Here is a 576,716-nt window from a genome sequence, read left to right on the forward strand (position 1 = left end):
CCTATCCATAGATACCCCACACGTATGGGTTTGATGAAAAAAAAAATTTTGAGTTTCAGTTCGAAGTATGGGGAACCCCAAAAATTAATTGTTTTTTTTCTATTTTTGTGTGAAAATCTTAATGCGGTTCACAGAATACATCTACTTACCAAGTTTCAACAGTATAGTTCTTATAGTTTCGGAGAAAAGTGGCTGTGACATACGGACGGACAGACAGACGGACAGACAGACGGACAGACAGACGGACAGACAGACATGACGAATCTATAAGGCTTCCGTTTTTTGCCATTTGGCTACGGAACCCTAATAAAAATGACGTGTTATTGTAAAATTTAAGATAAAATACATATAAATGAAAATTATTAAATTATAAAGAAATAAATTAACTTATTAACCATAGATATAATGTACCCATGTAACATGTTATGTTGAAATAAAGTGGCAATGTTATTGTGACGTAGGCAAGTGACACTCTGGGAAGAGAAGACCATGTTTTATTAGACCATGATTGTTGCAGGGTCTGAAAGTGACTTACGATATATAGTTTGTCAAAGGACTGTCTCATTTCAAACATAGACAGAGAGAATCATACTATCTTTGTCTTACACTAGTACTAGCACCCAAAAGAAAAGGATGAGTATGGTTTTCCTGGTTGTTACTGACTAACAAATTGGTTTGACCAACTATATCATGCCAAGTCATGTGATTAGGGCGACCATTTTACCCTGGTTACGTGTGAGATGATTACTCCACCATGTATAAGTATTCGGGCATCGATATTTCATGGAATAGGTATTTTCTATTGATATTCATCGCAGTCTATTCATTGGTGGCGCTTTATTTACTCAATAGAGTATGTGCGGAAAAAGAAGAGTCGTGGAATGTATGAAGCCCAATACATTCCACGACTCTTCTCTTTCCGAACAGACTCTAGTCTGCTTTCATCGAGATTAAAAGAGTATATAAATAAGGATGGATATAAAGTTCCTTTTATAAGAAAGTCGTTTCTGTTGGCATTGTTCGCTTGAATTAACTTCTTTACGAGTATATATCTTAGAATAAATTTAAAAGTGGAAAAATGACTGTCTTGTTTGAGACTTGAACGGTTTTTGGATATTTTAGAGATAAAACTAAAACAACTTATCAAATATATTTAAATGGGTTATATTAGTACATCCCGGCGTATTTTGAGGACTTTCACCTGGACTGATCAAATTTGACAAAATATTTTCATTCAAATCTTTTCAGCAGTTTTTGCGTCATGGAGCTTTCTTATAATATCGGTGACGTATAACTTTTTATCAGTAGATAAATAAATATGTAAAATTACACCCTCAATACTCTATAAGGCACATACGTCAGTTTAAAACGCGTTGTATCAATAAAATCCAACCCCACCAAAAGCCTCTTGACTAAAATTTCGTCACGAATAGTCCATAGCTTTTCAAAGCGTAATTAAGGGCTCCTAAAGGTCCACGTAGGGCTCATAAATTCAATAACTGACCTAAATCCGTAATCGACCATCATTAAGGCTGCACGGGACGTAACGAAGCGGCTAATTAAAACAGAAATACCTAAAGCGTAGATACCTACTATGTATCAATCCAGAGGGTAGATCTAACTTAAGGAGAGAAGACAAAATACATATCAAACACCGCAATTTGACATCACATTGTCATGTAACAACAACCTATAGTTGATTTTGCTTACCTACTTACTCAATTATACTTGATAGGTAATTTAATAAAAATAAATAAAAAGGGGATGAATGAAACAGCGCGAGGCCCTGGTATGATATACACTCTATACACTATATTTTATATTACAATGTTTTGTTCCTACTGTCCTTAGTATTTTTAGAAACGCACTGACCGAACACAACCACACATCGCTTCGCGGGGCTCCTATTTCTGAGCGGTTTGCCCTTCGGGCATCTGAAGCTACCTAACGAACCTAACCTACCTACCTATTGATTTAGTGAGACGTCCGGTAAAACATTACACTTTGGGGAAAGAAGCGTAGGTAGGTAAGTAGGTTAGGTTCGTTAGGTAGATGTAGTGCGGTGGGACCATGGTAAAAATAAATTAAATTGCAAACATTGTCAAACTCCGGTTACGTAGACGACCGAAAGAACTGGTCACTCTACAATCTAAATAGTAGATACGATGCGGCTAAACGTAGGCCGCCTTATTGAAGAACGTATCGCAATGACAATCCGGCTAATCGTCGAACCGCCGCATTTCAAAACGCCCCTGTTTTGTAAAACGGCTAGCCGTAATGTAATACGGCGGATTATACGATCTGACTACGACATATATACAGAATGCTCCAACGGTGATCTAATTCTATATAGTTGTAGGTTGATGATTCTGATGATTATAATTATCAAATCCTTTAATTGGTTGCAAAGACTATATATTGCCTTTTGACGCTTCGTAAGAGTAAGAAAAGGTTTAAAACCCGCGAAATTATTACAAACGTACGATATTAAAAAAACTTTTCAATATAAGTTGATTGAATTATGCACCTGCAGTAAGAAGTGATCATACGGATGCACTCGTCGCTTTTGTGACCCAATAAAATGGGCATTTAACGGCAAAGTACTCGTTCTTTGGTAATGCCGGTACAAGCTGGCGAAAGTCGGCTACGTGGGCTAATATTTTATTTGTATATTTGTTTATATACCTGAAAGAATGTTCTCATAAATATCTCTTAAAATTACGGTAACAATTACAAGATAGACTCTTAGCGTTATTCGTAAACGCCCTACAACCCTCAAACAGCTATTAATTTTTTTGACTTATGAATTTGTAAGAAAAGTAAAGTTTTATGAATGAGGGGGTTAATAATTACCTGTATGACAATTGGTTTTGCGTTTTCAGACAGAAACTGAAATGCCTTTAAGTACCTAAATATTAGTATGTGCGTTTATAATATAATATGTTGTGGCAATTCGATATCTGAATACCTATTGGATTTAAATATAATTGAAAAGTTATAAAACAAATAGTCTGAACGAAAAAAAAAGCGCTGGTGGCCTAGCGGTAAGAGCGTGCGACTTGCAATCCGGAGGTCGCGGGTTCGAACTCCGGCTCGTACCAATGAGTTTTTCGAACTTATGTACGAAATATCATTTGATATTTACCAGTCGCTTTTCGGTGAAGGAAAACATCGTGAGGAAACCGGACTAATCCCAATACGGGCCTAGTTTACCCTCTGGGTTGGAAGGTCAGATGGCAGTCGCTTTCGTAAAAACTAGTGCCCACGCCAATTACTGGGATTAGTTGCCAAGCGGACCCCAGGCTCCCGTGAGCCGTGGCAAAATGCCGGGACAACGCGAGGAAGATGATGAGTCTGAACGAAAAAGACAGTACCTATTTTTTATCAAGTAACAAACTTTTTACACATAAATAAAGGTTTCAATGAAATTCTAGGATTGTTCACCCTACGCCCATAAATCAATTAAAAGTTAGTTAGTTAAACGGAAAAAATATATGTGCACAGTAAACTCAATTCCTATCGGAATTTTTTAGACGCACGCATAACGAGGAAGTTCGAACGGTTTTTAACTCTATGCTCAAAATACACCATCGTATATCGTGGGAAAGTATGTCAAGTTCAGGGCTACCAATGCACCGATTGTGCCCTATGAAAGCTTTCATCTACAATCAGGGGTGTGCAAAACCGGTTCCAGTGTGAATTGGACCGCAAATTACCTACTACATTTTTATAGTAATTTCTTTATGAATGAGAGTCTAGTTATGCAAAAGTAGGGAATTTTAGGGCTAGCCCTTTGTTGGAGAGTGTATTGTGTACTACTTGTACTAGTTTGTTGACAGGGTAAGCGCACCCTTTTTCTATTTAAAACAAGTTTTGACAACTAGTTACTTAAGAAAAGACTTGTCTATAAATAAGTACTATAATTGGTGCTGAACTCTTATAAAGAATTATGCTTCTCTACATATAAATAAAAATATTTTTAATAAGAATACAATTTATACTTAACTAAGTTTGGGGATGGGTTTGGGTGGGCAGCAGCGCACTACTACATCAAGCAGTAATTAAGTACCTTAAAAAAAAGGCTGTCAAAAATTATGTATGTCAAGAAAAATAGTTACTGTTTAAAAACATAAAATGCCATCTCATGTAGTCAAAACCATAACTCCTGCAGACTTTACAAATACGTACTCTACTTGACTCAACTAAAATATTGCGGTAATCATTCTCAACCAACGTGTCCACAAAAGAAAATATTTACAGTAGCTTTTATACAAAATAAGGGTAACATTCCATTTCTGACCGCAGCTGCACTACTGGTACTGAACGCGTCGGTGTTACTCTGGTGTTACTGTCAATTTCCATAGTAAAATGAACAGTAGTGCAGCTGCGGTTGGAAATGGACTGTCACCTTTAGTTTCATGGCACCTGCCAGCCACATAAAGCTTTTATTGAGCTTTTCACCTTGTATCCTAATGCGTATCGGACTCTCAAAATAAATAACACTCACAGTAATAGGGAACCTCTTAATTGATCATAAAAGCTGTTTACAGCTTGCCACTTCAATAATTTGAAGGATACGATTTAAAAATAAAAATTCTGTCTTTAAATTATGATAGCAGGTGAAAATTAATTATATTACAAAAATACAATAAATGGACGATTATCGTGAAAAAAATACAGAAATTTGTGAGTAAGAGACCCTTGTAATTTTGCTGCTAAACAATGTTGAAGAAGCAAACCTTATAAAAAGTTATATTATACTACAAGCGAAATACCGTAAACTGATTTACGAGTATGATTATATTCGTATATTCGAACATAGGCACAATTTGTAACTTATCGAAACTTGTATTAAACAATAAATAACCTATAAACTTATTTATGGTTTCTTGATTTGAATTGTTGATATTTGTAAACCTCCTGTTTACAGCGACAAGTTTTCGTTTTGGGTGTTGTGTTTGTTCATTATTTTATTGAACAAATAATAAAATAAACAGGTAACTGGAGTAGTTTTGCACGATATTGAAATAAATTATCATATTATTTATAATATAAATACATAAACATAATCACAAGCAGCGTTTTTATTTTATTAAATATTCCAATAGGTATAAACAACTAGTCTGAATGTTCGTGTAAACCACACTTGCGTGAACTTCATTAGCATATCAGCAATTAAGTTGCTTTTTTTTTTTTTTTTTTTAGTTTATTTAGACATAGACATAGACATAGAAAATTTTTATTTAACACCACATTGAAAAATGTTTACAGGCAATGCTACAAAATATTACAAGCCTTAGAATTAAACTTAAATAGGCACAAATTAATTTGTTTACATGTAGATATAAGTTTTTTTTAAATTATGATGCTAAAAAGGAGCGAACCTCAGCATGTGTTGCAGCAGGCTTACCTACTACAACGCTGGTTTTCAGGCCGACCCTTCGTACAATACGAATTTGCTTGCTGTTTGTCGGAAACTCTACGGCTAAGACTATTTTAGTTTGTGTAGAAAATAATATAGGTATGTATATATATATATATGTTTATGTTTGTGTATGTATTTATAAGATTATACTATATGATAATATGACATATGTGAAGATAGGTTTAATGTTTAGGCTAAATAAATACTTGGGTAATAAAGTATATATTGAGGAAATAAATAACATGAATGTAATAATTTTACTATAAGTAGGTACTGAGATTAACAAAGTTGAACGGCGCATAAGTACGATTTCGACCACTACAGATACGACGGTTTTACTCTAGTACCAGGAGGTAGCGTGCTTTGAAATTCCAGAAGTTGTTGTTTGAGTTTTAAATTAAAAGTACCAATTGTATTTAAGTTTTTGATAGGTGGCGGTATGTTATTCCAGCATTTTGTTGCTGAGTATTTAAAGCTACCTTTGAAAACGGCAAAGTGACAACGAGACAGTAACAAATCATTGCAAACCGATCTGATTCCATACAAGCTTGACCTGCTACCGCGAAATGTAAACTTATTAAACAGATACTCTGGTTTAGACGTTTTAAAAACACCAAACAACAGAGATGAAAGATGCAATTCTCTGCGTAGTGACATTTTAAGAATACGTGCCGAGTTCAAATATGGCGTCACGTGCTCTCGTGGGGCGACTCCAAAGCAGTAACGTGTGCAGGCGTTTAGAACACAAACAGTCACATAATGCAAATGGATTTTTAGTACAATGTAGTGTACTTAACATACTTAAGAAACAGACCTGGAGGTTCATTAATGAGTACATAATGTTAACATACATAATAACCGCAGAAAGAAAAAGAAATTTGAAATTATGAGCCATACCTACTTAAATTACATTTACCAGTCTTCAAAACAAACAATATTGTGTGAAATTATATAGAGGGTAGGTACGTAGAAGATTGGTAAATAGGTTTAACATCATTATCCAATAGTGTTATCGGATAAGTAGTCATCAATTTATTTTACTATTTGGTAGGTAGGACAATCGGAAAGTTACGTTTATACGTTCTTTTATTTAATCATAGATCCATTATACGCATTTTATATGTATATATATATATGTAACTTATCTCCACAAATTACTTTTGTTAAGAATTTGACGATATTAATACATAAATAAACGAGCTTTTGAATTTATAATATTAATACGGATAATACAAAGGCTCCAGAAACAATAGGAAACCTCATAAATTAGTGGGAAATACACAGAAAGGAATATTATTGGATTCAAGTCCCGGTGGTATTGTTTTAGTTGTTAATTTATTAAGTTAAATTTTTGTACTTACTCTACGTTTTTTCTCTCTTTTCAGCAAAACTATCAGTTTGCATACAAATGTGTATAGGTATTTATTGCTAACTGCACCTACTAATAGTTAACTTAAAATATTGCTGGCTGAGTCGCTGCGGCTTTCATTTAAAACTTGTCAGTATTTGAACGAATGAAATTGATTGACTCTTACGATTTAAACGAGCAATTCTTGTATATATATTTCTATCTATATTTATATATTTCCCCAGAATATATATTTTGGGGATCTCGGAAACGGCTCTAACGATTTCGATAAAATTTGCTATAGGTATAGGGGTTTTCGGGGGCGAAAAATCGACCTAGGTCTTATCTTATCTCTGGGAAAACGCGCATTTTTTGAGTTTTTATATGAGCACTGCTCGGTCTCTCAGATATTACAAGTAAAATGTAAACGCTTCAATTATGATGAAACCTGTTTAAAAAAAATGCAGGCGGATTTGTACCAAGCACATTTGAATACAAATAACCAGTGCGTGGGATTGTTGGTCATAAAAATAACCCTACATAAGAGCTGGACATAATACCGATGACTACCACTCAGGAATATAAATATGATTAATAAACCCTTTTATCTCCCATGTTTGATGAAAATAATCTCAACAATAAAGTAATAAGAGGAGAATTCAGAATTTCTAATATACAAATTCAATTTCAATATCTACGATCATGCTGGCTAAAAATAAAACCGTACTTTTTATTGGCAATCGTTTTCCGTTTCGTTGCACTAATTAAAAGTCCATGGCTATCGAGCAGAAATGTTTTATAATTATATTCTTATACTTATTTGTCGTGCGTAAGATATTTCATTTCTGTAGCTATGTTTGATTCTAGAAAAACTAGTTTTGATATTGTTAAAATCTAAAAATGCAATCCAATCATCAGTTGAATCGATCTATCATAGGTATAATATAACGCATTGAAAATGTCCGAAATCCAGATATAATATACTAAGATCGATCGATTGTACTACGCGCCCACGTTTATTGCCATAGCGGTTAACACATGGGCCTAATAAAGGCGCCAATTAATATCGGTGACGAATGACACCAATATACCGGTCTATCAATCTCTCCAGTATAAACTAATTGAATTCCGTGGACCCGTGTCTGGACCCTTGACGCACCTTTTGTTTTCAGAGTTGTTTTGGGCTCTACTCTTCTTCCTCGTGTTATCCCGGCATTTGCCACGGCTCATGGGAGCCTGGGGTCCGCTTGATAACTAATCCCAAGAATTGACGTAGGCTCTAGTTTTTACGAAAGCGACTGCCATCTGACCTTCCAAGCCAGAGGGGAAACTAGACCTTATTGGGATTAGTCCGGTTTCCTCACGATGTTTTCCTTCACTGAAAAGCAACTGGTAAATATCAAATGATATTTCGTACCGAAGAACTCATTGGTACGAGCCGGGGTTTGAACCGGCGACCTCCGAATTGAAAATCGCACGTTCTTACCGCTAGGCCACCAGCGCTTCTTGTTGTGGGCTCTACTAAAATAATAGAATGGTGTAGAGTTCAAGAGTCATTCCTGAGAGGAAAGTGAAAGACCATTTCACCACACGAATGCAGTCCCCATTTTCCTTTCTGAATATTGACATTGCGACAAAAATATTTTTAGCCGGGCTACGAAGCTGGAGATGCCGGGTTCGACAAAAACTTTTTTTTTTGTATTCAAAATACATCTAAATACCGTCGCAAATGTATTTTACAGTACATATGGTCTTATTTTCCCGCACTAATGCGTAAAATAGCACTTTTCGTGCGATGTCAAAAGTTCAAAGGTAATGTAATGTACTGTAAAACGTTGTACGATACACGTGCGAATAGGTAATTCGCAACTCCCTTCAGTCGTGTTTTAATTTATCGCCACTCGTTTAAAATTTCCTCTTTTCCGCACTTGTATCGTAATAGTTATTTTCGATACAAGTGCGAAAAAAAGGAAATTCGAAACGAGTGGCGATAAATTAAAACACGACCGAAGGGAGTGATTTAAATTGACACGAGTTGCGAATTACCTATTCGCACGTGTATCGACAACGTTTTACAGTACATATGGCACTTTAAAGTTCCGACATACGCACGAAAAGTGCTATTTTACGCACTAGTGCAGAAAAGTAGCCCCATATGTACTGTAAATAACTATTTTGATGGTTTCCGAATATTCAACTTTTTAAATTAAATTTTTAAATTATGCCTTTTATCTGGCTGTGAGCTGTGATCGAAAAGTATTCCCTATTATTTTAAATTTATCAATATATTGTTTGTTCTTTCCCGGTCCAACTAATACCACTACCCGTTCAGTGTGGGAATGCCGATGCCGCCAGTTATTTTTGGCACGTTTGGCCTAGGTGAATATCAAAGTACGAGGTTTTTTTAAGGTTAGGTTAGGTTAGGTAGACAATTGACGAAAATTGTTATGGGTGTCTCAATAAGTTTCTCCCCAACTGGAGTAAAGCGTGCGTGAATATCAAATTCCTTAACAGCTAAATGTGGAACCGCGGCGTCACGCATGGTCGATAAAATATTCAATATCGCGTGTACCGGGAGTCAAGTTACAATCGCGGGCTTAATTATGGAGCACGTGTATGATGTAAACATCGATGTGTGCAACAACGACAACTAATATCTGGGGGCAGGGCAGTGCCCCGCCAAGTCGAGAGGTCATATCATGTGGTCCGATCGGTAGGACGAAGCAGAATAACAAATCCTGGTAGTCCGATTAATCGAACCAAGTGGAAAAAAACATCATGTGGTCCGATCGGTAGGTCGAAGCGGAAACAAATCCTGGTAGTCCGATTAATCGGACCAGTCGGAAAAAAAGTTCATGTGGTCCGATCGGTAGGACAAGGGCAGTAGGACCACGTATCCAGAGGGAACAAAGAGGCACGGCCGTACCCCCAGATAATATTAGTTGTCTATAATGTCGTTGTTGCACACATTGTTATTTTATATTATTTTTTGTGTTTATTTGCATGCCAGTTGCTGGTAAAATGTGTGATTCCTGTGTTTCATGTATATATCCAACTTATGCACCACATTTTAGGCAGAATAAATGATTTACTTGCTTACTATCGATTAATTCGATTACATAACACCCTCACCATAGATTTAGCTTAGCGCATATTACCACTGAGATTACGCAGTCGCTGGCGTATAAAGCAACGTAAAACTCATGGTAGGGGATTTGGTAAAAACGTAGTCTGATGTTCAGGCGTAATCAAATTTTAATTATTCGAGAGAGAATAACTAAAAATGTGAATACGCCTGATAGTCATGTTTAAATTAGAGGAAAATTCAGTTTGGCAAGGCTGCGCTATAAAAAACAGACTTTAGAGTCTTCTTCAGAAAGTTGTAGTTTCTAAAGAAGACTTAAAGTCCTAGAAACTTAAAAATAATTCGACTCTTAGTCAAGTCAGAGTTGAGGAATCCCAATATTTAGATATTAGTAATTTTATTTTAATTTTATTTTTTATCAGGGGTGCCTTGTGGAAAAGGCTTATAATGGAAAGCTAATTTAGTTATATTTCGCATTAGAAGTCTAGAATAGAGAGTAATATGTTGATACTGTTTAGACGACAACGGTTTCACTCACTTGATTTTTTAGTCGCTATTGGCGACATGTTTCGGGCCCTTCGGGGGTCCTTCTTCAGGCTCGAAGGCTTCTTCAGGGCGCAGTTTAAAATATGTCTCACGAAAGTTTAATATCGAATATCTTAAATACATAGGTATTTATATCTGCCTCAGTAGCTACATAGTAACAATAAGCATCAATCATTACATATTATGCAAATGAACTGCCTTCTGCTTCTTACTTCCAGTTCAAGGTTGTTGTACAATCTAAAAGCGGCCAAGTGCGAGTCGGACTCGCCCATGAAGGGTTCCGTATTTAGGCGATTTATGACGTATAAAAAAAACTACTTACTAGATCTCGTTCAAACCAATTTTCGGTGGAAGTTTACATGGTAATGTACATCATATATTTTTTTTAGTTTTATCATTCTCTTATTTTAGAAGTTACAGGGGGGGGGACACACATTTTACCACTTTGGAAGTGTCTCTCGCGCAAACTATTCAGTTTAGAAAAAAAAAATATTAGAAACCTCAATATCATTTTTGAAGACCTATCCATAGATACCCCACACGTATGGGTTTGATGAAAAAAAAAATTTTGAGTTTCAGTTCGAAGTATGGGGAACCCCAAAAATTTATTGTTTTTTTTCTACTTTTGTGTGAAAATCTTAATGCGGTTTACAGAATACATCTACTTACCAAGTTTCAACAGTATAGTTCTTATAGTTTCGGAGAAAAGTGTCTGTGACATACGGACGGACAGACAGACAGACATGACGAATCTATAAGGGTTCCGTTTTTTGCCATTTGGCTACGGAACCCTAAAAATGCCATTGTATGATAAACCACAAAAATAAACAAGTCCTTTTTGACACAAAACGTTTGATGTTTTGTTTAGTACATGGAATTCAATAGCGGGGTGTAAATAGTTGAACTTGACACGAACAAAATATTTAAAAATACACGTATACATATATACCTACTACACTTCTTGAAATGAAATAGTTATTATTATCTGATTATCGCGTCCTTGTCCGTCATTTTGACACTTGAGTTTGTGAGAAAAGGACGAAATTTAACAGAGGTTTGCTAAGTTTTATGAATAAGGGGGCAATTATAACCTACGAAATACTGTTGAAACGCGTCAAACGTTTAGTGGTCGATTGGCGTTCTAAATTCTAATCTAATCATGGAAGCAATATGGCAACGCCATTAAAGCAGCTGCAGTAATGTTGCAAAAGTAATGCTGCTGAGCGTAGTCATCCAAATGCTCACTTAATATTACATGTTAATGTTTCCCATGAAATACCTGTAAGTACTCTACGAACCTGACCTGTCCTAAAACATGTTATGTATTAATTTCAGCGCTGTACAGGATCCGGAATATTCGAGCGTGTCCTCCGGCAAACGTTATTCGCAAATTGTTAACATTCATGCCACTTGAATAGAATAGAATAGAATAGAAAAACGTTTATTGCAAAAGCCATCTACATACAGCACCACACATATAAATTTAAGAAAAAAGATCTTATACACTAAACAGTTAAAACTATTAGTAGCTTAAACTAACATGCAATAATAATCGTAGTATTGATGCTGCTATAGAGGCTACAAATGGACACCACTCAGCATTATGCTCTAACATAATATATATGCTATAGCGCTGGTCTTCCGTGGAGCCTAGGGCAAGAAGATAGCTCAGAACAGTAAAGGCAGTGTCAAAATGTGATTCAGTACCTAATTAATATTTAACACAAATTACAAACTTATACATGAAGACAAAGAAAAAGAAAAAAAAGTGAAATTTGATATGGAAGTGAGTGGGTTGGGAATATGTAAATATATATAGTCAGGCAAAGCATGTATTTAGTATAATATTAAATATAGTGGAGCATATATACAAAAAAAAATCGAATAAATAAAGAATTATAATATAAAATAGGTGAGTTGGTAGTTGTAAATAGGTTTACAGAAAAGGCAACGATCGACGGCTTTAACCAACAAAAAAAAACTTGACACTATGTATAGATCGTTTTGCTGCCGTGGGAGATAATTAAACGATGTTAAGTCTACAGTCAAATGTTATCGCCACGCTCTTGCAAAGATCTCAACTACTAGTATATTGGTACTATTAAAATTAATGTACTGTTAAATGTCAGCTACCTTTGTAAGTAAATATTGGGGAAGTGCGAAGTGACTGGTTAACGTTACCCACAATAAGCGACGACAACGCTAGCAGTGGTTAGTAGCGGTGTCTATCGTGGGCTTACATTTTCATACTATTTCTATCTCTTTACAACCCCCGGTGCCAAAAATCTGCACCAGCAACAACGCTGCAGTAACGCTGCTGCAATAGCAATCCGAATGTCACCTAGACTGAATGGGTCCAGGCCGTTACAATACAATACAATACAATACATAAACTCTTTATTGCACACCTCAATACAGAAAAAAATACAATGAATACAGCAACTCAAGAAGAGGTAAACAACAGTCGGTCTTATTGCTAAAAAGCGATCTCCTGACAATTATTGTTATTGTCGTATATGCAGTTTTCGTTCCGAATTTCTAGTCGAGCACTAGGTTTTACTAAGTGTTACTGCGCTCTTTACTACGGTTTACGGTTATAGTACTTTAATCAATAGAAAGTCGAAAAAATACACCTACGTATTATAGTTCGAGGCACACAAACGAATCTATTGACATCTCATTCATCCAGCCCCGATTAGAGTCTAGCGGATCGTCAACAAATTTTAGGCTTCTACTTAGAAGGTAAGAACCTAACTCAGGCAGAGTTAGGACGTAGACGTCGAAAAAACGCCGACGACGTGAGGCCTAAGCACGCCATTTTTTCTCCTTCTAACACTGGTTCGCACTTTGTAAATTACAGGGGTGATATTCCGATTGCTTAGACGAGTCGAATGCTTAGGCGAATTACATAGTCTATTGCTTATGGGAAATATTTCAAAAGGTAGTTCAGATCAAGGGATATTATATTGTTACCTTTAAGTTTTTAAAAGGTTGTTGAACATGCTCTGCTAATTTCTTTCCTTTGCAAGCAAGAATGGCCCATACTTTACAACGAGGTAATCCATGAAGTAAACTGTTATCATTAGAACGCCTGCAGTCGTGCAAACAATCCGAACATTACCCGAGGACATTATCTCGTGGTTGTATATTCGATCTGTCACACATTGTTAAGCGGGCGGAGCCGTCGACCGCGCACTAATGTATTCCTTTCAAACCCAGCACCATTGTGCGGATATTATGTATCGACGCAAAAAGATTTTGGCAAAAAATAAAACCAACTTGTCCTTCGATTTGCCTTCAAGGTGAAGTTTCGAGTTAAGGCTAAAACAATGCGAGCAGAACGTGCGGCGCGTATTACTTCGATTTTTTTAACTTAGGAAGACTAATTGTTTTTAACCTTTAGAGGTGAACTGTTTAACTACTATGTCCAAAGAATTCGTTAAGAATATTTCAATGTATTTTTTTAATTCTAGCTCGGCATGTTTATACCGTCGTTTGACGGTGGTGAATCGTTCGGGTTCGCAAAACCGGAAGTATTATGTTCGATTCCAAGCTCATCTCAATCAAATATTCGGAATTTACGTAGTCCCAGATATTATTAAATCTTGCTAGTACCTATATAGCAGGATGGTATAAAAAAAAACAGTCGTATTTTCCTCTGTATCAAGCAAGATATATTTGTATTCCTTATGTAGTCGACGAATATACCTTAACCGTTCCCAAAATCGGGTAAAAATATGACCTGCATGAAAAAAAGGTTATTAGGTAAGGTCAAGGACGCACGTAAGGAAAAAAAACTTCCCTGTTAAAATAAAAGTTTTTCTTCAAAGCAACTAAGTCCTTGGGCGATTAAGGAAGATTAAACGATGTAAAGTCATTTTATTTTAGATGCCATTTCTTGTCCCTAACGGTTAGTGAAAAATGCAGCGCAAACACTTTCGTTAGCGATGCTAGGCTATGATTACAATGACTTAGGTAGCAATGCCTCAAGGGAACTAGTAATTATGTGAACTCCGCATACTTATAGTTGTTAGGAACCTTCAGGCCAGAATATACTGGTCCCATTAGACGAAAGTTGGAAATAACATACTTACTACCTAGACTGCATAGCATAGTTCCTCGCAAATTACCCCGCATTTTTGTAAAATTGTTTCATTACGTGTGTCGGCACGGAGATAATTGTAATTTATAAAGAAAAAGTGGGTATTTAAGAATTTATACGACTAATTCTAGTTCTTTTAGTTACACTGTAGTTGCAATTGCTGTTTAATGAAACTTGCAGTATGGTATGGGCGAACGGCATTCGGAAGATTGCGGGTTCTGGTTTAGATTGCACCGACCGCGTCAAGTGGCGTACTCGATGCTGTAGTAAGCGATAAGAGGCTGAAATAATAATGATGATGATGATGATTAGAATTTAAAGTCCGCTCCGGTACCGACTGATGTCCGACACTGAGTTTGATCAGTTACTCATTACAGTAAACATAAGCGAATCGGAAAACAATTAATAATAATGTTACAAATAAATAAGACATTTTCATCACGAAGGCAAAAAGTTAGGCCGACGTTCCCACAGGCTGAAGCAGCCGATGTCTTGATTCGAGCTGAAGTGTCACGCTCACGCGAGGCCGAGACGATATTGGCGTTTGGCAAAAACTGATAAATTCCGAACAGAATGTGTTCAGGTGTGATATAATATAAGTTTGTATTTTCGATTCGATTACAACAGAAACTCGAACCAAACCACAATACATATATCACCAAAAGACCGGTCATAAAGGAAAAGCTTGCCTTAAAGGAAAAAATTGCACTGACAGTGATTTCTTCTTATTGCCCGCCGTTTAGATGTCCTTTTTTTTGCTGGTTTTCTGCGATCCAAAGGTCTGAGAGTAATCGTTTTTAGGGTTCCGTCCAAAGGGTAAAAAACGGGACCCTATTACTAAGACTTCGCTGTCCGTGCATCCGTCCGTTCGTCCGTCTGTCACCAGGCTGTATCTCATAAACCGCGATAGCTAGACAGTTGAAATTTTCACAAATGATGTATCTCTGTTGCCGCTTTAACAACAAATACTAAAAATAAAATAAAATAAATATTTAAGGGGGGCTCCCATACAACAAACACGATTTTTTTGCTCTATTTTTTGTTGATGGTGCGAGTCCGACTCGCACTTGGCCGGTTTTTAAGCTATATGTCTACCTTTTTCAGCCTCTAACTTTAATAAATGTCTCGTATTGTTTGATAATAAAGTCACGGCACGGTAGGTATCTCTGTTAAATATCTGTGACACTTGTTTAAATAAATGCAGATTTGTTTTTACAAAAACAGCAGTTTCAAATATGAAGAGGCACGGTAGAGTCAACAGATTAAGTTTTTTAAAATATGGAACACAGCTATCTAATTGATGCAGACCACACATTGATCTTATACATCGTTTTTGTGCTTTGAATACGATCTCCCTGTTGGTCGAATTCCCCCAATATATAAGGCCATAGCGGAGGGTTGACCCAACGTAACCATGATATGCGGCAATTACTGCTTCAATGTTTACTATCTTCGATAATCTGTAAAGAGCGTATGCATATTTACTTAGCTTTGTACACATTTCCTCCGTATGTGGTTTCCAAGACAACTTGCTATCAATAGTTAGTCCTAAAAATTTTGTTTCTTCAACCGGTTCAATAGTAAATCCTTGATAATTACAATTTATAGGCAACATGGGTGTGTTTTGTCGAAAGTGCATTATTTTAGTTTTATTAATATTTATAGTCAGATTATTTACATTAAGCCATTTTATTATATCATTTATAGTATCATTAATTTCCATTTCATAATTATTAATATCTTTACATTCAATTATAACTGTACTGTCGTCTGCAAATAAGACCATAGGGTGCTTGACATGTTTAGGGAGATCGTTGATGTAGAGTAGAAATAACAGTGGCCCTAATACGCTACCTTGAGGCACACCATATCTCAACATACGCACATCCGATTTGTATGACCTTTCCTCTTTCGTATTCAAACATATTTGAGTCAGTTCCGTAGTCTGCTCTCTGTTACTTAAATATGATTGTAAAAGATCCCAAACATTTCCGCGGATACCATATGCGTCTAGCTTTTTTAGAAGTAACGAATGGTTCACATAGTCAAACGCTTTACTTAAATCCATAAAAATGGCGCATATATGCTGTCGTTTGTCAATTTTCGAAATTACAGGGTAGACCAAATCGTATATAGCCATATTAATAGTTTTCTTTTTACGAAAACCCTTTTGTTCAGTAGCTAGCAGGTTATACTTTTCCAGATAGTTATATAAAGCTTCATATATAACTTTCTCAAAAATCTTTGAAAATACCGAGGCTAAGGCAATTGGTCTGTAATTAGATATATTGTATTTGTCTCCCTTCTTAAACAGAGGTTTAACAATCACAGGTTTCAGTTGAACAGGATAAATACCACTTGAAATGGATAAGTTCATTACATGACTAATTGGGAATGCTATGATATGGGATACCTGTTTAATAGCTTTAGTACATATATCATCATGTCCGACACTGTGCTTGTTTTTAAGATTTTTTATGATCGACACGATGTCACAAGGAACAGTCGGCCTCATATATAAAGACCCCGGGACGTTCGTCGTAATATTGAGATGTTCAGCCATTGCTATATCGTTACCTTTAATTTCGTCAATGAAAAAATTATTAAATGCATTCGCCATGTCTGATGGATTAGTTATAGTTATTCCATCCCGAACAATTTTTAAAATCGGTTCTTTAGGCATATTTTCACTAGTATTTTTAATGACTTGCCACGTCGCTTTGGACTTGTTAGTAGCATTTTTTATAAAATGAGTATTCTGAGAACGTTGAGTGAGGTTGATGATTTTTTTAAATTTAGCACTGTATGTTTTAAATTTATTTTTATTTAGTATGCTAGGTTGGGTTCTGTATTTCCAGAGCAGTGACATTTGAGGAAGTTGAACTGCTGCTGATGATCAGAATGGAACTCTTCAACGATGCATAGTTCACGTTTGGCGATTTGTCCTCTTCGTTATGTTTGTTAAGCATGTTAAGTTTTTAAGCCACATTTTTGTCAAGCTTGAGTTCTGATAATAGTAGATAGTTAGAGAAGTCGGTTTTTTTCTTTTAAAGATTATTTTAGAAATGCTTGTCTATCTTGAGCAGCTAAGTAAGACTTTCTAGTTGATCAACCCAGAAAATAAATGAAAGGGTTTTTTCCACTAGCTATCAAGAGCTGACCGGCATGACCTACTTGGCTAGTTCCAAGACAACGCTGAAAGTCGGTGACAAATAGTTTTACCCTAAAATATGGCGACCTGTCTGTTATGTAGGGCGACTCTGTCTCCTATCTCTGAACTTAAACTAGAAACGAATTGGATCAGACTACGACTTAATTCAGTGACCGATATACCGATATCAACAACCTATTTTTTTATCTGATTTGTATTTTAACGATTGTTAAACTACCGATATTTTCTTTCAAAGATCATTTCAGAATAAACAAGAATCATGAAACCTAAATTCCCATTAGCAATAAGGTGTACTTCAATCAAAATAATAGTAATTTCCATATATATGTATATAACATAATAATACGTATGACCTGCCAACAAAACTAGCCAAATAAACCAGCGAGACGAGACGAAAGAGACCAAAGATGTAGCTCATTAATTCAGCAATAGCATATACGTTTTTAACATTGCATTGAAAACACCTGATTCGTATCACTCGATGTCAACTATATATACCAACCTACAGTCCTACATATAAAGAAAATTATAAATAAAAAAAACATTTTTCAGCCGGAGAAAGCGAATCATCAGTCTTCTTTCATTGTTTTAATAAACGTTTATATTTCCAAAACGAATTAATAACGAAACTCGTGAGTCTCGTGACGCGAAAAATATTTACCGCCAGCGAGCAAAAGCAATCTAAACGATGTGCCCAATCAATTTGGCTTCCGTTGCCAAGCCCAGTCCAAATTTCCAATTTGTGGATCCATCATCTTATTTACGCGGACGTGAATAAATTATTCTTTTATTGCGTCGGCGTGGCAGACGCCGATCATTGGTTTGACATTCAAACAGTCTAGCTAACTCATTGCAGCGGTGCATTCGCTTGGCAACGAAATGCAATACAGCTGCACAGATATTGAACAAATTTCAACGTAAGTACGAAAAGAAGAGAGCTTATTTTTGCTCGCTTTTCTAAGATCGCACCGGATACTGGTTCTTTTTGTAGGTATAGTATATGTGGAATGAAATGACCGTACGTTTCGTTTCCAAGGACAAGGGTACAACGCGAATTTGTTGACCGATTCATCTCAACATGGCGCGAGTTTAGTTATATTCGCGGTCAACCATTGTTCTGAACGATTCTTTTGAAAAATATGTTTCAAGCGTGCACGAAACGTATTTAGTTGATTAGAAAAAACCGCAGAACAGACGGTCGTTATTTTCAATGAGAAGTTTATTTTTAAGTGTGTCATTCTTCTTTTAGTTTTTTTACAAATGTCAAACGCCAGCTTGCTTGGGTTGCACGCTACACGCTACGTAATTGGGATTGGTCAGTTTTTAGTAGTGATTTAAGAACAATGAACTAAAGCCTTACAAGGTATAACTCCTGATTTGTCTTTGAAGTGACAGTACTTGAGTAGGAAGAAAATATAGGTACTTAGTAGGCATGGTTTTTGTCGCTCTTTAATATTGAAGATACAAGGTAACATCGAAACAGACACTTAGTGTAAGGCCTGAGTGGACGCTCGAGTTGGGCGTGCAACGGGGCGGGGCGTGCGGTGTGCATGTTAAACAAATGCAAACGTATAGTAGCGGCCTTAGTGCACGCTGCTCAAATCCCTTGGGAGCTCGACGCCACGCTGCACGGCCCGCCGAACACTCCGCTTCGAGCGTCCACTCAGGCCTTAGACTTAAACGTCCGTAGAAAATACCGTTAGTACATTAATCGTATCATGGATTTTGCAGACAGCTGTCAATCTATATTATAAGTCCGTAGATCTCTAAAGTTACTCACCGATGAGTCATGCTAATTAATAAGAATGTGCCTGTTTTGAGATCTTAAGAAGATAGCTGTTGTCTGTGGTATATATTTATAGAAAAAACTTTGATTTATTACAAGATTCTCCCGGCAAAGTAAAGGCAAAAACTGTTGTCCGTCCAGGCTAACTTTGCACAGACTTGAATATAACATAGTGAGGGAGTGCAATTCGAAACGTCATATTTTATTGGACATTTGACATTAATGATGACATTTACACACTTTGTCATTGCAAATGCCATGAAGGCTTACCTTGGTCCGATTCTAGTTGACTTATATCTATGCCCTCGATGTAGGTGAGGGCGCCACAGTACGTTTGTCTACACAGAAGACTAGAATTTCTGAAAATATTATAAAAATATATATTAAACGCTTTATTACACATGACTGAGTAAGTAGTAAGAGCATGCATTGCAGTATTAACATTTTCTTCCTTTGTTTCAGATACACAATCAACGTTGCTTGTGAATCAAACTAAACGCAATAACTAAGTTTATTATTAAACGCCTTATTAACAATATAAACACGTCGATAGTGTTCATTTAAAGTGGCCGGGATAGTCGGAAAAGTGGAGAACTTCACCCCCAACAGGACCGCCGGGTTTACCCCGGTAACAGACAGGTTAGTGCACAATTGCCATTTTTTTAACCACGGAATATGCTATTGATAGGCTATAGATACAAAAATCGAGCATACGTGATAGGCTGTATGTTTATACAAACAAAAAGCGGCCAAGTGCGAGTCGGACTCGTCCATGAAGGGTTCCGTAGCAGCAAGTAACATAATACATATAAAAGTTCTTGTAATTGCTGTAATGAAAGGTAAATTGCGGTTTACGATTTATGACGTATTAAAAAAAACTACTTACTAATAGATCTCGTTCAAACCAATTTAAGATTTTCACACAAAAATAGAAAAAAAAACAATAAATTTTGGGGGTTCCCCATACTTAGAACTGAAACTCAAAAATATTTTTTTTCATCAAACCCATACGTGTGGGGTATCTATGGAAGTATGGATAGTATGGATAGATCTTCAAAATTGATATTGAGGTTTCTAATAACATTTTTTTCTAAACTGAATAGTTTACGCGAGAGACACTTCCAAAGTGGTAAAATGTGTGTGTGTGTGTGTGTGTGTGTCCGCCCCCCCCGTAACTTCTAAAATAAGAGAATGATAAAATTAAAAAAATATATATGATGTACATTACCACGCAACTTCCACCGAAAATTGGTTTGAACGAGATCTAGTAAGTCGTTTTTTTACTACGTCATAAATCCCCTAAATACGGAACCCTCGCACTTGGCCGCTTTTTTTCTTATTTTTGCAAACACAAAGGGCTCTGAAGAGTTTATTTGTCTTATGTGTACTGTTTAAGTATTAACTCTCAACACATTGTTAAACTCTTCTAGCCAAACTAGTATGCAAATTTCGTTTTTTCCGTCGGCCAGATCTACAAAATCGTGCGCACCCCGACTAGATAATGAAGCTGATAGCGCCGAGCCACCAGTTAATTGACCACACTGTTTCAGCGAGTTATTCCTATCGTATCGACCAGGTTGGCGCTTTTGGTCTCACATGAACTACAAAATGACGCCGAGACGATCCAACGCGCTTGAAGTGCGATTGCTGCAATTTCAAACGATGCGCCAATATTTCTCTCAATATCTGTAAAATTGAGAGAAGATAAATTGAAACAATAAGAAGAAATAATAATTAGCGCGTCAATATTATTTCGATCTCATATTTAACTGGTTACTGCCGCTACTGGTATGATAAGAGAGATAAAGATAAAAGATAGTTTATTCAAGTAGGTATATTACAATGCGCTTATGAACGTCAAATAAAAAAAATGTGTGTTCCATCCTTGTCAAGGGGAGTGCTATAACCGTTTCTCCTTTCAATAGACACAATGATGAACCCAGCAAACGTTGCTTGCGAGCAGCGATGCGAATATCAGGAAAATCTCTCTTAGATACCTAGTTAAAGTAATACTTTGTTTCTTTCGTGATACTGGAGATAGTGACTTAAAAAGCTATCGCTAAGGGACCATCAGCACGAGAATTGCGTTTTTTTTGCGCCGCAGAGACGGCTTATATAAATGTCACGAGCACGAAGCAATAAGGAGTATGGGAATTTTCTTCTCCATTATTTACTGCCAGTTTCCTGAAGTTACAGATCCTTTCCACGTATGTATCTTGAGGCCTAGAGAGACCACGAAGCCCCAGGGCCTTGAGGGCAATGCCGTGATTTTATCGAGACCCAGGCCCTTAATTTACATGTTTTTAATAAAAATACTGAATGGCATGTATAGTTTTATAGCCTGAACATAATCAAAAGTAATAATAAATGTGCCACTTAGTTGGTAGATCGGTATTTACAAAGTTTAAAGATATCAAATAATAAAATCACTACTCGTGCGCATGCAAATTTCAATCCCCGCGGTTAAACTGACATCACTGACATAATTTCAATCAACTCACCGTCTGAATCAAATGCAAATGACGATGCAATCTGTCAGATAAATTCATTCATCACGCCACGAACAATAGTTGCAAGAAGACATGCTAATGAACAAACTACCACGAACATTGTGCATACGAGATTGACTTTTAACATACAAATGTACTAAATATCCTATGGAAAGAGGACACTTTTTTATTTTTGCTACAGCAAGAGATAAGTTTGTAGCAATTTACAATGCACTAAATCCACAAGGTGATTGACATTAACAAACAGAGTGACATCAACTTTACGATGATTATTAAAAGCTGTGTATGTTTTTGAAGTGTGCATGTGGTCAACTGCAATAGGCAATTCAAATACCACGCAAACATAACAAGAGAAGCAGACAGAGTCGCCCGACAAGGGATCTTAATGATATGATTCCTTACAATATAGGTATGTAGTTAAATTTCAATATTGTATGGGAGATATTTAGATTGAAACACCGTCGTAGAAATTATTGTGAGTCTAAGTAATCATAATAGGTACCTACACATACAAAATATTAAATAAAATAAGTAGTCATAATACAGATAAAAAGTTAGTGGCCAAATAGTCTTTACCAATTTTACACCATCGCTGAGAAATATTTGCTTGCGAAAACTAAAACTGAACACTTTTGTTTTTGCAAGTGACCTGGGGCCCGATTCGGATTTTGAAAAAGACATCCATAAGATACGATAACGATATGTTTAAGATCTAACCTGTCAAATTTGACATTTGCGCGATTCTGGACATACTCTTGAACGATTTCCACAAGATATGGCTTAGAGATCCAATTCACATCTATTAGATGTCTAATTCTATCTAACGTAAAAGTGACATTGGTTGCCCGAATTGCGCTGCAAAAGAGAACTAGTTTAAATCTAAACTATAACGTATCTAGAATAGATCTAGTACGTGTCGTCTCTTGTGAATATCTTGAAGTTCGAATACGGCAGCTGTTCAGATGTTTTTAACAGCTAGAGACGATTCAAGGTTGACTGTAAAACGGTTTTAACATGAAAGTGGCAAGAATCATGTCGAGGTCCGCGAACGAACGATTAAAATTTAAAATGTGGAACGACCGAAGACCGTATAATTGTGCTATGAATAATTCTGAGACTGTTTTTCTCGTCCAGTATAAAATTACCTACAATGGTTCAGGCTACTAACCGATCTAGTGAAAAAATTGAATAAAGAAAAAAGAAGGCTATGATTATATATATTTGATTTAGAATATGTATCTATATACTAGTTAACTAGATTTTGCCCTGTGCGCGGGGCCCGAGGGCCCCGCGGTGTGCGTGTTGTTTGTTGTGTGGTTGGTTGTTTTTGGTGCTGTTGTTCTGGTGTTGTTGTTGGTGCTGTTGTTTCTGCTGTTAGTGGTGCTGTAATTTTGTTTTCCAAAGGGAAAAAGAAATAAAGTCGTACTTTTGCTAGAAAGAAAAGATCCGCATGCGAGCACTTCATTCCCGCAGCTCGGCCTTCGGCCTCGCGTGCTTGGGAAAACGTAAGGGACGCTCCGGGCCTTCGGCCCTACGCGGAGCTCGGCCTTCGGCCTTCGCTGGGTTTCGAAGCTCAGCGTCGGGCCTTCGGCCCGCCGCTTCGCTTATTAAAACACTTGGGGAGGGTTGGTTTTGCTTGGGAGCGTAAGCGAGAAGTTGAAGCTTAAACACGACCCAATAGTAAAAGTGTCTTGACAAGCTCACGTCGGGCCTACGGCCTTCGGCCTTCGGCCCGCCGTTTCGCTTGTCTAAGCCACTTTTACTATTGGGTCGTGTTTAAGCTCCAACTTCCCCCTCTCGTGTGACGCTTCGGGCCTTCGGCCCTACGCGGAGCTCGGCCTTCGGCCTTCGCGAGCCTCGACGCTTCGCCGCCGGGCCTTCGGCCCGACGGCTCGCTTATCAAGACAGTTGACTTGGTAGAACGCTTGGAAGCACTGCATTCACGCAGCTCGGCCTTCGGCCTCGCTTTAAATTACTGGGGGTTGCACGCTTGGGAGTCGGGGTGAAGGCTCCGGGCCTTCGGCCCTCCGCCGGGGTCGGCCTTCGGCCTCCCAGCCTGAAGCTCGCCCTTCGGGCTCGCTTAACCTACTTGGAAATTTGACTTTTTCCCCTGTCCGCGCCGTTTTGGATTTTTTCCAAAAAATTTTTTTTACATAGTAATCTTGGGCCCCCAGGCTCTCCTCATGCCAAATCTTAGCGCTCTCAGCCCAACTTGAAAAAAAAAAAAAAAAAGTCGGCCATTTTGAAAAATTTTAAATGCAGTTTGTTTTGTCTCGGGGCCCTCTATGACATTTGGTCGAGCACCCCCCACCCTTCTCGCACCGTTTAAAAGCTGCCATACAAAATTAAAATTGCCATTTTTTCCGCCATCTTTGGCATTTTCGAAAAAAATTTTTTTTCATAGGAATCTAGAGGTCTCTATCTCCCGCCGTGCCAAATCTCGGCGCGCTCGGACCAACTTCAAAAAATTAAGAAAAAAAAGTCGGCCATTTTGAATTTTTTTAAATGCAGTTTGTTTTGTTTCGGGGCCCTCTATGACATTTGGTCGAGCACCCCCCACCTATCTGGCACCGTTTAAAAGTTGCCATACAAAATAAAAGTGGCCAGATTTTCCGCAATTGAAACATTTTTCAAAATTTTTTTATTTCATAGGAATCTAGGGGACCCCGAGCTTCCGTGACCAAAATTTGAGCGCGCTAGGACAAACTTGAAAAAATTAAAAAAAAAAGTCGGCCCATTTGAAAAAAAATGGCGGCTTCAAAAACTGACCAGGGTTCTCTATGACATTTGGTCGAGCACCCCCCACCTAGGTCTCACCGTTTAGCGAGGCCGTCAAACATTTTTCTGACCGAGAGCGGTAGACCAAAAGTCGGATTTTTCTGGAGGTCATCAGACCGACGTCTATACGACAGTACCAAAGTCAAACACCCCACAAACCTCCTTCTGGGAGAACAATCATGTCAATCAGTCAGTCGGGTTGCGGCTTTATATAATAATCATAGTAATTAGTTGAGTAAAATGTGGAACAAATATACATAATAAGTATATATCATTTGAAAATTATAAAACAAAAAAAAATAAGTAGAGAATCAACAGTCAATTAACTAATTAGTTTAATTTGCTTGCAGACTTAGATTTCTTCCCTAAATTTGCATTCGAAGATTTACTACTTACTTTACGATTTTCAATGAAAAAGTTTTGTAATTCCATTAGTTAAAAGCAAAGGAGTTTTCCATAAGTAAAGTAGGGGCAAAATTGGAAAACTATAATAATTTATTCACGTGAAACTTTATTTATAGACCTCTCCATGTATTGTAACTTGTGGCGTCATTAGGAGGTAGGATAGAGTACGCAATATCACATAGCTCAGAGTCTAGTTTCAAAAACGTTATACAAAGTGAAGGCAATATACATTATATTTAGCACTAGCGATCCGCCCCGGCTTCGCACGGGTTAACAAATTATACATAAACCTTCCTCTTGAATCACTCTATCTATTAAAAAAACCGCATCAAGATCCGTTGCGTAGTTTTAAAGATATAAGCATACATACAGACAGACAGACAGCGGGAAGCGACTTTGTTTTATACCATGTAGTGATGACGACAATGTCACAATTGCACTATCAAGTTATGTAAGATAAATAAAATACTATAAAGAAATAAGTCGCAATATTTTACACTTTGCATTTCACGCCACTTTATTATCATAGCGCTTAGTGTAAAACCTGAGTGGACGCTCGAAGCCGAGCGTTCGGCGGGGCGGGCAGCGTGGCGTCGGGCTCACAAGTGATTTGAGCAGCATGCACTAAGGCCGCTCCTATACGTTTGCATTTGTTTATCATGCACGCCGCACGCCCCGCTCCGCTGCACGCCCAACTCGAGCGTCCACTCAGGCCTTACACTTAGTCATATGACAGCAATGTCACCTTTTGACACTTTGTCGAGTTTTTAAATAGGAGCCTCGTAACAATCTTGCCAAAATTATATCCGTACCTGTATGTATAATCGAAGTTCTGCACCATAATCCATTGATCAGTTTTATAACTCGTCGCAGTAATATATCAAACATACTCGATACGTTCATGTTACCTACTGCATGTATAAAAGCTGAAAGAATGTAATAAAATGGCTTATGTACTAGCCATTGTTACTAGCTCTGATTGTAAGTACCAAGATATTAAGTACGTCGTTCGTGTCCTGAGAACATTTGGTTAGCCAATTAATAACATGGTTATTACTTAGGTACTTTATTTACTGCTGTGTCAAGTGGCGCGACGACCCGAAGTGGATCTTGGCCTCCAACACTGAAGAACGCCATGTTTTTCTGTTCAAAGCTGTTTCTATACCATTGGCGGCGCAGATTTCGCTAAGGTATTTTTGCACTTCGACTCTCCAGCTCTTCGCTTTCATTTCAACACAAAATTTTCTATTATAAAAACATATTTTTAAACGAACGCGTTAAAGATATAAAGGTGAGTTTGACCGTGTAGTTAAACTTACAGTCTAACCCCCTTATTCATAAACGTCTGCTAAGTTAATCAGCTGATGATCGTCGTTTCGCCCTCTATGGCATAACGACAGATAGGGACAAACGACGATCATCAACTGATTAAGTTTGCAGCCGTTTATGAATAACGCCATTACTATTTAAGTAAGACGGTTCGACTGAGGTAGTTATGCGGTATTTTTTGTAGGAAGGTAATTTAATTTAGGATTAAGTCACACATGATGCTAAATATCCATAATAGCCTTCCATGAAACGTCAAAGTTAAACGATTACATATTTAATATTATTTGAAGCATAACACCTTTGACAAAAGATCAAGTCTTCAGGAGTTTGAAGACAAGAGATCAATGTCACAAAGAAGAAATATTTTTACTTCTTGTGCTTATACTCATAGTGACTTTGCACATTTGACGTTTCTCAAATTCTTAGTATATAAAAGCTCTGAACGAATTACGCCACGTAATGATAGGTTTTGACTGATGAAAGCCGTGATATTGATCTTTATTAAATAAGCACCTAATGGTAACATATTACACGCGACGCCCGCAATTATTGGTCGTGATTTAAGCAATAAATCAAAATATTGAGGACGGTCGTAAAGGACAATCGTAACTTGCCGCAATCAGTGTCACTTATATCAATCTGTTTATTACATTAAATTATATAATACTAAGAAGACATGTTTCTTAGTAAGCGTGGCCAACATGAAAGATTTATTTAGAGAAATAAATTCAGTTCAACGGACTAGACATTATTTATAGTACTAATGATTTAAAGTGTTTAGAGTGACATAATTTTTTAAGCGTCATTATTAAAATAACTGTAATTTGGCATGAAGTCAGATTAAATTAAGGTCAGTTCAGCAAATGATTCGAATATTATTCGATTGTCTGAAAATTTGTCCACCATTTGTATCTTAATTTTCAGTAGTATATTACTTGTTTTTCTTGAGAATAACTTTGGCAATATGCCTCGATTTTTTTTGTTTGGCGTACTTCCGCCGCATTTTCATGATAATTAAGAGTTCATACGTTGAAGCCACAGACAAGACATCCTCTAGACTGAGCATAGTAGCGCTACCACAAATACCCCTCTGCCACAAATATACGGTAGTTTTACTCCATTTTCGAGTTAAAGTGTCTTTGTGTGACCTCCGTGTCTTTGAACGGACCAATCACGGTACGGGACTCGCTCACGTCGTCCCCCGCACCCCAGTATTTTTGGCAGCATCGGTTTCATGAAATAATTGCTCTAAACTCCGTCTAGAGGATTCCTAGTCTATGGTTGAAGCTTAAAGTGCGTCCATTCTGCACTCAAGAACAGAACCAAGTAAATATAAGTGACTAAGAATCTTCATTCCTTTCATTATTGTAGATGAGGCCCCTTCACGTCTCAATCCTAAAAAAGACTTTAGGTACACAGGTATAGTGTGTCTGCCCTAAATTATCAAAGAGCTAACTAAAGTCACCTAAAGTATAATTCAGAACCAGAAATAAAAATGTGCACTCTAAAAATTATAGTAGACATTTCATTTGAAACTTAGTTGACTATATATATTTTAAAACTCAAATAACTAAGTTGCTCAAACGGCCAACTTAAACTTATCCATCATTTTACTACGTATAAATGCTAATAGCGCATTGTTCCGCAGCGAGACCAAGTACCTAATAAATGTGTGTGGGAGTTGTAGGGTGATCATTCACAGCCCCTGGCAAGGAAGCACTGTAGGTGCACCACATAAATCATTGCATAACCTGATAGCGATGCCAGCCTTGCTGTTATCATTTCCCGGGCCGATATGTTGGGCGACCTTTGCATTCGCCGCTTGGAAACTAGGTCGTCGGCTTCTGACCTTTTTGTTTGTATCACAGCGGATTAAAATAGACAAACGATCTAGCCCGAACGCAGTCGGAAACTGGCGAGCGGCTGCGCTATTTCGGAAGCAGTTGCATGCGAGGCCTAGGGTTTAGCTTTATACCCACCTACATTAGAGGTCATTGTATATAGGAGTGTCACCTTCGTACGCAAGTAATATATCTTCACAAGAGACATTGAACACTGTATTTTTTACCCAGAGTCCCCATACTGACCGGCTTACTAAAATGCAGTATTTGGCAATCAGTGACACAGCCAGCATCAATAGTAGCGTATGAAACAACGCCCCAAAAATATCTGCCACCGTCGAATACTTATCCGTAAAAATATATATGCATATATGCATCACTTTTGTATCATTGCTATCAGAGTATGGTAGATACTTTTGACGCATAGTCTGATACGCTACTTTTGACGCCGACTGTATGAACACACAAATAATTATCACCCCTTCTAGAAAGTACCTACATTATTTTCCTGTAAGAGAGTTTCCGATCGCGCTGCTCTTATAAGAAACAATATTGAGTCGTAATTCCCTCTATCACATAAGAAGAGCCTATTAACGATGACATTTGCTGTTAGAGCCCTCAGAGATTGTATCTCTCTGAATGATTCTCTTGATTACCCATATCGCCGTTCTAAGAAACTACTGTCATTACGGTCCACAGACAAGACATCCTCTAGACTGAGCATAGTAACGCTACCCCCTCTGCCACTTATACTGTAGTTTTACTCCATCTTCGAGTCAATCCCGTGCCGTGATTGGTCCGTGTCTTTGAACGGACCAATCACAGCACGGGATTCGCTCACCTCGTCCCCCCCGCACTCCCGTATTTTTGGCAGCATCGGTTTCATGAAATAATTGCTCTAAACTCAGTCTAGAGGATTCCTAGTCTATGTTACGGCCGATACCAGTCCGTCTATCTAAGCTTGTGCGATTGAAAGACAGCTTATTTACCAATGTTCCAGATATCTGTTCAGTTCATCTTGATTTGTGGCTAACTTTACTGTAAGTAGTTTAAAGATTTTAAATGTACATATGCAAAATTAAGGACCACTAATAGCTTCGTAGAACAACTTAGGTTACAGAGTTGAATCTATTTCAATAGGAACAACAGATAACTATCTGCCTACTTGAAATAGATCAGATTAACATTTGTTTTGTTACCATCCCTGTTTCTATTACAAACTTGTATTACCCCAGAGAGTTGATTACCATACAGAACCTACCACAATGCCCGTACGCCATAGCCCGGAGCCATGTGTCGTATTGATGCTAAATCGGGCCGTGAATTCTTATTGTTATCTCGTACAATCCGCATTCCTAACCGAACCAATGTTACCTGACCTCAACTAGCTAAGTGACAATATATTTAAGAAAATCCCAATATGTATAGAAATGTTGCCGTGACGTTACATCTAAAAGGCGGAATCGTCATTTATCGGTGCTTCACATCACTACCATAACCGGGAATGCGGCAACACTAGTGACGTCGTCCATTTTGTAGATCGGTTTTGCGCGTGAACTGCGTCGCGTATTACCTAAGACCTAAACTCTCATATTTGTGATTCCCTAATAAATATTGTTTTAAATGGTGCTCTGGTGTTTTTCTCTTACACGTCGCATCTATTCTCGATCGATAAATTTTTAATTTTCTATTGGAGTTTATCGATAAACGGTTGTGATCTTGGTTACGGCCTGTTAAGTCCTGAATTTTCCCTTGAAGCTCGGTAAGCGATGGAAACAGGAACCCAGGCATAGCGGGGGATGTGACCCACTTCCCTGACCTAGCCACGACGCAACCTGCAATTAAAAACTGAAACACAACTACGACAATGACAGTTTCAATTTACAATTGTTCTGAAGCGTTATTGGCTAAAATTTCAGCGTCTATTTGGCGAAATTAATTGTATTTTCAGTATCGAAAGCTTAACAATGACTATTGGATTTGGTGAGCAGTGATTACTTTATGAATTAGCGCGGTAAGTTCTTTAATATTGTTTTAAATATAGGGTAGAATCAACTTCCGTTAAAAAAAGAGTTCCTTTCTTTTATTGTATTTTATTTTGTTTAGGTAAGGTAAATAAAGGTTTATGCGTGAGTACTGAGTACTCGTAGAGTTTACCCCAAATATTAAACAGGTAGACCTTTGTAATTTAAATGCTGAAACCCGTTTACAGTAACTGATAAATATTAATACTTAAGTACTAATTTATACAAAACATGAATACTTACTATATTTAATTTAAAATGTTATATGAATACTTACTTGCTCATTTCTATCTGGTCCTTTACAGCTTAACGCAGTCCCTAACCTATTTACGTTAAAACTGTAGGAACCTATACTTTTTTAGAATTATTAAACAAGTAACGTAAACATTTTCTATAATCTGATACCTACCTACTAATTCTCTCCCTCCAGCATATCAAAGCTTCGTGTAAACTCAAAATTTATCATCTAGCTCCAGCTATTGACCGCAGAAGTTCAAAGTTAATGGCAAACCGTTCGCGTATCAAATTACTGGCAGCCATACCTGGCGGAAAATGGGAAAATGAGGACGTGTTGATGCTCGCTCAAGTAATGAGATTAATACCGCAGTAAAGCGAGACACAGTTTTTCAACGGGTGAATATTTGAGGACATTTTTGTTGGCGTCCTCTTCGAAGATTAAACGAATGATTAAATTTTGTTTTGCTAATAAATCAAAAAGGACTTTAGCTGCGCCTTCTTTTTTAACCTAAGTACATTTTTTTAAATGCAGAAACAGGGGACAAATACTTTTTTATGATAAGCGATAAGCAGTCCTTACACAGTTTTATTATTGTAATAACACGTCAAACTTATTCCTTGTTTGAAAATAAAAGTCGAAAGAGAGAATAAGGACTGATTTAGACGGCGTGCGAACTCGCATGCTATTTTAGTTACATTGCGGACTGTTGGTTACGTCCAATTCAACCGACCCATCAAAACCCGCAATGTAATGAAACTCGCATGCGAGTTCTCGCATTGTCTAAATGAGCCCTAAGATAATAAATATTAACCAATATATTTTAATAATTTTATGTTCTCCACAAATAAGAAAAAGATCATCTTTATTGTTGCTAAATTTAATATCATTTGCATTTTGCTTTGATCAATTTTGCTTCCCTACTGTTCATTACAGGATGCGTCAATATCAACTTCTCACGTAAGGAACGTTTGAATCGTCATTTTCTCCATTACGATCCAAAAGGTTTTCGCAAACATTCACGCTCGTTGTATTTAAATGTAACCCTTAATAAAGTAGTTCTTGGTAATCTGTCTCTGTACTAACACCGACGCTGTAATAAACGCTTTAAATTCCGGGCTTTTATCTCTAGATTCATTTTGTTACTTACACAACACACACACACACACATTATTTACTTCATGATTTTGTAAGTGAGTAGTTCGTTAAAATCGAGCTAGTATTACCTACACAACAAGCCGTTTTATCTAAGCAATTGGAAGTCTGTGATCTTTAGCCTAGCCCTCCGGAATTGTATGCATCTATACTATCTATGTATTAAGGCGAGGTTATGCATTATTTACGACCATAACACCTCAAGTCATTGATTATTCTCAACTACTTTAAAATCTGTTTATTATCTTTAAGTTCTGCAGTAAAATAATATTCAAAATCTCTTCCCACCACCCCCCATTCACAGCGGTGGATCCAGAGGCGTATTTACAAATTTGGCGCCCCGGGCCATTTTGATTTGCCGCCCCCCTTCATCAGTGACGATAAAGTATTTTATTTAGGAAAAAACCTGCAACAAGTACCTTTGGGGTGTGAAATAAAAAAAAACTAAACATTTACTCACATAGGCATTTACATTGTTTTCCTATGTACAAATTGGTTGATGAAATCATCAATGACGCTGTCGTAATTTAAAACGTTTGTCAGCTCAGCTTCTATATTAAGAAGAGCTAAGCTATTCAGGCGCTCTTCGCTGATGGGCCCGGCCACATGTCAGCGGTGCGACATCAGCGGCGCCGCAAACCGCTCTGCGGCGTCGCCCGCCGCACCGCAAAATTTAGCAGTGCCGCCCGGCGGCGCCACGGTGCCGCCGAGCGGCGTGCGTCGCCACGTGCGATGCCGCGCTGCATAGTAAAGAATAAAAATTCGACTAGGTACCAGTTGTTTGATCAGACATGAATCCCTTCACACGTGTTCTGCTCTTGCTGTTGTCGAGGTGATATTTTGCTTAAAAGTTCTTCAAAACACGGCACAGACATTCGAAAATATCTAGTTATAAAATTTATTTTCAGTCATCTTCAACGCCTCGTATTTTCTTTTGAAATGATTTCCATCTTCATTCATTATACGAAGATATGGGTTCACCCAATTTTTTCTTTTCAATTGTTTTTTTATTTCTTCGCCTTCTTAACAGCAGCAAGAGCAGAACACATGTGATAGCGCTGGCAGTACACCGAGAAATTCAGTAAAATGCTGCAAATGATGTTAAATGTATGAAAATCGGTACGATTGATCTTTAGGACATTTGAAACAATTTGACCCGAAGCACCAACAAATAAAAAAACGAGATAAGGACGTCAACTATTTTTTGTATGGAATTTTAAAAAAATGTTTAGAAACCTATCGTGTGTGCTATTAATCGAAAGGGCTTTCTGAGCCGATTCTAAAAATATATCATATCATTACACTTCAGTCATTTTTTTTTATTATAATAAAAATAATTTTCAAAACATACCAATAAGTTTGGGCTTCTCCAGATACAATACCATTCAATATTTTTTTGTAAAATATACCTCAAATTATACCTAATATGAGGATATTTAAAAATTAAAAAAAAAAAAACTAAATGTAAATATTTTCAAAATTGCTTTATTAGGATTAGACATGTGGATATTAGGTATAATTTGAAGTATATTTTACAAAACAATTTTAACGGTATTGTATCTGGAGAAGCTCAAACTTGGTATGTCTTGAAAATTAGTTTTATTATAATTAAAAAAAATATATGTACTCAAATGTAATGATGTGATATATTTTTGGAATCGGCTCAGAAAGACCTTTCGTGTAATACCACACACGATAGGTTTCTAAACAATTTTTTTTTATTCTATACAAAACAAGATGACGTCATAAATCCTCTCGTTTTTTTTATTTGTTGGTGCTTCGGGTCAAATTGTTTCAAATGTCCTAAAGATCAATCGTACCGATTTTCATACCTTTAACACCATTTGCAGCGTTTTTTGGCGAACCGCTATCGCTATGAAGGGATCCATGTCTGATCAAACAACTGGTAGTCGAATTTTATATTTTACTATGCAGCGCGGCATCGCACGCGTCGCCGCACGCCGCTCGGCACCGCAAAGTTTTGCGTGCGGCGGGCGACGCCGCGCGGCGGCGGCGGCGTCGCACCGCTGACATGTGGCCGGGCCCTGGAGCGTAGATAATTTTTTTATTCTTTTGAGTGCAGAAAATGATCGTTCTGCACTGTAATTAGTCACTGCGGTGCAAAGAAAAATGCGCAATGCAATTTCTACATATGGGAATGCTTCTTTAAGGCCCTTATTTTTTATGAGTAAGCTTAGTTGCCTCAAGCTCATTTTATTTTCGTAGGCGGTGATCACGCCCTACATGCGCCGTACTAATACTTCTTGAACGAAAATGTTGCTTAATTTAGGTACTTGTTGGTAGATATTTTAAGCAATTGGTGGGGTTTGATGCGTTCGTTTGTTTATTAATTTAAATGTCAATTAAAATATAATAAAAAATATAGCTAAGTTTGATTATAAAAGGCGCCCAGAAAAAGCCGCGAGGAGGCGGTTTCGCCGCCCCCCGCGGTCTGCCGCCCCGGGCCATGGCCCCCTTGGCCCTAGGGTAAATACGCCCCTGGGTGGATCCCTGTCCATTCATAACTTTCCCAGAATTTCCAATAAAAGCTGTTAGCAGTCAAACTATAAATATACTACAGGCTATTATAATCCCAGGGCTTGTTGACTTTATGTTTCAGAACGGGCATATTGAAAGGATACTATTAAAGTGGGAAGGATATATAGCTGTAATAAGCTTTGAAGTTTTAAATGCAAAATTCAGTCGTGTTCAGTTGTATTTAATAATTTTATTGAGTATTGAATCTTCGCCATTATTCTTCGATTATTGGCTTCTTTGGTAACCTTAACAAAACGATGCATCTCAATACGAAGAATATGTCGCGTACGACTTTTTGCCAAAGTAAAACCCTGGTTCATCGGGTTGGATAGTGGAATAGCGGATATTCGGATCAAACCTTGCCGGTTACTCCCATCGCATTACCTCAAAAGTCCTGGTATGAGAATGATCCCCGATCAAGCACAGAAATAATGGCCCTCAAGCTCACATTATACTGGTTTCCCGATTACCAGATGCTCTTTCTCGCGCAATATTCGGAACCGGCCTCATCGAAGCGAATTCGACATAGGCACTCATCCGTGAATGTCGCAAATCTGACTGTCATGTCTCATGTCACATGTCCGCTCGGATGGCGACCGGGACAATCATTTATAACGAGACTCTTCATCCCTTTTTGGTCAGCTAGTTATTATCGCCGTTATTTTTTTGCTTTTCCTAGCCAAAAGACCCTCTGAAGTCCCAGGTTTTCAACAACGAACCGTCGTGAACTCCTCTTATCCTGGGCCAAGGTCCACGTTCAAACTCATCGCACCTTCTCCATCTGCTAGTACGATATTATAATTTTGCTTTGGGTAATTTAATCAATAGTAAGTTTATGATACAGAAATTATGTATTTGATCAATTGACCATGCACATAAGTCACATAGCCCGCCAATATTAAATCCATGAATATGCACGTAATGTAGGTAGCAATTTTAAACAGTAGCATGACGTGACTTTAGTTTTTTGTTATTTTTGGGTACGTATGAACATTTTAACACATTCGGAATAATCTCATACGAAATTAAACATGCATATGCAAATGCTGCATGTGTTTATTTTTACGACTCGGTTAGAACAATTAGCTTGTGTGTTTGTTTTAAAATAACGTCGGTAGATGCCACTAGTATTTAACTACCTACTAACTAAAAGTCCTTGACTAAAGACGCCTGACTCACAGTGCTATTTCGTATTATCTAAGAATACATCGAAAACTGCACATTATTGCTACCGTATGATGCTTAAAGGGCGATGACCCGTTGATCTTGTAAATAACAAATGACGGATGGGAACAAAGGAAGTGATATGTCACTGACGACAAAAACAAACTTGAGAGCGCTTGACAAAAAAGTGAATACTGATTGTTTGTGAAAATTTTGGAATTGGAATGTAAAATACCTAAAGTACTACAAGAAGTTAATGAGGGCGCCACTTCCTATACGTACTTAACTGTCACATTTTTGACGTAAAATGCTTAACATGGCAACAATTTAGTATAGATTATTTTTAGTTCCATTTTATTTAATATCTACTACCTATTTTATGTCGTACTCTACCTATTGTAAGAAGAAGAAAAAGAAAAACTGTATTTTACAATTTAGTTAAGGGAAATTTTCCGTTGTAAAATATTCATATCAATTTACCAGAACTTTTTGGGGTCCATATGAGTATTTTTTAGCTAGGCGTTTCCGGGATGACGCCGAGATGAGAAAGCGTTATTAATGACTGGAAGCTCTCTGTTAGAAAAATCTTTTCAAATATGTTTCAACAAAGTTATCCTAAGAACACGTAGTAACAAAAAGTAAAATAAAAGGCTAATTACTTACATAGCGTTCCAGAAGCAACTTTGAAACTATCGTGGCAGCAGAACATCTACATTATCCCACTTCTTAATTACATACCGGCGAGGTTCCAGCCAACTATCCAACTTGTATTAAACTAGTCTGCATCTGCTGAGATTTCCCGTCGAACCAAGGTTAACTTTATCCGATTAACGGGTACGAAGGTTGGATTGTGTAAAGCTGATTATACTCGTACACGTATTGAAAGTTTTTAATACCTTATCGCTGACAAACAGGCATATCCATTTTTATACTACCTACCTAAAGATAAAAAGAAAAAAGAAAACTAAACTACCGGTCCGATCGCAATTAACCAACGAAGCTACCGAAGCTTACCAGAAGCGTGCTAATCTTGCCGTATTTCCCGTTCATAGACTATTTGGACGCTTGAAACTGAAGCCACGCGGAGGAGGCTTGAGTTTTAAGCGTAGCAAGAGGAGCAGACTAGACTTGTGCGAAACTTGAGCGAACTAAATTAGAAAAATTAAAATAGGATTTTTTTGCCAAGCCGTAACTTTTCGTATTATTCTTCCTCAGACTTACATTTCGCACACAACTGTAGTACAGGCCCACGCATGCTACGTCATTCATAAGGATAATTGGATAACCTGCATCACGTCTTGGGTAAACCGTACCGTGTATGGCCAGCTTAAGTTTTTCTGTATCTTTAGACACGTACGTGTGTATTCATTACCATAACGTAGTACGACGCAGAGTAAATAGAATAACGAAATTTGACTGGTTCTTAGGATTTCTAAACCGAGCACGTACACATCGTTATTGTTCTAATCGTCGTATTTAGTCATCTTTATACCTGGAATTAACATTTCGCTATGCAGAATGAAACACCATTAAATATTAATTAAGTCAAGACTTTCCACAAATAATTGTGTGAAACCCTTTCAGCGCGGATTTTTCTTTCCCGCGATATTTTCCTTTTTTACATAAAGCATTGCATCTTCATCATTGTTTGCAAAGCCCTCGATATCTGGCAAAAACTTGCTTTTCACAATGCGATCTTAAATCCAATTAGACTTGACAGTGATGCAAATATTAGACAAGCGAATGACATTGTTTACTTGACTTTGAGTATTTTAAGTTGTGGTATGAAGACAGGTATGAATGTGACAGAAAACGTGCATTATGGGAACCATCCAGTTTTCTATTAAGTAGATGGGTTTATTTCCTTGGGCTTTTAGTGGACTGCGTAAAAACCATTATTTTCCTTTACACGTGCTTTCTCAAAAACAAACGGAAAGGTCCACAGAAATTTCCACCTATAGGTTTATTTTAAACTTTACGTGTTTACTTTCTGTTTAGATTTTAAAATGTCTTGACTTTTTCTCATTAAGGTATTATCTGATGTTCAAACTAATAGCATCGCAATGTCTATTGTCTTACTTAAACTTATCTTCACCTTTCCCACAATCTCCTTCTAAACTAATACGTGCATAACATGCAAAGCGGTCAAACTTTCAAGGATCATAGTTAAATTAACTAGTTCAAAGATACCGCGACCGACATTATAAATATTTAATCTTTTAATACAGTCTTAGCTACTTCAATTTAAAAACTACACTTTACCCGAGGAGTTTAACGAGTCTGTGTGCGAGAACACGCTCGGATCCGAGATATGATTTAATTAAATCTATATACATTAGTTAGGTTCCTATTAACAGTAAAGCGTCCGGTACATGGGTCTATTACATCCGGTGTCGCTAACGAATGAAGTCTAGCAATCTAGCTCTAATCTAGGGAATATTATCCCCGCCACTTCCAGTGGAAGTTAATTTAATTCTTCGAATATACATTCGGCTGCAAGCTGCTCAGAGCATTAGTTCAATCTGCAATAGAATGAGCATTCACAATAATTATTTGAGGATACGTAGTTAAGGGGCTGCGATTCCAATAAGCTACGCTGTGAAACATTATTATCGTATGTTATGATGTGTGAGAAAACTTACTTGCTTTATGCAAATACTTATTGAACACAGAGAGCTAAGAGAGGTGTTTTTAGTAATAGAGGAATCATGACTCATGACCTACACAAAAAGCGCCGGTTGTCAACGATATGCTGGGACTACTCACAAACTTCAGACACCAGATACACGTCGCTACCCGGATAGTCTGGAGTCTGGAGATAATTATAATGACAGGCAAAGTTGAAGGCACGAGACCTCAGCGCTCTCCCCCTACAAGATGGTGTGCGCAAATTACTATACATATGCAATTAAAACTGCACGAGGCCATGCGCTTGGCGAGGAATATAAACTTGATAGTAGCCTTTCTGTATTACGATGATACTGTAATCTGGTCTTCTCTAATCAGGGCAATCTTCATGCAACTGCTGACAGTCTCGGTGTTTCATACGTTGCGATTCGTATTATCATAAACCGGGACTGGTGCAAGTTGCGCTGGATTATTTTAATGAATAGCCCGCCTTTGTTCTGTCTGAAGGTTTATTTGAATAAGAAAGTGGAACTTTCGCTGCATAGCTGCTATTTTCTTTTGTAATTGAATTAGATGGGTGAACAGTTTCATTTAAAGTTTCCGTGGAGTCGTTAAATTAATTAATTTTATCATTATACATCATTACAATCCAGGGTAGCAGGATGTCTTAAGGCATTACTAGTGAACCATTTAGATTATAGTGGCAAGATCTAATAAGCCGCATGCCATAGGATTATTGCTATTAAAATAAATAAATTAGTAAGTAATTCCTGTTCACCGCAAAATTGAAGATGCCAATACGAGTAGGTATTACCCGTATAATGCGGGTAATATAATGATTGTATTTAATACTGTCGGAAATGACTAAGTATCTATACGTAGGTACAGTCAAGGTAGGTAATGTATTAAATATCAATACGTACAATGGGCCAAAATATGTATACACGATCCCATCGTACATTATGGTATTGTGCACATCTTTTTGGCACTTTGTCCGTGTCTATATTTAATCCCTTGACTGTGCCTTTTATTAAGATTAAATATTTTGGACTTAAAACGCGCGAAGCTACTGAAAATCAGACATTTTTAAGATAATTGGCCTTTCCGAGATATGATATATCTAACAGCAACTTTACTGTTAAGATGAAACTGCTTTAATTAGATTGAGATCAATTCACGTAAACCGTAAACATTTATTTGTTTAGGTACTTCTCGAAACTGAACATCCCGAAACCTTCACCCGAGCGTAAGTGGAAATCTCAATACATTTGGCATCCTAATACCCCCGGAGAGTTCGGGATTTGCGCCCTTGTCCGCGAAACTTGCCCTTAGATGAGATAAGCGCCTGATTTCCCTAGCGAGGGGGCTAAATGGTGGTGAAGGGTGTCTATTGACACGCAACGTGATGTGTCCTTCGGCCTTGATCACAGTTTGTGCTATGGAGCTTATACCTAGACAGCAGAAAATTTACGGAGTGCTTGATACCGTATAATGTGCTTAGTTACTTGGCTCCCCACTGGGCAATTGTACTTCAACAGTTTTTATTTATGCACTAGACTAGAGCTTAAAAAGCGACTTTATGTCGTCTATGCACGACTTAAAATCAAACTTTACGAGAATTGGAAGTGAAAAATATATTTAATTATTGAACCTGCTCACTAAATTTCACGAGAATCGGTTGAGAAATGCGACCTGTAGAGGAGAACATTCGGACAGACGACAGCATTTTTGCATAAGTTGAAACGGAGACCTCCGCTAACACTCCGCTGAGTTTAACTTCCGACTTATTTTGTAAAAGGCATGGCTCGGCCATCATGACGTCACGTCTATCTACCCCGCTGTTTACTTATCCTACTTATTTTACGGGTCAATGAAAAGCGGTAGTCGGCAAATGTTTACCTGGGGCTGCTAGGCAACCTGGACGTTGTTCCTAATGCTTTCAGGCGAGTAAAACGATAGGGCGAACCAGTACCTATCACTTTTAGAGCTTTTTAGGGTTCCGTACCCAAAGGGTAAAAAGCGGCCAAGTGCGAGTCGGACTCGCCCATGAAGGGTTCCGTATTTAGGCGATTAATGACGTATAAAAAAAACTACTTACTAGATCTCGTTCAAACCAATTTTCGGTGGAAGTTTACATGGTAATGTACATCATATATTTTTTTTAGTTTTATCATTCTCTTATTTTAGAAGTTACAGGGGGGGGGGGGACACACATTTTACCACTTTGGAAGTGTCTCTCGCGCAAACTATTCAGTTTAGAAAAAAATGATATTAGAAACCTCAATATCATTTTTGAATACCTATCCATAGATACCCCACACGTATGGGTTTGATGAAAAAAAAATTTTTGAGTTTCAGTTCGAAGTATGGGGAACCCCAAAAATTTATTGTTTTTTTTCTATTTTTGTGTGAAAATCTTAATGCGGTTCACAGAATACATCTACTTACCAAGTTTCAACAGTATAGTTCTTATAGTTTCGGAGAAAAGTGGCTGTGACATACGGACGGACAGACAGACGGACAGACGGACAGATGGACAGACGGACAGACAGACAGACAGACAGACATGACGAATCTATAAGGGTTCCGTTTTTTGCCATTTGGCTACGGAACCCTAAAAACGGGACCCTATTACTAAGACACCGCTGTCCGTCCGTCCGTCTGTCACCAGGCTGTATCTCACGAACCGTGATAGCTAGACAGTTGAAATTTTCACAGATGATGTATTTCTGTTGCCGCTATAGCAACAAATAGGTACTAAAAACAGAATAAAATAAAGATTTAAGTGGGGCTCCCATACAACAAACGTGATTTTTGACCGAAGTTAAGCAACGTCGGGCGGGGTCAGTACTTGGATGGGTGACCGTTTTTTTGCTTGTTTTGCTCTATTTTTTGTTGATGGTGCGGAACCCTCCGCGCGCGAGTCCGACTCGCACTTGGCCGGTTTTTGACGATACAGTAGATTTATTTATTTGTCACTTACCTGCTAGATGGATTGTATAAGATTGCAAGTCGTCAACAATATTAGTAACGTAGTGTATTTTGAGAGCTGCTACTTAGTTTAAAAATAAAAAAATTACTTAAGGTAAGGTAAAGGTTATAGTTGGTTTTAGTTATTGTTAACGTCACAACATAATTTTATTAAGTAATTAAGTTATATTATTTTAGTCCGACCAACCTATCTTACCTTTTCTCGAAGCGCTTCGTCGTTTTTTTGAACCCTCATAACTTGGGTTTGGATTATACCAGATAAACAAAATTCTCGGGATATGATGTCAATAGTGGACTTATTAAGCATAAACAATTTCAATTGCATAGCTCTTATACTTAAGATTTTATTCATATCTAAAAAACCCCGATTTCGTCACTGACTCACTCACTCACTGTTGATCATCAAAACCTCTAGGGTACTTCCTGAAGTCCTAGGAAGCTGAAATTTGGTATGTAAGATAGTATTAGTACACAAACAACAAAAAAATTCAAAAACTTGAAATTTTTTGCCCCTAAGGGGGTGGAATTTTGTATGGGAAATCAATAACCGCTGAACCGATTTAGTTGAAATTTGGTATGTAGATAGTTTTTGTAATGGGGAATGGCATAGAATAGGTTTCAACCCCAAAATCATCCCGTAAGGGTGAAAAGGGGGTGAAAAAGGGCGTTAGGGGAAAAAGAGGGTTGAAGTTTGTATGGGGAATCAGTAAAAAACAGATTGTATAAAAGATGCCCCGAGGTACGTATTTCAGGATTTTTAATAGTAGGTCCTTAAATCACACGCGCAACACTTTAAATTAGGGGATGGAAGCAACTTACAAAAAGAAGTGAAATCCCACCAAAAACATTTTCATGTAAAATGTTGCCAAGACGAAACCATAAGGCTCGCACTGACAAAAAGTTATCAAATCTCTTGTAGAGCCAAGCTTCTAACTCTACAAGCCCTAACTTCACAAACTCTACACCTTAGTCAAAATATGTGGCTTGGCCGTTTCGTTACTCCAAGAACTATTGTATTATAAAAAATAATGAATAGTGAATACATTTTTCACCTTACGTCCATGTGACAGTAGCGAAACGATCAAGCCACATATTTTGACTAAGGTGTAGAGTTTGTGGAGTTAGGGCTTGTAGAGTTAGAAGCTTGGCTCTACAAGAGTTTTGATAACTTTTTGTCAGTGCGAGCCTTATGGTTTCGTCTTGGCAACATTTTACATGAAAATGTTTTTGGTGGGATTAATTTATTTAGATATTCTTTCAAATGATCAATTCGAAGTGTTACTACAATTATTTCTATAAAAATGTTTGTTTCCATAGATGCTTCCAATAGAATCCTATCTTGCAGCACGTTCCAAGAAGGACAAAGGATGCTTGAGCCCGCGGCGAGTAATCCGTCTGAGATAGATAAAAGCCATGTTTCGCCCAAACTAGAGACTAGTAATAGTGAAGACTGGTCATCTTGTAACAAAATAGTTTTTGTTTCTCATAATTTTTACCTATTTAAAGGCGTATGCACACGATTTAATGTTCTTTGTAAGGTACATAATTATCTTGATATTCTCCATGATTCTTAAGATGAGATAAGATAAGATAATATTTTTTTTCATTTCAATCTTAGTTGGTAAATACATAGTGGTCGAGTCCTCCTATTAGGTATAAAGTACCTGTATTACGAGACCTCGCTTTTCCAGATTACAATTTTAAAAATCTATCCTAAGAGATGTTAATAAGTTTAACATTATAAATTCTATAATGAATTAACAAATTGGTCAATTGTACAAAGTTGAAAATGTTTACATTATTTGATTTTGTAATTAATAAATATCGACGGTGGAAAGGAAGAACCCCTTAAGCGACATTTAGTGAATTGTACAGGAGAGTGTTTCAAAGTTTTCTTTTTGAGAAAAAAAATCATAACTTTTTTCCTATTTGAAATAGGTAAATGAGTTCTTAAGACGATAATCTTATTTAATTTTTCTCTATTTTATGAAATAAACATTTACCCCAAAATCTTACAGGATCCTGAAAATGTTGTCGCTTAATTGAAAAGGTCCTCAAAATATTCCCGGAAGAACCATTTAAGCGACATCATCATAGTACTATAAAACTCACTGAAGCCACTTACCTTCTTTAACTTGTCTCTAAGATATTCAATTAAGCAACAGTCGTATGGACAGTTATTACGTGCCAATTTGAAGTGGTATACCAGAAATTTGAAACTAAATCGACACTTTTTTGTGAATTATAAGTATTATAACGCTAGCTTTAATATTTTTTTAAACTATTTCATATTATTGAAAAATTTAGAATATATTTGCGGTTAAAAAACGCTATATTGTGCGTTTTTTAAGGAGAAAAATAAAATACTGATACGAAATTAACGTGTATTTTTATTTTAATAAAATAAATCTACTTCTAACAAATAACTCTTAATTAAGTATGCACTTTTTTGAGATCACAGAACAGAACATAATAAACACAACACATTACTTGTGTGGTAATTATTGTACATAAGCATAATATCATGAACAATTTATAAGGTATACTTCGGACTTGAAAACAAATATCGTCGCCTAAGAATACGTTTGTGCTGTAATCCACCTTAATCGCACACAAAATGTATAATATATGCACAAAACCATCCTCATACGTCGTTTTTATTTCAATTATACTTCAAAGAAAGGTATACATAATGGAACTTTAGTCTCATATAATCACTACGATAATTAAAACACAGCTAAAACTTAATAATAAAACAAATTTTACGTTAGATGTCGTACATACCTAGTCGAATCAGGCAGCGATCGGCGACACAACCGCCGCACTCCGGTGTTCGTCGCTGACTGAAGCGACCCACTGCATTCCATTGTATAAGTAAAGCACCATTCGCGTGAAATTCGCGCCAAAAATTGTTCACTGTACCGACATCAAATAGATTAGAGCAACACTTTAACCGTTATCATACCATCTCCACTTAACCGACGTATCACATTTATAAAGTATACTTTAAGCGACAGGTTCGGCCGCGGTAAGGAGTGTCGCTTAAAGCAATTAAATAACAACGTAATTCTTCGTAACATTCATTTAACCGACAATCGTTTTATTAAGCAGTTTTGAAGAACCACTTAAGTACAGAATTCAAGATATATGTGCCCGGAATAATCAATTAAGGGACATTACATCGGAAACGAACTCTTTTTAAAAATAATTTATACGACTGTGGTAATATTGGAGTAGGTTTTAAGTGACACAGATAATATTTTATTCAAATTGTGTGTCGCATAAGGGGTGGTTTTTCAAATCCAGACCTCATTCGTGAATTACTTTAAGCGACATATAAGTCATCGGATCGCCGTGAAACCCAATTCAAACGACGCAGAAAAAAACGCTGATTCCAATGATATTTATAACTCATTTTCGACCAAAATGTCGCTTAAGTGGTTCTTCCTTTCCACCGTCGAATATAATTATTTATTAATTTTTACATAGCTACTTATTCTTAAAATTATTTTACATTTATCTATTTAGGCAGCATGTATATGAGTACGTGTGTGTGCGTGTGTGTGTGTGTGTGTGTGTGTGTGTGTGTTTTATAATTAAGATTGTTATATTTTGTGTTTATTTTGTAAAATAATTTGACCTCTAATTAAATCTGTAATAAATTGTATTTCTACTCTGTAACCTTCAGCCGCCCAGAGACCTATAAAAAGGCATTCCATTTCATTGTATCATGAATATTTCTTTGACAAATCAAAATTGCATTTATCTTGGCCAATTTTTATTTGTGAGCGGTTGAAGGATACTTATTTAATCCTTTCATTCTTCGCTCATGTTATCATCGACCCGTTATATGGGTTTCATTGTGCCTTTGACAAGTTTACCTCAACAATAAACACGATCTTGCGGAAATTTACTATCTTTATTATTTACTTGTTTCTATCCGAACCATCCTTTTGCTTTTGTTTCTGTGTGCGAAATCCAATTCTCTAGTGAAACGAGTATTCAGCGTCGGTATCCTTATTGAAACATTGTTGCTAACGGAAAGGAAATTTGTAAGAAACCTCATATAACTTCTGTAAGATATGCATATTATTTTCATTTTAAAGCTTATCAAAAGCTATAGGTGCATTGACTAATAGATATTCAATTATTCCGTAATAAACATCAAATTTTTCATATCTTAATTTGATCCACTGTTTTTAAATATAAATTACATACCTAAAATAAAAAGAGGGTACAACTGTGTGAAACCTAAGCAGTAGTGTTTTTTTCTTCATTTGAAAGCTATTTGGGGGCCCCAAGTAGATATTTCTGTGTTCCTGTACTCTCAATTTTATGCCATAACATATTTTGTTTAATGGAAAAAACATTCATTTTACAATAAACAGCGCAGCATAGGTATGTAAAAGAGGACAACGCATCACATCAACATATTACATAAATGCAAAATATTTAATTTCGCATGATGAATGAGAGCTGCGCAGGACCATAAAGCGCATATATTACGTACACTGAACAATTTTCAGCTCTCGTGTAGTAAATGAAAAGCATCAATCATCCTCTGTGTTTAAAACTGATATTGGTATTTTAATGTGTGCAATGATTTAATAGTACGTAGTTTGTGTTACAAGGGATCAAAATGATATATTTCCCAATGTATGTTAACGCCCAAGACGAAATAATTTTGATACCGTGTGACATACTGCTTTTCACATCAACTATGAGGAAAATAAAATATCTTAGTGTTGACACAATCTGATGCTTAAACAGATTATTTAAGCTAAAAAAAATAATGTGCAAAAAATTTAAAAATAGTGTGCTAGAACAGAAAAGTGTTACTTTGATCCCTTCTAGCAGGGAGGAAAAGTGCCACTTTGATCCCGCCTAGCAGGGAAGAAAAAGCTCTTTTCCGAATAGGTGGTGTGAAAAGGGCATTTTGCGTACATGTTGATAGTTGTAAAGTTTTCAACATTCATCTTACTGAGTTTTGTGTGTTAATGTTACAATCTTGGAAAATCTCTCTGACCTTTATCGTTATCGTACCGCAGGGATCTCTTGGAAACATTACACGAATACGGCCATGTTTCGACACTTTCGAGTCTCCATCAGTACATAAGAGCTTCTATGGACTTTTATATGCTAAATAATGGAATGTTCGTTTTGATCGAAACCTTTGCAACTGGACTTTAGACCAGGGCTTTAAATACCGTTAAAAAGTTGGTATCGTTACCACAAGGTGACAGATTTAACGTTAAGTTCTAACTAACGTTAGACCAGGTACCGTTAGTTATACTACTCTTTACCGGTAACAAAATGGTAACGTTAGCAGCTGTCAATTTGAGCTAACGTTAAGTCAAAGGTATCGATACACCATTATTAACGTTAGTAGGTAACGTTAACAGCTGCTTATTTACCGTTTGATTCACAGATAGATGCCATCATCGTTGACAATCGAGCGAATGTTCATTCACTCTCAAGCAGAGCTGGGCATTTCGTAATTGATTCCTGGTTCCACGATTACTCGAAATTACTTTGTAATCTGATTACCGATTCCCAGATTACTTTGTAATTTAACAATACCGAATTACTAAGTACACTTCCATTTAAGATAAGATAAGATAAGATAAGATAAAAGATAGTTTATTCAAGTAGGCATAATTACAATGCGCTTATGAACGTCAAATAAAGCTAGGTAGACCGGCTCCAACCCTACACCTCTGCCCCGAGAAGATTTAAATCCCCCCTCAATTGGAGGAGGGTATCCCAATATGGGACCGGCAACAAACTCGGCGGGACACATCTTTTCAAAAATAATTACATCTTATAATTAACATGCATTACGAGAAAATAAGGGAAAAAATACAATTTAAATTACTAAAGAATTCATGCAATTATACACATAAGGTGTAATAGAAATTTGATTTAGAAAATATACATATGTACATGGAATCATACAAAATCGTAGCTCTTTCAGAAAACATATCAAATTCTTACAAAAGGAAAAGAAAATAAAGTTATTAAAAGAAATGGGAAAACATATTATATAAATCTGATTGATTATTATTAATTACCAACATATAATATTTGATGTGCTTTCCTGCTTACCTGAGCTGTGTCACCTATAACTCTATACATAATACAATGTTTTTAATTGCTACTACTTTTTATTAGTTAGTTTCTGGTTTGGACCATGCATGTTTGTCTGTCAAGTAGTCCTCGACTCTGTAATAAGCTTTTAACATCAATGACTTTTTTAAGTAATTCTTAAGAGCTGGAAAGGGTAATCTTAAAGCATTCTCAGGTAACTTGTTATAAAAATGAATGCATTGCCCAACGAATGACTTTTGTACTTTACGGACACGAAACTTTCTGATAGCAAGCTTATTTCTATTTCTAGTGTTAAAGTTATGGACATCAGAATTCTTAGTGAAGGAGTCTAGATTCTTAATAACATAAATAATACTATCATATATGTATTGGGAAGCTACACTTAAAATATTAATTTCTTTGAAAAGTTCTCTTAATGATTCACGCGCTCTTAAGTTATATATAGAACGAATGGCTCTCTTTTGTAAGACAAATATAGTCTGTATGTCAGCTGCTTTGCCCCAAACCAGAATACCATATGACATTACACTATGAAAATAACTATAATAAACAAGGCGAGCTGTTTCAACATTAGTCAGTTGTCTAATTCTCCTCACGGCGTAAGCGGCCGAACTTAATTTGTTAGCTAGTGTTCCGATATGAGGACTCCATTGTAGATTTTTGTCCAATGTTAAACCAAGAAACAGAGCTTTATCTACCATCTCTAAGCATTCATTATTCAAAAGTATTTTAGTATCGACTGGTTTAACATTCGGCAAAGAAAATCTAATACATTTGGTTTTCTTAGCATTAAGAAGCAAATTGTTCATAGTAAACCAGTTAAGTACATTAACGAGTGTGCTGTTAATTACACTATAATCGGTAGATTTCCGATCAACCTTAAAAAGTAATGATGTGTCATCAGCAAAAAGAACTATTTCACAAAGATTTTCTACTATACATGGCAAATCATTTATATAAACCAAAAACAGGAATGGACCCAAAATAGAGCCTTGCGGCACTCCTAATTGGACTACAGCTCCGCTAGACTGGGTTTTGTTTACAACAACTGTTTGTGTTCTATTGCTAAGGTAAGAAGACATAAAGTTTAGGGCATTTTCTGACAGACCATAGTGTTCTAATTTCAAAATGAGCGTTCCATGATCCACACAATCAAAGGAATCAGGAATCACCTTTTCTAATATTACAATTACTAGTAATTGGAATCAATGTCGATTCCTCATTACAGGAATGTATTACTTGATTCCTTTCAGATTACATTTCGTACTACTACTATCAAAAGTACATTTCGATAGTAGATATGTTGTTGATGTTGGCTTAATAGATATAGATGCACCTTATTTGAATCAGGTGTGCAGATTTCGAAAATGACCATTTTGGAATCCAAGATGGCGACCATGCAGTATGTCATAAAAGTCGTCATGGATGTCGTTTTATACGTTTCAGGGAGTGATACGATAGGTTGTTCAGTGCGTGTGGTTCTGAAGAGGAACGAAAATTTTATTATTGTTGCGCTACGGGGCACTGTTTAGGAGATCCAGCCCTATAAAGATTTTTCTGTCTTTTTCTTCTTTTTTTTATTCGTTTTTAGGGTTCCGTAGCCAAATGGCAAAAAACTAACCCTTATGGATTCGTCATGTCTGTCTGTCCGTCCGTACGTCACAGCCACTTTTTTCCGAAACTATAAGAACTATACGGTTGAAACTTGGTAAGTAGATGTATTCTGAGAACCGCATTAAGATTTTCACACAAAAATAGAAAAAAAAAACAATAAATTTTGGGGGTTCTCCATAATTAGAAGTCTTAGAACTGCACTCAAATTTTTTTTTCATCAAACCCATGTACGTGTGCGGTATCTATGAATAGGTCTTCAAAAATGATAATGAGGTTTCTAATATCATTTTTTTTCTAAACTAAATAGTTTGCGCGAGAGACACTTCCAAAGTGGTAAAATGTGTGTCCCCCCTCCCCCCCTGTAACTTCTAAAATAAAAGAATGTTAAAAGTAAAAAAAATTACATTACCATGCAAACTTCCACCGAAAATTGGTTTGAACGAGATCTAGTAAGTAGTATTTTTTAATACGTCATAAATCGTAAACCGCAATTTTATTATGTTACTTGCTGTTACGGAACTCTTCATGGGCGAGTCCGACTCGCACTTGGCTGCTTTTTTTTAATTTCCATTTCACAGATATTTGTGACACACCTTCGTGGCATTCAGCCATTAAAGTGATAACACACTGTCGCACCGCGCCGCGGCCTCGGAGCGTCGCACCCATGGGTGAGATCGAGAAAGAGATATCTGTTTCTCTTTCTCGCTCTCACCTATGGGTGCGACGCTCTAGGGTCGCGGTGCGGTGCGATGGTGTGTTACCACTTTAAAAAAAATATAGGCAGTATTTGGTTTATGGTACGATTTATTTATTTTTTTCATCTTTATAGGGCTGTATATCCTAAACCGTACGTCGTAGCGCAAAAATAATCAAATATTCATTCCCCATTATAAAACTCCTAAGTCATATTTAAAAAACACAAAAAAAGAAAAAAAAAGAAAGAAAAATATTGATAGGGCTGTATCTCCTAAACTTTGCGTCGTTGCGCAAAAATAATAAAATGTTCGTTCCTCTGTACGAAACCCCTAATTAATATTAAAAAAAAGAAGAAAAAAAAAACTTTATAATGCTGTATCTCCTAAAGTGTCCTAAACCGTATGTCGTAGCGCAAAAGTAATCAAACTTTCGTTCCCCTTTAGGAAACCCCTTAATAACATTTAAAAAACACAAGAAAAGAAAAAAACTAATAAATAGAAGAAAAAAAAGGAAAGAAAAATCTTTATAGGGCTGGATTTCCTAAACCGTGCGTCGTAGCGCAAAAATAATAAAAATTTCGTTCCTCTTCAGAATCACACGCAGAACAACCTATCACATTAAATTAGGACATTATTATTATTTCACATTGCATGTAATAATGTCTAAAATAAGAATTTAAGTTTCACCATTCTAGATTAACATAAAGAATAATGACATAAGACTATGAACTCTAACTACTAGAATTAAAGTTTAGTTTTACTAACGTACCTACATAATTATCTTTTATCGAATCGAATTTAATTGAATCATTTTTACAAGCAAGCAGTAACATCAATAAATAGGAGTCTCATTTAATATAATCCGACTAAATTACATTTCAGCAACACCTCCATATTTCACAAAATAAATCAAGACATTATCCAACCTATATAATCTTCGACGTATATTATATCAAAGACGCCTCTACCTAATACAAACCGACCGAGTAACGAATTAGCTATACCATCATATTTAAAAACTAATTTATGACGTTTTGCAACCTTCTTATTTTGGCAAATATATTCCGACACAGCCGGGTGGTATTCTGTCTGTCCAATCTCGGTCCAATGTGTATTTGCGTCTCACATTTTGCTTAATGAGAGAGTGAGACGCGATGCATATTGGACAAAGATCTTAAACACGTAGAATACCACCTCTTTCATTTGATAAACATAAAGAATTATGGCAAAAGACTATGAACTCTAACTACTAGAATTAAAGTTGAGTTTTACTAACGTACATAATTATCTTTAATGTATTTTGACTGATTCTATTTCAATTTGACAGAAGCCCTGCCGTATTTATGGTCAATAAGGTCTACTGGCCTTAAAATTGTGTATGAAATTACAAGCAAATATCAGCTTAAAGAATGATAGTGTTAACGTTAGTTTGGTAACGTTAGTTTATAATGTGAATTGGGTAACGTTAACAAGCCCTGCAATAAAAAGTAAAATTACCGGTAAAATTAACGTTAACTAGCTAACGTTATAATAATGTTAAGTTATCAAGTATCGTTACCATTTACTACCGGTAATAAGGTATTTTTATGATTTTAACGTTAAGTAACGTTACTTTATAATGTGAATTGGTAACGTTAACAAGCCCTGCTTTAGACATATTACGCTTATCATAAAGACTCGTTCTAAGTAAAACTAAAAAGTCTAGTTCGAAACAATTTCGAATTTAACTAGCAGTTGCTTTACACGACCTACCTTTCGATCGAGTCAGGTCATCAGACTAATCTAACAACAAATCCTACAGTATAACGACCTCATGACCTCAATGACCCTGCAACAGCTGTTTCATATCAATAAAGTACTTTCAGTCATTTACTAAACTACCACGCCTACGACTCACTTTTGTATAATATAGCCAGCCTAAAAAATATAGGTAAGTAGGTATAATAAAAAAAAACATTAAACGCTTTTAAATTCGAAGTAGTGATGGGTAGGACATCAATTTCGAATGAGTTTGTATGAGTACCTCATTTTCTAAAATGAGGTGTTACAATGTCTTACTTCAAATGAGGTGAGGTACTAGCATATTTTCAGCGTCGACTATTCCATTAATTCCAACGGCGACAAAAATATTTAATGTATATACATATTGATGTATTCATCACTTCCTTTATAAATAAATAAATAGTAACATTTAATTGGAGTGCAATTCTGGAGGTTAAGAATAGAACTTTTAGGAGAAAGATAATTTTAGAATTAAGTAAAATGAATAGAGGAGTGAAGTAAGACATTTTTGCGGTACGAAGTACTGCGACAAATTAACAAAATGAGTGGTACAAATGAGGTGCCTCACGAGTGAGCGACTCAACACTAATTCGAAGTACCATAAACCCAAATATAATTATTCACGTGCTGCGCAAAAAAAATTAAGTACTTGCCTACAAAGTATTTTAATGTCTTTACATGCAAAATTATGTTAATTATTCATTAATCACTACATAAAATACTAGAAGGACTTGACTTCATAAATTTTACCTGTCTAATTTTGGCCGCGGGACCATAAAAATGTCTTTAATTGTCATAAAATTTAATTTAAAAAAAAGTACGCAATTTGTTTATTTAACTGCGATTTAAATGCTGACGTCGAGAATTTCGATCTGAGTAGATTTATAATTTAATATGTCTGTCTCGTCTCTTCTAATTTATGTTTAAGCGTCGTTCTATATAATAAACTAGCGACCCGCCCCGGCTTCGCACGGGTTAACAAATTATACAGAAACCTTCCTCTTTAATCACTATATCTATTAAAAAACCGCATCAAAATCTGTTGCGTAGTTTTAAAGATCTAAAAGCATACAGACAGACAGACAGACAGGAAAGCGACTTTGTTTTATACTATGTTAGTGATTACCTCGGGAAATGGGACAAATTTGCAGTTCGTTGGTGGTCATGCTGTAGGTATGCACTTTTTATTTAGTGTCGTACTTACTTTTTTTTATTAAGAAGCTAAGTAAAAACAATACACTCCTTTTTTTGGGCAGTCGTGTAAAAAGAAGACTAATTTATTTTATGACTGAACGTACGGTAGATAGACTCTGTGCGGAAAGAGAAGAGTCGTGGAATGTATGGGGCCCAATGATATTATATAACCATAGATAGGTTATACTCATACTTGAGGAGCACAAAAAATACTTCCATATTTATTTCTGTGCCTACGAAGAAATCTGTTATTTTTGATTAATTTTCTCATTCCATCCATCTTTGTCACACTCGTTGTTAAAAATAAGGTCGTCTCTTTCTCTTTCGGTGTGCGGGAGCTCGTTAGCACGTGCACATTTCTCGCTTGTCCAGCCGCGACTAAAGGCAACTTGTCCAATTTGTCACAAGGTAAGCGCTTCAATTTTGGAACGCCTATAACCTATCTTAAGTTATAAATCATTGATGGGGCCCAATACATTCCACGGCTCTTCTCTTTCCGCACTGACTATACGGAGGCTAACCTCAAATTCCAAACCGAAAACGAGTGATGCAATTTTTCTAGAGCGGCAGTCAAAAGGGTGCCAAACAAAACGTAGGTATGTAGCGAATATAACGAAATCAGAAGCGTTATCTGATTTCTTTTGATGTTTTCATAACGGATGGTTTACATCTTGTAGTAAAGTGAAGAGTTATTTATTTTTGATTTTTTGATTTGTGACTCAAAATGTTCGCATGTCATGCCGAATATTCGGTCGCCGCATATTCGGCGCTTCGGCCGAGTGAGGGGCCGAATATTAGGTATTCGGTATTCGGCCAAAACCACTATTCGGAGCATCTCTAATGCATATCTTATGATGACTCGTATTCGCATAACGCAACTTTGTGTTTCTAAGTTAAAAGTATCGTGAATGACGTCACACCGGACGTTGTAACCGGCCGCGCCAGCGCGTGCCCAATGGGAACGGCAAACAAATAAACGATGTCATATTATTATTAGTGTATGTATATACTTTATTGCACATGGAAATAAAAACACGAGAAACATAGTGTACAATCACTAAAATTAAATTAAATGCAAGTTTTGAATACACATTGCTACAAATAATATATATAAACATAAATAGAAATACTTAATTAAATAAAAATAAAGCGTACATATATAAATATAACCTAAAATAAATAAATACTCAATATATATCATAAATTATTATTATTAGTGCATCTCACTCGCGCTTATATGTTGAAAATTATGATATTGTCGAGTTAAGAATGTATGTGTTTTAGTACCATAAAATAACCAAGACCTGAATGACATACATAATATATTAATTAAATTATACAAACGAAATAAAATATGAAGAACCGAATATGTCGTTCCGTATATGTATATGTAATCATATTAACTTACAAGTTTACCAACAAGAACACAGCAAGCAGAAAAGTGCAAAGCCGGTAAAGTACCAAGTACAAAACAATAAAGACGCGAAGAAACTTGTTCTGTTCTAGGAAATAAAAAGAAAACCCGCGCGCGCGTCGTACGCTTTTCACATTTCGCAGCAGATGTTTCTATTATCAGAGATCAGCTACGAAGAAATACTATCAATCTTTATGTAGAGTAGCTTTTCACATTTCGAGGCAGACGTTCATATTATCAGAGATTAGCTAATAAGACAGAATATCAATCTTTATGTACCTAGAGTCTCACCTAAACCTGAGAAAGGTTGTTCGTTAAAGTTAAGGACTTATATTATAATTATATTTATATTAATAAATAAATAATTAAATATATTATATATTATAAATGCCAAAGTAACCGTGCATGTCTGTCTGTTACTTTTTAACGCTTACCGTTGATCCGATTTAGATGGAAGACCGAGGTAGGACATATAATTGTTTTTATCATTCATCATCATTATCCTTTCATGAGAAAAAGTCGCAGGAAGCTATTAATATATCGTATTAACAACACTAAGTTACATAATTATGTATATAGGTACAATATGTTTTATTCAGTGAAGCGCTGGTGGCCTAGCGGTAAGAGCGTGCGACTTGCAATCCGGAGGTCGCGGGTTCGAACCCCGGCTCGTACCAATGAGTTTTTCGGAACTTATGGACGAAATATCGTTTGATAATTACCAGCAGTCGCTTTTCCGTGAAGGAAAACATCGTGAGGAAACTGGACCTATCCCAATACGGGCCTAGTTTACCCTCTGGGTTGGAAGGTCAGATGGCAGTCGCTTTCGTAAAAACTAGTGCCCACGCCAATTACTGGGATTAGTTGCCAAGCGGACCCCAGGGTCCCATGAGCCGTGGCAAAATGCTGTGCCGGGACAACCCGAGGAAGATGATGATGATGTTTTATTTAGTGCACTTTCCTCGCATCATATTCTTCACCACACGATGCCACCTTCTTCGATGTAATTCTCACCGAACTTCCTGTTGGCACACATATCATTGGTGATGGCTCCCCGCAGGTTCCGATGGGAGAATCAATTTAAAAAAATATGGTGCTACGGTTACAGAGGTCATACGCTTTATATGATGATGGTGATTATTGTTTTTTTTTTAAATCTTTATTTAACGAGCTTAGTCTAAAAGACGATGCCGCTCAATAATATGTATACACATCAAGAAATGCTCTTACAATAAACCTTTTAAAAGCTAAACAGATCCTTGGTGATCGATAAGGGACATTTTGATGACTGCCTATCTTTATTTAATACATTGTCCCTGTTATTAATTTATTATATTTAGATCTGAGTCATCTGAATTCATACTTATTTCATATGAAAAATATGTTTTGTCTTTAATAAATTGGTACAATTTAAGGGCCGCAATACCTTATTTTATTTTATGTAATTATGTATTACAATAAAATCTAAATAAATAGGTACCTATTGACCAGCATTTAAAGATAAAGGATCATTAAATTGGCGTAAGGGTCTTTTCCACATCCTTTCTCAATTAAACGACTACTGAGAAGTGTGACCCATGGCGCCTAGCAACTAAATAACATAAGGATTAAAGAGAAACTATTTTATCATTTTATTACTAAGTAAGTACTTAATTAAATTCTTTAACAACAGCAATGCCCTACCTTGACATTTAACTCGAAGGAGTCGTATCTACTACTTTAGACATACTCTTCTTAACGTCTTTCTAAGTAAGGCGACACTCGGCTCTCTGCTGGGGTTTACTCGTATTATTTATTTAATTCTATAAAATACAAGGCACTAAAAGAAAATTGTTGACATAACTTCTTGCTAGTTAGAAGATAGCGATCTTATAATGATAAAATCTGTTTAAAAGGAGTAGAATTACTCGGATTCCCGTAGTACGAATAAATGTTGTCTCGGAACAGGGACCTATAGTCTCTATTAAAGCGACGATAGGCGGCTTTTGTTTGAAAAACAATTATGTAATCAAGAAACAATTTTCCGGTAATGCCGCGTTGATGCCAAACTGAAATTGAGAGGCACGTTCGTCATTAGCATAATAAAGTCTGAGTGTCTTTATTTTCGTCAATCTTATGCCAATTATGGTTTGACGTTGAGCAAGAAATTATGATAGGTCAGCGGAGTACGGATCTATATCTGAATCCCTAAAGTCTTTTTTCCTATCTTTGCATTCCCTAATATTGTTTGTCATAATGATCAGTTGATCTAACACTAAAAACCCTAATTTTGGTTTCCCTAATTATTGATTACTTATCCTAATGTTATTAAGCATATTTTATTTTTTGCGAGGGTCGCAGTTCTAACCCTAACCTAATCCACTTTTGTGGCAGCAAGTTCTAAAACCTAACCAATTTTCAGAACCTTACATTCTGGAAAATAATCGTTATGACAATTGATCCTTAGGGCATGTGCCCATTAGGACATACCAGTTAGGGCAAGTGACTTTAGGACAAACGTTGTTAGGGATTGAGAATGACACCCGCGGAGTACTAACGCAGGAATATTATCAAATTTGTAACCCTTTGAACGTCACGCCTATCGTGTGTGTCATCGTGAACCTTGTCCTTTGATTTGTTTCCTAGCTGAATATGGGGTGGTTTAGTTATAAGGCTTTGTTCTGTGAATGTGTATTTATCAGCACCATGGCTCGGAAAACGCCCGTCATTTTGAAAACGTACAACACAGACTTCTTTATACCAATGTCAACGATTAAATATGCCCCAATGACATCCGTAGACCGTAAACGAACATTTTCGACTCGTAAATGGATCATAAATTATGATTTGTTTTCAAAATGACGGGCGTTTTTCCGAGCCTTGATCAGAACCGAACAGTAAGGCGCCAGGCACGCCTTTCAAACCGTTTTAATATGAAAATATCGTAAGGAACAAGATCTTAATCCGATTCTGTATTCACAATTTGTTATTGTTTTGATAAGACTTTGAAGATAACTCACACTGATTGATTCACGCATAATGTCGTACGTGATATGCGATCACCAAGACGATAGTCAAGGTCGTGTCAAAACAAGATCGAAGCCGCGACAAACTGTTACATCAGAATCGGCCTCCTGGTCGCTATATAATTTTATCTAATATATGTATCCGATTGTTTTATGCGCTGATATCCTTTGATCTCCATTTTCCTTTCAGCAATAAATTACCGTGCAAATACGCGTCTTTGAGCCTCTCATTCAGGTAAACATGTTTGTTCCAGATACAGTGTTATCCTGACGATATCAACCAACGCTTCCGACGGATTCGCCTTAATAAACGGTGAGTTTACATGTTATATTTAACTTTTAATTAACATATTATGTAAAAGACTCGTGAATTATACAATATATGATAAAAAATTTGGGTTTTAAAGTAGGTATATTCCTACCTACTTAATGGTTTACAGTGTCATTGGCAATCAAGCATAATGCCTGGATGACGCATGCAGTTATTTTAGAAGAACCATAATACTGCAGTCTTGAAGAAACTTCGGAAGGCCGGTCAATTCACAGTCAGAGTCACACTCAGAGAGATTATGAGTCCCTTTTAAACCGCGCCAGATCCTGGTTATGAACGCCCTACCGACGGCGAGTGGTGCAATCATAGAAAACAGCAGTGGGTACAGGATGTAGTGCATAATTATTTTCCATCGTATTTTCACGGAAACGTACGAACGTGTCTTGCTATTTCAGTCAATCTTGGTACAAAAAGTACTGAGGTTGACTGAAGTAGCATGGGAAATATACGAACGTTTCCGAGAAAGTACGATGGAATACAATTCTGCACTACATCTGTATACCTATGTGTCTTAAGCACCCATTATACAAGCAAGCACATGACTTACTTACTTACTTAATAAACATTCGTTTACTTACCACTATGTGATTGTATTAAGTCAGCACGCTCACGCATACAGCGCATTTACTGAGATAGGTGTCGATATTATCGCTATTGGCGGGAGAACGAGGCTGGGGAAAGCCGAAAGCGATATCCGGCGCTGACGGCGAGCTACTATTAGTAATATCAGACTTACTAATATTATTAGTAATATTTGTACTGAATATAAAGTACAAACTAATAATAACTATAAAACCGATACTAGATTCTGTCCGCAAATTCGTCTGCGTGGGTTGATGATGATGATTTATCAAAACTATCCTATGCCCTTCCTCGGGCCTCAAGCTATCTCCAAATTTCATTTAAAACGGTTCAGCGATTTAAGCATGAAGAGGTAACAGACATTACAGACAGACAAAGTTAGGTTCGCATTTATAATAGTTACTAGCGACCAGCCCCGGCTTCGCACGGGTTAACAAATTATACATAAACCTTCCTCTTGAATCACTCTATCTATTGAAAAAATCCGCATCAAAATCCGTTGCGTACATTGACGTATAATATCTAAGGACGGGCTAATGGGGCCCTAAAAATCGTACTAGTTCAGCGGTGCTACTCACGAATTCCAGCCAATCGTGCAGTCTAACGCAACTAGTTGCGATCAATAGCGCGCGTAATGCGAACTCGTCAACCAATCGCGCGCGTGATGCGAACTCATCAACCAATCGCGTTGTAGCGATTTCACACCGCTGTACTGGCCCCTGTCATGCCTCATTTTTATTGCCCGTAAAGCCAGTCCCTAGATATCTATGTAAATGGTTGCGTAGTTTTAAAGATCTAAGCATACATAGGGACAGACAGCAGGAAGCGACTTTGTTTTATACTATGTAGTGATTACATAGTAGGTATACGAGTATTCTTAAAGCTACACTTAAGCTCGCAATGTCATTTTGAATTGTCCAAATACAGTCCGTAATACATTTAAGGTCGAAGTTCATACAAATTCGACTACATCTATAACAAGGATGTTGCGAATATCCGCATCCGCATCCGCAACCACGGAACTTCCGCATTATTTTCAACATCCGCATCCGCATCCGCATCCGCATCCGCATAAAATCGATGCGGATTTAATGCGGATGCGGATGTGGAACAGGTCGGTACAGGAACGTCTTAGCATCGGCGTAAGTGCTAGACTGCTAGGTAATTTAGTCATAGTCAAAACCTATTAGAAATGAGCAGTCAAGCGTGAGTGGGACTTAATGTACGGAGCCCTTGGAACGCGAGTCCGACTCGCACTTGGCTGGTTTTTTGAAATAAAAATTACTAAAATGTAATATTTATTTATATATATTTGTCGTTTTTTATGGTACTATCTTGACATCCGCATCCGCATCCGCATCCGCGGATGTGAGCCTTTAAAAATCCGCATCCGCATCCGCGGATGTCAAAAAATCGGCATCCGCAACATCCCTGATCTATAACATACTTTTTCGTCGAATCTAACTTTAACAAATCTTAACCATAATTTAAACAAACGCTCAAAATGTTTACTGGTGGTTTAAAGGCGCCGCTTTTATATATAAAACGCTTACGCTCCGCTCACGCCCCGCCCGGAAAATGCGCCTCTGTGACGCACGGAAACCTTTACTCGTATGTAGGCGTTTCAAAGACAAGATTATCAAACGTTGAAACTTACTCAATCTCACTGCTCGATTACCCCTGACTTCCTGAATTCAAACGAGATATTAAGGGGTTCTTGGTAATTCGTTCGAGTTCAGTACATAATAAACATAAACACGTTCAGTCAACGATACAGAAGTAATCCCGGCGTACTCGTGTGTAATGCGAGACTAGTGATATGATGAGTGGCTTGTGAATTTCCAATGTGCGATTTGTAAGTATTTCATTTTCATGCGAGTTTTTAGGGTTCCGTACCCAAAGGGTAAAAATGGGACCCTATTACTAAGACTCCGCTGTCCGTCCGTCCGTCCGTCCGTCCGTCCGTCCGTCCGTCCGTCCGTCCGTCCGTCCGTCCGTCCGTCCGTCCTTCCGTCCGTCTGTCACCAGGCTGTATCTCACGAACCGTGATAGACAGTTGAAATTTTCACAGATGATGTATTTGTGGTTAAAGAAACTTTATTTTCTCAAAAAGAAATTTAACATTTCACTTAAATAGAGAGAATAATTTCTGTTGCCGCTATAACAACAAATACTAAAAACAGAATGAAATAAAGATTTAAGTGGGGCTTCCATACAACAAACGTGATTTTTGACCGAAGTTAAGCAACGTCGGGCGGGGTCAGTACTTGGATGGGTGACCGTTTTTTTGCTTGTTTTGCTCTATTTTTTGTTGATGGTGCGGAACCCTCCGTGCGCGAGTTCGACTCGCACTTGGCCGGTTTTTTAGATGTGCTCACAGCTACCTATAGTTTTGTGTCCGAGGCGTTAAGGATAGAATTTAAAAAAACCTTTTCACACCACCTATTCGGCAAAAGAGCTTTTTCTTCCCTGCTAGGAGGGATCAAAGTAGCACTTTTCCTCCCTGCTAGGAGGGATGAAAGTAACACTTTTCTGTTCGAGCACACTATTTTTAATTTTTTTTGCACATTATTTTTTTAGCTTAAATAATCTGTTTAAGCATCAGATTGTGTCAACACTAAGATTTTTTTATTTTCTGAACAAAACAATCCACTTATTTATCATTGATGCGATGTTTGGAGAGGATGATGTGCGAATTAGAGTGCTATAAAAGTTGGAGATGGAGACCAATCGAACTCGTCAAACAAAACCGTACAAGTAGAGGTCAAATAATAAAGAACAGTACAATTACCCCTAAAAATATAGCACTTCAATAAAATAAATATACCGGTACTAACTTTCCTTTTACGATATTTTTTTTGTCTCATCATAAAGATGATGGTGTAGCTATTATCACAATTCAGTCATAAAGTGTAAGAAAAATCACGCTTCCGAGTTTGACAGCTGAAATAGTTGATGCCCAACGGCGCCATATATTTTTTGGTAACTGAACTTAAAATGTTGATACCCAGATTTATCGAATAAAGAAGGGAGCCGTAGAGCGCCATCTATGTAAATATTTAGCTGTCTAATTCAAAGGATGTTTTTTTAGACTTATCATATCTCATACAATTGTTGAATCTTTGCTATTACCTACTAATTACAGCATCTTCAAATGTTTAAGGTACCAAGATTCTGCCGGTGTATAACACAACAGCGGAGACACGGTGTATAAAATCAACAGATTGAAATATTTTAATTATTCGACTTGACCATATTGGTGCTGTTTGTATGTTTTGATTATGAAAATCTTACCTATGATAAACCTTTATGATCGCCGTAAAAGCATATTATTGGGCTGATTGGGGACGACTTTCGCGTTTTATGACATGTGATTCAAAAAAATGTAAAGCCACTACCTTCTAAAGGGGCAATTAGGTCAAAAACGGGATAAGCGTTTGCGACAGATCATTAGAAGAATAATGAATGAGCCAAATGTGGTACCTACCTACTTGACCGCTTGTATGTAACGTACGGTAAAGGTGGAGTCGTTGTTAAGCGGAGCGAGTAGACTACAAAAATGGGATAATCGTTTTCAACAGATCATTGGAGATGTATAATGACCGCTTGACGTCCTGCAGGCTGCAGGGCGCTCCTGCAGAACAACACAAGGGCCTCAAATATTTGACGGATCTGGGCTATAACCGCGAAAATCTAAGTTCGATAATTGCGGGCATTTTTTTCTGCCACTCTAATTACGCCTTCATTAGAGTAAAAGAGAAAGATCCCAGCAATTTGCGAATTTCGGTTTTCGCGGTAGCCCCTCTGCTGTTCGATGGACTCACTGACTGCCTGCATTCGCCCGCAAATCATCGCTTTATGTATGACTTCAGCCTTGCCCAAGCCTGGAGGACAGCGCAAGGGCGGCCATCAGACGGTTGAGTCACCCGCTTACGAGCGACTCACTGACTGCCCGCATTCGCCCGCAAATCCGTTTACGGTTACACACGCACCCTACTTCTGTTCAAACACACGTTTTTATCATAACATATGAATTCGCCGAAATTGTATATAAGTAGCACAATCGAACTAGGTCTCTAAATCTCTAGAACAGTCCTGAATTTTGGTATATAATAGATCCCTTTTTCATGTCCACACTATTTGACATATGGGGACCTCAAGGAACCGCCGCCATCATGGAAAATGTATATTTTACACTGACTTTTACACTGACTCTACAAATTTCAGGACTGTTCTAAATATTTCGAGCTTTATCCTATGTAGATTGTGCTAATTTAAGTCGGTGTTAAACCGAAAATAGGATCGGTGAAGTTAGTTTTTAGGGTTCCGTACCTCAAAAGGAAAAAACGGAACCCTAATAGGATCACTCGTGCGTCTGTCTGTTCGTCCGTCTGTCACAGCCTATTTTCTCCGAAACTACTGGACCAATTAAGTTGAAATTTGGTACACATATGTAAATTTGTGACCCAAAGACGGACATGTAACGCAAACAAATTAATTTTAAACATGGCGGCCACTTTTCTAATTTACAAATTGTTGTGCAAATAATTGTATCGTGTTTCATATCAAATGAAAGAGCTCATTGTAAGAATCTCAAATATATATTTTTTTATAATTTTAGGATAAATAGTTTAGCAGTTATTCAAGAAAATAGGCAAAAAATTACCATCCCCCCCCTTATCTCCGAAACTACTGGGTCTAAAATTATGAAAAAAACACACAAAACTAGTTCTTTACCTATAGATTACAGGAAAACCTATTAGAAATGTGCAGTCAAGCGTGAGTCGGATTTAATGTACGGAACCCTTGGAACGCGAGTCCAACTCGCACTTGGCCGGTTTTTAATTTTTTATTTAGCAAATATATTTAAGATACTGTTTTCTTAGGTAACACTTCAGACGTTTTATAATTATACCATAGACAACCCTAGCAGGTAGCAGGTAGGAAATCGAGGCGTGCAACTCCGCGAGCAACAGTTAGTAGTGAAGTGAAAATAATTAATAAGTAAGTAGGTAACTAATTAACCCAGCTGTGTGCAACTGACTTACCGAACAAAAACTCGACTTCAAACGATAAATAACTGCCGTATTCGAACTTCAAGATATTCACAACAGACGACACGACGTTTAGATTTCAACTAGTTCTCTTTTGCAACGCAATTCGGGCAACCAATGTCACTTTTACGTTAGATAGAGTTAGATATCTAATAGATGTAAATTAGATTTCTAAGCCATATCTTGTGGAAATCGTTCAAGAGTACCTCCAGAATCGCGCAAATGTCAAATTTGACAGGTTAGATCTTAAACATATCGTTATCGTATCTTGGTGATGACTAAAAGATATCTTATAGATGTCTATTTCAAAATCCGAATCGGGCCCTTACTTATACTTATGCAGCTTTAGTACCTGTCTCACTGAATTAACGACATAATCAAAGAAGCAAGCGGAAAAAGTAGTGAAGCATAAATAAATAAAAAACGCCGGTAATTAAGTAAACACCAAATGTCAATTGTAAAACTCAAAAATAAAGAAAAAAATAGTTAATTTTGATTTTGTCAACCAATAACAGAACCGTAAATAAAATCTTCACAGTAAATAGAGTAAAAGAGAATGTCTATTGTCTAGGCTAGGAAATATGGTCGTGTATGTACTTACACATATTTTAGGCACTTTTCGTGTCGATATTTTATACCTTGACTAGACATAAGTATACCGCGGCCGGGTCCCTGATACTGCGGGGTTATGAACTGCATCGCAGCCATAATTGTGTGTGTTTAGTTGAATAAGACAGGGATCGGATACCGGTATTTTTTGTATGGGAACGGAAACGGTATTTTTTCGTTCTTTGCTAATTACTTCAATTCTAATTGGGCAATCTAATAATACGAAGTCATTACCTAAACACACAACTGAGTCCTACATTTCGAGTATAAAATAATTCTAAAAATATGGTTATTTCTAAGTTTTTTCAAAAAACCGGTTCCGATCCCTGGAATAAGATATGTTTTATAATAATATGTATGCTAGTTTTAAGGTACATATTTATCTATGGGCCGATAGTTGCCTGAAAATAAAGTTTTTCATTCATTTAATTTCATATCGGTACGAACTATAGTGCACAATATTGTAATGGCAATAATGTTTTAATAATGTGTCAATCAAAACTACCTGCCAAGTTGCGAATTTTTCTCGTGACAGAAATGGTTGGCAAGTTTCAGAATCTTCTAGACAGAAAAATACTGGCAGCTCAAAAAATAAACGGTTTTAAAAATGCAAAAGGCATAGTAAAAACTTACGCGTACTGGCACATTGACGGCGCCATTTTTCACGTGCAACGAGAGGCGTCAAGGTCGCGCGTGACGTCTCGGCGGCGCACAACGACCTCCCGAAACGGCCGGTGCTGCGTTCGACTGATTTTTTAGGTTCGATAGCTTCAGCTCATGTGGTAACGCTGCAAACAGAAGAGAACGTTTTTCATTTTATTATTATTTTCTACTTTTTGGGGGTGGATTACCTATGAAGGGTCCACGGAAAGAACATGTCTAGTCACACTAGTGACATTTTGAATAATCGCGGTTTTAAAATTTGGAACATTGTCAAAACGTATGGTAATTCCGTGACCAGGTATTATTTAACTAAAAATAAAGTTGTGTTACATTTATTATACAGTGGTAGTAAAAGATATAACGAATAGTTCATTAAGAGCTCTTCATTTTGAGATAAAAATCTCATTTTCCGAAAAATGTGACTAGACATGTTCTTTCCGTGGCCCCTTCCTATGAAATACCTTATGTGGAGTTTAGTCGAAGTAGTGAGTTCAATTTACTCTCCTGTGGTCTCTGTAGTCTGTACCCCTCCGGGAAATAGGCGTGATTATATTTGTATGTGGCAGGCAGCCACTGTAACTTTCGAGATTGTTATTCATTTGCGACATAATTATTCCATTAGAATTTAGAATATTATTTATTAGGCAGTAATACAGAAATATTACCAAATATATACATTTCTTGTTACCTCTCTTTTCCTTATGAAACATTCCGATTATAAATATTATAAATTGCTAATCGAGTAAAATCGCAAATCTGAATAGGTAGGTTACATTGCTTACTTACTGGTATGTCTTTTAGTAAATCATGTATGGTACCTATGTAAATTACTAGTCAACTTGTTCTTTTTTTTGTGTTTGCTTTATGTAGTTAGTTGGTCTAGCCGGTAGAGCTAGGCTTTATGCCAATATTTGAGTATCAAAAATTCCAAATTTACGTACAATATTTGAGATGTGTAAGTAGTGAGCGTGTTTGCCTTTTTTGCAATCCAGTAATATTTTGTTAAACAGATACCTAATGCAAATAATAAACTAAGATCGGACCTATGAGCTTAGTGTAGGTTTTCGTAAACTTATTCGCAATGTATCTGGAGAAGTGACTATTTACTATTTAGAAGCAAACAATTAGTATTTTAAAGTTCGGACGTCACAATGATATGATAACGTGCATACATATATGTATACGAAAATACCTTTTTTTTATTTACTAATTAGTTACTTACTTTAGGTAGGTACTTACTGATTATTAACCTACAACATCCTTCTTAAACTAAGATCTATTTTTACTCTTCTTTACATTTTAAATAAAAACGTGGACATTTATAAAGTAACACCAAAATATTTAGTCATTATACAATTTGGCACTTGTGGGCTGCGTAGGCGCCCGTCTGTCATGCGCGTCTGTCAAGTGTCATGTGGACGGATTCGTTTATTGGGACTTGGGGCCGTTCGAGATAATGCAACGCCAAAAATGTCAAATAAATACGCAAACTATTTCAACACGCGGCTCGGTTTGACATTGATAACCAACCTATTACTGAGAATGTCAGATTTAGCTCGTGAAAATTAAATTTATCTAGACAGACAAACATGACAACATTACCAGCCAAGTTCAAAGAAATATCAGTGTGTATAACTAACCTATTCCATAGTCCTTTTATATTAACTTGTAATACAAATAAAAAGTTAAGCATGGCGAGTAAATCTAGGCGTATCTGTTTCTAAAGTACCATATTTCCTAAAATTTCAAGAAAATAAACATTTTTTTCTCTTATCTTTTTGACAAACTTTAATTTTGACATATTTTTTACCAAAAATAATATCAAATCCGTAGAAAATAAAGTAGTATCAATCCTATTATTCCACAGGCAATTGAACTCATTTCAAACACAAATCGTTTCACACATAAATCATTGTAAGTTAACTTGGCATGCTTGACCATGGTTGGTTGTTATGTTGTATAGGAATCGGTAGGTACCATCTATGTACCTACCTATCAAGAGCTATCAATCAATACACCTTATAAAACAAAGTCCCCCGCCGCGTCTGTCTGTTTGTATGTTCGCGATAAAGTCAAAAACTACTGAACGGATTTTCATGCGGCTTTCACATATCAATAGAGTGATTCTTGAGGAAGGTTTAGGTGTATAATTTGTTAACCCGTGCGAAGCCGGGGCGGGTCGCTAGTATTATATAAAACGGATAGTTGAATGAAGTTAACTTTAAGACTTTGTGTCCTTTTCACTTTAAGTAGGCATTTTATATGAAGCTGATATTCATAAGTAACAATAAATCTACCTCGTAGCATTGCCGGAAATATCTCCTTAAAACGTCATGCTTCACAGAAGTCTTCTGGGAGAGCAATATGCGTTTGCAACATTGGAAATCTAAACCCTTGAGAATACAATATTCAGCCTGCAGACGTATTATTGTCCTTATTGCGGATGGTATTACTCGTACATGATATACTTAGCGCTCATTTATAAGAGTCATACAATCGAATGGACGAAAACCTGACTGGTCTGAAATTGAAAAAATGAGCAAAGATATAAACAGCGGCCAAACCTAATTTATTAACGCAATTATGCGCAAAATAAGTGAAATTAGAGGAAGGTATGCCTTCGATAACATGATTTTATAAACAGCATACCTACGTCACTTTTTGATCATTAGTAGGTAGGTATGTTTAGTTATCTGTTTCTGCTTATGCCTGTTTTCTTCAGTTTTGCTTGTCAAACCTGTCAAGTTTTTAACTCTTATTTTTTCAATAATCTACTACACAACGTTGCCTAACAACGGAAAAACAAGGCTCTGAATAATAAATTTAGTTTTTATTCTAAGTTGAGCCGTTTTACGAATATCTACGTATCAATCGCTCGATTTCTAGATGCTTACACTGAGAAAAGACTAAGAAATAGCAAGCGAATACTTTGTGGAAGCCCGAACGCATATCTTGGGGCCCTACACGGACGTGACAGCCGCCGTCAATCAATGAAATCAAGAAATGTTTTTATTTACGTTTTAAAAATTATGTGATTTTTTACTCCTGTGCACCTTTTTCCGAGTGATCCAGTGCACCGTTCAAGTGATCTATATTTTATCTCTATTAACGGTCAAAGCAACAGCAGTTTCGCCTTAGTACCTACTTATATGCATGACTTCGTGTTAGTGAAATTTGCAGTTTTGAAAACATTTTTATATGTATTTTGTTTATATTTGTTCTAAGTATTCTGTTAGATAAGTTTTCTATGTCGTGTACAGCAAATACTTTAAATGCCGCCCCCTCTACCTCACATGCGGAACCTTTAATGCAGTGCCCACAATGCCCACAAGGCCGTGTTTTCAAAGGGCAACGAGGTCTCAACATACACATCGGCAAAACCCATAATATCCAGGTAGCCGGGTGCACGCCAACCGATTCTCTCCCAGCAGCATCACCTAGTTCGTCCCACATTAGCAAACCACCCTTTTCCGAAACCCTAGGTAACTTAAAAAATTCTATTCCCATTATAAAACGTATTCCCCGTAGCGCGCGTATCATTGTTGCTCAAAAACTCACCTCAGATGTGAAAGCTGCCGTGAGTCAGAACTCTCCAGAATCCTGGGAGCACCTTCTTACTTTCCCATACAGAGTTCTACATGTGAAAGCAGACCCACAAAAGGGTATTTCACTGACATCAAGGATAAAAGAAAATTGTTCAAATCCACATAACATTGCCAACTTATCTAGACCCGCTTTTAAACAAAGCCTGTCATTTCGTCGTCACGTCGAAACGAAAATTGGAGAAGGAAATATTAAAGGCGCCGCAAGCCTCCTATTTTCAAGTGACGCGATCGCCCCGGACACACCCGAAACTTTGGCAGCCCTACTATCCAAGCACCCGAACCCCGATAATAACACCATCCTACCCGATCCTCCCGGCCCTTCTGACCCATGCCTCCAAGTAACGCCCGAGGAGGTTCTCGCCGCGATTTTCTCCTTTCCCAATGGCTCCGCAGGGGGTCTTGACGGTCTGTCGCCCCAACATTTAAAGGACCTACTTGGCTACTGTTGCGGCGAAGCCGGTGAGGCCCTTTTAAAAGGTCTGACATCCTTGATTAATCATATGTTACAGGGCAAAGTTAACCCAGATGTCATTGAAATTTTATATGGAGCCAACCTGTGTGCGCTGGCAAAGAAGGATGGGGGAATCAGGCCAATTGCGGTAGGTACGACTTACCGCCGCCTGGCGGCCAAAACCTGCTGCAAAGCCGTATCAGACACACTAAGGAATTACTTCCAACCGCTTCAATTAGGTTTCGGCTCTAAAGGTGGGTGTGAAGCAGCGGTACACTCCCTACGTGCCTTTACTATAAGAAAGGAAGGCGAGGTCTTACTAAAGGTAGATGTACGTAATGCATTTAACTCGGTCGATCGAGGCGCCTTGCTGACACAAGTCAAAGAGAAAATCCCTGAACTTTATAATTTTATTTGGCAATGCTACAGCAACCCCTCCAAATTACTTTTCAAAAATAACCTCTTATTCTCTTCCGTCGGATGTCAGCAAGGCGACCCTCTGGGACCAGCTCTTTTTAGTCTGGTTATCCACCCGATTATTAAGCGCCTCAATTCAAAATTTAATGTTTGGTATCTTGACGATGGTACTCTGGGTGGCAAAGTCGACGAAGTTGTCCAAGACCTAGAAAGTCTCACCACAGAATTCTCACAAATAGGTTTGACTTTAAATTTTTCAAAATGTGAGCTATATTTTTTAGACAATTCCCAAAAAGACACAGCAATTCCTAAATTCGAAAATTTCGCTCCAGATATCAAAATTTTAGATTCTAGCTCACTTTTTCTATTAGGTTCACCCATCTTGGACGAAGCCTTCCCAGGGTATATCAACGACAAACACCAGAATTTTAGTTATTTTTCGGACCGCTTACTCCAAATTAACCCGCACATGGCTTACACGATCATTAAATTCTGCTTGTTTGTACCCAAATTTACGTATGCCCTTCGATGCAGTCACTTTTGGAAATATCCTCAACTTTTGGCCAAACTAGACGAACTTATAAAAAATACAGTTTTTTCAATCATGAACATTCATTTGGACAACCGTCAATGGACCCAAGCCACCTTGCCCATCAGACACGGTGGTATTGGGATCCGTCAAATTTCTAGTATCGCATTACCTGCCTTCCTTTCTTCGGTTCATAGTATTCAAAGTTTATTTATCAAAATTCTAAAAATCAACGAAGTCAACATTTTGGACTTACCTTTTTTGTCAGAAGCAGTGGATAGCTGGAAGGCTGCCTGCCCCAACAAGGACCTGCCCGAGATGCGTCATTCGCAGCATCAATGGGACGAGCCGCTCTGCGTGCTGGTACGTGATAATCTTTACGAAACGGCCACCAGCCCGGTAGAGCGAGCTCGTCTTCTTGCTGGAACGAAATGGGAATCCGGCGCATGGCTGCAGGCACTCCCTTCCACTAATCTCGGCACTCTCCTAACGAGCAGTACTTTTAGGCTCGCAATATCGCTGCGCTTGGGGGCGGCATGCGTGGCCCCACACCGTTGCCACTGCGGCACTGACGTGTCAAAGTTTGGCACTCACGGCCTCTCTTGCACCAAGAGCGCCGGCCGCATGGCACGCCACGCCAGTCTTAATGACATACTGCGCCGGGCCTTCGTCTCTGCCGGAGCGCCGTCGGTTCTAGAACCGACGGGGCTAGCGCGTGACGACGGGAAGAGACCAGATGGCATGACGCTGGTTCCCTGGAGGCTGGGTCGACCACTCGTCTGGGACGCCACGTGCGTGGATACCCTCGCGCCGTCCCATCTTCCAGGGACCTCTTCTAGGGCTGGCGCTGCTGCCGATGCGGCAGAGCATCTCAAGCGGCGCAAATATGCAGCCATAGACAGCGGCTGCATGTTTGAGCCGTTTGCGGTGGAGACGCTTGGGCCGTGGGGTCAAGGCGCGCACAGCGTTTACAGGGAGTTGGCCAAGCGCCTTATCGACGCAACGGGTGACCGGAAGGCTGGAGCATACCTCGTCCAACGCATTGGCGTTGCCGTTCAGCGCGGCAACGCCGCCAGCCTTCTGGGCACCCTACCGGTCGGCACAGACTTGGGGCCAATTTTTTATTTGTAGGTTTTTACTTTTTAGGTAGTTTTAGTTTAGTATATATTTAGTTATTAGTTTATTTTATTTTTGTTAGTTGTAATTAATTTTACGTGATATATTGTGTATTTCTTGAATAAACTCTGTCATAATCAACAAAATGTTATTAGTAAGATGGATTAAATTATGATCGCCCACAGATATATGTATGTCATAGACAGTTGTTTAATGCCATAGTCACGTCAATCGGAGGTGGGCAGTTAATCTGCGCGAGCCGCGGCGAATATTGATGCGCGATTAATCATACCTTACTCTTACGCATAGGCCGACTTTTTACTTACTGTATTAGGATCCTTTTAACTTTTTTTCACAGAAAAAATAATTTAGTTTTTTCTTTAGCATTTTGGAGATTTTTCGTTTTCTTCACCAATCTGAAATATCAGAATACTACAATCAGAGATTATATTCGTATTTATTTCTGGATAATTAACAATGTAGTACATCTCGCTCGCTTGCCAATGTACGCGAATTTAGAGCCGCCATAAAAGAAAAAATCACCAACTGTCACGATGACACTTCATATATATTTTGCGCGCGCCGTCACGCATCTGTCGCATAGTTATTAAAAATTAAGTTTTATCGGGTAATTACTAGTTTTTCCCATGCAGTTACGCCAAAGATTGGTCATGAACATATATTTTTTCCTGAAAACGTAGATTTATAATAGGTAGATATTTTCATAATACATAATTCTATGGCCGCAATGTATGTTTGCGCCATCTTGAAGTAACTGAAGATGATAGTCGGAACTGAAGGCGTATTTATGTTTGTTAAATATGAAATAATATCAAGTGCGTCACATCAAAATATAACAGTACAACATTACAAATAGGTTACGACATTTTTACTTTTTTTTTCAAATCACAACCTCTATCGATCCTAATAGGAAGAACAAAGTATGTACTTGTCCCCAAAATTTCCATAAATTTTTCGTTTCTTCCATTCCATTACCGTCACACGAAGTCTATGAAAAATGGTAACAGGATGGAAATAAAATATTGGGACACTTTTTTTTCTCCTATTAGGATTCTGAGTAGAAGTAACATAAACATGTCCAAATAACTAAAAAATGTGTCCATTTTTAGGGTTCCGTACCCAAAGGGTAAAAACGGGACCCTATTACTAAGACTCCGCTGTCCGTCCGTCCGTCCGTCTGTCACCAGGCTGTATCTCACGAACCGTGATAGCTAGACAGTTGAAATTTTCACAGATGATGTATTTCTGTTGCCGCTATAACAACAAATACTAAAAACAGAATAAAATAAAGATTTAAGTGGGGCTCCCATACAACAAACGTGATTTTTGACCGAAGTTAAGCAACGTCGGGCGGGGTCAGTACTTGGATGGGTGACCGTTTTTTTGCTTGTTTTTTTGCTTGTTTTGCTCTATTTTTTGTTGATGGTGCGGAACCCTCCGTGCGCGAGTCCGACTCGCACTTGGCCGGTTTTTTAAATAATAGGTATGACCCAGACAAACGGATCCCTAGTTAAAGGCGTTCATAGGAAACTTGTTTTGATCATTGACTTCACGCCTTAGCGCACGCGACATCAATGTAATATTTATTTAAGCAGCCTCATGTCATTGTACTCATCCTTGTCGATGATTTACGAGTGTTTTCAATCATTCGTTCATGGTGGGTGGTGGAAAAAAACGTTTATGGTATGCGGCACCTTATAATACTTTATACAATAAAACACAATAGGATATTTAATTATTTATGCAAATAAAAAACACAAATATAGGTGCCTTATTACCATTTGTAACAACTCAGTTTTTGTAAGATCTAAATAGTTTCATCTTATATGTAATTTCAGCGCTTATCGTTTTTATGACATTTTATTCAGATTCGGAGAACAATATTTCGTTAGATTTTATATAATTTCCATTAATTAAATTTATTCTAATAACATTTATTTACAAATAAAAGTAAGTCATGAGTAAGTATTCCAAATTCATCTTGAAAGTGTTGAATTTTATTACTCCATAGAATCTAACTATGGGCCCGATTCGGATTTTGAACTAGACATCTATTAGATGTCTATTAGACATCACCAAGATACGGCAACGATATTTTTAAGACCTGTCAAATTTGACATTTCCGCGATTCTGGAGATACTCTTGAACGATTTCCCCAATGTCTAAAGCGTCTCGTTATCTATTTTTAGATCTCATAACGATTTTGAAACGAAGTTAATACGATAATTTAACGTAAAAGTGACATTGAGTGCCCGAAATGAGCTGCAAAAGATATCTAGTTGAAATCTAAACTACCAGGTATCTAGTACATATCGTATCGTTCTCTTCTCTAGGGGCCCGATTCGGATTTTGAAATAGACATCTGTTAGATATCTTATAGACATCGCCAAGACACGATAACGATATGTTTAAGATCTAACCTGTCACTAGGGTTTGCACGACGGATCCGAAATGTATGGGAAGATCCGCGGATCCGGATCCAGATCCGGATAATTTCATACATTTTGGATCCGGATTGCAAACCCTACCTGTCACATTTGACATTTGCGCGATTCTGGAGATACTCTTGAACGATTTCCACAAGATATGACTTAGAGATCCAATTCACATCTAATAAATATCTAACTCTGTCTAACGTAAAAGTGACATTGGTTGCCCGAATTGCGCTCCAAAAGAGAACTAGTTGAAATCTAAAGTATAACGTATCTTCTTCTTCTTCCAGTGCCATCTCCTACCGGAGGTTGGCTATCATGAGGGCTATACGAACTTTAGACACAGCTGCGCGGAATAATGAGCGTGTGCTCTGTTTGAACCATGTACGGAGATAACGTATCTAGAATGTATCTAGTACGTGTCGTCTCTTGTGAATATTTTGAAGTTCGAATACGGCAGTAGAACGGATCTTGTTTTCCGAATACCGCGGTATGTGCGGCGGATTAGTGATGGCAGCTGTCGATTTACGGCCTCGTTCTAGCCGCAGCCTGTTTCAAATTGATTACTTTGTTTATGATAAAAGATTGCCAGCGCGCTAGTCTAGAGCTACCGTATGAAAAATTGATCGTTTTTCAATTTAGAAAATTCGTGTGACTATTACCGCGAATTTAACATACCTATCATAATAATATAATTTGCAAGCCAGTTTGTCAGTATAAATGGGCGGGAAAGCGCGCTAGCCAGACTGTTGGTACCTACACATATGTAAATCAGTAAAACTATTCGATCCTATTTCGGTTATGTAAATGACGCTCGTGTATCACGTTCCACGGCAGTGTGTGTACACCTTTAGTCCTTCAGACAGCTCGACTTTACTAGTAAATGCACGTACTAGATGACCGATAAAGAGGTCGTACACACGTTAATTCCTCAATGTCGCGGGTTAGTGGCATCAACAAAGTCTAAATCTAATAGACTCCGCATTATAAGTGTTATAAGAAGAGCAGCGTTCACTATACATAGGTGGTTCTGTTTATAAAGTACTACGGCGCACTCACACCATTTTAAACTGCAACAATGCATCAAGAGTTCCGTTTTAAATTTTAAGCTCTGATTTAAATTCATATCCAATAATTGCGCGCAAAGGTTGTAAATATTGTAACTAAAACGTGCTACTGAATTAGTGACTCTTTTTATTTTACACATATTATGCTTCATCTACTAGTAATCGTGTCGGTAATTAACTTCAATAACATAAAGACAACATAATTATATATCACAGTTCGTTCATAATTCACGGGGTTTCGAATGGTGTTTCTATGGGGTTAACGGCCGACCTTGCGTTGAATTGGACCAAACGTTTTTAGTTAATTATGGTCCATATTACACCGATTGGTCACGCAAACCTAATATTGCTTCTGTTATTTAGTTGCCTTGAATGTTGCTGCATAACAAAGTGCCTAATTAGGTCGTTAACTTATGGGAATTATAAGTATAACCAGTAAAACCACATTATGTGTACACCATTCATAAAAACGTAAAGTAATCTACCGCTTTTGTGGAAAACCGCTTTAAACTTTGTACACTCGCTTGTACAGTCAGCATCAACAGTAGCGTATTTTTTTTATTATTATTAAAAGAGAAGCTACATAATTGTTGAGATATTCGACAGTTTTCGTTGATATGACATGACACTTATTGCTCGAGATGCCCCGAATAGTGGTTTTGGCCGAATACCGAATACCGAATATTCGGCCCCTCTCTCGACCGAATACCGAATATTCGGCGTGACATGCGAACATTTTGAGTCACAATTATTATGAAAACTGATCGCTAATAAAGCTCAACGTTAGATGAGGTTAGCTAAGATATATTTTTGTTGAACAGCATTAATGAATAGAGTCAAACAAAACAGACTCATGATAAAAATAAAATGTTCTATAATCAACAAATACTCAACTATAAGGGTTCCGTTTTTTGCCATTTGGCTACGGAACCCTAAAAAGGGTCTTCGTATTTAACAACTTTCTAAGAATACATTCTAAATATTCCTACAAAGTTTTTGGTTATTTTCATCGTGCAATTTTTCTTTTTAAGTAGGTGCAACAGATATTCGGTATTCGGCCGAATACTAGGCAACATTCGGCCGAATACCGAATATTCGGCAAAGTGGCCGAATAGGCCGAATATTCGTGGCATCTCTACTTATTGCTGTACATCAATCTAACATCACACGGTGCGAGAAATCACATAGCAACGCAATGAATTGTTCGGATTAATCCCTGCCGGTGCCGCTTCTTTTCGCCATCGCCCTACGCGACAACATTATCATCTTCACCACTTAGATGGTTGGCAGTCCTCAACTGTGCATTTCTCCAGAAACTTCCTGCCTCGCACAGCTAAACAGTGGAATGAACGGTCGCCTGCGGTATTTCCGGACCGATACGACCTTCAAACCTTCAAGAAAAGAGCGTACTCCCATCTTAAATGCCGGCAACGCACTTACAACGCCTCTGGTGTTGCGGGTGTCCATGGGCGGCGGTAATCGCTTACCATCAGATGATCCGTCTGCTCGTTTGCCTCCTTTATCATAAAAAAAAGCGGCCAAGTGCGAGTCGGACTCGCCCATGAAGGGTTCCGTATTTAGGCGATTTATGACGTATAAAAAAAAACTACTTACTAGATCTCGTTCAAACCAATTTTCGGTGGAAGTTTACATGGTAATGTACAACATATATTTTTTTTAGTTTTATCATTCTCTTATTTTAGAAGTTACAGGGGGGGGGGACACATTTTACCACTTTGGAAGTGTCTCTCGCGCAAACTATTCAGTTTAGAAAAAAATTATATTAGAAACCTCAATATCATTTTTGAAGACCTATCCATAAATACCCGACACGTATGGGTTTGATGAAAAAATTTTTTTTGAGTTTCAGTTCGAAATATGGGGAACACTGACAATCCAACCTCTAGACTGAGCTTAGGCCAATTCTTTCATGAAACCGATGCTGCCAAAAATACGGGGGTGCGGGGGGACGAGGTGAGCGAATCCCGTGCCGTGATTGGTCCGTTCAAAGACACGGACCAATCACGGCACGGGATTGACTCCAAGATGGAGTAACGCTACCGTATGTGTGGCAGAGGGGGTAGCGCGACTATGCTATGTCTAGAGGTTGGATTGTCTGTGATGGGGAACCCCAAAAATTTATTGTTTTTTTTTTCTATTTTTGTGTGAAAATCTTAATGCGGTTCACAGAATACATCTACTTACCAAGTTTCAACAGTATAGTTCTTATAGTTTCGGAGAAAAGTGGCTGTGACATACGGACGGACAGACAGACGGACAGACGGACAGACGGACAGACGGACAGACAGACAGACAGACATGACGAATCTATAAGGGTTCCGTTTTTTGCCATTTGGCTACGGAACCCTAAAAACGCATAAATCTCAAACAAAGCACGAGTTTATAAAGAAGCCCTGAATCCATTTGACCTGAGGAGTGTTATTTATGGTCACGATAATCGCGAATGAAATGAATGACATGATTCAGCCGTCACGTCGTTACTAAAAGACGAGTTGTTTTAGAAAGTAACGTATTATGTCATGTGTGATAAGTGGCCATAACACATCGCTTGTACATTTTACTTTTACTGTGTAGTGGTAACAAAAAGGTATGACGTACCTATAATATAACTAAATATTCAGAGTTACTAAACTATAATAATATATGTATTTAATTTAAGCGGGTTGAGTCTAAAATTGTTCAAACGCAGTAAATGCTGAGATACTAAAGATTTCTCGAAATTTTCATACGGTCGTAAAAACGGACAGTCTGACATAAAATATTCTTTAGGTACGAGTACTTAGGTACGATGGAAATTTTTCTTCCCAAACTTTCATTAATCGTGCCCATACTATGTGACACGTGGCATATGCACGTGTAAAATGTGTGTATGTATGTCAAGGAAAAAATCCACCAAATAATATCTAAATGTACTTATATAGTTTTTTAACCTACATAGGAAATTGTGATAGCACTAGGCAACTCAAATTTGACCTAAATGCCCGTCTGTTTTCAACCAGTAGCGTTCACTCACAGCGGTCACTCCGCGCCTGTTAATTCTTTCGCTGGCGCCATCGCCATTAGCCTAGGAAATACCAAAATAAGTGTGACCTCAAGATCAGTTATAACTGTGCGTTATCGGAGACCTGCTTATACTGGTTCATAGGTTCATGCGAGTATAGGCGGTACGATGCGTCAGCCTAAATGTCAAAGAGAGCGAAAAATGCACAGCGGTCAATGCCAGCCGATGTGGTCATCTCTAGTGCCATTAAACTTTATAGAATAATATACTAGTACTGTTTGTTTGTTTATAAATGAATTAGAGTGTTATCTTGTTTTTGCAGTAGGTAGGTAGGTACGTAGGTAGTGAAACCAAAGTAGAACTTGCGAAAAACAGTCGAATTAACAAAACAGAATTTCAATTCCCTTGTCGTAAGATTTATATTAGCACGAATTGAGCGGCTTACAACTTGCCAGTAGTGTTTATAGATTTAAGATACAATAACACTTAGAAATTTAAGCCGCTAATATCACATGCATCTTGAGAATTTATAAGAATGTTTCGAATTTGCATCAGAACAAGGTATGTAATGGAATAACTTTTTTTTCACATGCACATATCGCGATTAAGCCAGAAACATGTTAAAAAGTGATTTCCAATTAGTGAACTCGCAATGTCTTATTCTCAATGTACCCGTGTTACATTAGAAAGTAAATGATTATTCCTGGGGCCTATTTCTCGTAACTATTATTTTATGAGTTTATTAGTTACTAGTGTAAAAATTACAAGTATTAATATTTTCTGTTTCTCAAATAATTTTACTATTTCTGGCAAATGAACCCTTTGACTTGATTAAGAACCTTCCTCTTGCTGAAGGCAGCTATGAGGAGGCTCTTAAGCTTTTAGAGGAAAGGTATAATCATAAGTTTAAAATTGTAAATGAGCACATTAATTCCTTGCTTGATATAAATGCCTTCACATTTTTACACCTCTACGAACCAGCTACAACCACCGCACCGCTGAACAGACTAGTCACTAATAGTAGTGGACTAATAATATTATTGGTGTTATTTGGCTTAATGCACCACCTTCCTTGCCATTTAGCTAATTAAAAAAAAAACTTCGTATTGTTGCTGTGGTAAGGTTCCAGTGCCCATCCAATTTTTAGTAACAAGAATCTTTGACTTGGACGACAAAACTTAATTTCTCGCTGTAAGTCTTTCTAAACTAGGCGCGATGGCTAAAACAAGCGGAGCCTTTCTTTTAATTCCAAGCTGTCCCTTGAACTAGGTATTTCGTAGTTATTCCTCGGAGTTATCGGAAGGAAATTTTGATTTTATTTTGATTTCATTTTATTATTTATTATTGTTGGGCTTTTATGATGATTTTATGAACTAAATATATAAAATAAGTAATAATGCAATATGAATGACATTTAATTAAAATTTTGTTTATAATTATAATTTGTTTTGCAATTCTTAACTATAATAATGTATAATTTTGTAAATAGTTACCATTAAGTAGTATTAATTAAGATTATTGCAATGCCCTAACGGGGTACATGTACCTACTACATAATGTTGTATACCATCCTCTGTAATGAACATGATCGCAATAAAATATATGAATATGAATATGACAACTCTTCCTTGGCTAATAATTATTATTTCATCGTCCAAACTTTCAGAATCTAAGTACATTTCCGAAAATTTGTTTCTAATAAATTTAGCTAATATTTTTTATAAGCCTTTTGAGATTAATAGCTTTACGCGTGTAATTTACAAGTGTAATTATTAGCGTACTCTTTTGTGAAACAAGACTGTATTTACTCGTGTTATTATTAGCAAATATTTATTAGTTCGTGACTATTAACAAATAATTTACAAGAGTAGCTTCAAGAAACGCAAACTTGTAAACTTGTAAAAATATTAGCTCATGGACTAATATTATTAGTCTAATAACGTACGAGAAATATGCCCCTGTACTGGATTTACTACCCTGAAGGTGAAACGAGTACTGCCTGACAGAACGCTTGGTTACATTTTATCTCAATCACACTCTAATGCAGGAAACCTTGCAAGCCTAGATAAGAATCTATCCCTGACACAACATAAATACGGACGTTAACACTCGTTTAGAAACACAATATACAGTACTAAAACTAGATAAATGATAAAATAACATTTAATGTCACGTGATAACTTTTACAAACGCGCAGCGGTCATGTTCTTTCATGGTTACATTCAGCAGCAAAAGTTGCTAAGCGGGCCATGTGTTCAAAATTATCTTGGCGCGACTTTATTGCTAAGAGAATAAGAGCGTGTCAACGTAATTTTGAACACCACGCCCGCTTAGCAACTTCTGCTGCTGACTGAAAGAACATGAAGATAGTCATCTGCTCTCTGAATGAGTCACAGAACACATTATTATTATTGAGTCTGAAAACACATAGCAGCAAATGAGTAGGTATGAGTGCATGGCTTACATATATCCCCGTGAAGGCCATGACGCCCATGACTATATTTAAGGTCGTTTATGTTGTATATTCCTTCTGTGTAACTTTTATTTTATTTTATTTTATTTTACTATCCGTTCACTGTATGTTATTTGATGTCTTTTTCTTCAATTGTCTGTTACCCTCCGTGATTCTTCTCACTTGATGGTCTCATCGGAAGACCAGCGCTGGAAGCCACCAGCAACATGCTGAGATGAGGCCATTTCGTGGCACTTTAATCTTATTTTGTGGATTTCTTTCATATTATGTATTGTCTGTGCTTACGAATAAATTATATTCTATTCTATTCTATTCTATTTATCTATGAATGCTATTTCTCCGCTTGACAGATAGTCTTTTGCTTTGCGTGATGGAAAATTCATATAAACTTTGACATTTTAGGCTTGGCCTCACCTTAACTGCAGGCGTATGATACATGATAAAATAAGCGTCACTTTACATCACCGCGCGATTGAAAGAGAAAGATTGTCCTTATCACGCTATCACGTAGACAAGAAAAACTTTCATAATCGTGCTGAGGTTGTTTGTGACGATAGGCGCGGTTGTTATCTAAGTACCTACTCGTATTAACTTAATTTGGGTTTACCTATGTCGAATCTAGTTTAAATGACCACCGATTCACGTGTCGGTCAATGGAGGTCGCAATTTATCATCTGATTTACCTATATTGATAATTATAGTCATTGTAACACAGTCACATGACAGTCAGACAAATTATAGTATTTCCTACTAAAGTGACAGTGTCAAATAGAACACGGCAACATAGGTCACTTACAGTGACGATGAAGTCATATCTGCAGCCCCGCTCTTAGTCCAACCAATGGGGGTTTTTGGTGGAATATCACACAAATATTTTACTAACTAATGCCAGTGATTAGAAATTCTGTTAATATTACTGGCCAAAAATTTGTGAGCATGTGAATATCTTAACTCAGTCCAATTGGAAATACAGATTACGTTCTGACGTTCAGATTACGTTTCCAGATTACGTTCTCTGACGTTCAGATTACAGACGTACAGATTAGAGAATCTAATCAGGAATAAAAGTAAGAATTACCAAAATATAAGCTATTTATAAATAATGATCCTTACAATAGGCAGCTAGGGTCACTACCGACAAGGCTAGACAGGTCGTCAAAATCAATGGCCTTTTTGACTGGGCTATCGGCTGCAACCGTGACCGATGGGTGCGCAGGCGCAATTGGCGCGACAGACGGCGCGTCGGATGCTGCAATTGTGCCGACACCCAAACAACTTTAATACAATATAATAGGCCGAAACAGCCGTGCCCTACCTACTGATAGGCATCAGGCATTAGGTAGGTAGGTAGGCACCTACTACCTAATCCCTACGGTTGCTAATGAATATCAGCATTTTTAGAAGTATAGTTAGTACAGTCGCCATCAGATATATCGGAGCGGTCGAGGTGGTCACAAATATCTGAACACGTACACTAACGCCTTGACAATAGACGCGTGTTTAAATATTTGTGACCACCTTGGCCGCTCCGATATATCGGCGCTATTTCTTCAGGTAAAAATTTGATGCTGCAAGTGTGGCAACAGTGACACCCCAAACACTATAACTTTTAATAAAATATAATATGCATGTGGTACGTACGTAGGTATAGGTAGGTAACTGAGCACCAGTGTGTCTACCACCAGTTTGGCACTGACATAAACGCTATCGATAACGTATGTAACTTACTTTCTATGTATCTTTCAAAGTAAGTTACGTATACGTTAGCGTCTATTTCAGTTGACTTATGGTACGGGCTCTAACTAAACACGATTGAAAAAAAAATCTAAATAGATTATTATGTTACTAGGATACAAGGGTGATGTTTTTTCAAGTTAAAAATTTATAGGGTAGGTATGGCTTCTAATTTCAACGTCCCGGTATGCAGAAATCTCGCGCTATTCCCTTAAATATACCTACATCACTACATAGTATAAAACAGTCGCTTCCCGCTGTCTGTTTGTTCCTATGTATACTTAGATCTTTAAAACTACGCAACGGATTTCGATGCGGTTTTTTTAAATAGAGTGATTCAAGAGGAAGGTTTTTGTATAATTTGTTGAACCGTGCGAAGCCGGGGCGGTCGCTAGTATTACATTAGATTGTCCAGTTCTTTACAAGTACGCCTTAAACTATAGTCGGATTATTCCTCGCAACGTCATTTTCCATAGCGCTGACCAGACGCCGACGCTCGAAAGACGCTAGATGTGGGGTGGCCCTAAAATGTCTTGCACATCGTAATCACAAGGAAGACAATTGCACTGCGAACGTTTACGTTCTACGTTTTTTTTTTAATGTAGTGTTGGCCGGACACCACCGTTATGAATCGGTAGTCGTCTAAGTAAATCAATATAAATTTTTCATTTTAGGTCGCAACAAAGCATTATTAAATTTATTATATTTTCTTATTATTATTAACCATATAATTCTAGCTTTATTTAAATCTCAAATAAAAATTCATTAAACGTCACAATTCGATACCTCAGTCTAGGTGCCATCCAATCGTAATCGCGTGCTGTGACAATCGATTTGGGTTAGTTACATCTCTATAAACGTCAGTCATAATGTGTCAAATAATGCAAATAGGTAGGAATAATCCGGCTAGCTCGTAGAAACGAGTAGGTTTAAGCCAATGATTTATAACTCAAGATAGGTTATAGGCGTTCCAAAATTGAAGCGCTTAATTTGTGACAAATTGGACAAGTTGCCTTTAGACGCGCCTGGACAAGCGCGAAATGTGCACGTGCTAACGAGCTCCGGCACACCAAAGGAGAAAAATACGACCTTATGTTTAACAACGAGTGTGACAAAGATGGATGGAATGAGAAAATTAATCAAAAATAACAGATTTCTTCGTAGGCACAGAAATAAATATGGAAGTATTTTTTGTGCTCCTCAAGTATGAGTATGAGTATGGTTATACATGTATAATATCATTGGTTTAAGCGAGCTAGTTTTTCAGATATCCAATGGAAATTGGCACGCAGCCTTGGGGAGATGCGGGCGCGACCTCGCCGGCCGTACGTCACATTATTCCGGTGGGTTCGCTACACAGACAAGACATCCTCCAGACTGAGCAAGTGAGCATAGTAGCGCTACCCTCTGCCACAAATATACGGTAGTTTTACTCAATTTGCGAGACAAAGTGTTTTTGTGTGACGTCCGTGTCTTTGAACGGACCAATCACGGCACGGGACTCGCTCGCTCACCTCGTCACCCGCACCCCAGTATTTTTGGCAGCATCGGTTTCATGAAATAATTTCTCTCAACTCCGTCTAGAGGATTCCTAGTCTATGGTTCGCTATGAAACACTGCAGCTGGACCACAGAATAGATAACAGCGGACCTACTCGGAAAATAAACGCTTGATCAGTTATATTGTATGTTCTTCCACGAAGGATACGGGCCAAATCAGCTACAAGTAAGGTGAGTTCGGGTAAGTTTCGGACGTTTTTAGGTGGGTTGAGATGATGTTGGATTTGATTTTTTTTCTCAGTTTGTCGATAGGGTATGGACATGATTCAATTACAGAATTGAAAATAATGAAATGCTCTATATAATAGAATTTTATTATCTTTCTAGACGTCGTAATGAGCGTGTATTGAGTGTTTAAATATAGGAAACAAAATAAATTGACAGCATTCTTTTTTTACCTGGTGGTGTAAGAACGGACGGGCCTATAAGTTCGGTGCAAGCGCTGGTGGCCTAGCGGTAAGAGCGTGCGACTTGCAATCCGGAGGTCGCGGGTTCGAACCCCGGCTCGTACCAATGAGTTTTTCGGAACTTATGTACGAAATATCATTTGATATTTACCAGTCGCTTTTCGGTGAAGGAAAACATCGTGAGGAAACCGGACTAATCCCAATACGGGCCTAGTTTACCCTCTGGGTTGGAAGGTCAGATGGCAGTCGCTTTCGTAAAAACTAGTGCCCACGCCAATTACTGGGATTAGTTGCCAAGCGGACCCCAGGCTCCTATGAGCCGTGGCAAAATGCCGGGACAAACGCGAGGAAGATGATGACCCACTGATTAATATATAGAAGAATTGGCCTAGGAGTAATTCGGGCTATCATATCCGACCCGATTTTTATTTTTTTGCATTTTTTCTGTCCGATCTTACACCATGCGCTAAATTTTCAAGAAATTATGGTTGCCAAACTTTAGATGTGGAGTCAATGAACCCGTGTAGAGTCAATGAACCACGTGGGTTCATTGACACCATAAGCGCGTTAGGTTGAAAAAAGGTGATGAAAGAGGATTTAAGGATAAAATAATATGAAAGTGGAGGAATGAATACGACCATTTTTAATCAGTCTGCGTTATTACTATTTATAATAATGGAAACATATTTGTTTAAGAATAAGAAATCAATTAAGTATGTGGCGTTACTTAGTTAAGTGTAGCGATCAATACAAGATGATTTGGGAGCTTTATTGTGATTTAATATCTTCTATTCATCATATTTACCTAATACCTAATTTAATCAGATATAATGGTGACACGAATAAAGTTTGAGCATCCCTGAGAAAATAAGATCGGATGATTAGCATCCGATCTTTTACCACTTAGGATAAGACCGGATCTCGGCCTACAGGCATCGTATCAAAATTCCAAATATACAGATTTGTTACAAATTTAATAAAAATAACATGCAATCTGTAAAAGAAACAAATAACGCTTCAACATGCTAGTTATTCAAGAAAAACTGGCGAAGGGTAATTCCGGACACAAAAAAAATCTCATTTTTTAGACGTTTGCACTTAACCGTATATATCTTGCGACTTGTTAGTCGGAGCGATAAAGTGCGTCCTAAAGGGGGGTGCGGGACAAAACAGCGCATTGCATCACCTTGCCAGCATTAAAAAAAAGCCCCGCAACAGGCCGAAATTTGAATCATACGATCTTACCCGGTGTCCGATCTTAGTCGAACTCACCTTAATTTAAGCTATTAAACTAAAAAGCTTAATATTTAAGCTTAGACTAGTTTTGGAATGATTCTCAATGTAAAATAAGTAGGTATATATAGGATTCGTATAGTCTTATGATTTGAAGTCATTTTTGAAACTATTGCGAAGCCGGTAATACGTCAGTTTCATAAAATAAAATGGTCATTAGCATAAGATATTTTTAACACTTTTCCCAACATTAACTTTAGATATTCATTAAAGTACAACATCACTCACCACTGTGCCTTGGCACTTGCCCAATGGAATTTTGTGGATATGTATTAGGTTATATAAAATAAATGTTTGTATTTGTAGGTGTTTTCCTACATAACTAGATACCTACTGTGGAATATTAAGCACACGCTCGAAGTTAATAGTCGAATAGTCGAAATTCATCGCAATGAATAAGTAGTCGAATTGTCTGACATATGACCACTAACCAAAAACAATATTGGAGGCAATAGGTTATTTGTAATTTTTTTATGAATGGTATCAGTCGATCAGGTTTGTTTTGAGGATCAAATGTATTGTATGTATGTATGTATATATGTATATATGACCTGTTGTCTTAAATCAATACAAAAGTCACAAATGATGGTCAAAGTCTGGCACCCGCACTTCACTGCCGAAACGCTTGTAAGAAAATGGCAATACATCGTGACGTCACCATGTAACGTTAGAAGCCGTTTCAATTTCAATGTATGGAAAACAAGGAAATTGCGATTTTGTCGCTGAAATATTTCGTTTATGTATATTGTTGCCATAAAATATTTTTTTTAATAAATTGTAAGGAATCGAATGGTTTTTTTTTCCCACTTGGAAGTAACAAAAATATTTTTTTTAACTTATAGTCTTGTATTTTTTTATTATTCCCATATATTTTTAAAATTTTCATGTATTGTGTGTATTGTGATAAATTGCTCATTTTCTATCTATTTAACTAGATTTAGTTATAAACTTCAACATGTGTCAACAACCCTATGCTTTACAAACTACGTAGGTATTTCTGTTTCCAGGTCACTTTCAAGACTATTTTTAAACTGTATCACAAGGCTTTGTAAATTCAACTCCGTCTGGGTAACTTTTATGAACAGCAAAGAAAAAGTTTTTTTGTTACCTATATACTTAGCCTCGTAAGACTAGAGGCAGTTTTTTTTTAGCTTTTGTATTTGAACTTTTTTATTTTTATAAGAGTTCAAAACTCGAACTTAATCTAATACCTTTAAACGAGCAATTCTTGTATATTTATTTATTTATTAATATATTTATATGTATATATATTTCGGGGACCTCGGGAACGGCTCTTTCGATGAAATTTGCTATATAAAAAAAAAGATATTTATTTACCGACAGAAAAAAAACACAACGAATTGCAAGTACATTGAAAAAAAAACAGGTAGAATTTACATATATTTGTGCAGTAAAATGGATGAGACTCAGCGAGACCGCTGATTTTTAGTCCCCAACCAGAAAAAAACCTAAAGCTAATTCTTAACTAAGTTATTAAATCTAACCTAACTAACTTACTAACTAACCAGACGAATAGTTCGCTGCCAAGGCGATGTTATGGGGCGATATATGGGGGTTTTCGGGGGTGAAAAATCGATCTAGCTAGGTTTTATCTTTATCTAAGAGAAAACGCGCATTTTTGAGTTTTTATATGTTATATTTTGTACTTATGCGAGGCCTCGGAGGTAAGTCAATTATGGCTTATAAAAATAGGTTAAGTTAGTAGTAGCAGAACCTCCAATTATTTCATTCGAATAAGATTGAAAAAAGTGTGGGTAAAAGTATGTGCTAGGAATATTTTATTTTAGGTACCTACCTGATTATACAGATGTTTTTATTTTATTTAAAACAAATGTTTAGTATTTTTAAATATTGCGTTCCTTAATTGAACACCACTGTTCTAATCTGTGCACTTACGTCTCGTACAGTCAGGCACAAAAGTGGCTTATAATTAATGCCCAACAACAGGCATGCATCTTCATAGCCGCGGGGCTTGCAAGCACAGTACCAACTTACCTGTTATTTCAATCAAACAAATATGAGCTCTCGGCTTAAGTCATAAGGATCTTTACAACTTACACATAACTTGGTATTGCAGTTAGACCACAAAGTTATCTGTAAAATGAATCGAGTGAATATGGACCGTTTGTGTATGTAGTTAAGGCGTTGCTGATTCAGATATAAGTTGGTAGGTAGACCTGTAATGATGATAAATCACTATTTGACCGCCACTAAATTACCTCACTGATTACATTTGCTCTCATGCACTTGTCTGACTTTCTCGTACAGGAATCTTAGTTTATGTACTTGCATGTGTACGTACGAGGGGCGTTCAAAATATTCTCGGTATTGATATCTTACAACCTCTTCTAAAATTTCTTTCGTTACTGGCCGCTAAGGTTTATTCATTGACATTAAAAAAAAGTATAATTCGAACCGAGATGTTCTTTTGTTTTTCTGCAATTGCTGAACAAACATGAACATCATGTGGGAATTGACAATGTTAACTAAATTAGAACATCGATGCGTGATAAAATTCTTGACAAAACAGGGTAAAAATCAAAAAACCATAAAAGAGGAAATGGATTGTGTTTACCGTGAGTCTGCTCCTTCTTTATCTACCATTCAAAAGTGGTCAAGCGAGTTTAAACGTGGAAGGGAGAGTGTTGAAGACGACCCTAGACCTGGCCGGCCTGTAGTAGCTACTTCACAAGAAAATATTGATAAAGTGGAAAAACTTATATTGGAAGATGGTCGAGTGAAGGTAAAATCTATAGCACAAGTAACCAATCTCTCTATTGGTACCGTACATGATATTATCCATGACCATCTTAATATGTCAAAAGTAAGTGCAAGATGGGTTCCGCGAATGCTGACTCGGCTTCAAAAAGACATGCGTGTAGCTTGTTGTTCCGATTTTATTGACCTGTGCGGTGAAAATCCTGATGAGGTGCTGCAAAGAATAGTTACTGGAGATGAAACCTGGGTTCATCATTATGACCCAGAGAGTAAACAAGAGTCCATGCAGTGGCACATTAAGGGTTCAGCTCATCCCAAAAAGTTCAAGGTCATCCCTTCAGCTGGCAAGGTCATGGCCACGATATTTTGGGATTGTGAAGGAGTATTACTGATCGATTATAAAGAAAAAGGTGTAAATATCACAGGACAGTACTACGCTAACATTCTACGTCAATTAAAGGATGCAATCAAAGAAAAGAGGCGAGGAAAGTTAACCAAAGGTGTTATGCTTCTGCATGACAACGCCCCCGTCCATACTGCTCATATTGCCAAGGCAGCTATTGTTGAATGTGGGTTTGAAACTGTTACTCACCCACCGTATAGTCCGGACTTAGCCCCCAGCGACTTCTTTTTGTTCCCCAATCTTAAAAAGGATCTGCGTGGAAATAAATTTTCCGATGATGAAGCATTGAAGGCGGCAGTGGAGGAGCATTTTTACACCAAAGATAAAAAATATTTTTATGCAGGATTAAAAAAAATAATTGATCGATCTTTTAAGTGTATGAACATAGGGGAGGAGTATATTGAAAAATAAAAATATCAAACTTTTCGTACTTGTTTGTTTTCATTCTCATACCGAGAATATTTTGAACACCCCTCGTAAATTGTACTAAATAATGTGCAGTACATTGCACATCACGGTTATACCCACCCTTTAGGCAAATAGTGCCTAACCGTTTGTCCACGTAGGACGACGTTGATTATATTTTTGTTAACTATATGAACCGAAACTCTGAAGCTGAGGATACGCAGTAAAAATGTGTCTATAATTTAGCGTTACCCATGGCTATTTAGTATGACCAAATCCTATACCTACCGCCGAAATATCACCACAGTTAAATTAAAATGATACCTAAACCATATTTGTTTCATTTAGTCATCGGATATTGTCATTAGGTATTCAAAAACTAGTTAGTAGTCAAATTATAACAGACCTCACGGCGGCTTACACAGTCGTAAACTGGTTTCAAAAAGGGCTGGACATAGGCATCTCCTAATCGGTTGTTGGCTCACTTGCATTGCTGCCCTGTTCAGTGCCTTGCCCAAACCAGCAACTGTGGCTGCATTCCCAACAGTACCATGCACAGGTGGCCAACCTGCCTACCTACAACCAGTGTAGTGAATCTACACATGTGCAAGTTGCGGAAAGTTTTCAAAAAGTTGGCAAAGTTCTCGAAAATTTTAGGACAATTTTACAGGAAACAAAGGAAACTTGGAAAAGAATCCCATACAAAAATATAAGAAGTAACCGATTTTTTTTCCATCTGGATATGAAATTAAGTAACTTTGGATGGGTGGACCCGATATCCGTAACCACTAGATTTTGGGAGGATCTTATGCATCTAAATAAGAAAAAGCTGACTCAGAAAAACCCGACTGCGTTTAAAAGACTCCAGAACTGCGAGTTGATCCTTATTAGTTCAATAGGCTCAAGTTTTTAACAAATTGATAAAACAAGTCAAGTTTAGACATAATTACTAGAGTTTGAGAAATTAGTTGAGTCCTTAAGGACCGCAAAGCCTAAATTCTTTATGTGAATAGTAGTAGGGCGCAGCCAAGCATAATCTGGAACACCTGAGCATTTAACAATTAACTCGTCTGTCCTCGGTAAGCGCTTGGAAGAACAGACCTTGTACATTTTTTACCGCATTAAGAGCTACTTGTTTACCGCATCGAAAGGAGATTGGCCCTTCATCGGTCATCGACCCCCATCCACCTTGAGATAAACGAAGCGTTTATGCTGATGTCAATTTGTTCCGAAAAACGGATAACTGCCTAACGTTTGACGAGATCATCTATAACGATGCTGCTGTCGCCTTATCATCTATTGAACGAGGACTTAATTCACATAATAAAATACAGTTTATTGAACCTGAAGGTTTACTATCTGGCCAATAAAAAGTCCTTAAAGGTATCAGCCGGTACAGAGGCAACAGTTATAAAGATTGCTTTATATGGTCAGGCCAGGTAACTATTTCACATGAATGCCAAAATAAAAACGCTTTCAGACATTCGAATTTAAACTGTTGTGAGACATACTATTAACATTGAATAATTTTACGGTTTAGACTCACTTGTTTCGTTTTTAGAACTGTTTTTAGACGATACACTCGCGCGTTTTTAGACCTACTCTCCGAAACATGTCGCGCGGCGCGAGTGACTAAAAACATTGTGAGTCTAAGGGTAACATTCCATTTCTGACCGCAGCTGCACTACTGGTACTGAACGCATCGGTGTTACTGTCAATTTCCATAGTAAAATGAACAGTAGTGCAGCTGTCGTTGGAAATGGACTGTGACCTTAAACCGTAAAATTATTCAATGCTTTCAGACATTGGTCTGCAGGGACGGTGTGAAATCATTGACATACTGTAGAGTCCGATTAGTACGACTTCGCATATAACAACCAACCGCTTATAGCGACGTAAGTATAGGCACTTGTTTGGTTTTAGTATGAGCTACTATGAAAGTACAACCGTTTATTACGACTCCGCTTATAACGACCGATCGCTTTTAACGACGGAAATTTACTCAAAATCCGTCCCTCGAGTCCGGTTACAACGACGAGCGACGTAGTTTTTACAAACAAATAGGTAGTTGGTAAGAAGCTTACTCCGTCCCGCGCACCTAACTCCCCTCCCCCTTTTGCGTATACGCAGCAGATGAAATAGTCATGTGATGGCCAGGAAGATGAGAGGCACAGGAGATGGCCATAGGAACTGTGTGATAAAACAATGTCAGATCCCCAAGAATTACGACTTTTTATTTTACGGGATTCGAGTAATTTGCGGATGACGAGTGAGTTGACTACTGTGTGACACGAGTGAGTACCTTGAAAAGTGTGGCTTCTTCTAAACACACAAGTCTCTCCATTTAAGACAAAGTGTTGTAATACTAACGTAAATAAATATTTTAAAGGAAATGTTTTTTTTTCTTTGATTGTTGCACAAGTATTAATAAATACAAAATAACGTAATTATTTTGATTAAAAAATATATTTAAATTGGCAGTTCGTTTTGTACGACGTCCGGTTAGTACGACGTAATATCAGCGGTCCCTTGGGCGTCGTTATAACCGGACTGTACTGTAGATATCTAGGGACTGGCTTTACGGGCAATAATAATGAGGCATGACAGGGGCCAGTACAGCGGTGTGAAATCGCTACAACGCGATTGGTTGATGAGTTCGCATCACGGACGCGATTGGTTGACGAGTTCGCATTACGCGCGCTATTGGTCGCAACTAGTCGCGTTAGACTGCACGATTGGCTGGAATTCGTGGGTAGCACCGCTTAACTAGTACGATGTTTAGTGCCCCATTAGCCCGTCCTTAGATATTAGTCCGTCAATGTGTGAAATATTTTGTTATAGAACAGGCTTTTATTGCCAATATACTTTTCTATCCCTGGTAACAAACCTATTCTGCTACATTAAAGTATAAAGTACTCATCAATTTCATCTAGACAATTTTGACAAGCTTAAACTCAATGCCGTTGCACTGTTTTGCGACGGTGTCCATTATAATTTATTTATTTCTTCTTCAGTCTCCATCATAATAATTATCATCGGACTACCTAGCATAAACATTTAATAAAATTACAACATAAATACGTAGGAAAACTTTACGTTAAAAATAAGCGTATATAATATTGTGACATGAAATTAGCTGTAACAATTCACTCATGTGCTCACGAAAATGTTATATGCTAGCTAGATTTCCAGTGACTGCCGTGAGTGCCGTGCCACAACATGCGATGAGCGAGTACTCTAAGCTGTCACGTTGTCGTCACTGCAGGATTTAATCTGGGCGGAACCCTTAAAGCTCTGACCACTCACACTAATTGCTTTTTATGTAGAAATGAAGCAGAATGAAAAAGGAAAATTTAATCTTCATTGTGTATCTCTTTCCGTAACTAGTAGACAAAACTCGATGGAGACATTTATGCACTTATATTTTAATCACGATCCACGGCCATGAGACGACGATCAGAGAGACGAATACCTATTCCATTGTGAAATATCAAAGCTTGCAAGGCTAAAGAATGAAAACATTAATTTAACCCAGTTCTTCATTATTTGCATTCATTTAGCTCAATAAATTCCAGTGCAAATGTAATAGATTCTGCTACAGAAGCCCTGCAACCCATTTTCAGCGCCGCGGTTAACTAACGAAATTCGCGTTGGAGCGAACATTGGATACTTGTGGTAAACCAAGTTCGCTTCTCTAATTATGCCCACTATCCTGCTCTACAGGTTTTACACGTCTTTCTATAAATAGTGGTCCTTCACTGCACTCAAACGGTTGACGCACCCTATTGATTCAAACAAATTTGCATTTTATTTCAAGTATCATAGAGCTTAATTGTCCAAAGTTCGTGGTCAGCGGTTAAACCTTTTTGAAACTACCGAGATGGTGGCACAGTCGCATGTGGTAGGAATGAATTTCGTAGACGGCTTGCACTTTCAATACAACCTGTTACTGATCAAATATTTATTCAGTCTGAATAACTTGCAATTCGTGAGTGAGTAAATTAAACGCATGACAATAATAATTTAAACCAGGCGGAAGTAAAGTTAATAAGTTATGACGTCATGTTGACATGGTTTCTATTGGTTGCATTGCATCTACCAAAAACACTAAATCAATAAAAAGTGACCTGTTTTCTTTGTTTTAAGTGTATTACTTATTGGCTGATACTGGACTTTTTTATATCGGTATATCAAAAGTTACTTCTATTAGGCAGGTATATTTGAGTTAGCTTGTTCATTAATTTCATTTGGATTATAGCCTTCGTAACATATGAACAACCTACCTAAATTCTAACAAAAGGAACAATTGAAAACGTGGCTTGTTAATGTATTTGTCGACACACGTTATCGTTATAATTAGAAGGTTTCTCTAATGTAAGTGAAAAGTTGCTAACAAGTTGATTGTATAAATGGCTTTCCATGTCCTTTGGCGTAACAAGAGTCGTACCTTTCCATTGCTTCGTAATTAGTAATCAAACTTGGAGTGAACATGGGTAGGGCTATTGATTATGACCGATGAAGATGGCCGACAAATCTAGTTGCCGAGTGGCCATGGAAAGTAACCAGTTACTTATCACTATGTTGATGTTTAGTTTCTTCTATATAGCAATTCTTAATAGCTTTTGAATTACCTCAGGGTTCGGACTTGTTTAAAGCAAAAGTTATGTTCATATACTCAATGAACTTTTTCTTTCTTTACAGGTAAGCAAGCTTTTTTAGACTGAAAGCCCGTTTTCCGACTATGTAAGTATTTGAAAACACCGAAATGTTACCGAATTTTTTTTAGTTATACTCTTACTCGACTTTTTATTTGCCGCGCTGTTTATAAAACATTAATAAAAAATACCAAACTAGTAATCCTTATAAATAGGTGTCTACTCACGTTCTACCGAATAAGAAATGCCTCCAAAGCCACAGCTAAAATAACAAAAGATACGTTAATAATTCATTATAGGCAGATAATAAGACATTTCATAGGAAAACTATTTACCAAATCAGCAGTTACGGCAAAGTTTGACGTTGCGCCGCACGTAATGAGCTAGGCACGAATATATTACCGAAGTTTGGTGAATACGAAATTTTCCAACCTCCAGCCAGATATTATAAAACAAATGAACTATGAGGTAGGTATTAACGCGAACGCTTAATGCTTTTGGCTGTGTCATATTTGTAAATGATGATGATATAAATAGCTACTGAAAATTGTAGATAGATGTGCGTCGTGTGCGTAACATACAAACCAACTTAAAGCCGCAATGTTTGATTTATTCATTTTTATATTATACCCTTGATAGCTTCTATTGTTTATTAATAATTGCTCAAAGGGTCTGGCCGCAATCCTATAGTGAAACTGCCCCTGGCTGAAGTGTATACCTTTCTTAGGTGATATCTTATAATAAGACAAATAAAAGCACCTAAGAAAGGTATACACTTCAGCCAGGGGCAGTTTCACTATAGGATTCTTTTTTATTTTTGGATTTCATACAACGTTGAAAATTTTCAAAGTGGTTGAGCACCCCCTTGTACTTGAGATAAAGTTACAAAACTTGGTGTACTTTATCAGCATAATAAGTGTAACCAAATAAGGGGGTGTCGCTTCTTCTAGCTAGAGTTTAATTTTTTCCCATACAAACGTGAACCACCCTAAAGTACGTAAGAAGGACGGCCTGTATGCATTAGTAAGACATTTTTACCTTGTTACCACAAATAGATTTTTTTTTACAAAAAATATATTTTATGCAATAGTATATTCTGCATTAAATAACAAAAAAATGAGGTTGTCGCTATCTCACAAGAATTAAAAAAATATATAAAAAATGTTTTTAAGCCTTTATAAACAAGTTATAACCTCGATTTTTTTTAGAAAATGAACTAATATTAGGTGCAATTAACATCCAAATTTCAAAACAATCGAACCACTAGTTTAGCTACAAATAAATAAAAACGATGAAAAAGAATATTTTTTTTAGCCAAACCAAGGGGATTCTAGCCTTGAAATTTGATAAAACGATATCTTATAATAAGACAAATAAACGCACCTAAGAAAGGTACCTATACACTTCAGCCAGCAGCAGTTTCACTATAGGATTGCGGCTAGACCCTTTAGAGATAAGTAATTAGTGAATCGCACGTTAGGGACGGCAATTGACGGTTCTCCATTGGATCAAAACAAATATTCTACTTGCTTACTCGTAAGTATAAAATGAATTCTTTCAGGTGATGTTTCTTCTTGTGCTTTGTTTTGGTGCAATGAATAACTAATAAAATATAACTTAATAATACATCTATTTTATTTTATTTGTGGTATTTATGTTGAATGATTCTTCTACAAGAAGTCATTTTCAGCGCAACAAGTTATAAAAAATAGTTATAAATACTTATTCTAAAATTCCACCGTATTTTCCTTCCACCGTAGAGGTATTTTTATTCGTCGTTTATAAGAAGTCTTACTCAAAACATTCCACTATCCAATCTGATACAAGATAAAGAAGATTAAACTAGCTATAATCGAATAAAAGTCATGGATTGTCTCCGCTTAAGCATTAATTATTAGTTAAGTTATGGTTTGTACCATTACTGGTATCAAGGATCGCTACATCGCTGGGCTCTAGCTTAAGCCAAGTCCCCATTTGAGCTGCCTATATTTAATTATGAGTATTGCAGACAGTGCCCGAAAACTGGGGTTAAAATAGAGTTACAGAGGCAAACTAATATTTGACGTATCTTAAAGTTCGAACATGGCTGAAACTTACGTAAATATTAAGAAAACCTGAAATAATATTAACGAGCGACTAATGGAGTCAATAATGGAATTGGGTTCAATCAATTTTATTCAGTATTTCCGTATTAAATGTCATGTCTTATTATGATCGAGTAAGAGTGATCCGCGGCCACTATCATTCAACTGTTGCGAGTTATTATGCTTAGATCTCATTATGCAGATTTTCACAGTCGATCCGTGATCTCCATTCGAAAACAGGACTAACCCGACCAGTTAAAATATCTGTTCTGCTAGTAATATACACGATATCGACACGTCCATTGCTACTTCAGCTTCAGCAATCCAATGCGTTATGAATAATGGTAAATACTTACATTTCGGAGTAAGTATATATTACGCGCTACGCATCTTTGGTTGGTCGTTCATAGATTTTCCCTTAATCCTGACGTTTTCTAATCCTAGCAGTTTTATCTAGCAGTTTACCGAGTGATGACTGTAAAATATTCCTTAGCAAAAACTCATTTTTTACTATGTAGGTATGTATAACCCTTTTCATACGACATTTCATAGACACTTAGGTATTCTGGCTAATGGGGGTAGTTCTCGGTGAATTGTCCGATATTGGTCAGTGACAGTAGTGACTCAACACTGGGGTTTTTCAATCCCGCAGTGAATCTTCTGTCCTCATTTCTTTGATGGAGACATACCATAGCCAAGCCTGCGCTAGTGCCCGCGGCGCCTTTGCGTATCCATAAACAAACCAGAGGCACCGACGCCGCCTTAAGAGTGCCTGTACGATGCTCTTGGATTAAGTACCGTGCTCCATTGTAGCGCCTTATTGATCAGCTATGTTGGACCCGGCCCGATAGTTAAAGTTATCTTTGCATTTACATTTTACGAATGACTGTCTGGAATTGTATAAATAAAATACAGATCAGAGACATCACACCTAGTTAATGTTTGATTTCATTCACTTTCATAACATTTTAAATACAATCTTATTACAGGTTTGTAGTAGAAATTTATTTAGAATAAGTTAAAAGCTTTCGACAAAAAATAATTATAGGCAGTGCCCTCGTTCCATAACTATCTCACGCTTGTATCAAAATCGACTGTAGATAACCGCAAAACCGATCAAACCCTTTTGGATATAAGTAAAAATAACATTTTGTTTTTGCACACACTAACAAATAATCACTCGCAAAATCTTCTGTCTTTTGTGTTTTAGTTATCGTGTATTTATGACTGACGTGGGCAACTCCGCATACCACAGGAACAAATGGGGATGGTGTGAGTCGGCGGCATGCGGATGTGGAAAACCGGAACAAACAATCCGTCACATGGTGCTAGAATGCCCCAACACCAAATTCGGTGGCAACATTGAAGAGCTCAAGACCTTGACTGGGAAAGCCGTGGATTATTTTAAGAACTCTAGCTTTAAATTTTAATTTTATAACGCAGTGACATGTATATACATGCATACGATAAATAAATAAATCGTGTATTTGTGTATTATCATCTACATTTCGGTAGGATTTAAATAACAGTACTCGTTTAGAGGGAAATAGGTACAGTTTTACAGTTTAACTTCACAGTAGATTATCATTGCCCTTACCAAATACAATTCGTTAATTTCCCCTGGTCATGGATGTTAGTGACGAGACTCCGCAGAAACGATTAATATTTTATAAAAAAATCTAACAAACATACGCCCTTTTAGATAGACTTTACCCTAATAGAGGAAGGTCCCGTTATGACGAGAAACGCAAGGAAGCTCGAAATCGGTCAAGCGCGACTCCCCTCGAAATGGACGCCATATTATAATGCAACTAAATATAAATTATAAAAATCATGTTGTTATCTAGTCACGCTTTAAAAACACGAGCTTTCGGTCTTTAAGTTGTCTTTTTCCCATGTGTGGATATATCGGGAGTGTGGGTGCTTTGTTGTTAGTTTTTATTACTTAGGATGTATGTATAAAAGTACCTATGATAGTACCTTCCTGTATGTACGGAATACTTTCCGATTACTATTTACAATTACAATAAAATAGTACTTGTCTTAAATATTGATCTATTTAATTCCCAGTTTGTGGCGCTTAAGTATACGAAAAAGGAAAATAAAATAAACACAGTTATTTTCTTTTTTACAAAGTTGGATTCGTAATTAACTTTTATAGTTAACCAATTTTCAAAAAAGTCTTTACAGACTGAATGAACTATATACATCTCTAAGAAAATTTAAAACGGTAAAAAATATTTTTGTAAATTTCTAGAGTCAGATCGAGAAGTCTGCACCGATTTTGATAGCCCACGCAGTGCAAGTGTCATTTTAAACGTCAAACTTCTATGAATTTATGACGTGTAAATAACTATCAAAATCGCTGCAGACTTTTCTTGGTCTAACTCTAGACGATCATGAGTTAGTTATTATTTAATAGCAGCATATGTAGGTAAAGTTGCCAAAAACTAAGGAAAAAACCTAAGCCAAAATAACGCTTGAGTAATCAGCTACCACTTTTCGGCTAGGTACTACCAAATCAATCATTTAATTTATTCCCATCACAGAGTATTTACCCATTGTACCCATTAGCCCCTCGATAAGCATTCTCCATCACCTAACTTGTCCGATACTCCGATTGAATCGGAAATATTCCAAACAATAGGCAGCTCTGGAGTCCCACGTTGTCCACGGAACCCTAGAAAGGCTAGAAACTGGCTCCCATGCATTCCGCGTTTTGTGAGTCTAACTCGTAGACTCTCATAGACCTTGCAATATGTAAATAGTAAACTCAAGCTTCCTCACACTTAAGGTGGTTCGACTAGGTTACTCAAAGCTTAATCCTCGCTAGATGGTGCCACTTTCGCAAAATTTCATATTTTATTTTTTTATGGAATGGTCTTGGTATTTGTATACTTAAAAGTATGTATAGCGAACTCTTTAAGTAAATATTGAACTATTAAAATAAACATTGAATACTTCATTGTGCAAAAACCACCCTTTAAAGTCGACGGAGTGTTGCTGTCATGCTTTTTCCTACTATAACTCACACATGCAAACAGTGTTTCCGTGATGCTTATAGTAGACAATTTCACACAACGTAAGTATACTGCAATAGCGTTACGGTATGTTCGTGGAAATACGTGCAAGAGGATTGGGGTTCAAGACTGGCGCGAGTAGGTAATTTCTTTTTGTTTATTTTTGTCCTTTTTGTGTTATCTTACCTTTAAACGAGCAATTATTATATATATATTTATTTATATATTTGGATGATATCAGAAACGGCTCTAACGATTTCGATGACATTTGCTATAAGGGGTTTGATCTCTTAGCTAGGTCTGATATGTGAGAAAACGCGCATTTTTGCGCGATATTCAATCTCTTCTTCCTCGCGCGCGTCCGGTTTCCTCACATTGGTTTCTTTCACCGAAAAATAGGTATCGGTATATAAATAGGTTCCGGTAAATAGGCGTGATGGGCTCCTTTGCGTCTGGAGGGGCGCGGGGCGAGTTTGGTGGATAGGTTTAGTACTTGTTAGTTGTTAGTTTAGATTAATATTTAGTAGTAGTATTTAGTTTTAAGAGTAGGTACCTATAGTTGATTTTAATGTAATAAATAAATAAATATTTATTATTTATTCATCAAATTGATTAAATGATTACAATTTATTACTGATTTCAACTGAATAACATATTTTTCAATTTGTTTATAAATTTGTAATGATATTTCTTACATCTCGGACACGTGTTACTTTGACATAGTTCACGGGTTAATTATTATTTGACATTATTGGGATTTATAGGCGTAATATTCATAACTCTTTCCTTATATGCGAAAAGGATTTTGGTTACTATTAGCGGTTACGACTAAGAGTTCTACGTAAATAGGTATCAAATGATATTTCGTACAAAAGTTCCGAAAAATCATTGGTACGACGGTACGAGCCGGGGTTAGAACCCGCGACCTCCGGATTGCAAGTCGCACGCTCTTTCCGCTAGGCCACCAGCGCTTCCCCCAGATATTCAGTATCATCATCATCACTATCACTACATAGTATAAAACAAAGTCGCTTTTCTGTCTGTCTGTCTGTATGCTTAGATCTTTAAAACTACGCAACGGATTTTGATGCGGTTTTTTTAATAGATAGAGTGATTCAAGAGGAAGGTTTATGTATAATTTGTTAACCCGTGCGAAGTCGGGGCGGGTAGCTATTATCAATAAATTACATTATCAACGTTTTCAAAAAAAAAACAATACCTGATTTTCACAGATTATGATCTTTTTGGGTTCTTCCAACTCAGAATCACTAGCATATTCTTGTTGAATCCTGAAGCGGCTGAAGCTAATATAAAAACTATGTCCCAAATATTTGTATAGAAGTTTTAGTTTCCGCTACGTCACGCAGGCTGGGAAACATTTTTGATACTAAAACCTGACGTGATGACCGACATTTTAGGATATCTTTTTATGCTAGGATGGAGAATACCTACTGACGATTCTTAGTAGAATAAGCCCAAGGAAGTCCAGTTTGTAAGTGTCAGGTATCAGTTTTTTTTAAAGCGCTAATAGTTTGTTCTACAAGTAAAGCAATCCCTTACTGCCCAGCCTCTAATAAAGTAGTAGGTAATTGTAGAATAAAATAAAAGGAAAACATTTTTTTTTTAATTCTAGTACCTACAGTACATTTTTTCATATTTGTTATCCGTAGTAGTCCCTGTACCTGAAAGAAATATAATATCATGAATCATGATAGAAAAAAATATTTAATGTAATAGGAAGAAAGATGATGCAACAATATGGATTCTAATAAAGTTATAATCAAGTTATAATTTACATACCTGGTAGTAACTAGTAATAATTGTGTTTTTCATTCATAGACAAAATTCCATTATTTTCAACCACAGGAAATTTTATACATTTCTTTTTTTTGCTGTGAGGATGTCCTGATTGTAAAAATCAAAGAGATTAGGTAGAGTATAATTTCTAATTATCTTTGTAAAAATTAAACGAATACGCTTAGCCCATATTTAATCCATCGATTTTTGAAAATAAGAAAAATTAAATAAAAATAAAAAACAACACGAAATTTAGGTGTAAAAAAAATACAAAAAGTTATGTCCCAGCATACAATGACTGGGGTTTGAACCGGGAACCTTCCGTTTGTAAGCAAAAAAGCGACTGTTTACAAAACGCGCCATGATAGTTCTTAGCTAAGCTGACGAACTTCGGGTACTTATTCAACAAAATCGGGTAGGTCAACAAAATTGCACTAAACATGACGGCACTTCAAATTCACGCCGTGGTCAGCCCGGCAACGTCGGAAATGGTATGGCAACGTCGCAAATGTATCCGTACACGACATTTGTGACGCACACATACGTAAAATTGATGAAAAGTTAACTATGATTTTTGCATGATTTCTGTATGAAACATTGTTTTCCTATTCATTTAGCGAAAATGAATATTCGAAAGAAAATAAATGCGGAAATATTTATGTAGTAATAGTGTGTAGTTACTTAATGAAAGTCGATTGAATTTTGTATGAAAATCGAACCACCTTAAGCGCTCTGATATTTTGTAAAGTAGGTAGGTATACAATGGTACCTATAAATAATATTGTAATCGAGACCGACCTCAGGTCAACTGTTTTCACTCCATCAGTCCAACCCGAAAAGTTGCAGTCCAGAGAAAAAATGTGGGACTACGTTTGTATAGAGAAGCGGTCGTCCCCTTTTCCTCTTATTGCATGAACGCGGATACTATACGAACTGAACTAAGCAGCTTCATCTACTCGTACTATGCGCGATCACCGTGAGTTGTCTAACATGTTCTAGGTTCTAGGTGTCTAACAGGCAAATTATCGGCGGTCTAAGTGTAAGGCCTGAGTGGACGCTCGAGTTGGGCGTGCAGCGGGGCGGGGCGTGCGGCGTGCATGTTAAACAAATGTAAGCGTATAGGTACTAAGGTACACGCTGCTCAAATTACTTGTGAGCCCGACGCCACGCTGCACGCCCCGCCGAACGCTCCGCTTCGAGCGTCCACTCAGGCCTTACACTAACCTGAGTTACATCAAGCGGTCGTTCGCTGCTCGCTCGCAATGTTTTTACATCGAATCGGGTCAAAAATGTAGGTTGATCCATGTTGAACCCAAATATCGGTCGTTTGTTCACCTCTCTAGGTCATGATCTCGTTTGGTTCGCTTTAAACCCGCTGTTAAATATGTGGACTAGTTTTTAAATATAAACATCGGCGCCTGGCCTTCGCTAACACGGCTAGCGCGAGGTCTTTTGATTTTGCTGCCATATTCGTATATTGAAGATCATCTGTCGTTTCACAAACTTGTCGCCGATAGTTTTATTAAACATTCAACTGCCACATGCCGCTTTGCACCATGACCAGTATGACCACTCCCTCGTCATAACTACCTTTATTTTAAGTTTTTACACTGCCATTTTATAGTTCGGAAAATATTATGCACTAAATTAGCAATGTCTTGAAATATAGTATAAATAAACATGCTTCCCTATTTTAAATATAGGATAAGAATTGCACTAAAGGTGTACCTGTGATTCAAATCAACATACAATAAATAGAACAAAATATTTATAAGTAAAAGCTGTGTAACAATGTGAAATGGACCTAACTCAGCACAGCATAATGCTAGCTTAAAAGCCTGCGCTGGTCACTAAACATCACCTAATCACCCGAAATATGAACACGCTAAAGCATTCTCATACAAAATCTACCCATTTTCAGTGCCCTCGAGTGTATCTTTAGAGCGGGTGTATTTAATTTAAATGAGTGTAATCGTAAATGCGCGCTAGACTCGCGTATCGGTTGGGCGGCGCAAGTAGGATTTCCTTTTTAGACTACTCGTCCATCATTGGGTCAGTGTGCGAGCGACGGGGCTGGAAGGAAACACATAATACTTAGTTATTTTCGATACAAATGCGAAAAAGAGGAAATTCGAAACGAGTGGCGATTTCGTGCGTATGTCGAAACTTTAAAGTGCCCTATGTACTGTAAAACGTTGTTCGATACACGTGCGAATAGGTAATTCGCAACTCGTGTCGATTTAAAACACTCCCTTCGGTCGTGTTTTAATTTATCGCCACTCGTTTCGAATATCCTCTTTTTCGCACTTGTATCGAAAATAACTATACTGGTTACTGTTTCAACCCGAACCGATGGCGCAAAAGGGTTTTTAACAGTGGCGTAGCGTGAACTAATCTAGCCGTGGGCGAAATAGCTTCTGCGAGGCCCTTTTCTTTCACTGTGCCCGAAGGGACCTCGCGCGAGGCTCCTCTTGGGGCGCGAGGCCGTGGGCGACGCGACGGCCCACTTCGCCCACGCCTAGCTACGCCACTGGTTTTTAAGCAGAGAACAGTATGAAACGTAACGTCGGATGGTCAAGGTTGAGCACATGGTTAAGATTGCAGGAAACCAGCAGCGTACATTGTAAGGCATTAAGCTTTTTTACAGTCCAGATTTAAAAAAAACAGTTAAACTGGCCAATTAACTACCCGACTGCCATTTTACTAGTCTAGTAGTTATCTAGTAGTTTTAGTAGGTATCTAGGATATTAAAAATATAGTTTAATCGTGTGTTATACGAGGGTAATTTGAGAAGTAACTTGTTTCGCCTATGTATAGATTGCGTTGGCGTCAACTCTGTATGTATTGATTTAGTTTAGTAATTAAAAATATTTAATATCTGGCGTCATCTCATTTTTGGCAGGAATTTTTGGTCTGAGTTACGCGGGAAAATGGAGAAAATTGTAATTCGTGGAGTTCTTCAGTTCTTTTTTTTTGGAAGGCAAAACTGTGAAACAAACCCATGAAAGGATTTTACCTACGTTGGGTAGTTCGTGTCCTTCCTAGGGAACGGTTTGACTTTGGGTAAATGAGTTTAAGCGAGGCAGGACACGCATTAAAGATGCACCTCGCCCTGGAGCCCCGAAAACAGCACTTTTACCCGAAATCATCGATAAAATCCATGATTTGGTTTTAGCCGACTGAAGATTGAAAATACGCGAATTAGCTGAAGCCACAAACATCTCTTCTGAGCGGGTGCATTTTATTTTACACGACGATTTGCACAAGAAAAAGCTTTGTTTAAGGTAAGTGCCGCGATTACTGACTCCAGAACAAATGCGTATTCGCATGTGAACATCTGGTGAAGATTTGCAGGTGTTTAAAAAAAATCCAACAGATTTTATTCGCCGTTTTGTCACTATGGATGAAACCTGGATCCATCACTACATCCCGGAGACGAAACATCAGTCGAAACAATGGGTTGGTCATGGTGAGCCAACTCCAAAGAAAGCCATATGCATTCCGTCTGCTGGAAAGGTGACGGCGTCTGCGTTTTGGGACGCAAAGGGATAGTTTTAATTGCCTACCTGGCCAAGGGAAAATCTATAACTGTAGCATACTACGCATCACTTTTGGATCAGTTACAGGCGGCAATAGCTGAAAAACGTCCAGTTTTGGAAAAAAATAGTGTGATTTGTCACTATGACAACGCTCCGGTGCATTCGTGTCGCTGCACAAAAATTGTCGTAGTTACAATTGGAACTTCTTCCACACCCTGCTTATTCACAAGATTTGGCTTCGTCGGACTATCACCTCTTCCCGAAACTGAAAACATTTCTCTTAGGGCGAAATTTTAAGTCCGATGAGGAGGTTATACGGGGGGTCTATGCGTATTTCGAGGCCCTTGAAGAGACGCACTTCCGTGAAGGCATAGAGATGTTGCAGACTCGTTGGGACAAGTGCGTAGAACTTCAGGGGGATTACGCAGAGAAATAAAATAAATACATTTGCAATATTATTATTTTTTGATATAAAATAAAACCAAGTTACTTCTCAAACAACCCTCGTATGCGTAGGTACGTAAGACGATAATAAAGGATGTCTTATATTTCCGGAGTGTTTCCCGCCCGTTCCAGAAGCAAAACATGTGTTCTCAATTAAGTATCACATAATTATTACATCCGCAATTGAAATAGGTACCTATATTTGGATTAAATTACTCATATTTATAGAACAAAACGCAGCACATGCGAATAAAAAAATCCGCCACTATCTCATTGTAATTGGAATGCATCCGTTTTGCCAATTGAGAATAGAATAGAAAAGAAATAGTTTATTCGTGGCAATAAAGATATAACAGATAAAACAGGGGAACAAATTGAGATAATTCTGCCACATTCAATTTGATTTTAGCAACGCGTTGCCTCGTAGCAATCTGACATACTTTATTTTTGACTTATTAAAAACTCATAGATACCTACTTACCTTAATTTAATATTCGATAGTGGAATTGATATAGTCGGTCCAACCAATTTCTCAGTAAATAGGGCACAAAAAAAACTATACTCATCCTTTTCTTTTGGGTGCTATTTAGTACTAGTGTAAGACAAAGATAATCTTCTTTTTTCTCTCTCTGTCTATGTTTGAAATGAGACGGTCCTTTGACACACTATAGATTTTGTTTATTCAGTTTAACATCTGAATGCTGAAGGAGGTGTTAAAAACAAAAGATATATGCAACTACCTACCTACCTAATTCCTTAATTGTTATTGATTCGTTTTTATTAAGTACTGCATGGGGGTAAGGCGTAAAAGCTTTTTTCTACTCCCGCACTTTTATTTGTCATTTAAAGGGTCGTGCACACACCTTTAAAGCCCTATCTTATAGTTGTCAAGACTAGTCTTTAGTCTATTCCCCAAAAAAGAATTCGTGCATACACGTAGTATCTTTTTGGCACTTTTACAATACTTTGTGTAATGGCCACTTAAAAAATACATTGTTGCCAACCTTATAGTCCTAACACACTGTCGCACCGCAACGCGACCTTGGTTCGTCGCACCCATAAGTGAGAGCGAGAAAGAAATATAAGATATCTCGCTCTCACTTACGGGTGTGAATGTCATATCTGACAAATAAGTGAACCATGGACATGTTTTTTTTTTAATTTCATTTATTCTTTTCCCGCTCGTACCCTCCATTTTTTGCTACTTCTTGAATATTGTGAATCTTGAATATGAATACTATTGTGCCTGTCGAATGAAAACTTAACTTTTGTGTCTTTCAAGTTAAAATGGATGAAGACAAAAACTTAGTGTCTACGCCTGAAGAAATATCAGTAATAGCACAAGAATCACTAAAAACAGGTAGATACCGTAGGTAGAAGTCCACTAGATGACAAAATACTTGTTAAATTTACAATTTTATTTCAAAGTAAGTAAGTGTTTGGCCGTAGAAAAAGTATTGTATGCAACGTTGTTTAACTGAGTCAAAAAATACTCGTGGCGTCTTTATTAACAATTTTCGGCTTCGCCTCAAATTGTTACTCGCGCCACTCGCCTTTTTTGACCCCTCTTAAACAACGGTTGCATAAAATACTATAAAATACCTCCTGTTATAAGTAATACAACTCTAAAGTAATCGTGGGACTGCAAGGTAGGCGTATAAACCCTAACACAGGCCCCTATTTTACCACGGTGACAGGTGCGACAATAGGTACATGACTAATTTTCATTTATGGTATCAATCGAACGGGTCTGTTTTTAGGATCAAATGTCTATATGGGGCCCATTGCATTAAATTAACACAAAAGTCAGAAATTGTAGTCAAAGGCCGACAGTCGCACTTCACTCGCGAAACGCCCTATACAAAACGGCCAGAGGCCGTGACGTCAAGGTCTCTGGGAGCCCATCTTGTAGTTAATATGGACAAAACAGGAAAATTGCGTTTTTGTCGGTGAAATATTGCGTTTATGTATATAGTTGCTATACAATATTTTTTTGGACGAAATGTAAGGAATCGAATGGTACCCTTACTTTTATCGTTTTTGGAAGTTAAAAAAAAAAATTTTTTTTGAAACTTTCAGGTCCTGTATTTTTGTAATTTTTCAATATTTTATTTTAATATCCACATTATTGTGATAAATTGCTCGTTCGCTATCTATTTTACTAGATTTTGTTATAAAATTCAACATGTGTCATCATCCCTATTGTCGACATCACTGTTACTGACGTCACAGGCCTCCATAGACTACGGTAACCGCTTACCATCGAACGGGCGGTGTGCTTGTTTGCCACCAACATATTAATTTAAAAAAAAACTCCATTATATCGCCAATAAATAAGTACTTATTTTGCGAAGCTAATGACAATTGTTACAAGAAACACGACAATTGTCACGAAATTCCGACACAGAACTCATTTCCTGTCAAGAATTACCGAAAGTTCTATTAAATCGTGCGACAGTTGTCATCATCATCATCATAAACTTCGAAAGAGAAATACCTGTTTTTTATTTAATTACACAAACAGGTCTACCGCGATTTGATATAATTTAATTGTTTTTACCTTTAATTCCGACGTTTACCTCGTGTAGACCCGTTTGTGTTATTAAATATGAGTACAAAACGCGAGAGTTTAAAGTGTTACCTATACCTGTTTTTTGCCGATATAATAAAGTTTTTATAAATAATACAATGATGCTGGCAAACAGGAATACGGCCCGCCCGATGGTAAGCGGTAACCGTAGCCCATGGATGCCTGTGACGTCAGCAACAGTGATATTTGTCGAATTGTCGCACCTGTCGCCGTGGTGAAATAGGGGCCTGGATCGTGCATTCGATTTATCATTTCGCCAGATACCGAAACGTCGAACGTCTGAATATCTCGAGTCCGATCGATCACACCCAAATATGGCCGGCTGATCCCGAAACGCGAGTTTTATTGTTAAGGCCTGCTGTGAAATTAATACCAGGATATAAATCAAATGGGCTAATAATTATAGAATGACGAGCGTACATATTCATTTAGGTGTATTGATTTATCTGATTTTAGCGAGTGACATTGGGCGCGCGTGGGCCGAGCGTAGGCGCAGGCGCCGCGGGATGTTCGTTAGAGGAAGCGACCTCTGCAGGTGTTAATTGCAAACCTTGTAAAACAGAACAAAGATAACCTAGCAATGACCATAGGCTTTAACACGTTGGTACAAGGTTTAGTATTCACTAACTAAATGCTTATTTATCAAAGTTCAGGACCAACCTGCCACTAACGCGACTTGTGCAGTGTGAACTGAAGGAAAGATAAAATCTGTTGAATTACCACCTGCCTAGCTGTCACTGTCAGTTAACAACTTACAGGGTTAATTTATGGCAATTTTATTGCTAATTTCAAAATATGTACCTACCTACCTTTGTCCCGATAAAATTAATTGGAAAATATTAAAGAAATATCGTTTCTTCACAATAAGTAAGTTTGTTTGCCTTTACTATCAACTATTTTTAGTATATCCGACCTCCGTAGAAACATCATATATTTAGATAAATTATTATGGGTGATGGGCACCTTTGCGTCAGGGACAGCCCGGGACGGGTTTTAGTAAGTAGTTATTTTTTATATTTTTAGTTTGTATTTATATTTAAGTTTTTGCTATAAATCTTTAGTCATTATTTGAACGTATCCGTTATATGATGAAAACACGCACAAAAGTTGCATAAAAAGCTAATTTTATGTTATAAAATAATGACTCAGGAACGAAAAAGTTGCTAACGTTGGCCGGCCACGTTTATGGAAATCTTTATGCCAAATAACTTCGATCGTTGACTGAGTTGACTCACCGTCACCACTATTATCAGGAGATTGACCATAATAACTGAGCTCTGAGATTTTTGCGCTCACTGACGAATTACTTTTAATTTTACCGTGAACAAAGTTTGAAACGAAACGTAGCCTTCTATAGGTAAGTCTAGCTACCTACTTTACTGTAAGTAATGCCTAGATACACCTACTAGTAACGTTTAACGACAACAATGAACGCTTAAGTGGGCCCTTGTCGAAACTTATAAATGATAGCCTTATTAAAAGTTGAAAGTCAAATGGTCAATGAAATATCAATTCAGTAATTTTCCATAACTTTTAAGCTGTTCGAAATAATTTATATCAGCATGCTAAATAGTGACATTCATTTGTTTAAGCAATATTAGCATAAAACGGTCAGTAGGTAGCGTAGGTTCAAACATGTTTGGAAATGATTGTTTAGAATGGTAATATGAAACTGTTGCTATACAGAATGGTTTAATATCGTTGTTGATGAAATGATAGAGCTCAATATTATAAGTAGGTACGCGTAGGTAAGTACCAACCTACCAACCAACTTTTTGCTGCACTCGACGTACATGTGAAACATTGTTGATGTCAATCGGTATTACATGTCGATTCGAATGTTTCACAAAGATGCAATCCTCCCCTGGGTTATAATAACATTTATAACCGCGAAAATCGAAGTTCGTTAATTGCGGGCATTTTTCTCTGTCACTCTAATTACGTCTTAATAAGAGTAAAAGAGAAAGATCCCCGCAATTTGCGGTTTTCGCGGTAGACCCCTGGTATAGGTATACGAGTATTACAAACTGTCTTGTATGTATATTACACAATGGAAATAATTCTTTGTCGTCAAGTGGGAACCATACAACTAATAAGTATGTACTCTGTATGTAATCTTCTTTACTGAACTGCAAAGTATTCGGCAATAAATCTGAATTTCATGTCGATAGTTACCTTCACTGTAAACCTACTACCAAGTACCACGAAAAAGAATATCTTCAAGCTAAATCGTGTGAAGTCTTCCTATTACAGGTCCAACTCATAGTAATGGCTTGTTTGTACCCAGTTACGACTATTTGTTAGCAACTTTATGTATGAACAAATCGCGAAAACGCTACTTTGACGCTCAACAGAAATATCGGAACGTTTATGTCGCATTGTCTGTTGTGGACACACATTACTAGCCAATCGGTAGGTACCTTGCGGCGGCTAGTACAAAGGATAGATCAATAATAATGTGTAAATTGTGTAAAATAAATTTGTTACCACGTATCCGCATGCAGTTTAAAGGAATTTAGTTGGTAACTATGTAGAACGTAGGTATAAACATAGGCATTAGTTACAAGAGTCCTGAAATTTACGTACCTACGTAGGTAGGTAGGTAGTTTTTTTTTTGTGGACGAAGCATTTACGCCAGAATTTGTGATCCTGCCTTTGAAAGTACCCAGTATGATTCAAATCCCAGCAGTAGGTAAATACGAATATTCGTGTGACAAACTCATGTTTTGTTGAAGTGGTTACGATATATAATCATAGATTATTAAGAGTTAATACTGTCATAGAATTAATTAAGTAGGTAAACGCTTACAAGTTTCACAAATTAATATACCTACTTATATACAAACCAGATATTCCTAGAATTGGGCAGAGCAACAGAAGAAACTCAAAACGAAGATACCCATTTATCTTGTGAACCTGTGTAACTAATTATCCACTAAACGAGCAATAATTCTATCAATAAATAAGCCAAATAGGATTCTCGCCGTCGCCTTGGGGCTGTTATTTGCATTTTGTCGTAAAAATTATTTGTACATTCGAAGCGATTGTGCGTCACAGTTCGCAGTGGACAAGAAAGATTTCATTAGCTTTTCGCACTTACAGTCAACGTCAAATATTTACAATTTACACTTGTGGACCCTATTCCTTTATAACAGGGCAAAACATGTAAGCCTACATATTTTAAAAGCCCATTGTAAACTGTCAGTGCGAAAAGATAATGAATTCCACGCTGCGCCAACGCTTTCGCTACTGAAAGTTTCATGAACGTCACTTGTTTTTTGACACACTATATTTATCTTACTCACTTTTGGCGGTTTATTTGCCTAATTGTAATTTTCTTCTTTTTATTTAAGAGCTGAATTTATTCCTCTACACAATGTCTTTGCGGTGTTGGTACATTCGGTGCCATTCATATACATCTAGTTTGGCGATGTGGGTACGTTTGGGCACTTTAACTTATTACTTACATGCTGTGCTACACCGCACACACAATACAATACAATACAAAATATACTCTTATCGCACGCATATTTTTATAAATTTTATCATTAATCCACTTCATTATGGTTTTTTTCGTTTAGTTAATTCCTTTACCCCATTATTACCCTTCCTTTAACATTAGTTACATACATACGAAGTTGCCTTACCCTCTGAAGTAGTTTTACAAATTTATTAAATTAGGAGGGAAAAAATTACATAGGCGATTTCTAATTTAATTTGCTACAGGAGTTTAATAAAATTAGCATCTGATTGCGTGTATTAAAAAAGACATAAAACTAAAAAAATATGTTAAAGTAGCAATTATATCGGATTTGTTAGAACTAAACAGCAAACATATATCATGATATGAAACAATATATTATTTACAGCACACACAACATGCAAACTATTTAAATCGCACAGTCATTCTAATACAACCCACGCGAAGCCATTATCAATTAAAAAAATACAAATTCTTCCACTGATAACGATCTTGACTTCTTGCATGCTACTGTTTTCAGCCTCTTAAGATCTATATAGCTTTAAGTCCGATCTTAAAATTTGACGAGAGAAGAAAGTTTGTTAAATATTGTTCGTTCATGTCACTGAGCGTTTTGAAGTGTTCGTTTTTCCCTTAAGTGTTTCTGGCAATGATCCGACGCCGGCGGAAGTCCCGATTGGCATGCCGGGCGACCACCTTCCTCGAACAGACCATGCTTGTCTGCACTCAGCCAATCCTTTACATAGTTTCAGAGGTTGGGAATTCGTTTAAGTTAAAACAGAATGATATAAAAACATCGTTTTCTGGAAATTGCGCCTCCAAAATTGTACCTTGACGAATAGTGAAAAAACATAGCAAAATATATACACCTCTTACTGCAAAATTACACACCTCATCAACCAAAGCGCGCACTATAAAATCAGGATTACTACCTATTTTATACAAATCCTATTTTTATTTCTTCCGTCTGCTCGGTCGTTATAAAATTGTACTAAGTGCCTAGCTTGATTTATAATACTTGTTTAGCTTGTTATATATTCATACTTTTGGTCTGATACTGTAAATTATTATGCAAATAAATGATTATTAATTACTGCGTGTAGGCGTATTAAGTCAAAATAACCTGATGGTTGAGTTAGCGTTTTGCGTTGTTGTATTAAATTGTTGTTTTGTTTCGTTGGAGAACAGTTGGCTTCGTAATTTAAAAGCCGTTGTTCAACCGTAATTTGTCGTCTCCTCGAGTTGTCCCAAACCACGTCCTTGCCTTGATGAGACGAGCTTTTCATTTGGTAATATCTACAACATTCATCACGCGACGCTTCATTTTAATATATCAAAGTGATGTTGTGATCTTTATCACAACAATATTTTTAGAGCCGTTCGAGCAAACTTTATTGCTGTATCAATCGCAATTAGGAACACCTTATCGGATAACGTCATCCTCATTCAAGAACCCGCGTAGCTGCGTTTTTTGCTAGCGTTCAGAGTCGGTGTACGTATCCCGGCACAATTTACGACTTTTGCTACGAGTCGAGTATTGAGTAGTCTTTCTAGCCGACATTACTTCCTACGCTAGTATCTTCAGTGACGCCCGCGCTACGCCCGCTATTATTAAACGAGTTCATTGGAATATTAGAACATCAATTTGCGCAATTCGTAGCATAGCAGCTATAGTTCTGCACTGACCTTCTCTGCCTCCGCACGACTCGCGGTGCATCGCTACCACTATCATAACATGGGCAGTCTCACAATCTGTCAACATTACATAATCTACTAATGACGTCATTTTTACCAAGACATGCAATATGTCGAAGCCACATGAAACTGAAAACAGATCGGTCGGTCAGTATGTACCTGTCTTACAATTAGGCTTATTTTGCACGTCCCATTTTGGTCTCGCATCTAGACACAAGTGTTCGAATTTCTAGTACTAGTAGACGGCTGTTGGCGTGTGTGCGTGGCGCATGCGCTCTCGTCGTTTCTACACGCGCCGTTCATTCAATGCGCAACTAATTAAATCTGTCCTGTGTTGTTGCTTCGATTTCTGTAAATATTCCTGTCCACATGCCCACGTCTTGAGGCGTATCTGATATGATTTTAAAGTCAAATTTGGTTTAAAATATCACCGAATCTCCAAGTCCGGAGAGACGTGGAGTGACGGCGGTGGTGGCGTTGTGACGGCGGCGTGGTCGCGGGGAGGAGAGAGGAGGCGAACGAGGTGGCAGCGGGCGCGAGTGTGCGCGAGTGCGCGTGTGTTGGTGCGGCCTAGGCTCGTCGCGGCGCGCCCCGTCAGTCGACGGCGGCGAGTCGCGCGCGGCGTCTCGTCCAACTCTTTCGTTTGGTTGCACGCACACCTGCCGCCAGGCTTTGACGGCTCTCGAGCGTGGAGGCCGGCTTCGCGACGTGCTTTCAGTGCGCGGCGATTTTACCCGAGCGTGGACTGATGCTCTCGCCAATCCTTACGTATACTTACTGTCAAAACAACTAGTGCCGTGACTCCGGCGGGCCGGTTGGCCGCGTGCTGTGACAGTGAAATCGTGGGTCTAGCCGTATCGTGCGGATGTGCAGTGATGGATGAATAGACAGGGGCGCGTTTATACCAGACCGCCCGCGCCGAGTCGTCTGTATTTCTGGCTGAGTGCAAGAGTGGGCCGTCAAAATTGAGCCCAAACTGTATCTAGGTGGGTATCGGTAGTAGCAGCGTCGGTGAGAGCGGTATGCAGAGTGGACGTTGAATATTTATAGCTGGCAAGTTGAAAAGTGTCTCTTGTCGACGAGTATGGGGCCCGGACCGCTTGCTGACTCGACACAGCTGATTGTCAACAAACGATCAATCCAAACATATTCCATTCAGTATGCAATGAAAGGAAAAATGCGTAACACTTCGACGTCTATTGCCTACTTACTGATTCTATTGCCTTGTAAGTAGGTAAAATGTGTAAATGTGTTTAGGAGCAAAGTAAAATATTCGTCTACTCAACGCCACGATCTTGTTACAAATAGGCACACACAATGTATCAAATAGGTAGGTAATCCACACGCATCCGAACAAACTAATTTAACTTTAAAAATTTGGTGGTCCTGCTTACCCAAAGGTTTGCTGTGCCTTCATTACGACGTTGTATGGAAATATAATGAGACGTTTTAGATTTAAAAATTTATGTAAGGTTTGGTTAGTGTTTCTCTTTACACTTAGAAATAAGTTCATTCAAAATCTTCTTAAGTAAGTAGTGGTTAATTGATTCCAATTGGAATCCTATTAGCTTCAAGATAAAAGACAACTGGAAAACGCCCAACTATTGCTACAATAATTTAAAAATTTGCAGGTTGAATACTTTCGTAATTCAGTAGGTTAGGTACCTAAATAACCTCATAATCCAGGTATACTTAAGGGGTAAGAGGGTCCAAGTAAACATTTGGACAATTGCGCTTAAGTTCATCAACCGATGCCTATCTAGTTCAGTGTACACCAGCTTAGTTTAGCTTTGCTAAATTGAATTAGTAACAGCTATCTTCAATAGTATTAAACCAGTAGGTACTTAATGGAATAAGCGGATCAAACGACTTCAATACATCGACCATTATTATAGACAACTGAAATGATGATGACTATCGACAAACAAGTGTCTTTACCAATGGGCCGCTTGACCCCTGTTGTTTAACCATGCTGACAATTGTCGCCTGACAAAAGGAGGATGGGCAGATTTGTATGGACACTGGCCTATGAACCAATAAGACTAAGCGACATACCATTGGAAAGGTTTTTTTATATACTCCATTTTTTGTATGACGGAACTTATCAAATGTCTGTTTAAAAAATGACAAAAAAACATAAGAAAACGAATAAAAAACTAAAATATCGTGACACCAAATCACCCACAATAACAAAACCTTAATGATCTGCGACACAGGAACTTAGTACCTATCGAAAAAAAAACTATACAGTCACGTTTAAACTCACACTACTTTTTGCGGTGATAACTTTTTTTTTCACACAAAGATTTGGGACTATCTGCCATAGTAAAAGTATTAGAACTTAGAACAAGCTATCCAACTGAATATTAATTGCTGCGTTGTAACAGAGCTTGAACTGTGTAAAACGGTTTTGAACCCAGAATATACATTTAAACTGCTAGCTTTTAATATTAGAAGAATTCAAAGAAACTTTGACTTTTTTATAGCAAGTTTACAAAGATTAAATCTTTCGATTGACGTCATTCTGCTTTCAGAGTGCTGGTTGTGCGAATCTTTTATTGTTCCGAAAATTCCGGGATATACAGAATATAATACCAAAAAACACATCAACCAAAACGGTGGCGTGGTTATGTACATTAAAGAGTCATGGAATGCTTCGGTGGTAGAACCCGATTTTGAGGAAGCAAACTGTCTTTTAGCAAAAATACCTAATGTTATATCTATATTTAGAATATATAGATCTCCTTCTTTAAAAAAAAACGGATAAGTTTTTAGCTTCTTTGGATTTTTACTTGGACCAGGCCGATGAAAATGAGTCAATCATAGTTGCAGGTGATATTAACATAGACACTATTGTAAGCAATGATTGCCAGGATTACTTATGTCTTACGGCAGAGTACGGGTTTTTACCAGCCATTACTCTGCCTAACTAGAGGGAAAGCATGTCTTGACCACATATTCATTCGGTCTAAGAAACAAAGCGTAGGATTGGTATGTAAATCGGACATTACGGACCATGATATGGTGATGACTGGGATAAATCTGAAACAAAAACAAAGCAGCCGCCATAAACGTACAGCTCTAAAAAGAGACATTGAAGCTATAAAAGTTGAACTGGAATCGACAGATTGGCCAGACTCATCCTTTAGTAACGTAAATGATGCAGCATCAAATTTCATGAGTCACCTACAAAATATAATTCACAAACACACACGGAAAGTTAAATTAAGTTTAATTCGAAACCATGGATTGCTACAGGTCTACTACGCTGCATGAGACACCATGATCGCCTCTATCTGGCAGCAAAAGCTGAGCCATTAAACGAGGTTGCGCAGATCACCTATAAAAGATACAGAAATTTCTGTAACAACTTGTTCCGCAAAGTCAAACAGGAATATGAGAAAAAAGAAATTGAGGATAGCAAGGGCAAACCAAAAAGACTCTGGAAGACCATAAAAAAAATCTGTCATCATTCCTCATCTAAAAAAGGAAAAGAATCTCTTAACATATGCAACAAATAGTTCTCTAGTATAGGACAGTCCTTAGCAGATGATATTCTGGCAGAAATTAACACCAGCGAAGAAGACCTAGCTAACTCATATAATGCTTCAAACGGTGACAAACCCGGTTCCTTCTTCATGTACCCCACCGATGCTAACGAAGTCAAGTCTATAATTATGCAGCTTGATAATAACAAAGCACCAGTCCTAGATACAATCACCAATACCCTCATTAAACAGATCAAAGACACCATATGCAACCCATTAGCGAACATATATAATCTAAGCTTCTCTACTGGAATATTCCCTGACATCTGGAAACCTGCAGCTGTGAATCCAATATTTAAAGGAGGCACTAGATATGATCCGGGAAACTATCGCCCAATATAGTGATATTCAATATAGTGATTTTTTGAGGTGCTGGGAAGTGTCTCAGCACCTCAAAAATCTTAGAAAAACTTGTGAATAGTAGACTCGTTACTTACCTAAAAAGTCATGACTTGCTCTCTCCCAGGCAACTAGGTTTCAGAAAGGTAAAGTCTACGGAAGGGGCTGTGATTTTCCTGACCACAACAGTAGCAAGCTACCTGGATAACAACGAAGCTTGCATTGGGGTATTTCTGGACTTGGCTAAAGCCTTTGATACGGCATCCATTCCGATACTTCTTAAAAAACTAAACGCGTGTGGTATCAGAGGCCTACCCCTTCAGTGGTTTAAAAGCTACCTGACGGAGAGGCTGTGAAAGTTGGCCAATACGAAAGCAGCCCTATGGAAGTGCGTTATGGAGTACCTCAAGGTAGTATATTTGGCCCAACTTTGTTCATTCTATAAATGAATGACCTCCACAACCTAACACTGAAAGATGCAGAAATCGTCTGTTATGCAGATGACACTGCAATTGTTTTTCGTGGACAAAGTTGGAAAGAGGCATTAGAAAATACTGAGCGTGGCATGTCTTTGGCCGCAAAGTGGCTCCAAACAAACTTGCTAACACTCAACACCAAGGAGACAAATTTCCTATGCTTCCACAAACCTATAACATCAGCTCCACCGGCTCCTGTGCACGACATAAAGATTCACAATTGCAGAGGAAATTACGTTGTATGCTCCTGTAGGTCAATCTGTCAAGTCGAGGTACTAAAATACTTGGGTGTTATGCTAGATCATAATTTGAGTTTTAAGCCACAAATAGCTGTGCTTTCAAATCGAGTGAGGCGTATCGTTTATGTTATGAGAAACTTAAGAAGGGTGGCAGATGTCAAAACGCTAAAATTAGTATACCACGCTTTATGTGAATCACTCCTGACATACTGCATATGCTGCTGGGGTAGTACTAACAAAACTACTATCATCGAGGCTGAAAGAGCTCAGCGTGCCGTCCTCAAGACAATGCTTAAAAAACCTTTTAGGCACAGTTTAAGACATTTATTATCTCATTAAGAATTTAGAAAATTCACTTACATGAGATACACTTATAAAACAATATTGTTAAGGCTAGCGTGCACTAATTAATTTACATGTAAACAATATTATATACATACTATAATTTTTGTTATACATGGTTAAGTTACTTCGACCGTCCTGTTCAGATGCGTTGCAGCGTAGATAACGAACTAGTATGAATGTTCTCTACTCAACATTTTTGTTATACAGAAATTGTGAAGTGCTCATCGTTCGTAAACTGTATCTGCTTAAAATAATTGTTGATAAGCACAAGCAACTTCTTGGGACTAATGAGCACAAAGATATGCTTGAAAGAAGAGTCTTCAGAATTCAGATCCCGATGGTGCGCACTGTTTTTGCTAAACGTTTCGAGCCTTACATATCAAGGTATAATTACAATGTCGCCATAAGACACTGATATCAAACATAAGTCCGTTTATGACGCTAAAGTACTGGTTAAAAAATGGCTCGCAAGTTTAACCTATGATGAGACAGAGAAAATTTTACAAATTAGAATTTCTAAAATTTGAGTTGCAAACAAACTGAATTTAAATTGTTTATAGTTTACTTCCCATAGTTTATAAATCTGTGTAGGTAGTTTTAGAATTTTACAACTAACATTTAAGTAAAATTGTCAACCGGTTATAACACTTTTGTTACAACTACCTACTACTGGTATTGGCCCCGCGATACAAGCGTGCCTAGTGCGGGTACCAAAGTTAATCCTTAAGTAATTGTAAACTTTTAGTTAATAATTATTTTTTTATTTTCATTTCCAAGTTCGCTTGAAGTTTTAATTAATTGCGTTGCTTTCAAATTCTTTGTTTAAATTACTGTCGGCTTCATTGTACGCGGCCTAGTTAACAGAGTGTTGAAAATATTGTCAACGCTTTTATTAAATTATGTATAATATTCATAATACAAATCACAATCCACATCAATCAATCACAATCTTACAATCCACAGTCTACACCCAGTTTTACTTCATTCAAAACATTTTTCACTTTTCTTCATTCATAATCATAAATTTCATAATCTCTATTTTATGTTCATTTTATTAGTCGTTTCCGGTAAACCTATTTGAGAGTCAGAATCAGAGGCCACTAGCCTAGGTCAATATCATTTATTTGATGCTTTTCGTTAGTAACTCAATTCATTCCTAATCAGAATCTTCGTTTTATGTGAAAGCCATAGAATTTTAATGTGAAGTCATAAGGAAGAAAACTATTTGACTTCACGATTTTTGCCAAGTAGCAATGTCGGAGTCTGAGCTTAAACACCCTATTAGTAAGGAATGGAAGTAATCGTTGTTATCGACAATTGCAACTTGCTTAGCCAGTTAGACTAGTGTTTTTGCACTATAGCAGTTGCAACATCTAGATGCATGGTTCGTACAAATTATTACAGGCAGACTCTTTGTTTTGGTACCTTCATTGAAATTAATGGAAATTTAACCACACCAGTTAGGAAAGCATGCAACATATCTGTAGGTTTTCTTGAATAAAAAAAAATGAAAATGAAAAATGACTTACCTACTAGTTATTACACTAAATCGACATATTTCTACAGCACACACCGATTTCTACAACATACAACATTATGAGACAAAACTTTTAGATTACTTGTTAGGCCGGCAGGAAGATCTAGCCTTACGTAATAGTTATATGAAATATATTTCATAGTCACGTGATATCAACATTATATTTATGGATATGGACTATAATAACATAGGTAGAGTCTGGCTAGCCAAAAAATTTTGACAGATATTTCGTTATCACCAATTGTATAGACAATTGGTGATACAATAATGAAATATCTTTTTTTTAATCATAGGATTAAAAAAAAAGCTAAAAGTCAATTTATGTCATTCATTAAATTTTTTTGCAGTTTATAAGGGGTTTATTTTAAATAATATTAATAATGTCTAGTATCAAAACTATAATTCCTACTACACAAAATGTGACCAGCCCAAGATTTTTTGAATTTCCTGCCAAAAATTTGCGTAATATTTCAGTAGCCAGACTCTAGTGATCATAATTAGACCTCATATCAAGAACTATCTGTTAACAGACAGTGTAGAACTGTAGACCAAGCTCAAATGAATATGTAACCGCTTTAAAAGATTTAGACTTACAACAAAAACATGGTTATGTTTTTCGTATTCATAATCCTAATTCACCATAGCTTTTTTCAATTTAAACCCACAAAACCTTAGATATTCATGGGGAAAATTGGGATATGTACATATGTCTTCTAGTCCTTCTACCAAAAACTTACAATACAAAATGTTCATATCAGCGTATATTCCTTGAGGGATCGGAAATTCGGAAACTACCATCAATCAATCAAAAACCCCAGTCCGATTTGGACGTACATATTTCAAAGAGCAAATAAAAAGTGCCAATCTTGAGAAATGGGACAAGGCCGTGCCCCCGATCCCAGGCGGGACCAACTCTAATGAACTACTTGTCTACGTAATTTGAAACACTGGCTTTTCATTAAGTTTTTAAAACGTTGTTCGTCTGGGTAGGTTCCTATATTTGAGTCTGTAAAAAGGGATCTTTTCATTAAATGGGTAGCTATTTTCTCTTTTATAGTTTATATATATATATGTAATACCCAATATAATATCAAACATGTTATTAAATAACATTTCAATATTTACACATTATTGTTGACCTTAGGGTTTGCACGACGGATCCGTAATGTATGGGAAGATCCGCGGATCCGGATCCAGATCCGGATAATTTCATACATTTCGGATCCGGATTGCAAACCCTAGTTGACCTGTATCACAAAATCTAAATTAATCTTAAATAAAACTCGCTATAACATTGAGTCTTGAGCTTGAGATATAGGTACAAATAGGTACAAAGGCAAAGATGAAAATATACCTAATCTACAATCTAATCGTTCATTCGTAAGGATAAGCATAATATAAATCACATAATCCCCCAATAATCGTAAATAGAACGCTAATCATAATCATTTTTCGTGTCCTAATTCCTGCTTGCTTCAAAATAACCAGCCCCATAAATAACGAATATAAAATACAAAGCGGCACGTACGGTGCACCGGCAGCCATTATCACTTGAGAACTACGCGTGTCAGTTGGTTGTGTCAACAGCGACGCGATTGCAGGTGCCTGCGAACTGAGGTCATTCACCCACACCGATATTTGGCTACACTGTACACCCCAAGTTTCCACACCATAGCTGCTTCTATAACTTCTATTAGGCCCGACGGATGAATCGACACGTGCCGGCTTCAAACTATCATTATGTCTGTCCATGTGGGTACGCGCATTCATTAGGGAATTAGGCGGGCCATTGTCAACTTGGGCCCTTCTGATATTTATCATTAGGGCTATTTCTATTTTATCTTTCTTGTTTTGCGTCGTATTTGCCTTCGTATTTATCTAGTGAATTATTAATACATATTGTCTCCTCATTGTTCTCATCGGTGATATCGCTTATGTTGCCATTATTACTTAAAGAGTCCGTTGTTTTCATTGTCAATTTCACGTGGCGTCGGGTCAAATTTAACTTGCGTTTCTAGAGGGCGTCCGCGGGAAGGACGGATCTGGGGCAGACCGTGGGTTATTTCGGGGACGAATTGGGGCGTCCCGTTAACATCGGGGTTTCCGAGCCGCGACGATGATAACAAATAGCTAGCTCACCTGAGTGGGCGTTGAACCGAGAAAACTAGATTTGACGTTATAACATGTTGCACCTTTAATATACCTTCTTTAAATTTTACGTTCTCAACATAGTAAGGTTAGTTTATTTAGTTTAATTACTTAGAGTTAAAAAAATCTATGGCAAATTCGACCACGAACTCGACACGACTATTTATTCGTTATATATTGATTATAGCCAAACTATATTTAACTATTGGACTGGAAAATTGAATCGAGAATACTCGGCAGGTAAATTGGATCGTTGGTTTAGAATTATATTCGTATTTATTTCTGGATAATTAACAATGTAGTACATCTCGCTCGCTTGCCAATGTACGCGAATTTAGAGCCGCCATAAAAGAAAAAATCACTAACTGTCACGATGACACTTCATATATTTTGCGCGCGCCGTAACGCATCTGTCGCATAGTTATTAAAAATTAAGTTTTATCGAGTAATTACTAGTTTTTCCCATGCAGTTATACCTAAAAGGTCTATATACAGTGCAATGTGTACATGGAAAATGAAATTTGTAAATATCGCAACGTAAGTACCACGGACTGTGGTAAGTACATTGTACAGCCTTGTACATCTTTACGGACAGCATTTGTCAGCTAGTAAACAAAAGTAGTTTTCATTTTCTAAATTCTTGCAGCTAGAAGGTGCTAAGAGTGCTCCCGTGGGGAAACTTGGACTTCTGATACAAGTCATGTACTTAACCTCACTTTATTATAGAGTACCTATACAAAGTTTTTATACATTCTCGTGTGACGAGCTTGTCTATGTCCGTGGGACATTGTTGGAGGTGTTGACTTAAAGATATTCACATATCGCGTAGCGACATTTTGTGCTTCGTTCTATAGAGAACATAGACTTAGGTCCGTGGGACATTGTTTGAAATGTTGGCTTGAAAATATCCACATGTTGCGTGGCAACATTGTGCTTTGTTCGTGGAACGAAGGTCAGATCTTTTTCAACTCTGACTATAATATAATGCTTATTGCATAGCAAGGAGCCCTTCGTCCGTGGGACGAGCACGAGTATCACTATTCAATAATAAAATGGATTAAATGTGAAGAAACACCTCATCCGTGGGATGATAATTTGTGAATGGGAAAAGTTTTTTATTACAATAATATAAATACGTACATACAAAACTTAAGAACTAAAACCTGTTCTGAGCCATGCCGGGTCCAAAGGCCCCAATCACACTTGCAGCGTTACATTTGTGAATTGTTTTGTATTACCTAATAATTTCTTATAATGACATTAGCACTTGAAATTCAGTGCATGAATTTCGTCACACTCATGGATGTGATCCTGTATCATTTACAAGCATATTCTGATATAGATGATATTCTGTCATTAGCAAGCCCGCTAGCGGCATTAAACAAATTGTATGCTAATTAAGCATCTACTTACTGTTTACAAATAATAACAATATTCTGGATGCTGTTGGAATAATGCCTCTGGATTAATGTATATGCTAAGCATTTATAATATATGCTGAACCCTTTTAAGGCTTAAGAATGGCCTACCATTTTTATTATTTCTTTGCTAATCAAAACTTCTGTAACCTGCACTAATACAATAAAATAAATAAGTGCCGTGGCAGTGTACAGCACACACATACTAGTGTACAAAAGAATGCTATTTAACAGAAATGGTTAGGTTGGTATGTAATATAATATAAGTAGGTAGGTAGGTAGATAATTAGTTAGGTTTATAGGTAAGTATGTAATAGCTATATTACATTTCCCAACTTTTGAACAGTAGTGTAGTAACAAATCTCTATAGCAGAATCCTTGACTTTTTAAAACAGTAACGGGCTTAGCCAAATTAAGCCCAAAACATAAAATGAAGATAATATAATTACTTACGTATTTATTTATATTTGTGTTAGAATGTTTGATACCTCTTGGTACTGTAAATTTACTTTGAACGGTTGGGGGGCTAATGATAATGGGTCAGGTCCATCGGAGACAATTATCAATAGTAGAGCTGAAATGAAAGAAGGATTGGATTCCGAAAGTAAAATTATGCTTTATGCCCATTTTATGCCATAATGAGCAATAGATATTTTTCTTTTATCTGTAATGATCTAATTAATCAATTATAAATGTATAAATAATCAGTAGTGAATTGAAACAATTTCAAAAGTATAATAAAATGTACAACAGATCATTTTGTTGCATTTATATGCTTTTCTTTATACTCTCTGTACGAATATGATCAGAAAGATCCAACAGAAAGTGGATAGATAGTTACACCTCTCAGCAGTCTTACGACTGTTCAAGCTGATCTATGAAGATATTTTTGGGCACTTAACAGAGCATTATAGACAAACTGTCGATCCATAATAACTCATGACTATGTTATATAAATAGTCATTTTCTGTTTTTCTTAGTACCTATTTAGAATTCTCGAGGTGTATGCATATGTACAACATACGAAGTACGAACATATGTCACTTACAAGTGATTTGCGGTTTTTATTATGGGATAATACACGAAACGTCACAGACCGATCCACATACATATGTGTGGTTTTATAATTCACACAGTCCCTAAATAAATGTTTTACATTATTTTACCTAATTACATGTTGTTTTGGTTTAAACTGCTTATTTTGTTAGATTCTGTAGTGGTGAGAAATACTAGAACAAATAATTGAAAGAATGTTACCCAACAGGATCATCTTTTTATATAAGTACCTCTAGATATTTATAATAAGTACTTAAATAAAATATTCCCTATGCCCATGTCCAGCAGTGGACGTCCTCTGGCTGATAGGATGATGATGATGAGGAAATAAATTATTAAAATATAATACAAAGTGAAACTTGTTGTAGCTAGGAAAGCAATTTATCGTATTTTAAGTGTAGGCTATATAATTGGTAATACCCCGTTTAGCATAATTAGCAAGTAAGCAAGTGAATACTTACTTAGCTTAGTTAAGTACTTAACAATATTTTAAATAAGGGTACTTAATCCCTTCTAACGTAAACTATCTGGTGTTAAGTCACCATGTAGTAACAAATTTACTATATTTAGTTTAAACAGCTCCAAACATGTCTCAAGATTCTCCAAACGGGGAAAGAAGAGTTTATTCGGATTAGAATATGGACATGCAATCAATTACGCTTAATTGCATGCATGAGAAGCAATGCGAGTATATTTAAGGGTGTATGACACGAATAATAAATCAACTTGAGAATTTGAAACTAAGATTACAGGGTTAGTTACTTCATGTTTCAACAAATAGCTAGTACATTTATTTTTATGTTTACTTAGAATAGCAAAACTCTTTGAAGACCTTAGCTAAGAAAAATTAATAGTGTCAAGATTTTACTTACTGGGTGATGCCCAGAACCTATGACTATTGACACAATTTTAATAAAATGAAATTATGTATTTATTGGAATAAACGAATACAATATAAGAGAAAAATATGGCATCATAATGTCTTAAAACCTTGTCTTACGTATCTTAGACAAGTAACAAGAAAGTACAAGGTATTTTAGTAGCCATTCACATGTCTTCTTTCTTTTATGGAGGCTTTATATTTATATATCATACATTACTTAGATGCTATTTAGTACTAAAAGAGGGGGTAATAATATTTCTATATTTTCTTTACATATGACAATTATCATGCCTCACATTGGATAAGGTAAAGATCATAAGGGCAGGTCTCACCAGTGAATTTAATGTTTTAATATAATGGAGGGATGCTTCAGATAACTAGTCTGCTACTTTTGTTAGATACTTATTTATTAGATATATTTACATGTTCAAAATTTTGTATACAGTAAATCTTTGATTCTCAAAGTATTTACCTATTAAAATAGCAGACTCTAATTTTATTATTGATAATTCCCATGTCATAGGAAGGAGAATTTTTATTTTAACATTGATCTACTTTAAGATGTCTCATAGCAACTTATGTTTAGTTTACCTTTGATGATATATAGAGATAGGTATCCATTATAGATATATAGATATATATGTATATTCTTATCAAAAAGACAAGTGCTTGTTTTTGGGTAGATTTTTGAGATATTTGGTTTTTACAAATTATTTAATTCTCTTCTCTAAACATCTACATTGTTAATTATCCAGAAATAAATACGAATATAATTATAGGATTAAACGAACTTACCTGAAGTGAAGTTCAATCCTGATTATATGAAGTATTTATTTCTGGATAAGGGATATCCCCACCCTCCTCGAGTAACCATGGATCCATGGTTACTTCCCAATTAGTGTATGAATACTCTAAACTATATGAAGTGTCATCGTGACAGTTGGTGATTTTTTCTTTTATGGCGGCTCTAAATTCGCGTACATTGGCAAGCGAGCGAGATGTACTACATTGTTAATTATCCAGAAATAAATACTTCATATAATCAGGATTGAACTTCACTTCAGGTAAGTTCGTTTAATCCTATAAATATCTATAGAATGCATGTGAATGAATCATAAGTGACTTTTCAATTCAAAAGGAAACATACAAGAACCGTATAGAAATATTTAGTGCGCCACGTGATAATTTTATTATTGTAAATGTCCTCGTTGAGTAGTTTGATTCTAAAAGCAATCTTACTCAAAGCTGTATAAAGTTTAAATTTAATACCAACACAAAAGCTATATATGCGTTTAGGAAAGCAACCAGTTGTCTTATATACAAAGATATTATTCAGTGTCGGTAAGAAATACGCTTGCAAAGCAGGTTATTAATACTGCCGATATCTAAACAAGATACCTTTACAAAGCAAATCCACGATGAATGTAGGTGATTGTTTATAACATTATATTGCTTCTTCTACACGGCTGACTCGGCTATTTCGCAAATAGAAGTTTCATTTCTTTCGCTTTAATATATTTCATTTTTAGGGGTTCGCCTTTAACTATCGACTAATTTTACTTTCTAATTTGGTTTGCAACCAATTTGAATACGTTTACATAACGTATTCATTAATTCATAAAAAATATAGCGCTAAATAGACGCTATCGCTAGCTGCGCAAGGCACATTTGTAATATACCTAACTTAAATTACACATTTAAGTAGGTGCTACATTCAGCACTTTTACAAACATAAAAGTCGTCCACCGAAACTGCATCGTTAGATTCTAATTGACCATGAAATTATTGTTTAAAAGAAACCTACACGTGTCTTTAATAGAAGCTCAAGTACTTCCTCGTCATTATTTGGAAGGTATTTAATAATCACTACAACTTACAACTCGGCACATATATGTTAATGAACTTTAACTTTATGATTACGACTGGATGATGAATTAGTCATTAGAATTTAGTATTTAAGGCATAGTAAATAAGGTTTCTACTGATTGTTTCGCGACGGTACTCGCACAAGGTCCCTGGTGTGGTGTGCCACCTAGTTATGACATTTAACACGTTACCTCTTCAATATTTATTTTTCTCGAGGCAATAGTCTTAACCAATGACTCATCAATTTGAGATTATGTACCTATTCGAAAGGCGGTAAGACTAGCAGTAGCCTAAACAGCTAAACACGTAAGTTGACATCAAAATACTTCTTAGAAGGAAGGTGCACAAAACCGCAAAGATGATGCAACCCATTTTAATTTTAATTCAAAATTAGATGTGGTCGAAAAGCAGATTGTAAGGGTTTACCAGAAATATTTCGAAGTCAGTGACCCGACAAAAACGAGCTCACTACGGCACGCGGCCCAAGGAACACCAGTTAGCGATCAAATCGAATGTGGCATTGAATTACGAGGAACCAGTAGGTAAAACATTGAAGAACTGAGTTTTAATGCGCAGATTTAAAACGTTATCTTGTATGGGAACTGTATAAGTACAACAATCATTGATTAATTATTTTATAACCGCTTGCGGTACATTTTATTTCTAATCCGAAATAATGACATGCTTGATCTTTTTACACACAATATACATATATGATAATTTTACTATGTCTACACACCGTAATGATAATACAGAACCACCTAACCCATTATAATGGGGCACGACCATAAAAATTACAGCGTACCTATGATTACAGGAACTAATTTTGAATTACCAAACAATTGCTGGTTCAAAATTGAATGTGCAAAAAGTAGAACCCACGCTCAGGTAATTATTGCAAACGCAGAATTATTTAAATGGTCTCGAAACATAGAATTAGATGGTAGGCAAACAGTTAAAACGTACTGTTATAAAAAGGATCGAATGGGTTCTCGAATTGATAACCGAAAATGCTGCACAGTTTCGAATCATGCCGGTCCGTCCCATGCATTCCACAACTTGCTCACCCACAACCGAATGGACCGGTCTTGAGCATTGTACGAAACGTGAATACGCGACCACTGCAGATACGTCTGTTACAGTGTATACGTGTGAAGCTAGACGGCGTTACTTTTCTCGGTAGGGTTATAGGAGGCGATACTGGTTAGCGAGGCGCGGTCTCAAGGTGAATCGCCCGGTCAACACACGATCGAATGCCTAGACCAAACACCGCGTGCTATTAACGATTTGGGTAATACTGGCAGCAAAGAAACATTGTGCGCTTAAAACCTTTGTTTCTGAATGCGAGTATTAAATATGGAAATATTTATGGCGGTCGTGATTTATGCTGTTTGTGTTGAGTCCACGTCGTTTACTTATTTCATCACTTGAAGGCATGTCTTGATTCGAGTCCTTCATTATATTAATTGTTAATTTATTTCCTTATTCTTATCCTTTATCGTTGTAATTATTGACAATAGGAATTCATGTTGATTTTATTTGAGTAGCTTTGACACGTTTCTGTATTAAAAACACGTGGTGGGGTTATATATGTCAAGTAAGTACCTAGTTCAAATTTGTTTACATTTGCCCATGTCCATCGGCACCAATAACGCAGTAGTTAGAATAGTTTTTAGCAAATGTTTAATATTTCCTTGAAGTACAAACTTTATTTAGTACGACTAGCACTCGATTACTTGCATCGATCAATTTCTTAACAACCAGTTTCCTCGCAATTACTTCACAAACTATGTACTACAGAATAAATCTAACGTCAACTCCTTTTAGTGGGACCCTTTTCATCACGCTCCGTTGACGTAATTGTGTACAACGGGTAATTGTACAGCATATTAAAATTAAATATAACTCATTGAAACGCCACGAGACCCTAACCAGTTTCGCGATTTCCAGAGCCTTTATTCCTAAACCCTTTGCACGTGTAGATTGAATACTTTGAATAGACAAAGAAGTCATTCGTCTAAGTCCTATTTAGTTCGGGTAGGTCTAAAGCCAAGGATCGATGTCAGTGGAGCGCTCAATAGGCACGGCCGTTGACTGATATAAAAATAAACATAAAAGGCAGTCACTACAAGGAATAGGAAACTGGAACGCTCCGCGTAATTGTCCGTACTTTGATCCAAATTTGTAACGGATAAAGCGTAGATTCTTAAGTTCTTATATAGTATTCGAAACCAGTACTCTATAATTTATACAGACATATATATTTAGTTAAGAAACGTGACTGATAATTTTGTAGACTAACGTTGGCACACAGAATTAGGTTAAACTATTAAACGTTTAGAGCAACAATACAATACAATACAAATACTCTTTATTGCACACCTCATTACAGAAAACAATACAGACAACAACAAGCAACAATTTATTAGATTAACATTCTTAAGTAACTCATATACTTAATGATATTAACGTGGGCATAATACACATGTGTAATTACTAAATTGATCTGACTGTTTAATTTGTATTTGTAACCGTCTTACCTATAACAAAATCTAACTGGAATCAGAATTGATTTGATGACCTTATATCTTATGATGGGAATCAGAAAATGATTGAATTAAATAGCAGCAGTAACTTAGTCACTTTCTATTTTTAATCGATAGATAACTAATTTAAACTTTCACAATTTTTACTCATTATTATTTATCAGAACGGGACTTAATAATTAAAAAATAATCAATAGGTACCTGGTTTAACATCATTGTCGCCATTGAAATAAGAACTACATATTGTATAAACCTACGTAAGTAGTGTATTTCAAATATGTAAGAATAGAAAATATCACCTACCTACCGTACCATCACAATCATACACTGAAGTTAGCACGATATAGAAATCCTCAATACAGCGACATCTAGCGACCAACTTAGCTAACTTGAAGTCTGTCAACAATAGAAGAAACAAAAGTATAGTAGGTATAGCGACATCTACCGACCAACTTAGACAGTCTTGTTTACAATACAAGAAACAGAACTGTAGCAGAATGCGGTGTTTGACAATGGGCAGTCGTTCCGTTCCACTTGCCCGGCGAACCAGCACGGGCAGATGTGAAAACCGGCCAAGGTGATTTTAGGTTATAAATGCCCGCGATCTATTCTCATGTTCTTGCTACAATGTCAATAGGTAGGACGACTTCACGACGAAGATATTTATAATGTTGCGTTGTTTCTATCTTGTGTGAAAAAGCCGGTAGAAGCCATTTGGAAATCTTGTTGTATTATTTTTTAAATTAGTAGACAAATGAAAAAAAAAATCTATGTTAGATTTCACTTAACTTTAATTGGTAGACAGAAAATGCGAAACACCGTGTAAATAATAATTTCTGTCCCTTCCGTCGTAATATAGATAGGTACTTAATCTATAATCTAGACAAGACTGAAAAATAACATCCTGCACATTCCGGTATACGCTCCGCCTTCATTCACAAATTGATTATTTTGAAGTTGTCAAGTATGCAACAAATTTAAAATATCATAAATGTTCAGAATATGCTTAAACGCTATTCATATCCATATTGCCCATATCCCAAGCGTATTGTTCATCCATAGCAACTGAACGACGCCACCGTAGTAACTGTAGTAAACTATTGATCGCTGACCATTGGAAGGATTACCCCACGTTTATAAAATACTACTACACGTTACGTAACTCACAATATAACACACGACAAGTTCGCGTGACATGGCACCCTTTAAACAGAATTGAAACAACGGAAATAGTTTTTTTCTAGTCGTAAACAAATGCAAAAAGAACACAATCAAACTTGGGATCAAGCAAAAACAGACCGTATGAAGACGACGGACGAACTTTGACCGGTGATAATGTGTAAAAGTTAAATTAGCAATGTGGTCATTCGGATAAATAGCATATTTTTTAACGCCACCTTGGTATCTATCTGTTGACAGTTTTCGTAAAAATACAATTTTAGTTGAAGTAGGTTAATTAATACCGATTCTAGTGTACGACCCCGAAAGGTGAAATGAAGACAACACCGCGCAAATATGTTTTAGTAGTAGACGAGTACTTACTGTTTGTGGAGTAGTTGATCTTGATGATGCAAATGACATGAGAAATCAATGTATTTGAGTGCATTGTGCATCAAGCACCCTAAGTTAACACGTGCATGATAAAGGGGTTAGTTTATAATCCGTTGCAAAAATCAGCGAGACATGCTAACCCCTCTTAAGCCCGATCGATAGACGTATGCTTTTGATAGGGTTATGATCGCATATTATAAATTCGTAATATATTAAAGCGTATTACAGGAAAATCTATTCGGTCTTGCTCTTTTCGATGAGTCACACATACACTAGAGTCTGTGCGGAAAGAGAAGAGTCGTGGGATTTGAGGGCGCGCCAGTGCTATTTTATGGTTTTTGCTATGCTGACAACACTGGTCACGTGATTATAGTACGACACTAGAGGTCGTGATACTTGAATCCCTTTTGTTCCGGTTTTTTGCCACGGCTTTCTAAACGGAGCCTTGTGGTTGTGTCGGCTCGTCAACTCAATCCTTTAATTTAGCGCAGGCACTAGTTTTCGTTTTAATACACACTCTTGTTTTTATGTCTCTGATACTAAAAAGTGACAGTGCGATTGACAAAACTGCTAAAACTAGTTAAGAATCTGCCCAATACAACTGTCATTTTAGTACCAAACAAGATAGAGTCTCATTTATGTACTGCCTAATCTGTGCAGTCAAACAGTTATTTTAATACAAAACCGGGTAGATCGGGTAGAAATTAGGCAATAGAACTGTAATTTTACTATCTGGGATATAAAAATAGAGCATAAGTAGGTAGGTAGGCCTTATTGGGGTATGTCCGGTTCTCTCATCTCACGATATTTTACTTCGCCGAAAAGTCACTGCTAAATATGAAATATAATTTCGTAACCACAAACTTTCGTAACTAACAGAACCTAGTAAACGAACTTACAAATAAAGAAATATTTTATTACAAAACGTTTTATTTTTTGTAATCGAAGTCTGAATTAAAATGTCACTTATGTTTGAGCTAGCTTCGGTCTTTTATTCGAGATACCGTAGATACTTTTACTCAATCCTGAAAAAAAAATTACATATAAATATGCATAAAATGGCAAGTATCAAGACTATTTGCCAGTTATTTTAAAAATCATGAATGACCTGCATATTTATAAAAATGAATATATTTTCAATGAATATACTTACTGATTATGTACCGGAGACAAGTTACTTAGGCGGCTTATTAAATAGGTAATTATTGAATATTAAATACAACATCAATACCCGTGAATAGCGGAAACACGTTCCGCGAATTTTTGTAAGTCGATAGTCGGCTTTTAGCCGATTCTTCCCGCTGACAAAACCGAACAATGTTAAATATAATTTTCTTTGTGGCTTTATATACGGTTTTATCGTGTTTTGAAAATATATTATACATAAAACTTGCGGTTTTTGTTAATAAAAATATACAATGACAGAAGTTTGTTTACTTTTTACAAGATAGGTGTCATAGGTTTGATTGCCATATAAAATTGAAAATGTTAGTTCCCGTTTCTGCCACGACTCTTCTCTTTCCGCACAGACTCTATACATACCTATAGATAGACGGATAGGATGTATACACAGCCTCTCAGATCTGCCTTAACCTTTCGTATGCTCCTGTCAAAAATGTGTCATTTATATATCATACGTTTAAGTTGAATAAAAATGGAGCAGATCTGCTCCTAAGCATACCAAAGGTTAACTACATACTGACACTACTGAAAGTAATTTAAGTGTACTAATTGCTACATACATTTTAATATGCATATTTTGCGTATCAAAGTTGTTATGAACTTCTGTATGATGTCAAATTATAACATGTTATACGCTTAATCAAAGTAATATTAAATTTGATCCAGTTTCGCTTCGACGAAAACATCTCAACTCTCTCAAAATAACTCGGCATCTGTGAATCACAAATTTTCGAAAGACGTTAACTCGGAAAAGCTTCGGAATCTCAAACTTCCAGGGAGGTAAAGTTCGCAAACACATATCCAAAAACTAGAACAAATGTAAAGCCTCGAAGTCCTCTTTATCTGACGGATAAGCTGGAGAAAAATTGTCTTTTGTTTACAGGTTAAAATGGTAAGACTTAAAAAAGCAATTTTGAAATGACTTGGGTTAGAGGCGCGTAGTCTCTTATGCCCTTGATATTAAAGTTCTGATGATCTGATCTGACCCAGTCACAATTTTACGCGACACATACACGGTGTCCCAAACGAAACTAGAGCAAACCGCAGGGTCAGCCGTACCCTTATAAATTTTTCGTAAAATCTTCAAAACTGCTTCCTCTCGAACCATGTCAGCCAACGTCGGCAAAAATAGGCACGTGTAAGCCGGAAACTGTGTAAGTAGGAAGCTAATATTGATCACGGGGAAGTAGGGTAGGGGGGAGGGGTTAGGGTTGCCGACTGGCCGCGACAAAGCCAAGCAGGCCCCTTTGCCACTTAAGATTGAGAATTCCATTCTTTCAAAATGTTTAGAGAATTTTTAAAACGGTGCTTGGGAGTGAAAGCGATACGTTCTATCGTTTTCTTTTGATGTTCAGAGATCACTTATTTCGTTTTGTTTTTGAGATTAAACTAAACAGTGTTAATCAAAATGAAAAAGTTAAGTCATCGTCATTGGCCTTAAAGTCTATTACAGACTGTAAAAACAGTGTCAGGACTGTCAGGTAGGGTGACAACGTTTTTCGTGGCTGTGTAAGACTGTAGGTAGCCGTTAATAAGAACGAGCTCAAAACGACTAACTATTTACGCAAAATACTCTCAACTACTTTCAATACCACGATAGCTCTTCAACGCTAAAACAGCCTTTTTTAATCCGTGTCCTCGTATTTGCTCTCTTTTTTCCCTAGGGCAGATGTTCATGACATTGTGTGAATGCTTTTTGTGAAGTGACCATAAGTAAAAGTAAACAACAAAAATGGTAAATATATAAATCGCACGTTCTCTTTACATATTTTCACATTACCGTCACGCTAAGCGACTTACGCGTTTGATAAACAAGTTTTTGCCTAACCCGGGAAAGCCCGCAACCCTGGGCCGTTTGGGCGGTGCGTGGCGTGCGTTCCCCTCGAGTTCAAGGGCAAGGCCTGCCCCCATTCAGCTAGAAACACGTGCCCGAAGGTAAATATAGTATTTCCCGTTACGCCATCGTTGTAATACGCCAGCCAAATTCGCAGTCGCACGTCACTCCGTTTTCTTAAATCACAGCGTAATGGCGACTGAGTCACGTTATCAGCGCGCGGCGTCTAGCGTGCGCTGCCTTTGTGAACTTAAACTCAGAAATACTTACTAAGTACCTTTAACTCTCAATCTCCTTTAAATAGATGTCATCGCTTTGTGACCTCTTTAATTACTTCGATTTTCAATCTTCCGTATAGACATACGCCGACCGATTCCCGAATTCCGACACAGACTTATTTGCGCTCGTCCGGTGCCTGCCTTTGTTCACTTATACAGTCAGTAATATAAAATGTAGAGTATAATGTACTTTATCCTTTTTTGATAAGGTTTAAATTTATGAATTTATCTTTGACTACTTTTCTACGGAGCATCCGATTGAAGTCTTATTCGGTTTGCGGGCGTTGTGTTGAGGGTTTTCGGCAATGCGAAAATTTCCTTTTTAGACTTCCTTCTGATCTTCATATTTATTTCTGTCTGAAAGGTTTTTTCGTACTTCACGAAGCGTCCGGTTTTCATCTATCTTCTGTATCGAACATATCGATAGAGAGACTATTATCAAAAAGTGCAAAACCGTTTGTAAAAGTATGTCGCTGATAACGCTGTTGTCGCTTGATTTGATCCTATATAAACATAGACTCCGTGTTATGATGTAATAGGACTATGATAGATTTGAGTGGCCTTTTATTGACGTCCGGTGCATTGAAAGCAGTGGCACCTCAATAGTTGAGCGTCCTCTCAAGTACTCGGGTCACCGTTAATTGAATCAATAATAGTACCCATAGGCATCACTTATATAATATACGGAATATACCTAGTATTCGTAGCCTAAAATGTGTCTACATATGTACAATCACCTATTTTTAATTTCTGTGCCGCTTGTTACTATTGACATCATTACCTATGGGAAAACTATGTAGTCTTCTAGTTCTAGCTCGTCCACAGTGGACTAGAATTATAGAATTCAAATTGGTATACTATATGCCAACAAGATTTAATGTAGATAATTTAAAACTCATAAATTTAATACGAAACTATACTCATATGTTTCCACTGTTCCCATAATACGAATCACAATCTGGTAGCAAATGACTGATGTTAATCGTAAAAAAAAATATCTAAATATTGTTGTGTAAACATGTAATAATTGTAATGATGAATAAACTGTGTTTGTTGTTTAGAAAACAATAGGTACATGAGGTCTTACGAAGAAGTTTACATCAATCGACCCGCATATAGTATTAATAAAACGACAGAATTTCGTTTTCCAAATATAAAAGCAAAATATACGGGTTCATCAAAGTTAGTGAAACTGAATAGGAAGTTTAAGTAAACTCCCAGATACCGTTCTTGTTCAGCCCCCGTTGTTCAAGGTTCTAATAAAAATAACTTCACTAACTGCTGAAACTTCCCTATGCTTTCACAAAATCGACTCGGAATAGGTAAAAACTTAAAAGAGAATTAGATTCCTGATTTACCTTTTGGAAAATAGTTGATTGTAGTATTATTTCTCTTTATTAATATTTAGTTTAAGCTGATGTTTAACCTAAATTATATCATAATAAAACGTCGACCAAGTGATGATGCATCAATTACGAGTATGTATCCTCCTGATATTAAGTTGAACACTTTATGTAAATGAAGTAAAAATTGAGGTCAAAAACAAAAATGCACCAAATTTAAACCAAATAAACATCTTTGCTCTCCAGACCGTCTTGATTTTAGAATTATTTGGCTTAACAAAACTGCTCAGATTATTTAAACCGAGATATAACAAATTGTGAAACAATATTTACAGAGCGGCAGTGCTGACTGAGGCTATTTATCTTGGACTGACGTTGGCAACTTGGCACGCTGTTATTTTACGAGTATTGCGATGGCCCATTTAGGAAATACCGAGCGAAATATTTTTGGAGAAATTTTACTGGACTCCGACTAAATTTGGCCGCGCAGAAAACTTTTCGACGTGTAATCTAAAAACACTTTCATATCGCGCTCGATGCTGCATTCCTCGGTAATAGCAACATCGCGGAGTAGGTACCGTGATTATAATTCTGCGACGATGCACCTCTTTCAGACTGTAGCAACCGGCATTCAAAGCAACCCTTGTACGTGTTCTCCTATAAACATAAACATGGAAAACGCACAAAAGCCTCTGGGCGTCGCTGTCGGATAAAGTCGTAGAGTTTCTTTTGCTAGACAAGCTAGACTGGCGGCGACTGGCTGCGTGTGCGAGCGAGACGGGGAAAGCACGCCGATCGTTAGCCCTGATCTTCAGCGCGCCACAAACACACAGCCCGACCGAGAGCGAAATTGCAGCGAGAATGCACCTAGCTGTGTTATTATGCTGCCACTCCATTTATAAACAGCCTACAACGGGCAACCCGCCAGTTTAGTTTCAGACTTAAAGCGAGGGCTATTAGATTGAGTATGGCTTGAGTCTGAATCGTAACCGGTTATTTTCTCTGAACAAGCAATTGTAGACGTTGTCGTTGCGCCATAAGTTCCGTTCGGCGCGGCGCAGGCAGGAACGCGGCGGATTCTGTACACTTTTATATATAGCCCGCATTGCATGCGGCGCGGCGGCGTGTAGTAGGTGTATAGGTCGCTCGCACGCACTGCTGAACTAGTCTGAGGGCTTCCTATTATCGATTTACTGGTGTGCGCTTGTTGCAATATCCTCTACATCAACTCCACGTACAAGTTTTTCTTGATTTTCCGCCGCGTCGTCCGGTTTCTCTTTCGCAGAAAGCTTATCTGCAGTGAAACTTCTCATTTGAAAGTATGATGTACGTTTCACTCGTTATTGTTTTGTAGATGCTTTAGAATTTTAGAACTCATTATCAAGACTTTTGTCACATTAACTAGTACTGTAAAATCTTTTTTTTATTTTAGTTATTTATTACATTTATATTTCATAGTGAAACAAATTAAAAGGAATGCTAAAATCTTCTTCGTCTCCTTTTTCATGTATTTTACTGTATGATTTAGCGTATTATGTGACTTATTTCGTAATTTAAATAATCCTGAACACGGCACCAATTGTAAAATCAGACATACTTTTTGGTGGATAAAATCATTGCATTATTCATACTCACATTGTAACGCAAATCATGTATCGATTGCCACAAGCTTCCCGTACAAAAATATTTGTATGTAGGCAAGAGCCAAGGGGGTGAAGGGATAGGGCTGCGGTTACGCCTACAAACGATGACACCTTCATACACTTGGTTACATAAACTTGAACATATATCCTAAGTAAATAACTTGGGTATCGATCAGTTTGCAACTAAGCGAAAGTACTTATAGCTTAAGTTGTTAGGGTTGAAAGTCTATAATATAGCGTATTTTCAAATGCTATCAAACTGGAATGAAACAATATTGGTTTTCAAATAACACGGCAAGTAGACTCCCCAAGGAAATAAACGTATAGTTATTCTCACAGTTCAATGTCACCATTTCCTACTCCAATACAATGTTGGCACAACAATGGCGTAATAACATACAAGTGTATTTTTCCCTGGCGTTTATGATGTAAAGGCAGCAAAGTCTTTTGATATAACCTACCATCTAACAAAGAACATCAAAATAACAGTTTAATTTGATTACTAAATGATATTCCATTTCACGGTTAAGGCGCGTTCGTCAAACGTTTTTATGAACGAAAACATGTGTAAGATCATTGTAAGAACTAGTTCTCTTACACCCTTTTGAATTAGCACAGTAGAATGGGTCTCATTGCGTGTTCAAAGAAAATAACATAAAAATATTTACACGGACAACCTGTAATCAGAATAGGGTACTTGTCCGCGGCTCGTTTTCAATGGCATGTTATTTAGTGAAATTATGCTTTGGATAGTTGCGCATGGTCAAATAAGGGTTCCATGGGAAACTCAATAGAAAGCTTTATCTCTTCATTCTCTTAGATATTTAACTATAAGGCATGTAAACAAGCTAGGAGTAGAATTAACTATGTGTTTGTAAAGTAAATAGGTACATATATAAATAAATTCGCTTAGTTTCTCCTATTATTTTCTACAAGTCTAATTCGGTTTGTATCTAATGTTTGTCATTGTTTCCGCCGGGACCAAAATCTGTGTATGTAGTTACTCCTATGAAAATTGAAAAGGTATCAGAAAGAAAGTAAATTAACCTGTATTGTACCAAAATCCCCACATTTTCGAGATCTAGTCTAAAATTCCGCGGCCTTATGACAAACTGCCATAAATCGTAAACCCTCGCCGCCGTTCAATACTGCATTTCTCCGCGCTAAATATAGCGTCGCGCAGGGACGCGTTGTGCGTGGTCAGGACTCCCTCCCTCCTCCCCTGGGGAGGGGGAACAGGGTTGCCAGGGTACCTAGGTCACAAGGTGCGCGAATGTTGAGGCAGTCTTTAACGAGTGCGCGTGCATTCTAGGGGAAGGTTAGTTTAGCATTATCGATTTCTTTGTATGGGGAGATTCTGTTGTGACGGGAATGGATTTAGAGGGAAAGGTCAGGCAACATGCAATGGCATTTTTCTAAAAGAAGATTCATTCAGAAAAGTGTTTCCTTGATTAAGAGGCATGCATGATAAAAATCGAATGCAAAGTTAGGCAACATCTAGCGTTTAATTTTCATCTTTACTTGTTGTAGGCATCTTATGAAAATCTACACCTCAAAGTAAATACTACGCAACCGATCTAAAACAAAGAAATTCGTTGAGAAGTATCAAGAAAATTTCATTCTAGACATCAATTTATGTTTTTAAATGATTATAATTGATAACTGGGAAATATTGTTTCACTCTCAGGGAGCTGCTGAAAACAAGCGATTGGGAATGGCCCAGTTATTCACAATTAAGCTCTTTATTAGTCTCAATTCCAAGTGGTTTATCGAGTTTGAGACGCTTTATCAATTTCACGCCCGTCAACACGTTGTTGTCGTCGTGTGGCTTGCGCCAACCCTAGCTCCTTACATAAAGAGGGAGAGTACCTAAGGGAGCTTGCGTGCGGCTATTATGCACATAATATGCATGCGTAATATGCACACAGACGTATGCGAGGCCTGCAGTTCGGTCACTCGGGCATTTCTGCTTGCCGTAGGTCAAGAATAACAAAATGCGAATGCGTACGTACTTCCTTCCAGACTTAGGTTGAGAATTGTTTCTTATTAAGTTTCAGGATATTATGGCACGAATTAATGATAAGTAAAGTAGGCACTTAGATTAGTTATAAACGAAATTAGTACGTTTAGGTACCTACGTAGGTACATGTACTCGTTGCTACTCTAATCTAAGGCAATTATTTTTGTAGTCAAGAATGTTATTTAATTGTAACCGTGCTTTGAATTATTGAACAGTAATTATGATCTAAAATCTGTTTATTTATTAAGTACTGTTATGATTCATTGTAATTAGTTTATAAATAAAACCAGGAACATAATATGAAGTGTTTGACCTTTAATTAGAATAAGCAGTAGGTATAGGCATTTATCAGGATTGATACCATTTTGTTTTGGTCTGTGCAAATAAACCAGACAAACTATTCGCGTCGTGTACTAAAAGTAGATATCAAAATATGTATCCTTCATATTACACTGCGTAACATGCATCTCTGTAAAAGTGTAAACTGACTGTGGAAAGTCTTTGTCGGGCCAGACAGACAAAATTCGAGCCAACAAGTCAAAGGTTATCAAAGAGACAGGTTTTATGGCCTAGTTATCAGGTTATCACACTATCATCCATAACTGGCTTTTAAAGGGTCGACAAGCATTTTAAAAATGCAATCAACTTTTATTTATTGCACTCGTATTGTGGTAATACGAATGGCAACAACATTAAGTTTAAGATCCGAAAGCAAATTGACAGATCCCTTAACGTAGTAATGGGTTGGCTGAGATCCAAAATTATGATTTCAATAATCCGAGCCACCAGCATGTGTATCCGTGGGACACGGCACAAATTCAAACACATCCAACATTTCTTCGGTCTCAATGACGGTGCAGCCATACCTAGCCCGTCTACCTCCACCCTGCACTAGCGCCATGTTTTTGTTGTTGCTTATTCTGTTTTTTTTTTTAATTTTACATTTTTGATAATTAAACGTGATTCACAAAACATTAAGTTTAGTATATTTTGATTCGGTACGGTTTTGATTTCATGGAATTAAATGGAAATAATTATTTTGCTGTTGTGGGCATAAGTTCAGTCATAAATCATATTTATAACACGTACCTAAATATGATCGGAAAGTATAAGTAACCAAGACTAGGAAGTCCGGTCTGACAAATGCGTAAAGAATACATTAATGTTGTAAGGATAATTTCTCTTGGTTTTAGATACAAATCCCTTAAAAGATTGTTTACTCGTTGCTTGAATAATTTACTAGCTTAATTGGCTTTACGTTTACGCAGAAACGCTTTTCTTCTCCAATATATTTTGCGAACATTTCCGGGAGCAGGGGCAAGAATAATGAATACAGGCTCAGAGCACTTCTTATGTAATTGTATTTGCAAAATACTGAGATGTTATTTCCATTATTGTTTTTTACCCCTTTTGTATGCCTCAATCTATCTAAACCTACTGTTTCAGGCGGTCTCGCACGCGAGTCCATACTTGAAGTCGCGCTAAAGTCTATTTTTTTATTCGGTAGACTAAAATGACATTTCATAGTATGAAATGACATTTTATGTTCATACTATGAACTGTCATTTCAGTCTACCGAATAAAAAAATAGACTTTAGATGTATGGAGTCGCGCGCGAGAACGCAACTCGTGCTAGACCGCCAGAAATCCGAGACAATAACATTAGGAAATTCCAACAAAAACTGTTACTAACGCCGAGAATAACTCGTCTACATACATCGTTTAGAGCTAAGTTTGTAGGCATGTAAAGAGGCCGCGAACCCACACGTGTATAATGTTTCGTTGTGTGAGTGTAAATAATTTATGCCCACAGTCATATGTGCGCGCTTGGCTGTGTGTGTAGACGGGAATCTGCATGCAGTGAGTGTTGCCAGCATTATCGTAGACGATTCACTGAATACCCGATCAGTGTGTCAGTCTGACACTTCGTAACAAAATGGTAATGTTGAAAGTAGACAGCGTGAAGTTACTTTGAGTTTGGACTTTGGACAGTTGAATAAAAGCAATATAATTAGTTATGGAGTTGGCCAAGCGCCTTATAGACGCAACCGGTGACCGGCTGGAGCTTACCTCGTCCAACGCATTGGCGTTGCCGTTCAGCGCGGCAACGCCGCCAGCCTTCTGGGCACCCTACCGGACGGCACAGACAGACCTGGGGCCAACTGGGGCCAATTTTCTATTTGTAGGCTTTTACTTTTTAGGTAGGTAGTTTTAGTTTATTTTGTTTAGTTCTTAGTTTAATTGATTTTTGTTAGATTTGTTTAATTTGAATAAAAACAATTCCGTTTAGTCCCAGACGAAAATTAGTAGGTATTCAGTTAAAAAAATACATAAGTATGCCAGAAAGATGAGATGTTACTATTTCATGGCACTTTCTTCTTTCTACGTTTTGCTTTGATACATATATGTATATTTTCTCGTTAGTATGTATAGTATCTTTCATATTATATAAATATGTAAATACATAAAATGAATACAAAATTGAATAGGTATGTGAAAAATTTAATGGTGCATATTGTTTCGGATCGATATTTGTAATCAACATTATAATTACCGCATTTTTGTTGTTTGATGTTTTATAAGGAGGTGGGGTTTTCATATAAAATTTTACTACTCAAATCGAATTTCTGTGCGTCCCTCATGAACATGAATGGCAAAACAAAAACAAAACCATTTTGTCATTCATTCGTTACGAACCATCGCACACGACGGACGGACGTTCGTAGGGCTTGCCCTAATCCGCGTAGGCGACGCAGCTTAATCTCGTAACAATAGACAGTCACTGTTACAAACATGTATACAGTTTTAGCCTTATCCCAATGACAGAAAGAAAGGTACTTAAAGGTTCAACTAGATTGCGTAATGTTTGTTATGATTATTTTAACCCTTAAATGCATAGTGTTGCCAAATGTAAAGCATTAGACAGCTCACAGATTAAGGGTTAAACAAATTCTATTTGTTCCTGTATATTATTTCAATAGTAAAACTAATATTTTTTTCGAATTATTACATAAATTTACGCAGAAGGTATTTTAATTTATAAAAATTACATTTGTTTATAGACGAAATGTCGGAAAACTTGGAAAAACCTGGAACTTGATGATTTTTAGTATGTGATTTTGGGCAAATTTTTCGGGGTTTGTAATTATTTTATAAGTATTTACAAACTTTATCATAGGAACATCATAAATAGTGTACCTACGTGTACCTTTCTGATGGCCGTTAAGATTTTTCCTATAAGTATCCCTTTACTAATAGCTATATATTTCCAAAAATATGATTTAGCCTATGCAACTTTTAACACTGATTTCGCAGTGAAAATCGATGATATATTTTTTTTTACTATTTTTCCTAGAAACGGCAAACAATTATGTGATACATACATATATTAATTTCGGGCAAAAAGAAAAAATCATGCATTTAACGGTTAAAGAAGTTTACCTACAAGTAGATGTTACAAAACCTATAGACCAGTGGTTCCTAACCTTTTCAGTCCGGTCACCCCTATGACTAACTAGGGAACCTGATTTTACCCCTCCTCCCAATGGTAATAAAAAAATAAAACGTGTACGTTTGTTGTATTGTTATATTAGGTTAGCTTATTAACCCCGTAAAATACCAGTTTTACCCCCAGGTTAGGAACCACTGCTATAGACAATGAAGATAATGGTAAACGAAATTAACGCTTTGCACGTCACTCCGCTACTATCTAAACATCTTCGTGCCATGGCACGGACGTGAAGGTGGCAATTAACGATGCGAAAAGTTTTATATCCTGGGCGCGTTCGAGCATAAACAACTGATCATTAGCCATGGTTAATAGTTATATGGCGAACATTTTTCGATTACAAAGGTCATATCCATTATTAATTTTCCAAAACATTGCATTTAATTCTGGACAGTTTTCTTAAATTTTCGGAAGAACAGCATTGGAAGTCGCTAGCATCATGCTGAAATTCCGTGACACTTTGTCCTTCCTATGTGTTTCTCTTTTGCTTTATTTTCACTTCTGTATTTGTGCTTACGAATAAATTACCTATTTCTATTCTCTTACTTAAAAAAAGCCAGCAAACGCAAATAATTGTACACGTACCGTCGCACTTTTTCAGCAAAAGTAGTCGTACCGCTAATAATCAGCAAATTTGCTTAACCTTCACAAGATCGCCAGTCAACCTTTTGCGCGGTATGCTTGGGTGTTTCGGAAGTAAGTAAGTACCTACAAAACACAATCTATACGACCGTTACTGCCTCCTCGAAGCCTAGACGTGACAGCGACATTATACGTTTTCATAGATCTAACCGTCAAGAGTGTATTCCCATCTTAACGGCCGGCAACACAATTGCAACCCCTCTAGTGTTGCAGGTGTCCATGGGCGATGATAATTGCTTACAATCAGGTGATTCGTCTGCTCGTTTGCTCCTATATCATTAAAAGATCTGACATGATGGTGTCCTATAAATATATAGCTGACAGACGAGAACTCCGCAGATGCTCCCTTAGCGAGAGCAGTGTCATGTACCCTGTGCCGAGTTAGACCTATCACCGTCTACCAGTTTTCGAAACCTAGACCTCTAGGCCAATGAGGCCATGTTATAGGTTACAGTTTACACGCAGCGTTGCGTAAGCGCAGTGTCGTTTACCTCGCGGCCTTCGCCACGCTTCCCGCTCTACGCGACGCCATCCGTTCCACTTTGAAACGTGACGAGACTCGGTGGAAACCTTATCGGCCATTAGTTCGATAGATTGCATTTACTACCGTGATCGAGTAGCGAATAAAAACTAGGTATTCGAATTTCCGGCTTCTTTAAGTTCCTTGGTGTTCGGAAATACGATGGATAACCGTTTATTTTTGCTGGAAAGTAAATTGTGCATGATTTTTTGGGGAACTTCATTCAATTTCTAGCGAGTGCCATAGATGAACTGAGCAAGTAGCACTACAGTATAGTGGTGGGTGGGGAAATGAAACAACGTTGATGTCGTCAACTAGTTGAAAAAGTGATTGAGTCAGGTGACTAGTTGAATTCGTTAACTTACTTAAACTAGGAGTGCAAACGTTGACTCGTTTAAACGTTGATTTCGTCATCTAGTTTCTTACTTCAACTGTGTTTCGCGCACTGTTGTCCGTCTCGTTTTCTCTTAGCTACAGGCGCTACAGCCTAATAATTGTATCGCGCTTACTCGAAAATTCAACGCAATGCTCAATATATCGATCGCGATTTCCCATTATTAGTACATAATTAGGGATAGACATTTTTATGGCAGGCAATATTGGGCATGTTAGGCATTGGTGAGGAAATTGACGGTTTGTATTAGGTACCTTACCTACAGCTATCATCAATACCAAACTAAGATCAGATTTTAAATGCTGAATGTCGATTCTGTTTTCGTTTTGAACTATTTTCAAAGCAAAAGGTTTATTGGGTACGTGTAATGTATACCGATTTTACAACTTGGTATTTTCTTTTCAGATTACAACGCCGCCCCGCTGTTCGCCTCGGAAAACGCCTCCAGTGGTGAGTTAACTTTGAAAAAACGCTCCCATAAATCCACCACAGATACCAATCAAGGTGTAAATTGTTAGAGCTGGCCAATCGCGTGTTTCGAGCACGTTAAGGGGCAGTTATTTATTTAAACTTCTTAGAGCAATCAAGTAGAACTGATGTGGGAATTAACATGAATGGGTAATACTTTGTGATGCAAGGTTTGGAGTACGTAGACACCTAATTAAACTAACTCAGTCGCTCGTAGAATGATCATAGCAGTATTTCCAATTACAATTTAACAAGAATTACTAATGGCTTTAATACAGCAGCACCGCTTCGTCAGCCATAAATCTAGCATCTAGTCTAGTCTTTAATGTTATTAGGAAGAATTATGCACAAAACCTTATTGTTACTATGCAGGGAACAATCGTTTATGTAGAATCATGCACGTAGTGCTACAATAGAAATAAAATATATAAGAATAGAACTTTAACTGCACTGCGATTGTGTCATGAGTAGTAGTGTGCCAACTACCGGTTACCTTTATTTTACGACCGTCTCGGTAGGATTAATTAAAAACACTAAAATCACCAGGCAACAGATAATTTAACGAGATACTAAACGATGTTCGCGGCATGAAACGAAAGAAAGTGATTAAAGTGGAACAGTCGCCATCAGAGGGCCTACCGCGAACCACGTTCGACGTCTTACCTCCCTGTCACACTTACGTACGAATTTACAAGTGCGACAGAGAGGCAACATATCGAACGTGTTTCGCGGTAGACGCTCAGATATATCAGAGCGGCCGATATATCTGATGGCGACTATACGAAATTGAGTATTTAATAAAGGTAATATCCGTTTGTAAATAACCGCGATGCCCATGAAATAATTTTTAAATTAAACTGGTGGGATAACAAATGAGATGATGTTGAGTTGAGGCGGTGAATGATACGGCATTCTATCAGAGAAGTACTGAAACAAATGAAGTAATGATGGTTTGTTCTATTAATATTTTAGATATCGCTGTTTCATTCATTAAATTAGTAACCGAGTACTTGTGATAAAATGAATATCAGGAATTGTATGCTTTAATCTAGACCCTTGTAGAGTAAACACATTTTGTACAGATTTTGTACTCATTTTACAAGTCTCTTAGTAGGTAAATGTTGATTAGGTATTACCTGTTCTATTGTAATGTAAGGGTAAAAACACCAGAGCACCATTTATAACAATATTTATTAGAGAATCACAATATATGAGAGTTAGGGACTTAGGTAATACGCGACGCCGTTTTGGCGCAAAAACCGATCTCTAGATGACAGACGTCATAGTGTTGCTCTATCCCCGGTTCTCGTAGTGATGTCAAGACCGCTGTTTGACGATGCCGCCTTTTAGCTCGGCCATCGCCTGACCCGACCAGCGCCCCGCAGGTCACTGTCATCAGTGCAGCCACTGAAGTCTGCCACAGCCAACGCAGTCGCAGCAAGCTGGGTCTTCACCAGGTGGATGTAGCCTCCACCAGTTCAATATTCTGCGAATTGAACAAGCACCTTTTACGCTCAGCCGATATACAAGCCTTGGTCCTTTTGAGTAATTCGACTCGAGTTCCGTTGAAACGGTCTATTTCGTTATTGTCAACTTACACCAAGATATTTAGTTCTATTTCAGTCGAATTGGAGTAAGGGCTTAAGCCGACTGAACCAAATGTAAGAAAGCATGACCAGGCTAGGTACCAAATAATCCGTGGTATGAGAGGTGTTAGGATATGCAAGTCTGCTCAGCACTTGCTTGAAATACACAAAAGGCTTAATTCACGTGCATATGACACCAAGAGGATATCCTCTTATTTATATAAATACCAATTAATTAATTATGCAAAATAATAAAATATTGCGATGAGCGTGACATCTAGCGGCAGGTAGATAAACCACCCCCTTTTTTTGTAACACCATCTAACATAAATTATTTTCTTGTGAATAACGTCATATAACTTTGAAGGATTTATTAGATTTTGATAAATTTCTAGCATGTATACCCATGCAGCTAACCCAAACCTTCCATTGAGCGGTGCGTTCATACTGACCGCTTAACGTAACAATGACTATTTGTGTCGTTTTAAAAACAAAGACTTGGAACAAACTCACAATTGGCTTCTCCGTTGTAGGATGTAAGACTCCCTCGCATGCACGCACAAAAATGCGTACAACTCGTGAGAGGCTAACATGGGACACGTCTCATGCATGTGCGGGGCTGCCTAGGCTAGGACACCACTGCCCTTGTAGGCGCAACGACCGTAGAAGTCGGCCCTTCACGATAAGGTTGTCACGGAGCCCGGTGCACGCACTCGCTCCAACTGGGTATTTCGAACAGGCACTCCCTCCAACTCTACTGGATCCGGTACTTCGCCAGCGATCCCTAGAAGGTATAAGTGCAAGCAACCCTTTCAAGGTAACCTTGAGATCATCAGTCTTAAGGTCATTAAAATATCCTTTTGTAAACAAGGTCTCAAGCCAACCTCTCAAGGTCAACAACAAATAGTACGATACGATATAGATAAAACATTCATCGGTAGTAGAAATAATGGTCCTCTTAAGGATAATATCATATCACATGCAATGGTCCGCCTCTTAAAGCCTGCACTGCAGATACCAGGAACAAACTAGCCTGTTAAAGATAGTCTTGTATCACATGCAATGGTCCGCCTCTTAAGGCCTGCACTGCAGATATACCAGTAACAAAATTAGCCTATTAAGGATAATCTAAGCTCACATGCAACGGTCCGCCTTTTAAGGCCTGCATTGCAGCAAATACCAGTAAAAACCATCCTCTTAAGGATAGTCTTATATCACATGCAATGGTCCACCTCTTAAGGCCTACACTGCAAACACCAGTAACAACCATCCTCTTAAAGATAGTCTTATATGACATGCAATGGTCCGCCTCTTAAAGCCTACACTGCAAACACCAGTAACAACCATCCTCTTAAAGATAGTCTTATATGACATGCAATGGTCCGCCTCTTAAAGCCTACACTGCAAATACCAGTAAACAACCATCCTCTTAAGGATAGTCTTATATCACATGCAATGGTCCGCCTCTTAAAGCCTACACTGCAAATACCAGTAACAACCATCCTCCCAAGGATAGTCTATATCACATGCAATGGTCCGCCTCTTAAGGCCTACACTGCAAATACCTGTAACAACCATCCTCTGAAGGATAGTCTTATATCACATGCAATGGTCCGCTTCTTAAAGCCTACACTGCAAATACCAGTAAACAACCATCCTCTTAAGGATAGTCTTATATCACATGCAATGGTCCGCCTCTTAAAGCCTACACTGCAAATACCAGTAAACAACCATCCTCTTAAGGATAGTCTTATATCACATGCAATGGTCCGCTTCTTAAAGCCTACACTGCAAATACCTGTAACAACCATCCTCTGAAGGATAGTCTTATATCACATGCAATGGTCCGCTTCTTAAAGCCTACACTGCAAATATCAGCAACAACCACCCTCTCAAGGATAGTGACAAGCAACAGGCCGCTCCTTAAAGCCTCTGTTGCGATTACCGGCGCCAGGAAGTAGCCTATTAAGGATAGCATCCCTTGCCAAGACTTAAGTAACAGCCCTTCTTAAAGAGCACATAATAATTAAAGCTCTATAGCAGACATTGAAGAGAGTAATATAAATAAAATAATCACTCAGTTCTCAATCCGAGTGTCTAATAAAATTAATCAAGCACAATGTGTTTATTTTAGTCGGCAAACCCGTTAACAAAACACATAAGTATGACAACAGTAACCCAGTTCTAAATCTGGGATAAAACAAAATCACAACTCGATTCCAAACTCGAGAGTAAGTAATATAAATAAAATAATCACTCAGTTCTCAATCCGAGTGTCTAATAAAATTAATCAAGCACAACGTGTTTATTTTAGTCGCCAAACCTGTTAACAAAACACATAAGTATGACAACAGTAACCCAGTTCTAAATCTGGGATAAAACAAAATCACAACTCGATTCCAAACTCGAGAGTAAGTAATATAAATAAAATAATCACTCAGTTCTCAATCCGAGCGTCTAATAAAATTAATCAAGCACAATGTGTTTATTTTAGTCGGCAAACCTGTTAACAAAACACATAAGTATGACAACAGTAACCCAGTTCTAACTCTGGGATAAAACAAAATCACAACTCGATTCCGAACTCGAGAGTAAGTAATATAAATAAAATAATCACTCCGTTCTCAATCCGAGTGTCTCATAAAATTATATCTCAGTTCCTAATCTGAGAATATACTCGTAGTCAGTTCTTAATCTGAAAACGGTACCTGAAATAACAGCATTTGCCCTTAACATGGGAAATATAAAATAATAAGCAGTTGCTACTATGCAACCAATTGTAAATGATCATGTGCAACTTGGCTTGCCTCTTCCGTGCCCCTAAATAAAGGCAACACTCTTACTATACCAACATTGAACTACAGTAGAGCCTGAACAGAAGTTCATGTTATCGAGGTTCCTCTCTTACCCAGGTTCGCCTTATCGAGGTTTCACAAATTGTATTTTTCAACCATCATGAAGTGTATATTGATAATGATCAATGAGTCAAATCATGGCACATATGCTTAAACCATAAAGCTTCCAATCCCAAGACACACATGGTTGATTTTCTCCAGCTGTGCATGTGCATTTTATGTGTAGATAACTCAACACATCATCATCCAGGTTAACTTATACCTGCACAAAACTAAATAATTTTGTTAAATGCCATGCAAGCACACATTGTAAGATAAATGAGTTCATAACATAATAAACCACAATTTATGCAATTTTCAAAACAATGAAATACATACTTAGTGAACCCACAAAATTTGTGAAACATATTATTATTTATAACTTCTGATTTATGAAACCCAGAAGTAATAAAAGTGTACTGTTTATTAATGCAAACGGTACCATAACACACTACAAGTTCAGACAAAAACCGTCAATAACTTCAAACAGTAGCTCATGACATGATATTCTTCGGTCAATGTTCATTAGCAGTGAATGGGTTAAAATAGTTATTTGGAAAGCTTTAACCAAGCTATTTACCTTCGTTTAATATTCACCCATAAAACACTTATCGGACTGGAACGTTTAGAGTCCAGTCGCACTTGTATGTAAAAGACATGTATCATGTAGACCGTCAATATCCATATTGACTCCTGAAAGTATTTACCTCGCTTACCATTAGCAACAACCTGCTTTACCAGTGTCATACTCAGCTCAGTAAATATCTTGTTCAATATGTCCATCTCTTTGACAAGATTTTAACCTTGGAAATTCATCAAACTTCATCAGTAATAAAGTTTTGTTATAATGAAATGCATCTGAAACATACTGTTAGAACACAAATGATTATCATTGTCAATAACTCAAACACTTGACAATGTCATGCCAATAAAACTTTCATTAGTTTGGTAAGTCTGTTTAAATATATGTCTTTGGTTCATTTTATAATATGACATTTTGTGAAAAATATTTGCAATGCAAACTTTAACCAACATCCCAATGAACAAAACAACAACCACAACATACTATAAGCTGTATGCAATTAATTTGTATGAACATTCATAAGATTTTTCATACATAGAACCAATCAATAATATGTACAGACAGAAATTTTCTCAACATTTCAAATGATTTACTGCCTTATTTATCAGTATGTCTGCAACTTAATGTTAATTGCGAGAATGCATGAGGTTATATGTGATATGGACTGTCTTTTAAAATATTCAGCCCGAGGAGGCTCCGGAAACATGGAGTGACTACTTTTGTCACAGACAATACTAACCAGCTACAAATAACTGTCACCTTTCGCTTATTCACAAAGCGCACTTTACCAACCCACAGTCAACGTAACACATACTAACCGTCAGTATACATGTACAACATGAACAAGCATTTTATTTCTAAATAAATACCTCATTCTCCATGACATCAGAGATTAAGTATCAACATATTTTCTCCATATAATGAATTAGTTGAACACTTGGACATATTATATCTGGCATCCATAACCAACTAACTTTGAAATATTATCCATGTCCATCCAGGCACATTATAGAGGCCTGACCTGATAGCCACTCTAGTACCTTCAACGACGGTATGGTCGTTCAATTCAAGAATCATTGCTGTTAAATTTCTGGAAATTACACAAACCAAAAACACACCAACAAAGCATTATTTCAGTTGCAATAAGCATGTGTAATATCACACACACACATACATATGAAACAACAAGTAATTTCTCCTTATCGTTTTTATAACCAATATTCCAGTGTTTTTGAAAACTTGTAATCTATTTTATTTTGACTGAAAGGATAAAGTATTAAATAGCACTCATTGTTAATCATGAAAGCATAATACCACCATACATATAGCATCAATCAAGGCTAAATTTACATTACCAAACTTGTTTTATATGCTTTTTACTTGAATGTAAATTTCACCACGACACAAACTTTAGAAAATGTTTATAGCATTTTGTTGTTATGTCATGTAGACATACTTAATCACATTATGTTATGTATCTGAAAGCACATGGATTACCAAAATAACACAACATATAAGTGAGGCAGTGAATATTTACCACTTTGGCCCCGGAGCACTGTTAGGTGTTGGATCAACAGACTTCTTACCTGAGTTAACTTTTACCTGAGTTACTCTGTAATCCCAAGGATTTATTTTATTCATACCAATATCAAAATTCAATTGTACCTAATGGTATCTGTCAACTTATGTCTTGTGATCTTTTGCTGTGAATATTGTAATACATACATGCCAGCAGCTTTATTACACAGTCAATATGTATTATTTTTGACAGTCATGATCACGGAGGTACATAAACTGAAATAGTGAAATAGGTATCTGAAATCAAACACAAAACAAGGGCAAAGGCACGATAGGTACGCCAGCAGCCAATAGCCGGCATAGGTTAGTTTTGTAGGTTATTCTTGTAGGTATGATTTTGACACCAATCTTGGACTTTATATATTTAAGTCCCTAACTGATGAGTGGTGTTGGTGCATTTACTCATTACAATCAGATTAATTCTTTATTAACGTTCACAACAATGAAACGAGGAAGGACTACGCGCGGTTAATTTCGTAATGGCTATTTCCGAGAAATTATATCGTAGTAGGCGAGGAATCACTATCGCACTTCTGAAGCTGTAAGGGTAAAAACACCAGAGCACCATTTATAACAATATTTATTAGAGAATCACAATATATGAGAGTTAGGGACTTAGGTAATACGCGACGCCGTTTTGGCGCAAAAACCGATCTCTAGATGACAGACGTCATAGTGTTGCTCTATCCCCGGTTCTCGTAGTGATGTCAAGACCGCTGTTTGACGATGCCGCCTTTTAGTAAGTAGACTACCAAACTTTACTTGTTATTCTTAAGTATACGTAATAACATAAGAGCTACACAAAACCACCTTATATTACGCTCAATAGTCTCAAATGTCTCAATACCCTCAATAATTAGGGCTATTTGTGATTAATCGAAATCTGGGAGCCAATCGTCTGTAGAGAGCGATAGCAGTGATTGCAGTGATACTCGGCTATAGGTTGTTAACCTAATAAGATAACGTATCGTGCCCCCGACGCAAGCGTCCTACATACTTCCGCGCGTTCGAAAACAACATACTTATATACATCGTTTATATATATGCATGTTTATAGCTTGTGCTAGATTTTTTAATACTAAAAGTAACTACTTCTAACAAATACCTACAACATGCAATTGGCGAGCTACGCGATGTTTTACGCAAGCAACACCTCCGGCGGATTCGATTTGATTTTGCGTCTAAGCGTGTTAGTACTAAGAGTAACCTTGCGGATTAGTATAAGAACTGCAAGGTATTTTATACAATTACTAGCGACCCGCCCCGGCTTCGCACGGGTTAAAAAATTATCCATAAAACTTTCTCTTGAATAGTGATTCAAGAGAAAGTTTAGCAGAGTGCTGTCTATTAAAAAACCGCATCAAAATCCGTTGCGTAGTTTTAATCTAAGCATACATACAGACAGACAGACAGATAGACAGACAGCGGGAAGCGACTTTGTTTTATACTATGTAGTGATATAAAGCTGGTCAAGTAGATCATGTCAGTAGAAAAAGGCGGCAAATTTGAAAAATGTAGGCGCAAAGGGATATCGTCCCATGAATTTCGCGCCTTTTTTACTGACATAATTTGGTTGACCAGCTATACTTATATTTTTCAATGTGATTAATTGATCATTCTTGTACGCTAGCCGTATGTAACTCTCTTAACGTACAAATTGTTATATGGCGGTTCTTGTTCCACAGAAATTAACATTTAGACTACTTTAATTAAACAGACCAAATTAACGTTCGTGGCTCTTTCTCTTTGAAGGTCTTCCGGAACCGGAACCTCGGCTTTCTCTTTTTCTGAAAAGTATAACGACCCTTGTTCTTAGTGATTGAAAACCCGTGCAAGACTTCTAGCGAAAAATGAATCGTTCACCTTACAATACGTATCCAAATATCGATAGGTAATAATCCTCCTTATTCATAATATGTAGTATTTTATGCAACCGTTGTTTAAGAGGGGTCAAAAAAGGCGAGTGGCGTGAGTAACAATTTGAGGCGAAGCCGAAAATTGTTAATAAAGACGCCACGAGTATTTTTTGACTCAGTTAAACAACGTTGCATACAATACTTTTTCTACGACCAAGCACTTACTTTGATATAAAATTGAAAATTTAACAAATATTTTTCATTCAAGAAGTAGGGCGGGCGGGAAAAGAATGAATGAAATAAAAAAAACATATCTATGGTTCACTCATCTGTCAGAGATGACAATTAGAATTAGGTTGGCAACAATGTATTTCATACAATATTTCTTAAGTGGTGATTACACGAAGTATCGTAAAAGTGCCAAAAAGATACTGCGTGTATGCAGATATACTTTTTTGGGGAATAGACTAAAGACTTGTCTTAACAACTATAAGATAGGGGTTTAAAGGTGTGTGCACGACACGACCCTTTAAATGACAAATAAAAGTACGGGAGTAGGAAAAACTTATAACCGCTATTGTAATATTTTGTCTCTTTGTAACAAAAAGAAAATGACTGAGCGACAAACGATTAACAACGGTTAAAAGACTTAAAAGCCTTTACTAGTACACAGTGTTATAGTATACAGTGTACAAGTGACACATTTTTCGAGTACCGTGACTCACTAAAACACAGTTTACAAAAGTCGATCTGAAAACGTATATCGATAACACTTATCGGTTACCGGCCGTGGCATCACCGCAGTGCAGTGGGATTGTAGGCCGGTTTCACCTTCGTGCGTGCGTTGCACATACCTACCAGACGTAAACACAACAAAGCAAAAACAAACCTTGAGTCAACAGAGTAAGGTACAAATATAGCTGGCAGATACGACTATCGCGTGTACGGTCGACATATACGTACGTACATTTTTCGCCTTATTACAATGGAGTAAGGTATAAAGAGATCGTTGTACTACACTTTGGTATCGAATGGAGAATTGGAATTGGAACGAATTGTCGGTAGATTAATAGAAATTCGTGATGTTTAAATAAGGTTCGTGTTTTGTTTTTATTTTCAAATATTTTATTTAAGGGAATGATTAAGTCGTTACAAAAAATAATTAACTTTTTTTATAAGTAGGTCCATTTCGATACTTTACAAGTTTACAGATTCAATTTATTATTGTTTTTTTTTATAGAAATTGATATTGTGAGGTGATCGTAAAATGATATACAAAATACATAGTAGGTAGTTAATATTTAAAGGCAGTAGATAGGTAAGACGAAAGGCGGGCGGGGTAGGCACACCGCACGCGCAAGTTTCTAGCTAGAGAAATCTTCAACTGGTTTTATAGGTACATAATTTAAGTACCTACTCTCTGTACTCTGCTAAAGTTCTGAGTGGACGGAATAAGTACTGTAATCGCATGGCTGTTATCTCTTAGTATACAGTGATATATTTGTCCTCCCTGCAAACTAAATGATGGCGCTATTAATATGAAAGTGGAGTATTCAGCCATCTGTTGGACTGTATTTTAAAACAATATTTATGTAGAGTAATATGTAGTTTTTATTGTATTCCACAAAATGTTGTGTCTTTGAGTTTCCAGGGTAAAACTTCAATACGTTTCGCGTTAAACAATGATTTCGTTTTTCTATATAAATAAAAATATGCCGACAAAATCGGGGAGGTTGACGTCATCTATCTCGTCTCGTGGAACATGCGAATGACAAAGGAACCCTGTCGGAGGTTTGGCTGATTTGGCACTTTATTTTGTGTTGTTATACTTGACTTGGGTGTCATTCACTACCCTGTAGTATAAACTATAAAGCGATGTAGTAGGGCGTTTTTTTTTTGTTGTCCCCTACACTTTTTTTCCAAATTTGGGATTTTTTTATGTTATTTCTACTCAGAATCACGAGCTCTTTCTATCCTAATAGGAGAAAAAAAGTGTCCCAAAATTACCATACATTTTTCGATCTTTCCATTCCGCGACCGCCATACAAAGTCTATGAAAAATGGTGACGTAATGGAAATGAAAACCTTAGGACACTTTTTTTCTCCTATTAAGATAGAAAGAGCTCGTGATTCTGAGTAGAAATAACATAAAAAATCCCAAATTTGAAAAAAAAAGTGTAGGGGACAAAAAAAACGCCCAGTACAGTACGTGCCATAGCGTGCTCCTAACTTTGTCCAAGTAAAGGAATTTTTGCATAATTAACGTGTAATTTTATACCTATGCGGATCCCCTAATATAAAACTTGTTTTAAAAGTGATAAAAACCAGCTACTATATTATGTTTTTGACGGGAATGTACGACTCTTAGTGGCGTTTATATTTAACCTAACCCTTTCATTTCACATTCAGTGTAACTAAGCGATCTATTTTTACGACACTGTCGACACGGTTCAACTTAGTTCAATCCTGATAAACCCAACAGTTTTACAGTTACCACATATGTACATCGTACCACCCAGAATAAACATCAGTTACATGCTTATCGCTTCTACATCCTTTATTTTCAATAATTCATCCAAATTTGACTTTGAAAACGGTCCAGGTGTCCCAACACTCCTGAGCACAAAATGCATCCAGATAGAAGAAAGCATGTTAGTTGCGGCTGACCATCTAAGTGTTAACTTATTTCTTGTTTGGTCGGTGCGGGCGCGTTAAATAAAGATTAGTCTGGTCTGGCATGAATGTATTTATTGAATACATTATAATAACATGAACTTGCGTCAATGGGTCTGTAAGACGGAATGATCTTGAACACTCGACGTGGACGTGCGAGGATGATTAACCATTTATTCCGAACCATTACACTTTAAAGGGTGTTGGCAGCGTTTACGTCGCAGGAACGAGTTGAATTTATCAGAGGTGCCTGTACAAATTTGAATATGATATAAATAGCTGTTCTATTCTCAAACACGGAATACACTTATCTTTCAACATGTAGATATCTCGATAAATTTGTTTACAGGCTATTTAACTTAAGGTTTAACATATACGAAATATTCACGTTGATAGGATAGATAATCAGTAATTTTAAAATTATAAATAAACGTATGTATTCTTCTATACTACAAAAACATTTTATCAAAATCTGATTAAATACATACAATTGTTTGTATAGGAGAAACATACTCGTACATGTTAAATATGTAATTTATCTATGTGCGATTGCACAATCATATAAGAGAAATTGTAAGATTAATGTGGTTCAAGCAGCATCACAGACCGTGATCAATATTATATACCATGACCATTATACACTAACGCCTTCGGCTATCATTTTTAATGACTGTTTAACATATACACTTATACATCTCGACTATTATCACCTTCCAACCAATAAGCGTACCTATATCAAATTACAGATAGTTATGTACAGTCAGCAGCAGAAATTGCTAAGCGGGCGAGGTGCACGCTCGCACACGCTCTTATTCTCTTAACAATAAAGTCGCGTCAAGATCATTTTGAACACCTCGCCCGCTTAGCAACTTCTGCTGCTGACTGTACCTACCTATAAGATTTCCTATGACCAGGCCAGACCTTAACTAATAGATATCTGGGACGTTATGTAGGTTTTTTTACTTAATTAAACTTGCTCTCGTAAGTTTCTTTGTTAGATACCTATCTATAATATCTGGGAGACCGAGCTTTGCTCGGAAAACATATAAAATCTCAAAAATTAGCGTTTTCCCAGAGATAAGACCTAGCTAGATCGATTTTTCGCCCCCGAAAACCCCCATATACCAAATTTCATCGAAATCGTTAGAGCCGTTTCCGAGATCCCCGAAATATATATATATAAATAAATAAGCAAGAATTGCTCGTTTAAAGGTATTAAAGGTATAAGATTAGATAGATATGCTATTTAGTATTTACCTGTCACCAGAAATTCTTACGCAATGACTTTATTAAAGAGGCAGAGGCAGACCAAAAAAGAGATGGCGGGATGACCTTGACGCTTTTTGCAGCGACTGGCGGGAACATGCAACAAACCGTGATGAGTGGCGGAAGAAAGGGGAGGCCTTTGCCCAGCAGTGGGACACGAAATAGGCTATATATAAAAAAAAATACTTTATTTATGCGGGAAAACCAGCTAACTTCCCTAAGTTGCCCTCTTCTTGTCGTCTACATTTTATTTAAGTCTCAAGGAACTTTGAACCCTGCGTTGAATTTTTTGTAAGAATTCATCCTTAGAAGACAAGCTATATTTATACCAATGTAATTAAATATTTAAATTGTTTTTTTTATGATATAGGAGGCAAACAAGCAGACGGATCACCTGATGGTAAGCGATTACCGCCGCCCATGGAACACCAAAGGGTGGTTAGTGCGTTGCCATCAAAATTTAAACGTGTTGTACTTAGTTAAATACCTAAAAAATGCCGCATCTCGTTCTTTTTTTAATTTAGAGAATTTATTTATACGGAGACAGTCATTGCTAAACATACAACTTTAATTACATAATAGTTATTTGTACAACAAGAGATCAAAGTTTGATATTTCTTCGAGTGCTTATTTTGAGTCCCGTGCAAGCGAAAGATTCTATATTAGATTCACGAGCGTAGCGAGTGAATCTAATTTAGAATCTTGAGCGTAGTAAGGGACTCAAAAGCGCACGAGATGTAAATAACTTTGATCTCGTGTAGTTCACAAAACTTTTCACCTCAGCAGTGAGAACATATTAGAGAACCCGAAAAATGAATTCCTTCTTCATCACTTACCTCTATTCACTCATGTTTTCTTAAGATATACCAACAATTAAGTTTTCACCTCAGCAGCTCGAACAAGGGTACTTTGCTACTTAAAAACAGTGAGCAAAATCGAATTTTGCTCACTGAGTGAGCAAAATCGCATTTTGCTCATTTTGTCTCACTCAGTGAGCAAAATGCGATTTTGCTCACTGTTTTTAAGTAGCAAAGTACTCTTGTTCGAGCTGCTGAGGTGAAAATATATATTTTAGATACATACCTATTTTTGGTATTCCTGTTTATTAGGTAATATGACATATGTATTTTTGACATGTAAAGTTTGTAATTTTATGAATAAAGGAATATGAATATGATGAAAAGGAATAACGAAAGTTATAATATTTTCTTCGCCATGCGTCAATTATCAGGTATCTAAAAATATTTCGACAAAGACGAATAGTCAACGGTGTGTCGTTTCAGATTGACATGATAATGGTGCGGAAAAAGGATAGTACAGTGTGGGTTTCGAAACGAGAGACGGTCTCATCAAAGGGTTATTGAACCCAGTAAGATTATACATGTTTTTCGCACTAATGGATGAAGGTTGCAGAGGTTTAGGTAATATGAGATACTTATTTTGGTAACTCTGAGGTTTGGCATGATGGCGATGGAAATTAAAATACATAGGTACACTTTTTAAGACGACAGGCACAAAAATAATAATGAAAGGAGTGTTATTTATTGTATTTTTTGTAATAATCACCCTTGAAATATGGGCTTAAAGTTAAAACGTAATTTTGCTAGATATCGACAGCGGTTTGGTAAAGAGTCACTCTTTTCAAATTAGGCAATATTTGGGATTAAGGATCGGCAATATTTAGCATTTACGAGTATAGGTACATTATGGCTTGTCCTGGTTAACTTCGAAAGGGGGAAATTTTCAGAGAGGCAAATATCTACAAAACTAGAAGGACTTTCTACTGTAGCAACAGTAAGCAAGCTGCCTTCGTAAGCGTTGCGATACGTAAGTGCAGCTGCTAAAGTACATCCTTTGTATGTCTGTCACAGTAAATTCTGCCCCCTTTTTCACCCCTTAAGGGCGTCCGCTAGCTGGCGCGGTTGCACGGAGCGTGTGAGCGGGTTAACGAAAAATAGTATGAGCAACGCCATGGACTAACCTATAGGACCCGCAATCGCCATTTTGAGTAGCGTGACTTTATATTTAGTTCCCAAAAGTATAGCAGATGTCTCTAGTAGTGTCAAATGTTGCAATAAGTGTGATTCTGTATCAATGCCATGTGACGGGTTGGAATGACAACTATCGTCATGCTCTCGTCTTGCCTCAATGTTGATAATATATTTCGTGAGATGGCGCTTCGACCATACCCCGTACTGAATTCGTTTCATTTGACGCATTTTTTTTGGATGTTTGATATTAAAAAAATATAAATATATTCATTCATATAAAATATAAATATAATAGCATTAGCGATGTCTTACTAATTTTAATAACTCGTAATACATTTTTCTGTCACATAATATTAATGTTACCGACGCGCGGTAACACGATACATTACATTTATAGTACATTATTGCAGAGGCCGGGAAAGAGCAATTCGTGGATGAGTTTCGATTTTGTCGGACGACGCGAAGCTGCTATTCCTGCCGAGAAAGATGCTATTCCTGCCGAGGCATATATAGTGCTTTTCTCCAAACATGCGAGGAAATAAGCTCAAATAATAATTATTTAAGCATCAAGCATCACTCAAATCGAACCTTCACATCAAGAATGTCAAAAACAATTCCCCTCTAATTAATTTTTAAAAGTTAAAGGCACAAACTTATTCGGCCATTCAGTACCATTCAATATTCGTTCATTCAATATAGTTGGTCAAACCAATTTGTCAGTTAGTAAGAACCAGGAAAACTATACCCATCCTATTCTTTTGGGTGCTAGTACTAGAGTAAGACAAAGATAGTATGATTCTCTCTGTCTATGTTTGAAATGAGATAGTCCTTTGACAAACTATAAAAGCTTTAATATTAACACGGATTTAGATCCTTAAAAAATATATAAAAATAATCTTTGATTTTATTAAGCAGTATTCGCACGATCAGACACGAGCACAACGGTCTTGTAAGAACGAGACATGAAAGGCTTACTATCTCACTCTATCCTATAGCTTGAAATGATAGCTGATCGGGTCGTGTAGACGCGGCTCGCGGCTATAATAATTGGCTGTTTACGTTTTTTATTTTTAAAAAGTAAAAAACACTACAGTAATAAGTTATTACTGTAGTGTTTTTTTACTTCCCGTCCGCTAGAAAAGGACAGCGATAGTTTGATTTTTTTAAATTAGAGTTTGACAATAACGAAGATCTTCCCGTACTATTTTTGCTACAATAAGGTGAACATTTCCGAGCATATTGGAGAAAAGTATTTTTACCTATTTGTAATATATTTGATAAAGTTCTATTTTTTTATTGACATATTTATTTACACTGGGTACCATGACAACCTCAAATATTATACTCAACATATGTAACAAGTGCGAGTTGGACTCGCGCACGGAGGGTTCCGCACCATCAACGCGGCCAAGTGCGAGTCGGACTCGCCCATGAAGGGTTCCGTATTTAGGCGATTTATGACGTATTAAAAAAAAAACTACTTGCTAGATCTCGTTCAAACCAATTTTCGGTGGAAGTTTACATGGTAATGTACATCATATATTTTTTTTAGTTTTATCATTCTCTTATTTTAGAAGTTAGGGGGGGGGGGGGGACACACATTTTACCACTTTGGAAGTGTCTCTCGCGCAAACTATTCAGTTTAGAAAAAAATGATATTAGGAACCTCAATATCATTTTTGAAGACCTATCCATAGATACCCCATACGTATGGGTTTGATGAAAAAAAAATTTTTGAGTTTCAGTTCGAAGTATGGGGAACCCCAAAAATTAATTGTTTTTTTTCTATTTTTGTGTGAAAATCTTAATGCGGTTCACAGAATACATCTACTTACCAAGTTTCAACAGTATAGTTCTTATAGTTTCGGAGAAAAGTGGCTGTGACATACGGACGGACAGACAGACGGACAGACAGACAGACATGACGAATCTATAAGGGTTCCGTTTTTTGCCATTTGGCTAAGGAACCCTAAAAATAGAGCAAAACAAGCAAAAAACGGTCACCCATCCAAGTACTGACCCCGCCCGACGTTGCTTAACTTCGGTCAAAAATCACGTTTGTTGTATGGGAGCCCCACTTAAATCTTTATTTTATTCTGTTTTTAGTATTTGTTGTTATAGCGGCAACAGAAATACATCATCTGTGAAAATTTCAACTGTCTAGCTATCACGGTTCGTGAGATACAGCCTGGTGACAGACGGACGGACGGACAGCGGAGTCTTAGTAATAGGGTCCCGTTTTTACCCTTTGGGTACGGAACCCTAAAAAGGTAAGTAATGCATAAAGGCGTATCCAGACTAGTCAATTTTTCGCCAGTCTGATAAAATTCTCCGATCGAATCAGGCCGAGCGGACGCAAATACCAATTTGATTCCCCGATCAAATAAGCAGGTGCGGACACAAAAATGCCAATTTTCATAGTAATTATCTATGGAATGCAAATTGGTGATTTAATTTGTGTACCTACGTGTGGATGCTAAATGAGATTGGCCAATTAGTGGGTATCCAGACGGGACTGATCAAATCAGTCGATTTGTTCAGGAAAATATTTGGCCAATCTTATCTTGCCTAGCGTCCACACGTACAGAAATTAAATCACCAATTTGCATTCTACTATGAAATTTGTCATTTTTGTGTCCGCACCTGCTGATGTGATCGGGGAATCAAATTGGTATTTGCGTCCGCACGGCCTGATTCGACACGAGAATTTGATCAGATTGTAAAAAGTACGTACAGATCCTAGCATTCCATAGATACTAGCTTCGAAAATTGGCATTTTTGTGTCCGCACCTCCTGATTTGATCGGGCAATCGAATCAGTGAGCCAAATTGCCGTTTGCGTCCGCACCTCCTGATTCGATTCCCTTCCCTTCCAGATTGGTGAAAAATTGACTAATCTGGATACGCCTTTACGTATTTGACGTATCAAAGATATCTTTGAAAAATCGAATATAGGTATAGATCAGTAAATAGGAACAAAAAAAACTATACTCATCCTTTTCTTTTGGGTGATAGTACTAGTGTAAGACAAAGATAGTATGACTCTCTGTCCTAGCGAGCGCAACTTTGAGATATTCTGTCAGAAAACTTTCAAACGTGAAGTAAGTAAACATCGTAATAATTTCAATGAAATCTAATGATATTACAGTATAATTATTCGACATATTTGGACGACGGCTGTATTGACAATTACATTAGCATTGTGGTTTTCAGTTAAAATGAACGTGCTTCTGACGGGAACAGGGTTTTTCGTGCCATAACCCATGAAATTTGGTCGTTACCGGCACGTACTGGAGGTGCAAGACATCTGGCAAGGCGACAGGAGCTACATAATCAAAGCCCGAGTGGTTCGTCAAGCCTCTGTGACGGCGACAGCGTATAAGACAGCCTTAATTCGTAATATCAATCGTCATGTTACTAGAGTAACATGCGATTGTTTATAACAAAAGTGGCAAATTCAAGCAGCATTGCAGCACTAATTTACTACATCAATCATGAAGAGAGTTCCACCTAAACCAGCCAGGAACAAAAATGGGGCAAGCCAAGTGTTCGACAATTTACGAACGAAAAGTATTCCAAAGGGAGATACTTCCACGAAATGTATCCTACATCAAAGAAACACAAGTGTGAACCTTTTCAGTTCGATGTCACAGATTTAAAGGAAGATTGTGCCTTGAAACGTGTACTGGAAGTTGCTGAAATAAATTGTACAGAAGATATTGAAATTTCTGTTAGCAAGGTTGTCGGAAAATTTAGTAGAACAGACTGATATTAATATTCAAAAAGAAGAATGTGTTACATGTCTTGAAAACTTTAGTATTTTTAGAAAAGAGTTTGATGTGTACAAAAGTGAAGCTAGACTAAAAAGTCATAGAAAAATTTTTTTTAGTCATAGAAAAAACATTAGAAAAACTTTTATGAAGCAAATGTTGCGTTGGCAGATAAAGACATTTTTAAATTCTGTAGTGACACAATAGAACAATCAATGTCTGAAGAGTGGTACTCGGCGAGGAGACTAAGAATTTCTTGTGTCGGAGTGATTGTTAGCAAAGATCAGCCTTGGTTGTGCACTAGTGTAGATGGTGTTGTTATATGCGATGAATGTGTCAGTGTTAGTAGAAGTTAAATGTCCTGTATGTTGTAAAAACCACCTATTGCAGATTTTGATAAACAAAAATGTAATGTCATAATGTGCAATATTCGCAGTTTGTGAATGATCAACCAGAATTAAAAAGAAGCAAACCATATTAACTTATACCCAAATCCAAGTGCAAATGTATGTCACTGGTATGACTATGTATGATCTCTTTATATATTCACCAAAAGGTAGTTGTATAGTAAGAGTAGACAGAGACAAAGACTTTATTAAAGCAGCAATTTTAATAAGTGAATAATTTTACTTCGCTCATTATCTACGGCTCTTGTATTCTACAAGAACAAACCAAACTTTGAGTGAGAAAAACCAGCCAAAGCGTAGTTTTACAGAAAAAATATAATCAATACAATGTTAGGTAATTAACTTTTCAAATAGTAGTATGTAGTAGTAGTATTAAGTAAAATAATATGTTTAAATGTTGTTAACTCAAAATGTTTATTACTGTTTTTTTTATATGTATAGTAAAGCTGAATATTGCAGTATCACGCTTTGTGAAAATTTGCAATACGCATACCTAGCTGGAAGGCCTGTAAGTAAGGAACTCAACATTTTTATATCTTAGAATCCTAGCATACCTAAATATTAACCTGACCTTATTTGATTGTTTTTGTTTTGTTTTAATAATCTTTAGCTTTAGACTATGTTTGATTCTGATGTATGTATTGTCCCTACCACATAAGCGTTTTGGCATCCTTAGCTGTAAGTTTATGCATGTGACTGAAATAAAGGAATATGACTAATGGTATGTACAGTAGAGTTCATAAATATGTATGCATTTCTTAACCTTAATCCATTGTACTTGACTTGACTGTACATTAGACTTATAAAAATGTTGATCAGTCCAGTGCTTGGACATATTAAACCCTAACCTGACTGACACATTTTCATAGGTCCACGGGCCCATGTTATAAATATGTGGTGGTCAATGCCTGTGGTTCCTTATGCTCCATGTGCATAAGGGTCCTTCAGGCATGAAAAGTCACATAATATTTACAGGTTTTATGTGTGAAATAAAAACAAATTTAAATAAAAATGCAATGTTTTAATAGCTTTTTAAATAATGTAAATATTGTAAAAATAACTGTTGTTTTATTTGTTTGAAAATATAGGTGGTTGCAGGTTTACTAGTACCCAACAATTAACCTTTTAACCGTCAGCAATTTTTGATCGAGCGTGCTCGTGTCACCACCGACAGTAATTGTACCACGCAGAGTAAGGTTGGCATAGTTACGGGAGTTATAAATGTGCTGTAAAAACCAAATCAGATCTTTATCTTATTCATCAGACTGTGGCGAGATGAGCTGGATATGTAATGTCTTATATATCAGACTCTGGCGGTTAAAGGGTTAAACATGTAATATATCATCAATATGATAAAATAACATACTAGAACAAATTAAATTATTTTTAGAAAATATTTTAATTTGTTATTATTTTGAGTAGTCACACTACTATATAAATTATAAACTGAAATAAATGTCATATACTCAGAAAAAGTGACCCTAGCCTCTAGTGCCCCAGGCTGGAATCGAACCAGCGTCCTCTGCTATCGCGGCAGGTGCCTGTTACCTCTCGATCTCGGTCGGTGGTCTCTGTTTTTTTCTGAGTATATGACATTTATTTCAGTTTATGATAAAATACATTTACAGGAATTTTATGTAGTATCTGATAAATTATTAAGTGCTGCATTATTCTTTCGACATGAATTCTGACTCGAGCTATTTTATAAGTTGCATCGGTCACTTCCCTTGTAAATTCACCTTTATTCTGGAGAAAAGGTGGCATAATAATAGTCTATAGGTAAATTAAACAAAAGTCGTCTCCTTCACGATTTTCGTCGACATCTCTTCTAAATACCTAAAACTGGTATGGATGTGTTCCTCGTGGTCTGTAGAATACGAATTGACCGGTTTTAGTTTATGGAGGGGGGGACGTGTCGAAAAAAAGGGGGGATAGTGGGCGGCCGACCAGCATTGATATGTTCACATCTTGAGTCCTAGGGAGCGTTCAAGTATTACGTAACGAATTTGGGGGTGGGGGGGTTCTTGTAAAACGTTACGATGCGTTACAAAGGCGGGAGGGGGGGTTTAAACTACGCGTTACGTAACATTGTTTTTTAACCCTTCAGAACTTTTCGCCACTTTACGGTACTTTACGCAACATAATTGTGGCCTTTAGGGGGGTTACAGAAAAACGTTACGGCGCGTTACATGGGGGGGAGGGGGGGTCAAAAATGTCCAAAAATTGCGTTACGTAATACTTGAACGCTCTCCTATGGGACCGATCGGTTCGTGTGAGATGTCGTTTGAAAGAGTATTAAACGTGGTATTATTGTTTCATAATAACCGTAGTCATAACTGTAGTCGTTTACAAAATATTGTAAAATATATGATTTTTTACCGTGCATGGATGGCATAAGTACTGACAAAACATGCGTCTAACTCAATAAATTATAACTTTACCGCAATTTTTTTTACATGTTTCGGTGGCTGCCATTCCTCAACCCACCAACGGAGCGGCAGCTGACGTCCACGAGGATTCATCATACGTAGCCGTTAATTGGTCATGGAAACCTGTTCGTGGCTCGCGGTCTATAAGTTTTAATGGTGTATGATATTATATAACCAAGTCATAACGTAGCGGCAGCTGACGTCCACGAGGGCTCATCATATATGGCCGTTAACCAGTATACAAGTTTTCACCCGGGAGGCGATGACTGACGAAATTTGCGCCTGGCTCGGGGTCTATTATGTTTTTGGTAAGCTAATGAAATGTCTCGTATATTTTGTAATAAAATAATTGCGGTATAGTTGTAATTTATTGAGTTAGACGCATAGTTAATCATTTCATTACTTATGCCATCCATGCACGGTAAAAACTCAAATATTTTAAAATATTTTGTAATTGACTACAGTTATTATGAAACAATAATAGCACATTTAATACTCTTTCAAACGACACCTCACACGAACCGATCGGTCGCATAGGACTCAAGATGTGAACAAATGTGCTATTATCTATGAAAAGGGACTTTATTGCCGATGGCGCTTACGACACTGACATCGATAAGCAAAAAACGTAGTAGTTTAAAATTGGGGATTCTGGCACATGTTTAGTTGTTTTGATTCCCAATTTAGCAATTAAGTTTCTTTGAATACTGGAACATTCAATGTTGCTGTCTATCCAATGCGGAGGTAAATTTATGTTATGTGACGCTGATGAACTGATGAAGTCATGTTGTGTTAGAAAACTTAAATTGGATTTAAAGGTCCCTTTGTAGTTTTTTATAATTAACTCTTAAACGGTGGCCTGTAGCAAAAATGTTCTGATACATAAGTAATCTTCATAAAATTTTCTACATTAAATATTCTATACGCTTTTTCGCTAGGATCAATATTTAAAAAAATATTTAAGGGAGAAAGTTAATTATAATCAATTGTTAAAATTTTTTGTAAATAACTCGTAAACGGTGGCCTGTAGCGAAAAATGTTCTGATACATAAGTAATCTACATAAAATTTTCTACATTAAATATTCTGTACACTTTTTCGCTGGGATCAATATTTAAAAAAATATAAAAGGGAGAAAGTTAATTATAATCAATTGTTAATATTTTTTGTTAATAACTCTTAAACGGTGGCCTGTAGTAAAAAATGTTTTGAAACATAAGTAATCTACATCCAATTTTCTACATTAAATATTCTATAAAAAATTCGGTAGGTTCAATATTTAAAAAAATATTTAAGGGAGAAAGTTAATGGGGAAGTTAGTGCACTGAGTTGTCCCTTTTGTCCCAGGCGATGCCGCTTGACACAATTGTTCCTTGGATCATACTTAATTGATCTGAAGTCTTAACCTGGATATTAACTTTTGGCTTCCCCCCAAAAAGGGAGAGGAGAAAAGTGGTTCCGGCTGTACACTGCGCTCTGTTTGATATAAAACCGCAATCCGATGATTGATTGACATAATTGTTCTCCCAGAAGCAGGTTCGTGGGGTATTTGTCTTTGGTACGGTCGTATAGAGGGCGGCTGGGTCACCTCCATAAAATTCCGACTGTTGGTCTACCGCTTCCGGTCAGAAAAATGTTTGACGGCCCGGCCAAACGGTCGGATTTAGGTGGGAGGTGCTCGACCAAATGTCATATTTTACCCTGGCAGATTTTGACGCCGCCATTTTTTTTTTCAAAATGGCCGACTTTATTTTTTTATTTTTTCAAGTTTGTCCTAGCGCGCCGAAATTTTGGTCACGAAAAGTCGGGGTCCCCTAGATTCCTATGAAAAATTTTTTTTTGTAAAATGTTTATTTGCGGAAAAACTGGGCACTTTTATTTTGTATGGTAACTTTTAAACGATGGATGATAGGTGGGGGGTGCTCGACCAAATGACATAGAGGGCCTCGAGGGAAATAAAACTGCATTGAAAAAAAATCAAACTGGCCGACTTTTTTTTTTTTAAATTTCAAGTTGCTCCGAGCGCACCGAGATTTGGCATGGCAGGAGGCCTACGGCCTTCGGCCCGCCGTTTCGCTTGTCTAAGCCACTTTTACTATTGGGTCGTGTTTAAGCTCCAACTTCCCCCTCTCGTGTAACGCTTCGGGTCTTCGGCCCTACGCGGAGCTCGGCCTTCGGCCTTCGCGAACCTCGACGCTTCGCCAACGCTCGCTTATCAAGACAGTTGACTTGGTAGAACGCTTGGAAGCGCTGCATTCACGCAGCTCGGTTTTCGGCCTCGCTTTAAATTACTGGGGGTTGTACGCTTGGGAGTCGGTGTGAAGGCTCCGGGCCTTTGGCCCTCCGCCGGGGTCGGCCTTCGGCCTCCCAGCCTGAAGCTCGCCCTTCGGGCTCGCTTAACACAGTTTTTGTATAGGATTTTGCTTGGTTCGTCATTCCCGCAGCTTGGCCTTCGGCCTCGCCTAAAATTACTGGGGGTAGGCCACGCTTGGACACTCGGGGTGAAGCTCCAGGCCTAACGGCCCTCCGCGGGGTCGGCCTTCGGCCTCCCAGCCTGAAGCTCGCCCTACGGGCTCGCTTAACCTACTTGGAAATTTGACTTTTGCCCGTGTCCGCCGCCATGTTGGACTTTTCCAAATAAATTTTTCACATAGTATTCTTGGGCCCCCAGGCTTGTCGCATCCAAATCTCAGCGCGCTCGGACTAACTTAAAAAAAAAAGGCCATTTTGAAAAATTTTAAATGCAGTTCCATTTTTCTCGAGGCCCTCTATGACATTTGGTCGAGCACCCCCCACCCATCTCGCACCGTTTAAAAGCTGCCATACAAAATAAAAATTACCATTTTTTCCGTCATCTTGGGTTTTATAAAAAAAAAAAAATTTTATAGGAATCTAGAGGCCTCTATCTCCTGCCATGCCAAATCTCGGAGCGCTCGGACCAACTTGAAAAAATTAAAAAAAAGTCGGCCATTTTGAATTTTTTTCAATGCAGTTTTATTTCCCTCGAGGCCCTCTATGACATTTGGTCGAGCACCCCCCACCTATCACGCACCGTTTAAAAGTTACCATACAAAATAAAAGTGCCCAGTTTTTCCGCAATTAAAACATTTTACAAATAATCTAGGGGACCCCAAGTTTCCGTGACCAAAATTTCAGCGCGCTAGGACAAACTTGAAAAAATAAAAGTCTGCCATTTTGACAAAAAAATGGCGGCGTCAAAAACTGCCAGGGTACCTCTATGACATTTGGTCGAGCACCCCCCCCACCTAGGTCCGACCGTTTGGCCGGGCCGTCAAACATTTTTCTGACCGGAAGCGGTAGACCAAAAGTCGGAATTTTCTGGAGGTCACCCAGCCGCTCTCTATACGACCGTACCAAAGACAAATACCCCACGAACCTCCTGGGAGAACAATTATGTCAATCAATCATCGGATTGCGGCTTTATATCAAACAGAGCGCAGTGTACAGCCGGAACCACTTTTCTCCTCTCCCTTTTTGGGGGTAAGCCAAAAGTTAATATCCAAGTTAAGGCTTCACATCAATTAAGTATGATCAAAGGAACAATTGTGTCAAGCGGCATCGCCTGGGACAAAAGGGACAACTCAGTGCACTAACTTCCCCATTAACTTTCTCCCTTAAATATTTTTTTTAAACATTGAACCTACCGAATTTTTTTATAGAATATTTAATGTAGAAAATTGGATGTAGATTACTTATGTTTCGGAACATTTTTTGCTACAGGCCACCGTTTACGAGTTATTAACAAAAAATATTAACAATTGATTATAATTAACTTTCTCACTTACATATTTTTTTAAATACTGATCCCACCGAAAAAGTGTACAGAATATTTAATGTAGAAAATTTTATGTAGATTACTTATGTATCAGAACAGTTTTTGCTACAGGCCACCGTTTACGAGTTATTTACAAAAAATATTAACAATTGATTATAATTAACTTTCTCCCTTAAATATTTTTTTAAATATTGATCCCAGCGAAAAAGTGTACAGAATATTTAATGTAGAAAATTTTATGTAGATTACTTATGTATCAGAACATTTTTTGCTACAGGCCATCGTTTACGAGTTATTTACAAAAAATATTAACAATTGATTATAATTAACTTTCTCCCATAAATATTTTTTTAAATATTGATCCCAGCGAAAAAGTGTACAGAATATTTAATGTAGAAAATTTTATGTAGATTACTTATGTATCAGAACATGTTTTGCTACAGGCCACCGTTTACGAGTTATTTACAAAATTATTAACAATTGATTATAATTGACTTTCTCCCATAAATATTTTTTTAAATATTGAACCTACCGAATTTTTTTATAGAATATTTAATGTAGAAAATTGGATGTAGATTACTTATGTTTCAAACCATTTTTTGCTACAGGCCACCGTTTACGAGTTATTAACAAAAAATTGATTGATTAATTGTTTGATTATAATTAAGTTTCTCCCTTTTATATTTTTTTAAATATTGATCCCAGCGAAAAAGTGTACAGAATATTTAATGTAGAAAATTTTATGTAGATTACTTATGTATCAGAACATTTTTTGCTACAGGCCACCGTTTACAAAAAATATTAACAATTGATTATAATTAACTTTTTCCCTTAAATATTTTTTTAAATATTGATCCTAGCGAAAAAGCGTATAGAATATTTAATGTAGAAAATTTTATGAAGATTACTTATGTATCAGATCATTTTTGCTACAGGTCACCGTTTAAGCGTGCAACTTCATGTGATGTTGAATAAAACTTTTCTATGTCTATGTCTAAGAGTTATTTATAAAAAACTACAAAGGGACCTTTAAATCCGATTTAAGTTTTCTAACACAACATGACTGATCAGTCCATCAGCGTCACATAACATAAATTGACCTCCGCATTGGATAGACAGCAACATTGAATGTTCCAGTATTCAAAGAAACTTAATTGCTAAATTGGGAATCAAAACAACTAAACATGTGCCAGAATCCCCAATTTTAAACTACTACGTTTTTTGCTTATCGATGTCAGTGTCGTAAGCGCCATCGGCAATAAGCTCCCTTTTCATAGATAATAGCACAAATATCAATGATGGTCGGCCGACATCTTTGCCCCCCCCCTTTTTTCGACCCGTCCCCCCCTCCATAAACCAAAACCGGTCAATTCGTATTCTAGAGATCACGAGGAACACATCCATACCAGTTTTAGGTATTTAGAAGAGATGTCGACGACTTTTCTCAAAACAGGCCGGTTTCCTCCAGTCTAAAAAAACAATTTCTTTTCCACTTTCATCAATTACATTCTTTATTGCCGGAAATCCCTTATCAGCCAAGACAATATCCCAATTTTTTAAGTAGTCTACTAATCCTGACTCGTTATTTGGGAGACACTTTTTCTTCCACCACATTCTTTTGACTTGAACGATATGAAGCCTCCCTGGAGTAATACCAATAAGCACTTTTGAGGTAAAACCCTTTTTATAGTGTGAGTAGCAATACACACGATTAGCAAAACTTGATGGTACTTCTATACTTGCTCTGTAGGTACTATAGGCAACTCTGTACTCTAGTGTTACTATACTCCGGACGGAAGCATTCTAGCCAAAAAACCAAATTTGATGTAACAGCTGCTACTTCTTCAACATACGGGCAGAATATTCTTGACACTGTTGTTCTATGAATACCGAACAAAACACTGAGTGCTGAAAATGTGACACCAAGTTTTATTTTCATCAAGAAAAGTAGAAGTCTATCTTTTTCGCTCACCATATAATTTATTTGTGTAGTTTTTAATAAAAAGTTGAAGTTGTTAAGAGTAACACCTGCAAGATCTACAAGCTGCGGCCGATTGCATAACAAATTACAACTTGCTACAACTAATATTACAAGCGGAACTCCTTTTCTAATTTAACTTATTAAATAAGGAGTTCCGGTTGTATTATTAGTTGTAGTTTGTTATGCAATCGGCCCCTGTTCGTTGGTTTTAATAAATTAAAATCCAGCAAAATATTTACTGTCAGTTATGGTGGCTAGATCCAGAGAAATACTTTTAGCAGTATTACAGACTTCGAGTTTTGTTATTTTAAAATGCTTAATAATCTTCGTACACTGGTACTGATATCTACATATTTCTGTTTGAACTTCGGCATCACGTTTTTTTACCATAAAATATGTACCTGTTGCACGTAAACGTCTTTCCTGGATTTTGTACACCTGTATACAGGTCCACTTGACATTCACTATCAATATTTTGAAGTCACACTAACACTATTTTCCAGCAATTCAAAGTCACTTGTATTAGTTGTATTAATAGCACTAACAGCTTCTATTTTTTTCGCGTTTCTTCGTTCCATATAACGTTGGAACCTCGATATTGCCGCATTTTCGTCAATCCGTCTTGATTTGTCTCGATTCTTGGAACATAGCTGGGACTGGCTTGTTCATCACTTTAATCAGCCTTTCTACCAACAATAAAGTAAGCACTGCAAATTCTGTCGTCCGGTTTTGAGTGCCATCGGGACTATAACAAAATAATTCACCGTTAAAACTTGATACGTTTACAACATAAATCAAATTTTTGCGTATTTAAGGAAGGTATGATTTTAGAGGTTAGGTTAGGTGACTTACTTTTTTTCTCCTTACGGCAATTATCCATTTATTGCGCTGTTCTTGTTTCCACACTACTTTTGGAAATCTATAAAATTTGCAGTCACTATTTCTGCTAGTGTTTACACAATTAACGACAACACATCTTGCTGTGAAGACCATTTTTATCTAAAACATATACATTTGATTGCTATCTGTGACAAAAAACGAAAGTCAGCCCTAATTATAATAATAACAACTAACTCACACAATGACACGTGTACAGATGCGCTGTTCACACATAGAAACGCAAATGATGCGGTAGTATACTCGGTCAACCAGATCTTGACAGTAGAAAAAGGCGGCAAATTTGAAAAATGTAGTCCCATAGAAAATTTGAATTTCGCGCCTTTTTTTACTGACAAGATTTGGTTGACCAGCTACCTAATATTAAAATTATTGCGCCATCTATCCATTCGTTTAAGAAAAACTAAGAACTACACCTAACAACTACAACGTCTACAACTCTTCTAGTGGCAGCGCCCTCTTGCGGAATGGGCTACACAACCTACAGCCCGCTGAATGACCGACGCCATCTAAGTCTAATACAAAAAAAATGTTTTCTTCCGGGGTACGCTACTCAAAATGGCGATTGCGAGTCCTAATAGGTTAGTCCATGGCAACGCGGACGCGTGCGATTTTAAAACCTACAATGGCACCGAATTAGGCGTGGCTCACTCAGCGATTTCGTCGCGTCGCTACAAGTACATGCAGCCCACACCAATTTTGGTGTCTATAGTAGTTGCCGCGCACCGCTACGGAACGGACGCCGGATCGCGCTTGCGCCACCTAGAGGTCATATCTGTCGTAATAAACGCGTTTTGTTAGAGAGTGAATCTTCTGTAGGTACCTAGTACTATTATTTATTCTGTGACAGGAGTGCATGAGCCAGCTCCGTACACCCGCGCCAGCTAGCTTAGCGGACGCGGGCTAAAGAGATGATTTCCGTGATAAAAACTTCCCGGGTTTCAAACATCTGCATACCTAATCTTAAAAATATGTGTAACATTCGATAACTCAACATTGCATAAAAATCGGCTTTCACAGCTAAAACTATAAGTCACGCATGAAAATATTTTCATTTCGTGTCTGTCCCCATTATAGCGTGACCGTAATCTAACAATTTATTTTTATAGGCGTCTCCTTGAGAAGGTGAAGCGGGTAGACTATTTACGCGAGGCTGCGCGACCTACCCGCGACCTTTGACCCCGGTGACCTAGTTACCCCGGTAGGTACTTACGCAACGGGCCCAATTGAATTTTATATACCTACGATCATTCAGTTTGTCGCTGTGAATTTACGATAAAGTTTAGAGTAATTAATGATAAGGCGTTAATTAAGTGTTTTGTTTAACGAGTTTTTGATTATAGTTCGTTTTTTTAGCATTAGAAAGAACTTGAAAGAAGGTACGCGATCTTGTCATGTCTTTTAATTGAAAAACGCTTTTTAAAAATCGGTAACTATTACTTATGAAAGCAGAAGAATATAAATGATCGTATTAGATTCATAATTGTTACATATTTGCCGTAACTTATTTTTAAAATGTGTTTTTCAATTAAAAGACACATCAAGATTGTTTACCTTATTTCTAATGCTAAAAAAACGAAGTATAGTGTTAAAACGCTACTTTAGAGGTAGTAAATAGTTAATCGACTCAATAGCTAAATGTACCTAATTTCATGATGAATATTGTTTGTGAAGATTGTCCAGATATTGTTCGTTACATGTTGTTCGTTTGGCAAATGCAATTTAATATGTATAATACTTAGAAACAAAAGATCGACAGTAAATGTATGTAAACATATTAAACACGCATACACAAACACAATATGAACGACAGAAAACACTTCTTGTTTACTAAAACAAGCTATCCTTGAAATACAGGGTTAGCTTTAGGTTGTCGCGACATCGACATTTTTTATCCTTTCCCATACTCAATATGCCACACAGTATAAAACCATAATTTACACAGATAGAGTTTAAAGTCGTGTGACAGCGGTCGCCCGGGCGAGGCTGTGCCGCGACCGGGTCACGGTGCACTTGAACTGATTCCCGTGCTTTCGGTTTCTCTAGCCCGGGACAGCCTGACCTACCCGAAGATGCCCGCACGGGTTGATCTGCGCATTACGCGTGAACTTGCTTTTATGGATTTGCGACGGGTGACGCGCGCCTTATCTCATTTTATACTTTGAATACTTTCATACTTTGATCCACAGATTAGCGTAAGACAACAAGCTTGGGTTTCAGATTTTCTGCATAATATATGAAGTTACAGGGAAATTCGAGTTTTAGATCTGTTTCCAATATAATAATAATAAAAACATTTATTTCAGGCAGGGCACATACAATTTTGTTAGTAAATCTTAAAAAACTAAGTACTTATTAATTTATGATACTAGCATTACAACTAAAGAAGTTAAAAATAAGTAAAAATAATAATCACAACATAAAGTCAACTGATACTGATCTAAGAACTAAAACTCGAATTGGCCTTCTAGTTTTTTTAAGACTGACGATTGTTACAAATCCATGTGTTCGTTGCTGATTTTGTAAAGCTAGTTTAGTCACAACCGAATCCGAATTGATTTATTATAACTATAGTCAAACAATGAATGAATGAATCCTCATAGCCAATATATGAACTTATCTCGAGCTTTGGGCGAGAAATATTTCGCAGATGAAAAAAGTTTGACGTATGAAAACTCTGAAAGCGTCATCGTGTATCGTCAGAAGTGGAATTCGAGGGCTTATTATGTACACAGAAGCAAGTAAAATGGGTCACATTATAAATAAATTTCCATAATAATGGTGGTTAAGTGTATGTTCGTTTAGCATTTAATTTGTATGTACATATTGATATGAAGCATGTATAGAAAACAAAAAAACTAGGTAAGAAAAAAAAAACCGGCCAAGTGCGAGTCGGACTCGCGTTCCTATAAGGGCCCCGTTTTTTCCTTTTGAGATACGGAACCCTAATAATTTGCGAATCCAATATATCGCACCGGTCTTTTTGAATTCAATTTGGAAAAGGTTGCGTTCATTTACGTTAGGAATTTATTTGTTTCTGCGATCACGGGTGCGATATAAAAGGTAAAAATGATTTATTTTTTTATGAAAACGTTTGTTATTGAACCTTTAATCTAGGGAGAGACTTTGCTTGCTGGTAAGTACATGTTCTCCCGCTTGTACAGTCGCCATCAGATATATCGGAGCGGCCAAGGTGTTCACAATATCTGAACACGCACTCTAACGCTCTGACAATAGAAGCGTGTTCAGTTATTTGTAAGCGCCTCAGCCGCTCCGATATATCTGATGGCAACTGTACAGTGTACAAGGGCATGTGCTCGGAAGAATTGTTTGAAATGATTTCTTGATTTCTATCACCGCACCGCTCCCCGTGGCGCAAGGTGTTCATCCTCAGATCCTCACACACTAGATGTAACAGCCGTACACTATAAGAGGAATTGCTCCCGCGCGCGCTCCGACTGTGGAATGAGCTCCATACCGAAAATGAGTGTACCAGGGATCGGATACCGGTATTTTTTATATGGGAACGGAAACGGTATTTTTTCGTTCTTTGCTAATTACTTCATTTCTAATTGGGCAATCTAATAATACGAAGTCGTAACCTAAAAACACAACTGTCCTACATTTCGAGTACTTACTTATAAAATAATTCGAAAAATATGGTTATTTCTAAGTTTTTGCAAAAAACCGGTTCCGATCCCTGGAGTGTACAGGTTTTTAAAGGGTCAGCAATAGAATTAGATATATATTTATGATTTAATCTAAAAAGCGTACCTGTTTGAAAAGTTTCACAATAGAGGTTGCATATTTTCCATCAAGCGATCGTATATGCCTGTAACGAATAATTAAAGTTCATACGTACATTTTATTCATGCGATTGACTCATCCAAGGAACAAGAAATATGTAATCAACAAGAGTAATCGACTACTTTTGTAGTGATTTTAGATTTAAAAAAAAATTGTATACCTATACATACTTTGAGGGACGGACATGTAGGTCATACTTAACAACTTTTATTATGACATGACACACTGACATGTAATTCGCCGAAAGGTATGAACAAACAGATTTTTTTGCGTTTTCGGTGTACCTACCTAACAAAATGACCTTATATTAAAGGTATAATAACATGAAAATGCTTTAAAAAATACCCGGAACCCTCGCTTGTTACAGTATGCGGCAAACAGCCAAGTTAATGCGTCATTACACCGGTTGTTTATGCTCCGAACTACTGACCCCTTAATAGCACTGTCACAAACAAAGAAAGGTTTACTTATTTAGGACAACCTATGTATCCTATTACCCAACTTGCGACGTCAAGGCGTTTCAGCACCATTTGCCGCAATGTCAGGCTTTCGGTATACCTATGTTAGCGTTATATCGGTCTATTCTGCCACCAAAAACGGTGTCTACCGGAGTTACATCATATTATAAATCATATAGGTACAACAGGCGAAAGGGACAAAAATGATGATTGCCCAGTTGAGTACAAAGTCAGTGCTAAACAGCACAGATTATTAACAAATTAAAGTTTAGTTATTATTTTTAAACAAAAACAAATATGCATTTGCAAATGTCATTCTTGAAACTAAAAGCAATGTAACCTAAAAATACTATAATAAATCTGTATAGTCTTAATTAATAAACTAATGGATAGTCATTCCCATAATATCCAAGTATCCCATAATATGTACAAAACATTCTAGAAAATTAGATACCTGAATAAATAGAATAATTCAACATCAAAACAAAGCATTAAGCTATTCGCTTCAAACCTTTATTGGCAGACATACGACTCTTCGACACTGAACTCCAGTCACACCCAGGCTACCTAGGTAGCAACTACTCAAAGATGCGAGGCTCAGGCATATGATTATGTAAATCGGTGAACAATAGCCTCACAAAATGAAATTGTCCATCACGACTGAGCTACAAGTTTGAACTGACATTATGGCTGCAAATTGTTTGTTAAGTTTTGTTTCAGTAGCTAAAGTATTGTTGAGAAAATCGAAAGGAATGTTTAATTTTGTGACCTTAATTATTTTTCTAACAGATTTTCAGAAAATGTATTTCTTAAGTTGTTAAGTACCCAAACATTTTTAAATGTATACTTATTAGAGCTATAAACAATTAAATCGAAATACAAGTCTACTTAACTCTTTTTTTACACTTTTGCATCATCCTTTTTATTTGTAATAAATAAATAATTTAAATTTTAATTCATTATAAAATTACGTAGACCTAACTACTTATTATTACTTACTTAATTATTTATTTATTACAAATAAAAAGGATGATGTACTGATTGCTCTTCTTACGTTTATAACAAACCAACTTAACCTTGTATGAAAGGTGCAGGGGGACAATTTCGACTGCGGTGAAATTTCAACTAATTGAAATATCTTCTATGTATTTAACATTATTAGAGGGCGAGAACCAGATAGTGAAAAAATGTTTTTCGCTCCATGTATGTATATGAGTCGTGTTTACATAATTTGATTCATTCCTTAAATCTGTCTATTAGTGATGAATTTCCGCGTGAGTATAACGAACGCGAAATCGTGAAATTTGACGTCAAACTAATTTACAAGACAATTTAGCTATCCATATTGGATGATATAGGTAAGCCAGCGCTCGCCTTACCGACTGCACCTAAACTTATGCACTTTCTCACGCTCGCCCCGCATTGAATGCAACCAATTTTCCACAACGGCAAAAACAACACAAATTCAATTAGGGAAATGGTTTCTGTTTTGCACAGTACAAAGGAGAAATTTATGACTGTAACGTAAATAGTGGTGCTGAGAACTAATCAGCAGATGGCGCTGGAAATAGAACAGAAGCAGTGGGGATGTGGTGCATTGTTGTTTATACAGAAGACTAACTAAAAAGTAGTGAAAGAAGCGATGTACCCACACTTAAGTAGCCGCGGATATATTGAACAATCTAAATTGGTAGCACAGTGCCTATTTATTATTACTTTACGCTCAGTAATTTAATCAGTAATCTATATATTTACGATTAAGGGCCTAAGAAGTGGCACGAAGCTTAATATTAAAACTGAGTAAAATTCGACCACGAAAAACAACTGCACAACTGAAAGATCATGAAAACTCTGCAATAACCATTGTCATAGAATTATTTGACAAATGTAACCTCATTTATATAACAGGTTATTTGCATATGTGTATACATAGAGTCAACTACTCGTACCATTTCAAGCTAATAAAGTCTGTTTTCTTTCTAAAGCAGTTAACAAGTACTCACAAGATACTTGGAGCCAAACTGCTTAAAGTAAAAGTGCCTCGCGGATACTTGTTTATGTTTTTGAATAATTAGCTAAGTGGCGAGCAGCTAACGAGATTAACTTGGAGCTACTAAGCCACCGACATTCTCCAGAAACCGGTTGAGCGATAAATTATTTAGTAACCCTCTATTTTACTGAAAGTACTTAACTTAAACTGAGCAAATGCAGATATACTCGTATGTATATGCAGGAAAAATAATAACTAAATTGTCTACGTCATTGCTAATTCACTAAACATAATTATCTAATAATTTATACACCACACGCAAATAACTAAAACGTAAAAATCCATCTGCAACAATGAAAATAAAATTCTCGCGGCGTTGTATAAGGGTTGTCAGTCTTTTTTTAGGGTTCCGTACCCAAAGGGTAAAAACGGGACCCTATTACTAACCGTCCGTCGGTCCGTCGGTCCGTCCGTCCGTCCGTCCGTCCGTCCGTCCGTCCGTCCGTCTGTCACCAGGCTGTATCTCACGAACCGTGATAGCATGACAGTTGAAATTTTCACAGATGATGTATTTCTGTTGCCGCTATAACAACAAATACTAAAGACAGAATAAAATAAAGATTTAAGTGGGGCTCCCATACAACAAACGTGATTTTTGACCGAAGTTAAGCAACGTCGGGCGGGGTCAGTACTTGGATGGGTGACGGGTGACCGTTTTATTGCTTGTTTTGCTCTATTTTTTGTTGATGGTGCGGAACCCTCCGTGCGCGAGTCCGACTCGCACTTGGCCGGTTTTTTATTGACTATTAGACTCTGAAGTGCTTAGTTAACTTAGTACATTATTCGTTTAGAAATTGTGTACTTAAGTACAAATATTGGCGGAAATTGGATACCATTCGAGATTGGAATTTAAAGGAAATCGAAATCGGAGGAAGTCTGGAGCGTCCTCAAACTAACAAGAAGTACAAGGAACAAAGGCACCCACGAGAAAATAAAATACTTATATTGAACTTTGTCCTTGTCTATGAAATACTATAAATATCTGACTGTGGAATGAACTATCGCCTGCGGTATTTCCGGAACGATACTTAGGTCATACTGAAAATTTCTGGACTGGCCACTTAGAAAAAATAAGTTTTCTCATATATATCAGAATCCAGAAACTTTCAGTATGACCCACGTACGAATACGACCTTTAAACCTTCAGGAAAAGAGCGTACTCCCATATCAAAAGCCGGCAACGCAATCCCTCTGGTATTACAGGTGTCCATGGACGACGGTTATCGCTTACCATAAGTAGCGTCTGCCTCCTACCTGTAATCATTGACTGTTCTCAATTGTTTAGATTGGATCATCCATTTTCAAAAATAATATTTCATAACTTAATTGCACACAAGAAATATTAAAGTTAAAATCATAACATAATAAACACAATGTACAAAGGCGAAAGTACGAGTATCCCTTATATATTTATTTGAGCACTTGAAATAAAAATACAAGACAAAGGAGACCCTTATAACGAGATATACTTGTAGGTTTTTGCAAATTAATAATATTTTAGTTATAACGGAATTAATCAAATAAAAAAGACAGATAAAGAGAAAGATACTAGTACCTAATTACCTACATAACATTGCGTAACGTAACAGCAACGTATCATATATTCTTTCAGAAATATTGGAGGTACCTAACTTACCGCTCACATATAACACTGACGTGCCAAGTCGACTACCTGATATAGATATTCAGAGATTACATGGATAAGACATGAAATACGAGCTGTAATTTAGAGAACAGAAAGCAAAGAGAAATATCCCAGGAATATTAGATAAAACAATGTGAGCTAGAGGTTAAAAGGGTGAAAAGGATAATATTACGTGAAAGGTCTTGCTTTGGCTAATGTATTTTCGGCCGAATTTGACCTTCCCATACAAACGGAGTTTCGTTCTCATTTTAAAACTACGTGTTGGATTGTAATAAAACTTTGCACGTACAATGATAGATAGATAGATAGATAAAGTCAAAGTCATGTAATTTAACTAGATGTACCTACCTCATGACTCTATAGCTCTAGTTTATAAAACAAACGAAATAGAGCATATCGAGTTTAGTATGAAAAACTTAAATTCGTTGTAATTTTTTAACTATGGTACTTATGTAAGCTTCTTAAATGCATATATTTAAGTGCCTTTTTCAGCTCCAGCCTAAATAAATATCTTACTCGTAAGACTAAAAGTGGTAAGTATACGTTTTATAAAGGCACAGAATTTCATAGGCCTTTCTGAATAGTGCAGTAAACCCAACTGAAAAAGCCGATGACTGCGCCCGGTAGATAGCTTATAGGCCGTTTTGTTGTGCTGTCGGCCGAAGCCTGAATCGAGGGCGCCCGATCGATAGCTCCAGACGGCAGACAACACGCGCACTGCGGGCAGATTCATTCACGTCTGGATTGGTGCGCCTAAAGCACAAAATACAGGATGGTTTTGTTATGTCTGACCATACGGTGAGGGGTGATTATGTATGTCATTCGAAACGATTCTAAATATGGAGTCGTTCCCCGAAAATGCGTAAACAATCTGCTGTCTCATACGTAATACATTGTTCAGAAGCCTCACTGTCTATTAAGAAGAACAGACAGCTAAAGCTCATCAAGGTCACGTATCACTGTTTCTTTCTGTCGCGTAGCACGTTTTGTTTCAGCATATGCAATACACCGCGTACAGAGTAGTTTCGATTCCTAGCAATGCTAGAGCTAAATAAATTTTTGTAATCAGTGATATACGGCAATGGGTGACCCTGTTCGAAGTTCCAGCGACGTCACGTTTTTATGTGGAAAGGCAGAAACAAAACGCGCACTGCGGAGAGTGCGGACAGATCACATTTGGATTGGCACGCCTAAAGCACAAAATAGATAATACTTTGTTTAAAAGTCTCACTGTCGAATACCCTAGAAGCAATAAGTAACGTATCACGCTCTAAAACCTTGTTTCAATAATGGTTTACAGTTAAACATGTTCGAAGCACCAGCCGTTATGATTTCGTGACGCCACATTCAGGTAAGTAACATTCCCAAAAAAATGGTTTTTATATGCAGAGGCAGACACAACACACGCTCTGCGGCAGATTCATTCATGTCCGGATTAAAGCCTAAAGCCCTGTCTTGTCACGAGCTTACAGTGAGGCAAGACCCGGTTCGAAACACCACAAAGCTTTTGATGACATCACACAATAAAACTAATAACAACAATACGTGGAGCACTATTTATAGCCTCCTGAGACCCAGAAGCATTTGTTTTGTTTTTAAATTTGAAACCCTTAAGTTACTCAATGAAAGTTCAAAATATTTTTTGGAATATGTACAAAAAATTGTACGCAGGGACTTAGGAGGTTAAAGGTTAATTCGATCGTATGGAAACTGCAACAGCAGCGTTACTGTTGCATAGTAGCTGCTGCAACGTTTGCGTGGGAAATATCACTGTCAATCTCCTTAATACAATGACAGACGGATTGTATATTGAAAAATTTGAAAGTTTTTATTTAGCATAATTATGTATTAGTAGGGCGTTTTTTTTTTTTAAGTAGTCCCCTACACTTTTTTTTTTCAAATTTGGGATTTTTTATATTATTTAATTCTACTCAGAATCACGAGCTCTTTCTATCCTAATAGGAGAAAAAAAGTGTCCTAAGGTTTTTATTTCCATTCCATCACCATTTTTAATAGACTTTGTATGGCGGTCGCGGAATGGAAAGACCGAAAAATGTATGGAAATTTTGGGGACAACTTAAAAAAAAACGCCCAGTAACATTTACATTTTTAGATCCGCTGTTGGTACTTTCATCAATATCACTAGATCTACTTAATTTAGACAGACCTTTGTTATTATACTCCTAACCTTTTCTTTGTGTTATTTTCTACTTGATGGGTAATTTCCCGTCATCTACAGGTTTTCGAAACAAAGAAAATGTTAAAGGTCGGAAAGCATTTTCTCCGGAACGTCTAACCGTTGATTTACTTTATTCTAGAAAATCTCGGTGAGATCAGATAATTTTCGCTTAGGTATCGAAAAATAACCCCGAGGCCGACATAATAAAAATGACTGCTCCATTGGTTACGTATCGCGTCATAGAGCATACCTATTGATGTAAAAAAATTATGTATATTAAGAAATACTACTTTTAGTTTTATATTTAGAGAAAAAGTTAATGTCTCAAGCTTAATACGTTTGTTCTGGTTTACTCAGATTTAAATTCTAGACAATGTGAAGTCGGATTTATTTAAAAGCTTTTTGGTATTTTCGAAGTTATTCCAGTGCACCTTACGAAGGAGATGAAGAGAACGAGATAGAATAACAAGAGAACGAGATAGAATAACAAGAGAACGAGATATTAAATCATTTGAAATTACTAAGTTCGAATGCCGCTCCGGGAACGAAGTGCTCTCGCAAATTTAGTGCTTCCGGTATCCCACTGTAGGTAATAAACTGTGTATGGAACGCTGAGGAAAATGATCCTTTGTTAGTTTTATCGTTTTATGTTAGATTCATTCCTTTATTTGTTTTACGAGTACGTTCGCTTTACGGGTCGTATGTGGAGTAATATATCGGTGGTGTGAGACTGTTTAAAGGATGGCACGGAAACGCGCGGTTTGGTGAAATTGTTACCTATTAGTATTTTACTACCTATTAGCTTAATTTTATAACTAGTTATACAATACACACAAGGCAAAGTCTAATTAAATATATCCTGTCACATTTTATTCGTCCATAAATCTTTTACTACCAGCTATAAATCCTAATCGTAAAAATTCTACATTAAATACCTACCTAAAGAGCACTAGAGAGGTGTTTGCGGTTTAAGGACCTCAATTCTATTTATTTAAATTAGAAGATATTTCGCTAGCCAGCCTTCAATGAAAACAAATTTAAAATTACTAATCCACTTCTAAGCAGCTAATCTAAAAAAAGGAAGACGAAACGACGGAAGGAAGGGAGTCTACCACTTTTCTACACAAAAATCGCTTAGATCTTTAAAACTACTCAAAGGATTTTGATGCGGTTTTTTTAAATAGATAGAGTGATTCAAGAGGAAGGTTTATGTATAATTTGTTAACCCGTGCGAAGCCGGGGCGGGGCGGGTCGCTAGTATTGTATAAAAGGGCATAGTATAAAATTATTATCCATAATATCAATATCGGGGTCTACGTTTGTATGTAGAAGCTGTAGTCCACTATTCTCTTAATAACCGATCTCAAGTCTCAGGGTTTGAAAATCCTCGCTCACCACTATCATTTCGTCACATCTTGATTGCTGCCATTGGATTTTATCACTCTCAATGTGGCAGTAGTCTAGCGTCGTCGCTGGAGCCATCGTGGCACTGGCGTAGTGTAACTATGTCTAGGCACTTAGCCGGGACCATTGATCTATGATCACTAGAGGGAACGTAAGGAGGGAACTCATGCTCCTAATACGAATGGCTATGATTAATGACTAAGCTTCAAACTTAACTTTGCAGTTGTACCCATACACATATCTACCAGCTGCAAATATATTATAATTTTGTAATCGAAGAATATACATTGTACCTACAGTTTTCGTGAAATCACCTAGAAGCACCCTTTACGTTTTTTAAATGTTTGGTTTTAGGGTTTCGTAGCCAAATATCAACGTCATTCAAAATAAGTTTAATTAAGGGTTTTAATGCAAAAGTATAAACGGTAATTTTGAATATTTGCACATCCTAAAAAGTTCGGGAGAATTGATGTGTCAATGGATACTTTTCAAAAAAAGCTCGTTCTAATCGCGCAATCTATGGGAGGTAGTCTAGCAATAATTTGCATGTAAACTGCAGCCAGGCGACGCTCGTGTGAGTCGTGCGCTATAAGAATCACTCCCGTGATTACGGACATCGATTCCTTAGCGCCATCCTGGAACTTGGCAAGCGACGGGTTAGGTAACGATGGTTTTTAGGGTTCCGTAGCCAAATGGCAAAAAACGGAACCCTTATAGATTCGTCATGTCTGTCTGTCTGTCCGTCTGTCCGTCCGTATGTCACAGCCACTTTTCTCCGAAACTATAAGAACTATACTGTTGAAACTTGGTAAGTAGATGTATTCTGTGAACCGCATTAAGATTTTCACACAAAAATAGAAAAAAAAACAATAAATTTTTGGGGTTCCCCATACTTCGAACTGAAACTCAAACATTTTTTTTTCATCAAACCCATACGTGTGGATCTATGGATAGGTCTTCAAAAATGATATTGAGGTTTCTAATATCATTTTTTTCTAAACTGAATAGTTTGCGCGAGAGACACTTCCAAAGTGGTAAAATGTGTGTGTCCCCCCCCTGTAACTTCTAAAATAAGAGAATAATAAAACTAAAAAAAATATATGATGTACATTACCATGTAAACTTCCACCGAAAATTGGTTTGAACGAGATCTAGTAAGTAGTTTTTTTTTATACGTCATAAATCGCCTAAATACGGAACCCTTCATGGGCGAGTCCGACTCGCACTTGGCCGCTTTTTAATTTCACGAAACACACACAAAATGTCCATTCCATTACGTCACGTTTTATAATAAGAAAAATTTTCACTTGTATGGACGTGATCACGTGACGTAGTGGAATGTACAATTTTCATACAAATTTTTGGGACAAGTTTTTTTATCATCAGGATTGAATATGCTAGTGATTCTGAGTTGAAAGAACCCAAAAACACCAGGATCTGTGAGAATCGGGTTTTCAATATTTATTTTAGAAAACGCCCACACACACACACACACATAGTGGTACAAAACTAACGAGGTATTTGGGCGTTTTTTTTTGTTGTCCCCTACACTTTTTTTTCAAATTTGGAATTTTATATGTTATTTCTAATCAGAATCACGAGCTCTTTCTATCCTAATAGGAGAAAAAAAGTGTCCTAAGGTTTTTATTTCCATTGCGTCACCATTTTTCATAGACTTTGTATGGCGGTCGCGAAATGGAAAGATCGAAAAATTTATGGAAATTCTGGGATACTTTTTTTCTCCTATTAGGATAGAAAGAGCTCGTGATTCTGAGTAGAAATAAAATAAAAAATCCCAAATTTAAAAAAAAATGTAGGGGACAACAAAAAAAACGCCCATTTCCCATGTATTTGGGTTTTCTCATCTCATTTTTATCCCCAGGTTTAATACTTTTGAATGTATTTAGGTCAAGCTACTTATCAATGAATAATGCATTTATTGAAAATTGTTATTGTTAATTAAATTCCTTTTATCTTTGCGTTTTATTATTATAACAATGTGCACCTGTTGTGATTGTACGTGGGTGCCTTCAATTCCTGCATAATATTTTGATGTATTCTTTCGCAATTGCTATAAAGTATAAGGGAAGTGGGCGGTGATGTATAGGCTATAAAACCTTTTCAATGTTCTGTTCTATTTATTGATTAGGAAGTAAATATCTTAAAGCCACGTTGACTCTAATAAGCTATTGATAATCGGTAAATACTTATCAGGTATTGTAAATGTGCCTTTCTGCCACAGAGAGTATAAACACAGTAAACACGGAAGTGAAAACTCAATGACATCTTACGTCTTACGCTCTCGGGAGTTTAACATTTTTTCCCCATCACATTTGTTGGGACATCTTACGTCTTACGCTCTCGGGAGTTTAACACTTTTTCCCCATCACAAAAAGTACACAGCGCCGCTAAAGAAGTTTTCACTTCAAAAATAATTGTAAATGTCAGTGTCTCGATCACCGATTAAACATGTTCGTTATCTTAAAAGTTTACCGGTAAAACCATGACACATTCTGTTTTGTATGCTTGAAACTCACCCGATTTGCATATTGCAAGAAGCGCGAAAGCGCAGCTATTCCTTGAAAACAAAGAGAATAAAATCTATAGTCTAGTTCCTTATAACGGAAGATAGTATGCAATCTAAGTAATATTTTCCATTTTAAAATTTGCATCCTTCCCAGGTGGGTTTCAGGTGAACGCAGCATCCCATAAAAATGTATTGGAACATGAAATAACAATAAAACTATTACACAAACAGTCTTCGGGAGTTGGAACAATCGCAACTTCGCTTTATGTGGGAACTTCTGAAATATCTCGCGCTCTCGAGGAAAATTACAGAATTTACCGACACCGGGGGTGTCGTCTTTTCATAAATTTCAAAATTCTGTTTCAAATTTACAAGTGGAAACTTGACATCTTATAAGTAACTGTTATAAATCATTTAAAAAGAGTTTCTTTCTATGATCTTGCCAACTAATAGTATCATTAATCGCGTTGTGACCGCTGCAAATCAAATCGTACACTCATGCGTTGTTTATGTTTTGAAATAAACAACGTTCATAGAAACATAGAGAAAAAAATACATAGAGTGCTCACTCCATACATCAGTTCAGACTATTAATTTCAGTGTCTACATCTAGCATCGAGTAGCGGAACTATCAGTACTGCTACTTGACAATAGATGTTGCAGTACTGATAGTTCCGCTACTCGATGCTAGATGCTAATAGTCTTTTTGGTACTAAAACTGATGTATGGAGTGAGCACTCTATGTATTTTTTTCTCTATGATAGAAAAGAGGGTAACGTTTCGTTTCACGGCAAACCCAAACAACTCAACGACAGCGCTAGTAGGTATGCATAGATTTTGTGCCCGCAGCGGCGTTGCCATGGAAACCCCACAATAGCGCCTATTTGTTGAGCTTGATTACGTACAACACGTGATCCAAAGTTCTCTTTTAGAAAAATACCTGCTGATTTTGTCGATCATGTTTGTGACGTAATTTTTGAACCGTTATAACATTTATTAACCGAGTATGGTTTCCCTGGCGTTGTTCTTTCGTATTTGAATTACCACTGTAAATAATTTTTAAGCTAAGCCATTATAAATATCAGTACTCCAGATTTCGGCTAGGCAACATTTTTAAAAGCATAAGATAAAAGACCTATTATAGATCGAGAAAAGCATCACTCGTATTTTTCTTTTTCTTTTTGTATTATTTTTGTCAGATAGTTGTAGTAAATATGTATACCTACTGGCTGTAAATGTAAATACAATAGGACATACAATAAGAGCAAACGATGATCTATATTCGTCACGTTATGACCAAGACGAATCGAGCTAGCTCTTAATGGTTATTACAAGCCGAGACATGAAGTCGATTTTCAAGACATTCGACAACACCCAGTACCCACGCGGGAGAACTTCAGTAATGCGATTTCCAGACATGTGCTGAATGTAAAATCGGTTCTGCGAGATGACAGCCTGTGGGTTTACTGCTCAGACCTGGCTATGTGTTCTCATTGCATGCGCGATGCATGGCCGAGTCGAACTCATGAACATACCACTGTAACGTGACCTCGAGATCCGTAATAAGCAACTAAGCGTGATCCGAAAACGCTCTTCTGCTGGTTTTCGCTGTGGAGACCGAGCGGTTGGAATGGTTCTGGTCTAGCAGGGATAGATGAAAAGATTGCTCAAATAGAATCGGTTCAGGGACATCACGTAGACATTTTATCGGCAAAGGAAGTCTGATGGTCTGCCAATGCAGGGATTTCTTTTAATCAAATATATCGTCGCATCTACGGACTTCAGAAGGACGAATAAAAGTATTTACGTCAAGTTTACTACTCGTATTGAAATAAATGCAACTAACTAGCATTTTCAGCAGCTGCGCGTGAGTTCGATAAAACAAAACAAGGAACAACTTAATAATAGTTTTTAAAATAGGTGTAGGTTAACAGGTCTCGCGCATTTTTATATCCTTGAGCACCTATTCGTTGTTATTTCTGTATTAATCATCGCATTATTTAAGTCACAATTTACATAGGTACACACAATGTCCAATGTTGTTACACTCCATACAAACATTAAGACACCTCAGAACTCAGAATTTGACTTGACATTAAATAAAAATAACAATGAATTTAAGTCATGACAAAGACCATAGCCCGCATCAAACGAAGGGCATGATGCGCAGCCGGTCGATATGGCTGATTGCGTTGCGCCATAGCAAATTGCTCAACTTAAATTGTATACAATTCTTTATGAGAGCACAATAACAAATATGGGCACGATTTGTTAATATAAGGCGCGGACCGGTTTGATTTTGTTTGACACTTCGCTTCATTTGCATTTGCGAAAGTGGCTACGGGCTACGAATCAAGATCTGTGGTCGATTGTAATAATCATACTCCTTCCTCAGTCGTTCCCTCAATACAATGGATCGTGACATCATTGTCCTTCTTTTGAGGACAAGGTTCCTCCATAGGCGTCTGTTCCACGCCAACCGCATGGCTTCGTGCAATTTTAATTGCATATAGGTGCAGTAATTTGGGTACAGAACACCATCTAGCATCAGGGGGACTGGAGTATTAGGTCTTCAACTCCAGACTCCAACTCCACTTCAACTTTGCCCGTCATTATAACATCCAGACTGTCCGAGGAGCGACGTCATAATGATACTAGCGAACAGTTACAGTCGAAAGTTTTAATTTATGACCCATTTTGTATCTCATCACAGTGACAATAGTATGAGGTCTCTAGCGACTTTCATATTGATTGTCACTGTAACAAGGTACGAAATCAAAAAAAAAAAAAAAAAAGAATTTATTGCGAAGCGAAATGAAATTCATAACAAAGCAAATCATACAGAAAGCTCATCCACCTCAGGCTTCGTCAAATTAAAATGCATTTTGTCACATATGTCATCCGCAACACGCATCGTCAAATTATAAAGGAAATTGGTCATTACAAAATACATAATAATAAGCCATAAACCTATATCCTAATCCGGTAAGTACCCGGCACAAATGTCCCCAAAATACCAGCGGCGTTCCCGCGCTGAATAGCCAACGATATACGCTGGACCAGGTACGAACCAGACCTAGGATCGCAACCCCTATCCCGCAAGCGTTTTCCCAGGTCCCTCACAAAAACCTTCGCCTCGGAACACCAAGGACCAGCCGACTCAACAGCGAGAGGGACAAAATCGTAAACCGGCTTCAAGTTTGAGTACTTGGCATGTTTCTGTCTCGCGGCGTTCTCCGCAGCCCCCCCAGCCGCACGTATTGTCTGTGCAAGATGCGATGCGGCAAAGGTGCTCACACATGTAGCATCCCACAACAGACTCCGACCTTTAGCCCAAGGAACAAGAGTGAGACCGTCTGGCCTCTTCCCGTCCGTCCGACTAAGACCCTGGGGTTCCAACACGCACGGCAGGTTAGCCAACACCATCGCTCTGCGCACAATATCATTAATCGCATGATGTCGAGGAAACCTACCAGCACACCGCGCACAACTCAATCCATGGTGCCCGTTTGCCTCCACCATCACCCCACAGACGCACACATGAGGCTCGCACACAGTACACCCGAGCCTTAAAGCAGCACCAATCCTTGGGGAATCGTTATCTAACAACGTCCCCAAGTGCGAAGACGGCAAGGCGTGTAGCCAGGCCCCAGACTCAGGTGCAACCACCGCTTTTAACCGAGCCAGCTCTACCCCCGCCGCGCCTCTCAGCAACTGCTCGTACATCTGACGGCATAAAACGTCATCCCAAGACCTCTGAGCCCCAAGGTCGTCCGGACGCGCGTCGTCAGAACAGCGAACAGACCACTCATCCAATGCAGCACCCAGAAAAGGCATGTGAACATCACCCTCACTGATGGATAAAATGCGCGCCACCAGACCCCGCGACGCGTGCGAGAAAGCAAGAAATGCTACAAGCCCCACGTCCTGCATGCGACGTACTCCCAAACCGCCATGTCGAATGGGAAGAGCAGCCTGACACCACTGAGATCCCTCAAACCTGACATTAAGGATGGACTCTAAACCGCCTTGGAGTACCTGATCGAACTGCAACACAACCTGCATATGCATCCACGTCGGCGCCGCTCTCAAAGTGTATGTCACGCGTGGAATCGACAAACAGTTACGCAACAACACCAGAGACACGTGCGCCGTTAAATGCTGCAAGTGTTTCATAGATTCCGAAAGCGCCACGGTCTTCTCCTGGACCACCTGACTAACCCCTTCCGGAAAAATTGGCGCCCCAAGAAGCGACAGCGATGACCTCTCCACCAACCTCAAGCCGGGCAAAGCCGCTTCAAAATCTGCTATTGACCCCCCCCTATCCGGGCTGCAAAGAAACAATTCGCACTTCTCAGCATTTATTTGTAAACCAACGGCGGCCAAAGCCTCCACAAGCTTCCTCACATCATCCAACACAACATCCGGCGCTCCACCTAACGTTCCATCATCCAAATACCAGATGTTTAAAGGAGAGACTAATGATCTTATAACACCCTGTACGGCCAGGCAAAAAAGAAGAGGCCCCAACGGGTCCCCCTGCTGAGCACCCACCCGTGACGCAATCGGATTAGTGCCATAGAAGAGATTACTCGGTGAGGAATAACATTGATGAAGGAAGGGATATAACGAAGGTACACGATCCTTAACCTCTCTCAAAATTACATCCCTCTCCACAGTATTGAAAGCGTTCCTAATATCTACTTTCAGAAGCACAGAAGAAACATTTTCCTGAGCCATAGCAAAAGATCGCACCGCATGAATGGCCGCCTCACACCCCAAAGGCGTACCAAAGCCAACCTGAAATGGCTGAAGATATTTCGCCATTTCTTCCTTGACTGCACGACAAGCAAGCTTTGAAACAAGGCGTCGCAACGTGTTCCCAACAGCAATAGGCCTAATCCCACCATCCCTCTTCGCTAGAGCACACAACGATGCCCCATACAGATATGGACAAGCTTGGGGATTAACCATACCACGCAAAAGGAAGTTGCAGAGCCTTGTAAGAGATTCTAATAGCTTACTCCCATTGTCACCTGCTGACAAAGAAGTTAGTTCTTTTAAATGCTGAGGGCGCAAACCATCCAGCCCAGAAGCAGACCCATTATAAAAGGACCCCAAAGCGCCCACAACCTCCTCCTGCGTCACCGTCAGGAATGGACTAGACAGATCAGGGTCAGGGGGGAAATCCAACTGCCTCGAAGGTGATGGGTGCTTTCCGACCAAAGCCTCCAACGTATCTGCATTAGCCGGAGCGAGGGTGGAATCAGAGAACAAAAGACGGACTGCCCCTCTCAAGTCCCCATCATGCACTTTCGCCTCAATAGTACGGTAAACCGAACTTGTCTTAAGACCAATTTCAGGTGGAAAGTACAGACAACAACTGTCAATATTCTCCTTAACCTTCGAAGTTAAAGACCCGTGATTAGCGCCCTCCGGAACCCTCAAAGCCGTAAATGAAAAGGTGAGCAGCGCAAACCAATCTTTCAACTCATTATTGCTCAAACAATCTTGAATTATCCCACACAACTTTCCTGCGGCCAGATTCCTCGCCCCCTTCGGAACGTGCCGCAACACCCTAACATTCTTCTTCAGCTCGGCCAACTTTGCAATCTCAACATCGTTCCCCACTCCTAGCCCAAGCTCCTCACCAGCCCCAGGTGCCTGCACACCAATCACATCCCTATGCACACGACTAATATGTACATTTAGGCCCCTAGGTACCACGTATGAAATGGGTCATAAATTAATATATTCGACCGTACTATTATTAAGTAACGAACACGTCTGTAAAAAGATAGCCTCTGTATAATGTGGATACATATCTACAACTAGCTAAACCTATCGTTATGGAGTTCCTTACCACTGAAGCTTGCTGATGGCTTCCCAATTTATCCAACTGTGAACGTTTAGTGAGTATGTTAACTAAACTTGACATTTCGAAGACATAATATGCAAATGAATACCATTAAAACCTGATTAGATAAAATAAACCAAGCGATAAAATTCTTCCTTTTTTGTAACATGCCAAAGAGCACTAAAAAAATAGCACAAAGAATACACCAAATACCTAGTTAACAACGCAAACAACCAATTGATAATATTGCAGAAAAATAACATAGTATTCATTCCCCTTTGAAAGGTCTCGGATGCAATTTTAACTTAAGCGAAGACTTGCCATTTCATAAAAATGCCAATTCCAGCGACAACAGGAAAATAATACAGAAGTCAATGTGGAAAGAATTGCAAATAAGACGATATCGAATGCTTACCTACGATATTAGTTATTCAGAATGACTCTGTTTTCTTCAAGAAACCCCTTCTACCAATAACGCAGCATAAAATTTTACCTACATCGTTGCATACTTCAAAAGGTATCAAGTTATCAACTGAACTATTTTATCTCGATTGTAACGTTTGCGTTCAATTGTTTGAATTGCAAATATTGGTAGTTTATGGTTTTGCTATTGTATTTTGCGTACCAATATAATACAATCTAGTCATTTATCATGGTTTATTTATTTTACTAAGTACTGGTTGTACAAAACCTTCTGTAAATGTAACAATAGTTCGTTTTACTTTTATTGCAAGCAGTTTGCAGTTGTATCTTTAAGGAATATTAGTCATGTATCTGGTTTATCACTGGACAAGTGGACACTACTAAATAAAAAATATAACGCTCATCCTGCCCTGCGAGTATAGTATTTTTCACATAGCATGGGGTACGGTGACCGGTACCGAACCCAACGTACAGTTGTCAAGCTGTCATCTCAATATAATTATATTTTGCGTTTTATGGTTATAAATTGTATGGTCATCTTTACAGCCAAGTATTTTTTACAGAGCTTGGGATCGGAAACACCGTACCCGAGCTTTTAAGCCTAAGTATAACATTAAAGGATATCCTAATAATCGCCTAATGTGCATCGCTGCAGTTAAATAAATGCAAATATCCATTCAAACATGCCAACAGATGTTGATAAATGCGTCTAGTCTATAATATGACACGTCGTTCTGAAACCGCTCGTTACTTTTATAAAATATACGATGAAACGACCGGTCGCGGTCACCTTGCGGATTGAGCTCTTCCTTTATACGGCCAACATTTTGCCCAAATGTGTCATTGACTCGACGGAGCTGTGACATTAGTGAACTGTTTGCATCAATTGTTTATTTTTTCAGTGACTGAAATAAATATGACTAATTAAAATACGATCTCTTTGTGACTGCGAAAATGATGATAACTAGACGGCAATTGGGCGTTGTTTTGTTTGTTGTCCCCTACACTTTTATTTCAAATTTGGGATTTTTTATGTTATTTCTACTCAGAATCACGAGCAAAGAGCTCGTGATTCTATCCTAATAGGAGAAAAAAAGTGTCCTAAGGTTTTTATTTCCATTACGTCACCATTTCTCATAGACTTTGTATGGCGGTCGCGGAATGGAAAGATCGAAAAATGTATGGAAATTTTGGGACACTTTTTTCTCCTATTAGGGTAGAAAGAGCTCGTGATTCTGAGTAGAAATAACATAAAAAATCCCAAATTTGAATAAAAAAGCGTAGGGGACAACAAAAAAATGCCCAATTAAGCACAGTACACGACCTACGGACGCTTGCAACTCTGGGACTCGCGTGTTCTTTGCCGAATTAGTTAGTGGATACCGTAGAAATAGGAAACGGAGTAATACTAAGATGGTAGAAGTAAAGAATCCATCAACTTCTTGTTCGTATATAGCCGTTCCAATTCTATTAAATTCAAAATCCAAAAAACTAAGACTAAATATAATGAAATGGTGATGTCGCTTGGTCTTTTATTATACTTGGCAGTATGGTTATATGTTGCGTGGTGATTGGCCGTGTGGTGGCCGGCTTTAGAATAGCGCCAACCCTTACATGGGATAAGGGTGCCGTACGAGGCGACTAAGTCCACAAACGAAGCAAAAAGCTGTTTCGTCGCAGGGGAGATGGACCTCTTAGCATTGGCTTGCAATCCATCTAGGAGAAGGATACTCCTAAATTAAATCCCGGAATGGAGTTACCGTAAGGCGCGAGTAGGATCCAACCTAAAATAAGCAGCAGATTCCTGCAGCCGACCTGCCTCCACATGTATTGGCTCGCCTTTCCTGTGGGTTAAGACAGTGAAGCCGAGAGGGTAATGCAGGTGCTGGGCATCCCTGCGTTTCCTTAATTCCGTCCCAGGCGGTGTTAAGTTTGGAGAGGTCATTGTCTCTCCGATTTGCACCATAAATCGTCTGCAATAGACACAAAGGCCAATGGAATGGTATTAGATAAATAGATAGATAGATAGAAACTGCCTACGATCGGTAGATAGTTGAAGTAATAACCCGACGAAGGGTAAGCCTCCGCGAAGGTGAAGGCGAGGCAATAAGGGCACCGTGTCGTCCCCACGCAGCCGTTAACGTTTATTTCTATATTGACGACTACTGTAAAAGTAAGTTGGCTATATTAAGGCTGGCGTCCACTAGACTCGCCCGAGGCGAATCGAATCGCAATAATTCGCCTCCTATATTTTCTGTGCAACTGCGTCCATTGGCGCGCCGATTCGACTCTCCGCGCGTATTGCTCGTCAGGCGAATTTCTGTGGCTACGCGTTTCGACTCGACTCGGCGAGTCTAGTGGACGCCAGGCTTTATTATGCGCTGAAATAATGTAATTTTCCTGTGGTAGGTTATGGAAAACGACAGCGTGAAAGCTGTTAGCTACGTCTTTGTTGTTACGGTACACCTAATAATCTAAAACAACAAATTTACGGAGAACCCTTGCACGTGCCTTTTCGTAGCATCTGTCATCCCCATACATTTATTCTTCGATATATGGTTGTCATTTTGGCTAGGCTCCCTGGTCGCCCTAAAATTTTAATCCAATGCCAACATGCCAATCGCTAAAACATTTCGTAGCGAACGATACGCAACTGTCACTCTAACATGGAAGAGTGATAGAGAGACACAAAGCAATTCGATGGCGAAGCGATAACGATTGTCCCCTTGGCTAATCATAATCATAATCATTTATTTGCGTTAAAAAAGGTTATATACAAGTTCTTTCTTTAAAATATACATTTTCAACTTCCATCTTTCTTAACTGACTAGGCTAGGCCGCCAGAATCGATAGTAAAAAGTATTTCGTACTCATACTACCAACGAAGATTTAAGATTTCCACATGAGACAAAGTTCTTTAAAATATGATCAATGTGATATTGTTCAATAATGTCACGTAAGTGTAACCTATCTTGCATAATATTACAATATAGTTAATCCTAAATCCTAAATGTGAACAACTTTAACAGTTATGTAGATCCCGATAGATTATGATAACTATAGCTACTTGGAGTAAGTAGGTAAGCTCCGTGAGAACACACAAGTGTCGGCAATCACATTTGAGCCGTATATGCTACTTTCAATTTGCTCGATGCTTAATAACTTAGAAGCCTCGCACCGGCTCTCTAATTACAGACAACACACTGTTTCTACCTTACGCCCGGTTATCGAACCCAGGCCTACGATATCTACGAAAATGTATTCAAAACATGGTCCGATGACGCAATGGTGCGCAAAACGCGCTGACCTCGCTTAATTTATCGAGTGAACAGTGCACTCGGGGTCGCGTCAATCGTAAATTCTATTTCCGCGTCATCGACGTCTCGTAATGGCGCTGCGAGAGAGCACCGTAGTTTTGCATTTAGATTACGAATGTGCAACGTCCAGATACTTATGGCGCGCCACGCAGGCTGCAACACATCACAACTTCACGAGCCAGCGCTCAATGCATTCCAGAACATTCCCAGGACGCTGCCACCAATATCCGGCGCTCCTACGTACTCATTCCTTCCCGATAAATCTCTTTATTCGATCTAAGCGAATATCCGCTGACCGATCCAAGGATTCTTAACGTCCGCGCTGGCGAACCATACCTGATTTATTTCGAGTACTGAATATTTTCTGAGCGCGAACAGAGAATAAAATCGCGCATAAATCTGGCGATCGCAATCGGGGAGACTAGCGACTGCGGTGTATAAATTTCTGGAAACAGAATACACTGCACTTAGATTCTTCCGATTGTGCTTGTCGTATTTTATACCAACGTTATTGTAATGTGTAATAAAACTTTATCGGGTGAGTCATAAAAGAGAATCATCTAGTTTAACAGGACTACGAAGACGAGAGCCAATGTGCAATGTCACGTATGAAGTTGAACATTGGGACGTCGGCGTCGCGAAGGCAGAGGGCCTACCGCGAACCACGTTCGACGTGTTGCCTCCCTGTCACACTTACGTACGAATTTACAAGTGCGACAGAGAGGCAACACGTCGAACGTGGTTCGCGGTAGGCCCTCAGACTCGGCGCCGCAACCCGCCAAGCGATCCGTGAAAATCGAAGTAGGACATGCGACAGCCATTTAAGAAATCGCTTTCTTACAATGAATGGTGGAATTTAAAGGTCACATGAAACGGGAAGTGTCAGGTACTACGAGAAAAATAACGAACCGTCGCCGTCAGTTTGTAAGCTTTAACGTCAAGTCGTAATATCTAATGTTATGATTACGATCTACATTAACTACGAGATTATGAGTTCCATCATAGTAAAATGGTTTAAGTTTTAAGTGGTCGCTACTCCTTGTTACTTTTCATAGCTTCAACTGGGTGTCGCGACTCGCGATCGTAGTACCGTTTGTCCAACTCGATTGCCGGAACTCTTTAACAAAGTGCCGAGTTACTTAAGTTTTAATGACCCAATTGTTACACAAGTGTAGTTAAGACACTTTTCTACTTTAAACGCCCTTGAAGAAGATCAATAGAGTTAAATGCTATTGTTAAGCCCGAATAAAAGTGTATGTACTACAATACGTGACAATACTGTTCATTCTTCTGTGCTGTGATAATTATAAACGTGGCGTTTAGTAATGGAACTGTATCATAGCATAGCCTATGTTCTAATGTCGTAATTGGAAATGACAATACTGAGCGCACTAGACAACCCAACTTACTCAAGTTGATCTAAAAACTGATAATCAATCAATCAATCTTTGGGTAATATGGCTCCATCGATACTATCGATGATTTCGCAAACGTCAAAGTGGATCCCACGTGGGATCAAATTAATATTATTTGTAATAAACTTCAGCCAGTGTACGGTATAAAAGTATAAAATTATGGCCTCTAGGGCTCTAGCCAGCCACGGTTAGAGGTAGAAATACAGAAATAAATGATACTCTAGAACACGACGTTGTCCGGTAGTTGGGTTAGGAGTTCTTGTAAGGCGATAGCTGTACTTTACAAGAACCCGCGTGGGCTACCCGGCGTTGACGCCAGAATGGTGGTTAAACGCGTTTCATGATTCTTCTTTCTCCGTGCCTCTTCCCATTTCATTTGAGGTCGGCCCCGCGCGCTTCTCATGATTAATTATTCATTATCTGCACACTTCCACATTAGTTTACTGCATAATATGCTATCAATATTACACTTTAAACAGCATTAATAAGCAAAAACAAAGAAATGAATCACGAGGCGATGTTACCAAAATTACCAACCAAACCAACCAAAAAAACTGATGGGCTGCTACGTTTGATTTGACGCACCATCGATTTTGTCAAGGAATTTCACTATCTGGATCCAAGATGAGAGATTGGGTTGATTGACTTGATTGGCGTATGTGAGGGCACGGAGAAAGCTCCGGTACGACATTGAGTTGGCGCTGGTGGGGGTGGTGGGGCGCAAGTAGGTGAGCGTGTCGAGGTCGTGACGTCACGCGCTTTCTCTGCGCCGGCGCGGGTTGTGCAACGCGTACTTGCACTATGCCCCGTGCACCGGCTCATTATTTTGGTGGATACCAGTTCTACAGAACAGATGAGCTAATTAAGTTTATAATGAGATGCCAAACGGCCATGACCTTCGACAATGGAGACAGTGACTAATAAAATATACCAATTACCGCTACTAATTAGCTCCATGAACCAAATACATGGAAATACTTATATCAAACTTAGTAAATGTAGCGGCAATAGAAATGTAAAAATGAAAAGTTTCTTGAAAGAAACATTTAAGAAGGTCTTTTCACTAACTTTCAAACCCTTATAAAGTTATGAAACTTGGCTATTCTGTCTGGCAGGATCCGAAGGTAAAAATAAAACGATAACTAGGGAAAATATTTATAATATTAAAGACTCAAAGACAATAAATATATATCACACTGGTACGCAATTTTTCTAAAAAGTGACCCGTTTTTATTATTCTTGAGTGTATACTCTGCAAACCGACCCTTGTTAGAACAATTTTGTTTGCATGATTTGCATATATTTTATGTTCCGTCGTAACATCTTTAAGACTTTACTGTGTGTGTAGCTCATAAAATTCTTCGAGCAGCTTAATACTACACATACTTATGTACACTTTTACTAATTAAGTAGATGCCTAGTAGTTTCTTTCTAAAAATAGTTGCAAATAAAAATAAATGTTCAGTATGATAACATCTGTGTAAGTATACGCTAGGATAGGAACCTAAGTAGCCCGTAGCCTTGTTTGCACAAGTTCGTTATGTGTTAGCACAGTCGTGTTATAAAAAACTATCGACTTTGGCATTACTGGCACTGTTTGCTAATAAATTGACAAGTAAGTCAGCTACATCTATATTAATAGTAGGATTCTACTCACGTATTTATAGTCTCACTGGCTGACATGTTTCTGACTTCTCAGGGATTCCGTTTCAAGCTGAACAAACGATGCGGTTAGGTTGTGTACTGCAAATAATTATGTTGTAATGAATGTACATTAGAAGTAGTAATAAACACTTCGTTATGCACAACGTAGTAGATAAATATTAGTAAAAATGTCAAGTGCAAAGGCGAATGTATCCATTTATAGCACTGGAAAATTGAGTAGATAGGCGTAAAGAGAAATAATGTAGACATGTGCTACAACATGTACCATAAATTTTTTTTTTTTTAAATTAAGTTGGTAACTTATTAAAATGTAGAGATCGTGACATTTTATAGACTCAAACGCATCGTAACCTCTTATAAATGTGGCGATCCATGCCTAAAAGGTCCCTTATGCTCCATGTGCATAAGGACTCTTTAGACATGGAACGTTACAAATTATCTCGGTCCAGTGTGCGTACGCCTCAATATTGCAAATATCTCGCCATATTTTACAGAGTTATTTTATTACGCCCAACAATAAACGACAAACGATTCTTTTATGTAAATTTCCGTGTCTGCAATTGCAAAGCTGCGATGCAAAACGCGAAAGGACGTGAATGCAATACTAATTAAGTTGATGCCTTGTGGAATGACAGGATGCTTGACATTTTCATCCATCAGTGTGTCAGTCCTTGATAGCTTTTTATTTTAAAATAAATACATCATAAAAAGTAAATATACTGTGACTTTTTAACCCTTCGAACGCCATGTCTATCGTGTGCGCGTCATCGTGAAACTTATCGGAATGCATGAAGGTAGATATTGGGCTGGAGCCGCAGCCGTCACGTCGCGTCTTTGGTTTTAAAGGATGGATTGTCAGTGTGTCAAGTTTTATTAATAATAAATATATACATTTTAATAAACCAAATGAGGTTCTGGTAATACATATTTACTTGTATATTTTATTTGTATGATATTTAAGTCTGTCACTTTTGACATACTTTGCACTGCAGCCCTGCGCTCTAAGTAGGTACTTGACATGAATTGTTGGAGTGGTATTTTAAACATTACTTCTTTCTAGAAAATAATAATAATTTAACAATAAACAACTTCCTACCTACCTAAAATCCCAAGATGAGTGTACTAATGCAGTCTTGTAAAAATAAAATAGATGTTATATACTCAAAATTAGGTCTCCTCTATCTACTCTTTTAAATTGGGACATCTGGGTCTTGAATAATGTCGTAGCTAATATCCATGTATCTCCTTTTACGATGGGCGAACAATGTAGCCAATTGCCAACGTCTTATCCGGGTATTGTTGAATGCCGGGGTATACCCGGGGAACCCGGGCATATTAGTCCGGATAAATGGGCTAGTCCCGCGACGCTGCTTTACGAGGTGATTACAGATAGCTGCTAGATTTAAGATGCTTGTGGAGTTTACTTGGCGTGCTAGTAGGTACCTAATATCGTACAACAAAACTTTAAAGATAAGAAAGAAAGTGGAACGCTAGGAGTTTTTCCAAATAATACGGGTTTTTTAGGTTTGAATTATAATGTTAATATGACCGCGCCCTAACATAGTTCCATCGTTGTCCAGGATATTTTTGCTTAGTCGACCTGTTTTATTTTACATTGTATTAAATACAGCGTGTAATGTAACATTAAATATATTCTTTTTTTTTTTATTAAAAACCTAACTATCATTAGCTTAACTACTCAGGATCAATATAAAAGGGGGAACTGTAATTTGCTACAGGCACTTAGTTTGTATTTCTAACACGTGAAGTAATAGCTGCGTCTGCAGTCACGGTATAAGAACATTGTATGGAAGTCCAACTTAGATTAAATTAATAGCAATTCTCAATATTTTGCTTAGCTTTTACCTTCGATCAACACGGGCTTCCGACACGTCGGACGGGATAGGCCCAAGCATAGAATTAATATGACTAGAACAACTGTCAATCTTCAAAAGTGCGACCAAAAATGAAATGCAAGTGTGTGCGTAAATTGTCTATGTGAGATCGAAAATAGTGATGTCATGTTACAACATATTAATAATCTGTCGATGTTTGATTGCTTTATCGACTACTTTTTCAAATGTGTTATTTTAAACGTTAAAATTCTACGACATTATGACGTATAAATAACACTTGCACTGCGTGTACTATCAAAATAGTTGCAGACTTATCTTAATGTAACTCTTACTGTGTTGGAAAGTGAAGTTTAAATTTACCGCTAAACATGAGCACCTTCAAAAAGGTATAACAATCGTTATTATTTGAAGTCGGTTATAAAAGCTAATATCTTAATGATGTCTTGTGAAGAAATAATTACATAGCTATTAATATACCGACAAGTTATCGATACTGTCATATGAACATTTTGTCAAGCCCTATCGTAAAGTAACAGGTTATGTTTTTACACAAAATATTTTAAATTATAGACTAATATGATAAAATATTAGCACACAAAGGAAGAAAAACTTATAATGAACTTTATAAACCGGCTTCTTACACTTTTTACGCTGTTAATTTGACAAAATATCGTTATGAAAATTTCGCTAGGAATATCATAAATCCTCTGAAATTAGTGTTTGCTTGGATTATTTGGCACTGTAACACTGAAATCCGGCACACTACAAGACACAATATTCACTGAATTACTTTATTTAATACTTTTCGTCCTAATCCGTGTATATTTTTCAATTTGAAAATTACTGTGATACGCTCTTGGCCGTCCGCGGCCGTCGTCAAAGTCAAAAGTGGTCACGTTTTCTCATTGGTAGTCTGATTCTTTCGCACTCATGGTATGTTCATATACGTGATGGCTTCCCTTTCGCACACTTCAGCTGTCTGTCAAGCGCGAGCGCGAAAATGACAAGTCTGTGGGCCCAAGCGATATCTTGACATTAAAATCATTCTGCCATTTTTCGCGGGGGGGGGGAACGTGCACACAGTCGCACTTCTCACACACTTACGTACAAAATCCAATCTGTAATGACGACACAAATACATAGAAAATGACACCCTACACAGACAAATCTTGCACACCTCGATCTGTTTTTGTGTACGGACGAGTCACAAGTGTCACAACACGCACACTAACTCAATTTCGTCAAGAGATGAGAAGTCGGATTTGTCACTCGACCGATCCGCAATTTGTATTGGGCGAGAAAAATCGATAAATCCAGCAATTACATGAGACTAAAATAATAAGTAATTAAACGTATGACATGTAGAAAAAATATTACATGTGAAATGTAACACCTTCTTTTTGTAAATTTGATGTCCCCGTCCTCTTTTTACAACAAAAAACCGAGCGATTAGGCATTTTTTCTGCTGCTGTGTTCACTCGCGCGTCTGGACTCGGTCTAGTTAAAAATCCGAGCGCAACTAGTTTTATTACCCGCGCTAGATCAGTTGATCTTGTACCTAGGCAGAGGGGAAATAGTGCGAATGCCGCATCCCTTCCGTGTTGATCGAAGGCTTTTACACAAAACTTCAAAGCAAAAATATGATTAGGTATATTTATATTTAGAAAACCTGTAACCGAAAACAAAGCGTTGCCCATTCATGAGTAAAATATGTTGCTAAGAAAAATCTAGTAAATTTGTACCTTTTAAGCACTTTTTCCTTGGCTTCAGCCTTCACAACTGGTCTTTGTTCTTTCTTCAAAGCCATCTAACTGTACTTCAATGTTTATGTTTCTTATCTAAGATGAGATCAAAGATTAAAAAATACAATGATTTGGTATTGTTCTTTGTTAGAGATATGAGTAAACGAAATAAAACACTTAAAAGAAAATATAGCTAATTACTACGATGTTTACTGAAACCACTTGAAATATGTCATTTCATTGCGTTTTGTTTTTGGTCAAAAAAAAATGAAAACTGAGTTTCTGGATATTTAAGAAAATTCTTCATAGTCATAGACCATCCTAAATGACGTGATATGTCAGTAGTTGAAGATATAAACAATTTCGAATTCATTAACAGGTTAGCACATACTTTAATTGTTAGTTACATCGCACTAATGGTTTATTTACCTCAAATCTCATTCATACGCATACCAACACCTACACTAGGCCTCCCACAAGGCTGACAATCTCATGAAGGTTGAGTCTGTTAGATGAGAGCGGAAAGGGACCGATAATTATAGCCATTACGAGTAACGGAGGCTTATTTACAAAAGTGGGAATTGTTTGGCGATGAGATGGCATGATGATAATTATTTGTAAAGGCCGTCTAAAATAACTTTGCACCGACACCGACTTAAATGATTAAAATCAGAGTGTGATTGACATTCAGGATGACATTGCCGCTCGTTGTCATTGCAAATAACGTGCAGAGTTAGCTTGGTCCGAGTCTAGCATGCCTGTGCTCTTCATGTATTTATCCGTGTTGTCTTAAGAGTGACACATTCATGTCTTCCGATAAAAGTAAGCTATACCCAACGACCATACTACGGATACCCAACGATTTAACTTTTCATGTCATCCGATTGTGGTCTTCTTCTTTCCAACGGATCCTTCCTTAAAAAAGACACTTTCCCAATCGCTTATCCACCAGCTCCATGCTTTCTTGGCCAAATCATTGGTCCATCCATCCCCAAGATGCTACAGATGAAATCTAGAAAGCTTACTTTACACTTCTCTCCTTTACAGAAGTGTGGAGTGCGGGCGGCGGGGCCGGCGCCGGCGCATCATGCGGTAGCAGCGGCATGGACCTCAAGCACGAGGTGGCGTACCGCGGGCTTGCAGGCGCGGTGAAGGCCGAGCCGGGCGTGAGCCACAACGGCGCGGCGAACGGGCACGTGAGGGACTGGATGGCGGGCGGCGCGGGCGCCAACTCACCGTCGCCGGCGCCGCAGCCGAACAACGGGTATTCGTCGCCACTGTCCTCGGGCAGCTACGGCCCGTACAGCCCCAATGGGAAAATAGGTGAGTACATTGTATAGGCTACCACGGACACCTGACGGTCTAGCATGAGTTGCGTTCTCGCGCGTGACTCCATACTTGAAGTCGCGCAAGATGTATGGACTCACGGGAGAACGCAACTCCTGCTAGACCACCTGAAAGCTCAAGATGGCGTTCTTATTAACAATCAATTTAATGACTCGGTCGAAACCCGGTTAGGATAGATTATGAATTGATGGTAATGACGGTACGACGTAGGTTTTTATGATAATTTCTGAACGAACTTGACGAACGACGTTTTGACCACAGAACAAGAAACTCTTTAATATGTTCTGTGGTTTTGACGAACTAAAAGAACAATAATAATATGTAAAGTAAGTCCATAGTTGTGTAGTAATATGCCTTCACGTAACCTTTATACTATATTAAAAATAGAAGTTTTTGTTGTCCGGTTTATGTGTTTTTTTATGAGATTACCTCGTCTTAGAGTATAATTTATAGTCCTGAAGGCAACATTGTAAGAAACATGACAGGTAGTAAATTATGACATATTTCAAACAGTAGCGTTTTTGCTAAGCAGTTTGCTCGGATATAATATACGCTCATAAAATTGTCTTACTAAAACTATAATATTGAATTTATTGGCAATTTCATCCAAGATACAATGTATTTTTAATGATTTTACATAATGTTACAAATTTGTAGGTACCTAAGGGTACAATTAAATAAACTTATATGTTCAATTATCGTCAGGTGACAAGCAAAAGTCACTAAGTACCACCACAAGTTCATAGTACTTCATAGCCATAGTGAACTGTAAGTAAACTGGGGTAAATTTGAAAAGGTACCTATCAAAAATCAGCAGAAGTACTTCTGTACTTTGGACTTTGGACGCTGTTGCTAAGCGACTTTACCAGCCATAACCTGGGCGTTTAGATAAGTAATATCTGGGTGACCGAGCTTCGCTCGGAAAACATATAAAAACTCGAAAATGCGCGTTTTCCTAGAGATAAGACCTGGCTAGATCGATTTTTCGCCCCCAAAAACCCCCGTATAGCAAATTTCATCGAAATCGTTAGAGCCGTTTTCGAGATCCCCGAAATATATATATATATAAATAAATAAATAAATAAATAAACAAGAATTGCTCGTTTAAAGGTATTAGATTTGTAGCAGTATAAAGTAACGGAAATTCAAATACATATCAACCAATTTATCAGTAAATAAGAACAAAAAAAACTATACTCATCTTTTTCTTTTGGGTGCTAGTACTAGTGTAAGACAAAGATAGTATGATCCTCTCCGTCTATGTTTGAAATGAGACAGATCTTTGACAAACTATATGTACAAAAACTTTGTTAACATAACCCTATTTGCATTGTTCGTGAATATGGTTTAGCAGTAATTTGTGAGTTCAGAATTTGCCTCATTTTGCCAAAATAATATTGTCGCTTTAATATTAGCATTTACATATAAAACGCTCACGCCCCGCCCGCCTGTGTGACGAAGCCTTAAAGGTTGGTCGGATATATCTATTTTAAAATGACCTTTAAAGTGGCATAATTAAGCACGTACTTCCTTGCTACTTGATAACCGCAAAGAGGCAGTAACATAACAGTATAGGGAGCTTAGAAATGAACCGCTATTGTACACGTCCCATATCGTTGACAAAGAAACTGCGATAGTCCATTTCCTAGCCTTCATTAATGACACCCCATGGGGCATAGTTGATGATGTTTAACTATAGCCTGCTAACCGATACAAATAACAATAGCCAAGGTCATGCTATTGTGTTTAATGCCAGCAAAGATATCCTCTAGGGTTATATCACAGAATACTAGCTACTAACGTGCAGAATGTTCATTGCGAGGCAGAAGCCATGTTTCATAATGGTAACCATTATGGCAGGCGTGGCTCACTTCGCGATTTCGTCGCTTTGCTACAGGTAGCTAAAAGTACATCCGTTCGGCCCCAATTTTGGGGAAAGCCATAAGCCGCGCGTGGCGCTGTCGCCACCTAGCGGCCATATCTGCGCTGATCGTAACAGACGCGTTTTGCTAGAGTGAGTCTTCTGTAATTATTTATTCTGTCTTCCATAGTAACACGTAACAAAATTTATCTTTTACGCTTAGAAGTCAATTTTTAACCTCTTAAGCAAGGGCTTTTTTTCATTATTCACGTTCTCCACTGGTTTACCTTTCAACTGTGCCTAATGTTGAATTACTTAGTCATATATATTATATTTTGAATATATGCTATACATGTAATGTTCAGTGATCGGGGATTTCTATGCCCCTTGGGGTGAATGACCTCAATCATTATGCTAGTATGGATATGCCGCGGGATTCCGGGATTCGTGTGCGATATAGGAGAGTGTTTTGGCATGTTACTGTTAATCAATTAATCATGCATTGCATATATTATTAATATTAATAATTGAAAATTTGATTACAGATCAATTGAATATATCAATAAAACCACTAAGCTCGCATTGCCTTATCAGTTTTGCATTGCCTTTCAACGACCGAGTCGAGACCCATGTTTTTTACAGTCCTTTATTTTATAAACGAATTACCAACACCGAAATAGCGTTTACTTTTCGAACAGTTTTGTTCCTATCGCGGGCCAAGTGGCGTATCCATATTACCATTTCGACTTGATATCCCGCGGTGTGGCATAGAAATCCCCGATCACTGAATGTTACTGCAATGTAAACGCTAAAATGTCTTGCAAATATGTTAGAAAACGTTTTAACGAAATGAGTAGGTACAGTCCACGTCAAAAATATGTTTACATTTTTCGCCTTATTACGAAGGACTAAGGTGCAAAAGTGTAAACATATCTATGACGTCGACTGTACATACTTATTTAATTATTCATTGCAATTTCAAAATAACAACTAAATTTTTCTATTTGCTTTAAAATAGCAATTTGTTGGCATTTCAGAATAACCAAATAATTTTTGCTATTAATTTGCATTGAAAAATATAATTCGTTTATTACGTTACTTGCGCAGCTTTATCCACTGTTCATAGTGCATTCCGTCTTTTTAAATATTATTATTTTTTTATGTTTAGTAATAGAGAAAAAAATACATAGATTGCTCACTCCATATATCAGTTTTAGTACCAAAAAGACTATTAGCATCTAGCATCGAGTAGCGGAACTATCAGTACTGCTACTTGACAATAGATGTAGCACCGACCGGAAAGTCTTATGCTGTTGAGATAAGACTTTCCAGTCGGTGCTACATCTATTGTCAAGTAGCAGTACTGATAGTTCCGCTACTCGATGCTAGATGTAGACACTGAAATTAATAGTCTAACTGATGTATGGAGTGAGCACTCTTGTCTTACTATATTTCTCTATGGTTTAGTTAAACACGACAGGAAATTCAAGTAGTTCCAATATTTACAGTAGCGACCTCTCGAGACGACCTCTGTTTGGCGTCCACACCCAAGGACATGTACGGCATATTTACACTATCGTTAACGCATCTTGTCCAACATTACTAGACCCCCGACATTCTGTTCTTTCTATAAATAGAGCTTAAAACATTTGCCTGGAGGGATGCGCGGAGGATCTACTGAAACTGGCTGATAATTTTATCTGTAGCCATATTGAGGACGGATTTTTTCCGTGTAAGTGTTATCGTCCAAAGCGATAGCCGGGGGTCAATGACCTTAATATTGCGTGATTTAGATATCGTAATGAAACACACTGCCGTATTCGAACTTCAAGATATTCACAAGAGACGACACGTACTAGATCCATTCTAGATACGTTATAGTTTAAATTTCAACTAGTTCTCTTTTGCAGCGCAATTCGGGCAACCAATGTCACTTTTACGTTAGATAGTGATTACGATAGATATCTGTTAGATGTGAATTGGATCTCTAAGTCATATCTTGTGGAAATCGTTCAAGAGTATCTCCAGAATCGCGGAACTGTCAAATTTGACAGGTTAGATCCTAAAAATATCGTTATCGTATCTTGGTGATGTCTAAAAGATATCCAATAGATGTCTACTTATTTCAAAATCCGAATCGGGCACACATTCGTAAAGTGTTATCTTAGCTATCGCGGATAGTGAGAGTGACAATTTAGAACGACGAAAAACCTGTTTAAATATTTTTATACCTATTTGTTGATTAGATACTCTTAAAGAGACAAAAATAATTTATTTAGAGTGCGATGTGCAGATTTCATCATTGAATATTACGTCACATTAGCCACATTTTAGTTCCCTTAATTCTTAATATCTGGGAAACCGAGCTTTGCTCGGAAAACATAATAGGTATATAAAAACTCAAAAATGCGCGTTTTCCCAGAGATTAAGACCTAGCTAGATCGATTTTTCGCCCCCAAAAACCCCTATTTAGTAAATTTCATCGAAATCGTTAGAGCCGTTTCCGAGATCCCCGAAATATATATACATATAAATAAATAAATATACAAGAATTGCTCGTTTAAAGGTATTAGATAGATAGATGTGTTTTGCTGAGGTTTTGCTCTTTCGTTAATATTGTAACGCCAGTTATTTTAATTGAACACTTATGCATTAATGACAAAGTGCTATACCTACATATAAAATACGCAATTTAGGTACGTTACTTGTTAAAATAATTATGAAGATGTATTTCATTATTGCATTTTTTACAATAAAAAAACTTCTTGGAGCAAAGCAGAAAAGATTCTAGGTTGTGCATCTAATTACCAAGAATGAAATCATAATTAAAAAACCGGGCAAGTGCGCTTTGGACTCGCCCACCGAGGGTTCCGTACTTGTTAGTACTTGTTGTTATAGTGGCAACAGAAATACATCATCTGTGAAAATGTCAACTAAAAGTGAGTTAAAGTGTCTAGCTATCACGGTTCATGAGATACAGCCTGGTGACAGACAGACGAACAATGGAGATTTAGTAATAGGGTCCCGTTTTTACCCTTTGAGTACGAAATCCTAAAAACAAAATCATAAAAAAGAATGATTAAAAAAATTGCCAGTTTAAATCAATTACTTGTATCGGATCCCGTCACTTGTGGAATAAATGATTTGATTGTCTAAACATAGCATAGCAACTTGACGCGCAAGTTGGCAGATTTTCCATTTCCTGGCAGTTGGAGTCAAATGAACCACGAGGTCAGCCCGAGTTCGCTAGCTAACAACACTGAGAAAACAGGTAATTTGAAAGTCTATACGTCAACTAAAGCTTAGTGAATACATAGAATAATAGCGTAGAAGGTAAACGTAGTGAAGCCAATTTTACTATGCCATTCTAACATCCTCTCGGTTTCCCAATGTGCATTGTGCATTAGAAATGTACACTCGATTTACTATAAAACATACAAAGTGGCATTTCTTTTATCTGCCGGGCTAGCGGCTAGCACATGATTGGCGCGACAATATCTCGCGGCGATATAGACTACCTGTCCCTCTTTTATTAACACAGTTAGAAAAAGACGGGTAGTCTATCTCGCCGCGAGATACTGTCGCGCCAATCATGTGCTAGGGGTGTGTATTTTTTTTTTAACAAATGAAATAATAATAATAATAATTCAGCCTTTATACGTCCCACTGCTGGGCACAGGCCTCCTCTCATGCGCGAGAGACAACACAACAACCCGACAACAACAAATACACACAACACAAACACAAATACGACACGACAACGACGACAATAACAAATGAAACCCGATTAAAAGTACTTAACTAGATTCAAAATTCTTTAATTAAAATTTTGTATGGTAGGCGGCACGATGATACTTATACTGTATTGTTCTTTCACCCGAATGTAGAAATAGCGAAAGAGATGGAGATTTTATATTGAATTCATTGGTAACAGTTCCGCTGTATGAAACTAAGTTCTAGGCTTAAATATTCTTAGTCAGAAATGTCAGAATATATAGAAACCTGTTCAAGCACCGTGGTATCTTTAGAACGATCGTCTCGCGATAGCATTTCTGTTTTGTTTGCGTTTTTATTTCTTTTAAATAGCGGTGACACGTTCGTGTGATGACCAACATTCGAACAGATTTAATTGGAAATTCCCATCGGAATGGCAAATGAAAACGAGGCCAAGTTCCAAGACTCAATTAAGAAAAAGAACAACCGAATGTGTTTTAGTCTGAAGCGTGCATAACAGATATTTGAAGTAATACCCTCATTAATAACTCGTTAAGAGTATACTCGACGTCGTTTATTGCAGTTTTTTTGCTAATAGGTACAAAAAGTGCACGAACGATAGCTTTGACCTTACGCTACAGTGAGAACGTTGGCAAAAAAACTAGATGTCATTTATTCTGCACTAGCACCGCGGTCGGTATTGTCAACTTGAAAATAAAAGGTGCTGCACGGCTAAGTTGCTATACTCTGGCAAGCCAACTCTGTCAGTAGAAAATGGCGCAAATTTTAAAAACGCAAGGTGCGAAGGATATACTCTCCCACATACATTTTAGTTTAATGCCTGACAGATGGTTTTCCAGACTATATACGACTAGGTATATACTGCAGATGGCATTATACGAGTAAATAGGCCCTTTGGCAGATTAGTTAATGATTTTAGTGCCTTGTAAATCCTTTTTACCATCAATGATGGTAGGTAGATAACCAATACGTAATCATTATGGAAATATGTATTACTTTTATGCAACATTAGCTTTGCAAATTAAATATCTTTCCAAAGATGAGGTGTGATATGTATTACTTATTTGTATGTGTTTACCCATAACGGAACTAAGGTGTTTCGGACATTTGGTCGGCGTGTGCGGATCCGAAACCAACACTTAGAGGCTCGCCACTAGCTGCTGTCTTACATTGTGCCCTATACTTAATTATCATTGGCTTGAACTGAATACTACTTCTAAGTAGATTTTAAAAGTATATATTTAATTACTTGTTCAATTTGAAACGCGGTAAGCAAAAGATTAACTTCGAATACAAATAGCGACTCATTCAAATATCGATTAATCGTGCGATAAATTAACAGATTACGACATTTACGACCATAATAAACTGTGAGGAACTTTTTGATTCTTGTTGGAAATCTCGCAGCCGGTCAGGTAAAACAAGAGAAAAATGAATGATGCATCTTACAAGCCATTTGAGCGGAATCACGATAGGTACGTAAATAATTCTAATTTCATTTGAAGAACGAGTAATTTAGCATACAGGCCGTGCCAGTATGACGCAAGAAGTATTGCTGGCGTGAGTAATTTGCCGAATAGATACGGTTAGTGTATACAGTAGGTACCTAAATATTTTAAGAAACACGATATTCGGCAAATTGAAAAGCTGAATCGAGAAATATTTATTATTGTCCTTTCAATTTTCCTGGCAACAATTGAATTTTCTTAGTAGCAATAAGAGCAACGAGAACAATAAAGCTACCGAAGACAATATTTTAAATGAGCAATTTAGCAATCTGCTTCATCGTAAAATCTTTCCTGCGCGGAATAAGACCAATTTCCAATAGCTATAACTTTCACGAAGTTTATGCTCAGTCGATAAAATATTTCAGTGGTGTTATTTTACAGCGTCATAGCTTTGGGCTCCTACGAAGCAGATGTAATAAGCTGGCCGTTTTATGCCCCGCCGATATTTCTGCAATGTTTACGTGAGTCTGTTCAGTGAACCTGACGTTTGAGTGACGTGGACGAGGATTTTGTAGGAGGGATAATTACACTTAGAAGATGTATCCCAATCCCAACTGAAGAGTCAGGGTCGGCAAGGATATTCTTATCTTTTTATTATTTACAACGGTTGTACGTAACAACTTACCTGATGGAAAGTGACGACGGGACGAAATATGCTACTACACCTTGTTAAGCAAGAGCCTTGCGCTTGCGTTTAAATGTGCAGATCGTATTAGTTTGAGAAAATAGACAAAGCTGTTGAACTCCACACGGCAGCAGGCACCAATAAATAGAATAGAAAGTATCATTCAATAGAACTTGCTAACTATGTAAACAAAAGTTACTAGTAAATTGACATTCAGTGTCAATTTTAGTATGGCGGTTAGTTTACATAGTTAGCAAGTTCTATTGAATGACACTTTAGAATATAATTTTTATTCGTAAACACAGATAATACATAATATGAAAGAAAACACAAAATAAGATTAAAGTGCCACGAAATGGCCTCATCTCAGCATGTTGCTGGTGGCTTCCAGCGTTGGTCTTCCGATGAGACCATCAAGTGAGAAGAATCACGGAGGGTAATGGACAAGCAAATGATGCATATATATGAATACAAATAACATTGACACCATTAATAATCGCTCCCCACATTCTGATGAGACATTTTAATGTGTCTGTATATCTACTTGGGTCCTAACTCCAATCCAAAGAACTCGAATTACTTTGCAACTTAACTGTATACAGTGCTCTATAGAGTAAATTGATACTTCAGTAAAATGCGTCACTTCTTCGTCATTATACTCGTTCCTTTAGTATTTAAAGTACTATTCCTTGCAATCTGCAACGTAACAAGATCTCGATAGTTCCCATACGTCGATACATCATTACTTTCAGATCTCGAAGTGGATTCTAACGTTTCTGTTTGTTATTGCATGTAGTGATGGGTAGGACATCAATTTAAAATGAGTTTGTATGAGTACCTCATTTTCTAAAATGAGGTGTTACAATGTCTTACTTCAAATGAGGTGAGGTACTAGCATATTTTCAGCGTCAACTATTTCATTAATTCCAACAGCGACAATTTTTTAAAGATGTATGAAAGCTTGCAGCGCTTACGCTTGTTGTCTTTTGTGTTTAATTGTTAACGTATTTTCGGCGGCGACGCGAAGCGATATTGAAGTACGTCGCGTGTCGGTCTCACTCCCTCTTTGGGTATTTCTAATTCATTGTTACATTTTGAAAAGATTTTTGAGGGGTTCATGTCACAGAGAAGCGGTGAGTGGTACAAACTCAACGCATTTCTCGGTGGACCTTTTGTCGTTGCAATAAGGTTTGTAGTTCGGCAGTTGACAGTGTGGATCATTACTCGTTTCTTCATTTGAGACATTTTCGCCTAGCGCCTCGCGCGATCCAGGGACTCTGTTGCGAGTTGTGAGGACTGTATGAGTTTTGTGGGTCGCGAGACTCGCGAGTGAATTTGAACGGATAAGAGTTTTTTTGAAATTTGAATTGTGTGAATGATTTGTGTGGCAAGAGGTGTTTGTGATGCGCGCGAGTAAATGAGTAAAATGAATAGAGGAGTGAAGTAAGACATTTTTGCGGTACGAAGTACTGCGACAAATTAACAAAATGAGTGGTACAAATGAGGTGCCTCACGAGTGAGCGACTCAACACTAATTGCATGCTCCATTAGCAACGTCGAGAACTCTCTCGAAACTTATTCAAAACTCAAAAGGGCCCTTAGAGAAATCTGTTAATGTGACTTGATATTACATTCATTAGATATTCAAGGAAATTGCTTTAGTTATAAAGTAAACGTCCCTGCTAGGGTTTGCACGACGGATCTGAAATGTATGGGAAGATCCGCGGATCCGGATCCAGAACCGGATAATTTCACACATTTCGGATCCGGATTGCAAACCCTGCCTCTATTGATAATGAGGATGTCATGTTCATATTTACGTTTTAATATAGGAAAAATTGTTAGAAAATATTGAAGTCAAACTATACCTAAAGTGAAATTTTGTAGAAAATTTACTAAGAACGTAGACGGAACTTTCCGCCAATTATGTGTGTGGTCAGAATTGCACGTAACCGATAAAACCATAAATACCTAAAAGACAGTTTCAAACAAGATAGCAACATAAATAACTTTCGGACAATATGGCGTAGAATTAACTAAACGTTCCGCAAAATACCGTATTCTGTATTATTCAAACACCTTTATCTTAATTTATGTTTCGACTTTTGAACCTATTAATTAGTCGGGCGATTTATCGCGGGTATTAAATCGCGTGACGGTTTTGAATTATAGCTATAAAGAATAATCTTCGTATTGTTGGTCGATGGTTCTAGAGAATTATAATAAAAACGCGACTACACACCATTATATTATAGGTAGAGCATGGAGGTCAAGTGTCGCGAATATTATTTTTAAATTTTTAAAAAGTTTATGAATTAAAAATGCCAGGAATAAGGTACCTGCGCTAAATGAGGCCAGTACGGCTACCATCAGTTTGGCAGTTTGGCACTGACATAATAAACGCCATCGAGAACGTAATTTACTTTCTATACATCTCGCTCGTACTCGCATATAAGTGCAAACGAGATGTTTAGAAAGTAAATTACGTTCTCGATAGCGTATATGTCAGTTTTGACACTGTTAGTGACTCATGGTACGGGCTCTCAAAAAAAAATCAAAATCAAAAAATCAAAAATGTTTTATTTATAAACAGTGCTTATCACATATTACAACTGAATATGACTTATTATATTTATATACATGATTACTGACACTGCACAATACAAAAAATGGAACACAAAAATTACCTGTGACCCCTACACTAGGCTAGGCCTGTATCGTAGGCTGACACAATAACGATTATCAAAATATCTCAGTCGCTAAAGAATTAGGGAATTAAACTAAGTAAGTATAAGAATCATTAACAGATAAGCAATTTGTAGGATAAGAAAAGCGAGTTTTAACATATATTTAAAAGATTTATGGAACGGTACTCATAGTTATAGTTATAGGTGTGTGAATGAGTGTCTAAGTGTAAATATGTGAGTTAAGAATGTAGGCCGGGATTTATTTATTTGATTATTGTTTCTGTTTCGTAATAGTTTAAAGTGCTTAACCAATTGTAGGTAATAATTTTAACTTCTCTAGCAGTGCAGGTTTTAATGTTGCAAGCGTCATTAACTTGTCTATATATATGCATGTACATGAATGTGCCGAGTCTCTTTGCAAATTTTGAGACGACTACAGGTACAGGGACCACAAAGATACGTTTTTGTAATCGAGAATTGTAGTCCGGGAGTTTTAGAACTATATTATGAGCGATAACAGTGCACCGCAAAATGTATAGTTGACGTACGCTTAAAACTTCACACTCTCTATAAAGCTGGTATGTCGGATATCTACGAGGTTTCGAGTGCATAACTTTTAGAAGCGAACGCTGGGCTCTCTCGAGAAGTATTAAGAAGGAACTCGCAGCACCTCCCCACGCTGGAATGCAGTAAGTTATTATGGACTGACACAGTGCTAGGTATGTGGACTTTAGGAGATGTTTGCTCATGACTCTGCGCAGTTTTTTAAAGACATATATTAGCTTTCTGACTCGATTTGCTGTGGCTAAGATGTGATCTCTGAAAGACAGTTTTTCATCAAGTATAACCCCTAAGTACTTAGTAGATGACGATCTTTCAATAATGTCACAGTCGTTATCAACTGAATCAGTAACTGTGGAGTAGTGGATCATTAATTTGTCTAAGGATTTAGGGGCGGAGACAGCAGTCTTGTGAAAGCATACAAATTTTGTCTTAGCTGCGTTAAGTGTTAGGAGATTTTCTTGTAACCAATTTGCTATAAGGGACATGCCATTTTCAGCGGTTGTTTTCAATGAGGCCCACGAAGTGTCATGAAATATAACCGCAGTATCATCAGCGTAGCAAATAATGTCGGCCTTAGCAAGCTTTAAGGAGGACAAGTCGTTTATGTAAAGTAGGAACAGAATGGGGCCCAGAATGCTGCCCTGAGGGACACCGAAACTGATTGAACTTGAGTCGCTTACTCTACCGTCAATTTGGACACATTGCTTACGGTCCGACATGTAACTTTGTATCCACTTTAATGCAATTCCTCGGATACCCGACAGTTCCAGTTTCCTAATTAGTATTGGCACAGAAACCGTGTCAAACGCCTTGGCATGGTCGAGAAACACTCCAGCGCATGCTTTGTTTTGGTCTAGGTGAGTTGAAATAGTTTTTGTGATAAGAGTGACGGCGTCCTCAGTGGACCTACCATGCCTAAAACCGAATTGAGTGTCTGAGAGTAAATTGTTTTTATTTAAGAAATTTATCAGTCGATTGCTAACCAGTTTTTCTAATATTTTTGATAATGACCCCAATAGGGAAATTGGTCTGTAATTGCTGCAGTCCGTTTTATCGCCACTTTTGAAAACTGGAATAACCGCCGCCACTTTCCAAGCATCCGGAAAAACACTCTGGTTCTTAAGCTTGCCTACTTTCAAAGTGGGTTTGAATTTTGCGTCAATATTTGCTAGTACATATCATAGACAAAACTGCAAGCCCATATTTACAAACATTAAGTACTTTCTCTTCTTCTTTGGGTATGAGCCGGGCAAATATCACTATCCTTTGTTATGTTTTCATTTTTACACTTAATCTAATTCTTTGAAGAAAGAGACTGTAAAATGGATCATCATCATCAATCATTTATTTTAGATTATTATTCAAGTAATGATCATTTACTTCAATTTAATTAATTTATGTTTGATTTAAGTAGTCTCTAGTTGAGCTTAATAACCCATTACATATTCTTATTCAATTATCTGCCTATTATACTCGTATTACCTATTCAACTATCTGCCATTTATTATAAATCCCCAAAAAAAAACTGTGCTATGGACTATAGCCACTGGTGGACACGAAATAGTACAGTCAGTACCCTAAAGCTAGCCATACACACTAGGGTATGCCTGCGCAGTTTTGCCTGTACAATTCAACTGCGCAGTTAAAAAGGAGCGTGTATGGCATTCGACTGTGCAGTTTTCTACGACTGCACAGTTGACCTGCGCAAATATGAAAATAGATATTTTTGACCTGCGAGCTCTTGAACTGTACAGGTTTAACTGAGCGTGTGTGTTCGCCTGCGCAGGTCTCAGTTGTCTAGCGATGACGGAGATTGGAGATCGCGGGTAGATTTCAACAACACCTATCCATTTTTAACATAAGTACCTATCCATTTTTCTATAAAGCTGAGGGGCTGCCGCAAAAACCGAAATTCGCAAATTGCGGGGATTTTTCTGTTTCACTCCAATGAAGGCGTAATTAGAGTAACAGAGAAAAATGCTCGCGATTTGCGAACTTCGATTTTCGCGGTTATAGCCCTGACCACTGACGTTGTTGCGCGTGACTCCATACTAGAAGTCGCTTGATATACGGAATCGCACGCGGCGACGCTGTTCATGCTATAAGAGCTCTGGCCCCGTAGCCAACATGCCAATCGTTAACGCTACGTAGCGAACGAGACGCAACTGGCACTGTCACACTAATGTGGAAGAATGATAGAGAGACACAAAGCGGTTAGATAGCGAAGCGCAAGCGAGTGTCACCTTGGCTAGGCCGCCTGGTATAGCGACGTGGGTACCTGGGTACATATGTTGGAGCACTTACTATATATTTAAAGCATGTAAGTGACAGAATACACCTTTTGAACTTTCCGTTAATTGGTTAATCAAACACTGAGATTCTGTCAATCTGTAGACGATCTGCTGCCACGGGGCGAGGCAATTGCATGGGAGGCAGGGTGGAGCGAGTCCGTTCTGTATGAAATAAGTACTATTGCTTATTTTGTGTTATAGCTTCACAAGATGTTTTTTTTGTTAGCCTGGTTTAGTGTCCCACTGCTGGGCAAAGGCCTCCCCTCCCTTCCTCCACTCAACCCTGTCGTTTGCATTTTCCCGCCATATTAATTTTTTGGGAAATCTCCGCCCGGGGATTCTTAGCACCCCTTTTGCCGGGCACTCGGGGCCGTAACGGGGAGTTGTACTTCATGAGGGGGATTTGGACCGTAAGCCCACCACGCTGGTCCAGTGCGGGTTGGTGGGTCGCCAGAGCCTCGTTCGATATTTAGCAGGGTGACCACGAGCAGGGGAGGTTGGCTTGGGATCCGTGAGATGGAATTTGGACCCCTTACACCCACTTATTCACAAGAATAATAATAGTATTTTATATTTCATCCAACCCACGCTTCTATTATAGAAGGTAGCTTTTCAATAAGAATTATATATGTGATATAAATATGCGTGTGTACTTTGTGAATGATATAACATCGTGACAGATTTAATATAAGCTTCAGTATCGAGGTGTGTGGGCGTCGCACAGATCACTAAGTACCCACTAGATGGAGATTATTTATTTTAAATCTTATGGTACGTTTAACGGCCGATAGTAGCCTAACCTGATGGTCGGTGAGGAAAGTCTCTAACAGATATTAAATTCATGATAAAGCGATTCTTAATTGCATTTACATGATTGAAGACGGTTGACTATCTTAATGTTTCGGTTTTGTATACTATCAAATTCGCAGGCTTAATAAAACCAAAAAAATAATTAACGCTTAGATTGCATCAATCACTTCTGTCAATCACTAAATAGTATAAAACAAAGTCGCTTCCCGCTGTCTGTCTGTCTGTCTCTCTGTATGTTTGCTTAGATCTCTAAAACTACGCAACGGATTTTGATGCGGTTTTTTTTAATAGATAGAGTGATTCAAGAGGAAGGTTTATGTATAATTTGTTAACCCGTGCGAAGCCGGGGCGGGTCGCTAGTACTTAATTTATAAAATGTTCCTACATCTGTTTCACAATCGCGATTAATTGTCTCGTAAGCTTGTACATCTTAGAAAGTAAGTCAATACCTACGTCTTAGCTCTTAGTCGACTTACTGCCGTATTCGAACTTCAAGATAATCACAAGAGACGTCACGTACTAGATCCATTCTAGATACGTTATAGTTTAGATTTCAACTAGTTCTCTTTTGCAGCGCAATTCGAGCAACCAATGTCACTTTTACGTTAGATAGAGTTATATATCTATTAGTTGTGAATTGGATCTCTAAGCCATATCTTGTGGAAATCGTTCAAGAGCATCTCCAGAATCGCGCAAATGTCAAATTTGACAGGTTAGATCTTAAACATATCGTTATCGTATCTTGGCGATGTCTAAAAGATATCTAACAGATGTCTATTTCAAAATCCGAATCGGGCCCTATGTCTCCTTATATTATTAAGCTTAGACTCTTCGTGCATTTGACAGATTAAATTTAAGCTGGTGAATTTTGAAACCTAGTTTTCAGGAGGTTAGAAATAAATGTGAATGCGAGTTTATGAACATCACGGCTTATGTATAATCATGCGGCATCTTTGCGAGGTAATCTGGCGGCGTCGTAGTCAAGTCATTATGTTGTTCACGTAATTTCATTGACAACAGACCATAATATGCTCGTTGAATTGTGTCAATGCGGCTTTTCTGCTCAAGTATCGGTTTTCTAGATAAAAATAACTTATATATACATATATATGAAGTGGCTATTGCCAAATAGCTATTGTTTATTTTAAACTATGAACGTTTTGTCATTATAGAACTAGGTCACATACGTATAATAGCATTTAAAAAATACCTGTTTACTACAAAGTAATGATATACTACATTTTTTTTACAAATATGCAAAAGGAACTTACCTACCTACCTACTAAAATGCAAATTTGCCCTAAACTAGTACAGGCAACAGGCAACCAATTTTATGCCAATTTACATACATCCATATTTGTATGCAGGGGTGCTAAATTAATAGCTTTGCTGACTGTATTTGTAGTACCTAATAAAAATATAGGTACCTAGATCCATTACGCTATGAGAACATAAAATAATCCATACAAAACCGATGTCTTAGCCATGAGCATATTAGCGTGCAGTTCCCATACAAATTGCAATCGGGTTGCAGTCCGTCTGTATCGGCCCTTGGTTTCTGCCATAGAAGGTTTCCTATAGAAGTGGTTTACGCGTGCCTCCGTGAGGGACAAAACATAGGCAATGCGACACTATGATTGGTTGAATTTATTTGTTGCCCACCATAATACATACTAAATTTACGATAGGGAATAAAAAAAATGTGAGACTGTGACAAGGACAAACAATAATAGCGCTTACGCTGCTACTCCTACTGAAAGATACATAAGACTATCCCGTTCGGTCATTTCCCCCACCCGTCATGCCAGATCCAGTAAAAATACTAGATTCATGGTTTCTGCGCAAACCGCCCGTCATTTGTCATTGTTGACAAATGCTCAAAGTCCAGGTCAAAGACCTTCAAAAATGTAAACTATCCAACATCAGTGCATATTGACACATAAATAGCTGTAGGTCACAGCTAGGAACAGTATGTGTGCCAACTTGGCACGGTACGCTCATTGAGTTAGAGCAGAAGTAAATAACAGGGCTGCCTAATTCTAGTACTTACTTGCTGCGGTATTTGCTAGACTTATGGCTTAGCGCTGTAATAGCAATGCCAAGTTCCTTTATTTGTAGAATTACTTTTGTAAAAAGTAAAAAGTCGACTGCACACTTTTGTAAAAAGAAAATATGTAGGTATTATTTTTCGGCTGGGTAATGTAAATGTAATGTAAAACAATCGCTATACAAAAACAGGTTAATTATACTAACAAAATTTCATGAAAAATTCGCCTTTTCATCTATAGTAAGTATGTTCAGTCTTTTTTTTGTACGAAGAAACTTTTAAAGTTAATATTTTAGTGGAAAAGGTCAAAACAAAATACATATTTCTAAATGTGGTATATTTATGTGGATGTAACGAAGCGTGCTAATATTATCTCTAAGAGTTTTTGTTTTATGTTATAGTACGGCTCTTCTGAGGTGAACTTTTCGCTTCGAACCTTAATCTTTCAAACAAAGGCCATTGTCTCTATTATCGCAAAACCGCCTGCTCCCGACTTAGCACGTGCCAGTACAACATTGATATTGAAAAACAACCGGTATCGTCATAGTATTAAGGTTCAAATTTTATGTCACTGATATTCTAGATATTACGTTTTGGTAGTGTAGGACGATAAACCGCCCCGAAGCGATACGGCGCTCATATTATTTTGATACTTAGTGTGGTGTTAAAAATGAAATGTGGTTATTTATTATATTGTTTTATTTAAATTATTAGCTTGCGGTGGTAAATGTAATAATTTACAAAGGTGCAGCTGCAAGCATTGTTATTTTTTCTTATCTTTAAAATAACGATACTGTGAAATTAGCACCTCTGATGTGATGCCGACGCATAGTGACAATAAAAACACTGATAAGGCAAACGTGGAGCTTTGAAGCGTACAGCTTTTCTAACAAAACGTCACGTGTCAACGGTCAGAAGAAAGGTCGGTTATAATATAAGAAAGAAATTGATTATATCTGATTTTTTATGACACGATTTTATCTAGTAGTACGTACGTAGTACTGTTTATATACCTACACGGAAAAATGTTGATTATACCTATGTTAAACTTATTAATCTTAAATTTACATTGTTACCTTAGATTTTGGTATATTTATAACAAATATACAACGCTTTATCATAAATAACCGGGTTTCATTTTAACACCACACTAAGTATCAAAATAATATGAGTGCCGTATCGCTTCGGGGCGGTCTATCGTCCTACACTACCAAAACGTAATATCTAGAATATCGGTGACATTAAATTTGACCCTAAATACTATGACGATACCGGTTGTTTTTCAATATGAATGTTGTACTGGCACGTGCTAAGTCGGGAGCAGGCGGTTTTGCGATAATAGAGACAATGGCCTTTGTTTGAAAGATTAAGGTTCGAAGCGAAAAGTTCACCTCAGAAGAGCCGTACTATAATTAACCTTGACTGCATTGCATAATTGCACTGTTTTCATTTTATTTAAAATTTTAATCTGACTCGTGTAGTGTTACGAAAGTACGTTGGTAATCAGTAGTTTAATTATGCAACTTATTTACAGGTATCATGCTAATTACTATTTATTATTGATGAGTCTATTCTATGCGGTTACAAATTTGTACGGCTTAAAAAATATTTCATTTAACGTGGGTTAAACGTTAAACTCAATATGGCGATAATTAACTGGTGCCAACATTTACAAACTTGATACCACTCTCTTCTTTAATAAAATCAATTTTAAGTATATCGTAGATAAACAATTATATTGAATAACAGCAAACAATAGTCAGCCAAGTGTAAGCAATAGCTGAATATCCGCCCATTGCTTCCCTACATCCCCTACCCAAGTTTATGTATCTTTGTATTTTTTTTAATACTATTATTATAGTTTTTTTTTGTAATTCGACATATAGAGACTTCATACATATATCTATTTAGTTTGATTTGATATTTGCGGCTTAGATGAATTTTTTAATTGCTGATGTGTTTTTTTTTTGCTTTTATGTAAATTCCATGTTGACGTGTAAAAGTGCCCTTGTGGCCTATTTGCTGAATAAATGTTGATGTTTGATGTCGCAGCGCAAAATGCTTTATGCTCTTGTACAATTGAACCTAGTTCCAGGCTCCAGCAACTCCTGGCCTTGTTTCAAACCGATTTATTCCGATTGAGCACGCGATGTGGTAAATTAAATCTGTTATAAATTGCAATTGTTCAAGATTAATCGTTTTTGGCATATATTTAGACAGATTTTGTTCATATATATGTTATGTATAAAGCGCGCAGTTGTTTTATGCGGTAAACGCAGCGTTGCCAGCGTTGAACGCATGCGATCAACGGAATGTAGGAAAAATTACAATGCGCTTTACCGATGCGTTTACCGCGTAAAACAATATTATCTGGTCATTAGATTATCTGATAAAAAATGTTGTGCGGCAGTTTACGCTAACGCGATGCGTTTTTAGTGCAATGTAAGGCCTGAGTGGACGCTCGAGTTGGGCGTTCAGCGGGGCGGGGCGTGCGGCGTGCATGTTAAACAAATGCAAGCGTATAGGAGCGGCCTTAGTGCACGCTGCTCAAATTACTTGCGAGCCCGACGCCACGCTGCACGCCCCGCCGAACGCTCCGCTTCGAGCGTCCACTCAGGCCATACACTAACGCTGCGTTCATCGCACATAACAACCGTGCGCTTAATGCACATTTTCAATAAGCCTTTCACAATACTTAAATCACTTTTTGTAAAAAAAAACATCATATCAGTGATATTATTGAATAGTAATGCATTTGTAAAACCAGTAAATAAATTGTACAGGTAAAAAAGAAACAAAAACTCATATGAATAGTTCGTAAATATATTAACCTTAAATGATATTCTTAATGATGTCAGTCTACATGTCTCGTATTTACGAGTTTGACCTAGAAAATATTCCAGCGAAATAAGTAAACAGATTCAAACCGAGCTCGAATTGAAGGCCTTTGATTCGATGTTACACGTGCCTCGCCTTGCAAGTAACCAACGAGATATATCAGAGTAGGGTTGTCAACCGTACTAGCTATATTATATAGTATTTTACTATATTTTGGCTCTCTGTGCTATATAATTTTGGAAAAATATATAGTACGCTAAAATACTATATTTCCGATTAAACGTATTTTACACTTATGTTTAGTATTTTGTCTAAAAGTACTATATTTTTTTGAAATTACTATATTTTTGATGCCTTATTCTGGAAAATACTATATTCCACCAAAAAATAATTGGCAACCCTATATCAGAGACAGTTTAATTTATCTGTTTGTTAGAAACAGTACCTACAGGCAATTTACTAGCTCAGAATTAAGATTACCCACCAAATGGACGCCATTCCTTAAACTACACCCCAGGCCAAAAGTATGGAAACTTATATGACAATAAAAAAACTGTTTTTCATGCGATGGATTTTTACACTCAAACATAATAGTAATAAAAATGGTAATGTGTAGATAATTCTAAAGTAAATAACTCAGATTCTGGTTACGATACCAATTTGCCAGTTCAACATTTTGTAAGGCAATTAAAAAAGCGATATGGAACTGTTCTAATTTAAAATTTTGTATTTTTTATACAATATATCTTTTGGAAGGAGGCCTTTGCCCAGAAGTGGGGCACCGTATAGAGGCTTATAATGAATAATAATAATATCTTTTGGGGTTGCCTAATGCAAGTTTTTGGTTACCATTAAACAATAATGATAATATAAACATGAGATATTATAGAAAACAACATTATTTTCATACTTTTGACCTAGATCTATATCATACATCTATATCATACTTTTGATAGAAGTGGAAACGGATCTCAAACTTCTCAAAGTGTGATATCAAGCTACGATATTGTAAAGCTCACACGTAGACTCAACTCCAAACAACTTACACGAAATTTATTCTTATGTTGATAAATAAAGGGTTCAAAACAGCAGTAAGTATAATTATCTCTTCAAATACTGGCACTGTATTTTTAAGTATGATAATTACGCTCCAAAGCCCGAGAATAAAGGAACGCGCAAATTTTATCTTCGATCCGGTTCTCCGACGGATGCTGAGTCATATGGCTTAAAACTTTTTAGCAACGTGTTTTGTGGAATATATTATCTGATTTTGCGTATTTTTTCCCTCGCTACCCTGACCGCTCATATCATAAGGCAATTTTGATTATATTTTAACAACCAACTCCCCATTTGGTAATGTTGCTTGATACCTAAACATTATCTTATAATTAATATATACTGATAGGTACAGGTCTGGTCAGTCTTAAAGAAATTGAGTAAAAATCGCAGTAAAAATAAGTAACTTGTCAGTAGGAAATGTAAACAGTATAGGTATGTCAGCGAGTTTTTTATTTATAATTTCTAGGTATTCTTTTTTTGTTAGTATCAACAATCTGCGTAGTAACAGTGTATAAGTGAACACATAGGCCCACACTGTACGGAAGTTCTCACATTCACAGCCTTGGTGGCAATTTTTCAACACCATTGTATGCATTGTATCTAATCCACACATCCTATCGTTTGTGTAAGGGCTTCCGAAGCTAAATCAATTTTACTGACCCTGTATGATATTGATATATCTAGTTGTATATTTATTTCAATATGTGGTGGGTATGTTTGTTTTCCAAAACCGTACCCGTGTAGCATCATTTTTGATGAATAAGATGTCGATTGGTTTTTGTTGCTTTGGGTGTATATAGTTTCTAAAATAGGGGAGTGTTCCTTAGTCGAATATCAACTTTATTGCTTGTTATTTCTATTAAAAAGAAACATATAGCCCTTCTTTAAGTTTGTTTATGGAAAGAAGAGATTTAATTTATGCTGCAATTTTGTTTATAAACAGCCTTATTAACTCAATTTATATTTAGAACTCTTTCACGTAATTGAATAGTATCGAAGTCAATTAGATTGTCAATTGCACTGTTCATAATGCAACGATACTAATTTAAAGATACTACCTTAGCAGAATGGAATAAGGTACTTTATCGCCTGCATCATTTAATTATAGCTTGCATCGTGAATCAGTTTTGTGTTGTTTCAAGAATGTGGGGTATTATTATGAGAATAAGTTTCGTTATTGCTTGGAGTGTTTAATTGTTAGTTGCAGGCCTTATGTTTCCATTGGTTGCTTACTGCGGCCGAGTCTAGATCTCAGGAGAACCAGTGTAACGTGATCCTGTTAGCATAGAGTTCTACAATTGGGGTGAGAAATCGTGTGATCTCATCTTAGCCGATATTCCCGTAACTACAATATTGAACAAGTGTCTTTGTATTTATTGTACACTTCGCTCAATGGAGCCATTGGTGATTGCTGATCAGCGAAGAGATTGTTAAGAGTGCTATTACATTTCGGGGATGAGCGAGTTTAGGTATTTTACGCGCTGCGGCAGGCCCCGCGAGCTCAGGTCGCCGAACCCTTCCACCGCATTTTCCCTCGGTCGCACTACAATGATGGATTAAACATTCTTGATCCGATCGTGAAGCACATTGAAATCAATCACAACAACACTAACTGTACTTTAATATCAAAGTCCTAAAAATGTTATTTGGTACGAAAATACTAAATCCAGTGCAAATATACATACTTATGTAGGTCATTATTACTAGAAAGAAATTATACGAACTTACTTAGGTACTCTTATTTTCATTTTTCGTCATTGCATATGGTATAGGTTGTATAGTGAAACTATTTTAGCTATATAATAATGGTATAGGTTGTATAGTGAAACTATTTTAGCTATATAATAAAACCTTTAATTTGTATCTTAAGTTTAGAAACGAGCTGATACTAAGCATCTGATGATGAAGCCTGATGATGATGATGAAGGTGGTCACGGATACCAATCAACCATGTAGTAACATGATTAGGCTCGTTTGATTCGTCTCAACAAGATCTTTGGCACTAGGTGACACTCAGGGTCTGATAATGGAGCTGGAAGGTGGCCACTGTTACCAGTCAACTATGCAATTAAACCACTTCGTGTTTGAGCTCGTTTGATTCATCTCAACAAGATCTTTGGCACTAGGTGATACTCAGGGTCTGATGATGGAGCTGGAAGGTAGTCACTGGTACCATTCAACCATGCAACTAAACCACTTCGTGTTTGGGCTCGTTTGATTCATTTCAACAAGATTTTTGACACAAGATATGACTCAGGGTCTGATGATGGAGCTGGAAGGTGGTCACCGGTACCAGACAACCATGTAACTAAACCACTTCGTGTTTGAGCTCGTTTGATTCGTCTCAACAAGATCTTGGACACTAGGTGATATTCAGGGTCTGATGATGGAGCTGGAAGGTGGTCACCGGTACCAGTAAACCATGCAACTAAACCACTTCGTGTTTGGGCTCGTTTTATTCATTTCAACAAGATCTTTGACACAAGAAAGGACTCAGGGTCTGATGATGATGCTGGAAGGTGGTCACCGGTACCAGTCAACCATGCAACTAAACCACTTCGTGTTTGAGCTCGTTTGATTCGTCTCAACAAGATCTTTGACACTAGGTGATACTCAGGGTCTGATGATGGAGCTGGAAGGTGGTCACCGGTACCAGTCAACCATACAACTAAACCACTTCGTGTTTGTGCTCGTTTGATTCGTCTCAACAGATCTTGGACACTAGGTGATACTCAGGGTCTGATGATGGAGCTGAATGGTGGTCACCGGTACCAGTCAACCATGCAACTAAACCACTTCGTGTCTGGGATGACAACCTTCCAGCTGCACATCAGACCCTGTGAGTACTATGTTGTGTCAAAGATCTTGTTGAGACAAATCAAACGAGCCGAAACACGAAGTGGTTTAGTTGCATGGTTGACTGGTACCGTTGACCACCTTCCAGCTTCATCATCAGACCCTGAGTTCTATCTTGTGTCAAAGATCTCGTTGAGAGGAATCAAACGAGCCCAAACACGAAGAGGTTTAGTTGCATGGTTGACTGGTACTGGTGACCACCTTCCAGCTCCATCATCAGACCCTCAGTAATATCTTGTGTCAAAGATCTTGTTGAGACGAATCAAACGAGCCGAAACACGAAGTGGTTTAGTTGCGTGGTTGACTGGTACCGTTGACCACCTTCCAGCTCCATCATCAGACCCTCAGTACTATCTTGTGTCAAAGATCTTGTTAAGACGAATCAAACGAGCCCAAACACGAAGTGGTTTAGGTGCATGGTTGACTGGTACCGTTGACCACGTTCCAGCTTCATCGTCAGACCCTGAGTTCTATCTTGTGTCAAAGATCTCGTTGAGAGGAATAAAACGAGCCCAAACACGAAGTGGTTTAGTTGCGTGGTTGACTGGTACCGGTGCCAAACTTCCAGCTCCATCATCAGACCTTCAGTAATATCTTGTGTCAAAGATCTTGTTGAGACGAATTAAACGAGCCGAAACACGAAGTGGTTTAGTTGCATGGTTGACTGGTACCGTTGACCACCTTCCAGCTTCATCATCAGACCCTGAGTTCTATCTTGTGTCAAAGATCTCGTTGAGAGGAATCAAACGAGCCCAAACACGAAGTGGTTTAGTTGCATGGTTGACTGGTACTGGTGACCACCTTCCAGCTCCATCATCAGACCCTCAGTAATATCTTGTGTCAAAGATCTTGTTGAGACGAATCAAACGAGCCGAAACACGAAGTGGTTTAGTTGCGTGGTTGACTGGTACCGTTGACCACCTTCCAGCTTCATCATCAGACCCTGAGTTCTATCTTGTGTCAAAGATCTCGTTGAGAGGAATCAAACGAGCCCAAACACGAAGTGGTTTAGTTGCGTGGTTGACTGGTACCGGTGACCACCTTCCAGCTCCATCATCAGACCCTGAGTCCTATCTTGTGTCAAAGATCTTGTTGAGACGAATCAAACGAGCCCAAACACGAAGTGGTTTAGTTGCGTGGTTGACTGGTACCGGTGACCACCTTCCAGCTCCATCATCAGACCCTGAGTCCTATCTTGTGTCAAAGATCTTGTTGAGACGAATCAAACGAGCCGAAACACGAAGTGGTTTAGTTGCATGGTTGATTGGTACCGGTGACCACCTCCCAGCTCCATCATCAGACCTATATATTCTGATTCTGACATGTCATCAAAAGCATTTGTATTCAGCCATTTTTTAATTTAGTACCTATAAAATATCAGATCATTTCAAATATCTTTAATGCTGTCCGGTAGTTACATACTATACTATAAAACCAAATACACAGTACTAGGATCAAAGTTTCTCAGTCGCCGTTTACACGTACTGTCACGCACACAGTATAGCATTTTACACGGCGCCTGCCGCACACAATGATAAAAAACCTCGTCGTCGCCGTTGAAAACGTGCGGAGCCGACCGACACACGTCCTACCTCTACAAGCTCTGCCGCGGCACTGAGCTCACGACCGCGCGTCATCGGTAATATTAGAGTCGTTTTCAAAAAATTGCCAAAAAATTATAGTAGAATTTCATAAACACTAATGTATACCATCAGTATAAGCAAACGCTGCAGATTGCTTGAGTATGAAAATGACTTCGATATTAAGTAGAATTTCGTAGGAATTGACACTTGTTTCGGAGAGAAAATTGAGTTTGTTTTTCTTCGATTTTCTCTTTCTCAAAGGAATTTAGGAAAAATGTCAAAAGTAATTCCTAATGTACAGGGTATTAGTAATACAAAATAGCCAGCTTTACCAGAGTAAACTTCTCAACATTTACAAATACGAGCTCACAATTTAGTGCTTCACGTGGTTTTTCGGAAACAACCATCAGAAAAAAAATCATTACTAATTTAATAAGCCCTTTTTCCAATATTTAAAAAGTAATTCCTAAAGATAAGAAGACGCTTTTACCGTAACAAGTACTCATTGTTTCTAATAATGACCCTAAAGTACTGAATGTCATCGAGGAATATCATCAATTTTGCATTATTTTGACTTTTCTTGTTGGAGCGCTCTTAAGGCTTATTACGAGATAATTTGATTTACTGATGTTCATGTTCTGATCGGTTGTTCATTTAGTAGGTGAAGTTCTGACCTGGAATGGAACCAATTCGAACGTATACATTTTGATGTCATCATTCGCCTGTGTGTCTCGTTTACATTACACCAATACATACTGCCGTGTCAAGCCAAACTCCGTTAACTCGAGTTACATGAGTTACGGGTAACCAGTCTAAATCGTCTTAGAAACCATTAAATATATATCTTCGAAAAGAAAATTTTGAAAATCTTCATTATACGATTAAAAAATACGATAAACCGTCAACGATAACAGCATTTGAATCTTTAAAACTTTAAACGTAATTATCTCGAAACTCAACTTTTAAAGTTACATGAGATGCGCGTGACACGGCAGCATAGGAACAACAACGGTTTGTACGGAAAAGTACGAACGAAATGGACGCGTGAATGATAGCAAAATGGGGCATTATCTATGAAAAGGGACCTTATTGTCGATGGCGCTTACGCCGCTCAGCGTCGCGCGGCATTGTATTTATATCGGAGCTTCGTTAATAATGGCGTAACCGCCATCGACAATAAGGTCCCTTTTCAGAGATAACGTCACAAATGACATTATTTTTATATCAAAATATATGTTCAAAGTGGCCTCTTGGACGCTTCTATATATTAACTGGTTAAATCAGAATATGCTTTCAGGTTATAATTTTTTCTAGCCAATAGTTTGGCCCTGACCCTTTAACTTTAATTATGGCACATTGTCATCTGGTGGGTTTTATGACTGTGCACGTTTTTACATTTTCTCATAAACGCTTTCTTTTATATTATGTAGTTTTCATGTGGGCTAATATAGTTGGGCTCAAATGGGTTAAAGTAACCCGACCTTACGGTACATATTAGGAGAACTAAAAGTACTACTCTCAGACACGGAAGGGTAGTCTTTGTTTTATCTTTATTTCCTGCAACTATAAATCACTAAGCAGTTAAAAGCACCAGTTTTGGCCAAGCTATAGTATCTTCAACATATCTATAGATATATAGCTTGCTCGCGATAACAGGGGAGATTCTACCCGTGGGAGTAAAGTCGGTTGTGTAAGGGCACGATTACTTGAACCAGTTTTTGTTTTGAAACAAATGCCCTCCGGGGCAGCTACATGTGTATTTGTGTGACATACTCCGCATACTCGTACTTATTGTATTAGAGTTTTGAAAGAAATTCGTTTCTTGCAGAACGTATCTAGTTTTATTATTTTCTTGCTAAGAGTCTTTGTAGATCACGAAATTTCGATTTTCGATGTTTCTGATAGGATTGATTGATTCAGTTCCGTTCCGTCCGTTTCCGCTAGCGTTCATCGTAAGAACAGCATTTTTTTTATTTAATGAGGATTAGAAATCAAAAACCTATTCTCAGCCCTCATAGCCGGAAACACTAATAAAAGGTCAGCTAGAGGTTTAAAGTGATTTTAAAATAAAAGCTTGTAATAATAGTTGATGTAACTGTCACATAATGTACTTTTTTCTACTCCAGCACTTAAATGTGTCAATTAAATGACTGACAGTGATATCTAAAGCAATGTCATTTGAATGATTTGTCTACAGGCTCATAAGATGACTGCTGGCAGTCATCTTATGAGTATAATACAACTGCTTTATTTTTTTTAAAGATACAAGTTCCGATCATCTTGATTGAAAGAGGTATGTTTTCATTTACAATAATAACTCTTTTTTTTTTAAATAATAACTCAATTTTTTTTAAATAATAACTCTTTTTTTTTAATAATCTCTTTTTTTTTAATAATAACTCTTTTTTTTTTTTTTTTGCTGCAGCTGTCATAGAAAAAGTAATGTAACATCATCAACATCCAACAACAACTCGACTACGTCTCGTTTTGTAACTTCGACCCTTGAATTTTAAGAACCCTTATTATATCACTGTTGCATAAACTACTATTTTTCTACTCCCGTACTTTTATTTGTCATTTAAAGAGTCGTGCACACACCTTTAAAACCATACTTTATAGTTGTCAAGACAAGTCTTTAGTCTATTCCCCCAAAAAAGAATTTGTGCATACACGCAGTATCTTTTTGGCGATTTTACGATGTATAATTACGATACTTCGTGTAATGACCACTTAAAAAATAATGAATGAAATACAGTGTTGCCAACCTTATTTTAAATGTCATCTCTGACAAATAAGTGAACCATAGACATGTTTTTTTTTTTAATTTCATTCATTCTTTTCCCGCCAGTACCCTCCATTTTTGCTACTTCTTGAATTAAAAATATTTGTTAATTTACAATTTTATTTCAAAGTAAGTGCTTGGTCGTAGAAAAAACAACGTTGCATACAATACTTTTTCTACGACCAAGCACTTACCTTGAAATAAAATTGTAAATTTAACAAATATTTTTAATTCAAGAAGTAGCAAAAATGGAGGGTACGGGCGGGGAAAAAATGAATGAATGAATGAAATTAAAAAAGAAAAACATGTCTATGGTTCTAGACGTGTGCGCCGCGCCGGCGCGCCGCCGCCGCCGGGCTTTTTTGCCACGCCGCCGCCGCCGATAAATGATCGGCGTGAAATCGGCGTGACCTTGAGTGTTGTAAATTAGCTATTCCAAGTTGGTATTTGGATTACAATATGGATTTTTTTGTGTTATATGTGTTAAAGTTGTCAAATATACATCAATAATTAACTCAATGAAACGGAATAGCCAGTTGCACAAACTATTAGACACACCAATTAAAGTAACTGAGTAATCCTAAGTATTCACCCTCAAGAAAGATAAGGAAGCGATAATATGAAGTAGGATATTTTCGAAGGCAGAATGCTTCGTCATGAAAAGACTTACAGTTAAAAACTAGACAACTAAAACACAGGGCTCAAGTAGTGGTGTAAGTGGAGTCCAGCATATATCTAAGAACATTGATGTGCGAAAACTCTCGAGACCCTGACTTTCCTAAAAAATCATTTGCCAAAAATGTCGAAGTACAAAAGTTAGTGTAACAAACTATGCTACTATTGCCGCCTGCCTGACGGGAATAACAACAAGAAATACATCGTAATGGCGGCTCTTCTAAAGAAAATTGAAGATTTAGTTCTAGAGAGGTCTTAAGATCAACCATTCCAAGACCAAAGTAATGGTAGTAAACAGGGCAAACATACTCCCAGTTACCGACGCACTCTGCGATTACGAAAAAGCGAGCTAGTTTTCATATCTTGGGTTGATGCACTGGAGTGCCGGTGGTTGCACCGCCGAGATACGCCGCAGAGCTGGCATGGCTAAGTGTGCTATGGCTAACCTCGACAAGATCTGGAAGAACAGAGGTATTCGACGGGCAACTAAAGTGCGCTTGGTACGAGCTCTCGTCTTTTTATATTCTGGTATGGTGGCGAAACGTGGAGCCTCAAATAGTGCAAAGTGTCAAAGGTTGGCGATTTTGAGATGTGGTGTTAACGACGAACTGCTGCTTATACCTTGGACAGGTAGAAGAACAAACCCATCCATTCTCAGAGAGCTCAATATCGCCACTCAGTTCTTCACAACATGCCATGGGTGAGCCCATAGATTCTTCGGACATATTATCAAACGCATGATGCGGAGAAACACATGAATTTAGGCCGAATGAATGTTTGCCAGTGCTCGAGTTGGAGCATGTGTGAGATGGTCTAACGCTATGAAGAGGTTGGCTTGCAGCAGTCCGCACGGCTTATGAGTGACCGCATGAAATGAAAACAAATTACATGTGGTCGCGATCCTCAGCAATGAGAAAACGAGAAAGAAGATACGTCTCAATAAGCCTGGCGCTTGTACGACTAGAAAATCCTTAGAAGGAAGCCATTATATATGTCTAGCAAATTTCAAGGATTTGGAGTTATGTTTTGTTAAAGTACGTCATTTTTAATAGGATAAGCCATGGAAATCGTGAGAAAATGGAGAGTTACCGATCGGATCCAGTTACTAGGGAAATCAAGATAAAGATAAAGATAAGATAAAAGATAGTTTATTCAAGTAGGCATAATTACAAGAACGTCAAAGCCAAGCTATTATACCTATCCTAAATTCATTTACAAACCCTTTTTTACTCACAGTTTATTCAAAACTACACGTAGTTCACTGACCAGCAACCTAGATTGATCAAATTTTCAAGAAAAAACACAAATTAATGATTTTTCTTAAGAAACCTGAAAGTCAAGGTCACGCCGATTTCACGCCGAAAACACGCCGCCGCCGCCGATTTTTTGGCAAACGCCGCCGCCGATTATTTTTTAATCGGCGCACACGTCTATATGGTTCACTTGTCATTGATGTCAATGATTTTCAGTTGTCAGAGATGACATTTAAAATAAGGTTGGCAACACTGTATTTCATTCAATATTTTTTAAGTGGTCATTACACGAAGTATCGTAAAATCGCCAAAAATAAACTGCGTGTAAGCACAAATTCTTTTTTGGGGAATAGATTAAAGACTTGTCTTGACAACTATAAGGTAGGGTTTTAAAGGTGTGTGCACGACCCTTTAAATGACAAATAAAAGTATGGGAGTAGAAAAAATACTATTATATACACTGCAGCGGTTTTTGATGGCATCATAGAGGAAAGATAAAAAATTAGAAAACACTGAATTGTATACGTTACGACATTGTACCGGGTGTGATATATAGTGATTGCGCGACGTTCGCACGGGTTCAACGCCGCGATAGAGCTGGCCTTGGCCCCGGTTGGCCGCTATAAACAATGGTGATTACAAAATCGACCCTGTAACCAAGCGCCGCCATGCCGCCGCTGATCTCTAAGTGTAAGGCCTGAGTGGACGCTCGGAGCGGAGCGTTCGGCGGGGCGTGCAGCCTGGCGTCGGGCTCACGCGTGATGTGAGCAGCGTGCACTGAGGCCGCTCCTATACGCTTGCATTTGTTTAACATGCACGCCACACGCCCCGCTCCGCTGCACGCCCAAAATGAGCGTCCACTCAAGCCTTACACTAAGGAATATTCAAAATCGAAATTTAGTAGTGACGTTTTTTAGGTGAATATGTAATACGCGATTGTACTCATTACTAATTAACTTTTACTAAAGTACACTATACACTGCTACTACACTGCCATAGTATAGTTACGACCTCCAAAACTTCAAGGAAAGAGCGTACTTAAAGCATTTGCAAGTCACAGCTAGAAGGACGTTCCATTAGATTTCATTAATTAACCGTGAAGAAGAGCGCCTAATGGAAGTTGATGATGATTACCCAGAGGCGGATACAGAACGAGTACAAATAACTGAAAATGAAAAATGGTTTATTTTCGGATAATAAATATCCATTGTCAATTAGATGACTTTTGACAACTAATTGTGTAGTCTATGGTATGTACGTATCAGGGATGTTGCGAATATCCGCATCCGCATCCGCAACCGCGGAACTTCCGCATTATTTTCAAGTTTTAAGTGCTAGACTGCTAAGTAATTTAGTCATTAACCAAAAAACCTATTAGAAATAAGCAGTCAAGCGTGAGTGGGACTTAATGTACGGAACCCTTGGAACGCGAGACCGACTCGAACTTGGCCGGTTTTTTGAAATAAAAATTACTAAAATGGAATATTTGACGTTTTTTATGTACCTATCTTGACACCCGCATCCACATCCGCGGATGTGAGCCTTTAAAAATCCGCAATGAAATAATCGGCATCCGCAACATCCCTGGACGTATGGATAGATTAGATACGAGTATGCCGGTTCCTGGGGTGATTGGCGGTTACGCCAATTAATATTTATGTTCAGGTTGCCACTAGCTCTAAGATCCTCTTTACAAACAACACGACAAAATATTGTATTATTTTTCGATAATTAAATAATTATACCTATAAGTAGGTACTTATTTTCACCATTAAAACTTCCCGTTGAACCCAATTTCCAGCCAAGTTACTTTTTCTGTCAGGTCAAAAAATGAAACTGACGGAAGTATACTGAAAAGAACCCCAACAAGTGATGTTTCCCAAAGTAATCCATTTTTCGTCGTGTCCGTAATACCGTAATTGTGTACAACATCTCGTAACAGACGTACTTGTAAATTTATTCCAACTTCCTAAAAATTCGGGGTTATTTCCTTTTACGTCATCGTTTACGTGCTGGGCATTTTTCATCTTACGAACTTTTGTACGAGTAAATAAACTTTTATTTGAGTTTTATACTGGTCTAGTATTTTATTCTTCGACTAGCGACCCGCCCGATAAACAAATTATACATAAACCTTCCTCTTGAATCACTATATATATGTGTACAAAACGCGAGAGTTTAAAGTGTTAGTATTAAATGCTTTTTAATCCATATAAAGTGAGTCCATACCTACCTAACGTCTAAAAGTACCTGCAAATTGCATAGTGTTATTGTATAGCTACGAAACAGGTATGCAAAATATATATTGCGTGGAGTGATTAAAAACAGCATGAAAAAAACTAATATTATCAACACTTTTCATTACATCAGAAAATGGTTAGATGTGTCATTCTGCATAAAAGGGATCCTTAAGACGAAATGAAAACAAGCGACAGTCACCCTAGGGTTTTCGTATTCCAAATGACACTAATGTGACACTATTTAAATAGCACATTAGATCCTTTCCCTTTAATTGTGCCTTTTGTGGTTACGGAAATATTTCTGTAGCATGAAACGATTAAATATAGTACCTATCCTTATACACGAGGAGAACTGTTAGACGCTTTGCATTGTGACTGCATATTTTTAAATACGAAAGTATGTTTTAGTCTGTTTTATCTTATTTTTAGCGTTATAGCGGAAGTCGGAGTTTTTTCTCGCGTGGGAGGGCGACATTCACGATATTTTAAGTGCTCGGGACAAATAGTTGGACTCACAGTGGTTGGTAGGTAGGTAATTATAGTCTCATTAGTACTTTGTCGATTTTACCACAATAGCATGTACTCTACGGCGAAACTCACAATATGTTACGTTAAAAGGGCTCAAAATATTCTTCTTTTTCCGCCATCGCTCTACGCGTCAATATTTCTATGTTTACCACTTAGATGGTTGGCAGTCCTTAAATATCCTGACTTCCACAGCTAAACTGTGGAATGAACTGTCACTCGCGTTAATTCTGGACAAATACGACCTACAAGCCTTAAAAAAAAGAGCGTTACGCATCTTAAAAACCGGCAACACACTTGCAACACCTCTGGTGTCGCAGGAATCCATGGGCAACGGTAATTGCTGACCATCAGACGATTCGTCTGCTCATGTACCTTCTATATCAGGCTGTAAAGTATGTTTTTAAATGAAACGTTCATAAAGGTAGGGCACATGGCACATAAGAACTTCATTGTACACAGGTGCAGTGGACCGGAGTGCGAATAATGGTTGCACGCGCAGCTCAAAAGCGCCGGCAAACGCCATTACTTGCACCTTTTTTAAATACACAAGGTCACAAGTATAAGTAAATAAAAATATTTTACGTTTTCTCTTTAAAAATATTTGTATTGGCTCTATTTTGGAGAGACATAGCCGAGACGTAAGCTGGAAATATTTCTATTTCATTGCATATGTTTGAGAAAAGCACTATACATGGCTAGCCGTGAAATTCGTGAAAAGGTCTTGCCGGCTTCGTATCACTATTCGGCCTCCCTACGGTCAGCCGTCTATACCTACTCACCCGGCAAGCCCTTCTTTCCCGGCGTCTGCAGTAATGTACTATTATTTGTCTATCTGTAGCGCCAGTTATAGAAGCCCCTTACGACCTTTCGGTTTAGTATGCTATTTCAGTTTAACACTCAAAAGGCCTTAAGTTGTGTCACACATCAGTCGTATAAGCTGTTTGAATGTGAATCGCTAAGCGCGTCGTGCGCGCAACAGCGGACAATTGCAATACTAATGTTTAGAGCCATTGTGCTGCAAATAGGAAACGCTGGGGGACTTTATCGTTGGTATTATGCAAGTATAGAATGAAATTTTCTTCAGTACATGTAGCATCAAATAGATAGTCCAATAAACAGATTAAATGTACATCCACACACAAAACACACTTTTTTTTCTTGTATGTTTGGGGTTTGATTAGTTCCTTACTAAATTTTTCTCAAGTGTATTTTCTGTACTACCTTACACTTTTTGACACTATGACATTTTCCAACTTGTTGACATTTTTTTACACTTATCGACTCCTTTTGACATATTTGACATTTTTAACACTATAGTAAATACTGAAACATTTTGAAATAAAAAAAGGTCGCTTGGTAGAGACCAGTTGTCACTTATGTATATTAAAGGTGATAGCAGCATAATTTTCTTACTGTTAGTACTGAAAAGAACTCAATATTCACAATCCGTATCATTGACCATGAAACGAATAAATCCGTAAAATATTTCCCATAGCATTCACCATCATGTTAGAATATATAATAGGTACCCATTCAAGTATTTTCTAAATGTTTTTTAAATCCATATTCTGTCGTGGCAGTCACGAACTACGTACAACAGAAACACACTGAACTAACCATCATTGGACCTTATCTATTTGCAATAAGGTATACAAGTGGTCATATTACTTTGGACGATACTTTTGCCATAATGACTCTAGCTTTTTCACCGACGGCCAACAATCGTGACTCTATTAAACTAAATGAGTTTTCAGAAATGGTAAAAGCCTTCATTTTGCCTCTAAGAACCCTCTTACATTGCAATGAACATGTTTGCGGGAGTGCTGCATTCGCATTTAAAATGAGTATTTTATTTTATTTTCTGAGAACTTTTCAAGTTTTTCAAAGAATCATTCCTAAATCGTTCTTGCAAAGTAGTAATTATTTTTTTTATATTTATAATATTATCCAACATTATTTCGATGGGGTCCCGTTGTTTCCCATAAAGTTTTAAATCGTAATGTATTGTTTGTCATATTATCATTAGTAATAAAACTGAAACCGTTAACATTTCAGGATTTTCGTTAGGTTATCCTATAGATAGGTTAGGTTAGGTTTGTTTTATGGCAATCCTGAAAAGTGACGCGTTTCTGAACCAAACGAATTATGACTAACAAAAATGCGGGCAAACAATACATTATGGCTTAAAACTATTTGGGAAACAATAGAAACTCTTATTGGATAGGATACCTATTCACTAACTATTTCAGTAGGTAACAGCAACAGCATGTCACCAGGATATGGCTTTGAATGTGAGCTGTTGTCGTGTCTTGTAAAATGGTGTTTGATATTAGTTCTCTATCAAATCACCTGTTTGATGAGCGTGTCTTCTTATGCACCCCATCATCATCATCTCCTGGCCGTTTTCGGCCACAGCGACTGCTTTCTACCGCTGAGAGCGTTGCTGGTGCGTTCTCAGGTGACTGACGTAGCCAATTTTTGCAGCAAATGTGCGGCCACACTCGCTGCAGGTCAGCACCCCTCCGACCTAATTATATGTGATGGCCACAGGTGGTCTGGCCTTTAGCTCGTCACGCTTAGTGTCGAGTCCAGTGCGTCGTCCGGCTTCAAATTCACGCACTTACCTACTTAATAATACGTAATCTATGCAAAGTAATCTATAATGCTCGCTTATACATGTTTTACACACACATAAAGAGACACCTAATTTCACGCACGGATGCCCGCGAACAATGTAATTATTACTATACATTCGTGCTATTGAATAAATCCGTACGTATTAGACTTTACTGGATTGTACTGATTGTGCGAAATGAATTGTAATTTGTAATTGTAACTTTGATGATCTGTCTGTTAACTGGGTTTTGTTTGATTTTGAACCTCATTAATAAAATTCATAAGTAATGATACTAATTAATCAACTAAAAAGTCAGAAAAAAAAAACCTTATTTATGAATGTCTGATTCAAATTTTACTGATATCGGATAATAAATGATTGATTTTTGAGGTACAGGTACCCTTTGAACGCCAAGAATTAAAGGAATTGTAAGCAGAGATGTTGCGGATGCCGGTTTTTTGACATCCGCGGATGCGGATGCGGATGCGGATTTTTAAAGGCTCACATCGGATGCGGATGTCAAAATATGTACATAAAAAACGTCAAATATTACATTTTAGTAATTTTTATTTCAAAAAACCGGCCAAGTGCGAGTCGGACTCGCGTACCAAGGGTTCCGTACATTAAGTCCCACTCACGCTTGACTGCTAATTTCTAATAGGTTTTTTTGGCTAATGACTAAATTACCTAGCAGTCTAGCACTTACGCCGATGCTAAGATGTTCCTGTACCGACCTGTTCCACATCCGCATCCGCATTAAATCCGCATCGATTTTATGCGGATGCGGATGCAGATGCGGATGTTGAAAATAATGCGGAAGTTCCGCGGTTGCGGATGCGGATGCGGATATTCACAACATCTCTGATCGTAAGTGTACCGTACAAAACGTTAATATGTGTTTTTATTTTATTTATTCAATTACAATTATAAGCTTACAGTAGTACCAAAGCGCCTATAATGCTAACAACAGTATTTGATAATACAATAATGTAACAGTACATCGATCGCATATTTAATTTTTAAATGAATTCATTACATAATGAGCGTATTTTATTAATCAAAGTGTGCCAGTCGTCGGCGAACACGTCGGCATCCTGGCTTAAAACGAGTTGGTTGAGCAGCGCTGGCGCACGAGCGCCGGGCGCGTTGTCGGCACGGCGCGTGCGAGGCCCCGCCGTTCGTATTGCTCGGGCACAAAGAGACGGATACCTTCCAACGCCACAGGGTTGTCTATTTTCCCTCTTATCAGAAGGCTGTAGTGAACGGCAAGATGCAGCTTGCGTCTAAAACTGAGGGTCTCGAGTCCGACCATACCTCCTACAAAAAGTGACGGATATAGTTATGTCTATAATGTGTTATGTCTTACGTTATCAAACGTTTCAACGTAACCTTCTTATCTTCTTATTGGCTTGTGCGTAGGTATAAAACAAATGGCGATCAATAATATAATAAAACATAATGTCTAATTGAGTTTTCATTTTCCACGTTCATCCACGTGTTCATCGGGTATCATTACATTGAGTAACTACTTGTTTGATAGTTGACACTGGCGGGAAGCCAGAGCCACGCATGTAGGGCACGTGTCTAACAATTGAGAAGGTCAAAATGTAAAGGACGTTCCAAACAAAATTGTAAACTGCACTGAATATGGACGTCCTTGTTCCGGGCATGATCAACCGCCTGACCTTTACTCATCCAAATAATGAACCAGGCTCTGGCCAAAAGTGGTAGGGTTTTATTACGGAACACTAAGGGTAACAAACATTCCATTTCTGACCGCAGCTGCACTACTGGTACTGAACGCGTCGCTGTTACTGTCAATTTCCATAGTAAAATAAACAGTAGTGCAGCTGCGGTTGGAAATGGACTGTCACCTTAAATCTCATAAATCGTGTAACGTGCACCAGATTTTTGTATCCGACCAGATCTACTACGAAAAGTGCTACAAGCAAAACCGCTCGACGCTAATGGAAGCATTCTCGATACTGAATTTGTATGGCGATATTGGCGATTAGGTTCCCTGTTCCGGAACTGAGTTTAGTGAAAACCAGTAACGGGAGCACACGCTAATTAACGCTAATGCTGGCAGGCAGCGTCAATCGTCATCCATTTGTTTTTCTAAATGTGACGTTATCTATGAAAAGGGACCTTATTCTCGATGGCGCTTACGCCATGCTCCGATATAAATACAATGCCGTTGACGCATTGCGCTGTGCGGCGTAAGCGCCATCGACAATAAGGTCCCTTTTCATAGATAATGCCCCAAATGATGTTGCGATTAAGTCGGAGCGTTTTCGAAATCAAACCAGCAGATTTTAAAAATCTAATTAGCATTCAATGTAAAGCTTGCACCGCAACCTCAGCATGGCAGTAACGTTGTTGCACCCCGATTTGACCAAATTCGGTCCCATAAAAGGGACATAGGGCAGAACCTGGGAACCCGGGTCACAAAACTAAGCTTCCCGAAAACGTGCTCCGCGCTAACGCCGACTTGTTTATGTTATAAATAGGTAGTTTGGCATGACAGTTTTTTAACCTAATTAGTATTCAATGTAAACGCTTGCGGTACAATCTGAACGTAACAGTAATGTTGTTGCATCCCGATTTCGGCAGAATCGGGCCGACAAGGTTGTGGGGCAGGTCGCAGCCAGGTCAACCCGCGGCCCGCTGACCCAGTTATGCGGCCGGGATAACTGGGCTGCCATGCGTAAGGTGCATCAAGGATAACTATGTTTTAATCTTAGCTTATAGAACTGACCTTCTATGTTCTAGATTAGTTCTATATTTATAAAATGCGATGTGCGTGATAGATGGTTTGGCCTTTCAGGGATTTTTCGTCATATTGACTGAGGCGTCACACAAAAATGTAGAGAAAAGAATTAGAAATCTACTTATATTTTTACATTTGTTTTTTTAGTAATACGCATTTATAGTGATACCTTGAAAAACACACAAAACTGCAAGTGTGTGCCTTAGTAATAGCACGGTAACTCGTATTTTTTTTTTATATCAACATCAAAGTGCAGTTGCATACCCAAATGTACGTATCATCATCATTCATCATTTTAGCCTTCGGTCGCCCACTGCTGAGCATAGGCCTCTCTTCTTGTACGCCACTTGTCCCGGTCCTGTGCTAGTTTCATCCAAAAGTGCCCCGCGATACTTCGAACGTCATCCACCCAACGAGCCAACGGACGCCAGGCGCTTCTTTCATCCGTAAGCGGCCACCAATCCGTCAACATTTTGGTCCACCTGCCATCACTCTGCCTAGCAACATGTCCCGCCCAACTCCACTTAAGCTTGGCAATGACGTCACCCACGTCCCGCACCTTGGTGCGGCGTCGGATCTCGACATTCCTCACTCGGTCTTGCAGTTTAATGCCGAGCATGGTGCGCTCCATGGCTCTTTGTGCTACTCGTATTTTATGCACAGCCTGCTTAGTGAGCGTCCATGTCTCGGCACCGTAAGTCATGGTGGGCAGGACATGTACGTAAATAACAAAAAACTCTTTGTTCATTACAAACGACCTCTTAATTTTATTTTACGGCTGAAACTTAGTCTTATTGAATTTTTCAGACGATATATCATTACCATCCCGTTTAGTTTCAATAATAGCAGACACGTTGTCATTTATATCATTTATTTTGCTGTGAAAAAAAAAATAATGCAATTTGTAACATGATCATTGATCAGTCTTAGGTAACATACTTTAACATACATCATGTACCTTCTTCTGAAAATAAATGTCATAAATCATGTGTTTAATTAAGAGCCCGTTATCGATTTTAGAGCCAAAATGTAAAAGTGATAGATTTAGTCGTATTGGTTTCTATTAGCACGTCTTCTCATCTTGCCTTTTAATAATGAAGTCCCGTGCGTGCGTCACCGGCAATATATGACGAGAAGGGGCAGTTTTTAAAAATTCATCAAAAAATTATAGTGGTAAATTATAAAAAATGATGTATAAGAACAGTTTCAGGATATGTTGTAGATTGTTTAAGTATCAAAATTACGTTGAAATTAAGTCGATTTTCACGAAAAATGTTCACTTGTTTTGAAGTAATTTCTGGTGAAAATTGATTTCGTCTAACTTTCATTTACTCTTGTTCAATATCATATAACAAAAATGTAGTCTATGAAAGTTAGATTACAGGATATGTGTAATACAAAATTACGAATTTTAGCAGTCCAAACTTTACGAAATTTATAAATAAGATCGATTAAATCAGTGTTTTACGCGCGTTTACCTAAACGTCCATCAGAAAAAAATCATTACTAATTTAGTGAGTAAGTTTTCAAAAAAATGATCTATACAAAAGCATGATAAGAAGACGTACTAAAAGATACCAGTACTTGTTATTTCTATTACGTAAAAAAAGGTGTACAATGTCATCGACTAAATCTATCAATTTTACATTTTTGCGACTAAAATCGATACCGGCCTCTTAATACAAATTTAACCTGGAGTAATTCGATAATAACAACAGCGCTATTGTTTTCCTACCATCCATGAGCGGTAAATGGGCTATTTATAACTACATAGTTAATTTATGAAAAGAGGTATATTCAAGAGAATCAATATTTCCGTTTATTTAGCTCGGAGATGGGTCACTATGCCGTTGCTATGGCAACTAAGCGCGCTTCGTTACGCCGGTATTACGAGCAATTAAATACGCATTATTTGCAAATACTTTAATACAAAGAGGCTTATGTTTTGTAAATGTTTAAAGATTGCGCGAAACGTGATATGGTTGCTTTTAACATCTTATGCAACCAATGGCAGAAACTGGCCAAAGACCGACCCATGTGGCGTCGTGCTATTCATGATGGTCAATCTAAGCACGACGATGCCTGGTTTATCTCATTAAAAGAAAAACGCACGAGGCGTCACGAGCAGGCCTACAACCCCCGCCCACCTGGGGGAGCATATACCTGCTGCGTGTGTGGCCGAGGGATCCTCTCCCGTATTCGCTAGGTGCACGACTGGTGCTGCCCTCATTTTGGCACTTTCTACGTAAAATCTTATGGAGTAAAATTAGTCCAAGCGGCTGCCGCTAGTACTAATGGCGGCCATTCCATAAGATTACTTACCTGTGTTTGTGACGATCAGCGCCACTTCCCCCTCCACCGACTTCGCACCTTGCCAATAGGGCTTTACAGCCACGAACACAAGTGTCGTAACCGGGATGCTGCTTAAACATCTGACACAGATAAAGGCCTATTATTATTATTTAATGCACTAAATACTAGGATACGTTCGCAACGCTATGCCCTAGTTCGAAGCATTAATTGTTTTGTCGATAGAGAAAGCCTCTAAAAGACGTATTTGACGACAAAATGTGATTAACTCTAAATGTGCTAATAGTAGTTTATGCAACAGTGATATAATAAGGGTTCTTAAAATTCAAGGGTCGAAGTTACAAAACGAGACGTAGTCGAGTTTTGTAAAAAAAGACCCGAGAATTTTAAGAACCAATTATGAGCTGTTGCATACATTACTTTTTCTATGACAGCTGCAGCAAAAAAAAAAAAAAAAAAAAGACCCTAGAATTTTAAGAACCAATTATGAGCTGTTGCATACATTACTTTTTCTATGACAGCTGCAGCAAAAAAAGAGTTATTATTAAAAAAAAAGAGTTATTATTTAAAAAAAATTTAGTTATTATTTAAAAAAAAAAGAGTTATTATTGTAAATGAAAACATACCTCTTTCAATCAAGATGATCGGAACTTGTATCTTTAAAAAAAATAAAGCAGTTGTATTATACTCATAAGATGACTGCTAGCAGTCATCTTATGAGCCTATAGACAAAGCATTCAAATGACATTGCTTTAGATATCACTGTCAGTCATTTAATTGACACATTTAAGTGCTGGAGTAGAAAAATAATTATATTGACACTACAATTGAAACCAACGTCACTTACATGAGCACCATACTTTCTTTGTAAGACATCTTTTACATTTCCTTTCTCTTCATATTCGTTTCCTCAGACGAATTTATTCACACGGTACCGAAGAGTTCATTGAAGAAAGTCAAGATTGATATTCTTGAAATAATAGTATAGAGTAAATTTTAAATCAGGCTTCATAAAAATGCATTTTAAACTATAATAGATATTGAACTGAATACTTGAACGTCCTTCTATTGTAAAAATAAGACTATTACCAACTGCTCTTTCGTTTTCAATTGGCAAATCATGTTACTTCTATTACGATAAATAAGTAGACACCTGTGTAATGGGAGAGAAAGAAGAGAGAAAGAAAACAATGGTAATGACAAAAAACGTCTTATAATAACTACGCGTAGGTATAGTACAAAACTAATATCAGGTCAGATGTACTTTTCGGTTTAGGTTGGTGCAATCTGCTCCGTTTTCCCCCACACCTTGACACAAGGAGCTAAATATTCTGTCATTGTCTGATGCACTCTAAGCTATCGATCTCTTTCCTCTTAGAAATTAAGATAGATTTGATCCTGCGTTTATCTCTCAAACCACGTCATTAAGGGTATTTGATAATGATGAGTGAGACCGCGGCCTGTCGCGTATCCGGCTTTCTCCAAACCTCATGTATGATCGGACTCTCTCATGACATGATGTTTGTCTGACAGACAGGGCCAAGGACACGATCTGTTGCTTGAAGATCTCGATCACCTTACAAATCGAGATCTGATTTAACCTGCATTTATCTCACATACTTGGCTACAATATTGTAAGGATATTTGAGAGAGAGCTGCAGCATGCATAACGCATGACGCCTCATCCGTATTCAAGGGTACGCGGCCCGCTTGCGCGCTCGAACGTTCGAGAGTTTCGCAAAACATTCGATAATGTTTACCTGTGCATGTTTTCCCTTTCTTTAAACACGGGTAAATAAGAGGGTAAGTGTTGCGGTTGGTATGACGCAGCAATTAACGTTAAATTGCGAAATTATTCGAAATCAGAACTATTCATATCGCTCAATGCGTTTTGAAGATATTTGAGGAGTTTAGGACATTTGTATTCAACGATACACAAACAGCTACTCATTCAAAGATTGATACGAAGACTGACTTCGAGATAGGTACAAAGATTAGAAACTATAAGACTGTGTTGCCTGGAAATTGGAATGATTAGTTAGTAACTGGCAAACTAGTTAGCAGCCGCAGACGGACATTGATGTAACATTACGGTTTTTGATGTAGTAGATAGGTAGCTATCGAAAACCTCGTACGTGTTGTTGTCGCGCTCGAATAGTTGATTCTGTACCTATATACGAGGGGCGTTCAAAATATTCTCGGTATTGATATCTTACGACCTCTTCTAAAATTTCTTTCGTTACTGGCCGCTAAGGTTTATTCATTGACATTAAAAAAAAGTATAATTCGAACCGAGATAGTCTTTTGTTTTTCTGCAATTGCTGAACAAACATGAACATCATGTGCGAATTGACAATGTTAACTAAATTAGAACATCGATGCGTGATAAAATTCTTGACAAAACAGGGTAAAAATCAAAAAACCATAAAAGAGGAAATGGATTGTGTTTACCGTGAGTCTGCTCCTTCTTTATCTACCATTCAAAAGTGGTCAAGCGAGTTTAAACGCGGAAGGGAGAGTATTGAAGATGACCCTAGACCTGGCCGGCCTGTAGTAGCTACTTCACAAGAAAATATTGATAAAGTGGAAAAACTTATATTGGAAGATGGTCGAGTGAAGGTAAAATCTATAGCACAAGTAACCAATCTCTCTATTGGTACCGTACATGATATTATACATGACCATCTTAATATGTCAAAAGTAAGTGCAAGATGGGTTCCGCGAATGCTGACTCGGCTTCAAAAAGACATGCGTGTAGCTTGTTGTTCCGATTTTATTGACCTGTGCGGTGAAAATCCTGATGAGGTGCTGCAAAGAATAGTTACTGGAGATGAAACCTGGGTTCATCATTATGACCCAGAGAGTAAACAAGAGTCCATGCAGTGGCACATTAAGGGTTCAGCTCATCCCAAGAAGTTCAAGGTCATCCCTTCAGCTGGCAAGGTCATGGCCACGATATTTTGGGATTGTGAAGGAGAATTACTAATCGATTATAAAGAAAAAGGTGTAAATATCACAGGACAGTACTACGCTAACATTCTACGTCAATTAAAGGATGTAATTAAAGAAAAGAGGCGAGGAAAGTTAACCAAAGGTATTCTGCTTCTGCATGACAACGCCCCCGTCCATACTGCTCATATTGCCAAGGCAGCTATTGTTGAATGTGGGTTTAAAACTGTTACTCACCCACCGTATAGTCCGGACTTAGCCCCCAGCGACTTCTTTTTGCTCCCCAATCTTAAAAAGGATCTGCGTGGAAATAAATTTTCTGACGATGAAGCATTGAAGGCGGCAGTGGAGGAGCATTTTTACACGAAAGATAAAAAATATTTTTACGAGGGATTAAAAAAAAAAATTGATCGATCTTTTAAGTGTATGAACATAGGGGGGGAGTATATTGAAAAATAAAAATATCAAACTTTTCGTACTTGTTTGTTTTCATTCTCATACCGAGAATATTTTGAATACCCCTCGTATTGTCAAAAATTGTTTGAAGTACCACTACTGTAAAATTACATTTAATCTACGTTTTATCTTGTTAGACAAGTACTGTAAGAAACGAGTCGTTCGAGTATATCTCAAGAGTTCACAGCGAAATTTTCAATGGCAATAGAATCGTGTACAGAACGACCAACAGTTGCATTGGGTTATTACAAGCGAACAAAGGTGCAAGGGCAGACTCCCTTGATTGAATCCCACACAATAGCCATTTCCCAACCGCAGCGGCGCAGAAAATGCCCTACAAATTGCTTCAAAGATACCGCCTTTTGTTGCAAGGTTTTCTAATAGCCAACATGTGTTAGGTGATTAGTGGTTAGGAAGGAGTAAGTGCATAAGTGGTTAACATTTGTTGGATAGCAGATGTATAATCATGGTGTTGATCATGTATACCAGTCTTTCAATTACTCCTTGAATGCTACCGGCCCTGCCCTAATCTGCAAAATTTTCCGTCGTGATTATTAGTCGAATAACAAGGACAATTACAGTTTTTACAGCGTTGTTGGCAACCCTAACCCTTGTACTATTTTTTTTGCTTTACTGAGAGATGACTTTATCTAATCGGGTAATTAATGAGATAAATACAGGTTCATTTTTTATTGCGTGCTATCTCGGTTCTATTCGGCAAAACTTTTCAAATTGTACAATACCTAGTGATCTTGCCATTTCAGTACTACGCATAGCTTCTAAATTCTTCGTCCCACCACAATGGACTGGGCTATTTCATATCGCTTGCCAAGCGCAAAGCCTCTGGCAACCAGTCTTCGACACCTGTGTTTTCTGACTGATCAAAGATCACATTTACTGGTTACTACGAAGCGATGCTCGGTTTGGATTTCGAATAACAGTCCTGGAACGTGTCGGCTTGCAGTACCCGTTCTATTCTACTTTACGGTTCGAGTACTTCTGTATATTATTCTAGGTAGACTAAGTAATCCCCTTTGGTAAGCATTGAGCTACGCTGCGCGAAGGTCGCTATCATTTGTTAGTGTTAGAATTAATAAAATTGTATTGTTGTTAAGTCGTAATGTGAATTGTTGTTGGAACTTTATATATCTGGAGGTTTAAAGGACTATTATATTAGGTATTTATAAATTAACCGACTATTTTGTTGTTTCAGGTAAGCTTGGATTATTTACATTGCAAGGGAATGAAAGTGCAAACGTAAGTACCTACGTATAAAGAAAAAAGTCTAAAAGAAGATGTATCTATTACTTGGCTACAGTGCACACTTGCACAGTGGTGCTTTCAGACATTAGTAAAGTCATTTGCACCGTATTCAAGCAGATAAATACATTCGGATGATGGTTAAATTATATTTACATAATATACTGCAATAATCCTGCACAGATCGATTCAAACCTTTGAAAGCAAATATCTTCATAAAAATATTACCAAAAAGTCCATAAAGCACGTTTAAATACACTACTTATATACAAAAACGCCAGACACATTCACCGCAGTGCAGAAAACCAGCAATAATTAAAGTGGTGTTTACAAATGTAAACAATACTCAAGTAAACAAGGAACATGCCGACATCTCGGTGAAATCGGTAGAAAGCTGCGGGTAACCGCCATCCCGCCCTCTTATTTAAACTAGGCAACCGACTCGTTTCTGAAAACTCTATATTACTTGATAATAACATTGAAAAAGAAACCCTTTTGCATGTAAATAGAGTACATAACGTGAGAAACTGGAAAGCAGTAGCGAGTTTGAGATTAAGCGAGCTGCACTTATCTCGTTATTGCTTTCCAATCTCTTGCCAACGTAATTATGCCGTTGGAATTTCATGATATTCAGAAAGATTTGCTAAATAATGTGCAAAAGGGGTACCTTAATAAGTACTTAGTAGGTATACTTATTCCATTAAATCGATGAAAACAAATACCTACCTACTTAAACATAATGTATTCAGTTACATCAAGGCCTAAAATACCTATTATATAGGTACGTGTATACCTAATATGGATTGGATGCTAATAAAATATTAATTAGTTGCATTCCGCCAGTACACACGGCCCATAAACAATTTGCCGCAAAATATTTTAACTGAATCTATAATCAGACAAGAAATTGTAGAAAATTATTGAGGGCGCCACTTCCTACGTAACTGTCACATTTTTGACGTAAAATGCTTAAACATGGCAAGTATTTAGTATGGAATTTTGTCAGTTCCATTTTATTTCATTTCTACTACATATTTTATGTCGCACTATAGTCTGATGCAACGACACATTAAGAGTGCTATTACATTTCGGGGATGAGCGAGTTTAGGTATTTTACGCGCTGCGGCAGGCCCCGCGAGCTCAGGTCGCCGAACCCTTCCACCGCATTTTCCCTCGGTCGCACTACAATGATGGATTAAACATTCTTGATCCGATCGTGAAGCACATTGAAATCAATCACAACAACACTAACTGTACTTTAATATCAAAGTCCTAAAAATGTTATTTGGTACGAAAATACTAAATCCAGTGCAAATATACATACTTATGTAGGTCATTATTACTAGAAAGAAATTATACGAACTTACTTAGGTACTCTTATTTTCATTTTTCGTCATTGCATATGGTATAGGTTGTATAGTGAAACTATTTTAGCTATATAATAATGGTATAGGTTGTATAGTGAAACTATTTTAGCTATATAATAAAACCTTTAATTTGTATCTTAAGTTTAGAAACGAGCTGATACTAAGCATCTGATGATGAAGCCTGATGATGATGATGAAGGTGGTCACGGATACCAATCAACCATGTAGTAACATGATTAGGCTCGTTTGATTCGTCTCAACAAGATCTTTGGCACTAGGTGACACTCAGGGTCTGATAATGGAGCTGGAAGGTGGCCACTGTTACCAGTCAACTATGCAATTAAACCACTTCGTGTTTGAGCTCGTTTGATTCATCTCAACAAGATCTTTGGCACTAGGCGATACTCAGGGTCTGATGATGGAGCTGGAAGGTAGTCACTGGTACCATTCAACCATGCAACTAAACCACTTCGTGTTTGGGCTCGTTTGATTCATTTCAACAAGATTTTTGACACAAGATATGATTCAGGGTCTGATGATGGAGCTGGAAGGTGGTCACCGGTACCAGACAACCATGTAACTAAACCACTTCGTGTTTGAGCTCGTTTGATTCGTCTCAACAAGATCTTGGACACTAGGTGATATTCAGGGTCTGATGATGGAGCTGGAAGGTGGTCACCGGTACCAGTAAACCATGCAACTAAACCACTTCGTGTTTGGGCTCGTTTTATTCATTTCAACAAGATCTTTGACACAAGAAAGGACTCAGGGTCTGATGATGATGCTGGAAGGTGGTCACCGGTACCAGTCAACCATGCAACTAAACCACTTCGTGTTTGAGCTCGTTTGATTCGTCTCAACAAGATCTTTGACACTAGGTGATACTCAGGGTCTGATGATGGAGCTGGAAGGTGGTCACCGGTACCAGTCAACCATACAACTAAACCACTTCGTGTTTGTGCTCGTTTGATTCGTCTCAACAGATCTTGGACACTAGGTGATACTCAGGGTCTGATGATGGAGCTGAATGGTGGTCACCGGTACCAGTCAACCATGCAACTAAACCACTTCGTGTCTGGGATGACAACCTTCCAGCTGCACATCAGACCCTGTGAGTACTATGTTGTGTCAAAGATCTTGTTGAGACAAATCAAACGAGCCGAAACACGAAGTGGTTTAGTTGCATGGTTGACTGGTACCGTTGACCACCTTCCAGCTTCATCATCAGACCCTGAGTTCTATCTTGTGTCAAAGATCTCGTTGAGAGGAATCAAACGAGCCCAAACACGAAGAGGTTTAGTTGCATGGTTGACTGGTACTGGTGACCACCTTCCAGCTCCATCATCAGACCCTCAGTAATATCTTGTGTCAAAGATCTTGTTGAGACGAATCAAACGAGCCGAAACACGAAGTGGTTTAGTTGCGTGGTTGACTGGTACCGTTGACCACCTTCCAGCTCCATCATCAGACCCTCAGTACTATCTTGTGTCAAAGATCTTGTTAAGACGAATCAAACGAGCCCAAACACGAAGTGGTTTAGGTGCATGGTTGACTGGTACCGTTGACCACGTTCCAGCTTCATCGTCAGACCCTGAGTTCTATCTTGTGTCAAAGATCTCGTTGAGAGGAATAAAACGAGCCCAAACACGAAGTGGTTTAGTTGCGTGGTTGACTGGTACCGGTGCCAAACTTCCAGCTCCATCATCAGACCTTCAGTAATATCTTGTGTCAAAGATCTTGTTGAGACGAATTAAACGAGCCGAAACACGAAGTGGTTTAGTTGCATGGTTGACTGGTACCGTTGACCACCTTCCAGCTTCATCATCAGACCCTGAGTTCTATCTTGTGTCAAAGATCTCGTTGAGAGGAATCAAACGAGCCCAAACACGAAGTGGTTTAGTTGCATGGTTGACTGGTACTGGTGACCACCTTCCAGCTCCATCATCAGACCCTCAGTAATATCTTGTGTCAAAGATCTTGTTGAGACGAATCAAACGAGCCGAAACACGAAGTGGTTTAGTTGCGTGGTTGACTGGTACCGTTGACCACCTTCCAGCTTCATCATCAGACCCTGAGTTCTATCTTGTGTCAAAGATCTCGTTGAGAGGAATCAAACGAGCCCAAACACGAAGTGGTTTAGTTGCGTGGTTGACTGGTACCGGTGACCACCTTCCAGCTCCATCATCAGACCCTGAGTCCTATCTTGTGTCAAAGATCTTGTTGAGACGAATCAAACGAGCCCAAACACGAAGTGGTTTAGTTGCGTGGTTGACTGGTACCGGTGACCACCTTCCAGCTCCATCATCAGACCCTGAGTCCTATCTTGTGTCAAAGATCTTGTTGAGACGAATCAAACGAGCCGAAACACGAAGTGGTTTAGTTGCATGGTTGATTGGTACCGGTGACCACCTCCCAGCTCCATCATCAGACCTATATATTCTGATTCTGACATGTCATCAAAAGCATTTGTATTCAGCCATTTTTTAATTTAGTACCTATAAAATATCAGATCATTTCAAATATCTTTAATGCTGTCCGGTAGTTACATACTATACTATAAAACCAAATACACAGTACTAGGATCAAAGTTTCTCAGTCGCCGTTTACACGTACTGTCACGCACACAGTATAGCATTTTACACGGCGCCTGCCGCACACAATGATAAAAAACCTCGTCGTCGCCGTTGAAAACGTGCGGAGCCGACCGACACACGTCCTACCTCTACAAGCTCTGCCGCGGCACTGAGCTCACGACCGCGCGTCATCGGTAATATTAGAGTCGTTTTCAAAAAATTGCCAAAAAATTATAGTAGAATTTCATAAACACTAATGTATACCATCAGTATAAGCAAACGCTGCAGATTGCTTGAGTATGAAAATGACTTCGATATTAAGTAGAATTTCGTAGGAATTGACACTTGTTTCGGAGAGAAAATTGAGTTTGTTTTTCTTCGATTTTCTCTTTCTCAAAGGAATTTAGGAAAAATGTCAAAAGTAATTCCTAATGTACAGGGTATTAGTAATACAAAATAGCCAGCTTTACCAGAGTAAACTTCTCAACATTTACAAATACGAGCTCACAATTTAGTGCTTCACGTGGTTTTTCGGAAACAACCATCAGAAAAAAAATCATTACTAATTTAATAAGCCCTTTTTCCAATATTTAAAAAGTAATTCCTAAAGATAAGAAGACGCTTTTACCGTAACAAGTACTCATTGTTTCTAATAATGACCCTAAAGTACTGAATGTCATCGAGGAATATCATCAATTTTGCATTATTTTGACTTTTCTTGTTGGAGCGCTCTTAAAATTCCGTACCTTTGCTCTAGATGGCGCTGTACTGAATTTGCATCTAGGTATATCGCATAGTACTGAAGGTTGACGTTAATTTAAGCGTAAAATACGTTATTATCTTTAGGCGACTAATTACAGAACGGCTATTGTTGATCGGTCGCGCTCCGTCGCGAACAGAGGGCGCGACCGGCGACACAATGGCGACGGATGCGCTGTTTATGCTGGCTAAATAGGGCTGTCACTTGTAGTGCAATTTTACGCAACTCGTTTTTCAATGAATGGACTAACCAGCCGATGCTGGCACGAGCCAAAGGCGGGAAATTCATTTTTTTAGTCTGCTATAAATGGAAAGTCGCGTCGCCATTCAAAGTGCAGCATGAAAGGAATATGAGTTATGACGCACTGATTGTACTTGTAGTTCAAAAAACGTAATGTGACGAAATTTTTCAGCATGCGTGCATCATAACATTCATAACTACATCTATAGGTTCTTTGAATTAGCTATCTAAGTACCTAGCAGAGCAACTAATAATCTAACTTATGAATGAACAGTTAGAGAAAGTAATGCATAGGTAATTTTAATTTAGTGGCATTTTTTAAACCCCAAAATTTCCTAGTCATATTTTACCGAAAAACAATTAAAGATGGTCAACTAAATCTTGTCAGTAGAAAAAGGCGGCAAATTTGAAAAATGTAGGCGCGAAGAGATATCGTCCTATTGAAAATTTTAATTTCGCGCCTTTTTTTACTGACAAGATTTGGTTGACCAAGTATATTTGCGTTCTTCTCTTGTACTTAATTGCCATTACATGCTCCTAAATTTGTTTTTCTTGTAATTCAGTCCAATAATAGAAGTAGCTATGCGGAGTCCGACAGTCGATGAGTAATGGCCCGACCAATGAGATCACTTTCAAACGCTGCTAATTTGAAACTGGCAACAATACAGGGTCGTTACACTTTATGCCTACTATGCGCATGTGGTAAGGTTAAGGCTAGGGTTGCCAACCGTACTATATTATATAGTATTGTACTATATTTTGGCTCTCTGTACTATATAATTTTGGAAAAATATATAGTACGCTAAAATACTATATTTCCGATTAAACGTATTTTACACTTATGTTTAGTATTTTATCTAAACATACTATACTTTTTTGAAATTACTATATTTTTGATGCCTTATTCTGGAAAATACTATATTCCACCAAAAAATAGTTGGCAACCCTAGTTAAGGCATAAATTGCTTGCCAGAAAACAATTGACTAGTTGGTGTATTTTAGTCCAATAGGAATTACAAGTATAATAATAATAACAGAGTAGAGGTTACTAAATTGTTGTAAATTGTATTTGTTGAGGTATTTATATTTTGATTTTATAATGTGTAGGTACGGCCAAAAAATTTGATCTCTGTGCCCTTTCTTACCTTGTCACTGTGACAAGGTACTAAATGACACAAAGATCAAATTGATTGTACTACAATACAACTAGCGACACTGTCCTGTAAGTAATGTTCAAAGATTCAAAGAAACATTACTTCCAGTACGAGTACACCTTGTATCGACATTTGTCGCTAGGACAGTGTCGCTAGTTGTAGTACCATATAGCACGTGCACTAAAAACAAATGGAAGGCTGTTAAATGTCTGAAGTGAGAAGAAAGAGATAACGAAACTTAATAAATATTCTAGCAACCGCTTTTTGGTGCCTAGAAAGTTTACCTACACCCTATCCCTTCATACAATTTTAACATAGCTACGTTACTGATTTGATATTGATTGTTCCAAAATCCACATACCTAATACTAATACGCCTGTATTTATACGCCTAGGTTTATAAAGAAAAGGGAATCTTAATTAATACTTTATAAATAACTTGAACAAATAATTATTTACAAAGGTGGTTAACTCTGTAAAGTCCACATCTCCACGTGTTTTTATCATCACATCAAACTGCTAGCGCCATCTATCCATTGAGCGGCGAACTCGTACTCGTAGTGGCGGCTACGTCATCGTCGTGCCGACATTGACCGATAGATGGGGCCACTAGTACACGCAACACGAATGACGCTACGGTGTAAACGAACGTTCTTGACTGCGCCACATTGAGTTCATGACACAACAGACGAACTCGCGCCTAGCACCGCCTAGTAGGTAACGTAACATAACAACATCGAATGCCTAGGTAAACAAACCGTTTTATGCGATTTTCCTGAACGTCACGCTATATTTGTTAATGACATCATCAAAGAGTACATTAACCTTTAGCATAAGTATTGATGTATTTAGAGGCATTATCATTGACATTGAAATATTTATATCACATGTAATTAGTAATTTAAAAATATTAACGTTTATAATAACGTGTTCAGTACGAGTATTTGGCGCGAGGTGGTATAGTAGCGCTAAGGGGTACGTTTTTATGCGTTGTAATATTGTTAATGTTAGTCCCGTGCAACAGATGGCGTTAACGACATCGTTTAATCAAATTAGATCGGAAACTCGACTTTTGGCTTTTATAACGTTTATCGGCTCATAGGCTGCACATATTATGACTATGTTTAGTAAAATAACATATTTTACAGTACATCTTGTGCTACATTACGACATCAGGTGCTAAGCACATTACGTAACTACGTCGAAAATTTTAAGGACCATATGTACTGTAAAACGTTGTAAGTACCTACGATCAATACACGTGCGAATAGGTCATTCGCCTACTCGTTGCCAATTTCCTATTTTTCGCACTTGTATTAAAAATAACTATTAATTTATATAACACATGCCGCCGGTTATAGCCGTGGCCCGTAGATAAATGGTTTTTGCTATTATACAAAATTCTATTCGCATCGCTCGTTTTAAAACATTGATAACTAGGTACCTACTGTTACAATACAAGTTATAAATGTACCTATATAAATCTAGATAAGTTTTTTACCTTTGTTTATGTTTTTTTATTAAACACCGTATTTTATGTGATTCTCGAACATGCGTTTTAAAAATAATCCGATAGGTACCTAAGCGAATGCACTTGACGCGTCCTCTGCTCGTAAAAAACAAACAAAGCAATGTACCAGTAGTTTGGAATTTTTATTTTCTTGGTTAACATAAACCGAGGCACAAAGGTTTCATCCACTTTGCTGGTCAGAGACAGTAAATGATCAGACTGTCAATCTAATTGTTGTCATCATCGGAAAAAGTCAAAGTAGACAGCGTTGTGCGTTAGACACGCGATATTTTAGTTTTTAACAATAATAACAATAAATCGGCGGTTTAAGTGTGAAGAGGTAACAGACAGACAGATAGACAGAGTTACTTACGCATTTACGGGAGTTTTCAAAAAATAGTGTAGGTAGGTACCCACAATTAGCGTGAGTTGTTAAGAAAAGTTAATCATTGTCAGTTTTGTGACTAGCATTAAATTTCAATAAAAACTTGATTTTGGTGTTCATTTCATAAACTATAAGCGATATTACAATGTACAAAAAAAAGTCAAAAAGTTGATTCCTATTAGGATTTCAATCCTAATTGTCGTCACAAAACTGACAGCGATTAACTTTTCTTAATACTCACGCTAATCTATCTATCTATCTATCTAATATGAGTAGGAATTGTCGCTGACAGTACCTTTTATATTTAGTGGCCTTTTCGGTCTTTTTGGCCTAATGGGTCGAGGTGCGGCCGCTATCGGGGTTTATGCAAATTAAATCTACGTCCCTGATAATAAATTGCGAAACGGGTTTTGTACAGTCGGGTCACATGCACGAAATTAAGGTGTTATTTAATAAAGGGCTATTCGAAAGTTTAGATTCTGATAAATTTCGTTAGCATTGACCTAACTCTCACTAATCTGTCTTGGAAGGGTCCCATACAGGGACCTATGTCAAGACATGTGTCAAAAGTCGAAAATAGAATGAAAAGGAAGTTTTCACGAAACGTATTACTTAATGTATAAATACGTGATGATAACTTGAATGAGTTATACCGTAAATTTTTCGTTCACTTTTATTAATTAAGATACCTCTTATATCAAACTGGGACTGAAGAACAAACATACCTACGCATACTTTATAGAGTTTATAGATATTAAAACCTTTTCGCAGCGACTGTCCATTTGCATATATTTACAATAAGACACATTATTTATTTTAATTGGACAAAAAAGAGGAGATCCCAATTGGAGTGATTTTATTTGCACGAAGCCACCGACATCAATTACTTGTTTTGGTCATCGCTTTTGGTTGACCCTGAATGAGATTTACATTACTTGGTTACAAAATTGGTATTTGAAATGAGTAGATGAGTTTGTTATCACTTAGTGGGGTGAGCGTTTGTTTTTAAAGTTGTCCCCTACACTTTTTTTTTCAAATTTGGGATTTTTTATGTTATTTCTACTCAGAATCACAAGCTCTTTCTATCCTAATAGGAGAAAAAAAGTGTCCCAAAATTTCCATACATTTTTCGATCTTTCCATTCCGCGACCATACAAAGTCTATGAAAAATGGTGACGGAATGGAAATAAAAACCTTAGGACACTTTTTTCTCCTATTAGGATAGAAAGAGCTCGTGATTCTGAGTAGAAATACCATAAAAAATCCCAAATTTGAAAAAAAAAGTGTAGGGGACAACTTAAAAACAAACGCCCGGGTATTATTGAGATGTAGGTATGTTTAAAACTGATGATAACTAGTTAATAATTATTAAGGGAAAAAATAAATAAAAATCCCAGTCGAGCCGGCTCTTTATCATTTGTATGTATTGTACCATGGCTGTCACGTTCTAACAAATTTGCAAGTTCGAAAGTGACGCATAGCATGACAGATGATAAAAATGCGACCATTATAGCTGGTCAGGGTCTAGTTTAAATTGCATAAGAACAGATATGTACCTACAAACTACAGTAAAATAAAGCTAAAAGCCATTGGATTTTTCAGTCATAACTAATCCAACTGTAATCGTAGCAAGATTTAAAAGAAAACGCAAAGATGATGCAAAGGCGAAGGTAAAATAAATGAGAATATGACCTATATTCTTTCGTAAAAATAGCCATTTAAAGTCCCCATTTAAAACTTGTAACTTGTCAGCCTTCGCTATATGCTTTTTATATTTTTATACAAGATACACAGCGTAACAGACAGCAACACTAACAATAAATTTATATAGGTCTACCGTTGAGGCGGTTGGTAAAAAGTTATTATGGCCGGCTACGGACTGGTTGAACGATTAAATATATAGTATATTAAACTTTTAATCCTATACGGCTACCTTCTACTAAAAATTCACATCATAAACTTCTTTAACAAATGCCTGAGATAAGTGGTAGACCTATAAATAAGAATGCCGTAGTTAGCGAGATTACAACGATTTCGCAGGATCGCGGCATTTGGCTTGCATTTTTATTGCTAAATTATCAAGGTGCAGGAAAATCTTGCACCTGTCTATTGAATTCAGTTTGCTTTGTTTTTCTTCAGAATAATAGTCGGTTTCCGACCTAAGGGACGTGGAAGGATAGGTATACAGCTGCCAGACTGGCCTCTACCTATTACTAATGTCGAGTATACCTATCATAAACGCAATTTGTAGGTAGATAGTTTGACAGAGAGATACCAAACCAACACGATGCGATATAATATGTATTATAAAATATAAATAGAGTAGGTAGGTAGTTAGGTACCGTACAATGCGGCACGAGTATATTATTAACGCACGATAGATACAGTAATAAAATAAACATTTATTAAAAAATGTCTCTAAAGACATAGATACATACATAGAAATGCTGCCTTCTCAAATAAAATATTTCAGTACCATTTTCCGAATACCTGTATTGTCAAGCATGCAGTAGACCGTGAGGCTTATTTTGATGTAATTACATGTTATGAATTTAATCTAGTTTTTTAGTCAAATTTATAAACTGAGACAGTCAAAATAATCCTCCTTGTCGGTCTCGTATCGGTCTTTTCACCCACCAAAAACGGTGTCTCTCCGGTATTAAACCATAAATCGTCTGTAATAGACGAAAGACCCCATGATCATGCTGAAGGTGTTGTATGGCTACATGTATTATTTATGAGCGTTATAAGGTTATTATACAAACAAAGCTATATGCAGATTGATTAATGTTCGCGATACTAAATGGATATGCGCCCCGTTGAGTTACATAAAGATTTTCCTTGTTCTTACAGCGTAATGTACTTTAGCCATCTAGGTCTAGGTTAAATCGTAAAGCATTGTGATGAAACTGTAAATGTCTGTGAAACATTGTAAATGTTACAAATATTGTTTATATTCAATATTGTATTATGTTTGCTTGTTTGCTAGAAGCGCTGGTAGCCTAGCGGTAAGAGCGTGCGACTTGCAATCCGGAGGTCGCGGGTTCGAACCCCGGCTCGTACCAATGAGTTTTTCGGAACTTATGTCACAGAATAAATAATAGTACAGTACGCGATGAAATCGCGGAGTGAGACACGCTTGCTTATGTACGAAACATCATTTGATATTTACCAGTCGCTTTTCGGTGAAGGAAAACATCGTGAGGAAACCGGACTAATCCCAATACGGGCCTAGTTTACCCTCTGGGTTGGAAGGTCAGATGGCAGTCGCTTTCGTAAAAACTAGTGCCCACGCCAATTACTAGTTGCCAAGCGGACCCCAAGCTCCCATGAGCCGTGGCAAACTGCCGGGACAACGCGAGGAAGAAGAAGTTTGCTTATACTAAATTGCCATTTATGTGACCATGATGATCATGGGAAGTCTTCTTCTTCAACCTAGCATTATCCCGCCAGGGTCCGCTTTTCTTAGTGATTCATGAATAGGTATAGGAAGTCCCCAGAAATACGACACTTATTAATTTAAACTGTGGGAGATTATTTTAATGGGGAATTGGGGATATAATATTTATACAATTTATAGTAACTAATGCCTCTTTCAGACGCTTATTATCCAATCCCGGAGTCATTCGTTTCACTTTATCAACTACAGCCAAGTTCAAGAAAGCAATCAAAATAACGAACGGCTCAACATTGCACCCTGTTATTTGAGAGGAAAATTGCCCATGCCACTAATTACTCAATTCATTGGCTCGAAAGACCGCGCGGGACCAAAACCTAGTAAATGCTGTTGGATTTTTAACTATTAACTGCTTACGTTTCCAAATATAAATAGGAACATGAAATATTAATTAAACTTTGTATTTCAATACCTCTTTTAAGTATTTTTTATGAAATATTCATTGCACAATCATATTTTTATCTGTCAGTGTTGAACAATGCCATCTGCATTTAAATAGTGGTACTAAATCGCTGCTTTATCAATCGATTGGGTTTTTTCTATACCGTTTGACGCTCGTATACGGAATTATCCCCTAGAATCTAGATGAATATGGCCATATTGACTTATCTTCCACATATTTTTTTAATTAAAGTGGTTTTTACCGTAAGTTTTGTTTTATAAACTATTTCAAATCGTTTTGCATCCGGTATCAATAATAAATGTCCTTTCCTTGGTTCTCCCCAGTAGCACAACGTTGCTTATTGAAATAATTCCTTCAATTACAGATCGACGGATAGCGTCGCGTAATTTGTGAGCGAAGTTAAATCACAATGTCCCGGGTGAGATCACTCGGACATACACACACAAAAAGCGCACAAACTTACTTGTATCATACAGATTAATTGATGACTACATCGAATGGCAATTGATTTCATAAAATGTATAAATAGCAATCGAGTTCGATGTTAAAAAGTAAAAACAGACAAATGTTTGTGAATAATCATTTGTTCTGTTCTGACTGGGTGCACGTACTTTGGAATAAACTGTTTTTTCCGAGATCCAATAGGAATAGGAACTAAATGTGTATGAGACCAGCTACAAAATCAAAATCAGTATGAAAAACGACTTAACCCATAAATATGCCCATAGGGTCGTTTCCGGCAAACGTGAAAAAATTTGCATCTACCTACTCATTATTGTAGAGGTGAGAGATTTGTAACCTCAAAGAATTCTGATACTACTGATACTGATTTCATAAAATGTATAAATAGTAACCGAATTCGATGTTAAAAACAGACAAATGTTTGTGAATAATCATTTGTTCTGTTCTGACTGGGTGCACGTACTTTGGAATAAACTGTTCCGGGATCCAGTAGGAACTAAGTGTGTATGAGACCAGCTATAAAGCAAGCTGAATTGTATTGAATACAAAATCAGTATGAAAAACGACTTAACCCATAAATATGCCCGTATCGTTTCCGGCAAACGTGAAAAAATTCGCACCTACCTACTCATTACTGTAGAGGTGAGAGATTTGTAACCTCAAAGAATTCTCACTGAAAACTATATTTCTCAGCCTATGTAAGTTAATATATCACAAAGTATGCTTAAATCGTCACTGTTCGTAGCCAGCTCATATTAGAATTTGATGCGTTTTATGAAATGCCATTTTAGAATTGATCACTAACATGATCAGGTTAGGTTAGATTTTACTTTCTCATGATGTGGCCAACTGATCTTCTTCGTCTACCTGCCCTTATCCCACGTTATGTGGGGTCGGCACGACATATTTTTCTCTTCCATTTTCCTCTTTCTTTCATCACCTCAGCACTCACTACTTTCTTTCTCATATCCTCTTTCACACAAATGATGTGGCCAACCGACAATTTCATGAAATGTTTGCAACATCATGAAATTATCAATTCTAAAATGACACATACACATAGTACGTGTATGTATGTGTCACATACTGATCAAATTGGACTTTGATACTTTTTTCTAACTTTTCCTAAACCTTGATTTCGTTCGTAACTATAGGAATATTCTCGGCACTTCTAGAATGTTCCTCGATGCGCGCGAATGATCTCATCCTGCGCGACTGGGCTGGGCATCATTAAGCTGTCGATGCGACTAATGACCGCTGCCATGACAACCATGTTATTAAAACTCCTTCAAGTATAACTTGCGTAATTAGTTGATTATTGTGATGCAGCGGCTATGACTATGACTAATTTCAATCCTCTGGGAAATCATTTGACGATACCTACACCTTACTTTACCGGGCCCTTTTTTATTAAATTGACTCTCCTATGTAATTTAGTTTAATTAATGCCATAACATTACAAGGCTTTTTTCTTAGGTACCAACACAAAAATAATCGGATGGAAACCTGACCGAAAAAGATGCTACGACAAATGAGGTACAGCGAGCTGAAAAAGTGATTAAGTATCCACATTATGTACGAATTCCATTCATAAACAATGCACTTTTGCAGCTGTGTGTACATTCATGCTAATACAGGTACTTGTTTTACGTAAATTTTCACATATGGACACCTATTGTTAACTTGCTAAGTAGGTAGTAAAAACTCTAAATCAAATTAACTAGCTAGGGGTGAGGTGTTTCCGCCCAAATCGATAACAAGGAGCGCCACTATTCCCTCCTGCATGAAATAAGTACCTAGTTAGACATTTCCATCGTTTACATGTGTAATATCTTTCGAATACTTACCTATGCGATGCGGATGTGGATGCGGATTTTTAAAAGCTCACATCCGCGGATGCGGATGTCAAGATAGGTACTTACATAAAAAACGTCAAATATTACATTTTAGTAATTTTTATTTCAAAAAACCGGCCAAGTGCGAGTCGGACTCGCGTTCCAAGGGGTACATTAAGTCCCACTCACGCTTGACTGCTAATTTCTAATAGGTTTTTTGGCTAATTACTAAATTACCTAGCAATCTAGCACTTACGCCGATGCTAAGACGTTCCTGTACCGACCTGTTCCACATCCGCATCCGCATTAAATCCGCATCGATTTTATGCGAATGCGGATGCAGATGCGGATGTTGAAAATAATGCGGAAGTTCCGCGGTTGCGGATGCGGATATTCGCAACATCCCTGATCTAGATGATCGTCATTTTAGTACCTACCAAACATTAAGCTAGAATGTAGACTTTCGATGACGGGTTGAATAGCTTCCATCCATTGACATAGATATCTAGGGACTGGCTTTACAGGCAATAAAAATGAGGCATTACAGGGGCCAGTACAGCGGTGTGAAATCGCTACAACGCGATTGGTTGATGAGTTCGCATCACGCGCGCCATTGGTTAACGAGTTCGCATTACGCGCGCTATCCAACTACTGGTGGTGGTTTGGTCGCAACTAGCCGCGTTAGACTGCACGATTGGCTGGAATTCGTGGGTAGCACCGCTGAACTAGTACGATTTTTAGTGCCCCATTAGCCCGTCCTTAGATATTATACGTCAATGCTTCCATCCAAACCGCAGTTACTCTTTGTAGAACAACGTTTACGAGTGTTACGGTAGGTACATTATGTAACTACATAATTATTTTGTAAAAAGAAAGAAAATAATTTTGTGATTTTATAGTGTTCAGTTTGAAAATAGAACCTTTGTTTTCATTTGTATTTAAATTCACTGATGAATATTGATCGGTGGCAAAAGTTAAAGATGACATACGAAGGACAGTGCATTGAATTGTAATTGTTATCAATAAAATGTTTTACTTAATGACTACCTACTACAATTTAAAACGATCCAAGTTTTACAATTTATAAAAAAACAAATCATACCCGAACCAAAACCATACAACTTTATAACCTGACCAACATAAGTGTAAAACTGAAACTGAAAATCAATTAAAACGAAAGGAAAGTAACAATGGCCTTTTGTTACGTTGGTGTTACGACTTAGAGAATAATGGAATGGCGCATGCTCCGGACAGCTTATATTTTTATGCCCTAGGTTATGCAAAATCTGTTTTCCTTTCTGCTTTCAGTTCGCCGACAAACAAATGCATTTATTCTATAAAATGGAAGTATACGTTTATTTTATGTTCTGCGTTGTGTTGGGCAGTGGCTTTGTTGCAGGTTTTTGTTAGTTTATTATGTAAGTAAGTACATAAGGTGTATTTGGGTAACTTAGAAAGCAGGATAATTATGAGAATGGCAAATATCCACTAAATTAGAAGCACTTTCTACTGTAGTGACAGTAAGCAAGATGCGTCTGGCTTTATAGATATTTGCCATTTTAAAAATTATACTGCGATCAGAGTTGTCAATGCAAGGTGTATTTATGCACCTTACTTATTAAACATTAGGTAATTCCATAAAATGAAGTTTTGTAACACTTTTCTTTATGTAATTGATCAATTATGATGATATTGGACGAACTCAACCTAAATATGCGTCATAGTAGTTATCAATAAAGATTTCAGTTAAGTACATACATGAATATGCAAGTGGAAATGAACATTTCTGGCAACTAACACACTAAACTTACGTACAATCCTGTTATTCAAGCGAACTTAAACGTATGTTTCTTCTTTAAATTAAAACTAATGATTGTTTACACAAAACAGGAAGTAAACAAAAGCTCAATCATTCGACCTCCAAAGCTTCCGGTGTAGTTCGCTTTGATCTGCCTTACATGGGCACCATAAAGTCACGTAAACCAAAATAAAACCTCCATAAAATGAAACATTAAATTTAATGTCGCACTAACTACAGAAACTACGGAGAACTGCGTTGCGTCTCGAACACGTAGGCTCGAGGTATTAGAACAATGTTAAGTGAGTGAAACTTGTTGGAGCTGAGGGTTCCGTAGCAGTAAGCGAAGTATGGATGGCTTTATCCACGTAAGTGTCACTTTTTAACACCACGTGACCGAAAGAGACGGACACACATTTAGAACGTAATTACACAGTACAGGTAATTAGAAAATAAGTTACACTGGAGTTTACGCTTCTTAATAGCATACAATTTTCTTAGATAATAACTTATTGTCAATGTGCTTATTTTGCGGAGCAACGTTTCGTCCCAAATAATGCCTTTGTAGAATGCTTAAATGTTTGGTTTTTGTGATTCTAAAACTTGTATGAAGATCTCTGTATTTAAGTATTCATTTGTCCAACTATACCTAGGTCTTATACAGGGTGCCCGGTAATTAGTGGATAACCTTCTAACCACCGACAGAGCACCTTAGGCTGGTCCAGAAAATGCACTTATAGGTCTAGTAAAAGTTTCGTGGTTTTCTAGATAATCGAACTTTTCTGTCTTTTTTAATGGCTAGCTCCAATTAAATAAGACAGAAAAGTTCGATTATCTCGAAAACCACGAAACTTTTACTAGACCTATAAGTGCATTTTTTGGACCAGCCTAAGGTGCTCTGTCGATGGTTAGAAGGTTATCCACTAATTACCGGGCACCCTGTATACAACTATACCTAGGTCTTATACTCATGACTTGTGTACGATTCTCTTTTCTTAGTCCTTACTCCTTACTAAAGAATCAAAATCGATTTTAAAAACGTGTAGAGAAAAAATGAAATAATTGAAACATGGAATCCTAAAAAGTATGTTGTTGAAATAAAAATACTAAGTAGGTATAATATATTTTATGTGGGAAGATTATGTAAATTAACTACTACACTACATTCAACCTGTTTTAAGCACTTTGTCGTTCATCGTAAGAAATATTTAAGTACACTGACGATTCGTAGTTAGAGCTTGGTTAGAGTTACATTTATGGGGGGCATGAATCTAGTATAACTGGATTGGGCATGAGTGGTGGAGATAACTGACAGAACGGGATAGTCTTATGTATCTTTCAGTAGGAGTAGCAGCGAAAGCGCTATTATTGTTTGTCCTTGTCACAGTCTCACATCTTGTTTTATTCCCCACCGTAAATTGACCACCGTGATTGGTCGAATTCATTTGTTGCCCACCATAACGACCATAACAAACAAATTCCACCAATTTGCGACGCTATGATTGGTCGAATTTATAATTATGTTTTGTCCCTCACGGAGGCAATCGTAGACCACTTCTATAGGATGCTACCTTCTATGATGGGGGGTTGTTGTATTACATTGCTATCTTTAATATTTAAGTTACGAATAAGAACTAACGAAATAATAAGAACACAAGAAAGTTTTAAGTAAGTAATAAATAAGTTTTTGGCAAAATTTTCATTTTTGGCACAAGCTTTTATCGCTGACTGTACTTTTCTTACGACAGACAACTAATACTCATCGAGACAATTCTAAAAACCCCTAACACAATTAGGTTGCGTTGTTTCGTCTCAGAGTTCCTATGGCCACCTCCTGTCTCCATCATCAGATCAGCTCGATGGTACCATAATATTGCATTGTGATCCGATTTATACATGCATGCAAAATTTCAGCTCAATCGGAAACCGGGAAGTGGATCAAATTTAACTTGCAAGATTTAATTACAGACTGACAGACAATGGGACAGGCGAAAGTAAATAAAAGCTTGTAAAAAGGAACCAGCCCAAACTTAGACGCACCTAACGAAAGTTCATGATGCATATCCGTCTCGTCAGGCCATTTAGGCATGCATGCCAAAGAAAAAGACACATACATTACGTCAAACTTCCTCAAATCAAGATGTCGTATGAAGCTTAGCTTATAACTTATTAGTAAAAGTAGCCCTATCCTATATGTCTTACGTTCATGAGACTACAAAATAACCGATGTAAGTAGGTCATAGTTTTCTCACGTAGCAAAAACAGGAAAACTTCGAGAGCAGGTATGCAATAATGCCATAATCATAACATAACCTCGAGGACATTGGCTTAATTGTTTATGAACTTTATTCTGAACATCAAAGGTTCAATGGCAAGATTCACATCAAGACATAACCTTTATAGGGTTTTGGTTAAGGTGTATACCTAACTTACATTGTTTCTTGAAGGTCACTTCAATGTTGTTTGACATTTGTTTACCACGCAACCAAATTGAGAAGCATGTCACTGTTTTTTTCTCAATTTTAACTACATATTATTGCAATTAATTTACAATCTATCCGTAGGTATGCCGGGTATATGTATGATCTTTTAATGGTTTAACAAGAAAAAAAGCTTCCTTTAAATTGGGAGTTTTAACATCATCATTATGAGTTTGAACGCTTTTTTCCTGGTAAAGTACTTACAATGCTTCCAGCTCGCTACTTGTTAAATGACATTTATTCGGACATTTGTATGCCCGACTACGCGCCGCATGTATTATACCTTTTTTTCGTTGATTTCACAACTCAATAAGACAGTTTTCGAATCATTAACGTATTGATATATCGCGCTTTATTCCAGTGACTTTAAAATTTAAATGAAGCATGCCAGCATAAAAGGTTAATTTAAAATAATTGAACATGGCTTTACACCATGGATTTAGCATTCAGTTCAGAACTGGTAAGGAATCCTTGACATTTACGTCCATCCCACATTGATGTAATCTTCCGAGGCAATAAAAACACAATGAAACATATATATAGCGGTAAACATGGCTATGAATCTGTCCTTTTCTACTGGCATATTCCATCATACTTTTATTGTGTTTATTTGGTTTGTTTTATCAAGTTTTATAAATGTTCGTTATGTTCTGTAATAAACTTGCTCTTTGCCTGTTCTGTTGTTCACAGGACAATTGTAAAATATATCTAAACTAGCGACCCGCTCCGGCTTAGCACGGGTTAATAAATTATACATAAACCTTCCTCTTAAATCACTCTACCTATCTATTAAAAAAAACCGCATCAAAATCCGTTGCCTAGTTTTAAAGATCTAAGCATACATACAGACAGACAGTCAGCGGGATACGACTTTGTTTTATACTATGTAGTGATTTGACGTTCGGATGGCAACTGCAGCTGCATTACTTAACTGTTGCGACATTACTGCTGCGGCGTCGATGCCGCCGCCGCTGTAACTGTCAAAAATGAGTGACAGATTGAACGTCATAATCGCGGCAGTAATGCGACGGCGATCGTCACTCATTTTATCAAGCAAATTGATAGATTTTATTTAACCATAGTTTTCGGAACCGCACAAAAACATCTACTTCGGCTGTCGAATTCGAGGCACGAACTTTTCTTGGACTTTACACCTTTTTAACCGCCTTCAAAAAAAAAGGAGGTTCTCAGTTTGACCCGTATGTATGTATGTATGTATGTATGTATGTATGTATGTATGTATATTTGTTCGCGATTATCTCGCGTTTGGCTGAACCGATTTTGATGCGGTTTTCAGAAAAGTGTTTCTTACATTCTGGAGAAGGTTTTAGTATACATAGATCTGAGCTGATGCTGAACCCTGGCTGTAGCTAGTGGAACTCAGGTTTGGTGCAACATAGGCTCACGCTGTTTTGGTCATCCGACACGCCTTGATGAGCACTTGGGAGAGCAGTACCCAAGATAGAGCTGATGCTGAACCCTGGATGTACCTAGTGGAACTCAGGTTTGGTGCAACATAGGCCAACGCTATTTTGGCCATCCGTCACATCTTGATGAGCACTTGGGAGAGCAGTACCCAAGATAGAGCTGATGCACCAAACCACACTGGCTGGCAGGGTTCACCCTGGCTGTACCTAGTGGAACTCAAGTTTGGTGCAACATAGGCCCACGCTATTTTGGTCATCCGTCACATCTTGATGAGCACTTGGGAGAGCAGTACCCAAGATAGAGCTGATGCTGAACCCTGGTTGTACCTAGTGGAACTCAGGTTTGGTGCAACATAGGCCCACGCTATTTTAGTCATCCATCACATCATGATCAGCACTTGGGAGAGCAGTACCCAAGATAGAGCTGATGCTGAACCCTGGCTGTACCTAGTGGAACTCAGGTTTGGTGCAACATAGGCCCACACTATTTTGGTCATCCGTCACATCTTGATGAGCACTTGGGAGAGCAGTACCCAAGATAGAGCTGATGCTGAACCCTTGCTGTACCTAGTGGAACTCAGGTTTGGTGCAACATAGGCCCACGCTATTTTGGTAATCTGTCACATCTTGATGAGCACTTGGGAGAGCAGTACCCAAGATAGAGCTGATGCTGAACCCTTGCTGTACCTAGTGGAACTTAGGTTTGGTGCAACATAGGCACACTTTGTTTTGGTTAACCGACTTGTCGTCGTGTGCCTATGTTGCGGAGTTCCACTAGGTGGGTCGATGAACTTTTTTCTAACTGCCTTTAAAAAAAGGACGTTCTCAGTTTGACCCGTATGTATGTACGTATGTATGTGTGTATGTTTCTTCGTGATTATCTCGCGTTTGGCTGAACCGATTTTGATGCGGTTTTCAGAAAAGTGTTTGTTACATTCTGGAGAAGGTTTTAGTGTACAGTTCATGGATGGTTTGAAAAACCAATTGGACCCGGTAGGTGGCCATGCTATCGGTATACCTACCAACAAATTTATGTTGCTAAAACCGATTTAGATAAAATAGTGGAAGTGGGTGTCGGACTCGGACTGGGACTGGGAATGGGAGTGGAAGTGGGAGCAATATACATACAAATCGTTTAGCACCAAAACGTCATATTATGTTGTGTCGCGATTATCATTGAGTTAGGCCATCACCAACATTAGTAGACTAAATGGAGAGCCTAACAAAGTAGTATTTTAGCCCAAAACCTAAAATAAATAAAGTATCTCCCTATCACTAAAAAGTAAAAAATAAAATAAAATTAATAAAAAATAATTAAAAAAATAAAAATAAACAAAAATATAACCAAAATAAAATAACTTAATATAATATCTTTTTTAAAAAAAGGGAACCGCCTTCAAAAAACCAACCCACTGAAAAGTACAAAATAATTTTTATATGGCACCCCTTTACGTGTCCAGTCCCTATCTGCGTAAAGCAATTTTTTGCCAAAAAGTAATTAATACGTAATAGTAAGAAAATTAATAATCATCCGGGTAATTACTTAGTTTTTGAAGGCGGTGCCAAACCAACAAAAACAGTCTTTATTACCAATCAGAAAAACAATACGAGTACGTATTAGTACCTACAAGAACTAAATTAATGAGTAAACTAAGTATGTCTTTATAATGCAAGTAAGTACAGCGTTCTTCGTTGTCTAAAATATCGGTTCTCAAAAATTTTGGTTTGGCACCGACTTCAAAAACTAAGTAATTACCCGGATGATTATTAATTTTCTTATTATTACGTATTAATTACTTTTTGGCAAAAAAATGCTTTACGCAGATAGGGACTGGACACGTAAAGGGGTGCCATATAAAAATTATTTTGTACTTTTCAGTGGGTTGGTTTTTTGAAGGCGGTTCCCTTTTTTTAAAAAAGATATTATATTATCTACTATAAATAACTCTTTTTATACCTGTTCATATGTAATCTCAGACTTTTAAAGCAAGCCAATATGATTCTACTAAAGGTTCAAGATTGAAGTAGGTACACCTTGAACGCCTTGTTAAATTACAAAATTATTTGTGGTTATTTAATATCCACTTTCATTCGCTTCACTTTTTGATGGAAAACCCTCTTCTCAAAGTAAATATTTAGGTACTTATTGAATCAATTGGCTTCGTCTATGTCATTTTAACCTTCCCAATATTTGCTTCTGCATCATTAAGCCCAAGATTGATGACAAATACTCGTTATATGGCGATTTATTTCACTGTGAGTGTTCAAACTAATTAGTTATAAAGGCTACTCATCTTGCAAAAAAAATAAAAACCTATAAATTGTATGCGATTTTGGAGACATTAGCAAGTAAGCAGGTTCAATGAATGCATGTTGATCGATCAAAAGCCACAATGTATCAAAAATCGCATGCAATTTGTTGTTAGGTGAGTAGATGCCTTCAGTTCATTATCAGCATCATCATCAGCATTCTTTTGTCACGGCTCACCAGAGAAGCTTCGAACACTGAGCTACCCGATCTCACAAAAGAAAATGCCGTCTGACCTAAATGGAAAACTAAACTTATTGGATTTGGATTACTCCGGTTTCTTTGCGATATTATATTATTTATAAGTCCGTTTATTAAGAAATAAAAAAAGTAAGTAGTTAAAACTCCATCAAGAGTTGCCTATGGGAAAGATATGATCCAAGTGAAGCAAAAAAGGGTCTTAAATGTCCTGTCTAACCGCTATTTAGACGGATTCAACGTAACAAAACAGAGGGCCTACCGCGAACCACGTTCGACGTGTTGCCTCTCTGACGCACTTTTAAATTTGTACATAAGTGTGACAGGGAGACAACACATCGAACGTGGTTCGCGGTAGGCCCTCAGATAGCATTCGAAGGGCACTCCTTCCGCGTTATCATGTTTTTCGAACGATAAAAGGGTCCAAGGGAACCGCAGTTACTTAGTCAAATATGCAGAGCCCCTGATAACGGTAACCTTGGTAAAAAAAAAACGGTAACCTTGGTAAGTGTAATGGATAAGGATGAGATGGATTGGGATGTGGACTGTTAATCTTCCAAAAATATTTGAAAAATATATTTAAAGTGTAACAGTTGTCATTCTTCTCCTGAAACAAGTTTATTATGGATAGCTTTATTCACGTGATAAAATAATTGTCACATTTTAGCACCGCACGATGTAAAGAGACGGACACTGTAGTCATCACGCGGTTACGTGGACAAGTACGCTTAATGCTTATCATACCCGTACCAGATGAGTCTAATAAGTAATTTCGTATAGTAAGTTCCTTTACTCAGTCTTTGGTGGTCAAAGTAGTCCTGAATAACCATCACCGGAATTTTTGCCTTACTAATTCCGTTTTTAGATTTCGGTATTTGTTATATTTTATCAAGATTTATATTAGTGATTTATATTTGCCACTGTAATGCGATGGTGAGTTTATGATATTATGTAAATAGTTTGTAAATAATGTATAGTACAATATAGGTTAAAACAAAACATAATTTGCATGCCTAGATTATTGGCGAAATGTGCTGAACTCGCTAAATTGCATGTTACTACCTAATTTCTGTACCTACCACATTTCTAGCAAATAAATTTCTATTTCTATTAGGGCTGCGAATACTGTACATGTATGAGTAATTAGAAAGTATAATCCCTATATTCTTTTCATGTATGTACATAATGTTTATATATTTTCCACAAACAAATTCGCCAAAGACTACAATACAAATTGTATATGTAACTTCTCGCTTCATACATACGCATGTTTCCACTACCTACGTATGTTTTTCTTTAGAGTTCATTGACTCGATTTCCCTCCGCTTCCTCGAAAAAGCATCACTGTACATGTAAAGCATGTGTGTGTATATATTTTAAGCGTTATTTGCCGAATCAATTGCGCTGAGCAAATATGCAGTACTTGTGGTCGAGATATATCGAGTGTTTGTTTGCAGACACGAACTAACTTCCAACTATATTATCGGCAGACATATAATACATACTTACCTCTATGGGTCAATTTATATCAAACTTGGATTAAATGACTGCATGCCACAGACAAGACATCCTCTAGACTGAGCATATTAGTAACGCTACCCCCTCTGCCACTTATACGGTAGTTTTACTCCATCTTCGAATCAATCCCGTGCCGTGATTGGTCCGTGTTTTGGAACGGACCAATCACGGCACGGGATTCGCTCACCTCGTCCCCCCGCACCCCCGTATTTTTGGCAGCATCGGTTTCATGAAATAATTGCTCTAAACTCCGTCTAGAGGATTCCTAGTCTATGCTGCATGCATATTTTAAACTATTAAATGATAACATTGCTATAAAGGTTAGATAGATAGAATACTCTTAATTGGCACACCTCATGCAGTAAAAAGATACGTCTTAAAGAAAAACAATTGATTAAATTATATGTAGAGGTAGACAACAGGCGGTATAATGACTAACCTAACCTAACATTTTTTTTAAGAATACCAGCATCAATAGGTGTTTTTATGAATTTTTCTAGAACTAAGTTACATTTAAGAAACTTACAAGACTCTTTTGAAGTGCCTGGTCGGCTCTGGTGGTAACTCTTTCATGGAACTTTCGTGCAACAATAGAATGTAATTAAAAAAAAACCGGCCAGGTGCGAGTCGGACTCGCGCACGGAGGGTTCCGCACCATCAACAAAAAATAGAGCAAAACAAGCAAAAAAACGGTCACCCATCCAAGTACCGACCCCACCCGACGTTGCTTAACTTCGGTCAAAAATCACGTTTGTTGTATGTGGGAGCCCGACTTAAATCTTTATTTTATTGTTTTTAGCATTTGTTGTTATAGCGGCAACAGAAATACATCATCTGTGAAAATTTCAACTGTCTAGCTATCACGGTTCGTGAGATACAGCCTGGTGACAGACGGACGGACGGACGGACGGACGGACGGACGGACGGACGGACGGACGGACGGACGGACAGCGGAGTCTTAGTAATAGGGTCCCGTTTTTACCCTTAGGGTACGGAACCCTAAAAAGCGTCTTAAAGCATTAAAATAAGCTAATTATTTTTGCAAAAAATGTTAAAACACGAGTAATAATTATTATCAAAACAAATTACTTAGAGTGCGATGCACGCGCGTCGCGGAGAAAGCGACGCTATGCCGTTGACCCTAACTGAATTCGGCCAAGGTCTGGCGATGTCACATAAATTCCATACCTCAGTCAACATTCCCACAGAAACTTCATAAATTAACTTGGTCAGAGCATATTTCACTTAAACACCAACTTGCTACAAAAAGGAATCTTGCTAATTCGCCTTATTTAAATAATGAAACACTTTTAACCTATTACTGGCACTAAAGCAAGCTGGAGAAGTATTTTTACACTATAAAAGATATATCGTTACATTTTACAGAGCATCTGGCCAGTGTATTTATATCCACGCCAGGTCATGAAGAAACAAAGTTCAGACGTAAACTTTATCGCCGGGGAAAGTTATAAAACGATGGTGAATCGGACATCGATCGTTGAACTTGCGTTTAAAATCGGCCAAGGTTCCCGCGGTGGACGACCTCCCGAATCAGGCTCCCGAAACTTATGGCATTTCAAAGTTCGCTGAATTTTGAAAAACGAACGTGAGGCATCAATTATATAGCTTTTGTTTTATCTGCAGATAACGCAGTCTACGAGGATAGCAAATCGAATGACAAGCGGCGAGTCCATCGAACCCCGTCTAAATCCATCCAAGGTCTCATCGGCTGAAGGACGCGCCGACCGTCCGCCGTGGTCGTTTACACTGCGATAACAAAGGGTTGCTGCCTCGAATACCTACTGCTGACTCACTAACAGCCGACGCTGACCAAAACGAAACTGTAAAACATATTCGAGAATTGGAAAAGCAAAGAGTAGGTGAATCATTTGCAACACCATTTGCAGCGCTGTAAATAGTAAATTCCCTCGATTCGATCATCGATTTTAGGGACCACCCGTCGCGCGACACGAAAGGTATGAAAGAATTATGAACAAAAGCGTGCGGATCCATTGAATGTTTATTTATTCGATTATTAATAAAACGAAAGTAAAATGAATACCCAGGTTCGTTTATAATGGAAGTGTTAAATTATACGGAACGGCGTCTAGACGTGGTTTTGCTTGAGCGAAGTGAGATGCGCCATAATGCTTGCGGTGGGACTCCTGCGGCGTTCCCACCGATTCCAACCCGTCGATTACAGAAAAAAAAAACTTTTTTTAACTTTCTGTAATCAAGATCCCATGGCAGTAGAAAAAGAATCCACCGATCAAATAACATATCGCCGAGTTTAAATATTTACGGATCGATTGGGTACTTAAGTTATGTGAAGGTATCAACTTTATTAATTTATCTTCCAGACGACCCTAAATATTGTTGCGCAAAAAGACAGTACATCCATGTTATTATCAGTCTTATCAGCAGGTGCACTGCACTTAACTGACCCCACCCAATTTTCACCGATAAACCGCTTCACGCTGCACTGGCTTTGAGTGCAATAAAAAAAGTAAAAAGAGAATTTGCTTTCCGGCTGGCGGCCGTTCGTTGTTCCCTTCATGACCTACATACTCCCCTAGTGCTTTAGGGTTTACGGTGGAGTGCCTGTGCCTGACCTGCCCCAATGTCGTCTGGCTGCGTTATAAGTATATCAGCTGCGCCGAATGTCCCCACGGGACGCCAAGCCACATCCGCAATTACTTACGGCTTCCATTTTAATTAATTTAAAACGTTGTACAACTAACATATTTATTTCCAGTTTACGTGAAACTCGCTTAAATGTTACTCAGGTCAAGGAAATCAGTATTTGTGTCAGAAAGGTCTTGGGGTGACCCAAATATTTTATCTTAAGGACCAATGTTATTGTTTCCCACGGAGGCCCAAGGTAATATAATAATAGAACACGGAATGAAACATAAAAAGAAAAGTTTGATATTGTATATGGAGATCATGGAGATAGTTTTATCCTTTAGTTTCGAAACAAAACACAACCGGATCTCTAGGTTCATACCATAAACATGACATGAGAGTCTTTATATTGACATTATCTGATCCGATAAGAGAGTTATTTCGAAGCCAATGACTATAACTTTACTTGCAACTGAGTTTAAGTTTCTTTAAGGTTTTCATTACCTACTTGTCTTATCAAGGTAACAAAGGGTTCTGGTTACCTGTTATTTATTTGTAGTCAACCAAATATTATGTCGATACGTAAAACTACTACTTATGTACGTAGGAATTTAAAACTTGTATTATACCAAATGACGGTTGAATCAATTCTGAAGTATATACCTGTTCTTATTCTATTCTTATATTAAGTTGCATTATTGGCATTATTGCAACTAGTATTTTAAAAATGTGTGTGAAAGAAATTTGGCGTACAAAATAAATCTTCTTACCTGCCATATTTTTTTATATGAACCAACAGTATCGTCACAATACCACTTCTCAATCCTTGGCCCATCAAATTGTGTCACTGAAATAAGTGGAACATTCATATAATATTATCTTTTTCTTACGAACGTAAGGTTCAAAAAAAGAAGAGTATGCAGGTGACTTGCACGCCTAGTCAGACTAATCCAAAATTGAGTCCTAATTGAAAAGTGAAATGGCGTGCGGGAACGTCCGTGGCATCTATTATTGATTGTCGGCCGGTGCAGTCGCATCGGCGATCGATCCCGCGTCTGTCGTGAGTCGTGTCGCCCCCGTCTATTTTTACCGCTTCATCGCCTCCTCCCCTCGTTGCCCGCTTCCTGCCTTTTATTAAACTATCTGTATGTTAATTAACAAACGGCCTCGACTGGCCTGTGTTTATCTTTCTTACAACTGTTTATCTACGCTTAGGAGCAATGTACGCTACGTCAATACCATCAATGCCCTGAATACTAGCACCATGTTAAATATGTACCTAAAGATTATATACACCATTTTTATCATGATAATTTATAAGTTTTCCATCCTTTTATTTCTCGACCTTCTTTCGACAATGCTTAATTAATAGCTCCCTGCACGTTGTCAAACCGAAACACGACTAGCGTGGTTACCTTATCTTGTCTCTCCCACCATTCGTTTATATGTTCATCTCTCTCTATAGGGGCATCTGGTACACATAACCTGCGCGTGTTTACGTTGGGTCTACGTTTATTTCCCTTCATGTGTGTGTGACACAGGGGTGCACGCATGTGTTGGGCCCATGCACAGCTGTTGTGGGTTTGTGAAGCTACTATACACTTCTAAATTTATTCTTCCTCATGGCCCACGCCCTTACTTTAACTATGTATACATCTAGAATTCAATACGCGGGCTAAGTCTGCTTAATATTCTATTGAAACATTCGTATAAAAATAATCTTCAATGAAGCTACGTGTTCTTTAAAACCTCCGTATAACCAAGCATAGTTGTGTCTATAAGCAGCGTTTATTTGGCAGTGATGGATGCTTGATCTTGATTCGCGTGACTATGTAGACTTTTACAACTATCGTTTGGTCGTCGTCCTCATTATCGCGATTGCTTGTGTAGAAAATAATGATGTCATTATTCACGGCTCTTTTGTTACGGATCGAATAAAAGAGTGTACCGGTATGATGCCTTCGTAACTCGTCTTCCCAATGCGCATGCGAGTTACAATAGTAAACAGCTGGCGAGAGGTCAATGACTCCGAGCTAGTGCAAATTGTATAGTTACACTTAAAGGAAAGCAAAAAATAACATCAAATTTGGACGCGCATGCGTGCTCAGTCAGAAGGATTCTTGGAACGTAGCTTGGAAATTCAAAACCGCGAATGTCTCAAATTTGGATGGCTTATCCTTGTTAGTTCCGTAAGTTATGTTAAGTTAAAACCACAAGAAAAACCAACGACTCACTAACCAAACAAAACAAGTTATAATTGGGAAAAACCTGCTTAATTTCACACACTAGATACTTTAACCTAGATGTATCCTAGCCTAGTTCACATAGTTGAATTTGAAGTCCCACGACGCGAAGCCATCTTTGTTTGATGACGTCACCATTAAAATCCTAGGGGTCGTTGCTCGGGCCCCTACCTGCATTTTTTGTTGCATCCCCCTGTGACGCAAGCACAATCCAAAAGAAACTGTATCCATTCCATTTCTATCCTCAGCATTCCGATAGCCAACCCTTTACCCCGTTAACTATCTTGTGACCGTCTACATTTTTTTTACCATTAAGATAATTATTTTACTAGAAAGGGTACTTTGACACTAACGTCCATCAACATATGTAGGTACGAGTATTCGACCATAACAATGCATCAAAAATCTCATCATAACGTTTCTACAAAGATCAAAGCATCAAAGGGTTGGAACCATATTACGCGCTACGGACCCTGTAACTTTCTGATCGGAAATTTATCAAACACTTGTGGTAGAAAGTCCAGGATATTCCAATTACGTTCGTAGGGAAACATTCTATTTAAAAGAATCATGAACGTCTTAAAACTGTATGTGAAAATTGCAATTTAGATCTAATAGAAGACAAAAAATGTTTATTTCCACATGACTGTCTAGGTCTCGATTCTGAGATAGTTTTCTATTTATGTAATTGGACTAGAGTATGTAACAACAACAATTATATATATGAAACTCGTGAAACAATTTTTAAAGACAAACCATGACCATGTGTGAATAAAGCCACCGTACCGCATTCGGTCATAAACAGGGCTGTGGCATTTATTACTTTTAAAAAGTGAATTCGCCGTCGAGTAAGCCCTTCGCAAGCGTCTTCCCGTTGTGCAAGCCGCGGCCATCCCGCACAATTGGGCCGCCCAGAAATGTGTCAAGTTGAACTCCGGTCGTTAACCTCCTGTGTTTACGTTCCGATTCTTCGCTGGGTTGTGCGGTTGGAAGGTTTGAACTCGCAGGTAGGCAGGTTGGAATCGATCTTTGGGTGCTGAGAATGCGACGTGATGAAGCAATTTACGATCGTTATGAAATAGATACGTGGAAGCGACGGTAAAGGTGCTTCGCGCGCGTTCGTATTCGAATCGATTGAGAATTTGTGTAGAAGTCTGTACAATGCACATTCGTCAAAATGCTTATAATCTTACTTATAGAATTTGTTAAGTATTTTTTTATTTTATTTAACGAGCATTCTTTCTAAGTTTACCTTTATTTGTAATCTTCTCGTACTTAGCTTGTTTGTAAAGTTTATAATATCCGACTTATGAAAGCGAACCAATTATTCTGGCTGTCGGTCGTGTCTTTCTCTGTATTTTTATAGGCACTTTGAATATTCTAAGAGCATAAGTCTATCTTAATTTAACATTATTACCTACATGCACTAATTATTTTTAAGTCTGTACAATTTTGCTGCCTATCATTCACAACTACGTAGTTATGTAAATTCTACAACGAAAACATTTTCAGTCAGGCTTCGCTGATCTTAAGTCTGCCAGACGATTCAAGTATGATTCAAATTAGGACAGAACTTATTTCGCCGCATTCGACGGTTCCGAGTCCGGCCACTTATTATTCATGACTCGTTTCTGTAGAAAAAGAAATAATTGTAATGGTGTGTCTAAGTGAGAAATAAATAATTCATAGAGATCTTTTGAAAAATATCATGGTCTACGCGGGGGCATTATACTTTTAGATGTGATATAAACATTTCCAGCGTATTGTGGTGGTGAATTGTGTTACTAGCGATGTTTAAGGGTATTGACGAAATTATGATTAAGGGTGGTCAGGGTATACACCTATTTGGGGTTTAAAAATAGATGTAAAAGGTTAAACTGTTTTTTTTCACATCGGTTTAAATAGTGTCGACTTATCATCCCTTATCATCTGTAAATTGACAAATACATATTCTCTTTTTGGAAAACAGTTTTGCAAAAATAATTGTTAGTATTGACTTACCTAGTGTTTTAAATACCAATAAACACTTATAACACGGTATATTATTATGGAGATCCCACCCGATTTTTATACGCAGCTCTCACTGAAGCGATTTGCAGTAAAAAATCTAGTAGGTACCATAAAAGGATACAGTTCTAGAGGAGATAGGCGACTTACTTGATATGTGCATATTGATTACTACTAGCATTCGATATAGGTTCGAAATTATTATCAGCTGCCTCACAATAGGTACCTTATGAATAAATACTTAAAATACTAATGCATTATCTGTACATAAATATACTATTAAAAACGCTCGGTCATAGCTCATGAAGCAGTTTAAAACTGCTTTATAACTGCTAGTAAATTCTAGGCAAATGCCATTGTTTTTGTTATATGTAGTACCTAGCATAAGTACAAAAGCAAAATATATACCGTCGTATAAATGGAATAACTTCGCATTAACAATTCATTTAATTGCGTTAACATTTCAAACAGAACTGTTGTTTTGATTAGCACCTGCGTATTTATTGCGATCAGTCATCCAAAGGAAAAACGCTGCAATTATTGAAATACTTTTGAACAATTAGGATGTTTATCCTTTGAAGTAAAAATGTGTCTGCGGCCGCTATTATGTCAGTTAGCAAAAGGTCAAATAGCTTGTTTCTGTAACCAAGTCTTTTGTCATTTATGTACGTGAATGTAAGAGTATGGCGGGAAGCATGAGCATGTTATTGTATTTAGAGTACAATACATGTAAAAAATGCATTATGCTTAACAATAATCATTGTAGCAATAATGTATTGCTCTGTAGCCATATGAAATATAATCACGTTTACCAAGCAATTTAAATATTTTAAAGTGCTTAACGCTAACTCACACACATACATTAGTTTCCATAAAATTGCCTTTCATGTTTATGATGCCTTAAATAAACCAGGACGTTAAAATCCGTCTCGTAAAACTGAACATTTGAATAAATAACTGCTCGTATGCAGTCATGTCTCATCCACGCTCCTTTTAGTTTTATTCTACCTTAATATGAAGCTAATGATGAATATTTTTATTTTTTGTTCTCGCTCCCATAAATCAGTCTTGAGCCCCGAATGATTCAAGTGATGTCAACAGCTAGCATAATTAAAACGCAGTTAGATATTGTCTGTTTAGTCTATTCTCTATCACACAATGTGGGCTACACACAGTAGGGCCGGGACAGACACGCGTTGCCCCTAGCAACGTGTCTCAAAGCAGGGGATGGTGCCCTTTTGGGATCACCCACGAAATTTCTCGCGGCGGAATTCCCCCGGTGAACTTTTTTCTGATCGTATCGCCTCACACGGCTGATGTGTATAAAAGCATGGGGATATTCATTTTGTGTTGTTAAATTTATATTTCTGAATGATGTATCCAAATAAATGATATATAGGTGTCGAAACATCATTTGCTCTCGTATAGGTATAGGTATTTGTACCGAACTCAAGGTTTTCAGCTAAAACTCGAAGAGAAAATATTCTTGGAAACGCTGAGCTGTAGCAAAAATCCAGCGTGTTTACTTAGAGTACCGTCAGATACCCACTCATCTTGCGGTGTCTCAATTTCCCTCCAGCCCATTTAGTCTAAAAGTTTCCTTCCCGTGCTCCGGGATGCAAGCTGAAAACGAGTAAAAATTCAAAATGACTCGTTGGGAATCGGAAAACTTTAGGTGAAAAATGATTCACTTCCACACTTTTAAGACCGCGTTCGTATATCGGAGGTGTAAAGCGACGACGTGGGAACGAGTATAGTTTGATGCTCTCAACAAACTTCCACTGTCGCAAACAACTTCGATGTGAATATTTAAGGTGACGGTAGAGGTGGGTAAATTTTCAGATTCTGTCAATTTACCCCATTTCACACACAAGCGCACTTCACGCACACTACCTCACTTTACTGGGACAGGTCATTGACCCATCAAGTTTTTTTAAGATTGCGTTTTGAGTATAGTGTTAACCACTGACCTCTTTTGAGGAACAGAAACTGTAAAAACGTTCCATTGAAAGAAGAAAGAGAAACAATACATTAAATCTTGCTCTCCTTGTCTGTTCATGTCACACGTGACGTATTTAAATTCTAATTTAATTCATTTGATTGTTAACTATTTTCTGCATATTATGGCTTTGTCGAGATGCGCGTTTTGTAAAGTTAAACCGAATAAACCCAGATGTCATTAAGTCAGATGTAAAATGTTATTTACTACTCTATACGGTTATTCATAAGGCGAAAAATCAATTCAATTAAAAATTTAAATAAATAAAGTTTCGGCAGGGTGGAAATTTAATTAAGGCCGACAAAATAAAATTTAATAATATATGTCGGCTGATGTACCCCTAAGATCTCAGATTTACTTGTACGAGTATCCTATATTCGCTATTTATTTTGCTATTAAATTTATAAAATTAAAATAAATAATTAAATATTATACTGGCATTCCACCGCTATTATTTCAGTGCTGAACTGATTATCTTCGATCGTAGCCTTGATGATGTAGTTGTACTTACACTTACGGCGGTAGAAGCGGCAATGAACCCCGCGCAGCGTAGAACGAGAGGTGCGTTGGGATAAGTGCATATACATATAATTCTTCGTGCGTCTGTCTGTCTGTCCGTCCGTCTGTCACAGTCTATTTTCTCCGAAACTACTGGACCAATTCAGTTGAAATTTGGCACACATATGTAAATTTGGCATACAAATGTAAATTTGTGACCCAAAGATGGACGTGTAACGTAAATAAAATGTATTTTAGAGAATTTGAAATACGGTAACCATTTTTGGGGGGGGGGGTAAATGAAAAAATTAAAAAATATGTTTTTTAAACTATATAGTGTTACATATCAAATAAAAGAGCTCATTGTAAGAATCTCAAACATAACTTTTTTTATAATTTTAGGATTAATAGTTCAGCAGTTATTCATGAAAATAGGCAAAAAATGATCATTCTCCGCCCACTTTCTCCGAAACAACTGGATCTAAAATTTTGAAAAAAAATACACAAAGTAGTTCTTTACCTATATATGTCAGGAAAATCTATAAGAAATGTGCAGTCAAGCGTGAGACGGACTTAATATACGGAACCCTTAGAATGCGAGTCCGACTCGCACTTGTTTTTGTTTAGCTCTTATTAGGTTTAAGGAGTTTTATGAGTGAAAAAAGAAGTTTTTTGTTTTATGTGCCCGCGTTATTGCCGATCGATTGTGTTTTAAACGATAATTAGACAAAAAAACTTGTTTTTCACCCAACGAATATAGATCCCCATGACACATCTTCCAAGTCGCCTTTGGATAGGCTTAATTTTAAAAATACTTGAAATAATGTTCTATATCATTCATACTTGCAAAAAAAGACTAAAAATAATTTACGTGACCAATGCTTATTATTAGTAAATATCTTACAATTTAATATCTGATATATCACACGATACAAAAAAATGGCCGCAAAGTTAAAAGTTTATTTATTTACGTTACTAGTCCATCTTTGGATCACCGACTCTTTGTCATATGTGAAAAATGTGTACCAAATTTCAATTGAATTAGTCTATTAGGGGCAGACACACGAGTGATCTTAAAAGGGATTTTTTTCTTGAATGATTTGTATGTACTTACCCCAACGCACCTCACGTTCCACGCGGCGCAGCGTAATCAGTAAGTACCTAATAATTAGTGTCCGACCGAAACACAAATTTCTGTATATATAAATATTGTTGTCCTACTTGCTCGCCAACTTTTGGTCTTTGTCACATAGTTTAGTTTCATAATACGAAGTACTATTTCGTATGTTTCGGCCAGGCCGAAAGATTCGGCCGTTTTTTGGCCGAAACCGAAACTACGGCCGAAACATGATTTTATGGCCGAAACCGAAACCGAAACCGAATCTTCGGTCGGACACTACGAATAATCACAATGGTCTTAAGTACCACAGACCCTACTGTCGCTTAAGTCCTTTATGACAATCTCTGCCTATTAGAACTTATAAAAAAAAAAAGAAACCGAGTAATTATATCCAACTACCGAACCTGCTTACAAATTTTCTCGAGATATTTGAGAAATGTGATATGCAAAGGAGAACATTCGAACAAACGAAAGTATTTTTGCCCAAGCTGAAACGGAGACCTTCGCCTACGCTCGGTCAGTGAAGGTTTAGGTACAGTCAGCTGCAGGTCACCCCTGCATAGAAGATTGTATGCAGGGGTGGTACCTTTTCTCTGCAGCTGACTGTACACCTATAAAAAATTGTTGTACCTGCTGCAATTTTATACCGGTACCGTACTTTATATTTCAACAGGTATAGTACCTTCAAAACGAAGCGGTATTGATAAATAATAACGGTACCGTACCGCTTATAAATAATAATAATAATTCAGCCTATATACAGGGTGGTCCAAACCTTGACGTCCAAAAATTTTTTTTTAGATTCCTCACGTCGTGGGCTATCAGAATATACCCCATGTATGTTAGCCGATTTTTCGTAGTTATCGAGTTATGATTTTTTTTTACTTTTAACTTTTCATATGAAATTCCGGGGTTCCCATACAGAGTGGCTAAAAAATAACTGCATTTCCGTTGCCAGGGAGGTTTTGGGATTATACTGAGCAACTTTTACAATGGGGCCAACCCCGAAACCGCGAAAAAAAATTACCCTTCCATAGAAAATGGACTAGCCAAAATGTATAAAAAGCCAATTTTTTTTTCGCGATTTCGGGGTTGGTCCCATAATAAAAGTTGCTCAGTATAATCCCAACACCTCCCTGGCAACGGAATGCAGTTATTTTTCAGCCACTCTGTATGGGAACCCCGGAATTTCATAGGAATAAGAATAAGAATAGAATAAGAATAAGAATTGTTTATTGCCACATACATGAACATAAAATAGAGTTAGAATTACTTACATAATAAAATAAAACAGTTGTTATCATATACAAAACAAAAGTGAGAAGATCTTTGTATTAGGCAAAGGGTTCCAGTCTCAGCGTGTGCCGGGCCTAGGTGCCCGGCGCTGGTTTTCAGACCGGTCCCAGACTAAGGACGGTCGGAGAATATTACCTACATAGGAAAAGTTAAAAGCTTAAAAAATCATAACTTGAAAACTACGAAAAATCGGCTAACAAACATATGGGGTACATTATAATAGCCCACGATTTTTGGACGTCACGGTTTGGACCAGGGATGTTGCGAACATCCGCATCCGCATCCGCAATCGCGGAACTTCCGCATTATTTTCAACATCCGCATCCGCATCCGCATCCGCATAAAATCGATGCGGAGCTTATGCGGATGCGGATGTCGAACAAGTCGGTACAGGAACGTTTTTTATTATTATTCTCTTTATTTATTTTTCCTCTTAAGTTAGGTTATTTATAATATGAATATAAAAGTAAAATATAAAAACACTTACAAAACAATAAAAAATACATATAAACACATTATAAAAAACCTAACCTAGAATGCCGCCGGCAGCGGGGCAGGGCCCAAGCCACCGGTGGTCAGGGCCGCAGAGAGAGGAACCGGCGGACTATCCGCGCCGTGTCCAAGATCACCGCCTTCTGCATCTGGCCCTTGATCCAACCACCTAGCGAGAGTCTCTCAAGATGTTGGTCGAGACTCTTCGCTATTAGACCGTTCGCTGAAACAACTATCGGGACAATGATCGTCGAATCAACATCCCACATGGCGGTTATCTCGTGAGCCAAGTCTAGGTACTTACTGGACTTGTCCTTCTCGGCTTTCACGAGATTCTCATCATGGGGGATGGTAATGTCAACGAGCACGGCCCGGCGTTGCGCTCGATCTATTATCACAATATCAGGCTTATTGGCTACAATAGTCCTGTCAGTGATAATAGATCGATCCCAATAGAGCGTGGCACATTATTATTATTATTATTATTGGGGTGGTATCGGGCCTTTGAGTGTCACGTCGACCAAGTATTGATCTATTGTGACGGCCCTTTAAAGTTCATTACTAATGCCCGTTGCATCCAGAAAATTACAGATGCTTTGGGCCGTAACGTTCTGTACCTCATAGGGTTGCAATACATGCCGCCCTAAGTAGGTACTTCTTTTTGACATTAGTGGTCCACAGGAACAGAGAATGTGCATTGCAGTCTCCTCTGACTCCTGGCAGAACCTGCATGTCGCATCTTGTTTCTTGCCAATTTGAAACATGTGCTTGTTCAACTTACAGTGTCCAGTCAGTATTCTAGTCACCGCGCAAGTTTTGTGCCTTTTGAGCCCCAGAAGCTCCTTAGCGATTTTGCTGTTGAACCCTTTGATTAGAGCTTTCGAGTGTACTTGTCCTTTAGCGAACTTCCACCAATCGATTGCTCTCTTTTTTTCTAAGTCGCTGAGCAGAGAATATGCATCCCGTTTTGTGATTCCACAGAACGGTTCTGGGCCGACCAGGGGTGTGTCTGCGCCCTTTCTTGCAAGTTCGTCTGCTTCTTCGTTTCCGTTAATGTCGGAGTGCCCTGGTACCCATCTAAGTGTGACTTTGTTGGAGTTAGCCAGTGCATTTAGGTTTGTTTTACAGTTCTGGACTAGTTTTGAGTTTGACTCAAGGGATTCTAGTGCCAGCAGAGCAGCCTGGCTGTCTGAGTTGATGTAGATATGTTGGTGTCTTAGGTTTCTGTCCAGGTTAATCTCCGCACATTTGTTGATGGCGAAGACTTCTGCCTGGAAGATTGAGGCCTTTGTGCCCATGCTGACGCTAGCTCTGAGCTTAGGTCTCTCACCATAGATCCCACATCCTACATCATTTCCTTTCTTTGAACCATCCGTGTACCAGATGTGGCTTCCCTCTTCAACGTACATTTGGTTGTTAGTCCATTTGTCTCTAGGAGGTATTTCTACTGTGTACAGTTTGGTGAAATGACATTCGGTGTGCGTGTCATCAGTGGGCATGTTAAGGGTTTTATTTGCAAAAACCCAGGCCTTTAGTTTGGCTAATGCTTGGGAGCGCCATTTTGGCCTATTTAGCGTGCATATTCTGTAGACGCACTGCTTGGCCTCCTTTTGCACCTGCAGATGGAGTGGTATAATGTCCAGCAGTGCATCTAGGGCCGCCCCCGGAGTCGAGGAGAAGGCGCCTGTCGCTGTTAAACAAGCCGTGCGTTGCAGGCTGTTTAGAGTTTCTATTGCCGTCTTTTGGTTGGTTTTGTTACACCAGACTGCGGAGGCGTAGGTGATAATTGGCCTCACTACCGCTGTGTATAACCACATAGCAATATTGGGTCTTATGCCCCATCTTGCTCCTGCCATTCGACAGCAAGACCACATGGCCATTTTCGCTTTTTGTATAATATTTCTCAGGTGAGGGTTCCAAGTTAACTTTTGGTCGAAAATAACCCCTAGATACTTGACCTCTTCTGAGAATGGTATTATTTGTCCATTAAGTCTTGGTTCTTTAAGCTTTTCGAGCTTTCGTTTCCTTGTGAATGGTACTAGTACAGTCTTGCTCGGATTAATGGACAATTCATTTTCTCTACACCATTTGAATATTGTGTTTAGAGCTCCTTGCATTAAGTTGGATATTGTGTGGAGGCAAGGGCCTTTGACGATGACTACAAGGTCGTCGGCATATCCTTGTGTGTCAAAGTCTTGGCCTGACATAATTGCAAGAAGTTGGTCCACTACTAGGGTCCATAATAGTGGGGATAAAACTCCTCCTTGTGGGCACCCTTTTGTGGTATAAAATTCATGTTCTGTAGTATGGAGGGTCAGAGTGGCTACTCTGTTAGAGAGCATGCTATGTACCCATCTGGTGGTGGTTTCGTCTACTCCCTTTGACTTCATACCGTTGAGTATGGTCTCTGTGGGCGTATTGTCGAAAGCACCTTCAACATCAAGGAACGCACATAGAGCGGTTTGCTTTTCCTCTAGGGTTTTCTGCACCTTGTCAACCAGGTCAAGTAGGGCAGTCTCCGTAGATTTACCCTTTTGGTAAGCATGTTGGTTTACACTAAGTGGTCTTTCCACCAGGTATTTCGCTCTAATGTGCTGGTCAATGATTCTTTCAGGAACGTCTTAGCGGCGGCGTAAGTGCTAGGTAATTTCGTCATTTACCTATAACGAAATCGTCTAGATCCAGAAAAGTCGGCGAAGTTACTGTTTATTAAATATAACGCACCTATATTCTTGCTCAAATACTAAAAGTTTCGTTTTTATTTAATAAAAATATACTAAAAATAAGCAGCAAAGCGGTGGTGGCCGAGTGGATATGACGTCCGACTTTCAATCCGGAGGTCGCGGGTTCAAATCCTGGCTCGTACCAATGAGTTTTTCGGAACTTATGTACGAAATATCATTTGATATTTACCACTAGCTTGTCGGTGAAGGAAAACATCGTGAGGAAACCTGCATACATCTGCGAAGAAATTCAAAGGTGTATGTAAAGTCCCCAATCCGCATTGGGCTAGCGTGGGGACTATAGCCCAAGCCCTCTCGCGCATGAGAGGAGGCCTGTGCCCAGCAGTGGGACGTATAATAGGCTCAAATTATTATTATTATTATTTATACTAAAAATGTAATATTTGACGTTTTCTAAGTACCTAATCTTGACATCCGCATCCGCATACGCGGATGTGAGCCTTTAAATATCCGCATCCGCATCCGCATCCGCGGATGTCAAAAAATCTGCATCCGCAACATCCCTGGTTTGGACCACCCTGTATAGACAATAATCTCAACGCTAGCCCAATGCGGATTGGGGACTTCACACACAGCTTTGAATTTCTTCGCAAATGTATGCACTACGAGTATGCAGGTTTCCTCACGATGTTTCCTCCTTCACCGAAAAGCTAGTGGTAAATATCAAATGATATTTCGTACATAAGTTCCGAAAAACTCATTGGTACGAGCCAGGATACCAATGAGTTTTTCCTTACCGCTTATACCGTAAAGAAATAATGCAGTCTCTGCTTTGCACGATTATTGTGTGGACATAATTCTTATAATCACCGAAACATACATACCTCTACGCACAGAATGTCATTGAAATAAAACATTGTTTTTTATAGTAAATTAATATAACATTCGATTTATACACATAACAATAAGCAGGCCAGGCCGCAGCGATATTGGCCTGTAAGCTTCATCTCGGTCTCCAAATCCGCAAAACTCGCTGGTACTAAATGCTGGTCTTGCCGTTATTAATTATCTTGATTCTTGAAGATTATCAGAACAGCACGTTACGTAATCGCATACATAGACGGAACGAACGTCAACAAAGTAGGTGTAGACACTGCAAGTCTTTAGGTATTAAACGAATTACGCTTCGTATTAATAGATGAGTAATATTTAAATGAACATATAATATTCTCTAACATAAATACAAGATTACAATTAATTGACATCAAAAGTCATTGACGTACAGAAGTCATATACATTTTTATAATGACGCAAAATTGATACCAGCATAATGAAAATCAATCCCAATCAGTAAAACGAGTCTTTAAACTTTTTTCATTTTAAGCGGGTTTTGAAGGAACAAGTTACTTAAATTCGATTGTAATCGTATTGTTTTAGGATAATTTACTGCTGTTTTCGACCGTTACGACCCGTAAATAACAACAACTCACATTTAAAATTTGACTGGAGCTCGACGTGATTATATTTATTTACCCTATTTTATGAAATACAATTTATCTACTGGTATACATTTTCGTATGCGTATATGATGAAATGTCTTTATTAATGTCAAAAACGAGCTATGACGATGTACACGTCTGCTTCGATGCAAGGCCAACGGCCATCTGACTCGAAGAAGAGTTTTGAGTGATGTCGTCAATGTATGGAAATTATACGAAAGTTTACATTTGGGATTGAATTTCTGTGTTGTATTTGTGAGTAAAAATATAAGTAGATAATAATCTGGTAGTTTAGTTATCTAGCCTTCAAAATCCCACAACAACTCAATTACTGTCAAAGACAAAACTGTAATGCGTCTTGCTCAAACGGAACTCCATATTTTGATTTTTGGACACTTTTAGTGTCGATTTGTAGAGAATTACAGGAAATAAAAAAAAATATGGCGTGAAGAGCCGGTACACGGCTTCTTCGTGAACAGATTTGCGTATAATTTAATGCAGTTATTAATCATTCATTGAACAAATTGATTGCACAAAGTGTGGTCTAAATCGAAAACGTCATATACCGTCCCCTTAAGTCACTCCTCCAAGATGATATGAGACGCGTCCACGGTTTAGAACCACCGTATTCATTATTAACGTTCAATTTCGTATGCCCTACATAAGAATAAGAAATAAAATGCGGGATGCACAAAAAACTAATCTAAATTCTAAAATGCGACGTGGTCTCGGAGGATAACAAAACAACAAAGGTTATGCAACATCCTGCTATAGGAGAGGAGGCGAGGGATAGTTATAATATGTATGGGTTGAGCTCGCATTTTGTGTGGTGTGGCCTTGATTCCTCCAAATCGCCTGCGCTGGCCTCGAGCTCGGCAGGTGATTAGGTTACATAAACTAAGTCCGTCCCCACTTCCTGTTGCCGCGCTTCGCAGTTGTCGGAGGCTTCTAAGAAAAAGCCGAATTTGCAGCCCGCCCCTGATGTTTTGCTCTTGCTTTTCCCCTTTTGCCGTCTAAAGCCACATTCACATGGTGATTCACAACTTTTAAATACAGTGCAATAATCATATTTTTTTAAGATTATTCGAAAGTACAAATCTTTGTAGGTACATAAATTCTTCTAAGGTATTTTCTCTTGCTATTAAAAATCTAAACAATCACGCAGTGATCGCCTATTCTATTATTATTTACGTGCACGGTTGTAATAAAGTATGCTTAGATCAATTACGACAGCAATTCCATCAGAGCAAAGAAATAAAAACTTAGATTGTAATGGGCACACTGCTTTACGGTCGGTGTGGAGAATAGCTCTCAAACTGGTTTGGGCCGCACGCAAGCGGCTCCGAAGGGACATGCAACGAATAAAGAATAAAACGAAACCTAAATGCAGCTCTAGGAAACACTGGCCTTGGACACAAGAGGCAAGGCACCTGGCGTTTTTATCTGGCCTTCAAATAATCAGCGGACATATTTTTCAAGTCTTCCATCCGTTCGCGATGTTTCGGAGGTCCTTTATGTGCTTTTTAGTGTGATGTAATAAAATATTTTTAGAAAGTTTGTGAGGGACAATATTTGAAGAAGAGGTTTAATGACGATGTCGGACAACTTTGATGTCGTTGGAGTAAATAGTCGGACGTGACGGAGGAGCGGCGCGATATGTCGGTCGCGTTGGTTGCGTAACCGGTGTAAGTCGTGAGGAAAGTGAATGCAGCATTTCGAGGTCGCGTAGAAAGTAGCCGGCACTGCCAGTTTACCGCCTCCGCTGTAGGAGACATAGCTACTCGAACCATTGAGTACTGTAGTAATCCTGTTCCCTTAAGCTTCAAAAGCACAAGGCCACATATTTGTAAACCGATTATCACGCAAAATATTAACCAAAATCTAAGAATGGCGCTATAAAACCAAACATGTAATCAAAATCGTATAAAAATTCAAATTGGTCCAGACCCTATTACAATGTTGCATAATAACGACTCAACCTCCAATTCCTTAGTAATATAAAAGAATTCCAAGGAATTTTGCAAAAAAAATTACACGTGCCAGTTCAGTCGCTCTGGGCTATTGAAATTTTGACCATGGGCCGGCAGCCTGACTTGCATATAATGGGACATCAATCCAACTCGGCGAACTGAATTAAAGGGACAGGAACTTCGATCCGAAACGCAATTTAATAATGGCTGTGTTGCGGCGAAACTGACGACGTGAAACAAATTTAGAGAGGGGTATCATTCGCAGACGACGGGAACGCAAATATACCATTCAAACATATATTACTTGTGCAGTCAAGTGTAAAAATATAGGTTCACTAATCATCTCAAAAATATGTCCCATAGCTCTTATGTCAGCGAATTAAGAACTACGGGTCATATATTTGGGTAAGTTGTCTACACCCATATTTTTACACTTGACTGTACTTTACGTGTGCGCTAAAACATTCGCTTCTTGAAATTGCCGACATACATTTAACTATCTCGGTCGTATACTTTACGTGTCCACATTGTATCATTGCTCCGCTCCGCCGATGGACACTACGCATACTAAGCAGCTTCACAATAGCTGCTATAAAAAGCAGTCGGTCCTGACGCGACGCACTCATAGGAAAAAAGAACAACGAACATATATGTCCATAAAAGCACAAGGTATTGCAAACAACTCTCCCGATTCGAGACAACAGCATCGTAGAAACACTATACCTGCTCTACCATAATTTAAAAACCTGAAGCTTAGAGGAATCTGATTTAAATGCGCTGACAGTAAAGATTTATCTTGTTATATAAAGTATGATATTGAAACATATTAAGACCACTATTGAAGTAAAATAAACTTTCAATTTCTAATAGCTAAAAGCGGCAAATGTATGTCAAGTTATGGCGCAAGGATTAAAGTTGATTCATTTTATCGTCTACCTACCTACAGTGTCCTCTTGTGAAGTGTTTTAAGCATCTTCTATTCGTGTTGCGTGTGTGTCTCACAAAGCGTAGTCCATTTGCATATGAAACGGAAGACGCTTCAATGTTTTGATTTTTACTCATGTCCACGATCTGGAAGCTACTTTGGCTTTGTGCTCCTTTGTGGTCTTTAGTTTGCGTTTCGTTTACGCAGAATAACTTGCTCGGAGTTTTCTTTTGCTTATTCTTCCTATGTTAATGTTGCCTTCCTTTTCTTTGGTTATGACTCCTTCTACTTGCTTTGAAGTATACCTATGTTAATTTTATTTTAATTTCAAAGAAGCAATGTGTTTTACAGCCAAGAAGGCGGCGTTATCTGTAAGTCTCACATCAAGTGTCCCTTATCGCCCCACATGTTTGATCAGGTGCCCGTAAAGGATGCCAGAACTAAAAGTATACTAAAACTTCCAAGGACTTTATTCATTTGACCATGAAAACCCTATCCTATTTCTGAGGTATTAAATTTTGTTTCTAAGGCTTCTGGTTTTTTCGGGCATGGTAATATGAAATGTTAGGTATCTAATAACCTTATGTCGCAAGTTACGTTGTTTTAAACTTTGTTAGCACCAATTAGATAATAATGAAATCTAATAAATAAACTATCTGTTACTCTCTGGGGCCCAATGAAAAAAATTAGTAATTCTCTTAAGTTTTTATATCCTAAGAGAATTTTTAATTTCGTGTTGGAATGTTTTTACCAACGCTTTAGTTTGAACAAATACAGCTCGGGTGGTTACCGATCCGCCAACGCCGAAATGTGCGTGTCTTGTCGTTGCTTTTCAACGTGCTCTTTAACCCCTGCTCTCCATCTTACCTTACCGAGAGATTTAATTATCTGGCTGAAGGCAGTGAACACCGCTTACGTTCACGTGCTAATCTTACGCTTGCTATTCCCCCGAATAAGACACGATCGTATGCGAATTCGTTCACGGTACGCGCTGTGAAGTTGTGGAACAAGTTGCCCCTGTCGCTCAAACAGTCCCAGTCTGTAGCGTCATTCAAGGCTAATTTGAAGAAACTTATGCTTTCCAACCAAGCGTGATTTGGTTAAGTACTGATGTCTATTTTTTTTTTGTTGACACTTGTATATATATATAAATATATATAAATACTAGCTGTTGCCCGCGACTTCGTACGCGTGGATTTGTATATTGGTGGTTATATATTCTACATTAGCTTAGAACATTATGCAGAAAATATTGCAGGAGGGCGGTTAATCATTTGTTAATTATTAATATTATACAACGCATGAGACTTGTCTTTCACAACATACGAAGTTTCTAGCCCCTAACTAAATAAAATTGTTCTCGACATAATCCCTCTTAAACCCCTTAGAAGATTTTCATGTCCTCTATTTACCTAACTACCTATTTACGAAGTTTGAAGTAAATAAAATTTGAACCCTATATAAACTTTCAACCCCTTTTAAACCATTTTAGGGGATGAATATAAAAAAACGCTGAAATTACTTTTCTTGTATTCTAATAATATGCCTCTGTACAAAGATTCAAGCCCGTTCTCACAAAAATGTTTGAACTCCATACAAACTTTCAACCCCTTTTTCACCACCTTGAGATATAAATTTTCAAAAACGCTGAAATAATTTTTTTTTCGTTTTAAAATAATACCTTTTTATGAAGTTTCAAGTTCCTAGCTTAAAATAAAATTTGTACCCTGTACAAACTTTCAACCCCTTTGTAAACCTGTTAGGGGATGAATTTTACAAAACGCTGAAATGACTTGTATTGTCTTCTGATAATATCCCCAAATACAAAGATTCAAGTCCCGCGCTCAAAAAAATTTTTGATATCCATACAAACTTTCAACCCCTTTCTCGTCACCTTAGGGGATGAATTTTCAAAAACGCTGAAATTAGTTTTCTTGTATTTAAATTTAATATCTATTTGCAAAGTTTCAAGTTCCTAGCTTAAAATAAAATTTGAACCACATACAAACTTTCAACCTCTTTTTAACCCTGTTAGGGGATGAATTTTACAAAAGGCTGAAATTACTTTTCTTGTCTTTTAATAATATCTCCAAATACAAAGATTCAAGTCCCGCGCTCGAAAAAATGTTTGATATCCATACAAACTTTCAACCCTTTTTTCACCACCTTAGGGGATGAATTTTCAAAAACGCTGAAATTAGTTTTCTTGTATTTAAATTTAATATCTATTTGCAAAGTTTCAAGTTCCTAGCTTAAAATGAAATTTGCACCCCAAGACGAACTTTCATCCCCTTTTTAACCCCCTTAGGGGTTGAATTTCCAAAAACGTCGCAATTACTTTATTTTGTAATCGGCTATTATGCCTTTCTAAGAAGTTTCAAAGCATTTGTAATGGATTCAATCTTTCAACCCCTTTTTAACCCTGTTAGGGGATGAATTTTCAAAAACGCTGAAATTACTTTTCTTGCCTTATAATAATATCCCCATATACAAAGTTTCAAGTCCCACACTCACAAAAATATTTGATCTCCATACAAACTTTCAACCCCTTTTTCACCACCTTGGGGGATGAATTTTCAAAAACGCTGAAATTAGTTTTCTTGTTTTTTAATATAATACATTTTTACAAAGTTTTAAATTCCTAGCTTAAAATAAAACTTGTACCCCATACAAACTTTCATCCCCTTTTTAACCCCCTTAGGGGTTGAATTTTTCAAAATCGCTTCTTATCTCTTGTACACTTTATAAATGCAACCTAGTGTGTAAATTTCAACTTTCTAGCTTTTGTAGTTTCGGCTCTGCGTTGATGAATCAGTCAGTCAGTCAGTCAGTCAGTCAGTCAGTCAGGACACTTGCATTTATATATATAGATATAAATATATTATATGTAATATATGTTTAGTATTTATGTATGTAGCATGTATTTTATTTTATAATAATATTTATGTATTTTATTTACTTTTGGACATTTAGGTTAGTTTACTTTTAAAGTGTTACTGTACATTCCGTAAGTTTGTCTATCTAATTTGAATTCTCCCCTCATCTACTCGAAGGTTAGCTGGAAGAGATCCCTTTCAGGGATAAGTTCGCCTTTGTACCTTTATTTCTGTAAACATAATGTAAACCTGTGTTGTGTACAATAAAGTGATTACTACTACTAATACAGTGTATGAAATAATCTTATATTGTAATTGTCTTGGTTCTTTAAAAACTCCAATTATATATGTCGGAGCGAGACACCAGAAAGACGTATTGCAGCATTACAGTTCATAGTTAGACGCCCGTATAAAGTCGATTAGCAATGTTTGGCTACATATTATTTGCTTGTAACGAAATAATGAAGCTGCGTAGTGAGTAACGCCACCATCTATTGGCGTATTATTGAACTAAGATGACAGGTAGAAGGCTTTGGAACGTCAAGAGTTGTATCTTGAGTGAACGTAGGCACGAACTGGCATTTTTGTCGTTATGTTGGTAGACTGGTCAGGCAGGTTTACCAACTTGAATTGGAGGCGGGAGCGGTTGGCTCCGCCGCTGGAACTGGCTTCCTTCTTCTTGATCGGACCGCGCTAGAGATCGGACGTTAGCCAAGCTCGTGCTTAATTCGCTACGTTCCTGAAGGCTTATACCTGAAGGATTATTCTGAAAGCTTATAGATTCTCACATTCTTTAACCGTTTAGCTAAGTGTTTTATTCCAAGTGTTATTTTGATTTCTTATTTGCCATTAGAAGATTACTTTTGTAAAATAAAGAAACTATGTGTTGTTTTGAAAAGATATGTCTCGCCGAGTTTGTTGCCGGGTTAAATCTTCTCGGGTCAGAGGTGTAGGGTTGGAGCCGGTGTGGTTTGATTTAAATAAAGATTTGAACGATTTCATGTGATCTTTTTATTTTAATTGAATCCGATTCCATCGTAAGATCGTTTAGTTATTTTGATTATTTAGTACTGAAATATAGTAGGCACTAGTATGGTTAACGAATCCGAATGTTTATTTCATGCACTGGTAGCATACCTACTATTTTGGCTGTGAAGTAATACATCGAGGTACCATGCCCACCACCCGCTATCAATGGCCCCACACATTTAGCCCTCTCCCTCTTCGACATATACATATTTGAAAATATATTTCTTGTAAAAATTACATATATTCGGAATGGCAGCTAAGAAAGCTCCGTTGTAATCCGCGTACAGATGCCCAAGTAACGTGCGAATTGATCTCGGAAGGCATTTTATATTTAAAAGCTCGTACCTATGTAAGTAACCTTTATATTTTTTGTTTCAGGTATGTCTGGATTCTTTATGAAGTCAGCGATGATATTAGTGACGGGATTAGGTATGCCTGATGGGGTTTTATATGTCTGGTACATGTTGTTTAAGTACCATAATATAATTTTGTCCGCATTGAAGCTAAAACAATCGTTTATAGTTTTGAATTATTGAAATGTTCAGTATTATTCCTTTTCATAATTTTCAAACAACAAAAGTAGAAGTCTTATTATGGACACAATGTTCAAAAACTAGGGTTCACGTCTCGAATTGTTAGCATTTTACATGCTTCATATGAGTTTGTAGTGATTCATCGGAAATTCTCAACTTTTTACCGTTACAGGAAAGGGTTCTTAGAACAGGGAAAGGCTAACGATTAAGTCAGACAAAACCTTTGGTAAAGTTGTGAATAATTGTTACGTTAATTCCTTTGAATGCATTGCACATTGAGGAAATCAATGCTTATGCTCTGAATAATTGAAAATTATAAAACAAAATGTTCATTTAATTGAGAGGCAACTCAAAAGCATAGGTACCATTTGGGTCAACAGTGTCAACAGTAATGCAGCACGCAAAAGGCAAAAGATTCATATATACATACATACATATAAATGATATAATCACGCCTAATTCCCGGATGGGTAGGCAGAGACCACGTATTTTCATTTGGTACGATCCTGACATACTTCTTAAAAGATTTATTTACTTATAATATCGCTAATATGGATTCGAATGAAGGTTGAGGAAAATCTTTATCTCATCGGACGCTGTATTATAACAAATAATTTATTAAATTTAAAGCTCTTAGTATCCGTATTTTAAAAATTCCTTCACCTTTTCCTGACACGTTTATTGTCCTCGATCATAATTGCGTCCGTCAGTTTTTGTCTAATTATCTTCGTCGAGTCCCACTGGGTTACCAAATAGGTACGGTTATGTTGAACCCAAATTGCGGTTACTTCTTGTATTATTTGGCACATATGTAGTTCAGAAATGCGATCGTTTTTTTAAGGTATGAAACTAACGGTCGGTCTGGACCGATTTAAAGATAAACGCATAACGGGATACAGAGCAAAGGGCGTACCAAAAATATTATCGGTCAATACATCGCTGCCAAAGGTTGTAATTACAATCGTGACGTATGCATCGGTTGCGGTTAAAAGTTACGAAAGCAATTTTGAAACATAACATTTTATACAGAACATCAATTCAAAATCGGTAACAATATTATATTATTTCATTTGATTTTCCTTTTTTAATAATTGTGCTCTTTATAACATTTATGTATACATGAATTAAAAAAAACCTATTAAGCCTAAAAGCGAATAGGCATTAACACTCAGATGACAGAGTTAATTGGAAACACTTTTAATAAGAGAATTAAGGGGACGGTATATGACGTTTTCGATTTAGACCTCACTTTGTGCAATCAATTTGTTCAATGAATGATTAATAACTGCATTAAATTATACGCAAATCTGTTCACGAAGAAGCCGTGTACCGGCTCTTCACGCCATATTTTTTTTTATTTCCTGTAATTCTCTACAAATCGACACTAAAAGTGTCCAAAAATCAAAATATGGAGTTCCGTTTGAGCAAGACGCATTACAGTTTTGTCTTTGACAGTAATTGAGTTGTTGTGGGATTTTGAAGGCTAGATAACTAAACTACCAGATTATTATCTACTTATATTTTTACTCACAAATACAACACAGAAATTCAATCCCAAATGTAAACTTTCGTATAATTTCCATACATTGACGACATCACTCAAAACTCTTCTTCGAGTCAGATGGCCGTTGGCCTTGCATCGAAGCAGACGTGTACATCGTCATAGCTCGTTTTTGACATTAATAAAGACATTTCATCATATACGCATACGAAAATGTATACCAGTAGATAAATTGTATTTCATAAAATAGGGTAAATAAATATAATCACGTCGAGCTCCAGTCAAATTTTAAATGTGAGTTGTTGTTATTTACGGGTCGTAACGGTCGAAAACAGCAGTAAATTATCCTAAAACAATACGATTACAATCGAATTTAAGTAACTTGTTCCTTCAAAACCCGCTTAAAATGAAAAAAGTTTAAAAACTCGTTTTACTGATTGGGATTGATTTTCATTATGCTGGTATCAATTTTGCGTCATTATAAAAATGTATATGACTTCTGTACGTCAATGACTTTTGATGTCAATTAATTGTAATCTTGTATTTATGTTAGAGAATATTATATGTTCATTTAAATATTACTCATCTATTAATACGAAGCGTAATTCGTTTAATACCTAAAGACTTGCAGTGTCTACACCTACTTTGTTGACGTTCGTTCCGTCTATGTATGCGATTACGTAACGTGCTGTTCTGATAATCTTCAAGAATCAAGATAATTAATAACGGCAAGACCAGCATTTAGTACCAGCGAGTTTTGCGGATTTGGAGACCGAGATGAAGCTTACAGGCCAATATCGCTGCGGCCTGGCCTGCTTATTGTTATGTGTATAAATCGAATGTTATATTAATTTACTATAAAAAACAATGTTTTATTTCAATGACATTCTGTGCGTAGAGGTATGTATGTTTCGGTGATTATAAGAATTATGTCCACACAATAATCGTGCAAAGCAGAGACTGCATTATTTCTTTACGGTATAAGCGGTAAGGAAAAACTCATTGGTATCCTGGCTCGTACCAATGAGTTTTTCGGAACTTATGTACGAAATATCATTTGATATTTACCACTAGCTTTTCGGTGAAGGAGGAAACATCGTGAGGAAACCTGCATACTCGTAGTGCATACATTTGCGAAGAAATTCAAAGCTGTGTGTGAAGTCCCCAATCCGCATTGGGCTAGCGTTGAGATTATTGTCTATACAGGGTGGTCCAAACCGTGACGTCCAAAAATCGTGGGCTATCATAATGTACCCCATATGTATGTTAGCCGATTTTTCGTAGTTTTCAAGTTATGATTTTTTAAGCTTTTAACTTTTCCTATGTAGGTAATATTCTCCGACCGTCCATAGTCTGGGACCGGTCTGAAAACCAGCGCCGGGCACCTAGGCCCGGCACACGCTGAGACTGGAACCCTGTGCCTAATACAAAGATCTTCTCACTTTTGTTTTGTATATGATAACAACTGTTTTATTTTATTATGTAAGTAATTCTAACTCTATTTTATGTTCATGTATGTGGCAATAAACAATTCTTATTCTTATTCTTATTCCTATGAAATTCCGGGGTTCCCATACAGAGTGGCTGAAAAATAACTGCATTCCGTTGCCAGGGAGGTGTTGGGATTATACTGAGCAACTTTTACAACCTCCCTGGCAACGGAAATGCAGTTATTTTTTAGCCACTCTGTATGGGAACCCCGGAATTTCATATGAAAAGTTAAAAGTAAAAAAAAATCATAACTCGATAACTACGAAAAATCGGCTAACATACATGGGGTATATTCTGATAGCCCACGACGTGAGGAATCTAAAAAAAAATTTTTGGACGTCAAGGTTTGGACCACCCTGTATATAGGCTGAATTATTATTATTATTTATAGGCGGTACGGTACCGTTATTATTTATCAATACCGCTTCGTTTTGAAGGTACTATACCTGTTGAAATATAAAGTACGGTACCGGTATAAAATTGCAGCAGGTACAACAATTTTTTATAGGTGTACAGTCAGCTGCAGAGAAAAGGTACCACCCCTGCATACAATCTTCTATGCAGGGGTGACCTGCAGCTGACTGTACCTAAACCATCACTGACCGAGCGTAGGCGAAGGTCTCCGTTTCAGCTTGGGCAAAAATACTTTCGTTTGTTCGAATGTTCTCCTTTGCATATCACATTTCTCAAATATCTCGAGAAAATTTGTAAGCAGGTTCGGTAGTTGGATATAATTACTCGGTTTCTTTTTTTTTTATAAGTTCTAATAGGCAGAGATTGGCATAAAGGACTTAAGCGACAGTAGGGTCTGTGGTACTTAGACCATTGTGATTATTCGTAGTGTCCGACCGAAGATTCGGTTTCGGTTTCGGTTTCGGCCATAAAATCATGTTTCGGCCGTAGTTTCGGTTTCGGCCAAAAAACGGCCGAATCTTTCGGCCTGGCCGAAACATACGAAATAGTACTTCGTATTATGAAACTAAACTATGTGACAAAGACCAAAAGTTGGCGAGCAAGTAGGACAACAATATTTATATATACAGAAATTTGTGTTTCGGTCGGACACTAATTATTAGGTACTTACTGATTACGCTGCGCCGCGTGGAACGTGAGGTGCGTTGGGGTAAGTACATACAAATCATTCAAGAAAAAAATCCCTTTTAAGATCACTCGTGTGTCTGCCCCTAATAGACTAATTCAATTGAAATTTGGTACACATTTTTCACATATGACAAAGAGTCGGTGATCCAAAGATGGACTAGTAACGTAAATAAATAAACTTTTAACTTTGCGGCCCTTTTTTTGTATCGTGTGATATATCAGATATTAAATTGTAAGATATTTACTAATAATAAGCATTGGTCACGTAAATTATTTTTAGTCTTTTTTTGCAAGTATGAATGATATAGAACATTATTTCAATTATTTTTAAAATTAAGCCTATCCAAAGGCGACTTGGAAGATGTGTCATGGGGATCTATATTCGTTGGGTGAAAAACAAGTTTTTTTGTCTAATTATCGTTTAAAACACAATCGATCGGCAATAACGCGGGCACATAAAACAAAAAACTTCTTTTTTCACTCATAAAACTCCTTAAACCTAATAAGAGCTAAACAAAAACAAGTGCGAGTCGGACTGGCATTCTAAGGGTTCCGTATATTAAGTCCGTCTCACGCTTGACTGCACATTTCTTATAGATTTTCCTGACATATATAGGTAAAGAACTACTTTGTGTATTTTTTTCAAAATTTTAGATCCAGTTGTTTCGGAGAAAGTGGGCGGAGAATGATCATTTTTTGCCTATTTTCATGAATAACTGCTGAACTATTAATCCTAAAATTATAAAAAAAGTTATGTTTGAGATTCTTACAATGAGCTCTTTTATTTGATATGTAAAACTATATAGTTTAAAAAACATATTTTTTAATTTTTTCATTTGGGGGGTAAATGGCTACCGTATTTCAAATTCTCTAAAATACATTTTATTTACGTTACACGTCCATCTTTGGGTCACAAATTTACATTTGTGTGCCAAATTTACATATGTGTGCCAAATTTCAACTGAATTGGTCCAGTAGTTTCGGAGAAAATAGACTGTGACAGACGGACGGACAGACAGACAGACGCACGAAGAATTATATGTATATGCACTTATCCCAACGCACCTCTCGTTCTACGCTGCGCGGGGTTCATTGCCGCTCCTACCGCCGTAAGTGTAAGTACAACTACATCATCAAGGCTACGATCGAAGATAATCAGTTCAGCACTGAAATAATAGCGGTGGAATGCCAGTATAATATTTAATTATTTATTTTAATTTTATAAATTTAATAGCAAAATAAATAGCGAATATAGGATACTCGTACAAGTAAATCTGTAAAGATCTTAGGGGTACATCAGCCGACATATATTATTAAATTTTATTTTGTCGGCCTTAATTAAATTTCCACCCTGCCGAAACTTTATTTATTTAAATTTTTAATTGAATTGATTTTTCGCCTTATGAATAACCGTATAGAGTAGTAAATAACATTTTACATCTGACTTAATGACATCTGGGTTTATTCGGTTTAACTTTACAAAACGCGTATCTCGACAAAGCCATAATATGCAGAAAATAGTTAACAATCAAATGAATTAAATTAGAATTTAAATACGTCACGTGTGACATGAACAGACAAGGAGAGCAAGATTTAATGTATTGTTTCTCTTTCTTCTTTCAATGGAACGTTTTTACAGTTTCTGTTCCTCAAAAGAGGTCAGTGGTTAACACTAAACTCAAAACGCAATCTTAAAAAAACTTGATGGGTCAATGACCTGTCCCAGTAAAGTGAGGTAGTGTGCGTGAAGTGCGCTTGTGTGTGAAATGGGGTAAATTGACAGAATCTGAAAATTTACCCACCTCTACCGTCACCTTAAGGAATTTTATAATACTTTAAACTGAATCATAAGCATTTGTTTTGTATTTTTGGAGAGCTAGCAGACTTTAAAATAAAACGTCGGACACCAGTAAAACCTGTTGAGAAATATTTGCGACCTGGATTTAATATCCTCGTCTCGTTTCGTCTTCCTTTTCTGAGAAAGACAGAGATGGATGATTCAATTATACACTGTTTCGAGTTTCTTTTTCTAATTCTTGATTGTTTCTGTTTTATATTTTTCATGCATTGTATAGTTTGCCCATAGAGAGAATCATACTTTTCTGTCTTTGTCTTACGCTAGTACATACTAGCATTTACTAGCACCCAATAGAAAGGGACAAGTATAGTTTTTTTTGGTCTAATTTACTGACAAATTTAGTTTGCGACACTGTATATTAACTTAAATTTAAAATCAATGAGGTTTTAAATTCTTATTGTGTGTTAATAAAGTAATATAACTTAAAATAAGTTTTAATGCAATATTGCTTGCAGTTCCAAATATAGCTTGGATATTTTAAGGTTATTAGCATAATATATTTTTGGTGCATCTGTTTAGTTGTTCGGTAAGTCAACTTGAAAATTGAAGCACTAAATTTGAAGCCAGTTTGAAGATACCTACGTATGCTTTTTGCTTCTTGGTGTATATGTTATGGACCAAGTGATTAATGAGGGCATTATGTATAATGCCCGGGCATTATGAATAATGACAAACAATATCGGGCCAAGTGATTAATTATTATCTAAACTTCATTATTTATCACATTGTCTGGTCATTATGAATGTTAGGTACTAAGTGATCGTTGGGCAATTTGATAATAAAGATATGTTACGGGAAAATTGATTAACCGGGCAGTATAAATAATGTACAGGCAGTATAAATAATGCCCGGGCATTATGAATAATGTCCAGGAGCTTCGGGAAAAGTGATAAATTTATTCCTTTGGCCGGTCCATATTAATAATGCCCGACGGTCCGTGGTCCATTTAATAAATCAAGGCTTGAGCTACCTTGAAATTTTTCACTTGGACTGGGCAGTATGAATACTTCCCTACTTCTAGCCGGGCAATGTGATCAATTCGGTCGCGTCGTGGTATTTCTATGGGGGGTTGCAATTCTAACCTAACCTAAACCTACTTTTCTAAACACAGCTCTTTTCTGTGGGGGGATTCAATTCTAACCTAACCTAAACCTACTTTTCTAAACAGCTCTTTTCTGTGGGGGGATTCAATTCTAACCTAACCTAAACCTACTTTTCTAAACACAGCTCTTTTCTGTGGGGGGATTCAATTCTAACCTAACCTAAACCTACTTTTCTGTTACCAGTTCGTTTGTGTGTGGGATTGCAGTTCTAACCTAACCTAAACCTACTTTTATAGCATCAGCATTATTTGAATAGTAATTATCAAATTGCCCAATAGGTGTTAGGCATTATGTAAAGTGCCCGGTCAATTTAATTATGTATTTCAATAGTAATTATCAAATTGCCCAATAAGTGATAGGGATTATGTAAAGTGCCCGGGCAATTTAATTATTTAAATAGTGATTATCAAATTGACCAATAGGTGATAGGCATTATGTAAAATGCTCAGGCAATTTAATTGATTATCAAATTGCCATCTCATATTGGTCATTTTTCTTAATGCCCGGGCACTATGAAAAATGCCCGATTTATCACTTTGGTCCAATAACATATATTTTCATCGGCTATCAACGCTCGCGGCAAATAAAAATGAAGCAGACGATGTCATATTCGTTTTAAGTAAGTGTATTCTTATGAGTATTCTTAGCTGTTTTTAAATAATGCTGGACACTTGTACTTTTGTCATTTCTTTGGCCGAAACGCAATAATGTATAGTTTGTAGCTTTCTAATAGACCCCGAAGGCTAATCCTATTGTCTATTGTTCAGTAAGACCGCACGTGCTACTTACCTGCAAAAAAGGGTCCTAATTATTCTATTTGGCACCTGAGCGCGGGCTAGTCCAACGCTTAAAAAACCAGTGTAGGTGCGCTCTCCGATAACGCGCCTTTGTTACGCATCTCGATGACACATTTTAGACTGGTTCTATAGCGTTCGACTCGCCGGCACTCAGTAACCGAAGTACCGATTTTTTATGCAGGTGGTTGTGGCACGTGGCACGAGCGGTTTTTCTTAACAATAGACAATAGGATTAGCCTTCGGGGTCTATTAGAAAGCTACAAACTATACCTGAGACTACATATACCTACACGAATTCGTACTATTGTGTTTTTTATCCTTATTGTTTCTAAAGGTGACAGTTTCCAACCGCAGCTGCACTACTGTTCATTTTACCATGGAAATTGACAGTAACAGCGACGCGTTCAGTACCAGTAGTGCAGCTGCGGTCAGAAATGGAATGTTATCCTTAATCGTAACGTAATTAAAGCTTCTCGAGATCGTTATCATTAAGTTTATCGTTTCGGAAGTCACACCTCTGTAGAGCTTAAAATCATCTCACCCTTGCAACAATTTCTTACCAAATAAGGATCTGACCCAACCAGCCATCAGACGCCGTGGGCGTAGGAGATAAACCATAGCTTTTCATTTTGTTCATTTTGTTAAATAATCCCCACAACTTCAGTTTATTTTTACTTTGCGATAACATCTGTAAAGTGTTTTTAAAACGGTCCCCACGACACTTTTGCGGCTACAAAAATTCACCTTGAAATTCTGCTTCAAAACTGTTTAGCCGCTTTTAAAATTGTAGCATTCCTTGAGATAAAAATACCATCAGTCAAGATTGCGTGAACGTTCAAGAACCTTTTAAAATGTCGTCATTGATTAACATAAGCACTAAAAGTTATCTATGATTCCCGACTTTATATTTGATATCAGCATCATTCAAGGCGCATAAGTCGGAGATGCATTCGGAAATAAAAGTTGTAAGCGACTACATATTTTTATAGTAACATGTGACATTATTCTTGTAAGTTATAAGGATTGATTATTAGCATTAATATCATGCGAGAGTATATCCGCTCGGACGCGTTAATGTAATCCTAGCTGTGCAAGGATTCTAAACCAATGATCAAATTTCAATGTTTGGTTTGATTGAGCGAGTCGGCGATAATTAAATTACTTATTAAAGCCTATGTTTCAGGTAAATATTGATTGTTATAATTATAACATATCGTTTAAACGACCAGGATATATAAAACCTGAAATTAGTTTAGACTGGAATTAATTTATTTGAATAAATAACCATCATCCTAATAAATTCTTGACTTTAAGATGTCCAAGTATTGTTAGGTACCGCGGTACCTAATAAAAGCTTTTTTGCTTTGATAACTAGATATAGTGCTCATCGTTCCAGTGAAGAACTCGAGACAAAAAACGAGCCCCAGTGTAAATCCGCAACTACATATATACAAACCCATTTCCCATGACTGCATTAATTACCAGCTATTATCATTTTACGTTGCTTTTAATTAATCATTAAAGTCATTGGGTCTAGTTTGTGGAATGATAATTATTTATTTTGGATAAATGTTGACGTTTATTTTTTCACTGGAACTTTACAGTACACTTTCAACTCTTGGTCGGTTTTATATATTAAAACTCAAAAACCACTAAGTAGGTATCACTTCTTTTGGCATCACTTCAAAAGAATTCTACCTTAGATTGACACTTGAGAAATAAGATTTTGGTAGTGTCTATATGTAGGTATGATTATTTTAATTTTACATAGTTAATCAAATTGTCTTTGTAAATCTTCTTCAAATCACTACTTTGTAAGAATTGAAGGATTATTGGTTTTGAAACTCGTTAGTTTTGTCCCTATCAATTGCTTTTTAAGGGCAAAACGAAATTCTAAAACCCGACCGTGATTGAGATATCAGAGGCAATCAACATTTCTGTTAATCGAGCCATTCTGCCCTGTAATTGGATCCGATCGCTCCACCCACTGAATTTCAGCTTTTAATTAAACTATTGTCGCCAAGATTCAATTGCAAACGCGTTATTAGTTTTTTCCTTCATAAACTCGGAGTCAAAGTACTGGTAAACAACATTCCACAGGGGTTTTGGCACTTCATTTGAATAAATATTTTTTCCACCAGTCCTTTTAGAATCTGCATGACGCAATGCAACGTGAGACGAAACGCAAAAAGCCTTATTGATCACTTGTTATAATGTGCTTGAATTTATTGATTTACATAATACCCTAAGAAATCTAATGTATACCTATACCTAACCTACAATTAATAGTATAATACTTACTATTCATGTTCCCACAGATATTGCTCAAATACGTCAATATTTTTTGCAATTCGCTTAACCTCGTAACCGGTTTACAGTGTCGATGGTCTTTTAAAATTAAATGTTGAAATTGCTTATGTAAATCGCTTAAAAATATAGTTAAGATTATTGCTTGATATTACGGTCGGTTCGTTTTTGCCCTAGAGGGCAAACTTGGTCAAATTATTACATTTCTGGGATAAGTATTAAATTAAATATTAATTAATGATTTTCTTTTCATACGGTACATACATGTACATACATAACGGTATAAGTACGCTATCGCATTCTACTTGTTTGATGGATATACACTCTACCACACTAATTCTAAGGGCAGCATTGGACGGATTTACGCTACTCATGTAGCTAATAAGAAATGAAATTGTATTATGTATTTGTAAAGCTTGTTACAAATTATTTAACCAAGTTAAGGGCAACTTCCTTCACCAAGCCCGATCTTCGGTCATTGATTTAGAATGAGGTTTTCAACGATCGCGCACAAAAAACCGCGGGGCAAATAAACTATACAAACACAGTCCATGACTTCCCGGCTGCCGTGGCCTTGATCGGCCGGACCTTGATGCCAGCGAGTCGCGTGTTTGACGGAGCGTCTAGCGGAGATAACACCTTTACTTACAAACCTTAGATATTCGTTATTTATCCGGTTCGAAGGACCATGTAGTTTCGAAGGGAAAAGCTTCAATCAAACACTAGTGTTTATTTTAATTCGTTATTTTGAGGTGTTTTGTCGTTTCTTGTTATATAAATGATGTCAAAGAGGAAAATTGGTGTTCTCAGTAGTTGTAAAGTCCTTGTACTTAAATATTTCTGCGACGTTAATTCTTCATTCGCCACATGATTTTGTGTTTTCCTCTTTCGGCTTTTTTTCCATAGTTTTTTTCTTTCGAATCTGTTAAATTAAATGTAAAACATGATTATTATTTTTATTAATAAGATTTCGCTTGGTCGTTGGTTTCTAAGACGTATCCTTAACTTGCGACGTTCTGCTCGCGCACTTTTCGGTGGCGTGCGTTCACTAAACTTTGAGATTACGTCACCTTTGTATTTGGATCGCTTAGATGAATAGCCTCCGATCTATGTCCATAATATACTTTATTGCCGCCACCGTATTGTAGGGTTCCATCAAGTATTTCGCTTTCCAAAAGGGTTCCGTCAAAAAAAAGATTGAGGACCGCTGCCATAGACCGTGAAACGATTGAGCTCAAATGGGAGCCAGGGAGACAACTGTCGACAAAAGCAGAGACAATTTGGACGTGTTAACGTTACGTTACCTAAAAACATAATGATGATGGCAGTGATTCGACATACCGTGAGATCATTGCACCACCATGGCAAAATACATTAGTCATGAGGCGATCACGATCTTTTCCGTGAGCACAAAAATGAGCGAGACAAACGTCGCAACTCGAAATGTTTGTTGATTGTCATGTTTGAGTTCTATTGCTGCAGCCGTGCCGTTAGACTAAAAATTGACAGTTTCCTGAGTGTCCATAAGACAGATTCCATATACCATTCAGACATTTAATTGGGCTAGTATCCGGAGAAATGCAACTACTTATACGCGGCAACTCGTCTCTGTTAAGACTAGTTCTCAAAGGAGATTGGCTTATTTTATGTCGAGGTACCTACCGCTTATGGCAGTTTCCGTTTCATTACACTAGTTTGCTTATTCTCAGATTCAGTCCAAATCCAAGCAGGCCTTAATGAAAGACTATTAAGGTTCAGGTAAAATATAATCAGTTAATGTAGTGTATTGATGAAAAAATGTAATTTCATGGAGTATTTTTTCTACTGAAAGAAATTGCTGAGTCAGCCGTGGATATAATGAAAATGGCGATGGCGGTTGTTTGTAAAGTAATATTTCGCTAAACAACTTTTCCATTCATTCGAAGTTGTTTTATGTGTTATTCGACCCTTGACTTTTGAGTTTATTGACTGTAATGAATTCATTGCCTACATCGATTCCTCTTCCGGAGTTTTGACTAACACCAACTACCTAATTGCATAATTAGGATATACATACGGTTAACATTTTCATCGTGAATGGCATGACTGGCATGAGTGTTCTTACCAAATACATATACATTATACTTAGTGGTGAATAAATTTGTAAACAGCCATACATATTTTTGTCAAGTTCAAGAGCCAAAGCCTAGTCCGAAAAACTGTTTTCTCTTATCTCACTCTAGACGTAACCTGAAGTAGGGCCTGGATGTATATTTTCAAACACTCCTATCTCCACGAATGAATTTTCTGACTGTAAATATATAATCGTATCCTGCTCAATATTAAACCCACTATCTACTTAACACATTCAACAACTTTAGTGTTGCATTTAATCACTGAGATATACAATTCTCATATACTGTTAAATACACATTTATATTGCTACCACTTTATTTGTGTTCCGTCAATGTCACCGAGTTGTTAAGAGGGCAACGGACGTGATATCTTTAAACATACATACATTTACAATAATCACACGTAAAAACTCACACATAAACACTAACATATAGATGTGTATATATTATACTCGGACGAGCGATTGCCCACGCCCATTCTTAAACGTTATTTTTTAATCTATTTATAAAGTTACATGATCCCGTTAGGGACTTTTACTGACTTCTTTTTCTGATTTCCATAAATTGATGTCTAGTTTATGGGAAACTGAGGGCCTATTAGCCAAGATGACAATCGCTCGCAGAGACGCGAAACGAAACTTCTATGTCTTGTGCGAGTTGTGAGACATACTAACATTGAATAATTTTACGGTTTAGACTCGCGCGAATGACTAAAAACAAGTGAGTCTAAACCGTATAATTATTCAATGAAACGCTGTCTCTATCGCAATAATTTGGAAGAGCGATAGAGAGACAATAGCGTTTTGTTTCAATTTCTACAAATTTGTCATCTTGGCTAGGCCTCCTGATAAGTAGGTACATTTAATTTCTATAACTTATATTAACATATTTATGCATTATTTGTCTCAATTTGTATTTTATACTAATAAGGTATAGGTGAACCAGGATGTATTGAGGGTGCGCCATGTTGCGGAATTTCACTGGAACTAATTTTTTCATACTACACTGAATTGTCACCCTATACATGAGAATAACAGCGCCCTCTTGACAATTATCATATATTACTGGTCAGGCTATACCGACCGAAAATATAGCTAAAACATTAATTGAATTAAGTAGCCTTAAATTAGATACTATTTTGGTTTCTTGGTTCAACACTCATATTTATCGTATGAATGTAAATTGTACCTATAAAAATTATCGAGAAGTGCTTAAAAAGGAGACGTTTTTATGCGTTTCTCAAAACAACTACTCTCTTCAAAAAAATCTGATTAAATATCAGCAGAATGATGTTTTGCTGTACAATTCGTTTTTATGTTAGATTAGGTTAGTATTTTTTTTGCTGATCGTTTATTAAATACCATACACATACTTAAAAAGTTATTACTGTTGTTACTACATGTCTTCGTAAACAATTAAGTAAATCAGTGCTTCTTAGTTCTCGCCACGTGCCGCGCCGGACCGTGACGGGATGCGCCGGCGCGTTATTGGGTCACCCGGCGCTTGCGCAAGCTGAACTTGTAATAGTTAGCTGTACGAGAACATCGTAATTCGAAGTTCATCCATCTCACTGCTCTTGAAGTATTTGTGAGAGACGCTGGACGATCATGGAAGTTAGATAACACCCCAGCTTCCATATTCTACAACTACATTCTATTATATTTATACACGTGCTGGTATTCACCCCAGCTTCCATATTCTACAACTACATTCTATTATATTTATACACGTGCTGGTATTCGTATGACTCCTGTGGCGTTTTACCATCCTGTATAAGGTCCAAGTGCTTGTCTGTGTCGCAGTATGTACAGCGAGCTGCAAAAGTGTATATGAATTAGCCATTTATAAAGTGGGTAGAGTCGGAACAAGACGGACTAAGTTGATAGATTACAGGGCGTTTTTTTTAAGTTGTCCCCTATACATTTTTTTAAATTTTGAATTTTTTATGTTATTTTTATTCAGAATCACGAGCTCTTTCTATCCTAATAGGAGAAAAAAAGTGTCCCAAAATTTCCATACATTTTTCGATCTTTTCATTCCGCGACCGCCATACAAAGTCTATATGAAAAATGGTGACGGAATGGATATAAAAACCTTAGGACACTTTTTTTCTCCTATTAGGATAGAAAGAGCTCGTGATTCTGAGTAGAAATAACATAAAAAATCCCAAATTTGAAAAACAAGTGTAGGGGACAACTTTAAAAAAAAAACGCCCTACAGCAGTGTGTCATCTATTGGGCGTAGGCCAAACGTACATTGTTTAGAAACCTTAGGTAAGGTACCTTACCTTACCTTAAAACCGCTCTTGGGTTTATTTAGGAAAAACGTTCGTTTTCTCCCTGCATTATCTATTGGCAATGCAAACATAACGTGTGCACTGTGATATTTTCAGGGTTTTAAGTAGGTTCGTGACTTTCATGATTAAGTGTCAAAGTCATGTGCGACATGCTAATGGATTTAGTTCTAAAAGCGTCAGATTTTATATACTTATATCTTACGAATTTCAATACATGCTAAGGTTAAATGACTTTATTTAGCCCTCAGTAAGATTTACGACCATTGCTTAACCGATTTTTTTGATAGGCGTGTTACAATTTATAAGATGAACTTCAAAGTTACCATTTCGAAATCTCAGCCACGCAACCATTTTGAATCGCTCCAGTCCGGTAAGTTAAGACCTGCCCCCGTTACTGTATCAATACTACCGTTATCTGATGAAACTCGGTACAAATGTATATACGCATGTTGTAATTTTACGGTAAATCTTTTGAAATATTTGACGTTAATGGAAACGCCGTAAAACAGTTTTGTAAATATTTAGAGAGGTGTTGTGACACATTGGCCTATTGGGGCTTGACTCTCGTGTTCCCTACATGGACTGCTTAAGCATATGCATGGAATACCACTTATGGTTGTTAAATAAGCCTAGAATTTGCGACATTTTGAACCAAGGCATGTTAGTTTATACATTATTTATAAGGATTGTAAGCAAACTTGATTCGTGTTCCTTAAAAAATGGGCGTCATATTGCGATGTGAAACTAAGGGTGTCTGTCGATGTAGTCATCGATCAAATCTCTAATTGACAGCGCCAGGATCGGCGACATAATACGTGAGAAATTGGGTACATATATTTTGATGGAAAATTTTGGTATTTATTTATTTAACCAGCTTACATTTACAGCAGATTGCCAAACATGAAAGTTACAGGTCACAGTACAAAAATATAAAATTATTAATAACATAAATAGCATTTTGTTGAAATTGCTTGATAAACACATATTTCAATTTACAGTTAGGTGTCAATTTAAATTTTTATATATGTACCTACATTAATTTTGGTACACATTTAGATATTGTAACAGTTTTGAGCATATTGTTTTTGTGTGTCACCGGCACAGCCATAAATCCTTTAACCAAGTAGATGGTGAACCAAACATTAAGTCCATTTTATTATTGTCCATGACTTCAGTCGGACTTCAGCAAGTACCAAAGGGCAGAAGTTTAACAAGAAATACTCGTCCAATGAAAATTAATTTAAAGATTTATGGAAAATTGCATCGGGAACTGGATCGTTAAATAAATTTTAGTCCCACGGGATCAGTCAGCCGGGTCGTTCCGCTGGGATGCGAGTCATTCACTCGTTCCTTACTAGGTCAATATCGATTCATATTACAGCGGTTCCAATAGAGCACGAGTGCAATTGTGGAAAATATTACATTTCTAACTCATCCAACTTTTAAATAGTAAGTAAAAGTTGTTGATCCAAAGTTCATAATCAACGTTCCGTTTCTTTAGATTATTTAAGTAGAAGTATATTGTATTTTGTGATAAGATTCCTATAAATCATCGTAATGATTTATTATAAACCGACCATTTTGCTTGGAATCCACTCGTTTTATCGCTTTGTACCTACAGTCGTAAACCTGTTTTCAAATTGATTATCATTTGAACTGTGACTCTTGTGGCTGTCCCATCATTTTGAAATATGTGTGTGATAAATTATATAATAATATAATGCATAACTAACAAAGCATAACTTAAGTTTTTTTTCATAACACTTTAATAGTTTTTCTTTCGGTAATAGTTATATTCGATACAAGTGCGAAAAAGAGGAAATCCGAAACGAGTGGCGATAAATTAAAACACGACCGTAGGGAGGACCTATTCGCACGTGTATCGAACAACGTTTTACAGTACATATGGCACTTTAAAGTTTCGACATACGCACGAAAAGTGCTATTTTACGCACTAGTGCGGAAAAGTAGCCCCATATGTACTGTAAAAATATATTTAGGTACTTCAGTTGCATTATTTGAGGTTTCGAGAAAAATATATTATTATTACACAACATTTAATAATGTGTCCTGTAAATGATATTTGTAGATTAGTCATGTAAGCCTGACCTGTAATTTATATTATTAATAAAATATGAGTATGAGTATTTATGACACATCACCTGCCTACACACACTTAGAAGTTGAATGTCGCACAGATTTATATGACGTAGATTTTATTGTAGGTACTTATTTCTGAATGTGATGCTCATAAAAGGACACGTTGATACTCGATTAAAAAGCAGGGGCCGAAATCTTTTAACTAATTTCGGCTACTGCTATACGATAAATATTAGAGCACGATGTACGATGTTTGAGTTTTACGGCTACGCCATATCGTTTATCAACAGTAAATTCCGAAAAATCCTCTCAAAACATAACTGTACACATTCATCAGAAAGTAAATTAATCTTGATTATATTACACTTTGATCCATGTAACAGCACGTTTCCCGGTCATTATTTGTTTGTTCATTAGCCGCTCGCAGTCATTAGGTGCACCATTCCAATGATTACAAGCCGCGGAATACCTAACATGTAGGACTCTGAACTTCATTTGCAACTGATTGGAGAGCTAAACTATAATTACTGCATTCAGTGAACTCTGGTAATCAATAATGGAAAAGTCTGGGCGATAGACGATGGCGGCAACCCTTGGCTGACCGAGTAATCAATACGCAAACTTGGATCAAACAAGGTCGTATCGGGCAACTAACTTCATAGTAATTTAAGTCTTTGTTTTGCCTGGGTGTCGACTAGTAAACAGCTTGAATACAAACTCACACAAGCACGATAACAAAGTTCGTAATAAGACCTCTCGGAAAAGATCGCAATAATTAATGTTTATCAGCTGGCAATCCAGCTAGTTTTAGTTGCAGATAATTCTCATGTAAATGAAGTTTAATGGCACGTTGGCTTGGCAGCTGCGGTCACACACGGTTTAATTTTTCTCGTGTTGGTACTAACCGGCTAGTTACCTACTACATGTTGCTGAAGGCTCTTTAAGAATTCTGTGCAGGTGTCGGAGTCTCGCAGGTGTCACATGTCTGAGTATGAACTGTGCATAAAAACAAAGTTTTGCGCCTCTAACTTACAATGATAGCTACATTTGAGAACTCAATAGATGTACACAAATAAAAATAGATTGCCTTGAAAATATTTTCGTATATAATAAAGTTACAACAATGTCCTTTAAGTTGTTGAGTCTATTTATCTCTTTATTTTTAGTCTTATGTTTCAATTTTATGCATTGGTAAAGCATTGGGCAGATTTTGACAGGTTAACTACTGTTGTTCTTCAAAACAAAATTAAGAATTTATACGGAAAAGTCCTGCAAGTAGATTAATACTAATTCCGAATTGGAACTAGAGTTATGCAATGAGATAAAATTTCTTCAATAATAGGTAATGAATGAATGAATAACATTTATTTCAGGACAAGTCCCATAGTATGTTAGTAACAAGATGAATACTTAAAATTAGTGTTAGTGCACAACATAAATAAAAATTTAACACAAATTAAAACTTAAAAACCTATAACCTACCTACGTGGAGCGCGAGACATGGAGCTGCGTCCATCGACGCATCAGCGCGGAGTCCCAGCGGTCCGCGAACGCGCTCAGGATCCCGTTGATAGGATAGGTAATCTTATCCATTATATATTCATCACCACTTTCACAGTCACTTACACTTTATCGGTATTGCGTTCAAAATAGTCATGTTCGTCGCTAATAGTTTGTTAGGTATCATTTTTTGGGTATTCAAACAAAGACAACTTGTCTTTCGATTATCGATCAAATAGCATCCTAATGAACAGCAATTTAGCCTGTGGCTGAAGAACTATTGAATGCAACTTTTTGCTAGTCGCTAATATTCGACAGTGACGAATGCCAAACTAGAACTCTCAACGAAAAAACATCGGCAAGAAACCTTCGGCTACAATTTCTTGTGTTTTCCGAAACAATTTTGTATTGTTCTGTCTGAACTTTAAAGTGGAAATGATTCTTTTGTAATCATAAGCATTCAAAGTAAGGCCTTGGTCTCTTGTTGACACAGTACGCTATTAGGATTCCCATATTATGTGATACTGTACGCAGGCGTTTAACGTAAACAGAAGACTCAAGGTCTAAGAAATATAATGAAACAAATGCGATCTAAACATGGACTACCTCCCATTAAAAATTGTGTACAATATCGTCTACATCTGCTGACATCCAACTCGACATGCACACTACAATCTAAAATAGATCATAAGCCTCTGTATTAAGGTTTATAAGTAACCGTGTCATTTTATCAGATGCCTGCGATGTGCCCGAGATAGCTGGCGGTAAGTGGACCAAGGGCAGAACTCCGATAACGCAAGGTTGTCGCACTGTGCCGCCATTACGCGACGCTTGTACTTGTTACGCGAAATCGCATGCAGCCATGGCGAGAACAGAAGCAAGAGAGAAGAGGCATAATAGGTATGATTTATTAAGTTACATATACCTATGTAGAAAAAGCTATTCGAAATCGTGTACCTCCTATGAAAAAGCTGCATCAGATGTAAAGCAAATCCAATATCCATCCATAATTTATGCTTATGTCCGTAAGTTACGCTTGTTTTGAGAAACTACCTATTGTGACATAATGCCATACTTAAAAGACTTAGCTAAAAATAAAAGAATCGTAAAGTTAGAAGCAATGCTGCAACAGACTGCAAATAACAATTGAATTCTTGAAGTTTATTACGAGGACAGTGAAATATAAAACTGGTGAATTGTAAAGGTAGAGGCTGAAACAAAAATAAGAAAACAGGATCTTTATATAGTTATGTCACAGAAGATTGAAGAGTAGCATTGTATGTCAAATTCACTTTACCTACCTATATTAAACTACATATTTTATGAATTAAAAATCAACGACTACGATTTTAATCCACGTAGAGATTAGACGGAATTCGTATAATTTTTAAAAGTTACAGAAAATTGTCTTTTTACGTCACAATTAAGTAGTATACTATTCAGTTGATGGTTCAGCTGTTTTGAATCTGACTGTATGTATTTACATGAAAACAAAACAAGTTTAGTAATGTCAACTTTACATACTTGCACACTTACGAGTACACTTGCAGTAGGTATTTTTCCATTGTTAAAATGTAATATTTAATCACGTATGTGCAATCAACTTTAAAACATAGCGACAACAATGTAGTTTATGTAGTTTATGTTTTTGTGAAGCTAATACGGTAGACAAAAGGCCTCGAACCAACTGGATCAACTAAACATATATTTTACGTTACCTGCCAATACTCTATCTCCTTTAATGTCAAATATATTACAGGAATAATGCAGCATTGATCTTGCTGTTGACGAGTCAATTTGTCTAGAAGAATATACTTTTTTATATCGGTCGATAACTTCAAATGCTGGATAAAGTCTCATCCCGCTGATCACAGCGGCCGGACGAGCACTGCCTCCGTTCATAGATTCCCTGCTATCTCCACCAGATCCTTCAGGGACCATTGGTCTCCCAACCTCTCTTGATCGATGGCTCTGACTTGAAAGTATTTCAGGAAGTGTTAAAAATATCCTGAATAACACACTCTGGTTGTACCTATAATCTTCGAAGGTTTTAACCAACTCAAAACACGTCTAATCATGACTTATTAGCCTGAAACGGAAGGCCGCGTGATAAAAGAGTGCATTCAGGCAGTCTAGCATGAGTTGCGTTCTCGCGCACGAGTCCATACATCTTGCGCGACTTCAAGTATGGAGTCGCGCGCGAGAAGGCAACTCATGCTAGACCGCCTGTATTGATTCTGTAAAGGTCATAAACTGATAACGTATCGCGGCCTCGGCAATAAGGAAGGAATCGTTATTATTGTACCAAATTAAAGAAGCAGTTCGCCGTGTTTGTGTAGTTTGCGTCGCCTGACTCACATCTTTGTCAGTTTAACGACTTGGTTATTGTTTTCATCGTTTAGCGATACTCGTCTCGGTATAACCAGCATAAAGCTATGATCTCTACATATTTATCAATTATATATTCAGAGATCCTACTTAACTAGTACGCTTCGGACATGTGTGAAGTGCGTTGTATGAATAACAGTCCTAAAAATGTATATATGTCGCCTGCGAGGAACTTCAAGGTTAAACTCATAGATAAGACGCGATAATTTGGGAGTCACATTGCTTTCGCTTTGTGGTGTAAATAGCCAACTTAGTGAACGTTAACGTTAACTAATTTAGCCAATTATTTTTAAACACAGGAAATATTTTTGACACTGTCCATTTCCACCTGTTTAATAAAAATTACTAATTGAAGTTTACAAAAAAAACAAATGTATCTATTGATGATTTTAGTTTTGACTTAAATCTTAATCCTTGCATATATCACTAATTTATAATATATCTTATACATGTATTTGTATATACAAGAGATGGGTACTTATTTTCATAATTTACTTCCTTACCTATTATATGACATATTTTTATTCACCCGTCCTCCGACATAACACATGCTTGCTCCCAGTGCTCCACTCCTTTAATTTAACTTTGTTTACAAAGTCTATTTTGTAACCTGATTCATTATTCCATCACGGAGGTTTGCAGGCCCTCAGGGCTTGTGCACGGGACGAAAATAGGAAAATATATAGTCTTTACGAGCGCACAGCTTGAGTACCTACTATATTTTACTAACGATGTTACGTACTTTACGTAGATAGCCTTTCATCATTTACAGCTTCAGTTCAGTGGGCCCTATATCTGTTTTTAGCCAATGGTAGTACTGTTAATAGTATTGTTATTGACATATATTTAAGACACGAATACAAGCTATAGCTTGAAACATTACTGTAAATTCACACACATAAAACATGATTGGTATAGAACGAATACGTAAATAATAATATTGTTTAAATGATGACTATAAATTGAAAGCATGGCGTACATAATATAATAATTATAAAGTAATACGACAAAATAGAGAAACAGCCATTAGGTAATTTAACATTTAATACATTCAAGTCTTGTCCATGAGAGGAAATCCTAAAACTTGTTTTAGGTTTATCTGAGGTGGTACTGGTTGATACGGGGAAAATCTCAATCAGAATTATAATTGCGCATCCAACTTTGTATGGTTACTAACTGAATATAAAGTTGGTTTTCTAGACACACAGTTCTGTAGAAGCCAAGTTCGCGTCATATGTTTTACCAATTTGGCAACCTTTGAGATACCACTACTTGTTTGATGTTTATAGGTACCACATAGAACTATGCTTAATTTTATGTTTGATGAAAATATATAGGTAATATGACGTTCTGTAAACTAAAAAATCAATAAAAACACCACTTAAATCGGAACAAAAAAAATGATTTTGTCAAGCTTTCCAGAGATGACTTAAAAAATCCATCAAGTATTAACATTATTATTACATAGTTTGCTTTTGAAACAGAAGTACCATATCAGAAGTATTTAACCATCCCTCATGTAACTACAGTTACAGCACCTAATCCCGCTAAATCGATTGAAAGCAATACTGTAATTAGTTGGAACTTATTCCAATTGCCCGTGGGGCAACAGAAATAGCTGCTCCCAGGCTAATAGAATAATGCCAAGCCTTGTCCTACTTCTGCATCCCAGTTGCCCGCAGGATGCTCTAAACATACGCGTGCCTTGAACTGCTAACACCAACTTTATTAAGCGTTTATTGAAAATAGTCGGTTTTGCTTGCTTTATCTTTATGGTTGGTGTACAAATACTACAAATACGCTTTTAGGAGTAAAACTCTTAGTACCTACTGTGACGTTTACACAATAAAAGTGCAATGCGAACTACCTGCAAGTCGACATTCTGTTGTCAACTGTCATGGCGTGCAGACGGGGCGCAAAGCACATGACTGACCAACTGAGTTTTATTTATCACCTTGTAATACAAGGGAACCTAGACGTCACACCTACCTAGTTTTTGTTTTCGTATTTGTTGAATTTAAGTATACCTACCCTAGCGATGTGAATATCCTCTTAACGACAAAATTTGCCAGCTAAATTTATTTGTATCTAATTTACAAAGAGTCAAAAGTTAATTTGGTCCTATGTAGTATGTACTACGTGTACTACTATAATAAATGAGCAATTGAACACAATGTTTCAAAAATCAAAGGACAGATAATAAAATAAACAACTGTACTGGTAAAATAATCTATTTCTCTATTGGAACTACAGGAGAATACGACATCTGGGAAGTGGAACACTCCAAGCGCGCCCGGCCGTTCATGTGACGTCCTTTTTACATTCAGTGCGCCGTTCAGGAGAAATTACGTTTGTTGACTGTGTGACAATACCAACAGAATCAGTGACATCACCGACGATTATTGAAATCAAATGAAACATCATACGGAAGGTCATCAGTTCGCGCTTCCTACGCGGGGTTAAGGTGGACGTTATTTATTATATTTACCATCCGTACCGACGCCCACGACTCATCAGACTACATCATTTGTTCGCGGCTTTGTTAGGTGCTTATTGTCTGCATTTTTATTCAGAATTCATTTCGTGGTGTATTGTGTTGGGTTTAACACATTTTAGGTACGTTTTAGGTGTACTTTGTGCCTTTAATGGCGTCGAAATCGCATTATACAAATCGTATGATAATCGGTAAATTACCTTTGTCTTTCCAAAATGCCATTTGAGTCAACGAGAACGCGACATGCAACGCGCATGTTGGGTTTGCTTAATTTTATGATAATTATTGTTCTTTTTCAAATAGTGACTGGCATGCGCTTATTAATCCATGTCAGTACGCAGTAAACACCAAAGTGCAATTGGCAGCAGTTATTGAATTTTGTGAACCAGGTCAGGCCAGAACGACCGTGTTCCGCCGCGCAGCCTTGACCCGCCTCTGACTCAACTACACCGACACTAGTGACACTGGCGGCCACTGACGCAGCGAGTGCTACACAGACATTGTGTCATTATGACTTCGAAAGCGTCACTGACCGAACTAAGTTCATAGTCCTGTTAAGTCATCAACTTGTTATAGGCGACCTAAATAAACCTTTATTATAGGTAGTAGACGTAATCGCGTTTATCGCGTGATAATAATAAAATAGATAATTCTTTAAAGTAAATAGATAATAATAGATAAAGAATTCGACGCCGTCTGTCAAATAATGTTGGAAGAGAGAAAAGTAAACATAGCTATTTTTTGTATCGTCTTAATCACGGCACAAGTGCCAACCAGTTATAAATCTGCTGATTTCAGCAAGGAAATATGTATTGCAAATAGTTGTGTAACGATATGACATGTGTAAATATTGCAGTTTAAGGTGATGTCAGATGCGTCATCATTTAGACCTAGTAGGAAAATTTACGATGCACAAGACTGAGTCAATCAACTGTATATTCGCAGGACAACCGGATGTCAAAATATTTAACGTACCTTCAACTAAATTCTCGGAAGCTATCACGAATGTATGTACCTATTTATGATTTATTTTATACGTAGAAAAAACCACTAGAAATACAACAAATCCCTAAGAGCCTTGTAAGTGATCTCTTCCAAAATCTACTTCCTCCGTTTTTTCTTCGTTTTATTCTTAAATAATATGGTGAACCCTTGATATTACATTTGATAGGTAACAATAAGTAACCATCGGTTGTGTCACCGATTTCCCCGCGTCAGTTGTCACTTAACTTTTGTAACACGTAAACGCAATTTCTTATCTTTACAGTGTTTTAATTGCATTGCCGGCTCATGACGTTAGTTCGGCTCATGCTCAAGTCATTACCGAGTCCTGGCACCTATCTACCCTTGAACGGCGATAATAAGTGCTCGTCGAGATTACGTAACTAAAGAATGCAACTGGCACATTCCGAGTGCGGCATTTTAATCCGCCGTGTCGCGGGCAGTTAAACTAGGGATTTAGTACCTAGTAAAATTTGGCTGTGGATTACGATATTTGAAGATTGAAATGCCAGGAAAATACGTGTTTTTTTTTTCAATTCTGTGAAACGAAAGCATTTAGGCAACCACGATTAAACAATGATGACTTGCCATTAGATTTTTAAATGTAAAACATTTACATCATTACTTAAATTCAAAAGTATCGCCAGTATAAATGTGGCAATTCAATTGCTTTCTTTCTTTCGGATAGGTAGCGGCATATGTTTTAATATTCCAAAAAAACGTTTTATAGTGACATATTAGCTGAAAAGGTAATCAATCTATTTGTTTGAAGCTTACAAATATACCTAAGTATCCCATAGCTAATATTTATTTATTTATTTAAACTTTATTGCACAAACACAGGAAAATGTACAAATGGCGGACTTAATGCCTAAAGGCATTCTCTACCAGTCAACCATTGGGTCAAACAGAGACAAATATAAATAATATATGTTTGTTTAATATATGTGTTGTTAATATATGTTTTTTTTTTCTCACCAACTCCTGGCGCAGTGTCGAGTAAGTGTTAACACGACTAACACTTCTTCATCGTCTGTCGAGCCTTACTAAGTCGATTCGCACTTCAGCGAGTTCTTCACCCTTTTGTTGTATTGTTTTGCCTCCGCTGAGGGTCCCAAATGCGGATTACTCGCAATGAACCGAATCTTGAAAGGTGGCAGAAATAACCGGATTATTCCTAATTATTAATAGGCTGGGTCTTGCAGTTGACGCTACAAAATATGTGTGATGAATGAGACCCTACAATAAATCTGGAAAGACGTAATTTTCTAGAATTATGTACATACAATAAAATTGATATTTTTGAGCGTTTAATAGTCGCTTTAGCGTGAGTGTAAGAACATCTTGCAAGTTGCAAAGTTAATTTAAGCGTCTATAGATATAATACGGTGCCGCCTGCGTCAGGCAGGCAGTACGCTTGTTTTCCACTGTAAAGCCAGGTTTTATAGAAAGTGAAAGCAGTAATTCAATTCTTTCAGTAAATCCGTAGATGGAAATTGCTACACAAAATGACGGGTGTAAAAAATATCAGACTAAAAAAATTTTGCGAAAGAAACCCAAATGGATCTGCGTGAGAGGCAAAGGATGTGAAGATGAGCATCGGCTAATATTTCATCTGTAATAATGCAATTTTCCGAACGAGCAAAATTGCTTGTTCACGAGAGCGAAACCGCGTAAATAGGTTCATTGTTAACTTCGATTCTATTTTCACCTATGAATGGGTATAACAGAATTATGTATCGGTAAATCTGTTTGAAATTATTTCGGCCAGGTATTGGTATCGCCTTCGGAAAGAATTGGTCTATATTGCCATAGTTAGAGAAGCGTGAAAGAAAAGGAGCTGTGCGATAATACAATACAGGCTAATAAATAAATAAATTGATATCGCAGCTGACAGGTCGGCAACAATAAAATTATATCGGTAAGTTGTCGTTGTCGGTACGCTTGAAATAATTTAAGTGCTAGCCATATAGATTGATAGCTAATGTAGAACCGACAGCACGTATTATGGACACATGGACGTATCTGACATCGTCAAAATCACATGTCATAACTTTTCTTGCTCAGATGTCGTCGTCGTCTGTCGTATGAGACAGTTTAAGGATCTTCTTAACTAATGTAAAATGAAAACAGTTTCCTTAACAGTAAACCGAACAGCATTTACAACTTAATACCTATAGCCGACCCGTTTTAACCCGCTGCAACGACTGCAAAATATAATAACGTAGTACTTAACCACACTTCTGTTATTATTTATCATCCAGCCAGTTCGTTAGTGTTCATGCGAAAGAAAGACATGCGATACAGTTCATATCAGGGCAGAAAAGGATGCAAGAGCAAGGTTGTAATTAAGCCGATGGTGACCGTTGAAATGTCAGACTTAATGTGCAGTATAAGATAGTAAAAAGTCGACGCTTGCGCCTTCTACGTGATCGGTTACACTGTGAACATGGATACAACCACGTTGTTGCGCGTTGTGTTACCATTTTACAAAAAAAGTAAATTGCGGCCAATTTACTTTTTCAAGTTCCAAATTAGCGGTGGCATTGAGACATGTTCTCGGCGATGTATCTATAAGGATGTAATACAATATCGTGTTTCTCACTACCGAATATCAGTACATAGAGTACATACGTACCTACATAATGGTTAGAGTTTGCTTAGAAGTTTTACACATTCTGACCGTTTTTATTGTTCTGTTTTATACATAAAATAGTCGCAAATGCTGGTCCCGCATTCTCTTATACAGTCACAAAGGCGTTGTCCCTCGCAAACAGACGCTGCTTAAATCGTCTGTCAAGGTGATAACAGCCTCATAATGATATATTAACCCGAATAAGTCATAAAGAGAATTCGGTATATAATATACTTGCCAAAATGTTCTGAATTTCGTGTTCCCGAATCTGCAAAAGCTAGGTAAATTTCACCTTATTTTAGGCTTCAATTTTTTATCATTTCGACTTACGACTTTTATTTTCCAATGTCTGTACTACGAGTTTATATTTTACGTGAGAATCGATTTACCAGAGTTGCACTTCAAGCTCAACATGTTCTTGCTTAATATTATTATGGTTTTATGGATGGATGACCTGTCCGTGCCAGCCGTTTACGATGTCTAGTTCATGATATATGCCGGCTTGGAATAGACGTAGTACATAATTTTCCTTGAGCCGGTAGATAGATCATAATCCTTATCGTACGAGTATACGTGACCGCGGTAATTTGAAATTAACGGCTTAACTACGACTGAAGCATAATTTCAATAGCCATACGGAAATAATCTTAAACACAAGCCGGTAAAGATGGAAGGTACATTGGGTTAACCTCTAAAGCGGGGTAATTTTGAAAATGGCAAATGTATACTAAGTTAGTATCACTTATTCTACTGTAGCAACAGTAAGCTTGATGCCTTGGTAAGCGTTGCAGTAGCGTTAGTTTTGCCAAAGCATGAAGTGCTGGTTGAGTAGATTTTAGTGACTTTCAAAATCACCCCTATTTCAAAGTTACCCATTGCACCTTAACTAATTTAGAAAATTCTCAATGTTAATAACATTACGGCTGTGCAATTATTCTATTGTGGATGTATAAAGGAAATCAAAAACATTAACTTTTTTCCATCTATTTCTGAAAAGTATCAATTTCTGCTAAATTTACCAATTATCAGTAAGTATTCTCTGCAAGTACACATATACTCTCAAGTCTCACATCGCATTCCGACTCTGATCCAATCTGTAAACTATAATTAACATCGTTCTGAATGTCTGTATGATTCTCTGAATTGACTTTAAGGTCTTATAAAAGGGCATACAGCGGTTCCGAGCTATTGTGCTTATTAAATTAAAGGGTATTATTTATTTGGAAAATTATTGGCATTTAAGACTTTTAAAGATTAAGATAGGTTTGTATGTTGGGTTTAATAAAATTAAAAGTCGAAGGTTCTTGTTTATGGTTCAGCTTGATTGTATTGTGGTCTTTCAGAATTTCTCGTTGAAAATTTTGTTATATTGGTATAATTAATTTGAGCGCTCCCCGAGCTTGAAATTAAACTTACTTGAAAAGTTAAAGGTTAATGGATATGCCTCTTAATAAGCCTTATTACGTTTACCATTGTGTTTAAATGAAAAAAAAAAGGAATAGAAACTAAAAACATTTCCATGTACGCGTTCATTTCCCGTGTAAAAGCAAGTTTTGAAACTGTACAGTAGACTTGACGTCTACGTTTATATTTGTATAATAATTGCACAGAAACCTAGTAAATGTTTTGCATTATAGGTAGTTGAACGTGTTTTAATTGGAGTTTATTTTTGTTTATATGTAGGTACCTATCGTGGCAGAAGTAGAAAAACTGTTGCAGTTTTTGGAGGGTTTCTAGTAACTGTTTCATAGTTTAGTTTAGTTTTTTCATAGTTTTTTCTAGACGATAGCACAAAATCAGTACTTTAACAAATTATCTTATGAGTGACATCTTTATAAATTACATAGGGTTCTTATAGCTGTGGTCTTAAGTAGTTTTTTTACAAATCTGGGGGCACGGCAGTGCTCCCGCCAAGACGAGCAAAGCGAAGCGCAAGGGCACTACCTACCTTTTCTCGAAGCGCTTCGTCGTTTTTTTTTTTGAACCCTCATAACTTGGGTTTGGATTATACCAGATAAACAAAATTCTCGGTATATGATGTCAGTAGTGGACTTATTAAACATAAAAAATTTCAATTGCATAGCTCTTATACTTAAGATTTTATTCATATCTATAAAACCCCGATTTCGTCACTGACTCACTCACTCACTGTTGATCATCAAAACCTCTAGGGTACTTCCTGAAGTCCTAGGAAGCTGAAATTTGGTATGTAAGATAGTATTAGTACACAAACAACAAAAAAATCCAAAAACTTGAAATTTTTTGCCCCTAAGGGGGGGAAAAGGGGGGTGGAATTTTGTATGGGAAATCAATAACCGCTGAACCGATTTAGTTGAAATTTGGTATGTAGATAGTTTTTGTAATGGGGAATGGCATAGAATAGTTTTCAACCCCAAAATCACCCCGTAAGGGTGAAAAGGGGGTGGAAAAGGGCGTTAGGGGAAAAAGAGGGTTGAAGTTTGTATGGGGAATCAGTAAAAAGCAGATTGTATAAAAGATGCCCCGAGGTACGTTTTTCAGGATTTTTAATAGTAGGTCCTCAAATCACACGCACAACCCTTTAAATTAAGGGATGGAAGCAACTTACAAAAAGAAGTGAAATCCCACCAAAAACATTTTCATGTAAAATGTTGCCAAGACGAAACCATAAGGCTCGCACTGACAAAAAGTTATCAGATTTCTTGTAGAGCCAAGCTTCTAACTCTACAAGCCCTAACTTCACAAACTCTACACCTTAGTCAAAATATGTGGCTTGGCCGTTTCGTTACTCCAAGAACTATTGTATTATAAAAAATAATGAATAGTGAATACATTTTTCACCTTACGTCCATGTGACAGTAGCGAAACGGTCAAGCCACATATTTTGACTAAGGTGTAGAGTTTGTGAAGTTAGGGCTTGTAGAGTTAGAAGCTTGGCTCTACAAGAAATCTGATAACTTTTTGTCAGTGCGAGCCTTATGGTTTCGTCTTGGCAACATTTTACATGAAAATGTTTTTGGTGGGATTATTTTTACATTTTACCCTTAGGGAAAATTTCGCGCTGAGCAAATAAGCGTTCGCTTTTTTGCCAAGCGTTCAAATTGCTTTTTTTGTCAATACCTCACGCGGTCTCATTAGAGGCAATTTAACCGGATACTTTTATAAGCGCTTTAAATAGACTTCTAAAGATAAAATTACAGTAGCAAACCTTATGGTGCTCGTAATTTCTACCACTACAAGGTTATATTAAATTCAGTACTTACAAAAAACTTCGCGTTTAAAACAAACAATGAACGCACACTGAATTCGAAATATTATTTCCCTATGCATGAAACCCCGAATCCAGCCGCAAAACAACGAAAGAAATTAAAACAAGTGCACATACATATACATATCGACGGCCCGCCATTTATTCCTAGCGAACAATGGGTAATACGCGTTCATTCCGTCCATTCCAGTAGGACTATATTCCTATTGCACCAAGCGCTCGTCTCCGAGAAAACCGTATAAGTGAGGCCTATAAATCTGAAGCATTTTCAAATTTGGTACATTAACTGCAATTTCGACAGAGTGCAATGGCTATGCGTCGCTAATTCAGACGTTGGGCCACACTAAATGCAGATATTAAAAAGTACCTATGGTTCTAAGCGCAGCAACAGTTAGCTATAGTAAGACTGGTAGCGATTGTGATGTTCGGATTGTTTTTTTACAAAAATAATAAATTTCGTTCAGTATCTAGAATCTAGATACTTACACGCTCTCTCCGCTTCAGGTTACTGATGTCACTGCGTTAATCAGATCTTGGTCGCCGGTTAACGCCTTAGGCGGTCTGTAATTCTGTATCTATTACTTTCTACAGTATCTATAAAAATGTCGCAAAATTCTCATACAATGATCAGATTTGCACTAAGTTCGCTAGACTAAGGGCAAATACTAGCCTTCGCTCTGTAAACGTTGGGAACTCAAGGCCTAAGTTACGATCCTATAAATACGCCAGACGTGCCCGTGACCCGCGCGACACGTATTCCACAACACTGGGTAAACGAAGGTTTACTAAGGTACCTACCAAGAACATTAGGGCATAACTTCATACAAGTTTTAGTGCCATACTGGTTTTATGCGTGTGGGATTATGTTTCTTTATGATTGGTAGAAGTTCCTATTGTGTATGCAACTGAACTTGTTGTGTACGTAAAAACATTATGAATACGCCACGTGTACATGTGTATGATACAGAATGATCTCCCAAAATAAGATCCAATACTTTTTAGAAATGCGACATAGACGTTGAAGAGAGCACAAAAATGGATGCTTCACTCAAATAAGTAGGTAATATCAATGCTTCACTCAAATAAGTAATATCAATATCACTGAGCTCTCTGAAAGCACTTAGTTGCAACATTTCAAATACGTTGTCAAGAACATTAATATTCTTTATTATTGGATAGTAGGGTGTTTCACTTTTGTATGGAGAAAAAAAATATGTGATATTTTTCCTGACTTTGCTCACCAATCGGGTCTCCCCACTCTAAAAACTATCTATTTCAATTTTCATAATAATCGATTAACGTTTAAAGGTTGCACAAATTGAAAATGTGGAGGGAGAACCCCATACATTGCGTGAAAATTAACTATTTTTTTTAATAACAAAATATAATGAACTGATACTAAAATCTAATGAAAAAACTGAATTTTGCATGTAAAACACGATAAAACCACTTTTCCTTTGGAAACTGGTGGAAAAACGGAAAAATCTTAATTAGAACATTTATCGAGTAACCAAAATCCATGTTAACTACTAATTTTAGAAGGTTCAGTATCACACTACTCACCGCTTTGATGGTAGCCGCTTAAACCATTTTCTACCCTCCGATGTAGAGTCGTTGGTTATTTGAGAAAACTTTGTTGATGTTGTGCAACCTCTAAATATTCACCGATTTTAATTTTTTTTGGTATATAATATTTTTTAATCAGGAAGAACCAGAATTCGAGCAAAGTCAGATGAAAATCGAAAATTCGGAAAAATGAAACACCCTATTGGATAGAATATATAACATAAGAAATATATAAAAGAATATTCTAAATCAAAATAGCAAGCAAAGTATGATTGGTATATAACTGGGACGCAACAAACAAAATACATTAAAGCTCGAGTACACCTATTCTAAGACTATAATAATTTATGTAAACCAAGCTTTGAAATTTCTCTCATTAGCACCTGTTTGCAGTTTCGTGACGCGTTTCAGATAGTGTAACGTGTATGTTACCAAATGGATACATAACGATTGACAATGGCATGTCATTGCGATTGATTATGCTATCAGTGCGTTTGTGAAATAAACAAAGGCGTGATAATACGTCAGTCAAATTAGGAATTTAATTAAACCATTACTGTAATACACATTTAATATAAATGTAAGCAAAAAAAGAACACTGAACAACACTAATAATTATGTATTTGTCTCATCAATGACATAATAAGCTGGTACCTACCTGCCTAATTAAATATTATCAGTACCTACCTTTACGCGCATATACCTAAATGTGCCTAGTATTTTACTCACTATAAATAATAAATTGCTTGTATTGCCAAAGATTTCCGTTTGGCTTTCGCCTTATTTATGTCTAGCATTTATAGCTATGTTTAGTAGTTCTATCATCTCCATCCAATCTGCAACTATGTTGCGCCGCAAAATACCAAAGTACATTGGCTAAATTCTACAACAACAACAATTCAATCGGAAGTTAGGCGGATTGATACAAACATTTATATTCAGGGGGCCAGATCTCGGGGCATTAAAGGATCAACTCTAACAAATCGAGATAGATATCTGGAAATACCTAATGCCGTTGGCGTTAGTCCAACGCAAGTAGGGCAAGCGTCCGTAGGTGTCTATCGGCGGACCGTTGTTGGCAATAGCCTTAATAGGTTACGTGGAATTTCTACTAAACTTACATGTTGGAAACGTGCAAGCTTTTATGTAAATGTTTGCAGCTCTTGAAATAATATTAAAGACAAGTCTGCAAGAGTTATAGTCTGAATTTGAAGAATTCGATTTAGTTTTGAAAGCCTCCTCAGCGCTTATAAGATTTCAGATTCTATGTGTCCCGCCCTTTCCCATCTCATAAGGGTCTATAGATTTTAAAGATTTCACCTAAATTAGTGTTTCGGGAGTCGTCATTTTTAAAAACGCTGAATATAACGTATGTTTTTTAATTCGTGAATTATTTATAACTTTTATAAAGAGAAAGCTTCTTGGTTACTGTATTAATTCTGTAAAGAACTCATCTCACGACTAGTTTTTTTTTTAGTTTTTTCTTTTCACCTATATCGAGATATGTCCACAAGAAGGGTCTCATTGTGAATTTATTAGCACACACATTAAATCCGATGGCCGTAGTTTAAATTACATATGGTCGAGGTAATTACAAAAAAAAAAGAATAGAACATGTCTGTAGTGGACCTTCCTCGGTTCCCATGTTATCGCTTATTGGTGCTTATTGGCCATGACCGTGGATCGCAATTAGTAGTAATTACCTTCAATTTGCGCTACCGATGTTATTCGCAAAGGTCTAGTTGGACTAACTCATACGAGTAACTCTTCGTAGAGGGAGTCCGGGAAAATGGAACTGTCCTGATGAGAGTTTAACATTTTACAACATCAAATTTTAACTTGTACATAAACATAACGATTATGACATGATCTCTATCACATATATGGTACATTTCTTAAGGATTTAATATTTACAGCTTTCATTTCGATTTTCATTTGTCACCGTGACAAGGTACGAAGTGGCAGACAAATCAAATTCCTTTACCTACTGTATAGAGATTGGTCGGATGGATAGCAAAGCGTTTCAACCACCTAATTTCTTGGGACATATTCTTGATAAGGTATCTGCACATTTTCTATAATATTCGTTGTTTGGTAGTAGTCAGGAACCTCTACCAATCAAAACGTTCAAATACTGAGGCAAAATGTGACCGAAGAAATCTAGCGGTTTAAACCCTTTGATATCCAGTCGTATTATTCAAATTAAGTTATTGACTACTGTATCATCGCTGTATTAAAGCCAATTTACATTGAATTTTGATAGACATTTCAACTGTTCCACCTGGACAATTTTCCCAGATTCCCCCAATACTCAATTATGGCGGCTTTTGAAATTCCCTGTCTACCTCATTAGCGTTTACGATCTGATGATGTTTACTCGATATTTCCTTTGCAAATATATTTCTCAGCAAAACTTAATTGCCGTCGTAAAACAAAATATGACACGAACAAAATTGCCACTTCCTTATGGCCCAGCGCTTAAATCGCATCTGGCTCGCGGAATAACGTGGATCTTAAAATAATCCAAGCAAAAAACTATACGAAATAACGAGGTCTGCACATGTGGTTGTTTTTTAATAAAATAAGAAACGTATTATTCTGTCTAATTGCAAACTTGGCAAAGAAGCGGGAGGCGACTAAGGCTGTCAGACGTTCCTATTTTAATTTTCCATGTTTTTTGCCAAAGCGTGGTAAAAGTCAACGTTTCCTTTGACACTCGACACGGGACATGTCAAAGAAATGAATCGTCTGTGTAAAAGTACGAAAAAAATCATGTTTGTCGACGTATTGTTCACGGCTGGCTGATCATGAGAAATTACTCTGGAGATGGCTCCAACTAATAATAAAGCTAGAGAGCGTAGGTTTCAAATATTTGTGTAATTACATACATAATTGCTGCTGTGTCGTCACCTTTATCAGCCTATATATGCGTTCCACTACTGAACATAGAGTTTTTATCATGTTCGATAGGGATTGGGCTATATTAGTCCCTAAGCTGGCTTAGTGCGGGTTTGGGGCTTCACACACACCTTTGAATTTCTTCCCATATATAACTATGCAAATATAACTATGCAAAAACATCGGTGGCAAACAAGCATACGGGCCGCCTGATGGTAAGCAGTCACCGTAGCCTATTGACGCCTGCAACTCCAGAGGTGTTACATGCGCGTTGCCGACCTTTTTCAAAACCTGTACACTCCTTTTTTGAAGAACCCCATACTGTAGTGTAGACCCTCGGGAAAACCTCGGAAGGGAGCTCATTCCACAACCGGAGCGTCCGCGGGAGGAACTTCCTCTTAAACCTCACAGTACACGACCATTTAGGTTCTAGGGTGTTTGGATGAACACCCTGCCGATGGCGAGCGGTGCGGTGATAGAAAGCGGCCGTTGGCATCATGTCAAACAATTCTTCAGAGCACAGCCCATTGTACAAGCGGTAGAACACACATAAGGAGGCAAGGTCTCTCCTCAGTCTTAAAGGTTCAACAAGCTCCCTCATAATATATCTACTGAGACGAAAGACAAAATATTTAAAAGAAAACTCATTAACTTACCGAAAAATGTTACTATAGCATCGATGATTTCCGAAATGATGATAACCTTAATTAATTAACTAATCTGACCTACTTTTCTAGATGTAAGGACAAAACGGTAGTTTATTCGAATTAACTATATATTATAAATATAATTAAATTAAGATATTAGAGAATTAAGTAAAAATTTCGTATTGCTATATAAGTTAGTGATTAAGTAAATATAAGACAGCTACAATCATATTGTAACACCCTCACAGGGTAACATGTACGCTTCCTAACATTAAGTATAACATCATGTATTTCTATGCATCAATGTACATGTATGCAATAAATGACAATAAACAATAAACAATGGTACCGCTTGTGAGTTTGGGATCATCGACGATTCGTACAGCGCGCCTTTGGATTGAGTCGTTCGTCGGATTCTCTGTTTTACTTCACTCAATCTAGTGGCAAATAGCAACGTTCACCATTCCTTTCGTTCGTAATATCTCTTAAGTGCTAATGCTTATTTTTACCTTACACTTAAAAACTCCCCACACAATTCACCGCAATCCTACCGGGCATAATGTTACTCATCTATTTTAGAAACATCCATTATTTAAACCATATCTTAAGTTACTAATGACGACGCCATAAAAACTAGTGATGATATGATGCTAACAAAAAGCGTCCAGTAAGTGTAGCGTAAGTATAAGTATAGTGAATAGTTAACAATGCATTAGCCTCCCTGGCAACAGCCGACCCAATTGCATGAATCGTTGTGTCATCGCACCTAGAGTTAAGGTGGTGTCCTACAGAGACATATCTAGATAGATCATTCAACCGCACTGTTGCGACCTGATAAATATGGTCAATATAACACTCTTATACCCATTAACTACATTACAAATCTTTTTTATCGAAGAAGGGTGTTTGATTTAGGTTGATTTAACTTGAAAATTGGTTAACACGTGTAAGTACGTCCGTTTGTTTTTCTGATCACTATCACGATCACTCAAATGGTGATATCACTTTGTTTCCGCGTTTAGATTGAATTCTAGCAAATACATACGCTAGGATAGCATAGCAAAACTACAGTCAAGGATGATTTTCGTGCCATTCCGTACCTTGTCACACTCCTTTTCGATATGAAGGCCTCTAGATCACAGATAATTGTTAATGTGACAAGTTACGTAATGGTACGTAATGGAATTCAAATTCCTTGACTGTAATGTAGAACATTGCTAACTGTGCGACGTCTATTTGGATAAGCGTCTGATTGGGTATCCCACAATAGCGAGGACAATGTGTTACGCAACGACAAGTGCACTCTGTAAGCCGCTCACGCGCAGCCAACGGTCGGCGCGGGGCATCGTGTCCGGTGCTGACCTATTTGCAATATAAGTTCTACGTACTGATTGGTTGAAGGGAAGTTATATGTTAGTTTATAAGTACAAGTCTAGATTTTCTTATCGGTTTGAATATACTTACTTACATAGGTTTTGTTTAAACAACATGTTACTTCGAAACACATAGATTGCCTAATGTTGTAATATACATACAGTATATGTTGTAAGTGCTGTAATTTTTTTATGTACTAAGATGAAAAGATTGCGTTAGTATGCAACAATAGAAAACATATAATACTTTGCCAAATTTCAACAGTGAAATGCGATGACATTCACAATCCTCGTTAATTTCGTCAAAAGATATTTCATTAGGTAAGTACCTACCTACTTATATTCTTTTCTAATCTTAATTAAGTAACTCATTTCAAGAGTTATTTAGACAGATTTGTAATAAAGCCCTAAATAAACAAGCACAATTTTCACTAAGTTTGATTTCTACCAAAAAACCTTGCGAAGAACTCGTAAATAAGCTCATAAAACACCCCGGTCCAATTACAACATTTTGTTGACTTTAATCGTGATTAATATCCGGTTCGGCATGCCGCGGCGCTGAAGAAAAACATCCTTCCAAATTTAATAAACTTTAGAAGTTTCCCTCCTGAGCTTTACCTAAACAGTATACCGTATTGCGGGTGGTAAATCTTAAAGAACAGTTATCCGAGTTTATTTCTATGATTAGAGCATCAATGGATGGTAATTGGTGCGAAGCACGCACCACTCGGCCGTTCCCAGCACCTCAATACAATCCATGCCCACGGCAGCCCTAACCGCGCTTACAATCATATCACTCGGACTCGATAGTTACATCACGTAAATGATACTTACAACTACCATTTCGAAATGCCTCAAAAACGAAGCTTCAAACTCAACTTGAACCGTACCTGCTAAAGTTTAAAGTCCAGTTTTAACCGACGTTCTAAGTCACAGATATAGAGATTGCGAATGATTGAAGAGTACGAATGTGTCCAAGCGAAAGTGCAACCAAAGCACACTGCAGTAAGACTACGTTCACTCGACATCAGATTACATTGTCTAGGCATTATGTAAGCTCATGTGACTGAACGGTAACGTGGTTCCTTAGCAGGTCACATTGCAGTGCGAATGACATCAGTCTGTCAAGTACATAGGAGTCAACGAACAGGATTTCGTTGCGTATGCAATAGATGCTCTTCAGCCTTGACTTCACGTCATGGCTACCGTCCAGAACCATTCACTGACCTACTAGGAATTTCTTGTGTGATTTTGAAAGAGCCGTTCATTTCGTTTCTGATGTTAGGCCTAAACAAATCTAGGGCAAAGATTAAAGTTATTGTTGTTCCGACAAGCGCGTGAAGGCCACGCGATTGGATTTTATCTTGTATAATAAACACTATATTTTTATTAAGTCTCGCTGACAAATATGGAAACAACCTTCACACATTCTCATAATATAAGCGAAGAATAACATTATAATAATTATGTATTATGCATTCCTAAGCCGGGCAACGGACAGTGATGACGCGAACGTTCGTGTCTAAAAGTGGACATTTCCAAATTCTGAAAGTATGCTTTGTCTCTGAGACCTTTCGGTCTGATGTGAATATTTGAATGCACATAATTCCCACCTGCAACTGCGGAATTCTTGTAAAAACCAGCTTTATCCGGCTCCGGTAGGACATGTGCCACGCACTCGGTGCCTCCGCCGCGCCATGCAAAACGTCCCGAGTCGATCGGTTCCCAGCGCCTGCAATGGATCGCCTAGGCTCGCAACCGGTGCTGCCGGTAAGGACACAGCCGGCGTGTTAGTCCGGCTATTATCTTTTAATACCATCGACTTCATTATTCACTACATTTTTTTGCGACGGCGGCGAGGCGCGGCACCGCCGGCTCGGGTTTGATAACCCGGAGACCTTGGTCTTAATTGCGTTCGCGCAGACCACTCCGCCGCGTCCACTTTTTATGCGCCTGCACATCGCTAGTAAAAACACGACAACGACGCATAACCGGCCGACTGAAAAGCACTTATAAGCTGCGAAAGCTCTAGGTAATCCATAACCTCCGCAAACCGTCGGCTTACATCGAGTGCGCTCTACCGAGAAAGCTTCGTGAGCGTCGTCTTACACTTCGTCATGCTTTTGCGGATCGCGTTCGATAATTTAGATTTTCTTGTTTTTATCAACCCATAATGGTATAAGTTACAAATAACAATGTAAACAAGAAAAACTTGATGCCCCTGCAGTAATGGCAGTGAACATGCGTTTCGTTATGATTAACATTTTAACTGCTAGACCGTTGTTGTCTCGTTGGTCGATCATGTTTCTCATCTATTTTGTTTTTGTTGCAGGTAAGGCGAGCTATGTAGCTGACGACCCGGAACGGTAATTTATTGACTTTTCAGCGCCATTGTTAAAGCAAGGGTGGTATCAATTCAGTCGCCTTGTTTACTTACTTATTTCCTAAAAGCTCTAACAAAAGGCAGGATGGCTAGCAGCCAAGATTCGATTACATTAATCATTCTCCGGTATGTAGAATTCGCCGTACATAAATCTTTGCTCAGCTACCAACCGCTATCGCCATGACAAGTGGTTTTCATTCTGAGGCGATTAATAAAAAACCGGCCAAGTGCGAGTCGGACTCGCGCACGGAGAGTTCCGCACCATCAACAAAAAATAGAGCAAAACAAGCAAAAAAAACAAGCAAAAAAACGGTCACCCATCCAAGTACTGACCCCGCCCGACGTTGCTTAACTTCGGTCAAAAATCTCGTTTGTTATATGGGAGATTGGGAGCCCCACTTAAATCTTTATTTTATTCCGTTTTTAGTATTTGTTGTTATAGCGGCAACAGAAATACATTATCTGTGAGAATTTCAACTGTCTAGCTATCACGGTTCGTGAGATACAGCCTGGTGACAGACGGACGGACGGACGGACGGACGGACGGACAGCGGAGTCTTAGTAATAGAGTCCCGTTTTTACCCTTTGGGTACGGAACCCTAAAAACAAACTCAAAAACGCGTCTTGGCAATTCGCGATTTAATGAAATGCTTTTAGAGGCTATTAGTGGTAAAAGCAATTAATTCATAAAGTTCTCTAAAGATACAGGCCATCAACGAAGTTGTCAGTGGAAACTGAAACAATAAACAAAATTTAATTCGGCAGGTAGTGATTACTGCAGAGTTGTAATAGCATCACAAACTCGGTAATGATGTGGCTCCGGCGACTGGCCGATTAATTTTATCTCTAATTTACATTTAATGGAAACCAGTCGAGCAAAAAGTCGAGTTGATTTCTCGATCTGTTAATAGACATTAGTAGGGAATCAAGGCTGTGGCGAATCGGTGCAGGAAAGGCCGTTTAGACTCTGCCGTTTGTCATGTAGCCAGCGACAATCGTAACGATCGTTTAAAATATCGAGGCCGAATCGGTTACCGGTCGTCAGGAAACTTCGTTCGTTTAAAGTTCATTTGTCTCTCGCCGAGTTGTACTTATGACAATTACCGTTCTTGTAGGTACTATTAACTCTGTGAAAACATCTTACATATTCATCAGATATCGCTTGTCTAAAATATTTTTTTATGCTTAGGGTACATATTATTTGTCGGCTTTATATTATGTTTGTGTATTTACTAGTTGTACCTACTTTAGTTGTAGCTAGCAATTGTCATTTCCCTATTCGAATTCAGTTAATTGAGGAACTAATTAAAACGCGTTTACTTTTAAAGTCTAATAGTCTCACGTTTGAAAATAGAACGCATGTCGGTATTATGTCCGAATCCGTTTAAAGATTGACTCAAAATCGAGAATCGGAAGGTGTAAACACCGCCAGATAAATGCAAAGTAATTCGGCAAAGAGAGGCGCGGGCGGGGTAGAAACACTCTGTAATGCTCTGCACGCACGGATACCCAAATTAATAGAATCTACCGGCAAAATAATGGACTTTTGGAGCTTTTATGCAGATGTACGAACTAGGTTTTAGTAACGATATTTACTATTTTGTCTCTATGAATGTTTGAACGAGACTTTGATGATGAACTTTCCGAAAACAATTTACAATATGAAAAATTAGCAATATGATCAAGTAAGATTAGTTTGCAGTGTATTTCAACACACTTTTTTATCATTCTTCTTCTTTATTTGCCATGCCCTAACGGACGTCGGCGACCACCTTTGCCATCTCTCTCCTGCTCTTAGCCATTCTTGCCAGTATGGCTGCGTTATCCACGTTCGTCCATTTTTAGGGTTCCGTACCCAAAGGGTAAAAACGGGACCCTATTACTAAGACTCCGCTGTCCGTCCGTCTGTCACCAGGCTGTGTCTCACGAACCGTGATAGCTAGACAGTTGAAATTTTCACAGATGATGTATTTCTGTTGCCGCTATAACAACAAATACTAAAAACAGAATAAAATAAAGATTTAAGTGGGGCTCCCATACAACAAACGTGATTTTTGACCGAAGTTAAGCAACGTCGGGCGGGGTCAGTACTTGGATGGGTGACCGTTTTTTTGCTTGTTTTGATCTATTTTTTGTTGATGGTGCGGAACCCTCCGTGCGCGAGTTCAACTCGCACTTGGCCGGTTTTTTTTTATGTTGTCAAGCCAGGTGACCCTCCTTCTTCCCCTTCCCCTTTTACTATTAATTTTTCCTTCCAATATTAGTTGTAGTATATTATATTTGTCATTTCTGTATATGTGTCCAAAGTATGATATTTTTCTTCTTTTTACCGTGATTAAAACCTATAACTTTTTCTTCATTCTTTTAAGTACTTCCACATTCGTAACTTTATCGGTCCAGGAGATTTTAAGCATACGCCTATATAGCCACATTTCAAATGCTTCTATTTTCTTTTCCATACCTAGCTTTATTTAGAGTCCACGTTTCACAGCCATAGAAAAGTATTGATAGTACATAACACTTCACAAGTCTCCAACGAAGTTGTAGGTTGATATCCTTGTTGGTGTAAAGGTGTATGTTTTTATCATTAAGTAAAGAAAATTTGTTCTTAGACGATGCATCGAAACCCTGAACTCATCTCAGGTGGGTCTAAATTACTTTTCAATGGTTGTGTTATCTTATGTAGGGTAGTTCTCTAACCTGTCAAGTGTCATTTATAAATTTTATAAGAATATAATATGTAGAAACATACTCGTAGATATTATTCAACATATTCGGTACTTAATAATTATAATGAAACGTATAGAAGCAATAAATTAAACTAAAGCCTGTACTCCTCAAACTGACCAACATTTGTTCAGCAACTTTTATAAATTATGAATCCTTTAGACTTCCTCTTTTTCATACAAAATAAATATTGCCTTCAATGTACGCTGACATCAGTGTATTTGACGTTGCTTGTCACGCTTTAAATATAACAAAATTTGCAATACAAGAATAAACTTTAAAGTGTAATAAAAATCAAAACATAAGTTATTTTCAAAAGTTGTTGAACAAATTTTGGTCAGTTTGAGGAGTACACCCTACAGTTTAATTTATTGCTCCTGTTACAGGAAGCATCCTGTATAACATTTTGGAACCTAACAGCCGTGTATAGGTATTAGGAGTAATCTACAATCTTCGTTAGATCTTAATATTCATGACTATCTAATCAAGTTTCCAGCTTTGAACATGAATTCATATTCATTAATCATATATGTAGGTACGTGTTCCATATTGCTTTCTCGTCTATTAATTAGGTACGTAAGGTTATATAGGATTTTAGTGATTTGTCACTGAAACTTAAGCGCAAGTTCTGTACGTATACAAAATACCTATCAAGATAGATTTTTACTTGCTCACAAAATTAGTTACTGGTGTTATTTGATATATTATTATGTACTGGGGGTAGCATGTTGTAGAGAGCTTGTATGCATACGCATAGGTAAACTTAAAAAGCTCATTTAATATGAGATTATGGCTCTAACAAGGAAATATTCTTATACAATAATCTAACAGCGATATTTCACGATAGCGCCAAATGAATGTTGTCTATTTTGATTTAACACCAGAGTAATAACTCCGGAACTCGCAAGATCTATAAGTCTAGCATGAGTAAGGAAGTATAACTACACGCTGTATTTCCAAAACACTGGCGGTCAACGCTCCTAGTCCTAGCACGTGATTCGATGACGCTGACGCCAACTTTAATCATGGCGGCCGCGTCACAGATCTATCTAAGCCACCATCTCATACGCATACATGACTGTGCGAAAAGCATGCTATTACAAAACGCGGCTTACAAAACCAGAAATGGAGCTGCGGCATCGCTTTCGGCTGTTTTCTAGGGTATTTTGGTACTTTTTCACCACCATCGACGTATTTCGCGTGCTTTCTCTAACTAGCGTAGAATAAGCGGAGTTTCTGGGAACGAAATGGACCGAGGACGTTGCGATTTTATCGCTGATAATTCGAATATTGGCTGAAGTGCGATAACTACCTGAAATTCAGGTCATCGCTCCAAATTTGAGGGCATCGCCGATCTGTGGTGTATCGGTGGCACGGTTATCAAATGTGTCAGGTTAGCCGGGTTGATATCTGTGTCGATGTCGATAGGTGGTAACTAGGTCGGGGGGTCGATAGGCCTCTTAACATTGACCTTTTGCTGAATCCCGCGGTGACCTAGTTGACTTTGGCTCCCGGGTTCCCGATTAAGGTTACGTTACGTTGTAAAAGAAAATTCTAGGTGTAAGATATATGGCTATTTGAAGTTACTGGACCTAGGTGCCTGTAACGATATATGGATTTATTTACCTGCAAGAGAAACGCAGGGGTCAGTTATCTAGTCTAGGGCTTTTTAGTTATTACTTATTATTCATAAGTTAAGTTTTCGTTTTGCAATAAATCAATTCATGCTACATAATAAAATCACCTAATACGCTAGTTAATAGTAATTAATTAAGCACCTAAACTGTTTTTAGGGTTCCGTACCCAAAGGGTAAAAACTTGGCCGGTTTTTTTCTGGTAATTAGGCACCTAAGTATCTGTAGAGTGTAGAGTGTAAGATTTAGGAATAGTATTTGGCTACCTACGAGGGGTGTTCAAAATATTCTCGGTATGAGAATGAAAACAAACAAGTACGAAAAGTTTGATATTTTTATTTTTCAATATACTCCCCCCCTATGTTCATACACTTAAAAGATCGATCAATTATTTTTTTTAATCCCTCGTAAAAATATTTTTTATCTTTCGTGTAAAAATGCTCCTCCACTGCCGCCTTCAATGCTTCATCGTCAGAAAATTTATTTCCACGCAGATCCTTTTTAAGATTGGGGAGCAAAAAGAAGTCGCTGAGGGCTAAGTCCGGACTATATGGTGGGTGAGTAACAGTTTTAAACCCACATTCAACAATAGCTGCCTTGGCAATATGAGCAGTATGGACGGGGGCGTTGTCATGCAGAAGCAGAATACCTTTGGTTAACTTTCCTCGCCTCTTTTCTTTAATTACATCCTTTAATTGACGTAGAATGTTAGCGTAGTACTGTCCTGTGATATTTACACCTTTTTCTTTATAATCGATTAGTAATACTCCTTCACAATCCCAAAATATCGTGGCCATGACCTTGCCAGCTGAAGGGATGACCTTGAACTTCTTGGGATGAGCTGAACCCTTAATGTGCCACTGCATGGACTCTTGTTTACTCTCTGGGTCATAATGATGAACCCAGGTTTCATCTCCAGTAACTATTCTTTGCAGCACCTCATCAGGATTTTCACCGCACAGGTCAATAAAATCGGAACAACAAGCTACACGCATGTCTTTTTGAAGCCGAGTCAGCATTCGCGGAACCCATCTTGCACTTACTTTTGACATATTAAGATGGTCATGTATAATATCATGTACGGTACCAATAGAGAGATTGGTTACTTGTGCTATAGATTTTACCTTCACTCGACCATCTTCCAATATAAGTTTTTCCACTTTATCAATATTTTCTTGTGAAGTAGCTACTACAGGCCGGCCAGGTCTAGGGTCATCTTCAATACTCTCCCTTCCGCGTTTAAACTCGCTTGACCACTTTTGAATGGTAGATAAAGAAGGAGCAGACTCACGGTAAACACAATCCATTTCCTCTTTTATGGTTTTTTGATTTTTACCCTGTTTTGTCAAGAATTTTATCACGCATCGATGTTCTAATTTAGTTAACATTGTCAATTCGCACATGATGTTCATGTTTGTTCAGCAATTGCAGAAAAACAAAAGACCATCTCGGTTCGAATTATACTTTTTTTTAATGTCAATGAATAAACCTTAGCGGCCAGTAACGAAAGAAATTTTAGAAGAGGTCGTAAGATATCAATACCGAGAATATTTTGAACGCCCCTCGTACTAGTATATTTTATTCAGATTTTTTCCCCTATTTTGTGCTAATTGTAATTGTACCTATTGTATATATGTAAAAATGAAATTTGTTATTTAAAAAGGCTATACCAAATCATCCGCCAATCATCTAGGTCTAGGCTAATTAACGAAATAGAAGTTAATCTCCCAATTAAGATTTTTTTTCTAAATAGCTTTCCCAAACTTACGTAACAAGCACCAGTCGCTTAAAAATTGAGGGTGTTTTATCGCGCGCTACATAATGTCGCCGTGAGTCGACTTTCTGTGCCACGGCTGCGCGGACCCGCGCGGGGCGGGCGCGCGGCGCGGGGACCGTGACGTGACGTCACACTCGACCGTGGCAGTGAGAGCTCGGCCGCGTCGCTCGCTCGCTCTATGTACTCCGTTGACGACGGTCGCGCGAGCGCAAAGCACTCCTCGTTTTTTCAAACTCGTACCATAGAAAATAAATTCGTTCGTTCGTGAGACCCGCTAGTTTTTCTAACCTGTTGTACGGATTGTGTAGTGACGAGAAAGCTATTAAATCGAGACGTTTAAAAGTTCTAGTGGTTGACAGTGAACGTTAGACGTGCGGAGTGTTGCGTGTTTTTAAAAGTTAGTGCGAGGAAAAAGTGAAGTGAAAGCACGCGTAGGATGTCCATCGGCGATCGTGGATTTCGGAGCGTGTGACGCGCTCGTCGACATGAGACGCCGCTGGTCCAACAACGGAGGCTTCCAGACGCTGCGAATGCTCGAGGAGAGCTCGTCCGAAGTGACGTCGTCTTCCGCTTTGGGTCTGCCGCCGGCTATGGTGATGTCTCCGGAATCGCTCGCGTCCCCCGAGTACGGCGGGCTCGAGCTATGGGGTTACGACGATGGCATGACATACAACACGGCCCAGTCTTTACTCGGGAACACATGTACGCTACAGCAGCAGCAACAGACGCAGCCGCTTCCCTCGATGCCGCTGCCGATGCCGCCGACGACGCCTAAATCGGAGAACGAATCCATTTCATCAGGTTAGAATTTGGAATATTCTAGTTAGAATTGCGCGGCAAAGTTGTTGGCATGGTTTTTTGGCGGCGCGGTCGCGCTGTCATCGACCTTTGGCCCGTATACCTTGACCGGCGCTGCGGCGGGCCGTCTTGCGCCGACTGTCACAAAATGTCACAAGCGTTTTGTTCACCCGCATTCGATCGAACATCTGTTTTAGAGTCTGTGCGGAAAGAGAAGAGTCGTGGAATGTATTGAGCCCCATACATTCCACGACTCTTCTCTTTCCGCAGAGACTCTTATCAGGGGTTTGCACTTTGCATTCTTTCAGTGTCCAATCACAAAATTAAACCTGACCTAATAGAGTTTATTTTACACCTATCTATAGCCTTTACAGGCTAGAAAGAGGCACCTGTTTACTAGTATTGATTGCTAGATAAACCGCTGCCATATTATATATTAACGCAATTGCTGGTGGGACACACAGTTCGCTGCATTGTAAACATTAATATCTACAGAAGGTACCTAAGTAGGTATGTAATATATTTTTAATTTTTCATCTCTTAGACCAGTACCATATTCAATTAAACATGGTATAAATAAGAAAAACGTTATTATTGTTTCTTTTTAATAGTTGAGAACCCAAGAAATTAGTTTACATAGGAATACACCTACCTGCCTCAGTTGCGATGTGACTAATCATCACTGATGACAGATTGTATGTGGGCGAAACATTTAAAAATAAGTACATAGCTCAATATGTAGGAACTTGTAGACTGTAGGTGTGTACCATAATACTGGTACTTACGCCATGCGTACCTACACTACGCGTTTGCACGATCTACCTATCCAAAAGTTTATTCCACTTGGTGCTCTACCACGTACCGGGATCATGAAATTTTTGGTACAATTGGTAGTCTGTGCGGAAAGAGAAGAGTCGTGGAATGTGTTCGGCCCCAATACATTTCACGACTCTTCTCTTTCCGTACAGACTATACCAGTTTTTGGTACCTACAATTTCCATAATTCCTCATTTCTATTTTATATGTGGCCCTGTTGACACTCCATTTTATGTCAGACTAGGATCAATCGCTGGTACAGTGGTCAGTTTATAAAAATAACAAAAAGTGGGCTACTAGGTCCCGTCATTATTATTATTACTCATTATCCTATAAGTTAAAGTACATATTTATTGAGATCTAACACGCAAACTAAATTCTTAATAAGTAGAACTTGTTAATCGAAGTCCTCGCATCGTCCGTCGTCATATTAGGTAGGTGTGAGGTTTGAGTAATAGATTTCGATAGTGATAATTGAAATTTGATAGGGGTACCTATCAAACATTCTCAACGATCTTTGTTGAAAATAGCACTTAAACGCGTGGATCTGGTTAATAATAGCAGTCCTTTGAATTGAACGGAACAAGCGTCCCACAAGCTTCCTAGTCACCTCACACGTATTTGTCTATGATGTAGTACAGCATGTTTGATTAGTGTCCACCCGAGTGTGGGAGGCTCACCACGGATGGAATGACTAATTCTTATCGCGCTATAGGTGTAACACTACAAGGTTATTGTGGAAAATTTATTACAGCTTATTGTTGTTTTAAGATGCGTGAAGCGACACCTAGATAGTATTTGCGAGAGAGACAACTAGATATATTGCGCAGTTAAAAAAATCTTCATCTATGTCTCTTTGCATGATAACGTAATGAATTATCCAGAGCAATGATAAATTAGCCAAAAAATGTGCTCAGTAACATTCGTAGCAATGAAATATGTAATTTAATCATGAGTAGGAAGCTTTAATAGGGTATAGGGGATAGTGCGGCAATTGGAAGGGCTGCGTCCCCTTATAGAGGTATCCATGAGCTGTTTATAAACGAAGTCTATTTCAGTATACCATTTGGTTACACAGCAAAACCATCGTTAAACTAAACGTTACCCAGTTTCAACTTCGTAGACAGTACCTATTTACGTTACTATAGTAGTTTTTGCTTTTTTTAATCACATCATTAGTTTCATATCAATTTTACACAAGTGCCTAGCCTACCCGTATAAACATATTATTCAACTTGGTACCTAAGTGCCAGTGCCAAGATGGCGTGAGATTAAACCGGTACTTAAAGCCATGAAACAGTTTTAAGTCATTTCCTTCCATTTGAGACACATTCAATTTGCCAAGTAATACAGTTTAACAATTTAAGTAAGTGAGTCGGATGGTGTTTCGACGAAGCGACTGCGGCCGGTCCGACCGGTTTAGAGACCACTCCTGACTCCTGATGGTAAATCGTATCGCCTGACAAAGCACGCATGTGCATTTATATGTGTTTGTATTAGGGTACTTGCTCACTGACTAAATAAATTAGAAAAAGTACCAAATCAATAAAATACAAAAGTGAGGAACTTATGATGTCATTATTACTTTTAAGAAACAGACGAAGTGTACAAGTTGGTTTCACTTGAAATCGCTTTATGCTTGTTACTTTACAGCATAACAACCTAACAACACTACTTCATCTGCTTCGTTGCTTCCCTTAATTGGCTGTTTAGTACCTAAATATGTAATATTATCAGTATTTTTCTCCTACATTTAATAAGTTCTCAATTCTAAATAACATAAAGTGTACCCATAGGCAACATGTTAGAAATCGCTCCATCCTGTCGAGAAATGAGAAAATCATCACCATGGCATGTTGCAGTTGCAGATTTCTATGTGCGCTGATGCGGTAAACTTTCGTTTCACTCATGCAGCTACTGTTTATAAGAAAACGAGTAACGTAGCTATCGCTTTAATTAAACGTGACAGTGAAAACTTTAATCAAGGCCCTTGAATTGCCATTGGTTGAGTATCTGGCAGCGTAGAAACACACATTATCATTATAGAGCAATTGAAATCGGAGCGAATTCGAAGGTAACAGCTTTTATTGAAGCAATTTTGGGACATGTTTGAATGTTTGCCCATTTAATTTAGTAGGGCCATTACCAGATTGTAATTGTCTATCCACCCAAACGTTCAACATAGCATTACAATTTGTGAAGTACTTACAATCTTGCTAGTGGCTATTACGCTCGGCATTTATTTGTTTTCTTACATCTTCTCAGTCAGTCAAACAATAACCTTTCAGTTCTGATTTATCAGTTCAATGTGTAGGTGGTACAAAAGATGTATGCTTTAGTATTTTAACCATTCAGGGTTGCTTCCGAGTTCGCATTGTTCAATGCCACACATTAGCTTCCTTGTCAAACTACGTTTAGATTTGGATTGCTCGTTTCGCGTTAAATAAAGCGACCTTACTTTTGTTTGATGCTTTAATTTAAAGAACGTGATTTCCATACAGTAGTATTATGTTACATTTTATTAATACTATACTGCTAAGTATGATTTGTTACCCGCATTCAATTCTCCGTCTCTCATTGCATTGGCTTACCATGACTTAGAAAACGTTCTATTGGTGTTTAAATGAGCTTCTATGCGGGCTAGTTTATGACAGAATTAAGTTAATAAAGTGGGTTTCGTTTCAAATTTACGGCAGAAGGAAAAAATACATTGATATTGCTAATGCTGGTAGACTTATGGGAATATGTTGCTCTCTTTTGATTTCAATGAACATTTTTATGTTCCAGGAAAATGATATTAGATCTCGGATAAACAACACTTCTTAAAAGGGAAATTTATGTGGCTTCTCTCTAAAGCTCAAAAAGCCGACTGAATGGTATAAACAACACTGATCAGGTATATTTATTCACACCATTTTACAATCCATCAAAGTCACAGTTTTGTTTTTATTCAAGAATTCTATTTTTTGGAGTTTTTCTTTATTAATTAGTTGGTTCCTATTACTGTTAATTGCGTGCTATGTAATCTTGAAAAGCTGTCAGACTGTGCCTAAAAATTAGTTATATGAATTATTTACCTTGAGATTTACCGACGTTTTGCAAAACAATTAATTTAAAGGCTTCCACAATGCTGTTATCTATTTCCTTATAGACGCCAAGCTAAGCCATCCATTTAATTTAAACAATGTGGTTAGGAGTTCAATTCCATAAAATGTATTGATTCCTTTAGTTAACTATTATGTAGTGTAGTACATTTTGTTGCTGTACCTGCATACCGCGAATTCCGCAATCATTCTAGCTACCTATTTAGCAATGTACAAGTGTAAAATAGACCATATGTGACTTGTGAGTAATGGTACAACTCGTTCCGCGGGCCCCACCTGAGGTGAACGTATCGACGAGTCCGCGCGGGGGCACCAAGGTCGCCGCAGTTTTTTGACACTTCGGCTTTATAAATAACCGACTATAGCCGTCATGTTGGCCACTGCTAATTACTTCATGGTGTACTGCCGGTTAAGTTAGCCGGAAATTATTTGTTTCTCTTCATGAATAGCTAATCGGGCAGGGTTATGGACCTCTATTAACTAAGGCTTTTTATCTCTTAACAACTATAGTGACAATCAAAACGTGTGTACGACGCTAGCTATGATTATGCTAGTTTAACTTTTGATTATTAAGATCTGTCAGTAGTGTGAACACACTAGAATCAAGTTTTTTTTTATATAGATATCCAAATCCAACTTCTAACATAACACGTGCCATATACCTATCGCCTAAAAAAATTTGTTCCACATCTATGTCATTATAAATAGTGAAATATGATCCACCCTTCATGTCTCCATGTCGCGATTCATCATGATTGATGATTCTTGATCAAACGAGGTCGCTTACCTCTTTCAGGATGTTGCTACATACGCGTCCCTTTCGATTACTATATTACATATAACAATCTCTTACCGATTACCTAACTTAAAATACCATTACCAGTTACAAAATTAACCGATTCACTGTTGAAACGATACAATACAACTGTATAATTAGTAACAAGATTATCTTGTTATTGCTCGTACTCAGGCCATTAGCGGCTATTTAAGGATCGTTTCAGTTAGACTTGGAGTCCCGTAATTAGCATACAAATCGGATCAGCTTCGCAACTATTAAACGACAACTTCGTGCATAAGCTGACGGCGGTGTTAAAATAATAATCTGCATTGAACTAGCAGCTGCCACGCTAAGTCGCAGGGGTCCAAAGCGTTTAGATTTGGCAACCCTTTGACTAATCTAATGGTCCGTCTGATCTCTCTCGTCTGGTCTCATTTCGTAACTAGACTTAAAAAAACCATTATATTTCATTATTCGCGTGCTGTTGACGTATAGATTGATGCAAATGCTGATCGTGCCTTGCTAATTAATTATTAAAAGGTCTGGTTTTATGGTACTGCTACCTACATTGAATTAGCAGCATTAATTAGGCGAGTGAAGTAAAATCTTAACTCTAGCTGTTATGTAACAAAAACAAATGACGTCGGTGTTCACATTTAAAGTTCATCGACTCGCCTAATATCTCTTTAAAAATCGCACGAAAGATGAAAACAAATTTTAATGTTATCATTTTATCTGCGGTATTAAATTGATTCACTAAATTAGTTCTTTACGCTCTTGGGAGTGGATCTTCACCTTCACATTCACATTGCAGTGAATTACTCTAGGATCTCTAGGAAGACGAATCGCGGCGGATATGCGGTCGAGTGCGCGTCGCGCTCGGCTGCGCACGCGCTGCCATCGCGTCGCTTGTTAGTTCTATTATCTGAGCCGACTTGCTCGCTGTAACCACTTTGAGATCGAATATCTTGAGACAAATCACGGGGTCTCAATTCCTTGCAAAGCAATCTGGTTAGATAATCTCCTTTGGATCACGACTGCCGATATTGAGGTATATAAGTTTTTAGCTAAGACACGACCGCCGCTTTTTATTATATTGTAAAACAATAGCACTTACGCCACCGAAAAAAGATAATCGGTACAAATTTATAAGAACCGGTGCAATTACAACAATCAGCCCCAAAAAGAGTAAACCTTTATTGTTCGTTAAGACTGTCTATTTTTATACAATATTTACTTAAATTGACTTATTTTTGTACTATCGATAGTCTAGGTACTTACGTTACTTGTACTCCTGTTTTCGATACCGTTCTTATAACAAGTATTTACATATTGTATAAATATGTTGACTGAAGGTACTTCTGAAATAACATTACACACTAACGTCTCAAAAGCACAGTGCTTTTAACATGTTTATTTATTTATGATTTATTTAATACCGGCCTGTTCAAACCGAATAAATTAGTTCGTTTTCGTAGTAGCTATAATAGTTATATATGTGCCTACTTTACAATGTAACTAATTAGTAATTATGTACAATAAAGAGCGACTATTTGGTAAAATAATTAGTTAAGTACTTAATATTGATTGTAATTGTACAGTAATTGAAAAGATAAAAGTTAATTTGTTCTATAATATCGCAAAATACCATCAAATAGACACCGTAATCTCTGGAATGGATCGGCATTAAGCACGACTAAACAAACTTAGCACTGTGCTACATCCTGCTTTGGGCAATCTACGATCGTAAATGCCATAACGGACCTAACAAAAAAGCATTGTCAAACGTTCTTAATGATCACAACAAAATAGATACAGTATGGCAAGCCAACTTTGTCTGTTAGAATATGTAGGCGCTACAAATTTGAATTTTGCGCTTTTCTACTGACAATTGGTTTGCCTGTCTCTTTTCTATCAAATCTTTGCTAGAGTCACAAAAACGTCTTATTAAAATAATCGCGAATCTAAATCCAGTCACCAAATATTCTACAAAATTGAGAATTCAAATAATTGCTTTTTTGCTTTCTGCAGCACGAACACGAACCGAAACGCGATGATTTCAAGCTATTGAACCGGTCCATATTCAAATCGAAGATGGATGAGAAAAAAACCTGTCAGACATGAAATTAACTGTACTGCAATATGCACATTATCTGGGTCAGGTTTAAATCAAAATTACACCTTAGCGTTTCTTAGACCCAAACGATTTCTCATACCGATAAGAATTGGATTCAGACATTCTTTCTAAAACCATGGACCATGAAAGATTACATAGATCCGCTAGTTTAGTGTAATTTTAGCACTGATAGTGTTGATAAGGTTTTTTTTAATTCGTTTAGCAGCAGACTAACGATTCGAGATCTAACATTTGCAAATCGCATTAAGTTGTTGAAACTGGCCGGAAAGAATTTTATGGTTGTCTGCCGGTTGCATATAATACTTGTGCATATATTATTTTTACTTCAAACTCGTTCCATTTCTATTGGACTTGACGCACGAAATGGCGATGGCGTTCAACGCGGAACTCGCATGCCGTACGTGACTCTGGAACTGTAATGTTAGCGTAACAATTGCGTCGATTATCGTCAAACCTCTTGCATTGTTAAGCTGTGTCCACACCCTTATGTCATCTGTACATTGTAATTAATAAAGTGGCCAGGCCAGCAAACCCTTCTTCCATATTAAAAGGTTTGCTGGCCGGGCAAATGTAATGCTCACTAAAAATATTGTATCTCAATTAACTAGCAAGTTCTAGATAGACTACAAAATGACTATAGAAGTAAATATATCTTTCTTATATTATGTTCGAGTTAAAAAAGAAAACTATCATGCTCACAAGTGATGGTGATCGTGTAATTATTATGAGGTAGAAACAGTTAGATGCTTTTGCGTGGGAATTTAAAGCGATAAAAGCGTTCTAACGATGTGTTAGAACGAACTCTTTGTTTAAATTAACTTGATTGTTTATTATGAAGGAAAAATATCAAATATTTTGTGATTTGCCTATTTTTTTAAATATACATACATAATTTTCTGAAATTTGTTTCCGAAGCATTGTATTATTGTACCAACAATCTGTTTAACCTTTTGGTTGCTTAACTATAATAGGTTAACAACCTCATAATACTTCTTAGCGTTCGTGTAAAAAGTACTAAGTACAATTAATAGACACCTGTCAGATGTTTTTTCAAGCGTAAATGTTAATTCATCAAAACGATACGAATTCATTGCGTATAAGATTTCCAAGTTCCGAGAAAACGTTTGATTGTGACGGGCTTACAAGATCAAAGACATTTGTGAAACGTAATTATTGTATAAAATGATAAAGTAATAAGTATTTGTACGTTTTTCAGCTATTACTACATCATGTCAGACGCTTAGTACTATGTTTGAATTAGGTTAAATTATGAGAAGTTCCATTAAAAAGATGATCCAAAGATGATCCATTATCTCCACTGAGCTGAGAAGATTGTGTTTTCGGAACAAATAATAAGATTTATGAGTACGAATTACTGTAATAATTTATCTCACAATGTAGTTACTAACATAATCTTGATCTTAGCCCTGTAACGCATAGCTGGAATGTCATTCGTAATTAAAATTCATCATTGGTAGAATATCAGCGAACAATACAATTTATCTACAGGCGGTGTAAGTGTAACTAGGTACAATGTACTATGTTTGTAGTCTGTCTTACTCGCTGTCAAGATATCGCATCATACTTAACAAATGCAAAAACTACGCTTGGTGCATATGTCACAACATTAACAACACATTGTTCCTCGGAATGGCTCCTAAGGGTGGAATCACATCTGTCAGCATCGAGCCGCATTTTATATATGAGAAATTGCTCGTTAGTATGAAGATGCGTACGCATGCTTTCAGCTTTCCGATGCGTACGCATCTTCATACTAACGAGCGATTTCTCATATATAAAATGCGGCTCGATGCTGACAGATGTGATTCCACCCTAAATAGGTATTTGCTTTGTTTCATATGCGTTTTAAAGCCAATGATAACAGTACTCTTGGCCTTGGTGCAATCTGTTCGGCACGTTGGCGTCATTCTTATCGTGTGTTGAACTGCTCTGTGACTCGCTATAATTCAACCATCACAAATATACCGTTCCAAATATACCCATAGAAAACCTGGAGCTACTCCACTTATACATCTGACGAATTATGTTCAGACGAATTTAATACGTGACGCACACATTCCTACGCCAACTGTATTCGTGTGCCTGATGTACGAGCCAGTAGTCAAGGTCGATAATGTCATTGTACCTACGATGTAAATACGCCGCCGCGTCTGTGTGTGTGTGTTGGTGAGCAGCTATTGAAGTAATCTTATCATATAGGTCACCTTACTTTGTAGATAATGCACTGCATAGGCGACGCTACACTCGACTTTCAAAGGAGTTTTGAAGGAAATAAAACGTGTTGCGAGTATTTTAATTCGTTCAGCGTACAAATTCAATATGAATTTACAGCGTTTAAATGTGTATATTGTAGTCATCTTGGAGAATCTTCATTGAAGCGTCGTCATAAATTATGTCTTATTAGCCGATGAGACATATGTAGTTACATGCGGCTTCTATTTCGCTCTAAGTACCATTTATCTATTTATTTATTTATGCTGTGTTGACTGGTTCAATATCTTAACACGCCTAAAGCTCGACCACGAGTAAATAAATGACTACTGAATTCTTGGCACTTTCGTCGTAGACGACCGTTTATTTCATAGCGTATTCTTGGCAACTTTCGCTTAGACCGTCTTATAATTTGTCCGGCCTTCACTTTTGGTAGTTTAATTACGTCATTTATATAATTTCCATCCTATTAACATTATACGCTCGACTAAAAATCAAAAGCTTTGAATAGATTACAAACTAGCAAAAATTAATGAATAGGCATTAAAGTGTTTAGCGGTGGCTCTATATTTCATAGATTTAACATTTCAATTTTATTACTCGGAATAACAACGCTGTATTATTTCAGTGTATTATTAATTTGTGGATGTATAAACAAAGTATTTACCTATTTTCAGTTGGAATTCTAGCATGTTTAAGAGCCAACAGGAGCTCAGATTTAAATATTTTAGGTAAATATACCCGTCTCGCTAACGGAAGCGGCTCCTAAAACTAGTGCGATAAGGACAAGGCGAAAAATCCTGCGTAAAAATATCAAAAATCGAGGTTTCGTACTCGACTGTTTCCTCCTCCAAAACTTAACCAATCGTAACCAAATTTGGAAATCTAAATGAGTATGACATTATCTGTGTCGGACCGTTTTGCTTTTTTGACTAATTGATGTCAGTTTTGAATAGCACGCCTCTCATTGCGGCATAGTCAATTAGGCCATTTTGGCCATTTTGGCCATTTTTGAAGGGCTCTAGCGCCTTAAAAAACAAAAATATCAAAAAAAGCAAAACGGTCCGACACAGATATTGACAATATTAATCTGTGTTGAAAAAATCATTGCTCTAGCTACAAAACCCACGGAGGAAACAGTCGAGTACGTTTGTATGGAGAAATGACCACCCCTGTTGGCTCGTAACGTCAATCATGGCCCTAAAATAGAAGAAAAGTGTCGGCTAGTCAAAGATCACATCATTGGCGAGGCGAGGCCGCATTGACGCAAGCGTCAGTTGTTTACCGGCGCAGGTTATTTACATCGGGGTCACAGACACAGCGAAGGAGACCGGGCTTCAATCGATGTAATTATATCTAAGCCGTGGCCACCGTACCTGACGCGCCAATGACCCCCTTTGACATTACGAGGTCATTTATGCAACACATTGCCGCAGTTCCACTCCGCATAAGCAAAGTTGCATAACGCCTCCACTGACGTGCAAAGGAGCTCATTGATCGGTCTTATAAGTTACTGTTTTTGTGTCGAATCACGTTATCGTTCACCGAAACACGTTATCTACGCTAAAGGTACGTGATAGTGGATATCAACTTGACATTTCCCGGTGTCATTGCCCCTAATGCCACGTGGCCGTTACACAACACAACGCACACGCTTTGTCAATGAGAATTTTCCGAGTGTCACTGGGTCACGGATACTGAATGTTTGAATCTGAAGAGAAAGTGGACACCGCGCTTCGTGAGTGCGAGCCGTCGTGTCCAACTAAGAATTCACTGATGCTATCGCTATTATTTCCAACTTCTGTCGGCAATGAACAACTCACACTCGAGTAACGTACAGAGATACGAATCTACAGTTAACCGCCATTTGTTTCTTGCATACACGGACAAAGCCGCGGCGATCCTTCAGCCTAAGTTGCATTGATTAAACTGTTTTATGACTATGTCTTTACAGCTCTAACGAGCACTATTGTCTAGATAGTCGACATATAAATTGAAGACATCACAATCTATCACGCTACGACATGGCAATTTGTGCAAATTGCGTCCTGTATAACGGATAACAAGATTATGAGCCGCGTACCCGCGACACATTCGATCATAAAGTTGGTATACCTATCGACCACTCAATGTTGATAGTAAAATTCTAACCGGCTGGTATTCATCTTTAGCTTGCCATATGAAGTCAGAATATATGAAATAATTCAACGACTGCGATCACGACATAATGAATTCGTATAGACAGACGCCAGGGATTAATGACAAAGACAAACAATTGCTAGCGGCTGTGTATCTATAAGCTACAGACATCTGAAAATAATTACTTTAACAATAGCGTCCGACGCAGAAAGCCAAGCGTTTATAATGATCGACAGTCTACTTCCTGACATATACATGAAATGTACAAAGACTCACAAGCGTGTGTTCACACTGAAACATTAGAAGTAAAGCACCACGAAGACGAATGGTTCGCAGCGAGCGCATCTATTTATATTTGCGCTGAGGCCATAAACGGCCCGCGTCCGGAACCGGTCTGAGGAATGCTCTGCTCTCGCTAACAACCGCAGATGCTAACAAACTGCTATATTTTCAACTGCATATGTAAAGGAAGATCTGACATGCACGTCTAACTTCCTTGATTGAAGTTGGCGATTGCCATGCACAGTTGCCCAAATACCACATCCAGAAGGAAGTTCTAATGTCTTGGCACTCCCTTGATTGAAGTTACTGCTTAAAACCACATCAACCTTATCTAGTAACATATAGTAGCGTTTGAAACAAATTCCGCCGAATTTAGAATTTCCATTAGCCTTATGCGCTCTCGTGTAACATCGTGCATCGTTCGGTAAATAACATAAACACGTCGAGAGGAATATCCTATGTTTTCGTACATCTCGGTGTACTTGTCACATAGGTGTCAACACGATTTGCCCACCTCGTCGGCTCGCGCCGCGGTTTTCTGAAACGACGTAAATGTTTAGGCTTCTGACATAGTTAGGATATTGTCGAGTTGGGTCGGACATAGGTGTGATAACGTTGCACGCCCCGTGTTATGTCTCACTCCCACGCGCATCTGATCGTTAAATTTCACGATTCAGTAAATCTCACTCTACAAACTGAAGTGGAAATTTAAGGTGTAATATTTGCATGACGATCCTGCATAAACGTAGATGAATATTGTCTTGTTAAAAATCGCTTTTAAAACGAACTACATATATTGTTCATCATTTTTCTTTAACTATCATTAGACTTTGACTCTATCTACTTAATATTCTTGAACAATTATAGGTATTATGTACCAACTAATTAAAATGGCTATTATCTATGCTATTATCTTTATATTCTCTTTCAAGATTGAACTCGCGCGACCTAAGTTAGAGGAATCATTCTTTAAATATTACATCAAAGAGCCAGCTGAGCCAAATTACCCATCTAAAGGAACATTCGTTTTAAATTGTCAAACGTGTCGGAACGAAGTGAGTGGACCGAATGCGAGGCGAGAATTGAATTGCTTTGTCTCCAATTGGTTTTGCTCACTCAAGATTTCTTCATTCGAACAAATTTATTTAAAGAAACGTGCTGACAATAGCTGGAGCTCCTCAACATTACTGGAAATATACTACTCTGATAAGAGCAGAAGTAGGTAAGCGGCCGAAGTGTTCAAAATAAAATGAACATAGCTGAAAGCAACATAGTATGCAAGTCATTATGAATAGGCATCCGGGCCAGTAAAAATAAACCAAGCAGTATTAAACGGAAACTTTAAATAATGGAAGTTATAATAGTCCAAAACTTTCCCGTAATTTAAATCCGATAGTCCCTACTCCAATAACTTTAAAGTTTGATAACTTTAATTACATTTATTCTCGTGGAAGTGGAACGGTTTTAAAATAAGTAAGAACATTTTTGTGTATTCTAACATGAAAAAAAAAACACCAAGTTCTAATCACCATTAAGATATTTCTCCTTACATTTTTTGTCCCTACTTAATCGACTAAAACTTAAGTGAATGAAACTCAAGTAAATACCTAAATACCTAGTCATATAATATTAAATATCTGGGTTAATATAATAATAGCTTCGCTCGGAAAACATATAATAACTCGGAAATGCGCGTTTTCCCAGAGATAAGACCTAGCTAGATCGATTTTTCGCCCCCGAAAACCCCTATATACCAAATTTCATCGAAATCGTTAGAGCCGTTTCCGAGATCCCCGAAATATATATATATAAATAAATAAATAAATAAACAAGAATTGCTCGTTTAAAGGTATTAGATTAGATAAATATCTCAAGACTTTGATACAATAGGCAGTGCCCTGCGTTAGGGGCGTTAGGGCCCTCGTTAGAGCACTAATGGCGCCAAACGGGATGGGTGGGAAGGTTAGCCACGTCATCCTCCGACCATCCATCAACCTGACAGTACCGATTATTACCAGCCACATACCCTGGCCTTTCACCGACATTTGTAGGGTTAAACCGGGGTTGTTAAACCCATATCGCACTTAGGTTCGATCGATCGTTACGTGATTTGAACGGGTTAAGGCTAGCGGGCTTTTTTAATTTGATAAAGTAACAGTTGATTCCTATACATTATACTCACGACCGGTACCTATCCTAAATACACGTACAATATAGGCCCCTATACTCTGACCAGGCAAACTTTGCACAAACTTGGCAGTAAGAACGCATATATGTATTTTATTTATATATCCCTATAAGGTCCATAATTGACGATTATTAAGACCTTCAATTTTCAGAGAGTTACTAAACAAATTTTGATACCAACTGGATATGATTAGTCATTAGAAATGAAAGTCGCTGTAGCGAATACCGTAAAATAAACACAAACCTTAAAAAAATCGCATTCCAACTCCAACAAAAATGAAAAAAGAACGCTACAATCTCAACCACAATAGCACTCATTTAGCGCGCCCATACAAGCACACATGTTTACGACCTATCCTGCACGCGGTCTGGCACTAAATTAACCCACCCGACGCTCGAGCGACCATGATCTTCCACAAATCAGTTTATTTTCCATTCACTCCCTTTGTGTGCCTCGCTTATCATCATAAAGTCCACTTGCTCGGACACCTTTTATAACAAAGCTGTAATAAATGCCACGGACTGTGACTGTACTTTTATAAAACGATTTAATGTTGACGTGACGCTATAGAAAGTGGGACAAGAGCTGTATTAAGTATTTACAGGCGTGTAGCTAAAATATTATAAGGGCGATTCTCACTAAAATAAAAAGCGGCCAAGTGCGAGTCGGACTCGCCCATGAAGGGTTCCGTATTTAGGCGATTTATGACGTATTAAAAAAAAACTACTTGCTAGATCTCGTTCAAACCAATTTTCGGTGGAAGTTTACATGGTAATGTACATCATATATTTTTTTTTGTTTTATTATTCTCTTATTTTAGAAGTTACAGGGGGGGGGACACACATTTTACCACTTTGGAAGTGTCTCTCGCGCAAACTATTCAGTTTAGAAAAAAATGATATTAGAAACCTCAATATCATTTTTGAAGACCTATCCATAGATACCCCACACGTATGGGTTTGATGAAAAAAAAATTTTTGAGTTTCAGTTCGAAGTATGGGGAACCCCAAAAAATTATTGTTTTTTTTCTATTTTTGTGTGAAAATCTTAATGCGGTTCACAGAATACATCTACTTACCAAGTTTCAACAGTATAGTTCTTATAGTTTCGGAGAAAAGTGGCTGTGACATACGGACGGACAGACAGACGGACAGACAGACAGACAGACATGACGAATCTATAAGGGTTCCGTTTTTTGCCATTTGGCTACGGAACCCTAAAAATATAACAGGGTTTTAATCCCTGATTGTAATCAAATTCTGAAAGTATGGTTTTTAATTCGATTCGACAAAAATGTTATAGCGAAAGTAAGCCAGTTGAAATTAAAACCCACTACACTTTCATAAGCCTTTCCAACGAAAGATAATATGGGGCATTATCTATGAAAAGGGACCTTATTGTCGATGGCGCTTACGCCGCAGTGTCGCGCGGCATTGTATTTACATCGGAGCATCGTTAATAATGGCGTAAGCGCCATCGACAATAAGGTCCCTTTTCATAGATAACGTCACATATGGTTAGCTGTGTTTTCTGTCTTCAATAGACTTCTAAGGAACTACCTATGTTATTATAATCGTTGGAAGCGCGGGGCGGAGGTAATAAGTTAAAAGACCTTCGTTTAAGTCGATTTATAATGTCAATGTCATCGGTGACAAGGAAACCAATGACCCCAGTGACATTTAAAATTACAACCGAAGTCGATGTGTCTATTAATAAGTAAGTTTTTTATTTCACGTGAATTACCTAATAAATATGTACATACTTAATACGATTGTTATAACACGATCAGCATTTTCATGTTCTTATTTTAATCAACAAATGTATAATGCTTACTTAGACGTTTAATTAGTACTTATTTTGATATATGATTGCTGAGAGATAATAATAATGGGGTCACGAATGACTCAATGAGCGGAGAAATGATCACAACAGCACATTATTACGAGTACGTCATCGCTTTAACTGGCAGATTGATTGCAGCCAGTAACAGACGGATTTGTCTTCATTCGTTTCATCACTTTCATCATATTGAAAAGTACAATCAGCAGCCGCCGCACGCATATGTGACGTTATCTATGAAAACGGACCTTATTCTCGATGGCGCTTACGCCATTATTAACGATGCTCCGATATAAATACAATGCCGCGCGACGCTGTGCGGCGTAAGCGCCATCGACAATAAGGTCCCTTTTCATAGATAATGCCCCATATTCATTTAGGTACCTAAATGAAAAACTGAAAAGCCCCAGTCCTTCACTACGAACCAACCAACAACCTTCCTCCTTAGTCCTTTACTATTTTGCAGACACATCTCGAAATCCCAAAAACATTTAATTTTAGCTATCACTACATAGTATATGTAAAACAAAGTCGCTTCCCGCTGTCTTTTTTTTTTTTTTTTTTTATACCACATAGGTGGCAAACAAGCATACGGGCCGCCTGATGGTAAGCAGTCACCGTAGCCTATGGACGCCTGCAACTCCAGAGGTGTTACATGCGCGTTGCCGACCTTTTTTTAAAAACCTGTACACTCCTTTTTTGAAGAACCCCATATCGTAGACCCTCGGGAAAACCTCGGAAGGGAGCTCATTCCACAGCCGGAGCGTCCGCGGGAGGAAATTCCTCTTAAACCGCACAGTACCTACGCGACCATTTAGGTTCTAGGGTGTGTGGATGAACACCCTGCCGATGGCGAGCGGTGCGGTGATAGAAAGCTGCCGTTGGCATCATGTCAAACAATTCTTCAGAGCACAGCCCATTGTACAAGCGGTAGAACACACATAAGGAGGCAAGGTCTCTCCTCAGACTTAAAGGTTCAATACCGCTTGTGAGTTTGGGATCATCGACGATTCGTACAGCGCGCCTTTGGATTGAGTCGAAGGGTCCAAGCTGCAAGCTGCAAGGGTCTGTATGTATGCTTAGATCTTTAAAACTACGCATCGGATTTTGATGCGGATTTTTAGATATAGTGATTCAAGAGGAATGTTTATGTATAATTTGTTAACCCGTTCGAAGCCGGGGCGGGTCGCTAGTTTTATATAAGAATAAGTGAAATTAACGATGTAAATCGTACATTACTTAATTGAAGCATGGCTCCCAGCAGACCATGATTGAAGCTGGCAGCCCCACCCGCAACACTGTATCGCACGTGGACCGAAATACGCGTCGTCGAATTGTGTCATGGGCTCGCCCACGTAAGGTCGGCCCTGCGTCCGCGTCCTGTGGTTACTCAACCGTCTGCGATGCGATTCACTGCAATTGGGAATAAATAAATAACGCGGGGAGCGTGTTGGTATGATATGATGTGCGAGCGGGACATACCGGTAGACGGTAGAGGTGTCTCGTTTACACAGCGGAGCATCATTCGCATTAAAGGTTAATGATTTTTTTTATATTAATGAATGTTTCGGTAATTTGTCTTATCCTTTATGGTATCCTTACATTATCGGTGGTTGAATGTTTTGCAGTTTAAATAATAGTAAGTCAACTATGATTTTAAGGTTCAACGCTACTTTATACAACATTTTGTAAGGTTGTAAAGAATACAATGTTTGTGTGACTCGTTTTGTACAAAATGCAGAAAAACTGTCTAATTTAGGAAACTCATTAAAACCCTTTCCAACTTAATTAAACATAAAAATTACCGATCTTCAAAATTAAGAAGCGCTTTTCAATCAGGGAGGCTAAAATTAATGGACTTCAAAGTTAAGAGCTTAAAACTTTGTAACTTGCCCAATTTAATGTTTCCATTTGAAGCGATATTTTTATTATAATTACTTATTTACTTTAAATGTCGAATTACTTAAAACGCATGAAGCAATTTTATATTTAATGTATGTAATTTGGTTTTCCTGTTTTTAGTCTATATGCAGGGACACCCTTATTATACCGGCCAATCTCAATTTTAAACGGGTTTTTGACCGATAAATGCTTAAATAACACATTTGCGAAACTTTCCAGACTTAGTTCTTTACTTTGTAATAATTTAGCAATTCTCGGAATAAGTATTCTTAAGGGGGTTTTAATTTTGCTAATTTCAAGTGCTTAATAACAGCTGATTATCGAACTGACGTCGCCGTCATCTACTCGAGTTTGAATAAAAGCAAGGCAAGTCTGCCGTGTTCGAGCGTTTTCACATTTTCAGGTCAGATGTAGGATACGACCATAAAGAAATGAAATGTAAAAAAGTACCTTTTTATATCAATTTATAAAAAAAAAACAACGGGTTGCACTCCGGGAGTGCCGGCAGAAGTGAAAACTCAATGACATCTTACGTCTTAGGCTCTCGCGAGTTTAACATTTTTTCCCCATCACAAAAAGTGCACAGCGCCGCTAAAGAAGTTTTCACTTCAAAAATGATGTTCAAAATAAGCGTTAATACAATAAAAATATATAGTTGATGATGTCCAACATCCGATATCTGATTGGACAATATTAAAACTGTTTTACTCTTAACTATTCTATATTTGTTCAGAAGACAGGCAATTTGAATAATAAAAACTTAGGCTAATAGTCTAGTTTCGCGGCATAAGCCTTACGAAGCATATATCCACAACGTCCAAGTCTACATTTTAACTTCGGTTCGGTATGAGTGATACAGCAAGTTTTTTCTCGCAGTCGGATGTCATTTGTTTTTGCTCGTTACCGCGATCTGGTCACGGAGAGGCCCCGCAGTATGACCACTTCGTCCACACTTGTGTATTTACTTTTTTTTCACTAGGTACTAACCGCAATAAGCTTCGCCTCTTGATGTTCGATGTTATCAACTGATTTTAAACCTTATCGTGAGTGTTGAGAACTCGTTTTGCAATTTATGTATCTTGCGAAATTCATCACGGCGAATGAAGTAACTATGGGTGTGGTTACTCAGTACCTACGTTTACAGTTTTGATCCGATGAGGACAGTAGGTAAAGAAAATCGAGCACTGACTTCATAGTTGTAGGTGAAGCGATCATTCGAACCCAGTAATAATCAATCTAATCAGAGCATATGACGCCGAATAAATCGAAAACAAAGCATTCTTCGAGCGATAGCATATGACGCCGAATAAATCGAAAACAAAGCATTCTTCGAGCGATAACATTTCGTCGTCGACTTATCTGCCCTGATACCCGGTCAGCGACCCCGCCCGCCGTTGTCAGTGCACTACAGACCTAAAAACAAATAAAATAATTAACCCTTTTACTATCTGATAAGCAATATAATGCCCTGTTGCCTATGAAATAAATCACAAGTTTGATTGCGCTCGAACTTTGTCCTATGATAAGTTTAATGCCGATTAATATTCTTTTAACTGGAATGTGGCACTGGCGGTAGTAAATAGCTAAATACATACATATTCAATATAGTCTGGTGTCAAATATATCAATTCGAAGCCTAAATTGAAGGCATGGATATTAAGGGTTTTCCATTCTGTGTTAAACTCAGGTTTATTGTCAAATTTGTTAGACTGATTTGGAAAACGAAACTTAACAACTTATTTAATTAGATTGGACTGCGCATATATTTACCGTGTTTTACCTTAATTTTTAATTTCTATTTTATAGTTTTAAATTTTAATAATCAATGAATTCTATCAATATCAGTTATCAAATGCTATGTTTAATTTAATTGTAATGTCTAGTCATGAATTTTTGTGTTATACCTATTATTATTATTAGGAGCCTGTAATGTCCCACTGCTGGGCAAAGGCCTCCCCCCACTTTTTCCAGTCTTCCCGATCCTGTACAGTCTCTGGCCATTCCTTTAAAAAGGAGTCTAGCTCGTCTCGCCATCGCCGACGTGGTTTGCCAACTCCTCGTTTTGAGCTGGGCTGCCACTCTGTGGCGATCTTGGCCCACAGCTCACTCGGCATTCGGCAGACATGACCAGCCCAGTCCCACTTTAGCTTGGCCGCTTTCCGAGCTACGTCGACCACTTTTGTTCTGGAGCGCAGCGTGGTGTTCCGGATACGATCCATTAATGTCACACCTAATATGCTGCGCTCCATAGCTCGCTGGCAAACCCCTAGTTTGGACCTCTGACACGCCGTCAAAGACCAAGTTTGTGCACCGTAGGTGAGAATTGGAAGTATGCACATGTCCATGAGTCTCCGCTTAAGTGACAGGGGGAGATCGCCTTTCATCAGATGTTTCATGGACCAATAGCTCCTCCAGGCGTTTTCAGTCCGTCTTTCGACTTCCTTCTCTTGTCGCGCCTGGAAGGAAACTAGTTGGCCCAAGTAGATATACTCCTGGACATATGCAAACGGTTCTCCGTTTATCTCAACCCTACGTGGGGTGCTGATATTTGTCATCAGCTTGGTCTTCGACATGTTCATCCAAAGTCCAACCTCGAGGCTTGCATACCTATACCTAATTTTATTTATTTTTAATATTATCTTAAATGTATTCATACCTATGGATCGTTGTTGTCTGGAATAAATGATTTATTATTATTTATTTGACATGTCTGTTAAATTTATGATTTTATAACGCGGTTTACAGTTGACATAAGAATTATATCCATTAGGTAAGTAGGTACATGAGCTGTGTATGTAGCGTAATATCCATAACTAAGGCAATTGTCACGTCGCCGCTTTAGTTAATATTATACCAACCTCACTATATGCATGAAGGGCAAGATAAACTCGACGAGAAACGAGCATGAATGAAATCGATATATGTACTTGTATGTAGACTAGGTCTTAGAAGGACGTAGAAACATAAATATTATTTCAAAATATAATGGTTAGGGATTAACAATGTGACTAAATAAAACTACCATAAATCAAAGCTAAGTTTGCCCTGAAGTGAAAACTCAATGACATTGTAACAGTTTTTCGATCAGGTCACGTGTCCGTCTTACGAATCTGTCGGTCACGTGACCTGTCGCGAGTTTAACATTTTTTCCCCACCTCTAAAAGTGCACAGCGCCGCTAATGAAGTTTTCACTTCAAAAGTTGAATGAAAAAAAACAAAAGTTCGTCTGTGTTAGGGAGGTACGCTAGCAGCGACAGACAAAACACCCCTCTGTTTGGGTAGGAGGTTAAAAATAGTATGTTACAATCGGCGCGCCAGTCAACTTACAAAGTTAGGTACTGACCTAACTTTCGTACAAGTCGTAGGTGTCGTTATCTCAGAGAAATTAAAGGTTCCGGTTTCATAACAGCTAATGTCGTAATGTTTAGTCACTCTTTGTTATTTCAGGGCGTTCTCGACCTACATTACCGCACCGCGTTGTGCCGAATTATCCTTGTTTACCTCCCTGTCACACTTAAGTACGAATTCACAAGTGCGCCAGAGAGGCAACACGACGAACGTGGTTCGCGGTAGGCCCTCAGGGCCTTTTTTCCTGGAGCTCGGTGTTGGTGTTAATGACCTACATAAGTTAGTCTGAACAACAGACTTGTTTACGTAGTTTTCAGGCTAGGTTTTTTCCTATGACTTTGACTATTTACATTTTCGTATGCAATAAGGTCAAATACTTTCTTAGAATGAATAAAGGATATGTGAGTTACGTGCTGTGGACTTGTTTTGATTTTTATAGGCATGTCAAAACCTTTTGCTTCTTATAGTTGTATGATAAAAGTCTAAGAAAAATGTATCCATAGCTATTGAAATGAAAATTCTATTTAAAATTGTAATCGGTACCATGGTGGCTAGACTGTTTACCAAATATTATATATGTAGAAGTGAATTAACAGTCTAGCCACCCAAATAATAAACCCCCAGAACATATTCCTTACAATATGGGTACCTATATCTCCTTTAAGCTTTTATCCTGTAAGTTGTATCCTCAGCTAATCGCCTCACACAATCCTCATTTACAGCTCTTGTTAAGTTGTTAAACCATTCTTTACAATATGTACTTATTAGCCTATAATTTGCATAATAAATAAGTACATGATGACTAGTAAGGCTTCTCTGATGCGTGACATTCAGTCGATTTAATAGCTTACACGTAATAGGCTCGGGACAGAGGGAATTAAAGAACTAGCAACGATCAGCAATTGTTTCTTAATCTGCTACAATAAAAAACATCATGGCCTCTCATTTCTTCTTAGATACAATGTCAGTTTCTCTTGTGCTCGTACAGTCGACTTCTGAGCTATTTTCTTTCACTATAAGAATGCTTTCCACTGAAGCTGGTATGAGCGGAGACCTAATCCACCGGAGCGGAGAAGGAAGAGATGTGGATTACAATCGATGCTATTGCATTGACGTATATCTCAGGACTGGCCTTACGGGTAATAAGAATGGGGCATGAATGTGGCCAGCACAGCGGTGTGACACCGCTACAACGCGATAGGTTGATGCGCGATTGGTCGCAACTAGTTGCGTTAGACTGTACGATTGGCTCGAATTCGTGAGTGACACCGCTAAACTAGTACCATTTTTACTGCCAGTAAGACCCGTCCTGAGATATACGTCAATGTGCTATTGGCTGATTCCCGCACGTCTCCTCTGATCTCCGCTTCAGTGGTAAGGCAGCCTTACAGCTTGTTTCAATGTGACAACTAAATATGTACTACATACATCATCGAGTTATACCCGTGCCAGTATGATGGATATTTTTCCATACCATCATAAGCTTGGCAGATGTTACAGAAACTTTTCAATGTCAGAAAATTCAGCAGTTGCCTTGCGCGTTATGCGATAAATATAAGTCGTCCTTTACAACGAAAATAACACTAATAGAAAAACTAAGCGTTTTTTGCTACACATTACACTAGTGGTTCCGCATCCGCGCGTGACTTGTGCTGCACCGCCGGCCTAGTATCATAATTCGCTTTTAATGTGTTATCAGCCATACAAGATCGTTGACCCAAGATCGAATTAGTCTCATACTACTACGGCCTCCTTATAGTGTCATCACACCGCCTTGGCCCACTTGCGGTATTTTTCGTAGAATCGGGCCAATGAATCGCCCGCTTAAGCGGAATTGTATTGAAATCTGTTTAGAAGTGTAATACCACGGTAAGTGGAACTAGGTTAATGAGACAAACGCGAATATAGTGCGTTCAGAATTGCTGCTGTCGCACTTTCAATTCTTGACACGAAGTACGTAAGGTTATTTTTAACAAAGATATATCTATGGCACGGTTAGTTAAGAAAAATTGCATGGACTTGCTCTTTTAAATTAAGTCGACCGTACGTTTTACGTAACTCTATAGATTTTTTTCACAGAGGAATCTGTAACCACTAAGTGCCTTAATTTCAAGTGTCACATATGACAACCAATGTTTATAGACTCATGATTTTTCTTACAATTTTATCATTGGTATCTAAATTTAAAACTCCGTACAAAACTTTGTTGACGGAGCTCTTGTTGGATTATTTCTATCTTGAAAATCAGTTACTTAAATACGTTTTTCTCAGAGACTGTACGACGTGACACCTAAAATTTGGAGCAGTTATAGCAATTACTAATTCCATCACTAACACTGAATAAATCAAAACCGCTTTTTTAAGTAGGTACAAACCAAACTTCAACCAACATATGTTCATAATTCCTTTATGTATAATATCTTTCCGGCCAAATTGCAAAAAAAATTGTAACACGATCCTACTTATTTCTGTAAAGCTCTGATATTTTTCTACAGATAAAACCAGATGTTTTTCTCGAGTCAGGATTTTATATCAAGTCAACTAGGTCAGTGAAACTAAACCAGTGCTATTTCCATTGCGCGGTCTACTTTCCCATTCACCTTTATTTTGCGAAGGTCCGCGGACCGGGGCAAGGTCGTTGATAACTTTACTTCACTCTAGTCTAGGACAACTAGTCTACTTAGTGCTAGAATAGATTGAGCTAGGCTTAATAGGCTTTAATTGAGATTTATGTCACCTACTGTTGACTAGCTACATTGTGCTCAATTCATTGTTTTCTATTAGAATAGAATCTTACTACTTAAATAGACATGGGTTTTCTGCATGTAATGTAGTGATTGTGTTTCAAATAATTTGATTTGATTTATAATATTGAGCCAAATTTGTTTCTTAATGATTACTTGTTAAATTAACTTTTGCAAAGAACATTGAGATACCTAAAATGTAGCAAAATTAAATCAAAACAAAGTTTTCTGACGTCATTTACAAAGAGTTCCTTGACATTGAATTAATAAGTTTTAATACCTGCCATACCTGGTACAATTTAAACTTTCTATCCTATCAGAATAACATGGAACAGAACTTAACGGACTCTTAAGAACCATCTGTATGATAATTAATTTAAAAGCATGTTTTAAGTTATCTTTCTTCGTTAAAAGCCCCGCTCTAAGCTTGCAGTGGTAAGGAACCGTGCCGTACTTATTCTAATTATATCTCCCCCGGTTTTCTATTTACCTAACCATTCCCATGTTTACTCGAAAAGACGCGCGTGGGTTCACCACGACTGCTCACTAAATTAGGGGGCAGACAGAGACAAAGCACGCCTTCGTCTATTAGAACACCATGGGTAAAAGAGAGGGCGTGCATGCAAGTATTGACCACTAAAAAAATCTGTTGGGGTTCCTATCCATAACACCGAAGCATCATATGTTTACGTTTGTTATATTAAGTGATCGAACCGCTTTCTATTTTACTTGAGCGAGGAATCCCAAGAATTCTTGGTCGTCTTTGATAGTCGCGTCACGGAACACAGCTTAAGTACTGGAGAGGTTTAATGGAGACACGTTGATGTAACCAACTGCTTTATGCTATCTCCTAATTCCTTCATTAAAATGAAAGAAAAAAGTTCGAATATAAAATCCCACGGCCACGACTCATTTTATCTTTAAATAACTTTATCATTTGAAGCCCTCGTAGAGCCCATGACTGGAATATTAGGTGGAAATAACCTAATTTAAATTTACGGCACGAAGCAATAAACATATAAATCGATGGTTTAAGCACGATTCCTAACTAAGTAGCTAGCTAATCCGTTTGTGCTCTTGATTTATTATTATATTGTTACTAGATGTGTACTTACATATCTAGTTTCCAATGCTAGACTAGCGGTACCGCCTTTAATGTACCTAGTACAGTAGTTCGGGAATAGGCCGCCCACTATGTCCGGACACGCCGCGCCGACAACTGCCGGATGTAAACACTTTCACGTGCTGCGTCCGCCCTCCTAAAAGATCCCGCCGACTACCACGCTTCTTCCCGATCACTATACGAAAACAGTTTCCACGATAGCGTGCGAGAAAATGGCCATTTTCACCTCGCGATTTCTATTTCAATCCAATTTTCCCGGCGTAGAGAAACCGATCGCTCCAGTTGCACGGCTCCGGCCCACATCTCTTGCTAGAAAGTATCGTAGAAAGTAAGAACGCGAGCCGAACTCCGCCCAGCCGATGCATCTTACGTGCACTTTTTTCTGCAGTTTTTCCCCGTACATTGTGCGTCAGCGGATGGACAGCTATCGGAATGCTGCTCGATTTTCACAATCATTTTTAATTAGATCGAGATCTCGTTGTCATTCTGTGTAAAATAAAAACTTGATGAATACTCGTATGATTTCGAACAAGATTAGTCTTGCACGCGAGGAAAGTTTTACTTTTACAATCGATGTCCCCGATTACAGCTCACGTGGTCGCTAGGCTTACTTTCGCCACACCCGAATTTGAATTACGTGTGCTATGTGCAGAAACGTTGTGCAATATTTTGGGCAACTTTCACTATTCGCTGACGCGACCCGCCTGCGAAATGGTTGCGTTGTCTGTCGGTCACAGTAGAAAGTTTCGCGTATTGTTTAATCGAATTCAGCCTACGTGCCTCACAGAGCTACTTACGTTCCCATTATAAAACATGGCGTCGTGTTTTAATGGGTACTTAATTCCGATAGAATTGTGGTTTAAAGAAGTAAATCGAGCAAAAAGGCGAGTCGCGTGAGAGGAAAAACGAGTTATTATTAGTATATATGTAGTTGGTAGAGAATCGCGAGCTTGCTTCGAGCTCTGATGCTATCATAAATAATGTGGCTGCGCGGTGAGCGAGGCGCGGAGAAGCTAGCGGGCTAAGGGGGGGGGGGGCTTAAGAGTCAAGGCCGCACGCTGCCCCCGGTCGTCGCTCGCGCCTCACTTGCCGCTCGCTCGCGCCTCTCGCTCGAGGACCCGACCGTGGCCGAACGCCGCCGACGCGCCACGAACTAGACCTTCTATCCGATGCGCGAGCGCAACACACTGAACAGCTGAGGCATAACATAACACACTGACTCGGTCATCCGTGCATTCAACTTTTGATTAGCTTTCTTTTTCACGAACACTGATTTGATAAAATATTGTTGTAATCGGGTTACTAGTCTACATACAATTAACCACGTAAGTTACTTAATTATGTAACATTTATATTCTCTAATGAATGTGACAATAACCTACCTACAACTTATTTATCTGATTAATTTGTTGTTCTTATTTCACGCCACCTGCGTGAATTAGCTCCGATGCTATTTATTTAAAAATTAAGAGATATTTAGGTACCAATAGAAATGACTAAATCGTCCAATCCATGTTAGCTTCAAATTAGAACATGTAGCTCACAGAATCTAATTGTCATTCGGACCAGACAGGTTGGCTGGCCCCAACCAGTCGGTCTTGTCTCCTATACTTTCACCGGACGGCCCTCCTCGATTGCGTCACTGTCCACGAAAATATTATTTAACGTTCGCAATCCGTAATCGCTTCTCGAAGAAGGACGACGACCGCTCTTATCTATTTATTATAATATTATTAATAAACAGTAAAAACCTAATACCAAGTCGCCAACACGATCAGCGCGATTGATCTCTTGACTCCTGCCAGTAGCTATTGATAAAGAGAGTCGTGAAATTCAACCTGACCTCGATAGTTGACAGTGGATCTGATCCGAGATTGTGCAAACGGACGTGACTAGCTTTTTTCTCATAGTTTATAAGTTTACAACAAATCACCATTCTCCCAGGGAGAGGTAATAGTAGTTTATGCAACAGTGATATAATAAGGTCGTTTTGTAACTTCGACCCTTGAATTTTAAGAACCAATTATGAGCTGTTGCATACATTACTTTTTCTATGACAGCTGCAGCAAAAAAAAAAAAAAAGTTATTATTAAAAAAAAAGAGTTATTATTAAAAAAAAAGAGTTATTATTTAAAAAAAATTGAGTTATTATTTAAAAAAAAAAAGAGTTATTATTGTAAATGAAAACATACCTCTTTCAATCAAGATGATCGGAACTTGTATCTTTAAAAAAAATAAAGCAGTTGTATTATACTCATAAGATGACTGCTAGCAGTCATCTTATGAGCCTATAGACAAATCATTCAAATGACATTGCTTTAGATATCACTGTCAGTCATTTAATTGACACATTTAAGTGCTGGAGTAGAAAAAGGTATTATTGATTTTGAATTTGAAATTTTTGGGGCTGTTTAGAAATTTAAGAAGAAAGAAAGAATTATGTATTTAATTACGGACTCAAAAGGGGGAGTATAAAATATATGAACGATACCTATTGGAAATTAACTCCGACAAAAGCATGACTATAATACCTAGTACTGTGAGCAGGTCAGTGCAGAAGGTAGGCGTAGGCACTAGGCACTCATCACTCAAATAACGATAAACGCCGCACTTGACCTCTTTATTGAGGTATTTTATCGCTGAACAAACAAGTCTGCCTTCCATTTAAATTATCAAAAGACGCATTCATAAAAAAAGCATTTCCATTAGCGCTAGAACAGTCTTTAATGTCTGAGCAAAGAGCAAACTTAATATGACTGGAGTCGAGCAATCAGTTTTCGTCGACTGTGGGAGTGAATGTTATGAGATCGGTAAGAACCGAGACAGCCATGGCCTCGGAGCTCGGATCCCACGTGGAACTAGTTTTTTGGCGGCGGCCATTTCTGGCCGTTGTGCAACCAGGTACGGCAACCGGCCACCGACCCGAGACGTCTAATGGACACAATAAAAAAGCAAATAAAACTAATGGGACAACAGGCTTAAATTGACCCCTCCCTCTTAAATGTGCTTATTGTCCCGCCGGGTGTTTGATCATCTCCGTTTTTCCTTTTGTTTACGTTACGAAATTACGTGGGACACCCAACGCTTTCAAGACAATTTTTTATGCTTACCCTTTTAATTTTCCTCTTTTTGTTTTTGATCGGTAACTGAATCTTATTTAGGGAGTAGGTGGCCTAAGGCTCAAGAATCTCGTTAGATTGCTTCTGCTTACTTTATAAGGAGTTCCGACTGCCGGGTGACAATTGCCATTACATTTCCATCACTCGACTCTTCTATGTCTTGAATACATAAATGGTCTTACTCCCTTATTGCTATGCGTAGCATGGTCCTAGCCAGCTTTTGTTTGGACAGGAAACGCTCACACAACTGCCGAAAATCACTTGCGCGCAATTCGCCTCACAAACATCTTCGGCGAAGGAACATCGCCCCGCATGTAAAAATGAAAAATAAACGATCTTCACTCGCCCGCCGACTCGACAAATGGTTCATGAAATGTATGCAAATTTTATAGCGTCCGATTTTAGATGCCGCTGGGCCACCGGACTCGTTCGAATCTTTGTGCGCAGTTGCAGCGTAAACAACATTAACATTCCTTTATAAATTGTTGCAGGTCGCGAGGAGCTGTCGCCGGCGTCCAGTATAAACGGGTGCAGTACAGATGGGGACGCGCGAAGGCAGAAAAAGGGTCCGGCGCCGCGGCAGCAGGAAGAACTTTGTTTGGTTTGCGGAGACAGAGCCTCCGGATACCACTACAATGCGCTCACGTGTGAAGGGTGTAAAGGTAAGACAACAAGCGTACGTAACCTAAAATGGTACACCAAGTATCCTTACGTAGGTGTGACCTTCATTACTGCCCCTGTTGCTAGCTAGACGTCCTTGCCCTGAGGGCCTACCGCGAACCACGTTCGACGTGTTGCCTCCCTGTCTCACTTACGTACAAATTTACAAGTGCGACAGAGAGGCAACACGTCGAACGTGGTTCGCGGTAGGCCCTCTGGTCGCCCACGAGCGTGCCAATTCAGTGGTGAATTGGCGCATTATGTCGATGTGGATGCGCGTGCATTTTGTATTCATATAGTCGAGACGAGACGTCACAATGGCTGTCTGCAGCACGTCTGCCTCCTGATTCACTGACGCTATCGTCCATCGGCTCCAGCGTACAACCAACCCTGGACTATTGCATCTGATATAAACTAGCGATGAAACAACTACATCTTAAATATGACTAGCATTAAGTGCTTATAATTACTTCCAATTGACACTATTAAGCGCTATTTCCATCGTAAAATTCAATACAGGCAGACATAAAGCCGTGTTTGAAACCGGATCAAATTGGTATGAAAATAACTTTGGAGTCTCAATATTGCACGTACTATTTACGTAGCAATAAGATTGCTTCCAAAAGCAGAGCCGAGCGCCTGTCAATGAACCTTGCCTTTCAGTCAACCTTGCGTATTTGTGTCTAAGCACCAATACATTATCTTATCGCGCGAACACAATAGGTACGTTAGCAAAAAAAACTGTCATGTCATATCATATAAGTAATTAAACTTACCGTTATATTAGACAAAGAGAATAAAGCAATGATTAACATATAAGTTTTTACGCCATTTTGTGTCAGTAGTCAAGCTTTGGATATGACGTGGTTGAAACTGCGCAGTTAAATATTTGAGGCAAAGTGAAAAAAAAAGAAGCAAATTAAAGCCTTTTAAAGGCCACAGGAACGTTTTTACTTTTTAGTATAAAATCGGTTCAGAAACTTCGTGTTTATGAGATTCAGGGATCAAAACGATCTTGAGCGTAACATGCACAACACAATAGTAGGCAAATAGACAGTAACCCAAATGGCCATAGTCAGCAACTCATCAGACAAAATAATTCAATCCACCTTTAAATAAAGTCTGTAATACAAGTTGTCGCCTGTGACCAATTCGTTACGCCATAAACTAACCCCTTTGTCAGACCAAGAAAATGACGAATTGACGATACATTCGCAATGTTCCAGGTTTCTTCAGGCGGAGTGTCACCAAAAACGCTGTATACATTTGCAAATTCGGTCACTCGTGTGAAATGGACATGTATATGCGACGGAAATGCCAAGAATGTCGTCTAAAGAAGTGTCTAGGCGTCGGCATGAGGCCCGAGTGCGTGGTACCCGAGAACCAGTGCGCGATAAAAAGGAAAGAGAAGAAAGCGCAGAGGGAAAAGGACAAACTCCCTGTCAGCACGACGACGGTTGACGACCACATGCCGCCCATTATGCAGTGTGATCCCCCGCCGCCGGAGGCAGCTAGAATTGTAAGTATCTCGTACCTTTATTAGTAACACAGATCATCTTAGTAGAACGCTAGAACTTAAAGAAGAGTTTGCTCTATAAAGCGTAATGCACAGAGTCAAACATCTCTTACAATGAGTGATGATATATGGTTTGTATTTAGCAGCATTATGTGTGAATTTTCCATATCAAAATCGGTTTAAAAACCATTGAAAGCGCTTTAGATAACAATTAACGGTTCTAGTGACCTCATGAACGCCCCAAGACAAACTCCGTAAAACGATCTCTTTAAAAATAAAACTAACGTACATCGATCGTTTTATTTTGTAAATTTCGTTAAAACTTTTCGTGAGTTTACAAATACCTACATGCAAACACTACTCAACACTATACATACGTGAAACCAATTACGAAGAATTGTGAATTGAGAAGTAATTTTGTATAGGATACAAAATGCGATACATACGAAGTCTGTTTAGATATAACTCCGTGATTAAGCACAAGGCGGTCACTTAAACCGCAGTGGAGATTAACTGATCTTCAACCCCGATATATCAACACAAGTCGGGCCTTACGTACCGAATTGGAAGATCAGATTTCATTTTCTGAAATCTTATTGCCGCTGGAATATAAAACAAGGATATCATCTTTACATTCACATTGAAATAATCGGTTTTATTCGGTTTTTTGCTGACGATATTTTAGACATTTTTAAATTCAATTTGGAATGCAAATTGCATGTGGAGGCTACGTGAAACTTCAATTATTTATGTTAAAGTACATACATACATTTCAACAGATATTAAAAAGAATGACCGTCAATTTTTTTTCTTTTTTTAACTAGCAGAATACGTCTGCGAGCGATATTCAAAATTTTATATTAAATGATAATTTAATTTTTTTATTTTTGGTATCTGCTATTAAAAAAAATTGATTTAGTATAGGTTAGCACATTGTTACTGGTGAATTCTCAATACAACTTGTGACTCCGGTGCCGTTAAAATATGTATTCGTCTTTCGGTAAATGTCGCTATACGCCACCCCAAAGGCGTGTATGCATAAGGGATGGAATGGAAAGATTTGCGAGGTCCTGGCAGGCTTCCGTGACTCAAATGGTTAAGAGCAACACACGGATTGTGGAAGATGCGGTTCAAGTCCTGCCGGAAGCGTAACTTTTTCCATTTTTTCCAAATTAAGAATGACCGTTTCCATCAGAAGCGCTAACCAACCAAATGTTTCCTACGTGAAGCTGGAATGTTTACAGCACGAAGTGGTGCCGCGGTTCCTGTCCGACAAGCTCCTGGAGCAGAACCGGCTGAAGAACATCCCTCCGCTCACCCCCAACCAGCAGTTCCTCATCGCCAGGCTCGTGTGGTACCAGGACGGCTACGAGCAGCCTTCTGAAGAGGACCTCAAGAGGGTCACGCAGGTACGGAACATATTTAGTCATAGAAGGTAGCATCCTATAGAAGTGGTATACGCGTGCCTCCGTGAGGGACAAAACATACGCAATGCGACACTATGATTGGTCGAATTTATTTGTTGTCCACCATAATCCATACTATTTTACGGTGATGGGGAATAAAAAAAATGTAGACTATGACAAGGACAAACAATAATAGCGCTTTCGCTGCTACTCCTACTGAAAGATATTTCCCCCTACCCCTCATGCCCGATCCAGTTAAAATACATACTAGATTCATGTATTTAGTAGATGGGCATTTTCACTTAACTGTGTAGTGTGTACCATTAACGGCCGGTTAGCAATCGTTACAAAACTGACGGTCAATGTCAAATGCCATACATTTTGTCAGGAATGTGACGGTTAGACGTTACTGAAACACGATTTGAGTCGCGCTTTAAAGTACAAGTTAAAATGAAATTGCCCAGATACGGCGCGAATCTAATATTAGTCTAGTCTATGTCTATGTCCAGATTCATAGGTATGTATATGATAATATTGATATTTAGCCCGATTCAGAATAAAGCTCATTCTGCATCTGTTATGGTTCAGAAATGTCACTGTTGACACCTGGTAGATCATATCCGTAACTGAGAAGAAATTGAAATTTGAATCCGGCTCCATGTCGTATAAAGACTAAATTAAATCACCTACCTACGTTAAAATATCGTTTGAAAAAATATATTTTAGTAATGTATTCAAGATCCAGTTGTGTGATCCAGACGTCAGTCTCATATGCCACAAAAATAAATAATCGCGGAAACACTCGAGCAATATTATCTATAAATAGCTTGCCCTTGCTTAAACTAAAGGATCGCGATGTAATATTTTTACTACATAATTCTGTTAGAATATTTTTGTGGACGGAGTTATTCACCTGTTCTTAGAACATAATATTTCCTTCGATTTCGGAACGTATTAGTAGGTACCTACTACAAGTGTGAACGCAAATTCTCGGAATAATCTGTTAATTACATCTTCAAAGAAAGATGTTAATAACTTGTACTTGGCATTGGCAGCTACTAAATTGCGTGAAGATATAATTGGGAAGATTTTTGCGCAATTACCTAAAATAATTCGCATCGCTATAATTTGGTATACGTTACAAAGATACATGAGTAATAAAGATTTGTTGTAAGCCTAGAACTTCATTCTCTTAAAGGTGGCTATCGGTGCCGACAGTTGTCTATACTGCCTATCAACCGACGTCGGGTCGTTTCGTCTTGTACCGCACTGAAAGTACTGTATATTATCCTAAAGATCGGTTTTCCTAGGATAGCGGTGCCGTCATATAGCGGCCGTCTCCATACTAAGTAATACGGCTAAATATGAATGACGGATATGAGACGGCCGCTATATTATAACGGCACCGCTATCCTAGGAAACCAGAGCATTACGAAGGATTCAATCCTGAACGAGCCAGTCGGCGTCCAAGATATTTAGAAAGGAGTAAAATGCTCTGGTTTCCTAGGATAGCGGTGCCGTCATATAGCGGCCGTCTCCATACAAATACTACGACATCCATATTTAGCCGTATTATTTAGTATGGAGACGGCCGCTATATGACGGCACCGCTATCCTAGGAAAACCGATCTTAAGATGCAAAAATGTAAATATATTTTTCACTTCTCATGCTCAAAAAGTGCACCTTTATGTCGTGCGTAGACGACATAAAGTTGCTTATTATGTTCTAGAGCATAAAGTAAAATCATCTATTGCGATCCTTATTGACCTAGCAATAAAGTCCAAAATCTGCCATACAAACTGCCAGCCTTGCCGGCGCGCTCCCGTCCGGCGTGCCTCGCGCCCCCGACCGGCCCGAATAAAATTTTCTTTAGTCTTGAATAAACACGGGAAAATAACCTAAAATATTGGATATTTTTGTATGTATATTTTCCTCGCAATCGAAGTGAAAAGCAGAGTGTACAACAAGGGCATAAATGTCAATTTTTACCCTCGTCTACTATTTTGGTCTTCGCTTCGCTCAGACCAAAAAATTGCCTCTGGTAAAAATGGGTCACTTTATGCCCTTGTTGTACAATCTACTATTTGACGTCTGCTGTACATTTCAATATTTTAAATGTGTAGGTAATAATTAAAATTCCAATTTGTTGTCAGACGTGGCAGCAAGCTGACGACGAGGAGGAGGAGAACGACGCGCCGTTCCGACAGATCACGGAGATGACGATACTCACCGTTCAGCTCATCGTTGAGTTCGCCAAGGGCCTCCCGGGCTTCGCCAAGATCTCGCAGCCTGATCAAATCACGCTGCTAAAGGTAAAGTGGAAGATATACCTGTCAAATAATCTTTTTGAAGTGAAAACTTCTTTAGCGGCGCCTGTGCACTTTTTGTGATGGGGAAAAAATGATAAACTCGTAACGTGACCGTAAGACGTAAGACGGTCACGTGGCCTGATCGAAAAACTGTTACTTCAATGTCATTGAGTTTTTCTTTATTGATTTAAATGCCATCTAGTGAGTTTCGATCTGACTGGTATTAATATAACTCGAGTACTAACAGTGATGTGCTTAGGGGTTTCAAGTAATGCGAGGAAATAACGCTAGATTGCGTTAACCTCAATTATACATAGTGCTGCAGACATTTTGGAATAGTGATTGAGTTTTCACTTCTGCCGGCACTCCCTGAGTGCAACCCGTTGTTTTTTATTACAAGCTCTCCCTCTAGCCTCTCGTATATGCACAGTTAGTAGTGCGTGTATATTGAGGTATGGTTAGCCGTATTACGCACAAACGATGACGTAATGTGCAAGGGCAAGGTTCCTTAGAAGATCCAACTAGTAATTACAAATGTACCAAGCCAATTATATCTACCTTGAACTGCGAGTGTGTCTTATATGAATTGCTTTAAATTGTACAGATATTGCCGAATGACGGTGCGCCTTATGACGTGATATTAAAGGTCAATTCTGACCATTTAACCGCCACATAAGCGTGTACACGTGTCTCTTATAGCAACCATAAAGACGAACCACACGAAAGCTTGACACAGCGGAGAGGCACACAATGACACGTCTTAGAGCGGTTTTGCACTACGTCCGATCCGAATCCGATCCGAACCCGTGAATATATGGTCCGAAGTAACTAGATTCGATCTCCGTCATCCGATTTCGGAAAGAAATCAGACGGATCTAGTGCGTACATTACCATAGAAATAGTTCTACGGCTACTTCAGATCATATTTTCATGGATTCGGATCAGACGTAGTGCGAAACCGCTCTTATACCTACATAGGGTTTCTATCATGCATTTTACCTTGTAAGCGTAGCTTCATCTTTACTAGTGTGATCGATCTCAAAACGTAATAAATAGGTATTGCCTAATATATTAGGGCGGGTCATGTTATTGATGATATCAGAAGTAAATGACGCGTATTCTGCGTAGTTTCTAATTATTTCTATCATACATTTTACTGTGTAAGCGTGGCTTCATCGGATTTTAATCAGTCTCAAAACGTAATAGAGCAATTAGGCGAGAGTTAGAACCCGATCGCCTGAGCATTGCTATGTAAAATTAATGTTTTTTTTTATTAGCCTACATGAGTGTCCCACTGCTGGGCAAAGGCCTCTCCCCTTGATTTCCATGACTCCCGATTTGGCGTTTCCTCCGGCCAGTTGTTCAGAAAGTTATCTAGGTCGTCCCGCCATCTCCGTTTGGGTCTGCCCCGTCCACGTCCCTCTACCGGCATCCACTTGGTGGCTAAGCTAGCCCACCTCTCCAGATGCATGCGGTAGACGTGACCTGCCCAGTCCCATTTGAGCCTAGCGGTTTTCTCGCCTACGTCAGCAATGCGGGTTGTAGAGCGCAAAATTAATGTTAAAACCATTATTTTAGTAACCAGTATTATATAGAATTTCAAAAACGTACAACAATCAGTTTTGCGATATTGATCCATTTGTGCACAATAATAAAAAATCGTTTAAAGCTGCGATTGCGATAAAAATTAATAACAATCAAGTGGAGGAGTGAACACACACACACACGCACGCATACACACACACACACACACACACACACACACACACACACACACACACACACACACAGTCGACGCACACACAATTGTGTAATACCTACTATAACCTAGTACCTAAGCAAATCCGTAATATTTTCAATTGTATCTGTTAGGGAGACCCGTTATTGGCTTCATGATTGTATCCTAGTTATAAGTCTATATAGTTTGTTAAAGCTGTTGGTCTTCTAATAAAAAATAAAATAAAATAAAAATAAAATTTTCCCCAGGCCTGTTCAAGCGAGGTGATGATGCTCCGAGTGGCGCGGCGATACGACGCGGCCACCGACAGCGTGCTATTCGCGAACAACCAGGCGTACACGCGCGACAACTACCGCAAGGCCGGCATGGCGTACGTCATCGAGGACCTGCTCCACTTCTGCCGGTGCATGTACTCCATGCAGATGGACAACGTGCACTACGCGCTGCTTACGGCGGTCGTTATCTTCTCAGGTAACTGGACGAGTGTTGAAAGCAAAATCTGTAGACTTTACCACAGAAAAGCTGGCATGGTGTACGTCATCGGTCTATTGCACTTTTGTCGGAGAATTTTTATATTACGCGCTACTCACGATGTTATCTTTTAAGGTAGCTAGACAAAAGTTGGTAGCACAACGTGTACCCGTATTCTGCTCGCACTACTGTAGATTCGTAACAAATCCATCAACTGTCGATTACTTTTTGTCACGTCAAGGTCTATAATTGAAATTGAAATTGAAATTGAATTGAAATTGAAATCGTTTATTTCAGGCATATAACCCATAGTGTTAGTACAAAATATACAATTTAACTACCTATATCTATGTTAGTGTACAATATGTAAAAGAATAAATACCTAAAACTACTTAATACTATTTATTTTGATGATGCGTTGGGTTCGTGCAACTGATTCCAACGCCTCATCAGTGGGCAGTCTACTCTGTCGACAAATGCGCTTAGGAGACTGTTGGTGCTGCCCTGCACTCTATGCAATAGGGATGCCGCTCTTTTACGCATAATAGCGTAAAAGTCATCCGTACGGGCATCGGCGAACATCCCCGACGCACTGCAGTACCGAGGCAGACCCATCAGCATCCTAAACGCATTATTATATTGCACGCGCAGGGCATTGTACGATCGCTGCGTGAAGCTGGTCCACAGGCTGCAAGCATAAAAGGACTGACAATAAGCTTTAAAAAGTGTAACCTTTACGTCACTGCTACACTTTGCAAACCTGCGCACCAGCATATTGCATCTAACCGTCAATGCCCTGCGCTCTCGTTCCAAATCAGGATCGTCATTAAGGCTATCGGTGAGCCATTGGCCCAGGTATTTAAAACGCTCCACTCTCCTCAGAGCGGCACCATTTAATTCAACCTTAGGAACTTCCTCCAGTTTCTTGTTGCCGGCCCTGAAGACGAGTAGTTCACTTTTTGCAGTGTTATACCTGAGCCCATGTCTCTCCGCATATTGCTCACATATTTTTAAGAGCTTCCTGAGCGCTCTGATTGAGGGAGCCAGCAGCACCATATCATCAGCGTAACTTATGTTGTTGAGGCAAGTACCGCCAATGTAACAACCAACCTTGGTGCCACTGAGTTCCTCAATCAGCCCATCCATGTATATATTAAATAGGGTCGGAGACGTTACCCCCCCCTGCCTCACTCCACAATCCAGCACGTATTCGTCTGAGTGTATGCCTGCCCACCGCACAGAGTTGATTTGATTGCTGTACCAGTATTTAAAGACTGCTAATAACTCTGCCGGGAGACTGGTCCCGGACGACACCTTGCTCCACAACATGTCGTACGAGACCAGATCGAACGCTTTAGAAAGGTCCAGAAAACAGGCATACACTGGACTATCTTGCTTTCCATAGTACTGGATTGTATTCTTTAGGCAAAAGATGGCAGATTCCGTCGATACTCCTGGCTGGAAACCGAACTGAGCATCTTTCGACTTATAGTGTTTCCGAAGTTGCGCATCAAGAAGCCTGTCCAGCACCTTAGCAGTGATTGTCGCCAGCGAAATCGGCCTATAGTTTCCCACGTCAGACACATCCCCCGTTTTGTTTTTTATTATAGGCACAACAGTAGTTTTCATTAGTGCACTCGGCAGGTACGAGTGACTAACACACAAATTAAATAATAGTGCAAGCACTCGCGGAAGATGTGTCCCAGCATGCTGCAAGTGCTCGATACTTAGTCCGTCGTGTCCCGGTGATTTCCCCGTCGTCATGGTTTTAATGACAGAATAAACATCACTTGCCAAGAAGCGCACCGACACATCTGATGGACCCGCACCGAGCACCGGCACAGACCGACTTAGCGACGACTTCACCTGGAAATGCTCTTTAAATAAGTTGGCTATATCAGTGGGCTCACATTTACCCGCAACGCTCACAGGCAGGCTTGGTTTCGGATTAAGTTTACCCGTTTCTTTCCAAAACTTGTTAAAGTTTTTTGCTGAGTGATGAGTCGAGATAATATCCATTCTAATCTTTTGTTGATTATCCTGACACCATTTCAGCTTAACTTTGAATTCTTTACGTGACTGAGTCATTTGTTCATAAATGTGCCCACTAGTAGGCCTGTTAAATGCTATCCACTGTTGAAAGTATAACCTAGCCCGACCGTGAGCATCCTTAACATATTTGTTCCATCCCGTAACGTGCTTATAACGCCGTTTAGTATTTAACTGTAATAATAATTCAGCTAGCTGTCGCTTTACATTACAGTTGGTCAAACCAAATTGGCAGTAAATAAGAACAAAAAAAACTATAATCATTCTTTTCTTTTGGGTGCTAGTACTATAGGTCGTTTTTTTTAGCATTAGAAAGAACTTGAAAGAAGGTAAGCGATTTTGACATGTTTTTTAATTGAAAAACACTTTTTAAAAATCAATAACTATTACTTATGAAAGCAGAAGACTATAAAAGATCGTATAAGATTCATAATTGTTACATATTTACCGTAACTTATTTTTAAAATGTGTTTTTCAATTAAAAGACACATCAAGATTGTTTACCTTATTTCTAATGCAAAATAAAAACGAACTATATAGTACAAAGCTAGTATGATTATGTTTATGTTTTAAATGAGACAGTCCTTTACTATAGTTATTATATTTAGACTGACCCCATATTTTGTTTGGTTTCCAGACCGGCCCGGGCTGGAGCAGCCGCAGCTAGTGGAAGAGATCCAGCGGTACTACCTGAACACGCTGCGCATGTACATCCTGAACCAGACCGGCGGGTCACCGCGCACGTCCGTCGTGTACGGCAAGATCCTCTCCATACTCTCCGAGCTGCGCACCCTCGGCACGCAGAACTCTAACATGTGCATCTCGCTGAAGCTCAAGAACAGGAAACTGCCGCCGTTCCTCGAGGAGATCTGGGACGTGGCGGACGTGTCCACGACGCAGGCGGCGCCCGTTCTGGAGTCCTCGGCGCTCTAGCAACCCTCGCCTCGCTCGCCGGCCGGCCGCGGCCTGCTGTAGCCTGCAGCCTGTAGCCTGCAGCCTGTAGCCTGCAGTCTGTAGCCTGCAGCCTGTAGCCTGTAGCCTGCCGCCCCGGCCGGCGGACACTCGGAGAGAACGCTCATAGACTGGCTAGTTTTAGTGAAGTGACACGGACACTTAGTCGGACGTGATGATTGTATTTATAAGGATTGTGCAAATTTTAACACTTAAGAAGGGCGCGCGCGCCCGATTTCGTACGTATTCGGTGACCGACGACGAAAATGTGCGGGAGATTAGTGAATATATGTGTTGTTGAACGTTTGGAGAATATATATTTAGTGTTGATCGTTGGGCGGCGGTCGTTCCGAGCCCGGGCGAGTCGGTCACTCGGATACGACCGTATGATAAGACTTCGTCGATAAGTACACCTCCTAAAATAATCATACGTACATACACTACGAGAGTTTATAGAGAAAAAAAGTAATATATGAAGAATGTTTCTATTGGATGAAAAGATAAATAATTATGTTTATTTACCAAAATTAACGATGCGTTGGTTGACCTTTTCGATCGATATATATCTCGACGGGCCCTCGGCCCGTTTGTACATAGTACCTATACGTCTGACGCGATATCGTGTCCGGTTTCGTTCCGATTCGAGTTCCGTTGTCCTGTCCCGCGTCCCTTTACACGAGTAATTATAATTTATTGCTGTGATTACATTTATAACATGTTAAACTTACTTAGGCGAAAATAAGTGTGTCTTATTACATATATAAAAATTCTACTGCCGTCGGTTGCTTTCTTAAAAGCATTAAGAGTCTCTCGTCTCTCTGTTTAGGTACTTTTGTAATAGATAACGATATACACTCGATTCATGTTCGCAGCGAGCACCGAGCTGCGAAGCTAGTCGCTTCCTACGGAGCCTAGACCACAGTACAACCTTCTCACTCATAACACCTCAATAATTAGCGATAAAACATCATTAATATGTAGTATTTTCACTGCGATGAGCATTTTACAATTTATTTTGCTTAAGAAAAATCTGTAGTGCCTAAAATGAAAATGTGTCGTATTTATTTTAAATTTAGAATTATAGAGGCAGGTTTGGCTATCGATTCCCAGTTTTCTTAATATTTTGTTATGTTTACTTAAATAAATGCATAAATTATGTTCTACTTATTAACACAAATGGCGTTGCGTGCATGTATAAAGGCAGCTGTTATGTAGGTTCGAAATTGTATAGAAAGCATAGAATGGTAGTGCCCGTAAATGTTCTCCAAAATAAATTATTAGACTGTGCGGAAAGAGTCGTGGAATGTATTGGTTCCCATACATTTCACGACTCTTCCCTTTCCGCACAGACTCTACGTTCGCTTAGCTACATTCCTTAACTACTAAAAAAAGGTACAAAATGGCAGCTTATTTAATGTATTCGTTAGTTTGGAAATAAATGAACTTTTGGCCGAGCTTACTCTATGGGAACAATATAAGGTAGACGAGTAATGTCGCCATGCACGCAGCGATACGTGAAGTATACAACCTAACCTGCCTCTAGCTGAACTAATGTAACATCTGTACAGTCGTCACTTCACCGAAGCATGTTCTAAGTAATCGATCAACAATATACTGCCCGTATTCTAGCTACATCCAAGAGAAATGCCTTATTTTGCGGTACCTGTATTGCGTACCTACATTGTTGAAGAATGAAATCATAGTATATAGATAATAAAAAAGTAATAGATCTCAATTACCCATAAGCGTTCATACTTTAGGCATTTTCTCGTCGTTTTCTGGGCATTCTTATTTTTATCAGAGGGGCAAGCATAATCGCTTTTATTTCTTACATAAAGTGACCGTCCCTTACTGGCGACACAAGTGTGAACAGGACGAATGCTTTAAGTCTGACATGAATGCGATAATGCTATGATAATCGTTGAGTGCAGGTTTTTGGTAGCTGGATGTATACATGTTCTTTGAATACAGTGTCCGTCTCTTAACATGTTTGCAAGTGTTAGTATAGTTCGATTTCATTCATAGTGTTCACGGGCAATTTCACTTAACTGTGCACCTTAAAGCGCGACTTAAGTCGTGTTTCAGTAACGTCTAACCGTTACATACCTGACAAAATGTATGGGATCTGACATTGACCGTCAGTTTTGTAACAACTGCTAACTGGCCGTTAAAGGTGCACAGTTAAGTGAAAACGCCCTCACATAACATTCATATCATCGTCGAACACCAAACAACATAACGAGTACATAATCCGTTATAATAATGTTAGTGTCTCTAGGTGCGTGTTGATTGTGTCTTCTTTACTAATGAGTATGCCACTGTGTCGTGAGTCTACATTACACGTATGCCTGGGGTTTTGGAAAAGCATTTCTATTCTAATATACGTATGGTATGAAGTTGCATGACGATCGGGCTTGCACCGCGGGCCATGCGCTAGTCGCTTCCATTCGATTATGTTCTAGAAGTAGGCGATTCCTAATAACGAAGCACAAATGTTTATTGGAGTATCTTATGCGTCTATGAGGCGTTATTCATAACGAACACACTGCCATTGTAATCGTATGTTGGTGCGGTATTGTATGCGTGAGATCATTAGCAGGTTTTCTATTGGATTTTCAGTTGTTGTGAAATGTTATATAAAAGACAGTCTTTGGACTACCTTTACGCTATACGATGCCTTATGTAGGCGCGGGCGGGTCGCCGCACCTCGTCTACAGGCAGCCTGAGGGTCTACCGCGAAAATCGTATATCAAAGTTTCTTTATTTGCCTTTCTAGCTCGAATATGCAATATTAATAGAGAGACAGATAACGAAATTTCGATTTTCTCGGTAGGCCCTCTGAGTCTGAGGTGAAGCGACGGCTCGCCCGCGAACTCGAGTTTGTGACAAATATAACTGCCATTCGTTAAGTAATAGTTATACATACATGGTTCGATTCGTCGCGTAGTCACATAACTGATAGCTTCGTAGTTTTCGGCTTCGTCGGTGCACAGCCGGTCGTATTTGATACATATTATTCAATTTCTAAATTGTAATAGATTTATTAAGTATGTAATAATGTTACATGAAAAGTAATAAGTAATGAGATACCCTAATATAATTTGTGTCTTAGCTGGTAAAAATATTAGTATGAAAATAAGTTTGTATCGCTTATTGGGATAATAATGTAATAGTGAGACGAAACACAAGCATGGAGGCAATTCGAGCGACAAAGTCGCAGTAAGTAGGGGGGGTTAACGCGCATGTGGCACCTCTGCAGTTGCAAGTGCCCGCTTACCATCAAACGGACCGTATACCTGTTTGCCACCATGGTAGTTACAGTGCAGGGGGTAGGTTGGGAGACGAGGACGATAAGACTGGGCGAGGGAGCAGGATGGATAATTCAACCTGTTGCACTTCATTGCCTTCCTGAATCTATTTAGTTTGACAGTATATATGTATGAGTAGGTATCAGTGACCAACCGTGGCACATCCAGTCTATTACATAGTGAGGACTATAGTGTTGGGGAGTCTACGTCGTTTTCAGTGAAATGTTGTACATATAGGTACCTTTAGATTCTATCGTCATATGTTTGACATATGTTTAATTTTATTCATCTAAGAAAGTACAGATGGCTGTTGTTATTTTTATATAATTTGGGTAGAAGTATATTTTTTGTAAATGACCTCTGTATTTATCTTTTGTAAGCTTTGTAAGCCATAGGGACTTAGATAAGTGAACGAGCTACGAACATTGTGATTGCGAATTTTTTTAATTTGTATCCACGGCGATATTTTTGTTCTACGCGAATAATTATAATTTCCAATTCGACGGATTTTTTCTTAATAATTTTTGTTACTTCAGAGTGCAATATGTACAAATATTTACATATTAAATATAATGTACAGTCAATTTTTAGTTTTAATGTGTCACCGCAATATCGCTGAGCATTATTGAATGCCACGGGCCGCATAATAAACTACCTATCACAAGTGGGTGCGACGTGCAACTCTCACTGTTGTGTTTGTCTAATACTTAAGTGATTAATTTTATATAGATGGACTAGGTGATCTTTGTATTTAAATTTGCTAATTTTTGGTAGCAGATTAGATTTGTTTACTTGTATAAGATGAATAATGTACATTTTGAATTGATTTTAAAGTGATTTAGTTGTTATTTAGTAACGAATTGTCTTATTAGGTGTAACTGGCAGCCTCGTGGACGGGCTCGAGTCCACTGATACCAGTGTGATTGTGCAATGTCGTTTAGAACAATTGGGTACTAACAGCAACACACTTGGCCGACCGTTAGAAGACCTTACCTCTTTGCAACAAGGTTTAAGAATGGTCAGTTAACTGTGTCGACGATGGTACCTCGGCCGGCGGACGCGGTCGACCAATAGCTTAATGGCTGAGTAACAACTCGGCCTATCCTGACAAAAGCGAGTCCTCGCGCGACCGCGTCCGCTCGCCGCAGCTAAGGCCACTCAACACACTTCTAGTGCCACGTCGAACGATATGTGAAGGCTGATAGTAAACAATAAGGGCCCATTCCGTGTTCATCGAAACACAATTTCGTATTTTATTTCGTATCTTACTGTCCGCAATAATTACTCTTTTCCTCGTTATTACTTCGCCTTAGTAATTGTTTACCCTCTGTTTTGTATGATTTAACTGAAGTGGTGGAGCGAATTAGTTATAGGGAACAGACATGACGATATGTTAAATTTTAGAGAGTCAACTTTTATAAAAGAATAATAACTACAAAACAAACCAAGAAAAGGTGTGTACAAAATGAGGAAATTTGTATGAAACATTGTTATGCGAATAAACTTACACCTCAAGATAAATATATTAAAAATTATAAAAAATATTCTTGTCTTTTATTTACTCCTTTACGTGTTATAATAGTAGTTTATGCAACAGTGATATAATAAGGGTTCTTAAAATTCAAGGGTCGAAGTTACAAAACGAGACGTAGTCGAGTTTTGTAAAAAAAGACCCGAGAATTTTAAGAACCAATTATGAGCTGTTGCATACATTACTTTTTCTATGACAGCTGCAGCAAAAAAAAAAGTTATTATTAAAAAAAAAGAGAGTTATTATTTAAAAAAAAAAAGAGTTATTATTGTAAATGAAAACATACCTCTTTCAATCAAGATGATCGGAACTTGTATCTTTAAAAAAAATAAAGCAGTTGTATTATACTCATAAGATGACTGCTAGCAGTCATCTTATGAGCCTATAGACAAAGCATTCAAATGACATTGCTTTAGATATCACTGTCAGTCATTTAATTGACACATTTAAGTGCTGGAGTAGAAAAAAAAACTATTTGAGTAAAACCAGTTTAAATCTTGTTTTAAACATCTACCTAATCCTAGTCATTTTATTAATAACGTAACGAATTATAATATTTATTAACTGTCAGTGATCGACTTACGAAACAGTCATAGTAATTAGACCAAGATGAGTCTGCAACGATTTTTAAAAATATATCTATTTGTTCGCACATAAATATCGACAGCGCGTCACACGATGACAATGACAGTGCATGCAACTAAAGTTAAATATGGCGACCGAGCTTTGCTCGGAAAACATAAAAACTCTAAACGCGTTTTCCCAGGGATTAGACCTAGCTAGATCATTTTTTGCCCCCAAAAACCCCTATATAGCAAATTTCATCGAAATCGTTACTCGTTAGAGCCGTTTCCGAGATCCCCGAAATAAAACAGTCAGCCTAACCCAAACTCAACACCGATTTGGCAAGCGGTAGTGTGGAAGTGCCTACATACTACATAAATGTCAAATTTACTATAAAATAAAATGAAGTGCCACTGTCGCTCCAACGTCGTTGCACAGTTAGGTTGGACAGACTTTACTAAATTCACGGGTATTTATGTATGACCAAGCTAACAAGCAAAAAAAATCAGGCAATTAAATTTTATATTCCATCTTAAAATCTTGTGACCAACCTACATAAATTAAGTTACAATATTTCTTGCAACCGGTTCGCCAAAGCGAATAAGTATTATCTGGGCGTTTTTCCTGTTATGCTCGTTAGGTCGCGACGACATAACACAGGCCAAGCTGGCCAAGTGACCACTGTCCTAGCGTCTTCATTGTAGTACGAATCATCGGACTGCACGCGTGTCCGTACCAGTAACTTATGACTAAGTCGTGCCTGTGCTTTGTTTACATGCTGTGATTTTCATCATGAGCTCGCTCAAGACACTGTCAGTGTTGTTATTAGTGCAATTAATATGCCAGTGTTCACGTAAGTGTTCAAAACAATGATTCAGTTAACGGATGATTGCGTATTTTATCTTTTAAGCGCCTTTTTCGGTTTTAGAGGGGCAGCAGAAGAAAACTTTCTTCCGGAAAGACTACACTTTCATAGAGGAGTCACAGGCGTTTTATAAAATACATACGATACACAGGACGTGGTCTGATGCGAGGAAGAGATGTGCCATGGAGGGGGCCAGTTTGTTCTACGCTGAAGATGAGGTAGAGGCAGAGGCTGTGATGTGTTTATGGAATAGAACACAACCGTTTTCGTGGGTATATGTTGGAATTTCGGATTTGTTGGCGAAAGGAGTCTGGGAAACAATTGACGGTGAGTGCCCTCCTAACATATTATCAATTGTAATATAAAAACACCCATAAAAATAAGTTAATGCTTGATTTGCTAATTTAGTCAAATAAAGAATCAACGTCAGTGTTACGATAGGATAGGTATCTTAACAAACTAAAGCTGAATTAACTTAGTCCAACGTACATGTACACATATGCATTTTAATTTAACGCAACCAGACATAACAACGATGTTTACCAACCAAACGATCACAAGCTAGTTAAATTTTAATAAACAAATTAGGTACCTAACATATTGACATTGATCATAATCAGTTGACTGGTTTTTTATGTAAACATATTTTTTTTATACATTTGAAAATTTATATCTAACCCTTTATTTAAATGAACTTGAAAAAATTTTGACCTTTTGATAAGCCTAGTTATTGTTTTTATTTTTTTATAGCTGATAGCTGCTAACATTTTATTTAGGCATAAATAAGTTGATCATTCACGAAAACATGGGTATCAAGCTCACTCCCAGATCCGCTGTCCCACTTCTGAGGAAAACCGAAATTCGCAAATTGCGGGGATCTTTCTCTTTTACTCTAATGAAGGCGTAATTAGAGTGTCAGAGAAAAATGCCCGCAGTTTGCGAACTTCGATTTTCACGGTTATAGCCCTGAGCGAGAGAGAGAGGGAGAATTGTTCCGATTTACGCGCTACTATGCCCTCTGACAACGGGTGAAAATCGAGATTACTTACAACGTTTGGCTCGATCAAGTGTAGGTATGCGTTTATGAAACCTTTCACCGGCACCTTTCCACTTTCATAAAACAAGAAAGCCACAAAATATCACTTTGGCCCCGTCATTTTGGTTCTTCTCTACCTATATGTCTTGTTAATTACCTATATCTCTTGATTAGTTTTTTATGTAGAGTAAGACGCACTCAGGTGCCTAACTAAACTATAGTAATTTCAGTGATTAGCTAAGTATATCGTCTGAAACGCCACTCATTTTCCAAACCAAAAACTAAGATGCTGCAAACGGAAGTCAGACCACTGATCTACATGATATCTATATTATATGGCGTTATTCATAAACGTCTGCTAAGTTAATCAGTTGATGATCGTCGTTTGTCGCCTATCTGCGGCGTGCATGTTAAACAAATGCAAGCGTATAGGAGCGGCCTTAGTGCACGCTGCTCAAATTACTTGTGAGCCCGACGCCACGCTGCACGCCCCGTCCACTCAGGCCTTACACTAAGGGGGTATGACTCTAGGTTGAAGTAACCATAATTAACATTCCCAGGTCGTCCAATACTAGACGTGTTCAGCAACTGGGGTCCCGGCGAGCCGAACGACGCAAACAACGTGGAAGACTGCGTGATCTGGCGGCGGGAAAACACGCTCAACGACGACCGTTGCGACCGGAAATACCCCTTCATCTGCAAGAAGAGTCTGCTCGATCTGGATTGGAACACGCTTTGTGATATGCCTGATCCCAGTAAGTTTAAATCTATTTTCTACGCACTTCTTGATGGAGCTGTTCCAATAAAGCAGGGGTCTCCAAATCCGGCCCGCGGACAGCTAACGCGGAAGCCTCCGGTCCGGCCCGCGGAGCGCAGCGGAGGCATAGCCTTAGCTACCTATGCCTGTCTCACAAACCTAATCCTACAGATTTTCCGGCGCAAAAAAAACCGATGGTGGCCCGCGTGAAAGTTTGTGGAGGTGCAATCTGACCCCACCAGGTAAAAAAGTTTGGAGACCCCTAAGCATCCTAATAAGGAGGCTAAGGCCGAAAGTTAAATTTCTTAAATAATACTACTAGAAATCCTACGTGCAATTAATTATAATTGACAATGCGGCCAGTTGGGGGATTACCGGACAGCAAACCTGTTGAGGGAAATCCAAACCGAAAATATTAACACACATCGTTACATTAGGGAATATTTCGAACTATAAATAGGTATGCTTTCGTGGTGATTATAATTTCAGATTTTCTTTTCCTATTCGTTTCTCTTCTCCGTGCATGACCTGGCATGTTTTTTTCTTTCGACAATTTTTTTTTATAACAATCGCAAATTTCAGGTTACCACTACAATAAGGATTTCGGCAAATGTTACAAGTTCCACCTCTCCCCAATGAACTGGACGGACGCCCACGCCGTGTGCAGCGCAGAACAGTCCTATTTAGCCGTCATCAACAGCCAATCTGAGGCTGACTATCTGGTCAAGATCACCGAGGAAGCCCCGAAGAGCAAGGTTAAAGGGAACTTCTTGAGTGGAGCGGTCTATCTTGGCTTTCACAATAGGGAAAGTGACGGGTGGAAAACTATTAAAGGTTAGTCTTTTTATGCCACTGAGGACTATCCTAAAGACGGTGAGATATTGGGCTTTTAAATTTTGATCCCTCCTTTATTTGTCTACAGAGTTCAAAACTTGATTTAGGTAGCTTTGTAGTTTTACCTACACTACATTGCCTACCTACAACTAATTACTTAAAAGTTAAAGATCTATGATTTTGCACGCAGAATTTTTACCCGCCAAGATCTAAAGGCCTTCATACGCTCTTATACATGGTCCTTCGAGCCGGATAATTAACATACCCGTATAGAATCATATTTTTTACACAAAACTTTAGAGTCTGTGCGAAGAGTCGTGGATTGTATAGGGCCCCATACATTCCATGACTCTTCTCTTTCCGAACAGATTCTAACAGCTAAGCTAAGTTACGACTGGGTAATATGCATTTCTTTTCTTTCTTTTTATCCTATCACCTATTTCAAGGTTGGAATTTGTATACTTCAACTTTGTGACTTCAACAGAATTAATAAGTATAATAATTATAATAAACCTGAGTAGAATTGAATATAATCTAAGTGGGTACCTACTTAAGACGTGACGCACTTATTTATTTGTAGACGTGAAGTCACTTACTTAGTAATTGACTGTGTTATTGCAAAATACTTGTTACAATATTATTTTCATTGGGCGAATATAGGTCTAATCATGTTACTTATGTTATTGTATATGCGGCGCGTCGTATTATTTACTTAAATACCTAACTACTTACAGCAACAATCTTGACAAGTCTACACATGTAACTCTTTGAGATTTCTAAAACGTATTTTTTTATTAGGATGCCTCTTCTTCTAATCAGTTTGCCAACCCTGAGGTAGATGAACAGTATAAATCCAGACCTAAAAAATTGAAAGTACCTACTAATTTTTGTGATTTCGGAGTTGGTCCCATAGAAAAAGTTGTTCAGTATAGCCTACCTAATCACCTCGCACAATACGGCTAACGGTCGAAAAATGACCCTGTATAAAACACTTGTCGGATCGTAACAATAGGGATGATGACACATGTTGAATTTTATAACAAAATCTAGTAAAATAGATAGCAAACGAGCAATTTATCACAATAATGTGGATATTAAAATAAAATATTGAAAAATTAGAAAATTACAGGACCAGAAAGTTTCAAAATTTAAGTTTTTTTTAACTTCCAAAAACGATAAAAGTAAGGGTACCATTCGATTCCTTACATTTCATCCAAAAAAATATTATATAGCAACTATAGGTATACATAAACGCAATATTTCACCGACAAAAACGCAATTTTCTTGTTTTGTCCATACTACAAGATGGGCGATGACGTCACGGCCTCTGGCCGTTTTGTATAGGGCGTTTCGCGAGTGAAGTGCGACTGTCGGACTTTGACTACAATTTCTGACTTTTGTGTTACTTTAATGCAATGGGTCCCATATAGACATTTGATCCTAAAAACAAACCCGATCGATTGATACCATAAAAAAAATTAGTCATGTAGCCTATTGTTATCAGGCACCTCGCTAGAAGACAGCGGCTACACGGGCTGGGGCAACCAGCAACCAGACGGCGGCGACAACGAGACCTGCGGCTCCATGTTCTATAACGGCCGCCTGAACGACCTCGGATGCTTTCAACGGTGCTTCTTCATATGCGAGCACGATATAGGCCTGCTTACTGGCGCTATAGAGGAGAGGTTTGGGGACTGAGTGGTAGAATTGGACCAAGTTAACTCTGTATAGACGTTGCAATGACAGTGTCGAAGTGCATTAACGTCAAATTTCTATGAAAATAGATATGGCACTTTATCATAGTTGTTGTAGAATTAGCTTAGTCCAACCATAGAGAAATATACTAAGACAAGAGTGCTCACTACATATATCAGTTTTTCTCGATGCTTGATGTCCACACTGAAAATAATAGTCTTTTTGGTACCAAAACTGATGTATGGAGTGAGCAATCTATGTATTTTTTTCTCTATGGTCCAACTATATTTAAGCACCTTAGCAATCCGACTGTCATTTAACTTTTAGTTACTTATAACTAAAAGTTAAATGACAGTCGGATTGCCAAGTTTACTACCTAATCTGTCATTTTACAACAAAACCAGGTTGGGAGGCAGAAAAAAACTTTAAAAAACAATGAAACTGGCACTTTAGTATCTGGGTTAATAAAACAGAGTTGTATCAATACACAAGTTTTGTATCTGCACTGCAAACTTGTGTCGTTCATTGCCATTGATAAAGTACCCTAACCGGTGCTAAATGTAGATTAGGTATAGGTACGTATGTAACTACCTATTTATGTTTTAATATTCATCCCATTTGTAATTTGGTGTAATCAGAAAAACTGGATGCACCGCGACTGTGACACTTTGTTTAATAAATAAAAAATATACCGAATCGTAGAAGCCAAATGTACCTACATAATTTTAATGATAAACTTTGTTTATTACACTTAATCTTTTGTATGTTTTATTCCAACGATATAATATAAAGTACCTACTTAGTCTTATTTTGTCTACGAAACGTTTAACATTTTTACACGTCTGCCAATAAAGGAGTATAGTAACGGCACCAGTCATGGGACATTTAAGGGGAAATTTGGAGTATTTGTGATATTTCCCTGATACATGTAAAAGTTCTACCGCTTAGCTTGTTAAAAGATGAATATCCTATCCTTCTTTCATGTTTCAGGCGTGTTGTATCAAAGATACTGCAGTCAGTTTCCACATAATTAATAAATTAAAAGTATGTGTTTTTTCTCCAGTCATGGACACCAAAGCTCCAGTAATGGAACCCCGGTAATGGACGTGGATCCAGTAATGGGCCCCCTATAATGGGCATACCCTATCAGTATAAGATATTGGAATAGGGAATAAGTTTTTGGCAAAATAGTTATTTTCGATACAAGTGCGAAAAAGAGGAAATTCGAAACGAGTGGTGATAAATTAAAACACGACCGAAGGGAGTGTTTTAAATCGACACGAGTTGCGAATTACCTATTCGCACGTGTATCGAACAACGTTTTACAGTACATATGACACTTTAAAGTTTCGACATACGCACGAAAAGTGCTATTTTATGCACTAGTGCGGAAAAGTAGCCCCATATGTACTGTAAAACTAGTTATTAGTCATTTTTGTCACCCGATTGCATTGTCATCCGATTTGCATACGTATCCAAAATTTCAACTCAATCGGAAATCCGAAAGTGGCTCAAATGCCATTTCCAAGATTTGAACCACACTAACTAATACAGGATGGATTTCTTTTTGGGTCAGTGAGGGCAGCTACCACATCCCGTGCTGCTACGAGAAAATGGTCTTAGAAGACCTTCCCTCGATTTCAAATTAATGAAGATTGGCTTTTACAGATTTTGGAAAAAACATACAGGGTGCGAGGAAAAGGTAATTTTTGACAAACTTTTTTTTTTGATGCCAATCGATCCCATTCCTATTGAGGATCAAAAGCTTGTATGGAACAAAAAATAATTTCCGGCTAGAAAAGCCACAAATCGAGGAAAACATTTCCCATACAATTTGTATGAAAATGAAAACTTTTATTTTTCACATGCTATTTTTGTATGCCAATCGATTCCATTCCTATCCAGTCTCAATAGTATTTTTGGGGTCAAAATTAAATTTCTCATTTTCTCCATAGTAAATGTATGGAAAAAGTTTTTATTAATTTGTGGCTTTTTAGTACATTACCGTAAGTTGACCCCAAAGAAACTATTGATACTAGATAGGAATGGAATCAATTGGCATAGAAAAATAGCATGTGAAAAATAAAAGTTTTCATTTTCATACAAATTGTATGGGAAAAGTTTTCCTCGATTTGTGGCTTTTCTAGCCGGAATTTTTTTTTAGTTCCATACAAGCTGTTGATCCTCAATAGGAATGGGATCGATTGGCATCAAAAAAAAGTTTGTCAAAAATTACCTTTTTCTCGCACCCTGTATGTTTTTTCCAAAATCTGTAAAAGCCAATCTTCATTAATTTGAAATCGAGGGAAGGTTTTCTAAGACCGTTTTCTCGTCGCAGCACAGGATCTGTTGGCTGCCCTCACTGACCCAAAAAGAAAATCCATCCTGTATAGAAACTAACAGGGCAAGTTAAATAAAATTTTGTAAAAACGATATTAATTTATCCGAAGTCCGAGGAGACCTCCTGACATAGTTCGTACGAGTAACTACATTATACTTCTGTATTGTTTAAACATGAAATTACGCCATGGCAAGCATCATTATGTAAATTATCCCATCATAGGAGGTATGCAGTTTTACAGCTCCTATAATGGGATTGGGCAAAATACCACTATTTTTTATACATCTCTAGAGTCATAACATAATGTGTTGTATACCTTATCTCATGGTAGATGCAATTAACAAAACACATTCTAGTTTACACCAAGTAATAATTAACTACAATTTAATATATGAACTCACCTCTCTTAGCGAAGTTGTTAAGAATTCTTACTGGTTATTTTTTCCAGTGACACGACAACTTTTGGGTTGGCGCCAATTTCTTAAAAAGTAACCGAAATTAATAAAAAGTCAAACTTAAACAGCTCTATGACTCTTATTTATGGTAAAATATTGCCAGTGTTTATAAACTACTTTTACATACTTATTTTAGAGGATTTGTGGTTTTATGTCCCATTACCGGTTCCACGTCCATTATAGGGTCCATTACTATATAGGTATTTCTTATCAGGGTTTATTTAAAGTGTAGGTATGTCTGTGAGTTTCTTTAATGAGCTATTTATTTTGCCTCATTATTTATTGCACATAATTATCTAGTACCTAGGTACTTATAATATCAACGGGTAGGTACGTAGGACCATAAGTTTGCCATGAAATAATGTTCAAAACAATAACTTGAATACTTTATTAAGTACAAAATATACAAACGTAACATATAGTGTTCTAGCAAAATACTACGCTTACAGAATATAAACGAATGATTAAAGCTGATCGTAAAAGTAACTTTGAGTTTTCAAAATACGTCCACACACAATTAAATGTGCTATACCAAAACATTTTTAAAAACAAAGTACTTTAACTGTAATTAACTTACCTATACCTACTTATACTTAGATCGATTATTACCTATATGAGCAAATATACAAACAAACCAAGTAGTTACAGGTATTTACATTAATTACAGAATCATTATTAATGGTTACTATATTAAAAGAAACAGTAGTAGTACTCATAATGATTTATGTACACACTTTGCAGTCGATTTTTTTACCAACGATGTATTACATAAAAGTATGTTCTTATATTTGTAGATTACCTATACAACCATTATACACATTTTAACTACCTATAAAAAGCGTTAAGTTTTAAGAATATCTTGAGAGTATAGACAAGCGCTTCTCCATACAAGCATGTCCTCATTTTCATTTTATGAAAAAAAAAAAAACAATTTATTGTGTATTAACCGTAGTATGCCCCTTCGTTTGTCATTTATTGATGTTTTGATTATTATGCGCGGAGCGAAAAACAAAAAATGAAAGCTTTCTAAAATGTACCAATCAAACTGGGGCATAGCTACGGTTAATATACATCAAATTGTGTGTAACAATATTTTCTTATAAAGTGTAATTCAATAGAACTTGCTATGTAAACAAACCGCCTGTGTCAATTTACTAGTAACTTTTGTTTACATAGTTAGCAAGTTCTATTCAATGACACTTTAAGTAACGTTAATATCCAAAGAGGAAAATGGGGCTTAGTTTTCGTCTTAATATCTACTGAGGAAATACGACTTTCCCGACGAGCGGCAGATACCGCACCAGCGGGACATAGGACAGTAGGTCCCGCGCCGGTTCGAAGTAGGACGCGATCCAGTACACGACCAGCAAGTAGAGGAACACGGACACCAGCTTGTCTAACACCCATAGACTGGAAAAGGAAGTTTTCTTTAACTATAATCGGAATAACAGTAACGATCGATGTCCTAAGATTTTAATGTCTCAATATATGTCTCTCTGCACCAATTGTAGGTATCTCTGTTTGGCCCTATGGTTGACTGGTAGAGAATGCCATTTGGCATTAAATCCGCCATTTGTACATTGTTGTATATATTTTGTGCAATAAAGTTTAAATAAATAAATAAACATCAGAGGTGCAAAATAATATTACTTTCACAGAAGGTCCATTATCCTTTGACAAATTAAGGGCGTACATCATGCTGCACTAATGTAACGTTTAGCACGTTAAGGGCCAGTTGCACCAACCACATTTGACAGACTGATCAACATCATTCAGCAGTAAACTTCCCAATCTTCCCATACAATAAAATTTAACGAGCGTTTTAACCGTGACAGGCGATTTGGTGCAACTGACACTAAGTAAGTTATATACTCAGGAAGTCACGATGTACTGTCAAAAAAAATGCGCGTGGAAACAATTCGGTGTTACAAGAGTCAAACGATATATCCCAAAACTTTAAGTAGGTACTTTAAACATGTAGTTCGAGTTCGCAAACATCTGTTTACAAGCCAATGTTCTAAAAATATATATACACTCCTCTGAGACCCTGACAAAAAGGTCATGTACATATATATTTGGAACGTTGGTCTGCTTTTACAGACCAACGTTTCAAAAATATATGTACATGACCTTTTTGTCAGGTATACCTAATTCGGTCAAATAAGTGCAGGTAACCTTGATAGGGATATTCCCAACTCGTTCTAATGTATTCATTTCGTAAGTACATAGGTAAAGGGTACAGTGCATCGTTTCAAGTCGTTACTGCCTTATATCATTTTATTAAATACAGTTTTCCTTATATTATCGCAGCAGTTAACAATAAATAACAACAGTTTTGTAATGTTTGTGCATTTTGCAAGAGGAAATCCCGTTCAAAGTTAACGGTTCAATAATGTTCGCTATTGCGATATCTATGAGATAACCTTTCGACAATCTAGTAAAATAAATGCTTCAAACATTAAACGCTAATGTTTTAGGGTCCCTATCTGAAACAAAATGTAAGTTTCCCGCATCCTAGGTTTGGGTCTAGGTCTCTGGTTTAGGTCTAGCTTAGCTTAGCTCTAGGTTTAGGTCTCTACCACAGATTTGAGACCCTACATAACAGGTATCTTTTTTAAATGAGATCAATACTATCTACAAATGTACAAGTTGCGGAAAGATAAAAAAAACTATTGAAAACTATTCGGAAATATCAGGAAAATTTCCTGGGAAATTAAGAAACCATTCATTTTAGAAACGGAATTTTTTTCATACAAAAACATGAGAAATTTCCGAAATTTTTCAATCTGGATATTTCGCAATTTTCGAATCTTTCCGGCTGCACATCAGAAAGCTAAACTTACATGTTATTCTGCAGTCTCGCTTTGGGCAGATTTTCCATTTTCTCCTTCAAGCAGTACAATTTCCCGCCAATCATACAACTCTCAATATACGGCTCGTCTTTAATAATGGTCAGGTCCATAGGGAACAGTTTGAAGTCCTCAGCGTTCAGGGACTTTGGTAGGGCCTTGAAGTTGTACGTGTCGAACCACCATTCCCTGGTTGTGAAATACTGCAGTACTTCGAGTCCGACGGATATTCTGTTTTGGATTCTAACCATGCTGTAAGAAAATTATAAGAGTTTTAGGGATTTACCTATGTATATACTTATTGCAAATAATTGTATCTATGTGATCGCATACAAGTTTGATTGTACAGTCAGCAGCAGAAGTTGCTAAGCGGGCGACACAACCAAAATTACCTTGACACGCTCTTATTCTCTTAACAATAAAGTCGCGTCAAGGTCATTTTGAACACCTCGCCCGCTTAGCAACTATTGCTGCTGACTGTTCCATGTTTTGCAGCTATTATGATAGCGAAAATCATGCTTGGGACCCTACGGTCCGTAGGATATGGGATATATGAAATTTCTTGAAATTAGAGATCGAATAACGGTTAAAAGAAACTTCCATGCACATGATGCCAAAATTGGTATAAAAGTGGTAACAACCGCTGGACTTGTTGTAAGTAAAATAAAAACAGAAAGTTCATCTGTAGCGAATACCCAGATACCCACGCAATTGCATAACACAGTACACTAAGGAAGGCCAAAATTACACTTGTATGTTTTACTTACGTAAGTAGGAACAAAGCTATATTGTTACAATGAGATAATGATATTTCATATCTCATTCTGTAGTATAGCTGTGTCCTTACTTACGTAAGTAAAACTTACAAGTGTATCTTAGGCCTAAAATTGGATCAAGTACCTAACGCTAATCATACTTACAATCGTTTCTGTCCAAAGATCAGCATCAGGAAATCAATCAAATAAGCCGGCACAAGATGGTAAAAGAACACACACAGGCTATGTATGAACTTGTTGTGCCGAATGTTCCCATCTGGGTACCACATGGATTAACGGTTGCTAACTTAATCAGTTGATGATCGTCGTTTGTCCCTATCTGTCGTTATGTCATAGAGAGGGACAAACGACGATCATCAGCTGATTAACTTAGCAAACGTTTATAAATAACGCCGTTTGACTTTAAATGTTTCTTTATGATGCCGAAATTGGCATAATAGTGGTAACAACCGCTGGACTTGTTGTAAGTAAAAAAAGATGTAGGTTAAGTTCACAGACGTTTCTGCTTAATACAAAATTAAAAAAGATGTAGGTACCTATCTTTGCACAAACATGTACATGCACTTCATATGTAGCAAATACCCACGCAATTGCATAATAAACACACACTAAAATTGCAATTAATACACTAACATTGGATTAAGTAACTAATATTAATTATACTTACAATCGTTTCTGTCCAAAGATCAGCATCAGGAAATCAATCAAATAAGCCGGCACAAGATGGTAAAAGAACACACACAGGCTATGTATGAACTTGTTGTGCCGAATGTTCCCATCGGGGTACCACAGCGGGCCCTCGAAGGGGTACTTCCGGATGGTCGCCTTGCCGTTGTCCAGCACTTGCTTCCAGGTGGTGTCTCTGTCGTCGCCTGTTGTTATGTTGTAGACGGGGAGCTCTGGAGACCTGGAATGGAAAGTTAGCTTTGTTACAAGGAATTAAGGTTTGGTTTAGACTGTGCCTGCAAAAAAAATTGAATCCTTCTAAATTGTATAAAGTTGAGTCGGGTTGTTGATGTTAGGGATGTCTGTAATTCGAAATCAACCATATGTAATAGCGCATTTTATGTTTGTGAGAACATAATGTTGGGTTGGTTAAGAGCCCATCAACGTGCACACTAGCGCCATAATAATCCTGATTATTTCAATTTAACGAATGATATTTAAAAAAAAGGGGCGCTACGTACTGTATCTTGTATTAAAGTACCTTTTGAATACATCAAACTAGTTTCTATGTTGCTGGATTCGTCAATCTATAAACTCAAAACAAAAACGGCCGTTTTAACTTTGGACGCATAGATTGACGAATCCAGCAACATAGAAACTAGTTTGATGTATTCAAAAAGTACTTTAATACAAGATACAGTATGTAGCGCCCCCCCTTTTTTTTTTAAATATTTCGTTAAATTTAAATATTCAGGATTATTTAGCAGTGGCGCTAGTGTGCACGTTGATGGGCTCTTAACCCAGCTTCACAAGGTGTATTCACTTTTATAAAAAGGTCTTGATTGGTTGTCATTTGGTGTCGTAACTCTCTGTATTGATGTATGTAGTTACTTAGTAACAGCGTCTCTTGAAAGGTATTTAATTTTAGTCATTTGTCCATGACAATGATTAGTGGATGTTACTTACCGTTCCGTCTGCGTGCCGATCTTGTACGCGATCACGATGATGGCGTTGATCGCGATGTCCACGGGAATGACCTCGCAGTGGTAATGGCCGTAGCAGTGCATGGAGCGGATCACGCCCTTTCCAGCGCCCACCATGAGCCCGATGGGCCCGTTGAGGTTGTCCACCCAGCCTGGCATCGGGTCCTTGTATGAGGGGGTCACTGAAATTACATGTGATAATGTACATTATAGCGATTGTTTTCTAGAAATGGTCGACCGACGTATTCGGTCACTTCAACATGGTGATTTGAGCAGCTTAAGCATCTTTTAGCGAGGAATTACTAAATACTCAAAACATACAAACTCATTCTTAAGTTTTCTGTGGCAATGATTGGTTTTAAGATGTTTCCTTGTCACATCTAAAATCTATTTTTTAATTCGGTAGACTAAAATGACATTTCATAGTATGAAATGACATTTTATGTTCATACTATGAACTGTTATTTCAGTCTACCGAATAAAAAAATAGACTTTACCTATTACGCAAATTATTAGGATTTGGTCACAAGTCGGCCGCTGCAGAATAGGGCCTTCTGTCGTATGAATTCTGATTTCCTATGGTTCTGTAGTATTCTATTATTTCTAATCAGGAATCACTCACCTGGGTCGAACTACACACGCCGGTAGTTCAGCCGTTTGGAGTACAGGTACGAGTTGGGATGCATGTTCATGATGGACGGAGCTAAGAGGTTCAGCTGGTCGTCGGTCAGCCATTTTGCGGCGCGATGGACTTCGTGGGGGTTCTGTTGTGGGTCGTCTTTTATAATATCTCACCTATACTGGGTCGAACTACACACGCCGGTAGTTCTGGGTGAGCCTCTCTGACCAACGCCTCGGCCAGCCGTTTGGAGTACAGGTACGAGTTGGGGTGCATGTTCATGATGGACGGAGCTAAGAGGTTCAGCTGGTCGTCGGTCAGCCATTGCCCGGCGCGCAGGACTTCGTAGGGGTTGTGGGGTGGGTCGTCTTTTATAATATCTCACCTATACTGGGTCGAACTACACACGCCGGTAGTTCCGGATGAGCCTCCCTGACCAACGCCTCGGCCAGCCGCTTGGAGTACAGGTACGAGTTGGGATGCATGTTCATGATGGAAGGGGCTAAGAGGTTCAGCTGGTCGTCGGTCAGCCATTGCGCGGCGCGCAGGACTTCGTGGGGGTTGTGGGGTGGGTCGTGAACCTAGAAAGTTAGAAGTGGATTAGCAATTTATATTCTAACTGGAAAATGAAAAAGAGCGCGTTTATACTGACGTCTCGCTGATTGTCGGAGTGTCACTGTCTGTTCCAAAATATAGGTACCTATGTAATTGACTTTAATATTTTGTCGTGATATTGAGTAGCAGATAGATACAGCCGTATTCAGTTCAAAAATATAGTTAACGTTAAAAATCATTGATCCTATTTTTTAACAATTATAGTCAACCTACATAATAGCGTTTATATAGAGAGATCTATAAACCAAAATACTGCTACATTTACTAAGTATGTGTAATATGTAGCTATGTAGCATCATACCTTTTCAGCCATTCTCTCGTAATCAGGATAACAGAATGCAGTTGAGAGATGCACAAAAGCCGCCAGGTTCTTCATTTTCCTGGCCATCTCGATGACACGCAGAGTACCCCTCGTGTTCATTTCCAGCCCTTCCTTCAGCGGTGCCTCGAGACGCAGGCTGGCCGCGAAGTGGAATACTACTGATACCTGAAAGATAAGATAAGATAAGATAATAATTTATTTCATTTCAATCTTAGTTGGTAAATACATAGTGGTCGAGTCCTCCTATTAGGTATAAAGTACCTGTATCAGGAGACCTCGCTCTTCCAGATTACAATTTTAAAAATCTATCCTAAGAGATGTTAATAAGTTTAACATTATAAATTCTATAATGAATTAACAAATTCGTCAATATAAGAGTGCATACAAGTATTTGAAAAGTTTTTAGGGTTAATATCAACATAGGGACTTCCCAAGCAATACGAAAAGGTAGGTCATAATATGCTAGTCTAGTGCGGTTTCAGAAAAAATTGCTCCCTAGATTTTTTTAAAATTAACCAGCACTCTACGCTGTGTTGGCTCTGGAGTCGGCTCTATTTGCTAATGCAACAAGTCTTAAAGTAACATTTTATTTTGAATGCCTATTTTATATGGGTACTAGCAATTTATTTTATACACTCATCCATAAAGACAAATTTTATGAGCATGAGAAGGAAGAACCATATTTTGCTACACATCATCCTTCCTGATCTTACCTCATTAAAGTTTCGCTTAAAATGGAATTTAAACAGAAACATACCTCGTTATAAAGTTTGTTCAGCATCTGATCTTCGATCCCGAGGTTATCGTAGCTGATGTCTCCCGTCACGGGAATCAGTTTCTTCATCACATGTGGTTTCTCTTCTCTTAGCCTTGAGAATAACTGTAACGGAAAATAAACTGTATAATCATACTTAGGTATGATCCAGTATATTTTTATTAAAACCATAAACATAATTAATAACAAACTTAAAATAAAAATTAACCTAAAATTAAAACTATCTACAAAACTAAAACTAATACCTAAAAAATAAATAAAGATAATGTGGGTGACCTAGCCCAATATGTATATATTAGGCTAGATCACCCAGGTCCGATCCCTGTGGGAGGGTTCCCATAAGGCTGGCTGCGTTCCCCCTTTGGATGGCTATGCCGATCCGTTGGGCGAGGAACGAGCCAGCCCTACGGTCCCCGGTGACCTCGAAGATTTTTTTTGACAGAAAAAGGCACTTGACACTTCCAGTTGTGTGTTAAATGTGCTAACAAACAACGACTAGCAAGCAAAGCAATTCATTATTAAATACTTTTATAATATCTCAATCATACGTATACACGTAACGTTAATTCTGGCACATCTGTTTCTCGCAAATCCTGATTCTCTCTTGGACAAGTAATTTAAGATGTCATTATCCTTATTCGATTCAAATGGATAGGTACCTAAAGAGTTAAGTACATTCGGATGATGACCGCAGCAGCGTTACTGTTAGTGCTGCATGCAAAGCTGACACGGACTTAAAAGCCGATCTAGGTAGATGGTAGCCGATGATATGCACAGTTAGGAAATGTATAGACATTTCCTATAGAGGTATCTAGGTAATTACAGTAAACACTAAGTACTATTTTATGTAACTATGCATATCACGTTGAGCAGCTGCGTTTCGTTGGCGAGAATATCTCTGCATTTTGTAGCTACATAAGAGGTACTTTACAGGTTAAAGGTTATTTGAAACGAATACCTATATAGTAATAACGTGACTGCAATAATAATAGAGGCTTTATTAAAGTACAAGCGATTGGTGTAATGGTTATTACGAGTATGTATGTGTTCGTATATGCGAAGTTAACTTCGCCATCGCTTGGTGGTCTGTGTTCGATTCGCGGATACAGCATTTACTCATCCGGTACAGATATACTCTTTTTAAATATCCCTCTCCTAGAAGAACCTACCTACATTAATTTAAATAACTGAGAGTATGAACAAATATTTTATTTACAAACAAGATATATACAGTGGTATTACTAAAAGAAATTAAAAACTAACTTAAATCTAAAATAGGCCCTTGAGGCAAGGATGCTGGCGACATTTCCATTTCCATTGAAAATCTAAACTCTAAATTGGGTGTTCAACACAGAAAATAACTACGAGGGGTGTTCAAAATATTCTCGGTATGAGAATGAAAACAAACAAGTACGAAAAGTTTGATATTTTTTTTTGTTCAATATACTCCCCCCCTATGTTCATACACTTAAAAGATCGATCAATTATTTTTTTTAATCCTGCATAAAAATATTTTTTATCTTTGGTGTAAAAATGCTCCTCCACTGCCGCCTTCAATGCTTCATCATCGGAAAATTTATTTCCACGCAGATCCTTTTTAAGATTGGGGAACAAAAAGAAGTCGCTGGGGGCTAAGTCCGGACTATACGGTGGGTGAGTAACAGTTTCAAACCCACATTCAACAATAGCTGCCTTGGCAATATGAGCAGTATGGACGGGGGCGTTGTCATGCAGAAGCATAACACCTTTGGTTAACTTTCCTCGCCTCTTTTCTTTGATTGCATCCTTTAATTGACGTAGAATGTTAGCGTAGTACTGTCCTGTGATATTTACACCTTTTTCTTTATAATCGATCAGTAATACTCCTTCACAATCCCAAAATATCGTGGCCATGACCTTGCCAGCTGAAGGGATGACCTTGAACTTCTTGGGATGAGCTGAACCCTTAATGTGCCACTGCATGGACTCTTGTTTACTCTCTGGGTCATAATGATGAACCCAGGTTTCATCTCCAGTAACTATTCTTTGCAGCACCTCATCAGGATTTTCACCGCACAGGTCAATAAAATCGGAACAACAAGCTACACGCATGTCTTTTTGAAGCCGAGTCAGCATTCGCGGAACCCATCTTGCACTTACTTTTGACATATTAAGATGGTCATGGATAATATCATGTACGGTACCAATAGAGAGATTGGTTACTTGTGCTATAGATTTTACCTTCACTCGACCATCTTCCAATATAAGTTTTTCCACTTTATCAATATTTTCTTGTGAAGTAGCTACTACAGGCCGGCCAGGTCTAGGGTCGTCTTCAACACTCTCCCTTCCACGTTTAAACTCGCTTGACCACTTTTAAATGGTAGATAAAGAAGGAGCAGACTCACGGTAAACACAATCCATTTCCTCTTTTATGGTTTTTTGATTTTTACCCTGTTTTGTCAAGAATTTTATCACGCATCGATGTTCTAATTTAGTTAACATTGTCAATTCCCACATGATGTTCATGTTTGTTCAGCAATTGCAGAAAAACAAAAGAACATCTCGGTTCGAATTATACTTTTTTTTAATGTCAATGAATAAACCTTAGCGGCCAGTAACGAAAGAAATTTTAGAAGAGGTTGTAAGATATCAATACCGAGAATATTTTGAACGCCCCTCGTATTTAAGAAGACCTTACAGCCTTGTTATTGTTACTCATCGAACTTACGGCACAGAATAAGTTCTGTATTATCATACAGAACGGACACGCACCGCCCCGCCCCGATTCGGATTACCTCGCCCGCGACAGGCCGCGACATGAATGTGTGCGTAAGTCGCTCTACCTCTTTGTTGCACTTGTAAATTCGTACGTAAGTGTGACAGGGAGGCAACACGTCGAACGTGGTTCGCGGTAGGCCCTCATGTCAGGATTCCGTCAGAAACTCAATGACGCGTGTACAGACGTGCCGCGCACACATATAAACGCAAATCATTTTTGATGTATGGCGTGTCCGCCCTGTGCTTACGGGTAGTTTCCACATGTCCTCGATCCGCGACTCGGGCGTCTTGCCGCGCTTGCTCCGCACCAGTGCGTACACGCAGCCCACGTCAGGCACGGAGTACAGCAGCTTCTCCATCAGCACCTTGCCCAGGACCTAGCGGCCTCGGTACCACTCGTTTAACTTACGGGTAGTTTCCACATGTCTTCGATCCGCGACTCGGGCGTCTTGCCGCGCTTGCTTCGCACCAGTGCGTACACGCAGCCCACGTCAGGCACGGAGTAGAGCAGCTTCTCTATCAGCACCTTGCCCATGAGGCCGGAGGCTCCCGTCACCAGGACCTTGCGGCCTCGGTACCACTCGTTGATGTCCGACGTCATGTTTTATCTATGGAGGAAATAATAAAATTTGAAACTACGATTGCAGGCGATTAATTTATGGATAGGTACCTAAGTTGTAAATTGTAATTATTTGTGGTGTCTAGAGGGTCCTTAAACGACGAATGCTATAAGGCATGGAACGCTATATTAATAGAGAAGGCCTATTTAAAAAAACAACGGGTTGCACTCAGGGAGTGCCGGCAGAAGTGAAAACTCAATGACTAGTGCAAAATGCACTATGTATAATTGAGGTTAACGCCATCTAGCGTTAGCGTTAATTACTTGAAAGCCCTAAGCACATCACTGTTAGTACTCGAGTTATATTTATACCAGTTAGAGCGAAACTCACTAGATGGCATTTAAATCAATAAAGAAAAACTCAATGACATTACAGGTACCGGTTTTTCATGTAATGTCATTGAGTTTTTCTTTATTGATTTAAATGCCATCTAAATGAGTGGCCATCTAAATCTTACGGTCACGTGATTGTCTTACGCTGTCTCGAGTTTAACATTTTTTCCCCACCTCAAAAAGTGCACAGCGCCGCTAAAGAAGTTTTCACTTCAAAAATATGTCATCTTGAATAAGTAATACCCTGGTAGTAATACCTTAAATACCAATGCGTATCATGCAACTGGCTAATTTATGAAAAGTTAAACGTAACCACTTAAAAATTGGCGCATGATTTAGATCAAGATTAATAATCGGATGTAACGTTACCGCAACGCACATACGGAAGCGTTGTTGCAAGTTGCATTCGATTTCCTGCGGCATTTTGTAACGCAAGTGACGCAAACCCCGGTATCTGTGCTGTGCGTGAGGCGATCTTCGCCGGTTTAACGGCGATTTGCGTTGTAGGTTTAGCTTATTATGTGGTCTACCACTAGGGCTTGCAAATATTCGAAACTTTCAGATATTCGAATATTCGACTTTTTCTGACGACGTATTCGAATATTCGAATAATTATTCGAATATTATAAAAAATAAGAAAAGGAACGAGAAATCGGTTTATTATCGTTTTATTCAAAAGCTTTTTTCACATATTGCTAAAACTAAGGATATTTGGCAGAAATCCACTTAATTGACTGGATTTTATCATCCTACTATTTATAAGATGCCCACATTTATAAAAACAAGTAAAACGCCAAAATTAGACCGTATTTAATATTTCTAGATAAAACTTATTATAAATGCGTCGTTGCGTGAAATAATATAACTTTAACCATCCAAACACGTAACCATAGGTATGTAAGATATTTTTTTTAGTGGGTAATTATTTTCCGATTTAAATTAACTTGTAATCACTCAGAGGCCTGTAAAAAGGCCTTTAATTTCACATTGTATTTTGAATCTTTATTGACTTTATTTGTTTTGGCAAGTTATTATTCCTAATGGTCGGCTAATTATATAATATTGGAATATTTAAGGGAAAAAGTTAGTTGAGTACTGGGTGGATTATTCGTCAGCTAAAGGTGCATGGTTAGATTACCAAGTTGGGCAGGTTTGGTATGATTAAATTTGAGAATTGCGATAAGTGGCAAGGTTTAGACTTTAAAAATTGGCTTAACGTACGCTTGTACTGAATAAACAGAATGACCCTTTAACTTAAAACTTACGCACCGTAAAAATAACATACTTTTTGATTTCGTTTTCTTTTAAATTTATTTAGGTTTCACTGTATTCACGAAGTCTATCGAGAGGAATACAGTAAAAAAATTATTTCCTTCGTATTTGGGTACCTGCCGTTCCTCATTCACTGTAAATACCCGTAAAACACACAGAAACTGTAACTACAGCGGATGACATAGATTTTTTTATAGTAATAAAAAATATTCGAATATTCGAAACGTGAGCGGCCGAATATTCGAATATCAAAACGGGTCGAATATTCGACAAATTCGAATTGCAAGCCCTATCTACCACATATACTTAGGAATCTTAGGACTAGGTCCTTATGCACGAGCTTATTATGATTTGTCTGATCACTGTTATATCTATGATTCATCTGGTTCTATGGCTTCTAGTTTTTCGATGAGCATTGGAGCTTGAAACCAAAACTTTACTTCATCTGAAAATCGTTTTAGAGATTTCTTTCGCAGGTTTGCTGGAATGACCGTTCAGAGACCATATCAGAGAAGGAGGCTGGCTCAACTGGACTCGGCTGGAAAGAGCTGGAAGTAGCCGCTCAAGATCGTGACAAATGGAAGATTCTTCTGTGAGCCCTAATATGTTCCTAATGAGGGATAACAGGAATGCATCATCATCATCATTTTTATCAGATTGGAAACGCATCAGTCGATGTGCAAACGCGGTTAATTTAATGAAAGATCAAGTTTGAATTTGAGTTTGAAGCTTAAATCTTGTTTTTATTGAACGAATCCTAGAACGAATTATTTGATTGCAATTGACCATCGCGACCAATTTCTATTTACCCTCCTATCTCTTACTATTCATACCATCAGCAAATAAACTTAATATAGGTACGTAAGAATGGCGTAAGCCCCCGCCATATTCGCACATGTGGAATAGGCCCAGTTTTACTGGTTGTTTAGGCACGAATCCTACCAACATAACATGGCTGCGTGCCTGCGGCTTGCCACACAAACTGGTAAATTGTGACACGGTTGCGCAAACCTCACCGCCCTACTGCTACGGACCAAAATCCAGCGTAAACGAATTGCTTATAAATCGCCAGGACTTCTTTGCAATAATTATTATTTATCATGGTCAAGGTTTAAGCTTATAATCGTATATACTCGTATGAATACGCCACCCTCTGAATCTCCGATGGCGTCGTATATTATGATGATAAGTAGGTATTTAGTCTGCAAGGTGTCTAATGTCTATGGGCCTTAGTCGCCTGAAAATAGAGTCTGTGCGGAACGAGAAGAGTCGTGGAATGTATGGGGCCCAATACATTCCACGCACATAGGTACACTCTTCTCTTTCCGCACAGACTCTGAACGACCACCACCATTAGGTATTTTAGGTTATTTGATTACCAGCTTGAAACTTTATTTAGACAACTTACAATAAAAACTATAGAAATCTGTTAGGTTAGATATCAAAGCTTCAATGAAGGTAAATTAATAAATGTACCTATACGCCAAGGTCATTTACCTAATCGACCTTAAAACTTTACTATGAAGCAATATCATAAAAGTTCGCAATATTTCATCACATACTCCATAGCGTTTACTGCGAAATACGTCACTTCACATAGCAATGCCACTCAAAACCAAAGGGCCGTGACTTAACGCGGCTAACTATTTATTAGGTTTTACATAATACATACATAATACCTTTAATTTCTTTAAAGTACAATTTGTTTAAGTAGACTTGTGATTTTCTAGCTTTTCATCCAAGAGATTATTCATTAAAGAGATCCGCCGGTTTATACCTTTATCTTCGAATATACCTGCCAACGCGTCCCACACCTCCTTAGCGTAAGATAGATTTTGCACATACGGATACAGATGCGGATCCAGGTGTAGACATATTAACGTGAAAGCCTCCTGATCCTTCTCTATTTCTGCAGTATCTAGATTCTTCGGTAGTGTTGACGTGTACTTGAAGCATTTTTCGCGAACGAAACATTTTAATTGCAAATTTCCATGACGTAAAAAAACCTTCTAACCCGTTTAATTTGGTAACAGAAAATTTTGTAAACTGGGACATGACCTGAAGAACGCTTGACGCTGACGCTTGTTAAACACGTAAGGTTGAGAAACGCGATTTAAAAATATTGTCAAATATTTACATCTATCGTACGTACTTCAAGCTTTCTCAATAGCGTAGTTTGTAGTAAGCAAGACTTTTGTCAATAATACTTTAAAGTGTAAGTACATAGAGCCCGATTCTCATTTTAATTTCTTGTTCTAAAACTGTAAAACGGTATCTTTTATCTATTGCACTAATATGGAAGAGAGATAATGACGTATCATTTCGTTTTCAGCAAACGATATTCATCTTGGCTAAGCCCACAGGGGGTCTAGCCAAGATACCAAACGTTTGCGAGACATAGCCTTTCGATTCGCCCGCGAAAAAATCTTCTGAAAATATAGTTTCTGACGCCAACAAACGTTACGATTCCAATAAAAACCGGCCAAGTGCGAGTCGGACTCGCGTTCCAAGGGTTCCGTACATTAAGTCCGACTCACGCTTGATTGCACATTTCTAATAGGTTTTCCTGTCATCTACATATAGGTAAAGAACTATTTTGTGTATTTTTTTCAAAATTTTCGACCCAGTAGTTTCGGAGATAAGGGGGGAATGGTAATTTTTTGCCTATTTTCTTGAATAACTGCTAAACTATTTATTCTAAAATTAAAATATATATATATATATATTTGAGACTCTTACAATGAGCTCTTTCATTTGATATGTAACACGTTATAGTTTGAAAAACTTTATTTTTTAATTTTCTCATTTACCCCCCAAAAATGGAGGTCATATTTAAAATTCATTTATTTACGTTATACGCCACAAACGTTATTTACGTTATCTCTTTGGGTCACAAACTTACATATGTGTGCCAAATTTCAACTTAATTGGTCCAGTAGTTTCGGAGAAAATAGGCTGTGACAGACGAACGGACAGTCGGACAGACACACGAGTTATCCTATTAGGGTTCCTTTTTTTACTTTTGAGGTACGGAACCCTAAAAAGTAACAATGTAATGTACCACAAGGAAAATCTTCAGTCAATGATAGGCACTGCGATAGTTATTATACAGTAATTTGACTTCTAATTGAAGGATGCAAATTATAAATGCGTAATCAACTGTGAAGTAAGCGGCAAACGGAATTAAGGTCATTTTGGTCAGCAAGCAGGAAATTGTAAGTGCACTTTTCTTTACTGTTCTACTTTTTTGCATTAGGAAGAATTCTGCAGTAGAAATAATAAAGTTGTGCTCTAGAAAGATATGATTAATGACAGACTACGATAACACATAGAGCACACAGACAAAATTCATCATTATCGTCATATCAGCCTGAGCATCAAGGATCACCACCACATCCTACCCTAGTGGATTAGGACACAACATTCACAACGCCTGGTGCACTACCTGCCCGTATCCAACGGTTCGATGCGATTTTAAACACAGCCGCATTCGAACAATAAGTTACGTCAAATATTCGATTTTTTTTTTCTGGCTTACTGCCAGCAATTTTGCACAGGGTGAATTTGCCAATGTCGGTGTTGACTTTCACACGTGAGGAGAATGTTCGGTATAATAATTTTGTATTTTTGGAAGGATGTAGTTGGGAAATCCTAAAAAACAAATAATTGTTATGAACATCACAGACAAACACATGACGAAAATATTAGATATTAAAACGATATGGATCGGATATACCAGTGTCAAACAAGTGTCAAATGTGACGTTTTTGCTTGAGGAATCGTATCTTATTGTTCGAATACGGCTGACAGTTCAGCGATCCATCTCGTTGGAGGCCTGCTTCGGTTCCATCCTCCTGCTCCTATTTGCACATAGGTATCTACCAATTATTGTTTTTGGAGGTATGGATTAATTAGAAGCTTATATAGTTAATTGTTTCGTTACAAAAGTCATCTACAGAAAAAAATATGCTTTGTAAATAAAGGTCATCTCGGTAACTGGTGATCATTTCGCAAAAAAGGCCAAAGAATTTCCTATCAATTATGACATTGTTTAAAATTTTATAATCATAATCAACTATGGCTATAAGTTCACGTACGGGTCGTACGGCGAATTGACCACTGACGAACCTTAAACATAGGTAATACCCAAAAGTAGTAACTAACATTAAAGACACTACAGTGAGATGATATGACAAATTTTTGTTAACAGAGGTTTAACTGGTAATTGTAGGCACTTTCTTCAGTTTCGCGAGTCATATCCTGGTCATTTGCTAATCGGCCCGATTTCAGGCACGCCATTTGCACTTTGTCACTGAGATTCTTAAACTTGTACCTACCTCTATCATGCATTCATTCAAAAAGGGGTAAACATGTATAATAATCATGTTTTATAGGTATTGTAGTTTGCAGTTAATTGCTCATCTATCAGTAATGTTCAATACGTAACACAACACAAACATTTCAACTATCACATTCATACACCGCGACAAAACTAGTTCGAAACACTTATAGTACTTTAAATTCGTAATAAAACTAAAATTATGACTAAAAATCACATACCTACGACCATATTTAATATATTTGTTTATATCTTGATTCGTTATTTAAAGGAAAGTGAAAACTTACCCGCGATCGCTAGTTCTCGTTTGAACGCTGCGCGGTTGTCTGTACGAGGAGCGTCGTACGCGCCGACTAACTAAGTTGTATAACGCCAGCCCTACCTGCGCTTACGCAGACGCTCTGTATTACCATCTCTCACTACCCGAACCAGTATAAGTGAGACTGAGAACTTTGAAATCCGTAAAAGTGCGTCCGAAACAAACGAATGAACCGCGAGTGCGCACAATAATTTATTGTAGAGCCAGCTGCAAAAGTGCATAGCCACTTTATGAATTAATTCCATTGTTTCCAAAATATGTCCATGCAATTTTGCAGCTCGCTGTACATTGCGTATTTTATGCGAGGCTAGAATGAGGCGCGCAATGTGAAGCATAAATACGTCTGCACTCGCGGCAATCGTTGTTTACTTCTCTGTCACTTGAATATGTACGAGTGATAAAGAGACAGACAACGAAATTTCAATTTTCACGATAGGCCCTGAGAGATCACAGTTAGGCTAGTTCACCTATCGAATAATCTTGGTACGCGAATACAGGTGCAGGTAGGGGGCACGTCAACGAAAAACGTTGCGAAAAACTTGAAGGCACTTGTGAGTGAATCGATGCTTGACACTTGGATTTTGCAACGGTATTGACTGAACTGATGTAAGCCGTTCTTTGGTCTTGAGTCGATAAACATAAGTTCGTGGCCGTCGTCAAACAAGGTCCTATTTGTTTATGGCGCTTGTATCTTAGTGGACATGAATAACGCATACCTAACCCAAAATACTGATGCCCAATTGGGGTACAAAAAGTAATATACATACCTACCTAACGTTTAGGCAACAAATGCTATGCTAAACAATTAAATTTTATTTGTTATTACCAGACATAGGAATCCGTGGTGGGGCAAATTTTCTTGACAGGTAGGGACTTCCTATATCGATAAACTCAATTATCGATGCTCGTTCTATATACTATTTAGTGATCACTCAATGGTTTGCTTGTAAAAATATGTTTAAATTAAAAGTGTAAAAATCAAATAAAATAATAACTCAATTCGCTTTGATTGATAATCAATCAAGAGGTTGAGAAAATATTGACTATTTAATAGTGCAATAAGTATTACGCCCTACCTTTATATAACCTAGCGATTATTTAAAATATGCTATGTGTGAATACTACATGCTGTGTGGATGTACTTGTCTTCAAAAAAATAGTTACAAAAAACACACAATGTTGGGGGCGATCTGGGGGCGGTCTGGTTATTACAAAGAATACCTACCTAAACAAAAATGGTAGGTAAGTACCTAAAAAGGGGCTGTATGTTTGTTATTTACTCGTAATAACGTCAGGTTGCGTTAACTTACTTTAAGGATAATTTTCGCTTTCTACAACATACTGGTCTTAAAATTTAATAACAATCCTTTCAGTTTTATTTTAGAATAGTTTTTTTTTAGTTTGTATTTAGTTTAATTGTAATTTTAAGTTGTATTTATTTATTGTTTTTTTTTTTGTCATGAGCAAATTTTTTTTTCGGGAGACTAAAACATTAAATAGGTACTAAGGTTTTTTTGGTCGAACATTGCTCGACATATTTTGCTCTATAAAGAGCAGCTTCAACAGGAGCCATATATGTGGACTGACCGACGCAGTTCTAGTATATTTAATTTGATCAAAAGTTAAACTTAGGTAAGCAACTAGGTATTTTTCTTAAGTCTGAGAATAGAAGTAGCTATAATATGTGCAAGAATACATACGGGTACTTGTACTTGCTGTTCATATGATATGAAAAGCATATGTATCATGAAAATATGACTTAATTTTTATATTTCTAAATATATGTGTAGAATCGTAGAACTATATACCGAAGACTCTAAACTCGAAATCTTACGATTCTTCTAGATCCTCTTAAAATTGTTAAGATTTTAATTAAATGAAAATGTTATCAAATCAACTACCTATTTATTTCTGTATTATTACAATTTTACATTCTTGATAATTAAAGGTTTATCCAAAAAAAATCAACTAAATAAGTAAATACTGCGTACTTACTAATTATACATAGAATAGAATATATGAAAACGATCTCGAACATAGCGTGTTTAGCAGGCAGTGGCACCATCTTGCGAAACGCTCTAACACCAGTGATTTACTTATGATAGTCGCTTTGGCTTGGTGGGACTCGGTAGAGTCATGATACTTCGCTAGATGGCTTTAAAATCATTCGATTGACTTAAAGAATCATTGGGTGAGTTAATAATAAATATCATTTTAAATTACATTCTTTCTTATTTCTGACGCGAACCTATTGTGTTTTGAATGTCTGACCTTTGCCACTCAAACTTATTTATTTGCAAACCCTTCACAATGTAATTAAAAACCACAATACGTAATACACCATCAATCAGGAGTAATCCGCTGATACGAAGAGAACCGTATATAATATAGGTACTTATTTAACAAAATGTAAACAAACGACAATAGGTACGGCGTTTCATTGGGTAAGAATATTCAAGTCAATTTAACTCGATGTGATAAAAGTCAAAACTTACAGAAGTTTAAATAATATTACTCAACGAAACATTTAAGCAATTGAAGCTGCTATGATCGTGCTATTTTCATTGAGGTATACAAGAGACGACATCTCGAACAAAATGTTTCCGCACCTCAGAGAAGTGCATGCACTTCTTTGCTTTTAGTACGTCACCGACCATTGACGAGATGCCACACATGTACAGAAAAAAAAATGCCTTCGTGCGTGTTAAAAAGTTGCAACAATAGCACAAGAAAATATAATAAAAGGGATGGAATAACATTTCACCGGTAAGCAATGGAATAACTGTTCATTTACTATTATTTAGTTTTCAAAGTAAATGTTTGGTCGTAGAAAAAGTATTGTATGCAACGTTGTTTAACTGAGTCAAAAAATACTCGTGGCGTCTTTATTAACAATTTTCGGCTTCGCATGCATGCATGCACTTCTCTGAGGTGCGGAAACATTTTGTTCGAGATGTCGTCTCTTGTTATATACCTCAATGGCTATTTTGCTACGAGTATATGGATTTATTTAGTTTTGTAATTTTATTTGCTATAACTATCTGACCATAGTAAATAACCTAAAACGAGTACGGATTCTTTAGTCATTTTAGGGTAAATTAGAACATTACACGATTAAATGAAATAAGTTAAATACAGCCAACGATAATGCAGTTAATTTGGTTGGTTAACTAAAATAATAAATGTTTTTAGTACCTACCCGATAATGTAAAAAAAAATCTTAACTACCTACAGAAATATACCGTAAATATTGGCCGTATTATAATACACATAATGTAAAATTAATGTGTATGAAATGAACACAATAGTTATTTGTACGACAAGAGATCAAAGTTTGATATTTCTTCGAGTGCTTATTTTGAGTCCCGTGCAAGCGAAAGACTTTATATTAGATTCACGAGCGTAGCGAGTGAATCTAATTTAGAATCTTGAGCGTAGTAAGGGACTCAAAAGCGCACGAGATGTAAATAACTTTGATCTCGTGTAGTTCACAAAACTTTTCACCTCAGCAGTGAGAACATATTAGAGAACCCGAAAAATATTTTTCACCTCAGCAGCTCGAACAAGGGTACTTTGCTACTTAAAAACTGTGAGCAAAATGCGGTTTTGCTACTGTTTTTAAGTAGCAAAGTACCCTTGTTCGAGCTGCTGAGGTGAAAACTTAATTGTTGGTATATCTTAAGAAAACATGAGTGAATAGAGGTAAGTGATGAAGAAGGAATACATTTTTTTCTACTGCCAGCAAAATTACCTTTTGCATAACGATTGCTCCGACTTCGTGAAAAGGATCGCTCAACAATAAGTACGCCCCTTCAGCAGGAAATCGAACTTCGGTAAAAAAGTAGATTTAACTTTTTTATAAAGAAAATATTAAATAATTTGTGTAGTGTTAGTAGTAAGACTAGTAAGTATTAAATAATTTGTCCCCGGGCGCATTTTCGCGGTAAAGTTTTATGAAACATTTTATAAAACATATAGTCAGTGTATGTTTCAGCTTGATGTAGTTGGAAATAACATAATTTCTCTTATCATTAGCGTGTTTATGGATCGGTTGCACAAAACTATTCGTATCGTTAAAGAGTTCGCTAAATTTTTATGAATGGAAAGTTTCATAGTAAAGCCGGGGCGCACCGGCTGACGTTGATCAGTCCGCCAAATGAATGAGGTTGGTGCAACTGGCCCTAAGTAAATCACATTCGTATATTACTTAAGTGTTTTTTTTTCATGTATATAACAGTCAGTCGAAGGAAAATTCATACATCCACGATATCTTTAAATAATTAATGACATGTGATTCAATTATTGTTTCAGGAGTCCAGAGTGCACGGTATCAAAATCATTTTTATCTCAAAGGAAGGCTCTTTAATCCCTCACTGGTCACTGCGCTCAATATTCCATGCTAGAATCCCTTGCTAAGCTCAAGATTCTATTCAAGAATCTTTCCCCTCACTCAATGAATATCCATTCTATACAATATAGGTACCAGATTCTTGAATAGAATCCCGTGCTAAGCTCAAAATTCTATTTAATAATCTTTCCCCTCGCTCTAGATTCAACACGCCTCGCTCAATGAAATATTGCATTTTACTTGCATCCATTCTATACAATATAGGTACTAGAGGTACCTACTATTTACGGTAAGTAGTAAGTTACCGGTAGGCTTCCAGCTACCTGTGTAGGGGCCCGGAATCGTGCTGTATTAAGTGCGGTTTGGCCTTTAAACTATATTTACCTACATTATTTACGAGTCAATAATTCTCGACATTTATTACCAAACATGCTCGATAATAAAATGATTCATATGAATACTATTAAATTATTGGTATATTATATTACATTAATTACGTATGTATGTAGTACACATCCGAGGCAAATGATACCTGAATTAATATGGCCATAAATAACATACGATTACGACACGGCAATTTTTAGTTCACGTAATAAATTAGAAGGTGATTCCTATAATTTTTGGCGATAAGAAAATCACCGAAGCGTAGTTTAATATAAGTTATTAATCTAAAGCCCATCATGTAAGCGTAAAGAGAAAGTTGTCCGCCTACGATGCTCACGCGCAGCCTCTTCGCATTGAGCGCCGAAAGCTCCGTGTCGCAGGCTGCCCTTACTACTTACGACACGTGATCTTCGACCATACACTTTAGCATAATGTTTACCACTGCGGCTTGTTTAGTGTGAATAAGAATGTACAGCAGTTTAGAACTTTACTTAATCAATAATCGTGTTATGTGCTGTGTTATGTGTGTTTTTAATACCGTGGCTGACTAAGCTGTGTCGATCAATATCGTGCAATTAATTACGACTTAAAACGGGACCATGAAATTGGATTTGTCACAAATACGCGTACACGTGTTCGGTAGATTAAGTCCAAAACTTATCGCAGATCTGACCGCGGGGGCGAAATCTCCGTAATTAATCTTAATTGTGGCGTATGCGCATGCCCAGCTTTATCTCCAGGACGATCGTGTTGCTTACCATATGATATGTCATCTGAGCAACCTTCGAGCAATTTAATCTGTGCGTTACGCGTGTCCTGACAGATCGAATTAACTCATTATACAGAAATATTGGAAACAAGATCTAGTTTCCGACACGGATGGTGCACGGGTGAAGTTACATGCGAATGTCCAACAGTATCTAGTCTCAGTCACTTGAAGCCTCTAGTGTATACCGCACGTCTTCGTTAATAAGTCATGCGGCGTAAGGACCCAACGCCTGTGCACAGTGCGGGGCGAGGACGTAGCCTGATATCGATCAGATCTAATCAGCCACAGCAGCGTAAGATGATACCAGCGTCTCGAAGCCTGCTCCCTAGAAGTTACTCTTCACCGTCAACGCAAAGGGATCAAGAAAGTGCACCCCAACCCAGCCCAAGAGGCTACGTCATGAGAAGCTTTTCCACTCCTGAGCCGAAGGCAAAAGAATATCGTCGTAACTCCGATTCTTACTACCGCCCAAAAGCCCACGGTTCTCGAGGCGAGTTGGACACTGATCTAGAGAGCTTCGAGCAGTTTGAGGAAAGCTTCGTCGATATGGATGACGATCAAGATGTGTACGGGACGTACCGCAGAAGCCCGGAAAAGGAGGAACCCAAGCGAGTAATGGCTACGTTACTGCAAGGGAGCGGGCTGCAGAAAATCTCCATCAGACCTGTTTCGTCTTGCACTACACAGACTTTGTATAATGCACGAGAAACTATGAAGGAACTTCAAAGAAACCAACAAAAGGGTAAGTTATGCTACCTATTGTATGTTTTCTTCTTTTTTAGGACACGTGTTTGAGATTAACCCAAATCCATTTAAGTACTATTTTCAAGAATCAGAAAACTTCATGTGCTTTCAGATGTATAAAATCTGTAAGATACGATAGGTACTCGTAAATCCTAAATATGTCAATATCCACGCTTTGCATACAAACCACATGCATTTCAATCTGCCATTTATCTCTATGACGTCATTGAATTTGTTTTACGACAAACACTCTGCGGGATTAAATATTTGCATTTCAATATTGATACGGAACAGACCGGTGGCCAGATCGTCTGATATTAACAAGTGCCGTGACTGTGAGCTTTTCCACATAGCTTTTTGAACTGGTTATAGCAAGCAGTTAAAGTTGACCGTTAAATTGACAATAGAACCTAGTGTGTATGTCTTACCTAAGTAGGTGTCGGTTGAAGATAAAACAAATAAGTGAGGTAAGTCTTAATTGCATTTCAGTGTAAATAAAAGGAAAAGGTGACGCTAAAGTTTATTTTTACTTTGCTGCGGCAAAGTACTTTTTAGACACAAAATGGGATTACTCGAATAAGTATATTTTACAGGATGGTGCCTTCTTTGGATAATCTTCGGTAACTACAAGTTACCAGAATCACCATTCATATTTTTCTCATCGTCCATTTATATCAACTTAAATACAATTTTATAATTTCTTTTAAACATTGAGCTATCTCTGCTATTTAAGTAAGACAAGTTTCTCTGAAGGTAAATTTAGTTTTACTGCTAGTTCTAATGTTTCTGGCTTAAGTTTAACAAGATTTTTTAATTGAGATTAATTAGCCCAGATAAAAATATACATATTGGTAAAAATAACGTTAAATTTAAACTTCGGGTTCGATACTTGACTGTGTGACCCTCGCGGAACTTTTGCACGGAATCCGTAGTTCTGTAGAAAGCGACCAACTTTTTATTTTTGTCAAAGTGACTTTACACCTTACACCCTAACTCAGTGGCTTAGGTCGCTTTCTGCATTGATAAAAAAATTGAGTTCGTCGTTTTCTACATAACTACGGTCGACTTTGATGTTTACAAATTAATACCATTTCAGTGAGGGAAACCATTGTAAGTATATAATCTAGCAATGCCCAAACTTGAAAGTAAATAAGTGCTGCGTGCTGCCTTGGGACGCAACCGGGAATAGTTAACATGATGTTTTTCAATATAAATTCCACTCTCTCTTCTTAGTTGCTACAAATTCTGCATTTTTCTGATTACCTATGGACTACTCTAAGAAGAGGTTTCTTGGTTACAATGCGGGGATGTGTTCAGTACTAGTGCAGTTGGGATTAGGGCTTCCAATCTCAGCTTGGGATGTATAATAGGATCGTGAGAGTTTTGATTTCATCAGACCAACGGTAATTTGTAATTCTACGTTGACGACCAAAATTAGTTTATCGAGATTATTGGAAAGCACTCTTGCTCATTTTAAGCAAAATGCGCTACAACTAGCTGTGTTCTCCATTCCAGCTCGTCTCAACTTCCGTCCACTGACGGCCAACCTGCCGTATTCTCACTCCGACCACGAGCAACTCTCCCAAGAGGAAGAGCTGCTCTCGTCTCCACAGCTGGAGCTGGATACGGCAGAGATGGACCAGCAGCTGCGCTCTGAGCAGCAGTTTATGGAGCGAGGAGCGGCTATGGCTATGGAGGAAAGCGATGGCGATACGGTAAGTTTAGGAACATGATTATATATATAGGTACGGAACTGCGATTATATTTTTGCAGAACCTTACCTTATTTAAACTGTCAAAAGGCTAACAAGCTTCATTCTACGACACACGGACATACATAACATATATGTATTCACATCTTCGTCAATTGTGTTATTTGTATGTTAATAATTAAGATTGACATGTCAAAGTTTCTTGCAAAGTGACCCTGACAGGGCATATATATTTTACTACTATTGTTTAAAAAGCTAATTTAACGGTGTTTCGTACCTAAATAGTACTATGTAGGTATAGTTTAAATTTTTATCTTTATTCTACCACTTTTTGCAAATACATATTCGTTTTGCTGTATTATTTTCTCTTTTATACCGATTACGTCGCTACTTAAGACTTTAAACACATGTCATGTCATGAGACTTTTCTTAAAAGATATAATAATATATCTACTCTACAGTAACCGTGATTCACTCTGACAGATATATTTAAAGTTACAAAGAAATGTCTACTCTACTATTTTCTCGCAGCATTTTGCGAAAACTGCCAATTGATGATAATTGTGATAAATGACTTTTAAAACAAAACATAAGTATACTTTTAAAATCACACTTTTTGCCGGTTTGAAACGGCTGTTAAGTTGAAATAGATCATTAGGTTGGAACAAATTGGTTTGAGCTCGCTCCATGGTATAATGTTATTAATCAGCGTTTCAAATCGAAAAATATACACGTCTTTTTCGATGAGTACCTATACCAAATTAATACCTATAAAAAACATTTCATAGGATTTCCTAGTCTACTTACATATATGTATATAACAATATTATTAACCTTTTGGAATTTAAAATAGAAAAATAATAATAGGTTATAACCTAAAGTATTTATTTTTCTATTTTAAATTCCAAAAGGTTAATAATATTGTTATATTCTAATTGTTAGGTACACATTCATCGCAGAAATAGGTAGGTATTAGAAAATTAGCAAACATATTCTTATGAAGTGGCTAGTTACTGGCTGCTTACCTACTGGCAATATTGATAAATAAAATATGACTTGTCTGGCACAGAATAGTTGTATAAACTCCAATTTTTATATACTAGACTAAATGTGTAGGTTTCACAGAGACTATGGCCTATTGTTGTTTTGTAATTTTAGTTAACTACATTAGTTACGAGGTAATACGTATTACGTTAGTCTTTATTGAAATTTGTGTGTCGTTTAACAAGCAATAGGTACCATGTCAAAATTATAAAAATGTACACATACTTATTAGTATTCAGACCATACATTATATAGGTACCACCTATGCATATACTCTCTCTTCCGTTATATAAAATGTATCTGAAACAATTAGACGCGCAATAAAACGTCTTGGCGAGCGTGTCATAAAAAAACCGAATTTTCCTAACATCACAAGTTTCTCAGATGTCCCAATTTACATTTTACAACTCGTTAATATCCCTGGATAAAGACTATAGTCTTAATTTGATAATGTGGCTCATGCAGTTGGTATAAGATTCATTTTTAAAGGGTTCTCATTTATCGATATTTGTAACCGGTGGTTGCGACAGCGACATGAAATTGCGCCGCGTGCCCTAGTTCGCATCTGTCGCCTGTCCGAATCTGCGTTGACGCTGTCTGCAGGTTGAGATGACCCACTTGTCATTAGTCACTAGGAAGGTACCGAATGTACCTGCCTAAACATTAGATAAATACTATTTTCAGTATACCTATAGCTACATGATGTAGTAGACGCATTATTATAGACTAAGTATCAAAAGGAGGCGCCGAATGTATATGAAAACTTTCACAGTCTAGTACAAAACTTGCGTTCTTGAGTTCTGTAAGATGAGTAATGCCTCCTCTACACGATGGGCCAACGCCGGCCACTCCAAGGGACGCAGCCATGCGGTAGAATGAGATAGCAATATCACTTGCTCCCTCTAACGCATAAATGCGTCCCTTGGAGTGGCCGGCGTTGGCCCATCGTGTAGAGGAGCCATAAGGTTAGATACCAGAGGTAGCGTAGCGATGGATCTTTATTTGTCCCATAAGCCTTTAAATGTAAGTACTTATGTAACGGGTCTCTATTGTTTCCCAAATAGTTTTAAGCCATAATGTATTGTTTGCCCGAATTTTCGTTAGTCATAATTCATTTGGTTCAGAAACGCGTCACTTTTCAGGATTGCCATAAAACAAACCTAACCTAACCTATCTATAGGATAACCTAACGAAAATCCTGAAATGTTTACGGTTTCAGTTTTATGACTAACGAACGATAATATGACAAACAATACATTATGACTTGATACTTTATGGGAAACAACGGGACCCCGTATGGAACTTCTCTTCGTTGCTATCTCTAGCGTTCATGTACCTACCCACACCACTCGAATTAAAAAAAAACCGGCCAAATGCGAGTCGGACTCGCGCACGGAGGGTTCCGCACCATCAACAAAAAATAGAGCAAAACAAGCAAAAAAACGGTCACCCATTCAAGTACTGACCCCGCCCGACGTTGCTTAACTTCGGTCAAAAATCACGTTTGTTGTATGGGAGCCCCACTTAAATCTTTATTTTATTCTGTTTTTAGTATTTGTTGTTACAGCGGCAACAGAAATACATCATCTGTGAAAATTTCAACTGTCTAGCTATCACGGTTCGTGAGATACAGCCTGGTGACAGACGGACGGACGGACGGACAGCGGAGTCTTAGTAATAGGGTCCCGTTTTTACCCTTTGGGTACGGAACCCTAAAAAGATACATTTTCTGACCATTTTCTGAATGAAATGGAGGTTTATGTTCCAAGGATATAAGAAAAAACATTAAATATGTCTCTTAAAATTCTGTTACACATTCTGCAAGCATGTTTGATGTCTAAATTCATGCCGATAAATTTATACACTTAAATTTATGGTATACACCTTACCCATACTAATAGCATGATGTTTGCAATAGGTGGAATTGGTAGTGAGCGTATCGTAGCAAGTATCTAAACAGTCGTTTAGTACCTAGTTTAGGCAAACTTAGACTAGAGGCCTTATATATGTATATTTTGAGCTTTAAAGCTTATTTACATACAACTGCGCTTGATTCCTTACTTTTCGCACAGACCTACCTTTCATACGAGTATGTTCTCCTACCTATCTTTCATACGAGTATGTTCTGTGTTCTGGAATCTAGACTAAACTAAAAATCTGTGAAACTGCGTTTGCTGGTCTGTCAACGACGGACTACAAAAACCTTCCTGCCGAAATGTTGACCTTTGCTCTTGAAGGCAAAATTTTACCCTTTATTGCTATCTCTATTTTAAGTACTCAACTTACAAATATTAATATCTGGGTGACCGAGCTTCGCTCGGAAAATATATAAAATCTCGAAAATGCGCGTTTTCCCAGAGATAAGACCTAGCTAGAGCGATTTTTCGCCCCCGAAAACCCCCATATAGCAAATTTCATCGAAATCGTTAGAGCCGTTTCCGAGATCCCCGAAATATATATATATATATATATATATATATATAAATAAACAAGAATTGCTCGTTTAAAGGTATTAGATAGATAGATAGATTAGATGTAGTTGCGTGTACATTTAGCTTGACAACGGTTTTCAGTTGCAAAGTAACTTGTTTGCCTTACGACCCTCTCTCGTGGCGTACCACTGTTTATCAGCGGTCGCCCGGCAACCGCTGCCACAACACGTGCGGTATCAACATCGCGGAAAACAAATAAAATGGAATAAGGTCGCTTAGGACATACCGAGCCTTGCCACTTGTTTACGAGTTAGTTTAGCACAGGACGTGAGGCTGATTATATGCGAGACTGTACGATCGTAAAAATTTCTTCAAGCGTGTTTGAGCTCGGATTGTTCTCGTGGTGAAGTTTGTAATGGGTGATGTGTGATCGATACGGTCATCGGTGGCGTGCGGAACCGTGGCGTGCCTGGCGGGCGCCTGTTGGTGGGGAACTGTGATTAGGTTGCTGGCAGGCATCTCATCGCGGTGGCGGCGCGCGTCTAGCCAGCACCGGGAACAATGATCACGCCTTGACCTTGCGGCGCGGGGGCCGGGAGCATGATGACGCCACCGCGACCGACACGCGGTTTGGCTTTCGGATGCGATCCTTCGTCGGCGGCATCCGCGTAATCGGCGGTCAGCGCGATTTCGAAGTTTGCGTCAAAAATACCGGCGGGTGCGCGCCGCGACGCTGAGCCTCATTCGCGAGCCGGCGCCGCCGCCGACGCGACCGAACGACCGACCGACCGAGCCGACTCCCGCCGACCGAGTGAACGCGACATGCGCGCGACCAGACATGGGTAATGTGCAGTGCTGCGCCAGCGGACGCTTCCACGAGGGCAAGAAGACGAAGAAGCCGAAGAAACAAAAGAAGGAAAAGTCGAAAGGAGTCAGTGCGAAGAATAACGTTATTGGTGGTAAACCCAGTGCGGATTGTAAAGTGATGGCCGAGGACTCTTCCGAGCGCGCTGCGCCTGCTGCTGCGCCGATAGAAGCGCTGACGCAGGCCGCGCCTCCTGCCGAAGTTGTGCCGGATGGCCAGCCGCAGCCAAGTGTGCAGGAACCGGGAACTACCGACACCGACAACGACGGACAACGTAACGAAAGCATGGCTGAAGCGAGGGAGCGATTCTTCACACAGGTCAGCCTACTATTTTTATTCCCATCAATAACTATTTTCTACTAAAAGCGTTTTCATTTATCTCGTATCTCGTATTACATTTTAAATGTTCTAGTAATATTTTCTGGCACGTTTCGATACGGTTCATTAAATCCTTTTATCATTCCGACGTCTGAGAACTTCTGCTTTGCATCAGCTGCTCTTGATAATGGCTCTTAAGCGCTATCTTGTTTATTTACGTTCCTTATCGTGAGGGTCTCAGTCAATAAAACAGATGCTTGTTTACTACTTACACATTAATACGCATCTGAAAAGTAAAATGACCCTATGAATGAATATGGTGTATAATACTTTTAAGAAGTACGGCGACAGGTACTTAACTTTGGTACCCGCGTAATAAATTTACTAAGATACTTTTTTTTTAAACAAGTCAAATAATAATATATATCAAATACAACTTAAATAGCGTTTGTCAAACCGTTATATATCGAACTTTACGCTCATAATTATTAGTCAGGAAAACTATATTGTTTGTATTTCATATTTTTTTGGTAAGTATATTTATACATATAGGCATCCTTTTATATATCCACAAGACGATTTGCACCATACAGCTGAGTATCAGAATCTGTCATTCTGCCGTATTCGAACTTCGAGATATGTATTCACAATAGACGACACGTACTAGATCCATTCTAGATACATAGTTTAGATATCAACTAGTTCTCTTTTGCAGCGCAATTCGGGCAACCAATGTCACTTTTACGTTAGATAGAGTTAGATATCTACGAGTATTAGATGTGAATTGGATCTCTAAATCATGTCTTGTGGAAATCGTTCAAGAGTATCTCCAGAATCGCGGAAATGTCAAATTTGACAGGTTAGATCTTATACATATCGTTATCGTATCTTGGTGATGTCTACAAGATATCTAATAGATGTCTATTTCAAAATCCGAATCGGGTCCTAAGATGCGATCTAATATCTAATACCGGGAAAGGCCCCAAATTCAGAGAACAACCTGCATGTGTATCAAAAATTAACTATTAGAAAGTTAAATCAATTAAATTTTCCGTGGCTAAAATGAGGAAAGGTATGCGCCGATAATATCACAATTTATATTCAGCTTACCTCCTTCACCTTTTTTGGGTTAAAAAGACAGTATAAAATTGAACGTACGAAGTACAACGGAATGTTTAGGGATGGGACAATACCGTTATTAGTACCTACTTTAGTAACTTTATTGTTATGGTAAGTACATTTTAATAATTTAATACGTATTTAATAAGACACACCAAAAAAATATTTTTTGCATTATATATTCATTAGACATGTTTGACAGAATACGCGTTCATTAGTTACGAGTATGTTATGACAACAAGTCAGTTAGGTATGTAAACTTATTACTTACAGGAATTAATCATAATATTCACAATGTATTTAAACTATTACCTTCTCTTAACTATACAAACACCTGAAAACGCGCAAAGTTTGCCTAAAGAGTACTTAACTTAAATTAGGTAAGAAGGTATATAGATTTGAACAATTGAGGCATGAAAATATTAAGGAGCAGTTACAACTAATAACTAAATACATGCATGAGAACTCCACTTTAGTACCTACCTACATAGTATAAAACAAAGTCGCTTCCCGCTGTCTGTCTGTCCCTATATATGCTTAGATCTTTAAAACTATGCAACGGATTTTGATGCGGTTTTTTTAGGGTTCCGTAGCCAAATGGCAAAAAACGGAACCCTTATAGATTCGTCATGTATGTCTGTCCGTCTGTCTGTCCGTCCGTATGTCACAGCCACTTTTCTCCGAAACTATAAGAACTATGCTGTTGAAACTTGGTAAGTAGATGTATTTTGTGAACCGCATTAAGATTTTCACACAAAAATAGAAAAAAAACAATAACTTTTTGGGGTTCCCCATACTTCGAACTGAAACTCAAAAATTTTTTTTTCATCAATCCCATACGTGTGGGGTATCTATGGATAGGTCTTCAAAAATGATATTGAGGTTCCTAATATCATTTTTTTCTAAACTGAATAGTTTGCGCGAGAGACACTTCCAAAGTGGTAAAATGTGTGTCCCCCCCCCCCCGTAACTTCTAAAATAAGAGAATGATAAAACTAAAAAAAATATATGATGTACATTACCATGTAAACTTCCACCGAAAATTGGTTTGAACGAGATCTAGTAAGTAGTTTTTTTTTTATACGTCATAAATCGCCTAAATACGGAACCCTTCATGGGCGAGTCCGACTCGCACTTGGCCGCTTTTTTAATAGATAGAATGATTCAAGAGGAAGGTTTATGTATAATTTGTTAACCCGTGCGAATCCGGGTGGGGTCGCTAGTAGTCCATAATTTAAAAAAATGATTATGTTGCACAAAATAATTTCAGTTCAGTGGTTGCGCACAATTTGTTAAATATTTATTAATGTTTAATTTACGAAAGTAACTTTTTAATTTTTAATATATTTTTACACATGTATTAGACACACTTGAGACATTAAGCGTGGACAGGTTCTAGCGATGATCTAACTTGCATGTATTATTTGTCAAGGACCTCGCACCTTACACACGCACATTAATGTGAATATTGCTGCTTGTTTATAATAATTAATTAGTACTCGTAAATATACACACAAATATATCTAAAAACATTAAGTAGGTAATTTGAATCAGGCGTTACTTAGCGGAAGTCCACTGAAATAAATAGGTTCAAATATTTGTTAAAATTATGTCATTATAGTTACCATGGTTAACCTACTTATATGGTGATAAGTATGGTATACTAATAGATAGACCATGACTTACATTCACTATATGTTGAATCTAATGAACCCATTAAATAAATAAAATAAATGAATATTATAGGACATTCTTACACAGACTAAGTCCCACAGTAAGCTCAAGAAGGCTTGTGTTGTGGGTACTCAGACAACGATATATATAATATATAAATACATAGAAAACAAATATCTGTGCTTATCACACAAATAAATGCCCTTACTGGGATTCGAACCCAGGACCGCATACATAATACATTACACATTATTTTATACGTATCGAATTAATATTATGACAATAAGTACTCAGTTTAGTCGTCAAGGTAAACGTGTACCGGAGTAAACATCTCACCAATCATTTAAGCACACAAAACACGAAAGAATTGCGGACATGTTATTGAAGTACATAACTTTTTGTTACCAGTGGGTATCTATATTATAGTGTACCATTTGTGTTAAGAAATAAATTTAAAAAAGATCACTCGCGCTTTAATCTGTAACATCCCTATGTGTTACTTTATGGATTTTTTAAGTCAAATTAGACATCTTTAGGACATTCGCTTTTCAGTCGAATTGGCAAATGTCGAGGCATTTTTAATTTTTTATTCTACCAGCGGCAGCGGGAACTGAGCGCGTAGGTATCCCAAAAAATGGCCAAAGTTATTAGCGTTGTCATCTATGTGTATGGTTTCCAATATACGAATTAATTTCATTTTCGGATAATATTAACAAATATTATTTATTATTATTTATTTATATTTAATACTTGTTTTAGTCTGAAATTTCTAAATACCTAACTATCTATAATAGCTATCTAGAAACTAAAAACATACCAACTGGCTTCATATTTGGAAATAGGACTCATATAACATGGTTTTTCCTTCTGTAACTGAAAGTAAACATTCTGAATTTGCTCTCCTACGAATTATGACTCACGAAATCGTGTCCGAAATCAAAATAGTGAATAAAACCTTATATTTAGAATATTCCTTGAATTTTCGCGTCACTATAGAGAGTTACTCACACGCACTGTGTCATTGACTTAGCTCGGAAAGTGACCGAGTGTGCTTTTGGAGTGTGTCCAGAATATTCCCGAAATAACTGGTGTTCCGAATTCATTCGTGAATTTATAAGCGGTTAGCAAACGCTGGTTCCGCTTTATAATGTAACTGCGATGTTTGATGTCGATGCGTGCCTTTGTACCGTGGAAATAGGAAAGTTATTTTGGAGCGTGATCGTGTGCCTAACTTTATGCGAACATTTGATGAGGAAAATCGATATTGCCTCTCGTCTATCGGAATGTAAACACACACAATAAAACTAAGATTTATATTGGATATATCTACTTTTTTATTATTTAGTAGATTATGCAGTATACCGACCGATTATTAACACTTCCGCTTATTCAATTTGTTGTAATGTAATGTAATGCAATAGTGCCGAATCGACCCGTTGCAGCAGCGAACGTGTTAAGTACCTATATAAGGTGGAAGGTGATGGACTTGGGTTAAATTTAACGCAAGTTTCGTATTTTGGCGTATTTACAACACACTCTATATTGTAACGGGCCCTGTTATCAAACACAATAACCATACTACCGTTAAGTTGATAAAATTGATAAAATGAATATGTAAAAATTTACGACTTTAACCTAAATATAAAACTAATAATGCGATAAGCAACATTTTATGCAAAATGCATATGTTTTTATAGTAGCGGTAACCAATTATACTCAAAATCGACCGTCCCACAGCACTGCAGCACACGTATCAACTAAGCACTTTTACGTTCCGATACAATTTTGCGTATGCTGCGCCGTATAACGGAGGTCGCATTATGTCATGACTAAGTAATAAAAAAATATGAACGGTAAATAATTGTCTATCTGTACGGCTACCATCAGTTTGGCACTGACATAAACGCCATCGAGAACGTAATTTACTTTCTATGCATCTCGCTCGTACTCGCATATTAGTGCAAACGAAATGTATAGAAAGTAAATTACGTTCTCGATAGCGTAAATGTCAGTTTTGACACTGTCGGTGACTCATGGTACGGGCTCTGGAAATTCTGGCACGGATCTATACTTATCTGTCATGGATTTTTTGCTCCAAATAACGCTGTCATTGTCAAGGTAAGGAGATATCGCAATAAACAATTATCGTCGTTTGTGCCTTGCTTACCATGAAACTTGCCAAGTTTTGTACGAAGTCTATCCAGGATATTAAACCAGAAATAATTGGAATCAGAGTTACATCTTTAACAGACATAATGTATATACCTTTATAGCTACATATTAATATTATACGAGTACATAAAACATAATACAATACAATAATAATCAGTTTAAACAATTGAAGGGATGTTTAGAAAAACAACATAACTGCTTAGAGCGGTTGACACTTTTTTAAGAACATTGTTAATCGTTTCAGGTGTCAACCAGTGTAGTCAGTTATGTTGTTTTTGTAAACATCCCTTCAATTATTTTTATTGTCTATTCAGTCTATTCTACGTGTCTTTGTATAGTTGCAACCATCGTAAACTCGATTGGGCTACTATGTTGCTTTAATGTGAGTTGCTAATAACGTCTACCTCGCTTTATCACTAAACTATAAAATAATTATAATGGTTAATTATATCAATTTACAATGATAGGATGAATATGGAATGAGGAACGTGAAATACACGAATGAAGTAACAGGGAATTAAATTAACCCCAGGGGTGATACTTAAGGCCATTTGTACTTGTTTTTATTGTCCAATAAAGTTTAAATAATTAAATAGACATAGGTACAGTCAGTACCCAAAGTAACGAATCAGACTAGGCGTCAAAATCCGTTACTAATGATAATAATGATGCTGACTAATATACCTATCTATAGCATGTATGTAAATTGTAGACTCATAGTGTTGTGTTCCTGCCGGCGAGTAAGGTTGCCACAGCTCAACGAGGGTGCGGGGTGTTAGGGTCGGCAACGTGCATGTAACATCTCTGGAGTTGTAGGCGTTCATAGGCTACGGTAACCGCTTACAGGCGGACCGTATGCTTGTTTACAAAAAAGATGACTATTAGGCGACCGTACTTACATACAGGCTGACACAAAAACGGCAGTTCTCGCGATTCGTGCCACTCAAGGGTGTTTACGCTGTTGTTTAGCACAACGGCCAGCCTTGGAGGCTCTCTATGAATAGCACAAACATATACAGTGTGCATTATTAATTATTATTATACTTCAGAATATGCTTTAATAATTTTGAAATTGGAAGGTTAGAGGGTGAAGGAAAAGTAGAATAGAACAACCCTTGTGCTACTTTTATTTATCTTTTTAAGGGCTCATTTAGACGGCGCGCGAACTCGTATACGATTTTAGTTACATTGCGGACCATTGAGGTTACATCAATTCAGCCGACCGATCAAATGACGCAATGTAATGAAACTCGCATGCGAGTTCTCGCACTGTCTAAATGAGCCCTTAAGCTGTTGCGGTCTGTTTTGTAGTAAATGATAGGTCTATTCACATACTGGGTCTTATATGTCCCGAGTTTAATGATTATTTATTAGTACACGTAATATTCTTGCAGTTTTGTACGTATCCTAATTTTCAATTCACCTTTTCAAGCAAATGGCTCAGAGGATCTGTGAATATAAAGCGGATTCAGACAAATGTTGTGTGTAACTGTGAATGTGTCATGTTATTGTATTTATGTAGTGTAGGTAATATATTTTTATTGATTTTGTATAATTTGATTGCACATTTTTGGGTACAAACTGCCCGACAGTTCAGTCAAATACAATCAGAAAAAAATGCCGTCTTTTCTGTAGGTGTAGACATTACAAAAATTAACGTTAAGTAAAAGTAAAGTTAATGTTAAGAATAACGTTTTAACATGCCATTGACAGAATATTCGTATAAACTTAACACATACCTACTTAAAAAGTTTTGGTTCCACTCAGTTTCATGGTCAGCCTGTAGATATATAAGTAGTCAAACAGTCATTTGTTTACATCGATCATTCGACAAAATATCACGTCCAACTGTTTGCTGAAAATAAGAAATGAACGTTGAAAGTCAATTTTAAAAAGATTTGGGGCATTATCTATGAAAAGGGACCTTATTGTCGATGGCGCTTACGCCGCACAGCGTCACGCATCATTGTATTTGTATCGGAGCATCGTTAATAATGGCGTAACCGCCATCGACAATAAGGTCCCTTTTCATAGATAACGTCACATTTGTTTGGCTCATAACACCATGCTACACGTGTTCATTGACGGGTATGTTGCGTAACTCTTTTACTAAAGGAAAAGTTTCAGTTTTTACACAGTTTATTTTAACTTCACTGCGTACTTTACACCTTATAAAACAAAGTCCCCCGCCGTGTCTGGTTGTCTGTATGTTCGCGATAAACTCAAAAACTATTATACGGGTTTTCATGTGCAACTATACCTAGATTCAGCAAAACTATAATATTAGCATACATATTTGTATGGCCCTCATATATAACTAGTACATAAATATTACTCGAATATTCTATTGGATTAGAATAAATCTATAGTCTCTAGTTCATAGTACGTAATAAATAATATTTTAATGTGCAACATAAATAGCACACCCTACCTACCACATTTGAATTAAGGAAAATGAAACAATTGCTTGCTAATTGAACGTACAAACATTATTTACAAATAAATAAACTCATATTACCTGAGTACTATAATTATGTTTATTAAAAGCTGTCAAGACGTTTGTTTATTTTTGTATGTGATTTTGTTTCTAGGCGCGGCGACGGGTCAATGGTGTGTGACGTCACTTGCATAGGGTTGCCACTGATTTTCAAGAAACACGATATTATACAAATAAAAAAGCCCTTTTAATAATGGTACAGGGGATTTCAATCCTTTTTTGGGCGAACGTCTTGCCACCAATGCATTTTCCAAACAGACATTATATAGTCATATATTAGCATTTCTAGATTGGACAATTCAGTCTAGCCCTTAATAGGTAAATATTTATTTAAAAAATATAGACATGCAGACCGAAATTCACGTATGTAGTACGAGTATTTACCACGTGTAGTCGTAGACGATTTCCGTAATGAGACGTACCTACCTATGAACTTTCCTTCGAACGGTTCATGAGATACAGCCTGGTGATAGACAGACGAACAGTGGAGTCTTAGGAATAGGGTCCCGTTTTTACCTTTTGGGTACGGAACCCTAACAAATAAATATCTACTGTTATTGTGTAATAACGATAAGTCCTGAAATTTAATTATAATTAGTAAAGAAGTACCTAAAATTAATTGGATTAATTACAAGGAGTGTCCTCGTTGTACCTATGGTAATGGTGTACTGTATTTTAAATATTTACGTAAGCAAGGAAACGTATATGTACCTACTATATTTATTTAGGTTAGATAATAAGGTACTTGCGGATAGTTATGGATGTATGATAAATATACACATTAGAAGATATTTTACCTATTGAATTTGTAATTTATGTACCTACTAGCTGTGCCCGCGGCTCCGCCCGCGTGGAATTCGGTCTGTGTCAGTAAGCTAATTCATCCCTAATTTCTCTTTCTCTCCCCTGGAGGCGGAACTTGAAGTAAAGTTAACAGATGGTTACGATTAGCGGACTGAAGTCCAGATAAAATATTTTACAATTAGGTAGAAGGTACTTACCACTAAACAAAACTACACTCCAAAACCAATAGTTTTTTTCGCCCTTATTCCAATATTAGACGTGATTTAAACGACACAGAGTTATAGTAGGTGTATAACGGACAATACAGTACTACTTTGTATTTTTACGTTCTTGACTGTACCTATCCAAATCATGTCCATGGCAAATATCATCCAATTATCCAATTGTCCTCCAGTCAAATCATTCTGAGCATGAAAAATTAAGAATTATATACATAGAAATCCATACTTCCTAACAAACTTTCAAATTTAGGTCTAATATTATATTAGTTAGAAGTAAGATTAGAGGAAAGGAGAATATTATAGATATCAAAAACTTGAGGCCGAGTATTTACACTTTACTTACAGTTATGTTTATGCACAACTAAATATCTACATATATGTATGTACCGGGGATTACTTTTAACAGTGTAAAATGTTTAATTATAAATTGGCCTAAGTCGTAGTCGCTTGGTAGGGTGCCCAGAATGCCATCTTTATTAAAGTAGGGCTTAACCCTTAAAATCGTATTAAAAACGCGAGCGTAGCGAGCGCGAATTTTTTTTGATAGAAAAGATGAGAGAAATGTTGTCAGGGACACAGCCGCAATGGTTTACGTGAAACGTTGGTGTGGATATCTAATGCGAAAGCCGAAGGCCGAGCTCCATGTAGGGCCGAAGGCCCGAAGCGTCCAGGATGTCAGTGCTTAAGCACAGAACAATAGTATCAGTGTCTAATTGCGAAGGCCGAAGGCCTAGCTCCAAAGGCCCGAAGCGTCCAGGATGTCAGAGCTTAAGTCGTAGTAGTAGTCGCTCGGTAGGGTGCCCAGAATGCCACCTTTATCAAATTATGCTTAACCTTTAAAATCGTATCAAAAACGCGAGCGCAGCGAGCGCGAATTTTTTTTGATACAAAAAAAATTAGAGAGGCTATGTCAGGGACATAGCCGCAGTGGTTTACGTGAAATTTTGGTGTGGATATCTAATGCGAAAGCCAAAGGCCGAGCTTCATGTAGGGTCGAAGGCCCAAAGCGTCCAGGATGTCAATGCTTAAGTCGTAGTAGTAGTCGCTCGGTAGGGTGCCCAGAATGCCACCTTTATCAAAGTGGGCTTAACCTTTAAGATCGTATTAAAAACGCGAGCGTAGTGAGCGCGAATTTTTTTTGATAGAAAAAAAATTAGAGAGGCTATGCTGACATAGCCCTGAGGACATAGCCGCAGTGGTTTACGTGAAATCTAATGCGAAAGCCGAAGGCCGAGCTCCATGTAGGTCCGAAGGCCCGAAGCGTCCAGGATGTCAGTGCTTAATCACAGAACAATGGTATCAGCGTCTAAATGCGAAAGCCGAAGGCCGAGCACCGCTTAGGGCCGAGGGCCCGAAGCGTCCGTCGTAGTAGTAGTCGCTCGGTAGGGTGCCCAGAATGCCACCTTTATCAAAGTAGGCTTAACCTTAAAAGGTAAAAACGCGAGCGTAGCGAGCGCGAATTTTTTTGATAGAAAAAATTGAGAGAGGCTGTCAAGGACACCGCCGCAATGGTTGAATTTTGGTGTGGATATCTAATGCGAAAGCCGAAGGCCGAGCTCCGCGTAAGGCCGAAGGCCCGAAGCGTCCTGGATGTCAGTGCTTAATCACGGAACAATAGTATAAGTGTCTAAGTGCGAAGGCCGAAGGCCGAGTTCCGCCTAGGGCGGAAGGCCCGAAGCGTCCAGGCTGTCAGTGCTTAAACACAGGACAATAGTATTAATGTAGGTTGATGTGTGTGCTGGGCTCTCCAGTACCCGCTGATGCACTACAGTACTTACCGTCGAGCGCGTCTGTCGTGCGAATCCGCTGAGCGGTCAACCGTTCTTCGCACTGCGTGAACGTCTCCGATTCTTCCTCAGATTCCTGAGACCGTGCTACCTTGTAACCTCAATACGTTGCGAGAATTTCGCGAAAAATTCGTTTTTTTCGGAAAGGTATGGTAACGCGTTTAAAATGCAAGTCCCAAATTGTTTGACATTTACAAAAACTTAATACCTATTTAAAATTTAAAAACTTTCGCGTTTCGAACACATATTAACTCACATTTATAGACGGGCCTATCTCGAAATTTATTTTATTACCTTTATTTACCGACGTTTCGACACAGGTTTCACTGGTCATGGTCGCGGCTAACTGATGTCCCAACAAAATGTCAAAACAGAGATTTGTGCAACTACCCGACGTAAAGTGTATGAAAAAGTTTGGGGTAGACATCATATTTTCAAACCACCCACTTCACATAATGTTAATTATCTATACATATAATAAAGCTGAAGAGGGTCGAAAGTCTGTACATGGAAGATATTCGAAAAAAAAATGGTTGGGGATACTTAGAATCGAGAACAGAACACGTTCCAACAGTTTTTAGAATTTTTGTCTGTTTGTCTGTTTATCTGTTTGTCTGTTTATCTGTTTATTTGACCGCGCATCACGTGAAAACGGCTGAACGGATTTTGATGCAAACTTTACTAATCTGTCAAGAAACTCCCTGGCCCTATTTTAGGTTAGAAAAATTTAACCCCTAAAAGGGGGGGTGGCCACTACACTCAATTAACTTATGTTTGCACCTGAATCTTATGGCGCTAACTTAAGAAAGTGGTGCATACTTTTTTTTTGTGTATGTACTTTGTAAAAAAAAAACAAAATTTTTCTTAGTCAATGTCAAACGTCTTTGCAAATACATATTAAATCACATTTATAGACGGGTCTGTCGCGGGTTTATTGACAATAATTAACATTATGTGAAGTGGGTGGTTTGAAAATATGATGTCTACCCCAAACTTTTTCATACACTTTACGTCGGGTAGTTGCACAAATCTCTGTTTTGACATTTTGTTGGGACATCAGTTAGCCGCGACCATGACCAGTGAAACCTGTGTCGAAATGTCGGTAAATAAAGGTAATAAAATAAATTTCGAGATAGGCCCGTCTATAAATGTGAGTTAATATGTGTTCGAAACGCGAAAGTTTTTAAATTTTAAATAGGTATTAAGTTTTTGTAAATGTCAAACAATTTGGGACTTGCATTTTAAACGCGTTACCATACCTTTCCGAAAAAAACGAATTTTTCGCGAAATTCTCGCAACGTATTGAGGTTACAAGGTAGCACGGTCTCAGGAATCTGAGGAAGAATCGGAGACGTTCACGCAGTGTGAAGAACGGTTGACCGCTCAGCGGATTCGCACGACAGACGCGCTCGACGGTAAGTACTGTAGTGCATCAGCGGGTACTGGAGAGCCCAGCACACACATCAACCTACATTAATACTATTGTCCTGTGTTTAAGCACTGACAGCCTGGACGCTTCGGGCCTTCCGCCCTAGGCGGAACTCGGCCTTCGGCCTTCGCACTTAGACACTTATACTATTGTTCCGTGATTAAGCACTGACATCCAGGACGCTTCGGGCCTTCGGCCTTACGCGGAGCTCGGCCTTCGGCTTTCGCATTAGATATCCACACCAAAATTCAACCATTGCGGCGGTGTCCTTGACAGCCTCTCTCAATTTTTTCTATCAAAAAAATTCGCGCTCGCTACGCTCGCGTTTTTACCTTTTAAGGTTAAGCCTACTTTGATAAAGGTGGCATTCTGGGCACCCTACCGAGCGACTACTACTACGACGGACGCTTCGGGCCCTCGGCCCTAAGCGGTGCTCGGCCTTCGGCTTTCGCATTTAGACGCTGATACCATTGTTCTGTGATTAAGCACTGACATCCTGGACGCTTCGGGCCTTCGGACCTACATGGAGCTCGGCCTTCGGCTTTCGCATTAGATTTCACGTAAACCACTGCGGCTATGTCCTCAGGGCTATGTCAGCATAGCCTCTCTAATTTTTTTTCTATCAAAAAAAATTCGCGCTCACTACGCTCGCGTTTTTAATACGATCTTAAAGGTTAAGCCCACTTTGATAAAGGTGGCATTCTGGGCACCCTACCGAGCGACTACTACTACGACTTAAGCATTGACATCCTGGACGCTTTGGGCCTTCGACCCTACATGAAGCTCGGCCTTTGGCTTTCGCATTAGATATCCACACCAAAATTTCACGTAAACCACTGCGGCTATGTCCCTGACATAGCCTCTCTAATTTTTTTTGTATCAAAAAAAATTCGCGCTCGCTGCGCTCGCGTTTTTGATACGATTTTAAAGGTTAAGCATAATTTGATAAAGGTGGCATTCTGGGCACCCCACCGAGCGACTACTACTACGACTTAAGCTCTGACATCCTGGACGCTTCGGGCCTTTGGAGCTAGGCCTTCGGCCTTCGCAATTAGACACTGATACTATTGTTCTGTGCTTAAGCACTGACAGCCTGGACGCTTCGGGCCTTCGGCCCTACATGGAGCTCGGCCTTCGGCTTTCGCATTAGATATCCACACCAACGTTTCACGTAAACCATTGCGGCTGTGTCCCTGACAACATTTCTCTCATCTTTTCTATCAAAAAAAATTCGCGCTCGCTACGCTCGCGTTTTTAATACGATTTTAAGGGTTAAGCCCTACTTTAATAAAGATGGCATTCTGGGCACCCTACCAAGCGACTACGACTTAGGCCAATTTATAATTAAACATTTTACACTGTTAAAAGTAATCCCCGGTACATACATATATGTAGATATTTAGTTGTGCATAAACATAACTGTAAGTAAAGTGTAAATACTCGGCCTCAAGTTTTTGATATCTATAATATTCTCCTTTCCTCTAATCTTACTTCTAACTAATATAATATTAGACCTAAATTTGAAAGTTTGTTAGGAAGTATGGATTTCTATGTATATAATTCTTAATTTTTCATGCTCAGAATGATTTGACTGGAGGACAATTGGATAATTGGATGATATTTGCCATGGACATGATTTGGATAGGTACAGTCAAGAACGTAAAAATACAAAGTAGTACTGTATTGTCCGTTATACACCTACTATAACTCTGTGTCGTTTAAATCACGTCTAATATTGGAATAAGGGCGAAAAAAACTATTGGTTTTGGAGTGTAGTTTTGTTTAGTGGTAAGTACCTTCTACCTAATTGTAAAATATTTTATCTGGACTTCAGTCCGCTAATCGTAACCATCTGTCAGCTTTACTTCAAGTTCCGCCTCCAGGGGAGAGAAAGAGAAATTAGGGATGAATTAGCTTACTGACACAGACCGAATTCCACGCGGGCGGAGCCGCGGGCACAGCTATTGTCAATAAACCCGCGACAGACCCGTCTATAAATGTGATTTAATATGTATTTGCAAAGACGTTTGACATTGACTAAGAAAAATTTTGTTTTTTTTTACAAAGTACATACACAAAAAAAAAGTATGCACCACTTTCTTAAGTTAGCGCCATAAGATTCAGGTGCAAACATAAGTTAATTGAGTGTAGTGGCCACCCCCCCTTTTAGGGGTTAAATTTTTCTAACCTAAAATAGGGCCAGGGAGTTTCTTGACAGATTAGTAAAGTTTGCATCAAAATCCGTTCAGCCGTTTTCACGTGATGCGCGGTCAAATAAACAGATAAACAGACAAACAGATAAACAGACAAACAGACAAAAATTCTAAAAACTGTTGGAACGTGTTCTGTTCTCGATTCTAAGTATCCCCAACCATTTTTTTTTCGAATATCTTCCATGTACAGACTTTCGACCCTCTTCAGCTTTATTATATGTATAGATTATTAAACTCGTCCGAATGAATTATTACTAAAAGGCGTTAAAATTCAAGACCTAATAGATAGAGCCCAAGACCTAGGTAATAAAGTTCATTAATTAGATGACTTGTGTAGATTACGCTCCGCTGCTATTCCACCACTGCTAATAGTACGAGTAACTCGCCCATTCCTCGATGAAAGTGTTTTTATTTTTAGTGAATGAATCCACTCTCGTAAAAAATGTGTCAGCTACCAGCCCTGTCTAGTATATCTCGTATTCAACGTGATGCATGCTCTTGCGCAGACGATGTTCAAGAGGCCAATTCAAACTAAGGTCTTGATATCAAAATGATGCAGTTTTGTTAACCCGTACGTTTTGCTCGCGCCAATACTCTAATGCTGTGTGTAATGTAATGACATCATTTTGTTATCAAAATACAAGTACGAATTGGCCTCCAAACTTCGACCGCGCCCCGATTGTTAGATGTTCCGTGATACTTGAATCTTAATCGTGTCTGGGATTCGTGAATCATCTTGATAATATAGTATTTATTTACCGGTAGAAAATATAATAAATTAGCGTCATTGACAACTCAGTTGGGAGCGTGAGACTCGTGTTAGATTTCGTGCTTCAGGCACGTTAAAGATTGATTTTGTGTCATTGAAATACATCGTTAGATAGTGAGTATGTTTTAAGTTGGTTATGATGACGAAAGATGCATCTTTTTAATGTTTTTTTTTTTTGTTTTTATCAACTTAGTTTATTTATGGGCTAATAAATGTGTTTTTATCTTGTGTCTTTGACATTGAGAATATAATTATGTAGGTATATATGTATAGTCGGGCCAAGCTATACATATAACTTTCTATGCATGCCACTTGCAATGGCAAAGTGTTGCAATGTCATCATTACCTAATGTCAAATTTATAAAAAAAATATTAAGCCCTTGCTACACGGTCGCCGACAAGCCTTCTAACCGTCTGACCTTGGTCTGTCCTTGGTCAGTTTTGGTCAAATTTTGTTGGTAACAACTGTCTACACGGTCCGTCCAGACCAAGGCCACGCGGTCTGAGGGGCTTGTCGGCGACCGTGTAGCAAGGGCTTAAATATATATATAAAAATATGACGTTTGTAATGACACCCCCTTACTTTGTCATGTTAAAGGCGGTGCCAAGTTAGCTTAGACGGACTCTATTCGGCTCCAACTCAATGATTGGTTTAATTGTCACTGGGTACCTAGCCAAGATGCCAATAGTTCGCTCCATAGCGAATGATACGCTGTCGCACTAATATGGAAGACTGATAGTGAGAGATTACCGTTTCGTTCACTACGGCGCAAACGATTGGCGTCTTCACTAGTTCACTAGGCCCTATGGTATGTGTAAAGGGGCCCACTGATTACCAGTCCGCCGGACAGTTCCGAACAACTGACAGGCCGATATCGTCCGGCGGACTGGTAATCTGTGGGTCCCTTAAGGTTTTATACGAACATTAGGTATTAACGTAACGTGGCAAAGTTTATGGTTTTGGAATTAATACATCGATATAAAAGCGAACGTTCCAGTTTGAGAATTAACAAAGTGCAGCGAGGAACAAGGTTAACGAGTCGTTTTATTGTGTTACTGTGTACAGAGTGCTTTCAGAGGTACATCATGAATCTATGTAAAAAATATATATACTGTGTGATCTTGGGATCGTGATCCTGAATGTCAAAAATGTGTTAAGATGGTCATACTAATCAAATTTCCCTATGGAACTATCCTCATTATCAGTGATCGTTAATTTTCCAGCAATTTTGGTGCAGCATTGTTGGTTAAAAGGCATACAGTACAGATGTGTATGCCCTACTCTAGGTGGAATAGATACTTAAGGTTAATAACAGTAATATAAACCTTAACCAATACTCTCCCTAAAATTTTTTTAAGTAAATCCTTTATTTTTACTATGTTGCACCAAAATTGCTGGAAAATTAACGATCACTGCTCATTATCCACAATATTGCGAAAAAAATGAACACTTTGATATGATATGAGGGCCCGATGTGGACGACACGCCTAAAAAATGCCGGGCCCATGCCTGGCAGGCATATTTTTTTCACGATTTTCTAATTTTTATATCGGTCCCATGGGAAACCTAGTTCAGTATAACCATCTTAATACATATTTGACATTCGGGATTTAACTGACTGGTTGATTATAATTCTCTATCGGACATCACGGCATATCAAAATTCATTGAATAAATGATTTTTCCCATGTATCCAATATGTATACAGATTACACACCGTATATGTATGCAGATGTGCAATGTAGTTTAGGAACAGCCTGTAGCAGGCAGTGCCTAGGTCAGCCAAACGTATCAAACTAGATTAAGAACGAGATGCGATTGCAGCGAAGCGATAAAATCGAACCAGAGCTTTATACTAAACAAATGTATAGCGAATAGTTGTATTCAATATAGACGACCATTTAGCGTTTCTAGTCTGGCTAGATGGCGAAGAAAAAATAATGATTAAAAATATACCTAAATAAATAGTTACTTTTTTCGTGTTAATGAACTTATCGTGACGGCTATAGCGTAATGAGATGAAATAATGCTCATGTTTGTGATTTATAAATAGAACTAAATTCGCACCTAAATAACTTGTGAATATAAACTTAAATGATCTTTTAGGATTGTAAGTATTTTAATCGCGAAAGCTGTTTAAAGTAGGTATCTAATTTTATATTAGGTAATTATTTTGTATGCTAAGAGTTATTTAGTACCATAGATGTAAGTAAAATGAGGTAAATATGGTACGCGCACGATCGTGAGCCATTAAATATAGGTTACGGAACCTATATTTAGTTAGTCGTATGGGTGACGCCAACCTGTACGGATATGATGGTCGTTCTTGTCTACGTGACAGCGTGATAAAACGGTGTCCGTCACTTTCTTTCCCACGGTGTTAAACAGTGACAGTTATTTTATCACGTGGATAAAGATGGATAAAGCTATCCATAATAGGCTGGCTGATCGTTGGATCAAATTTTAATTTTGTCAACTATGAACGTCACACGTCTACATAAATAAAAGGTCATTGTTTAGTACCCAATTCTTTACGTGCATATAGTACATACCTCTCTTGACCGCCATGAGTCATATCTCATCTCATTCAGAGACAAAAATTAATTGGTGTAGTTAACAAATCTTCACAATCAAAGAGATTTTTATTTATTTATGTAGAATTACTCTGAAACTGTTAGTATAATTTTAATTTGATATTAAAGCTAGCATTTTATTTTCAGCAAAAATATTGCCGTATTTGATTTATTGCTGACTGGGTATGACGTTCAAAACGGCCAGATGGACCCATTTTTTAATCTAATAACTTGTATAATGCATGACTCACTGTTGTTAGTGCTGTCCGTATATTTCTGGAACTAACTCACGCGTCGGTTCCGACTCCGAGTTCCAAAAGCTCGATAGGTTTCAATAAACCAGTGTAATTTGATCCGTGATTATAAATAGTTGCTATGAACTCCAAGTCACTTATTCTGGTTGACCTGAGAGTTGTTTACGGTTACAATAACAGCCAGGAAAGGCCGCCCACGGCGTAATTTTCGCCACTAAAAGAAATTGAGTTATTTGGCTCTAATGAAACACTTGAAATGTTTTTTACGAAGACTGGGATTGGTACGATGAAAAATGGATAGATTATAGTGACAGTAAATCACGCAATCATTAATCAAACATTGAACCTGACATTTACTAAAGTCTATTTTTTAATTCGGTAGACTGAAATGACAGTTCTTTGTATGAAATAACATTTTATGTTCATACTAAGAACTGTCATTTCAGTCTACCGAATTAAAAAATAGACTTTACAATGTTTGAAAATGGAGTGAGCGTAAAGAACAGGGCAGTTTATAGATGAAGTGTGTACAGTCGACGTCTACATAGTCGAGACAGACGAAATATGTTTAAATTTTTCGCCTTATTCTAAGTAAGGTGCAAATTGAAAATATATCTTTGACGTCTATTGTACATATGTATATAGATATATAATATAACTATATCGGAAGGGCCTGCAACGCACAAATATGAAAATGTCTGTTTTCCAAAGGGCAGTCACGGAGCCATATGGCTACAGCTATTAGCCAGCTAAACCTAATTGTTTTACTCACTGCAATCTTTATAACGCTATGTCAATTGATAGACGAATTTACTAAAACATTAAAAAATAACTATCTATTGTACTAGTAGAAGAAATTTATTACCTACCTACTAATCTATAGCTGGATAGTGAGGCGTCGAGTTTACGAGTGTTTTTCCCGCTTTGAATGAGCCGTTTCTCTTTATTGTTATGATACTTTACGTAATTCGCTTATTCTGTTTATAGAAACGAAGGTACATTGCTTTGTTATACTTTTACACCTTCTTGAATTGTTATTAGGAGAAAATGTACACATATATACTTGGCATCAACATTAATCGCAACCAATTAGGTACGAATTACGGGCTACGATGCATTGATACGGCTATATTTCGGGAAAACTATAAATAAATACTATAATACCTGGGGCCCGTTTCTCAAAAGCTTGTAACTTGTAATACAAGCGGATGTCACTTGTCGACTTTAGTTAGAAAGGGACTTCCACTTGTATTACAAGTTACGAGCTTTTGAAAAACGGGCCCCTGCTACGCCGTGGAACTACAAGGGTACAGTCAGCAGCAGAAGTAGTCAAGCAGGCCAGGTGTTCAAAGTTAATTGAACCCAACTTTATTGTTAAGACAATAAGAGCGCGTACAAGTCACACCGCACGAGCCTAATACCAACTTTTTTCAATGCAGAACTCGTCGGAAATCGGAATACTACTAATATTAGCTACCTATTGAAAATTCAACGCGTGCCGCTTTTAATTAATTACTTTCCTATAGACAACACCCGACTCAATTACAAAATCAGGTCATATCTTTTACATAGTAATAATTAATGTGTTATTGTCTAAATGTACTTATTTATATATGTATGTTAAATTTCGACTAACACCGGGTTTATTAGGGTAACATTCCATTTCTGACCGCAGCTGCACTACTGGTACTGAACGCGTCGCTGCTACTGTCAATTTCCATAGTAAAATGAACAGTAGTGCAGCTGCGGTTGGAAATAGACTGTCACCTTTAGGTACTGATTTGTGAGAAAAAAATTGAAATAGTTTTATTTTTAATCAATTGATACATTGAATAATGTGTCATAATGGTCTATTTGCTCATATTAATAGCTGTATCAAAACATCACGACCCAGTTCCCCAGACGATTGAGTGTTATGATACGCTGCCCGTCAATTACAATTGACTTGGCGGTGTGTGGTCTCCGACACGGGAAAGGACGTGCTTACACTATCCAGATACTGGTTTCCTGTACTCGATATTTCAATTTCCTATAGTACATATAACGGCCACTTTAGTTTACATATTAGTTTATACTTCTTGGCCTTATATCCCTACTACTCCTACTAGCCTTGATATGCAGAATACAAGTGGGCCACCTGAGGTGGTAAATTTTTCCAAAGCCGAGTGTTTCCATCTGCATCGAATTACTTAATAGAGATAGATAACGATTTTTCGTATTGTACATTTAAGAACAGTGTTTAGTTTTTAATGCCATTAAGTATATCACCTCATTCATTCCCACCTCTTTGTATATATTATGTCGTTTGGGAAAAAAAGTAATAAAGAAGAAAAAGTCTGTCAAATAAAAGAACACGTGCGGTGCGGACAATTTTTTCACGTTGCAAATATAATGCTATTATTTCTGAAGAACTGCGGAATACATTGAAATATTGCGGAATCATCGTTGTCTTGAAGACATGGACCGGGGGTGAGTGTAGGGCTCATATCTATTTATTTTATATTTTGTGTTTTTTCCACCCTTCATATGAAACGGGTGTGGATTTGGCGAGGCCATTGAACCAGCGCAAGGCATAAGTCAAAATCCACGCCGAACCGGCTGGAAGGCTTAATTTTACAAACAGTTTGTATTTCCCTATTCAAATAGACCTGAGTTTCTTTTATTTTTTGCCATTTTTATATATTGTGAATTTTTTTGCCACTTTTGTGTTATTTCTAGTCAGGATCGCGAGCCCTTTTCATCCTTATAGGAGAAAAAAAGCGGCCAAGTGCGAGTCGGACTCGCCCACATGAAGGGTTCCGTATTTAGGAGACTTATGACGTATTAAAAAAAACTACTTACTAGATCTCGTTCAAACCAATTTTCGGTGGAAGTTTGCATGGTAATGTACATCATATGTTTTTTTTTAGTTTTATCATTCTCTTATTTTAGAAGGTACAGGGGGGGGGGAGGGACACATTTTACCACTTTGGAAGTGTCTCTCGCGCAAACTATTCAGTTTAGAAAAAAATGATATTAGAAACCTCAATATCAGTTTTGAAGACCTATCCATAGATACCTTACACGTATATGGGTTTGATGAAAAAAAAATTTTGAGTTTCAGTTCTAAGTATGGGGAACCCCCAAAATTGTTTTTTTTTGTGTGAAAATCTTAAGGGGACGGTATATGACGTTTTAGATTTAGAGCTCACTTTGTGCAATCAATTTGTTCAAGAAATGTTTAATAACTGCATTAAATTATACGTAAATTTGTTCACGAAGAAGCCGTGTACCGGCTCTTCACGGCATAATATTTTTTATTTGCTGTAATTCTCTACAAATCGACACTAAAAGTATCCAAAAATCAAAATATGGAGTTCCGTTTGAGCAACACGCATTACAGTTTTGCCTTTAACAGTAATTGAGTTGTTGTGTGATTTTGAAAGCTAGATAACTAAACTAGCAAACTATTATCTACTTATATTTTTACTCACAAATACAACACAGAAATTCAATCCCAAATGTAAACTTTCGTACAATTTCCATACATTGACGACATCACTCAAAATTCTTCTTCGAGTCAGATGGCCGCTGGCCTTGGATCGAAGCAGACGTGTACGTCGTCGTAGCTCGTTTTTGGCATTATTTAGACATTTCATCATATACGCATACGAAAATGTATACCAGTAGATAAATTGTATTTCAAAAAACAGGGTAAATAAATTTATTTAAAATTTGATTTGTTGTTATTTACAGGTCGTAACGATCGAAAACAGCAGTAAACTATCCTAAAACAATACGATTACAATTGAATTTAAGTAACTTGTTCCTTCAAAACCCGCTTAAAATGAAAAAAGTTTAAAGACTCGTTTTACTGATTGGGATTGATTTTCATTATGCTGGTATCAATTTTGCGTCATTAAAAAAAAGTATATGACTTCTGTACGTCAATGACATTTGATGTCAATTGTAATCTTGTATTTACGTTAGAGAATATTATATATTCATTTAAATATTACTTACCTATTAATACGAAGCGTAATTCGTTTAATACCTGAAAGTCTTAGTGTCTACACCTACTTTGTTGCCGTTCGTTCCGTCTATATGTGTGCGATTACGTGCTGTTCTCAATAATCAAGAAACAAGCCATAATCTTCAAGAATAAAATAACAGCAAGACCAGCATTTAGTACTAACTAGTTTTTGCGGATTTGGAGACAAGAGATGAAGCTTACAGGCTAATACCGCTGCGGTCTGGTTATTGTTATGTGTATATATCGAGTATTATATAAATTTACTATAAAATAACAATGTTTTATTTCAATGACATTATGTGCGTAGGTATGTATGTTTCGGTGATTATAAGAATTTTGTCCACACAATAATTGTGCAAAGCAGAGACTGCATCATGCTTTCTTTACGGTATAAGCGGTATGGTACCGTTATTATTTATCAATACCGGTTCGTTTTGAAGGTAAAACTATACCGGTTGAAATACAAAGTACGGTACCGGTATACAATTACAGCAGGGACAACCATTTTTATAGGTGTACAGTCAGCTGCAGAGAAAAGGTACGACCAGATAGATAATTGTATGCAGGGGTGGTACCTTTTCTCTGCAGCTAGCTGTACCTAAACCATCATTGACCGAGCGTTGGCGAAGGTCTCCGTTTCAACTTGGGCAAAAATGCTTTCGTATGTCCGAATTCTTCTCCTTTGCATATCACATTTCTCAACTGATTCTCGTGAAAATTCGGTAGTCCGATATAATTATTCGGTTTCTTTTTTTGAACAATTTAAAATAGGCAGAAATTGTCATAAAGGACTTAAGCGCCAGTAGGGTCTGTGACACTTAAGACCACTGCGATTATTAGGTACTTACTGGCCCCTATTTCACTACGACCACGGTGACAGGTGCGACAGTTGTCGACATCACTGTTGCTGACGTCACAGGCCTCCATAGGCTACGGTAACCGCTTACCATCGGACGGGCGATGTGCTTGTTTGCCACCAACATTTTAATAAATAACTAAACTCCATTATATTGCCACTAAAAAATTCTTATTTTGCGAAGCTAATGACAATTGTCACAAGAAACACGGCAACTGTATCTAAATTGCGACACAGAACTCATTTCCTGTCAAGACTTACCGAAAATTCTTTGAAAAATCTTGTGACAATTGTCACAAGATTTTTTCGCGAGAGAAATGTCTGTTTTATCCGATATAATAAAGTTTTTTTTTAATAATAGGTACAATGACGGTGGCAAACACGAATACGGCCCGCCCGATGGTAAGCGGTAACTGTATTATTAAATTGTACAACGGGACTTAATCGCGTATCTAAGTTTTAAGATTTACCTCCGACGTTTCGAGGACGGCGTTGTCCCCGTGGTCTCGGAGAAGACTGGCTTAAGTTGATATCAGCATCTTCTAACCGCGCGAGTTTTTCGAACTACCCGCACTTGGTCTTGTTTATCCGCTTGAACGTTTTGCGGTTCCGTTGTACAATTTAATAATGTGTAAAAATCGTGAAAGTTTAAATCAGTGTTAGCGGTAACTGTAGTCCATGGATGCCTATGGCGTCAATAACAGTGATGTTTTTGTCGTACCTGTCACCGTGGTGAAATAGGGGCCAGATTACGCCGCGCCGCGTGGAACGTGAGGTGCATTGGGGTAAATGCATACCATTCACTCAAGGAAAATAATCTCCCTTATAAGATCACTCGTGTGTCTGCCATTTTGTTAAAGCCAATTTTCTCCGTAAGTACTGGACTAGTTCAATTGAAATTTAGTACACATATGTCAAGTAAGGAAGTAGTAAGTCGGTGATCCGAAGATGAGTAACGTAAATAAATGAACTTTTAACTTTGCGGCGATTTTTGGTATCAGGTTTGGTATCTCACATATCAGATATAATACATAACTATAAGTAGGTGAGCAAAAATGTACCATAACCTAACTCAGAATTGTATTACATAAATACATATACAAAAAATAGTTCAACGCCAAAAGATTAATGGAAGACCTATGTCCTATAATAGGTGAGTTGGTCTTAAACAAAAAATATGCAATAAAAATGTGTAACTGTGGAACCCATAGTGAATCCTACTCGTACATGATCGGTTTTTATATTATGTACCTATAAGATAGTTTCTACTTTATACTTTATAAGTGTACCTACATAATATTTACTTATAAGCAGTTGTCACGTAAAATATTTGTAGATTTTTTTGGAAGTATGTGTCACATCATCATCATCTTCCTCGCGTTGTCCCGGCATTTTGACACGGCTCATGGGAGCCTGGGGTCCGCTTGGCAATTAATCCCATAAATTGGCGTGGGCACTAATTTTTATGAAAGCGACTGCCATCTGACCTTCCAACCCATAGGGGGTAAACTAGGCTCTTATTGGGATTAGTCCGGTTTTCTCACGATGTTTTCCTTCACCGAAAAGCAACTGGTAAATATCAAATGATATTTCGTACATAAGTTCCGAAAAACTCATTGGTACGAGCCGGAATTGCAATTCGCACGCTCTTACCGCTAGGCCTCCAGCGATTTTTTTGAAGTATGTATAGCACAAAAAAAATATTTAGAAATGTAACATTTAAGGTAGGTAATTAAAATACGGTATAAACATTATTGGAGAAGACTTGGAGGAAGTGTCATAGGGATCTACATTCGATGCGTGGAAAACAAGTTCTTTTGTCTAATTATAATCCATCGGCAATCACGCGAGCGCATAAAACGAAAATAATTTTTTTTTTCACTCCCTAAAACTCCCTTAACCTAATAACAGTAAAACAAAAAATAAAATATAGAGGGTTACCAACCAGCCAAAGAATTATAAGTAGATATATGCACTTATCCCAACGCACCTCACGTTCTACTCTGCACGGGGTTCATTGCCGCTCCTACCGCCGTAAGTAACTATCAACACCTACATTATCAAGGCTACGATCGAAGATAATCGCTTCAGCACTGAAATAATACCGGTGGAATACCGGTATAATATTTTTTATTTTAATTGTATTAATTTAATAGTAAGTAGTGTAAGATATTAGGGGTACATTAGCCAACACTGTTTCCATATATTTTCAAATTTTATTTTGTCCGCCTTAATTAAATTTTGCACCCTGCCGGAACTTTATTTATTTAAATTCTCATTTAATTGATTTTGAGCCTTATGAAAAGTCGTATAGAGTAGTAAATAAAATTTTACATCTGACTTAATGACATCTGGTTTTATTCGGTTTAACTTTAGAAAACGCGTATCTCGACAAAGCCATAATGTAGAAAATTGTCAACAACCAAATGAATTATTAGAATTTAAATACGTCACGTGTGACATGAACAGACAAGGAAAGCAAGATTAAATGTATTGTTTCTCTTTCTTCTTTCAATGGAACGCTTTTCCTAAAAGGAGGCCACTAAACTCAAAACGCTATCTTAAAAAAAAACTTGATGGGTCAGTGACCTGTCCCAGTAAAGTGAGGTAGTGTGCGTGAAGTGCGATTGTGTGTGAAATGGGGTAAATTGACAGAATCTGAAAATTTACCCACCTCTACCGTCACCTTAATGCGGTTCACAGAATACATCTACTTACCAAGTTTCAACAGGTTCTTATAGTTTCGGAAAAAAGTGGCTGTGACATACGGACGGACAGACAGGCGGACAGACGGACAGACAGGCAGACATGATGAATCCATAAGGGTTCCGTTTTTTGCCATTTGGCTACGGAACCCTAAAAATGGCAAAAAATAAAAGAAACGTTCATCTAGAAACATGTCGCACCTGAGACAATGTCAAAACTGACATTTACGCTATCGAGAACGTAATTTACTTTCTATACATTTCGTTTGCACTAATATGCGAGTACGAGCGAGATGTATAGAAAGTAAATTACGTTCTCGACGGCGTTTATGTCAGTGCCAAACTGATGGTAGCCGTACAGGGAGTTAAAATAGATGAGTACCTACATATTCTAATTAATTACACGGTTGCGTTTTCTTCGAGACCTTTGGATCAATTCCTCTGTTGTTACAAAATAGCTCCCTCTAATCTGTTTAAAATAGAGTGGTACAGTCACCTGCAATAATATGTTACACAACGAAGGCCGCAAAATATCTGACACGATCTTATTTGTAGAGCCATAAGAGCGCACATATTTTTACGGCCTTCGAAGTAGGTACATAGTATTGACGGTGACTGTACGAACACAGTATCTCTACACGCTCTTTGTAAAGTCGGGTTCAAGTGCAGACACACCTTTACTTCAAATAGGATTGCCTGTCTTTGACACCCATTAATATCCGCGAGGTCGGCGTCGACACGTTACCTAGTAGTTCCACAACACAGAACATTATTAAAGAGGTTAGAATGGCTATCGCGCGCAATTAGTATCGGAACCGGTGTCGCGGCTCGTTCCTCTCCACATTTACTAACACTCGCGCAACGGTAGTAAAAACTTGTGTGCCTGGTGAATGGATACGCCTCCTTTAGACAGATTTGATGTCTGGCTTCTTAATCTGAAGGTTATTGCGGCGCAAAAAGGCATGTTTACTTCGTTTTCGATCAGCGCGGGCGAGTAGCATGCGAGCGTTTGCTGAAAACCGGCGGCGACACGTACCCTGCTCGCATCGCCATTCTAACTGGTTCTGTGTTCCACGAATACATAAATACACCGCAGCAATTAAACAGATAAAGCGGCGGCAATTAATCTAATGTGGTTCAATTGCAATGGCGTTAATTGTAAAATATTTCGTGGGTGGGAAGATCGATAGCGACTTGTATGAGGACTAATTTAATTACCTATATAAAGCTAATGAAAACCATCATCTGAAAATAATTGATCATTTCACTGGCAGTGAACCATAAATACACGACGAAACCACCGAATCAATCTCAAACAGCCCTATTACAACTATTTTTTCACACTTTACAGACGCGTGATCCGGATGCCAGTTCACTGACCTTAATCGCACTATCACGGTTTCTGTCGCAAGTCGTGGCTATCATATTTCTTCTTTATTCAAAGCTTCATCGTTAGAACTATCAATTGATCATATGTGAACCATACTGCAGCGAGATAGGGTTCAGCCATGGTCAGCCAAGTGCGTTGTTCTTAGTTCCTGCGGGAGAGTGGCGTGTCCTGTGCGCGTGGGCATGCTTTAACAAGGATTAGGGATGTCTTACGGGATTTCGTTTGTAACTAGGGCTACACAAACTACCGGAAATTTAAACATATAGAGTAAGGAGTGCTAAACTAGTCCTTAAGGACAGAAGGTTAAAAAGTACAGTGTATAATATGGACTATGGACTTACGGATATTACGTGCCTGCGGAACTAGTGAGTAGAAGTGTCTTATGGTACCAGCGGAAGCATTGGTAGCTTAGACCAAAATATGCAACTTCCAAACAAGACGTCTCGTGGGCTTGAATTCTGACTCGCACTAAGGAGTTTCCTGGAACGTAAGATGTACGAAATATCATTTGATATTGTACAAGTAAAGTAGCTCTTCGGCGAAGGAAAACATCGCGAGGAGACTGGCCTGATTCCAAATGCGGCCCAGTTTTCCCCCTAGGTGGTAAGATCAGATCTCATTGCTGTCATTTTCGTAAAAACTAGCCTTGAGGCTCATTGATATGCGGATCATGTCATGCGCTCCTCCCCCGGAGTACCAGGAGTCTAAATTAGCCAAATAAAAAGCGACTTTGATGCAGAATCGAATGTTGACTATCGCGATTTCGCAGTACCTACTCAAGGAGTTAGGATGCAACTCATATGCAACTGCTCTAACTCCTAACTCCTCAGATGCGTGGAATGTCGTAAGGGCGTAAGTTACAAGTTAATATGTAGTGGAATTTTAGACGGCAACTTAAAAAAATAACCACGCCCGATATCGACTAACTACTTATTTGATCAATATGTTTGTTATAAGTACGGAAATTAACGAAATTATTAATCACAGGCCGAGCGGAGTGAAGGTCTCCATTTCAGCTTGTGCAAAAATGTTTACGTACGTTTGTCTGTCCGGATGTTCTCCTTTACAGGTCGCATTTCTCAACCGATCCACGTTAAAGTTAGTGAACATTTAATAGGTTCGATAAAAAAAATGTACCTATCGATTTAGTTTCCGAAAAATTTCTAGTAATAGTGGAGCCTTGCAGTCCTCAAGGTCTACAGATCACAGAGCCACTAATTTGTAAACGCTACCAGTTTTAGCATCATTCCCTGCTAAACTATGGTCGTAGTGCTACATTGTAGCCGATAACATTGATTTCCCAGTATGTATCGACAATTAAATATTCGTAGAGGGGAATCGACAATCTGCCGTATTCGAACTTCAAGATATTCACAAGAGACGACACGTACTAGATCCATTCTAGATACGTTATAGTTTAGATTTCAACTAGTTCTCTTTTGCAGCGCAATTCGGGCAACCAATGTCACTTTTACGATAGATCGTGTTAGATATCTATTAGATGTGAATTAGATCTCTAAGTAATCTCTATCTATTACAAAATCCGAATTGGGCCCAATGTCGTGTGAGTAGCGCTAAATGTGTCAACGCCTACAGCAGTAGTCTCATAACTAACCGCGCCTGAAATGTTTGCCAGTCAGGTTTTCCAGGCGCTTTGGATAGCTTATTGTGGTGAATTGGTGATTCACCGATGAAACCGTTTCAGGTGGAATTTAGAGCATATTTTGACTCGTCAGACGGACTGACACTTTTGTGTAATTGAGGATGAAAGAGAAATTAGGGTGGCAACGACACATTATGTCATATTCATTTCATATGTCATTTTGACTAGAAAGGGCTCGTAAAATATTAAGAGAATTTTTAAGTAGGTAAACAAATAGATTTTTTGATCATCGCTGTTTCATTTTTGTGTTCGTAATCAATGCAAACCATTTCATTATATAATTTTATTTTGGTAAGTGTTACTGTTATGTAAATATGCGAATGACGTATAATTTCAAGCGTTCAAGTGAATTAAAAACATACACTTTTACCTAAATAAATTAGAATTCTAACAATCCTCGCCTACACTAGAATATATAAATGTCTATTCAAATTAATCTTTATTGCGATACATTCTCAAGTATTTAAAAAACCAGACGTGTCAATTAGTCACGTAAACAAACCTCCGACCTCGTGGCATACTTTGTAAATTCCAATAAACCACAATGTGTTAAAAGCCCCTAGAATAGACGAGACAATGTGTCTTTGTGAGGGCGGGCGTCGGGCCGACGCCGCTACTATACGGCGACATGTCACATAGCTTATGTAGGCACAGTGGGCGCTTAAAGCTTTTACAAATTACGCATTACAATATATATTTTACAAGCTTTTATTTACTTTCACCTGTCCCGTTGTCTGTCTGTCTGTAATCAAATCTTGCAAGTTAAATTTGATCCACTTCCTGGTTTCCGATTGAGCTGAAATTTTGCATACACATGTAAGTCGGGTAACAATGCAATATTATGGTACCATCGAGCTGATCTGATGATGGAGACAGGAGGTGGCCATAGGAATTCTGTGATGAAACAACGCAACCTAATTGTGTTTGGGGTTTTTAGAATTGTCTCGATGAGTATTAGTTGTCTGTCGTAAGAAAAGTACAGTCAGCGATAAAAGCTTGTACCAGAAATGAAATTTTTGCCAAGAACTTTTTATTCGTAAATATCATCTATACATCTATACATATAATAAAGCTGAAGAGGGTCGAAAGTCTGTACATGGAAGATATTCGAAAAAAAAATGGTTGGGGATACTTAGAATCGAGAACAGAACACGTTCCAAGAGTTTTTAGAATTTTTGTCTGTTTGTCTGTTTATCTGTTTGTCTGTTTATCTGTTTATTTGACCGCGCATCACGTGAAAACGGCTGAACGGATTTTGATGCAAACTTTACTAATCTGTCAAGAAACTCCCTGGCCCTATTTTAGGTTAGAAAAATTTAACCCCTAAAAGGGGGGGTGGCCACTACACTCAATTAACTTATGTTTGCACCTGAATCTTATGGCGCTAACTTAAGAAAGTGGTGCATACTTTTTTTTTGTGTATGTACTTTGTAAAAAAAAACAAAATTTTTCTTAGTCAATGTCAAACGTCTTTGCAAATACATATTAAATCACATTTATAGACGGGTCTGTCGCGGGTTTATTGACAATAATTAACATTATGTGAAGTGGGTGGTTTGAAAATATGATGTCTACCCCAAACTTTTTCATACACTTTACGTCGGGTAGTTGCACAAATCTCTGTTTTGACATTTTGTTGGGACATCAGTTAGCCGCGACCATGACCAGTGAAACCTGTGTCGAAACGTCGGTAAATAAAGGTAATAAAATAAATTTCGAGATAGGCCCGTCTATAAATGTGAGTTAATATGTGTTCGAAACGCGAAAGTTTTTAAATTTTAAATAGGTATTAAGTTTTTGTAAATGTCAAACAATTTGGGACTTGCATTTTAAACGCGTTACCATACCTTTCCGAAAAAAACGAATTTTTCGCGAAATTCTCGCAACGTATTGAGGTTACAAGGTAGCACGGTCTCAGGAATCTGAGGAAGAATCGGAGACGTTCACGCAGTGCGAAGAACGGTTGACCGCTCAGCGGATTCGCACGACAGACGCGCTCGACGGTAAGTACTGTAGTGCATCAGCGGGTACTGGAGAGCCCAGCACACACATCAACCTACATTAATACTATTGTCCTGTGTTTAAGCACTGACAGCCTGGACGCTTCGGGCCTTCCGCCCTAGGCGGAACTCGGCCTTCGGCCTTCGCACTTAGACACTTATACTATTGTTCCGTGATTAAGCACTGACATCCAGGACGCTTCGGGCCTTCGGCCTTACGCGGAGCTCGGCCTTCGGCTTTCGCATTAGATATCCACACCAAAATTCAACCATTGCGGCGGTGTCCTTGACAGCCTCTCTCAATTTTTTCTATCAAAAAAATTCGCGCTCGCTACGCTCGCGTTTTTACCTTTTAAGGTTAAGCCTACTTTCATAAAGGTGGCATTCTGGGCACCCTACCGAGCGACTACTACTACGACGGACGCTTCGGGCCCTCGGCCCTAAGCGGTGCTCGGCCTTCGGCTTTCGCATTTAGACGCTGATACCATTGTTCTGTGATTAAGCACTGACATCCTGGACGCTTCGGGCCTTCGGACCTACATGGAGCTCGGCCTTCGGCTTTCGCATTAGATTTCACGTAAACCACTGCGGCTATGTCCTCAGGGCTATGTCAGCATAGCCTCTCTAATTTTTTTTCTATCAAAAAAAATTCGCGCTCACTACGCTCGCGTTTTTAATACGATCTTAAAGGTTAAGCCCACTTTGATAAAGGTGGCATTCTGGGCACCCTACCGAGCGACTACTACTACGACTTAAGCATTGACATCCTGGACGCTTTGGGCCTTCGACCCTACATGAAGCTCGGCCTTTGGCTTTCGCATTAGATATCCACACCAAAATTTCACGTAAACCACTGCGGCTATGTCCCTGACATAGCCTCTCTAATTTTTTTTGTATCAAAAAAAATTCGCGCTCGCTGCGCTCGCGTTTTTGATACGATTTTAAAGGTTAAGCATAATTTGATAAAGGTGGCATTCTGGGCACCCTACCGAGCGACTACTACTACGACTTAAGCTCTGACATCCTGGACGCTTCGGGCCTTTGGAGCTAGGCCTTCGGCCTTCGCAATTAGACACTGATACTATTGTTCTGTGCTTAAGCACTGACAGCCTGGACGCTTCGGGCCTTCGGCCCTACATGGAGCTCGGCCTTCGGCTTTCGCATTAGATATCCACACCAACGTTTCACGTAAACCATTGCGGCTGTGTCCCTGACAACATTTCTCTCATCTTTTCTATCAAAAAAAATTCGCGCTCGCTACGCTCGCGTTTTTAATACGATTTTAAGGGTTAAGCCCTACTTTAATAAAGATGGCATTCTGGGCACCCTACCAAGCGACTACGACTTAGGCCAATTTATAATTAAACATTTTACACTGTTAAAAGTAATCCCCGGTACATACATACATGTAGATATTTAGTTGTGCATAAACATAACTGTAAGTAAAGTGTAAATACTCGGCCTCAAGTTTTTGATATCTATAATATTCTCCTTTCCTCTAATCTTACTTCTAACTAATATAATATTAGACCTAAATTTGAAAGTTTGTTAGGAAGTATGGATTTCTATGTATATAATTCTTAATTTTTCATGCTCAGAATGATTTGACTGGAGGACAATTGGATAATTGGATGATATTTGCCATGGACATGATTTGGATAGGTACAGTCAAGAACGTAAAAATACAAAGTAGTACTGTATTGTCCGTTATACACCTACTATAACTCTGTGTCGTTTAAATCACGTCTAATATTGGAATAAGGGCGAAAAAAACTATTGGTTTTGGAGTGTAGTTTTGTTTAGTGGTAAGTACCTTCTACCTAATTGTAAAATATTTTATCTGGACTTCAGTCCGCTAATCGTAACCATCTGTCAACTTTACTTCAAGTTCCGCCTCCAGGGGAGAGAAAGAGAAATTAGGGATGAATTAGCTTACTGACACAGACCGAATTCCACGCGGGCGGAGCCGCGGGCACAGCTAGTAACATATAAAGTAAAATACGAAACGGTAGGTCTTTGTAAGGACGGGCGCCAGCCTGACGCCGCTTAGACGACAACATCACACAGAATATTTACATCGCAAAGCGGGTTCTTTTGCAATTTACACGCGATGTTTTATTTTTATGTTTTTATAAATTCTACTCAGCTTCAATGTGAGTTTAAAAGGTCTTAAAATTTGACTAGACAACGTATCTCTCAAAGTTAGGTCGTTCGCAATGCTGCGGCATAATGCGGCACCAGTATGCGCACTGTTTCCAAATAGAGTAAATCAACAACTAATCATTGAGATTCACTAATGGGTCGCATAAACTTACATAATTATTTTATTTATATGTATACTTTATATATGTTGTGAATATTTTTAGTTGTTGAAAAATGAAAATAATCGAACCATAATGTAAAAATAATACCGAAGTAAATTTATCAAGTCAGTCCTTTCGATATAGAAGAGTTTCATGTTTCGTACACAAACGATTCCTAAATTATATGCCTATAAATGCAGCGTATCAGGGCGTTTTTTTTTTTGTTGTCCCCTACACTTTTTTTTCAAATTTGGGATTTTTTATGTTATTTCTACTCAGAATCACGAGCTCTTTCTATCCTAATAGGGGAAAAAGTGTCCCAAAATTTCCATACATTTTTCGATCTTTCCATTTCGCGACCGCCATACAAAGTCTATGAAAAATGGTGACGGAATGGAAATAAAAACCTTAGGACACTTTTTTTCTCCTTTTAGGATAGATAGAGCTCGTGATTCTGAGTAGTATTAACATAAAAATCCCAAATTTGAAAAAAAAGTGTAGGGGACAACAAAAAAAAAACGCCCATCATTACCACCACTTACGTGTAAGCGGTTTTTAGGCACAGATTTAGCTGTTCTACTCTGGAGTCGTAGTTTAGAGTTATCTTGCCTTGACAACGGGCAACAAGCCGTCATTGAAACGTAGCTCACCGCGTTTATCTCACGGCTACGCCTACGTGCCGATATCTGCTGATTGCGATCGGTATTGCTAACACAACACATTTCTCAATAATTCGTCAAAAGACGCCTTGTTCCGCGTATTTGTTTGCGAATAGCGGTCATGTCGGATATTATTTCCGAGCATAGAATACTTTAAGATAAAAATTTGACACACGATAAACTAAATTGGAATTTGGACAAACATACAGTGGCAAAGTTAGAACTAACATATTTTTATTATTATTCTCTTTATTTATTTTTGGTTTTAAGTTAGGTTATTTTATAATATGGATATAAAAATAAAATACAAAAACACTTACAAAAACAATACAAAATACTTATAAACATATTATAAAAAACCTAACCTAGGGTGCCGCCAGCAGCGGGGCAAGGCCCAAGCTGCCGGTGGTCAGGGCTGCAGAGAGAGAAACCGGCGGACTATCCGCGCCGTGTCCAAGATCACCGCCTTCTGCATCTGACCCTTGATCCAACCACCTAGCGAGAGTCTCTCAAGATGTTGGTCGAGACTCTTCGCTATTAGACCGTTCACTGAAACGACTATCGGGACAATGATCGTCGAATCAACATCCCACATGGCGGTTATCTCGTGAGCCAAGTCTAGGTACTTGCTGGACTTGTCCTTCTCGGCTCTCACGAGATTCTCATCATGGGGGATGGTGATGTCAACGAGCACGGCCCGGCGTTGCGATCGATCTATTATCACAATGTCAGGCTTATTGGCTACAATAGTCCTGTCAGTGATGACAGATCGATTATTATTATTATTATTTATAAAATTTACATAGTTCAATATCGTCGCTGGTCGCTACGCTGGTAAATTCCCATGTGTGCTTAATTAAAAAAAGCGGCCAAGTGCGAGTGGGACTCGCCCATGAAGGGTTCCGTATTTAGGCGATTTATGACGTATAATCTCATTATTTAACTATACAGCGAATAAAAAAATATAAATTAATTTTCGGTTATTGATGAAGTTAAAGTGACATCACAATGTTTGTGACTCCCCCCTCCCCCATGTCACAACATTTTCTTGACCCCCTCCTTCCCCCTAAACGTGTGACGTAATTAATGGATGACCCCTAAATAAGATACAAAGGAACCTTTGTTGCTCTCAAATACCATGGGATTGCAACAACACTCCGTTAATATGACGAACGCACGGCTGTGTGTTTATTTATATGACATAATCTTCGGAACTACAAGCATGCAAGCAAGCGGGACATAAAACATAGACGTATTTTGGTGCCCTGAATTCCGATCTATAAATAAAGGGCGTTCGGAATTATTCTTAAATTTTAACAGCTTCCTGTGGTATCGTTTAACATTTTTTTTTCACGGCGCAGAAATAAATTATACTAAACATAAATAAAAATAGTAATATGGTTAAGTTAATATATGTAGTTTGTCTCGTATAAACATTTGATCAGCACAAAATATAGGATCGATTCAAGTATTATTTATTAAGTATCTGTCGAAATCGCTGTAACAGACAGCTACAATATTTTCTAATGGGCCACTGGCTAAGGGCCCTTGACGTAAAGGTAACTCCGAAAAACCATTACCTGTTGCTAAAGACTCAAATTGTTAACAATCTGGTTTATAGATACTTCAACTGAACCACTCACGATTCCAATCAAAGTGTTCATAAGTTACTTTACCTATAGTAAAATTATTATAAAAATAAAAAGAATAGCTAAGTAAAATTATTTACAGTACATATGGGGCTACTTTTCCGCACTAGTGCGTAAAATAGCACTTTTCGTGCAAATGTCGTAACTTTAAAGTGCCATATGACTGTAAAACGTTGTTCAATACACGTGCGAATAGGTAATTCGCAACTCGTGTCGATTTAAAACATTCCTTTCGGTCGTGTTTTAATTTATCGCCATTCGTTTCGAATTTCCTCTTTTTCGCACTTGTATCGAAGATAACTATTTTTATTTGATGGAAAGGTACAATGGTTGCGACAACTTGTATCTCACAAATAACCTACTTATTTGTATAAAATGTAAGTGAAACAAACTGAGCAGCGTCAGTACTAAAGCAAGTATTATACTTACGTATACTTACATCAGACCTCAACACCGTATTATTGTAAAAAGCTTTTGACCGTGACTCGGATTTATATTATAATATTATTATAGCATTAAAATGCCTACATAAATCCACTAAGCCCCTTAATGATTGCCTTATAAAAAGGCTATACCGTCGTGTTATTGAAAACTTTAACTAATGACCATAAAAAGTGAACCAAACAGTTAACATTTAAAAATATATAAATGGTACGTAAATATTATATTAGAGATACGTTAAATTGAACGCTTATCGAATTTAAAGCCATGATAAAAAGTTTCTTAAGGTTGTATTCCGATGATACATATTACAGAATCGCGATTAGAAAGGGGTTGAGATAGCTGTCAATCCATATTGATTTTGACGTAAGTGTATGGAAATCTGTTATTTCTAATCCCTTTCTGATCGCGGCATGATTATACTTTTTTGTCTTACAACACCACAAACATTTAATCTAAATGTCACTAGAATACTTTTCTTGTTTGGTTATAAAAGTGAATTAGTGTTTAAGTCAATACTATACAAAAATGCGAAGACAAAAAAAACTTTGCTGTAAAATCATTGGTAAGTACACATTTTTGTTAAAAGTTACCACTGTTGCCTTAAACGTTATATTTCAATGAGATATTTATATGTACCTATTTCAATTTTCTAGAATCGATTTTGCATTAAATCAAACACTGTTCTTCCCAGGGGGCCTAGCCAAAATGACAATCATATAGGCCACAAATGATTGTCATTTTGGCTAGGCCCCCAGGAATAATTAGCACCACTTTCAGTACCAAGGTGAAACCCAATGTTTTCCCAGAAAATGAAACAAACTAAACATATCATAAATACAATGAGTTCCGTTTCTAATCTTCAAAGCTTATCCAAACCTTAGTAACAGTGCAAACAAGTTTATGGGCCCGTCTGCACTTGACTAACGACTTGATTTTCATTCGACTCTATACCTAGGTAATAAGGGTTACCAAAAGCAATTGTGTGGCTAATCCACCATGATTCAGAACTATGGCCGAACTAATTTCCGTTCCCTAACTTATTACTATGAAATCATAGTAGTTATGCACCGTGATACGGTGAGTCAGAAATAGCAAGAATGATGTGTGCTGTGTGCAAGGACCGGAAAACCCCTCTTTACGCTTAATCCTATCCATTCGGTAACCCAATCAATTCGGTTACCGTATCATTCGGTAACCCTATCATACTGTTACCTGATTGTAACGGTAAGCTTATTGAAACGGTAACCTTAACCTTTAACCGAGTTAATCTCAAAACCCCATCGCGTTAGGGTTTTTGTTAGGGGTTTTTAACCGGTTTTTATTCAGTTATGGTAACCTTTATTATCGGTTGCTTATTGGTTTGCTACATTCGTATTTAGTGATGTGCCGTCAGTCAAATACCTACTAAAAGAAAAAGTTAATTTATTAATAGAACTAATAGTTTATTTTGTTATTTTTGTACTTTTTTTTTAATTTTGCTTATTTTAATGTTTTTGTTTATTTTACTTACTTTGTCTATTTTTTTATTTTGTTTATTTTACTTATTTTATTTGTCATTAATTTTGTTAATTTTATTTATATAATTTATTTTGATTATTTTATTTATTTTGTTTATTTTTTTTTATTTTTTATTTTATGTATTTGATTTACTTTATTTACTTTATTTACTTTATTTACTTTATTTACTTTATTTACTTTATTTACTTTATTTACTTTATTTACTTTATTTACTTTATTTACTTTATTTACTTTATTTACTTTATTTACTTTATTTACTTTATTTACTTTATTTACTTTATTTACTTTATTTACTTTATTTACTTTATTTATTTTATGTATTTTATGTATTTTATTTATTTTATTTATTTTATTTATTTTATTTATTTTATTTATTTTATTTATTTTATTTATTTTATTTATTTTATTTATTTTATTTATTTTATTTATTTTATTTATTTTATTTATTTTATTTATTTTATTTATTTTATTTATTTTATTTATTTTATTTATTTTATTTATTTTATTTATTTTATTTATTTTATTTATTTTATTTATTTTATTTATTTTATTTATTTTATTTATTTTATTTATTTTATTTATTTTATTTATTTTATTTATTTTATTTATTTTATTTATTTTATTTATTTTATTTATTTTATTTATTTTATTTATTTTATTTATTTTATTTATTTTATTTATTTTATTTATTTTATTTATTTTATTTATTTTATTTATTTTATTTATTTTATTTATTTTATTTATTTTATTTATTTTATTTATTTTATTTATTTTATTTATTTTATTTATTTTATTTATTTTATTTATTTTATTTATTTTATTTATTTTATTTATTTTATTTATTTTATTTATTTTATTTATTTTATTTATTTTATTTATTTTATTTATTTTATTTATTTTATTTATTTTATTTATTTTATTTATTTTATTTATTTTATTTATTTTATTTATTTTATTTATTTTATTTATTTTATTTATTTTATTTATTTTATTTATTTTATTTATTTTATTTATTTTGTTTATTTTATTTATCTTATTTATTTTATTAGGATAAAGTTCATTTATTTAACTTAAAAGGTAAAAATAAAAAAACATTACAACTAACTATGAAATTATGAATTAAAAATTTAAAACCTAAACTAAAATTAAAATAAACCTACTTAAAAATTAAACTAATACTTATAATATTATATAAAAACTAAAATGCAATACTAATAAAATAGATGTAAATAATATAATTTATTTGTTTTTTTTTTATTTATTTTATTTGTTTTATCTATTTTATTTGTTTTATTTATTTTAGAAACTTACAAAATTAAAAGTAGGAGTATGTAACTACAAAAGGTAAATTAATTCAGAATAACATTCTAATTGAATAAAACGTTATTTAGTATAATCCTACATCTGGAATAAATATTCCGTTTTGTCTTTTTCATTTAAAATAAAAGTGTCATGATTTATTCACTTTTTATTTATACTAAAATAACGAGTGCAAGAATTATTCTTATTCAAATCGATTGGAATAAGAATGAAATTTCTGTTTTTATTCTTATTCTTATTCAAGTTATTTTTTGCCCAACTCTGCTCTAGATTACTCTCGTGTTGTTGAAGGTGACTATTGAACAAAATCTGCAAAATATCTTTCATGTATGAAGTCAATTATTTGCACTTCCTAGTACCTAATAACATGAAGATAATAAATATACCTACACAGGCGAAGCAACATGCGTATTTAAATCGAAACGCTGCGCTCCGCTGGCACGCGCTACATACAACGCAAGTGCACCGAATGTTTAAAGGTCGTGGTATTTTCTATTGTATTAGGATATTTAGGATTAAGCAGAATGCGGTGAGAGTCATAGTGACAACAATAAAGCCTTATTATTGTACTACACTACAGTATTGTTATCAGTACTCTGCCGTGTCATGACTAATTGATGTAATTGTAGATACATGAGTTAGTGGTAACAAGGTTAAATGGCATTTATTTGGTCATATTATACGTCATATTATATGTAGTACAATGTATATAGATAGTAAAATGAATTTCACCCCTCTTTTCAATGGTTGGATTGATTTGAATTTTTTGAAGCTTTCGAAACGGTGATGATAATTTTATAATGAAGCTACATAGAAAGTAAACTGCGAAATTATAATTATGATGGTTCAATGTATATTTCTTTGCGTATTAAGTATGTATTTTGTTTATTATTCCTACCAGCCTTGAGGTCTTACGCTATCTCTTTCACACCTACGGAAAGTGAATGAGATAGTAAATTACTGCAGGTAAGAAAAGAGTCCTACGCTTATCACTATAATTAAATAGATTTGCAGAAAGTTGCAGGCGTGTTTGCACTTGAGACCGTCATTTATTACTCATTGGCAATAACAATAGGATTAAGTCGTGGCGTGGTGAATTCTTTGTCAGCATTTGCTAAACACGTGCGGCAAGCGTTGTGTCAAACGATATACCTGTTAATTTCCGTCTAAATAATAAATGCAAATTTTAAATATCAGAAGAGCTTTTAAAAACACCATAAGTCTTGGTAGTAACTCGGATACTGAAACCACATACTATAGTTCGTTTTTTTTTAGCATTAGAAATAAGGTAAACAATCTTGATGTCTCTTTTAATTGAAAAGCACATTTTAAAAATAAGTTACGGTAAATATGTAACAATTATGAATCTAATACGATCTTTTATAGTCTTCTGCTTTCATAAGTAATAGTTATGGTTTTTAAAAAGTGTTTTTCAATTAAAAGACATGTCAAAATCGCTTACCTTCTTTCAAGTTCTTTCTAATGCTAAAAAGAACGAATTATAAACATAATTCGAAAACAGAAAAAAATCATGAGTATTTTCCCCATTTGTTCCTGTCCAACGTGATCGCCGCGATACATGAGGCGGGGACATATGGGAATGATTTAAATGAAGCGCCTATTCCCATCTGTGCCCGGCGGGGAGAAATAGGAATACACCATATCAAGCCATTCCTTATCCTACCTTTAAAAACATCTTTTTCAGGGTTCCGTACCCAAAGGGTATAAACGGGACCCTATTACTAAGACTCCTCTATCCGTCTGTCTGTCACCAGGCTGTATCTCATGAACCGTGATAGCTAGGCAGTTGAAATTTTCACAAATAATTAATTTCTGTTGCTGCTATTACAACAAATACTAAAAACAGCATATAATAAATATCTAAGTGGGGCTCCCATACAACAAACGTGATTTATTTGCTGGTTTTTGCATAATGGTGCGGAACCCTTCCTGCGCGAGTCAGACTCGCACTTGGCCGGTTTTTTATTTTTTACATTAATTTAGGCACAGCCATTGAAGAGTTTCGCTATCCACCATCCGTTCAGAGCAGCTGAATTGTACCTGATGATTTAGTTATCACATTAAAATAAATACGGGTATCGTCCAATACCAAGACTATGCGGCAGTAAATTAAATTTGTAAGATTTTATTGCATAAAATCAGGTATAAATTAGTCAAGAAACATAATAGTTTCTTGTCTAATTTACTTCTATCTATACGTAACGCCTATACGGCACCCATACTACATGTTTAATCCAGGAATATTATTTAGAATATAAAATCATGATTATATTTATTTGATTAAGAATGAGATTATTCTTATTCAATTTTTTCACATACGAATTATTTCCGATCAAAATTATTTGAATAATTTTGACGGGAATAAAATCAACATGATTTTATTCTTAGGAATTCTTATTTAAATAATGATTTTATTCTTGAATGCCCAACACTGCTTACTAAGTATGTATGTAATTATGTATCTATTTAATTTAATCAAAACTATTTCACCTACCAATGTTATAGATACCCAATGAATATGTATAATGAATTCTGCCCTAGTAGCACGGTCGCATTTTTATCATTTATCACCATGCCTGTCACGTTCTAACAAGTATGTAAGTGCGAAAGTGACGGGCATAGTGATAGTCGATAAAAATGGAACCGTGCTGAGCCCCCTGGTATTAATGAAAGATTTGTAGTATTAAAATAAGTTTATAACTGCTATAGATATATATTTTCTGATCGCTGCATTAAGCGGTACAAGGTAAATTACGACTTAGCTCATACAACTCACCGCATCTGAAAACATTTTAAACTAAAGTCTATTTTTTATTCGGTAGACTAAAATGACATTTCGTAGTATGAACATCATGTGTCATTTCATTTCATACTATGAAATGTCATTTTAGTCTACCGAATAAAAAAATAGACTTTAATTGCTTATTATAAAATAAGCTCATAATAACTAGTACATATGTCATTTGTTAACAATGGTAAAATATCTACCACAATCCGCTAGCGCATGTATCTTTATCACAAAGTGTTTTTTTTTAAATCACTTAAGATAAATTATACCTAACTAGGTACCAGTAAAATTACTAGTTAGGTGAAAATTTTTCTTTAAATCAGTCTTTAATCTGTAGGTACATATCAAGTGTGAACCCGAAAATAAAAATAATAATCTAAGTAGCATAAAATATATCTAAATAATAGCAGATATTACTAGGATAGGATGTTGTTTACTTGCAACCCCTTTTCTAAAAATTTCTAAACTAGAATTGACAAAAACAATAGGAACACACAGGTATAAAGATAAACAAAGGAATGGCCGCGCTGCGCCGCGGCTGTCGCTCTAAAAATAATACTGTAATCGTTCACTTGTTTTCAATTTTAGCTTAAGGACTCAAAGTGCAATATTGTTTGAATTGACAATAAGCGAAGTTACCGGCAAAAAAACTTGTTTGTGCTGGAGGCTTCATAGACCGCCCATGCCAACCACGGTTATTCAATAATAAGTTGAATTTAAGTCTGCGTAAAGTTTACAATCGTTTGAACTGGTTCAAAACCTTATTATGAGGTAACAGCATAGACGGGGTTTTTATTTCGGTTACCGGTAACAGGGGTTAACTCGATCTGATACGGTTACCGAATCAAAGTGTTACCTTATCAGACGGTTACCGTTATGGTAGGGGTTTTTATAACCACTTCTAAAATAACCCTATGAAAAACCCCGGTTAAGGTAACCGGTTCCGGTCCCTGGCTGTGTGGGAAAATATAGGTACGAGTAGAGGAAAAACAATTTCAAAGCCCGAAAATTCTCACTTTATGTAACCTTTTGGTTGACAATTTCAACCATATTTATGCCTAAATGTGTATTCGAGTAGGAAGATATTCCTAATTCCTAATGCTTCTCTCAGATCAAGATTATTTACCTGACATTCTGAAGCATGATGTAAGATTTTCCGTTCACAACTCACAATTCCATCATATTAAGAATAAGAACTGTTTTATTACTTTTATTAATATTTTATTTCTGAATTTTCCGGCATTCTAAAGCATTCTGAATTAAGAGTGCTATTACATTTCGGGGATGAGCGAGTTTAGGTATTTTACGCGCTGCGGCAGGCCCCGCGATCTCAGGTCGCCGATCCCTTCCACCGCATTTTCCCTGGGTCACACTACAATGATGGATTAAACATTCTTGATCCGATCGTGAAGCACATTGAAATCAATCATAACAACACTAACTGTACTTTAATATCAAAGTCCTAAAAATGTTCTATGGTACGAAAATACTAAATCCAGTGCAAATATACATACTTATGTAGGTCATTATTACTAGATAGAAATTATACGTACTTACTTAGGTACTCGCTTATTTTAATTTTTCGTCATTGCATATGGTATAGGTTGTAAAGTGAAACTATTTTAGCTATATAATAAAACCTTTAATTTGTATCTTAAGTTTAGAAACGAGCTGATACTAAGCATCTGATGATGAAGCCTGATGATGATGATGAAGGTGGTCACGGATACCAATCAACCATGTAGTAACATGATTAGGCTCGTTTGATTCGTCTCAACAAGATCTTTGGCACAAGGTGACACTCAGGGTCTGATAATGGAGCTGGAAGGTGGCCACTGGTACCAGTCAACTATGCAATTAAACCACTTCGTGTTTGAGCTCGTTTCGTTTGATACGTCTCAACAAGATCTTTGGCACTAGGTGTTACTCAGGGTCTGATGATGGAGCTGGAAGGTGGTCACCGGTACCAGTCAACCATGCAACTAAACCACTTCGTGTTTGAGCTCGTTTGATTCGTCTCAACAAGATCTTGGACACTAGGTGATATTCAGGGTCTGATGATGGAGCTGGAAGGTGGTCACCGGTACCAGTAAACCATGCAACTAAACCACTTCGTGTTTGGGCTCGTCTTATTCATTTCAACAAGATCTTTGACACAAGATAGGACTCAGGGTCTGATGATGAAGCTGGAAGGTGGTCACCGGTACCAGTCAACCATGCAACTAAACCACTTCGTGTTTGAGCTCGTTTGATTCGTCTCAACAAGATCTTGGACACTAGGTGATACTCAGGGTCTGATGATGGAGCTGAATGGTGGTCACCGGTACCAGTCAACCATGCAACTAAACCACTTCGTGTCTGGGATGACAACCTTCCAGCTGCACATCAGACCCTGTGAGTACTATGTTGTGTCAAAGATCTTGTTGAGACAAATCAAACGAGCCCAAACACGAAGTGGTTTAGTTGCATGGTTGACTGGTACTGGTGACCACCTTCCAGCTCCATCATCAGACCCTCAGTACTATCTTGTGTCAAAGATCTTGTTGAGACGATTCAAACGAGCCCAAACACGAAGTGGTTTAGTTGCGTGGTTGACTGGTACCGGTGCCAACCTTCCAGCTTCATCATCAGACCCTCAGTACTATCCAGTGTCAAAGATCTTGTTGAGACAATCAAACGAGCCCAAACACGAAGTGGTTTAGGTGCATGGTTGACTGGTACCGTTGACCACGTTCCAGCTTCATCGTCAGACCCTGAGTTCTATCTTGTGTCAAAGATCTCGTTGAGAGGAATAAAACGAGCCCAAACACGAAGTGGTTTAGTTGCGTGGTTGACTGGTACCGGTGCCAACCTTCCAGCTCCATCATCAGACCCTCAGTACTATCTTGTGTCAAAGATCTTGTTGAGACGAATCAAACGAGCCGAAACACGAAGTGGTTTAGTTGCATGGTTGACTGGTACCGTTGACCACCTTCCAGATTCATCATCAGACCCTGAGTTCTATCTTGTGTCAAAGATCTCGTTGAGAGGAATCAAACGAGCCCAAACACGAAGTGGTTTAGTTGCGTGGTTGACTGGTACCGGTGACCACCTTCCAGCTCCATCATCAGACCCTGAGTCCTATCTTGTGTCAAAGATCTTGTTGAGACGAATCAAACGAGCCGAAACACGAAGTGGTTTAGTTGCATGGTTGATTGGTACCGGTGACCACCTCCCAGCTCCATCATCAGACCTATATATTCTGATTCTGACATGTCATCAAAAGCATTTGTATTCAGCCATTTTTTAATTTAGTACCTATAAAATATCAGATCATTTCAAATATCTTTAATGCTGTCCGGTAGTTACATATTATACTATAAAACCAAATACACAGTACTAGGATCAAAGTTTCTCAGTCGCCGTTTACACGCACTGTCACGCACACAGTATAGCATTTTACACGGCGCCTGCCGCACACAATGATAAAAAACCTCGTCGTCGCCGTTGAAAACGTGCGGAGCCGACCGACACACGTCCTACCTCTACAAGCTCTGCCGCGGCACTGAGCTCACGACCGCGCGTCATCGGTAATATTAGAGTCGTTTTCAAAAAATTGCCAAAAAATTATAGTAGAATTTCATAAACACTAATGTATACCATCAGTATAAGCAAACGCTGTAGATTGCTTGAGTATGAAAATGACTTCGATATTAAGTAGAATTTCGTAGGAATTGACACTTGTTTCGGAGAGAAAATTGAGTTTGTTTTTCTTCGATTTTCTCTTTCTCAAAGGTATTTAGGAAAAATGTCAAAAGTAATTCCTAATGTACAGAGTATTAGTAATACAAAATAGCCAGCTTTACCGGAGTAAACTTCGCAACATTTACAAATACGAGCTCACAATTTAGTGCTTCACGTGGTTTTTCGGAAACAACCATTAGAAAAAAAATCATTACTAATTTAATAAGCCCTTTTTCCAATATTTAAAAAGTAATTCCTAAAGATAACAAGACGCTTTTACCGTAACAAGTACTCATTGTTTCTAATAATGACCCTAAAGTACTGAATGTCATCGAGGAATATCATCAATTTTGCATTATTTTGACTTTTCTTGTTGGAGCGCTCTTAACGTAATGCACCTTATAACAATAATTTCCGTCTCCCGACAAGATTTATTTATTATAGTTGAATGAATTGAACTAAATAAATTAGGTAGGTACATGTAAGATAATGTGAAGTGTCGTCCACTCGTCCTGTTATATGTAATATCTGGGAGACCGAGCAAAGCTCGGAAAACATATAAAAACTCGAAAATGCGCGTTTTCCCAGGGATAAGACCTAGCTAGATCGATTTTTCGCCCCCGAAAACCCCCATATAGCAAATTTCATCAAAATCGTTAGAGCCGTTTCCGAGATCCCCGAAATATATATATATATATATATATAAACAAGAATTGCTCGTTTAAAGGTATTAGATTAGATAGATTAGATAAATGAGAAGCTACTTACCTACCTATCTACAAACGAGCATTATGATTTACACACAGATGCTTTCATTCACTCATTCGATTCATTCATAACACCTTCAGTGAGATAACATGAAAATTACTGGCTATAAAATTTACATTGTCTCATAAAACAGAACCCAAAATATTATCTAAGTAAGTACCTATTTGCAACCTGTACATATTTAACATATATATAAAAAAAACAACGGGTTGCACTCAGGGAGTGCCGGCAGAAGTGAAAACTCAATCACTATTGCAAAATGTCTGCGGCAGTATGTATAATTGAGGTTAACGCCGTCTAGCTTTATTTCGTCGCATTACTTGAAACCCCTAAGCACATCACTGTTAGTACAAGAGTTATATTAACACCAGTTAGAGCGAAACTCACTAGATGGCATTTAAATCAATAAAGAAAAACTCAATTACATTGAAGTTTTTCGATCAGGTCACGTGTCCGTCTTACGTCTTACGGTCACGTGACACCTGTTCTGCCCCCTTAAGCCAATTAGCGGTATCTCAAATCAAAATTTAATGCAAACATAGACTTTAAGTTCTTTATCTTATAATTCCATTTTCAACTATTTTTGTTTTTGAGATACCGCTAATTGGTTTAGGCCCACTTGCACCATTTCACTAACCCGGGTTTAACCGATTAAACCTGGAGTTACAATGGTTACCAGTACGATTTGACAATTGGTTAACGGTTTAATAGCTTAACCCCGGGTTTGTGGGATGGTGCAAGTGGGCCTTAAGGGGGCAGTGTTACGAGTTTAACATTTTTTCCCCATCACAAAAAGTGCACAGCGCCGCTAAAGAAGTTTTCACTTCAAAAATGATTATGTATACCTACTATTGTATTATATGATTAATTGATTATGTTGATGATTAAAATCTTGACCAAAGAGAACAATAACATTCTTATAAATAAACAGTGTTGATATTAATTAACGTGAAATTGTCTTAGCTAGTTCAGCAGACTTTTGTTCGTTGTCGCTGCTGTAATTTCCTAGCATAGGTAAGTAAGTAAACCTATTAGCGGAAATGCATCGCATGATATTATACTAGAAATTACAATAACAAATTCGTAATTACCATAGAAATTCATTGAAATTGTGACTGCCGTTTACAGCTATTATGAAATCATATCCGAAATGCATCGACTTATTATGAATTAAAGGAAAATACACCACTGATTCATTGCATTTACAGCTTATTGACACAAGTTGTCGGAAAACACATTACATATTGGGTAAAATTTGTTACTTAAACATTTTTATTAACAACAACGCAAACGCAAAGTGCTGTTTACGACCCCGATTAAGGCGATTGTCAAGCGCAGATACATGATTGAAGATGATTTGCAGAATTTTGACAAAAGCGATTAATCGTTTCGGTGTGGGGTGTGGATAATGATCGCTGGGAATAAGGCTGGAAGAATCCTAAGGTGGGTGCAGCTTGACAAGCGCGTTTCATCGTTTAGACGAGACCCCTTAAATAAGACAAGCCATAGGTATCTCATAAGACTTATTTTTAAGAGTTTTTCAATCAGATAATTTTCAATCAAATTAAATAATCATGATTGGATTTAGTCGATTGGCGACTTTTTGAGTTTCATTCTGTATCCGACGATAACGATTTATTCCTTTAAAAATAGTTGATTGAATTTCATTTAGATTTAATTCTGGGATGTTCATGATGATTTTTGGTCAAATGACCGATTTTTATCATGAGTCTGTCTGCGTAGGTATATAATATATACGTTGCTTTACGTCAAGTTTCAGTACCTAATGTCTCTTTTCTCGTCTTTAAATCTTTATCTTTGTACAGCTCTAAAAAATAAGACAAAACATACAAATAAAATGAAATAAATACAAATTTATTGGTTACCAAGTTTATAATAATATGCGTAGATAAAGCTACCCAATTCAAAAAATTCCATAATCTGTTGCTATTTTAATACACCTAATCTTGTTATTGTTCTCATGACACTTTGATAAAGAATCTAAATACTTATAAAGTAGGCATGTCTAGCTTTCCTACCTATGCTGTTTAATATCTATATACTTATGTTAGCCACTCATACAACTATTATTTTGCTAGCAATGCTTTTCGTAGGGTAAACTATGCTAATGTTGGCTCTCTCCTGATTGGCTACGTTATTTTAAGGCAACAGTGGTGATTTTCCTACAAAAATAGGGGCCAGACTGTATTTTAAACGCCCGATCATGTCTTAAGAGCCTGTAAGGACAAACTAATAGAACAACCATAAAACTGTATGAGATTACAGCATAAATGAACCTAATGAAAATACTTCTAAGAACAACAATGTATGTAAGGACCTATCTAAGGCCAGATTCGGTGGAAGTGGGTAATGCGAGAGTAGGGTTACCAGATAACAGGAATTTTCCTGACATGTCAGGAATTTTGGCCTTTTGTCAGGAATGGGGACGGAACACGAAAATGTCAGGAATTTTTTGAATTGATGGACATTTTTTATAAAGTACCTTTTTAATACAAGTAATAAATTTAATAAAACTTAAAGTAATAAAACGCGGCTATCGGCTCAATCTGGTGGCCATCGCTAACGGCTAGACCCCCCCCCCCCTTTTGGTCGTCGTCAAAAATATGAATGTCAGGAAAAATATTCGGAAATCAGGAATTTTGTCAGTAACTGTAACTTTGTATCTGGTGACCCTATGCGGGAGACAATAACAGCGTATATTCTAGTGCGTGCCACGTGGGCAGGCAGTAAACTTAACAAATAACTTTACGACTCACTCTATTGGGATGTCCTGTCCGACCGGGGCTAGATGCTCCATTCATTTGGCGGTCTGAATGAGGCAACCCACGCTTGGAGGTTTAATAATACCGTGTTGGTTGGAAATCTACTGCCTGTTTGGATTGCAAAAGAAAAATGTAAAAAGGTGGTAAAAAGGGAGGACTATTTCGCAATAACAAACTTTCGTTGTTCTAATATTGAAACCTGTACCTATTGGAAAAAACTGATGTGCACAGTGACCCCTTCGATCTGAATCCCTTAGTCTTCTAATGTTTTTTTCGCTTATCATATTAACAGCAGTATCCCATATTTACTTCAAAGTTCATAGTCTTAGAGATATTTGGCATCAAAATTGAACAACTTTAGGCCAAAAAACTGGTTCTCTGGCCATAACTTTTGTGTTAAATAGTTTAAAAAAATCTTCGACACATTTTTCGAGACGTCAAAGACGAATCCAAATATATAGATTTCGTATATCTAAGATCCTTCAAAATAAACTAGATACGAAAAAAGTGTATTTTTAGACAATGTTTAAAAAAATCATAAAAACCATTCATTTCTTTCAAAATCCGGTCGACAAAAATGGAGATAAAAGATTGAAGAACTGATAGCCGTTTGTCTTATAATTCTATCTGTGGTGCAAAAAAAGGAGATACGATTCAAAACTTGTCAAAAATCGATGAAAACCCCAGGTATAGCCCCTTAAGCTAGAACATTATGAATACAATTATTTTGAAAAGTACGTTTATTTAAACGGTACCTACTTAACCAGATACCATTGACGTGCGTGAAAGCAATTAATCACTACATAGTATAAAACAAAGTCGCTTCCCTGTCTGTCTGTATGTATGCTTGGATCTTTAAAACTACGCAACGAATTTTGATGCGGTTTTTTTTTAATAGATAGAGTGATTCAAGAGGAAGGTTTATGTATAATTTGTTAACCCGTGCGAAGCTGGAGCGGGTCGCTAGTCAATTATAAATTATTCTGTCGATCGATAATCACGAGAACGAACTACGAGTGTAGGTACCTAGTTATTTGTTATTTTTGCGTGTGAACATTGGTGGAGCTCAAGCCCTCTGGTCTGTAAGATCTTCGCAGATTTACAAACATCGTTAGCTTAGATTGATTGTGTAAGATATGTTATGATTCGATAATCTTTTCGTCCAAGCACAATATAAAAATATTTGGACAACACTATTAAACAAACTAAAACGAAGACTATTATGACGCATTTGTATGTATGTGTGTGTATGTTACAACTCTTAAAATAATTGTGGGAAAACCAATTGTATATTAGATGATGAAACAAACATCCTACTTATATTCGATACGTCGCTTGTTTTATGATTGTAAGTACTTGCGTGTAGAGACGAGAGAAACCCAGAGCTAAAATTTATCTTAATATTTAATATCGACCAATAAAAACATAAAAAAAACATTTGTCGTTTTAAATTCATTATCACACCTATTTTCCCTCAGCGTGCAGCGGTAGAAAGAAATCACGCGATTCCAATTACTGCTAATGCTAGCCCCACACCCTTTTTTTAAGAAGTAGGTAATAAGTGTAATAAATAAATATACCTACTTATCCCATAGCGGCCATAGCCTAGAATACTATGCCTATCAGGAACTTCTAAGTAGCCAACTGTCACTAGCTAGAACCAGCTTGCTAAGCATTTCCAGAGTCAAAGTTACCAACATTAACTGCTGATGAATATTTCCTATTGTTACCATACTGAACATAAGGTCCTATATGCTGGAAATAGTGGGTATATCAACATAATACCTTTCGAACTAACACGACACTATGACACTTGAAACCATTTTTATTGTGTTTAGAGGCACGCGCTATGAAGATAAGGACATTATGAGAATTGCATCTGCTTCGCTTAGGTATATAAAAAATTCTACATACTTATAGTTCTTATACATATGTATATGTTCTGTATGTTTTATGAAATACCTATTTATGTCAAATTTAATATCGGCAGAATATGATAGATGTAGACAATTAGCACTTTAAAAAGAAACTACTTACTACAAAAAGGTAAAGGGAATTCGAAAGATTGTTTTCAATCTTTAGGTACTATAGTGAAGGTCTGTAAGTAATTCAATAAGCTAAAGCCACATTACGCCATTATGCTGACGAGCAACTGATAATACCAGCAAAAACTGAAAAGTATTAAAAACTTACCCTCTTATTGGAAAATATTAGGGACACTCTGCAAGCGTTATTTTACCATTTTCCTCGGATGATTCCGGATTTCAGAGGTGATCCTAACCTAATAGTTTTTGACATAAGATTATGATTTTAATCCAAGCATAAAGTAATCATCTCATCAATATTGCAGCGTATCCTATTAGCTCAGATATCAGCAGTACGTTCCCACGTATGTAGAACTTTAGGCTGTATCACATTTCCTTTATTACCTATTACATTATCCATGCGTACAATACTTGCTTACTAAGCTGACGTGATATTACGCAGTTTCCATACATTGTATACTCTGTAAAAGCGGTTAGCAATTTGTATGCTGCTTTAATATCAAAGATAATGTATTCAGCTCTGTATGGACAGTTGTCTGCTGTATTAAGCAATACTTATGACCCGTTATGATGTTTAAAAAAATTTAAATTTACTAAAGCCTTTTTACAATATGGCAAAATAAATGAATTTTCTCAAACATGCAATGAAATGTCGTCGCTCCGGGCGTTATATCAGGCTTCGAAGTATCACGTTTAGGGCGGAGCAACTCCAGAGAACTGTAAAGGAATTTCATACGAAATTGAAGGCCTAGGCCGGGAAGTAATTTTTTTTTAAATTCTAATGTAAACATGGGGTCTGTGTCCATGAACAGGCTAAACAGCCGAATCATATTTTTTTTTAATATTTTTAGTGAATGAATGGTTATCGGACCAAAATATCCGTGTTAACGCCTGTTATACACGAACGTACTGATATTAAGAATACGAATCTGTATGATTCAATGTGTTGATGAATAAACTTAAAATTTTGTCTATACGTAAGTCACCAGAGACCATAGACAATATTTAAAATCCTCTGCATTTATTTTATTTATAGAAATTGAGATTCTTATTATCAGATTGTATATAATGGCCCTAATAAGGTCTATTCGAACACTACACACGCGAAATTCGGACGACTTCCGTAAAAAAAAACAATTATGGCGGGATTGGAAGGAAAATTAAAAAACTTTTGTTGTGAAGTTGGATTTTTATTATAAAGATTATAAATTTGTTGTTTTTGAGTGGTGTATTTTTTTATTTCATTGCATGTTTGAGAAAAGCACTATACATGCCTAGCCGTGAAAAGGTCTTGCCGGCTTCGTATCGCTATCCGGCCTCCCTACGGTCGGCCGGCTATACCTACTCACCCGCCAAGCCCTTCTTTCCCGGCGTCTGCAGTAATGTACTATTATTAAAAAAGGCGTGGCAATAACGTTTGGCGGAATGGTAAAGCTTGTACATACGCGAAACGAGAGGGACGGATCGAGATGAACATTTTTTTTAAAACGTTCAACCGAAGCAAGTCGAAGCGATAAAAATGTATCAATGAAAGACTAAATATTAAACAAAAACTATATGTTGACCTATAGACCCACGTTTTTAGTTTTAATTTAGTTTTTTAGTTCTCTTTGTCAATAATTTTGCATATCTCGTGCCAACAGCGAACGTGATTTCTTTCATAAACAAGAGTTGCGCGTGTTAAGATAAGGAATAAGTTTAATATTAGTATAGTTTTTATGCAATGTTTATTTGCCTTTATGTTACCAAGAACGTTGTTTTGATTAGGCATTTTGTGTCACAGCAGCTTCAAATCCTTTTGTTGTTATTATCATCCAAAAAGTAAGGAAAATTTTCAGCTAAATAATTATAATAAGCATGCACTGACAAAGTTACGTTGCAAAATGTTCGCTGCAAGCTACGGCAGACATTTTCCGCCTTCAAAGGTCTCATTTCCATATGATAGTAATCTAAGACAACTAAAAAAATTATCTAAGGCATTACGTAGATCTTGTATTTAATTTAAGCAAATTGCCCTCCCATTGTTGTAAGTTATAAATGTGTATTTCCTCATTTGATTAAATCAATTTGTATGGTAGTATTGTTTTATGTTTGTTAGCACCATTAACAATTATGGTTGTTATTCTAAACTTGAAACCTGCTACTTACGTTCTGAAATGTGTTTAATAAGATAGATGGATCGGTTTGAAGACGGGAATATCTTAGATTCATCTCCCCATTTATTAACTTCATTATTGATCATCAATTTTTCAAATACATACTTGATCTACTTATTAAATGTAATTGAACTACATAATCGCTATTGTCATTAAAAATGCCAAATCAATCATATATATTAGCGTTCTATATCGGTAAAGTGCAATTTGCATCTAAAAGAACATTGTGTGACGGCATTTAGGAACCTGTTTTTGCACATCTGCCAGCACGCACGTATTCTAGCCTTTGCGTCGTATGTACTTTGCCAATTTGCTGCTAATGCATTTTATTTATTGGTGTCAAAAAGCGTTTGTAAAAGCGAAACCGTGTTGCTCGTACGTTGACCGAACGGACGCTGGCACTTTTGTTCACATTACATTACAATTAACATGCGTTAATGAACAAACCCATAGCTACAAATACTATAAAATTCATTGTTGTTTTACAAACTTGTTCATACAAAATATACAAACAGACGTAGCCATAATCTGTTCTAGATTTTATTGCATAACGACGGACAAAGTGCAGAGTAAATTATAGTCGGCTGCACATTGATGTATGCTGATTTAGGATTTTATACAAACAATCGGTTTTCTTGTTGCTTAGAGAAAAAAATATGTGTATTCAGTCGTTGAGAGCATGCACCGCGAAACTACCGCGTGTCGGGACTAATAGTTGAGTGAATCATGAAGTTAAAGAAAACTGTGACTTGCTGCATCAAAGAGAATACCTTCTTCATCAAGTATTCTACGAAAATAATGCCACAGGTAAATAGTTTAGACATTATGCGATTCAGCGCTTTGTGAGTTTAGTGATTCAATGTTTACGCAGGGTCGTTCGGGTATTTTTTGTTGTGCAAATGCATTAAGATATACCTCCTCTTTATGTCAGCTTCCTTCCTGTAGCATTCTAAATAACCCAAGGAATGGTGATTGCTATTTGTGACCTTCTAGGAAGCCTTATTGAGATTACGCTTTGTCAAGTGTTTTCTTTTACAAGTTCGCAAATCGGCTGTCGTAAGTTAACCAAAAGGAAATTAAACTTATAGGTACTAGAAATATGGATTTTCTATTATACAGAGCTATTGGAATTTTTACAATTAATTTAAAAATATAGGTAAGTAGCATTTTTTTAACTTAGTCAATGGATTTTGAGTGAATCATGAATGTGGGCGAACAAGAGATGACTGTTAGTCGTATCACGTATATATGACCGCAAACCGTGAAATTGTGGAAAGGCGAGACCAGATGAATAAGAAAGATTAGGTGTGCCGTTTTAGGAAATGTAATACTCGTATATAAATTCAACGTTTTTCCCGTATTTTTTAAACACGGCAGTTCCGTACCTATGGATCTACCAAACCATACCTTTTAGCAGTCTAAGCCTTACTTACATCTGTAAGTAAGGCTTAGACTGCTAAAAGGTATGGTTTTAGGTTACATATACTTTTGCCTTTTGTTCAATTCTGTTTGTCAGCACATCTGAAATGCAAGGGATTATCACGTTTGATCAACAGTAGGTTTTATAAGTGACTTCCGTCAATACTATACGTACGTAAGTACACCTAACACATATAGGTATAATAAGAAACTTCGTGTTATGTCCCGTGAAGGCACGTACGATTCAAAATGACGAATTTTAAGACTAAATCTTAACAAATGTGGAATGATGATGGATCATAGACATCTAGAACATTATTTGTCTTACATGTTTATGATATAGGATATTAAAAATCCAGAATTTCATTAAGTATAGGTAGGTCAAAACTACATTATAGAAACCATATTATGTCACTAGCTCTAGCCCTTTAGGGAACAACATTTTTTGTTTACTTACAGATTATGTATGGCCCTTATAACTACTTTGTTTCCTATGAATACATTAAATGTATCACAAATATTTGGCATACGGTCAATTATGCAGGAAAAGGTCAGCCTGCAAAATATTTTCAACCGGAATAAGTGTGTTTTGGTACAGTAGCTACCAAAACAGATTATTTTTAAGTGTATGAGGGTTTGGCAAAGGTCAAACTTACTAGTAGATATGTATATTACAGAGAGATCCTACACAGGTCGAGGCTTTGACAATTTTGACTGCTGGATGTGTGCTATACAGCCTTTGACGCTTGATGGGAAGGAGCCAAGGGGCTAATATTCATAAATTACGTCATTACAAATTGGGGGGACGGGGGACGACGACACCGGATGATGGTAGCATGACGTAGGAGGAAAGGGGGTCATTCGAAGTATGATTTTTGGATGATTTTAGGGGGGGGGGATCAAAAATCGACAAAAATAGATGACGTAATTTATGAACAGCCCCCAACGAAGAATGAAGCCAAATAATTGAAGCTCTACTGTCGATGGAAAAGGCCTACGAAAACATTTTTACGTAGCATTGAAAAATTAAACTTATCATTTTATACAATTAAATAAATAAAACAACAGAGGTTGTTAAAGAATTTAAAATTATTGTCAAGACTGCGAATTCATATCTGCAGAAAATTAAATTTTGTATTTTTACACTAATATTTTTAACCAGTGTGTAACCGCCATATGTACGATAAATAATTTAATAAAACTTAAACATAGAAGACGAAATTTTAGTTTTAATTTAATATATTAAGTAGGTATTTTTACGATAAATTTCGCGTTATTATTAGAAAATTGCATCAACCACACGCACAAGTATATTTTTAAAGCACTCATAATTCCACGGTTCATATCGACTTCTGCACTAATAAAAACAGCAGCTAATTAAACAAATTCCAGTAAACGTATTGAAGGACCGTTTGCGTCATCCATTGTAACAGGTGTCGCGATATTCATTAACGGACAAATTTTGGTGGAACATCACATGTTTCTTTACTCTGTTATTTTTGAAGTAGGTTGAGATACAAAATTTGTTATTGTCATAACATACTATTATTGAATTAGGTATTACTGAATCGCGATTAGAAAGGGATTGAGATAGCTGTCAATCCATATTGATTTTGACGTAAGTGTATGGAAATCTGTTATTTCTAATCCCTTTCTGATCGCGGCATGATAATACCTACATTCATTATTTCATTATACAATCTTGTAGAAGAATATTGATAAATGTGAAATACTGATTTATATCCAGATTTATTGTGGTTTCTGCTCTTAAAGTGGAGTCCGGACGAGACAATTTTTCGCCAATCTGATGAAATTGTCCGATCAAATCAGGACGTGCGGACGCAAACGCCAATTTGATTCCCCGATCAAATCAGCAGGTGCGGACACAAAAACGCCAATTTTCAAAGTTAGTATCTATGGAATGCAAATTGGTGATTAAATTGTGTACTTACGTGTGGACGCTAGATGAGATTGGCGCCTATTATTTTCCTGATCAAATCGGTCGATTTGCCCAGCTCGTCTGGACTCTTACTTAAGGATGTATGTATGTTTTTATTGTGTGTAGGTAAGTAATCAAATTTTCAGAAACTTTGGACTTGATAGCACATGTTCCGCTCATCTCTGACATCAAACATGCATACGTAACCATATTTATATAATTAGAATTCATTGATTGCTGCAATAAACTTGATTCATGAATTAAACCTAAAAGTTAGTGGACTTGAATGCTATAGGGCGTTCAGCCCATTCTTTTTTTTTTAGCCTATATTGTGTCCCACTGCTGGGCAAAGGCCTCCCCTGTCTTTTGCCACTCGTCACGGCTTTGTGCATGCTCCCGCCAGTCGCTACAGAATGAGTCCAGGTCGTTTCGCCATCTCATTTTTGGCTCATTCTTAATGAAATATTTAATGTACGTGTTACTATGAGACTGTATGTGTCACAAAGGGCTAAGACATGTATCAGATCAAGTCATCGATGACTGTAAAGGTAGCCAGATCCTAAATCCGCCGAGACGGTGACTGTCGGGCGCCATCGCCAGCCACCACTGTCACTTGGTTCTATTTCCAACAGGCGCCGTGAATGAATATGGCCCGAGAAAGCATCAAATAAACTAAATAGTCTTTTGAAGAGATGTGTGATTCAGTGATGTCTGAACGGATCGTTATCTCGTTTTTGAAGTCGGTGTTCTGTGTCATTTAAGGTGCCGGAATGGTCCTGCTTTTCATCTAAGCGCCGTTAATAAATGCTCTATCTTGTTTTGCAATCAACCTATTAAGGTTATAGATTAAATGTTTCGTTTGTTTGTCTTTTTTATTATTTTTGTGTTAGGTACATTAATTATCGTAAACTCGTTACTGTAACAGCGATATCGTATCAACAAACTTGCCTAACCTCCCCCTACTTATCCTTTATCCATGAAATGGAAATTTTAACTCGATGGCAATGGGTCAACTGAGTCAAGGCTCATTGTCAATTGTTTAAATTTTCATTCTGTTTTTCAAAAATATACGTAACAGTAATCTTGTGTGTTGACCAAATAGTATTTTACATAAATAGTATTTTTCTGAAAGGTCTAATCTAATTATCCTCAAAAACATATATTACTTATAGAAATTTTTATTACAGATTAGATGTACGGTCGAAAGTATTAATTTATGACCCATTTCGTACCTTGTCACAGTGACAATCAATATGAAAGTCGCTAGAGACCCCATACTATTGTCACTGTGACAAGGTATAAAATGGGTCATAAATTAAAACTTTCGACTGTACCATCAGCCGTAAAATTGCATGACGAATTTATCAATGAATTAATTCATAATTTCTCCATGGAATTTCGCAGCTCACTTGACACACACATAATACTTATAATTATTGCTTCTAGTTACGTTTTACTCGTCTTTACTCTTTTGTTTATAGACTTTACCTTAAAACTAATGAAGTGAGCAATTCAAAGTATTGGCTCTATCATAGTCATCATAGATAAAAAATCTGAATTTAAATTTTATTGTTTACAGTTGTCAGAAAGTAGCAACTTAAATGTATACACCGTAGCTTAGGTATAGTATGTTCGTTGATAAATCCTCTAGAATTATCACCGTAATCGGACATTTTATAGTTGAGCGATAATATATAGTCTGCGTTTGTTCAATGTCATTACCAACGTTCCACTATTTTCCATACATTTCTTAAAATAGGCAGTTATAAACCTCCTTACTTCGTTTTCCCTAATGAGTGATTAGCATATTTGAGTTCAATTCTTTTGTTTGTCTACTCCGATCCTCATCCAAAAATGTCTAAAACAGCTCTACCGATGTATAGCAACTTAACGTCTGTGATATATACTATTTATACAGTTATGTAATTCGAACGAGGCGCGAGTATTCTGTATATTGTTATCGCTGTTATCCAATACACAAGGCGTGTAGAGCGACTGAGACGGCAAGCGGAGGGGAGACTCCCCTGAATTGATATAAGCAACAGTTAAACACAACGAAAATTCAGTTTGGAAAGAAACGTGCGCAAAGTGTGGACATGTGCTGCGTTCACAAACAGCCGCGCGAGGTTAAAATGTGACAGCGATTTTGTATGAGTGCTAATTATTAATTTATACCAATAATTAAGCATTGTGGACCTACGAATTATAAGTATATGTATGTGCGTGCATGGTTTAACGACTTCGTGGTAGTGACGTGGAAGCGACGCGGGCAAGGATTAAAAGTTTATTGTGACGAAAAACAAGTCGTACAAAAAATTGGCGATCTCAATACAGAAAAACGGTCATAATCTCACCGTGTTACTGATACTCTCACGGTAGAGCACGTGATCGAATATTCTAGTTCTGCCGAAGTAAACAGACATATCGTAAACTTGTCTGGTTAGAGTAAGTGCGTTCTGCGTCGAATTATGGTTTTTGTTGATAACATGGCGTCGTATTCCACGTATAGTACGGGAAAACCGAAGATTTTCTTCCCAAAGAAGGTAAGACCGCTCCTAGTATAGAGTCTATATCTATTAACACTTCTAGTAGGTATTGTTGTATTTGTTTATGTACAAGTTGAATGTTATATTTGAGCAAATAATTTTATTAAAAATACTATTTATACTACTTGAAAATAACTAGGTTACGTGACGTGTAGAAACATCTGTGCACTGCAAATGTTCCAGACTAGTTTTCCAACTTTGTATACGCTGACATTTGTCATAAAATAATTAGGTAGGTAGTCATAAGAAGTTAAAACCTTCGGTAATCAAAAAAACTAATTAATAATACCGAGGCATGGAGTCTGGGTATATTACACGATGTTACGCTCCGCGCTTCTGAATTGCCAGCAAACCAAACGGGTTTCTTCTAAGTTGTATAAAATTGTAATTTATAATAAACACACGGCGGGTAAAAAACCCACTGATTAGCCGCTTGCCTCTAACTCCGGAAATACTTGATAACTGCTGCGGTGAACATGTTTAAATACATAGATTGTGGACCTGCTTATATGTATTTATGTTCGGAATTTTATAATTTGGCTATCTTACTTCTTGGTAGGTGAACTACTAACTTCCAATTTGGATAAGTCTTTGAATTATGCAAAGTTTATGAATTTCATGATTATTGCCAAACGAAAAAATATCTTAGAATTAAAGGTAGTTAATAAATAAAAAGATCTCTCGTTAAAAGGTGTTGAAAAAGATTTCTCATAATAAGACCATTTCTTTAATTCTGAGTTAGAAGTCGGGCCACTTTTCTGGTACAAGTATTGTTGTCAATTCCATCTAAATGTAGATTACTTATGTATTTCTTTTATTTATGTTTTTGCTTGTAACGATTAAGAAGCAAATATAGGCGCATCCATTGGCAACGTAAAAATTATCTGACATCTTGAAGTGGCTGCTATATCGGTCTAGGGAGGTTGAGTGATCTTATCGACTGATGAGGGTAAATTCCAATAAAAACATCATTGATTATCTTATCGAACATTCTAGAAACTCATCTCATCGACTTCTCATCTTAGCACTTTCCGGTTACAACTTATTAGGATCGGGTCTCGCATTATGTCACACAGATTTTATTGTATGCTTAACTCATTCGCGTCTTTCATGTAGATATAAGAGAATCTAAAGCGAATTTTTACGCTAACCCTCACGCGTCACGCGGGGTACATTTTCCTATATTGTCCACAGAAGAGACCTTTTTCCGAAATGTTTTTGACCCATTAAGCTTAGTAACAGAAAGAACAGGAGTTACAGAAAAACATGCTGCTGACTCTCATATTATCATGTATATCATGTCTATTAATACTAAAATACCTATCTTGGCCCCTGAGCTAAATCACTTAACTACACCTACAGCTCTTCAATATGATTGAGAAATCCACTCCATCATCATTGCATTTGTTTAGGTGACAGGACGAAGGTGGGATGATCTAAATAATCTAAATCATACTTATTTTGATATGGATATGGATATACTACCTAACTAGACTAGATTACAAGATTGAGGGACTCTACATATCATCTGAGCGTTCCTTTTATTTTTTGCCATTTTTATGTATTGTGACTTTTTTTGCCACTTTTGTGTTATTTCTAGTCTAGTCAGCATCGCGAGGCCTTTTCATCCTTACGAGAAAAAAAGTGTCCTAATATTTCCATACATTTTTCAAACTTTCCTTCTTGTTACCGCCATACAAAGTATATGGGGAAATGGTAACACAATAGGAAAATACTCTGGGACATTTTTTTGCCCATTGGGATAGAAAGAGCTCGTGATTTTGAGTAGAATTAACACAAAAGTGGCAAAAAAGGTCATAATATATAAAAGTGGTAAAAAATAAAAGAAACGTTCATCTAATGTTTACCGAGATATGAAAATTTTAGAGAAAGTCTTACACCATCCAACATTTAATTAGAATAATGCAAAATGGCTTTCTAATGTTTAACATAAACATTTTAAACTTTAAGTACTTGGTGAAGGTTAACCCGACTTTTTATAATTTTCAATAGTCATGACGAATTAAGCCGATAAAATGATATACGTACGTATAATATCGCACAGGTATAAATAAAGTGAAACAAAAGTATCAAACATTTGTTTCCTACCGGATTTGTAGAGCTTTTTCTGTGGTTTATAATTAAAAGTATTATTTATTTATACTTAAGTATCGGAATCATTAAGATTGTATCGCCGTATCTGTAACCTACAAACGCAATTCTTACACACACGGGTTAAAGGGTGCAGCCGTGTCCACATCTGATATACCATCGACAAGCAATTCTGAACTCTCTTGCCATGATAACAAGGCTCAGTCGTTATTTCACCAAATCCTTTGATGTGCCGCTCGATAACGGGCACTGTCGGCTCCATGGCTTTGTTGCACATTAGCTTCTGTACAGCCATATGAGGCACAAATTAATTGTATTTCTAAATAGGTCATGGTTGCCAACAACCAACAAGTTGATAGGTATCAAAGGCCGTAAACTTAAAACGTGTCCTGTTCTTGTTGACATTAACATAAAAGCATAATAATATCACCACGATGCATGACTTTAGATACAATCAAACGTCTATCTTGTATTTTTATTAGGCGTTGCCTGGCTTGAAATGTGTTACTTGATAATATCAAAACAAAGTAAAATATGTAGTGGATTAGTCATCGTTGCTATTTGTTACCAATACCACTCTATTAACTTTATAGACGCGCGTTGCAATCTAAAGTTTACTTTTTTTTTACAAAATTATAATGTGAGTGAAACCCCTTGACTCACGAGTAAAATATTTGAGGCAAATTGTTCCACCTTCCTAAGCCCGGTGTTCCTCGGAATGAGGGGTCCGGCGCATTCCTGTGTCAAGTGTGGACACAATGAAGGGAATTCCGAGGCACAATACAGGTACGCAGTATCTTGACGTGGCAGTCATGGCACAACCGAAATGGGCGCACACGTGGAGGCATAATTAGAAGCACAATGCGTAGAAAGCCTTTGGCTGTGTGAACAATAGCTCTTTGTTTTAAAATTGTTTCTATGGTACACATGTTGTGAAGGTTCGTTATGTACAATTAGACAGGTAGGCCGGCTATCATGAAACTCGAACGCGGCTAAGACAAGAAAATTAACAAGGCCAAATGCAGTACAAGAGCAACTATTGTCGGATTCATTAATAACATGAAGTAAGTCAATTAAAATTGTATCATACCAGACTTTTCGAGGGTGGGGCACCATAAGAAGAGACTTACACGCGTTTGATAAATAAAGAACACAAGTTTTTTAAACATAAAAACCAAATTGAGGACAATAGTAGCACATAATTACGAGTATGTACAAAATCAATGCGCGTCACATGCGCTATTTTTGATATGTATAAGTGTATAACGTATTCTTCTTAACCTTTACAGCAAGTATTTAGTCTTTTATCATTTCATTTGGGGTCAGCTCCCTTTTTCTTTCTTCGCCATAAGAATTTGTTCTAAGTCGTCGGGGCGTCTGAGTCTCAGGTCAGAGGGACTAAAGTGTCATTCTATGGAACTTGCTAACTATGCAAACAAAATTCACTAGTAAATTCATCATTCAGGGACAATTTCAATATGACGGTTTGTTTACATAGTTAGCAAGTTCCATAGAGTGACACTTTACTTGATTTCATCCATCTGACATGTAAAAGTACTGTTGATTCCTAAACCGTGTAGAATGGAAGCCGCGGGAATGCAGTTGGGCTTGGGAGCGCCCGCGGCAGTCTTCCTGCACTTGTGGATGTAACAAAAACTGTCACCGGTTATTGTGCGATATGTCCCACTAGGGATGTGTGTTTTCTTTTTCTTTTTATACCAAAAAATAAAAATAATAATTATAGACCTCCCTGAGCAGGTGCTAAATATAGGGACATATACTGATGGCACGGGCGCAACAAGGTATTGTATTACAGACGATGTTCAGACGAATCATTGTGTACATGTATGGCTTATGTCGAGTCGACAACTAGGAAAATAGTACAAATCTTATTAATCTCAGGCTTTAAAATGTAGAAGAGCAATCAGAGCACGCTAAAACAAAACATACACTTAGAATATATTACTATCATTCCTTAAAATCCGAGTAAAACATAATAAATATTGTGGATTGTGCGATATCACATAGCGGCGGGGATAGTGCAATACCGCGTAACAACAAATGCAGTAAGGTCAAATAGGGATGATGACATATGTTGAATTTTATAACAAAATCTAGTAAAATAGATAGCAAATGAGCAATTTATCACAATAATGTGAAAATAAAATATTGAAAAATTAGAAAAATACAGGACCTGAAAGTTTTTTTTTAATTAAAAAAGAAAAAGAAAAAAAAGGACCTGAAAGTTTCAAACGTTAAGTTTTTTTTTTAACTTTCAAAAACGATAAAAGTAAGGGTACCATTCGATTCCTTACATTTCATCCAAAAAAATATTGTATAGCAACTATATACATAAACGCAATATTTCACCGACAAAAACGCAATTTTCATGTTTGTCCATACTACAAGATGGGCTCCCAGAGAGCTTGACGTCACGTTCCCTTGTCGTTTTGCTTAGGGCGTTTCGCGAGTGAAGTGCGACTGTCGGCCTTTGACTACAATTTCTGACTTTTGTGTTACTTTAATGCAATGGGTCCCATATAGACATTTGATCCTAAAAACAAACCCGATCGATTGATACCATAAATGAAAATTAGTCATGTAGCCTATTACCTTGTACATTGTTTGAATTTCGAACTCTTTCAACTTTATTAAATATATTAAAAGCGGGTCACTCACGTATTTCGACTTTGTCTTTCGACTTTGTTAGTTTCGCGGTATTGCACTATACCGACCCGACGATAGCGCAGATGTATCCTTTGTCCTTTATCTCGATACGTCTTGCAAATGGAATTTAAAGTATTTCTATTTATTGCCTTGCCTGTTTCTCGTCTTGGCAAACATTGTTTTGTTACTGTTAAATATGCCGTTAATACGTAAAGAAACTAAAGAAGCGAGTTTCTCTGGTTTTGTTCTCAAGGAACAAAGGGTAAAGGGTTCGATGAAGGGTAGGACAATATTAGGATTATATTCCCTTATTTACTTAAGGGATCAGGGATTATCGCGGGTAAGACAATACATATTATTATTAATATTCATTACACTTTATTTTATGGGTGATTAAGTACCGGAGAGCGCGCGTTATAAAACTATGTTGTACCCTCTACTAATGAACCATAAAAACAATGTACCTATCGTACCTAAAGTCTATTTTTTTATTCGGTAGACTAAAATGACATTTTATAGTATGAAATGACACATGATGTTCATACTATGAACTGTCATTTTAGTCTACCGAATATAAAAATAGACTTTATAGGTAGGTATCAATCACAATTCACTATACAAGTGTACGTGAATTAAAATATCAGTTTAATAGTTATTTGTACAACAAAGGGTATCAAAGTTTGATATTTCTTCGAGTGCATATTTTGAGTCCCGTGCAAGCGAAAGATTCTATAATAGATACACGAGCGTAGCGAGTTAATCTAATTTAGAATCTTGAGCGTAGTAAGGGACTCAAAAGCGCACGAGATGTAAATAACTTTGATCTCGTGTAGTTCACAAAACTTTTCACCTCAGCAGTGAGAACATATTAGAGAACCCGAAAAATGTATTCCTTCTTCATCACTTACCTCTATTCACTCATGTTTTCTTAAGATATACCAAGAATTAAATTTTCACCTCAGCATCCCTAACAAGGGTACTTTGCTACTTAAAAACAGTGAGCAAAATCGAATTTTGCTCATTTTGTCTCACTCAGTGAGCAAAATGCGATTTTGCTCACTGTTTTTAAGTAGCAAAGTACCCTTGTTCGAGCTGCTGAGGTGAAAAGATATTTATTTCTCATAAGAAATTACATTTCACTTACACGAGAAATATATGTATGTATAACTAACTTAATATTATTTTAATTTATAAACAGTGAGCTCGGACATGGGACAGTACATACCAGTTTAAATATTATATAATCTAAATCTATAAATTAAGATAACAATACGCTTTATATCATTCCGGATATTAATATCACTTTACTTCATATACCTAATATAGTATGAAAGATTACATATAGTACATATTTAAACAAACTGAACTAAACTTTATCATTACCACTGTCATTTTTACTAATTGAGACGTTTCAAAGTTCCAATGGAAAACAGATCAAATTACTTTCAAGACGGGAAGGCCCGATTTGATCACATTTACTTTGATTGTATTCATCAAGTGGACTTTCCTCAGAGGAAGCGCGGTGGGCGCCAAAAATAGCGTTTCCGTCCGAGCGGGTTCTCTAAGTAGGAAGTCAGCTACTGGCCCCTTCCGCCCGCCTACTACCGTCTCGACGCTTATCGAGTTTACAATGCAATAAGACCTGCATTTTGCCCACACGTCTGTCTCATAATCGTAATGTGAATTAAATTACAAGCGAGCTGAAAACATTGCGAGCGCGACAGTAATTGAAGCGTCCATTCACAACGATAAACGACGATTAGGAATCTTATGAGTAGTTATGAGTTTACAATGGTTTCTTTGAATGAAGTTTTATAGTGCTGGTTTTATTTATTTTATTCATTTTTCGCAAACTTATAATGACAATGGTATGTAACAGCTTGTACTTTAAGAAGTTTCGTATTGAAATACGCTCTTTGTGACTAAAGCTTTTATAAGATTGTTTTCATAAACGCACAATGTCAATTAACTTTGTAAAAAGTTAAGACATTCATCAAGTGCTAATAATAAAATCCAAAGACAGTCAAAATCAATCAATTTAACCTATTATCTTTTGTGTATTTCTCAGAACCGAGCTGCGACCAAATATGGCGTGCACCTACGCACTTTTACTGGCCGCATCCTAATGAGGCCAAAGTTTTGCGAAGTCAATTCGTCATGCGGCTTAAGTTTAAACAGACCGACGATTTCGGTATTTTTTTCCTACAAACTTAATCGCTTTTAAGTTTGAAGGAATTAAGTCTAAAATGATGATTAAATCAATCTTTTGTATCATACACAATTAAGTATTTTATTCTAAAATAAAATATACAGTGCCAACCACTTAAATAGCCTCACCTATATATTGTGAGTATTATAATTATACGTGATTATTTTTATCAATATATCTTAAATTTGAATTGTACGCCCTGGCGTTTATCGAACGACACATTAACAAGTCCGAACTTGTCTGCGCGCGAAACGTCGTGGACGCAAGAGCTAATACGGGACGTCCACATGAATAGCCTCAGTGTAACATAATCGTCCAAACCGTGCATTTAAGTTTCGCTTTCAAATTTATTTTATTATGATTAGATAATACAGATGGCATTCTATTAAGTACCTGCAGTAACGCGATAAACACAGTGTTTTTGTGACTATGGGACGTGGTAAAAAACTTACAAGTTTAGAAATTGAAAAGGTTAATTTTTATTTAACTCTAAAATTATCCCATCGTGAGATAGCTAAAAAAATAGGTCGCAGCCCTAAAGTTATTAATAATTATGTTAAAAATAAGGAAAATTACGGCCACCAGTATAAAGGACGCACAAAATTTGCCACTACGGATCGAGAACGTCGACTTATTTTACGCTCTCCTTCAAATTCCACCAAGACCGCCAGGCAAATAGCTAGTGAAATAAATACTAGAGCATCTCTCTCTACAGTTCGACGGATTATTAGAACATCATCTTACCTCAAACGAAAAAAAATCATGAGTAAACCTCCTTTGCGCGAACAACATGTGGCGGGTCGACTGTTTTTTGCTAAAAAGTACATGTGCTGGAAAACCGAGTGGCGAAATGTGATTTTTAGTGATGAGAAAAAGTTTAATCTAGATGGTCCAGATGCATTTAAATATTATTTTCATGACCTAAGGAAAGAACCGAAAGTACTATCACGTCATCATTCAACTCTCGGATCGGTGATGGTTTGGGGAGCAATTTCTTACTATGGTACTGTTGATTTAATTGTGGTAGATGGAAGACTAAATGCTGAAAAGTATTTAAATTTATTAAAAGAAACAAAAAGTAAGATCAGAAAAGTAATAGGTAGAAAAAAATGTTTTTTCAGCATGATAATGCTCCCACACACACGTCAGCCATAGTTACAAAGTGGTTTGAAGAAAACCAGATTGAAGTTCTAGATTGGCCTTCCTTGTCCCCTGATCTGAACATCATGGAAAATGCCTGGGGTTGGCTGTCTCGGCAAGTTTATTACAACGGAAGACAGTTTAGTAATAAAGAAGAACTGATTCAAGCTATTTACACTGTTTGGGATTCTGTGGACGTTAATTACATACATTCTTTATATGAATCACTACCTAATCGTATTTTCGAATTAATAAGGTCTAATGGAAGGTATACGAAATATTAAATGAAATAATTTTAATAACTAAATACACTAAACAGAATCTTTTAGCATGTGAGGCTATTCAAGTGGAAGGGTCAATTATTTGTTTGACGTTATTTCTTAAAACTTTGATTAGATAACAATAAATATTTTATGTACTATTATAAGGCTTCATGTTTTATTTCATATTTAATGTTTAATGTATATCTCCTTTTTATATTACTATGAGAAATATTAATTTTAGTGAGTGAGGCTATTCAAGTGGCTGGCACTGTATCTCACTAAAAATACATTTCTGTCTTCAGCAATATGGAAATTTTCTGAAAATTGTGTACAATCTCTATATAAACTACTGCTAATAACTGCAAAGTGGGAGCATTAATGATTTGATCACGATCTGACCCTAAAAAGGAGTTTACAGGTAAATGTGCTATCAGCCAGTAGTGTCTGTTTGTAGGTGTATGTGCTATCATTTACCTACTGTTTTACCACCCAAGATACCTAGTTATCTACCTATCCTCTTTTTGTTCTCAAACAAATAATTAAAATTATCCAGCAAAGGAGCTGCAGACACCTTTAGGACAACAATTGCAATTGTTTTTAAATATTTTATTAATGTTTTGTACAGTCTAGTTATAAAATATCGACACGGACAAAGGGCCAAAAATATGTCCCTACACATACATTACCTTAATGTATGGAGTATGGACATTAAGGTACTACACATATTTTTATTTGTATTTGTACCAACATATTTATGTAGTTGACACGCTGATAAGCACCTTTGATTGTGATTGAATGAAGCAAATAAATACAGCAGTAAGTAATTATAAAACCTGTCTAGTCAAATCACTAATAAAGTTACGTCCTGGCCTCATCGAAGGCATAACTTTATGTCGTCAACGGCACCAAACCAGTTTTCTTGAGATTTGCACACATAAATAAATGCCAGCACAAAATTCTCAACGTACATTTTAGTACGAAAAAAACAATGAACTTTAAAGAAGATATAAATCAGAAATATTTATAAGCAGTCTAAATGGAAATGACAATAAATTTAAAATGTCGTATCTGTTAGATGATCGGGGATATGGGTGTAAACATTGGCAGGTAAACGAACTGTGATTCATTTATAACAATAATTTAGATGACTCATGGGCGACGAACGCTACTTGGCTCTGTTCTTATGCTCATACTTCTTATAAAAGTTCTACTTTTTCTCAAATTGATCCAGCCATAGATACTATAGGATTTTGAATTAGGTATTTATACACAGAATACTTCCACGAAGTGAAATTGGCCAATAAGATCGATGATAGGTTTATCATATATTCATGACAAGTACGACAACTCTTCATTTTTATCTCCAATTGTCTAGTCATGTAGCTGTTTTCTAATACTTTGACTAAAATACCATTTGAATGTTTAACTTAGTAAGTAGTAACCTAGTAACACAAGATATAGACGTACGGACATCAATCTATGTAATTTAACTCATTCCAAATCACTTTTCAAATAAAAATAAAACTAATTAAAACGACTTAATTAAAAAAAAACATTTATAGGTATATAATTTGCGAATTTAAGATAAGTAGGTACTTAAAAATATGTCATTCCGTTAAAAATATGTTCCTGCAAAATCGGCTCAAGCTTTTTTGTATTTACCTACTCATGCAGTAGGTAACACTTTACAAAAAATAATAAATATAGCTATAAATATTTACCCTTACCTCTCGATTATACCTACTTATTTATTTTTATTGTTTAATTTCAGGTACGTTCAGAAGAGTCGTTGCTTGCGCCCGAAAAGTCTTCGAAAATTGCACGATGGGTATGTTGCACTTGCATTAATAGGTGGCAGCTAAACTTTAAGGTGGACTTTAACAATGAACCATTATTTAAACTAAGCTTTATGAAGATATTAGTACAATTACACACTCGAATTATGTTCGGCTCAATAGTAGTCAATAAGCTTGAGTTTTACAAAGTATGTAGTAATAATAATGAATTTGTAAAACTTCAAGCTAATTGACCACATTAGAGTGTTGATAAGTTAATAAGTAATAAAATTTTAATCGTTGATAAAAAATCATAATAATTTGCATGAGCATGTGATATTCATAGACAATAATAAGATAATAACAAATGACAAATGCACGTAATAAAAATGACAACATGGCCGGCGATATAAATAACATTTTAAGGTCGTAATAACTATTTATGCCAAAGTTGAATAGTGCTTTGCTCATAAATATTATTGTTAGGTGTTGTATTATGAGTATGAGAATGATTTTAGGTAGGTATAAGTATTCAGAAGGTCTTGCGAGTAGTCGGTGCATAACTAAAAGAGACATACCATATATACAGAATAAAGTAAACATGATCAAATTTGAAGTCTTGTGAGTCATTTCACATACGTTTTGTTAAATCCACTCCACTTTCGAACGAGTGCTGAGACCCGTTTGCGTATATACGACATACGACAGCGGAAAGTAAATGTGGAGTAATTTAGGGTAAATTCAGAGTAAATACGTAGGTACGTCATGTTCTGCTTCTTACCTATTTATGTAGATATAAATAACACATTACACTGGCGTATTAAAAAGATGTAAAGTATTTAAAATAAGTAAAGTGTAAGCTAAAAATGCAAGGTTGCCAAGGTGCACGAAAAACTTACCGAAAATCATATGCGCTGGTTTGGACATGTAATGAGGCGAGATTATGACCATATGACGAAAAGATTGATGAATACAGAAAGGGAAAAAAGGGCGTGGAAGACCACCAATATCCTGGCTTCAAACCATAAAGAACGATATGCAAGAGAGAAAAACAAACTGAACAGACAACCCACAACCACACGGTTGCGGGTTGTCTGTTCAGTTGGTTTTTACACACAATGATGTGGCGCATGATTTTACTAGCCCAAACAACTTGGGGAAAAAGAAGAGAGAGAAAGTATTACTAAAAATAAGCACTAAATATAAAAATACGTATCTACAGGATACTTAACTATGCGCTAGACGTAACACGGTACCTACTGAAAGTAGAGCTAGTCATATAAATCATAAACCTCATTGAAGCCATGCAGCTAGGTAGCACGGTCACCTAGACCGTTAGCTTTGTTTGAAAAATTAGGTCACCAAAGATTGAGTCATTTTGTACATGTCAAAGACAAACGAAAAGATAGATAAGCGTTCTGGGATATATGTTGACAGTTGGCGGCTGAATTTGCCAAAATATCGTATGTCAAATTTAAAAATAAAATAAGTATAAAACAAAATTAGCAAGACAATAGCTAAACCTTACTGCATTATGGAGTTCTCAATGTAGATAGGTACATTGGTTTGAAAAAACAAATTATTCCCCCCTAAGATAAGATAAGACGTAAGATTTTTGACATAATCAAACAGTCTCGAAAATAAAGCCCGTAGCAGACGAGAAAACAAACACCGAGGTTTGTCCAAGTTTGCTAACGTTAACCAAATCCACTATCAGTTTAAAATACCCAACTCCATGTGTTCGATGTCGTTGAAGATTATGTATCAACTGTAGGAACACTTATTAAGTGTTCCTACAGTTGATACATAATCTAGACTCGGAAAGCGTTGTGTACATAATATCGTGTTTATGTTCGTCAGTGTGCAAACACACGGCGCAAGCCTTCAGCCACAAAAGAACCTCATGTTCTGCTCCTTATATACCTATTTATGTATAAATACCGTACTAATATATTACTTATAATTGTATTTTATTAAAAATTCACGTGTTTGACGTGATTATTAATAATTTTCAGTATTTAATATTTACTAAATACGTTTAAAGTTACAACTTTGTGAAAGCAAACTAAGTTTTCTTTCAGTTTATAAACTGAAACTGTGTTATAACGTGCAACAAACTTGAGTTTCATGCGTGCATAAATAAATACAGTCTGTATTAAATTGTACCAGCTTTAATAACTCGTATGGCGAATTCGGTTATGGTTGATAGTTAATCTTAGCGTAGGACAATGGTCATTCGATCTTCCAAATTCCATTCGGATGTCAGTGTAAAAATACAGTGTAATATCATGATATGAGACACAATCCAAATCTAACAATGCCACATAAATGATGGTGACTGTCATAAACTCGATTCATTGTGCGATAAACGAACACTTATGAAAAAGTTAAGGTATTCATTTACATCAAATCAACAACAGAATAATTCCCCGCCATGAAATCGTAGTTTATGCATGGTTTGCTGTTATTGTTCCTAATACGAATTTCGAACGGTACGCGTATGTTTCGCAAATACGGGTTTTCCTCCAAGTTCATGCATTTCTGTGAGCGCGGATGTGTGTGTACATGTACAATCACTTCTTGGAATTAAATCGGATTTACATGTACGCGCGTAAAAGGTTTGTGAACGCTCTTGCAGATAAAATAATCACAAAGGTGAAAACCTCCTCTTACGTAAATATCTAGCTAGAGGAAAGATCGCAGACGAACGACAAGGCGTGCGGCTTTAAATCCGGAGATTGCTGTTCTAGTTAATCCTCGCGAAAAAAACAATGCAAAACATGCAAAATCAATTGCTGCGTGCAAAGGACTGTTTTGCTACGCCATTTATAAATAAAAATAAACCATCCATAATTGTATGGCATTTCCATTTCTCTTACGCCGAGCAAAATAAACTACCATATATATTTCTCACCTCATGCGACTTTATCTTCATGTCACATTTATATCGTAAGAATCACTCAATCATGCTACATTTCATAATTTTACGATTGTACTTATGAAAACAATGATTCATAAGGTACTAATGAATCGGGTTGATTTGATATCACATAAGCCACATCCGTTCTCACTCCATGCAATGTGCGGATGTAAACAGAGCATAATTCGGCGCTTCCTTCCGAGCTTAGTCAGTATTTAGTAGATAAGTAAGTAAACAGGCGAGCAACAGCCCTTTTGATAAATTAAGGCCACTGCATACGATATGGGATTTCTATGGACCGAGGATGGACGAAACAATATTGTATCACTCGTCGATACGCTATCATTAAACCTGATTTTGTAGTCCCTGAATTCCGAGCACTAAAATGATGGTTCTCGTACTCGTATCTAGGTCGCTATGTTCTATTCTACCTGTTTTCAAATATGTACACCGATTTATAAGATGATTTAACATTGATTAATACTCGTATATATTTGAACGAAAATATATCAATTTATACATAATAACGAATCCTAATGTTGTATCACTTGATGACTATATATCCACTATCTACGTACCTAATCAACAATTTATGTGCTGATATTGCGTAGATATGTTTTAGTTTAGAGGATTTAATTTTTATGGCAACTAACGTAGCTTTTGTACTCTCGTCTCGTCACATGTCTGTTATCTACGATACGATGGATCAACGCGAAGAAAATTTGCGACTAGAACATTCCACTCACTCAAACTCATAAATTCTTTGAACTTACTCGAGGTACCTACCTACTTAAATTGCGAGATTAATTCTCAAGCAAAAGTTAATTACTGGGGTACAAGTTTAAGCTGTTTAAGTTTACAGCACAGATGATAAACCCATTATTAAATTGTCAGTTGGCAATATTTGTGGTAAAGTAGCCTAGCTCTGTCATAATAATTCTTCATATTTAAAGCAAGTCCCCCATGGACAGAAAGTCATAAATCTTTAAAGTTAAAAAGACCACAAAAGTTTTCACAACATAAGTATTATATTATAAAAACAACTCCTACGTACCTGTTAAACGTGTGGCATTTTAATAGCATTTATATTATTCATAACATACGCAAGTAATTGCGACATACTGTTACCAACGATTACGTGACGAATGATTCGAAGTTTTTTGTGAAATATTTCGCTCAATCAATACCCAAAATCGAGTCTAGTGAGTCACTTAGTAAAGATTTGTAAAGAAGATAGGTTATCTGAAGGAATGCACTATAATGGAATGTTAATGTATGACTTTTAGTTGTAAATAAATATACATTTAATAAGTATTTGGATAAGATATGAGGACAATTGAAATAATTAACTCGTGTGAAAAACCTTATCTGAGGAATTTTAAGTAGGTACCTACTATCTATTTGTAGAAACAAATCAATGATTCAATAATATCTAAATAATCATCTTCCTCGTGTTCTCCCAGCTTTTTTGCATGGGAGCCTGAGGTTTGCTTGGCAACTAATCCAGAATAGGCGCCGGCACTAGTTTTTATGAAAGCGACTGCAATCTGATCTTCCAACATAGAGGGGAAACTAGGCCTTTTTGAGATTAATCACAATGTTTTCCTTCACTGAAAAGCGACAGGTAAATATCAAATGATATACCCATCGTAGATATAAAAAATATAATGAATACATAAACAACACCACACCGGTATAATATTGTACATGTGTATAAAAAAAGTAAAGAAAGCTCGAGATTAAAGAAGAGAAAAATATTCGATGCCTAGCTCTGTAATTTGTGCTCGATCGATAAAAAACATAAATGCATGCTAATCGTGAAAGTGCTGCGAAGGTAGAACAGGATGTACAGGTGAGTCATAGTCATGGTAAGTTGTACCGTCGTCGCACGCGCAGGTACCCTGTGTGTGTGTGCCGTAACACTTGCATGTGTTATGATAAGAGGCCACGTGAATGAATGATTCACAGCAACCGCCTAACTATTAACAATCAACCAATCATAACTGACATAATAAAAACTAATTAGTGATATCAAAAAGTTATTTCTCAGAAGTTATGCATGTAACATCAATATAATGTCACAATCTCACAATCATATTAACAAGAAGATTAATTGTGATCTTATACATAGATGTAGACGATGTAGTCATATTTAAGTACTTAACGCAAATGCCAAAAAGGTAATTGGAGCTAAACCTATTTGATTTGCATAGCCGATACCCTTATAAGGAAAATCTGTAAGCATTACTAAAATCTGTATTTACGTCGATGATCGATGATCTAACTCCGAGGGTTTCTAATAATTATGTACCTATTGCATTTTTGAACGAATGGCTAATCATTATTTATTAGTTTTATTACATAAACATATATATCAATAACTCCATTCTTGTATTAACGATTTTAACATTTCATCTAAAAAGTTTTCATAGAAATCGAACTCTGAAAATGCTTTTCGACATTTTAGTATACATACCTACCTACTACTGTGTACGATGTACGATACATCAAAATTTGTATGAAAATTTCGCTTTTACTAAATACTGAATTCCTTCTTTACAAATTCCGTTATTAAATTTCAATTCATAATTCTCCTAATCACACTAATTTTGATATGATATCAACAATTGATGACACAACTTTTCTTAAAATACTTGTTGGTAAACGTAACATGTTTAGATAAGGAACGTAGTACGGATGAGTAACTTTTGAATCAACTTAGGCCATTATTCTTTCGAGCCGCAATATAGTTTTATGAATGGAGCTACACAGTTGGTTTAGTCACATCTCGAAGAAACCGTAGATGCGTTCGGAGAACCGCACAAAACCTGCACTGAGTCACTCGATGCAGCTATCCTTGTTTGTTTTGCTTCATTGATTAAGTCACGCTATCAACAAGTGAGCCGGTCAACTCTAAAGGCACGATATTATCTGGCAAATTGGACATTGGATAAAGGTAGTCTATAATGGGAGGTGGGGGTCTGAAAAATCTAAATATTGTGTGATGTAATTAATGGACGACCCCATAGGTATGTGAAAAGTGTCTGAATTTAATAATTAAAATATTAATAGTTTTTGTTATGAAGTTATGATAATGCAATAAAATGGGTCCATTAAAATTTTCTTTGAATGTTTACAAATGCATCAATTTGCAGTTTTAGTCACCGTTGGTATTGAAACAGCGGTTATACCACACCGCAAGATAACCCGAGATGAATAAGGTGCGCTTACTCACTTATTTACCAACATTTCATTTACCGCGGACTCGCGACTAATTACATTCGCTATACATTACATGACAAATCAAGAGGCCAATTTGACTCGGTTTAATGAAGAGCCGTGGCATGGGGATCCAGAAACAAAAAATATGTTGTGCGAATTGCTTAGAGTCTAGTGAAGGGAACATTATCTCTAGTTTCATGTTTTACGGGGTATCGAGAACAATGTCGAGTTGTGCCCCTAAACTTACGACAAGTAGAAATTTATTTGTCTTAAACGTGCGACTGGCCGATTGAGCGTAGTGACTCATCTCAACACAACCAGTTTATTTACCACATTTCCATACGGTTTGTTCGATTAATATGAAAATAGGTAATATTAACTTCAATTCACATTAGTCGTTGGCTTATTAATATTATTCATAAGCTTTTTAGGTCAATTGAGTCTCTTATGAACCAAGCTGTGGGAACTTAGATACTAAAGCAAGTTATAGCTATAATTTACAAGTTATGCTCACTTTCGTTTTAGCAATATGGCCTACCTAATCAGAATCACTACTACATGCGGAACACTTACCTATTACCTATTTTATTACTTTGTAGTTTATAGTACTTTGTAGTACTATTAAATATAAATACTTAAATATTTTTATCACAATATACCTACAATATTTACATACAAGTTAGTAAGCGATGGCGTTATTCATAAACGCGCTATAAGCCTCATTTAGCAATGAATCGTTTGCCTTAATCTAAATTTGACTTATGTATTTGTAAGAAAGGGATAAAACATTATCAAATTAAGTAATTGAGGCTTGCCAAGTTTTATGAATATGCGAGGGGAAAGACGTTGGAAAACGGTATTTTACATAAAAACAATGTTATCTAAGCGAAGAATATTAATAGGTAGAGTCTGTGCGGAAAGAGAAGAGTCGTGGATTGAAATACAATAATTACAACGCATTTGTTCAATCACGTGGAACATTTGTCCATGAAGAAGCAAAGGTGTGTATGGATATGTAACTATAGTCCGGCGTGGGCGTAAGTCTATGCTTCAATCAGGCATCTACAATATGGCATATATCATTGGAATTTATCCTCCAATGAAAACACTTAAGTCCCAATATGGCTATGTCTACTCAACCTTGTTATTATTCCATTAACCGCCATTATTATCGTCGACTCTTCAAGTCTGCCAGTTAAATCAAATTTACTACTTGCGCAAGCCAAAGGTTTCATTTGTTTGACCCGGCAGATTGATCTGTTACTGAATTTTAAATTCGCAAACCGGACAAAGAATTTCTTTGTTCATCTCGCTCGGAAGTGTAATTAGGACAGTACCAGACGGCGATCGACTACCGTTCAAAGCAATTCGTTGCTTAAAATAACGTTTCACTAATGACATCTCTATTTTATCGCTCTAACTGGTGGCTAAACACCGAGATTGTTAATATCCGTTAATCATCAATAGCGATGATTCGTTTTACGATTCACGCTGACATTGAAAGGTCGTTGACTTGTTGGTTCGCGACAGAAGCTGAAGATCTTGTCCTTTAGAAGTTTTTTTGCCATTCACTTAGTATAGTGTTTCAGCAGGGGCGTGTTACTGGCGCGTATTAATCTCTTGTCTTGTCCACGTGTGCGAATATAAACCGATGCTGCTGTGAGTGTTTCAGGATGTTCAGTTATGTTTTCTTTACGGCCCTTGAGTGTAACATCTGCTAAACCATTTATTGTTTCTATCTGTGGTTCAAGGGCCGAAAGTAAGTTGCAAATCTTAGGACATATCAATATCTGGAAAGCTGTAAATTTGTATACTCTTTGACACCGCAACTGCCTTGAGTGATAAGGTCTGGATCAACAAAGTTCATCACTCCCACGACAATAAAACTAGCTAGTTGACACATATATCACGAATAACGACGGAATGCATTTCTAATTCCAAACAAATGTAGCGTAATTACGACTTACGGGAAATTAGGCCAGTTTCCCAGGAGTTGCAAAGAGATTCACATTTAGGGTTACGCGTGGAAACTGTTGAATTAGTTGAATGATAAGACCGTGAAGCGGATACAGAGAACCGTGGGCGGAACCTCGCCACCCGGCGCGTTCGCCATTCTAATTAGCTAGCATTGTGGTTCGAAGTTTGCGGGTTAGGATTTGTGTGTAAGAATACAAACCGGCACCGGCAGTCGCGCCGCGAACTCCGCGCTGGGGACACGCGTCGCCCCACAGCAGCATCCGATACGCACGCGGAGCTCGAACGTGACCACGATAACTGACCAGTGCATACACAAGATAAGACACCACGCAAAATATACAAAGAGAAACATGCGGATATTTGTGTTGATGGACTAATACAGTGATAAAGTTTTTAAGGTGTTGGCTATCCGCAAGGTAAACCATTATGCTATCCTATAATACTGAACTTGAACCATAGCGGGGCGCCGGTTAGATTTAGCAGTTAGAACCTTATTAAATAATGAATATAGGTAAAATGTATGTTTTTTTATCCGGTAAACGTCTAAACTATTTCACTATAGCGTTTAAAGAACTTAACTTTTGCGAAAAAAAGACTTAATACCTAAACAAATGTATGAATACACGTAATTGACATGATAATTAATGTACCAACATCCTAATAATTCAACATATTTTTAGAACTATAAATCAGCGCAAATCGTGCGAGATGAACTAAGAGAATTAAACGATTTATGAACTAGGTAGGTCTTAAATTGTCTAACAGCTAAACTAACCTGAAATCTATGTCTGACAACCATAGATTGATATTAGTAAATAGTGATATTTTACACAACAGCCTGGACTGGATTTACTCAGCGTAGTGCAACGTCTGATCAGTTACCAGTTCCACCGTAAACATATCATTACTTAATCTACCGCTTATGTAAATGGATATTAATGTAGCAAATCCACCTTGTATACCTAGAGGTTCATATGTAATTGACGAATCACGTTTGATCTCCAATTTATCTGGGCCATTTATGTAAGTTTATTGATCATTAGGAGGTTTACAATGACCGTTGAGCATTCATGTTTATTATCCATTATAAGCTTTGTGTTGGTGTTATGCAATAAAATTAATTTATCTTTGTTGTTTCATCACGCATGGAACGATTGTGCATGCAGAACTGACCTTCGCTAACAATGTCCCTTGATCGCGCATGCAACGGACTTCGGTGCATCTGGCACATAGAACGAACAGTGCATAATGTACGCTGATATGTGATGCTATACCCGGACTAATAACATATCGCCTAGCGCACAAGGTCCGAATTCTATTGGAAGGCGATTTATTCTTTCGCGAAATGGCCATGAGTCGTGAAAGCTTTCAACGACACATTTCCCAGGCCTAGCTCACATGGACGTGAGCTGAATGATTGCTGCTCAAACCGTAGCAGTATCCTTTTTATATAATGGTCATACTTCAAAAACATTTCCTGGATATGTTACTTGGTTGTTCACATCCATGTTTATTTTCCTCCTTCCCTAACTTAACCACCTTTTTGGTGTGTATGTAACTGCATTAAATATTTACAGCAAGTTAGTCTGCAAATAATATGTACGAGTACATATGTAAATATTGTAAATCGTTTCATTTCGTAATTTATTTATCTCTCTCTCTGTCAGCAGAAACAAGCGAGCTTTTGAGAGTCCTGGCGAACTTCAGGTCTTTAAAATATTTTTTTATCTAGCATAGTATACCTACCCTGCTAAATTAGATTAATTACCCTATTAATAAGTCGAATTCAATTAAATTAGGACTTTCCCATGACTCTCCAATAAGCATTGGTTAAATGTATGTATTGATACGTTAGCACGTCAGCAGTGATTCACACATGAGGTAGCGGTTCACGTAGAGCAATTGACCGTAATTCTACGTAACTTATGCATAAAATGTAGCCTAACGATGTTAATCATTGCATTCATCATCACACGTGTAAGTGCTGACTGCTGATATATGCATAATACAACGTACATTGGAAAAACTACGAATTGTACCTAACTTTTAATCCCAAGAGTTGATCTATGCTCTCATACTTATATCAAACATTATGATACCTGACCGAAAACGAGTTAGTTTGTACTTTCTAGGATAACCGGTATTATATTATGTTCTCATGGTTCCAAACATACACATTCATCAATTAAGCTGTTAAAGTAACAGTCCAATTTAAGTGTTTATACGTTATCGTTATCGACATGAATGAAACCGAGCGTATTATCTCAGTGTACCTTAGTAAAACTACGTCCTGTGACGCATACATTACACCACCACTTAATTCACTGACGTAATACAACATAATCACAACAGTGATCCAGTTCGCTTGGATTGTGACGACGTTTCTGCAAATGATGATTCAGAGGATCGACCTATTATGTCACTGGAGTTTTTTTCATTCTCATCGATCGCTTGGGAAAGGAAGTGTTAAGATAGTATTGTAAGGTATCAATGAACTGCGAGCGTAGCGTTGATCGACCAACTGAATACTCGTATGTAGTACCTAATAATGTGTTAAGGAATGTCTGCAAAAAGTTCTTGCGAAAAATTACTGATGAACCGTTCTAATGACGCATATAATCCAGGATATAAACTTTGATACGCTTTTTGCTTTAATATATATGGAATCTGTCAAATAAGACAGATACTCATTACACAGACAGATAATCACTAAATTACCGAATTGTAAAAAGGTTCAATAATCGTCACTAGTGATTGGTGACCGTTTTTGTTAGACACGTTTTCATTGGTAGTTTCTAAATGTTTGTGTTGTGACGCTGCGACGCCGGCCGGCGTGGCCATGACGTCAGCATTATCCACGTCACCCGACGTCATATTGACCAGTCATCCCACAAAAATCCTTTAACAACCGAATGCGCTATCGATACCATCGATCCTTTACATCTGAACAAGTTTTCGGACTAGGTACATTGACAATGCATGTAAACGGTCGTGGGCGTTCCAAAATGAACGGTAACTTAAGTCAAGTGTATCTAATAGATTGACGATAGAGAATCGTGAGCATTTCGTAATCGAATGCTTGGCTACATGAGTCACCCTGGCTGTTATGAGACTTCACAATTCGTGTCAAAGGCGCGAGAATCTCACGGTACGAAAAGGAAAAATAAAACGCGTTGTGCAATCCAAATGAATCAAGATGCTTTATGCGTATAAAACTCGTGTTTTTGTTTCCCCGATGTCTCAATTCTATTCAAACCCAACTCGTCTCATTTTTATTTTACAAACTCTGTAATTCTGTCAATAATCAAAGTCGTTACAGCTCTTTTTCAACACTGCGCACGTCAAAAAGAAGTAGCAACTCATCAACTTCTTGTATTGTGACGATGACATATCGATACAAGTAATCTATTGAACCGATAGACCAGTCCATCAACAGGTTCATTGGTATTCGCATCAAGCGATCGACAGTGAACCGTGAGCAAATTCCCGATACCGTCAACAACTATCCCAATGACTCATCCTGCTCATCGATAGTTCCTTTGACCCCACTCAAAGAGTCAATAAGTGCAATTACTGTCCTCGCGCTAAATTCGATATTAATTTCATATTTCCCAGAACACTAGTGATAACAATAAAGGTTTATATGTCCATCAATCTTGGTACGCGTCGTTCAAAGAAATCTGCGTAGATCGTTAGTGCATCGTTTATCATAATTGCGAGTATAGTTGAAGTACAATTTCTGCTTATTCAGTTGTGTATTGTCATTTATGCATTTGCCGATTTGTGTTACGCTACCATATGTTAACGGTCTCGTATATCATTTGTACTATTTCGAGTGTAGTTAAGTGGATAATAGGTAGGTATGTGAATATGTAATACCTAACAAAATTTGCACTATTTAAGGAGTTTATTTAAATATTTTCAAAACTCTCAACTTTTCTCAAAGAATTCCAACCATATCTAACAGATCGGTATATAAATGAACATCGGTTCTATTCGTTTCGTAATTATGTGTTAGTTATGATAAAGATAGGTGAATCGCTTGCCGCTATTGGTGTTCAGACATCGTCTGTTATCGACTCGATTGTACCCACTCGTAATATTTACATGCACTTGCAAATTATTATCTGTAATCGTAGGAACTTACATAACGACCGTATTTACGGTAATAATAATCATTGGCAATTATTATCGGAGATAAATGCTAATGTAATACTATTTCTGTAGTTTGAAGTGAGCAATTAGAAGATGCATTTTATAGATGAAAATGCAGTTTCTTTTTTTTCCTTCTCTAATACATAAGTACGTTGGTGCTAATGCTAAATAAATAAATAAATATTACAAGACAATTTTACAGATCGACCTAGTCCCACAGTAAGCTCAGTAAGGCTTAGGTATATTGTTGATACTAGATGACGATATATATAATATAATTATAGTTAAGTATATATAAATACTTATATACACAGAAAACATCCATAACTCCGGAACAAATATTTGTGATAATCACACACATAAAATGCCCTTACCAGTATTCTAACCCAGGACCTCCTTAACAAGCGGGGTCACTAGGTCACTACCAACTAGGCCAGGAGGCTGTTAAATATCAGAAATATGTAATTATTAATCTCGTTTATACATAGGAGGAAGTGGACGGATCAATTAACCTAAACATCGTTCTCTGTCATTTCCAGATCCCAGATTTCTCCCTCGATGGAAACAGCAGTTTGAAACACAACGGAAGCGCCAAGGAGCTGGCCTCTGTGATGGAGAATTTAAAGAAGAGCAGCTTCTCCCGCCGGGAGCAAGCTCTCAACACGCAAGTCACTAGTTCTTCCACGCAACAGGTAATTTATTTTTCACCTCAGCAGCTCGAACAAGGGTACTTTGCTACTTAAAAACAGTGAGCAAAATCGCATTTTGCTCACTGAGTGAGACAAAATGAACAAAATGCGATTTTGCTCACTGTTTTTAAGTAGCAAAGTACCCTTGTTCGAGCTGCTGAGGTGAAAACTTAATTGTTGGTATATCTTAAGAAAACATGAGTGAATAGAGGTAAGTGATGAAGAAGGAATACATTTTTCGGGTTCTTTAATATGTTCTCACTGCTGAGGTGAAAAGTTTTATGAACTACACGAGATCAAAGTTATTTACATCTCGTGCGCTTTTGAGTCCCTTACTACGCTCAAGATTCTAAATTAGATTCACTCGCTACGCTCGTGAATCTAGTATAGAATCTTTCACTTGCACGGGACTCAAAATAAGCACTCGAAGAAATATCAAACTTTGATCTCTTGTTGTACAAATAACTATTATTTGTGTTTATCTAAGCCCAGTAAGTCCCAGGGAATTTGTAACTTTTTTATTTCTTTGACAATTCAAAATTCGAATTGAATTTTATACTTGCACAAGTACGCGGGCTCACGAGGCAAGATTTTGTTTCAATAGTCTGCAATTTGATACATCAAAATACATCAAATACATCAAAGACTCCTCTGGCAACTTGTTAACCACAGACAAATAGATCAACCAGAGATGGCGAGAGTACTATAAAGTACTCCTCAACAAGGAGTTTCCACGGGAACCGCTATTAGAACTACCATGCGCACAAGGTCCAATTGAAGCCATTGTAGCCCAGGAAGTCAGCTGCTATCCAAAATATGAAAAATGGAAAAGCTACAGGACCTGACGAAATTCCTGCGGAAATATGGAAACATCTAGGTATAACTGGAGTACAGTGGCTGACCAAGTTGTTTAACGGGATTCTAATATCTAAGAAAGTCCCTGAAATATGGAGGACCAGCAAACTCATACCTTTCTATAAGAATAAAGGGGATGTAGCTGACTGCGAGAATTATAGAGCTATCAAGCTCACATCTCATACCCTTAAGATCTGGGAGAGTGTTCTCGTCAAAAGGTTAACAAAAGCAACAAACATCACACCAAACCAATGCGGATTCACCAGCGGTGTGAGTACCATGGATGCCATCCATTCAGTCAAAATACTTATTTTTATTTTATTTTATTTTTATTTATAAATACGTTTACACAACATTACAGATAAACCAATACGTCGTGAAACCAACACTACACATAACAACATAATTATAACAATTGATACTATTTACATTACATTTCACACTTTCACTTATGGAACAGTACAAGTCTCGGAAACAAGATTTACATATGGTTTTTATAGATTTCGAGAAAGCGTTTGATCGGGTACCACGAGAGCTTATCTGGCACGCGGTGAGAGCGCAACTGGTGCCAGAATACTTCATTGAGCTGCTTAAAGATCTGTACCATAATGTATCCACAAGAGTGATCAGTCCATCAGGATCAAGTGAAACTTTCGAGATCAGAGTAGGTGTCCATCAAGGCTCGACCATAAGCCCTCTACTATTTAACCTAGTAATGAACTATATTACTGCAGACATACAAAAACCAGCGCCATGGTCATTACTATATGCCGACGATGTAGTTCTTATAGCTGAATCGTTGACAGAAGTACAATCAGACCTTACCGCTTGGCAGGAGTCGTTAGAAAAAAGAGGGCTGAGAGTTAATAGACAAAAGACTGAGTACATGTATTGTGGTTTTTCTGGAACCAACAAAGGTACAATCTCATGTCCAACGATCGATAACACACCTCTTCACAGAGCAGAACAATTTAAGTACCTTGGATCTGTTGTAGCACCAGAAGCTTGTGTAGAAAAAGACATACAACATAGAATCCAAACGGCCTGGTTGAAATGGAGGACATTGTCGGGCGTCCTATGTGACTCCCGTATGCCAATTAGAATAAAAGGCGACGTCTACAAAAGGGCAGTCAGACCCGCCCTCTTGTATGGTTCCGAGTGTTGGCCGATGAGGAAGACAGATGAATGCACACAACACAGATGAAGATGCTACGTTGGTCTGGAGGAGTGACAAGAATGGATAAAATTAGGAATGATTATATTCATTGTACGTTTAAGGTCGCAAATATACAAGTAAAACTCAGAGAGAACCGTATGCGCTGGTATGGACATATAATGAGGCGGGATGATGACCATATGATAAAAAGGGTTATGAGAATCGAAGAGAAGAAGAGAGGACCCGGACGACCACCAACAACCTGGCTCCAAACAGTCAAAAACGACATGAAGCTGTTGAACGCAACAGACGAGACAACCCACAACCGTGAGCTGTGGCGCAGGATTACTAGGAGGGCTGACCCCAAATAAACTGGGACAAAAGCCAGGAGAAAGAAGAAAGAAGAAGAAGAGTCTGCAATTTGATCATTTAACTTTGGGAGAAATAAAAGGCTTCTCAATAGTAGATCGAGCAACTGGTAAATATCAAATATAATTTCGTACTTTCGTACCGATTGGTACTGATATCCAAAATAGGGAAGAACAATCTGACAGCAATTAAATATTTTTTGATTCAGGTATATTATTTATGTCAAAACTAGATTGAGGAATTGATACATAAGAGGAGGATTGATAATTAAACGATAACGCGACAATCCCAAGAAATACACACACACGCCCGTTATTATCAGTTTACTCTTTCTAATTCTGAATAAAAGAATACATAAGTATCGAAAAAGACATTGGTGACAAGTACCAATGTGAACATAGAGTATAGCCGGTTTGAAAGTCTCACGCCAAACCTTTCGGCTACGAGACCTTAAATCTTCCAGGACATCTTTAGCGCCCGAGTTCCTTTATACCATGACCTCGGATCCTATAGTTTAGTGTATTTGTGTCAAGTCTAAGAAAAACTCTTGACTACTCGTGAATAATGGGTTAATGGGGACCTATTTTCTGACAAGATAATGGAAACAGACAAGCAAGATAGAGATGCCGGTTGTTATTTATAGCCCTTAATCAATAATACCAATTGGGTAGAGTAGACAATTGTGAATAACTTATTCTTTAGTTCATGGTAACTGAATTGTCAAACACTCATTTGATAGCCAGCACCGCCTAATGTCCGGAGCTACAGCGCCAATTTGTCTTACTTAGTCTTTACTCATCTAATATAATCAATGCCTCTTTGGCCTAGAATAGTTAACGCACGATTTTTTTTCAAGACCCCTTTTATTCCTAAGACAATGACAGATTTTCAACAAATCATTTAATTTCTTAAGAATATAGCATATTTTTGCATTTACGCATGGAATTTTTAGCACATTGTTATCAGTTTTGATATTCACGTGCGACTTGACTGATTAGTTTATTGTTTTATCCTCTAGACGAAACAATAAAGCATCAAATAACTTCAGATTAGAGAGATAAGTAAAGTATGCAAAGTGCCTGGTCAAGAACCGTATCGCAGTAAATGCGGCACTCCTTTGTATGTGCATAATGGGTTAATGGGGTCCTATTTTCTGAGAAGATAATGGAAACTAGAGATGCCGGTTGTTAGTGGGTAGAGTAGACAATTGTGAATAACTTTAGTTCATGACAAACTAGCATTAGACAGCCCCTTTAGCTTGCCTACCCCTTTAGCAACCCACGTTTACGCGATGACAATAAAATTGTAGTGAAAAGAGATGGTACCATGTCTAGGAGAAAAAAATTTAACGCGATGGACCAACAATATTAAGGCCAAAATGAAGTAAACAACGCTTTTCTCAAATCAGCCGACGAGGACAAGTGGAGAGTTGCCATTTAAAGAATGAGCAGATGGACTTTTATGTTCCTAAGTGAGGGCACAGAATAAGAAACGAACATGCAGGAAATATTTAAACGAAATTTCTTCCAAAATAGAACATCCCTGAACATTTCTAAGAAGCAGTAGTTAAGATTTAATTAAACCTTTAATGTTTCCGTACTATAAATGATATGATAAACTCTTGATCATTTATATCCCATAACTATAAATAGGAACATGGTTATTTCGACACCGGCCTCGGCCGGTTCATAAAATGGCCGGTTTATTTTCAATTCGACCAGCCATGTTTGCGGTAAAATTTAAAATAAAATAACGCTTGCGCCGCCGGCTGATGTGCCTATTGTGGGAGCATCGAGACGAGGTCACCGGAATGCATATCATTTGCAGCTGAACGAAATTAGCTCGTCTTTGTCTTAAGAGTAAATCACAGAGCGCTATATGGGTCCTAGTAATTTAGACGACGCGGTGCGAAGACTTAATGGATGCCTTTACAAATGAGCTAATGTACTTACATAACCTGGCAGAATATATATCTGTCATTATAATAATCTACAGGCAATTAGGTTAAGATGTGTTTGTTCACAGCTTGTTCCGAGCGTGTGAAATATCGCAAAATTAAAAGCAAACACTACTGATTCTGTTTAACAGAAATTAAGAATGACACTGACTCGCAGACTCAAGCCGAATTGTGACCAATACAGATCCTCCGAAGCTTTGATCTAAACGAGGCGTTGGCAACCATATCGTGACACATTCGACTACGGCGGTATTGTCATTAAATTTAATTAAAATTCGTGACGTGCAAACCGAATGTAATGATATAGTCCAACATGTGTTTAGCACACATAAATAACACATAAAAGCCGTGTCTGTGATACCTCTAGTAATTAATGCCACCGACTTATGGGCGCAGCAAGACATGGTGTCTGCGTTTGGCGGCGAGCCAGTGGCAGACATGGCGTAACGTAGGGCACATTTGGTAACACCGTGGCGCTGACACGCCGGCAGATACGAGTATATTACAAATAACCCTTCTAAAAGGATTCCTGTGTTTCAAGCAGAATAGGACAATATTAATTAATTAATTAACAATGTAGGTATAGGTACTGGGTACTGCCTGGTAAATTATATATCTTCGAATGAAACGACTCATATCATCATATATATAATTGTGATCGAACTTCGCTTGAGACGTTCGTTTGATCATCTATTTAGAAGCGCATTCCATTCCCGAGACATTTCAATAATTTTACGCTGCTCTGCGTAATTTTGCTATAAAACTTGATTATTTACCCTTTTTATGCGCTGGATGACCTTATTATATTGTAAGAATAATAACAACCCTCCCTTTGTTCTTTTGTTTATGACGACCTTGTTTCTCTACTTTCTTGCACCATTAAATTGTGATACTTAGACAAAAAAAGACCTTCGTCTTTGAGTTAACACGTGCTTTAAGTTAATAATTACGACTTATCTTGTCGTGATATGCTCTTGGCCTTAAATCCTTATTTCCAACGAAATTTTTGGTTTAACTGCATAAAAATCACACTTTTTCTTACTAAGTAATACTACGGGCCCACACTATAAGCCATCTAAAAGTCGTACCAGCAAACATTTGGATTCCACCGAGACTTATTAGTCGGGGTTCAAGGCCCCTCGGAGATAAAGTTCGGACATGCCTACCATTTGTTGCATCTCGCCCACACAAGCTGATTCATTCCAAATACCTCTCAATTACGACTCCCGATGCCAAAATATGCTTGGCCATATTTTTTGAAGGTAATAAATTAGTTTATATGCATTGTTTCTATTGTGCTCGACGCTTGTGCTTGGGTTATCAAGAAATTAAATTGTAAGAAGAGATCATAGAGATAGACAGCTAATACAATAGTATTCAGTAGACATGCAAGAGGAACAGACAGCGGCCACGTGACGCTCAAATGCGTAGGTATCGTTAGTCGTCAACTGTCGATTGTTAAGCAATATTGAAACAAAACATTGAAAACGGCCGCGTTATTTTCGTATTTCTATTTTGTCGTAGCCCTGGCTCTTATTTTCCTCGGCCGTTGGTGCGCCAAGACGCGTGTACACTCCTCTAGCATTGGCACTGAACCCACAGTTGTAGTCTAGATAACGAATTCGGAGGACGTCTGTATTATCAGACCACAGCCATTTTTTTATTTTCTTGTAACTAGTGACTTGAAAACGTGGTATTTTCCGTGTTCTCGAGGTTAATATTCTTGTTTACAAGCTATGCGCTATCAGTAAATACAACTACGTTAGATGCACTACGTCTGCATAATAATATTACAACGTTGTTATCATATTAAATGTTGTGTTTGTTATAGATGGTTTCGAGCACGACCTCTAGCAGCGCTGCATCTAGTCAACGACTGCAGGGCTCAAGCCAGAGACTCCAACATCAACACAGAACGGCTTCCGAAATGAAAGCAAGTTCCATGAAGTCAGATCTCACAGAGCTGAAGAGCTCCATCTCAGAGATGAAGAACTTGAGCAACACAGCGGCTTCAATGAACTTCAACAGGTGAGTCCAAGAAAACGACTAATTTTGAAACAGCTTTACACTTGCGTCAGACCAGCGTGTATGTTTTTGTCTAGTCGGTCTTTAAGATAACAAATATACGGTTTCTAATGAAGATTGGAGCTTAATGGCATTTGCCACATGCCTGTCGGAGTTAGCTCACCTGAGCGACCTTGGCCCTCAGCCAATTCCTGCCCGATGTTTCCCATCTCGTGTTTGCAGTTCCACGCCGGCAAACAATAGCAACGCTCCTGTTCTCGGGAGGCCGTCTAACATTTTGTTTCTAGTGCATTTTCGTGTACGTAATTAGTCACAAATTTATAAATAGGTTACTTATTTATAAACCGTGAGCAATTTCTTGACACTATTATCTTCGTTTTCCAGATTAAGAAGCTCCATGGAGAACATAGTGGATCAGGGAGATATAGTAAGCGATAACAGCTTGCCCGATATCCGGGATCTCAGTGACATGGGTGACATCACAGACATGGGAAACATGTGCGAGCTTTCTGAAGACGGCCCGCTTGTGACCTTCCCTGAATCCGACACACCTCCGCCTGTCAGCGAGAATCCTTTGCTCCCTAGTTTGGCTAACGCCGCATCCATGAACGCTAGTCTAAACTCGGCGAACAAACTAAAATACAGCGCTGCACAAGTTTCGTCGGCTAGTTCTACTCGGGTTGTGACGGATGGATACAGTGCCTCAAATTCAAAAGCGAATAGTTCACGAATGCAACATCTGCAGCATGGAGACTTGCAGTATGCGGAAAGAAGTGCCGCTGGAGCGTCACGAAAGTTCCTGCAAGCGGAGGGGCTCGCTGCCGAACAGAACGCGGCGTACCTTCAAGTAAGTTTACTTTTACATTAGCATTTCATTGAGGTAAAGCTAAATTCATGCTAACCTTAGCCCCGAAACATGTGCATGATGCCACTTGGTATCTAAGCAACTCCCACAACAAAAGCACTTACGCATGCGCAAAACCTCGTTTTACAAATACGTATATAAAGTAGCGTAAGTGTCTTTACCGCGTCTACTAGTAGGAGTCTGAAAGGCGCGCCGAAGGACGTGACCTCGCCAGACAGCCACCGATCGATATCGGTGCTAGTACGAGCCTCAATGACCGCGCCGAAATGTTCAGTACGGCGCAACTCCTTGCCCCGAAAGCACAACATTAAAATGAAGAAATTCCGCAAATATCGAGTATGGTAGAAGTATGGCGCGCATCGTCGCATGGGCCAACAGGATGCTGCGCGGAGGATCGCCAGGACCGGTGAGAACATTTATCTACGCGCGCTTATCGCTGGACGCGCGCTCGCTGCTTTGCCGCTCAGTCGGCGCCTGACCGTCGTGCGCGCGAGCGCATGCGGAAGTCAATTATTGCGCAGGCGCGATACAGTACACGAATAGTTCGCTTATATATAGAAGCGGAATGTCCGCGGGCGGGGGGGCCCCGTGGCCAGTCAATCGTGGCGTTCTTTCGCGCTTCCCTCTGCAAACTCAAAATCCTTCGGTGAGAGCAATTTCTCCTAATAGTTCTCGCTGTCGACGTTCTAAACACATGACGTCTGTACACAAACCTTAAAATATTCACGAAAAGCCCGCCAGTTCCGCGCGATTGGCCTATTTCCAATAGAAGCGATAGGACGTATAATCCGAGTCGTTTTACGTGGGACTGTTTTCTGATATAAATGTAGTACTCTTAGAGCTGTGATACGTCGCGGTGGTATTCCGACCTATAACCATGTCTTCGAGACGACGTCCGAGACCTAAATTGCGCATCGCAACCGGTGTAACTATCAAACCAAATATTTGTTTTGTGAGACATCGCGGTAAAATTATAACAGTGGCTATTATAGTGATAACAAGTTCATTATGTACTGAGGTCAAACGTATTTTTCAGAATTAATGCTCGCAGTATGACTATTCGGAATTCGACAAGTTTGTTGCCGCATCAAATTAGAATACTAATAGACTGTCATTAGCGTTTTTGTTCGCGGTTCAATTTATTGATACGAGGCATTTTGTGGTTTTAGGAGCAGCGATCGCTAAAAGCGGGTGAGATAACGTCTCAAGAAGCAAAGAACATGTCTGCGACGAGTTCCAAACTACAGACGGAGGCTTTTAGTGCAGAGAAAAAGGCTATGGCGTCGACGCAAGCGCTCCACACGGTCACCTCAAGCGGTATGTTTAGCCACAAGGAGCACTCCAGCGTCGCGCATTCCAACATGACAATCTCCAGCAAGAACCTCTCCACAAAAACAATGCTATCATCACAGGTAAGCTTACCATAAACGTCGAGTTCGTGGGCGGAAAATCTTACGCCATATTTATTGACATTTCATAACCTGATTAAACTTTATTTATCGCTACAATTTTTATTGCAGATGAGTCAGATGCTAAACGGAACGATTAAACCAGGCGATGAAGACTTAACTAACTTAAATTTTGATGATTTAGACAACCTAAATGCTAATTCTAACCAAAAGGATGTTGAACAGGCCATAGCGAAATATTCAACGAGAATGAATGCCTTTATTACATCTGTTAAGAATAACCAGATTGATAGAAAAAATGCTTCAGTACAATTTAACAAATTAAACGAGATAGTGCGGAGAGCGTGGGCAGTACCAACATACGGACATGAACTGGGATATTCCCTTTGCAACACGCTTCGAACATCCGGCGGTTTGGACATCCTAATGACTAACTGCCTAGAATCAAGCAATCCTGATTTACAATTTTCATCAGCAAAAGTTCTTGAACAGTGCCTAACTACTGAGAACAGAGCGCACGTTGTTGAAAACGGCCTTGAAAAAGTTGTAAACGTAGCGTGCGTTTGTACGAAACACGCGAACTCGGTAGACCACTCTAGAATAGGCACTGGAATTTTACAACACTTATTCAAACACAGCGAAGGTACTTGCAGCGATGTGATCAAATTAGGAGGCTTGGATGCTGTACTGTTCGAATGCAGAAAGAATGATGTAGAAACCCTAAGGCATTGTGCGACGGCGCTCGCCAATCTATCTCTCTACGGAGGCGCCGAAAACCAAGAGGCCATGATCAAAAGAAAAGTTCCCATGTGGTTATTCCCCCTAGCTTTCCACACTGATGATAATATCAAGTATTACGCTTGTTTAGCCATCGCAGTTCTAGTAGCAAACAAAGAAATCGAAGCTGCTGTTCTGAAATCCGGTACATTAGATTTGGTGGAACCTTTCGTTACGACGCATAATCCGTCCGAGTTCGCGCGATCGAACCTTGCACATGCCCACGGCCAGAGCAAAACCTGGCTGCAACGACTCGTACCAGTACTCAGCTCGAAGAGGGAGGAAGCGAGAAATCTAGCAGCATTCCATTTCTGTATGGAAGCTGGTATCAAAAAACAACAGGGCAATACTGAAATATTCAGAGAAATAGGAGCGATAGAATCTTTAAAGAAAGTGGCTAGCTGTCCAAACGCGGTGGCGTCCAAATATGCGGCACAAGCCTTGCGGCTTATTGGGGAAGAAGTGCCTCACAAACTTTCACAGCAGGTTCCCCTATGGTCCATTGAGGACGTCCGAGAATGGGTGAAACAAATAGGATTCTCTGAGTATGCGAATAACTTTTATGAGAGTAGAGTAGATGGAGATTTATTACTGCAACTGACAGAAGAAAATCTCAAGGAAGACATAGGTTTACAAAATGGAATCAAACGAAAAAGGTAGGTTTCAAGTTTTGCAAATCCTATTTATATTGCCATAATTTACTTAAAGCGTATTAACGCGTATTTTTTTTTTAATTTCAGATTCACAAGAGAACTACAGCAGTTGAAGAAAATGGCAGATTACAGTTCAAGAGATACGGGTAGCCTCAACGACTTCTTAGGAGGAATTGGTCCAGAGTACACTATCTACACGTATTCCATGCTAAATGCCGGGGTCGACAAGGAGTCCATCCGCGGCCTCAGTGATGAACAACTGGAGAACGAATGCCGCATCGTCAACAGCATTCACCGCCTTCAGATCCTAAATGCTATCAAAGGTAAGTTGGCCATTAATCATTTTAACTATTTCCTGCCTTAGGCAAGAGACGCAATATTTTTACGATGAGCATAATATTTATAAACCTAGTCATAGTCTCCGCTGTAAATATTGTCCAAAGTTATAGCACATCAAAGATATGATGAAAATACTAGGTCAATTATTTTAATAATAGTCAAACACGAAAATTACATTAACGCCGCTAGGCTTATCACAAGGTTAATCTATGAGTTAGAATAACGCAGTTATATTTACGATAAGAGCTACCTATGTAAACATTCTCGTAACAAGTGTTCTAATGTATCAGAAAAAAATGTAAACAAAAAAAAAACAGCAATAATTCATCACCTTATTGAAATTTTGACGATGACTCCTGCTGAAGCCTAAAACATTTTGTTTATCGCTTCCAGTTTACGAAAGCACTCTTCCAAGCAAGGGCGAAGAAAACCTCGAAAAGAATCTGGACGTATTCGTGAGCTATCGACGATCGAATGGCTCCCAACTTGCCAGTCTTCTGAAAGTCCACCTACAACTCAGAGGGTTCACAGTATTCATCGATGTAGAGAGGCTAGAAGCCGGCAAATTTGACAATAATCTCCTACAGAGCATAAGACAGGCGAAGCACTTCCTATTGGTTCTGACGCCATCTGCACTGGACAGGTGCAAGCATGATAATGAACAAAAAGACTGGGTCCATCGGGTAAGCAAACAACTTTGCTGTTCTATTTAGTTTTAGTTCGACCTTTTATTTCAACCCATTGGTGTCAGTTTAAATTAATACATAATTAAATAACTACTACCTATACCTAGTCGACCGTTAGCAGGCGAATTAACGGAGAAATTAAAACTGTTACTATATGATAATATAGTATACTTAGGTACTTAGATAAGAAATGGCCTAAGCCAATAAATGATAACGCAAAAAATGCAAACATGATGTCACACGTCTTCGAAAGTGGGATAACGATAGCTGTTAGAAAGGATGAGGAGAAGGGTTACCTATAACTTAGGAATTGTTTGATCTAGTTAGAAACTAGTGGGCTGTAAATTTCACAACCCCGCTCCGCCATTTTGGAAAATTTCCAAAAATATTATCTTCAAACAAATCTATATAATTATCAAATCTGCTCACTAAAATTTACGAGAATTGGTTGAGACATGCGACCTTTAATGTAGTCCGAGGCCATGCCAAGGGCCAGGAACAGCCGAACATACAAAAGCATTGGTGCCCAAGTTGAAACGGAGTCCTTCTCATAAGGTTAAATCGGACTAATTAAAGAATTTAAAATTCCAGGAGATAGTGGCAGCGTTGCAGTCTCAGTGCAACATAGTGCCGATTATCGACAACTTCGCGTGGCCGGAGCCGGAAGAACTGCCCGAGGACATGCGCGCGGTGTCCAAGTTCAACGCCGTGCGGTGGATACACGACTACCAGGATGCCTGCGTTGAGAAACTAGAAAGGTGACCACACTTTTTGTAACTTATGCATCCCCTAATCTAAGAATTATCTGCAAATATTATTGCAGATAATTCTTAGACCTCATTAGAAGATATTCTAACTACAAACCTCATTAGAAGATACTGCAGCTCCTAGAAAAAATTTGTACAAATTTGTACAAGAAGTTAATTATTCTACTGGAGAGCACGAGGCACTAAGTTTTCTATAAAATCATACTGTTCGTTACCACCAAGTACCTATGTATCTAAGAGTGTTAAAATGTTAAAACGCTAGCAGCAAGCAACTTTGTCAAACTATGAGGCTTGAAAATTGTACCTATCGTCTGAAAGAAGAGTGGCATATCATAAATCTTTGGCTGTCGTAGACTTAAATAAACAAATATTTTCTTTTTAATTTTCAGTTTTCTCCGTGGCAAGTCGAATCTGTCGAACCGGCTGGACGGTCTGAGGTCACGCGACGTCAGTACGCCGAGCACGGCCACCATCGGCCGCGGACCGCCCAACTACCAGCGCATGGCCTCGTGCGAGAGCCGGGGCAGTGACAAGAACGATTGACTAGACAGCTGCACGCTGCCGCCTATTAGGTAATACCATTTAACAGATTGTAGGACAATACGCGTTGGAGAAGCAAGGAGGGTTGCATTCTCACATGTAAAGACGTACCTTCTACTGGTGCAGAGTCCTTTGGATGAGGGCGGTAATAGACCGACCACTATATGAATATTTCATAGAGATTTACGTCTAGCAGCGGACGTGGACAACTTTCGGCTGGTGTGATAACAATGGAATAATAAATCCTAACTCTGTACACAATGGAGATTGTGACCGAACTACAAGAAATATTAACCTATATTTGTTTGTTCCACAGACCGCGAAGACGCCGCCAATCATCCTCAGAAAAAGCTTCGCCAGTATTCTCACTTAGTTGCGACCAGCTGTCCATCGGAAGCACACAAACCGCCTCCCCAATGAAGTCCCTGCACAGTCTACCAGAGCGCTTATCCGAAAGTAGCGACAACTTGGACTACGGTGAAGAGACTAAGTCTCGTCGGTGCAAAAGCTGCGAGGGCATGCTGGACGAACAACCCCACACCTTAGATACTCCCGTAGAAGCTGCCACGCAGACGAAAAGAAAAAAAAACTTCATGGACCGATGTGTGAACAAAGTTAGACTATGTTGATGATGTGTGCGACCCGTGAAATGATACGCTTGCAGTGTGTGCCTTGTAAATGGCTGCCTTATTGGACTTATCGCATATTTATGTGAATCTTATTTTAAAGTACAAAAGTGTGCACAATTGTTTATATATTTGTGTATGTCGATGTTAAAATTATTTGTTAGTTATACACGAATACAGGCTCGTAAATCCGCTGTTACTAGTAAGGGCGCGTTCACATTAAGGCTAATAGTTTCTGATTCACTGTGAACCATCTCACTAAGCGTCTAATATAAGTGGTCTTTAAAAGAGAGTTCTATAAATCGAGAGCCTAAATGTGTATGTGCCCTTATGAGGAAAGCACTGTAACATGTTTAGTTGCTTTAAAAACTAGCCGTTGGAGCTAAGAATTAATTTATCAATAAAATTGTAATCTCTTTGAGTGCATGAAGTGGATTGACCATTGAGATGTGACATGTAGTTGCTACCCTGCAGTGTTTAAAGAACACCGCACGAGGTGGCAATAATGTTGAATACAACAGTTTGCTATTCGTTGTAGTATGGCAAATTGCTTTTACGCTTTCTGAATTGCAATATCTAATGAATTATTTAATTTTTATCTCTCTATCTCTTCACTCTCTATACAAATTACATGTGAATTTATGGACATATTGTATTATTTCTTGTTTTAGTGTCTTGCCAATAAAGTATAATGTCTAATGAGCGGATTATACAAAATTACAATATGCATAATATGTGATAGCTTAGATCTTTTAGAAATTATTGTATGAAATAATAAAATTGCTAGATTTACTTGTTATTTAACTTTTCAGCACTCTGATTTCATTTGTCTTGTACCTTATATTGTTGAAAATTGTACAAAATTTTACCTTAGAATAAATTGTTAATGTAGTCATTGATATAATGAGTTAACCATATTATTATGATTAAACATAATTATACTTTATCCCTTAAAGATATATATTTATGTACTAGCTCTAACCGTGAAATAAATGGTATTATTAAAATTATGAGACTTATTTTGTTGTTTTCATCCCTAATAGATTTACCCTCTTGATAACCAGGTTTCAAAAATTTCCATCTTAAATAAAACTCTGTCAAATTGACAAAAATTCAAAAGTCAACTGGGTTCAGGTGGATATAGACAAGTACCTTAACACATTCAGTGCCAGCAACTTGCTAGGGGAGTTCACTGTTTGTAGGAACTTTTCGCTACATACCGTTTTTCACGTGTTATCGGCTACGCTCGTAGCATGTAGCTCGCGCCGGCACTGAATGTGTTTAAAACTCTCAGAAGCAGAAGACCATGATTCCTAAATAATTCTGGCTAAATTTTGCTGTGAAAAATCTTATCTCACTGCCAGGCTCAAATCTAAAAGTTAAGTACCTAAAGTTAGGGATTGCAGACATTTTAACAGCCCCAGTCTATAGCATCTGTGTACCTACTAGCCAGGGGCTCCAACATTTGAATAGTCCTAGAGTGGCTCGGTGGGCACTCAGTACTGGATATATTAATCCTTTCATGTGCACAATGTCTATTGCCTCATAAGCCATAACTACAGTTGAAAGCCATTATAAAAACAAAAATGTATTTATTTGTAACCCCTCAATGTTATAAGAACTGAATTTCTACTACTAAACTATGGCTACTACTACTATTACTATAATATTTATTTACTATTACTACTACTATTACTATCACTACTACTACTGCTCTAAAGGTATTACATATTTTAGGTGTATCTTTTGTTTACCATTGTTTTATGTACTTATGTAGCATAAGGTATTAATCAGCTTGGAGCATAATCTGACAATAATAAGAATATTTTTTATTTACTTACACACTTCACATTTCACCTTCAACCCTCCACTACACTTCTTAAGTATTTCACCATTTAAAAATCATATACAGATAGGTGTTTTAATCTGAAATAAATGATAATCATATTACAATAATTACAGCATTTCATTTAAATGTACATAAATATATATATAACAAGTATAGATCTAACCTCTTCTTCTTCAAACTAGCATTTTCCCGGCCTAGCGCCAGGGTCCGCTTTCCTGCTCAGTCTTCTCCATTTTGCCCGGTCTAGAGTAAGTATAGATCTAACCTCATTTCTTAAAATTTAGATTGTTCAACAATTTACTTTTAATGAAAATGAACACTCATCACAGTCAATAATCACGGACTTATCATTATCATTTCTGTCCGTTTCTTCAAGCACATAATTTGAACCACATCTACACAAATAAGTATATACACCATCATCAAAATCCATGTCTTTCAAACTTATCACATCATATAAAAGAACTTCAGAATTATTATGCTCTGAACTGGATAACTGTGCATCATACACTTTCCTTGATTCCGGATGCCGAAGGACGTTCCACGCTTTTTGTATAAGCAGGAAACGGTCTTGATTACAACTTACTTTATCTGGATGGGTAGACAATACAAGACTTTGGTAACTCTTCTTGAGCTCTTCGTTCGTGGCAGTTCTATGGCATTGTAGAACTTCGTAGTAATCAGGACACTTTAATTCATTGCTAATATTAGCCATGATATAGTTCTCGAATTAATGACAATTTATTATGCACATGATTTTTTAAACATTGTAAATTATACTGTGACTGCATGTGCCAAGTAAAGTATAAAATAATTGCTTTGTTTATGATTTTGATCACAGATCCGTGTATGATTTGACAACATAACATAACCTCAATTTTTTCATGCTGTCCATCAAAGAGAATATAATCACTTGCTGTCCATGCTGAAGAACTGACGGTAGGTACAGTGTTGCCAGAGCGCTCCCAGCTTTTGTACGTAGGTACGTCAGAAAAGGTACGATTTGGGTAAAAAAAGTACGGATTTTTTTTAGGATAAATTTCTTACAGAAATAATATTTCTGAAGAATCTGGGGGTCTACCGCGAATTCCTAAATTCCCAAAATGCGGGGATCTTTCTCTTTGGCTCCAATGAAGGCGTAATTAGAGTGACAGAGACAGATGTCCGCAATTTGTGAACATCGATTTTCGCGGTTATAGCCCAGTTTGGAAAAAAAAATTGAATAGTCCAGAGGGCCTACCGCGAACCACCTTCGACGTGTTGCCTGCCTCCCTGTCACACTTACGTACGAATTCATAAGTGAGACAGAGAGGCCACAAGTCAAAAGTGGTTCGCGGTTGACCCTCAGGGCTATAACCGCGAAAATCAAAGTTCGCAAATTGCGGGCATCTTTGTCTGTCACTCTAATTACGCCTTCATTGGAGTAAAAAAGGAAGATCCCCGCAATTTGCTTATTTCGGTTTTCGCGGTTGGCCCTCAGATTCAAAAAGGTTATATTATAAAACAGCATCAGCGTTTGCCTACATTTTGCTATCATTTTGCGATTGCAATTTGTAATAAAAAAAAGAACTAAATATTTTAAAGTACACAATACAACTCATTTGTTTTAAGTATTTCTCTCAGTAAATACATTTTAACATAAACAAAGTTAAATTGATATAGGTACATGAAAAATTAATAGCTGACCGAATTTTGACTATCTGAGTTTTGTTAAGACACAACTGCCGACTGCAACTGCTACTTGTAATTACATGTAATATACGTACATTGTTTGGACGTATATTGTCTATAATTTTAATTTCCTTATAGTACCCACATGTACATGGTACTTTTTTATGTTGGCCATTATTTTCAAATTAGAAATTTTGCCCCGAATTAACCAACATACTTACCGAAAAAAAAATTGAAAAACTATCGTACTTCAAAAGGTACGAATTTAGTACGATGGACGCTGCGTACAAAAAAGGTACGTAAGGATCCAAAATAGTACGCAAAACCGTACTAAAAGGTACGATCTGGCAACACTGGGTAGGTAGGTAGTGGAGGTATGGCAGTAATGGGCTCTACAAACGTCAGCGATAATTCCAAATCGAATTCTTATAGCTCTAACTGACGGGCGTACACGACTGCAATCTTGGTGCGGTCCGAAGTCTGTTCGGACCGCACCAAGATTGGTTCGATCGTTTGGAAGGTCGTCCGCAGTACGTCCGTCAAGGACGCAGCTATAAGTCAGAGCGAGAAGGAGTGACCGGATCGGTCGCGATCCGGTACGCCGGTCTGGTAAAACTTTTATATGTTTCGTGTTTTGTAATCAATCACTGTATCATTTTAGAACGCTCCCCTAGCAAGAAGCGAACGAGCTGTCATTTTTGCAATAACCTAACTTATTTGTTATTATTAAGTAAAAGTTAATAATTCTTGTAATTATCGTATAAGATACTGTTGTAAGAATGCCGACTTGGAATCAAATTCAGTCTCAGTTGAGGCACCCCAACAATCCCGTAGTATTCTTCGATATTACTGTGGGGACAATGGTAGGTCTACAATCAGTTGAACTAAAATCTTGATTTTATAACTCTGCTTTCATATTTCTATTATTAAATTGATGTTGCAAATTTACAGGAAATAGGGAGAATGATTTTTGAGCTATTTGCCGATGTTGTACCCAAGACAAGTGAAAACTTCAGAGAATTTTGTACCGGCGAATACAGAAGGGATGGTGTACCTTTAGGGTACAAGGGTGCTACGTTTCACAGAGTCATCAAAGATTTCATGATACAAGGAGGTGATTTTGTAAATGTAAGTAATTTTAATTCGATTATAAGTAAGATTTGTATATTTTTTATAACAATAATACACCAGATTTTGCCAATGAAAATAAATTTAGCTAGGTGATTATAGGATACTAATGAAAAAGAGCATCTATCCCAAGAACTGTGTCTTATTTACACGTGCCATATTGACTTATTGTCATGTACCTAATCAAAATGGGAATCAATTTTGTAGGTGTCTGTATCCTGTATCACACATTTTTAGGGTTCCGTACCCAAAGGGTAAAAACGGGACCCTATTATTAAGACTCCGCTGTCCGTCTGTCACAAGGCTGTATCTCACGAAACGTGATAGCTAGACAGTTGAAATTTTCACAAATGATGTATTTCTGTTGCCGCTATAACAACTAACACTAAAAACAGAATAAAATAAAGATTAAGGTGGGGCTCCCATACAACAAACGTGATTTTTGACCGAAGTTAAGCAACGTCGGGCGGGGTCAGTACTTGGATGGGTGACCGTTTTTTTGCTTGTTTTGCTCTATTTTTTGTTGATGGTGCGGAACCCACCGTGCGCGAGTCCGACTCGCACTTGGCCGGTTTTTCGGTTATATTCAGACTAAGAGAAAGGTCTAAAAGACAATAATAATGTACAGTCAGCATCAAATAGATAAGTCGCAGCCAAAGTAGCCAATTTTAGGTGTGTACCTTTGTTACCATAAAAATAATGATGTCTTCCAATATAAATGTATTTGGCCACTTTGATCATCACTATCTATTTGATTACTATTTTTTGACTGTATACAATTCTTTTGCGACTCATTATTATAGTGGTATATCTAATGCTTATTTACATTATTTTACATACAATCATATTGATGCTTTTTTATTTCATAGGGAGATGGTACTGGAGTCATGAGTATCTATGGAGGGAGTACATTTGCAGATGAGAATTTTGGCTTAAAACATGATTCTCCAGGGCTACTATCCATGGCTAACAGTGGCAAGGACACAAACGGCTGCCAGTTCTTCATAACATGTGCAAAGTGCAACTTCTTAGACAATAAGCATGTAGTGTTCGGACGAGTCATTGATGGATTATTAGTTATGAGAAAAATAGAAAATGTACCCACGGGGCCTAATAATAAACCAAAAATTCCAGTCACAATTTCACAGTGTGGCCAAATGTAAATAATAATAAACAAACAATTTTTTAAATTCTTAACTTATTTTTATTTCCTTCTAGATTAAGGAAGCTTGGCTTCCATTATGGTACAATAAATAAATTTCTTTCAGGAAAATATAATATAATATCACTTACACATAGGTAACAAAAATTGTCAAATCTTTTATAATTTTAGGAGTTGTAGGTATGATTTTAAGAATATTCTCTGATTTCATGGTGAATATTCTTACTTGAGAACATTTTCCAGATCACAAATAGGAGAATACTCTAGAGTAACAGTACAGTGGAATCTCAATAATCCAGCAATTAAATTGACTGGTATTTTATTTATTTTAGTCATTTTACTGCCAGGCTGGCATCAAAAGGGGTGCTTTCTGTTTATAATTGGCAAAAAAGTAGATGTCATTATATTCAATTTATTATTTTGTTATTTTAACATACTTAAAATTCATCAAAATGTACTTTAATGTAAATTTTCTCTAACTTCCAGTAATCCGAATTTTCTATGAATCCGGCTCTCTTGCGTCTTCTATCAGAATTAGTGCTGGATTAGTGAGATAATTCAACTGTACTAATAATTTCAGATTAGTAAATTTCTTGGAGGCATAGTTGCTGTACCAAATCTATTACCAACTTCAGCGATGAATGCTCCTTCCATTTTTTTGGCAACTTGGTCAAAGAACAAATTTGAAATTTGGGAATGAAATACTGAACGGAATTCAAAATCTATGTGGAAATCCACTACACAGGATTGTTGTTCTTTTTTGAGACCAGGGCTAAATCTCCAGACAGTAATGAGATGTTCGAAAAGTCGGCCATCTGTACACTCCGCTTTTACTAAATGTGGTTTGACTAGGGTCACAATGGATGTATAGTTTTCGTTTATAGGAGGGAATCCGACTATGAGTTCACCTACTAGTCGATTACTTGACTTTTGTTTCACTACAGACTGCTTGCACCAAGGTACAAATTTGTGATAATTCTCTACATCAGCAACAACTTCATACATTTGTTCCATGGTGTATCTGAAAACCAAAGTAACAGCATAGAGAAATATAGTAAGACAAGAGTGCTCACTCCATACATCAGTTCAGACTTAATTTCAGTGTCTACATCTAGCATCGAGTAGCGGAACTATCAGTACTGCTACTCGATGCTAGATGCTAATAGTCTTTTTGGTACTAAAACTGATGTATGGAGTGAGCACTCTATGTATTTTTTTCTCTATGGTAACAGTTACATTATAAGTAATAAATAACTTGTTTCTTTTATACATAGACAGCGGCAGAGCACGTCCATAATTGAGTGTGGGAAACTTTCCATTGAAGTCGTATAAGGACCTGAGAGGGTGGCCCACGTCACATATGCTGCCTACGCCTAAAGCCGCCTTTATACATATATTTCCAAACCACTGAACTGATTTGGACAAATCAATGAACAATTATTGTAATGGGAATCACAAATGTAATAAATCCATATTCAATAAGTATGTTATCATTAAAAATAGAAACCGAGGGCTGATCTATTTACTATTTTCTTATTTTAAACAGTAAAGTACCTACAGATCATCATCATTTTGGCGTAATAATCTCTAAAAAGGTAAAATTAATATTATAGTATCATACAATACTTACCCCACTAGCTGCCTCCCGCGGTACTCGCGGTTGCGGCTTTGTTTAGGGAAGCTGAAGAACTTACAATTTTGTTGCTGCCATGTGTTGTCAACTAGTCTATTTCTGCCATGACCCTGAAACCTACAGGAAGTGAAATTAAATAACAGGGAAGAGTAAGTTTGGCTACTTATTTGAAGGTCAACTTATACTATAAGCCAAAAAATATATAAACGGAAGAAATTAGGCGACGTAATCACATAAATATCTTCGAAACATGTTAAAAAAACATCTATTACGTTTCTATTACCTTGACTTTGAATCTGTTCTTGACAGAAGTCTTACAGCAGAACAATAAATTCTCATTATAACCATGTTGTATTTATACTTGAAAGTTTAATTGTGCCTCTTTTATGATAACTGCAATACATTGTAACTAAAATTCCATTTGTATAATGCGCGACTTTTTTTCTATAATCCAGAAATCACCAGTAGTTTCGAGGATTTCAGCAAGTAACTGCCACTGACAATACCAGTGTTGCCAACCCGGAATTTGAAAAAATGCCAGACTTATGTCCAGATTATGCCAGAATAATGCTAAATAATTTTGAAATGTGCCAAAAAAATGCTAAACATTATATAAGTAACTATAGATGGTCAAGCAAATCTTGTCAGTAGATAAAGGCGCGATATTCAAATTTTATATGGGACGATATCCCTTCGCGCCTACATTTTTCAAATTTGCCGCCTTTTTCTACTGACAAGATTTGCTTGACCATCTACAAAAATGAGGGTCTTCCACATAAACCAAACAATGCCGTTTCTGAAAATGTTATAGAGTCAGACCAAGCTAACTTTGCACTACTTGGTTAGCTAATGCCAAATTTCTAAGAAACGTGACCTTTATAGTGGCTCTCCACACTTTGTAGCTGTTGATGCAGAGAAGGCATAGCCCGATGCTCTCGATTTAATTGTGACAAGAATGGCAATTATTGGAAAATTTAGAAACAGTTTAAAAAAAGCCTTTGTGCTGTCAAATTTAATGTGATGTGGCTAAATGTAAAATAGGCACAACAAAAAATATAGTTACCTACACTTTGGCTGGCTGGCACACCCACTTTGTAAGTAGAAAAGGCGCGAGATTCAATTTTCTTATGGGAATTCAACCTTTCGCCTCAACTTTTCTTTAAATATCTATACTCTCGTCTATTACCGCAGTAGTCTGTTACCGCTTATAATTCCTCGTATGTATAAAATTTCCTTTGACGGTTGTGCCATGGCTTACACTGCCAAGTAGGGTTCAAAGTGTCAAACTTGGCTTAGGGACACAATCCACTAATTATGCTAAAAAATATGCCAGATGCTAAATGGAAAATTTTGATGCCAGAGTCTGAAAATATGCCAGATCTGGCATCAATTGTGCCAAGTTGGCAACACTGGACAATACATACTGAGGGGCTCCCGCGAAAACCGTTTTTCGCAAATAGCGGGCATTTTTCTCAGTCACTCTTATTACGCCTTCATTGGAGTAAAAGAGAAAGATCCCGGCAATTTGCGAAAAACGGTTTTCGCGGTAGACCCTCAGAACTGACATACTGTCATAGATGGTAGTATTTCTATAGATGTGGCCTACCGCGTGCCCCCGTAAGGGATAGACATAGATGACGTCACAAACCCGGGGATACCATATAGGTAAAAATTACCCCAATATTATCAAATATTGGGGTAAAAATTACCCCAATATTATCAAATATTGGGGTAATTTTAATCACGTTCGCGAGTTGTTCGCCTACGTAAGACGCAGCGATAAATAAAATATCAATGGGCCAAATTTTTTTATTTATTTAGAAAACAAACAGCCTTTTACAAATAAGTCTTACAAAAATGACTAAAAATAGGCTTAAAGTTTCATACGTCACTAAGTTGACTATTACAATGAAAAGTAAATAGGTTACTTAATTATAAATTACCCGTAGGTATAGTTGTGAGTACAACGCGCAAATAAAGTAAGAAAACAATGCAAAATATTTACTTGAAACAATTTTTCAATTACTAGTAAACAAAATATGCCGAACTTTGTTCTTGAAAACGGACAAACTATGAACAAAAATATCTATATCATTAAGCGATTCATTATACATATTACAAGTACACCTAAAGAAAGAATTTTTAGCATACTGTGTGCCACAGGAAGAAATAGAAAAGATAGGTTTTCGTAATATGCTTTGAGTATATCCGGCAGTTTTGCGTCGGTGCCCAGTTTCTCCTTCCGGTTGCTAAAATCCATTTAGCACGCGTGCCTGCATCTTGTGGAAATCTGGAGGTAATAAACGAAATATTCATTTTGTAATCTGTCACTCTTATTGCAAAATTAAGAATTAGTGCCTGCAGCATATCATAGAATTAGATTCTCTGAGTCGTGGCAAAACCCCCTATAACGTTAATATAATTTACATTCTAATTTAAAAAAAAATTTAAACACTTCAATTTTATTGTTCGTATATGTCCAGTTCTACAGCAAAATTATTTATAAAAATGTTATTAAAATACAAAATACCCGAATTTTGGGGTAATTGTATGCATCACGGGCTGGTATCCCTCGAATAATAGCAATGCGACTAAATTGAATACACGTTATTAAAAGGGTGACGGCTTACTGTCAATATGCGTACGTAATTTGGTCGGTTAATTTATCAGGAAATATTTATAGGTTAATTTTTTTACCCGAGTTATTATTTACTGTAAATGCTTTTTCTACTCAGATTTTAATTTATATAGCTTGTAGGATGCTGTTACTAAGCATGATAATGTGACCGAAGTATAAAATACTGTATTTACCTGTGAAATGTTACGTTGTCCTGTTTTTGCCGGCAGTCACTTGTACAGCGCAAAACTGAGCAATTCACCATATTTGTTGAATTGTTAAGTACTACTACATGCACACGAAACACTGATTTCAATATTTTTCCTGATAATCTTTGCACTGTTCATATGTTTCACACCAATTTGACGTTTACGCATTGTTTGTATCCCACCATAAACTACGGTGGGGAATAAAAAAATATGAGACTGTGACAAAGACAAACAATAATAGCGCTTTCTCTGCTACTCCTAGTGAAAGATACATAAGACTATCCCGTTCTGTCAGTTATCCCCACCACTCATGCCATCCCCTCGCATACTGCTGACCATGCTGACACTCCATCACACTGACAGATAGGCTGTCACTGTCTCGTGACACTGACATTGCCTGTTTTTTATTCATGCTTCTGGGGCAGGCTAAGACCATAGGCCATACTGCCTCGACATTACGTACTAATCAAACTATGACTTTGTTCGACCGTGTGGAATGCATTCCGTCGTAAAGCCCCTCCACACTCGTGCACATAGTCTGAAGGGGGCTTAACACAAACAATATTATCACTATCGCTCTAAAGGCCCCAGTACACAAGGGGCCATCGCCGGCCACTCCAAGGGACGCATTTATGCGTTAGAGGGAGCAAGTGATATTGCTATCTCATTCTACCGCATGGCTGCGTCCCTTGGAGTGGCTGGCGATGGCCCATTGTGTACTGGGGCCTTTACATAGAAGAAATAAGTACCTTCAATCGGAATGAATAGAGATGGACTGTGAGCCTAATTGGCGTTTGCGTCCACACCTGATTGATTTAGATTGACGAAAAATTGTTCCCGTATGAACAGGCTACGCGTCTGGATATGCTATTCCTAAAAGTGATAACACACTATCGCACCGCATCGTCCGCACCGCGACCTTGGTGCGTCGCACCCATAAGTAAGAGCGAGAAACAGAAGGAGAGAGAAGGTCGCGGTGCGGTGCGATAGTGTGTTAACACTTTAAAATCGCTCCGAAGTCGCGGTCCGGTACGCTGGTCTGTTTTGGCTTTAAAGGCTTTGACATGACAGTGACAGTGACAGAAAATACTTCACTGCGGGAGCGTAGAGAGCGGCGCGGCGCGGCGCGGTTCACGGCAAGCTTCGATTTGGAACACGTGTTGTGTTACTGTGTGCGTGGTGGTTATTAGTGATTTTAGCACATTTTACTTAAATGTTGTAAGATTTTATTAGTAAACTGATTTTAAAATGGGTCGTAAAGCAAAGTTTGATGAGACCAAAAAAGTTAAAAAGGGTCCCGGTAGAAAAGCCAGGAAACAACCGGATCCAGTTTTCAGAAAAGAATTGTGTAAGTAATTTTGTCTTAAACTCGTCATATTTATATCAAAACTATATTAAACGATATGGCATACAACTTACCTAAAAACCTTGGTTATACTTAAACAATATCTGTAGGTGCAAGATACTGGACCATACTTCAGCACAGGACCTTAATTTTGAGGCTAGATTTGCTCTGTAATACGTTTGTTTAGTAATTTTTTACATACCTTTTTGCTATACTTACAAACAATATGCTCCTTTATGCAGTAATACAAGCTTTCTATCAGCCCAGCACTCTCCTACCAGCATTAAGGCTCATTTATAGGGGTTGCGAACTCACATGCAATTTTAAATACATTGCGGACTATTGAGGTTACATCCAATACAGCCAACTTGCACGCAAGTTGTCGCACCATTTTAATGAGCCCCTAGTACTAGATTTCTAAGATAATACTATTTTGTGTTACAGTGGAGGATGAAAATGAGACAAAAAAGATGAGCCATAGACAGAAACAGAGGGCAGCAAGAAGGGTTAAGAAGAAAGCAGAGTTAGCAGAGAAGAGAAAAGCACTGAAACAAGCTAAGAAGAATGTGGCCAAACAGACTGAAGTCAAGCAGGTGGAGGCAGAAGACAATTCAGATGAGTCAGGAGATGAGAGTATACAAGGTACAAAAAATAAAACAATATATTATTGGATACTTTTTCACAAATCAACATAGTACAATTTTATTGCGGTTCTTCAAGTCACCCAAAAAATTAACTCAGCTCAGAGTTAATTAACAATCTTTGTGGTACCAAAAAACTGGTAAGAGTAAGTATAATAGATAGATATAAAATACTTACATACATAGAAAAACACACAAAACATCCATAAATCAGGAGGAATGTATATTGTAATATAAATTCATGGGTAAACACAAAAATGACTTAGCACAAACCTGGGACCTACACAGACAAACTAGGCTAGAAGGCCTTATTATATCCCATAAAATTTTGTTCTTAACAAAACGTTTTCAGATAATCTTCTCTAAGATTTATACCAGTAAATTTGTTCTTGCTGAATTTCTTTTGACTGAATTGTTAAAGATTCAATTGAATTTATATTACAATATAACTTTGCTGGATTGTGTCTTCACTATTGTTTTTAGTTTGCTTAAATGTTACACAGCATTTTACTTTTAAAATTAATTGCATCATCACATTTAATTTACAGGCTTCACCGATGACAACAAAGAATGGCTGAAGCCAAAGAAAAAAGGCAAAGCTAAGAAGCCTGAGCCAGAAAGTGACAGTGGTCATGATGAGGGTTCTGATGAAGAGGGCTCTGATGATGGATCTGCTGAGGAGTCAGAACAGGAAGCCGACAGTGATAATGATGACAAACCTAAAGCTGGTGAAAATTATAAGGTAGGCATATCATGAGAAGGGTATTTTATGGGTGGTCAATGATGTCCTGGTTTTATTTTACTGTGTCCTGCCAGCCTGTAGGCATAAACCATAACAGTAAGAAAATACCTAGGTGTTCTTGATTGAGACAATTAGTAAGAACTGGTTGAAAAATTGGCTAGATCATAATAAAATCTTAATTAGTTCCAAAACTAAGTCACCTTCTATTAAAAGTTAAACATAACTATAACCCCTTCTAAATATCACAAAAATAGGGTTTTTATAATATGAATATAAAAGTAAAATATAAACACACTTACAAAACAATAAAAAATACATGTAAACACATTATAAAAAACCTAACCTAGGGTGCCGCCGGCAGCGGGGCAAGGCCCAAGCTACCGGTGGTCAGGGCCGCAGAGAGAGGAACCGGCGGACTATGCGCGCCGTGTTCAAGATTATTTTCATTTATTATTATTTCAGGTTGGAAAACTGGATGATTTGTTTGCTGATTCAGATCAAGAAAATGGTGATGTCACCTCCGAAGATGAAGGAACAGCTACATCTTCAAAATTAGAGTATAATTCTGACTCCGACGAAGAGAAAAGTGATGAGGATGAAGAGGATGATGATGATGACATGCTTCCCATTGAAAAAGCTAACATTAAGCTAAAGAAAAAACAGAAACTTGACAAAAAACTTGCTGATGAAGAGATGCAGCTAAACATTGCTAAGCAAGATGTATTTGCGTTTCCTACAGAAGAAGAATTGCAAAATCCAAGCAATCTACAAGATGTGTTGCAAAGAATCAAAGATGTTGTCAATGTTCTAGGCGATTTCAACCGTTTGAAGGAAGATGGTAGATCCAGATGTGAATATACTGAGTTGCTTCTCAAAGACTTATGTCTTTATTACAGTTACAATGAATTCCTAATGGAAATACTAATGCAGATATTCCCTGTACAAGAGTTAGTAGAGTTTTTAGAGGCAAGTGAAACTGCGCGACCTGTCACGATTAGAACTAACAGTCTTAAGACGAGGAGGAGAGATTTAGCTCAAGCTCTTATCAATAGAGGAGTGAACTTGGATCCAGTTGGAAAATGGAGTAAAGTTGGCCTTGTTGTGTACAGTTCCACTGTGCCTATTGGTGCTACACCAGAGTATCTGGCTGGCCATTATATCTTGCAAGGAGCATCAAGTTATTTACCTGTGATGGCCCTAGCGCCTCAAGAGAAAGAGAGGATTTTGGACATGTGCGCTGCCCCTGGTGGTAAAGCGTCGCATATCGCTGCTATCATGAAGAATACTGGGGCATTATTCGCAAATGACGCTAACAAGGAGCGAACTAAAGCTATTGTTGGCAACTTCCACAGACTCGGGGTAGTGAATGCCGTAATTTGTAACTACGATGGCAGACAGTTCCCGGAAGTTATAAAAGGGTTTGATAGGGTTCTTTTGGATGCTCCCTGCACTGGTACAGGTGTTATTGCTAAAGACCCGAGTGTTAAAACTACGAAGGATCAGAAAGATATTCAAAGATGCTTCAACTTACAAAGGCAGTTGCTTTTAGCTGCTATTGATTGCTGTAATGCGAAATCCAGTACTGGAGGGTACATAGTCTATTCTACCTGTTCTATACTGCCTGAGGAAAATGAATGGGTAGTGAACTACGCTTTAAAACGGAGGAATGTGAAGCTGGTTCCTGCCGGTCTTGATTTTGGTACAGAGGGCTTTGTGAAGTATAGGCATCACAGGTTCCACCCTTCACTGAAGTTGACTAGAAGATTCTATCCTCATACGCACAACATGGACGGGTTCTTTGTCGCCAAACTGAAGAAATTCTCGAATGTTATTGTAAGTATATTTTTGTGGGATTATCATTTAAATTATTTGAGATATTTGTTGCCAAGATAGAAAATGTACCTTTGTGAAAAGTTTTTCTGAAAAAGGACATTTCTGATGATTAGGTTTAGGTTTAAGATCATTTATTCTCATAAGAATTTTACAATTCACTTGACGAGATAAATACAGAACAGTATATTAAATTTCGTTTAGAGCGCACAAATACATAAATACTTAATTTAACTCAACTAAATCAGGTAGTTTTACAATAGTCCTTATAATAACCGACCGCCCGCCAGGCGGGCAGCGGTAATGCACAGTATCTATGCAAAACAAGTTTACAATTGGGTACACGGAAAGGTTAAAACTAGATGCGGCATGCATACGCTGAGCGTAGTTTACAGTATAACATGGTAAGTTGCGTTAGGTCTAAGGATGTATTTTAAATACATAATATTATTATGTTATTAAGATACAATAACATAATAATATATAATATAAATTTTGTTTATTGAATGGTATATTTTATGGCTGTTATTTGTAGCGATAAGTTAAATTGAAGAAAATTTAAATAAGTAAATATTTGATACTTTTACATATAACGATACTTTAACTTTTAAGCGTAACACCTAGAAATTCTTTAAAACGTGAATTTTAAGCAAGGATTTAAAATGGGACATTGATTTTGTTTCTTTAATAACTCTAGGAAGTTTGTTAAACAATTGAGCACCTTCGTATAATATACTTTTGCGACCGTAGTTTGTTCGCGATGGACGTAAAATTAAGTCATTGGCATTGCGTAATTTCATTCTTTGCACATGGTGTTTCCTAGTGAAGTTTAATTGAGTTCGTATATCGTTCTTAAGTATTTTTCTTACTAGTAGGCAATTGTAGTACACGTAGGTTTGATTTATATTCATGAGTTTCGTTTCGGTATATAAGGCTTTTGTTGGAGTTAGATAATGATATTGAAATAGCACTTTAACGAGTTTATTCTGGGCAATTTGAAGTGCTTCGAGATTCGTTTTAGCGGCAGTACCCCACACTTCAATTAAATAGTCTATGTGCGGTTTTATAAGCGAGTTATATATGGTGTACCGTACTTGAGTTGGAATATTTTTGGCAAAGCTCCGCAAGGCCCCGGTTAATGACGTCAGTTTAGATTTTACCTTATCAATATGTGGCTTCCAATTTAAGTTTTTATCCAGTATTAGTCCTAGATATTTTTCCTTTTCCACTTTTTGAATGGCTACGTTGTTTATTTTGAGAGGTTGAAATTCCGGTATTTTTTATTTTTGGCTGCAAAAATGATATAGTTTGTTTTTGAGATGTTGATAGTTAATAGATTGCATTGAAACCATGTGTTTAATAAGTCTAGATCATTTTGCGCATCATTTATAACACTGCTGATAGAGTTTCCAAAATAAAAAAGGCTTGTATCGTCTGCATATAGTGTAATGTCACCTTTAAGGTCAAGTTCGTTTATGTTATTAATGTAAATTAGGAATAGTAACGGTCCTAAAATTGAGCCTTGAGGAACGCCGCATGTTATCGGTTTTTCCTCGCTTTGATGATTTTGAATTTTGACTATTTGGTGTCGATTTTTGAGGTATGATTTAAGTATATCTAATGCAGTACCAGCAATACCTAACGCTCGTAGTTTTTGTAATAGCAGGCTGTGACTGACGGTATCAAATGCTTTTTTTAAGTCTATGAAGATGCCCAATGCTATTTGCTTATTGTCTATGTTAACTTTTAGTCTTGTTACTATATCAATTGTTGCCGAAAGTGTGTTTGATTGGGGTTGAAAACCATATTGTTTTTCATGAAGGAAATTTATAGTGTCCAAATATGTTCTCATGCGACTATATAAAACTTTTTCAAACACTTTTGAAATTACTGGGAGAACAGAGATTGGGCGATAGTTATTTGGGTCAGATTGGGTTCCAGATTTATAGATTGGCGACACTTTGGCTAATTTTAAGCTATCAGGAAAGACACCTTCGTTAAGACTTCTGTTTATGCAATTTGTTAAATCTTCTTGTATTAGGTTCTTTAGATATTTTATTGATTTTGTATTTAGACCATCTAGTCCTGAGCTTGTATTAAGATTTAGATTATCAATAATTTTTGAAATTTCATCAGTGGTAGCAGGTTCAAATTTGAATAGTTTAAAGGGGTTTGGCTTGGAAGAACAAGTATATGTTGTATTTTGCCTGAAGTTTTTAGGAATTGCATCTGCTAACGTCGAGCCGATATTAGAGAAATAAGTATTAAAAATGTCACACATTTCTTTTACGTCTGATGTAGTTGCTGTTCCAGAATCCAATTTTGCCGGTGCTGAGCGTTCTATCGATTTGTTCGCTGATACTGCTGATAGACTGTTAATAAGCTTCCACATCTTCGATGGATTATTTTTACAGTCCTTGAAAGCTTTGTGGTAGTATCTTGTTTTCGTGCCTTGAATAATATTTTTACTTAATACACAGGTACATATAAAAAAAATGAAGTAGGTCAAAATCTGTTCGGTTGTTTGGCTATGATAGGTATTTTCGCATTTGTATATTGTTTTCTTTTTCTTTTAATATTCTGTGTAAGTTAGCAGTGGTTTGGTATTTTTACTGTTATGCTGTTTAACTTGTTTTGATAAAAAATTTTTTTTTTGGTTGTTTATAATTTTCTGAACTGGTAAAATGTTTATATATGTTACAGCCTGAGCCTTTCAAGGATGATGATGACGAACATGAAGAGGGCAAAGAGAAAACTGAGACCTCTCAAGATGAAGCTGACACTAGTGCCGAATTTGACAAGAGTGCCACCAAGAGACCAGCACCTGACACCGCCACTCCAGCGCCGGCCGCCAAGAAGACGAAACCGAATAAAAATACTCAAGCTAAGACAGGGTAGGATATGAAAAATATTAAAATGTATACAATGACCGCCATAGGTACAGTCAACAGCAGTAGTTGCTAAGCGAGCGAGATGTTCAAACGGATCCTGACGCGACTTTATTGTTAAGAGCGCGTCAAGGTAATTTTGAACACCTCGCTTAGCAACTTCTGCTGCTGACTGTACTTAAAGGGCTCAATATGTACGGCGAGCTGTGCAAGAGTGTGCGAATAGTGAATTCATGAATTTCATTCATAAGCTCTATACACTTACAGCTGTGTGTACGTTGCTTAGACTTTTTTTGCTATAGTTGAATAGAATAGCATCAATATCTAAAATGCGAAAAATATTTACTGTTCTATAGAATACTTCAAGATCAATAATTTTATAGTCTGATTTGAAAAATTTAAGAGTTGATATTCTGTACAAACTATGAATTACGCGCCTTTTTCTACTGACATCGGTTTGCTAGACTATAAATGGGCAAATTTTTCGCCATTACCTAGTTGGCCATATAGTGGTGTGCACTATAGCACCTATTCAGGTCGCAAAGTATGATGTTCCGAATTCCCTGTACCTACTACTTTTTTTGAACGTCGTGCATTTATAATAATTAATTGTTGTCCTATTTTTTTACAGCCCACAAGTCAATAATGCCCAACCAACCAATCAAAACAAAAAGAAGAACAAGAAAAAGAAGAAAAAAAACAAGCAAGGATCAGATAATAAGGATAACTCACAATCCAGTGAAACAAAGGTTCAGAAGCAAAACGTGAATTCTGGCAATGAAGGCAAACAACCTAAGAAAAATAAAAATAAAAAGCCTAATGCTAACCAAGGAGTAGTTTCTAATGATACACGGCAGACACTAAATAAGGTACAGCCTAAAAATGAAGCTAGTCCCAAACCTGTTGCCAACAACAAAGGAACTCCGCCTACACCAAGTCCAAATAAAAATAAAAATAAGAAAAACAAAAACAAAAATAAAAATCCCGCGGCGAATGATCAACCGATAGCAAATAAGAATGAAAATAAGGTTACCCCGTCAGTTGAAACTGCAGCCGCGAAAAAACTCAAAAATAAATTGAAGAAAAAGAATAAAAAACAAATTGGACAGCTGAAAACAGATAAAGTTAAAACTGACAAACCAGCTCAGGAACAAGGGAAATTCACAGGCAAGAAAAACAAGAAAAAGAAATTCAATAAAAAAGCTGAAGTGTAGTCAATTTATTGTAGATAAGTAAGATTTAATTTTTGTTATGACTGTAACAATAAAGTTAATATTTTATTTATTCGCGACTATTTCTTTTCTGGCCCAATATCCTCTTGAACTGACAAGCATCAAAATTTACATTAAACTGTGATGAGCCGGGTCTACACAGAGCGAGCATACGCGCGAGGCAATTGTCTCGCGCACAAAACGGCCAGTGTAGACGTGCCTCGGTCGAGGCGGCACCTATTGACAGGTGGTTAATAACATAAAAAAAAATTGCACGACTTACAAAATGAAGCCTATTTCAAGATTTAACTGCTCAGATATATCGAAGCGGCAAGGTGTTCACAAACATCTAAAGTATCTAAACAAAGCCTCTATTGTTAAGACGTTAAAGTGCATGTTCAGATAAATTTATGCACCTTTGCCGCTCTGGGCTTATAACCGCGAAAATCAAAGTTTTTTTCTTTGTCACTCTAATTACGCCTTTATTTGAGTAAAAGAAAAATCCCCACAATTTTGGTTTTCCCAGTAGCCCGTCTGATATACCCTAAGGCACGTGTACACGCTCGTAGGGACCTCGTCAGATAAAAATAAATCATTGATTATCTCCAAAAAGAGACTTCTTTGAGAAAGTTACTTAATTTAAGCTCAGGAATGCAGCCTTGAAATTAACGGACTTTAAAAAAACACCACATATAAAGTATCTAGGTATATTCCAAGATATAACCACCCACCGTATCACGTCTCAGGTTTTCCACATAACGTCTATACTTCGTTTTTTTTTAGGATTAGAAATTTGGTAAACAATCTTGATGTGTCTTTTAATTGAAAAACACTTTTTAAAAATCAATAACTATTACTTATGAAAGCAGAAGACTATAAAATAAAAGATCGTATTAGATTCATAATTGTTACATATTTACCGTAACTTATTTTTAAAATGTGTTTTTCAATTAAAAGACACATCAAGATTGTTTACCAAATTTCTAATCCTTAAAAAAACGAAGTATAGGTACTCTACGCGAGACATAAAAATTATTTGCTACTTCCAGAAAGTTTTTAAAGCTAAAGCTATAGGATTGAAAATCGAAATCAACGGCGGATTATTTAGAGCGTACGGTTTATTTAGAGCGTAAGCATGAGCGAGATGGTTGTGCGTGAACGGGATCGCGGATACCATGTTGTTAAATTTTATTATTTAAAAGTTTAACAAAAAAAAAACCTAATCGATGAGTTCGATCAATAATTGAATAATTTTTTGAAGCAATCATATTTTTAGCTTTTGTGCAAAAATTGTATTGGGCGCCATACATTCCACGACTCTTCTCTTTCCGCACAGACTCTACTGAAAATTTTCAAGATGCGTTTTAGACCAATGTTCGTAATTTCTTTCTATCGAGCGAAAGTCAAGAAATCATGTTTCAAATCGATGAAGTTACTAGCTAGAGAAAGGCCTCTATATTGCAAATATTTTTTTTTGCAACCGTATTGTGATCTAAATCAAATCGGACAAGAGCATGTCGGACCATATGCTCAGTGTAGGGTTTCGTAGTAAACATTCTGGGCTGGGGTTTTATTTTTTCGGAGCGATTATTTCCGAAAATATGAACTGTATCAAAAAAAAATTTCCGGAGTCCCTTATTCGTTATGAAAGACCTATCCAACGATACACCAAACCCAAAAAAAAAAAAACATTTTGTAGACAGCCTCGGACAGACAGACATGGCGAAAAGGTTTTCTAGGTACCCTACTGCACCTTAAAAACACGAATAAATAAACGCACGGGGTGACATCATTCAATAACCGTTAGGCATTTATAATTTTAATTCAATGCCTTTTAATTATTAGTTGTTTTGTTACAATTAACGTACCTACCTAGTTGTAGAGATCTTCGACCTAGTTTAAGGGCATAATACTACACTCGTCATATATCTGGGTTCAAAAACACGAACCTAAATTGATAAGTGTAGGTATTAGATACCTAATGCACTTGGTGCATATAAATTACCTAGTGATCTTCATCGATTACAGTACCTGTACTAAATAGGCAAAAATCTATTCGTGGCAACATTAATCATTCTAGTATTTTCTTAATATTAGAGCTATCATTTATTGTCCACAGGAGAAGTTGCATTCAGTCGTAAACTGGGAAAAGCACTTCTGTGACTAAATAGATCCCGATCTGAATTTTTCAGCAGCGACCAGCAAAAATGCAGGCAATATCAGGTAAAGCATTAAAGGCTTTCGCTGATGCGAAATGTAGTGCTGAAAACATGAATTATAGCTCCATAAAAACATTCCCACGGACAGGGCCGACCGGGATGAACGATCCGCGAATAAATCAGGGAGCCTGAAGCATCTACTAACCAAAATTCTCCAGTATTACACTAATTGAATTGTGTTCAGTGCTTTGCGTTCGCACGCATGTGGTTTAGCTCTAGAACTCTCAACCAATAATTTTTCAGTATCATTTGAGATGGAATGTGCAGAGAATGAGGCCTGAGCTTCTCCGGACCCGGGGCGGCGCTCCGCTGGGCGGCTCCTTAATGAAAAGCGCGGCCCGCGCAGCCCCGCGCGCCCGCCCGCTTGGAGGCTGCCAGTATCCCGCGAACCGCGATAGCGACGCCACACGTCCGATCACCGACTTCAAACCCACTGTACGTGTTAAACACTAGTATAAAACTCCTTACATTATTACTAAACTGTTCTAAGTGTTCGTACCGAGCTCTGTTGTAAATTTGAGTAGTTGTTCCATACATGAAAAGTGCGGTTTCCGAGGAAGGGGTAGGGCGGGACGCTTTGTTCCCGTACTACGCCCGAGCGAGGCTACAGCGCAGCATCCGCTCGCCAAGTCGCCCTATCTATAATAGACGCCGGCCGGTATATGTAGGTATACCGTGGTTAACATGAACTACCATTTGTATAATAATCTGCGTCTACGTATAGTTAGGAACGTTTTTGTTTTGGCATGTCGCATTGATCGCGCGATTTTTACCGCGAAATGGGACAGCGTCGAGTGTTGAGTTACGACAAGGAGCGGAAACGCGCGATGTTGCGATTACGGAAAGTAGCCTTGTTTACCAAGACGCTGTTATCAAGATGAGCAGTCACTGTCTGCAAATAATGACTTCTGTATAAGGAATTTCATTAAAATATAACAAGTTACCTACGAGTAGACGAAAGACAAATATTTTAAAAAGCCAGATAAAATTTATCGTTTAGTTTGACCCAATTAAAATTACACGGTAAACATTTAAACATTATTTACCTTACTTTAGGTAAATACATGAATGATAAAAGAAAGATAGACGTACATATTTTTTATTGATTGTAATTTATTTTTCCTTTTTTTTTATTGTAAAATTTTAGTATGTTTTTAGTAAAAAAGTATCGTACTTAAGTAGGTACTTACCTATTAAAATCATTTAAGTAATAGAACACGACCCATAAAGTTAAAATCCAAAACAGCTGGTTGCTAAACAGGCAGCTTCTACTTTACAGCAATTGAATAATAGCTATAAGGCAGGGGTTAGTAACCTTTTTGTGGCTGATATGGTACCAATTTTTGAGTAGGGAATACCTAATAAAATGAGTTTTAAGTATTTGCTTGTGCTGCCGCGCTTATGCAGCCCCTTAAGAAGACGCGCTCCTAGGAATTCCTGATAGGTATAACAAGAAAAATATAATAAATATATTTTTATTTATTTCAAAAAATCGTTCATCGTAGTCAATAATAGCATACTCTAACATTGAACGTAAGCGATACTTTCCACGCCTTGACCCTTAATCGTCATTTTAATATTTTACATCCGTTAAACATGGTGGCAACAAATTGCTCTTAAGAGCTTGAAGTGCTTGTAAGTGGCCATTTGCTCTTTTGTTTCACAAGAGACATCAAGGGTTCCCTGTAGACCGTGTAGCCACATAATTAACATCATAGTGACATAATAGCGACGCGTGCGAAGTAACTAACACACGGTGTAATGGGCCGCCTGTCACACCGTGACGTATCGCAGCCGGAACGGTCACGGGCGATAGAAAGCGATATGATTGTGCACAGTCACGTGTGAGTTATGGTCTCATTAATGGTCAGGCATATGTATAGCTCTAGCTAGGTATAACAAAAAAACCTAACTTAAGTAGGTAAACAAAAGAAATTACCGCTTTTTGACGAGTAGATATCTAGGAGCTAATTGTATAGTGTAATATATATATATATGTATCTCATATGTTTTATGGCTATGGTTCATCTCCTCCAAGAAGGCGTATTACGCTTTCTATCACACATGAGAAAACAAGACTGAAGTAGAAACAAGAGCTTGCAATAAATGTTGATACTGAAAGCAAGCACTACACTAATTTGCACTGGAATCTGTTGATTCTAAATATCTTATTTAATTAAGTATTTACTTATACCAGCGGATCGTTGTGAATTGTCACTAGAGGATACGGTGAATTCTATTCAGTTGAGTGTGAAGTTATTTATTACTTCATGGTTGCAGGGCTACCCTCCTGCAGAGCGGAAATACCTCGATTCCAGGCCATCACAATTTGCACAATTGGTCGCTGGGTTTGAGTCATGCGAAGATATTTCTAGGACAGTTATGATTTAGTTCGGGGAAAAAGATTGCTTCCAATTCGCAAGATGGTATTGCAGGAAACTTAGCCGTGACAGGATACCTTTAAATAGATTGAATGATGTGCGGCATCTAAATTAGTGCCGCACTGCCGCCTATACCTACTTATTCTATTGAGTGGTTTTGAATTTGAAATATTATATCTAGTAGACAATCAACAATCAATAGACCTTATCACATTATAAGAAGATTCACGAACGATCAGTTAGAGGCCGTTTCTGATTTAACCATTTATTAGGTTTTGATACGACCTTGATATAACTCTCGCTGATTAGTGCGAGCAAAGTTCACTGGAAGTCAAATTTATTAGTAATTTCGCTTGCACTTATTGGTATTTGTCAGATGCACCGTGAATCGTGTCAAGGTCGTATCATAACAAAATCAAAACCATAACAAATTGGTCAATCAGAATATTTCATCTCGACATATGAATATCGAGTTTAGTATGGCGTGTTACTTAATCATTCGTATAATTATGTATGTCTCACGAGTAGTCGTACAACTCGCACTTAGCCCATTTTGTTTTATAACATTTAAAATTTTCGCTTTTACTTTTTTTTTACCTTTATTTCCGACGTTTTTCGTCGGGTAGTTACACAATACTTACTCTCTTTTGACCTTATAGCTGGGATATCAGTTACCTATCCGCGACCAGTTGCGTTTTGGCAAAAAAATATAAATAACAAGGTGCATAAATTCCTGTTTAAAGTGCGTTCGTGTCGGTGTAATGTTTACACTTAGTGAATTATCTCGGAAACATCGAGTGAACAACATAGTTCACGATTAATTGAGCATGGCTGACTCGATTACTTCATTGCATTATGCGTTTACTGCATGCGTTAAATCTATGATCTCCCTGTTAGTTTAATTCGCTATTGAGATTTTTGTTTTATTAATGTTATGTTAACGGCTTCCTAGCCCAGTCGGTAGTGACCCTGCCTACGATCTCGAAGCACGAGGTCCTGGGTTCAAATCCTGGAAGGAAGGACATTTATTTGTGTTTTCACAGGTATTTTGTTCCTGATTTATTGATGTTTTCCATGTATTTAAGTATTTATCTATATCTATTATTGACATACTGTAAAACAGGTATTTCAGTGGGTAGGTACCACAAATATTCTGTTTTACACGAATTCAATAGGTATAAGTAAATAATTTCGATACTTTCAATCGGTACCTCAAATATTGTCCTGCACACAAAAACACCATATGCTATGGTGTACATATCTAAAGAATAATGATCTAATGAGTGATATATTGACTCCCTCAATGCATAACCATTATTTAAATAATTGACTCATTCCTAATAAAGGACTTTCCATCCTAACGTCCTGCGCAAGAGATCTTTCCCCAAACCACAGAATAAATAATAGTACTAGGTAGGTAGGCTGTCCAAACACAGTGATCTCATTCAATCTCAACGCATTTTTCGTAGGTTGGCCGCAATCCAATAAGATAGTTTCGAAAACAAGGCGCCGTTGCATCAGCAGTTGCATCTCCTTGCAGTTGGGAATACTAATGGCGGGTATATTGTCAATAAAGGATTGCAACGACGCGTGCGTGGCGAAAGTTAAAACGCACGGGGAATTGTTACTAGGTCTGCGTTTGGTAACGACTGATTAAATTCAAATTCAATCTGATAAGGCGTTCGAACACTTTTTTGCCACAGGTCTAGAATGTACAAAATATAATCTCCCACAATATCTCCTGAATGCAGCTTTTCGTAGTATCCTGTCCGCTAACCTTACGTTATTCAGAAAAAAATCGTAATGTTCAGTAGTTAAATTGACAGCTGATCAAAATCGCGCTGAAAGACTCCATGATGTGTTGTGGTATTCTCTCAGTTCAGTTGATTTTCAAACGTTAGCATTTGACAACTTAGATGTCACCATTATCGTATACCGTACTGTAGAATGCCTATGGTGCTATCTACTTACGCTGTCAAAATTGCGGCAACTGTATTTTGTACTAAGTACTTACACTTACGCCATTTACATCGACTGGCTTAAATATAGTAACCGAAAAATTTATAGGAATTCCTGCCTCGCACAGCTAAACTGTGGAATGAACTGTCGCCCGCGGTATTTCCGGATCCATACGACCTTCAAGAAACGAGCGTACTCCATTATTAAATGCCGGCAACGCACTTGCAACCCCTCTGGTGTTGCAGGTTTCCATGGGCGACGGTAATTGGCGATTCATCTGTTCATCTCCGTCACATCAAACTAAGTACATTTATTATATTTAGGTTAAGACAGTTCAACTTCAATAATTTTTTATGTTAAAAGAGGCTAACATAAAATAAATATTGAAATTGAACTGATTAGTCTTAACGTAAATATATAGGTATGTAGTTTGATGTGATGGAGATGAACTCATACTTCACTCTTTTCCCAATTTTATTCCGAATGTGTTTCTGCATAGGTAAATTACTAAACAAGTTAGGTAACTTTTGTTTGATTTTGCGCGACTTTCTTAAACTATTTAGCATATAGAGTACCTAATATTACGCGAATTAACTACGCAATACTAGCTCGATTGTTCCTTAGATATTACGCTATTCACTCAAATAACCCCTTAACTGCGCCGAGACATCAAAATGCTTTTAAGGAACATTTGTTTGAGACTTTCGCTGCACTGTGTAATGCTACAAGTTGAAATAGAATTGGTTTTCTGTCAAACCTTATCATATAATAAGTTGAAGCAAGAGCAAGTCTAGGCAACTAGAAAATTTAGACCTAATACAATGTCGCGTCCGGTTAGCTCATAAACTGAACTTTTGTAAAGAAATATCTTGGCTTGCCAGTTCGGTGGTGGAACTATAGTTTGTCAAAGGACTGTCTCATTTCAAATATAGACAGAGAGAATCATACTATCATTGTCTTATACTAGTTAGGTAATAGCACCCAAGAGAAAAAGATGAGTACGAGTATCACAATGTGAAGAATAGTTTTTTTGTTCTTATTTACTGACAAATTGGTTTGACCAACTATACAGTATACAGGTATAAAATATATGAAGATGAGAATTCTAAATTTAAAATGACGGCCAAAGTGTCGAGTCTGTATATACCTACCTACGATTTTTTTTGTGTACGTCGCCGGTCTTAAAATGGCAAGACCTTAAAAAGATACAAACCTCTTATTTCTAGAATTCAGCTAAGCATACCAATCATTTCTGCCTAAGGCAGTTATTGTTTCGCGAAATTCTATCTCTGCTCGGGTAATTCTTGTTATTTTCCTGTCAGATTATTGATTGAGAGCACTATAGCTACCGGCCCAGGGATCTCACTTACAATTAGTGGCTTTGTGTTTTTTTTATACATACCTATTGCAATTGTTTCAGGGAATTTACTTTTGAGGTAGGTACATCTTGACTATACGAGTAGAAATGTGTAATTTTCTACATAAGTGCAATTAAAATAAATAGTTAAAGGCATGATTAGTGGAAAGCAAAATTATCTTCGATATGCAAGTGTAGGTTTATAGTTTAACGTAACTATAGCTGGTCAACCAAATCTTGTCAGTAAAAAAGGCACGAAATTCAAATTTTCTATGGGACGATATCCCTTCGCGCCTACATTTTTCAAATTTGCCGCCTTTTTCTACTGTCAAGATCTGGTTGACCAAGTATACTAATACTTTTTCAGTCCGCTTGCAGTTATATTGTTTTATGAAATGACTCAATTTTTTATGACTCAACTTAATTTCACAGCTAACTTTTACCTAAAAGAAAAAAAAAAACAAAATTTGACGACTCTAGTGAACTTAATCCACTTAATCCAAGTTGATTTTGTGAGATCTTTACTGACTCCTCACTGAACTATTAACAACCTACAACATTCTGAACTATATGAACGCTTAACTTTCTCTTAGCTCTTTCCTCTAACACATCTAAGTCCTGCTAGTTTACGAAGGATGCGATTAAGTTAAATGCGGACGGATAGTGCTGGAGCCCTGAGTATTTTAAATCAGCAAAATCTTAACCACTTAGCTTAGTAATATGTTGTCGTTTTGTCACGTCTACCTTGTACTTATTCCAAAATCTGATAAAGCGGTTAAATTTGTTTAACCATTTTTCTTTTAAAAACAAAGTAGCTAAATTAATTAATTTCTTTTAATTATAAGTGGAGGGTACACTTACAACATTTATTTATTGTAAACTTCTTACACAATCATTTTTGGAGATAAAATACTTTCTTTTTGCGTACTTTAAAAAAGTTCCATTAAATGTCCATGTTCCATTAAGTGTTCGTTCGTTAAATGTCATTAAATGGTGTGCTCTCGTTTCGGAGGCCAAGATCCTCTTTGGGTCGCTGAGCCGTAATAGTTAGTTAGTTAGTTAAATGTACTTAGTAATTTTTTAAGCCGAATATGTATTAAGTCCACAATTAAAGACATGGTTTCTTTAAATAGATTCTACCTATTTCTTATAGTTCCGTATACCAATAAATATTTCTGCTTCATGTATATGGACCACTATACATATTATTATTGATATGGTCTTCTAGGCAAATGGTTAGGAAAATGACAATTTAAACTACCCGTGTCTCCACTACTCGCAGCCCGCAGAAATAGATTTAGCGCCGCCTCAACGGGCATTAGTTGAGATACTGCGGTAGTATAGTAAACCAGCGGGCGTTCAACTACGAAAGCAAAATACGAGCTTTGTTGTTGTTGTACATTGTACAGTCAGCAAAGTTATTTGTTTCGTTACTTGCATACTAACTTGTATACATGTGCGCGCTAAAAAGCATTGCTGGCAGTATAAAGAGTAGTTGTAGTACTCGAATAAAACATTTTTTAAAGTAGGTAAACGTAATTCGTGATACATAATAACATAATACCAAGAGTTAATGTGTTACTGGTCTCCGGGCATGGAATGGACGCGGTTATTAACGTGAAACAAATGCCAGTATTTGACAGCCTGATTTTAAAACTAAAAAATAATTATTTCGCTTACTCGGGTATCAATACAAGCTCGAGCGGTTAATAAACAACTTTGCTTCCTTCTAAAACAAATGACTACTGAATATAGCCTGATTAATGCGATTCAAATCATAATCTACTAATAGGTAATCTAATATTAAGGCTCAGTTAAAAACGTAAAATTATTTTTGAAGTTAGTGGAGTCTATGTCGTTTCGTAGAGGCCCCGTAGACCCTCTACGACCGTAGCCCGTAGTATCTACGAATGGTGTCGTGCTTCAGTTTTTCAGGTAAGGGTTTCTCCAAGGTTGCCCGCTTTTTTTGGGCTCTTTTGTTAATTCTGTCCTTTTGTGTGAAACTAGGCCATCTTATTAACTTCATTCACATGTTGCAGGTGTAGTTAAGTGAAGGATTCTTAAATAAAAGTAAGCTTAATAACACTAGAAAAAATAGTTATTTTCGATACAAGTGCGAAAAAGAGGAAATTCGAAACGAGTGGCGAATTACCTATTCGCACGTGTATCGAAAACAACGTTTTACAGTACATATGGCACTTTAAAGTTTCGACATACGCACTAGTGCGGAAAAGTAGCCCCATATGTACTGTAAAAAATATTTGCGCAGTGTTTAGTAGACGTCTAACATACAATATACAGATTATAATGATTCGAACTTCAACTCTATGGTATAGGGTCTGTAGTCTATGGTACCTACCTATCCACTTGTATCTGATCCACTTGATTTTAGATTATTATTTTAATAACAACGATATTTTGGGAATTTTATTACCGTGAACTACGAGTCCTAACTCCATAAACAAGAAAAATAGTTGTTTAAAAAAAAACCTTAACTTGGAACTCAACACGCAAGATATAATCTAATCCATTGCAGCGCCATCCCATTGGCCTTTTGCGTCTATTGCAGACGATTTATGGTGCAAATCGGAGAGACAATGACCTCTCCAGACTTAACACTGCCTGGGACGGAATTAAGGAAACGCAGAGATGCCCAGCACCTGCATTACCCTCTCGGCTTCACTGTCTTAACCCACAGGAAAGGCGAGCCAATACGTGCGGAGACAGGTCGGCTGCAGGAATCTGCCGCTTATTTCAGGTTGGACCCTACTCGCGCCTTACGGTAACTCCATTCCGGGATTTAATTTTGGAGTATCCTTCTCCTAGATGGATTGCAAGCCAATGCTGAGGTCCATCTCCCCTGTGACGAAACAGCTTTTTGCTTCGTTTGTGGACTTAGTCGCCTCGTAGTCCTCGTACGACACCCTTATCCCATGTGAGGGTTGGCGCTATTCTAAAGCCGGTCACCACACGGCACCATATGAGCATATGAGCATAGATATGCGCGTTTATAAATACTTACATATTGTAAATATTAAATGAGAGTCGAGAGCAGGTTTTTGTATTAGAGAGTAACGAAAAATAACCTAATTTACGATGGGTTTAAATGATAGTTTAATTTCCTAATACCACAGTTCTGTTAGATCGTTGAAATAATGCCAGTCATATTTTTACCTTTTCTATTTCACAAAAAAAAATTTGAGTGCGAAATATCGGTGTATTTGATTCTCACGTCGGTCAGCCTGACGTGTAACATGTTCGGTCTGCCTCGTTTCAGTTTGTGGAAAAAGAAACCATTTAACCGAACCATTCTGTAAAACTGAACAAAAACTATTTGTTTTCAGTTAGATATTTCAAAGTGTAGTTACCTACTAGTGGAAAAATGAATACATAAATATTAATTGACGGGAGGGGGGATGGGGGGGGGGGGTTTGTAAACATACAAAAACAACATAACTGACTACACTGGTTGACACCTGAAACGATTAACAATGTTCTTTAAAAAGTGTCAACCGCTTTAAGCAGTTATGTTGTTTTTATAAACATCCCTTCAATAGTTTCTACACCATAGCTATCAACCATCTATCAACCAAGGAAATAGGTACTAAGACGCGTATAAGTAGTGCAAAATCATACAGGCAATGTAGACCGCAAATGTAGTTGAGTAAATTGAGTATTAATTTAACTATGCTATTTATTTAGATAATTAATAAAAATTTAAAATATTAGTGTTTTATAAGTACTTATTGTAAATACTCCAGTAGTGCAATGTGGACCATAATTGTTTTTGAATTTGAAGATGTATAATTTATTCTAAATTATAATGTTCGCTTCCCCCATAACTGTTAAAGTCGCATTAAACATATCATAAACAAACAATAACAGGCGGTCATTAAAGGACCACCTCGCGCTCCTGTAAATATTTATGTTCAATCCATTTGAAGTTGCCGGGTGCGGCTCATCCTGTAGCACCCATCATGACATGACAGCTTCACGAACCATATTTATTTATATTTTCCCTGAAAGTGGTTTTTGAAAAAACAATGGGGAGGTTGGAAAGGTATTAAGGTACCTGTTCCCTAAAATATACCGCGTATAATTATTGTAAAATAAATTAGTTTCTATACTGTACATATTCCTTAAAATTTGAGGAAGATAGATTTTTCATCAGTGTATAACAATACGACATTTCAAAACAATTTATTAGGTACCTACTTAGGGGACGTGATGACTGAATTGCAGGCAGCAACCACCGATTTATGCGCGTACAAACGCGGAAAATCAAAATATTTCACTTCTCGATTTTTTGAAACCGTTCCCCGTGTAGTTTTGTCTACATACCTATAGTTATACATTTGTTTCGCCAATCTTCTTAACTTTTGGGTACCCATAAGGGAAATAGTTAACATATTCTCCTATTTAACACTCATGAATATCCCTTAGATGTGCAACTCAATTTCTTCGTTTTTAAGGTTTATCTGTAAAAAATGTGTTACGTATCTTACTCTGCTATTTTATGTGATGTTGAATAAACATTTTCTTGTCTATATTTATAAAGTACATTATTTCCGGATTAGCCTCAAAACTTAATGAATAAATAAGTTAGGTGTATAAATAAATTGGCAAAAAGCCAAAGAGATTCCACCAGATCATCGACCCGATAGCTTATCAAATATTCATTGATATTTCCACCGGCGATTCGTTTTTGTCTTTTGTTTACCTTTCACTTCTTTCCTTCTTACGAATTAAGAAAGACACGTACTTAACTTTAGTTTATCTCTGCGGGACTAATAAGGTAGCGCTTATATTGTATGCCATCGTGACCATCGTGGCTGTTAAATTATTAATTTACTTACCTAAAATAGGTACGTAAGATGTAAGTACAAAAGTAACGCAATTAACGATATAAGTACCTATTTCAAAGTACAACCACCATGTTAGTATGTTTTTACCTACCTACATAGCAATTTATTTTTTTAATCACACATCTTATTATGCAAAGTCATTTTAAAGCAAACACTTTATTAGAAAAACACGTTTGGATATTTTGATTAGTAGCAATAGCTGTTATTTTATCTAAAACGCTTCCATTCAGTATGGTTTCATCAAACTTACTTAGATTATCATGTATGAGAAAAACTTTATTCATAAACATCCTCCCATAACTGCCTAGAGTAGCCTGGGGCTATGAGTGGTACAAGTATTTTTAAGGACTCTCGAGACTTCGCTTCACGCCAACCGAATCCGAAGTTACTTAAAAGCATTTTAATTGCTCGAGGAGTCAGAATTTAAATTAATTTAATCTACAATCGTTTTTAAACAATAAATTGTAGGATATTGCTTGAGCTCCGAACTCCGAAACAATAGGTAAGCTGAGGATACACTGCAATAGACGCTATAAATAGAGGAAAATATCAAAGGTAGAATTTCAGATTTTCACTCAGCTGGCGTAGGAACCTTGGTTTGGCTTTACGGGCAATGGAATACTTATGCCGTTCTGATACCGGACCGAAGATTTCGCTCTAGGAATTTTAATGCCAAAAGCTTTAAGAGAATTAAGTTATAAACTTTAGTTGTACCTAAACTACAAAACTCAAAAGAGAGAATACAACCCAAGAAAGAAAGTATGAACTAATGTTTCTACATAGAAGTACACGAAAAAACCTGACAAATAAATTTATGTAAATTAGGTAATATTTAGTCGTGGACAAAATCTGCTGTAATTATTTTTTTCCCAAGAAATATCAGCACGTACTCGTATCATTTACTTAGCTCTTTTTTCGTGAATCCCCAAAATTAAATTAATCCTCCGACTAATTAGTAAAATGACTTGTCACGAATGTCACGCTGCCAACACTCCCCGGTGACCCCTCGGCGTGACACGCCGTGTCGCTTCCGCGGGAGTGTCTTGCCGTATATCATTTCTAATAAGCCAGTTACTGCTGCCATTTTCGTGAGCGGTTCAATTAACGAATCAATTTTGTTTGCCTGTCAGCCGTTAATGCTGGTTATGGTAAACATGGTTATGGTTTTTAGTTTACCGTCTGTTTAGGCGCCACGTCGCGTTGAAAGGTTTTTAGGCTTTTCCGAGTAAGAGTTCTGGTTGTCGCGACTGGTCATAAAAGGAAATGTTATAGTAGTAGTAGTAAATCACTTTATTGTAGAAAAACAGGTTCACATGAAATTTACATAAATAACGAAAGATCTGCTATAATAAAGAGCTTCCACTATCGATTTGCTCTCAGAACTTGCACTATAATTATGGTTAAAGAAGGGCAATGCCATCGAAAAACCATGACACGTTTGCTTTAATTGATTGTAAATAATGTAAATTGGCTTTTATAATACATATCGCATAAAACAAATAACGCTAGTTACCGTGTGAGGTGGGCCGGTTCCGAGCGTATCCCTCCCTAGTGCCAGAGTGATTTGAGGCCGCCACTAAATCGTCCTCTTCCTCGCCCGTCAGCCGTTGGATAATTGCTCCTATTCCTTCACACATAAGCTACATAATCAGTCGTTTCGTCGCCCCGGGAAACGGGAATAGTTAAAGCAGCAGGACGAACAGATTGTTGTACTTAAAACATGCTTTTGTACTCAGTGGATATTAAAATCTGTCGCGCCACGAGTACATATGTGGGGAACGCATGGAGTCGGTTGTGAACGGAGCTGGCCTGCGGCAATTGACGTGAGATGAAGGAGATATACCTATGTAGGTATGTATATTGTCCTACTTGGTAACTTTGTTATCAACACATATAAGAGTAAAAATAATAAAATGTCTTTTTAATTGTCTTATAGCTGACTTTAAGAGTAAGAGACGGTATAATACTAGCAAATTTGCAGTAGTGATTAAACTTCGAGGTTAATTTAATCTAATGCGCCTAAAGTATGATGTCAATCTCTAAATTTTCTGTAAACATGAACCTGTTATAAGTTTTCCTGCACAATATGGCACCAATATAGCCCAACCGAAGACAAATATAAGTCTGACTTACCTTGAACTTGAACATCGTTATTAAATTGATTTCGACACCTATACACTAGGTAAAGAAATTGTTAGAATTTTCGATTAATGGAACAAAGGATTAATAAAGCAACTGTTCATCATTTTCGTGTCAGGAAGCGCGATATCACGGCACAATGTAATGTTGACAAAGACCTAGTTTTCGAGCGTTTCGAGTTATTAGCTCCACTGACATTTGTATCGTTATTTAATTTTCATAAGTCCTTGATCGAGTTCTACTGACATATGTGTCTTACACCTGCTGAATGATGCTGTTGCCCATATGTTTCCCTGACATTAATAATATATGTTTCATATTTAATAAAGTAATATCTGGGTGACCGAGCTTCGCTCGGAAAACATATAAAAACTCGAAAATGCACGTTTTCCCAGAGATAAGACCTAGCTAGATCGATTTTTCGCCCCCGAAAACCCCCATATAGCAAATTTCATCGAAATCGTTAGAGCCGTTTCCGAGATCCCCGAAATATATATATAAATAAACAAGAATTGCTCGTTTAAAGGTATTAGATATATAGATGTAGAAGTACAGAATGGAACAGGGTGAAATTACTTTTCATACATACATATGTATGAGGTAGGGTATTTTTATTTTTATTTAGAAGTTTAATTCAGGCAACAAGGCCTATATTACAAATACCTTACAGACTAACATACATATATATTTTATAAACTTAAAACTAAACACTAGTTATATAGTCGACAAAACGGCATGGCTCCGTTGCATTGGCTGCTCCTGTGTCGGATTTGGCAGTTTGCCCCGGAACCTCCGAAAGACGACACCCTTCGGCCAGAAATCGGCGCACTCGATGGTCCCCTGCAGCGGTCGCGGCACGCGCACCACAAAAGAGTTGAAGTGCACGTAGTGGCGCGATCGAAGCTGGAACACCCTCAGCGTGTAACCGGTCTTCTGGTGTACATACTCCACCACTTCAGATTGAGGGTATTGAGGATTTGTACACAGTGACGACCGTTTGCCTTTATTTAGCAAAAACAAAAACCAAAGGAACAATATGCAACAAATTCCTAGCTAGGTCAACACAGAAATAAAATATAACTTTATACACCCTTAAAAATGCGAACCCTTTCGTTGTGGGCTGCGGCAGCGTGCTGAATTAAGCAAGCTTGCCTTAGTGGGAATGAAAAGTATTCAGAACACGCGCTCATTCGACAAGGCTGGCCCGATTCTACTTACCAAACGGATTTCAACTAACAAACCGGAATAGTATGATCTCTCATTAGAAGTATTTGTTACGGATCTGCAGTTCTTACTCATACTGGTTACCTTACCCTGAGGATTTGTTAGCAATGGGGAGAACAGCCTTGGAGCGTCCTGGCCTCATTTCTCGCTCTCGTCGCCGCTCCGGTTGTCTATGGCTCTTTCATACAGGTTTTATGCTACGTAATCTCTTTATTCGTTGCTGTAATGCCGACAGTTTACAAGTATTGTACGTGTTTATTGCAGACACGTTAACCACTTTGAACAGTTTTTGGTTTCGTTATATTTTGATAAAAAAAAATTCAGCCCAAAAATATTGTATTTAAAGATTCATTATTAGGTAGGTATTTATTTTTTATCTGTTCTAGATTTTTTATAAAATGTGCGTTATTATAGTTTCTTTTACTTATACATATACCTACTTAAATCTACTTTTTATTCACTTCTAGGATTCCTCTCCTACTCGACCGGCTAATTCTAAAAAATTACACCCAGTGGGTATCACTTCTATTGCTAAGAATAGGCTTGAAAAAGACACCAACCAGGGTAGTTTTTACCACTTATGTTTTAAAAATCTTTACTTTAAGAGCGTCTTAGCTCTTGCCGCTCTCAGCTCAGCAGTAATTCCACCAAGACGAGAGATACTCTGCTTCACTTGTCCGCTACTTAAATTTACCTAGAAGCTTTAGTTTTTGTTTTATTTCGCTTTTAAAATATACATCTACAAAATATTTTTGAAATGAAAACTTCTTTGGCGGTGCTGTGCACTTTTTGTGATGGGGAAAATTTTTTAAACTCGCGACAGGTCACGTGACCGTAAGATACGTAAGACGTAAGACGGACACGTGACCTGATCGAAAAACTGTTACAATGTCATTGAGTTTTCACTTCTGCCGGCACTCCCGGAGTGCAACTCGTAGTTTTTTTTTCTATAATGTCGTTAAAATAGTTGCCTGATATGTATTAGGTATAATTAATATCTGATGCTACGAAATAAGTATGATTAAATGCTACAGGCTACTCTGGTTTACCACATCAGATAAACTTCAAAGTTGGCTTTGCTACAGGCGCTCTAAGCTCAGTAATCCTAACAAAGCTTCGTTCTACTTTAAAGTCTTAAAACTCCAAAAACATTCGTAGCTTCTTTTACCAGACTAAAACCAAAAAGGGTAATGTTTTTTCACCTCAGCAGCTCGAACCAGGGTACTTTGCTACTTAAAAACAGTGAGCAAAATCGCATTTTGCTCACTGAGTGAGACAAAATGAGCAAAATGCGATTTTGCTCACTGTTTTTAAGTAGCAAGTACCCTTGTTCGAGCTGCTGAGGTGAAAATTTAATTGTTGGTATATCTTAAGAAAACATGAGTGAATAGAGGTAAGTGATGAAGAAGGAATACATTTTTCGGGTTCTCTAATATTATGTTCTCACTGCTGAGGTGAAAAATGTTGTGTACTACACGAGATCAAAGTTATTTACAACTCGTGCGCTTTTGAGTCCCTTACTACGCTCAAGATTCTAAATTAGATTCACATTGTTGTACAAATAACTATTTCTCATTTATTTACGCGTAACTTGAATCTGAAAGACGGGAATCTTATTATAACGTTTTTTAGCACAAAAGCGATGACAAATAATTGAAATAATGCAGATTTGTTTGGGACACGGTTAACTTCAGAATTTCCTGGTAGTAGTTATTTATGTTATGAAGCTTCCGTCATTCTTAGAGCTGTAATCTTTGTTTTACGAGGGCTAACGCCGTTCTGACAAAGTGGGTACTTTTACGTGTTTACCTGATACTTGCTGTGACAATTGAGAGAAGCTTTCATTTGGTTGTGACACATTCGAATAAGGAATCCCTTTAATACAATACAATTTAATGTTTTATATAGTTTTCCACTAGTAATACATTTTCGATGTGCTAAGCCTTATACGACTAACTACGAGTATAATTAAATATTTGTAGATTAGAATATATTCAGATACAGATGACAACAATGCAGATTTTGTAAAAGATGTTTTAATTCTATTAAATTTATTTCTATTTCTGGGCATTATGTCGTCCGCAAATTGTACAAAGTAGAGATTAAATGCTAGTAACTGGTAAAAATAGTGATACCTGATGGTTTTGCATTGAATTCTAAATTACCGATGTCAGTTCGACAACCCTAGTCCTTGCTGGCCCAAAAGATATTCAAAATCGTTGGTCCGTTATTTTCCATTAGGAGTTTACTTATCTACTCCCGACACTCGTGTTTACTTTGTGACAACCTCACTAACTTTCATTTAGAAATAAATGGCTGTAAGCGTTAACGATCTATTTTAAAGACGCTAACGAAGCTTTTTTCTAAATTTTCATCATGCCGATAATTTAAAAATCTAGCTATAGGTATTACATGAGATAACACGTACTTCAACTATTTTCACCCGGACGAATTTTTCAATTTTCATTTTAAAATATACTTTTTCTCAAATACGGGGCCCGGCCTACAGTATTACGTAGGTGTGGTTTTCCCGATAGACAAGAGTTAAAGTAGGCCTCGCAGCGGTAGTACATCATCCCCGTTGTCACAACTGGAACGCGGGAAAATCAGAACCAACCGTCGCCTCGATCTGCAATTTCCGAAACTTCTGAAACGTGCAGAGAAACGGTTAATTAAATTTCTCGAGTAACGAGTGCGATTTATTAGCTAAATGGGGAAACTGCGGTATGTCGCTTGGCAATTTGTTGTTAGTTCATTCCAGTTGATTGGGTTTACAATTTGCTGGCTGTGGGAATGAACTTGAACATATTTAATTGGGAATTAAACTTTGTTAATGTGGTTTAATTACTTAATTCAGGTTTTATTACTAAGTAGTGGAAGGCATAAATAAAATGTTAGTAAAGTTTTTAAATACTTACATAATAAATAAGTGCCACTATTTAACCTTCTAAAAATAAACTATGGGCAAGGAAAAAGTGCATTACAATCCGGATAAAAGTAATACATTTCATAGTATTTAAGTATAGGAGAAGACGAGGAAACATAAATATTATATTTTTTACAATGAGTATTCCATATCTGCACCCTTCCCCTTATCTAAATCAATAAATTACAAAAGAACGTTGAGTGTATCAGGTACGTAGTCAATAGCTAACAATGCTGGGTCATTAATAATGTACATTAGTTGTCTCGGGGGCAATGGGAGCAGCAATTCGTTTTGCCGAAAACCGCGCCGTGGTCCCGCGGGGAAGCGAACTAATGTTGACTGGCCACTCGTGAATCTACGTGCATGTTTGTGTTTCTATTTTGTTTTGTTTGACCATACCTACTTTGAGAGGTGAATTATGTAGGTCATACTGAACAAATTTTACTATAGGGCCAACCTTGAAGACGCGAAAAAAGCTGTTTCATACATTTCGCAGTTGTTCTCTGTGGAACAACCATTCAGACATTTGTTAGACATTACAAAATACACATTGTCCTGGCGTAGTTGGCTACATATTAAGTATGTTTCGCGATTCTATATATAGTTGGTCAAACCAAATTGTCAGTAAATAAGAACAAAAAAACTATAAGTACTTACTCATCCTTTTCTTTTGGGTGCTAGTACTAGTATAAGACAAAGATAGTATTATTCTCTGTGTCTATGTTTGAAATGAGACAGTCCGTTAACAAAATATAGTTACGTCATTATTTTGAAAATATTTCTGATAAAATTAAAAAGCTTATGACTTTAAATTTTTCAGCGATATTCGAGAGATAGCTAGCTGACTACTTCTTCCTCGCGTTGTCCCGGCATTTTGGCCACGGCTCAAGGGAGCCTGGGGTCCGCTTGGCAACTAATCCCAGGAATTGGCGTAGGCACTCGTTTTTACGAAAGCGACTGCCATCTGACCTTCCAACCCAGAGGGTAAACTAGGCCTTATTGGAATTAGTCCGGTTTCCTCACGATGTTTTCCTTCACCGAAAAGCGACTGGTAAATATCAAATGATATTTCGTACATAAGTTCCGAAAAACTCATTGGTACGAGCCGGGGTTTGAACCCGCGACCTCCGGATTGCAAGTCGCACGCTCTTACCGCTAGGCCACCAGCGAGATAGCTAGCTGACTACGTAGGTAAGTAGGTACATATTTCAAATTGGAAGGTTGAATCTATTTTAATACCCACTAATTTAGCACATCAGCAAGGTTGAAACCTTTAATAAAGTAATTAAATACACGCATGACGTGTTATGATAGTAAAAAGCGCAATAAGTGACGGATGACTGGTTTCATAAGTAGATCGATGATAAAAGCTTTCGTTTTCGAATTGCAATGGAACTTTTACTCCCACGTGCAGAAAGTAAAGTAAATTTAGCAAATTAAAAACGTAATTATACTCATAGGTCAAGAAAATACTTGGGAGCATGAGCGTGTGACAAGGACTAGTTTTAATAGTTGATAAAGTAATATTACTTATAGTCAACTCGAAAACAATTAACATGTATAAGCCATTTTTTTGAAATTAATTGATACTTGTAGCTAAACCTGTAGTTCAATGCATATTATGTTAGCCATGATAGGTACCTAACACATTACTAACTACGAAAAATTATCTGGATGATACTTACAGTTTCGTATGATACCTAAAAATTCTTAAAAAAGGAATACATTCTTTTAAAATATCCACTTAAAGTTCTTCCTCAAATAGAGACTTACTGCCGTATTCGAACTTCAAGATATTCACAAGAGACGACACGTAATACTAGATCCATTCTAGATACGTTATAGTTTAGATTTCAACTAGTTCTCTTTTGCAGTGCAATTCGGGCAACCAATGTCATTTTTACGTTAGATAGAGTTAGATATCCAATAGATGTGAATTAGATCTCTAAGCCATATTTTGTGGAAATCGTTCAAGAGTATCTCCAAATGTCAAATTTGACAGGTTAGATCTTAAACATATCGTTATCGTATCTTGGTGATGACTAAAAGATATCTTATAGATGTCTATTTCAAAATCCGAATCGGGCCCATAACATAATCATTTAAGTACCTAAATAACCTACCACAAGAGTCAGTAAGGTACTTTCACTAAAGGAGTAAAAGTGGTAAAATGTCACAAATTGACTTTTACAACGGTAATTCCTGCTGGTTTATAGCAAGGGGTGTCCTTACTCCAATAGCGGCTTAAAATAACGGTAGGGTAGGTATAGAGCGAACGGCGTCGCTCGGCAAAAATATCTAAAAGGTTTAGTTCTATTTATGAAGTGAAAGTGAAGATATTTTTCTATCGAGAAAAACATTACCATAGTGCCTTTAATAGCTATTTCTAGTAACAGATTTGCTGTTTGTATAAATCATGACCTACTTAGACCAATAAATAGATAAGTTCCGTAAACTCTACCTACCTGGGGTTCAAGCCAAGATGCCAATCGTTAAGCGCCGTAGCGAACGAAACTCTAATGTCTCTCTTATATGCTGCCCTCCTAACGATATAGTGCACTGCCTTATGGGAATATAGTTCAGATCCGGAAACCGCTTCTAACTTTTAGTATGTTGTTGGGCATGGTATTGGGTCTCCAAAACTGCCGGGAGACAGCGGCGCCGGCCATCTACTTCAGCGGAATGACGTCATAAAAATGACTCCCGCCTCGTTGCGAATATTGCATATTGCACCCAAACTATGCATTGCACATACACGTGTGGGGTATTAAATGAAAGCCAATTAAATATACTACATTTAATTTGTACAGTGTGTACCGAAATAAACGACAGTTTAAGAGAAATTTACAAAGAAATAAAAATGATGTAAAAAAATATTCGATTATTTGCGTTTTACAACCAAACCAAAAGGCGGACGTTAAAGCAATGTACTACAACATTAAAGATTTTGTGTAACGGCGCAAACGATTGGTATCTTGGCTAGGCCCTCTGGTCTAGACAGCGACTAACAATGCAGACCGGCAGATGGACGCAAAAGAGAACCCTGTAATTGGGTGTCGCTTGCACGCCACGCGCATGCAAAATTTGAATAAACCTGACGTCTATCTTCCTATTTCAATGGATACAACTGTCATACCATGTCAGTAACATATGCTTCCTTATTAACCTCGTGCGCAAGGACGATTGCCGTTTGGAATACGTATGAGCCAAAACAAGGTTTACTCTAATTAATGCTGTTAGTTTGAATCGTCTCTCCTGATGTTTTCCTTTCATTTGATTTACATTTGAAACGACTGTGACTTGCTACACCTAATTGGAACATTTCAGCCAAATCAGAATGAAATGTTCAGATCAATTTTAAACATTTGTATCAGAACTAATGATTTTCGTACCGATTTAAGTGCTGAACTTTGAAGCTTTATCAAATGAAAACGTCATAAAATAAGTACGAAAGCAGCGTTTTTTCCAAAAAATCATCACAATGATGGTTTTGAATAATGCATACTTAATTGACAAATAACTTCAGTATTTTGTAATCGCAAAACGAAAGTATCAATTTTTAATTTAGTATACATCATTCACACTTGTCAAAAATACCCTAATAAATTACAGTGATCGCCTCAACGCCTACGATTCTTCGTTGAGTGATCAATTAAATCAAAGATAAGCCCCGCTATATTGTTTCATTCACCGCAATCGATCGACTCTTATCAAATTGTTTCCGAAGTCGTTAAGTCTAATTAAATTCAACTGTTATTACGTTCTTTACTCAACTAAATTGAATAAGTGACAATCTTTTTTTATTGATTAATCATACGAGTCATAACAATCCAAAAAATGTACTCAATGAAGATTGAAGGTAAGTTATTTAATAAAACGTTAGGAAATTAAAATACAATAAAAAGTTAAGTCAACTTTTCTAAACATCTTATTGATGCAACCAACACTAGATTTAACATTTCGATATCTTATATCAGTTATCAATTAACTATTTGGTTCAGGAATTAAAGTCCTTTTATACAATAACACTAACAGCGATATGACAAAGTAAATAAAATCCAGTAAAAACACGGTGTATATTAGAGTTATTTTGATTTCACGCCGCGTGACCGACGGTGGCGATTCGTGTGTAGCTATTTGGGTCCGTCGGACCCTTCCGTGTGTCCTGTCAAGCGGATAGGAAGCGTAATGGTAGGGTGCAGGACATTGGCCTTCCGCGCTTCCGACCAGACAAACATTCGCTACACTAACAACGTTATTTTAAGTGATTACCTAGCCCCCTTTAATAATAAACGGAGAAAAAAAGTTTTGATGACCAATAATTGATGTCGTAAAATCTGGAAACAACTACCATAAATACAACTCAAATATTCACTCAGAGCTCGGAACGAAACTGTTATAAGAAGTAATAAACAACAGTTTAATCGCTTGCAGGTCCCGAGTTTCGTCCGGAGCTAATCCAGAAAGTTGTCGGCTTATTGGAAAACTTGGATCGGATCCGAAGATTGTGTTCCGTGTTGTGACTCTCGCGATCGCGTGTGTTCCTCCGGTGTTCCGGGGGCTGTAAACGGTTTTCAAAAGTTGCCAAAGTGTCTCCTATAAAGTTGTCGGCGATGGACAGCAACTCGGTGTCGCCGATGCCGGAGCTAGCGCCGATCGCCGAGTTCGACAAGTCTCCGCCTTCGCCGCCGAATGAAGAGGTGCCGATGGACGATCTGCCGCCGCCCCCTGCTACGATCTCGGGCCAGACGGACGGAAAGAAAGTTAAAATGTGAGTACCTACCTCATATAATGTTTTAAATTGTGCTCTAGGTCCGAATGCTGTGCAAAGATATCTAAATCAAATAACTTTGGGCCCGATTCGGATTTTGAAATAGACATCTATAAGATATCTTTTAGATATCACCAAGATACAATAACGATATGTTTAAGATCTAACCTGTCAAATTTGACATTTGCGCGATTCTGGAGATACTCTTGAACGATTTCCACAAGGTATGGCTTAGAGATCCAATTCACATCTATTAAATATCTAATTCTATCTAACGTAAAAGTGACATTGGTTGCCCGAATTGCGCTGCAAAAGAGAACTAGTTGTAATCTAAACTATAACGTATCTAGAATGGATCTAGTACGTGTCGTCTCTTGTGAATATCTTGAAGTTCGAATACGGCAGTTTAACTTTATCAGTCGTAGTATTAAACTTATGTTTATGGGATCTTTATGATGAGGTTATCTACGATTTCGATATCATATTTAATCAAATTAAGTTAAAATATTAAATGTCCACTTCCTCTTTATTTATCTTGTTGCTAAAATTCGCCGGAAGATAAAAAATATTGCTTCAACAGCATTCAATTTAGCTCGCGTTAAATAAAAAATACTACGTATAAGTAGGTGTCGTTACAGGTTTTTTTACGTCAACGAAAAATGTAATGAACTATGGGCACGACGAGCGTTAAACTTCGCCAAAGCACCTAGTTAACGTGGCAAGGTACCTACCGACTTTACGTGCCCATAACATTGATGTTAACTATAAGGTCTTCACCATTAACAACAACAACTACATACTCTACAACATGCAGTACATAGTTCAAGCGCTAATTAACTTAAATTAGCAATGTTTACAAATTATTAACCTTTTCCACGCCGTGTCAAACACAAAAGCTGTCACTTAGACGCCACATCATTGAAGTGTCAAAACTGAAGTTGAACTTGCACGTAGGTCGATGTTGCTCTGTGGTCTGTGACCGATTAATCGGTCTTTGGCGTTGAACCTACGGTGCGGATATATTGGTCATTGGCGTCCAAAAGGTTAACTAGCTCGAGTAGCTTGTGTTATACTACTACTACTACATATACGTATATCTGCACAAAACTAACAAACACAAAAAATAACATACTTCTACGTATTGAGTGATCAATATCAGCTACGCAGAAAGTTTTACGAAACTTATTGCCGTATGATTTGTGATTGATTATTATTCCGTAGATTATGTTTTATTAATTAGTCTTCCCGGAATATTCAGAGTAGAAACAAAGATAGACATATAATAAAACTTTACTACGGTATATTTTATATATTACATAGTAATATCTTTGCATATACTTACGTTTGTATACAAAGTTCGTGAACTCCTCTATGAACGAACTCTTGCATATTTGATGAGGTTTTCATCGCGCGTTGTAGAGTTCCCTATTCTAGGAATCGTGAAATTACTAAGTGATTTAGATTTAGACACAGTAATCAAGAAAACTAATGTTTACTATGAACTAATATTGTCTTCGGTTTAAATATATCGCGTGAACTTACTCGTAAATAAATAAATAAAATTCTTTACCCGTCGTCAAATATCAGTGGGGTATTAAGAGAAAATGATTGTAGGAAATCTTAACACAGTTATTTCCTCCTGGGATCATAACTGAGACTTTATTTCCTTTTCCTCAAACCAATATTTTACACCTATATTCTATTCCTAACGTTGATACGTTCTTTAAAATTCTAGAGGTACGTACATTTTTAGGCATTTGAATTTCAAAGATGTATTACTAGATTAAACCGGGTGTTTTAAATATCGGCTTTATTTTGGTTGGTGTTTGGTTAGTAAACTATAAATACCGTCTGTCAATCACAAACAAGATATAATATAGGACGAAGGAAAATCTCAGCCATTTCAATTTGTGCATACCTTTCTGATCTATCTGACAGATTTTTCTCAGCTTCGCCAGTTTCTTCCAGCACCCAATACACATGTGACAGTGATAAGGGTCCGAAACATCTAATTCATAATGTACCTACATTCCAAAATAAATAATACATACATATGTAATATACATAATACATTTAGTAGCCCGTCAAACTGGACAAACAGATAGCGAGAGTTTTTGTACACGGTTTCCTTGATAAGTTCGAAAACTTATGTCCGACCCGAAAGGTTTGGAATTTGTAATATAACTTACAATTACGATTCCCGATCTGCAGGTATAAATGCCGTTCTAATGTTCGAGAGCCCGTACCATGAGTCACTGACAGTGTCAAAACTGACATATACGCTATCGAGAACGTAATTTACTTTCTATACATCTCGTTTGCACTTATATGCGAGTACGAGCGAGATGTATAGAAAGTAAATTACGTTCTCGACGGCGTTTATGTCAGTGCCAAACTGATGGTAGATCTCCTGAAACCTTCTTGATAATAGTCTGAAAACTTATGTCCGACCCGAAAGTTAGGAATTTGTAATATACCTAACTTACATTACGATTCCCGATCTGCAGACCAGTATAAATGCCGTTCTAATGTTCCAGAAGTCATTCACCGCAACAAACAATTTCCATACAATTTCAAATATAAATTGAAATTTGTTTAAAAAGTTAAAATTCCAACAAAACAAAATGATGTATGATATCGAAGGAACCTGTTAACAAAGAGTAAAGTATGTAAATTAGCTGTTACAAGTGAATAATTTCTAAATTATTTTACTTTCAAGAAAATAAAAAGTTTAGTTTTTAAATCTATTTAAAAACTAAACTTTTTATTTTCTTGAAAGTGAATCTATGAAGTTTGTCAATCTGTGTCACATATGACGTTCTTGATAAAATAAGCAAATATTTTTGTACATTCACACACTGTAAGTACCTACATTGTTATATGTGGTCCATATAGTCCATCGCCGATGATTACTGGAACAGAGAAGTCTGCTAAATAAGTTAAGTCGGTAACAATTTTTAGGGTTCCGTAAATGGTTCCGTACTCCGTACCCAAAGAGTAAAAACGGGACCCTATTACTAAGACTCCGCTGTCCGTCTGTCCGTCCGTCTGTCTGTCACCAGGCTGTAACTCATGAACCGTGATAGCTAGACAGTAAAAATTTTCACAGATGATGTATTTATGTTGCCACTATAACAACAAATAGGTACTAAAAAATACGGAACCCTCGGTGGGCGAGTCCGACTCGCACTTGTCCGGTTTTTTAACAGCCGTTTTAATTTAGTCTACAATCTACAAATTTATAAATACTACCTACCCATGGTCACGACAGCTTGTATCAGTAGTAATCAATTAACTAACGAGTTTAATAATAAGTAATAACTTTTTGTTGTTTTTTTTAAATAACGTTTTCCAAACATTATGGTGCTACAGTTGTGCTTCCATCTGTACTTTTCATTGCAAACTAACGAATGGTCATGACAGTGTTATACACAAAGCACTATTCATAGCGAGGCAACGAGTGAAATACTGCAGTTAGTGGTCGCTAGGTGGCGTAACATGTACTATACTAAGCAAGACTGCGCTGACTCACAAAATACGTTTAAATCAAACAAATACCAACGTTATCAAAAGAATGGCAAATTAACAATACTAGCGTAAAGAAGTTTACCATTCAAAACTATTGGAAACAAGTTATTTGTACAATGCATGTTATCTCTTTCTGTCAATTGAAGACGATAACGTGTGGTCTCAGTCTCACATAAACGACTGGTTATGGTATCGAAGTAGGGCGCCTGCGTCGTTCGGATCGAGTCGAGATCTCGGAGAGAGGCGACACGGACCCCGCGAACATGCTCATGTGACAGCTTGCCGCCGAAACTTTTTAAATTCGAATTTAAAAATCGAACGACAGTGAATTGGTGATCAGTGATTTTTCGACCAGTGTTAATTTTTGTGAGTGCTTCGGAAAAATGGCGAGAGGAAAGAGTCAACCGTATGTTATATTTTTCATTTTTATTTTTAATATTATATTTTTTTCTTTTGGTATTACGTACCGGTTTGCACCTAGACTCTTGGGTGAGTTAAGTAGTAAGTAAATAAAGTAAAGTTTCTTGTTTTGTAGGACTTAGCCGGCATTAACGTAGTGAATGTTATAATTAAGATAAGTGCGTCCGTTGAGAACTTTAACTACTAGTGTTGAGTCGCTCACTCGTGAGGCACCTCAATTGTACCACTCATTTTGTTAATTTGTCGCAGTACTTCGTACCGCAAAAATGTCTTACTTCACTCCTCTATTCATTTTACTCATTTACTCGCGCGCATCACTTTAATCTGAGGTGGTAAGTTAGTCACTTCTATATAATAACTAGCGACCCGCCCCGGCTTCGCACGGGTTAACAAATTATACATAAACCTTCCATAAAAAAATTGTCGCTGTTGGAATTAATGGAATAGTCGATGCTGAAAATATGCTAGTACCTCACCTCATTTGAAGTAAGACATTGTAACACCTCATTTTAGAAAATGAGGTACTCATACAAACTCATTTTAAATTGATGTCCTACCCATCACTATTAACTACCCTTCTGCCCCTTTATGTAACCACGTTTTGTTATTTAATTGGTCTAAATAGGATGTTAAGGAAATATATTTAACGATTACTTATATATTATTTCATGTTAAAAATTAATTATATGTTACGATTAAATTAACTTTACGTAGCTATAAAAATTATGCAAACTTATGAAATAGGAAATGGTAAATTAAACCAGTTAGTTCAAAGTTTCAAACACTGTCGTTGTTCACAAAAAAAAAACTTATTTACATAAATAAATTAACCGATTTGCAAGACCGAAGTGATCCCATAAGTGTTCCGTGGACATAGTTTTGTACGGAACACTAAATTTTTTTAATAATTATAAATTGCTGTGTTAATAATATGTTGACATCAATAAAGCAAACTTCTGCCAAATTTTAGAATAATTAATTCCGTCCCTATTTCGGTGCATACACAGTACAATGTAATCAAGTCCTTGGTAATTGTCCATAAAACACATAAAATTATGGACAGACGGTCCGTAAAACGGAAAGTACATGATTACGCACCTTACTTTATGTAAACGAGGCGGCGTTAAACGTGCTTTATCTGCGATAATTACATGTTTTACAAACATGCATGTGGTGTGGACAGGTACAAGCCGTGACATTGTATAAAAATGACGTGTAGTCTATAATGGATGGGTCAGGATGGTAACATTAGTAGGTACCTTTCCGAGTTAGGTATATAGTTGGTGAAAAATTATTTTCCTCTGTCAAATTCGAGGTTAAATTTTGTTACTTAAATTTCATGGACATTTTATGATTAGGTATACCTCTATACTTAATATCGTTACCTATAATTACATTAATTACCTACAGATTGACTAAGTCTAGTTGCATATAACATTACCTCAAGCATAAGCAGTATGCCTAATTGAGTTTTCCGTACCTACTTATTTTATTTGAAATTTTAACGCATAGGTATGTACGCGTAGGTATGGTACTACGTAGGTGCGTACTAATGTATTACTCTAATTATAAGTAGTTACTTGAAACAATTAGATACAACCCGTTTAAATGTAACTACCGCACTTATTATTCTTACGCAAGTCCCCAAACCCACGTACTCCCACAACTGTTGTCTTAAGTACTTAGTTGTTCATGTACCCATCAGCCTCAACAATGCATCTTAAATTAATAAAGAGAAAAACCTGTCAAGTGCGAGTCGGACTTGCGTTCCAAGGGTTCCGTACTTTACCCAATTTTTAATAATGTCTTTTTTTATGTGGAACGTGAATGAAATGTCTTTAAAAAATCCGTAGGGGTCGGATCAAAAACGAAGTAATTAAGTCGGACTCACGCTTGACTGCAAATTTCTAATACTTAGGTTTTCCTGTACATCTATAGGTAAAGAACTAATTTGAATTTTGTGTATTTTTTTCAAAATTTTAGTCGGTCGGTTGGTTGGTCGGTAGTTTGGTCGGACAGACAGACGCACGAGTGATCCTGTAAGAGTTCCGTTTTTACCTTTTGTGGTACGGAACCCTAATAAAGATATGTTTTATTTTATGCTACAAAACTTCCCTAGCGTTAGTGTGAAGCAGTTCGAACCCGCATTCGGCCTTCGTATTATATTAATCCAATAATTCTCGTGTGGGTCGCCCGCGCCGGTCTCAGGAAATGGGATGAATTGAGCCTCTTTATTATATCTATGCGCAGGCGCATACTGTCTGTACTCCCATAGTTGGACGAGTGTAGACGAGCGTTTGCTTCAGGAACCAGCGTGAAAGATATATCCCGAGATCAGTACGAACTATGTACAATCGCAGACTCTCCTAATAGTATTTTATGCAACCGTTGTTAGAGGTCAAAAAAGGCGAGTGGCGTGAGTAACAGTTTGAGGCGAAGCCGAAAATTGTTAATATTTAAAGACGCCACGAGTATTTTTTGACTCAGTTAAACAACGTGGCATACAATACTCTACGACCAAGCACTCTGAAATAAAATTGTAAAAATAAATATTTTTCATTCAAGAAGTAGCAAAGAATCCTCGGGTACGGGCGGGAAAAGAATGAATGAAATAAAAAAAACATGTCTATGGTTCACTCATCTGTCAGAGATGACAATTAAAATTAGGTTGACAACAATGTATTGTAAATTACATAAATACATATGTATTGACAACTATAAGATAGGGGTTTATAGGTGTGTGCACGACCCTTTAAATGACAAATAAAAGTACGGTAGTAGAAAAAAGTCCTAAAGCGCTTGTTCAGCATTGGTCATATTATAGTTAACGAGTCATGAGCTGGAATGCAACAATACCACAGAATAACTAAGTTATTTAGGTACCTATGAAGTGAACTTAACTTACGTAAATACAGTACGTAGCTGTTCTGTTCAAGTCGATGTAAAGTTAGATTAGACGGCCTCCATTTCACTTATTTTCTTTATGTTCGGTTAATTGAAATTCCCCTCAGAGTTAAGTATAGGTATAAACTCTTAAAGTAACACATAACATAAATTACGTTTTACTTTCGGGTTCCTTGCGGACGAGACGTCGTTACCCGAGGGCCTATCACGAAAATCGATATTTCGTGTTCAGCTCTCTGACTCCGGAGTAGTGATCACCTAGATATGTGTGCTATATGATTTGCATTAACAATCCAGCCAGTACGTGTCACTTATGTCCTAATCAGTTGTCCTAATGTTGCGGATGCAGATTTTTTTACATCCGCGGATGCGGATATTTGAAGGCTCTCATCCGCGGATGCGGATGCGGATGTCAAGATTAGGTACTTAGAAAACGTCAAATACCTATTTAATTTTTAGTATATTTAAAAAAAAAAGCGCAACGTTTAGTATTTGAGCGTTTTGTATTTTTCTAGATCTAGACGATTTCGTTATAGGTAATGTCGAAATTACTTAGGTAATAAGTACGCCGCCGCTAAGACGTTCCAGCCGGCTTAGCCAAGGTGACAATCGCTATCGCTTCGATAACGAAACGCTTTGGGTCTCTCTATCACTCTTCTGTATTAGTGTGACAGTGACAGTTGCGTTTCGATCGCTACGGAGCGTTAGCGATTGGCACGTTGGCTACGCGGCCTGTACCGACTTGTTCGACATCCGCATCCGCATAAGCTCCGCATCGTTTTTATGCGGATGCGGATGCAGATGCGGATGTTAAAAATATTGCGAAGTTCCGCGGTTGCGGATGCGGATGCGGATGTTCGCAACATCTCTGGTCCTAATGCTGGACAAACCACCTTTTATAAATGCATGTGTAGAGGTATTTTACTTGTTTTATAAAGGATCCCTATTGTTTACAGAAAAAAAACAGGATTGAATGGCATAGTTAAAGTGTGGTGTAATTTTGTTTGGCTGGAAATATACCTAATGATCAGATCAGGCAGATTATCATTGTCACTCTGATTCATGTTATTCTATATAAGTCAACACGGGGGTCGGAATACTCATAGGTACGAGGGACGTTCAAAATATTCTCGGTATCGATATCTTACGACCTCTTCTAAAATTTCTTTCGTTACTGGCCGCTAAGGTTTATTCATTGACATTAAAAAAAAGTATAATTCGAACCGAGATAGTCTTTTGTTTTTCTGCAATTGCTGAACAAACATGAACATCCTGTGCGAATTGACAATGTTAACTAAATTAGAACATCGATGCGTGATAAAATTCTTGACAAAACAGGGTAAAAATCAAAAAACCATAAAAGAGGAAATGGATTGTGTTTACCGTGAGTCTGCTCCTTCTTTATCTACCATTCAAAAGTGGTCAAGTGAGTTTAAACGCGGAAGGGAGAGTATTGAAGATGACCCTAGACCTGGCCGGCCTGTAGTAGCTACTTCACAAGAAAATATTGATAAAGTGGAAAAACTTATATTGGAAGATGGTCGAGTGAAGGTAAAATCTATAGCACAAGTAACCAATCTCTCTATTGGTACCGTACATGATATTATACATGACCATCTTAATATGTCAAAAGTAAGTGCAAGATGGGTTCCGCGAATGCTGACTCGGCTTCAAAAAGACATGCGTGTAGCTTGTTGTTCCGATTTTATTGACCTGTGCGGTGAAAATCCTGATGAGGTGCTGCAAAGAATAGTTACTGGAGATGAAACCTGGGTTCATCATTATGACCCAGAGAGTAAACAAGAGTCCATGCAGTGGCACATTAAGGGTTCAGCTCATCCCAAGAAGTTCAAGGTCATCCCTTCAGCTGGCAAGGTCATGGCCACGATATTTTGGGATTGTGAAGGAGTATTACTAATCGATTATAAAGAAAAAGGTGTAAATATCACAGGACAGTACTACGCTAACATTCTACGTCAATTAAAGGATGTAATTAAAGAAAAGAGGCGAGGAAAGTTAACCAAAGGTATTCTGCTTCTGCATGACAACGCCCCCGTCCATACTGCTCATATTGCCAAGGCAGCTATTGTTGAATGTGGGTTTAAAACTGTTACTCACCCACCGTATAGTCCGGACTTAGCCCCCAGCGACTTCTTTTTGCTCCCCAATCTTAAAAAGGATCTGCGTGGAAATAAATTTTCTGACGATGAAGCATTGAAGGCGGCAGTGGAGGAGCATTTTTACACGAAAGATAAAAAATATTTTTACGAGGGATTAAAAAAAATAATTGATCGATCTTTTAAGTGTATGAACATAGGGGGGGAGTATATTGAAAAATAAAAATATCAAACTTTTCGTACTTGTTTGTTTTCATTCTCATACCGAGAATATTTTGAACACCCCTAGTACATATTCATATTGCACAAATATTCTTTGTTTACAATGTACTTACGTATATGTATCAATGACGGCGCGTCATAACTGAAACTGCTAATATTCATTTTTTAAATCACCTCAGCGGGCTTCAAAAAAAAACATAACAACATAAGAAAACAACATAACAGTTGAAAATTAACAGATCGACGACGGTACATAAATTTTCTCCAGAAAGGAAAGTAGAAATCTTTTTTTTGTGGTTTTCTTTCAAAGATCGCGCAGAGGTCACAAAGGACAAGCCGACGACCTCCGACTCGCGGTATTAAATTATCTTTTAACTTTTGCCCGAAGCTTTTGGTACGTGAGTTATACCACAGGGGCGGATATTAGTTTCACAGGCGGATAGACTTTCATTTAATTTCAACTAATATTAAAGTTCTGAATTAATTATTACTTTCATCTTCTTAAATAATTCCTGCTAAAGCGCTAGCTAATGTTATAATTGAAAAAGTTGCTCTATCAGTCTGTTGCCATTTCACGCTTAAACCGCTGAACCGATTTAGATGGAACGTGGTATAAAAATCGGATAGTTTTTAATTTTATTATTTAATTTAATTACGAAGTTACTTGTTTGTCGCGGGCAGAAGCCAGTTACAAATGTATTAGCTGCATTATTTTATTATTTGTTCCTAATAGCATACAAGGGTACCTATGTATTAATGGCGCGCCATAACTGAAATTGCTAATATCCATTTTTTTAAACCACCTTGTTGCGGCTTCAAAAAAAAAAACATAAAAACACAAGAAAACAACATAACAATTGAAAATTAACATATCGACGGTACATAAGTTTTCTCCAGAAAGGAAAGTAGAAATCATTTTTTTGTGGTAATACCTCCCGTCTTTCTCCGCCTGCCTGTACTTTATAGTTACAAATGTGAGAGTTGCATAGAAATCCAATAAGCTTATCGACGGCACATCAGTACCTGTAGTTCATTGGGTCAGATACTTTGGTTTTACTTTCGTAGCAGGCAGTACGAGTACCTATCATGAACACATAGCTTTGGTTTACGATTATAATCAGGACTTCCATTATGCAGCCAGAATTATGCGAATTTTAATGTTACTTATTTTCTTTATCAATTTGTAAATCTTTTTGGGTAGGTTAACCTACATGGTATTGGTCCTATATTATCTTGTTGTTAGTTGATATTTTCAGCCCAATCAGAGTACTATCGTTCAAAACACCTATAACTAGGTACTTTCTTACCTAACGGTCTGGTTGCCCTAGAGCAGTTAGCAGATCAGTACTATTTCGAGTAACATAACCAGAGAGCCGTATGCGCCATAGAAATTGAAACATAGAATGACGTTTTAATATCGAAGTATAAGCACGTACTAAAACCGACACAGAGTAGAAAGGTCTTAAGCGTCGTAGATGTAGCAAGATAAAGTATCGTTTTAGAGTAGGAGTGTAAAACAGAAGTACCGGAGATAGCGTCACGTCCCCCCTTGCGGCTTCCTCTATAAATCAGCGTAAGTGTGCCCAGCCCGCGGATGCCGGCCCAGCTTCTTTGCGAAGTCGGTGCTGCAATCAAAACGCTTACAGCGAATGTTCAGTTCAATTCTGTGTTGAATAGGTACAGGTTCTGATAATGATATTACATAATTAGGTCGTAGGTTATTAGGTCGTTTTGAAAAATAAGTAATTAATAAAAATTAATAAATGATACAGGACGTCATATAAAAAACGCTTTATTATTTTCATTTTGAAAAGAAGAAAGGTCTGAAATTAAAGGGTTATAAAATATAAATATTATTTGACAATATGAAATTCCAATACTTAAATATCTTCATTAAAACCTTTTTTTTAATAATGAATAAATCGACTAATCATTAAACCAATTCATAAAACTTAGCAACTTCTGTTAATATTTGTATCTTTTTGTTTGTTTTGGTTTGTTTTTGACAAACGTTTTTGAATGACGCCATAAATAATTTATAATTGGTATCCAATTGGTAAACAGAGAGTTTAAATAAATATAAAGCTAATCCGCTAGGCGTATAACTTGATCTGTCAGCGCCACGCCAGGGTGCCAACACGTTTCTCGGAGCGGCCATGCCCCGTTGTGGAAAGTCGCGCAAAAACTAAAGTCGCTCGTGTCCGTCTCGTCTGTAGCCCTCCTTACCTTTAAAGGCTTGTGAAATGTAATATAAATAAATGTATGTGTTGAGTGCACTTGACTGACTGAGTCACACATTCGAAATACGTATTTAAATAAGTATTTGCAATATATTGAAGAAAAAAACAAGACCGAAGTGATCCCATAAGTGTTCCGTGAACATAAAAATGCTCGTATTGCGCTGTTTCGAAGCGAATCAAAAAGTGCCAATTGCCTGTGTGACATCTTCCAACACATTCTATGATTCGTGAGCACAACTGTCTGGTCTGCAGTGACTAAGAAATAGACACATAGACATAAGAACACTCACACTCCTGCCAACGTCACTTGGGTAAAAATAAAGAGCTTTTAATTGAAAACAAACTTAATCTAACAAGTAAATAATTTAATCTAAAAAAAAGAAAAAAAATCTAATATCTTTTTTATTATATTTATAAGTATATCACAAAGCTTTTGCAAGTTATAAAATACGGAATAGAACAAAGGATGAGGAAATGAAGTAGGTAGTTATAAATAAAATAAGGGAATTTCTGGCCTGATGGAGTCCGAGCCTAACTCATATCCATTACGAACTTTGTTATTGGGCGTGAACGAAGTTACTTTGAATTCCTTTTAGTACTGCTGTGTATGTTGTTGTTACCAAATCTTGGCGAGACAAATATCCTTTTTGTATAGGTTAAAATGTTCCAAACAGTTAATAAATAATATGCTCATCTTGGCGGCAAAGAATGGCATAATTCATTGCCAGTGACGCACAGACGGTTCAAACCCACAGGTAACTTGTCGTTTTTAGGGTTCCGTACCCAAAGGGTAAAAACGGGACCCTATTACTAAGACTCCGCTGTCCGTCCGTCCGTCCGTCCGTCCGTCCGTCCGTCCGTCTGTCACCAGGCTGTATCTCACGAACCGTGATAGCTAGACAGTTGAAATTTTCACAGATGATGTATTTCTGTTGCCGCTATAACAACAAATACTAAAAACAGAATAAAATATAGATTTAAGTGTGGCTCCCATACAACAAACGTGATTTTTGACCGAAGTTAAGCAACGTCGGGCGGGGTCAGAGGGCCTACCGCGAACCACGTTCGACGTGTTACCTCCCTGTCACACTTACGTACGAATTTACAAGTGCGACAGAGAGGCAACACGTCGAACGTGGTTCGCGGTAGGCGCTCTGTACTTGGATGGGTGACCGTTTTTTGCTTGTTTTTTTTTGCTTGTTTTGCTCTATTTTTTGTTGATGGTGCGGAACCCTCCGTGCGCGAGTCCGATTCGCACTTGGCCGGTTTTTATTATATTATTATAGTCAAAAGCAAGTCATTCATTTAAATGTCATTTTATTGAGGGTTGGAACAAGGGCGTAACTTGCGTCCATTTTGTCTTTAAGTAAAATTACTGCTAAAATTACTAGTGTAACCGTGAACTAAACCGTGATCATCAACTTTTTCTAACTTATATTTTTCACTTCTTGTAGGGAAAAACGAGGATATTTACACACTTCTTGCCTGTGTGTAGGGTTGTACCCCCATAATGGGTATAACGCACAAAATATTACTCCAATAAAACTGAATGGAGCAAACTTTGGCTTCTTTTTCATAAAAATGCCGTTTCCTTTTTAATGTCGTGAAAATACCCGTAAAAGCATAAAAACAGCCAGTATTTTTAAAGTAGATAATTTATAACCTCGTCGCTTTTTGTAATGACCGTAACAAGGAATTCCTTTGTTTAACCAAGTAATCGCGACTGTATAAGATTACGCTGATTTCGACTTATCAGTAATACTAATAACATTAGGTAGCGTTATTGTTTTTGATTTCAAAATGTTCATTTCATTTTGGCTTTATTTCTTGCATTTTCAATATATGGTTTTTTACTAACTTTTTTCACACGTACATAATACCTACTTATATTTTCTGGATAAGAGGTATTTTTAAGGAGAAGATAATGTTTCTACAACTACGGCATTTGTCCTACCTATTGCGATGGTATAAACTACGTCTTACTACAGACTCAAACTTTACAGTATATGTACCTACCTAGTATGTACGGAAGGCAACACGGCTAGTCCAATAGCATTACATGCAAAAATCAGGCCTTACTCGCATGTGATTTTTAGAATCCCATTCCGCTTGACAACCTCTCGCTTCGGATATTTACGATAGCCACAATAATCGCCAGGGAATGAATGCACATGTGGGTGTTCCCTACACTCCCTAGTCTCCCTACAGGACCATTATGCCTATCAGGGAGTGACAAATCGTCACGTACGTCCATAGCCGATAACATCACGAAACGACGGTCATTGCTCCCATAAAAGGCTGCCTGTGAAGCTTTTTACTAAATTAAGATCGATGCAATCCTTGCAACTTCACCTGCAGGACTGTTGCTAGCTATCTGATGCATTTACATATTAGCCGCACTTCAATATAGTCTGCGATATGCTCGTATAATCTCAAGGGTAATTTAAGCTTCGTTTGCTTATCTGGGATGCAAAACAGCATACAGCTTAATAAAATTTCATATTCATTCGTACCTACGTCGAATTTCGAAATTACCAAAACTGTTAAACGAAGGTGTTAACTTATATTTCCTAAAGTTTGTTACTTAAATACCAAACAGACACATATCCTGTCTCTTAAAATGAATAGGAAATAGACTTCTCCCCTAGTTGCGATATGAAGACGGGCACCTGTCATCGCATTCAGACCTTGGGGTTAATACAATACATCCTGTACACCTACTTGCTTCACATTTCTGACCCTGTTATTGCTGATCAAGACGATTAACGAATAACTAACGTTTACGCAATGAGACGTGATTTTTGCTTCGATTCTAGAATTTCTAAGTAAGTTAGATAAGTAAAAATACTGATACTGAATTTCAAGAAGACAGCCAAGGCTTCATGTCAAGACAGTCAGTTACGTATTATTATCTCATTGCTGCAAAGTTAAAGGACTGTTAATGTGATGAATTGAACAATTGCATTCTTTCAATTAAGACGTTCAATTGAAGTATTTAATTCAGAGACTTAAATAAAACTTTAGTTACTGCTATTGCAATCTGGTCATTTTGTTAATTAATATTTTGAAATGCATGATATTTCATGGAACATTTAGCAGTTATTTAACCTTGCATTACTCTAGAAACATCCGTTTTAGTATGTCCTTCCAAGCAGGGAGTTGGATTGATTACTCAGTGTCAGTGTCCACTGCATAATTTAAGCGCGTCACCATATACAAACCTGCGAAATAGAGGGTGGCACTATTCAAAACTAAACGACAATTCGTTTCGGTCTGAATGTCTGTCGAGTTTGCGCTTCACAAAGTTTTATAACCAGTCAACTGTAACCGTAATCGATCAACTAATTACAATTGCGTAAACTGGTGAATTAAAATCCCACTTGACTATACAAAACACACTAGACGGTTACTTCAAAGCGGTGCAAATTATTGTCATATAGAAACAGTTAAAAAGTACGAGCCATCAGGGCTTGATCCAATTCTTTTTGTAGCAATACAATAACAGCTGGAGAGGTACAAAAGAGTCTCGTCTCAAGTGGAAATAAAACCGGAGAGCGGATATTTCTCGCGACATTCCATATTCAAATCTGCCGGCGCGTTGACAATGGTGCAGAAATGCGCGGAAAGCTTCTCATTTCCATCGCAACCGACCTGTTGTCTAAGAGAAAAACGAAGTATCTGCATAATCTTCATTCGGAATTCCGTCATTTTTCCGCGGGGCAGCAGAATCTCGAGAGTGGAAGCAAATGGTTCTGATTCCAACGCTAGGTTGGACGTTGCTCGAAAGTCCCGTCCGATGCAGATCCAATTGAGTCGGGTCGGGGTAGGTACTCGGGATGGACGGGAACATAGAAATTGCATAAGAGCGACAATCTTCTATATATGAAAATTGAATTTAAAATTGCGGGATATTGCATTTTTGGATAGCAACTATTTATTGGTTTTCGATATAGGTACCCAACGGATGTACATAAGTGAAACTGACTGAAAAGTTTTGAGTGATTAAACATATTTCTTGATAACAAACATAGTATAGTACCTATTTGCAGTTTAGATATCGTCTTACTGATCTTACTGAGTTTACTGGGGTAAGTATTGTAGTTCTAGCAGTCTATAAATCTATTTCTCACAATTACTGAGCTGCAATCGGTAGGTAGAGGCATAGAGAAAAAAATACATAGATTGCTCACTCCATACATCAGTTTTAGTACCAAAAAGACTATTAGCATCTACCATCGAGTAGCGGAACTATCAGTACTGCTACTTGACAATAGATGTAGCACCGACCGGAAAGTCTTATCTCAACAGCATAAGACTTTCCGGTCGGTGAAATTAATAGTCTAACTGATGTATGAAGTGAGCACTCTTGTCTTATTATATTTCTCTATGGTAGAGGTAGAACTTTGTTAACCTATATATTAATTTGTATGAAACCAACTAATCAGTTAATCCTAAATAGAGTAAATATTTAGGTATTTAAAGGGTTGCTTATTATACTAACTTACTGTCTATTTGGTCCAGCAAGTGGTAACCTATGGGTAATTACTTAAGTACTTATAATCTGTACATAAACTATATTCGTATACTTCACAATTTAGCTCGTTACGAGCTTCCACTAATTGACGAAGTGTAAGAGGTTCATTAGTGAGGCTACTACAAATCGGACCGTTATTTAAGGGAGCTCGCATGATGTCACTCCGTTGGATTAAAAATTAAACTTTAATAACATTAAGTAAAGTCGAATTTGCAATAGCACGAATCGAAGAGATTAGGAGTGTGCTGAAGTTATCCGTCGAAATATTGCATTTCATGATGGCTACATTCGACGTAAATGTGGATCCCGCAGACTGAATTTATGTATCAGATGGGGCAATTAATTTGCTCATGTTTACGACTTATTTATTACTAATGACGATCGTTTCTGTATTTCATGTCAAATTAAGTAAAAATGTTGTTTTTAATACAAACGTGTGCATACAAAAACAACCAGAATAACCTTATGATTATTAGAGACAATAAAAAAAAATTACCTACACGAAATGCGCACATGAATGCGAAAGAATATATTTGGGTTTTAATTATAAATGCCTCTAGGTAATTAGTCTTTAACTACTGCCATAACGTTTTTCAAGAAGTGTCAAGAGAAAAAAAATAGTCGCCGAAATAACTTTAAATCTTCTTCCCTCATCCAAAGTGTAATTATGCACTGGACAACCAGCTATCAGCTTTTTCAAAAGAATTGCAATTACAAAAAATGGTAGGTACCTCGGGCTCAGCTTTCCTGGTTTTAAAATTCGCAAATTATTTTGCATGTTGACCTAAATTGATCACTTGACACGGCGCGGCGCTATCGCCAGGGCAAACACTTTCATTGTCACCTTTCTCTCACATTAGCCGATGTGGTTGTCTCGCGGCACAGACAAGACATCCTCTAGACTGAGCATAGTAACGCTACCCCCTCTGCCACTATATACGGTAGTTTTACTCCATCTTCGAGTCAAAGTGTCAGAATCCCGTGCCGTGATTGGTCCGTGTCTTTGAAGGGACCAATCACGTCAAGGGATTCGCTCACCTCGTCCCCCCGCACCCCCGTATTTTTGGCAGCATCACTTTCATGAAATAATTGCTCTAAACTCCGTCTAGAGGATTCCTAGTCTATGTCTCGCGGCGTCGCCAATTTTCTTTCTATGGTGTTAATCTTTCTCGCGGTTTATCTTGTTTCTTTAACTAGCACTGACAACTTTTACATCGCATTAGCAAGGACGTAGCCATTAAATAGTTAAATACCTAAGTGTAATTTAAATGTAAATGGGCAAAGGGCTTTGAAACATCGTAAGTCATGTTAGGTACTTCAAGTGTTCGGCATTCGTAACCAAATTAGTTCTAGTAGGTAATAGGTACGTATCCTCCTTTATATGTACTTGACACATTGACATGTGTAGGTTAGTTTACATTAATCTTGCGAATTTCAATCAGCATGATGTATTTAATTTTGACATATATACTTAGGTATGCAATATATGTACTTACATAAATATGCATAAGATATACATTTAAATATCT

The 576,716-nt window shown here is 37.5% G+C and overlaps 8 protein-coding genes and 1 non-coding gene across 17 annotated transcripts in view; 6 read left to right on the top strand and 3 right to left on the bottom strand.

Annotated features, from left to right (window-relative positions):
• Positions 1-20,000: 20,000 nt before the first annotated feature.
• Positions 20,001-380,109, top strand: LOC134648760 (ecdysone receptor). 3 transcript variants are annotated; one of them, XM_063503303.1, is made up of 10 exons: positions 20,001-20,103; positions 57,129-57,187; positions 142,813-142,857; positions 201,973-202,248; positions 368,226-368,396; positions 369,621-369,913; positions 371,140-371,319; positions 373,471-373,629; positions 375,613-375,835; positions 378,522-380,109. In XM_063503303.1, the coding sequence occupies exons 4-10, from the start codon at positions 202,029-202,031 to the stop codon at positions 378,815-378,817; spliced, it is 1,542 nt and encodes a 513-aa protein (XP_063359373.1). In that variant the 5' UTR covers positions 20,001-20,103; positions 57,129-57,187; positions 142,813-142,857; positions 201,973-202,028; the 3' UTR covers positions 378,818-380,109. The 3 variants fall into 3 exon arrangements, with proteins under 3 accessions (XP_063359373.1, XP_063359372.1, XP_063359371.1); XM_063503302.1 differs by lacking the exons at positions 20,001-20,103; positions 57,129-57,187 and adding an exon at positions 111,541-112,077; XM_063503301.1 differs by lacking the exons at positions 20,001-20,103; positions 57,129-57,187; positions 142,813-142,857; positions 201,973-202,248 and adding an exon at positions 339,343-339,986 and having other exon boundaries at positions 371,155-371,319; positions 378,522-378,902.
• Positions 21,329-21,393, bottom strand: LOC134649301 (U6atac minor spliceosomal RNA). The gene has a single exon (XR_010096950.1). It is a non-coding gene; the product is annotated as a U6atac minor spliceosomal RNA (small nuclear RNA).
• A 4,813-nt stretch (positions 380,110-384,922) lies between the features above and the next one.
• LOC134648764 (secretory phospholipase A2 receptor-like) lies at positions 384,923-389,471 on the top strand. Its single transcript, XM_063503311.1, has 5 exons — positions 384,923-385,091; positions 385,167-385,430; positions 386,700-386,894; positions 387,479-387,730; positions 389,235-389,471. Exons 1-5 carry the CDS (start codon positions 385,031-385,033, stop codon positions 389,426-389,428), a joined length of 966 nt encoding a protein of 321 aa, XP_063359381.1. The 5' UTR covers positions 384,923-385,030; the 3' UTR covers positions 389,429-389,471.
• Positions 389,472-393,433: 3,962 nt separating this feature from the next.
• LOC134648739 (putative fatty acyl-CoA reductase CG5065) lies at positions 393,434-409,498 on the bottom strand. Its single transcript, XM_063503249.1, has 9 exons — positions 409,437-409,498; positions 402,996-403,194; positions 399,809-399,931; positions 399,031-399,216; positions 398,500-398,695; positions 397,479-397,677; positions 396,514-396,753; positions 395,065-395,322; positions 393,434-393,631 (listed from the first exon to the last, which is right to left on the bottom strand). Exons 2-9 carry the CDS (start codon positions 403,185-403,187, stop codon positions 393,478-393,480), a joined length of 1,548 nt encoding a protein of 515 aa, XP_063359319.1. The 5' UTR covers positions 403,188-403,194; positions 409,437-409,498; the 3' UTR covers positions 393,434-393,477.
• A 5,625-nt stretch (positions 409,499-415,123) lies between these two features.
• Positions 415,124-517,474, top strand: LOC134648753 (NAD(+) hydrolase sarm1). 5 transcript variants are annotated; one of them, XM_063503274.1, is made up of 13 exons: positions 415,124-415,711; positions 417,229-417,428; positions 490,465-490,521; positions 503,282-503,434; positions 509,600-509,796; positions 510,178-510,640; positions 511,828-512,070; positions 512,179-513,500; positions 513,585-513,820; positions 514,230-514,519; positions 515,114-515,280; positions 515,679-515,861; positions 516,146-517,474. In XM_063503274.1, the coding sequence occupies exons 1-12, from the start codon at positions 415,177-415,179 to the stop codon at positions 515,830-515,832; spliced, it is 4,017 nt and encodes a 1,338-aa protein (XP_063359344.1). In that variant the 5' UTR covers positions 415,124-415,176; the 3' UTR covers positions 515,833-515,861; positions 516,146-517,474. The 5 variants fall into 5 exon arrangements, with proteins under 5 accessions (XP_063359344.1, XP_063359345.1, XP_063359346.1 ...); XM_063503275.1 differs by lacking the exons at positions 415,124-415,711; positions 417,229-417,428 and adding an exon at positions 421,557-422,083; XM_063503277.1 differs by lacking the exons at positions 415,124-415,711; positions 417,229-417,428 and adding an exon at positions 479,840-480,299.
• Positions 517,475-520,657: 3,183 nt separating this feature from the next.
• Positions 520,658-522,293, top strand: LOC134648740 (peptidyl-prolyl cis-trans isomerase H). The gene is made up of 3 exons (XM_063503250.1): positions 520,658-520,838; positions 520,927-521,103; positions 521,973-522,293. The coding sequence occupies exons 1-3, from the start codon at positions 520,755-520,757 to the stop codon at positions 522,264-522,266; spliced, it is 555 nt and encodes a 184-aa protein (XP_063359320.1). The 5' UTR covers positions 520,658-520,754; the 3' UTR covers positions 522,267-522,293.
• Positions 522,294-522,733: 440 nt separating this feature from the next.
• On the bottom strand, positions 522,734-524,342 carry LOC134649223 (coenzyme Q-binding protein COQ10 homolog A, mitochondrial). Its single transcript, XM_063503942.1, has 3 exons — positions 524,182-524,342; positions 523,896-524,015; positions 522,734-523,286 (listed from the first exon to the last, which is right to left on the bottom strand). Exons 1-3 carry the CDS (start codon positions 524,244-524,246, stop codon positions 522,842-522,844), a joined length of 630 nt encoding a protein of 209 aa, XP_063360012.1. The 5' UTR covers positions 524,247-524,342; the 3' UTR covers positions 522,734-522,841.
• Positions 524,343-527,823: 3,481 nt separating this feature from the next.
• On the top strand, positions 527,824-535,454 carry LOC134648741 (uncharacterized). Its single transcript, XM_063503251.1, has 6 exons — positions 527,824-528,072; positions 528,514-528,711; positions 529,259-529,452; positions 529,915-531,285; positions 533,986-534,176; positions 534,802-535,454. Exons 1-6 carry the CDS (start codon positions 527,973-527,975, stop codon positions 535,382-535,384), a joined length of 2,637 nt encoding a protein of 878 aa, XP_063359321.1. The 5' UTR covers positions 527,824-527,972; the 3' UTR covers positions 535,385-535,454.
• A 2,457-nt stretch (positions 535,455-537,911) lies between these two features.
• The window catches only part of LOC134648765 (plasma membrane ascorbate-dependent reductase CYBRD1), a 91,022-nt gene continuing 52,217 nt past the window's right edge, over positions 537,912-576,716 (top strand). Inside the window, exons 1-2 of one of the 3 annotated variants that reach the window (XM_063503312.1) lie at positions 537,912-538,035; positions 558,886-559,222. In XM_063503312.1, the coding sequence (XP_063359382.1) occupies positions 559,065-559,222 (158 nt within the window). In that variant the 5' untranslated portion in view covers positions 537,912-538,035; positions 558,886-559,064. Of the gene's footprint in view, positions 538,036-558,885; positions 559,223-562,902; positions 563,157-576,716 lie in introns of those variants that run through there. The other 2 variants (XM_063503313.1, XM_063503315.1) reach the window with 2 other exon arrangements.

Source organism: Cydia amplana, chromosome 6 (assembly GCF_948474715.1).
Source record: "Cydia amplana chromosome 6, ilCydAmpl1.1, whole genome shotgun sequence".
NCBI classification, from domain to species: domain Eukaryota; kingdom Metazoa; phylum Arthropoda; class Insecta; order Lepidoptera; family Tortricidae; genus Cydia; species Cydia amplana.

Coding starts and splice junctions, on each gene's coding strand:
- LOC134648760 (XM_063503301.1), top strand. CDS start 339,671: ATGAGACGCCGCTGGTCCAACAACGGAGGCTTCCAGACGCTGCGAATG. Junction 368,397..369,620: donor CACGTGTGAAGGGTGTAAAG/GTAAGACAACAA, acceptor GCAATGTTCCAG/GTTTCTTCAGGCGGAGTGTC. Junction 369,914..371,154: donor CGCCGGAGGCAGCTAGAATT/GTAAGTATCTCG, acceptor GAATGTTTACAG/CACGAAGTGGTGCCGCGGTT.
- LOC134648753 (XM_063503274.1), top strand. CDS start 415,177: ATGCGGCGTAAGGACCCAACGCCTGTGCACAGTGCGGGGCGAGGACGT. Junction 512,071..512,178: donor AAACAATGCTATCATCACAG/GTAAGCTTACCA, acceptor TTTTTATTGCAG/ATGAGTCAGATGCTAAACGG. Junction 513,501..513,584: donor AATGGAATCAAACGAAAAAG/GTAGGTTTCAAG, acceptor TTTTAATTTCAG/ATTCACAAGAGAACTACAGC.
- LOC134648740 (XM_063503250.1), top strand. CDS start 520,755: ATGCCGACTTGGAATCAAATTCAGTCTCAGTTGAGGCACCCCAACAAT. Junction 520,839..520,926: donor ATATTACTGTGGGGACAATG/GTAGGTCTACAA, acceptor GCAAATTTACAG/GAAATAGGGAGAATGATTTT. Junction 521,104..521,972: donor AAGGAGGTGATTTTGTAAAT/GTAAGTAATTTT, acceptor TTTATTTCATAG/GGAGATGGTACTGGAGTCAT.
- LOC134648741 (XM_063503251.1), top strand. CDS start 527,973: ATGGGTCGTAAAGCAAAGTTTGATGAGACCAAAAAAGTTAAAAAGGGT. Junction 528,073..528,513: donor AGTTTTCAGAAAAGAATTGT/GTAAGTAATTTT, acceptor TTTGTGTTACAG/TGGAGGATGAAAATGAGACA. Junction 528,712..529,258: donor AGGAGATGAGAGTATACAAG/GTACAAAAAATA, acceptor TTTAATTTACAG/GCTTCACCGATGACAACAAA.
- LOC134648739 (XM_063503249.1), bottom strand. CDS start 403,187: ATGACGTCGGACATCAACGAGTGGTACCGAGGCCGCAAGGTCCTGGTG. Junction 397,678..398,499: donor TGTAGTTCGACCCAGTATAG/GTGAGATATTAT, acceptor ATGTAATTTCAG/TGACCCCCTCATACAAGGAC. Junction 395,323..396,513: donor ATCTTTGGACAGAAACGATT/GTAAGTATAATT, acceptor ATTTTCTTACAG/CATGGTTAGAATCCAAAACA.
- LOC134648764 (XM_063503311.1), top strand. CDS start 385,031: ATGAGCTCGCTCAAGACACTGTCAGTGTTGTTATTAGTGCAATTAATA. Junction 385,431..386,699: donor AGTCTGGGAAACAATTGACG/GTGAGTGCCCTC, acceptor TAACATTCCCAG/GTCGTCCAATACTAGACGTG. Junction 387,731..389,234: donor CGGGTGGAAAACTATTAAAG/GTTAGTCTTTTT, acceptor TATTGTTATCAG/GCACCTCGCTAGAAGACAGC.
- LOC134649223 (XM_063503942.1), bottom strand. CDS start 524,246: ATGGTTATAATGAGAATTTATTGTTCTGCTGTAAGACTTCTGTCAAGA. Junction 524,016..524,181: donor AGAACAGATTCAAAGTCAAG/GTAATAGAAACG, acceptor CACTTCCTGTAG/GTTTCAGGGTCATGGCAGAA. Junction 523,287..523,895: donor CGCGGGAGGCAGCTAGTGGG/GTAAGTATTGTA, acceptor TTTGGTTTTCAG/ATACACCATGGAACAAATGT.